General features: G+C 37.4%; 13 protein-coding genes and 1 non-coding gene across 16 annotated transcripts; 9 read left to right on the forward strand and 5 right to left on the reverse strand.

Moving 5' to 3' along the window:
• Positions 1-31,522: 31,522 nt before the first annotated feature.
• Positions 31,523-55,400, forward strand: NGR-A10 (neuropeptide receptor A10). Its single transcript, XM_028310906.1, has 3 exons — positions 31,523-31,588; positions 51,291-52,839; positions 54,597-55,400. The coding sequence occupies exon 2, from the start codon at positions 51,531-51,533 to the stop codon at positions 52,830-52,832; it is 1,302 nt and encodes a 433-aa protein (XP_028166707.1). The 5' UTR covers positions 31,523-31,588; positions 51,291-51,530; the 3' UTR covers positions 52,833-52,839; positions 54,597-55,400.
• A 13,456-nt stretch (positions 55,401-68,856) lies between these two features.
• LOC114355939 (uncharacterized) lies at positions 68,857-77,310 on the forward strand. The gene is made up of 2 exons (XM_028309026.1): positions 68,857-70,789; positions 76,327-77,310. Exon 1 carries the CDS (start codon positions 68,936-68,938, stop codon positions 70,382-70,384), a length of 1,449 nt encoding a protein of 482 aa, XP_028164827.1. The 5' UTR covers positions 68,857-68,935; the 3' UTR covers positions 70,385-70,789; positions 76,327-77,310.
• Positions 72,004-74,700, forward strand: LOC114356021 (odorant receptor 94b). Of its 2 annotated transcripts, XM_028309201.1 has the most exons (9): positions 72,004-72,113; positions 72,710-72,839; positions 72,920-73,124; positions 73,212-73,334; positions 73,404-73,529; positions 73,601-73,700; positions 73,775-73,879; positions 74,023-74,178; positions 74,305-74,700. In XM_028309201.1, exons 2-9 carry the CDS (start codon positions 72,722-72,724, stop codon positions 74,353-74,355), a joined length of 984 nt encoding a protein of 327 aa, XP_028165002.1. In that variant the 5' UTR covers positions 72,004-72,113; positions 72,710-72,721; the 3' UTR covers positions 74,356-74,700. The 2 variants fall into 2 exon arrangements, with proteins under 2 accessions (XP_028165002.1, XP_028164936.1); XM_028309135.1 differs by lacking the exon at positions 73,775-73,879 and having other exon boundaries at positions 72,026-72,113.
• Positions 77,106-81,266, forward strand: LOC114358051 (Mothers against dpp). Its single transcript, XM_028311951.1, has 2 exons — positions 77,106-77,128; positions 77,689-81,266. The coding sequence occupies exons 1-2, from the start codon at positions 77,106-77,108 to the stop codon at positions 78,716-78,718; spliced, it is 1,053 nt and encodes a 350-aa protein (XP_028167752.1). The 3' UTR covers positions 78,719-81,266.
• A 10,662-nt stretch (positions 81,267-91,928) lies between these two features.
• On the forward strand, positions 91,929-110,476 carry CPR55 (cuticular protein RR-1 motif 55). The gene is made up of 3 exons (XM_028310159.1): positions 91,929-92,032; positions 106,472-106,736; positions 109,685-110,476. The coding sequence occupies exons 1-3, from the start codon at positions 92,018-92,020 to the stop codon at positions 110,248-110,250; spliced, it is 846 nt and encodes a 281-aa protein (XP_028165960.1). The 5' UTR covers positions 91,929-92,017; the 3' UTR covers positions 110,251-110,476.
• A 14,762-nt stretch (positions 110,477-125,238) lies between these two features.
• On the forward strand, positions 125,239-136,486 carry CPR54 (cuticular protein RR-1 motif 54). Of its 2 annotated transcripts, XM_028313041.1 has the most exons (7): positions 125,239-125,287; positions 130,212-130,333; positions 131,805-131,928; positions 132,287-132,415; positions 134,563-134,756; positions 134,793-134,859; positions 136,087-136,485. In XM_028313041.1, the coding sequence occupies exons 1-7, from the start codon at positions 125,267-125,269 to the stop codon at positions 136,399-136,401; spliced, it is 972 nt and encodes a 323-aa protein (XP_028168842.1). In that variant the 5' UTR covers positions 125,239-125,266; the 3' UTR covers positions 136,402-136,485. The 2 variants fall into 2 exon arrangements, with proteins under 2 accessions (XP_028168842.1, XP_028168745.1); XM_028312944.1 differs by having other exon boundaries at positions 134,563-134,859; positions 136,087-136,486.
• Positions 136,487-141,788: 5,302 nt separating this feature from the next.
• On the reverse strand, positions 141,789-143,917 carry LOC114357100 (uncharacterized). The gene has a single exon (XM_028310602.1). It carries the CDS (start codon positions 143,900-143,902, stop codon positions 141,818-141,820), a length of 2,085 nt encoding a protein of 694 aa, XP_028166403.1. The 5' UTR covers positions 143,903-143,917; the 3' UTR covers positions 141,789-141,817.
• Positions 143,918-151,809: 7,892 nt separating this feature from the next.
• CPH28 (cuticular protein hypothetical 28) lies at positions 151,810-154,800 on the reverse strand (the record flags this gene model as incomplete). The annotated part of the gene is made up of 3 exons (XM_028311331.1): positions 151,810-153,655; positions 153,862-154,029; positions 154,669-154,800. Coding segments are annotated over 3 exons (1,545 nt in total), but the record flags the coding sequence as incomplete, so codon positions are not given.
• A 1,065-nt stretch (positions 154,801-155,865) lies between these two features.
• Positions 155,866-370,521, reverse strand: Liprin-alpha (PTPRF interacting protein alpha). Its single transcript, XM_028312161.1, has 13 exons — positions 369,996-370,521; positions 171,708-171,809; positions 169,170-169,334; positions 168,619-168,693; positions 168,427-168,531; positions 166,945-167,016; positions 164,419-164,586; positions 163,924-164,043; positions 162,674-162,799; positions 161,086-161,255; positions 159,778-159,934; positions 157,962-158,123; positions 155,866-155,895 (listed from the first exon to the last, which is right to left on the reverse strand). The coding sequence occupies exons 1-13, from the start codon at positions 370,242-370,244 to the stop codon at positions 155,866-155,868; spliced, it is 1,701 nt and encodes a 566-aa protein (XP_028167962.1). The 5' UTR covers positions 370,245-370,521.
• A 1,616-nt stretch (positions 370,522-372,137) lies between these two features.
• Positions 372,138-373,781, forward strand: fsd (transmembrane protein fates-shifted). The gene is made up of 3 exons (XM_028311560.1): positions 372,138-372,330; positions 372,521-373,206; positions 373,415-373,781. The coding sequence occupies exons 1-3, from the start codon at positions 372,288-372,290 to the stop codon at positions 373,730-373,732; spliced, it is 1,047 nt and encodes a 348-aa protein (XP_028167361.1). The 5' UTR covers positions 372,138-372,287; the 3' UTR covers positions 373,733-373,781.
• Positions 373,782-376,797: 3,016 nt separating this feature from the next.
• Positions 376,798-380,720, forward strand: LOC114356625 (uncharacterized). The gene is made up of 5 exons (XM_028309926.1): positions 376,798-377,029; positions 377,401-377,472; positions 378,040-378,111; positions 378,572-378,805; positions 380,252-380,720. Exons 1-5 carry the CDS (start codon positions 376,952-376,954, stop codon positions 380,402-380,404), a joined length of 609 nt encoding a protein of 202 aa, XP_028165727.1. The 5' UTR covers positions 376,798-376,951; the 3' UTR covers positions 380,405-380,720.
• A 3,244-nt stretch (positions 380,721-383,964) lies between these two features.
• On the forward strand, positions 383,965-415,644 carry LOC114358308 (vacuolar protein sorting-associated protein 13C). The gene is made up of 26 exons (XM_028312274.1): positions 383,965-384,071; positions 388,086-388,251; positions 388,746-389,146; positions 389,564-389,775; positions 390,353-390,527; positions 390,858-391,131; positions 391,462-391,711; positions 392,492-392,622; positions 393,054-393,251; positions 398,199-398,407; positions 399,589-399,733; positions 401,135-401,271; positions 401,546-401,815; positions 402,597-402,784; positions 403,430-403,659; positions 405,697-405,839; positions 407,693-407,827; positions 408,637-408,808; positions 409,915-410,073; positions 411,174-411,296; positions 411,664-411,730; positions 411,864-412,021; positions 412,676-412,871; positions 413,436-413,547; positions 413,735-413,953; positions 414,240-415,644. The coding sequence occupies exons 2-26, from the start codon at positions 388,111-388,113 to the stop codon at positions 415,642-415,644; spliced, it is 5,850 nt and encodes a 1,949-aa protein (XP_028168075.1). The 5' UTR covers positions 383,965-384,071; positions 388,086-388,110.
• Positions 415,645-463,912: 48,268 nt separating this feature from the next.
• Positions 463,913-463,984, reverse strand: TRNAP-CGG (transfer RNA proline (anticodon CGG)). Its single transcript has one exon. It is a non-coding gene; the product is annotated as a tRNA-Pro (tRNA).
• Positions 463,985-515,836: 51,852 nt separating this feature from the next.
• On the reverse strand, positions 515,837-526,476 carry LOC114356390 (lebercilin-like protein). The gene is made up of 7 exons (XM_028309580.1): positions 526,310-526,476; positions 521,133-521,346; positions 520,355-520,419; positions 519,170-519,361; positions 518,189-518,408; positions 517,704-517,844; positions 515,837-517,632 (listed from the first exon to the last, which is right to left on the reverse strand). The coding sequence occupies exons 1-7, from the start codon at positions 526,354-526,356 to the stop codon at positions 516,688-516,690; spliced, it is 1,824 nt and encodes a 607-aa protein (XP_028165381.1). The 5' UTR covers positions 526,357-526,476; the 3' UTR covers positions 515,837-516,687.
• Positions 526,477-528,565: the final 2,089 nt, after the last annotated feature.

Raw genomic sequence — 528,565 nt, forward strand, 5'->3', positions numbered from 1 at the left:
GTTACAAGATGGAATAAATTATTGTTGAGTGGAAACCGGATTCTTATTTTGAAACATCGGTTATATCTCAGAAGTGGGATATCACTGCCTACACAAGTTTTCAGATGCCTCTCAGAAGCGGGATATCACTGCCTACACAAGTGTAAGTACATTTTTATAAAATTATTATTATTTTTTTCTTTTTTTTTTTTCGATGATTCTATATTTAAAATAGTGTGATTATTTAAAATGTATTATAGTAATGCTAAATAACAAATAAGTGTATTTTTATGTACACTAATAAACAAAAATACGTATTGTTTTTTAAAACAATAATACATTTGTTGCTCCGATTCATATTATTATGCATGCAATCCAATACTCCCTTTTCAAAGTTCTACGATTCCTGACCAAGCCAGGGCTAGCAGGGCAGGTCGGTCCTATTCTAAAGTAGCCAGTGCTACCATTTAATTATGTTAAAATTACATATTATACTCAAGGTCATATTTTCTTAAAATGCGGTTTCTTTAATTATGGATACTAACACAAGTATCGTAAGTTTCAGATGCCTCGAACTAAAGACAGTAATGGAAAGACGTCGTCGGAAAGGAGTTCTCGACGACGAAGTAAGAAGCAATCTCCTGCTGCCAATGGGAGGCGCGAGCGCACGCGTTCGCGGAGCATCTTGGGGAGGCACTCGTCAGCTGCTGGTGAGCGGCGGTCGATGAGGCGACTGCGCACGCGTTCACCCAGCATCGTTGGAAGACACTCCCCTGCCGTTGATGAACGGCCTTCAACAAGGCAGGAGCGTTCACGCTCACCCAGCATCGTTGGAAACCAGCCTCCTGCTGGCCATGAGCAGCAGTCAAAGAGGCGTGCGCCTTCACACAGCGCTGTTGGACGGCGCTCCAGAAGCAGGGAGCGTACGAGTCTCCGCGAGCGGAGTGGCCACCGCGCTAGACCTCGAGTTCATCGTACGCACTCACGTTCACCGCACCCACGGGTGTCTACTTCAAAGGAGCAGCATGAAAGACCTCGAGGTATTTATCATGATTTTGACCGTACTAGACCTGTTAGTCCTGTACTCCCCAATCCTGGGAATCAAAACAGCGGCAATAACCTTAGTGCTCGATTATTAGAGAAGGTGTTGGACATAATGTCCGACTACAAAAACTGCTCCTTACGAAAAAGTAATGAAACATTTCCAGTACTCAATGTTATCCCAGATTTTGACCCGATGTCTAAAGAACAGACGGTAGATGCCTGGCTGCGCAAAGTTGAAGAATGTGCACAAATTTATGATTGGAGTAATAAACAAATTATACACTATGCCTTACCTAAGTTATGTGGTGTCGCCAAAACTTGGTACCAGGGTCTACCATCAGTTCTTTATACTTGGGATGAATGGAAGGCTAAGTTATTAGAGTCTTTTCCTTCACGAGATAATTACGCAGAACTACTTACTGATATGTTAAGTAAGAAAGTAAGATTTGGCGAATCTTTAGAACTCTATTATTATACTAAACTAAACCTGCTTAATAGATGCTCTATATTCGGGAAAAATGCAGTAGACTGCATAATTTTTGGTATTGAGGATCGTGGTATTCGTTTAAGTGCACAAGCAGCTCAATTTTCTGAGCCCGAAGAAGTTTTAAAGTTTTTTAAGACTGTTAAAATAGGGCAAAATAAAGAGATTGATAATAAGCATAAAGATACTAAGAGAATAACTCATCAATCCCAAGGTACTTCAGAAATGCTAAAATCAACAAAACCTGACAACAATGCTAAATGTTACAACTGTAATGAAATAGGACATGCTTTTTATAGGTGTCCTAAACCAGTTGTTAAATGTAGTATCTGTAAGTGGAGGGGACATACCATGGACAAATGTCCAAAACAGGCGAACAATAATACAAAAACACCGCCTGACAATACGAATACTGTAATGGAGGTTCGATTATGTGATAATGTGGGTACAAAGTATAGGCTCCCTGTTAAAGTTAATGGTCATGCTGTATCATCCCATATAGACTTAGGAAGTGACTGTACTCTTATGCGTGTAACAGACGCCGAAATCCTCAACGTTAAGTGGCGAGAAGTTGATTCTCCAGTTCTGAAGGGTCTAGGAAATGTACCATATCGCCCTATTGGGCTTGCTCATGTCAAGATAGATGTCCAAGGCGTCGTTGAGAACAATGTTGAGACTTTAATCGTCGATGATCACATGATTAGTTGTCCTATACTCATAGGTCATAGCTATACGGAACGTCCAACTATAACGATAACCAAAACTTCTACTGATCTCATTATTAAAAGGTGTGAAACAGTATCTGAATCACACAGATTGCCTTTGATTTCGATACTGGATGTTAAACTGGCACTTGAGGATCTTTCCATCGTTGATGTTAGGGAAAGCACTGGGTATACGGGATCAGTTTATGTTCATGGAACCATTCGAAGTTCACCGGGAAAGGAACACTTCCTACTGCCAGGAGAATACAAACTCCAAGATGGCATAGGGAAACTACTCGTACAAAATTTATCTGGCAAAGAAATTCACATACCAGCAAATAGTTTAGTAACACGAGCTCGAATTTTAACACGAGGCAATGAGCAACATTGTCTATCTATACACGAAACTAATGCTAGCGACGAATCAGCATTGAACTGTGGTGAATTGACCCCAGAACAAAATAGTAAGCTCAAAGGTCTTCTCCACAAATACAAAGAGTGTTTTTCCTCTAACTTACAAGATTTAGGTTTCACTTCTGCCGCAGAAATGGTGATTAATCTTAAAGATTCCGAACCAGTGGTCTATAGACCCTATAGACTATCCCTAAATGACAGACAACTTGTTCAAAATATGGTCCAGGAAATGCTGGATTGTAATATCATTCGTGAATCAAGTTCCCCTTATGCAAGTCCCATCGTCCTCGTTCAAAAGAAATCTGGTGAAAAACGCTTATGCGTTGATTACCGAGCCCTTAATAACAAAACAATAAAGGAACACTATCCTCTACCAAGGATAGAGGATCAGTTGGATCTTCTGGCTAATAGCAAGCTGTTTATCACTTTGGACCTTGCATCCGGCTATTATCAGATACCCATTGTCGAAGAGTCTCGCCCCAAAACAGCTTTCGTTACTCCTGATGGGCAGTATGAGTATAATAGAATGCCTTTTGGCCTAGTGAACGCCCCCTCGGTTTTTCAGAGAGCAATAAATAAAATACTCAATAAAGCTCGCGTTAAATACGCACTTATATACATGGACGATGTCCTCATCCCAGCTAGAACATTTGAGGAAGGATTGGAACGCCTAGATGAAGTCCTGTCCCTGCTGAAACAAGGTGGGTTAACTCTAAAGCTCGAAAAGTGTAAATTCTTTTTTGATAAAATTGATTATCTTGGGTTCGAAATTAGTGCAGAAGGTGTTAGGCCAGGGTCTCTTAAAACTGAGGCAGTTCGTAAATTTCCCGTCCCAAAAAACCAGCACGATATCAGACGATTCATTGGCTTAGCCAGTTTTTTTCGACGTTTCATAAAAGACTTCACCATTATGGCACGACCTTTGACATCATTATTGAAACAGAATGCAGTGTGGTGCTGGAATGATGAACAGCAAAAGTCCTTCGAAACACTTAAAGATAAGCTCGTCAAAAGGCCGGTACTTGCTCTATATGACCCTAAGGCTGAGACTCAGCTCCACACTGATGCAAGCAAAATAGGTATTGCCGGTATACTCCTCCAAAAGAATGAAGCTGGTGTTCTCCAACCAGTAGCGTATTACAGTCGACAAACTAATAATGAAGAACAAAAGCTTCATTCTTACGAGCTGGAAACCCTTGCTGTGATAGCATCACTCAATAGATTTCGGGTGTATTTACTGGGTATATCGTTTAAAATTTGTACAGACTGTAATGCTTTGCGAACTACATTGACAAAACGCGATCTAGTCCCCAGAATAGCCCGCTGGTGGATACAATTCCAAGAATTTGACTGTACAATAGAACATAAAGCTGCTGAGAAAATGCAGCACGTTGACGCATTAAGCCGAAACGCTATACCGAACTATGAATTGGAAAATCGCGCATTAGACATTCTCGTGATTAATTCTGAGGACTGGATCGCGACGGTACAAGACAATGATGAATCTGTCAAACACATAAAAGAGGTGTTAAATGACCCAAAATCTGATAACGTTATGGATATTATCAAAAAAAATTAAAAAATGGTAAAGTTTACCGCATAGTAGGCCCCGATTGTCTGAGATGGGTAGTTCCCAAAGGCGTTCGTTGGCAAATCCTTCAAGCCAATCATGATAAAGTCGGACATTTTGGGTTCGATAAGACCTTGGATAGGATTCGGTCAATGTATTGGTTTCCAAAGATGCGTAAATTTGTAAAAAAATATGTAAGCTCGTGCCTTGAGTGTGCCCATCATAAAACACCAGGAGGCACTAAGGCAGGCTTACTCCATCCAATTCCCAAAATCGACATACCATTTCACACTATCCACGCTGATCACCTTGGTCCATTTAATAAAAGCAAACGGCGAAATGCCTACATCCTGGTCATTGTAGATGCCTTTACCAAGTTCGTGAATTTGACAGCTGTACCAAACACTAAATCCTCCTCATCTGTTAAAGTGTTTAAAGAACATTTTAGCTACTTTGGCACCCCTACTAGACTAATAACAGATCAAGGTACTAGCTTCACGGGAAAAACTTTTCAAGATTTCATTAAATCGAATGGAATTAAGCATGTATTTAATGCTGTAGCAACCCCAAGAGCCAACGGGCAGGTAGAGAGATTTAACAGAACCATACTAGCAGCTCTGGGAGCTATGACCCACGATAAACCCAAAAATGTATGGGATGAATACTTACCTGATATTCAACTAGGAATCAACACTTCAGTTCACGCCACAACTAAGAAAACCCCAACAGAATTGCTTTTTGGTCGTAGGGCTACTAATCCTTCGGAAAGTATACTAAATGATGTTATTGACGATGTTGGCAATAGGGTGATAGAAACCAGTCTGGATGAGGCTAGGGCAGAAGCTAAAACTTTGATTGACTCTCAACAGTTAAAGGACAAAATACAGTATGATTCTAAGAGACGGGAACGACAATTCAAAGAGGGAGACCTTGTAAGAGCTCTTAGAGCTATTCCCAGTCAAGATGGTCAATCCCGTAAGCTAGAACCTAAATTTCGTGGACCATATAGAATTCGAAAGGTATTGCCCAATGATAGATACATAATTGAGGATACAGAATTAACAAGAAAAGGTAGGCGCTATGAAGCGATTGTAGCCGTAGATAAGATACATCCGTGGTTGAATTTTAGTAACAACGATGATGATAGTAGTGAAGATTCTTGTGATAGTAAGCATGACAATTTATCTGATAATAATAGTGATGATAATATGTAAGGAAGTAATAAGACTTTAGTAATAAGTTATGCTCATAATATTCAGGTTGAGCATAATAAGGATGTGTGCATAATATTCAGGGTGCACACACAGCCCGGTCACCAATTGATGTGATCGCGATCAAGTGGTTTTTCTTGTAAACCGGTCACTGATCAATTCGTATCACATCAATTGTAGGGTATGCAAATAAAAATCTAAAAAGATATATGATTTGTTTAATTGATTCAATATTAATGATTTATTTTGTTATGTAATAATTTATCTTTTTAAAGTAAGCTGCATGCGATTATAATACTTAAACGATGGGTCTCGTTTAAAAATTAGGATGGCCGAGTTGTAAACGAGTTTTACCAATGCTTGCAATTTATTTATTGTTATTATTAAATATAAAAGCAAGTATATAAAATATTATGTATTTTATTAAATAAATATTTATAATTTAATAATGCTATTATAATATTAACGATTATTTAGATGATATCTTGACATTCTGATTTATTTATATTTTTATTTAACTTAATGTAACGTAATGACTGACTAATAACGAACGAACGAACTATAATTTAATTTCAATTTATAATGAAACGAGGCTTAACTTGCTCAACAAACGACTGACTTTATTTTTCTTAAGTTGCCACACACAATAAAAAACACAGTAGTGCCATAGACATTATAAAGAAACAAAACTAGTTACATGGTGTTGCCGCTAGATGGCAGCACAGAACATTAGTTTACTTTGATACATCATAACACTACCCCTTATCAAAATAAACTAATAATAACCTATTAAATCCAGACATTAATGTATCTACCCCTTAATGAAATAAACTATTAATTACTAGCTGACCCGGCGAACTTCGTACCGCCTTAGCGTAGAGATTTTCTTAATATTTTTTTCCGTAAGAACCATCCTTGGACTTCCACAAACATTTAAAAAAAAGAATTATCGAAATCGGTTCAGCCGTTCACACGTGATGCCGTGACAACGCGAAACGGGTTTCATTTTTATATATATAGACTTATCAAGTACAGACATTAATATCTAAGTACCTATCACAAAAAAAAAATCAATGAAAAGCTTGTAGACCTAAACTTTTCATAAAAGAGTAATGTTTTACACTATTTAAACTTTTGGTAAATAAGTCAGCAGGCATTTTTGCTGTCTCTAAATAATGTAACATAACAACATTATTACTAACACACTCACGACAGAAATGATAGCGTACATCTATGTGTTTTGTTCTATTATGAAATGCATTATTTCCTGATAATTTAAGAGCCCCTTGGTTATCATTAAATATATCTATAATGTACAAAACACCTGTTATTTCATTTAGTAATTGGCGTAAGTAGATTGCCTCTGTACAGGCCTCTGTAATACCCATGTATTCCGCCTCAGTACTTGAAAGCGCTACTGTTTTCTGTTTCTTTGAGGCCCATGAGACTGCACCACCAGACAGAGTAAAACACAGGCCTGTATATGACTTCCTATCCACAACACTGTTTCCCCAATCTGCATCAACGAATCCTGTTAATTTAGAGTTGCCATTACTAGAGTATGTTAAACAATAATCCTTTGTCTTACTTAAATATCTTAACACTCGTTTTGCATACAACCAATGTTCAGAATTAAAGCAGTTATTAAACTGGCTTAAATATCCAACAGAAAAAGCTATATCTGGCCTTGTCAGCACAGCCAAGTACATAAGACTACCAATCAGCTGTTGGTAAGGAAGCTGTCTTTCACATTTCACACTTTTGTTTACATTTAATTTGGTTTCCATAGGGGTGTCAGCTGACTTACATTCCATCATATTAAATTTCTTCAACAATTGGTTTACATATTTTTCTGGACACAACTTTATAGTTCCATTAGTTTTATCAATATACACATCCATACCTAGACATTGCTTCACTTCTCCTAAATCTTTAAGTTCAAAGTTTGAAGCTAAAACACTTTTTAAGTTTTCTGTTTCAGAAATGTCATTGGAAAATACAAAGAAATCGTCTACATATAAAGTAACAATTGTTATACAATCTTTTCCAGACTTTGTATATAAACATGGCTCAAGCAAAGACACTTTATAACCCATATTAACAAGACAATCATGAACTTTTTGATACCAGGCCCTTGAGGCCTGTTTTAGACCGTATATGGCCTTTTTCAATTTTAAAACTTTGGTATTATTAACATTGTCATCATAACATTCTGGCATCTGCATAAAGATCAACTCCTCCAAATTGCCATTCAAAAATGCCGTTTTCACATCTAAATGTGTTACTTTAAGTTTTAACTGAACTGCAAGAGCAAACAATAATCTGAGGGTTGTATGACGTACAACAGGTGAGAAAGTCTCAGTATAATCGATACCTTGCTTTTGGGAGTATCCTTTCGCCACAAGCCTCGCACGATACCTCACCTTATTGTCACTATCGAGTTTCTTTTTTAACACCCACTTGCACTGCACTATTGTTCCACTTTCTGGAGCGTCTACCAGCTCCCACGCTTTATTGTCATTAAAACACTTTAATTCATCACGCACTGCCTCTAACCACTGCTCTCTCTCAGGTCCTTTTAGAGCATCCTCTAATGTAAGTTCACTAGAATCACTTATGATGTTATCACTAACACACACGTTCGAGAAACCATACTTATTTGGAGGTTTCCTTTGCCTTTGAGAACGGCGCACTTGAATGTTGTCTTGAACTAGTTCTTCAACATCTTCAACGCATGGCACATATGATTCATCACTGTCAGTAAAGATCATGCTTTCCTCAGCCTCTGATGTAGTAACCTCACCATCCTCCACTGGATCTACCAACACATCAGTTGTACTTCGGAGGTCATCGACCTCCACAGCTTCCGTCTGACTTTGACAATTTTCTTCTACCACAATCACATCTCTGCTAGTTGTTATGGCATTTGTCCTCGGGTTGTAGATCCGGTAGCCCTTCACCTCCTCTGGGTATCCAACTAAAATGCATTGTTCTGACTTCTTGTCCCATTTTAGTCTTCTTTCTTTCGGCACGTGGACCATGACTTTGCTCCCGAAGATTCTCAAATGACTGACATCTGGTTTACTGCCTGTCCACAGCTCGAAAGGTGTTAATCCATTCAGTGTTGATGAGACTGTTCTATTTTGTAAATACACAGCTGTATTACTGGCTTCAGCCCAGAAACGTTTTTCTATTCCGGCATCAAAAAGAAGACATTTCGCTTTCTCAATAATTGTCCTATTGAAGCGTTCAACTAATCCATTCTGCTCGGGTGTATAAGAGTTTGATCTCTGGTGAACAATACCTTCTCGGTTCAAATAATTATCAAACTCTTTGTTGCAGAACTCTCTCCCGTTGTCACTGCGCAGAATCTTGATTTTCTGGTTTAGTTGATTTTCTACTTTTGCCTTGTATTCCCGAAAGCAGTGAAATGCTTCACTTTTTTCTTTCAAAAAATATATATGAGTCATGTGAGTGTAGTCATCCACTATCAACATAAAATATCTTGATCTTCCTATCGACGGGGTCTCCATAGGGCCACATATGTCAGTGTGCACAATCTGAAGAGGTTTGTCACTTCTACTGTTACTCTTGGGAAATGGTAACCTGCTCTGTTTCGCCTCACAGCATGTCACACACGAAGCCTTCGATATGTCTGTCTTACTGTCAAGTTGCAAGCCTTCTACAGCATTCTGCATCTGGTTCAGGTAATTGCTATTTACGTGACCTAGCCGCCGATGCCAAATATCGCATGACACCATCGCCGCTGCTGCTGCTGACACAGACATATTCAATTTGTATACTCCATTCACCAAGCACGCTGTAGCCACTATATCGCCTTCCTTGTTGCGGATCTGGCAACCATCTGTTGTGAATTCCACTCTATTGCCTTTCGCAATTAACTGGCTGACCGATAGGAGGTTTGTTGTTAAACTCGGCACATACAAAACGTTTTTGACGTTTATATCATAGTCACAAGTATCTGTTCTTGTCGTTATCAACACATCACCTGAACATTCCACTGGCACTTTTTGTCTATTTGCAACCATGATTTCTTTGATGTCGAGATCGTAACAAGTATTCATAATCCAGTGTTTGTTTGTTGTCAAGTGAACACTAGCGCCAGAGTCGAGATACCAATCAGACTTGCAGAAATTCCCGTGCAGAAAAACGGCACTAAACGCGTTGTTTTGTTTACTCTTGCCCTGTTTTTCATCTGACGTATTTTTATCTGAATTTGTGCACTGATTTCGATAGTGGCCGACTTGTTTACATCTGTAGCATCTAATTTGGGGTTTTGAACTTGACTTCAAAGTTGCATTACTTCCTTTAGACATTCCAGTACTGCCAACCTTGTTCCTGTTGTTGTTGGATTTGTAACTGGCAAATGCTCCGCTGGTGGCGCCACTGTCTTCCTCTACAAAATCTAGAAGTTTCGTTTTAATGGCGTCCGTCGTGATCTGTATGCCTGAATGCTCAATAGCCATGATCATTGGCATATATTTTTCTGTCAATCCAGCGAGCAATAAACAGCCAATCCATTCGTCGCTAATGTCGAATCCGGTCCCACACAATTTCTGCCCTGTCTCGACTATCTGCGTTACATACGACTGCATGGAACTGCTACTCTCCAGACGTATTGAGATTAGATTGCGTAATAAAGATATCCGACGCGTGAATCCCGAATCGTCGAATAATGCTTTCAGCTTATTCCACAGCTCCAGCGTAGTAGATACGTTTTTTATATGAACGTATAACGCACTATCTATAGTCATAATCAGTTTAGCTTTCGTTCTGGCATCGTCTGCGGCTTCTAGTTTTCTCCCAGGTTCTGGCTTTATGGAGTGCAGCATGTCCTCCAATACTAAAAAATTCTCCGCAGCGAAGACCCATTCAGTATAGTTCTCCCGCCCCTTTAGCTTCGGCACATTTACCAAATAGTTCGATGACATTCTTGATATTTGTGTTATTCACTTTGGTAATGATGTTACACGACTCAAACATACAGGAAAACTAGTACTTTTCGCAATAAACTCAGTTAAAAGACACCGGGACTGGGCCCATAACCTATAATGAAACGAGGCTTAACTTGCTCAACAAACGACTGACTTTATTTTTCTTAAGTTGCCACACACAATAAAAAACACAGTAGTGCCATAGACATTATAAAGAAACAAAACTAGTTACATGGTGTTGCCGCTAGATGGCAGCACAGAACATTAGTTTACTTTGATACATCATAACACAATTGACAATTAATAATAATTTTAAATTTGATTATGTATTCTGACTGAAGTCACAAAATAATTCATGTACCTGAATAGGTTAAGCATAGAGCTCACTGCAATTATAATTATCACCCTTTGTACCTATGTTTTATGAATATATTTGAATTTGAATTTGAATATTTTTATTATTATTTTTAATATTTTAAATTGTTAAGTTGTAATGACTAGCAACACGGCAACCCCACTCTTACGTTTGCTATGCTTATAAAAGCAAGGCGGTTGCCGTGTCTCGAGTCAGTCGGTCGCCAGACGGCGAGCTGTTAACTTGTATCCGAAAGTGTGAAAGTGTTGTTACAAGATGGAATAAATTATTGTTGAGTGGAAACCGGATTCTTATTTTGAAACATCGGTTATACTTATGAGCAGAGTNTCGCCTGACAATACGAATACTGTAATGGAGGTTCGATTATGTGATAATGTGGGTACAAAGTATAGGCTCCCTGTTAAAGTTAATGGTCATGCTGTATCATCCCATATAGACTTAGGAAGTGACTGTACTCTTATGCGTGTAACAGACGCCGAAATCCTCAACGTTAAGTGGCGAGAAGTTGATTCTCCAGTTCTGAAGGGTCTAGGAAATGTACCATATCGCCCTATTGGGCTTGCTCATGTCAAGATAGATGTCCAAGGCGTCGTTGAGAACAATGTTGAGACTTTAATCGTCGATGATCACATGATTAGTTGTCCTATACTCATAGGTCATAGCTATACGGAACGTCCAACTATAACGATAACCAAAACTTCTACTGATCTCATTATTAAAAGGTGTGAAACAGTATCTGAATCACACAGATTGCCTTTGATTTCGATACTGGATGTTAAACTGGCACTTGAGGATCTTTCCATCGTTGATGTTAGGGAAAGCACTGGGTATACGGGATCAGTTTATGTTCATGGAACCATTCGAAGTTCACCGGGAAAGGAACACTTCCTACTGCCAGGAGAATACAAACTCCAAGATGGCATAGGGAAACTACTCGTACAAAATTTATCTGGCAAAGAAATTCACATACCAGCAAATAGTTTAGTAACACGAGCTCGAATTTTAACACGAGGCAATGAGCAACATTGTCTATCTATACACGAAACTAATGCTAGCGACGAATCAGCATTGAACTGTGGTGAATTGACCCCAGAACAAAATAGTAAGCTCAAAGGTCTTCTCCACAAATACAAAGAGTGTTTTTCCTCTAACTTACAAGATTTAGGTTTCACTTCTGCCGCAGAAATGGTGATTAATCTTAAAGATTCCGAACCAGTGGTCTATAGACCCTATAGACTATCCCTAAATGACAGACAACTTGTTCAAAATATGGTCCAGGAAATGCTGGATTGTAATATCATTCGTGAATCAAGTTCCCCTTATGCAAGTCCCATCGTCCTCGTTCAAAAGAAATCTGGTGAAAAACGCTTATGCGTTGATTACCGAGCCCTTAATAACAAAACAATAAAGGAACACTATCCTCTACCAAGGATAGAGGATCAGTTGGATCTTCTGGCTAATAGCAAGCTGTTTATCACTTTGGACCTTGCATCCGGCTATTATCAGATACCCATTGTCGAAGAGTCTCGCCCCAAAACAGCTTTCGTTACTCCTGATGGGCAGTATGAGTATAATAGAATGCCTTTTGGCCTAGTGAACGCCCCCTCGGTTTTTCAGAGAGCAATAAATAAAATACTCAATAAAGCTCGCGTTAAATACGCACTTATATACATGGACGATGTCCTCATCTTTTTTAATTTACCTTTATTAAATTACATCGCCCAGGAGATTTCCTTGACGCTTACAACATTCGATCAACATACATCAAAATCTTGGAATGCGTTTGTCAGAATCACCTCGAAACCTATTTTCAATTTTTTGCCGAATGCTCAGCTTCAGTTGCTGCATGGTTGTTGGATTATAAAGTGTTAATACCTCCATGCCCCTGCCTGAAATTATTTTTTGTGGGAACATGTCGTCTTACCATCTAAATGCTCTCAGTTGAAGTGTGACACGCAGCCCCATCTTGATGAAACCAAGTGCTCCAGTCATAACCTTCCGAATCTTGCAGCTTTGAAATCCAGTATCATCATCCTTTCAATGCAACAAACCAATTAAGCAGGGGTGAAATCTCACTGCCTCTAAGAAGCGCTAATCTCATTCCAGCAGACTTCTTTTTGTGGGGTTACCTTATGTAAACGAGTTTTACCAATGCTTGCAATTTATTTATTGTTATTATTAAATATAAAAGCAAGTATATAAAATATTATGTATTTTATTAAATAAATATTTATAATTTAATATTTTTATTATTATTTTTAATATTTTAAATTGTTAAGTTGTAATGACTAGCAACACGGCAACCCCACTCTTACGTTTGCTATGCTTATAAAAGCAAGGCGGTTGCCGTGTCTCGAGTCAGTCGGTCGCCAGACGGCGAGCTGTTAACTTGTATCCGAAAGTGTGAAAGTGTTGTTACAAGATGGAATAAATTATTGTTGAGTGGAAACCGGATTCTTATTTTGAAACATCGGTTATAGTAGATTCATACTAGAGTGTCGCGCTTTGATAAACGTCTTATGAGTCCCCACAGACTATAGACTTTTTGTCGTCTGATAGTTTAGTCGAGCTGTTAATCAGAGGTGGAATTGTGTAAAGCAATCGTATTCATTTGACAGTTCAAAACGTACGCTATATTCTGTCAAACGCCTTGTTAAACAGATTTTATCGTGCGTTTTGAACTGTCAAATGAATACGATTGCAATGGAAGTACGCAAATTAAACCCATTCCTCATACAAAGCTCAAAGAAGCCGACTGCCAACGAAGTATAGACCGATAATAAGTCTTAGAGTAAGCGCACACCGTTGATTTTTCGTCGGCCGATAGTTTAGTCGGGCAGTTGATCAGTATGGGCATGTATGGGAGTGCGTACACTACGCCGATTCGATTTGGCCGATTCTTCATACAATTTAAAATCGGGCACAACTATCGGCCAATTAAAAATCAACGGTGTGCGCCTACTCTTAAGTGTAGTCTTCGGGAACCTTAATAGGCAAATCTCTTAGGAATGACTTGAAAAAATTACCTTCTTTAAAAATTCAAACTAAGTGGAGTTTCTTATACAAAATGTCAGCAAAGATTAACAAAGATTAAGATTAATATTATGCTGTCCCGCAGAAGAGGCAGTCCATTATATCGTACTTTTGTTTCGAGATCCCCTCGAAGAGTAAGAATTTGTAAGATGGATTAAAAATTCCGACGGCGAAAGTTAACTTAAACAAAGGACGAAATACCTGATTTTTGCCTGACCTGGATAAAAAGGGTTAGAAATATTCTTTTGAAATAAAACACGGTAGGTTGACGATCCGATTCTGTCTTGTTAGAAGTCTAGGACCGCACTTAAAGTTTGACACCAGAATTATTGATACAGCCCCATAGAAATGGGTATTAGCGGCAGAAGTAAAATCTTGTAATTTTTTTATTAGCATCATCGTTCCAGCCACAGGACGCCCACTGCTGTACATAGTCCTCCCCCAGTGATTTATACACCGTGTTACTTTGCATTCTTGCCATATTCACAGAGATAAAAGTAGGGACCAATACCTATTATTTAAGATAAACAAGAGACTCCCATAAAGAAAATACACTGAGTTTTTAGTAAATTTGGTTTTGCAGTACAAATTGGAATAAACCCATTTTGTCTCGCACTTTCTACAGGTGCAAGTGGAATAAACCTAGTGGGCGTGGCCTAGTTCTTATTAATCTGTGATGTTTTATGGCTCTGGGTACCAGCCTTTTTATCCAGTCATAATAATTATTTTAAAATACTCTTCAGTTGATTTTAGATTTTCCTTTCTACTCTCAGTTTCTACTTTACGGGCTTAGGACCGTCAAAAATACGTAATAATTATTAGGCTTTTAATTAATTTATAACATTGTTCCCTATTTTTACAAATTAATAAATTAAGTATGAAATGAAATCACCGTATTCACAATCAATTATGTATTTATGAGTTCCTACTTACAAAGTTTACGTACTGCGAAGCAAGTGTTCAAAGTGTCCTCCGTTCTGATGAAGGCACAGTCTAGCACGGCGAAGCGTAGGTATTTCGCTTTAGTTTTCGCAACACATAGGTAAACGTTTTGTCTCACAGTTTCGCTGAAGCAATCATTTCACGTAACACGTTTACACTTTTTATCTCTTCTGCGCATACCAGGTCGTTTCAAGTCACTCCAAAAATAATAGTCCATTGGTGTTAGGTCCGAGGATCGTGGTGGCCAAGCTACTGGACCCCCTCGTCCAATCCACTGTTCACCAAACGTATTATTCGCGCACTTGACGTCCTTATTGTGGGGGAGCACCATCCTGCTGGTAGTAGAGCATTTGGTGTAACGCTAAGGGTACGTCATCAAGCATTTCGTTTAAGACGTCTTGCAGACACTCCAAGCACCATTTTGATTAAATTATTCGTTGTTTGAATACACTTCAGTCATTTTTGTATTATTTATAACGTGATTTGTGATTGATGGATTTCTCAGTTTTTTACAAAAGTGTCAAAAAGACATTTTAAAGACAATAGATTGCAATAGATATTTAAAAATAAAATAAAAAGTAAAAAAGTCTCCATCGCCATCGCTAACATAAGTGATGTGCATGCGTTACGATAGTTAGTGATGTGTTTAACAGATTGTCGATAAAATAAAATATTCAAAATTAAAAATCAAAATTTTCGGGCATTATTTTTTAACGGATTTGTGTTCAGTATCAGTAATATAGTTACCTCTGTAAATATGGCAAGAATGCAAAGTAACACCCTGTATATTTACCGATTGGTAAAAATATGAACAAACCTTAAAGGTTGAAAGAAATTGCAACATATTACGCCGATCTACAAACGACTGAAATCATCCAGAAATTTTCCACTTTCGATTCTCATTACGTAAATCGTTTCAAATGTCAAGGTCTGTTGATAATTAAAATGCAACGTTACACAGTTGTTAAACTCAATAATGACAATCTCTCTAATACAGCCCAAATAAAACAACATGTCTATTTTCATTCGTTTCAGTCAAATGACGTCCACTGCTGGACAAAGGCCTCCCCCAAGGTTTTCCACAATGAACGGTCCTGCGCTGCCCGCATCCAGGTTCTTCCCACGACCTTTACCAGATCGTCGGTCCACCTAGTAGGAGGCCTGCCCACGCTACGTCTTCCAGCCCGCCCCATGTCTATTTTATTAACACTTAATTTCATTTAAGGACGATGGTTCTTAAAAAAATGGAATTAAAAAGATGGGTGCATAGAGTGTACCAAAGTAGACCTAAACAGCTCAAAACTTATAAATGACAATTATGATTAAGGAAGAAAAACATCCATATCCAAAAACCTTCACGTTTATATAAATTTCTGATTTTGTATGAATATTCAAACATTTCTGTTTCATTTTCAAAGATACACAATTTAGCACTATGCTGAGCTCTAGCTTGGGAGTGTTAAATTAAGTGAAATACAGATTACCAAATGCTAGTAATAAGTACTTGGTCTGGCTGATCTGTCGCGTGTACGACACAAAAGCAATTCGTTTAATTTGATTGTCGTTGCGAATAGCATCAACAACCTTATGAATGTGTGAATAAATTGCTGGCTTTATGGTGATAATGACTTTTGTTTATGGTAAATTATTGCTAACAAGATTTTTTTACAAAAGTAACTTAACATGCTAAGATAAGGTTTGTATTTAATTGCAGTATTTAAATTGGAGACTCAATTATTTGTTTTTGAATAGAACACAGGAGCATCGGACGAATTTCGATTCACAAACATTACTATGAGGTCTCACAGTGCGCGTGGACGCACAGGGTGACACACGAACCAATCACAGAGCTCTATTCAACGCTGTGCGTTCGATTTGCTGTTTCACTTAAGCAAGCATCGTTTATGAATACGGACGTTTCTCTTTTGCCACTAAGCATGAGGTAATAATAAGAATAATTTTTTATTGAGATATTTCAAAGAAAAACTATAATAATGATAATGGTAGATCCAAAATGCGCATCTAACTAAATCTTGTTTACAGGCCGAAATCTTTTACTGTTTACTTTTACCGTTTCTTTTACGATGTAAATAAAACTTGCATTAGACAGGGGAAAAATAGCTTTCGGCTAACTATAAAATCTAAGATATAAATTCCGGATCGCAAACGCGTTTAAAATAAACAACTGTACCTTTATTTACACTGACTTCTGCACGTATCACGCACGATTTTAATTTGTCACAGTTTTAGTAGGTATAACTATTACATTATTCGTTTAATTAGTCTTTTACCATATAATAACAAAAAGTTAAACGGGGGTAGAACACTTGTTTACAATTGACACTTAGGCTGAGTTGCACCATTTTACTTTAACTTTGACAAAACGTCAAAAATCTGTCAAACTCTATACAAAAAGCACAGGTTATTGTTAAAGTTACGGTGAAAGTAAGTTGGTGCAACTGAGCCTTAGTATGGAAATGTCATTTTAGACCCGTGTTTAACGTCGGTTTAAGTTGTTTGTAATAACACCAACAAAGCTTATAACGCCAAAATTTTGAAGCACCAAATTGTGATGTAGAGACAGCTTCGACTCAGTTTGGAATTAATTTGTTACTTTTTACCCGACAAACTCGGTAACCTCAACAAGACGAATTTCATGAAACACGTATTTCTTGCGAATTGCCTAATTAAATTCAAATTTACATGCGTGTAATGTAATAAGTGTAAGACTTTCTCGTAATAACGTACCGACACTTTAAAGAGCGTGTAGGTAATAGGCAAAAGTACTCAGTAACTTCGGAGGTAGGTGATTCAATTTAACTTGAGTATCAAGTTATTAATCAGGCCGGTTAAATTATTATATCTTGATCGTGATTACATCCAAAGCAATTTACAAGATAATGAAATTCATAAATATTTAGACGTCTTAGACTGAGTTGCACCACCTAACTTTAACAATTTACCGGTGCTTTTTGTATGGAGTTTGACAGATTTTTGACGTTTGTCAATGTTTTAAAGTAAGATGGTGCAACTCACCCTTAGACTAAGGCACCACCTAACTTTAACCGTGATAATGATTACTGGTGTTTTTGTATGGAGTTTGACAGACCGTTGACGTTTGTTTTAGTCAACATAAGATGATGCAACCCAGCCTTAAGTGTTTTCAGCAGAAAGTCAGTCTATTGTTTTGCTTAAATATAGGTAGGTATACGTTTTTTAAACACATGATGAAGAGGCAGGGCAGTTAGGTAATAGCAAAAATGGAATATTAATTAATAATAGGACATGCGAGGGCATATCAATTACCTACATAGAGTAATTAGTAAATACTATGATAGGCTGTTATACAGTGCCATATTAATGCCTTAGTAACCGCTAATGTGAATTCACATAAATTGAACAATATCAACAGTTTAAACGTGAGAATAATATCCAACGAAGACAAAGTAAACAATACAGGATTTTTGACTCAATCATTATTTACTACTTACTAGCTTTTGCCCGCGGCTTCACCCGCGTGAAATTTAGTTTGTCACATATCACATGTAATGAACATTATGAATAAATTTCTTATTCTTATTCTTATCGTCATAAATTATAGCCTATATGTTAATCTGGGTTATAAACAATAATACTGTTAAGTTTCAACAAAATCCGTTCAGTAGTTTTTGCGTGAAAGAGTAACAAACATCCAGACATCCACACAAACTTTCGCATTTATAATTTAGTAAGAAGTAGGATAGTAGGATTTACTATGATTTATTAATTTAAAAGAGAATTAGGTCTCAAGCAGGTATATTATATCAAAGGACAGTGCCAATCCATGTATGGAAGTTGGACCAAGTGCTGCCCAGAATGAAACCATAGTGCATTTTGTTCCTCAGGCCAATACTAATTTTTAAACCGGAGCGCACTGAAATCTATCCCTGGAGTTAAGAGAAAAAAAGAGTTTGGTTTGTAATTATTTACATACAAAATATCATCGATGTATACCTACTACGCATAAGATTTCGCGATTTTAGCATTAAATAACACTCGCTGTGTTGAACTTAACCATATTGCATCCGTACACCTTAATTTAGTACGACTTCGACATTATTTATAAGCGATCAAGCGCTGTTGCAGTAGTTTGGTTAGTTGACCGAAATTAATTTAAGAAGTCGAATTAAGAAGTTTTAGCTTACAATAACTTCAATAATCGATTGTAATACACCAATAAATTGATTTTTCGCAAGGATAGAAAACTAAAACTTCTTGCTTCATTTTGGAAATTATAATGATTTCTGTCAACTAACCAAACTATTGCAACAGCGCTAGATCGCTAATAAAGAATGTCTAAGTCGCACTAAAGTAACGCGTACGGATGCAGTATGGTTAAATTCAACATATCGAGTGTTATTTAATGCCAAAATCACGAAATCTTATGCGTAGTACGTATATATCGATGATATTTTGTATGTAAATATTTCAAAACGAAACTCTTTTTTTCTCTTAACTCCAGGGATAGATTGCAGTGCGCTTCGGTTTACACATTAGTATTGGCCTGAGGAACAAAATGCACTATGGGTTGATTCTGGGCAGCACTTGGTCCAGACCCTGGCACTATCCTTTCAAATCAAGTATTGTAAACAAAAAAGAGACGTTTATGTTCCGTAATAACATCACGGTAAACAAAAGCTTCAAACAACAATACTTTAAGCGAAATATGCGAAGTCTATGAAGAAAGCGAACGACAATTATTGCGGAGGCTGAGTAAAATATTTAAAAGAACAATCTCATGAACCCTCCGGCGTTCTCTTAATCAGAACTCGGACTCGAAGTTAACATTTTCCTGATTAGGCTTTTAGGAATTAATGAAGTTTTGTTGGGAAATAAATGTAAAACAAAATAAAATACCTTTATCATAAACTTAAGACTAGATGGTGCCTAGAAGGGGATATTGTCGGGAATATTATACTTGACCAAGTACATCTTTCAAATAACAACTCACTCTATCTAATCTTGCTTACAACGTAAACATTTTGGTATCTTGTAGTTTTTTTAGTTACAATTTTGCACCAATATTAATAGTTTAATGCGCCAGCGACTGCACGTAAAATGCTAGCATAAGTTATTTCTGTACGTTATTTGGGCGATAAAATAAGAAAAAGTTTTTCGATAACAAAGCTTTAAAAACTATGAAATGAAAAAAATAAATGAAAAAATTTGTTGGTACCGTAACTTTAACGATACCGGTTATCGTTAAAGTTACGGACAAAGTACAACTCAGCCTACGAATTTTGTGAGAGAGATGATAATGGGGATGTTGCCTGGGTCAAAAAGCAAGAGTTTTAATTAGTCCGTCAGTTAACTTATCAAAAAATACTCTACACGTATTTTTCACTTTTTCAAACTAATGAAAATTTAAAGAGATAAAGCGCCCCAAAGTTCATAAGAAGAGGCCCGTGACGTCAACGCTTGCTTAAAAATGCCGCACGTTGTGACGTCGTGCGCAACTTCAACGCACCATAACTATGTAATTATTTGTTAGATTGACAAATAAAAATATATGTGTCCAATATTTTTTGATATTAAACATTACGGACTAAAAAAATTTTTTTAGGCAACTAGCCTATTAACTATTTCAGGGACCCAAGGAAAACTTTTTTTTTTCATTAATCTTAGAGCAAAAAGGTTGCCATTATGTAAAAATCTAGTTTTGCTAATGACACTACAGCGAAGTGGGCAAACTTCTCACATTTATTTCTTGTAGGATTCCCTGTGCATACAAAGAACACGAGTATGCCATTAAAGATAAAATTTTAAACTTAGTGATGGGACTTGTGGGACTTTAGATTAGTCCCAGTAGTCTAGGACTCACGCTAATATATTTTAATGGCATGTATTTAAATGATCTTTTTAAATTAGCAAAAACGGCAAATAAAAAAATCTATTTGGTCGTCTATTTTAATGATTGATCCTCTTTCTTTGAGACATAAAATAAATAAAATCGATCGATATTTTAACCTCTTTTGAACTACACAAAAAAAATTTGGGATGTAAAAATTATATCTGATCGTTACTTGTTGGTCCTCAAAAATAAAAGAAATGAGCACCAAATATTCAATATTGTGATACTTTTTTAAATAATTAGATTTGTATAAATTATTTTTTATCTATATCAAATAATCTTCAAAATAATTATGTTATGGTACTTATTTTTATTAAGATTCTGCTTGCTTATTGGCCGCTAAGCCCTTGGCCAACTCAGTAACCAATGACGGACGATTGTTACTCAACCACAAAGTACCGCGTAAATTAAAAGATATTTTTTAATTAAAAATATTGACCAATAATATTTTTTGTTAGATCAAATATATTTTAAAGTTAAGTTATACATAGATCGAAATGTATTTATTAGGTGATCAATAATAAAAGGCAAACTTGATATAAAAATCATCAAATTAACAAAATTAAAGATCAATAACTAAAAAAGAGGATCAAATATTATTTTTGTTTACCAAATATTAAAAGAGTATACTAAACATAAATATTATGTTACCTTTAATGAAGATCATTCATAATTTATCCGTAGATCAACTAATATAGACCCAATAATTAATATAAAGATAAAATATAATAAAAAACATCATTTATTTTTAAAAGTGCACATACAAAAAAGATCAATTAGTTTTTAGAGGATCAAATAATATTGTCCCTATTTTAATTTAGTAATTACACTTACTGTAATAAAGAGCTAAATGTAAAGTCAAATATTATACTGTCTGTATGCTATAGACAGCTAGTATTAGCTAGCTTTATTATTTAACCTGTGGACAAACTACACCCAAGGAGCATACAGGGCCCTGCGCACTCAGTATAATGACGCATTCAGGATGCTGATGGGGCTGTGACGATACTGCAGTGCATCAGGGATGCTGGCAGAAGCTCGAGTAGATAGCTTTGCTGCCATTTTAAGAAAGCGCACGGCGTCCCTGATCCACCGTGTGCGTGGCAGCTCCAACAGCCTCCTGCAGAGTGTCGCGGCGAGGTTGGATGTGGACAGTGACATCATGCAGCACTGGACACGCGTCCATCTTACTAAAGACACCAAATTGTCGTTCTTTAATTATGTTTAGGTTATTGTGTGATTTACTAACCATAGTTTATAAGACCTTTGTTACTAACACTTTTATGGGCTATGCCTGAAATAAATACCTTTTATTTTATTTATTTATTTATTTATACTGGCTATAATATAGATATCTCAAAGATGTGATTAATTTTTTTCCGCCACTTCTTCTCAGCACCAGCCCATGATGTTGTCCCGAAATGGTGGTAGAGCAAGCTATTTGGGACGTGTATAAACGCTCTGGAAAGGGCCTAAATACTGAATCATCATCATCATCATCATCATCAACAGCCCATTACAGTCCACTGCTGGACTATGAGCCTCCTCCACTATAGTAGAGGGTTTTGCCATAATCCCCACGCTTGGCAGGCGGGTTGGAGATCGCAGTTTAAAAGATTTCTGTTTGTCAGAGAGCGCTGCTGCCCGTTCTCTGTTTGATGTGTAGTCCCTACTATCTATATATATACAGGGTGTTAGGTAAATGGGTATATGAGCCGACACTAGCCCATGTTAACATGGGCATATAAATGGTATGGTGAAGTCAGAAATTTAATATCATCATTTTATTTTTTTAAATTTTCATACAAAATAAATTTTATAAAATCCGATTTGTATGAAAATTAAAATAATTAAAATTAAGATATACATTTTCTGACTTCACCATACCATTTAGATGACCATGTTAACATGGGCTAGTGTCGGCTCATATACCCATTTACCTAACACCCTGTATATAAATACTGAATAAAAGATTTGTATTTAAGGGTGTCTTTGCTGCGTCTTTCCGTTCTATACATGGCCAGAACGCACCCATAGGAAACTGCTCGTGTATATTTTGGAGTGCTCCTTTGTAAATCTGTTCCTACAAACTATACACGAATTTTGCGTACTGGCTGTGTATAGTTCGCATTGTGGATGCTTGCGGCTTCGATCCAAACTATACTACACTACTTACACTTGACATAAATAATATTATGAATTTAGTTTGATTTTGATGTAGGTAGTACCTAAAATATGGAATTCTATTTAAAGTGAAATGTATTTCATGTAACACATTTTATTTTACTGAATCAATATGAAACTATTTTTTTAACACTTGTAAGTAGTTTTTAACCAACTTAAAAAAAAGGTTTTCAATTCGGTATTTCTGTATGTACGTTACCGCAGAACTCCGTCAATTATGAACCGACTTTCAAAATTTTTTTTTGTGCTTCCTTTACTAATTTTAATAAAACAATAAATTTATTATGTTCATTTATTTTTTACATTTATTTTATTTTATTACTACCTACTTATATTTATTTTAAACTTGTATGCACATAAAACAGTGTACATAAGGCGGACTTAATGCCTTTCGGCATTTTTAACTAAAAACCCTCTATCAAAATAACTGCACGTGCCGAAAGATGATTCAGTGTTTAAAGAAGATACGCGGATATTAATTACCATGTAATAGAAAGAGAGGTCAATAAATCAAAATGTCGAATAATACAACTACATACTCACATATTGTAATAGCGCACTCATTCCAACATTTTACGTCACGCATGATCAGTCCGTATGCGTACTGGCTATGTATATTACGGAATACGATCATTTACCTACGTCACTACAAACTATACACGGGTTTTTGCGTACTGGCAGTGTATAGTTTGGAGGAGCTTAGTAAAAAAAGTATATTCCAAACTATACTCGATTAGTTTCACACCCTTGCGTTCTGGCTATGTATAGATTGGAAAGACGCGTCTTTGCTAATATAAGGACTTTTCATTGTCAATTTCTGAAACATTAGAGCTGAGTTGCACCACCTACTCGTAACTTTAACGGTAACTATGACGATAACCGGTGCTTTTTGTATGTATGTATAGTTTGATAGATTTTTGACGTTAGTCAAAGTTAAAGTAAGATGGTGCTACCCAAAAATACTGATATGCATAAACTTCTTTGTATCATTCATTACAGTTAAGTAAACGTATCTAGTGAATTCCACCGAGACGTAACATAAAGTTAAAAAAATAAGCAATATATCTGTCAACTTACAAGGATTTGTATGCATGAGCAAACAGAACTAAGTCTCGAAAAATTGCGCAAGAACCGTTATCAAGACTTTATATTATCTCATGTGTGCTTTACATTTAGCTGAAAGATGATAAAAAGTAAATACCTACTAATTTCGTCTTTGTTATTTCAATAAACCATGTTTGAGTTAGGCTAATGGCTCACAAACGTAGAAACGTAATACCCAAAAATTTGTAATGGGCTTTTCTGGATATTTTTACGGGAAAGGTAAATACTGCACATACTTAGCTAAATGTAATTACGCGAAAGGTAATTACTGGACATACTAAGGTAAATGTAATTAGTTTTGTTGGAATTTTCAATTTGAGATTAATTGAATTTAGGGGATGTGAACTTAAAAGTGTGTGGTCAGATCATCTGATTCTGTTCATTCAAATTGCCTTTTTTTCTTTAACAGCGCCTTAAATCTTAAAGAGTATTAGTAATTTGTAAAATAACAAATTAATCATAATCTAAAAAAAACGTTCCTCTAATACAAAGGGTATAATTTCAATTATTGTTATCCTTAAAACTCGCGATAGTATAAGATTAAAAAATAATAGTTAGTTACAAAAAATAAAAACCCTGTTAACTGTAAGAAATAGAATTGTGTTCGAAATATGAGGGAAAAAATGGATTAGAGAAGTTCTAGCTTTTAAGGCAATAGAAAATTCATTCGTAATTTCAAAATTTTGATTACTTTCTATTTCATTGACACCAAGGTTGAATTTCGGAACATTTTAATTTCAATTCAATCACTGGCTCGGAGAAAATCTGTTGAAAACAAGCGAACAGAAAGACTTAATTGAATTAAGCCCATTTCTATCGTGTTTTAATTCGTTACAGCAAAAAATCAAGTACCCACGGAGCCGAGAGAAAATATGAAGTAATTAAAAGTTGAGAAAGTCGAAAATTAACGAAGCGAGAGAAAAATAATAATTTTCTCCAAACAAATCACTCGTCCAAACAAAAATTGGATTTGACATTGAATACTTTAGAGAATTCCAGTTCTTTCAAGAAGTATAATGTTTTTTTCTAGTTGCGTATTATTCCTAAATTACATTTACTAACCCTAAAATATTTTATTAAATATTTTCTTTGTATTTTGATTAAGTATCAACTAAAGGAAGTTCAATATTTCCTAACCTAAGCAACAATGTCACAACAATGTTTTACTTGTTATGTAAATCTTAATGAGAGATTTAATTCCGAAAAAAAAACACTCTAATCTCAATTTATACTCTAGCACAGATTATTATTATAATTTGAACATAAGAACAAAATTACCTAAACTTGAACTTCTTTTCATACTCGTAATACATATGTTATAGTCAAACCTCGAAGTTCCGGCACTCCTAGGTTTGACTAGTCAATCCTCAGGTCTGACTAGAAGTCTTAGTCAAAGCCCAAACATTTCGGCCTTTGACTAAATAATGTTAGTCAAACCTAGGAGTAACTAATTTGGTCAGGCAAAGGTCGAAACTCAATTTAATGAAATCGGGGTTTGACTAGTCAAACCTCAATTAAGATTTTAAACTGAACTAATATACTTAATTCTGATCTCGAACTTATTGCATAGGCGTTACGAAGGTCGGTTTTCTTTAGGTGAAGGTACGAGTAACTAAACTTATACAATACTGAGGTTGTTTGTCAGTGTTTCTAGATCGATCTTGATTAATTACTAATTTTTAGGTTTCTGTTACCTTAATGGATAAAGAGTTTAGACCCTATTATTATGACTTCGCTAAATGTTGTCTGTCGCCAGGCTCGTATCTCATGAATCATTTACTTTTACTTTAAAAATAAATAATTAAATAAAATACTTAAATATTTAAGGGCTCCCATACAGCAAACGTGACTTGTTGCAGTTATCTACTTGATATTAAAAAGTAAACAGGTGAACCCTTTAAATATTCTCATAATATATGGTTGCATATCTATTTTAAAAATAAATCATAAAATTTAAATAAAATAATTATTTAAGGGGCTCCCACACAACAACAGAGTCGCACGGAACCCTACGTGAGCGAATCCGACTCGCACTTGGCCGGTTTTCTATTTGCCGTCTACTTTTGACCGAGTCTGTCAGTCGTTTCTAGGATTGACTGGGCAAAGCCCGAAACAGATTATTTTAGTTTCGACGTTTGACTGAACCGTTTAGGCACTTCTAGGTTTGACTTAGTCAAAGGCCGAAATAAGAATTTACTTCGGGGTTTGCCTGAAAGCCTTGGTCAAACCTAGGATAGACCAGTCATTCCGCGAAGAGACTGCATATCGACCTTTGACTATGACACATACATAGTTGCTATGACTCTGTCAAAGACTTTTTGTCATATTTTATCAATATCATAAACCTATAGCTATATCGATTACCTACCTGCCTATTTACCTCGGAATAACAAATAATATAAGCGTGCCGGTGTATAAATGCGAGTTAAGGCAAACAATACCCACCGACAGAATGTAGATAAACACTGGTTTATTGGTCTATGTGATTGATACAGTAAACTAATATCTAACCATTATAAATAATTATCTTTCTATTGTCGAAAGTCAAAATCACTTGAAACACGCGAAGCTCTCGTTAAAAGCAACGTGACTTTTTGTCAATAATAATGATATAATATGCAGTCATTATTGTGAAAATACTTCTTTCTGATACATAATAAAAGAAAAAAGTTTTTAACATTTTTAAACCATTGTTTGCTGGAAATTTTGCAAGATAATGTAAAGCCAAGGTTCCTAATTTACAAAGTAATAAATCATCAGGCTTTTATTTCGATAAGAAACAGCAGAAAAATAAAGTAACCCAACATTTTACTGTATCACCAGATAGGTATTAATATAGGCTTGAATATGTTTGTCATTGAAAAAGGTCTTACAATTTTCCTCAGATTCACACAATTTTTTACAAACATCCCTCTCGATTTCTAACTGGAAAACTGAAAAAATACACATGAAACGATCTTAACTCGTTGGCCATTTACGTACAGTTCCATAATAAGGCAGTTAAAAGTACCAGAATAATTTTACTCTCTTCTCTCACTCAGCAAAGAAGCATGAAAAATACCGAAAGCTTACAAAAACATGCCTTTGCATAGCAGTTACTGTGGTAGATTCTACATAGCGCTGAATGGAGCAATAATCGAACCCGGCGCGTACAAAAGAATATAAATTGGCACTGACACTCTTTTGAATCGGTCAACTGGCCGAGGGGTCGGTACAAGTTAAGAGCGTGGAAAATTAAGAACAACAGCATTTTGACTAAGAGGGGATTAAGTTTCTATTTAAGTACTACAACCGGGTCGAGTTAACTGCGCACCTTTTTTTTTTTTTTTTATCCACAACGAGGAAGCTCTTGGCCTGTATCTCACCTGATGGTAAGTGACGATCAGGCCGAAGGTGGAAGCGAGCTTCACCCGGAATCCTCAACCACGGAGGAACTGGCAGCCGTGACGTCACATCGACGCTTTGGTATGTACGGGGTAAACGCAGGAAGATGTGCGAGTGAGTGCAAGCGAAAGTGACATTAAGGTGCGCAGTTACTAGTAGCTCACACGAGTTGTAGTATTTATTTTAGTCTCACTGATGTATGAGAGCTACGATTTTTGCGCACAATAGTTGGCACTACTGGAGAGTGACAGGATCTTACTCTATATTGGGCGCCATCTTGGTGGGTGCAAATGCGATGGAGCTCCCGCTTCAGCGCTCAGCAGTTGGCATCACTGTGTTAGGACGTTTTTATTAGAGGTCGTTTGCCTCGTGTCACATAAAAAAAAAGAAAAAAAGGTGCCCACTAGTGCCAGTTGTAGTGATTCTGCCACTACACATTCTTCTTCTCAGTCGTACACTTCTAGAGTAATAAATATGGTGTCCGTATCTGTCTGTTACGTTGATTTCAGCTTTAGCTATTAGACATCTCCATCTCTCTCTATTCGTGTCCGCAGATCCATTTAGTAAGGGAACACTTTTAATAGACAATTTAATTGGTCTATCCATCTTGGGGTGATGATTTATTACATAATTTAATTTAAACATTTTAGATCTTAGATCCCTTTATCTAAGGGTCAGATCACGAATTAAGTTTTATTTAACTTTGACTCGATACCATAGTTCAAAAGTTGATATATTACTTTATGATGTGTGTTTACTCTAAAGTTGTTGTTACTTCAAATTACTATGTTCGTTACTCGTACACAGCAATATAGCCCTTATGGCCGCATAGCTAAACAAATAAAAGAAGCAGGTAAGTATTATTTGTATTCTACTTCACTGGATGACGCACTATTCTCGTACAGGGAAGTATTATTAAACATACATTACTATTAGGTACTTTATATAACTGATTAAATTTTTAATGCACTTGTTTGGTTAGTTTTCGTTTACTTGTACGAAAGGTACAAGTAAACACACAAACAATTTTCCATGTCTTTTCATAATATTGATAAAGAAATTTCAAAACTGTTAAAACCAATGAGCTACTTGTATCGACTGTTAGATGGAGAGATGAAGATACGTTAATTAAGGGTTTTCCCGGAAATTATTGGAATTTTTCTCGCCGTAAAAACCATCCTTGGACTTCAACGAACATTAAATTAATAATAATGTCTAAACTATTGTGAATCACAGGTTATACAGGTCACATAATAATATACGAGTACATACAGGTAACAGGTAACAGATAACAGTCATTCTAGAAGAGATAAGAGGCCTATGTTCAGCAGTGGACGTCCTGTGGCTGAAATTATGATGATGAACAGTCATCCGCCTCTCACATGCACCTGAACTCGTATAAATGAAAATTGTTTGCGGTGATTTCATACAACTGTGGCATTTGCCAGCGAAGCCCGCGTTATTGATTCACAATGCTATTGAATGACCAATCATGGCCGCTTGTAACCAGTAATATCCAGTAAATGGATTGCGGTTTCGGATAGCATCACGGCCGTGGATAGTGTCACTTATGAGACGGACAGAATGATGCGTATGTTATTTTGTATGTACAGAGAAGCGATAAGAAAATTCATCCTGTTTCGGTCTGGTAGCTTAAGTTTAGGTTTTCATAGCCTTCAAATAAAGATGTTTTTTTTTCTTTAATTATTTTCTTTTATATTTCTACACTTAAATAAGAAACACTAAGATTTCTATTACCATAAGATTTTGTTCTTTACATCTTTAAAATAAATCTTATTTTCTTTTTCTTTAATGATCATATCATCATTCGTATAGGTGTACCAGAATCTCATGGCAAATAGGGAAAATAAACTTTGTTGAGAGCAATACTGGGGAAATTGGAATAAACGATCTTGATACTGTTTAATTTTTTACTTTTATGACTTTAATATTAATGAACATGAAGTACGAATAAACATTTTAGGTAGGTATGTGTATGAAGAAAGTTGTTATACATCGGGAAAGTGTCTTGAAAAATAAATAAATCGTATTATTAATTTAAGTAACGAATTTTATTATGCATCATACTTTTAACTTATCACTTCATTCAAAACTAGAAAACGATTCTAAGAACTCCACTTGCAATTTCTTGTTCTTCAATAGATGATCAAAATAAAGAGATAAAATCTTTTTCAATTTTCTTTACATGGTCATAACATTTTGACCATTCCCCTGCACCAATTTGTGAGATATACCTGAAAACCCCGATAAAGCAGCTATTAAGAATAATATAAAAAAACATAACCCTCCTTGTGACGTAATTGGGTAATAAACTAAATGTATCAAAATATTTCAGTCCAACTTACTGTCAACTCGACGACGCGCTTTAGAATCAAAGATTGACTTTGAATTATGCCTTATTTTACAATTCACATTGAAAACAATATGACTTGCTTGAGCTTTTTCGATTTTTTCACAAAAATAACAAATAGTCAAGAAGAGATTACAAAATTTTTGCAGCGGCTGACAGATTTCATAATTTTCTTTGACAGGTGACAATTAAACCATAGACAATTGCCATATGAAAAACACACTTTTCCAATATTTTTGTTTGCCATGAGATTCTGGTACACCTATACCTGTCATTTAATTAACGTGTTTGATTAATTTCAAACTTTTCACATTGAACAGAGTACAAAGGGTAAACTTACTGCCGTATGGCATTCTCCTCTCCACCTTTTGGGGCAAGCAGAAATAGATAGCCCAAAATTACAATAAATAAAACAAAAATTACAATCACAATCTGAAATGATTAAAATACAGTTTTCATAAGTATGGTAAGTAAATAATAAACCCAGTAATTTATTTATCGATTTCTGAGCTGTAAAGGTGGTGACTGATAAGATAACCTGAATACAGTGATAATACTTCTTCATGCTTGGGAGAGCACGCTAATCGTTCGCCAAGCCTACGTATAACAGGACAAACTAGCAAATAAAGGGAATCTAGGACAATAACTCGCGGCTTCGTTTCATTGGGCTCCGGTGGACAATTTTGGGTTTTAGTGGGTAGGGTCCGTCTTTAGTGAGCAGGCGGGGAGAGTCCCACATAACCCACTGGCGGTCCCCATCGACCAGTGGGTATTTGCAAAGCATTTCCCGACGTTAGGAAAAAAGAAGTAAAGGGAATACTTATGACAATATGAGGGATCGCTGTATAGTTTCATCCAAATGACGTCAACTGCTGAACAAAGGCCTCCCCCAAGGATTTCTACAACTATCGGTCCGGTAACCAATGTATGTAGGGATATAAAGCTATCATGTGGTTCTAGCAGAGAAGAATAGAACTAAGCCCACTCTTTCCATGGATTTCATAAGAGAGAGACTACTATGTATGCCGCTGGTAGGGCAAAAAATAATGAGACATGTATAGGCTCCTTAAGAGCATTTGACGATTTGTAAGTACCAATAAAGATAATTTTGATTTGATATGGGAGATATATGCGAACGTCAGGCTGTACACTGAAATTTAACAAAATATAAATTGTTGTTCGATAGTTTAGCGTTCCGACGACCTGGTAAAGGTCGCAGGAAGAACCTGTATGCGGGCAGCGCAGAACCGTTCATTGTGGAAAGCCTTTGGGGAGGCCTTTGTCCAGCAGTGGACGTCATTTGGCTGAAACGAACGAACGAACGAGTTTAGCGTATCTTCAAATGTCAAAGACCATATTTAATTTACATATTATTGTCACTAATATGACTCGTGAAGTTCAGGTTTCCTATACAATTTTGTGTAGTTTAAATATATTTTATACTAAAGAGTTTTCTCTTTTATTTATTTTACTACGTGTAATTATTTTTATCACAGAATATTAAATCCTTTACTTATGAGTATTTATTTTCCAAGATAGAAAGTAATATCTCCTTGCTAACAAACAGCAGCTACAACAAACATACAAGACTCTTTTCAGTTTGTTTTTCAGAGTCCTTTTCACAAGATTGTGTGGTTTTGTGGTAGGATTGAATATTCAAAGCGGGAATTCCTTATATTAATGTGGAAGCATATTATTAGTTTATTCGAATCTGTTTTATTATTTGAATAACCAAAAGTCAACTTTACCTATATTTAATCTTATTGGAGAGACTCAGAAAACCATCGCCTAAACAAAATAAAATTTAAACTCGATGTACATCAGTTAGAAAACTGAACAAACATTCAAATAAACTGAGTAATAATAAAATGTTTGTTCTTTTCTAGATACCCGTTACACATCATCAGTTACCAACGTCCGCCACACACGTATCATTTTAAAAGGTAAGAAGAAATTACATACTCTTTCTGACCAAAACTAGTCCACAATTTATTGCAGTCCTATCAATTTAGATTTTGCATGGTGATTTGATTTGATTTTGCATCAATTCCACGAAAAGACAAATCACCTCATTAGGTCAATTACTGTGAAACCTGTGGCGAAATCACAATTTTTCAATATGATACAATTTAATTAGCTTTTGTACATATTATACGTGGCATCATCAGTGTTTAATTCCGTATGTCATTATCAATATTTCATAAGTTATTTTGATATGTTTACCAATACAATTATAAAATATTAACGTAGGGACATGTTCAATATAATAACTTATTACAGCCAAACAGCATGCATTTAACAGACATTAATACAGTGTGCTAAATTTCATCAGAAACTTATGTTGTACCGTTTTTAAAGATATAGTTACTTAAACAATAGTGCTTTAAAGTTAGGAGTTTTGTTAAAAAAACAATATATTTCAATTAAGATCCACACAAAAAAGTTCTGAATTGACCAAGTAACCTTGATTTACAACGGATTCTACATACAAAATGATACAAAGCATCCATAGAAATCCATCCAGTCAAAAAAGATTTGTAGGTCAGACTGCTTTTGACAATCTCACAAGACATTGTCCTTGAAGTTCAATGGGCAATATAAATGTGTTTCTCTATAATTTTATTACGTTTAATATCAAAAGAATTGTTCCGAACCGGTATTGAATATCCCTTTTTGGACGCACGTGGCGACTACAAGACTAAAAGTATCGAATAAGCTTGGTATTTTGCGATGAAAAGAATTCTGGGGTTCTTTTACATTATTCAGTACCTACCTTTATGATGTTTCAAATACTGTAGTCACAAAAGAACACATTCATAAATAAATACGTTGATAAAACCCGTTAGTGTAATACAAGTTAAAGCTTAAATATGACATAAAAATTTGACCTTCAAACCATGAGTGAATAGGAACCCATCGTCTGGGTTAACTCTTTCCATTTATAAGCACTTTTCAGCATTCAGTATAAAAAAAGATCAAAACCAATGAAAACTTTATTATAAACTTAATCAAAAGATTGGCATCGCGCACAATGAAACTAAAAATGTTTTGTATGGATATTATTACTTTACTGGGTCTGCGGGTGTCTATGGGCGACGGTAATCACTTACCATCAGGTGATCCGTCTGCTCGTTTGCCTCCTGTCACATAAAAAAAAATATATATAATATCCTCAGAAAAAAAAAACTCCAAGTTAGACAAGATTATTGTATTTGAACCCGTATATATTATCATTATTACAAACAACCCTATTTATTACACAAATGATAATTCTAAATAATCTTCTTTATCACTTTCTCTCCAAATTATTATGTTGGCAATATGGCTCCAAGCCAATCTGTCTAGCAAAGAATTATGGTTTACACAAAATATTTCAGGATTTCAGCATGTCATTGTTATACTTATTATTTGTGGTTATATGCCTTATACGAAAGAAAAGAAAATAGGGATATTTTTTCTGTACAAGAACTTTTCTCTTATTCACTATACTAGTGCCTACTTTCAAGATACGAACAGCTATTAATGTTCCTATAACCTTATGATATCAATTAAATCAAATCAAATCAAGCTATTTGATAGAAAAGTAAAATTCTTTTGAGATCGCCGAATTTAATTACTGTTTTACCAAATTCTTGTCGTCTTATTAATTACATATTGAGTAAAATTGCTATTGAATGAAAAAGTTAGTAGGTTTCTTGAAATCCCACGAACTTCCACGGTAGGTACTCTCCTGTAATCATTTTCAATAGGTACACCAATTTTATCAGTTTACCACTAGTTTTAGCTTACTTAAGTGAGAATGTAACGAAAACGAATTTATCTAAATAGAATTAAAGTTAGTAATTCAGTCCGTCTGCTGTCAACTACGACGTCTGATTTAGTAAATAATTAACATTTTGTCTGAGTATTTTAGGTTACTAACTAAGGATTAGCAAATCTGGATCTTATTGATTAAATAATTAATGTTAGATGTTTTATTTATTTATTAGTACAAAACACTTGTAAGACACAAAACAGGTCCAAAGCGCTAAGTTAGAAGAGAATCGAACTGCGATTATACTAGTCTTTATCACTATAAAAAGTGCTGTCGCTTTTTAACCCATCAATCCCTAAGCGGTCGTCTATGGGCGTGTAACAATTTATTTATTTATCTATTATGTCCCGACTCGCGGGGCTTGAAGGACTACCTAAGTCCGCACAAAACTAAAATACACTTTACCTCAAAAACCTGAATAAATTATGGAATATATAAATAGTGCCCCATTGAAACTCACAACCGTCTAACAAATGTCACATCTGTAGGTTTTGCTATCTCATTATTTTGAAGCTCTCTGTAAAAAGATAGAGCTGGACGATCATTAACAAGTTGTAATAGCAATGTTACTGTTAACGTTTGTTAACAAGTACGAGTAATATCGCACTTTTTCAGATGAGAGTCCAATTCATCAATGTAATTGTAATCATTACGAGTTATTTTTTGTTGGAAACATGTTCTTAATGGAGAGAGCTGTTCTAAAGGATTCTCTCATTACGTATGTTCGGGATTCTTATGGATGAAGGAGACGCTGTTTCGTGTTTCAAACGGTTTACTACCAAGAATATCTTGTTACGAGGAAATACATTAAAATTGCGTAGTTGCTCTGATGTGAACGATGTAAAAACAAAAGAGATGTGACCGGCGCGCGCGGGGGCCCCGCGGGCGCGGGCGGCGGGGCACGCGGCGTAGTGATGTTCTTGTGAACAACGTATACAGAATAACATTATACTGTACTGGAATTTGAAACTTGAATCTGACTACATGCAATTACAGATCACTAATAATACCATGCTGAATTGAGCTCAATGGAAGTTATTATTGTATCCAGCAAGTAATTAAATTGTAACGGGATCTCTTAGTTTGTTTTACTAATTGAATACACTGGAAATGAGAAGTTTAAAAAACAACTGTTTGAAATAGCCTTTAATAAAGTTAAAGCCATTGGCTAAATAGCGATAGTTCTTTGGTATTATTGAAATAAGTTGTTTAAACCTTTATTATAAAAAGTCATGATTGCATTTTAATTTTACTAAATATTTTTATTTCATCTAAACTCAACTTCAAAGTAAATTAATTAAATATTAGTCCCAGCAAACATTATTATATTTATTTATTGAATTACATTTACCAACAAGACATGAATGATAAGCTAAAAATATTTCAACAAACACAATTTATGACATTGTTATAAAATTCACGAATCAATTCTCTTGCGCTACAATCTCACAGCTGAAAAGTTTACCAAAAAGGCTAGTTGCCCATATAAAGCACGTTCCAGTGTTCTGTGTTCACACATTGTCCATACAACGCATTGGAAATATTGCCACATTCGTTCGGCTTAGAATGCTTGCTCGCACACAGCGTATGTTGAGTGGCTGCATATTGCTCGTTACCGTTTGTTTACACACTCAGCATTCGGAGCATTGGTTCTACATATTGATTTTTTTGTTGGAAAATGTAAGTTTGATCTTGTTTTAGGGTTCCGAACAAGTTTTGAAAAACGTCATTTACCATACACTGTGTAATAAAGGAAAATTCATTTAAAATTACTTCATCAATAAATGTGCTATTTTAAAATCATTTCATTAATACAAATAATCCGTTCCTATAAATGGTCAACCTCTTAAGCAGGTTTGTAGGATTGAAAAGAAGACTTGCCTATTTTTTGTCATGCCACGTATATTATTTACTCGGCCTTCGACTAATTAATAAATACTTTACAGAGAAAGTAATAAATCACAGGCATCGTACCGCCCATTCCTTGTGTTATCAATTCGAAAAGTCTTATTTCGAATGCGAACTCCAAAATCCAGCTCCAAATAAGGCTTGATTAACCCCATTCTGCAGACATCCCATTTTGCAGATTCTTTCAAATTGCAGAAACGTTCAAAATGTGAATACTGATTGTCACATATTCGCTCAATTCAGTAGCCACAGTTCGCGTACTCAGCAACTTGCAGTATTTCGCAGTGATTCGTATGCATTTTTTGTTTCTTTGTGCAGACTAAGAGCAGAACAAATGTGAACATGTCTCAAATTGTGTGTTTCTCTTCTTTGATATTTGCATGGTTTTCAGCTGCGATAGCAGAACTAAATGACATTACGCTCGAGACGACGACTGGGTTTGTTTATGCTATGTAAGTTTAGTGTTACATATTGCATGAAGATTAAGTTCGTTTTAAACTACATAGTTGGATGCAAGACAGAACTGAATATGCCTTTCTATTTAGATAAACCTTAATGGTTATCAATCGATGATAAGATTTTGTGTATTTGTCCTCATAAATATGTTGAGTTTGTTTTTGGGACTTTTAAAAAACTCGAGTTTTTACAAAATTACAATATATTTTGTAAAAACTCGAGTTTTTTAAAAGTCCCAAAAATTTAACCTAGATTTACGTGAACTGCTACTGTTAAAGTTTTTTTTATTTCACCACGAAGCTACAGATTTTAAATTTAAGCAGATTTTCAAGTTAAACCTATTTAACCGTGGTTCATGAGCTAGATTTAGTTAAAACGCTGCAACGACTTGAAAAACGAACATTCTGAAACTATTTTTACAAAACCTGAAAGGTCCGACGCCCCAGTAAACTTATAATGGCCTTCCATCGCTTGATATTAGATTCCGTAACGAAAATATGTGCAGCGTATAACATGGGAGTGCATATTTACTAGGCGGCTGAAAATATCGCTGCTTAAGTAGGCTTTTGAGGGCACCTTTATGTAGACAGAGTATGGTCGGCTCGGAATTTTGATACTGACAACGATGCTTCAGTAACTCTAGTTACAGCTATTGTAATACACTATTGTTTTGGTACTATACAATCTATCGTGTTTCTACTTTGGAATTGTAGCTCACATTTTTCAAATTAATAAATTATTTGTATATTTTAAACTTACATGAAACATATTACTGTGGATTATAGTACTGTAGATTATACATACTTGTATATTTTAAAAATAATTAATTTGCATATTTTAAAGACTGTAAACCCTTGAATAGGCGGCTAACAATAGTGACTGAGTTTCTTGCGCTGCTTCATCTCAGCACTGGCCCATTTATTGTCCCAAAGTAGTGGTAGGGTTAATACTGGGACGTGTAAAAGCCTATTTGCAAAAATAAATGAGTTTCAGTTTATCCTGAAGTAGGAAATTAGGCTCAGATTCAGGCACCACTTGTTTCTAAATTAAGTCAATTAGCAAAACTGTTTTAGATGTGTATCAAGAACAAGTGTAATTGCTAACTTTACATAGTTTTATATTGTAAACGATATCTATCACGGATATAAAATGTTCAGTAGTCAAACTTAAGCTTAAATTAATTATAGGTAATATTAGATACGCTCAGTATACCTAAGTCCTTCTGAATATAAAGGGACACCTAAGTTTCTAAGCGGGATTCTGGTACTTACCTAAGCTTCATAATACGCAATTGCTTAGTAGTTTGTAGTTTAAATTCATACCCTATGCCTAAGCTATGAAGTTATCTTATTGCATATATTTGTTTCTATATATGTATATGGGTTCAATGATTTCTTCCCTGATCCCCAGAAGTATGTTTTACAAAATGTTTTTCCTCTTAAAAGGTAGTTAGCTTCGTTAAACGTAAGATTAAAAAGCTTCTTTACTTGTTCCTGCATTACTTAAACTGTTATGAGGCCGTTAGTAAAATAAGAGACCCTTTAATCTAAGATAAACCCGACATTTTGTTGAAACAAACGTGAGCATCGCTTTATTTTCGTTGTCATTTTAAAACGCATTTTGGCACAGGCTGCTGTTTTTCTCAAGGCTCTATTTTCTGGGTAGTTTCATTAAAAAATATCATACTTTTTGAACCGGAACAAAGCAGCCGCTATGGGTCGTGCCCCGGCACAATTGGCGTGCTATGCGATGCCCGAAGAATAAAATAATAACGCCGGCACAAAATTAACAGGGAGCGTAAAATAAAATCGCTGGAACAACAAATATTTCTTCATTTTGCTTCTTTATTACTTCTTTTATATTTAAGAACATGTCTATAACATGTTATTTATGTTGAGAGGGGGATATTTTTGCCAATCAGCTATATGTTCAAAGGTCAATCACTACTTTATGAAATTAGAATTGTATTTATGGCTGTGTGAAATTGTTCAAAGATATTTTTTTTCCTTGAACAAAATAAGGACTCTTTTGTTGTGATTTTTGCACTAAAAACGTTATATTTGTGTTTATAAAACATTTCTTACCTGAAAACACACGCGGCATCAGGTAGGAAGGACTTCATTTGACCTCAGCAATTTCCGGGTGACAGCTCTGACCAACTGACATTCGTAAACCTGTCGAAAAATAAATACAGCTTAAAATAAATCTATAAGATATCATTTATCAATTATGTCGTTTAATATAGAATTAGGTACTACATAATTTAAGGAATTTTCTTGTATCCTCTTCTTTTAACAACGTGCTTATTTAGCTCAGTAAGTCAATTTAAATATTCATTCTAAGGAAAAGATTGTCCAAAAATATTCACCCCAGCAGCAGTTCCTAACTCTTATTTTGTATAAAAATCTTCATTTTATTTATAAAATGTTATTATGTGTATAATCACTAGGGACGAATAAAAAATATCTCATTTTGGAAATAACGCAGGCGCGAGAAATTAGCTTCGGAAAAGCTGATCATAATCGTACTTTTTGTTTAAAGAGACTTAAATGTATATTAACAGAGTTGGGTTGTGATATACATTTAGAAGAATTGTTGAATGTTATTACGATGCCGAGTATAATGTTAAAACTTGTCTTTTATAACTATTCCAGCGCTTCCCTGCTACATTTACGATGTCGTCGGTCCACCTTGTAGGTGGACGTCCTACGCTTCGTTTTCTGGTACGCGGCCTCCATTCCTCAAGGTAGCAGGGAAGCGCTGGACGCAGGCCGCTATCAATCGATCAGCGAGGAAAGCATTAGGGGAGGCCTATGTTCAGCAGTGGACGTCCTATGGCTAAAATGATGATGATGATGATTATAACTATTTAAGTAAAAATGATTAGTGAAAACTGAAGAAGCGCCGCAACAAACTCAGTCGTTACTGTCTGCCAGTTGAAAACAAATAAATAGCAGTAGTACTTAGGTACCTACATTATTGATTCAGGAGCAGTTCTCTGAATTTACCTCGCATTCTTGTATGGTGTATCTTATAAGAATGGGTATAGAAAAGAAAGTAGCAGTTTTTCTTCGAATACTTGTAATTAAGATTGATTTAAGATTAGTTGTAATTAGTTTTCTCATTAACACATATATCAAAAAGTTGTCGTCGATCACTAAAACTTATTTTACCTGTCTAGATTAAAGATTAACAATACAATTGAATGTAATTTTCTCATATCAAATCCTGCTACATAAACACCGTGTTTTCTGACACGGTCGAAACGATAGGCCAGCTTGTCAGACACGAGGCCAGATTGTCCTTTTTGTCGGACATTCCATTGTGCGGAGATTTATTCGGTGACAATGGACGCGTGACCTGCCCGTTTCTTCCGATGTTTTATGGCGACATAAAAGATAAACGTTATACTCTATTTTAGATGTTGGTTGATTCTTGAAAATAACTCCTGAATAAACTCCTGTTCTATTTTTAAATAATGGTCTTAGCTAATAGATCATACTAGCATTTTCTCGCGGCTTCGCCTATTTGAATTTTGATTTGTCAAAGAAAAGCTTTTAATGGCGCGGATACCTTTTAAAACCGGGATAAAAACTACGGTTTTCCCTTCGCATTTGTATTATTAGTACGGAATCTTATTTAATTCGAAATCAACTATTTGAAACATAGTCAATTAGGGGTACGCCAAACTATCATGATTATATTATTAATAAAATATCTTCCAAATACCTAAACGTATTCTACGTATTGTTACTAACTAATTTATAACCATAGACGGCTATTGTCGTTTTAAAAAAATACAAAATTTTATCACCAGCTATTATATGTATTTACCGCAAGCTTTATTTCAAAGTCCTGAAAGAATCCAACATTAATATTTTTATTCTTTATTTCCTGGAAGCAGTACTGTAATACTCCTAACTAACCGTTAAGTGACCGACGTGAGTACGTGACTAAAATTCCTTTACTTTGTTTAGAAATTGTGAAATGAAAATGTTGCTTAGAGGTAATAAAAGGAAAGGAATACTTTGTACTGAATTAGATAGAATAAAGCTAAATTGTACTTAATGTTCACGTACCCAGGGCCCCACGATGGAAGTGGGCCCCGTGATGGAAGGAGACCCCGCGATCGAAGGGCCCCCGTCTCGACACATATCGCATTTTTTTTTAAAAAGATTATTAGGTATTGCACAAATTACTAATACGTTAGCCCCTCGTGTTAAGCTGAATAAGCTTGTGTTACGAGTGTGCTCACTATAATAGTCGAGCGGTAACCTAATAACTTAAGTTATCTAACAGTTGTACGAAATCTCTGAAAAGTCGTGTATTGTTTCGATTTTCTTTTTTTTTAGGAAATGGGCCCCCTTAATCCTTAATAAATGCCGAGAGCCCCCAGTAAGACCCAGACGGCCCTGAATGTGATATAAAACGAAATTTTCAAGTAACATCACTACAGTAAGCTGGAAAACTACATTTTTCAAGTTACAAATACTCTTATAACTCTTTGAGATAATATGTAGTAGTTTTACTGGACCTAATCTCTCAGCAGGCCATTAAGACGGACTCGCTTTGCGCGTGACTGAAATAAAACCAGGCTCCTTAGCAATCCAGTAAAAAAGTTCATAAATGCGATTTATTGTGACTTTAGCAGTTAGCACATCGTGAAGTTTAAATGGTGCTCTTACGACTTATTCTGGATGAATGGAATTAATGGGACGAATACAAATGCATGCAAAATTTAAGGTTGAGTTGCACCACCTAACTTTGACAGTAACTATGACGATAACCGGTGCGTTTTGTATGGAGTTTGACAGATTTTTGACGTTTGTCAAAGTTAAAATAAGATGGTGCAACCCAGCCTTAGTAATTAGAATTTATATGAAAACACGAGTAAACGTAGCGAAGGTTACTGACTTACTCTACAGACCAGCTGGGAGAAAAAATAATTGGAATGCTTTGTACCACTCCTTGGAAAAGGCTTACTTACTTCCTAGTGACAGACTTTATTTCATTTTCGAAACTCGGCGATTTTAAACAATGTCTGGACTTATCGTGCAAAATCAATAAAATGCTTCGATAAAAGTTTATCGTGGAGCGCATCCTAGGCCTAGAGATTTTTTTTTACCAAAATAAAGTAACCTTTTTAATAGTTATTTCGGGTTTGGCCGTTTACCCAGTTATCTATCTATGTCTTCTATGAACGATGTTTGTAGCTAAAGACTTTTTCTGTGAACCGGGCTTTTTGATGACAAAATTTCATTGGGGAGCAGATTTTGTCTACAATATTCTCTTGAACGATTGCACCACGATTGCACTGTGCAAAAAATATATTCGATGTATCCTGTTATTCCTAGAAACAATTTATTTGCTTTAAAACTTTTACTGGTAGCACAAAATTCTTGAAACAAAGTACCTAACACTATGTCACCTTACAAGCATTACAAGTAAGGAGCTTACTTATACAACATTTAGGTAACTTTTTGGGTTTAAGATTACCAGGCGAACAGCAAAGTAAGTAGTAAATAATTGTTACGAGACATGAACTGATTGTGTGAAATGACTATTATGACCATCATATACTACATAGCTGGGTATGTGTTTGAAAGATAAAATTAGCAATGAAGTTCTCAAGATAGATAACAAACTACCATTATAAACATTGTTCAAATGCAAACTATGCTCCAACAACCAAAAGCGTTCAACAATAATAATAAATTTACCGAAGTTATTATTATAATAACTCAAATGAGAAACAAACAATCGATGCTTTATTCACATTCTTGCGCTTTAATAATAAACAGCTATTGTAATGTAATCAAATCGATAAATCTACATATTTTCATAAATAACTCAATGTACTAACAAAAAACAAAAGACTAATGAAAATATTTTTGGAAACATTATTGATAAAATCATCAGAATGTTAAACACGAAATTCTTTTAACCACTTTAAACTGTTGGGCAATTAACAAAAAATGCCAATTTTTTTTTGTTTACTAATAGAATTTCAGATACCTACGTAAACAGAGAGACCTGCTCCACCTAAATATTTACGATTACGTCAAAAAGTAGTACTAGGTACATCTTGAAGTTATTTATACATTCTCTAAGATATAATAAGAACTTAATTTGATTTTCTTTCTCATTAGTTATTTTGTTCCAAATAAACGTTTATTCTTTCTAATTGCTCCATTAACATTAAGAGAACAGTGTTTGTAGACTTTCCGTTTTAACGCCGCCGTAGCAAACTATTAATAAACTTTAATTTGTTTTTCCAAATATCCTTTTCAACGTGGGACGTCCACCCACAAGGAGGACCGACGACATCATAAAGGTAGCAGGAAGGCGTTGGAAGCAGGCCGCTACCAACCGGTCAACATGGAAATCATCGGGGGAGGCCTATGTTCAGTAGTGGGCGTTCTGTGGCTGAAATGATGATGATGATCCTTTTTAGAAACTTTGGTAACAATATCAATGTTGTTTGTAAGTATAGTGAATCATCATCTCATCCACGCGTCCACTGCTGAACATAGGCCTCTCCCAATGCTTTCCATATTGTTTTTGTAGTAAATAAATCCTTTGATCTATGTTTTCCATATACCTTAGGTAACAACAATTTATCATTCTTGTTTATGTGTATAGGCACAATCAAGCTACCGAAACCAATATTGGCAAACACCATCGTCGGACGTTGATAAGACAAACATTGCGAGCATGTGTTTGTATTCGCGTCGTTATCACGAGTCAATAGATAGGACACAGGTCAAATTTCAGCCTAGATGAGTGTTTGATAACTTTCTTCTGGATAATATGGTGGTTTTGTCTGGTGAAAAGTCTGAAGACATCGATATTAGGTAAATGACACAATGATTTAAAAGTATAATAACAGTAACTTGATAACTTTTACACAAAACCCTCTATAAAGATAAGATAGAGCTAAAAGATGTTGCAATGTTTTATTTAGTTTTAGTAGCTACTATTTTGCATAAACGTATACCTACGCGTAGTTTAATACGTGTTTAGAAGTGTACTTGTGTTAAATTTTGAAGTGAAATAACACTATTCAAACTGAAAAGTTTGGAGATTATTCAGAGATCGTTTCTGCCAAAAGACCAGAGCAAAAAAAATTATACTAAAAATTGCAATAAATTTTCCAAGTTTTTGAAAGCAACGCAACGGTTTAAAAGGACTTTAGTCCTAATCACCAATCGTTATCCGAGCTATACCAGACACCTGTATCCACAATATAAACTAAGAAAAATGTGCAGATATCAGCTGAATCTATACCATACAGCAAAACGCATCATAAAATCAGTTCCATTTCTTCAATCTTTCAAACTATACCTAAGTACTACAGTAGTTCCATCTGACCAGTCTTTAGCGCTGGATATAAAAGATTATGGGATGATAAAAAAAGCAATAATCATGATGTTATGCCCGGGGTTGATTGCATTAAAGCACTTAAAAAGAGCATCAAAAAATTTACTGGCAGACGAGTGGTTAACAGTGAGATTAAAAAAGTGCGATTCAGCTTCCGGTTGGATTACACGTGAACGGAAGGCATAAAAAAGTAGATACTTTTGAGCAAGGATTTAAAATAGGTATAGGTAGGAACTCACAAAATATCTCTGATAACGCCTTTTCCTTATGATATCAATATTCTTAATTGTCCCACGGTGTTGGCATCGGACTATTGATTTAAGAGTCGCTAGTTCAATCCCTGTCAGCTTCTGGACTATTGTGATGAACCTTCTCATAACACATGCATATTAGTATAACTGGAGAAGTTAACGGGACTAATAGTAATTTTTGCAATAATTAATTAATAATCTTATAAAATCCTCCACCCCTTAACATCGATTGTCTTCTCACTGGTTCACGAAGCGATATGCAGTTAAGACTGCAAGTTAATAGAACTCTCTTAGCTATATTTTTCCTGTTTTAAAGGCATACTATAAGTTCGAGACGTTACTCAGATTGTATTTCATCATGGAAGATAAAATCTTTATCTCAAAAAAATTACCTGAAGCTTCAGCTGGACATTTTGCAACAGATAAACTCTACATGGAAGGATTTTTTTGATAAAAGCAAAATCATTATCGATGCTTTGTATATTGTATATCTATACGTTGTAAATAATATCTAGTGTTGTAAATATTATCACTACCCGAAATCCAGTGGATTAGCGCAAAAGTGTCGGCAACTAACTATCATAAAGAGTTGTGTCTCTACTGGCAACGAAAAAACTGTTTTAGAAGTATTACAGAATATAATAGTGAGTTTTATGTGCCACAGTAGCAAGCCTAAACCATTACATTACATACCTACATGCAAACCGAGCTAGTGTGGGTTATGCGATCAAAAATGATTATTTTTAAATTACCGACACACTAAAAAAAAGATTATACCTAACCTACCTTCATTTGCGAAAAGGATTCAGATTTCGGTTGCTGAAAACGTACAAATTTTAAAATTTCAAGAACACTAAACTTTTCTTACATTCAATATCCTGATCAAATGTGTGACCAAAAGACAATATTTCCTATATCCCACAAAATGTGCATCGAATTCTAAGATATTCATGTCACAATCCTATAAAATTCCAGTTGGAAGAACACCCCGACTTTTCACGATATTTCTCGTGCACCGTATCTTATCTTCGAATGTTTTAGTACTTTTAGTGTTCCGAACATTTGAGCCAACTGTTAAGTGCTGTACTTATGATACAGTGACGCATACGAGCTGTTTTAACAAGGCAAAATGCGATATTGGGCGTTGATAACGTTATCGGTCGTTTGAACGTTTGCGGTTTTCAATATCGTCTATTTTTCAACAGATGATACTCGTATGAGTCTGGTCTAGTAGATACTCGATCATGTTCATAATCATAACAAGCTTATTTGCTTTTGTACGTGTCTTTTTCCACTAGTTTTTCGGTGATGGAAAGAAATTATATTACAATAGTATTCTAATATGCTCAGCGCAAATCTAATAATAAACGCTCAATAAAGCAAGGGCTGTGTGCCATCAGTTTAATCTACTACAAATGACCGAAATGGTCTAATTAATCTAAAGTTCAAAGTCAATTTAGAAATTGAAATGGTGATTGAAAAAGAGTTTTCGGGTTGGCCACTGATTAAAGGCACGCAAAGCGAATCTTCCTCGTTGGGTACCCTAAAACTTCCCAAGTAGTGAGATCGTGGCTTAATACACAAAGGTGTTATATTCCTCTTGCAATAAATTGGCGACATGGACGGAATAACGCCTCGGGGAAACAACTAAACGTCCACTCGTCCCAGTGTGCAGCGGAAATTGTGGACATACATTTTACTTTATGTATGTGTTGGCGGACAGTGTGTCTCATGACATGTAGCTAGGGAACGGTGAATGTCCATAATCATAGAGGAAATAGTTTCTGTCTTTGGTTGTTATTATTATAACAGACATCAACCTGAATGTATGGTACATTAAAAAAGGAAAAATCATCGAGAATTTTCTGTAGTTTACTCGTACATCAAACATCTAGGTTAACTAAAATAAAAGGGAAAAATGTTATGTAAAGCAAGATTTATTTAAAATAATAAGGCTTTGCACTAGAGCCGAACACATCACACGGCTTTAGTTTTGCTTACTGCTGAATGACGTCACAGTACATTTTAAGCGTTGCAGCTTGCACAGAATAAATAAAGCCCCCTTCCGCGTCATCGCTCGACAAATTTCGTGCTCTACAAGTGTAAATAATGATTATATCATCCGCGTACGACCGCGCGTAAATATCGGCGACAATCGAATCAGCCGAGTATGTAACACGATACCGGTTTTTAGAATATACCTCGAGGTTGAATAGAAAATATGACAATAGAGGACTTTTCAGCTCACGTCAAAATTCTACGGCGATACGAGGGATTTTGTTTGACTGCAGATATTTGGTACGGCTATGTTTTTCGGACGTGAGTAACGAATGTATGCAAAAGTTACAGGGAGTATCATCTATCAGCAAAGATTTTTGCCCCTAACAAATCATTTTTTTTTATCGTAGTGACGTAACGACAAATTACAAGCATCTAGAATCTGATGATATCGTTTAAAACCTTCAAAGTATGCAAGAAATTGCTAATCTGAAAACGTCTTTGCTAGATTACAAGTATTGTCTACTTATAATTAAACTGGATCCTGTTTTTGACTGGTCCAGTTTAATGACAAAACCGAATTCTAAATTCAAACGGATCGGTTTTATGCTGGACACTTCATAAGGGAAGTCGCCGTGGGAAAGGAACCCTTGCTCACACATAAACATGATACCACGGTGCATCGTGTTATGAACTTATGACACGCCATCGTTGCGACTTGCGACATTATGACAGTAGCATAACATACTGGTGCATGTCCGTTCTCCTTTCATCTACTTAATACAAATGCCACGCATCGTATAGCAAATGAACAATGAACATGCCTTTAATTCTACAAACGAGCCGAGTATTGTCCCGAATATTCAAATCCGGGACATTATCAAAGCGTTTGTCGAGATACAAACGTTCTCGTCCCGGGACAATAACGTATCGCTTGTGATTGCCTGTCAGTCTCAGTAAATGGAACCTGAAATGTCACAGAAAATGTAGATTTAGGTATTATTTTGAAATAGATGTTATTTCGGTTTAACTTACTTATGATTTAGTGGTTTGAGAATGGGACTCTATCGTCACTCGACTCGTTGATGTTTTTGGGCTTCAATTCTCAGGGGCATAAAACCACATTATTATTTTATATTTCCAGTCTGGAAATAAACATTCAGTAACATTGCACGTTTGTAACAACCTTTCTTAATTTATTCTAACCTTTCTTAATCTTTTCCTTATTCTTCGCAATAAACGTAGGTTTAGGTAGGTACTGAAATCACATCACAAAAATATGATTTTGTTTGAAGAGTTGCCAGTTTGGCTGACTATATTTTGCATAAAATATGAGTAGGTATATAGAGGTTGAACAATAGTCACGTTTGCATTTTATGCTTCATGTACGAGACGTGTTTCATCTGTTGTATTGATGTTAAATAAATTCACATAACCATCGACGATACCTTATACCCTTGTCTATCTTCAATTGCAATATGAAGTTGAATTCACTTTAAATAGACAGGATTATAACATTAATGGTATAGAGAGACTGAATGCGAGATGAACTGACCCGACAAACTAACTACACAAATCATAATTAGTGCCCGATGACAATCTAAAGCGCTACAGATTACGGAGTGACTAAATGCCGTAGCACTCGTACATTTATCAACCAGTACCTCTAGTAGGAAAAACTTTCGAGTTCGTTTCGTTGCGTATTCAAAGTGTCATCGAAAAATTTTGTATGAAAAATTAAACAGCGCCCCCTAGGGCGGCTATAATATAGGGGGCACTGTTTAATTTTTCATACAAAATTTTTCGATGACACTTTGAATACGCAACGAAACGAACTCGAAAGTTTTTCCTACTAGAGGTACTGGAAAGGGATCGTAACCGTATCAACTCGAGGCGGTCAGTATTATTTGTATGAAACTCAATATTTCAATGCACACTTACCTGCACCGTAACGTAAACGCCTCGTCTTGCGATTGACAGCGCGCGAAAGGCGATGACATCTCGAAAAAGGCGATACGGTGATGATCCCTTTCCGAGTTGATATGTCTGCTATGACTTTAACTGTTATTACATAATAGGAATAGACTAATCAATTAGTACTCGATGGTATCGTGTGAAAAGTAAAGTAGCTTTTTTATCCCTTCCTGAGGTAAAAGCCCGACTGCGCCAGAGGAGTTATATTCAATGCACACTTACCTGCACCGTAACGTAAACGCCTCGTCTTGCGATTGACAGCGCGCGAAAGGCGATGACATCTCGAAAAAGGCGATACGGTGTTGATCCCTTTCCAAGTTGATATGTCTGCTATGACCTTAACTGTCATTACCCAATAGGGACTATTAAATTAGTGCTTGATGGTGAAAGGGATAGGATGGGAAAAGTAAAGCAGCTTTTCTTTCCCCTCCTTCTGGCGTAGTTTAGGCGACTGCGGACGGGTTATGTTTTTTCATTTGAAATAAATCACAGTTCCACGTGTTCAAATTATACAACACCAGTAATAGGTACCTCTGCATCGTAGCTCTTAAAAATTCAACTCATACGGTGATAAATCCGTTTGCCATTCACATATCTTCCAATAAATCATAGTGGCTGGCTCCTTCCCAAACCATCGGGGAGTTGAGGCGCGTACACACGATAGCGTCGCGCTCTGTGGTCTTATTGGCGTGAATCACTGTAAATTGACTTGGCTTGGTGAAAAATGTATGACGTAATACGCGTCTGGAATAACCATAGACTTCTAAAGCTGGGTTGCACCATCTTACTTTAACTTTGACAAACGTCAAAAATCTGTCAAACTCCATACAAAATACGCCGGTGATCGTTATAGTTACGGTCAAAGTTAGGTGGTGCAACTCAGCCTAAGTAGTACACTGCTAGATAAATTATTTGGAAATAATTGTGATTCGCTAAGGTTGTGATTGCTGTCACGTGCTTATTAAGACGAGCGAAAGAGTTGACAAACTGACACTCATATTCTTGGTTAAGGCGAACTATACTTGTATACCCATTCTTATAAGATACACCATACAAGAATGCATGGTAAATTCAGTGAACTGCTCCTGAATCGAATGTACTACTACTGTTTCTATTTATTTATATTAACCGGCAGACAGTGGTGACTGAGTTTGTTGCGGCGCTTCTTCTCAGCACTTGCCAAATGTTGGTCTCGAAGCGCTGGTAGGGTAAAAAGATTATGAGACATGTAGAGGCTCCTTAAGAGCAAAATGACGATTTGTAAGAACTATTTATTAGTCCAAACAAATAAAGAAATTTTGACTTTTGACTTTTGACTATAAAACGTTAATGATTAGTTTATAAGTGAATTGAAAATTTTAGTTATTCAGTTCACACCGGCACTCTGGCACAATTTTTGTTCTAAACGTTATATCAAGTAGCATACGAGTACTACATACTTAAAAGTGTTTAAACGGCCACTTACTGTGGTAGTTCACGTGTAAGGCAAGCTGTAGTAGCGGATTCGATTGCTGCTGAGAGCATGACTTGGCAAAAAAACTATCCGCTTTGTCGCACTCCGCCAACTTCATCATCATCATTTCAGACACAAGCCACCGTCTAACTTAACACTATCTGAAACTATCCACTTTGACCCACTGTCCACATTACCCAGTTCCACCTCCGGTGTGAACCAGCCCTTAGCCCCAAACGGAATGTGATCCTATCGGTCACAACATCTTAAATATTTTATCGACAAACGAATACCATATGTATGTAATAAAACACTCTCCCGAAATAGTTACTATAAATTAGACCAGAGTAAATAGTGAGTCAGGTATAGTGCTGTCGGAATCTTTAAAAATATACAGACACTAAAGGTACGGTGACCGTTTTGTGATTTGAATGGAGTATGCTCTACTATCGAAATGTGCTTCAATACGAATTCAACTTAATGATTTCATTACAATACATTTTGGAATTACTTAATGCAAAATAAAAGTATTTTTTCTTATCATTCAATAAAAACAGAAACTTTGATGTCTTTATGACTTGAAAGCGATCAAAAATCATTATGATCAACTCAGTAATATATATTTCAACTAGGGGGCGGGGCCGGTGTCGCAGCAATATGCCCAAAAACAGAACACATTGCTCGTGAAAGCAATGATGACAGCAGCGACATCATAATGTAAACAGTTTACGCTGCTTGCGTAGTACTAAAGATTATTCGAACGTTGAGTACTGATACCGCAGTGGATAATGAGCACATATTTTGATTTCTTTATGTGTGCGAATTTCTAATGCGACACTGAGTTTCGAACTTAGTGCATTAGTTGGCATCTCTCGATATCTCTATGGTTGTATACCTCTCATAGTTTACGCTAAGAACTGCGAGACTTTGAAGTAACATAGCTTAACATGTAAAATGCTATTAGCTACAAGAACTAGACTAACTAACTTTGTTTATAATACCGTGTGGCGTGAGCTTTATTTAAGGTCGCCCTCCAGATGTCGCGTTGTTTCAAAGTGATTCAAAGTTGAAATATTATCAATACAGACTGTATCAACCAGCTGTAGGTACCTTAACTTTGTTAGTACTGCTCTAATAAATTCAATTTAAAATAATAGGACTATAGCCCAATAGTGTTAGCATCGGCTTGCGGATGATCGCTAGTTTAATCTTTGTTGACAGCTAGGCTAGCCTATTGGGGTGAAGTGGATTCACCTACATGTATTATTATTAACTTACTTGACTATCGATAACGAGCGATACCGGTGTTTTTTGTATGGAGTTTGACAGATTTTTGACATTTGTCAAAGTTAAAGTAAGATGGTGCCCAAACCCAGACCAACCCAGCCTTAAGTAGGTTCAAAGTAAAGGATAGATTCTTTTCTGTGATTGGTCAATTAAAAGTTCATAATTAGACTATTTTTTTTCTTAATTTTCATTTCGTAACACTGACCTGAATAATGCACATTAGAGATTAAAAATCCCTGCTCTGTTCAAAGATCATTCTTGTACCTTTTACCAGCTATTTCTGTTCACACATCATGGTTGCACAATATCCGACGTATTTGCCAGCTAACTCACTCGTCTGTCACGATTCAGATGATTTAAGTATCACGAATCCCAGAAACTGTGGTCACAGTCTGACGGAGCAGGCTTACACAACACAGCAAATTTATTTTAATAATGGAGTTGACTGCTCAATAAATGTTTAGGTATTAAGTCTTTTTGTAATGTAGTCTGAATATGATGAAGAAAGGAATTGAGTTTATTTGAATATTACTTATCAATAACGTTTATTTATTAAACAATCATGTGACAAACATTACAGGTTTCCCCAATGCGAATAAATGTAGTTTTAAATACGTCGATATTAGGATAATTCTTACAAATACTAAGACTGACTGGAGGAATAAGTCTCCATTATACATTAAATCTGCTAATTGTGCCCAATTTAGTGCAATATCGTCTATAAATATTGTTTGGGTCTGGAACTGCTAGAGCTATGAGCTTTCCTAACCCACGAGGAAAATTTATAATAATCTACAGCCAGCTGATTTATTCTGTCTACGTCTTAGCTTTGTTTATTTAATATGGCCAACTATTCTGGTTTATGACATCACAGCTGTTAACCTGTCTCGTAAATCTTGTTTAAGTGGTTAATACAATACTAAACTATAACCATAATATTGAGAAACTATTTAGTTAATGCGAACCCATGACACATATTAGCAGTCGTGAAACTTATGGAATGCAATAGTTACAGTTGATTTTAGAGTTTTAGACACCGTTTACTACAGCAATCAAATTTAATCGATATAATATCATATGAATTTAATAAGTAATATTAACGTGATAACTTCTCTTTGTTTCAGATAATATCAACGACTGACAGCATGGTGGTATGAACAAAGACGCCAAACATGTTATTTCATAAATCGATCCAAATCTTGTGACAATAGCACAAAAGAAAGCACATAAAGACATCTTACAACACTATGAGACGCACTGACTTCAAAGGGGAGAACATAATAAATAGGAATAAGCAACTTGTCAAACACGATGACAGCAAACCCGGCTGGTTTATGATGCCACGTTAAAATCAAAGCGGAATTATGCCGACCGAAGAATGGGCCACAGATGAACCGTTGTACAATGACAGCTTTAGTACATTCACCGAAAATAACCACACGAACGCCACCGACCCCATCGAGGACAAAGCAATCCAGGCGGCGTTTTGCGTCGCTTACACCATCATATTCGTCGTCGGCATCTTTGGAAACGCCCTAGTATGCTACGCCGTCATCCGAAACAGAGCTATGCAAACCGTCACTAACCTCTTCATCACGAACCTCGCATTATCAGACATATTGCTCTGCGTATTTGCAGTACCGTTTACACCTCTTTACACTTTCCTAGGAAGATGGGTCTTCGGCGGCTTGCTATGCCATATCATGCCGTACGCTCAAGGATGCAGCGTCTACATTTCCACTCTAACTCTCACTTCAATAGCTATAGATAGATTCTTCGTTATCATCTACCCTTTCAAGCCGCGGATGAAAATCAAAACTTGCATTGGTCTCATCATCTTCATCTGGGTTTTTGCTCTATCAGTCACATTCCCGTACGGCTACTACATGGCCTTGCAAGACGTTTACTGTGCCGAACAATGGCCGTCGGATCAAATACGAAAAGCTTTTGGGGCTGTCACCACTATAATGCAATTCGTCCTACCATTTATTGTCATGGCATTTTGCTACACATGCGTCAGCGTAAAACTGAACGACCGCTTAAAATCTAGACCAGGAAGTAAAAACAGTAAGAAAGAAGACGCAGAAAGAGAACGAAAGAGAAGAACGAACAGGATGCTTATAGCAATGGTGGCCATCTTCGGATTGTCGTGGCTGCCGTTGAACTTGATAAACATCAGCAGTGACTTCTACTCGTTAGCCGAAGACTGGACTTATTACATGGTGTTATTTTTCGTTGCGCACTTCATAGCTATGTCTTCCACTTGCTATAATCCGTTCTTGTACGCGTGGTTGAATGAGAACTTTAGGAAGGAGTTTAAGCAGATACTGCCTTGTTTAGGGGCGTTAGTGACCAAGAAGTCTAAGCGAAAATTTAACCAGTCGGAGAGAACGGGTGCGTTTCGTTCGGAGAAGACCTGTAATGGGAACGAGACGGTCCAAGAGTCGCTTCTGACGTCAACAGTGAACAAAATGCCGTCGGTTAGATACAAAATCGAATTTAATGATAACCTGAAGGAATTTGATGATGAGGGCATTGAGAATATTAGCCCGGACGAGAAGCCCGAGGGCAATCCAAGTCCTAACGAAGACTGCGTTAATATGTACATGTTTGTTGATAAGTCCGTCGTAACTTCGGATAAGGAGCCCATCGTGTCGGCGCTATAACTTCATGGTGAGTTACATGTTTTGTTTTGTTTATAGTATCCCTTAGTGGTTAGTATTATGTGGAGAACTTCGCAACAAAGAAAACACTGTAGAATCTTAAGGAGTTATAATAGGTGCTATTTTGCAACAAAAAGCTACGTAAGTTGTGATGTGATGTTGAATGTATCTGTTCGAAATAAATAATTCACTCGAGAAAGGAAATGAGAGAAACATCTTGCGTGGGTAAACATAATTAAAAAGTAATGCATATTATATTCGTTCGATTCGATTATGTAAACATTATTATATTTAGCATTCGAATTTTTAGCTTTTGATGATTTTTTATTCCTTAACATTTAATAACAGAAACTATAAAAACTTCAAAAATACGACTCTTCGATTTCGATTAAAGTAGATAAAGATATTTGAGAATTGCAATCAAAAATGTTCTGGAGGTATCACTTAGGTACTTCTAAAATATCACCAATTTTATATCGCGCTTGAAAATACTATATTATGCCGACATGGAAACCTAATGACGTACACTGACATATAATATGAATCACTGACGAATATATACTTAGCGATACTAAATCAATGAATGCAATAAAACATCAGGCTCTATCGTACTTTATCTCCTTATGCATCTGTTGAAAAAACTTGTAAACTGAAAATGAATGGAAAAAATCAAATACATCACTCGCATCTAAAGAGTCTTGTCAACAGATTGTTTAGATTGAAAATATTGATACATCCGGTCTGAGATAAAAATTACACGATAAATGCAGTGAAGATTCTACAGATTGTTACGTACGTGCCACCGTTATTTTCCTTTCCTTGATACAAATTTTTATCTAATTCATACCTTAAGCATAAAAAAACAAATATACTTGAATCTTAGGCCTATTATTAGACTGATTTTTTTATTCATAAAAAGGCTGGTATTACACCACAATCGCACCTGGTGTTAGTGGGATGCAGTCTAGGATGGTAGGTACATATCTGCCCTGTAAGTGCCCATTCACTCTGGCCTTGAAAAGGCCCGGATTATAGTCTTCGGGAAAGACAGCAGCAGGCAGCGAATTCCAGTCCTTAGCTGTTCGCATTATAAAAGAGTCATCGACACTCTTAGTTGCTCAATATAATAGGTATAATATCATGATGATATTATGAACTAAACCTTTATTTGTTGATTCATAAACATAATATTAAACAGTTTCAAAGTGAACAAATACCTACTGTTGTTTGTATAAAGCAACCTTGAGATTGATTCTATAAGAAACGCTTTGAAATATCTTTTATGTTTTATGCTCATGGTGTCCGATCGAGTGTCTGCTCAAGATCCACGGTTTACGACTATTGTTTTATAGGTACAGTCGACAGTATATTAGACTTTACATTCTGTTGCAATATCGACCTTATTAGACACTCATAAGATGTCACAGTTGTTTATCTAAATAGTTCGTTTCATCAAATTTAAATGCTTCATTCAGAATACAAATATTTTTTTTGTATTAAAAATTACTTTTACGCAGTTTTTTTTTACACTGAAAACTCTCTAGAAAACTTTTGGAAAAGACAAAACAATTATTTATTTTATCCTTTTTTTGTCAAAAATGGTCGTCAATGTTTTATATTTTAACCGACTTCAAAAGATCCAGTTGTATGGTTCCTGATATAAAATAATTATCTGCCTCGTACTCAAAATAAAGTATACATATTTATTTATTTCGCTTCATTATGCAAAATAAACCCATTTCATAAATTATTTTCTCTTTGTTGCAGGCGTTTTCCATTCGAGTGACTGCGGCATCAACTTGGATGATTTCAATAATTTTAATTTAACCTCATTTGCATTTATAACAATAGAGTTTAACACAGTGAGTTTACTCTGGAGTTTAATCATAAATGTATGTACCCGTATATTTAAAAAAAATCAGCACGAAATCTATCTAATAAATTCCCTAAAAATGCATCTTCTAACTTCCTGTTAGTTTTTAAGGGCAACCCCTTACCACCCTGTAGATAATATTTAACTATCTGGTTCTGCTAAAAGATGAGTAAGATAGATGAACATCGAAATAATTGTTTGAACGATGTAAACCGTTATTAGTTTAAAATACAATCACCAGTGTTCGTCTCTTATGTAAAGAGTAAGATCATTTCTTATTTCCTTGATTATAAAAATATCAAAGTATGTAGGTATGTACCCAACATCATCATAATATTAATAACATTGTATCAAATTCACTAATTTCTAATGCACTCTACATATACATTGTATATACATATAAGACCGCCATGAGAGATCAGTGTAACATATAAATGTTATGTTCCTATTATCTGAAAGTATCTAATGTAACATATAGTTTTAAGTTATTTAGCTTTGTAAATAAATCATCATTGACGTTGTAAAAAGCTAGTAAGTAAGATTTTTCTAGTAAATAAGTGTGTAAATAAAGTAAAAAAGTGCTTACATCAATTTAAAGTTCGGAATGAACTGTGAGCCCATTGGTGGAAGTACTTTTGCGATACCTAGGTTAGAACTAGATTTAAACTATGCTAAAACTATTTTTGTAAATGTAAATGGTAGAATAAAGTGTACATTTACAAAGCAAGGCGTTGTAAATTGGTGTCAATGGAGGAAATATGTGCAATTTCGCTGTCATCTAATGAATAAAGTATACCAAAGACAAAAACTCTTTTCTTTGAATAAATCACAGATAACTAACTTAATTTTACAAGTATTCTGCTCAAAGATTTCAAAATGAAATTTAATTCCACAAAATCTTTTTTTTTTTTTTGGAATTATTGAAAATAGAAATGTGTTCATCAATATGAATAACTTTTTATTTTTGTCACCGTCAAATTATTAATTCGTAAATTTTTGTGAATCTGTAACTGCCCTTATATCAGCAACTTAAAAAAAACTATTTATATATTTTTAATAAACAACATCAAATCACTGAATGAAACAAATTCACGATTTGAATGCAAAGCAAATCGAAACACCACTTCATAATGAAATTCATAATCACCTAACAGCTCTAACTTCGTATTAATTCCTTAATTGCTTCTGAATAGCAAAAGTTTCCATTTTCAATCCTTCCAAAACTTAGCAGACCAGATTTGCTGGAGAAATCTTTGGATTACGTCAAATTCGAATAAAGGGGGATTTACACTGAATATTATGTAGAGTTGACATTCTAAATCTTACAATTGGCAAAGAAATCTTATATTACAAGAGGCTAGAGATTAAGAACATTATTAAATAAATAAAATAAAAAGACTTAAGAAGAAAACGTAGGCCGTCCACCCACAAGGTGGGCCATTATGGAAATTATTGGGGGAGGTCTATGTTCTGAAATGATGATGATGAAAAGACTTCTATAGATATAGGTTATTTCAAATAATGCCTGTGAATGAACCATGTGACAAGCAAATAATAAATAATTACCATAAAAATTATAGAGACTTCGGGGTACGGGAGCTTTGCTATAATAAAGTCAACAATACTTATCTTTTAAATCATATTTAAACACAGAACATGCAACCTGTATAATATTTTCCATACTGTATTTTATTATGTAAATTAACATCGTTCTCAACCCAAGGCATGGGCCAGCAAATGATGATGACTATAATAAGTAGTTGCAAGATTAGGCTACTCGTAGAAAATTTTATTTTAGGAACAGAAATGAGATATTTATGTATATGAACTGATTATAATAGCTTTTTTCACCACAACCCAGTAGATATTATGAGTAAATAATGGAAGAAATGAGAACAACTGGCATATTCAAATTGGCTGGTAAGCAAACCTCATCAAGTAAGTATTTTTATTTTTTAAGATAGGTAAGTACTCACTCACTGATTATTGGCCATTTGTTTATTAAGTAACAACACAAAATATGACGGCCTAGAAGCACCACAAATTTTCGTGGTAAGATATTTTTATCATTATATTTGGTGTTATACCTACTCGAGGCCGTAAGTAAGCTATTTGATGCATTTTCAGGTGCAAAAATAAGGTGCTTTCCTTGGTACCCACTCCACGCTTGGGATATTGAAACGAGGACGAATTGTAGGTACAGGCGCCCTGGCGAAAATAATTTCGTTGGATCAGATCGGATAAACGCTGGGACATCTTATTCAGTTGTAACAAGTGCTATTTTGCATCAAATATGTAGAATCAGATGTGCTCATCGTAAAAAGTTGAAATTATTAGAGCTTCAGGTAGGTATAGTATTTAAGAGCCATTCAGCACCGTTGTCGTAGCATCGGCATCGATTTGTAGGGTATACTGTATACCCTACAAATATGTATAATAAATAATAAATTAAATATAAATTAAAAAATATGTGTCCAAAATTTTTTCGTTATAATCTATCTGACGGACTAAGTAGAATTTCGATATCATTACCCAGTCATCATCCCTATTCCGCAGGTTTTTTTAGAACTATTCATCAGTTGTCCCGCTCTGGCACAGAAAATAAATGGTCACGTTAGGTTAGGTATACAGTTAATACAGTGCCCCTAGTAATGGGTTTGATTCCCACTCTTGTCATTCTTGCATTTTACATTCGTAACAGAGTCCCCACATAAACTTTCATCCGGATTTTTCACAATGAAGTGTATGTTTATCAGAATTAGGTTTAAAGACTTATAATTAATACAACAGTTCACTTAAAATGAATTCATCAATTTCAATAGTTTAGAAGTAAATTACCAAACAAAATAATGGAACTCTACTATACTATATGTAGTTGGTCCTCTACTTCTCCTTCACAAACAAATGCTAGACTTTTAGGTTGCCTATTTGTAAATTAGCTAAACTTAACATACTAACACGAATTATCTCTAACAGCAGCCAAGAAGAAGTAACTAAGAGCACAGAATAAGTACGTACTTCGGTAAGACTTGAAACAGCTAAATCTGTCCCTTCAAATTGGCTAAGTTGAGAACGTGTGGATGTGCTATAACTTCACAATAGCAAAGTTTCGTTTAGGTGAAATTCGGTGCTCGTGTCTTGACTAACAAAAGACGAAGATTTAGTAATTCCAAGATTAACTTCATAATAATTTTCATTATTAAAACCGTCTTCTGTCGTGTAACTTTTGTCCTTTGGAACTAAATCGTTTAAAAAAAATATTTTTCTTAAAAAAACTTTTACGTAATAATGATAGGTACTACTATCCGTTCGCTTTAAGTTTGCCGCTGGCGATATGACGTCACTCGAAGAAAAACGTCTATTACTTTAACAAACGTCAAATATTTTTTATTTATTATTATCGATAAAAATTGTGTATTTTCGTAAAATAAGACACATTAATTGCATTTAATCACTAGCTAATTGCGTTTAATCGCGGTTAGGGGAAGGGACGCGCATTCCACGGACCGGCAAACTTAGCGCGAACGGGTAGTAGGTGTGTACCTACTCTTGAACTGAAAGAAAAAACATAAGCCGATCGCGTTATTTGTAAAAAGAAGGAAAGAACAAAAATGAACATTTTAATTTTATTAACGGCCAGTAAACATCTAAGGAGTTTTTTTCTTACAGCAAGTAAGGCTGGGTTGCACCATCTTACTTTAACTTTAACAAACGTCAAAAGTCTGACAAACCCCATACAAAAAACAACGGTTAGAGTTATAGACACGGTTAAAATAAGGTACGACCTCCCACGTTACAATGTGGCATTTATTAACTTAAGCAAAGTTCACTAACACTGCATATTAGTTGGTGGAACCTGTACAGAGCGCTGTAAAGCGGTTAAGTTCTGCAGCCTCGGGGTATGCGGTTACTAAAGTTAACGTCGTCAACAAAATGAGTTGGTTGAAATCTGAGTGAAGGGTGCATTCAGTGTAGTTTCAACAGAGAAGCTGTGCTTTTAGTATCAGTAGACATACGCCTGTATTCACAAACGATGCTTGCATAAGTGAAGCATCAAATCAAACGCACAGCGTTGAATAGAGCTCGATGATTGGTTCCTGTGCAGTGTCACCCTATGCGTCCACGCGCACTGTGAGACCTCATTATGTTTGTGAATAGGGGCGATAGTGTGACAAAAAATTATGGTAACCTAACACGTTATGAGTGAAAATTCGTATTGTTCATTTATATCACTTTCTCATTGTATTAGAAGGTATTATAAGTAAGTACGGAAAACAATAATAAAGTTCTTACAACTACACTCGACATCAAATAAATCGCACCTCCCGCGACAAGCATTTTCAAACGCATGCTTCCCCACTTCCCACCAATATTGGCACCATTTGAAAGCCTAGTTCTAAACTTCATTTCATTAAAGGAAAGGTTTTTACCCCAAAAATGTGTTTTAGAAGGATCCAGAGTCACTTCTTCAAAAAATAGGTAGTTACGGTAGAGCCAACTTTTATGGCTATAAAACTGTTAAGTTGGGATTAATCGCTATCCATCTGTTAAAAAGAGGACACGTGAGATCATTATTTGGTTTTATAACCATAAAAATTGGTCTAATTGATCCCATAGGTGGGCCCAAAGTGAGGTATTTTTTCAAGTCACATTTATGGTATATGTTAATCATTTATTATGAAATTAAATGTGTTTTTCTTTAAGGATATTTATTGGGTTTTCAAATAACACCAATATTGTTGGGGCACCATGATTGAAGAAAATCGTTAAAGTGCGGTTTATTTGATGTTGAGTGTAGTTTAATTATAGGACCATCAAATAAATGGCAAAAAAAGTTACTCACTTTCAAAGCCATATTAAAATTGTTGATCTGAAACTGAAGACAAAACATCCTCAAAGACATAACCCTTCTATCTCATTAATATCAAGATCTGCCCCCGTAAGTAGGGCCCAAAGATACAATATTCCAAAATAACTTACATTGACCTGAGGCCTAACAAAAGATGTCGCCGAAGCTCGTCCAAAGTTGGCGGCTTAATTGCCCAACTTCGGGAGTCCGAGCCTCGGTCAACACGAAGTTGTAAGAGATAATGGGCCACAAACATGGCAAAGGTTGGCCATGCCACTTTTAACTCGCGATTAGGCGTTTAGGGGTCGACAAATATTGGTACTAAATCGACTGCACACGCTCGTATAGGTAAAAATTATTTTTAATGTAGGTACTTTGTTATGCGTGAATTCTTGAATTCAGTATAAACAAAAAGAAAATCGTTAATATCAATTAAAGAAAACGGGAAAAATTATTGAAATATTTTTTCGAGTAAGGCACTTTCGAGGGCAAAGCTAGTATGTTATGGACCCTTTCCTTCTCTTTTACCCAACATACGATAGAATACAGGACAGAAGAAGACCGCAAACAGTTATTTTTTCCAGTTACTTACCTCTCAAAACGCTTAAGCTGAGTTGCACCTTATTTTAACCGTAACTATAACACTAACCGGTGTTTTTTGGATGGAGTTTGACAGACTTTAGAACTATATTCAGTTAAATTGACTGTTCGAAACTTAATTACCTGTTGAGAACTGGCAACTTAGTTTTTGCCCTGCATTTTACAGGCAATCAAGTTTTAAAATTAGAAATAACTAGAATTTCTTACTACCTGCGATAACATCAAGAAAATCCGTTAACAAGATGAACAAAGTAAAATTAATTAATGTTTAAATTACTGTTAATTACTCTCGGCTCACTCCTTCAACTTAACACGTTTTGCGGCAGACCAAAGCCTAGGAAAATAGAATTTTATGATAAGAGTCAAATAAATTGATACGTGGAGGAAACTGTGTGGGAGAAAATAGTTTTATTTTGATTAAAAGTAAGCATCAATTTACTGTAATGTTATACCACCTACGCGCTTCGAGCACAGTTAGACATTGAAAAGCTATGATGATGCCACGTACCACAAAATAACTTGTAGCTACCCGTATAAGAAAGTAATTGTAGTAAGAAAAATTGTACATAATGGCTCTTCGCTTTTTATATGTAGAGTCGACAGCACAAACTTGTCAGAAAATTATTAATATCCGCAATTGATTCTCATCTGTATTTTCTAATTAGTATAAGGTTCAAAGTCATTTCAGGAAACTTTTGGATTGTTTTTCATTCTTATAAAAGCAATTGACGAGAAAGGCGTTACACAAATTCCCAAGAAAGCCCAAGTACTAAATGGACCACCATTAAGTAATTGGGATTAGCCTACCCGCATTTCAGCTCAGATTCGGAACTCAGAAGGCATCACAAATGGGGTGAATCAAAAGGGATTATCGTGGATTATCCTAAATTGTAAAGTTTTCTATGTTAATCTTCATCATTACCTAAGTGAAAACTTTTTAATCGTCTTAAATGTATTTTAAAGTACTTTTGAATAGAGCTTACAGACGAGCGACATTATGTCGGCGAATCGCGCCTTTCGCTGTCATGACATGTTAACACTCTGACTATTCGTTAATAACTGCCCGTCTTCGCGAGTCGCGATGCATCAGCGACTGTCGCCAACTTACTTCGCAAGCAGTCAAAGATAACTTTGTCGCTCGTCTAGGAGTAACCCTGTGAGTAACTTTTCAGGTTGGTTTGGCCAGTCTGAGGAGTGTAATAATCAAATCTTCCATTTGTCTCAGGTAAATTAGACAATTCCGGCCTCGAAACAATAAAGACGATAATAAAGACGATATGATGATGACGATTACATATTATCAAGAGTATAAGTTACATGTTACAAAAATTATTTTACCATATTGAAAAGAAAAAATCTATTTTCTAAATTAAAGTCACAGCATTTTTCGGAATCAGTTCAATCAGGCGCAGCTACTGTTTTTATATTTTTCCGATTAAATCTCAGTTGAAATCTCAAATAGACATAACCCATCTATCTAAAATCAATATTCAACTAAATCTCAAGTTTTACAAAACGTTAGATGTGCCCTTTTGCGCGAAACGTAAAATAGGCTAAGTGGGTTTATTAATGCAGGTGGACCCTCGTAACTCCTCTTAGATAAAACAAACTGTTCGATAAAGTGTTTCAGGTGATTTGCCTTCCCTACACCCTTTCTAGGAAATGTCACTCAATATTTAATATGGTAAAAAAGGGATCAAGGATTTAAGTCCTTTGGACGTGCCGTTTTTCTCTTTCAAGCGATAACAGCGCGTCCCATGGTAAAGGTGGTAAAATGATGGGAAAATAGTTCACCATAATTTGTAGATAGATTATTTTACACGAATAAGGCACTTTTTTCAGTATTTTTTGCAGTTGTTACCAAAATTAAGTTTCCACTTACTTAGCATATTATAACCAAATGTTTTGTTTTTAGTTGAACAGTGTTGTAAAGATCTAAATAAATTAAGATAACTGCGACGCTCCATTGAAAGAAAATATAAAACAAAAAAAATCGTACTAATACTCAATGATGTTGCTTTGCAAACACATTTAACATAATTTGCCTCATCCATCAATCGGTTTTCAATTTTATCATGTTGTCCTGAACATGGGTTTATTTTGTCCCGCAATCTAAATTCACTGCCTTATATTGTAACCCCAAGTCCCCGATTTTCCCTTTTCGTCCATTTTCCTTAAGCGGTTGTACAATTTTTCTATCATTTACGGGGTCATTTTCCGTAGTCGTGGTTGCCTACCAAAAGTACCTTCTACCCTCAATAGATGACTACATCTGCATCTACCCTCTAGTATCACGTACAAATCATCATCATCATCATTTCAGCCATAGGACGTCCACTTCTGAACATAGGCCTCCCCCAAAGAATTCCACATCGCACGGTTGGTAGCGGCCTGCATCCAGCGCCTTCCTGCTACCTTTATCAGGTCGTCGGTCCACCTTGTGGAACGTGTGACTACTGTGTGACGCACGAATAAGCTTACAATTAATAATATTGGCATAAATGCTTTAATTAAAATTTCCATTATGAGCAAATTTCGCCATAATAGTATTAATTACAGGTTTACCATTAACATTTTCATTATTGAGTTCCTGAAACTCTTCAGTTACTGTCCTGTTACTGATTAATTCCAAAAACCACATAAGGTATTTATTCGCTACTTTCGAGTAATTTGGAAATTGGTTTTCTTGGTTCCAATCTTTTTATAGATTTTTCTTGCTCAGTCTTTCCACACTTGCAATTTAGGTCATCTCTTCTCTCTTTCTGACTGGTGAAAAATGCTGCGCAAACACTTATTTATTCGTAAGTTTTTCACAAATATACTACTTTGCCTAAAATATAAACGGTCGTTAAACAATGTTTTTAAGTGATGCCTTAGTATGGACATTTTAAAACAATGTTTAACAACTTTTTATTAGTAAGTGGATAAAACTTTTATTTTAAAACAACTTGAAAAAATCGAACTTCCTAATCGTGGGTTCGAGTCCCGCCTTAGGCAGTTTGATTTTTTCAAGTTGTTTATTTAAAATTTAGTTCGAGAAGCGACTCTATTCGCTAAGTATAAAATAATTTAAAAACTTTTATTTATTAAATTATTATCTTAGTAAATATTTATTCATATTAAACTATACCCATTCAACTAATCTGCAACCCGTCTCGGGGGTAATTTAACTGATATCAAAGACAAACAGCTCGTCCCGCGGTGATCCCCTCAGTGGAGCCCTAAGTAAAGTGTACGTCTATTAATTAACACGTCAATGGGAGGTTAACTGTTCATTGCATTATTAAAATGTACAATCGTATATAAGTAAAACTTTGTTGCGTAAAGCGTTTCAGATTCTGTATTTTGCCGGTAGGTAAGTACCTATTAACCAATTCTTTATTTAGCCTCCGTCGAATACTGGGCCCCGATTGCGGTAAATATTTTCTACTACAACGCGACTAAACGACGAACGAAAATGACAAATTCGTATCGCGATGTCGCTTTGACAGCTAGTTCAAACGAAAACAAAATGCAACTGCTTCTTTGTGTAAAAGCTGAAAGAAAGCTACTTTTTCTCAAACTCAAGTCAAACGCCTTCACGAACATTTGCTATGTTTTAGTGAAAAAATAAGGTGTTCGGACTTTTATTGGAAAGTGATTAAATCCGTTCTTTCGTCTTTGTTTGCGCGTGACGTGTGAAATTTACCGCGATACCGAATTTGCACCTCAGCTGCAATGAAAAACGGAGCGCAACTGGTAAAGAAGCGCCAATGAATTGGAGACGTTAAAAATTAGCGCGATCGGGGCACTGGACAAATTGTGGTGGACCGACTCCTAGCACAGGCGTTAATTTTTTAAGATTACGTCAACTACCGGTAAGCTATCAACCGATTTTATGGAAATCATTGGGGGAGGCCTATGTTCGGCAGTGGACGTCCTGTGGCTGAAATGATGATGATGATGAATATTTTGCTACAAAAATGCTCACATCAAATTCTCACAAACAAATTTACGCTGATTATTAAGTTTTATAACAAAATTTTATATGGGCCATGTAAAGGACAGCACTTGTAGGGTATTTAACCTTTACATTAACAAACCTTTTGGAAGATAAACGTCTCAAATACACATCCCATAGTAACCTTTGACACGATTCCACCTTTACGTTCTCATCTAATAAATGGATGACGTCATTAAAAGCGGTGGAGTAATTAAACACGTGAAAGGGTTGCTGACGTCATAACATTAATATTTCTGGTGGGAAATTACGTAATGTCTAGACTCTAGACAATAGTTCTTATAATTAGTTGTCATGTGACCTACATTAGTAATCGCAATTTACTTTTTTGTTATCAAAATACATATTTAATTTTAAATCCATACAAGCTTTATCAGGTCATTCATCCGTGGTTGAGGATTTCGGGTGAAGCTCCCTTCCACCTTCGGCCTGATCGTCACTTACCATCAGGTGAGATACAGGCCAAGAGCTTCCTCGTTGTGGATAAAAAAAATCCATCACAACCCTCCTTAATTTCATCATCATCATTTCAGTCACAGGACGTCCACTGGTAAACATGGACCTTCCACCTCCCGTAGCCTTTATGACGGCGTCTGTCCACCATCTTTGTGGGTGGACTACCACGTTGCGCTTGCTGATACTTGGCCTCCATTCCAGAACCTACGAAGCCGCCCGACTATTGTGGTGAGCCCACTCGTAACACAAGCATTAGCTTACCACGAGGGGCTAATGGGACTTAGTAATTTGTGCAAGACAAATATAATTACTAATATACTTTTAGGAGCATTTTGCCTACCCCACTCTGGCCAGACGAGTTTAGGAGGCAAGGATATAAATCAACCGTTTATTATACGCCTAATGTATCATACGCGCCAAAAACTTCGCCCTTAGGCTAAGAACTCATGGTGCGATTTTCACCCGCGCCCGAGGCGGTTGGGGGCCCGCAGCTTCTGTAGAATCTGCATTCTACCCGATTACAACCCGGTTTTTACATAAGTATCTGCATACTTATGTAAAAACCGGGTTGTAATCGGGTCCCGCTCGGCGGTTTTCGCCCGCGGGCGATCATTTTGTACCAGTGACTTAGCACGCGGCGCGATTTAAGATCGCGACCGTGAGTTCTTAGAATAACCGCGTCGTGAGTTTTGAAATAAAACCGCAAATCCACAACCGCCGCGGGCGCGGGTGAAAATCGCGCCGTGAGTTCTTAGCCTTACCCTACAAAACTCTTAATAAAGAAGCACTTAGGTTGCCCTCAGACTGTGGCCCCCCAGGGTCTCCGAGACCCATAACACATTTGCCTTGAGATTAACCCTTAGAGTACTATTACTCTTGATATTAACTTGTCTTGGCTTTAAAGATTAGTGGAAATGTACCTGACAAAAAGACGTTTAGTAACCATAAAAATAATTTAGAGGTCTAGACTGTGGAAGCTAAAAAGTTTTTAGTTCTAGCGCCCACCTTTAAAAGTTTTGAGTAACAAAATAAATCATCAAAACATTTACACCATTATTTACTACCTACTATACTAACTTAAAGGGTGTAATTAATCATTCTGGATATTTTTACACAATTAATGTAATATCGTGATTCCTGACAGAGTTTGTAAATTAACTCCAGCAGTTCTTTTGTCCAGCTATAAACCCTCAAAATACGCAAATACAGAAAGCTTATTATAAATAAGCTTTGCATAGAACACAGAAATATAGAGCAACTAAATACATTCTAACTCGTCATTTTCATAATAGTTAAGGGAATTATTTGATTAGTATCTGTATCCCCTATTAGGTAATTTCCTTTTATTTTAAACTTATAATTTCTACACATTTTCCTTTTTTCTATGGGACAGGAGGCAAAGAAGCAGATGGATCACCTAATGGTAAGTGATTACCGCGGTCTATACAGGGTGTTAGGTAAATGGGTATATGAGCTAAGAAATGAGAAATAAATTTTATAAAATCCGATTTGTATGAAAATTAAAATAATTAAAATGAAGATATCAATTTTCTGACTTCACCATACCATTTATATGCCCATGTTAACATGGGCTAGTGTCGGCTCATATACCCATTTACCTAACACCCTGTAGACACCCGCAGCCCCGGGGGAGTTACAGGTGCCTTGCCGGCCTTTAAGGCATAAGTACGCTCTCTTTTTGAAAGACTGTGTAGGTCATATCGGTCCGGAAATACCGTAGACGACAGTCCATTCTACAATTAATATTAAGCTCATTAAACTGATCCACAATACGTTAAATTAGGGTTGTCCCAACCTTAACCCAATATATTCAGGAACAAAGCTGACCATTGTTCTGGTTAACAATGAATTGCGTAAGGGTCAGCTACCTTCATGTTTGTTTAGATGACATTGTCCGTAAATGTGGTATGACAACCTTGTCCACTGATGTCCAACACTAGCCTTTGCTCGTGCCTTCACTTGCTATCACCATCGTCATTATTAGATTCAAGATTAGGTACCACTCTACATAAAGGCCTCCGTTTTACAAAGTGAAAAGATGCGTTTGCTCATTGGTTGCTACAGGTAAATTGAATTATCACTATTTTATTTCTATCCCAGTGCTCATAAATTCCTTACAGTATGCTCTCAACTCAACTTGCAAATAATATGGCTACTATGGACGAATTGGATTCTTCCACCAATATTTGATCCTGTCGAAGCCAAACTAAAACCCACGTAAAACGGAACGCAGTAACTTCACTCAGCGGCGCTCTTATTGGCTACTTTAAAGAACGTATTGCTGTCAAAATTTGAATTTTATGCATATCACTTTTCTTTTGGTCTACGCATTACAACCTTTGAACCTGTAACTGTCTTTTTTCTGTTCATCATCTACTGCAACTGAAATCTTCAATTCTCATACGAAACAGATCCCCTAGCAGATAAATACTAAACCCTATTCATAGTTTGTGATCTTAAACATTCTGGTGAACCCACTAGAATACAAATACAAAGATGGATGTTTTAGATAGCCAAAAAATAAGGAAATTTCACTCGGTTTACACTTCCATATCTAAAAAAATTTACAGCCAAAAATTTTTGCAAACAAACAAATTGGGCATTATTATTATGTTTAGTATATCAGATTCATCCTCATCTCCTGCTCTTCCAATAGCTTCAAACTAAGCTCTATGTGCATATCCATAAGTTCCATTATAAAACACCCCCTTTACAGTGATTTTAGAATATATAGAGCCGCGCATCATCTGTCAGTTAATACTTTGACAAAGATCAATAGCTATGTTCGGTCGCGTCAAGTTGTTCTGCTTGCTTGTGTGCTTGGCCGGCGCGTGCGCTGACGATATTTGTGACGATGTTGGAGAAGAGGTATGTATTGATTAAAAATACTTAATATAATAATCATAATCTCATCATCATTATCAGCATCGAGGTCTTTAGTCGCAGAAATTAGACCCGCTTTAATAGGATTTGACCTACACGCTGGCAAAAGCCGGATTAAAAACAATAATTCAGTAAAAAATGTGGTGTTTCAATGGCAAATCATGTATGTACAGAAGACAATATAAATATTGAGATGAGTAACGTATTTAATAAAATAAAAATAAACTACAAAAACAAAAGGAAGACAATTAAAGAAAGTAAAGAATACGGCATTAATCGTGAATTACACAGGTATATCCCCATGCAAAAAAGTATGTCTGTTTTACTCCGTATTTTTCAAGTCAGCTTAAACACGCAATCTACATCTAGACATCAAACAGACCCATTTAAAATCTAGATCTTGTTTTGTACAAACGCCGAGCTGGGATAGTAACTTTTCTGGTGCAAACAATAAATATCCCAGATAGCATCGCATACATCCGGGACTAAGCTGAATTCATGTGCTAACGTAAAACTGTGAGCACTGTAACATAGTGTATTTTGTGCACGGGCTCGGGAGAGAGCACGAAAGCGAAAATGGAAGCGGGTGCGGACTTAGGCTCAGTTGCACCACTTAACTTTGGACGGTAACTATAACAATAACCGATGTTTTTTGTATGGAGTTTGACAGATTTTTGACGTTTGTCAAAGTTAAAGTAAGATGGTGCAACCCTGCCTTAAACTTTATGAATTAACAATCGTTCTTGCAACTCACGAAGGCTAGTGAGCTTTATTTGTGTGTGTACGTGTACATGCACATAACGGTAGTGTAATAATGTCTGTCAAAACTTTGGAAAAATGAACAGTAGCGAGCCACCACACATGTAAAACTTACTCGCTTTCGTGAATTGCAAAAACTTTACATTATGTTTATCTCGAAATGCTGGCTGGGCGGAGACGTGAAAAGGCTCAAAAACTATTAAATTAATCCAAACAAATAACAAAGATAATTTTGAAATAAGATGTAAATTACTTAATCATATTTCAAGTAAAGAATTACAATTAATAGTTAAGCTCTGACGGGCGTAGGCAATTTTGAAATGACTTATTTTATCCAATCTTAGAAGAATAGTAGGTACTATTTTTATTAGTAGTATTTATAATAGAAGTAAAATTTAAATTATGTAAAGCAGGCAGTCTGAGTCAGTTCACTTTACTTCTCATTAGAGTAAGAGTATTAAGTAGATTCTGTAAATGTCCAAAGTAATTTTAATTCAGCATTTCTTTTATTACTTTATTTACCAAACCACGTTTTTCGCATTATTTAGCTTGTCTTTATTACTTTTAGAGAGTTAGAGCCGTGCTCTGCGCGACGCGATAAGTCGTGGTCGTGTCGAAATCGTTCTGTGCGTGCGCCGTGCGACGGTGACTCATTGCGTGGGACAATGACTTCGAATATTGTGAAATGCTCAAACTGTGATGTTGTTATCAACGAGTTACTAACTTTTGTGCGCAATGTCATGGACTACATGGACGAGGAAAGCATACACCAGCTGTGCACCACCTCCTTTTCAATTGACGATATTGCGAAGGCGAAATCGTTACTTTTTGAATCGATGCCGAATGCGAAGAAAATGCCACTGCGCCGTAAAAAGGACAAGAAGAGAATGTCGAGAGATCTAGATGATATTATTAATTTAATGAAAAGTGCCGATCCTCAGATATTCCCGATTTTTGTGGCTAGAGATCTACATTTGGTCCCACCAGTGACCTTTGATCACGTAGATGTAACCAGGTTGCTTAAGGATATTCTCTGTCTGAAAAGTCAACTGAATGCATTGGAGGAGAAGGTAATAACATCAGATCAGTTTAATCTTCTCAAACAAGAGATCGAGCACATAAAACATGCATCTTTGATTGACGATTTTTCGCCTCGAGATAATGTAAACAAGGGAAGAGGGGCATGTTTGCAAAACAGTTTTATGATGAGTAGCGGACCTATTGGACTTCCATATGTACCTGAATATGTGCCGATAAAGGCATCACAAACATCAGCTGTTGCCGGAATTATCAACCAACCCTCACTAGTGAGACATTCATCGTCAAAGGAGCTAGATGCGGATGATTCTGTCTCTTTTACTTACGCGCAAAATAAAGCAACGGAGGATGCTAACCGAACTGAGGCCCTGGCGCATACTGCGGTTACGTCAATGAGTAATATAGGTGATAGCCGGGCGGTACCGGTATGCAGTGACAGCATTAGTACAAGTGAGACAGAGAATCGCGATGTGCGAGTGGGGGCCCCGGCGGCTGCTACGGTTTCGACGGAACCGGTTGCCTCGGGGTACGGCACGAGCGCTTCCGACGGTCACGGCCTTACTACTGGAAATCGATCGACTGAGGTTGTTATCGAGCGGGCGCTTATCTCAAGTGCAACACGAATTGATGCGCGCGGCGGCCTCTCTGCGCGAGATCCCAGTGTGAAATATGATCAAGTGGTAGGGGACTCGGAATGGCAAATTGTTCAAAAGAAATCTGCGAAGCGTTACAAGCTAATTGGGCAGAGAGGTAGTGCTCCCACTGCCCCTGATGGTAAATTTAAAGCAGCTGATGTGAAAGTGCCACTCTTAATCTCAAATGTAAGTAAAGATGCAAGTGTAAGTGACATAATTAGCTATATTCAAGACAAAACTGATGAAAGTGTATCGTTAAAAAAGATTAATATGCGAAAAACAAAACCGTACAATTCATATAAGTTATACGTTTCAAAGTGTAAAGTAGATTTATTTTTAAAGGATAATTTCTGGCCAAGTGGAGTTACATTTAGGCGTTTTGTGAACTTTTTGTATAAGAAGGGGTCAGTAGTTAAAGATAGTCAACACTTAGTAAAATGATTGTAAGTACTGAAAAATTAACCTTGACTAGTTTTAATTGCTTTTTTGTTACACGATCGATTAATGATATACGGAACATTTGTGGAATGTCGGATGTAGTGGCGCTTCAGGAGACATGTCTACTCCCCCATGATATTCCACTGTTAGGTAATATCTCTAGTGACTTTGAATACACAGGTAAATCTGCTGTTGATACATCTGTTGGCTTATTAAAGGGAAGACCGTATGGGGGAGTTGCCATTCTCTGGCGGCGGGGCATTTTTGATAGCGTTGCTGTGTTAGACTGCAGCAGTACCCGTTTGATAGGTATTAGAGCCACTGTAGGGGAGCGCACTGTTTTAATTTTTTCAGTGTATATGCCTACTGACTCGCTGGACAACCTACCTATTTTCACAGAGGTGTTAGGTGAATTAAGCGNTATAGCTGCAAATGATGGTATTACATTTAAATTTATTCCTCCCTATTCTGCTCATTTTGGGGGACTTTGGGAAGCAGGGGTCAAATCGTGTAAGTATCACCTGAGACGCATACTAGGCAATGCTAATTTAACATACGAGGAGTTTAGCCCGGTATTAGCACAAATCGAAGCCGTCCTGAATTCCCGTCCTTTGTCATGTTTATCCACAGATCCCTCCGACTACCTTCCCTTAACTCCATCCCACTTCCTCATTGGCCGCCCCCTGACCGCTCCAGCTGCTGTTGACATCACCGAGGCACAGACTAGACGCCTGACACGCTACGACAGGATCGAACAGCTTCGCCAACACTTCTGGAAGCGCTGGGCCACTGAATACGTCACTGAGTTTCAAATTCGAACCAAGTGGAAGACAAACACAAATGAAATAAAACTGGATAGTCTAGTTTTAATCAGGGACGATCAACAACCACCACTCAAGTGGAGATTGGGAAGAATTGCTGAAATTTTTCCCGGCAAAGATAGAGTTGCACGCGTCGCAAACATTCGAACATCGACTGGAATAGTGAAGCGGGCGTTTTCAAAACTTTGTCCTCTTCCGCTTCCTACAACAAATGAAAATGAAGATTGCATCGCTTCAATCAACAATCAATGAAACTAAACGAAGATCGAAGAACCTACTACCGGACTACATTTTGAAAGTCAATCATGACCTTTCAAGGCTGGCGGTATGTTAGCGCCATCTATGGGCGCAAGAAAACAACTCATGACGTCAAAGGCGCGGAACCAGAGTGAAGATCGCAGCTAACTTCGCGCCGCTCTGCCCTCCTGTCAACTTAAATCGAACGTTTCTAACACTCGACAATTTGATCTCGTTGCATACAGTCTGTAAACCTATCACTTTAAATAAACGTTAAAACCGTAATTTCAATAATAATTAGTCATTGAAGAGACCCTTATTCCTACATATATTCGAAAGTCTGAGCTCGAAACAGTATCGAAAATTGACTCGATCGTATAATTTCGGTTCACAGATTAAATACAATAGATTCTACAAAAGTAATTGACTTTTGTGTGGCAATTTCGGCTCAAGACAATTTTGGTTGGCATACTGAAATATGTGTCGCCATCGGCAGGTCGTTGGCCGGCAGCAGCGTGGCGGCGCACCTGGCGTTCCTGCGCTGGTGCGGCTTCTGCCGGCTGCGCGCGCCCGCGGGCCGGCCGCAGCTGGCGCGCGCGCACGCGCTCTACTGCCGCTTCGCGCTCGCCGCCACCTCCGTGTACCTGGCGCAGGAGTGCGTCTACGCCTACCAGGTGCCACAACGCTCCCGCTTCCGCACTGTGCCTCTCATGCTGACTCCACATGGCGTTAATGCCTCACGGTCTTTAAGTACACCCGACACATTGTATCATGAATTTTAATGCATGTTTCTTGAATGTACATAATTATCTCTATATTATAACTGGATGTCATTTGTCTATCTTTTAGTCGGTCTTCCTCTGCCGCGGGTGTCATCGTGGGGTCTCCACTATAAGGTCTTTCTGGCCCAGCGATCATGATTCATTCGTACAACGTGTTCTGCCCATCTCCATTTACGGTTTTCAATCTCTTCCACCATGTCACTGGCCCCTAATTTTTCGTTTATCTTGTGATCTTGTAGAGAAACACCAAGAATCTGTATTTCCATTGCTCGTTTTGCAACGCGGAGTCTCTCAGCAAACTTTTCTGTCAGCGTCGTGGAATACGACTGTTTGTGCCGAATTTTTCCCAAGTTTATTATCCGATGCGCTTTTTTACCTCCGCAACCTGGTTTTTGGTCTCAAGAGTGATCTTAGAAATCGAACAATTCTACATGTAGGAAGTGATTGATCGCGTTAAAATGATATTAATGTGCGTTTATTTTACCCAGGTGCGTAATGATATGGACAAGCTGGCGCGCGTGATGTTCCTGCTGCTGTGCCACGTCACGTCCATCACGAAGCAGCTGGTGTTCTACATGAGTGCCGACAAAATCGACGAAATGATCAGCGCTCTCGATGGTGATGAGGGTGTTCACTTTTTGGAAGATAAAAGTGAAGCATTTTGCACGGTGTTCCTAGATTATGTAGTTGGTTTTCAGATCCCCTGTACAACCAGCCGGCGGCGTGGCAGCGCGCGCTGCTGGCGGCGACGGCGCGCAGCGCGGGCCGGCTGCTACGCGCCTACTCGGGCACGGCGGTGGTCACGTGCACGCTCTGGATCATCTTCCCCATCCTGTACTACGCGCAAGGACTGCCCGTTGAGTTTCCCTTTTGGACCAACCTCGATCATAGCAAACCGACTTTGTAAGTGCTATCCGGTTGTAAATTATACGCCCTCATTTACAAACCGGAACTCCTATCTGTTACTAAGGGTTTGGTATTATGTTACAGTTTCGTGATTTTACTAATGTACTCATACTACGTGACGACTTTGGTGGGCATAGCGAATACCACTATGGATGCCTTTATGGGGACAGTATTGTATCAATGCAAAACACAGTTGAGAATTTTAAGGTTTGCATTATGTTTTACAGTCCCTTTTTTATAGCCTGATGCGATGCCTAATAATGTCTTGCATTTTAGGATGAATTTGGAAAATCTGATAGAAAGGGCAACAACAGTCGTGAAGGAAAACTCTGATGAAATATTTGATAAAGTTTTAGACAGATTATTCCTTGAATGTCTAGAGCATTATCGGCAAATATCCGAGTGAGTAATTTTGTCATCTTTATTATGAACATTGTATCTGTCTATTTTGCGGTAATTTATTTTTGATGTAGGACCAATCGTCGGCTTCAGGATATTTTTGGCACGTCCATACTAGTTCAGTTTGGCATTGGTGGTTGGATTCTCTGTATGGCAGCTTACAAAATGATTGGGGTAATTATAATTTATATTAACATTATCATTAATAATCTTCTTCAGTGAGCTATATTGTTATTTTTAAATTTCAGCTGAATATTTTGAGTATTGAATTTGCATCTATGACTCTTTTCATCACTTGTATTCTTACGGAATTGTTTCTCTACTGCTATTACGGCAATGAAGTGACAGTAGAGGTAAGTGCATCTTCGTTGTATTTATTGATCTCTATCAGCTGTCCATCTTAGATTTTTTTACTTGATTATTAAGCGCTTATTTTTCCAATGATATCATAATCCATAGAGACGTGTATTATACCTAACGAAGGCGTGTGTTTCAGAGCGACCGCATGGTGGAGGCGGTGTACGCCATGGAGTGGCTGCACGCGCCGCTGCGCTTCAAGCGCTCGCTGGTGCTGCTGATGGAGCGCGCCAAGCGCCCGCTGCGCCCCGCCGCCGGCCTCATCATCCCTCTATCTCTCAACACTTTTGTGACGGTTATTATTTTCTTCATTTCTTTTTTACATTCTTATAAAAAGCTCAATAGTTAGTTATAGCTTTCTTTGGAAATACCCAAACAAATAAGTACATTCACTACGTATAATAAGATTCTTGTATTTCAGATCTTGAGGTCGTCCTACACGTTTTACGCAGTACTTCGCCAGACAAAGTAAACAACACCATAATGAATAACCTTAGTATGTGTAAGTGCAGTTCACGTGTAGAGAAGTCGACGAGTGTTGTTTTTACGGTGAAGGTGCTGCAAATGGAGTGTATTCCACAAACAGCGGCACGCGCGCGGCGAGATACAACAACAACGCTGCGGCCTGCGCGCCGGGCAGTCGGCGCGGCTCTACGTCGACGGCCCCGACGATATTGAAAAGTAATGGTCGTCGTAAAAATAACAAAACCGCAGAACGCCGCTACAACGGCATTATGAAGGGGCTGTATTCATGCCGCAGCGATATTAGACATCTGTGTTATTCTTGCTTAAGCATAAAGTTCAGCACGAATACATAGTTTTTTTGTTTTATTGTTTCTTTTTACTCAACTACGGTGACAAAAAGGACCAGCTAATACCCGCTCAGCTATAATAATATTTAATAAGTGAGATCATTGCAATTTACTACGTGCAAGAGCATTGTAAGATTAATTCAATGTGATAGTTTGTGTGGATGCAAGGATAGATTTTTACTACCTACTCTCTTACACAAGAAACTACTGAACGAACTTTAATCAACCTTTACAGTATTCACCAACTCCTATTTTATCTGGAATTATGCAAAATACTTATAAAGAAACTGATTTGACGTAGATTAGCATACAAACATTTTGTCAGTGGTTTAGCCTTTGCGCAACGAAGATCGACAGGGTCTTAGTCCTACGACGCGCCGCGCAAGATTAAGTCGAAGAACAGAGCGTAAATGAAATTTACACGACCCTTTTGAAGTTAACAACATTCTTGTCGGTGTCGCCGCCAGACTCCTGAGGCGATGGAATTTAATAAACATAATTATTACAGGGCGCAAGCGGGCCGTCATTCTTGTAAATTTACTTTTTTTCTGTATCGGAGTAGGACAAAATTAAAGAGTCAGGCAAATAATAGGAATTTATGGTGACAGCCCTTTGTAATCAAACGCCCGCAAACCCGAGACATTTGCCTAATGAAGCGCCGCGGAGCCGCTCTACAGTCGTGGCACCTGCGATCTAGACGATGGTTTCAATTAACCACTACCAGTTATTCTAGCGCGTAAACTAATAACAATTTTCCGAAAACATGTTCATAATTCAAAACAAATGATAAAAAGCAAACATGAATTGAATAAAACGCTTTACAATAATAGTTGACCGTGTTGTTGATTAGCTGATTCAAATTTAGTTAGAAATAAGGCAGTAGTAATGTGTGCCGAGCACACAGCGCGGGTTAATAGAGATTGGAATCATCCAATCCATCCAAGCACACGTCACTGATGGCAGCGTTATCAAGCGCTGCCATCAGTGACGTGTGCTTGGCGCAAATATTGTTCGCGAGGCAGTCCTCAGTGCTGCATCGCATGATATTTCGTATGAAACTAAACTTAGTAAAGGTATAAATATTGGTGTGAGTATATATTTTTCTCATTTCACTGATTTATAAGCGAGTACGCATGTCGGATATAGACATCTGTCAAATTGAAACCCTTAGAGAGGATCTCCGGTACCGACAGACGCAAGACCTACAAGGCTTCGCCAACCGCTTACTCTGCGATGCTAATAACGAGACTGCTTACAAAAATTGAATTTAAAGTGAGGCGCCTTCATTTGAATTTATTACGAATATCATTTTCATTCATTTGCATTTAATTCCGAGTACGCGCCGACCACCCTTGAGATTGTTTGTTTACGTTTATGATCGCTGTTTGATTTTCAGTGTGTTATTGGTGTTACGGTGAACATTGCCCCCGCGAGTGTCTGATATGCGATTTATGAAATAGCATTATTGATGGAATACCTTAAGAGAGAATAATTTATCGATCAAAAACCTTTAAATCCATCGCAGAACCAGGAAAACCTTAGGGCGATAAGCAAATTTCTGGTTTATCACACTACCTGGGGGGTCTCTTTGTTCGATTATAATATCAGTAACTACTATAATAAATGCAGAGGTGAATTAAGCGCAATTGTTGAAAGCGAATGTGTTGAAAGCATATTTATACTGGGTGACTTTAATGCGCACCCACATGAACATTTTTTTAATGAGTTGACTAACTTTTGTTCCGATCAGAGTTGGATGTGTGCTGACATAAATAAACTCGGTTTGCAGTCTAACGTGTACACCTATGTTAGCGCGGCTCACGGGTGCAGGCGATGGCTGGACCACTGTGTTGTCTCAGATTCGGCCTGGCAATCTGTTGTCGAAGTAGAGGTTATAGAAGACGTTTTTGTGTCGGATCATTTACCACTAATAATTAAATGTGACTTAAAGATCGTTAGGCCTAAATTAATGGCACGTGACTTGCATCCCAGTTCAGTAATATGGGGGGAAAGAGATCAGAAGCAAATATCTAAGTATCAAAAATTATGTCACAGTAGACTGCGTGAGATTGATTTCCCTTCTGAGTTGACGGGATGCAGTCGCGAGTTATGCGGTTTAGATGAACACAGGCGGGTGTTAGACCGGCTATATAACAGCATTGTCCATGCCCTGAGCGATGCGAGTAGTAAAAGTAAGAAAAAGCCTAGTAACAAGCCAAGTAAAAACCGAAACATTTGTGGCTGGAACAAACATGTTCAAGAGGCACATCGGGTGGCCAGGCTTAACTTTAGGGTATGGTTATCATATAATAGACCATCTTCTGGGAGGATATATGATCAGATGAACGAATCGAGAAAAATTTTCAAAAGTCGTTTAAAATGGTGTCAACGAAACCAAGAGCAACTGAAAATGGACACACTTGCAAAGCATAGGTTGGATAAAAACTTTAAACAATTTTGGAAGGCTACCAAGAGATGTGATGTCAGGCCTGGCCTCCCAGTGAGCGTAGGTGGGGAGAGCGAGTCGGTACATATTGCAAATATGTTTGCGCAACATTTCAAAGTGCATTCCCCACTGAGGCAATCAGTCTCTGTAAATAATGCGAAGACCGGATTTCAGGGGGACGTGCCGCTNGATTTGCAAAAATAAATGAGTTTTAGATAATTTGACAGGAATCTAGTTCGGGAGCTTACAGACGAGCGACAGGGACATTCAACTTTTAGTTGACGATAGGTGCAATCGTAAATCGATAGGTCCCGATGCGATATACCGTCTTAAATAGGCGTTGACCGTCGCCAACCACTGTGGTAATCAGTCGCTTGTCTTTAAGCGCACTTCCACATCATTTTTTGCATGGGCTCTTTTGCCAAATAAATATTTCTATCCTAAAATATTGTAAGACGCGAATAATACTTATTTTTGTAGAGATTACTGCTGTTTCCTTGTTATCATTAGATATTCGGCGCGACAATTAAAAAAGCACATCCACGAGGTCCACTACAAAAGCCATCCTCCAATTTCAGGTGTCCCACCGCAAAGGCCTCCCGCACGTAATCTACTGCCGCGTGTGGCGTTGGCCCGACCTGCAGAGCCACCACGAGCTAAAGCCGCTCGAGATCTGTCAGTATCCCTTCAGCGCCAAGCAGAAGGAGGTATGCATCAACCCTTACCACTACAAGCGCGTCGAGAGCCCCGTCCTGCCCCCGGTGTTAGTTCCACGCCACTCGGAGTTCGCGCCGGGACATTCGCTTCTACCCTTCCAGCGGACGACGGAGCCGGCTATGCCCCATAACGTATCCTACTCTGGCTCAGGTTTTCCACCTTCCGCCAGCTCGGAACTCCCCGATACGCCCCCGCCGGCCTACTCCCCCCCTTCGGACGACACCGAACCACCCGGGGAAGTCGCTCCCGTCTCCTATCAGGAACCACTCTATTGGGCGTCCGTAGCTTATTATGAACTGAACTGTCGAGTCGGGGAAGTGTTCCACTGCAGTTCTCATTCGGTGGTCGTCGACGGCTTCACCGACCCGTCCAGCAACAGCGATCGATTCTGCCTCGGCCAGCTCAGCAACGTCAACAGGAACTCTACCATCGAGAACACCAGACGTCATATAGGAAAAGGCGTGCATTTGTATTACGTGGGCGGCGAGGTGTACGCAGAATGTCTATCTGACGCAGCGATATTCGTGCAGAGCCGCAACTGCAATCACCACCACGGTTTCCACCCGTCGACCGTCTGCAAGATTCCCCCGGGTTGCTCGCTTAAGATCTTCAACAACCGGGAGTTCGCTCAGCTGCTGTCCCAGAGCGTGAACCACGGCTTCGAAGCGGTTTACGAGTTGACCAAGATGTGCACGATTCGGATGTCGTTCGTCAAAGGGTGGGGGGCCGAGTATCATCGCCAGGACGTGACGTCTACGCCTTGCTGGATTGAGATCCACCTCCACGGCCCGCTACAGTGGCTCGATAAAGTCCTGACCCAAATGGGCTCGCCCCACAACGCTATCTCCTCGGTGTCTTAGCCGCGTTGCCGAGACCCCCCTCCCCACCGCATCTTATTGTATTTCAAATCTGGTATTAGTGAATCAATCTCACGAAAGGGTGTCATGTTTTGTGCATTTCGTTGTTTTGTAATTCGTAAATTATTCGGTTGCTTTTAGAGTAGGCGCACACCGTTGATTTTTCGTCGGCCGATAGTTTAGTCGGGCAGTTGACCAGTATGGGCAATGGGCATGTATGGGAGTGCGCACACTACGCCGATTCGATTTGGACGATTCTTCATACATTTTAAAATCGGGCACAACTATCGGCCAACTAAAAATCAACGGTGTGCACCTACTCTTAGAAATCAGTTCCGCGTTTTCCGCGTATCGGGATAAAGTAACCCTACGTGAAGCCAATAGTAGATGATATAACCTTGTTTTAGGATTAACCTCAGATTACATACGTAATATTATATATTTTGAACTTTAAAGACATTTATGCTAGACTGAGAATTAAAATTACTACAATCTCTGACTCGGCGCGATAATGTTAGCTTCACAGATATTGGCTGAAAGGTTCCCCCTATTTTCGAATGTTGCAGCTCAAATGGCGTGCCCAATGTATTCGTAACTACAGACTTAGCGTTACTACTATAAAGACAGATACGATAGACGTACGTTATGAAATAATTATACTCGTGTATGTTTATGACAAGGTAAAAGATATTATTGGTGTACATAGTGTTTTTATTTTTGAAAATGTTCGATGTAAGTTTATGGCATCTAGTTTTCTTTGGCACAAAAGTTCGAAACTTGAATATTTACGATATTATGTAAGTGATGATTATACACAAATATATTGTAGTTTAAGACAGAATGTTAGTTTCGTATAAAGTATATGTTTAGGAGCTTATTGACGAATGCAATTTTTATTATTATAACGTACAGTTATATTATTAAAAGGGACAGTGGCTTTTTTATTTATGTATATTTATCTCATAGCTTTGATAATGAACGTAGTCGATGATCGCTTACCATCAGATCGGGTATGCCCGATTGCCGATATTTGTTTATGAAAATGTTTTAAAACAACATAAAAAATAATGTTCTCCAATTTATGCATAAATATTAAAAGCCACACCCCCAAATGCATAGTTTTAAGTAATATGTGTTCTATATTATAAATTTTATGAATAAGACAAACAGTACCAACTAACATGTTATGTCGTGAACATAATGTGCATATAAATTAATTAATGTACTCTCATGCTTACTGCTTTGATGCCAATCCTAAATCTGTAATAGTTTTCACAGGAACTGAATAATTAAAGGTGCAGATACACATGCTCAATACTAGCACGAAAGCATTCTACTATTGAGTAAAATGCTCCTTAGAAGCATGTATCGAAACATTTGCTAACAATAAGCATTCTCATTTGAAATTGTTCGAGCGTACTTGTATTAAGCATGCTAATAAGCATGACACTTTACGTGCATGTGTATCGGTACCTTAATATTGCGCAAAATGATGGATTATAACGCTTGTCTGTCATCAAAAAGTAATGGTTTCTCACATAAAACCATAATAGTGTTATTTGGTGCTTTTGTTTCAACGTATATTCGTGCCATTTCGGTAAATTTTAATCTTGAATTTATAGCAAATAAATTCAAAATTTTTGCACTAGTGTTTATGTGACCGAATCCGATTTTATGCAACTAAAACGATTGTTATTGATTAAGTTAATTTTATTCCAAGTAAGTTTATGAATAGGGTATAGAGGGGCCACACGGATAGCTTGAGAGATTTGGCAGTCGACAACCCTGAATTTCGTGTGTGACATGAAAAGAAAACGTGCGCGTTAAACTATAAACTTCATTTTACTCTAAATAGCAGCCACAAATTTATACAAAATTAAATCACCCTTTATTACAGGGATGTCTACATGTATGAAAATATGGCAAAGTTTGTTTTCACATTTGTTTAGAAGTAAAATAATGTGTGAATTTTGTTAAACATGCGCTCATTTGTCCACTATTGAAAGTCTACTAAGTAAAATGACTAACTTATCAAGCTGCCCGTATGTGGTCCCTCGTAGGGTGTAAAACAAAGCCTACTAGAATTTTCTTTGTGAACCAAATCGGGACATCGTATGCAGAACAAAATAAAGATGAAATTGATCTCAAAATATTGATTAAGATGGCTTTAGTTCCTCAAAAAGAGTGACTGTGAGGTGTCCCAACAATGCCTTAGTAGCGCAATTGTATTGCAAATATTTTGAAATATTTACCGAGAAATATTAAACTTTAAATATTTTAACGTAACTTGGTACTAAAATAGCTAATAATTATATTTCAGTACTATTAAAAAATTGTATTTACATAATGAAAAAACTTATAAAAAGAGGTCAGGTTCTTATAAAACGGCCTGAAATATTTTAAGGCTTTCATTTAGCTAATACGAGTGAAATATACGAATAAGTCCAAATAGAATGTTGATAAATCCGTGACTATTTTTATTTATCGACTGCACAGTAATCAGACAAAGTGAAATCGTTAAATTAATTAAGTCGCATTCAGGTTTAATTATTTAAGCAAGTTGCAGACCAAAAGCTCAGTTATACAGTGTGTCCGGGCATGTAGTGATCAAACTTTAAGGGCGTAATCTATGACTTTAGGGTATGGTTATCATATAATAGACCATCTTCTGGGAGGATATATGATCAGATGAACGAATCGAGAAAAATTTTCAAAAGTCGTTTAAAATGGTGTCAACGAAACCAAGAGCAACTGAAAATGGACACACTTGCAAAGCATAGGTTGGATAAAAACTTTAAACAATTTTGGAAGGCTACCAAGAGATGTGATGTCAGGCCTGGCCTCCCAGTGAGCGTAGGTGGGGAGAGCGAGTCGGTACATATTGCAAATATGTTTGCGCAACATTTCAAAGTGCATTCCCCACTGAGGCAATCAGTCTCTGTAAATAATGCGAAGACCGGATTTCAGGGGGACGTGCCGCTGATGCGCGTTACTGCAAAGCAGGTTAGAGAGGCCCTAAAAAGAATGACCGGCGGCAAGTCTCCCGGTCATGACGGCATTAGTGTAGAACACCTTAGGCATGCGGGGCCTCACCTGCCGAGAGTACTGGCCCTGTTCTTTTCGTTATGCATAAATCACTCTTATTTACCACATGAACTTATCAAGACCATCGTAGTGCCCATCGTGAAGGACAGGACCGGTGACATCTCTAGCAAGGTTAACTACCGCCCTATATCACTAGCAACAACAATTGCTAAGGTGTTGGACAGTGTATTTGACTTGGAGCTAGGCAAATATGCAAACATACATGACGCGCAGTTTGGGTTCCGACCTGGACTTTCTACTGAAAGCGCGATCCTGAGTCTAAAGCACGCTGTCCAGTACTACACAGATCGCAGGACGCCGGTGTACGCCTGCTTCCTTGACCTCTCCAAGGCCTTTGACCTAGTGTCCTATGAAGTACTTTGGAGAAAGTTAGCGGGTGGGGGTGTACCGGCGGAGTTGCTGGATATGTTTAGGTTTTGGTATTCCAACCAAACCAACCTTGTAAGGTGGGCTGACTCCCTTTCGGAAGCGTACGTGCTGGAGTGCGGGGTGAGACAGGGGGGGTTGACGTCTCCCAAGCTCTTCAACATGTACGTGAATGACCTCATCGTGGAGCTGAGCAGCATGCGCGTCGGATGTCGCATAGACGGCGTTAGCATCAATAATATAAGCTACGCTGACGATATGGTGCTGCTGAGCCCGACGGTGGGTGGCCTAAGAGAAATGTTAAGGGTGTGTGAGACGTATGCTGCGGAGCATGGGCTCACATACAATGTCAAAAAAACAGAGTACATGATCTTTGAGGCCGCTGGTAAATGTCTCAATTCTGCACATAATGTTACCCTTAATGGCCTGAGCGTGAAACGTGTCACTAAATTTAAATATCTGGGACATATTATTACCAGTGTATTTTATGGACAATTTTATCGGTGAAAATACTTTAAATTTGGGGCTTGACCCATTTCTCGCATATTTACAAGGATTTAAGTTTTTAATTTTAAGTTTTCACCTCTTCCTTCAAAAACAAGTGATAGCGTGGGTAACTTAACATTAATAAGCAAATATTTTAAATCATGCGATAGCCAATAAAATTATCTACTAGTAGAAGTAGAAAACAGACACAAGTTTCATACATTTTAAGGGAGTAAGAATGGATTTAATTAGAAATAAACATGATTTTTTTCACATCTTTTTCAGTAATTTCCCAACACAAGAAAAACCAGGTCGTTAAGGTATGTTTTATTTGCATTGTATTATTAGTATTTGAGCTATTCTACAAAACGAATGTAAATTTATTAGTTTACGTCTATTAGTTTTGACGTAATTGTTGAACATAGATACCCATTCCCAGCTGTTTCCATAGTAATCGGAATAGGTTGTGTGATTCTTTCAGGCAGTGCATTTTCGCATGTCGCGTGCGCTATGGAAACCGCTGGGAAGGGGTATATTTGTTCAACAATTACGTCGAAACCAATAGACGTAGACTAATAAATTTACATTCGTTTTGTAGAATGGCTCAAATACTAATAATAAAATGCAAATAAAACATACCTTAACGACCTGGTTTTTCTTGTGTTGGGAAATAACTGAAAAAGGTGTGAAAAAAATTATGTTTATTTCTAATTAAATTTATTCTTACACCCTTAAAATGTATGAAACTTGTATCTGTTTTCTACTTCTACTAATAGATAATTTTATTGGCTATCGCATAATATACAATTTTTGCTTATTAATGTTAAACTACCCACGCTATCACTTGTTTTTGAAGGAAGAGGTGAAAACTTAAAATTAAAAACTTAAATCCTTGTAAATATGCGAGAAATGGGTCAAGCCCCAAATTTAAAGTATTTTCACCGATAAAATTGTCCATAGATTACGCCCTTAAAGTTTGATCACTACATGCCCGGACACACTGTATAAGTTTGTTTGCAACTCTTAGCTTAGGTATTTTTTCACATTTGTGAAAAATATGAGCAAAATTACACACCAAGCTAAATCATATGCTTTTGGAAAAACGGCTATTTTTACAATCGACGTGTGTATAGGTCGCGCAACGAAAATTGAGGCGAACACATACAATGGTGTTATATTTGAATACAGAAAGAACACACTAATTAATTAGTCAAAATACGCAAGACGTCAGCGCGATAGATGACCCACGCTGAACTGTCCCACCAAACTCATTGACAGAAGGGCGCCACCATCGTTCAACTATATGGTTTCCACCATGGCAAAAATCGGAACCAGCGATCCGGTATTGACGGTGGTGCCCCCCTGTCAATGTCACAGGTTGGACAGTTCAGTGTATTGGGTCTATACAGCTATAGTCAAACGATTCTAAAACGTCAAGTGGCATATATCGGAACTAATAAACCAGTATTGATAGTAGCGCCCTCCTGTAAATGTCATAATTAATTATGATTGTCCATCGTGGCAAAAATTGGAACTAATAATACAGTATTGATAGTAGCGCCCTCCTATCAATGTAATAATAGCTGGGACTGTTCAGTTTTGGACTGCAAAAGATTTGCTTGTTTTGATAGTCTCAACTCCTGTTGTGTGACCTATACTTTTACCTAAATAAAGGTAAAATTATTTTGACGCAACAATACTAAAGTTGATCTAATAAAATATACTGTAAATTAATACATAGTGTCCTTATTATAAATGGTGGTTTGTAACTGATGGCCTGCTGTCTCGTGCCTACGTAATATAGTGATACCGTCCACGTTTGTAAGCTTTTGTTCGGGTCTGTTTTCAATGGTAAAAAAAACAATATAATAAACATTGGAGTTTAAACATGACTAATACTAAAGGAAAAATAAAATATGTCATCATTTATTTCAATTTCCCTCTGTACTTTTGTTATTCTTTGCAGACATATAATATTATGTATACCTTTATTCGCAATATTTTAGAATGACAAGAGGATCTTCCTGTATTGAGATTAAAACCACCCAAAAATCGTTCATATAATATACTAGCTTTCCGCCCGCGGCTTCGCCCGCGTGGAATTTTATCTGTCACAGAAAAACTTTAAACGCGCGTCCCTGTTTCAAAACCCGGGATAAAAACTATCCTATGTTCTTTCCCGGGACTCAAACTATCTCTATGCCAAATTTCATCAAAATCGGTCGCGAGGTTTAAGCGGGAAAGCGTAACAGACAGACAGACAGACAGAGTTACTTTCGCATTTATAATATTATAGTTGGGATTGGACAGTTTTGAAATTGTCTACACTATTTATTGTAACCCTTTATTTCTTCCAAAACAGATCCGAACAAACGAGTATTGCCATAGTATAAAACAATTTTATTTCATTAACATTTATTCAAACCATTGAATATTTTCTTGTTATGTATTTCAGTGCCTTGTGAAATGTAAAGAGTATTTGCCTTATTTCTTATTTCTACATAATATTTACACAAGCAAATTAATTATTGCATTTTCTAATATATTTTGACCATAAAATATAGTGCCTATTAAAGATTAGAGTTAACACCAATTTATATGCCTTATTTTGAATTATTTTTCTCATTTTTTGTATAGTGCAATGGAGTATTGTGCAGGATTTTATACAATGTTATATTGTAGTATATTTTATGAACCTAAGACACAATATGACCAATGTTGTTGATTGAAAATAATATAAATAATATGCTTGATTTTATATTTTGAAAATTATGTTTTCAACATTTTATTATATTTTTTAATATTTAAAATGATTAGTGTCTGATTATGCAATGTCATTTATATTAAAATTTATGTAAATTGCTTTAGGTGATGACTACATGTAGAGGTGATTAAGAATTAAATTGCTTAGAAATAAGCTACTTTTTAAATAAAATAAGGAGTATGTAATCAATTTACTTGTCATCTTCGACTGACTTTTACTAGGCAATGTCTGAAATCTTGTGAATCCTTCGCACTATTTAGTAATCTTAAAAAAAGTAAGACATAACCTGACACATTTATAGCTACTGATATTGTAGATCTAGGTGTAAAATAGAATAGTAACCTCACATAATCTATATTCTGGCCGTTGTATTCGTCTGGTAGTCAGGACTCAGGAGTAATATTTGATGGTGGACTATTTTGCCCGCGTATTTTTGCAACAAAACAAAGCTTGAAACAATTGACGCGCAACATGCACCGCTCATGTTTGGCAACGTTGCACAAAAACGTAACACATTCGTAATAGACTGCATATTATTATGTATAAAATCTAGCAACCCTGCACGTTTTTGTCCATTGCTGAATATATTGAGAGTTAGAAGCTGTGCAAGATACATAGTAATAAATTGCAACCACTTGGGCTCTGTACACACCGAAGTAGACTTGTCTTCTAGCCTGTTATCTGGTAATGACAAAACTAGTAACTACTTACGTACATTCTTTCAGAAGTTTTAGTTGACTGGTCGGAGACTTCAGTGTGTAAATGCTTAACCGCACCGAGATTTTTTTTTATATTTATAAACTACTTTGTGTCACTCGATGCTGAATATGCTATCTGTAGATGAAAGTGCGCGAGCAAAATAATTGTCCGTCGTTTATACTACCCCTTCTTGTTATTTGGAAATGTACATAAAATGTTTGTGTCGATATTTTAGACGGTGTGAAAATGATTGTTATTATGTTTTAAGTTTCGTTTTGTGAGGTATTTTGGACGTGATAGATTTTAAAAAGGATTTATTTAAACTTCTATTATGTTCAAAAGAAACCAAATTAGGATCCAATAGCATGTGCCAACATGCTATTGGATCCTAATTTAATTAAAAATAGACTGCGTTTCAGAAAAGGTTATTTTTAGGTGATAATGGTGATCATAAACTGATGTATATCCTATTTAAAGTTTATTATGTCCAAAACTGTGTTGTTTAGATTGTGAGGGTTGGCTGTAAATGTCGTGTATGTGTTTGGGTAACTGAAAATTTTAAAATTACTTTATTGTACAAAAATGTGGAAATTTTGTTCGCTCTACGGTAAGTTAGGCTTAAGCGTATAGATGCCATCGTTCGTCTAATTTTTGGTATATTTTTCTCCGTTTAGTAATAAATAAAGTTTCTTTTATTGAGATTTTCTTTTTTATTTTAACCTACTCTGTCCTTTACTCATAAAGCGTTAGGAACTGATCTGCAATGTAACTGAAACGTTATTATGACATACTTACTTAAATATGAAACTTTCAGGAACCTAAACTTACATAATTTTTTTACACAGGAATTGCACTGCACATAAATTAGGTTAGTTTCAACGCCTCAATAAAAATATCATCCAGCAAGAGGCAATTAAGTTTATAATACTTTTAAAATATTTGCTCATACTTATACGTAGGTACCTCTATTAGAATTCAGACTGGAATTTACCGGTCTAGTCTAGTAAGAAAGAAATGGGCTACTTTTAATTCGTCATAACGAAGTGTCCTCGTGAGTCTCGTAACTCAAAGGATAACGTAACAATTGGTCGCCTCCCGCGCGAATACAAATGGAGGCTTCATGGCCGGCGCGTGCGCAGTACAGTCGACTACTGAAGTACTTCGTTCATTTCGCACTTATTTTAATGACATATGAACAAAATTGAATCTTTTTGGTTAGGCCCAGAACAGACGGTGAAACGCAACTGCTACGAAACTGCAACTTTGTGATGATTCTGACGAAGGAAACTGAAACTGAAAGTTTCAAAATGGTTGCGTCATGTGTGGTCTCTCAACGGACGCTATGGCAGAAACTTAGATACAACTCAAAAGTAACTTGCAGTTGCGTTTCACCGTCTGTTCTGGGCCTTATTGTTTTCGATATAGTAACAAAACAGCTAACTACGGCTGTTACTAAATTTTGTCGTATGTCAAGGGAAAGAAGACTAAAATGATTAGCAGTTCTTGCGACTGACTGTACGAAATGTGGTGAAAATTATACAATTACGTAAGGAGAATCGATTATTGTTTTTCCTTATGTTATTGCTGGCAATAAGTAACATGTATCAAACCTTTGGTGTCTTTACGAAAGCTTGGCACCAATGCATCTTGGCCTTTGTTAAAACCTGTACCTGTATAAGTAAAGTCATTAATTTTCCTTGTTTTAGTATTTAGCTTTATTTAATAAGATATACCTAAAACAGTTGTTGATTATCATAATAAGTAGATTGGTATAGTTTAGGAGATACCTACGCGATATGTATGAAACAGAAACAATAAGCAGGTAACTAACGAGGATTAGAAACCGCTATTCAAAGCACGCTGCCATTCTAGACATTCCAGCAATTCATATAGAACCATATTAATTACTTAACCCTGTTGTTAACCAATAGCCATAGAATCCATCTCTATCTACTTGAGGTGAATGAGTCATCCGTTCACCGACATGCGGAACCGCTCTCACTGACCTTGCTACACTGGGGTTTAGCCCTGCCCTTAGTCATCGAAGACTAAAGAAAAAAAGAGTTTAATCTGCCACTAAAAAGTACCAAGGTTCATGAGTTCCACGAAGTGTCCTCCTATCCATGTCACAATGTTCGTGCTATTGTTTTGTAGTTCTCGATATGACCGTAGGGGTGCTGTTGTAGTTTTCAAACTAAATCTTGTGATAGCGATTTGAATACGCAAACAATTCGAAGACGAAAGTATTTCGTGCTAAAGAGGTACTGATGCTATGTTATGTAGCTAGCTAGGGGATGGTAAGTAGAGTTAAAAAAAATTTTTTATTACAATTAATTATGTGGAAAATTGGTATAAATATTGACTCTACTTTCCCATTGGTATAGAATTGTTATAAACCAATCCAAAATTTTCCGGTTATCTGGTTTCAATATTAATAAGGTCTTACTTAATTACGGTGAACTGGCAAGCTCGTTGGAACATTTAAAATAACTAGTTTACCCATAATTAAATAGATAAGGAGTTACTTTTCCTTGACGGCCAGGTATTGGAGGCACCTACTTACTTCTCAATAGGACGTAGTTAGTAGACGTTCTTAAAGCTATTAATATAAGTTTTAGTAACCAGGTCACTTTAAAATGATGTAAATCGTCTCTAAATCTCGTAAAACGTACGTTAATTTGTTATCTACTTTACTCATGTGCGATTACACAAGCTGCTCAAGACTGCGGACTGGCCGGCTTATTAACGTAAAGCTCACCTTGCCCGGAGCAAAGACGAATTCTGCCGGGTACAACTTGCAGGAAGTACCTACCTAAAGCATCATAAGTAGGCTTATGTTAACATGGATCATGAACTAGTCTCTACGTCATTTGGTTTATCACAAACAAACTGCAAAACATCTCTCGGAAAGCTTTCCGGATAATTTATAGCATGTAGCGCAAAATCTATCAATCTAGGTAACTTAACTTTAATGAAATTCTACCTGGTTTTACTTCAAAATGTCCAATTCCTACAACTTCCTTTCGGAAGCTGATAAGATCACCAATGACACAATTTAATTGTAAGACAATACCCGTACAATTTAAGAAAACGTGTGTGACTAAGTAATAATTGTTTGGCTAACCTTGCTTGTCCCTTTACAGTTTGATAGTTCCGTATGCGAAAACTTTACATACCAATTTGTGGGCCTATTTAGCTCTCTATCAAACACTTTTATGTAAATAATTACTAGACAGGCTTTTCGGCACAGAAAAATAACAGATTTGTAATTTATCTGTAAGTACGTGTGGTTGGTTAGTGTCTCAATCAATGAATTAATAAGTTCCTATTTACCAGCCTATGTATAATTAGAACGTAGTTAATTCTTATCTACATAATAATAAGTATGAGCTTGTATGAAAGGAGTGCATTGGGTGGTTTCTAACGTTGATATCATTGTTATAATTTAATGTACCTATCGTAATTTAGTTTATCGGTGTCTTCGTCATCAAGTAAGTATTTACTCTCCTACAGAAGCCCAGTCCTCTCTAACTAACCTGAGCCTACAATCTCTAGTCCCTACATTGGCTAGATAGTTGGAGGCATTTTCAAATTATACTGACCTATTTCAATCTTAAGAATAAACTTTTGGAATAGAAATCTTTAATATTTATTAATTAACTAAAAGTTTAGTGTAAAATGTCCAGGGATATTTATTTATTTTATTTAATGAGATTTTGTTTTTTATATTGAGTAATTTGAGCAGTTGCAGTCTCACATTTTAGTCTACCTGGTCCTTAGCCTACGTACCTACTACAGACTGGTTACTCTTGACCCTGAAAGCATCTAGATCGTTCAATGGAATCCGAGCCGGTGCAGTCGTCTGTCGCCAGGCGTTTTGCTTTTGTTTACCGATGAATCTCCCATGAACAAAGAAATGCACTCGGGATCAAGTTTATTTTCAGAATATGTGATTCAAGACATTTCTGGATTGTGATGTAAAATACCTATGTTTAACAGTGGACGGGACTGAAATGATGATGATGACGATGTAAAATACAAAATTAGGTAGGATTCCTTAAAAATCACCGGCACATAACTTTCATTCATCAATGTATGTTATTTGCATAATTTCAGAATAGGTATACATGCAGTTTGAAGTTGGGTTTACAATATTTTCTTTTGTATAAGCAATTTAAATTCTATGCAAAGCTGGCACTAAATTTTAACATCTGCATAATATTTCTATCTCATCCATTCAATTTCATTATTTTATTGGAATTCCTGTGGTAGATTAAGTTTTCCTTTGAGGTCACCTAATTTACAACAATTCAGCTTGGTCAAAAAAAGCTTAACTTCTTTAAGCGGCTGTAGGAACTAGGAATGAGTCTCGTTCTTATGGAAAATTAATCCTAAATAATCATCATTTTATTTTCAGTGATCAAAAGTTACACAGACAGTAAGACGATTGAGACATGTTTAATCCAGTGGAAGGTAATCTTGACCTAATAGTTAATGAAAACACCTAACTAGTTGTGTTGACACAATACATTTTCTTCGCTTCATCTAAATTCAACAACAAGCTTGTGTCACGCTTGAGTAATATAGGAACCGTCTAGGCACCTAGAGTTGTAAAATACGTATTAGGAACTGTATTGAAACTAGAGCACGTGCTGTTCGTCTTTCAGACATGATCACATCAAGCCGAACATTAACATATGGTTAGTTGTTTTTCAAATCAAATCAAAAATATTTATTTCGATTCAACTCGATTTAAGCTATGTTAACTCAATGAAACGTTCGATGAAATGAAATGGTTCGTTAAAATTAAGACAAAATTATGACTAAAAGCTGACTATTATAATGATATTTAAATAAAGTTTGATAACCACATTTCACCGGGTAAGTATTCATGCATATTTTACTCAAACAGAGCTTTTCGTTGAATGAGCTTATTTGTACTTTTGGAATGAATCTCAATCAATAGATTATTGTTATGTTGTATCTCTTGGAAAACCAAATAGAGGAGGGGTGTTTAATACAGTAAATGATACATGCCGAAACGAAACGCTAAGCCAGGTATGCGTTACCTAAGTTTACGAATATAGTAGCAGTTATTTCATAGCTTAGGGGCTATTTGCAATTACGTCACTCGATTAAATAAGGACCGTCAATGACAGTGCATATTGGAATGGTTGGTAAATATTTGGTGGCTTTTAAAAATAAGTTTTTATGTTTCAGTCAATATAAACGCTGATTTTGTAAAAATATCCTTGTTTTAACTTAGGCTTTCAGAATAGCACTGGGAAACCAGTATCATCTTACAGGACTTTTAAAGGTGATATTACATATTAGATACTGTATCATTTCACTAGTTGAACCACAAGTATATCTTATTTTAGGAAGCGAAAGCATTTTAAAATACGATCTAAAAGAGAATCTGTAAAAATTCGTCTCCTGAAAGGACGACTATAATATTTTCATGTAAGTTTGGGTAAGTAAGCCTAACTAAATTATTAATAACCTACTTACTAACTCTATCATTAATAAATCTCGCAATTATGATAATAGCAACAACCTAGAATTAGAAGCTTTAGTTACTTTTACAAAAACTAATCTTTAGATATGAAAAGTTATTAGTAAGTTTACGATACTCTTACCTCAAAATCTCGACTTCCCGCCACCGTATCCGATTCGCATCGGAACCGTTCATACACCAGGGGTGTTCTATTACAAAACCGCTAAGGCTGCACCGAATAACAATATTGCCGGCTGTTGAAACGCAACATTATAAATACAAGCCGAGCTCGCCGCGCCACAGACGTGTGTTGTGAACCGACGCCATTGCTCGTGAAAAACGCGGGAAAACTTGACGTTTCGAGCTACGTTCGAAAATCGGAGACATGTTTGTTTTGAAGGTCAGTATTTTGAGTTTTGTGATGCGTGTTTGTTTTAATAACATTTAGGGATGAGGCAATTAGGTAATTTAATTATTAATAACAATAATAATCACGTATTTTAATTAGAAAAAGTTAAGTGAACTTATTAAAATAGACCTAAAATTATGAAGTAAAACTTTCAAACAAAAGAAACCAACAGCCACAGTAGTTGGTACACTTCATTCAATGACGAAATGTGGGCGGGCGGATAAAATCAAGTGTGTCTGATCAAAAACTACCTTAACTACAGGATAGTGTCATAGGTTTAGTCTTGTAGTCTGCATTTTATACTAAGTTTATTTTAATCAATAGCTTTCATAAGGTTTCATAAATCAACAAACTGGAGTTAGTACCTACACTACACTACGTTATTTTTTTTAACAAAGTTCAACCTCACATTAAAGAAAAGGAATTGCGGTACCACAAACCACGCCACACGTTTTAAGATATTTCTGATTTTTACCAACCAAATAAAGTTTACTTATTGATAAAAATATTACAAACAAAGCTATGTTTACAAAGAAAAGGTTATTTATAAAAATTAATTAGTCTAATCAAGGACATAGTCCACTGCCTATACAAAGAAAAGCCAGTCACTTTCTGACACCTTTGTGGGAAACTTATCGATGTCGTGTAAAAATACCGACAGCCGACAGTCCCTTGATTGGTTATTGTTGAGGACATTATCTAGTAATTTGACACACAATAGTCTGTGTTTGAACTTTGTGTCATTATAATAATTTATAATTACTTAGGCTTTTGTTTTTTCAGTTGCATAGAGGACTTATTTTTTTAGCTATAACTTATAAGAAATGACTGCAAACAATGACATGTATTTATTTATTACAAAAATGTTACACCATGTGTGATAAGCTTTGCTTGTGTGGAGATTATAAATTAATCAGTTATTAAAGTCTTGCTGATTTTTTTACATTTATACATAACTAGCTTTCCGCCCGCGGCTTCGCCCGCGTGCAATTTTTTCTGTCACAGAAAAGCTTTATCACGCGGCTATAAACCTCACCTTTCCAGCGAATGCAAAACCGTGGAAATCGGTTCGTGCGTTCTGGAGTTATAGCGTCAGGGAGGAAAACCCGACTTATTTTTATATAGTAGATTATTTCATTGTACTCAACGCATTTTCATTCGCCTGTATTATGATTATTAAAACGTACACTATGTAGAGGGTAGTCGACATCTCAGGCCAATACCCAAATAAATATTACATATATAATAGAAATGAATAAAAAAAAAAAACGAACACGTTACATTGATTGACTCTACCCAAAACAGTGAACTTTTTTAACTGGAGCTTAAGCTTTAATTTTTTTTTCACCATCATGTAAGTAATGTCTGTGGTAATGTGTTATTGCGTAGGGTTGTACAAACTCGACAAACTGTACATATGTACTTATTTAGTGTGTCCTTGTACTCTTGCTTAAAATGAACCTATATTTAGACTCCTGGAAACATAAGTATAGGCAGGGAGTATGCCCCAGTTCCTAACTGTTCGTAACAGAAAATATTTTGTGAAACGCTTTGAAACTTCCTACGGTTCTATGCACTATACTGCAATCCCATGAGAGTGACGCCATATCCTTTCCTTAGCCTCTGCAATTTGTTGTAACAACTAACTTGTTATCTTTAATTGAAATCAAGTTGTCTCCTTATCAGCTCCTTGTCTGTTTCTTGACAATAAAGATGACTTTTGCTGAAAACAAGCAACTCTACTTAGATTAGCAACTAGCTGGAAACATTGAAATTTTGGATAGATACAGTTAATTCTATAACACCGTTTGATAGACCTCATGAAGCACTTTCAGGATCAGTAAACAGTTTTTCGATATGTTAAAGGTGTAGTAGATTAGATTAGAAATAATCGAGTGAGATCACTTATAGTTTCCACCCTTACCTAGATTTAAAGTTAAATTCATTATTTAAGTACACTTATGGTAAACTTGATGAGATTTACAGCCAAAGTCATTTTAAAGCTCATAATCAAGCTCGTCTCAATCAAGCAAGAGTTAATTATAATCTGAATAAATTCTCACCAATTTATTTAAATGAGCTTAACCTTAAACTGATGGTGGCTGAATTGATGCCACCATATTTTGAACTTGAGTAAGATAAGATAAGGTCCAATGTTTTTTTTTCTATATCAGTAAGGGTTAAATGAAGGCTTGTAAAACGCAACAACCCTGATTAAGATGGAAGTTGTTCTCAGATTGCACGCCCAATTTGTCAGAGATTACGTTATGATATTGTCTTCGTGTTCAATTAGCTTAATGTTACGGTCCTTTGTTTTAACCGACTGTTGTTAAACAACGATTCTCACAAGCTTCTATTTTGTTAGCTAGCGAATAAATTATCAGAAAGAATGAGCTTCTGGATAGGTCGAAGGGAACTAGACGATGAAGAATTTGTTATGATCCATTAAGATGTAATCTACAAATTGTGATTTATGTTTGTTCAAGTTTAAGACCTAGGTACGTTCATTACTGACGTATAGGTCCAGTAAAAAGTTTGATGTTGTGTCTTTACACAATTTAATTTTGAACTTGATATATCCTAGCCACAGATAACTTATATTATAATCCTAGCTATCTAAGATTTGAAACATTGACAAAAAAAATTTTGCCAAAATGTGATAGGCAATCTAATAAGGTCCTAAAAAATTTCATGAAAAAGAAAACTGTGCATTTTTCAGAAGCAAAATATAGACGATAACTCTAGATTACTAAGGTTGTATGTACATTGGTGATAATCTAGTTGTGTAGCCTGGGTTCGGTTGCGTAAGGACCCCGCCCACGGTGTGGGCTGCATTTTGCATTCCATTGCACTAAATTGCATGAAACCTGGTTTGTTATGGTTTCTCTCGAGATATTGATAGTTTTTGTTTCCGGGAATGTTGTGTGATTGCTAATACATTAATGGCACACAATCTTAGATTAACTAAGCCTGTAACTACGTGTAAAAGTGCTTTTTTAAAGCCTACTTACAGAAATAAATGAGTTTTTAGTTTTTTTTTCTAGATGGACTTTAAGCGCAAGAAAAGTATGGCACTGTATTTTAAACTAGATTGGCTCAGTTTTTCACATACCTACATTTTTAGAATTTAACAAAGTGAAACACTAGTGAAAACCTATGTAAGATGACATTGAATGATTATAATTTTTACTTAATTTAAGGCCCAATTCGACCAAACTTTTATCCCAGAATAACTCCTGATATAACTGACACATTGACTGTTTCAGTATGGGAAATATGTCAAAACTGACGATTTATTCTGAGATTAATATTTACTCTTGTTTAGTCGAATCCACCCTTAGACGAAAAGCTTATATGAAGACTATCCTAATAGAAGGTATTATTAGTTTAAGCATACAGCCATGTATCTTTGGAGCTTTACTAATGTACTCTACTTAAAATATAAGGCATTTAATTAATTCATTATTAAGTTTTCGATCACAACACGCAACTCACGTCACGTAATATTTATAGCAAATCAGTTTAAGTAAGATTAGTATAATAATTTATCTACTTGTTTAATCTATGACAGCAAGTCCTGCGACACTTTAATGTGCCCACCTAATTAATATTGTTTAATGAGCCTTGAATTTATACTTTTAAAACCGGTTTTCTATAGGATTTAGGATATTTTATGGCTATAGTTTGTTCTATATTTGGATTTGTCTCTAACTACCTTCAATCAAGATATTTTATTGTTCTACTCTTAATCATAAATCAGTACCTACATGAAGTTTATTATAGTTAAACTGATAAACATGCCAATAACTTTTCATTGATATGTTCCGAATCCAATTAAGAAAACATATAATAGGTATATTTAATGGATAATGAGGTCACAATGTTAAAGAAGTTGTTTGACAAATAACAAACAGTTTTATCCTGCAAAGCCATTGCTTTGGGCATTACCACTAATCAATAATTAATCTATAATATAAAAATGAATCGCAAAATGTGTTGGTAAGCGCATAACTCAACAACGCCTGGACCAATTTTACCAATTCTTTTTTTTAAATGTTTGTTGAAGTCCAAGGATGGTTTTTACAGCGAGAAAAGTTTGAATGATTTCCGGGTAAACCCTGAAAAACTCGAAACTTCACCCCTAAGGGTAAAACGGGTCCACGCGTACGAAGTCGCGGGCGGCCGCTAGTTACCAATAATTTTACTAGTCAAGGATCAAAATTCACCTTAACTCTAAGCTAAAGCTCTCTCTCTCTTCCTTTCACTGTTTGGTGGTATTTATTAAGAATGCTGGAAGTTTTAATTTGAAAAAAGCTTTCAATTAGTTATTTTTAACCATGATTTGTGTAGCCTGTTAGGTATGATAATGAACCATGGTATGTACAACCATGTTCTGGGTAAGTAGTAGACAGAACTGCCTAGACAAACGATACAACAAAGTACTTTGGTATCTTAATACAGTCGTAATAGGGTCTATTTTGCGACATTAGTCTGATATGCTGTTGTCAGTACATGTTGTATGTATCATCAAATGCCTTCTTTCAACAACTCCCAGGAAAGCAACTCTTGCGCATGGTGTAGCCAAAATTGATGTTAATTAACCAGTTCTAGTTGAGGCAAGCTACCGTTCAGGTTATTGCATCTGTAATGTTTTAGGAAACCCGACATTGACGGTGGCGGCTGTTGCGAAATTGATGCAATTTCTCACATACTTTATAATTTATGTAACTTCGTAATTGCATTATATAAATACTGTAAATTAATATTTAAGCATTTCAAAATAGTTGTATTAAACATTTTAGATATACAAGTTGTTACAGAGTAAGATAAATCGTTTGAAATTAGAAAGGATTAATTGAATGAAAGTCTTTCTCTGAAGAAAGAGCTTTAAAACTTGTTTCATCCAAATAAAGGGTTTATATCTAAAACAACAACATCCAACAGCTGCATCTTCAGTACATAACTAGACCATGAGACCACCGAACTTATAAACAAGGGCCTAGCTGGTAATTTGTACTGCGGAAATGTTACGTTGAAAGCACATTATTTATTTATTTTAATTTCACCTTAGTAGTTAGGCCGTGTAAACATTAAGTAATATTATGAAGTAGATACTTTGTTATACAATATAATAGATGACTTAATTAGGCACATAGCGCGTGTACGCCCTTCGTGGTACTACATAATACATATACTGGGTTGTGGACGAAGTCTCATTAAGCTAAACAATGTTGCAACTTATGAGTAGTAATTGCAATTACTATTTTACATCAAATATCTGATGTCCAAGCGACTGTGCACACACAACTGCTTTAAATACGATAAATATTTAGTCACAGAGAATAGTTATCTAAATTAGTTATTCGACTCACAATCATAACACCTAGAATGTAAACTACTGTTGTCACCCCTTATTTCACACCTCTTACGTTTTTGTAGCATCAATTATTCAGCCAAGTTGTGTCATGTTCTGGACACCACATGTTATAAAAGCTGCTGTGCACTGGTATACCTCCTTAACTCTTGCTGGGTTTGCTATTTTGTCATCTAGATCAGGGTCTTCTCACGAGATCTGCCTCACTCTTGAACTGGATTAGATTCTGATAAGCTGTATAGACTGATTCTGATTCATGCAGGAATTCTCAATATCTAAAATTTGCGTCTCTATACCAAAGAAACTATGTATTTTATAGATGAACATGTTTAGTATGTTTATTAGTTATGTACCACTTGGTATACTTACAACTTATTACCCAGAACAATTACTTATTACATTCTCAACATTGCTTAGATTTCGCAAACCTAACTGGGACACCTTATTTAAGCCGACTGTACTTGGCATACTAATGCAAATGTGATAGCGCCGAGAATAGCAATAAGGTCGATATGTCGCGATTCGTTACGGGTTCGGTTCTCGGATACATCAATGTCGGTAATTTCGTCATGTGTTGACACCCATATAAGGAATGCATGCTTTTGTTTGTAAACAATGTTAGATACTTGTTGCATAAGTTTAAGTAGTGCACTCAAGTTAGATTATGAATATAATCAACGCTTCCATAGCTGTTAGCCTGTTAGCTATCGCTTCGAAATTGAAATTTCTGCTTTCCTCACAAAAGTTAATTAATAAAGTAATTGAAATTGTACCTTTCCAATTACTGGTTTGTCTATTACCTTTAGATTTGTTCAGATCAGAAAGATTTTCTGGGGTCTCGTAGTGAGGAATCACGTTATTGTGTCTCAACTTACGATCTTATAGAGTTCTAACTTACATCTAAAGCATATTGTACTAGTCTTTTTCTCCCTATCAGTACCTCCCTGTGATCTCTAATATAATTAGCGGACCGGAAATCTGACCTTTTCTTCTCCTATTTTTTTTTTATTGTTGAAGATTTTCCAACAACATATCAATTTACATGCATCGTTACATTATTAGAAAGCTAGAATCTAAAAGATATTATGCCTTTACAGGTAAATACAGCATTCAAAGAAAATAAGCTTGCCGACAGAAAAAAAAGAACAGATTTTAACCAATTAATGTATGTAGGTAGTTACACATAGATTTTCGTCTCTACAACTGTATCCAGGATCTGTCACATTCTCTCTACCACTGGATCAGTGTATCCAGGATCTCTTTTGCCTCAACAGGTTTAACCAAACCTGAATCGAAAAATGAAATATAACGCCATTTGTTTTTTATGATACTAAACTAAATTTAAATAGCGCCAAGCTCAGTATCAACTTCAATAACCACAGCCTCGTAGGTCATATTCAATCAGTTTTTTATCACCATTTTGGAATAAAATAGATCAATGTCTATAACGTGTGGTCGGTCATACCATAGTTTCGTGCATGACATTGCATTCCTTTGAGATATTTTGCATAAGAATGCTTATTGCGTACAAATATGGTTCACTTTGCGTTGTTCGAGTAATTTCTTCAGCAAGGCCGTCTTGTTACATTTCTATTATGTGGAAGTACAGGTTTTGTCGACTTGATTTGTGTTGAGTCATTGAAATACCTGGAAAATGATGACAGGTTGATGATGATGATGACATTTCCTGATCACCATCATAATTTTAGTTTTAGACCTTAACCCTTCACTATGATGTTTTATTCACACATTATTATAATATTTATGGACTGAGACTAATGACCAAATACGAATAAGCTTCTACATCTTCTAAGCTCTTGCTGAATGCGAGTTAAAGCTTTGACTGGGATTTTTATTTGTTTTCAAATAATATGAACATTCTGAAAACCATAACTTTTGATGTAACTATCTCTAAATAAACCATTATTTTCTTATACCAGGTCACAATTTCTTAATTTTTACCCGATTGCGCCAGAAGGAGGGCTATGTTTTTAAGGTATTGGTTTTTATTTTCTCATTACAGGTGCATATAAAGATATAAGGAGCCCTCTAAGAAGTTCACATTGAACTTAATTTCACATCCGCAAACAGAGCTTATTTGTAAGCTTGCCTTGATTCTGGTTTATTTCCTTTTGAATATTCTCAGTAAGTAGAGATTTATGTACCTTATTATGTAAATTATATACAAAGGGAGTAATGAGCCACAGGTTGAATAAAAGCCACACTTACCTATAATAATAAACAAAGAATGGAATTATACTCATAATATAAATACAAAAGACATTTTGTCTGTTTACTTATTTCACAGAGGTATTCTAGAAAAAAACATGGACAGACCTTTAAAAAGAGGCTGACAATAGTGTCTGAGTTTCTTGCGCTGCTTCTTCTCAGCACTGGCCCATATATTGTCCTGAAGCAGTGGTAGGGTTAATACTGGGACGTGTAAAAGTGCTTTTTTAAAGCCTACTTACAGAAATAAATGAGTTTTACTGAGTTTTTAGAGAGTTTTTACTTTGTCGCCAAAAAATATCTAATGCTGTGACTAGTATAGAAAAATGTTGTAAGAAGTTAATCGTTTAAAATATAAAACAAGATCATATATAAAATGAGATCAAATTAACCACCAAAAGTAGTCGCATGTATGTATATTGTATATCATTATCGCGTAACTATTAATCTTGTAAAGTTTTAATGCCAACGTGGACTTTAACACGTGATCTTAATATGCCTCTAACGATTACCAAACAACTTAAAATCTTGAACAATTTAGTTTCCATTTAATGGAGCAACTCAAATTAAGATAAAGCATTACAATTTTTATTTTGCCGAATCGTAATATTATAGGATTTTTATTGTGATTTCTTGTAACTCGTGTGTCCCCAGATGAAAATAAAATAAAAATTGTTTTAAACTTTCATGGTCATTATCAGAATAATTATTATTGACGGGATTGCTACCATGTACTTAATTTCGAGTTTGTGCAAAAGTACCGAAATCTCATCGCAAACTCGAAATTAAGTACATGGTAGCAATCCCGTCAATAAAAAAAAATGTAGGAAGTTGAATCTGATGTAATAATTAGGTTTTCTATAACAAAAAACAAGCAAGCAAAACCACCGTCAGAGCCAAGTGCCAACCTACTTACGGTTAGCTAAAGCAGTTTTGCTTAGCAACCATTCTAAAATAAAATGTGAATTTACTCATAATAATGATTGATTGATTATGAATAATGGAGACACGTTTAAGAATTGGAAAAATCAAATGATAGCGCGAGTCAAGTACGCACAGCGACATCTAGTTACTAAAAGCAAAAACTGCACCACACGTCCAACGCACCTATAAAAGACATCAACGAGCTAGCTTCCTATTTTTTTATTCAGTTAGTAACTTTTAAAACATACATTTCCAAATACATATTATTACCTACCTACATAAATATAAAACATATTGGTTATGTGCTATATCTTATCGTAGTTGTATCATAAAAAACGGTTAATCTATATTTATAACAGCGAAAGTTCACTGACTGACTGACTGACTCATCACGGAATCTCAGAAACTACAAGTGCTAAGAGTCACAAATGCATGGTTTTACGATTTTACGAAACTCCACCCCTAAGGGGGTAAAACGGGATCCACGCGTATGAAGTAGCGGGCGGCCGCTAATATTGGATAAAAATATCACAAGAATGTGTTGGTGGTAATGAAGTCATAAATCAATCATCATAATCGATCACTTTTTTAATAATTCATTGTTATTCATTAATTAATGGATTGATTATTCAGAACCATTAATCTGATCACGATTGTTTGATATCAGAAGCGTATGATAAGCGTCTGTACTGGACTGGAATGTCGTCCATAACGCCTTCAAAGCTTCATGTCATTACTTTACGCAATGCAAGACTGTTGTAGTAGAAATATAAAGAGTAGGCATTTAAAAATAGTCCTTCGTAAAAATAAAATTATATTTAACTAGCTTTTGCCCGCGGCTTAAAATGAAATATGTTTGTCACAGAAGATATGTTTGTCATAAATTATAGCCTATATGTTATTCTGGGTTATAAAGAATAATACTGTATAGTTCCATTATAGTACTTTTTGCGTGAAAAAGTACCAAACATGTTAACATCCAGACATCCATACAAACTTTCGCATTTATAATTTTAGTAGGATAAAATTATATTTAAAAGGTTAGGGCTTTTTTTTAAGTTTGCGGTCTCAACCGAGGCTGTTAGAGTTGCAACAGAACTAGGTAGCGTAAGCTACGATCATCTAATTAATAAACACTAAGTGCCTTTTTCCTGTGAAAAACATGTTAGACCACAGAATAAGTAATAGTACAGGTACAGAAGGATTACTCCGCAAGACGATTTAAATAAATGCGAGTCTTGCTACGACGCGATACAGTGGAATTCAGCTCGCACAGCACTAAGTACCAACAATTTTATTCACCTACAAGTTTTGTCTCTTTCTATCGCGTGCCTCTGAACTCTTCTTACGCTGTTAGGGTTGCTGTCTAGTAGTGTCTTGTAAAAAAATAATTAATCTACTTATTTGTAATGAGGTACGTATGTAGGTAAGTACGCATTGATTATGGAAAACCTTGGGAGAGGCCTTTGTCCAGCAGTGGATGTCATTTTTGGCTGAAACGAACGAACGCATTCTGTGAGCAGTAGTCATGGTAGGTTAGGTTCCTATTCTATCCTAAGAATTATTGATTACCTACATGGCCAACACACCTTTCAGCATCTTTGGGAAGCGAAAAAAAAAGATAAATCCGGTAGATTTCTTTTCGAATTTAAACACCCGAACGCGGCACAATAATATTTCTTTCTCTTTATGTCAATTTTTACATAATACTTCGATCATAGAATTAGGTACTACAACGCACGCCAGCGTCCTGACGGGCGCGCGCGTGACACTCGACTGATAATACCCGCCGGCGGGGCGCTTCGCTGTAAGTATTTATCGGATGTACGCGCGGAGTGAGCCAGGCCTGGTTAGACTAAGAGCTGGTGCACGCCAGACCTATGTCATTTTATAAAAGCTGAAAGTTTGTCAGCGTATGCTCCCAATATAGGTCAGAATGTTGGTGCATTATGAAGTTTGGGTCATCGTGGCTTTGGAAGCTATCCTAAAAAAACTGTCTGGCAAGGAGTTGGAACTGTCAAAAGTATCTGGCTGATGTTTTGGTTGTTTGTCCAGCTTTTTCCCATAATTCATTTTGTTTGTCCAGCTTTTACCCATAATTCATAATAATATGTAGGTACACGATAGTGACCCAAATGCTATGATAAGGTCTAGTTACCGAGCCTACTTTGTTCACTTCTGCTGTGTAGTTACCAACAAAGTGCGTGACAGGAAGGTTATTTTTTAGACGCATTCCTAGCATTCATTTAAATAATATTGTCAGGATTAATTACTAATTCTAATATCTAACTTTAAATAAACCATTTCCTTTTATTTTGTTTCTTTATTTCAGTTGTAAAACAATATACTCGTAACTGTCTTATAAAATATAAAAATGAACTTTAATTTGTTCGAGTAGGTAGTTAGGCCAAGGATGTGGATATTTTTTTTTAAATTTAATTAGTTTTAAATTGCATTATCTACAAGTAGTTGCGACACAAAATTAATATCATATTGACACAAAAGCCACCTTTCAAATAAAGCTGTTGAACTGAAAACGTTTCTCTTGTGCAACCAAATTGTTTTAGTATCGCCCAATCTTTGGAATTAGCTTGTTATTGTTGTTATTATTATTGCTATATTTAGAGCAGGAAAGTTGTTAAGGTTAGCGCTCAATAACTTTGAGCTAGGTCGTGCCTTCACCGCTTCCTAACGAAAAATATGACTCAGTATCAAACTTGCAATAAATTTTATTTAGGTAGTTTAGTCGAAGTCTACATAATACGTAGGTCCAAATTGAGAAGCATGATAAAAGGTTTGAAAATCTGGATAAATTAAATCCATCCTAGACTGCATCTTTAACACCAGATGCAATTGCGGTCAAATACCGCGGTGGTGGCGTAGTGAGGCGGGTCGTTACATTCCCTCCAATATGGTCGAGTGAAGCGATGGCTGGTTCACTCGTCATGTCTGTGAACAGGCGCTGCTTTCGGGGACTGGTCAATCCAAGTTATTCAAATTTATGTATGCGAGTCATTTCTACTAGTATCTTAATATGTAAGTCTAGATATTAGCACGTCACTACCTTGTTTAATATACCACGCAATCTTGTATACCCATTCTTATAAGATACACCATACAAGAATGCATGGTAAATTCAGTGAACTGCTCCTGAATCGAATGTACCTACTACTACTATTTATATTTATTTATATTAACCGGCAGACAGTGGTGACTGAGTTTGTTGCGGCGCTTCTTCTCAGCACTTGCCAAATGTTGGTCTCGAAGCGCTGGTAGGGTAAAAAGATTATGAGACATGTAGAGGCTCCTTAAGAGCAAAATGACGATTTGTAAGAACTATTTATTAGTCTAAACAAATAAAGAAATTTTGACTTTGACTACCTGTCTTGTTATGCATAAAAAAATAGTTAAATGACTGCTAATATGCTGTACCAGTTTCACTTGTGAACTTCACATGGGATGTTACCTACTTAGACGCTAAAAATAAATAAATATCTTTGGAGAATTTAACACTGAAATGTTTCATGAAAGACTTTACTTGCCCTAGAAGGAAATCAGTTTTTATTTCATTATTTTATCTACAATGAGGTTGGTTCGAGCCAGAAATGTTGTGAACAATGAATGGCTGCAAGCAGTATTTCTCTGAAGTATACCTTAAGGTACCGCAGGACCGTTCATTGTGGAAAACCTTGGGGGAGGCCTTTGTCCAGCAGTGGACGTCATTTGGCTGAAACGAACGAACGAACGAATACCTTAAGGTCCAGAACTGTCTGCTCCAACTGTGGCCCTAACCGATAATACAATATGGCCGTCAAGGCTGCAGGACATTCACTGGGCAACGCGGTCAGGTGGTGTCTGTTTGCGATTATGACTCCTAGCACAATAGACCTAGTTTCAGAAACCTTTCTTCAAGGAAGTCAGTTCTGTACCTACGCTAAACAAAATGGGGAAGAAATAATTTTCAGAAAAGCGCTGACGATTCTTTTGCATTATATGTGTAAATATTAATACTCGTATAATAAAGTATCCGTGTAAAGAACCATGAAGTAGATCCAATTTGAAAAGAAGTCACTAAAACAGTCATAATAGGGTACCTACATAAAAACAATAAAAAATATCCGTAATTTCAGCCTTCAGTGCTAGGCAGAATGGTTCCATTTTGCCTCTCTTACTTACTTTAAAAGCTGAAATGAGTAAAGAAGACAGAAAAAGCTAAATGTTATACTCGTATAACGGCTCGGTATAATATGCATTGTTGTGTCAAAGTCAAAGTCAAAGTCAAAGTCAAAATTTCTTTATTTGTTTAGACTAATAAATAGTTCTTACAAATCGTCATATGCTCTTAAGGAGCCTCTACATGTCTCATAATCTTTTTACCCTACCAGCGCTTCGAGACCAACATTTGGCAAGTGCTGAGAAGAAGCGCCGCAACAAACTCAGTGTATTGATTGAGCTTTCTGAAATCACTTCTTTTGCGCTGTAGACATTCTAGACGTATTCATTTGGCGAGATTCCGGTATAATAATAATTATCCTTTGCGAGGTATTTTAATGAACTCATACAAAATTAAGCCTACAAATAATGTGCTAAAGAAAATTTAGAACTTTGTTGTTAACGCTAAATCATTAGCTCATTTATCATTTTAGTTTTGAGTAATATCGATTACATTGGTTTTTGTCGGATAATATGATTTATGATCTTAAACTGCATAAAAACTTCAATTTTAATTTTAATTAGTTACCAGAGTCAGAATATTTTATCCCGTCACTATATGGTGACTATAATTCCCTGGTGTGCGAAACTGTGATTCAATTAAATAGGTAGAGCTTTTAAGCATGGCAGTTATCTTATTACCTATTTTTTTATTTTTCAAGTTTGTGCTAACAATAGCCACAATAATTCTAAGAGCATTAAAATTTGAGATTGTTACCACTACTTACTTGTTGATAGCTATGCCATAATAAACTAAGCAAAACAATAAATCTAAAAGCAATTGAAGCCATTATCACCGGAGCTTGTTGCGTAAACTTGAACTGAATTCGAAAGCGTGTGCGCCCGCGCACGTGTGTTCACGTCGGCGCAAGATCAAGGCCAGACCTGTATGGAGGTATAGGACATGTGGGACTAACCAGTACGTAAAGGTCGAGGGAAGCTGTAGTTAAATTGCCTTAAAGGTTTGCGTTGGCTGGAAAAGGTTAAAGCGTTCACATTACTGTTTAAAATAAAGCAAGTGCGTATCGCGGTATGTTGATCTGGTCATCAACAAATTAAATAAATGAAGAAATAGTGACTGAATGCTACAAATACATACTTTATTCAAAATATGAGAAACAAACACTAAGGTCTTAAATGCCCTAAGCCCCTAGCACACTGCATCGTAAATAAAAATTTCGATGCGACACGATAGTCATTTAAAAAAAAATATAATTATTTTTAATATAGCCAATAAGACATACTGAACTTAACAAAGTTTGACACATAAAAACGTCTTTTATCAATTTCTATATTAGGGATTAATATCATTTATTTATTTATTTATTTATTTATTTATTTAATTAGGACAACCAACAAGACAGACACAAATTCAAGCAAAGGGGTTTACATACATAATTTTGTCTTAGGACTAGGTGCTATCTTAATTACAGGCTGCCACGGCATGCAAAAGTGGACTTTGACAGAATATTAAACTTAAACGTACAGCTGATTTTGACACAATATTCAATTTAATTTAATTAATTTCCATTCTGAACAATTTTAAACCTCAAATTTAACTGGCAGATCTTGGCTAAACGGACACATGTGCAAATGAGAGTTGTATTTTTTTCTTAAATTAACAATTTCTGTTCTTTTTCTATCAGTCATTGTCAGTTCTACATTTTCAAAATCCATCTTCTCTCTTCCAGACATTAACCTTCTGCGCAGCCTGGCTGCTAGTCGCCAGCCAGCAGGGTCCCACCACGACCCCAGTCCCGATCCTCAAGCAGATCAACAGACAGAACGACGACGGCTCCTACAGCTACGGCTATGAAGCTGCCGACGGCTCCTTCAAGATCGAAACCAAGTATCCCAGCGGAGACGTCGCTGGGAAGTACGGATATGTCGACGAGAGCGGCAAGCTGAGGGAGATATCTTATGGTGCTAGCAGCCAGAGGGGCTTCGAACCTCAAGGTAAGAAGATAATATTTATAAGTGACTAGTCACATAAGTTAGCAATCCAGTATTTGGTGTGGTACAAAGCATATTAGCTATGCAATACATAAAGCTCTAGGGTTAATATTTTTTATCGCTTTTTAGGGTTCCGTACCTCAAAAGGAAAAAACGGAACCCTTATAGGATCACTTTGTTGTCCGTCTGTCCGTCCGTCCGTCCGTCTGTCAAGACCCTTTTTCTCAGGAACGCGTGGAGGTATGAAGCTGAAATTTATATCAATTACTCAGGTCTACTGTCCCTTGAAGCTGTGAAAAAATCAAACTTCTAAGCCAACGCAATCAAAAGATACAGTCGTTTATGCCGCAAATTTTCGACACTTGCAAGGGAATCAAAACCTACAGGGTGCTTCCCGTGAACTCAGAATCTTGAAATTTGGTACGAAGCAACGTCTTATAGCATAGATAAAGGAAAAATTACGAAAACCATAAATTTTTAGTTACATCACATAATATTTTTTTTTTACATAATTTTAAACTTACTACCCATTTCCTCATAAACGCGTCGAGGTATTAAATTCATACCAAATACTCAGGTCTATAATACCTTTAAGTTGTAACAAAATCAAACTTCTATGTCAACGCAATCAAAAGAAACAGCAATTTAAGCTGCATATTTTGAAACTCGCAAGTACTCGCAAGGGAATCAAAACCTAAAGGGTACTTCTAGTCGACCTAGAATCTTGAAATTTGGCATGAAGCAACGTTTTATAGCACACATGAAGGAAAAATTCCGAAAACCTTAAATTTTTAGTTACATTACAAAATATATATTTTTCAATAAATATAAACTTATGAATTTCATTTCGCAATAAAAATACCATAGTTATGACTCGATTGTCGTAATGAACGAACTTTGTAAACCTTGCAGGTTTGTACGGAACCCTCGGTGAGCGAGTCCGACTCGCACTTGGCCGGTTTTTTGTTTACACTTTTACTTTGGGTATCACGAACTATTTGACGTTGATGTAGGTATACATAAAATATCGAGTTTGCAATCAAGTGTAGCAAATAAAGTCGTAAATAGTTAATATTACAATTAATTGGTGATAAATTTTATAAATGTATCGACCTTCATATTATTGCTCTTGCTGACTCAGACTTCATAAGACTTTCAATGACAATAATTACTATCGATCTAAATAACTCTACGTATTTAGCAATTGAGGAAAATGCCGCTCATTCATAAGCTCAAATGGTAGTAGTTATCACTCATATCACGCTGACACTCACCGCTCTACTTACTGAACAAACACTGTTAAAAGTGGGCCAAGTTGCTAAAGAGATCGATCTAATTGAAGAGCTCTTGGCTTAGTTTGAACATGTTGCGCAAGTAATTATTAAATGAAAATCTTTGATTAAATCTTATCACATTAAAAATCTTAAATGGCTACAGGTGGGTTTAAAGCGCAACTAAAAACTTCTAAGTTGTTAAATTAACTAATGTTTTTCATTGCTTAAATAGAAGATTAGGTACAGTCAACAAGATTTACTTGTAAACATTTTGTTGCACAGTGGCATAACTTCATACAGGGTGAAATTGAAATCGTTAACATCCTTTTAAAATAAGACTAACGTTTTCACTTATGCCGTTAGACGCCATTTGTCGTATATTTAATCCTACTTTATCTTATACTTCTCAATTTAATTTGTATAACATTAAATGTTTCTTTAGCAGGGATGTCTTCATGCTCTAGTCCAGATCTTTACTAGAATTTGTTTTCTGAATTAACTTGAACAAGACGATAACTAGGAACTTGCAAAGTGTCGGAATTCTCTACAAAAAACTACTTTGTACGTGCAAAGACAAATGTCATAGAAAAATTAGCTACATTAAAATATCTGCGACGCTTGACTAAGACCTGCCTTGATTACAAAATGATTTTAAAGTAACTACAGATATTCTAATTAAAAGTTTAAGTTGCACGGTGTCATTGAATGCCAAGGCATGTTTTTTCTGAGCATGCCATTAGAACCAGGGCAGTTTTTACATTAGTTATTGCCTAATACAGCCGGCCTGTCATAGACCCATCGATACGTATCGCAAGTATGGTAATATCGTGTCATTATGGCAAATTAAACTGTAACAAAATTATCCAATAATTGTAGTATCAGTCGGGGATAATTTGTAATTGACTAATCTGTTTGAGCTGTATGTATCTTTGATCATTTTCGGAATGTTTAGTTAATTTTATGAATAACGCTCTATTTGACTAGCAAAAAAATAGTAACAAAACTCAAAATTCCAGACAAAATCATACATTTTATTTATAGAGCCCTATGTGTTTTTATAATATAGCCCACAATGTTTTGATTAAAATCAAGTGGAAAATATCACTTTTCTAGAGAATTACTTTTCTAAACTCAATTCCTACACAACTGTGTAGAGCCTTGCTTTACCTGAATCATAACTAAATAATTTAATAAATATGGATTAATTTGTTAGAATCCGGAAACTAATTAGTGAAAATATTTTGCAGTCCATAGAAAAGCAGTTACTTAACACTAAAAACTATACCTTTATCCTCTAAACTGCGAAATTGCGTGCATTCTTAGCAATAAAACAATGAAATAAGTTATTTAATAATTGATCTATTAAATAAATAGATTAGAGCGTGAACGCTTAGATGACGAAATAACTGAAGACCACATGAGACCTTCATGCTCTGATAACCGTTTACGAGAAAATAACTGGGCAACTGTTTCTTCTATTATCATAATTAGCGAGCTAAGAGATGTTAAATGTTATGACATTTGCGTCGTTGTAGAAAATACCCCAGATTAAAGAACTGTTAATTACGGAAATTATGTTAAAATTCATATGCTTTGCCACTCAAAGTGAAAATATCTTTTAGTAGTTCCAATTATGTAAGTTAGCCTCTTAATAAACCTGTATTTTCTATATTCCAGGATCTGGCATCATGGTGCCTCCACCAACTCTGAACGACCACCCGACTAACGCGCTTACTGACGGCCAAGAAGACGACGGCCAGTACCGTGAAGACCCAAGGATCTACGAAGACCCCAAATACAACGGAAAATCCCAGAGCAGACCAGCTCCTCTCAGGCAGTTCCACCAGTCCTCAATCCGCGCTCAGCCTGAACCTCAACCTCAACCTCAATACCAGCAGTACTCTCAACCCCAAACCCTCTCCCAGCCTCAACCCATTAGAACCTCTCCCGTCTACTCCCAACAGACCAGCCTCTTCAACCAATCCCCACAGCAGTTCCCTCAGGAATTCCGCGGTCAAAGCCAGATCTACCACCAGCAACCTCAATTCTCTTATAATTCTTACACCCCACAGCCGGCTGGCTACAACCAGTACCAGCCCCAGACCTACCAGCCTCAGACGTACCAGCAACAAAATTACCAGCCCCAAAACTACCAGAACCAGAACTACAACCCATTCTCGGGACACCCAGCACAGAACTTTGACCCCAACACCGGTTCTTACACCATCAACTTCACTGGTTAGGTACTTTGTTGTAGGGAAGTAAACGTTAAAAGGCTAACATCACATTACTAGGCTAAAACTGTCTACTGAAAGAAGATTAGCTTGATTTAGGCACGGTAATGTGACATTAGCTTAAATAAGGACCGTAATTGTACGTTTATTATAATATTTTGTTATTCCCAAAGCGATACGAACGATTTTTTACGATTTTTATGTAAATAATAATTTTAGTGCTAGTCAATATGTTCAGAATAAGTAAAATATTGGATTGTAAAGCTTTAAAACGTTTTATATTTTACAAAAATTATACGTATTTAGGTGTATTCTTATTTATTGATCGTATTATTAACAAAACTTTTAATAATATGACTGTACAAGTAAATTAACTGATATTAAAATTATCTTTATAATTATGTATATTTCGGTACCTATATTTATTTACATAATTATGGACATACTTACAAGTAACATTACTATTATGTACTGATTTTAAATATTATTCTTCTAAATATTTTGTGTAAAACTAATGTGTTTACCTATTCTTTATAATTGAACATTATTATATGTATGTACTTATCAGTATTGTTAAAGTATTATAATTATTATATTTTTGACCAAAGTAACATTTCAAAATATAAACAATTATATATTGTATATAAATACGTAAATATATAATAATATATCATGTAACAAGTGCCAATATTGAGCTAAAGTAATTACGTTATGCAACTATCGACAATCAACAATTCAATCGTTGCGCGCGCGCAACTTGCAAAACGGCGGCAACGTGAGGTGGACGAAATACTACGTGTACTGACTGTAAATATCTGTCAATAAAATACTGTTATATAAATTATGTGTTTCATTTCCTGGTGAAAGTTCTGATTGAATGTTTTTTCAAAACAAATACAATAAATGAGAAGTATGAAAGTCTGAAAGTTTTCAGGTCTTTGTAACCCATCTGACTAGCGTGGGCAGTGTAGGCCAAATTCTGAATGTTTCTCTGGAAAATTATAAAGGGTCATTCCTGCTGTGAAGACTAATTATCTAATAATTAGGTATGTAAAAGAATACAGAATGAAATTGAGTAATGACAACAAAAAATCACTAAGTACCTGGAAGTGGAACGTGAAGGTTTAAAATCTTACACTAATTACCTACCTATAGTTTAATCAGAATTAACATTCTTTTAATATACTTATTAAAACCCTAAGCAACAATTAAGTTACTAAGAACTTACTGCGAGCATGTAATACGCTCTGCCCTTATGTATCAGAGGGAAATAGATACAATGAACACCGATGCAATATACCTAATCGTAGTTAAAAAAATATACGGCAAAAAGTTTCACTGCTAAAATAATGCAATAAGGCTCTACTAGTGAATGCAAAGCAAATATTATAGATCAAGCCTAAGTCATAGTTATGTATACAGCATTTTTGTCCTTAATATTACAGGGTAGAAGCTAAAACTATTCACACAAAAAATATGGTATAATAACGACATCTAGCTGCATATATGGTTATACTTTAATCACCTACTTGTTTAGTTAGAAAACTTAGATGAATTAAGCACTAACTTAGCTCAAGCTTGTTTTACTTTCAATGTGGAACTCAAGAGGGCGTTGTTATAGATTAAGTATAGTTATGAATTAAATGAGAAATAGGTTAAGCTTTGATTTATAATTAGTAAACCCTGGCATGGTCACTGGGACCTACCTACTCGTACCTTGGTAGTTAATACTTTTACTTTCTACAGCGGTAACTAAGAAACAAAGTAGGAAGCGCGCTCTCTCCCGAAAGGACTCTTTTCGTTTAATGAAAATTAATAAATAAAAATAATCTCATCATCATCATCATCATTTCAGCCACAGTACGTCCACTGCTGAACAAAGGCTTCCCTTAAAGCTTTGCACATTGATCTATTGGTAGCGGCCAGCGTCCAGCGTCCAGCGCTTACCTGTTACAATGTCGTCAAAAAATAATCTATTACTTTATAAAACAAACGAATATAATAAAGGTTAAACAGGAATAAAACCTTTTTGTAGGCGTGAGGTGTCAGTGAAATGTTCACATGAAGGCTTCGTTAATGAGATAGGCATTAACCTTGATATCAATTTGGGGCTCAAATACTTATCAATTTATTCATTTATAATCAGAAGCACGTAGGTGTACAAGGTGTCCCATAAAGACCACATCAAGTTATTTAAAAAAATATATTTTTCAATAACTTATTAAAGTGCTCTTCGAGACTTTATTCTTTTGCACATTGCATATTGTATATTTTTAACAAAGATATGATTATCAATTTGCAATAAATTAATTTATGAATAATAATTAATTCTTTGTTTATTTAAAGATGGTTTCAAAATAACTATGAGACTTTTATTTAAAAGGTTTTTCACAATATGTAAGATATCAAGGATAACTCAAAGGTAACTGACTGAATGACTGACTGACTTAGTGATCTATCAACGCGCAGCCCAAACCACTGGACGGATCGGGCTGAAATTTGGCATGCAGGTAGAAGTTATGACGTAGGCATCCGCTAAGAAAGGATTTTACGAAACTCCACCCCTAAGGGGGTAAAACGGGATCCACGCGTATGATGTCGCGGACGACCGCTAGTTACTATATAAGTTTGAATTCATCTGCATATTATGATATTATGAGCTGTAACTATTTTCATCAGTGAAACATTGACGAGTTGATCTGGGGGCACGGCAGTGCCCCCACCAAGTCGAGCAAAAAAGCGGCACGGCCGTACCATCCTTTTCTCGAAGCAATTCAGGCCATTTTCGACCGCCTGTAACTTCGTTGTGGATAAAACTAGAAGGCTGAATTTTCATTAGCTATGCAGGCATTGTAAAGACACGGTATATTTAAAATTTCATTCAATTTGAACCAGTAGTTTAAGAATTATAACGGGTCAAAGTTACTTAATTTTGTCACTGACACTGACTCACTGACTCACCGATCATCAAAACTCTAAGGCACTTCTAGCAGACCTAGAAGCTTCAAATTTGGAATATAAGAATGAGATCCCATCAAAAACAATACTTGTCAAAAAAACCAAGTCTCGCAACTCAGTTGTTCTACGGTAAAAAGTTGTGAGATCCATGTAATACCAAGTCCAGGCCAGGAAATCTTTAACGTTTTACATAATATATTGACTTGGCCATCGCATTAAAACACGTGTAAATTAAATTATTTAGTGCAATGGCCAAGTCAATAATTTATGTAAAACGTTAAAGATTTCCTGGCCTGGACTTGGTATTACATGGATCTCACAACTTTTTACCGTAGAACAACTGAGTTGCGAGACTTGTTTTTTTTGACAAGTATTGTTTTTGATGGGATCTCATTGACAGGAGGTTTTAATGGAGTATTAAGCTGTCACATTACTGTGGTGATGGCTGGTGGAGAGCAGAGGAAACGACGTAGGCAGTTCGACATCCGGCTCGGGCGACCTTGGACACGCCCAAGGGTTGTGCGAGAGGGAACCAAGAAGTAAATTAAGCAAGAATTGTTTAAAAACTCAGTAAAGTGAAGAAATTGTCTTGTTTTTAAATAAGTTTTTGAGAATGCTCTTTTATAAGTCCCAATTTCATGTTGATTGTTAAAAACAGTAGGTAAGTACCTAGACATAGACTGAGTTGCACCACCTAACTTTAACGGTAACTATAGCAATAACCGGTGCTTTTTGTATGGAGTTTGACAGATTTTTGGCGTTTGTTAAAGTTAAAGTAAGATGGTGGTGGCATGACTGAGTCTTACTGGTTGAATATTTCTAAAATGTATTTTTAAGAAAATAAATATTTATTTTCTTAAAAATACATTTTAGAAATGTATTTTTAAGAAAATAAATATTTATTTTCTTAAAAATACATTTATTTATTTTCTTCATTTATTTTCTTAAAAATACATTTTAGAAATGTATTTTTAAGACACATTTTAGAAATATTCAACCAGTAAGACTCAGTCATGCCACCACCATCTTACTTTAAAACATAGTTATGATTGACTATTTTGATTGATTGTAAGTCGCAGAATATATTACTATGTTAATATTTCAAATAATTATTCATAAAAAAGGAAAATTAATTCACTCTTTGTAAGTTTTACGTCCCAGTAAGTAACTAAGGCACTTACCTCATAATCATAACGTTATTTGCTTATTGTTAATTTAATAGCTTTTAATTTCAGTTGGTTCATTCCTTCCTTCCGGTTATGACTATGTAAAAATATGGACATAGTAAAAAAATAAACAATATTAAAAATGATAAAAACTACTTCATTTCACTGACTAGTGTTTATTGTTGTAACTGGTAAGTGATTAATTAGTACAATATAAGGGCATTTCTACGGGGACGACCGATCGACCTACTGGGGCGAAAAAAGTACCTTTAAAATTGAAGTACGGACTTGAAAAAAATCACACGTATTTATAGGACTCTTGACTTGATGGAGAGCATATTTAGAAGACCGCCAGGTTTTACATCTCGGCTTGAAAAAATCCGAAAGTTCAAAAACGGGCGAAATTTGGCTTAAAATGGAGTGTCCGGTTTCCAGAATTTACTCGTTTTTGCTTCATAACTTTTGAAAACATAACTTCCCCATTATGAAACCCACATTCACAGAACAAGGGATAGTTAATAAAGCTATATAAATGAGTTTCTTTATTGCAAGTCCTTGGGTTTTAATACAGTAACACATTTAAATTTTGTCCGACGTGTGTGCCTCAATTCCGTGATTTTTACTTTTGTGCTCCTTTATCACTAACAACGCACAATACGAACACCCACGCCTGATTCCCATAAACTAGCAGTTGCACTCGAGTGGTCGAGCAGTATAAAAGAGGGATCAGTCGTTTTGAGGAGCATTTTTCAGAGGTTTGAAATCACTCAGAATTTATGGTCACTGGTCATTTCTCAAACCGGTGTGCGATATTAAAAATGTTCATGAAGTATTTAATGAGATTACTGCTGAATTAATTAAGTATTTAACTGATATCTGCCATTACGTTTGGTAGAAATCGTTGTAATTTATAATATTTTCGAGTAATTTGATGAAATGTGATTTTTCCTCAATTCCGTGGATCTCAATTCCGCGGAATATGGGGCATCGAATTGAGAAAAAACGTACACCGAATTGATATTAAATGAAAATAGAGACTTTTATTGTGCTATAAAATGTTTGTGTAACTTAAAATAATAATGAAAACAATAGAGCATAATAATATGGTGAACTACCACCAATCATTGGACCGTACCAGTCATTGGACAGAAGACAATAAAACTAATTTTTTGAGGTTTCATTAAAAAAAATACACTGCTATTGCTATCTTATTAAAATAATTTTTCCAGGTTCTTCCCTCGACCTTCAACAGATCGTCGGTCTACCTAGTAGGGGCTTGCTCACTGGTCCGTGGTTTCAACAGACATTATCTGTACGAGCTATGTGCCCCGCCCACTGCTACTTGATTTATGCAATTTTACGGGCTATGCCGGTCACTTTGGTTCTCTTGCCGATATTCACATTTCTGAATCTTATTAGGCTCATAGTAAGCGACCAAGTTTGACATCCATACACCATCACTGGCAACACACACTGGTAGAAGACTTTTGTCTTAAGACGCTGCGGTATTTCAGACGTAATAGCGAAGCTTCCCGATCGATGCTTAGCTGAGTTGAATTCAGCGATATACCTCTTTCTCAAAGATGGACCTATCTATCTGGACTCTTGTCCCAGGTATACACTATTGTCAACAACTTCGAGTGTAGTCTCCAACCTTCAGAGGAATGGGTGCAACACGGACATTTGACATGATTTTTGTCTTGTCCATGTTCATTTTGAGACCCACTTGTTGAAAGGCTCTACGGAGGCCATGACTCCGATATCATCCCCGATATCGCGACTCCTTGGTCTTCTGTATAATCTGCCGTAGCGTACCTGTGTGTGTACCATAATACTAAAGCCTTTTCGGAAACAAGCTTGTTCGGAAGACTGGAAGTCGTCGAGTCTGCGAGCGAGATGATTCGTAAGGACTCTCGAAAACAGCTTGTAAACACGCCTCATAAGTGAGATGAGTCTATAATGCTATCACCACACTTCTGTGCCATGCCGGAGGCGTTTTTTCTTCGAGAATGACGGAATCGAACTGCTTCTGTAGAGCCTTTAGTACCGGCGAAGCTCAGCTATAATGCCGTTACACCTGGTGCCTTGTTGTATTTCAGCTATTTGAGTGCCATTTTAATCGTGTACAAACTGACGTCCGATATAATATCTTCGATATAGTGTCAGGTCAATCTAGCTCTTGGCTTATGCAATATTTGTTTTATGTTTAAGGTTAAGAATAAATAAACTGAGAGACCCTGTGTTATGTATTTATTTGTTTTATTTAAATAAAATTAAAATAATATATAAAAATTAAGGATTTTTGTTTTATTCCATTGGTATTTCAGACACATAAACCTAAAATGAACCATCTAACTAATAGACCAGCAATCAGATATCAAAACTTTTTAAGTATTTATTATATTAATTATTGAAATACATTAGGTATTTCTTCATAATGTCATCAATTCTAAGTTTGCGGAGCGATTTTTATATTTGGAGATTCATTTCTCAATTCCGTGATTCATTTTCTCAATTCGGTGCTCTCTCAATTCGATGCTTAACATTTCTCATAAACCACTTCACAATATTTAGTGACAATGCTATTTTTACATTCAGAATGGAGTAACATTTATTGTTTTGTATTGAAACTACTTAAAAAACTAAATATACATTTTAGCACCGAATTGAGAAAAAATACACCGTACAGTAGAAATGCCCATAATCTAAATATATTTAACTCAAAGATGACTGACTGACTGACTGAGTGACTGACTGACATAGTGATCTATCAACGCAAGCCCAAACCACTGGACGGATCGGGCTGAAATTTGGCATGCAGGTAGATGTTATGACGTAGGCATCTGCTAAGAAAGGATTTTACGAAACTCCACCCATAAGGGGGTATAACGGGATCCACGCGTACGAAGTCGCGGGCGGCCGCTAGTCTGTACATATTTTTAAATATAAACTGGTTTGTTACTGCATAAAGCGGGCGCATAACTGTCGAAATGTCAAGTGCGATCCGTAACAAGGTCGAGCAAGCGAGACAATTATTATTATCACGCTTATTAAAGTGGTTTCTTCATGATCGATAACTCTACCTACCAGTTTTAAATTTAAACCTTGCGATTTTTTAAAACTCTTCCTCTTTATAATTTCGCACGAATTTGGTAATTGATTTCAATAAGTAGTTACTTAATTATGGGACTTTACGACCACAATGAAGAAATATATTTAATTCCATAAATATGTCTTATGTCATGATGTAATTTTTGCTTCGTTCGTTCGTTCGTTTCAGCCGAAAGACGTCCACTGCTGGACAAAGGCCTCCCCCAAGGATTTCCACAAAGACCGGTCCTGCGCCAATTTTTGCTTAAGCTGTAAATATCTTTATTAGATTAGGGTTTTTATTTTTATATAACGTGGATAAGGAAAAAACTTGCCAAATGGGTATTGCAGGCCTTACTAACCTTCTCAAAAATAGGTAGATAATATCAGACATTCATGGGTTGTTAGGCTATCTATGTATGGCAGCTCATGAAAGCTGAACAGGTTTGCAACTTAGGCCCAGAACAGTCGGTGAAACGCAACTGCAACGAAACTGCAACTTTCTAATGATCCTGATGAATGAAACTGAAACTGAAAGTTTCAAAGTGGTCGCGTCATGTGTAGTCTCTCAACGTACGCTATGGCAGAAACTTAGATGCAACTCAAAAGACTAGCAGTTGCAGTTTCGTTGCAGTTGCGTTTCACCGTCTGTTCTGGGCCTTACTCTTAATTTAAAGCAAGAGTAGATACAAAATTTTCGACGCATCGTAGACTGTCGGTGTACACTTGCACAATAAAAGTCTTTGTATCAAGATCTGATTACACTGTTTCATGGACTTTTCTATTCTTGTCTGTATCGTGCAGGTACAAATTCTGAAACCTAACCTACAGATATAGGTCACTAGTTTAGGCTAGTATTCGTTTCAATCGAATGGTAAGTGTAAGGTCGCTGCAAGGTTCCAATTCCACTGACTGTGATCGAATTCGTCGCAGGACAGCCTCTAGTGTGGACACGCCTTACATTACATTACATAGAGTAGAAGTACAGAAGCGTCAACAATGTAGAGTATGTCTAAATTGGGTTAGCATCGGGGAATTTTCGACTGGTGCTAAAATCGTGAAACAATTTGCAATCAATCTCTTCTGTTTCTGTATCTTTTGATAGAAAGATAAGGTATTAATTGTTTGATGACATTGAAAAATTAGCCATTTTATAAAAAAAATCATTATTTACCGGTTTCTGTCTCTAATGTCTACGAGTACTAATAACACCCCGAGATTTTGTAAGCGTACTTGTATTTGGAAATTGTAGGTATTTCTTAAGGTAGCCTTTCGAACTAAGCGTTACTGACGCAGCGTCTTTAGCTTTGGTCTAAAGGTAGCCTTTCGAACTAAGCGTCACAGATGCAGCATCTTTAGCTTTGGTCTTAAAGGTAGCCATTCGAAGCGAGTTAGTGACGCGGCGTTAGTGGCACAAGACCAAAGCTAAAGACGCTGCGCCTGTGACGCTTAGTTCGAAAGGCTACCTTTAATTTCTAAATTTGGTGCATTGTAGTATGTATGTATGTATAAGACATAAGTTTCGAAGAGGTAGATTTTACTTATAAGTTAGATACTATTTCTACCCATTCAGTACCTAACTCCAATCGAAGGAATTTAGACCTTCTGTGATATTTTACTCTATGCACAGCAATGACTCTGAAATAAACTCTTTTAAAACCGAGCCCAGACTTCGAAATGCCACTTCCTGCTCCAAATATACGACTACATACAACATACATGCATACGTATGACTTGTAATTTTATTGAATGGAAATCCAGTATCCTTATTGCTTATTGTTTGGTTAATTAATTTATTATTTCTAATACCACGTTTTTCTTTTGCTATGAAACTTAATTGTATTATGTTTTAAAAGTCTAGCTATGTGAGTAGTCAGACGCTCGTATTCACAAAAGATGCTTGCTTAAGTGAAGCAGCAAATCGAAATCACAGCGTTGAATAGAGCTCTGTGATTGTTTTATGTGTCACCCTGTGCGTCCACGCGCACTGTGAGACCTCATAGTAATGTTTGTGAATACGGGCGGCTCTTTGGTTGAAGACGGTTAAAAATGGCCTGTTTTCGTGAAAAGTGATGTGATTGATGACACAGTTTTGGTCATTAAGATGTTATTGACACGAAAAAAGATCAGTAGGCAGATAGGCTCTACTGACAGTGAGATTGGTTAATTAACACTTGTAATATAAACTTGGAAGCTGTCAATTAGGCTTATTTATTAAAACTGACTTAACTAAACCATACTGGGGATAGAGCCTCTTATCTAGCTTACCTATAGAGCTTAACTTTTTTATCGGACTGGTAGTTTTCCACCGGTAGGTACGCGCAAGGTAATTTCATAAATAGTGTTTATGTTTCTATCAGTTTAGTTCAAGAAATTATTCAAAGAAAAGCATCATTTCAAAACCTTTTAAAGAAAATACTTTTCCTGGGTAATACAGTTTTTTTCATGTAGGATAGAACCCTGCATAGCCTTACCTGGCGGTTTGGGCACCACCTATAACACCAAATTCAGTAGCGGGTTCGATCAACTTATTGAATGCAACTGTTAGTGAAATCTATTGAAGTATATTACGGTAAAAACAAAAAGGTCATACCTATGTCGTAAAAAAAAATCTGCAGAAACTTGACAAAAGACGAAGAAGAAGAATACATTTTAAAAAAATGCTTACTAATCCTATTGCCTACATCCTCCAAGAAAGCACCTAATGTGCGCTATATCTCGCACGTGATAAAAGACCGACGCGTGCGCAGCTATGAAAGTGCCAAGGCCGGCGCGCAGACTTCCGCCCCGAGATATGGAGCTGTCATCGAACCAGTGTTGTTCCTGACAAATTTAGGGTTGCCGTATTCTAAATCTAAAATTGCCGGATTTTTAAGGAAAACTAAGAAAATTGCCGTATTGTATAAAATGTTTATTTGGAAGGTCTAAATTTAAAAAAATACAAGTGATGTATTATGTACTATGCGTATACTACTTTTAAACTTACTTATTTTATTCTTCACTTTTTAAGGTTTTGAATAATTTAGTCCAAGAACCTACCCGAATAAAAGTGAAGAATCTACCAAAATGAGGAAATAACGATTTTAGACATTAAAATCTCGGGGATAAGGTTGCATTTTTGGCGTTCCTTTTCGTGGCGCTTCTACTTCATCTATGGTTTACAAGTTTTTGCGTTCCATTAGACGAAATATTTATTTTTTGTTTACTAAAACTCATGAAAAACTCTTAAAACTCTACTTTACTCAATTGCCGTATATTTTGATACGGTAATCAAAGTGCTGCCGTATACCGTATTTATGGTGCCTAAGATGCCTGAATGCCGTATATTACGGCAATTGCCGTATCAAGAACAACACTGCATCGAACTGTATACTGTACCTATCTAATCTATTTTAATTGTTCTTATCAATTAATTGAAATCATATCAAGGAAAGAAGATTTTTTGGAAATTATATCCTTGTATTCCTCAATTTTGTAAAAATTGAATCATGTAACTCGAGTGATGAAAATTATTACATATTTTTTAAGCTCTACCTACATTATAATACATGTACTTACCGTTTAACACCGACATAACTTTCTGTAACAAACAAAACATTAATAATAGGTTATTAATTTCCGGTGGATTATTACAAAATATTATCATAAGCTTTACTTGTAAAGAAGTCTCATATTCTGGTTCAGACTAAATCTAATTTACGTATAAATGGATCTGAAGGACGTACTACAAACTGAGAGAAACCATCCTAGTGTAGGTATTATGTTTAGTTTAGTTGTAAGTGGGTTATGAATGACTAAAATGATATCAAACACAATTTATTTCAAGTAGGCGTTGCGCGTCGTCAACTCAACTAAACCGATGAAGTTGTGGGCAAAATGCAAGAACTAACTACATTAGGTATCTTAAATAAATATAACTCAAAGCTGACTGACTGATTGACTGACTGACATAGTGATCTATCAACGCACAGCCCAAACCACGCACGGACGGATCGGGCTGAAATTTATCATGCAGGTAGATGTTATGACGTAGGCATCCGCTAAGAAAGAATTTTACGAGACTCCACCCCTAAGGGAAATAAATAATTATTTAATTTAATTTAATTTATTTAAAACGGGATCCACGCGTATGAAGTCGCGGGCTGCCGCTAGTTATAAGTAACAAAAGACAAACTATTAGTTATATCCACGGTGATAGTTGCAGCGATTGTCGCGAAGAATGCGCGAGGTTGACCGCTCCGTATTTTTATTCAACTGTGCACGACTGCAGTTTAATCATCGTACTAGAATATATTTAACGACAATGTAAGAGACTTGTCGATTCCAAACTTACGATTTGAGGGGGCAAGCTTGATTCTGGAATCTGTGTTTAAATCATAGAGGTAAAGTTTACAGCCGCCAGTTTAAAGTTTGCAGTAATGTTTACTGGTCGAATTATAGAGGTAAAGTTTTCAGGTTTGCGAAGAAAGTATGTAGGTACTCGTAAATACAAAAGTGATTCAAATTCAAATTCAAATGGTTTATTCAGTACATAGGCCCTTTCCAGGGCACTTATACACGTCCCAAAGATAGCTTGCCCTACTACTTCGGGACAGCATATGGGCTGGTGCTGAGAAGAAGTGGCGGAAGAAACTCAGTGACTATCGAAAATAACACACATAAATCATTTAATACAAATATGGGTCACCACAGCTACCTCCCACAAAATAACTAATCGATTAGAACGTTATGTCCTTACCATAAGTATCAAAATCAGATGTGTAAATGATACAATAAACACCAGATTGATGTACTGGTGATTGTGCGTTGATAGTCACAAAAGGGTTGTCACAAGATATTTGGGCATGAAAGTTAAACCATTACTCTTCATAAAAACTGTCGTTTGACGATCTGTTGTCACAGAGAAATGGATCAATATTTGTCAAAATGCTAGTGTATGGTCGGATTTTACTTTCACTTGTTATAAATTCTCGAATGCTTTTCCCGAGGAAAAAAGACTTATTATTTATATTATAAGAATAATTATTTATATCTCTTTCTATATAATCTTTCTATATAAACTTCACATACTTAATTCAAAAACCTGTACATAAGTCACATCTAGTTTAGTAAAAAATAAACTTATCTTTGCAGACTGCATTAAAAGTTATGTAAGATGCCGAATTCTGTGTCAAACAAGTCGCTAAAGTATTCAGGACTCGTTGTCGGTAACCCTGATGCACTTCACGGGTTGCCAAAAACTTGATTGAATTAACTGTAGTTTTATTGCAAGAATATAATAATATAAATAAAAGTCATTAGGTCTTTCACATTTATCACACTCAAGACCTAAAAATGATTTTTATTAAAAAAACTGATTGTATCAATGACGCTTGAACCCACGACCTTTCGCGAGGATTTCGCTTGCCGAACAATATTTCTGACAGTATAGCAGCTACGTATAGGTATACCATTAAATTTTATTAATGAAAAATGATATCATGAAGGAATATCCATATCAAATATTTGAAAGTCCGTGACATCGGGTATGGTACCTAAATGGTCGTGTTTTCACACTAAACTTTGGCTCTCACGGGATTCAAACCCTAACCTTAAAATAGACGGTGGCAGCGTACGAGTACACAATACGCTCGGTCAGGTACTTACCGTCAATATTGGATTAGAAATAGATTAAATATGAGATGGCAATTAATTACTACGGCTACGAAACTTCGTAGCGAATTCGTAGCTAAGAGAAGCGCAAAAACGACTACTACGAAATTTTGTGATTTGCAAAATTTTTGTATTCACAAATCGTAGCAGCCCTAATCAGCAAGGGCTGCCAAATACCAGCACGCAGGTAGAATATAGATTTCTACGAGAAAATTGTCGACCAAGGTTGTGATTATGTCGTAACATTAAAGCTGAATGAACTGCAGTTCTGCTGTCAAGGGATATTAATCTTTTAGGGACATGATTGTTTAGCTGATGCAAATAACCAGTCTCGAAATCAATACAGTGGTTTTTGCATTTTCCAGTAACGAGTGCGGATTTGAATTGGTGGGGACAAGAATGAGAATAAATAATGAGTGCGAGAGGTATCTACTCTACGTTTTCTTTCTTTGAGTTTTGGCACAGAATAATAATAAGTACTACGTACAGAAGTTTTACTTCGCGAAAGTATTTAAAAAAATGTATGCTCAATGACATTAACAATATGGTACTTACATAGCCTGTCTCAAGAGTCAAGCACCATTTTGTTGACAAACGTCAGTGATCGGCACTGCGCCGAAGCTATAGGGCTGACTTCGGTAAAATGATGTGACGTGAGGTGCCAAACTGCGGAAAATGCCGGAGGAAATACATGATTTAGCATGAATTATCATGAATAATATTAACTACTTATTTACCTCTCAGTGTCTTGAGGCAACTTAAAAAAGTACATTCTGTGTTTTTATTATTATTTAGGCAGTTAAATACTGCACAGTATTTAGTACACCATTTTGTTTATTTTCTTCCATCATACACAAGAATACGCGTGCGTGAGTCAATGTTCGCTCGTATGTGAGGCCTTGCCGAATAGTATCCTGTAGGTGGGCCATCGTGCGTGTTTTGTTTTCGATGTAAACTCGCGGAGATGAACAGGCCTGGTTTTGGTAAATTGATTACATTAAGTTTAGATAAAATAATCATATAACTATCACCCCTGAAAGTATTGCAAAAAGCGAAATCATCGCGTTTTCATCACGCGCGAGTAGAGTCCAGTAAAATTTAACCCACTACTTAAATCCACACCGAGAGAGTCTCTTATAATTTTATAAGAGACTACAAAAGTGATATCAAGTGTTGCTTAAAAGACCTGCTGCTTTAATTGCACTATTTTACATGCATTCATCACAAAGAGGTCTGATTGCATCGAAACCGCAGCTTAATCGAGTATTCATGGCAGTTACCTGAACATTGTTTGTTTTTAAATCGAGTGAAGTCACTGTTAAATACTAATTAAATAGATCAGTATTACATCATTTTCACTGAGAAATAGGCAGAGAAAGATACGTATAGAATAATTATTTCAAATACATAATTAAATTGTGACCTAGCCCCAAAATTAATCAGACTTTCGCTCTACGTCTGAACATAAGTAACAAAATAGCAGAATACCTACCCTGCCTGGGTAGCATTTTTGATGAAAATGTCACTAAAACCTTGTAGAACCCGAGACTGGGTCCTCAACAGAGAATAATATGTAGTGGATGAACTGAGAGCTCACTTTTTCTACGAATAGGCAAAGTAGGATGGATTTAGCTGATGAAATATTGGCCATAATGTAACCAGAGAAAGACTGGACTAGACTCTATACGGCTTAGGCCCAATTCGACCAAACTTTTATCCGAGAATAACTCCTGGTATAACTGGCACAATGACAGTTTCAGTATGGAAAATATGTCAAAACTGCGACTAATTCTGAGACTAATATTTACTCTTGTTTAGTCGAATCTACCCTTAGCTACTTAACATACCGATAAAATCAGTCACTTGGCCAAATATGGAAATAAGAGAATATGAGAATTAAAAAAAGATATACAGTTTGTACAATTTAAAACTGGATTTGTAATACTTCTTCATACGAAACTAGATTGGCTTTATAAGGGGAAATATGTACCTTTAAAGAAGAGCCTTTCTTTAGAAGGTAATAAAAATACTGTAACTACTAGTTCACCCTACAACAAAGCATCCCTTGCACCAAAAAAATTGGTAGCCAGTGAAAGGTCTCGCCCTGCGTTGTTGTATAAAAGAGTAGAGCGCGCGCGCCGCGCCTCCGATTTGTCGACATGGCGGCGCTAGCGAGATTGGTACGTTTGAACTGCTCTAAATTTAAATTTTTTACTTTTACAGGACACTGCCCGGAAAATTATTTCTTTTTAAAAAATGTGGCGTTTGATTGAAAACTTTTTCCGATTTTAATTTCTCTCATTTGAATTTTAAAAATCTTGATTCTTTTTTGTTTTCAATTGTCTTTGTTCAAGTGTTAATTAAGTTTTTTTTATCAGTGAAAGTGTTAAATGAAAAGTTTCGTAAAAGTGAAAAGAAATGATTTCTTTGCGTTTGCGTGTGATGAAGTTGATTTAAAAAGGTGTTACGGTTATACTTAGTTCCTATGACATTGTTTAGTGCAGTGCATTGTTTTCTACATTCATAACTTTCCGGTAAAGTTGGTTAACTTATCAAAATGGTGTAATTACAAATCTTTTTCAGACAAACTGGGTATAAATAGTATTTTCATAAGATAAACTGGAGTTATATCAAGTGACCTTAAAAATAATATGCCTCTAAAAGTGATAGTGGAAATAGGCTGAGTTTATCTAGACACTAAGGTTGTCTAGTTTGATAATGAGTGGTGGGGGAAGCCCCTCCTTAAAGCTTGTTACCACGTGAAGTTACTGATAAAAATTTAAAGGCGAAAGTAACTAATTCGCTCATTATTAAATTGCGGGCTTTTTAACTAACTTTCTAAGGATCAAAAGATATTATTCTACATCTAAACAGTTTATTTTTACTTGTATGTAAAATGTCTTAAGCGAATTATTTTATTTGGGTTTCATCATTGAGAAAGAAATTCACTTATCTCAGTCTTCATCTCAGTGTGATTTTAACCCTACGACTGCTTCAGGGAAATAATAATGCAAGAAGCAGTTCAAAAAACTCACCTCCGGATTTGAATTGAGATTTTAAGCTTGAGCGTGCTTAATTTTAATGAATATTAAGTTTATGTTTAGTCATTTTTAATCAACGTTCAATTTAAAAAGAAATGATACACCTACCAAGTGTATTGTTATAATGTTAACAATGTTAACCATTTTAGGGTCAATATTTCATCTGTGGGTACATAATAGGGGCATACCTAATAATATGTATATTCTATAGGCATTCGGGTACCTACCTACCTACATAAGTTACAGTTCAAACTGTTAACAATGGCAGACATTTGAGACGTCATATTAATTTCAGGATCAATACGTCATCTGTGGGTACTTGGATAGACCTAACATGTATATTCTATGGTCAATAAAGTCATTCAAGTACATAATACAATTCAAAGTGTCAGTCAAAAGCATGATTTGTGCAACGAAAGTGCCAAGCCTACAAGGTACGGCCGTCGCGTTCTGTATCCCGCTGTTTGATGACGTAACTACAGCTTGAATAACTATTTAACTGCATTGTTGCTGATTAATTACCATAGTTATGTGATAAGTTATCAGTATATTACATCTAAGATGTATGGCCCATATCAATGTCCACAAGCATTGGTAGGGTTGAAGTGATTTATGTTTTTATATCCGTATATCCGTTAAGCTAGCACCCATAACACAAGCATATTAATTGCTTACTTTGGAGCTAGATGGCGCTGTGTGAGATTGTCCAAAGATATTAATTAATTATAATTATAAATTATATCAACAAAACTCATTTATTTATTTAAATTTTAATTTATAAAAGTAATTGATCACAAAACTAAGGCAACAAAACGAGAGTCTCTATCAGACTTTATGCTCCATTTCTCGGTTTTCTTCATCTCTACATGTCGACATTTTACTTTTTACCCGACTGCGCGACGCAAAGGAGTGGTAACTTGTTTATCCCTTGTGAAAATCTTTATGCCAAATTTCATCAAAATCGGTTTAGTGGTTTAGGCGTGAAAGCAAGACAGACAGAGTTGGTACTTTCGCATTTATAATATTAGAATAGATTTAGGGTTCCCATCTTCTCAGAGTCACCAACGCCGAGTTGATAGATTTATTACCTCAGACCTTGTATCCCAGAATTGATATGAAATGTAATAATTTGATACAAATATGTAAAATAAGTCGCTGGTGAATGGCCGCGCGGCCTCTAAATACTCAAACCAGACCTGTCCCTTTGTCCACGACTTATGAGCTTCCGCTACGTCTAGCCTCCATTCGGAGCGAGCTTTTTCTTTTATGCACATCGAGCTTTTATGTCAACTTGATACATATACATATTCATGTGAGTTTTGCATCAATTTCCTATTATAAAGGTTGAATTAAACAACCCTATGTCAATGGCAGGCGGTGATTTATAACCATCAAGTGACATGCTCGTTTAGTGCCTTAAAAAAGAACCTAGTACCTACTATAGTCGCTGAAACACTTCCATAAAGTAATGAAACTTTAAAATCTTTTACATTTTTTACGATTGACAATATACGGATACATACTGTCTATCCTACGATGAAGTTTAAAAATAAAACAGTATTTAATTAAATTAACAGTTGAAGGTTACTATAACAATAGCTAACTCCTAAGCACCCAAATAAAAAGTAAAACAATTTGACACGTAAAGGCATCAATGCGTAAACTTTCAACATTTAGCTTCGGTCCAAGTGTAAAGCTTACATTATCTATTATAAATTGTTCCTTAACAATGCTCGTACCTAATACAAGAATTATGTACAATACCATAAAGAAACTCTTCTTTAGTCTGCTTCATGCAAAAAAATACAATAATGATAAAATTACGTTAAAATGTTGATTTATGTTGCAAAAACAAATGTTTAAAACTTTAAAGTCTTTCTTACTTGTGAAGTACAGGTACTAGATGAACTAATAATAAATCAATAGAAATCAAACTAAATGTAGGTTATACTTAACAATAATTAAGATTAAGCTGCCCTTCGTAATCGAAATAAATTCTTGAATACTTTTCGTCTTCATATCATGATGTACTCAATGATTTATTATTTATTTTCAAATTTTGTAAAACCATCAATCTTCAGTTTGTATTTTGCACCACATTTTTTCATTTACGATACATTTATAGTTTACGTAACTCACAAACCACTTGTAGTGTCAAGGCCATCTCTGTTTAGTTGTTGCACGGATTAGCCAACTCGTAATTGGACCATTTCTTGCTGGCACAATGCTAAACGAACTATTTGTAAGATATCATGTTTATACACCACAAATTGTACGTAATTCTTTCATTTTCGCTCTACATGTAAGTTTATTACAACTAATACGCAATACTCCATAATTGACATAATGAAATTCCGCTCTACTTAATTTGGACACTTGCTTTATAAGGTTCGATAAATTAACTATTATAGCGTGGCGTACAGTCGACAATGTTATTTTACAGTTTTGTAGCAAAATATCGCTTTTTAGACAACTTAATAAGAGGTTTCAGTGTTTGGTGTGCCATCGTCTTACCTACCTTAACTTTGACATTAAATTCCACTGGACATAAAATACACCCTTATAGCAGACCAATAAAAATAACCAACCTAAACTATTTACGTACGTCACGAATGTTTCACTATCACGTATTATTCGATTACAATTATAAAAGCAGACATAATAGATCAAACCGATAAATTAAGCTTGGTAAATATTACAAATAAAGTACAATAGCCGACTCTTTGAAAGGCCTCATTGAAATCAATTGATCAGTACTCAACAATGGGTGACTATCCCTGGTGATCCCAATACATAAGCAGTATTGACTTTTACGGAGTGATTGCCAAATACGTGGTTTTTATACGATGCTAGAAACAAAATTGTTCAACTCCAGAAAATTATTTTTTAAATAATGCAACTTTCTACTGGTGAAAGAATTATCATAATTGGTTCAGTAGTTCCAAACATTACCACCTACCTACAAACTTCCTTACTTAACCTCTTTTTTATGGTACTCACTAATTATACACAATATTAATTTGAGTAATTTTGTAAAATGATAAAGTAATTTAATTTAGTTACAGTTATTCCATTTATACGTTAAGCGGCAATCTTATTTGTCATTTTTATAACGTAATTAAACGCATTTGGAAATTGGTATTATTGGAACAAGTACTTATTCAACAATTATTTTTTTAAGAAATATATCCTTTCTCGAAATCCAATAAGGATTGAATGCGGAACATGAACTGATTTTGTCACATTGATACCCCAGAAAGTAATTTTGATTTCTGGGACATCAACGCGACAAATGACCGGTGCGGAAAGCGTTACGGTCGCGTTGCTGGGCGCAGATAGTGTTTCAACAGGCACTACATTAGGTCATTCGTAACGTCTGTTTATAGGTGAATTATTACAAAACGCAGGGCAGATTGGTTTATAACGACGCGAATGGAGGTGCCTTTGTTTTTATCGAATTTGCATTTTTAGCATGCTATGGAGGGTTTATGTTCTGGCTAAGCTACGATAAGATACGTTACCCTATATTATAAAATTTGTTTAAATATTTTCAGAGGTAGGTATGAAAAAGAAAACATAAACAAAAAAGATTCTATTACTTTAATAATTTTCCTCACGGCTTAGGGATCATATTATTTTCATAATAACTTTCTTAACGGCCAATTTTCAGCTATTGCTGTTGTAATTAATAGTGAACAGACTTTTACACAGCCATTTATTACTTTCTGGTGAAACGATTTGATTATACGCTCCAAAAACGTGCACGTGAATTCAAGTCATGGTTCTGTCACATACTTTATTTTGTCATGGTAGCTTGTTAGTTTCATAAAATAAGAAATTGACACTTTTGCCACACATGAAAACAGTAACTCGTCTTTGTCTTTAATTACGAAAAGGATAACCAAGAGCTAGAATTATTACATCAGATTGTCAAAACCAATTTCCCATTTTTTCCGCTTTAGTTATTTCTTTAACTTTTGAGTCTTTGGATAAAATAGTAGCTACACTGTCCTATTATTTAATAGTTTTCTGCTGAAGCTAATTTACCGTTAAACAATTCCAGGTGGTGTTATGTTTGGTGGCGTGCGCTTGCGCACAGTACCAGGAGGAGCGCGCGCCGCGGTACATCGCGTCAGAATCCAAGAACCCTTCCACACCCGTGCCTATCCTCAAGCAGATTAACAGGTGAGTAAGTCACTTTAACAAACTAGGTCTTTTAACTTTGTGCTTGTGGATAAAAGATTGATTTAAAACTATCTAGCCGACAATCTTTCATTTTCAAGAAGACTTAGTTAATTATTATATTTTCATAGGCATATTAAATTAGTACACAATTTGTGCGGTGCTATTGCTAGAAAACCACCTCGTCATGGTTCCAAGGGGGAAAGAATAATGGTTCTAAATAAAAATAATCACTGATTTTGATGTCGTCTAGTCTGAATTTTAAAGCACTTTAAGGACTGTGAATTGTACACAAAGCTTTTTTCATTCTTAAAGAAATGTTTCTTACGAATCGACGATCACGTCACATTGCACGACAGCTGTGTATTTACCACGGTTCTACAACTCTCAATTTTCAATTAAAAGCTCAAAAACGTGTACAAATGTTCATATAGTTAAATTGTCTTTGAATCGAAAAGCACAAATAGGCCTCAATAATAAGAATTGCGTTAAAGGTTCTTAACTATACTTAACAGACAAACTGGAGCAGTTAGGAAATTAGACCTGTTGTACTTGAATAACTGATAACAAAATCCTACTTAGGCAAAGTCGTTTGTAAAGTGGTTTGGCGGCTTGAACTTATAGGTATAACCTTAGCGGATTTGGTAGTAGGAACTTAATTATTTTTTGTGTAATAGATTTCTACTTCGTTATCAAAATGCCACATGTCCGCACGATACTTACTTAATTCAATTGCCAATTTGTAGTTTGTAGTAATGTCACAACTATTTTTGAATAATAGTTTCAAGGTTTTTATAAATGTTTTTAGAGACATGACCAATATCTCTATATAGGTACATATAAAGTGGTTCTATTAACAATTAACTTACTTAATTAGAGTTACCTTACACCCGTATTCAAAAATGATATTTGCTTAAGTGAAGCAGCAAATCGAACGCATAGCGTTGAATAGAGCTCTGTGATTGTTTCGTGTGTGACCCTGTGCGTCCACACTGTGAGACCTCATAGTAATGTTTGTGAATAGTTTAAGATTAGCTTTATTGAGGGAACCATTAGGGGAAACCAGGGCTGCAGGTGTCTATGGGCGGAGATAATCACTTACCACCAGTGGGCTGAGTTTGTGTGTAAATAAATGTATGTCAATTTTAGTTCTTGACGTTTCCGTTAGGGGCGCTGTACAGTCCTGGATCTGTCAATAGGCCGTATAGGCCGGGGCCAGATTTCAGATGACGCTTACTCGATTTCAGAAGATAAAAGTTAAATAAAGATCAAACCCCACCCTAGCTACGGGCGACAAAACTGTAAATCCGCCACTGGCGCTGTACATACAATCCGTCATACATTTTAATGTCATTTTTTGATTGAGATACGTTTGATGTAAACTCACACTAGGCCCTCTGGGGATTCGTTTGTTCATTTGCCTCCTGTCCCATTTTATTTCAAGTAGTTACATAAATGCTTCCAAATGTTCCAGGCACAACGAGGATGGCTCCTACACGTACGGGTACGAAGCAGCTGACGGCTCCTTCAAGATCGAGACCAAGTCGCCCTCCGGAGAGGTCAAGGGCAAGTACGGATACAAGGACGACACTGGCAAGGTGAGTCTTAAACATATCTTACAAATAAGAACAGTTGTCTAGTTGATATCATTGCTGAAGAATTTCAAGCTAGATCTTTTTTTAAATATTACACTTGACTCTAGCCCTGAAAACCTAGTTAGTTTCAGACTGAAAACTATATTAAAGTCAATTAAGATCGTGAACTAGTAGAATCCGTTTATTCCGATAATATCATTAGGATATCGTATTGCTCCGGCAGAGCAAAACGCACCTAAGGGAATATGTGAACGTCAGGCCCTATTCCATCCCATCTAGTCAGGGTGGAGAGTGGAATTCCTTTTTTTGCCTCTCGTAAAATAGGAGAGGAAACTAAATTCGAGTGACATAATGATTGCAGCTGCGAGTGATCGAGTACGGAGCCAACAAGTACGGCTTCCAGCCGGCCGGCGAGGGCATCACCGTCGCGCCGCCCACACTCGTCGACGAGTCCACCCGGGACGAGGGACTGAGGCCACAGAAATCTCAGGTAATGTAAATAAATAAATAAATGTGCGGAGCCAACAAGGCTTCACGGTTGTAGCTGCGAGTGAGTACGGAGCCAATAAGGGACTGGCCTCATAAGTCACAGACTTAATTAGTCATAGGCCTCAGAAGTCACAGGCCTCATAAGCCACAGGCCGCAGAAGGCTCAGGTAAAGGATTATTGTATGGTTGTAGCTGCGGGTGAGTACGGAGCCAATAAACAAGTCACAGGACTCATAAGCCACAGGCCTCATAAGCCACAGGCCTCCCAAGCCACAGGTCTCATAAGCCACAGGCCTCATATAAGCCACAGGACGCAGAAGGCTCAGCTACAGTATCATTGTACGGTTGTAGCTGCGAGTGAGTACCGAGCCAATAAGTCACAGGCCTCATAAGCCACAGGCTTCATAAGCCACAGGCCTCATAAGCCACAGGCCTCACAAGCCACAGGCCTCATAAGCCACAGGCCGCAGAAGCCTCAGGTAAGGATCATTGTATTGTTGTAGCTGCGAGTGAGTACGGAGCCAACAAGTACGGCTTCCAGCCATCACCGTCGCGCCGCCCACGCTCGTCGACGAGTCCACGCGGGACGAGGGACTGAGGCCACAGAAATCTCAGGTAATGTAAATAACAAGGCTTCACGGTTGTAGCTGCGAGTGAGTACGGAGCCAATAAGGGACTGGCCTTATTAGTCACAGACTTAATTAGTCATAGGCCTCAGAAGTCACAGGCCTCAGAAGTCACAGGCCTCAGAAGTCACAGGCCTCATAAGCCATAGGCCTCATATAAGCCACAGGACGCAGAAGGCTCAGCTACAGTATCATTATACGGTTGTAGCTGCGAGTGAGTACCGAGCCAATAAGTCACAGGCCTTATAAGCCACAGGTCTCACAAGCCACAGGCCTCATAAGCCACATGCCGCAGAAGCCTCAGGTAAGGATCATTGTATAGTTGTAGCTGTGAGTGAGTACGGAGCCAACAAGTACGGCTTCCAGCCGGCCGGCGAGGGCATCACCGTCGCACCGCCCACGCTCGTCGACAAGTCCACCCGGGACGAGGGACTGAGGCCACAAAAATCTCAGGTAATGTAAATAAATAAATAAATGTGCAGAGCCAACAAGGCTTCATGGTTGTAGCTGCGAGTGAGTACGGAAAAAAACAAGTCACAGGTCTCATAAGTTGCAGACTTAATATGTCATAGGCCTCAGAAGTCACAGGCCTCAGAAGTCACAGGCCTCAGAAGTCACAGGCCTCATAAGCCACAGGCCTCATATAAGCCACAGGACGCAGAAGGCTCAGCTACAATATCATTATACGATTGTAGCTGCGAGTGAGTACGGAGCCAATAAGGCACTAGCCTCATAAATCACAGACTTAATAAGTCATAGGCCTCAGAAGTCACAGGCCTCAGAAGTCACAGGCCTCATAAGCCACAGGTCGCAGAAGGCTCAGGTAAAGGATTATTGTATGGTTGTAGCTGCGAGTGAGTACGGAGCCAATAAACAAGCCACAGGTCTCATAAGCCACAGGCCTCCCAAGCCACAGGCCTCACAAGCCACAGGCCTCATAAGCCACAGGCCGCAGAAGCCTCAGGTAAGGATCATTGTATAGTTGTAGCTGTGAGTGAGTACGGAGCCAACAAGTACGGCTTCCAGCCGGCCGGCGAGGGCATCACCGTCGCGCCGCCCACGCTCGTCGACGAGTCCACCCGGGACGAGGGACTGAGGCCACAAAAATCTCAGGTAATGTAAATAAATAAATAAATGTGTCACTCAAAATAACCCACAGTAAAAAAAGAAAATTGAACTAAATCTCCTCTAAGAAGATTCTAACTAAGAAGGCTTAGCGACCCAAAGTGAGTCTTGGCGAGAATCTCCATTACGGTCTGTTCTGCGGCATCTTTCAATTTTTTGACATACGATTATGTGGGAGAAGGACTAGCCAAGGATGTATAAACCGAGGCCCGCGGATAGCATGTGGCCCCCTGAGAATGCAAAATAGCTAATTAACCTAAACCTTTATTCGGTTGTTTTTATTTTCTGTGGCCCACTTTTAGCTGGCCCTGAAAGACAGACAGTGGCCCCTGGTCCCAGTAAGCCTGTGAATCACTGGACTAGACTAACGATAACTTAACTTTTCTTCACAATCCAGGGAGGCAACCGCAACCAGTACCGCGCGCCTGCACCGCAACAGTCCATAGACTACGACTACAACGACGAGCCCGCGCCGCGCCCCGCTCCCCGTCCCGCGCCCGCGCCCGCCTACCGCGCGCCGCAGCCGCGCCCGCAACCGCCACCGCAACCGCAGTACAGGCCGCAACCGCAACCGCAGCCGCAGCAGTACAGGCCGGCGCCGCAACCGCAGCCGCAGCAGCAGTACAGGCCAGCGCCGCAGCCGCAGCAGCAGTATAGACCCCCGCCCCAGTCTGCGGCACCAGCACCGCCCAAGGTAAGATTTGTTTCTTTTAAACCGACTTCAAAAAAGGAGGAGGTTCTCAATTCGACCCGTATGTTTTTATGTTTGTTACGCGATAACTCCGCCAATTATGAACCGATTTGAACAAATCTTTTTTCGGCGTATAGATAATACCTCAAGGGTGGTCCCATTTAAATTTAATAATAGAAAAAACAACCCCCAAGGGTGGAAAATTGGGGATGAACTTTTTTATACGCAATATCTCCGCCGATTATAAATCAATTTGAACGATTATTTTTTTGTTGAATAGGTATTATCATAAGGGTGGTTTTATGCGAATTTGAAGAAAATATTTCACCCCCAAGGGTGGAAAATTGGGGATGAACTTTTTTATACGCAATATTTTTAATTTTTAAATTTTTTTGGGTTCACGCATTTGAAGTCGGTTTTATTTTTTTTAAAAGTTAATTATTATGGGACAGGAGGCAATTGTTTCACTTCTTCTGTATTTCTGAATTCTTATTCGTCTATCAGTCAAATCATTGCTTTTACAGGGCAGATATGTACCATCCTAGACTGCATCCCACTTAACATCAGGTGCGATTGTGGTCAAATACCTGCCTTGTTATGCATAAAAAAATAAAAAAAAAAAGTTGCCAGGGCTTCCCAAACTGTGCGTTGCGACGCTCTAGGGCCTAGGGCATCGAGGCATTATTCTGAGACGTCGTGAGTAGATCGAAAATTACAGGCCAATTTGTGGCAATTTCCAACTTAAGCCCTGTTTTGAGAGACTATGCTCAGAAAAGAAAGCATCTGTCTCATTAGTAGCTATTCAATTAGTAGGATATAAATGGCAAATTACCAAAGGGGTCACAGTAAAAAAAAAGATCGGGAAGCCCTGACCTAAGTTGTATCAGTGAAACACCATCTACAGTGCCAAAATACTCAAAATGTAAAGGTACACCTATAGAATTTATAAAAGCAATAACAAACAATGTTGATAGCTTCGTGTTAAATTCTTAGCAGGCGTAAATTTTGTTGGCTTGACTTCATAAAGTCTCCTGAAACCATGTTTAGGTACTTCCTAAAAACGAACAGTAAATACCCACATAAATTAAATTTTAATTAATAGCCGTCAAGACCTTCATGCTCAAAGATGTTATGGCGTGTTTATTAAAAACCTTGTAATAATACAAAACAATTCATAGGAGTCACCCGTATTTAATAATTAAAATTAACCGCTAATTCCTTAATTCACAGCCAACCTTCTTCGCGGGCGCCGCCCCCGCCCCCGCCCCAGCCCAAGACAACAATAACTTCTTCAACCCAGAACCCCAACAAAGACAGTACAAGCAGCAGGACTTCAGGCCCGCGCCCCAATTCGCGCCCAAGCCCCAAATAGAATACGCTCAGGACTTCGCCCCTGCCCCTCCCCAGCCCAGATACAACCAGAACCAGTTCCCTCAGCAAAGGAACCAGCAACCATTCTCCATGCTCGACCAGCTCCTGAAGGAATACGCTTTGCCGTCAGGCGGCGCGGCGCCCCTCCACGATATCACCTTCGGATCCTACTAGAAAACCGATCCTACTAGGTTAAGGCCATCTCACTCTTTGTAAATATGTAGCATATTTTTTTATTAAAACTAAATAGAGTTACCTTTATGTGTTTGATTCTTTAACAACCTGTGGCACCATTATCTTTTCAGTCGGATAAAAACAAAACTATCTCTTGGTTTTACAACTCTTGGATAACTGGCAGATAAAGTCATTGGTAGCCAGCAACCTTCATTTGTAAAATAACATTATATGCCAGTGCAGTGTTACTAACCTGCAAATCACGGAGCTGAATGTAGTTATAGACAATACAAGAGAAAAACAAGAAATCAGATTTACATGGACGCGGGCAGCGCAGAATCTGCCTTTGTGAAAACCCTTAGGGGAGGTCTTTGTCCAGCAGTGGACGTTATTTAGCTGAAACAAGCTAAATACCTTGCTGATAAGCAGCGTCCAATCCAATCCACCCCGCCCCAGCCCAGATACAACCAGAACCAGTTCCCTCAGCAAAGGAACCAGCAACCATTCTCCATGCTCGACCAGCTCCTGAAGGAATACGCCCTTCCGTCTGGAGGCGCGGCGCCCCTCCACGACATCACCTTCGGATCCTACTAGAAAACGATCCTACTAGGTTAAGGCCATCTCACTCTTTGTAAATATGTAGCATATTTTTTTATTAAAACTAAATAGAGTTACCTTTATGTGTTTGATTTTTTAAGAGCCTGTTTCATCATATCAGTCAGATGTGAACTACAACTTTTGGTTTTGCAAGTCTTGGACAGAGATATTTGGCAGATAAAGTCATTGGTAACCTGCATCTTATCTTACTAATATTATAAATACGAAAGTTTGTATGGATGTCTGGATGTCAACATGTTTGTTACTCTTTCACGCAAAAACTACTGATTTTTATGAAACTTTACAGTATTATTGTTTATAACCCAGAATAACATATAGGCTATAATTTATGACGATCTGTGGCAAATTCACGCGGGTGAAGCCACGTGCAAAAGCTAGTCCATTATAATTGTAAGATAACGTTTAATGTGTGGAACCTAAATAACTATCTGTAAATTATCAGGGGCCTGCGATTCTTGAGCCTGGATGTAATACGAGACAAAATAAAGAAATCAGATTAACAATAATTAAACACCACTAAGTTTACCTCAGCATCGGTGGGCAGCGTCCAATCCAGGTCCCGAACCTTGTAGATTCTTCTTAATAACGCACTTAACACTATGCTTTCACCACACTTCCACAATATTTACTTTTAACACGAGAACTTTGCAATAAACTCAAAAATAGCGTTGTGAGAACTGAAACGACCGAACCGCGTATTAAGCACCGACCGATACAATTTACACTTTTCAAGTGATAAAAAAAACTACCCTCCGATATTCTTGATATTTTAAAATTTCAATCTGCCTGTCTTTACTAAACTAAATGTTGCCATACGAGGAAAAAAATAATTACAATTATGTTAATTTATTTTATTCAGATAATTTAATATTTTATTTTAAAAAATTGGGGTTTCACTAGCATAGCTATAGTTTGTGGCTATTGGTACAGGTGTTGCATTGAGTGGTGTGAACGGAGGTGCGGTCCCAATTAATAATGATGATAATTAATTAATTAAACACCAACAAATCTGCATAAACGTCTCAATCGCACATTCGTGTCACCAACACCCAATGTATTGGCGTAACACTTGCGCAAGCGTCTAATAACGCACTACCATTGTTCCATGTTTTGCCACCAGAGGCCGTGGGACACGCTCCCAGCTTCATAATACGCTACATGGGAAACGTCTGCTCGTATGTGCTACATTTTCACAGAGTATTGCGCAACAATAGAAGGAAAACCATCGTTGTATGACCTTAATATTATCTGAAATTTTAGGGTCGCCGCACATCATGCGGCCGCTCGCCGCCACAAGGAGGCGACTTTATTTATATTCGATTTCGGCCGTTCTTCATTTTCAGGGACATAGGAGTGTGAGCTACAAGCAAAAATACGTATCATATTAAATGAACTACCTCGTACCGCGTTACTGGTAGCGACTAGGAGTATTTTGAAGTGTGCCTACAGTCTACTACTTACTTAGTGACATGTGTGTGGTGGCTATAAATAAACATTCTCCCCCTTACTCATTAAAAATTACACACTTGTTGAACACTGTTCTAAAGTGACATTTCCATACTAAACGTCACTTTAAAACACTGTTTATCGAGCGTTTAATTTTTATTATTAAGAGGGTCTGAATTTCTACGAATTTTGCAGTTTTGGAATGCAACCCTCTTCATTTTGCATACTTTGTCTAAAGATCGATCTGACTTAATCTTTTCTTCTTATACTTCTTACTTAGTATTTTTGAAATCTTAGTACGGGTCATACCTTTTAAAGGTACGGATCTCTAAAATATACGGCGATGCATATCATACTTTGACGTGTTAATTGGCTCTCATTATTCTAAATAGCTTCCATTGACCTCTGAGCTACTGTAAGGCAGGTCACTTTTACTTGGGTGCTATTACACGACGTGATAGGTGCAAAAGAATTTAAAGAGGCGTTAGTCGGCTAGTTAAAAAGATAACAATTTCAATTGAGGCTTTATAGAAAAGAAAATATTAGGTTCATATTATCTACATAAGGACATTGGTGCACACTGCACACCTTACTATGTTTTATTAATGAGCCACTTTTCACGATCAATTTCAATCCACATTCATAATTTATTATCTAGATTCTAGGTAGAGTGCCAAATTCCAGAAAATGTTGTAAAACTTATTTATTTACGAATTCAATGTTTTCTCCATAGAAGATAACTCGTTTTGATTAGTACAAATTCCAAATTAAATAGTCTCAATAATAATAAACACTACCAAAAACTTTTTGTATTCTTCTTGTCGAATTGTTCTTTATCAAATGGTGTTTATTGAAACGTTTTGATTTACATGTAAGCTGAAGGTTTATGTAAGCAGATTCTATTTTGCAGTTGCTGTTGTCAATTTTTATTTAATAACAAATAGTTAATAGCACATTGTTTTGCTGTCTAGAGCCGTTTTGGTTTAAAGTTTTTTCCCAAAATTATTGTCAAGGTTACTTCCGTGCATTTTCAAAGTATTCAATTGGATTCTGCTATTATTTCTTTTCCTATCTCTGCGGTGGCGTTTTTGTATTGTTTGCGGAATTATATTAACATTTTTATGCGAGTAATTCTTGCAGACTACAATGCTTTAATCTTTTTAAACATGCGATTTTCATACAGATATAACCGCAATGCTATTCTGTTGTAGATAACGCATTCGTATTTTATTTATAAAATCATTTATTAGTACGAGTTTGTAGGCGCTTTTCAGGACACTTTTACACTTATATTTGAGTTGTAACTTACTCGTATTTTGATGTATGCCTTTGCTGAGTTTTCCACTCAATAGCTAAAGGCTGCATAAGGTAACATTCCCATTCCCACCACATTGATTGATGATCAAGAAGTCAATGTATCAATAAACTGGTAACCGTAATTACAGCAAAAAATCACTCTACATGTTAGATAACTTCACCTACTCACGCTACTGTCGCTTTTCAATATATGTACTTGTTATAGCGACCTACTCTTACATCTTACTACGGTAGAGATCCTACTTGTACTACTAATATTATAAATGCGAAAGTTTGTGTGGATGTTTGTTACTCTTTCACGCAAAAACTACTGAACGGATTTTGATGAAACTTTACAGTATTATTGATTATAACCCAGAATAACATATAGGCTATAATGTATGGTGATATGTGACAAACTAAATTTCACGCAGGTGAAGAGGCGGGCAAAAACTAGTTCATAATAAACAAGTGTGTCCTTGCAGGTTTCATGAATATCTTGATGACCGCACTTATAAATGGTACTTTGGGATTTCTATCGCTCCTTTAGATTAATAAAGTATTGAGTGTTTAAGTCGAAGAGACGAAAAAAAAAATTACTACGAATGTTTTTAATCCATGAGACTTCGTCCGCGTAGATTCCCATACAGGAGAGCCTCCTATCAGCCAGGGCGGGACACATAGCTCGTAATTCTGATGGCCGTTGGGGTGGAAAAGTTCTCGAGTGGCGATGACAGACGATCTGGCGAAGGTCGCGGGAATTACCTGGATGCGGGCAGCGCAGGACCGGTCATTACGAAAATCCTTGGGGGAGGCCTTTGTCCAGCAGTGGACTTCGTTCGAAAACGAACGAATTATCAGCCTATTTACTATTCTAATGTACTCGTTTAATCACTAACTGTATCACACATTCAACTTATCTCAGTGAGCATGGTACTTCCATCGCACCCTTTCGTGTGCCATTTGCCTGAGAAGCGTAGCCGTGAAGGCTGGCCATTGTTGACATGATGACCGGCTGTGACCTTGTACCATCATGATTTCGACAACTTTCTGGAACTACGGTTACTTGGTAAACTTTCACCCTTAAAGTAAGAATATTATAATGCGAAAGAATCTTTAACATTATTTTGGCATTAAGATTTTTACTTTACTTGCAAAAGTATACATAAGACTTCTTGTGTTCATCACCATGAAACAGTTTTAGAGCCTCCTTGGTCGAAAAAATAGGTAGTAAATATTTTTTTTTTATGTGATAGGAGGCAAACGAGCAGACGGATCACCTGATGGTAAGTGATTACCGTCGCCCATAGACACCCGCAGACCCAGGGGCGTTACAGGTGCGTTGCCGGCCTTTAAGGGTTAATAAGGGTAGTGTTGTTTCACATATTATTTTTTCAGGAAATGTTCATGTTTTCATTAACAAAAACACGTTTTACAATAATTTACTTTTAAAATTACGTACTGAAAAGCTAGAGCAGTTAAAATTTATCAAAGAAGTTCCTTTTAAACTTATTGTGGCTACTATAACTATAAAAATAAATATCGTGTTATCATACTCGCATGATGACATTGCAACGTGTAGTATTAAGCCTATAATAAAGTGGGCGTGTAGAAGCATTTTGATGTATAGCCCAAATAAACAATAAAGTTACAATTATCCATTTGACCATGTAACAAGAGCGTACATTTGTCACTGTCCCGCCTCTGAGATACTTTTAATTTGGAACACAATGGAACTGTTCCCACGGGCCAAGTGCAGGCTATGTCTAAAAAGTTTAAGTTTAAAAAAATAATTAAAATAGCATTAGAATACTTCTACAGTAGTTTCGAACTGAATATATTGGTATTTAGGTCACGAAAGTCTACCTACTTATTATTTGAATTAAGGATTTTTATAAAGTCAAAATGTCTTTTTGTTATTATGTACGACACTATAATGTTCTCTAGTTTAGCAATGAAACAACTCAAATAGTTAAAATATTCATTACTACAAAAATATTTACATTACATTGAGTATTCTACACGTGAAGCACTGAATAAATTAAACCGAATTACCTCAGTGTCCTTGCATCGCCCTCTTGGCTTCATCCATGGATCCCTCTTCTCCCAGGATCTGGACGTTCCTGACCTGCTTCCTGGTGGGCGGTGCTGCGGTGGTGAGCTCGGTAGGGGGTACTGGAGTAGGCATAAAGTCAGGGTTGATGGCCAGCATCAGCATCTTCAAGAGTAACGCTTCCCGGATCTCAGGAGGAAGGAATTCAGGAGACTCCTCTATACGATTGGATGACGAACCAGTAGTGTCATATGGCCTGTTATACAACCTCCTCCGAGGAATATACCGTTGGCTCTCATACTGCTGATTATCGTAGTTGTTCATCTGGTTGGAATAAGCATCTTGCTGTCTATATTGCTGCTGATTGTACCGGTAATCGTAGCGGTCATCCTCCTGATACTGACGGGACATTTCGTACCGATTGTACTGGTATCGGGGCTCTTGCCTGAAAAGCGGCAAAGGCTGGTACGGAGGTCCAGGAGCGACCAACTGGTCCATCAAAGCTTGCAGTTTATTTTGCCTAAGTATGAGTATCTGTAACAATCTCTTCAAATCTCTTGTACTTACTGGCGCTGATATCTGATTCATCTCGTCAACCGGTTCATAACGTGGCTGATATACAATCGGTTCTGGTTGAGGAGTTGGGCGGTATGGATTGACAAACCTTGCCTGGTAACCATGAATCGGTACTCCTCTGTCATCCACTGGAATTGGTATTATCCTGGTCACCGGTCTCACGTCATAAGGAGGCACTGTCACTGGTTCAGGAGTGGTCCCTTTCGTTTGTGGAGCTGGTGTAGTTTCCTTCAAGAACTGCGGCTCCAGTATTTTGTTCTGGTATTCGTAGTGGAGAAAGGGCCGCTGGTTTCCAATGGGTATAGGAGCTCCGGGGTTGTCTTTCAAATACTCGTTCGTTCGAAACTGGATAGCGGTGATAGGTCTTCTATAAATAGGTTGCTGGTATATACGCTCATCCACCTCCCTCTCAGGAGGAATATGAACCACTGGCACTGGATTTGAAGTCACGACGTTTTCATGATCAAAAACACGACCTGTACTAGCTTCGACAGTCGTCTCTTGGTCCTGATGTGACGCATCTTGGTACTGCTGCTGAATCTTTTGCCTCGCGGCTACCAAAGAATGTATGGGCACTAACCTTGGCCGTGGCGTGGTGGTGGTGAATAGCGGCCGCACAGTTCCAAGAGATAAGTGGCTTCCATACACGTCAGTTGAGTCATCACCCACCGATTGTTGCAGACTAATCATTCGAGGATTAGGGCTGGTACCGATTAACTCACGTCGAAACGTATTGGCTTTATTATTATCACTTTCAGCTTTTTCAGACATGTGTTCGTAAACTGGCTTAATTGTTACAGGCACTTTCGTTGTCGTTTGTTTCGTAATTAAATCATCTTTCGCTGTGGCCGACATTGGTTTTAATATTTGAGTTCTAGTTTTAACACTTTCTTCTGATTTTGGTTTGTAAAGGTTCAAAATGTTGCTTGTGGTTTCTTCAACCTTTTGTTTTTCGGTGGTCGTTTCAACATAGTTCGTAGTGGCTCTGGTAGAAGATGAGATCGGCCTCCTTCTGGGGATTGGCTGAATGACCGTGCCTTTGGTGGTATAGCTGGATCTGGTAGGATACACAATCGTGGCTAGAGGTCTCCTAGTAGTCGATGACACGGTTTTGTTCACTCTTACTATCATTGTCGGCGTGCTGGGGGTGGTGCTGGTCGACACCGGCACCGGCGTACTGTCACTTGACGAAGTATAAGTCACACGTTTGATTTCGCCATCCTTATCGATGTATCCGAAAGTCCCCTTCACATTTCCCAAAACATCCCTGCTCTCGATCTTGAAGGTCCCATCATCAGCTTCGTACCCAATGGTGTACGAGCCATCTTCGTTCAGCCGCCGTATTTGCTTGACGATTTCAACTTTAGAAGGGTCGGCTGTTTCGCTCGCTTTCAGAATTTCTTTGGTCGAGTTGGTTGTAGTTTCTATTTCTATTTCAGTGGCATCTTTGGTGGTATTAGTGGCGGTGGCGGTGGCGGTCGAGAGGCACGCGAGGAGGACGAGGAGGATCATCGCGCTAGGGCAGCCGCAGCGGCATGACGACGCTACGGCTGCGCGGGCACACTCCACCCGCCTATATAAAATACGCCCCACTCGCGTCCTCGCCGTGCGAACGCCTTGCGCAAACTCACCTATTGTTGTCATTTCATTATCTGAAACGGAAAATCTTTTTTCATAGCATCTACTCGTGCAAGATCCCAATTGTTTAATTGTCCAGGTCGTTTTGTAAATGCGTTAACATGTGCACATGTTAAAGTGTTTTGATGGCACGGAATATGGTTCGTCTAAGGTCATATTTGGACGAAATGCTACCATTGTGTGGAGGTGCAATCGGCGGATTGTTTTTAAAATATTGCTGGTTAATTAGTGTTGTGTTTGTCTCGTGTTTCCCACGCGGCTACTCAATGTCACTTTTAATTGCATCGCGCGGTTTTCGGTTCTGAAATTAATTTTGGGTAGGTAGATGTTGATTCCGCAACGTACCCAAATACTCAAAGGCAATCTTGGGCAGTTTGCGGTTATTCCTAAATAAGTATTTTATTAAGATTCAGGTTGCCCACAAAATGACTTCACCATATTAGAGTGTGTTGTTATTTTAACCCTTCCCATGGTTTTCTATGGACTGTGGGATAGAATATTCCATTACCGGGCTGTCCGTGGGAACTCTAGGCATTATCCCTAGCAAGGTAGCTCATGTGGCTTTGTCTGTGCTAGAACAAAGGTACTATTGTTGTGTTTATTTGAGCAGAACTAGAAATTACTGTGTTAATGTTTTTTTAACGGCCATTGCTTGATGAAAAGTTATAACGCAATCTCATTATCATATAGACAGAAATCTAGACAATTACTATAAATAACTAGAGATGGGTTTCCACCCGGGTAAAAACCCACATGAGGGTAAAAACCCAATAAAAACCCGTTTCATTCCACCCGTGGGTGTTTACACCGGGTGAAAACAAATAATTTTATAATTATTTCAATTGGTATCTTTTCTTTATTTTTATTGAATTTTTCTCATTTAAGTTTATTGATTAATAAGTAATAAGTCAAATTTAACACTAATTATGCATTTATATCGTGGCCAAATCGTAAAATTGATCACGTTATGATGATGTGACCAATTACACTAGTTTACAAGGTTTTTTACCCAGAGATGAAACTGATATGTATCGTTAGAGTTATTAACCCTTACTTAAAAACTGAACTTAAAAAAAATTTAGGACGTCAAATTTTGTTAATATTGATTATGTAAATTTTTATCATTTTTATACATTTATTTCTCAAAACAACCAAAAATGAGTCGTATTACTCCTTCTTTTATATTAATTAGTATCAGTTTCCCTTATTAAAGACCAACAGCAATCCGCTTACATATTTTTATCCCAAATTCCTTGGTATCTTTCCTCAAAAACCTTCAAATCCTGGTGAAAACTTTCGCCATGCTCAACACTCACGCTTCCCAGGTTCTCAGGAAAAAAATCCAGGTGACAATGTAAAAAATGAATTTTTAACGACTTATTCACACCCATTCTTTGGTAATTCCTCAATAATTTGGAAACAATTTTTGCATAATTCTCAGATAAATTTATAGTTTCTCAGGAAACTTTTCACTACTGCTTTAAATTAATATCAAGCATCTTTCCCTTACTGGAATTGCTGGGTAATAACTCCTTCAGATTGTAGCACAGGTCTTGTGACTGATGCAACATCAAGATATTGTATGTTCTTGGTTTTTGTTGTTAAAACCTGTAGTTTCAGTGAGGCAGAAGTAACAGACATTAGTGTGATTTGTTGGTTCTCTCCATAACCTTGGGGTGCCAATTCGTATATGTTTTCTTTTTCCTGCAGCCTAGTGCAATAATATACTCCTCAAATTTTCGCACACTACACCAGGAACCCATTTTTTATCAGGTTTGTTACCGAGATTAGAAAGTAATAGAAATAGGCCGGTTTTACGGCCTTAGTGACTGGTCTCTTCTTTTTTGACAATATAATTTGGCCACAAACTTAGCAAAAGTTATTTGGGCTTAATTTACACTGCCTTGGTGACATTTTAAAACAAGTGAAAATGTTAAAATAATACTTAAACGCAATTAAAATAAAGTAGAAACTCCGTCACGGCTAACAAGACAGCTTACTTAGGTTAATGTGGATATCTCAAAAACTTGACGTGATAAAAATATGAGACGTATATTTTTGTAATAAGGGGGCTGATAGAAAACACATCCAATATGAATTATCTTTGGGTAAAAGAAAAACTTTTTTTTTGTAAACTAGTGTTATTTTATAAAATGGTGTTATTTCAAGAATCGTTGAACCGATTTAGAAGAAATTTAGTAGGAACACAATAATTTGTGATCATGGCAAGGACATGGGGGGGGGGGGAGGGGTGGATGCCAAAGATGCCAAACTTTCTCTTTGATGACATTACGGTATAAAGTTACAAATAACAACACCAACTACAAAGTACTTCTGCTTAAAAACTTGAAATCGAACCGCCCTTCCGCCACTGTAACGCATTGTAACGTTTTTCAAGACCTCCTCTCCCCCCAGATTGCATTACGTAACACTAGAATGCCCCCTTAGCAACAAATACCACTTCTCACTTTAAAAAAACGCTATTTTTGTTTTCACCCACCAGAATGGGTGATAATGGGTAAAAACCGGGTTTTTACCCAAATCACCCAGTTTTAACCCAATCGGGTGAAATGGGTTTTTACCCACTACCCATTTCTATAAATAACTGGAGCCTATTGTGGCGTATTACATGACCTAATTGCGTACATGGTTTATGAAGTTACATAGCTTATGTTGATAATATGATTTTCACTTTTAAAAAAATGTCCCATAACAGTAAAGTGAATGCGCGTAGGAAAGTTTTATTAGTTAGCGCCGAGCTACCATTGCGCAACGCGTTAGATTGATAATGATAGTTAAATATGTAATAGAGCTAGGGCTGGTACTGTAATTTATCAAGTAGCTAGCTCTACTACTCATGTAAGTAGCGGCTATAAGTACTTAAGTAAAACAAAAATACATTACGACGAAGTCAGAAAATAGTTTGGAATCAAAACTGTCAATATCTAACTTTGTCTAGTTACGAGTAACTTACCTAACCTAAAATCACAAGATAATGGACCTAGGTAGGTCCAGTTTTACTTTAGAAACTTCTCTGGGTTCTCTCACAATTTTTGGGTTCAGAGTCCATGAAAAGAGATGTCTAGCAGATAAGTAGTCACTGGTAATTAAAAATCTAAGTTCATTATAATGTCAGATAACTATCTGAAACTTTATCAGGAATCGCTAAAATATGTACACCTACAAACTTACATTATAACTTTTTTATTCAAATTAATGTAGGTAGCTTTAAAAAACTGTGCTCTTTGTAAACTCGTAGCTCAGTTCCTGTAATAAAACATTTAACAATTGAAATTAAGTTGAGATTTAATACCATTCCTAATTTGAATCACACAAAGTTCAAATAATTTTAATTAGCCCTGAATTCAAATGTTTGAAAATCGAACGCGTTTTGACATTTGCGTAGATATGTGGACGTTATTGGCGAAAATGTGATTTCCAAACCCGAAGTGTTCGTAATTAAAAAAGAAGAAGAAATAATTTGACATTTTATTTTATACCGAGATGAAGGGTATGTTGCGATATTGCACTAGTTAGTGCTCATTACATTTTCCGAAAATGTTGAAAATTGCACATTATCCGAAATCTAGAAATTCTAGGTGAATAGTTTTGTTGCGAGAATTTTGGTTTTGGTGTATGTAACTAGTAGAAGAAATTTACTGTAAGTGCGTGTGTTTTTAAAATGTTCCGGTGCAAATTAATTACTAGGACAAAGTTAACTGAAGGAGGAGTATGTTGTGTGGTGAAATAAGTAGCAGAATATATCGGTAAGTACTCACTGTTTTTACGTTAGTAGTTTATTTTTCATGGAAATATGTCACGCAAGATATTATGATTGCAGCTTTTAGGACTATTAATTTTCATTTCCATTTTCCATACTACAACAAAATGTAATGTTCCACCTGTGTGTACCTTGATTTGTTTTAGTTGTGGAAATCAAAGACCATTACTATTTTTTTAAATCGGTTGCTTCATGTAGAAATAGATTAGGCGATTTTTTTTTTCAGATTTTTTAATTTTTTTTCAATTCTACGTCTACATGCAAAGACTCTATTTAGTCTTTTGTATTTGTGTAGATGGGAATAAAACGCGACGAAACTTAAATATTGTAGGAGTAGTTTCAACAAAAAAATCCTCCGACCTACCGCGATCCTAGCAGCCCTAACGTGCGCGTACGCACGCGCCACTCGCGCGTCGCACGTTGTGATATAATCTATCACATTATCAGCGCCATCCACTCTCATCCTCAATACGTTTCCTAAGACAAAGTAAAACTGTACAGGCGACACATTTCTATTGCAATTTCACCCATATTAACTATAACATAAGATCCCATGGATATTACCTTGATGTGCCGTTGACTATACGTGACAAGATCATGGGAACTGACGAATCATTCCGCTTTATTTACTTTTCACTGTTCTGGAAGATCGTTGATAAGTCAATGTCGTAGTCATCGGTTGTAACAACGTTGTAGGTCGTTATCTTTTTCGTCAATCTTGCGCCGCGTGGATTTCAAACCTAACATCATATTATGCTTTATAGTGGCAAATCGCGAAATTATAAGTTTTTTCCCGGTTAGGAAAACTTTTACTGTCTTCACGAGTGCTAGGAAAAAAATCCCGGCCAAAATCTGTTGCTTCTGATCTGTTGATACCAAGATGAACTGGTAACTTGTACAATAACCCTTGACACTTAAATAGGTCCCAAATATAGAAGCAGTGATATTTTCATGAAATCTAACAGTATGCTGAAAAGCGTGTAATCGAACAAGCTAGGTCGATATCAACAGACAGATTCTTTGAATTGTTTTCAGGGTTGTACCCAGCAGTAAATACGCCACCTATCGGTAACTTGTGACTTTAAAACGATGTAAAATAAGTGCGTATGCGATCGGTTGAACAAAGTGCCGGTGAAAGGCGTGTAACAAGCTGTTTTCTGTACGATGTAAATTCAGATGGAAAAGCATAGAGGGCGCTACTTAAATGAAACTTTTTTTATTTTTAAAGCTTAAAAGCTGCGTTAGAAAGATTCGCCTAATAAACTTCGATGTCATCAAATAAGTCAATAGCTAATTCAAAATGGTGCAATTAGGTTAATTGTGGATCATTTCGCTATTAAATTGCACTAGTTCTTTAAACTTTGTCTTTGTGTAAATCACATGTTATCATTCTATTTTTTTATTTTATTTTTAGTTTGTTTCTAATATAAAATACTTACCTTAAATAGATTAACACAACCACGCAGTATCGATTAGCCGGTGGTGGAGGCCTGGTGTGCTGTAGCACAGGGTATCCTAGTACGGACACCAGTCTCTACGAAATACTTATTTTGGTTCCTTGTTGTTATAATTACCCGTTACAAATTGTGACTTTATGTATTTTGTAAAGAGAGAAATAAATAAAGTTATTATTATTATTATTATAAACAGATCTCCAGTTATGTTCTAATCTTACAGTCATTTCAGGTTTGATCTTGGATTCAAATACTCTATCCTAACCCTTAAAGCATGTCAAACAAAACATGACATTTTTTGTTGAATGTTCACATGTTTTTGTTGTTTGTATAGGGCTAAGGCAAAACACGCGCTGGAGACCCGGCTTACTTACTATTGAGCTTTTCTGATGCTTATTATGTTGCTCTACTAAAGTATTTCGCGAGCGCATATCGTGTAACCCAATATCTGCATGCTCTTTTTGCAACTTACTATTATACCACCCACACTTGTTAACAAATTGGCCTATCGCTGTCATAAAAGCATAATCTGTCTGATTTATCTCTGACCGGGGCAGTGGGCGACCGTTATAGCCTGGACCACCTTTCAGCCGCCTAATGGGTGAATATGATAAGTTATCCCTTCAGGTATATCGAAATTGGGTATCCTGTTACATGCTCGTCGTGTATTGTAGTAATGTAATTAATGTTTTACTGTCTGAATAGGGTTACCTAAATACCTACTGATGCCATGGCTGTAGACTTGAGTATTGATAGAAATAGTGTCATGTTTAAATGTATTTACATCGTAAATTAACTACCATAATGCCATATAGTACCGGAAAGCACAGCGTAGGACGTCCACCCGTAAGCTGGACCGACGACCTCATAAAGGTAGCAGGAAGGCGCTGGATGCAGGCCGCCACCAACCGGCCATTGTGGAAATCATTGGGCGGCCTACGTTCAGCAGTGGACGTCCTATGGCTGAAATGATGATGATGATGAATGCCATAACGGTATAGTAGAAGTAAGTAAAGTGAATAGACATTTCTAGGCTTGCTCGTTACTTCGTAGATCGTATCGTACTCTTCGGGTGAGATTCTGATCAAGAGCATTCAATATCCAATATGAAGGTATAATTTTGGACTTATAAACACCAAGAACATCTTGCAAGAGTGAATCGTGAAACTCAATTTTCAACCACTTTAATCATATTAACAACATTAACATAGTGAATAACTATCCTGTCATTATATTTGTAATCCAAAAGGATTCAGTGTCTCGAATTTGGTCCCTTTTTCATTCACTATTGTCCAAATTGGATTCTATCAAATCATATTATTTACTACTTATAACACATCAATCGGTGTGTAAGTGGGCACTCTATTTCGGCCTTAACATTTGCAGCCTCTAGGATCTATATCTAGAGTTCGATTTGTTAATGGTTATCTGTATTGCCACAGATAACGACCATTTGTATTAATCTGTGCTTATTATCTATTAAATACCTATATTTTTAGGTTTATAGAACCTACGTCGATTAATGCCGGTTTTCTATAATCAATTCCAATCCAAATCCGTCTCTCAACTACCAAATTTCAATAGCTTTCGATGTTTTTTTTAAACAATATGAAAGTGTAAATTCCCGGCAGGCATCAAAAATTGTGAATACGAAAGCATTTCTGATACATAAAACAAGTTAAAATTACTTAATTTGAAAAGCTTCATTTTCAACAGACGGAATAAATTACAGGCATAATTATTTATTTATCAAATTCATGTAATTAAGTAAATACAAGTAGGAAATGTGAACGTACTTTTGTTTTGTGCAAATTTAGAAAACGAAAGTATTGTGTAGCAAAAAAATTCACTAACGATGCTTTAATTTCATAAGTAAACTAAATTAAATGAATGTTTGAGTAAACATGTGGGTAAATGAAAAGCAATTTTAATTATGTATGTTAATTAAGGTTCTTGCTTGTGTTAATTTTTAATTTGTACTAATATGATTTTTATTTTTATTCATAACTTACGTAAGATGTTACGTTCATTTTTTCAATCCAATTTGGGTTTGTGGACTAATGGACAATCATAAGTGGTACTACACATTTTTATACCCATAATTACGAAGTACCTATGAATGTTATACATATTTCGGGTCGGCTTTCAAGAATATATCAACACTCATATCCATAATATTGGGTACAATGCTCGTCCTCATCAAACTGACACTTGCACCACACGGGATTCGAACCCGTCACTCTGCTTTTATATTGCCTACGAATTCTTTTATGCAGTTTATATTTTAATAAGTAATAATTAGTTTAGTGCCAATAAATGATAAAAGTACAGTTATTACTTCGAGATTGTGACCTGTAGGCCAAAGATGCACGCCGCGATAAGCGGTTATCACGCCGCGCCATTTTATCGATTTTCCCCATACATTTTGACGTCGATAAAAGTTATCACGGCGCACATCTTAGGCCTATTGATATTGGTAGGCATTAAAACACATGACATAATATAAAAAAATATAATTTATTATTAAAACAAAGTACAAATTACTATTTGTAAGTTTTTACAGATAGCTTCGCGAGAAGCACGCGTCGTGGACTATCACGCGCAAACAATTCGTTTCTATTCTACATTACGACTACGTCTCTAGCGATACGTTAAGTAGTGATTAGATACAGCGTATGTACAAGTGTGGCCGGCCGCCACTGCACAATGGGCGTAGATATGATAGACCCACTCAAAAAACCTGATACAGCAAAGAACCTAACCACGAAGCACTAAAGAACACTTCGGTTTTGAAGACGTCGACAACTGTCAACTATTTATTATCTCTATGAAATATATTTTTAACAACCATAACGTTAAATGGCGAAGAATGTAATGTGGCCAAAGCTTAACATTGATTGGACATGTTGCTTTTCATAATCTTCACAAAATTATTGTTTTCTATCCCTTTTCCTCATAATAATTTAATAAGAGCCTACCATATCCACATTCATTGTATCCACTGTCCCGAACTAGACAAACACACACTGACACACTCGACTGTACTATACGACCAATCGATTCAGGTTGCATATTATGGCCATTCGGACTGGAGTGTGATTGGTCGATAGTGAATTATCTAGCTCAATTATTCCGCTAACCTACAAACTAGAACTGGATGCCGTGTCCTCTGAGGAAGGCGTCGATCTGGCCGGTGGACGCGGACTCCCCGCGGGGCGCTACGTAGTAGAACTGAGGTTGAGCGGACGGCGCTACTCTCTGGGGAGCCTGTGATTGAGAAGAAATAGCTAGCCTTTGAGCCTGTGCCCTCGCCGCGGCGCGATCCCTCTGCAACTGGCTCTGTTGCAACTGCTGCTGCTGAGCAAACAACTGTTGCGAGCTCTGGAACTGAGCCTCAGCCTGCTGTCTCTGGTAAGCCTCTTGAGGATTCTGTTGGTGCTGAATCTGGTGTCTAAACAGCGGCACAGCGGGAGATGAAGGCACAGATGGGATTTGCTGCGATGGGATGAACGGTCTCGCTGAAGGCTGGGGCTGCGCAACGTAAGGCTGAAGTCGCTGGTTCAAGTTCAACTCTCCTTTAGTCTGAGGCAGTGTCTGGAACAGTTGAGTGTTGTAACTGCCGCTCGACGGGTCATACACCAGTTCGGTCGAGTAAAGTGGGTTTCCACTTGGAGCTGGTGAGGCTGCGAGGGTCGTTTTCGATTGAGTCGTCACTGAAGGAGCGGTTGTCGATTGGAGTTGATTCTCGCGGTGGAATTTCGCGAATTCTGCGGCGAAGTCGATCTGTCCAGGTCTCGAGCTGGTCACAGCGGGGGCTGGGGACGGGGAGTAGTTGGGTACAGGGGAAGGCGAGTAATTTGGCTCAGGGCTGTACTGAATCTGGGGCTTGGCCGTCACTTGGACGAGCTGGGGCCTGAAGGTGGTCGCCGGTGGCAGAGTTCGTGGAGTGGTGACTGGGAGAGGACGAGGGGTGATAGCGATCTGTTGCGATTGGTAAGCCGGTCTCCTGATAGCGGGGCGCTGCACAACTCTTTGCCTGATGTGCTGGAGAGGTTCCTCTTCGGCCTCGTCCTCGTCGGCGTCCCTGAAGTCGTTTTGGTAGTATGTTGTGGTGGGTCGGGCAGTAGTGGGGCGGATAGCGGGCCTGGTGGGGTAGTTAGGTTCGGGGTCATCCCTTTCGGCGGATTCAGGGGCGTGGGGTTCTTGTTCTTCGTCGTCAGGCTTGTTGGGGTCGCAGGGGTTGCCGGACACGTAGGTGAACTCCCTTTTGTTGCCGTCGGGGTCGACGTAACCGTATTTGCCGCGGACGACGCAGTCGGTGCCCCTGGTTTCCTCCTTGAAGGAACCGTCAGCCGCTTCGTAGCCAAACGTGAAGCTGCCATCATCATTCACCTGGAAACAAAAACGTCAGATTTTAAATAATTATGAACGCAGAATGTATAAGACTATCGACAGAAAATAATCTGAAAGATATAGATAGAGTGAGAGCCACGTTCATTATGAGTGAGCATCGTCTTAAGTTGAGCAATAAATTAATTACACAAGTAATTGTATCAATCAAAACAGTCATTAGACTAAGGAAAGGTCTCGGTCTGTACCTTATTATAGTTCCTGATGGTCTGCACGGGCGGCTGTTTCGGTCCCTCCTGGATTTGCTGCTGCTTGAGCCTCGAAGGCCGCTGGATCGCGCGCGGCTCATACTCGTCGTCGAGCCTGTCCTGGGCCCTGTACAACGCGTCGTAGGCATCTGCTGGAACTAACACCACCTGGAATTTGGGAAATAGACATTGCTTAATTTATATTGCGATAAAACTGAATGGATGGACTCCACTGAATATAGATTGATTTTTCTTTAAGAGATACCTTATCCCAATTGATAATCGCATCGTCAACAATATGTATTCCAAGCTTCATGCTTTTGAACTCCAATTTGTCTGTAATACTCATGATAATACGAGTAAATGCAAGATTCGTTACTTGGTTTCCTGAAGCTCTCACCTCAGTCTGAGAAATCTCACTTTGCTGCTGTGTCATCCACACTAAATATGAGCAGGTCATTGATTTAATGTCAATACTCAACACAAGATGTCCTACACCTGGTCTCTTCATAAAACCCTCACAGTAGCCTGTCCTTTTGCTGTATTGCCCATAAATACTAAACCAACGGGTCACCAAAGTCTTTCTTTGATTTCACGCCGATGCTTCACTTTTTTCCTGAAGAAACCTTTATCGGAACCTGTCCTTGCTTTTATCGTTCGTTCGTTCGTTTCAGCCGAAAGACGTCCACTGCTGGACAAAGGCCTCCCCCAAGGATTTCCACAAAGACCGGTCCTGCGCCGCTTGCATCCAGGTACTTCCCGCGACCTTGCTTTTATGCCCATAACTAAACCCAAGAAGGTCCTCACCTGGTCTCCTGAAGCCCTCTCCTGCGCCTGGTCGTAGTCGTACTCGTCGACTTGCTGCTGCAGTCTCGGCCGCGGCCTCGCGCCCGCCGCCAGCCCGGCCGCCAGCGCTATGCACAACACCTGGAAACAAGAGAGGACGTGTTAAACATGATTCTTAATCTTTAAAATCATTGCCTATATCAGGGGGGTCCATTGCTGTTCCCTTGGACCTATGGTGCATGGTTGCAAGAACCCATTTCTCCGCCGCCTTCGAAAGGTCGTCAGTCAAAACCAAATTTTAAGCCGGTAGCTGATGCTATGCTAAAATGTCGCCTTAACGTTAAAGACCATAATTTCCCTCAGGTATTTTTTTTTATGTGACAGAAAGCAAACGAGCAGACGGAAAAGAAACATTTTTAATGAAATACTCCTTGAGGATATTATTAAATAGAATAATGTTCATCTGACTTTGTCTGTTCAGAATAAAAGCCTAATTGCAAACAAAATATTGTTTACCAAAGCTTTTGTATATAGGTATACAATAGAAATAACAACTTTACAACACTCATACAAGTTTGTGCAAAGTTAATAAGACCTAAGTAATTAGTTTGTCTCGCATTTTAATTTCTGGACCGACTGAAATAGAATTTGGAAACTGGATAACAAGTTTCCAAATATTCTTGCTCATAATAATTCATTAAGTTTGATAATAAACGTAATAGTTTCTACTTCATTTACTGCAATATTTTACACGGATTCAATTTCCTACACTTCATAATATTTATTCTTATTTGCTTATTAATTCACTATTTTTGAGTTATTGAAGAATGTAATTCGTTTTAACGCTCTATTTCATTTCAAGTTATTTTAAAAATTAGAAATTAGTCAACATTAAAGAAATGAGCTCGTGACTTTTATAATTAACGAAATAGCGTACTTTAATTTATATTTTGTTTTGATAATTAAGCCCATCAAGCAAAGTGTTGTCATGTAAACATGTTTCGACAGCATAAACGACGTAAAGTAATTATACATGACATTACCCTTGGCTATGATTACGATTTGATCGCTATCGCGTTTGCTATGACAGGGCCCTTGAACTTATAGTTAATGCTATGGTACCTGCGTGTGCATGTGTTTATACCCACGTTCATACTGGACAATAAAAACTTTGACAAATTACAATTTATATCATATTAGGTGTGAATGATATGGCGGTTATGCCAAGGTCTTGACACTCCCCGGGTTCTGATTTAGACAACAAAATAATTATGATTATACAGATTGTTCAAATCAAATAATTTATTCAGTATTTAGGGCCTTTCCAGGGCGTTTATATACGTCCCAAATAACCACCCACTTTGGCACATCATATGGCCTGATGCTGAGATTGAATGAGTTTTTGAAGAAAAAAAGAAATTGCGGAAGAAACTCAAGTCTTTAATAAGAATATTATCTCAATAATAATACATAAGCTGTGACTATTTTAGTTGCCAATTTATCTTTACATCCTCTATCATATCGACTCATGTCGAGTAGAGTATTACTTACAATTCATCAGACGGGGACAGGAATCATTTTGTACCTACACAGTTGAAATGTTCTACACCCACTAGCATTTGAAACCTAGACTATAATTTGATTATCCTTGAATAATACATACATACATATTTCAATGTTGAGCAAGTGTATATTTTAAACTTGGTGCAAGGTCGTTTAGTTGCCGCCTGCTCTTAATTTGACACACTTTGTCACTTAATTATGAAAATTAAATCCTCAGTGATCGTTAAGTTTCCAAAGCCAGAAGTCGATAGATTCTATATTTCTGTCTGTATGTGATTTGAAGAAATAATTGCATCCTATTGACAAAGAAGTTAACCAGTCCGTTAGAGTTCTAGAATTAGGTAGTTCGGCAGTCTGGGTTATTATGATATATCGAGATTGTTAATGTTCTTAGATAGTTTCTTATCTCATTTGTAACGTTCGTTAATTTTTCTAAGAAAACATGCGGTATTTTTGTGTCCCATCTATCTGGAATTCTTTGCCATTTGACACTTAGAGCGACCGGTCAAATCAAATCAAATCAAATCAAATCAAATCAAATTTCTTTATTTGCGTAATTCCAGGTACATAAGTGGTCTTATTTGTACCTAGACCTATGGCCTACGTCATCAGGATACATGAATTTTGTAATGACCAGAACCAAAAACTTATAAGCAGAGAGACCCTGGGTTCAAGGATAGCAGCAATAGGTACATCCACATAAGCTCTTAGGAAATGTGACATTTCCCTGACATAAACATTCTAGGAAACGGTTCTACCGTTAACCTCTACGATCGCTGACAACCAGCGTAGACAGATGATCCGATGATGATTCCAAAGCGTCCAATAACCCCACGGTATTGACAAGGCCGCGGGTTCACGAGCACCTCGGCCGTTCACCGGTGACGCAACGGTTATTAGATCACTATTATGCGGTTATTATGCTACTAGAGCAATGGATCTTCTTTAGGTCATCAAGGTTAAGGATCCACTAAAGAGAACTATGTTTATCAACCCCCAGGGCACCCACACTCGTATACAACTACCAAAAGAGGTTGGGACAATAGTAGAGTCATCATTTCGGTCACAGGACGTCTACTATTGAATACTACCCCAATGATTTTCAGATTGACCGCTTGGCAATTTACAATTTACAATCGGTAAACAAGCAATTTCCTGGAGTAATATAATTTATTTAAACTTCAGCATTACTCTCAATTTGTGGTGGTAAAAGTTTCTTACAGACATAGAATAATCTAATTCGTTTAAGGCTTGGTATTTCTGCTAAAGTAGGTATTTCGCGCTGTCAAAATCTGCGCGCGCAATTCTTCGCCGAAGACAGCGTGCCAAAGAGCTCCCGCCACAATTTCCAGCTACATAGTATAGAAATACGCAGTTGGTTAGGTTAGGTCGACTTCCTTCCCTTCAAGCGTCACACTTACAACACTTTCTAATACAAATCATATCCAAGTGATATAAATTAAAACACCTTACAGACTTTTTGGGAATATATTCTAGAATCGAATAAATATGAAATATAACTGAAGAAGTAAACACGGTTCAAANAAAAAAAAGATAAAAAAAAAATTAAGCCACTAGGTCATAAAATTTGAAAAAATCACAAAATTAACGATAACTTCTAAACTATGAAAAATCGTAGAACATACATGGGGGTGAAATCGATAGGTCTAGTCCTCACCTATCACCTGCCTTCGGCTTGACACCTTACAAGAAACACCCTGTATAGATAGAAGATTCAAAGGGCTTCTTACCTTGGGCTGGAACAGCCCCACGGGCGGCTGGTGCGGATGCTGCGGGTGCGGCAGCGGGTGCGGGTGCGGCAGCGGGTGCGCGGCGGGCGACAGCGAGCGCGTCAGCGCGTCCGTCTGCTGGATGTTGAACGCGATCTCTTGCTCCAGCATCTGGCGCTTTAGCTGGAATAGAATATAAGATTAATGTTGGGTCATTCAAGTAATTTTATTTTTATTTATAAAGTAAAAATAATGCAATCTGTCTACTTCATGGACATTCAGCAATATGTGTATTATTAGTCATCTTTTGTGATCCAGGTCCAGTGACAAGGCCACGTCAGCATAAAAGGACAGATTCGCACATGTCTCTGTCTTGTTTAAACTTTGCCGTCCGTGTTATTGACACAAATTTAGAGGCGTTCTTCCTTTTAGGTGTTTTCAGTCTTGAGAATACTACTCTCGGTTTCATCAGCTCCATCGCAAGCTCGTTTAGGTGGTTTAGAATACGGTCTCTGTATTTAACTGAGGGCTGAGTGTGAGTTTACATCAAACGCGCTCACTATTTAAGTTTTTGAAAGTTTCCCACTAGGGGCGCGGTACAATCCGTCATACATTGTTAGCGCCATCTATGGGCACAAGAAAACAACTCATGACGTCAAAGGCGCGTAACCAGAGTGAAGATTTTATTTTATTTTATTTTATTTGATATTTATCTATTAAGATCGCAGCTAAATTCGCGTTGCTCCGCCCTCCTGTCAACTTAAAATCGAACGTTTCAAACACTCGACAATTTGATCTCGTTGCATACAGTCTGTAAACCTATCACTTTAAATAAACGTTAAAACCGTAATTTCAATAATAATTAGTCATTGAAGAGACCCTTATTCCTACATAATATTCGAAAGTCTGAGCTCGAAACATACATTAAACGTTATTTTTTGACGCGCTCACTAGTGAGCGTGTTTGATGAAAACTCACACTCAGCCCTCAGTTATAATTCTCAGTAGCTTCGACTGAAATATTTGTAATATCTCTAGGTTGTAATTAAAGTAATATAAAGCCTTCTACTTGCTACAGGCCACAACCACCGGTTTCTGGATCTTTGGCACCGCGCAAACGAAGGTGACTGAGTTTCTTTCGCCACTTCTTCTCAGCACCAGCCAATATGTTGTTCCGAAGTGGTGGTAGGGCAAGCTATATTTGGGACGTGTAAAGTGCCCTAGAAAGGGCCTATGTACTGAATAAACCATTTGAATTTTGGACTTGAAGGTGGTTGCTAAAAGTCGTGGGTGGTCATTAATAGTAGCACAGAATAATAATAAGTACTACGTACAGAAGTTTTACTTCGCGAAGGTATTTAAAAAAATGTATGCTCAATGTCATTAACAATATGGTGTAATTTAGCCAGTCTCAAGAGTCAAGCACCATTTTGTTGATAAACGTCAGTGATCGGCACTGCGCCGAAGCTATAGGGCTGACTTCGGTAAAATGATGTGACGTGAGGTGCCAAACTGCGGAAAATGGCGGAAGAAATACATGATTTAGCATGAATAATATTAACTACTTATTTACCTCTCAGTGTCTTGAGGCAACTTAAAAAAGTACATTCTGTGTTTTGATTATTATTTAGGCAGTTAAATACTGCACAGTATTTAGTACACCATTTTCTTTATTTTCTTCCATCATACACAAGAATACGCGTGCGTGAGTCAATGTTCGCTCGTATGTGAGGCCTTGTCGAATAGTATCCTGTAGGTGGGCCATCGTGCGTGTTTTGTTTTCGATGTAAACTCGCGGAGATGAACAGGCCTGATAGTAGTCTTAGATAGTATCGCACCTGCTCGGTTTCCATGCGCCACTTGGCGAGCTCCTTGAGCACGTCCTGCTTGTCGGCCAGCAGCTCGTCGGCGTACTTGCGCGTCTTGTCCAGCTCCTGCGTCAGCGCGTTCTTTTCGTCTAGCGCGTGCATCCGCTCTTTTAGGTGCACTTGCAACCTGTAGACAAGTTAAGAGTTAATAATATAATTTAAAAGTACTATGGGCCACAGTTTCAGCTACCCATTTCTGTAGGCCTAAGATGCGCGCCGTGATAACTTTTATCGACGTCAAAATGTATGGGCAAAATCGATAAAATGGCGTGGTAACCGCTTATCGCGAGGCGCGTCTTAGGCCTACTGGTCATGTCGTTTCGTGTCTATCGCAAAAAATCATGAGAGCGAGAGAAAAAACGGAAATAGGTAGCTGGAACTGTGGCTGACAGTACTGACTGGAACCTGTTTAAATTCCATTGGAAATATTCGTTTACACATCTTGCTAAATACCGTGGCATTCATTTGTTTTAACCCTAAGCTGTCCACTCTGAACAAAGGCCTCCTCCGTGGATTTTGTAAGGACCGGTCCTGCGCTATGCATTCAACTACTTCCTGTGACCTTCACCAGATCATCATCTTGCATCTTAAGTGGTCGTAGCTGATATTTTTTAACAAAAATTCCACTAGTTTACCGCTCCTATATTTTACTTGCTGATCGAACATCTGGTTCTCTAATAAACCTTAATAATACATTAGTTGGGGCAGAAAAGTTATCGAGTGGCGACCATGGGCCGGAAGACGTAGCGTGGGCAGGCCTCCCACTATGTGACCGACGATCTGGTGAACGTCGCAGGAAGAACCTGGATGCAGGCAACACAGGACCGGTCACTATGGAAATCCTTGGGGAGACCTTTGTCTAACGTCATTTGGCTGAAACGAATACAGTCCACTTCTTTCATTTCGTCGTTTCCCTTTCTAGACCCCTTAGGCCGGGTTCCCACTATGCCGGACCGGCATTTCTGCCGGAAACCGGACAACGGTGTTCACATTACACCGGATCACCGGATCCGAAATCCGAGCCGAATGAAGTGCGGGGAGCACGGGCGCGGCGGGGTGGGCCGCAACTCGTTCACATTACTCCGTTCCGGTGATTTTACCGGCATTTTGTAGCGACAAAACGCTCGGTATAAATGCCGGGCTCGGCGAAAACGCCGGATCCGGGATAATGTGAACAGCTTCATACAATTTGTACCGCCGCTAGGCTTTCCGGCGATTTTACCGGACCGGGAGATGTGCCGGTCCGGCATAGTGGGAACCCAGCCTTAGCAGACGTACCTGTCGTTAGACTCGGACAGCAGCTTGTCGACGGTGGCGGAGAGACGCGTGTTATGCTCCTCATTCATACGCAGACGCTGGTTGAGACGCATAAGCTCCGCGTTCTTTTCTTCGACGTTCGCTTCCAGCCGCTGGATGCGGTCTTCCGCGGACCCGTGCCTTTCTTGCGCCTGGATAGAGAAATGAGGATGTTGAAGGGATTTGTAAGCATACTATATAACATACACAAAAGTTAAGGTTCTTGTAAGGGTAATATTCGACGATTTGATACTAAAGCCCGGTCTGTGAGCACGTAAAATTTTGTCCAATGACCCCAAGCTACTCATCCTTATCGCTCGCGCGTAAATATATTGCTGTCGCGACTGTGCGACGGGCGGCCGCAGAGAGTGTGCAAGCGCGACAGCAACATAATTACGCGCGAGCGATAAGAATGGGTAGCTTGGGGTCATTGGACAAAATTTTACGTGCTCATAGACCAGAAAGGTACATATAAAAGACAATATTATGTCAATATTGCGTACCATATAGTTCAAACTATATTGGCAAAATACTTTGCAATTATTCGTCAAAATTATAAGGGGAATTTCAAGCGATAATACCAAACGTCATTTGAGTATTACCATAATTTATAGTTTTGTGAGTGCAATATTGCTAGTCAACGCACAAATTGCCGATCAATATTGTTGGTTAGTAAAAACTTGACTACAAAAGGAAATGATTCCACACTAAAATGGATCATGAGATAATGGTAAAAAGCAGTAAGCGGGTCTCAAAAAGTTTAATAGTTTTTCAAGGGGATTTTATTGTACATAATAAACGAAACCAGGATTTAGGCACAATTCAACTCGGTAATTTGTATATTTCATATCGATTATTTCGTTTTTTGATATTATAATAGTTTTCCTCAATCAAAATTACAAATTACTGAGTTGATGGACTTACGTTACAGTAAATAGTACATCAATCTTAATTATATTCACTTACCAATGAATGATGAACCAGTTCAGTGATGTCACAACCGTACCGAAATTGCACCTACATATTTGCAAAAAGATCATCATCTTCTTCCCCGTCAATATCGAAGAAGGATCGAATGTCACGCATCTTTTGTGTCCACGCATTTACATCAAAATTGGAATCGTATTGAATTTGGACCTAAAATAATCCAATATGTGGAGGCAGCATTGAACAGCATACTCAAACTTGCCAATGTAAATAGGGGATCGGGGAGTATTCACAAATTAGTGATTGAGGTTGACTAACTCATAAAGATTAAATAAGATAAAATGACGATTTTTAAAAATATGATTGTGTCACGTATGAGTGGGCTCACCACAATAGTCGAGCCGCGGCGGGATTCGAACCCGCGTTCCCCGGATCAAGAGTCGGCCGGTCACCGGTCAGGCCCCTTCACTGTGTTCGGCTATCGTGGCTTCAAACTTCAATATATTTTAATTATTGAGTCAGTTCACTTCCCAGTCCGATCCCCTAATTCCAACACTACAAATAACTTACCGTTCACCCGGACTTTGACCACACACACACAAACTACACAAATATAAAGAATTGGATTGGAACATACACCAACCTGGTTGAGGGCCTCCATACGGGCCTTCAACTGCTCCTCCATCTCGGGCAGCGACGACATCTGGGCCAGCTTCTGCGTGGACAGTTCCAGCTTCTCTTCGATGGCCGCGATCTTTTCTTCTTGCAGCTGCGGGACACGTGACATGCGTGAGGCGAGGTGGGGTATGTAGGTATGTGATTGGGCCATTTTCGTAGAATATTTGTGTTTATTTATTTATTTAATTAAAATGCAAGTGAGCTTACAGATAGTAAGTAAGTAAGTAAGTGTAAGATTGTGTAAGTTTGCAGAGTAAATAGTAGTTATTTTAAGATCTCAAACGTTTCACGCGTGATTGTTAGAGATTAAAACGGAATTCTTTGGTGGGAAACGCGAATTAAAACGGGCTATGTCTACAGTTCCCATTTTGGGTACGACGTTGTAAGATTTATGTCTGATTAAGACGTTTACAGAAGAAAAGGTTATATAAAATTTAGTATTAATTCATTGCAATCTCAACCACTTTAAAAAGTGTTTAAATAAAATTAGAAGAAACAAAGGTTTCATCACAATATCATAGTTTGCATGGCCTAAAAGCTTTCTACGAAAATGGCCTTTACAATGAAATCTACTGTTTTATACAGATACAGGTTGTTAAGTATTAGAACTATTCACACTGTTACTCGAATGGGTTGTAAGACTTGTTAGTTTATACAATTGTTGGTTGAATGATGTTGTATCACAATTCACCATTATCTACAAAGCACAAAATTACCGTATCCACTTTACCATTAATGTGAAGAACCACCTATTACATATTTCATACATATTTGAAGAAACTAGTAACACATTTCAGTCCAAATCTTTGATTGCATCATTTACTCAGCAACTGTCACCCAGAGGTTACAAGTAATTATTGTGCGACTTGCCCATGTTTAAAGGCCACTGTTGACATTTACAAAAAAGTAAAAAATAGGTCTCAGCGTATTTGCAGATTCAAGGATGTTTTCTTTTCTTCTTAAACTTTTCGCGCACTGGCAGCTAATAATTTTGCAATCCTAACTTCATCATCATCTCAGCCATAGGACGTCCACTGCTGAACATAGGCCTCCCCCAATGCCTTCCATGTTGCCCGGTTGGTAGCGGCCTGCGTCCAGCGCCTTCCTGCTACCTTTATGATGGCGTCGGTCCACCTTGTGGGTCTTAATCCAAACTTTACCAGTACCTATTTTGGCCAGTATGTAGACGCTGTTAAGGTTGAATTTAGTTTGTACCTTGAGCTGAGCCTGCTTGTGCTGCAGCTCCTGCTCAAGCTTCTCATTGAGGTCGTGTAGCGACGTGGACTCGCGCTGCGCGTTGAGGTACCGCTTCTCGAGGGTCGCTATCCTCTCCTCCTGGGGACACACAGGAGAAGAAACCATGAAACATAGGAAACATAAACAAATGTACAGAGGAAACTTATAAGTAAAGGATAGACTTGGTTAAGATAACAACAGGACATAATGCAGACTCAAGTTCTCAAGGTGGCGTTCTCAGCAGCAGCGTGTGAGGGGTTTTGCCGCGAAGATCGGCTACGTAAACCATCTTCGGGCGCACCAGAGCCTCATCAGTTAGAAGTCGAAGTGGTCGCCATAGCCGAAATCCGGTCGAATTAATCATCATCATTATGAAGACTTAGAGAAAGATTGAGTGATAGAGAAGTGGCAGTAGACAGACAAAAGTATGTAGGTTTATAAATAGCTTTATAATTTCGTCATCACAAGTCTCACCTGGTCTTCTTTCTGCGCGACATTCTCTCTCAAGTCGCGCTGCAGCTTGGAGCACTCGTCCTGTTTCTTGGCAAGCTCCTTTTCTCCCTTGGACAGGCGTTCCTCGAGCTCGGAGACCTTGTTGTTGAGCTCGGCCACCCGCCGCTGCCACGAGCTCAGTTCCGCTGACTGCAAGCGGAGTAAGGAGTATTAGTACTCGAGTACGAATCGGTGTGAGTTTTAAGTTGGGAGCGAAAAGTACGCCAAGAATATCGTTAATATTTTTACAGAAGGAATGATCAGATTTTTTAAAACATGTTAACATGGATAAAAATTATTTCAAGAATAAAAATTCCGACAATTTTACTGAGATTTGTATAAAATTTACTTGAAATTAAATGGCAGTAGCAATACGAATTGTCTTATACATACACAGATAGCTAAAGCCATACCATTTTTTTTAATATACTGAAGCTACAAGTAAGAAGCTCACAAGAACATAGGCGTACCATTTACCGGTTATGATACCGAAATGACCGAATAATATTTAACATTCTTGTTATTCCATAACCAAAGTATAAATAATTAGATGCCAATAATAATTGTGAACTTACCTTTCAGTAAAGCTAATAAGGATTGTTATAGTTGAATAATTATATTACTTGTGGCATGAAGTGTCAGTGTTAGTGGCAGTGAACCTAATGACATTGTTAGTATGATGCTGTGACGTGTCGTACTACTGGTAGGGCTTACATGCTCTAAAGTCTAATGCACTAAATACAAACCCTTGATGTATCTATAAAAATATAGATTAATCAAATAAATGATCAATCTACAACATACACAAGTCACAGCGTTGATCAGTAATTATCGAGTAGATTAATCAACTGTTAGCAGATCACTCCACTGATTAGTGATCAACTCACTGTGATTGACTGAAGGGTTTGTATTTGCAATATTACTTACATTTCAAGGTACTGACTTTTTTGGTTAGATTCATGCTTTTATCCCTATTTTTTTTCTAATTTTCGGGTCTAACTTAAAGAGTAATAAATAAATCAACAAAATGAAACTAAAAACGGTTTTGGTGTACGTAAATGGCCGTGGTGTTCTAACTAAAATTGGTATAAGGTGGATTCATAATTACTTGTATGTTTGCATATCATTTTAAGCTTTGTTTGGTTAAATATGGGGCTCTATCATACGATGCAGCGAGCAAGCATATGCAATGAGGGTTTTCGCGAATGAAAAATCCGCCAGATGGCAATACGTAGACGCGAGGTCCAAATGCTGCATGATTGGTTATTTTTGACATGACATTGACAGATATGTAAAAATCCACCAATCACGCAGCAGTCAGACCCCACATCCACGTCCTGCCATCTAGCGGATCTTTCATTCGCGAAAACCCTCATTATTTCAGCAATGACCAGGGTTAGTGCAGATGGCGACACTGTCGAGCAATGGCGCCCGCACCCTGTGACTGGGGCAGGTTAGTTTTCTTATGAATGCTGATGGATAATAATTTACATAAAATATCCCACTGTAAATCTTATTAACTGCTTGAAAACTGCATTTTAGATTCTATTACAGCATGTTATTTGCTTATAAGTTTGCTTACAATTTGAGCGGTGAGTTTGGTCCGCAAAAAATTATAACGTAAAAAATAATTTAAATTCATCTTAGGCACAGTAGATAAATCAAACAGTACGGAAGCTTCATACAAACGCTCGAAATCAGACTCACGCACACAGACGCACGCTTTACACGAGCTCTAAGCGAACCTCGCAGTCCATCCGTCGCGAGTGTCGCGCGCGTTGTGTTTTTAATAATAATTTTATTGCATGCACTGTCCGCTGTATTTTTAAAAACATGCCACGAGTGTATTGCGTAGTATACGGCTGCTTGAACTCGGCATCTTCAAAACCAGAACTTTCATTTTTTAAACTTCGTAACAATTCTGAATTGTAAAAATGAGGCAATAGGTATGTGAAAGTAAGTATCCGGTATTTTATTTATGAGAATAGATATTCTACCGGCCTCTAATAGTACTTAATCAATTTATTCGATTATGTATTCGATCATTATATAACCTAATTAACGTTTTATTTTTTTGTTAACTACTTAGTCAATTAATTTATTCCATTAGGTATTTGATAATTAAAAAAACCTAAATAAACGTTTTAATAAATAAGTAAGTAAGAACCTTATTAATTTTATAAAGATTAAGAGTGCCAACCCTAACACTCAGTTGAAGTGTAGGTATTTAACTCGCCGAAAGGGCTAAGTTTCCGTACTGCTTTAGCTCATATATATACTGTGTCTTAGGTATATTACAACGAACATAAAATAGTACGGTATTGAGTGAATAAGAAATGAATAAAAGTTGTCATCTTTTGATCCAGGAGACACAATTAACATTATTTTTGATCGTAACAATAAAGAAACTTTCAACACAAAACTTCTGAAGTTATGATCCATCAGCAAACACAACATTGTTAGTTATATCATTATAATGCATGGCTTGACTGGTTTGTTCTCTCTAACCTGCTTGGCGATCGTGTTATGGAGCTCAGTGATACGCTTGTTGTTGTCCGATTCGCCGTTTACATTATTTTCCTGCGTCCACCATCACAAAATAAAACGTTACAAACGAAAAACACTAAAACAGGGCAACATACGCATAGGTGGCGCCACTGTCGTGTTACAAAACGACAGAGGCTCCCTCTACAATCTATTTATTCGTTCGCGAGTGGTTGTGTTAAGCTTAAGTTTTACTCAATTTTGTGCTTAATATTTTACAGTTTGTTGAATACAACTGTTTGCAAGAGATTTTTAATTGCTATAAAAATTGAGTAAAACCACAATTAAGGGCAGTAACATCATACTAAGACTTGTACATTGCCATTCTCTAAGCTTCTATGAAATCATAAACAATAATAATATGTTTTATGTCTAATTGTTCGTGTTAAGTGTGATGTGTATCACTGTTTTAATTCAATATTGAATCTTATAACAAACAGATTAATATGTTAAACAACAACTATAATCAAAAAGATAGATGCAAAGTTAATTTACACACTTTTATACAAGAGAAAATAAGTACGGAAAATATATTTGTACAATGTACATAGTAGACAGACTTGAACTTCAGAAAATACCAATTTGTACACATAAAACGATAAAGCTTGTAAAAATATGTAAGTAGGTAAGGTATGTCATTTTGTGTTTTTAAGTTCGATATATATTTAAGCACTCTATAATACTAATCAGTACCAAAAGAAGTTCTTGAGTTGTACCCACAACTGGATTGCGATTCTTATAATTAGATCAAGTGCGATATGTGGCTACTGATTAATATTATCTTCTTTAGTTAGTTCTAAAACTATGTATATCAACTTTTCTAAATTTGGTGTCTTGTGTTCAGATAGATAATATAATCTTTAAATTTTCGCAGATATTAATTGATATAGAAATTCTGTCAAATCAGATATAGTGGCCTGTGATGCTTGACTGACATACCAAACCAACTAGCTCGCTAATTTATTTTTTAGAATCGATTTCTGGCTCTATTATCGCTCTTGCTGGCATCTCGCTTTGCGTGAGAGAGACAGAAAAATTCGAAACTTCGAAAAACGTTGGGAGTAGTCCTGCAGAATGGAACAGTAAATACTCCTTTAGCCTAGCCGCAGACCACCGAATTTTTGTTGGCCAGTATGAACAAATATGGAAGTGCGCATGTCAACGTGAAATTGTGAACTCTGTCAGTTTATAATATAACGCGTTAGATTGTAAACTAACAGTGGGTTAGGTTAGGTTAGATTGTAATTTAACTACGTCAGATTATAATCTGATGGAATTCACAATTTTACGGTGACACGCACATTGGTAATGGTATCGGCCGATTCTTCTTACAAATTAGAATTGGGCCCAACTACCGGCCGACTAAAAGTCTGCAGTCTGCGGGAGGCTTACACCTACTTCTAACCATATTCTACTCTATTTGCAGGCATATAAAGTGAGTATTACCTTAGGTTGCTGAGGCTCGCCGTTCTGGTCGGGCGAGCCGGTGGGCACCGTGCCGTTCTCCTTCGGCTTGTCGTCCTGGCCGGTGGACGACTTGTACTGTTGTAACTGGCGATTAAATAGACGAATATTAATGTCTTACAACCATGAAGAAGTATCGAATATTTGCATTATTGACAAAGCAGTATTACTTACTTCTTCTTTGGTTAACGATAACTCTTCTTCTAAGGCCGTATTCCTTTCTAACGCCACTCGTAACCTTTCCCTGACCTGAAAATAATAAAATTTGACTGTTAAGATCATTGTGATTAAATTATTTGAAACTTGATGCGAGGATGACATTCTACATACATATTATTTATTCCTCATTGACTTGTTTGTGTATGTTGTTAAGTCCAGCGCCTTGTGGTGCTCGAAGAGACTCTTGAGCGCCTTTAGAACCTCGACTTCGGAGGACACCCCGGACTGCGCGGCCGCCTGCCGCTTCACCACCGTCATGCGCAGCGAGAGTCGTGCCGCGACACCAGGAATTATGCTGCGCTGTTGAGGATACTTCTCCAGGCTTACCTTCTCGTCCAGCGCCTTGTGGTGCTCGAAGAGGCTCTTAAGCGCCTTCAGCACCTCGACCTCGGAGGACACCCCGGACTGCGCGGCCGCCTGCCGCTTCACCACTGTCATGCGAGCGAGCATCGTGCCGCTACACCACGCATGATGCTGTATCGTTCAGGACAGGTCTCCAGGCTTACCTTCTCGTCCAGCGCCTTGTGGTGCTCGAAGAGACTCTTGAGCGCCTTTAGAACCTCGACCTCCGAGGACACCCCGGACTGAGCGGCCGCCTGCCGCTTCACCACTGTCATGCGCAGCGAGCGCTCGTGCCGCGACACCAGGCATTCTAGGTGCTCGAGTAGCAACTAAAAAAAGAGTAGATAACATGAGAAAAGTAATTGATAATCGCTCATTACACAGGGAAAAGGGTGAGCCAAGTGATCGTTCTCTCATCGAACAGCGGGAAAAGAGTGAACCATGTAATCATGTAACGGTTCACTCAAACAAATGGAGGCCGCGCGCCCCTTCTAGTATAAATGGCGGCACGATCGTAGCCACAGGCGGGCTTAGGGTTAAAATAATGGAAAATATGAAATATCCAACTAATCACGTATGCATAGCAAGATTTCAACTATACCCTCGTCTTTGGTTTAGTGGTTGTCCTACCATAAATCAAACCTGCTATTTCATGCAGGTGTGACTGGTGTATGTGATGCTCTCTCGCTCAAATCTATCTACAAAAAGTTACGGTTTCTTTTAATCATTTATCTAAATCAATACAATCCCGAGGTCGTAAATTAACTATTCAAAATACATCATAATCAAAACAATCACTTGAATCCAACCACAGCCTTTCACATTAAAAGTACCTAAAATAAATCCGACATCCGAGCCTGACCATCATATTAACATTTCTAATGAAGTAAGTACATCGCAGTCCTCCTAGGAAGACGGTCCAGCCGCCATTGTGACTGAATTATTTAGCGCACCTTTCGTGGAATAAGGCAAATGAAAGGACCGGGAGCGCCCGCTCCTACTGTTTTATTGTGTCGTGGTCAGGGTTGACAGAAACAATCAAATGTTAGGGTGAAGGGATGATAACACACTGCTCTTGGCTTTACTCGAGTATCGGAAGAATCTTGTTATTTGCTTTATTCTTCTAGCACTTCATCTTCTGTTTCGAGTTTAGCGCTAATGCAAGGAATCTGGAAAGTGGACTCGTTTTTTCGAACCTGGACTCATTTTCTTCCTCATGTTCCTCTTTCTCATGTTCTTTGCATATTTTTTGACCGCCTTAAAAAGAGGTTTTATGATTCAAGGTTTTATTTTCCATAAACTTGGTTAATTTCCGATTTGTAATATAATGCTATGTCTCTACTCGAATTTATGAATTTGTCTCAATTGAAATATTCAGAAAATCATCTTTTACCCCTAAAATATAGAGTGTAGAGACACAAAGCAGATAGTAAGATATGACAAGACCATTTTTCTGTTAACTTGGCAGCCCTGGCAGTCCTGGGCGGCTCAAGAGCACTGCGTAATGTGAGTGGATAGTTCCCGGGGGTCGCGGCGTCCTGGATGCGGTGGATTTACGCGATTACGGCGAAAAACAGTTTTAAACCCGCAAGAATACCTGGAGTGACCACCGCGGGACAGACCATTGTAAAATGCTTAGGCTTAAAAACACGCGATTTATTGAAAGAATTAGCCTAGGGCCACTTTCACGGTTTTCTAATACAGATAATGATTATAATTTGTTATCTAACTGTTTACGCGATTACGGCGTAAAACAGTTTTAAACCCGCAAGAATACCTGGAGCGACCACCGCGGGACAGACCATTGTAAAATGCATACTACGCAGACAAAAAATTTGAAAGAATTAGGACCACTTTCACCAGTTCTTGTTACAGATGGTTATCTTAAAAACGCTAACTGGTAATAACAATCTGAGAGTCAGAGAACTGTGAACCCAAAATTCCGAATATTGTAGTTCATCTGAAGTATAAGGCCTGCCACATACACGGGACAGCTTGAAACATCAGTATCCGACAGCTTCAAGCTGCAACTACGTACGACACGTTACCGCTAGAGCAGTCACAATAAGCTTTCGTAGTTTGCTATGCAGTCACAACTTGAAGTTGTCGATACTAGTTGCTTCAAGTTATTCGTGTAGCGGGGGCCTCAGGTTTTAATTGGCTATATCAGTGAATTCATACTTAAACTACAGACAGAAGCCTATACACAATTATATTTTTTTCAATCATTTATCAGTGGTTCCGTTTTCACTTAGATTTCTCTAATGTCCACTTAATCGATCACTTTAAACCTCGCTGAGCTGTGTAATAGATACGGGGCGCTTGATGGATCGTCCTCCAGTAGTCGCAGATAAAGGAATGCGGTACTATAATCAGATAAATCGATAGAAATGCTTCGATTATTTTACTTTTCTTTCTTTGGTTATCCTAAAACTGTTTGGGCTCTTGCAAAATTCATCTTTTAGTTTACAGATCGGGAATATGTAACCAGACAGCTGAATTACATACTCGTAATAACTAAGCAGTAGTAAATTGAGATTTTTTCTTTCTACATTTTAGATTATTCATGATAATATAAGGCTTCATAATAATGATAGTTTCCTAAACCGAAGGCGATAAATCCAGTCTGTTTTACTCTATTTTTATTATTTGTAAATTGATAGAAAATGAAAAATATAATAACTATTTTTACAAGTACATACCCTGGTGTTGTTCCTCTCTGCCTTGAGCTCTGAGATCTCCTCCTCTCGCTCTAACAGCTGTTCCCTGGCCTGGTTGAGTTCCTTCGTTAGCGTCGCGAATTCCTGTGGACAAAACAACCAAACGTTAGTAGAGGTTCGATTTCCTATAAAAAATACACGGTTTCGATGAAAATTTTCAATTTATAGAACCAAGGCACGTTTACTGAATTGAGATTTTTAGCTAGAAATCTCATTTTCTATTAAGACCTACTTTTATAAGCTTAAGTTCATAAAGAAGATCCTAAAAATCTTAATTAAAAAACCGGGCCACTATATTTTCAGGTCACTCGTTTATGAGTTCTAAACTCATAAACGAGTGACCTGAAAATAGCCTCCAATATTTTATTCTTCGAAAACCTAAAAAACTTCAGTGAGAACATTTTAAAGCGCATAATATTCTGGAATTGAGGGCACTTGTTCCAATGAGGTCCACAAGCCTGCGAGCTGCCCTCGAGGGAATACGAACGAGGTCGGCGTTACAGGGCCACCTCCTCTTGGAGGTTTAATTGGCTGGCAATCAGGGCCTCTATTACGAAATCAAGAGACGTTTTTATTTACTAGATTTTTTTATTAGCTCCACCTATACGTTGTCTGTATGTTTTTTACCTCGCGGAGTTCGTTTGATCTGATTGTTAGGTATTTATATTGATAGTTGAAAAACGAGACTATTCCCACCTCTAGTTCCCACCGCTGCAACTCCTGTGTAGCCAGGATCTACAACTCAACCGCTAGTAAAAACCAACCAGTGAAGGTCAAGTTTGTCCCGGGGGAAAGTTAAACTGTCATTGGACCCGCATAGAAATTAATCAGAAGAACATAGGAGTTCGAAGTTAAGGTTCAACTTCAGTAAAAGTAACACAACGACAGCACGTCAAGCTATGCACTGCGGTATGTTATTCAGTTGTAATAGGGGGTATTCTGGAACAAAAATGTATTGTCGATGCTGCTGTTAAAAGTTGGTTTATCCTTAAATTCTGTAAATTACAAGCTAAACGTAAAAAGTCAAATCAAATTCAAGTCTATACGCTTTGCTCATTTTTAGGTATTTATTTTTCAATGTGAAAAACTACTTGTGTTTCAATAAAACCTTTGAAGCATTATTTATTTTATTTAGCTTGTAGCTAGCGTTTTCTCGCTTTGTTAAAGATTGCATACTTTCTTCAACTCGGGAGTGCAACAAAACAAAAATGAATCTGAAACAATTAAAACAAGTCTTAGTTCTTAAGCTTGTAGAATAAGTTATGAACTCTGAGACTTGAAATTAATTGTACATTTTCTTGTAGTTCTTATATCAATCAATTTATCTAGCATGTGAATCAATGAAGCGATCACCCACCGTTAACAACGATTACATACGAAAGTGAATTGGTTCAATTACTTAAGTAATACATCTCTTTTATAAAGGTCAAAATGGACTGCCTTGTTTTAAATAAGAATGAACTAAATTCTTATTTTCTTTCTTAAACTAACAACTATCAAATGCGACCTAAGTTCATCCACCTAAACGAACAAAACGTTAATTCATTCTATAATTAAAACATACAAGATTATATTTAATCTTGTTTGTTCATAATAGAAAATTAAAATTGAAATAATATTCACATTGTTTTATAAGTAGCTTTAACAAAAGTCAAAAGGACAATACAGCCGCGTCAAAGGCTTTCAGCAAATGGAAAGCAAACAACACACGCAGTTAATTGTTTGCTTTTCTACCTGTTTGTGCTAAATTATAGCCCGGGAAGATCAGCCAACAGTAAAACAAATAAAACATGGGCAAGAGATTATGAAGAAGTCTGTTTAATGAGTTACAAGCGTTGGTCGTTTAAACGTAATTATCCAATCAACCACTAGCTCTTAAGGTTGAGGCTATGTAGGTATTTAGTGTGACTTTTAGATGAGTTTGTAACATAAGCTGCCTTTTTATCTTTTTCGACCCTTTCATACTCTTGCCTAGGCATTAGGTTATAACTGAGTGGTACTCTTATCTCTTTAGGCTGTGACACTATTGGTGAAACAAAACGCTACAACATCCCCGCAATTTACTTCTTAACACTCGAATTAACAAGCGCACAATAGCGAATTAAACGTTTATTGTCAGGTACACTCTAATTTACGGCATTCGAACAAAGCGGCTAAACCGGACGGCTTCGCCAACTTCACCAGCACAATGATCAGAATTACAATTATTGGTAGCACGAATATCACCATCGTACGGACGACGGCACATCTAGCTTAACACCGTTGAAATAAGTGCTATATTCCAACAAAAAAGTGTAGACCAATGTGCTGGCGACTGCACAACAAATTAAAGATAAACAGTTGAAATTTAATTAAATACACAATACAGATGGAAACGAGGCCTTCCAGATTAATATACAAACATATCAATGTATGCACGAAAAGCTTATCTTCTTCAGTGAAAGAGCGATGTTCTTAAGATTCCAAAGCTGCTTTAGGATTTAATTTATTGCGGTCTTGCACTGTAACACAGCAGCACAGTAACACTTGGATAGTTGACAAAACTTGAGAATGGTCCTTAATCCAGCATTCAGGAAGACTTGCTGATTTGAAAGCTCTTATAACTTCGTAATCTGAATCAATTGAATCTTGTTCCAGAGTTGCAGACTTGTAACCGCAATACAGAAGGATTCCGCAGTCGTCCATTTACGGTTTGTTATCTAATTAGATTCGAATCCGCCGCTTGTATTGATCATTTTATATTTAGCAATAGTTTCAGCATCGCAACTGATTTTCTGAATTTTTATTGAAAAGTGAATTGTTTTGTGTTTACCAACATGTTTGTCTATTCAAACTTGACATCGTTGTCAATTTGATATATTTTTTTAAAGTTAACGGCCTTGGAAATCTTTATGATAGTCAGACATTGACAATACGTTAATTTCACAAAAATATTGATTTGCATTTTGCCATTGAATTAAAATAGTTATGGAGGCATGAATGAATTAAGATGGTAAATATTTACATGAATTGATTTATTAAAATATGTTTCAACATTACTCATAGTCTCTTTTCGAGCAAGTGCGTAAGTTCACCCAATAAAATGATTGAGTAGATCTTTTTAGAAACTAAAACAAAGTATACTTACCCCTGTATCTGGGCTAAGCACTCAGTTATCCGTATCATTTGTAACGCCGATTGATTAACACTAGAAAGGCCGCCGTCCCATTTTTGTCCCACTCGCGAGTTTGATCGTCTCTAACTTTTTTATTTTTCAACGAAAGTCCATGAAACTTTTTGACTTTTTCTGATTTATTGAATTTTATCATTTTTTAATGTTTTTGATAATATAACATTAACAGAAATTTTTTTAAAATCGGTTTTACCTAGAAGCGCCACTGGGTCAATTTTGTCCCACCCTGGTATTTGCCACAATAATTCGATGTAGAGTCCTTTTTTCGAGGAGATACGAAAGTGGAGAGGTGGGGAGAGTTTAGGTGACTCGTGACAATGCAGAAATGTAAATATATTGTACTAGCTTTTGCCTGTGACTTCACCCGTGAGAAATTAAGTTTATCATAGAAAGACCTAATTTCTTAACACTTATCGTTGCTTTTTGACCAAATACCTGAATATTATTCTAAATTATAGCCTATATTATGTTATTCTGAAGTATTAACAATAAAACTGAAAAGTTTTATTAAGATCGGCTTAGTATTTTTTGCGTAAAAGAGTGAAAAAACATCCATCGATCTAACCATGAATCCATACTCACTTAGTTCAAGTTCCAGGCATATATCCACCCATTTATCCTTCCTATCCATTCATCAGTCCATCCATCCTTCAATTCATCAATATTTATTAATATTTACATTTATAATAATAGTAGGAAGAAGCCTTCTAGAAATAAGCCAGTTCATACATTGTATGATTTGACACATTTTTAAAATGTGTGACTTATAAAATTTTGAAGATTAAACGTACATACTTTTCATTGTAATTGGTTAAAAACTTCATTGTTTGTGTACAGATAATAGAAAAATAACTATACCTATAGAAATTCCCAAACACATAGTACACCTGAGAGACAAAAAACCATACAAAAAAACTTTGTGCAAAATGTGCACTATTATTTGTAAGATATTTATTTTTTCTTTAAAAATAATAATGACTAGTTAAAGTAGTAATTTTGTTATTATAATACAGTATAACACCACGTAATATGTCACTATTTTTAAATGAAACCAAAAATATCTGACTTTCAATAATTCAAAATTCAAATTGAATACATTTATATTTTTAAAGAAATAAGTAGGTATTATTTTACCAACATAGATAAACCTTTTTTTAAGGATACTACAAATAGTTTTAACCATAATATTCATGCCTGAAACAAAAAAATGTTACAAAATACATGATGGGACAAAATTGACCCAGCGGCGCTTTTAGGGGGGTCGTAATCTTCGGCACTTCTAGTGTTAATAGGGGGCGCTCGGCGAGTATTATCATAAGAGATTACTGCGCCTGCTTCTGTCCTGATAAAGTGGTGGTTTTACTCTAGTTTTACTCTTAGAAATTCTTCATATTGAAAACTGATCTATATAGTTTCAAACCAATCTTCAGTACCTTCTGCCTGCAGCGAGATTAAGATTTTTTTTATGTGACAACAGGCAAACGAGCAAACGGATCACCTGATGGTAAGTGATTACCGTCGCCCATAGACACCCGCAGTCCCAGGGGCGTTACAGGTGCGTTGCCGGCCTTTAAGGTGAAGATACGCTCTCTTCTTGAATACTAATACTAATACCACTAATACGATCTATCCTTCTTCTCTTCTATCAGTCTTCACTGCAGGAGGACGAGCCTCTGATTTCATCATCATAATTTCAGCCATAGGACGTCCACTGCTGAACATATGCCTCCCCCAATGATTTCCACAATGGTCTCTAATTTACCAGAGGCTAAAGTTACAATTTGGCATATACTCACATTGTCAGTCAGTCATACACTCAGTCTTAGGGAAAGACGTGAACCCCAACAGAATACATTATTTGGAAATTCAATTATTTTACAGTGAGAAACATTATTTACTTGACGGTCACTAGATATTTGCTAGTTCTAGTTAGACCAAAAGTATTGATAGCTAGTTAACGGTTTCCATCGTTAAATACAATGTTCATTGGCCTGAATTGCTCATCTTTACGTTCCTGTCGAGCAATTCTACCGCAGCGGGGAGCGAGTGTAGTGTTACTATAAATCTGCAGAAAGACGGACAGAAACACCCAATTACTTACTAGTGTCTGGAAATCACATAAATCTAACTAGTTATCTCACCAATTACTTAACACCCAACTAATACATGGAGACAAGATGATGGTAAAGTTGCTCTAATAAATCCAACTCATGTGAATGATGATGAATGTAGAGAATATAACATTGTGTTCCCAAGCGGAATTCAAACCCGCAACTATATTATAACTGCGGCTGTATTTTGACTCGAAAACACCGATAATTGCTTTGGAAAGATGGATCTTTTTAACACGCTTTTTTACACTGAGGATACGATCATTTTCGGAGCCGTTGTTTTTTAAATTAATATCGCTAAAACAGCTAATTTCCCTGGAACAAACTTGGTATTCACTTACTCGATTTTACTGACGGATAAGGTTACACAGGAGTAGTAAGTAGTAGTAACGATAGAGGCGAGATATTAGAAATAGTCACGTATTGACGTGTTCCTTTATTACAACCTGAAATAATAATTGTCCTGTAGATTCCAGCGCGCCGCGGACGGCTGGCGACTAGGGTTGCCAAGCGTCCGGCTTTAGCCGGACATGTTTGGCTTTTTAGGGTCATGTCCGGCCTGTCCGGCTTTTTATTTGGTTGCCGCGCCAGGCGAAAGTCGAGCCACAGAATCATAACGAAGCGCACGCATCAGGATGTTGGTTAGCAACCGATGATGATAGTACTCACTCATGAGCTGACACTAATTGCACCCCCCCCCCCCGTCACATGTTTAGCTTGCTTTTAGGGTAAAATGTCCGGCCAAATGAAACACAAAGTCCGGCTTTTGTGATTTTGGACCTGGCAACCCTACTGGCGACCGCTGTCACGTCCACGGCCGCCCGCGGGCCTGTATTGACAGACCACCTCGTCTGTCCACGACGCCTTAGCAGCCTTGTACATTCATTTGTTTGACTATCATCCCACTTGATGTATTGTTGTAGTGGTCTGCGACAGTTTTTAATATTATTCGCTGTTGCAGATCTAATAAATAAAATTGTACACGGTGCATCGAGCTAAAGAATTGTTTGGTTTAGCTTTTATAACAGCTTTTGTTTGACACGTATTGATACCTACACACATCAGTGAGTGTTGAGGACTGATAGTATCGATCTTCAATTACGGATGTAGGTAGGTAGGTACTTACGATATTATTGCAGTCATATTAAAATTTTCGATACTAACAAAAGTAATAAAATGTAATATCGGACACGATATAATGTTTTTCTTTTTCAGCGATCCCACCGATAAACGACAGATTTTCAAAGTACTATTGATAGTTGGACAACACTACAGAGACCCAACTATTGTATGAGCTACATGAGCTGCCCCGGTCCGAGGAATTTCATTAGCTTTGCCGCGTACGATTAAATATTTACAGGACGATCTGAGCATTTCATTATCGGCTATTGATCCAGAGATCATTTCAGGGGAAAAATCCGAGCTAGGAACCTAATATTGTGAGATTAACTTATATTCATAATAAGACTACGACGCAATAATAAACAGAAGAATTTGCTAAATCAAATGATTATTTTGCTAGTTGCATGAAAAGCAACAACATACCATTTCTTCTCTCCTATTCATAAGTTATTTAACTAAAAGAACTCTCACAATTTTAGTTAAGAACACTACTCTTAATCCGATTTAGCGGGCGACCACAGCGCCTTAGCCCATTTCCCGGGCACTCGAAAATAAACAGCGAGCCCTTCAAAGCACGGTTCAATTTCCTCAGAGACGGGATAAAACCGAGGGCTTCAATTACAGCCCAGTGGTTACTCGCTGAATCAATTTCCGGGCAAAAAATCCAGACGACAGTTTTGCCTGACCACTCCGAGGAATGTAATAGGTACTTTTTTTTGGGGAATGTTTCGGTGCTATTAAATTAAATCAATCGGTTTCGAATCACGCTGGCAGAGAGGCTGTCGTGGCTCACTAGTGAGTACTGATAGCGACGTAACAGGATTTGTAGGTTCATAGGAAGTGGCATAGGACCTCGTAGCGCGATGTGCTTTATGTTGTTTATTTTTTACAACAAATACTTCCACTTTACTTAGCTCTGTGTAGTTCGCAAAAGTATCGACTTAAATGATTTTTCCAGGTAAAATTGCTCAATAATAATAAAACTATTAGTAGAGTTAAGATAAAAACATATAGATCTAACCGTTATATGGGTTTAAAATGTTCGTGTAATATAGAGAAAATTGCTGCTTGAAGATAGTACACATTCCGTGCGCTGCACTGCACTGCACGCCATCCGAGGTCATTTGTGGACTAGCTTACAAGATATCCAACATTTCTCAAACTGATTTTCGCCAGAATGGGACAACTAGATTTTTATTCGAGAATATGACGAATCTGTCGATTTTTTGTCCTAGATCATTTTAAAAGTTACCCTTTTCTTTTGAATACCTGTCGCCGATCAAGTAGGTACACAAATTAGATAGATGGATATAACACTTTAATGTACAGGTACACCACAAAAAACAAGAAAAGATAGATATACGCAAAAGAGAGGGCACAATTTATGCTTATTCTCATTAAATGTACATACTATAATACCATATGTACGCTACTGACCTGCAGCAGCGCAGTGTGCACGCGGCACGAGCACACGGCGCCGTTGGTGCGCGCGCAGGGCGTGCCGAGCCATGCGCACGCGCCGCCGCGCAGCATCGCTCGCGAGCATGCTCGACGCGTCGCGCGCGCTCGCTGCCGTTCGCACTGCTCTCAATTACCGCTTATGCTTAACACTGCACTTAATAATTGCATTGGAAGGTGGTTCCGCTCGAGATAATTTTCAACTGGTTGCGTGTTCTCTACTGCCGCACTTCGCACTCAATTATCACTCACTGCACTAAACAATTGCATTGGGAGCTTCTGCTCACGAGCATATTCGCTCGGCAACTTTGGGACGGGCGGACTCTTGGCAGTTGCTTTGGGACGGGTTCGCGCGCTACTCGAATTGCCGACGCTCTGCTCGCACGCTTGGGACGGAAGCACGGAAGACACTGTGTCGTACTCAGACTCTCCTTGATCATTTCACTACACAAAATTCAGTTTAACCTCCCAATTTCAGAAATTCAGTTTTAGTCTTCAGCACGGCACACTTAGGTACAGCACAACACAAATTAAGTTCGTTTAGTTTTAAGTTGGATTGGATGTTTGTTTACTTTGTAGCCTCATCTCTGGGACCTCTTCTTAAAATGAGCTTAATAAATTCTTCCGAAGAAGTCTAATGTTGGATAAACATGATTAAACGCGCTTCTTTTAAATGGACTTTCCATCTGTAATTCCAAAGCACTCAAACCAAACTACAGTCAGCAATCCTAATACGAGTATGAGTCAACTTTCAAATAAGCCGGTAAACTTAAAATGCGATTCTGAACTCGGAAAGGCTTGTAACAATAAAAAAGGCGAGCTCTGAAAGAAATTCACTTGCAGTTTACTCGGCGTTGCAGGCCGTAGTTATAATGCGGTCTCCGATTTAAGACTCGGAGCGGGGAAACTTACAATTGGAGAAATTGGCGAAGTGCTAGTTGCACGAAATAATAATAAAACCTTAGCTAGTATGCACGACAAAAGAATTGCAATTGCAAGTAGTTGTTCCTTGCCGTTCGCGTCCGAATTCGATGGAGTTAGTTTACAATAAAAGGTTTTTCTACATTAGGTGGTTGAAAGCGAAGTGGCAGGTTACAAGGATTATTTCTAGTGACAGCAGCTCAAGTAATATTCGTCAAGTTTAACGTCCGTATTTTAATCTTACAGTGGCTTCTCAGTAGCAAAGTTCTTGACGAGTTTGATTTGCAAACATTTCGAGTGTCTCTCAGAGATCAAGACCAATGGTTGATAACAAGCCTCTACACAAGAGACGCGATCGTTTTTAGGGTTCCGTAGCCAAATGGCAAAAAACGGAACCCTTATAGATTCGTCATGTCTGTCTGTCCGTCCGTATGTCACAGCCATTTTTTTCCGAAACTATAAGAGCCATACTGTTGAAACTTGGTAGGTAGATGTATTCTGTGAACCGCATTAAGATTTTGAAGCAAAAATAAAAAAATAAAAATAAATATTGGGGGCTACCCATACCTAGAACTGAAATTCAAATTTTTTTTTATATCTTTAGATGACGATCAAATGTAATGCCGGTACACTACTACGGGTCTAAATGTAATTCGCGCCTAGCGCTGCAGTCGCTGAAAAGCGCAGTGAGTGCCGCCACTTCAAGTGGATCAAAGGCTTTACTGCAAACAGACAATTTCAGGAAAATTATTTGTGAAACATCTTCTTCATTCTTTTGTGCGGGCTGCATTCCGATTGTATAGAAAACTTAAAACACAAAATTGTTGCGGAAATCTGATGAAAATATGAAACAAAAATATTCTTCACTAATAAGATATCAGGCCAAAAGAGCTTTGATTAATTTTGGTGAAATAATATAGAAATAGGTATACAATTATACATATATTATACCGTCGGTATAGTCGGCCGTTTGGTGTAGTGGTTCAGAACGGACTACTATGCCGAGAGGTCCCGGGTTCGATTCCCGGTCGGGCAGAAATTGAAATGATGAATTTTAATTTCTGTGACGGGTCTGGGTGTGACTATGTATAATATTTGTGTTTTTAAAAAAAAAGTATATAAGTAGTATATCCGTTAAGCTAGCACCCAGAACACAAGCATTAAGTTGCTTACTTTGGGGCTAGCTGGTGCTGTGTGAAATTGTCCAAAGATTTATTTATTATTTATTTATTTATTATTATACCTACATATATTGACAGAAGCTAGGGAAACCATATCGATATAGTCAGAACTACACGTGGTTTCACTATCTATCTGGGGAAATACGACTGAGTGATTTCGATAACGCACGATTTATTATTTCCATAGAAATAGCGTTCGCGGAAAATCCTTGACAATAAGAGGGAAAAGATATTTAATCATCAAATGATATCGACAGGGGCATGCGATGAATACTGACAAATAAAACAGTGCCTACCACATCGCACGGTTGGTAGCGGCTTGCATCCAGCGCCTTCCTGCTACCATTATCAGGTTTATCTGCTTCATCATAATTATCATTTCAGCCATAGGACGTCCACTGCTGAACATAGGCCTCCCCCAATGCTTTCCATGTTGATCGATTGGTAGCGGCCTGCGTCCAGCGCTTCCCTGCTACCTTTATGATGTCGTCGGCCCACCTTGTGGGTGGACGTCTCACGCTGCGTTTTCCGGTACGCGGCCTATCTGCCTACTAAGAGAGTAATTCACGAAAAAGAGCGATTTGCATAACTTTAATACAAGAAACAAAAATAAACTTGCCGTTCCAAATTTCAGACTGCATAAGATTGGGAATTCATTTATGGGGAAATGTATTAAATTATTTAATAAATTACCACAAACTGTTGTAGAACTACCCATTCATAAATTCAAAGCACATATTAAAAGTACCTTAATGAAAAAGGGCTACTATAAAGTCGATGATTATTTAAAAGATAAAAATGTTTGGGATGCGTAACTGCCTAGCTCGCATAAATATTTATAACTATGAATTTTGAAAACCTGTAAACCTTTGAAAAAGAGGCTGACAATAGTGTCTGAGTTTCTTGCGCTGCTTCTTCTCAGCACTGGCCCATTTATTGTCCTGAAGTAGTGGTAGGGTTAATACTGGGACGAGTAAAAGTGCTTTTTTAAAGCCTACTTACAGAAATAAATGAGTTTTACTGAGTTTTTTACTATAAAAAAAAATTGTATCTTAAGCTTGGGATAAAATTAAACCTTCAGCTATTCGTATTTGGTAATTTTTATGAACAATATAAATAATAGTACAATAGTTTCTCTTTAAATTATATCGTGTCGCTACTTTAACTTGCAAGTAGAGTCTCCCAGCTGCATGCAATTTGCAAGTTCAGAGTTCGCGTCAAACTGTCGCGGGATTAAAGGCTTTGTCGCGACGTTTTTAAGGAACCCGTAATTTGTGACGTCTCTCTAATGAACAGGGTTCCATGGTGGAGTTCTCTAATGAGGAATAATGTAGAACAATGTTTCCATTTGAAAAACGAGAATTTAAACCCTGCTTCTATCTACTACAAGCTCCTAGATGGTTATAGAGTTTATTTTCATCGTATAACATCATTTCAGAAATAACCATAAAAAAGGTAGAAAGAGCAAAGAATCGACTTGACATCAAAGCCAGCCAATTTTATGTACTTCACCTAATTTCATTTGCATATTAATAAGATTCTTTCTGGTGATATCTGTGTGACGAGTATGCCTTGAGTATCTATAGCGTAAATGGAAAATTAGTGCAAGCGTAATATATTGTAATTGTACCATCAACCGCACACAACCAGCTTAAAACAAACGAAGTAGGTAGTCTGTATTTTAATAACGTAAACGTCGAAAATCATTTGTTAAACTTAAAAAATGAAACGCATTTCTTACAGCATGATTTTCGTGTATTCATCGACGCGGCATAAATACTCGTTATGGCCAATGAAGACGAAATTGATACCTAAATAAAATGAAGGCTAAGTTTAAACAAACATTAAAGGATGAAATTATTCAAAAGAAAATGGGCGGAGCTCGAAGCAATTTGATCACTAGCATGATCAAACCATAAAGTAAACGAATATGTACACTTATCACCCCAACCTTTGAAATGTGATCGCGAGTAAAGGACTATCGAGCTAATTGGCTCCTTTGAAGCGGTCGCGGCATCGATGTTACTCTACTCGATTAAAATCTCGGATGAATCGCCTGCAAATGCTCGATGAGAAATGCTTTGTATCTTTTTCAACCGGTTTCAATAATACAACTATTGTTTGTTGCGGCGGACGGAAAATGGCAACGTTGCCGATTGATTTTTCATTTTTTGTTTTGTTTTCGTTTTTATTAATTGCTATAGAGTTCATTCTCGGGTCGAGACAATCGAGCGGAATGAGTTTTCCAATTCAGAATCATCGAATTTTAGCATATTTTTAATAGCTTGGAGTGATCTCTGCTAATCTCAATTGCGAATATTGAATCGGTATTGTTTTCGTTTCAAATATATTTGTAGCTTTCGTCGCTCGCTTGTTAGTAGAATTTTTGTAAAAACAAAAATAAAAAGAAGATTATTAGTAGTCACTTTATGTTATGAAATTGGCATCAATCAACTATTTAAACGATTTTTTCTTGTATTTATAGATCACTAATAGTTATGCGAGAGCGGGTCAAGTATTTTTTAACTATGCAGTACAGTTCGTTTCCGAACAGCATACCGCATAGTTAGCGCGCGAACCAGCGCTTTTGGTCCACCACTCTACAAGTACTATGAATATTTAAGCTCGGAAAATTATCTGCCGGTTTTTAAGCAGACTTTGCCGAGAATTTAATATATTCCGTAATATAAAGCGTTACCGCTTCATTACGTAATGACTTCACGGACGTTTTATAATATTGAAAACATCAATCAAAAGTTAATTATAGAGTTTGTTAGAAAGGTTGAAATCATTTTTTCTAGATTACATAAAAATATATTAATATTTTAGTTATCAAAAGGTAGTAGTAAATTGCAGTAAAACTGATCCTCAACAACTTTTTAAAAGAAACTAAATGCATTCAGCTTTAGCACATTTTTAATATGAATATTCTGAACGAGTGGCGCCAGCACACGGAAGCCCGGTTTAATTACGTACTACGAAGAAGATTAATACAGGGTGGAAACGTTAAGTGATCTCACTCGATTATTTCTAAACTATACAAGATATCGAAAAACTGATTACTGATTCTGAAAGTGCTTCACAAGCTCTTTCAAACGGTACCAATAATAGGTTACATAATAAACTGGATATATCCGAAAATTTAATGTTTTCAGCCTCCATACTAAATGTATGCCAGTCAAACAAAATTAGAAGTATTATTTTTTTTTATTAAACAATAAACACTTAAAATGAACTCGTAAATTGCATTCTTATTTAAAATTATGCATGGAAAACATTGGTTTTAGGCTTTACTTGCTATAATATTATCAAGACATGAGTGCCATGACTGTGGCTGTACTAAATGTATGGAAGCTGGAAACATTTAATTTTAGGATGGACACAGTTAATGTTGTAACCTATTATTGGTATCGTTGGAAAGAGCTCGTGAAGCACTTTCAGGATCAGTTTTTGAATATCTTGTATAGTTTTTAATATTATGAGGTTTTACTAAATGTATGGAAGCTGAAAACAATAATTTTTCTGATAGATCCAGTTAATTCTGTAACTTATTATTGGTACCGTTGGATAGAGCTCGTGAAGCACTTTCAGGATCAGTAACCAGTTTTTCGATATCTTGTATAGTTTAGAAATAATCGAATGAGATCACTTATCGTTTCCACCCTGTATATCTTGGTCTTTTTATCAAACTAAAGCAGCCAGAAGCATAGAAGTCGGTAGGCGTGAGGAGGAATATTTTTGAAAGAAAATTCATTTAGGAAATTACATTCTATAATGTCAACATTGATCACAGTTAATACTAGAACAAGTGGGACTTGCAGCACAGTCAGTGTACTGTTTGTGACACCCAAAGTAGCCAAAAGTTTGTAACACGACTTTTTATTTTACATTGGAATAAGGTTGTGTTGTCAAGTTTTTGCCCCTTTTGGGTGTCACGAATTATTTGACACTGACTGTATAGTACCCACAAGTCCAACTCGTACTGTACCATAGTGTTGATGGTGGTTTTTTTTGACGTTTTTGCTTTAAGTTCTTCGAAGAAAACAGCTAGTGTCTATAAGCGGCTATAGCTTTAAACAGCTAATCTCAATGGTCGTACGTAACAGCGCCCCCTGGACGCGTGCTAATTGAACCAGAAGCCGGAGTTAATCAAGCGATTCGGGAAAACACGGCCAGTTTAAACAAGATAACTAACGCGAAAAAACCTACGATTAAAATAAAACACTTGTTAAATGCTAAATCATTGCATGTTTGTCGATATCATTAACAAAAATTTAACGATACTAAACTGAAATAAAGAGAAAGAAGGACAGTTCTTCTACCATTTGAGTTAAAGCCTACAACGTGTCAAACTTAATAAGCACTAAAAGTTTCTTAGCTCTAAAAGTGATGCACATGCACAAGAAAAAGCTTAGTAACACAATCTACCTTCTACCTCAAGTTACAACGATAACTCCAACCATCTCCGTTGTGGAGTAAGTTAAAATGACTGATATAGAAACGTATACTGTTGTCAGACGTCAGCGCCCGCCCCCACACGTCTTCAAGTACAAACACATAGTCAGAAAGTTTATATCGAAAACCCAAATCATAAGGCAGATATGTTCCATCCTAGACTGCATCTCATTTAACATAAGGTGCAATGGCGGTCAAATACCTGCCTCGTTCTGCATAAAAAAAGTATACCTATGATTTTGTGATTTGTGAAAGACGCGTGATAAAAATGTTCTGTTCCTGACCGACATAGACTTCTTCTTTTGTTAATGACGATAAACTTATGATTGGGCGAAATTTTTTATTACTATAAATAACATTAAGGCAGAATAAATTTTATTACCCGTAAACCCACCGTGAGGCAACTCTACTATACTAAACTAACAGCTACAAACTGACAGACGATCCGGGGCGCCATTATGCGCGGCTCAGTTACGACAAATAGCATAACTGCAACAGTGGCAGGCTTCCTGAAAACCGTGCTAGAGTTGAAAATAGTCATATTCCAGGCCTAGTTTCAGCAAATCAAATAAGACAAGTTTGGTACGATTAAGTAGGCTACAGACGAAGGAATGAACGGCTTATAATTAAAACAGTTTTTGGACAGCGATATTTAGTACAAGACTTAGGGCTTTTATCATATTTCAATATGTAAATTGATGTGATTAATGAAATAGAGTAATACATGCAACAAATGAAAAGTGAATGAATAGGTACGCTTTGAATCCGGAAAGAAGTTGTTAGATTATAAGCTTAAAACATAACATGAAATGACATTAGCTTCTTTATCAATTCTCCATTTCGTTAAGATTGTGCATAATTAATACGTCACGAGAAGACACGATGAATCCGTGAGGCGCGTGTCAAGAATACTTTGGCCATGATTTATACAGGCCGGCGAGTTACAGAACTCATTTTTTGCACTTATTCCTCCTAACTTTTGTTTTAGATTAGCTGTTTGTGACTTCGAACGAGGATGATGGCGATAAATCTGCGTTAATATAAAATATACGTTCATTACAGCTGTTTGTTTTTATTGCATAACTAGCTGTCCGCCCGCGGCTTCGCCCGCGTGAAATTTTGTCTGTCACAGAAAAACAATATCGCGCGCGTATTTGCTCACCGTTTAGACCTACCATGGACTACGACAAACATTTTAAAACCAAAATCAGCTCAATCGGCTCAGCCGTTCTCGACTTTTAATCAGACTAACGAACAACAATTCATTTTTATTTATATAGATAACAAAATAGTATTTCTCTAGTATGCAATGATTTTAAGAGAAAAAATACGCGTCCTCAGAACTGAGTATTCATATTTCACAAGGACAAATTAATAAGAGAATACTCAAAAAGCAACAGTAATGTGTTTGAGCAATATTTTAGAGTCTCAGCATCTACTCCGGCTAGACATTGCGCACGTCCGCAATAGATGTGTCTCAGGTTTCCTTTAAAAGCATCTCAGACCCAACATTTTAAAATAAACACTTGATGGATATTACTTTGCCACCTTTTAACGTAGTAAATACAATATACTAAGAGTATTTATGTCACCGGAAAATAACAAAACTCGTAAGTTGATCAATTTTCTAGGTAGTTGATCAACTCTCGGAAAATAATAAACGGCAGTTGAAATGTACTATTTAACGCATTGAATTTTAGCTAATTGGTCAACTTACGGTACCTAGCCGTAATTTAATAATTAACTATATTGCTACAAGTAAAATCATCCACAAATGGACCAATCGTTGCCCAGTGTACTATTTGACGGTACACTATTATCCGTCACTTAATACACTTTTCTCTGATTGGTCGACAGCATTAATTATAAGCATTTAGCAAGTGTTTATTCATAGAGTTACAAACACTTAGATATGTTGTTTTAATATTTATATTTTAGAGATAGGGATATTCAAGTTCGTCTATGCTATATTAGTTAAGTAAATGAAAAATGTTTAAAAAAATAATTGGAGATCAGTTTAATCAGTCAGTACAATCAGTGGGTTAAGTACAGAAAATAATAAGTTTATTTATTTTCTGTACTTAGCCCACTGTAGTACTTTTGTAACTCTGCATCAAAGTGTTCTCGATCGACAAAACTAGTATTGCTCACTGATTGTTCGTTTATTTCTACCACTACAGACTCCATTTCACTCATCATAAATAAAATCACGCGTTATAATAAGAATTATTACCAAACAAAACAACAATTGCTAATTTTACTACTGTAAATAAAGATAATAGATAGATTTATTTACGTTTAAACCGGTAATGGCGGCGGCCGGGTGGCGGGGAGCGGTATAAAAGCACGTGAGTCTTTTAACCAATCAACGTGCACCTTGCCTTTGTCGGATGATTTAACGGCAAGACGCCGTAAATTAATCAACTTACTAAAATACATGCGTTAAATAGTACATTTCAAATGCCGTTTATTATTTTCCGAGAGTTGATCAACTACCTAGAAAATTGATCAACTTACGAGTCTTGTTATTTTCCGGTGACATTTATAAATAAAATGGTAGGTAATTTTTTTATTATGAAGCGGCACGTGATTTGACAAAATCTAATCGAAGTTCCAATTTATTGACTCGCCCTGTATTTTGTTAATGCATTTTTCACATTACTCGGAAGTATCGGTAGATTAGACTGGGGTGATTTGTGGAAAACCCGGGATTCCGTGCGGGAACAGATTGGGATCTACCTTCGGTTAAACTTTGCTTTGTTTTAGGGATCCTCGGAAAGACTTGGAAAACACATGTCAATCAATTCGCATAGGGTAGCTATTCTTTAAGATACATTTGCACTATGGGCGACATTATGTATGAGACGCGTCGGCGCGGCCGTAGCCTATGCAAAGGAAATTCATACACGCGAAGTTTTTAAACTAAATCGTAAGGATTGGGTACAAAAATTGGGAAGAAGAATAAATAAATAGGAATTGCAAATTCATACATCTAAAATTGGTATAAATGTATCTACAAGTTATTATTCAAGTCAAAATATTATGTTCTTTCAATTGTAGAGTCCATTCAAGCAAGTATAATTATCATTTCATTGTAACGTAATTAATCCCTAATTATTCCCCCCGAGGAAGTGAGAGGGGCTTAAGAACCAAACTCATTATAGGCGACTAAAATCATAATAAATGTCGAGGGCGCTCAGAGGGACTTATCAGATTTTTCTTAATGATTATTTCTTACAATTTTGGGTACAAGATACTTACGTAAAATACAAAGAAATGTGAGCCTTCTAAGAAATTCGGCTAATTACTTACTGCTGTAGTGACTGTAGTTATAACATGTGGTTTATGTTTCTTATTAGGGCGCTTTGCTTTTAGCTTAAATCGAAAGTTTAACAGTCCATGTTAAGAAAAGACATTCAAAATTGTACTTATATTCAAGCATTATTGAAAATAGATCTTTTGATGTTTTGAGCTTTGTTTCATATACAGGGTGTTTGGTAAATTAGTATATGAGCCGACACTAGCCCATGTTAACATGGGCATATAAATGGTATGGTGAAGTCAGAAATTTGATATCATCATTTTACTTTTTTAAATTTTCATACAAATTTTTTTTTCGGCTCATATACCCATTTACCTAACACCCTGTATAGAGCCTTAGATTTACACAATATTGTAGTGAGAAAAATACAGTCGCAGTGCGCAACCCGCAAATTGAAAGCGTCTCAACTCAATAGGAAGTGGAATGTAATAAATACGTCCCTGTTGAACAATTAACATCGGATATTGAATTCACTGTATTTACATAAAACAAAAGGGCATGTAATGATTGCTATAAAATGAGTTTGTGTTGGTTGATACATAAAACATGTCATTATTTATTTTATGCACAAAAATAGCACGTTAAATAGAACATTCCGATGTAGCTTTTTTATTTTCAGTAACAATATGACCATTCAGAATCATAGTCTGATTATGTTTTTGGTAACTTTTCCCAAACATCCTGTATAGTGCCCTAATTTCCCTCTTTTCTAACTAAACCCAACATTCGAACATTTCGCCAAAGAAATGTTCCAACTAATATCCGACGGCGGCACGTCTCTGCGGCGATATTAAAATTTTATGTCGAGAAAAACGTACTTAATACAAGTTGCGAAACGAACAAAACAAATTATTTACATAATTTTGCAAAATTACAGCACTTATGAGCCGTAGGAATTCCTCCTTCTTTGTGGGTCGTTACTTGAAACAACTGGGGTCACAACTTCGGTGTTGGACATATATAAAAATCAAAACAGGATATAATATCAAAAATCTACATTCCAATGATTTAACCACTTTCCAGGTTCAACAGAAATGCGTGCTTTTTTAGTAAGCGTACGTTTCGAACTTCTGTGGTATACTCGTAACATCTTCGGTGGTTTTGTGGATTCGATAATATGTTTCTTTTTTATTTTTATTTAAGGACTATTTGTAGTTATTGTTTACTCGTAAGTAAGGTACAGCGTATAATAAATATTTCTTATCTACTAGGTAGGTACATGTTGAATTTTTCTTGCAACAATTGCTGCTTTTAAGCCCTCCGATCACCTAGTAAAACTTTCCGTCCTTGTCGGAACTGTGCGATTCTTTATATGTTGTGTTCTGACTCTGTTTCTACTTTGGAATATCAACGCGATGGTTATCGGCCGGCTAACCACCGAATTATGTTGGTAGCATGCGGCGGAGCCTTATCGATATGTTTCCCTCCCCCTGAATTAGCAACCATACGTACGATAATTGAGTTACCTTTCATGATATTACATTCGAAATATTTCAGTAAGACGGATTTTTCAAGCATTCGAATTCGTGAATTCGTGCAATCGATTTCTATTAGGTACGTTCGATTTAGGTTCTCAAAAGGACCACACTTTAAAGTCATTGGTAAATGCACATAACAAGCCGTGTGAGTCATTAAAAAAATTGCGTTTACAATAATTTCGTTCAAATTAGATACAAGAATAAAAATGTTTGCGTTTCACACTCATTTCTCAATTTTAGTAACAAGCATTTGTGGAACGGAACAAGTGACGTGAACAAGGCTTCAGAGGCCTGTGTCCAGCACTGATGATGTTTATGACGATGTATTCAGTAGGTCTATGGAACAATATGATGATGAACAAATACAAAATTATAGTCCCAATGAAATACAGTCGTTAGTCAATCAAACGTGGGTTGAAGGTGTGAAGGTGAACCGTACAGCAGGTAATTTGGTGTCGTTATGCAAATAGGACGGTAATAGGCGAAGGTGACTGATGGCGCCAGGATCCGGTGCGTATGGTGTAAGTGGTGAAATGGTGATGCACAAGTGTGGTCTTGGAATTTGGAATACATTATTATGTTTTGACATAACTAGGTATATAACATAAACTAAAAGTGAGAAAGAACCAGTAAAAATATTAAGAGAATGATACCAAGTTTCATCAGTATCGTTTCCCAAATGTGTTTCTCATCTGGTAGAGATCATGAGATACGTGAAGGCCTTAAAAAACACTACGAATGGCTTTGGGACATTTACATCCAGGTTTGACAAAATCTCAAAGACCATTACGTAATCTCACAGCTAAAAGAGCTCAATAATATCTAGTGTCCAATTTTCCTCGCATTAACTTCAGTATTAAAAACTATTTCGTCTAAAACTCCTCGCAGATGCGTCTCCCTCGAGGGTTCGCATAACTCACTTACGGATTGAACTCGCCTTGATTAGTTGCCGGCTCTGTCCAAACGAGTTTTATTAACATCTTTTTCGATAAAAACTGGAATGAAAGGACACGTTAGTACGAGAAAAGTTAGCAATTTACTTCTTCTGGGAGAGTTTCATTTCTATAAATTTTCCCGTTTCGGATGCGGGTAAATAAATGTGCATAAATTAAACGTGGCGGATTTAGAAGCCCCTTTATACCTAGGAACCTTTCTAAAAATAAAGGAAGAGCCAATAGATAATGGATAAAATACTTAAATTAACATATTATTGGACCCATTAAACGCTCGTGCTCATCACTAACATTTGACATCAGTTTGATTTTTAAACCCGTAACCCATGCGTTGTTCTACTCGATATTATGTGACTTACTTAACTTCCAACAGCATGAAATTGTGATAAAATATCTGATATTATATCATAAATATCGGATATTTTCGAACCCTGGATAAAATCATATGCTCTCATTTTTACTTGTGCATCAGGCGAAACCTACGAATAAAATGCAATAATAAGCTGTGAAGATATTACCTAAACACAAATTTAAAATAAAGCAGAGCAAAGCACGCGTGACAAATGGCCGAATCATTTTATATCCCGCGCGCGCGCCGCCGCGACACGGCGAGGCATTTACATACATACATTTTAAAGCCAAATGGAACAAGACTCTACTTTTAAAGGGCATTATTTATTTGCAGAGGAAGGTGGAGTAAACAATAGCAAACAAGACATTTTAATTTAAAAAGTCAAAAGATTTTATTTTACTACAAAAACTATGACATTTTTATTACGCTTTGACACATTGATTTGACAGATAGCTTTGCGCGGGAAATAGGACAGCAGCTGTTATTGACCTCTGTCTGATCTCGAAGAAAATTTAAAAAAAGGCATCTACACCAATAAAGGAAAGGAACATCTGTTGAGATCTGAAAATTTTTTGCCTCCTTTATCATGGATTTATTGGATTTTTTATAATAAAGGGCGGGTGACTCTGCACTTATGATCCCTTGGAAATAATTTAATATTTAACAAAATACATGAGTTGTACGAAAAGGAATTAATTGTCGTCAACCTCTGGTAAAGAAAAAGAAATTAATAAAATCTGCATCAAGTTCAAAAGGAAGGCTCAAAGCGTCTGTCAAAGTCGGCTGAACACTTGAATAGCACAAGATGGCGGGAGAAAAATATGAACACATAATTCGCGGTCTGTTGAATTAATACGGGCTCATAGCGCGTTGTTATTAAATAATAACGCCTACTTGGCAGGTAAATCTGATGATTAAGACGGGTCTTTAGGGCTAGCCGGGAAAGTAAGAAAAAGTAAATCTTAATTTATTATTACAATTGTCACTCATATTTATGAGGCAATATTAGGTGACAGTACAAAGCAATTCTTTAAAAGCCAAGTCTACACACATGCATACAAATAAAATATAGAACTATGTAGAAATAATTTTGTTTGTACTAAGTAGTTTTCATCGACCTTTCACCAACTAAAAGTTTCACTGTTCGCGAGTGTCAGGACTTATCGCGAACATGGAATAAGTTCGCGACTAAGATTTTTATACAATCCAAGTATGTTTTATAGCAACCAGAGAAGATCAACTGCGTATAATAACAATCATCTCCAGTCGGAGGGACATGAATAATCTCGCGGCCGGGACACGTCCCGCGGGTACGCATAAAAACGGAAAATTCGTGCCTTGAGACCTATTTTAAAGTTTGATGTCACTTTTACGAGTTAAGTACTGGCTCCCGCACTTGCGGGATGGAAGGTCAGAGACCTTTACAATTGTTTAAGTTATTCTACGCGCTATGGAGAGACTAATTTAAGAATTCTCTTTGAAAGAAACCTTAATATTTCAGTTCTTAAGCCAAAAACACGCAAATGTTAACCGAGAAATAATATGACAAAAAATTCATTTCATCTCTGTCACTTATCCAAGTGTCCAAAGATATGAAAAAGGTAAAGCCAAATACACCGAAGTTTTTTACGAGTATGGCCCCTAAGATTCATAGAGACACATGAAATAAGAGTCAAAATTTAGTTACAAGTAACCAACCTACAATCGTATGTAAGTGTTTAACAAAAGAAAATAATAATAATAATAATAAAGTTATTTATTCGCTCCAAAATTACAGTAAGTCTTAACCTATTTAGAGATTACAATTCAAGTGAACTATATTGGGTTAGGTTACGTCGGCAGCCGTACTAGTATAAACTGTGTCACAGCTGCCTGCGCCTTCCTCCCGAGGATCTGTATCATAATTCTTTTAACAGGAAAAGAACAAAACAATCTAAAGTAACAACAACGAAAAGTAACAAGGGCAGCCTTTTCACTTGCAAGAACCGACAAACGCATAAAATATTGAGGGCCGACATCAAATAAAATCACTATTGTATCGCACCAGCTAAGGCTCGTCTTCCACTGATAGAAATATCATCGTATTTCTCAACACAGTACCTAATATGTTTAAGAGAAATTCTGTAGGACTGTAATGTTTTGAAGGCTATCTTCATTGAGACAGCAAACCAATAACCTCCTTCTGGTGCAGTCGGGTAAAAATACGTATACTATTTTACCTTACCTAATTCTCCTAAGATTACAGATTTTACTAATAATAGATCATCAGACATTGTCATCATACCATGAACTTGAAAACTTGGGAGTAGATAAGCGATATTTTTCGTTTGATCTGGTCACCATGCCTTTCCCTTACCCCCCAATTTGCATAGCGACAAACCCTAGTCCATCGGACGTATCGGATCGAGGGTATTCGGCACACGTCGCTTCCGCCCTCTGGCGGTAATTCCATTCAAACTTTACGCCGAGGTCGACGTTTGACACGTGCGGACACCATCAATGGTCAAGTGTGTAGTTTTAGGAGGGAATGAATAACATTTACATGGGTTTTTAACAGCAGTAATACAGGAGTATGTAGCTGTAAAAAGTTATACGCGCTCGTTTGACCACTAGATTAAAATGACCGTTCGTGACGATACGTCTCTTTAAAGTGTCCAGCTCGTGTGTAAGTTTTATTTCTCTGAGTTATAGCTATCTGATGTTGTCTTTATTATATTTTATCCTTATCTTCTTTTGTCTGCCTGTCGTGGAAGCCGTAAATACCATGATATTCCAGAGAAATTGGCCATTACAATCATCCGTCTTGACGAGCGAGTTTAGCGCCGCCAAATCCCTATTTATGGAACCATCGGGACCAGCAAGCAGCTCCTTGTCAATCTTACTTTATTTACCACAAATAATACCCAAGCCTTTCTACGGCGACATTTTCAATGCGCACTGCCGAACCTTTAATCTCCTGATTTCGATAGAATATTTATTCAAGCTGAAAAGGAATATTCTAAGTCCCCGCCAAAATAGGAATCTTACAGACGGGAAAGTAAAGACTTAAAAGATTAGGGGTTTTTCCTTTTAACAAAGAACCGCCTTAATTGTGGAAACAAAAAGGATCGGATAGCATGCGACTGGCGATGTCGCTGGTAGCTCGTGATTCGGGAACAAATGGAGTTTCATAACTTTTATTTTACTTCAGACGGAGATAGTGGGCCTTTTCGTCCCACACAGTGCTCGTGAAGTGACAGCCGGCTTAGATAGGTTTGTTGGCAACCAGTTTTTTGTTTTACTAGATCCTGCACGCGACTCAAGTGGATATCGGTATGTTCCAGAAAGCCTTTATTTCTGACCACAAGCGTTATGAATGATGAATTTTCATGTATAACAGGAAATGTTCGTTATATGTAAGAATATTTCACGACTTCTAGATTATTTTTGTAATACTTCTCGCAGTTCCAATCTTATCAATACCAAAATTCATCAAAATCAGTTAACGTAATTAATTAAATAAATAAATTAAGGTGTCACTAGTACTTACCTTAATAATGTTTTTAATTCAAGGCCTTGTGATTCACATACGCGAAGTTAGCCCTTTCGACCAAGCCCTGACCATATCATTACGGTAAACGTTTCAACGGAAGTGACGCCTTGGAACGGCGACCCTTAGTTAAGTTTTTAACTCTAGGAAATAAGGTATTACATTGCCCGTTTAACATAATGTCTAGGAACTATGAATAAAACTATTAAATAGGAATATGCCTATGTATTGCAAAAGACGTCTCTTCATTTTCTTATTCAAAATCGATATCCACACAACACAAATTGACAGCCGTGTAATACGTATTACATAATTAGTGCAGTTATTGTTAACATTGAAATAAAGTCAATATTTTTAAAATACGAAATCTTACAACTTCTTTATTAAATAAGTTTTAGAAGAAGAAAAGAACACGATTCTTGAATTTAATAATAAAGCCCAGATTAGGATGTGCGGGCCCGATAGGATACACTGTCAATGCAGCTTTACGAGGCGAAATGAAATTCCGAGCTGCAGCGTAAGGCTCGCTTCCACTGCAGGCGAGAAAGTTAGAATAAATGGGCATTTTGTAAAGCCTACTCCTCTTTTAGTGCTGGACAGAAATAGTTGAAAAAAAAATATACAACAGTTCCAGGACTACATTTGACACGTCGTGTTTGAATTTTCCCTACGTGAGGACTCTAATCGCCTTAAAGCAACGAAGAAAAGATAGTTATGAGAAAATAACGGGAGTTTTCCTGCTTTGTGAGGACAGCACAGTGGACTGGCATAGGTTGAAAATATGAAAATTCATAATCAAATTTCAATCGAGAGGTGGGTACGAGTGATATTTGAGCAAAAAATATGAAGAAAGCTTTTACTATGTAACGAAAAATACTGTAAGCAAGAAATTCGTTCGCTAAAACACAGCTTGCACCGGATCACAGGCTCAAGAGTCGCGTCGCAGTTCAAAATAAAATTAAACGTAGCATTCGCGTGATTGCTATCGCAAAGGATTCGCGGGCCGCGCTGCCCTGATAGATTCAACCCTCACCCACTTAGATAGGGATCGTTTTGCCTCGACAGTGACGAATGGGCTTTGTTATGAAAAACAAAACATTTAGTTGTGGATAGCAACCGCCTTCATGTTCGTGTGCTGGCGCATTGGGTTTATTTTTCTGCATTTACTCAATATTTTGAGGTTATGCATTTTTTCGCGAACAGTTTCAAACGGTCGTTGCGGAATTGGAAAATACGAGTACGACTTCGGGGAAAATTAACGAGCCAGAATATTTACATAGGGATTGTTAGAATATTTTTACGGCGCTAACTAACCCTAAACAAAGCTTGTTCTTTATTCTTTAAGCTTGTTTTTCGAAACTCTATTAACACAAAAAGTGGTCAAAATTATAATTACTATTTATAGTAAGCTTCAATCTAGCTAAAGAGCAAAAAATATCATCTCTACCACTAGAAAATAGGAATACGACGAAGATAAATAAATAGTAATATTAATGAAAAAAATTTTACTGATTGCATTTTTGGCATCAGTGTCGATCACTAATCACCCCCTGATAGTTATTTTGAAAATATATTACATGTACAGAATTGACCTCTCTACAGATTTATTATAAGTAGGTACAGATTAGGAAAACGGCACGAATGTCTCTATCATGTATACTAGTCATTAAATAATGTAATAATGCTCGTGTTTACACGCCCTACAACGTGGAAGTAATATCCCGGATTTAGGACTTGAATAATTATGACATGCTCTCTCATCACTGGTGCAGCTCAAACATAATAATATGTGTGATGTTTGTGATGAAGCAAAAGCTTCATTTGCACGAATTTGAGAGAGCAAAGATTTTGCTTAAAACTATAATAATAATAATAATGGCAATGCCCGTAGCTGATCTTTAATTTTCCAGCTTTTAAGCTGAGGTGGAAAAAGCACAAAATATAAATAATAATAATATCGTTTATTTCTATGTCTATGTTCCTAGATTAAATTTGAAAATACTCGTTTAGTTTTAACTTCTTTTGAAAGTAGAACGATCTCAAAACTCAAACACCGGCTGGAAAACAAGATTTTACAGGCATCATTACATTTTACGACAAACTCTCAATGAAGCTTTTATATTATTTTTAAACTCAAACTATGTCCTATCAAAGTTCGGTACATGAAGGTATCAAGATTTTTATGTTTTAAAATCAGGAAGCAATCCCCCGTCACATGATAGAGTTCTAAGGCAATGGGTTGTAGTAACATAAGTAAACCATAGGTTAGTACCATACCATAACCATATAACCTATGATTTTACCTAGCGAAATACCGAGCAAAAATACCGAGCGAAAATTATCACGGAAGAATTGCTTAATTTTACATCTAATGTTTAGGAGAGAAAGGATTTATTGGAGCAAGGTATTTTTTCATGTACAATAAAACAATGAACATAGTCCTCCCCCAATGATTTCCACAATGGTCCGTTGGTGGCGGCCTACATATAGCGCCTTCCTGCTACCTTTATGAGGACGTCGGACCACCTTATGGGTGGACTTCATTGGGACACCTTGTGGAAATAATTGGGGGAGGCCTGTGTTCAGCAGTGGACGTCCTATAGCTGAAATGATGATGATGAATAAAACAATGGAGACTTAAAACATTCTGCTACTCAACCATGATTTGCCATTATTTCTTGTGAATTGAAACTAAACGAACAAATCCTAGCCTTACTATGCATGAGCTGGAAATTGCCCAGCAGACTGTGGAGATATGCTAATGCCAGGTTTATCATCTTGTGGCAGATGATTTATGAGATTTAAGACTTCGGGACGCCGCAGAAATAATCTGATTCTAGACCCCGAGTAATTGGGGTAAACTATTTAACTCGGAGGTTAATGAGCGAAGCCGGGTGTGTAACTCGATGTTAGGTAGAGCAAAATAAGGACTATATTTAAGCAGCTTGTGATACAGAAAATGTGACGAACGATAATGCCTTAGAAATGTTTTCAAAAACTAAAACCGTTTCTAAATTAAATCTTTGACGACAAAATTTCCTAGATATCGGGTCAGTGCAAAAAATTACGTCTCGGGAAATAAGAGCGCACTTGAGAAGTGAGTTCTTTTATTGTAATTGATCTCTTTTTTCGTCTGGCATCAATGTAATTTAATATTTTATAGTCTTTATAATTCCCACTAACAGGAAATTGAATTTCTAACTTTTACAAAACAAATAAGGACCCTAACATGCTCCAGATAATTAAATAAACCCGTCTAATGTTCTACCCTCACCTGGAGTGCCACGTCTAACGAGCTCGTGTGCCCAATTTCCTGGGACCATTAATTTTTCGTTATCAAGAGGTCATTCCAGGAGTCCAGTATTCCAGCAATTTGCATGTGGAGTGCTGCCCGCGGGCGTGATCTGAATTAAACTCAACTAATACTTGGCCAAAGGACGGGTTCGAAACCGATAATAAATAAAAGAAATTAAAACGATCTGTCAAACGACTTATAGGCAGCCTTAGCGCTATGTCAATTTCGCACTCTTTAATTCGTAGGTAATATTTATTACTTTTCCTCAATGTTAAACAGTTTCAAAATTGAGCTAAGGCCAAGTAAATTATGCAGATTTCATCGCAAAGTTATTCAATCTGAAATACAAATACTGAAATATGGTTACAACACACTGCGAACTACTTTACGGAAACTTATTCTAAAACAGTGACCCAGAAATATGGTATTGTGTCACACTCATATACTTAGGGTGAAATGTAGCGATGTATATCTAAATATATAAAAGGAGAAACTGACTGACTGACTGACAGATCAACGCACAGCCTAAACGGCTAAACGTAGACACTTGAAATTTGGAAGGGACGTAGCTTAGGTACCGTAGAGGTGCACTAAGAAAGGAATTCCCGAAATTCCCACGGGAACGGGAATTAGCGGGAAAAACGGGATTCACGCGTACGAAGTCGCGGGCGGCCGCTAGTTGGAGTATAAACCTGACTGATGGTATTCCAACTTCAGAATTCAAAGTTCAAAGTTCTTATCCCATCTAGTTTTAGCAGCCGTAATTAGTGAGGCTGACAGTTTCAGATTAACTTGCAGAGAATTAAGGCTTGAAACTTGATGTTATTGGTTCAATCCGCTCAAAGCAAGCCCGCTCAGGCAAGTAGTTGTGATTGCCCCTGAATAGTTGAGGCACGCTGCAGCTGAACTGGCGCGAACTCTAAGGTAATTATTGAGTGGTGTTGGATTTACTTGACCGTGCTGCTTTAAATATTAATCTAGATGCTTATGATTATTTCATTATGCCCAAATGTAGACACTTTGCTGCCGACACCAGCAAAGGAACTGGACACAAAAAGATACAAAGCCACAAGCATTCCATACTAGTTTATAGCCTTCACGACTATTAAATAATAAAGTACTTTGATATTCTATCATTTTATTAGTCAACACAATCCGTTTCCATGGAAACGTCATACGACACGGCCATAGACATGACAGTGTCCTCCCAGTGTCGTTAATTCTTCAGTTAATGGTGACTGCTCGTGCCTGGAGCATTTGGTCCACGTGACGCCGCACCACCCCTCCATTCTCTGTGGCTACTTCATAGTGCAGCCTCCCGATGCGACTTAATATTCTTCCGAATTCCCATTTATTTGTACCATATGAACGAACTTGCACTTTGTCCCCTGGTTCAAAGGTTTTCATTATGGGTTCATCTGCTCGCAGACCACGTGATGTATTTTTTTTTAACATAACATGTAGTTTGGTACGGATCTCTCTCCCAAACATCATTTTATATGGGGTTTGACCGGAACTGTTGGGAGTTTGTCTTAGTTGTGTCTTTATTATTCTCAATTTATCTTGTAAATTTCCACCATTATTTTGCATGCTCCTAAGAGATTTCTTGATAGTTTGAACAAATCTTTCAGCCTGTCCATTTGTTGCCGGATGGTATGGAGCTGACGTTCGGTGTGTTACTCCAGATTCCTTTAAAAAATTCTCAAATTCCAATGATGTAAACTGTCGTCCATTATCGGATATCAAAATGTTGGGATGTCCAAATGTAGTAAAAATATCTTTTAGCTTATTTACACACCATGTACTTGTAGTTGTTGTTGTTGGTATAACTTCAACCCATTTCGAGAAAGAGTCCACAAGAATAAAAAGTTGTTGTCCATGGATAGGGCCAGCAAAGTCTATATGGATTCTTTGCCATGGTTCGGTAGTTGACATTTTATACGAGATGTCATAACTTTTTTGTTCAGTTTTCTTTGACACAGCACTCACCTTGCCTGCTTCTATAACTTTGCTGAAGGTGCACCCTCAGGAGGTCCCTAGTTCATATTTAGAATGCCATGTGTAATTGCTCTATAATTCTCGCATCTCTCGCAAGAGTTACTATATTTCGTCGAGGTGTTTAACTCCAAGGTGATGAAACCAAGAAGACCAAACATGTCTGTTCTTACATAGTAGCACATTTTGTTTGAATTATGCTAGTAGAACGTCATCGTCGTAACAATTTTCGCTATTGGAAATAAAATATTCCTCCTCCGACTGAACTGAGATTATCGTCTTCAATTTTAGAAATCTTATTATCATCTGAGCAGCGTTTATCATAGGAATTGACATCAGTAAGTCCATGAAAGTATTTTTCGATTTGATAATCCGAAAACAAAGCCATTTTTACTCCAAAACCAACCATTTACTTTAGCAACACGAAAAAATAAAGTATACGTAAAAGGCAACAGGGGTGATGAGTCACCCCAGAAGTCTCAAAATATCAAAAACATGAACCTAACGCGATATGTTGACGCATGCAACTGATAGCTCTCCCTCCAATTAGAGAATAGACCAAACGACAGAAATACACAACAACTGCAACTAAACGTATGAAGACTTTTTTGACCTAGTGGGGTGACTGGTCACCCCTGTTGCCTTCCGAAGGCTAATTATCTTGCGGTTCACTGAACTCCCTTTAAGGTTGTCTACGGTCGTAACTTTTGCTCCACCACCTCTGTTAATTTTATTCGTTTCCATCTACTTTTGATGACCCTGATTTCTTATCCCTAGTTTTCAAATATAAACTGTGTTACATTGGTGTAAGGTTAAAGTTGGATTGTAGTGACGTATCCCTTCAGATGTGGGAAGAAAGATTAGACCAACAAGAGGTATCTAAGAGAAGTTCAGTGCGTTACAATAATACTTTATTGTTAGTTTAGCAAAGACTAAGTTGAAACTAACTCTCTTCTACCTAAGTTTATTTATCTTCTTATTATTTATCTTGGTGAACGTTCATACTTTCAGTTGAGTCTTAGGGCATTTTCGCCACTTGTTGATAAAGTTCCTGATAGTTTATCAGGAACTTATCTGCCAGATAAATTTTCGCTTACACATAATCTGCCATATAGATTTCGACTGTTTTAATGTCCATTCATAAAACAAACATGAGTTTTATTCATCATAATAAGGAAGGTAGTCACAAAATCTTTTTGTTCTCGGGGTAAATCCGATTTTATTGTTAATTTTTGTTTGTGTGTTCTTTGTATTAGTAATTTGCCTACTTTTGTACCATTTTTTGTCCTAAAATAGCATTTATTGCAACTACCTACGAAACCTTAGCTTTACGGTTTTGTCGAAAACTGACTAATCTTCGTGTTTAGGATTTACATAAACAATTAGGTAGCACACAAAAACCGTGTTTGCAAAACCATTTGAGCTCTTCTCAGAATTTTGGATGACGCGATTGCAATCTATTATTTTGAAGACTGTGGTAAGCTTTCATATTTTGAGTAGGTATCAATCAATTAGTGTTAAATTGACACAAAATGTATAAGGCAGTTGTGCAGTTGACTATACTATACATACGAAGTCTCTAGTCTTCTGTTACCTTTTCGCGCTTAAATAGCTGAACCAATTTAGATGAAGGAAAATCATTGGGTAGTTTTAAAGTTAGCTATAAAGTTTTTCTGTGACATATCGAAATTAAATTTCAATTCAATTCAAAAGCTGGTAGAATGTAGAGAAAAAGGTGACTAAGTTTCTTCCGTCATTTCTTCTCAGCACCAGTAAATACGTTGTCCTGAAGTGGTAGTAGGGCAAGCTATATTTGAAACGTGTATAAATACCCTGAAAAGGGCTTACATACTAATTTACAATTTGAATTTGAACTGAATCAAGGAAAGACATTACCTAGATAGTTTTTTTCGATTTTTTTTAAAGGGGGCGTGCGATTGATAAAATCTTTCAGTGGTAGACCCAAATTAACGCGGGCAAATTAGCGGGCATAAGCTAGTACTCTAGGCATAAAGAAAAGTGGACTCACCTGAACTCCTGGCTTCAGCAGACAGCAGACTTTCCACAAACACAGTCACATATAACAAGAACACTATAGTTTTTAACCTAAAGCACCATCGGCCCACGTTACACCTCCAACTATTACTACTAATCTTATTATTAACCTCATAAGGACTACTATTGCTAGAACATCGAATGGTCGTGCCTCCTCGGTCTTCTAGAAGTGATTTGAGGTCTTGCAGACTTCTTCTTTCGTCTGATATTGAATTTTCTAAAGGCTCCCTGGTCTCTCCCCCTTGGACCGTCATGGTGTGAAGTTTCGCTAGTTCTTGTGTGTGTTTTGGTCAAATCGCCGCGTCATCTTCTGCTCGCATCTGTAACAAGGAAAAAATTGGTTAATCATTTGTGAATACTGTGGATATTTTCCCTGTGACGTTGGGTAATTGAGCAAAAAATACAAGACAACATTAACATTAATTTGACAAAATATAGGCATTTTTTCAATCACCAGGACTACAATCTAATAAAAAAAAACACGGCCGAGTTGAAAAGCTCTTTTTTTTTAAACCGGTTAAAATAGAAAACTAGGTATATTGAAACGTGTAAGTAAAAATATAGACATTATAAATTAACAGACAGGTACCTATTTATTTTTATAGCAACGACTGCATTTTTTTTATCGTCAAATTGTAAATCCATGTAACGTCAAAATTTTTTAGTCTTGACAATTTTCTCACCTAAGAACAAAAGCGAGTTAAGGCGACAATCAACTCCACTTACTAAACAAAAACCTAACAACTTAATGGAGAAGCGCCTTAACCGGAGCGAGGGAGACAGATATATTGACGTGGAAATAAATACAAAAGTCTTGCCGACAATCTAATAAGCAATTCATCACCATCTGACAGTATGTGTAATCGAGGGGGTACTCCTAGGGTTGCAAAAACACAAAACCGCACTCGGTGCTTTATTTGGCCGGATATTTTAACTTAAAAACCGGTCACATCTCCCTTAATATCTAATCATAGCTTATTAAAAGCCCTAAATATGTTCTAAAAGGCGAAAATTTTTCATAACAAAAAAATTCGTCGTGATTTCTCTGGCGCGGCAGCCACATAAAAAGATGGACAGGCTGGGCGAGAGAATATTTGGCCGGACACGTCCGAAAAAGCCAAACATGTCCGTCTGAAGTCGGACACCTGGCAACCCTATACACCTGTGTACAGCACATCAAGTTTCACACTGTAACTTATTCACTTGTAACACGGGCTATTTTTGAAACAAAAATGTAAAGTTTAATGTGCCATCGTCTATACTATGGGGGTAGATGAATTTATTTCAACAGTAGGGCTAACTAGACGTCTTGTGCTAATGAGCTGTACCGTTCACTCTTTGTTTCTGTCTCTTTTTATCGATAATGAAGGAAACGACATCGCCAGGTTTTGTACTGTTTGAGTTTGAAAAGATAAAAAGATAATCGCCTGCATTCGTCTTTATGGAAAAGATATAATAATAAGTTATCGCTCTTCTCTATGGATTGATGTGTTTGAAAATAATGGCTCTGAAACTGAAAATAATGAATCTGAAACAATCGAGGGAAAGACAGTTTGTGTACACACAAAAGTACATCAGTTAATACATTTTTGTTGAAAATTCGACTCTATTGCAACTACGTAAGACTCCACAGTGTTTAGTTTGACGTTTGTCAGTACTTTAAAATAATACCAACGTTTTAAAATGTTCTTTTATCTGGTTACTTTATTATTTTATCGGGTTACATGAGGACGCTTTTCACAATGGCCGGTTATTATTAGAGGTAAAATAAANAATATAAGCCTTATATATTTGTAATAAGACCTTTGATAACTTTAATTTTTTTCCTGAAGATACTTGAATTAAAAGAAGATATTTTAAAGTAATAAAGAAAATAAGTCTTCTTGTTACGTTATTTTCGCTATGAACTAGGATAACTCACACATTTTATTATTTTTAAGTAAAATGATATGATGAAAAAAGAATGTATTCCACTTAGAGCACCCGCCCAAATAGCACCTGCACAGATAGCACCTGGCCTATTCCATTTAGAACACCTATCGATATTTTTGGAAGGTGCTATTCGTGGAATTAAAATTTAAATAAAAAATATCGATAGGTGCTTTAAGTGGAATAGGTATTAACCGCCTCTGTGGTCTAGTGTTAAGACCACCTGCTTTAGACGCAGAGATCCCGGGTTCGATTCCCAGTGGGGGCAGATTTTTCTGTTGTCTGTTGGTGGTAAGGCTTGTTCTAAGTCCGCCTGGCTAGCTACCACCATCTTACCTAAGTCTGTCGCCATAACAACAATGTTAACAGCATTGTTGTGGTGTTCCGGCAGTTAAGGTAAGATAGCCAGTTCGGGCTGATCATCACTTACCATCAGGTGAGAGCTTCCTCGTTGTGGATTTATAATAATTTAGGCGAGTGCTACGTCGAAAAGAAAAAAGTACTTGACCAACAAATACTGGCGTAATTCCATATTTAATTTTCCATACAAAATTGTATACGAATTAGCGCTAGCGATTACAAATTACCTACACTGGACATTAAGTATTTATGCCAAACTAACTGCCCAGACTTCGTGGATAATAAAGCTAGGTACAGTAGGTTCAATATCTACATTTGCCAGTAGCCATTTCGCTATCAACAAGATTGGTTATTTAAGATCAATTTTTAGTAAAAACTGCTGCTGAACACGGCACAAATCTGAAATAGGTACTGCATGGCTAATTTTTATAATAGGTACCTACTGGCATAAGCCAGTGACGGAATAGGATATCCGAAAATACGGCAGACTCCTTCAATCCTGCCACTTTGGATTCAGTTGAGAAACGAGAAAACTTATAGGTTTCCTGTATTGAAGACTTCACTGTTCAGAGAATTTTAAAACACTGTTAAATAGGCAGGCAATATTATAGTTAATGTACGAGTATATTGACTAATATTCTAGAAAGATAATGTCATTCGAAGGATTGAATGTCAATTCGTTGCGATTAAACAAATAAATGGTCTTTCTAGGACCTTGGAAACCATAGGAGAGAACACAAGAAACTGTAAACACAGGAGAATAATACTATAAATAGAGAGAGAATAGAGAAACCACTTTGATGGGTGGACGTTTATTTGAAGTTAGAATAGATTATAGAAACCAAACGTTTCCGTGCAGAAGTGCAACTGAATACATTTCAATTGTGCCGCATTTATTTCTGCCAATTAACTGTTATTACTGGGCAATTTGTCTGTTTGTGCCCGCATGCGGCTTTTGATTAACATAACTTGTTAAATGTGATGCGTAATCGTTTTGACAAACTGAAATAGGGCAAAGAGTGGATTTGACGGAATAAAAGGAACTATCACCATCTGCTTGCTTTGTACAAATGTCAATGTAGTATCTATAATTTTAACGACTAATATTATGTACGTATAACTAGCGGCCGCCCGCGACTTCGTACGCGTGGATCCCGTTTTCCCCCTAAGGATTTGAATTTTGTAAAATCCCGTCTTAGTGAGCACCTACATTCTAAAAGGAACCCCCATACAAAATTTGAGACTCCTGGCACATGTAGGTGAGTCAGTCAATCAGTGAGTGACCTTTCGCTTCTAAGTAGGTGACTAAAATTTAGGCTTAAATTGGACTTCCAACTTCACTCAAACCCATCTTAAGAAAGAGAAAACGGACATCAGAAATCCATCGAAATCCATCAAGAAGAAAACTGAGACTAAAAATATCGTCCCTCTATATAAAAGAGCATGAAAAGCCAAGTTATCAAATAATTATGCATGTTTATTTTTCATACCAGTTTCCATGAGAATACTATAATAAATTAAGTATCAGCTTAGACTAAAACAAAAAGCGCATCCTTCATAAAGTAATTACTTAATCTTCCGTACCGGATTAGACGCCATTTTTGCAATATCCATGTAGCGAAAAAAGACGACTAGTGTATCCCGCACTATGGTTCCACAGTATAATCAGATAACGTAGACCCACATATTAATATGGTTACGCAAATTTAACTCAGGAGTTTGCTTCTGTAAGATAGAACGAGCATTGTATTTATGTGATTAAGTGGGAATTAGGTAAGTAAAGAACTGAGTTTTTTACACTGCGTCTTCTCAGCACTGGCCACTGGCCCATTTATTGTACCGAAACAGTGGTTAATACTGGGAAGTGTAAGTGCTTTTTAAAAGCCTACTTGTAAAAATAAAACGACTTTTATGAGTTTTAAAAAGCATCTAATTTCTAGCAATAAGACACCGTTTTTGGTCAGGTTTGTAATTATGTACGCCCCATTTTCTAGTGAATTTTATTTAGTAAACTTCTTCCCTCTTCTTTTATAATGCGCACGGCCAAAGAGTGGTAGTTCCTGCCAACAGTTTCTGATATCTTACAACCAAGGCTTTGAAGGTAGAATGAAATGGCATCTTCTGGGCAAGCTAGCTATTATCATCATTAGATCATATCTGCACTTCCCGGGTGATACTGTTAACAAAATCTTTTTCATTACAGCTTACCAATAAGTTGTGCCTTATTATACTGCTCTTCTACCAACAGCTTTCTTTCCTCTTTACGGCACCAGCATCAGCAGCAAAACTAGCACTACTACACTAATTTTTTACCCAACGGAGAACCAGTTAGCCAGATAAGTGGAAGCGATTTCACCTGGAATCCTCAACCACAGAGGAACTGGAACCTAAGTTTTCTTTGTCTTAAGAAGTTTATGTAAAAGTGCACCTTCTGCATGGAAGTTTATTACGATGGTGCTATATGGGATAAGACCGAGGTCCAACAAGATTAATGAGGCAGCTTTGAGCGCTGGATTGGAGCACCTGGGACTAGCAATAGCTAAGATAGAAGAACTAACACACTTGAGTGATACAACAAAGGATGTTCTCAGGGAAATTTATAAAAAAAACTTAAAGTTTTTTTTTAAATCTTTTAATAGATTTAATTTCACTAATATTTTGTTAAACGTGCGTTTACCATAATAGTATAGCGGCTAGCGGATATGAGATATTGTAACAGTTGAATTTCAATATACCTATTTATAATCTAAGACTTAAGTTAGTCAGTGTGGGTTAAGAGTAGCTAAAGGATGAATATCTAGTACATAGGTACTCGTAGATAGATATAGAAAATTACTTAAAGAAACTATGAATTTGTGCATTACCCTAACTGTGCATTACTGTGTATCATTTTGTTAAGTTATGCTATACTTTTTTGAATGTTTTATAAGCTTTTTCTCTCTGCAGTTGACTGGCTGTTATTTCTATGCTGTGATAAGGCCGGACTTGCACTTCGGGGATGCACTCCATTGTGCGAGTTACCTACCCATTTGGAAAAAAGTTACCCCATCTTTTAGAGGATTAGCAATGGGAGAATAAAGAGTCAATTGCACTTCATTTAATACGTTTTCAGTGTGAGTATTAAACTTGGCTGTTGTTTTTGAGATATGGTTTTCTTTCAATGTTTTTCTTCGTTTGTTTATTTTAAAATAGATCTAGGGAACAAATGGAGCAACATGTTGCGGAATATGTCTGTTTTTGTCCGTAGATCGTCAACACGAAACGTAAAATGTTGCGTGAAACACTGAGGGACAGTTCGGGTACAGTATACATGGTGTTTGGCGGAAGGTTGGACAAACTTCGTGGGTGTGTATGTAAGGTCATTTTAAGAATACAAGTTCGCCCATTTGACCCTAAGTGATTTTTTTAATCGATATTTTTGTTTTAATTTATTTTTTTCCAAGATTTGACCTTCTAACCGCTTCAAATTTTTTTCTCGCGTGTTTTTGACCGCTTTTTTATTTTATATTAATATCAAATGGGCAGGGCACATAGTGCGCAGAACTGACGGCCGATGGGGCAGCAAGGTTCTGGAATGGAGGCCGCGTACCGGAAAACGCAGCGTGGGACGTCCACCTACAAGGTGGACCGACGACATCGTAAAGGTAGCAGGGAAGCGCTGGACGCAGGCCGCTACCAATCGATCAACGTGGAAAGCATTAGGGGAGGCCTATGTTCAGCAGTGGACGTCCTATGGCTGACATGATGAATATCAAATATGTCTTTAGTCTAACAGAATAAATTTCAAATCCAGATAATGATCGGATAGCTAGTTACGAGCCGCCAAAGTTTAACAAAATTAAAAACTACGATAAAAAAATTTACTTAGAATTCGATTTAAAAAAAAAATTAAGGTGTTAATGGATTGCCAATGATTTTAAAAACATTTCTAGCTTCTCCTCTTTCCAATGATATATCACATGTAGTAATTAGATATTGAAATTCGTCAAAAATTCAAAGTTTATGGAAGAAAATGAAATAATAATTTAAAAAATATTATATTTTAAGAAAATTAATCGATCATAAACGAGAAAAGCCATCAGGGGTCAAGCTCACGTCTTTTCAATATTTTTGAAAGTAACGACAACCATGACGTCACGGGGCAGGAGGTGAAAGACCGTAACTTGAAATTGTTTTTGTCTCTAGCTCTCTGGGGACCAAAGTTTGACGTAGGCCAGGGGCCAGAGTTGCAAAGGTTGTATAAATAGAACTGTCTATTTAATTACGTACTGACGAATGATCATCAATGAAATAAAAATGACTTATAACAAAACATTTATCGCAAAAATTTATAAAATTTTTGCTTCTCCGAAAAAGATCCTTTTTTTTATTGTTTGAAATAATTTATTTTATAGTTACAAAATGGTTATAGTGCAATGCAATTCACATAATCATAAATCAGCCATAGGATGTCCACTGCTGAACATAGGCCTCCCCCAATGATTTCCATAATCAGTTGTTAGTGGCCTGCATCAAGCGACCTAACTACCGACGACTTTTATGATGTCGTCGGTCCATGATGATGATGATGATGATGATGATTAGTATGCATTATTTATTTTATTTTTTCTTTTGTATGTTTAAATACTATATTTTAAAAGACGCAAGTCCAGACTTCCTATTTCTGATTGCAAAAAATCTAGAAATATTCTTTCTACTGGAATATAGCCCCAAGTCTATTCTCCGAAAACTGAGCTCCAGCCGGAGGTCGAACCTGGGACCATCGCAGGTGGCGTGAGGTGAGTTACTGTCCCATCGCTGCGCTTTATAGCCCGAGAATTACTTCATTCTTCCAAGTTATTGCTTTCCAGGATATTCCTGGAGATTAGTTCAAATAACTTCTATTTGATGGTCCATTTTCCGGGGTTCGGTTTCCGCAAAGTGCAAACTTTTGTGTAAGTTTTGTGAGACTAGCTTTTGCCCGCAGATTCGTCTGTGTGAATATTACCCAATGTTCGATCGTTTGTTTCAGCCAATTGACGTCCACTGCTGGACAAAGGCCTCCCCCAAGGATTTCCACAACTATTATTACTATTATTACTACTAGCCTAATGTTACTTAGGGATAATGTAGCAATCCAATGATGAAAGAATTTTTGAAATCTGTCCAGTAGTATTTGAGTTTATTTGTTACAAACATACAAAAAAGAAATATATTCCTCTTTACAATAATTAGTATGATTATGTAAAACTTGTGTTTTGAGTGGTAGTCAAAAACTTAAATAAATCAATCAACTCTCTCATTGCACAGCGTGCTATGGAGAGGGCTATGCTTGGTGTTTCTTTGTGAGATCGAATCAGAAATGAGGAAATCCGAAAACGAACTAAAGTCGCTGATATATCCCGACGGGTTAGCAAGCTGAAGTGGCAATGGGCAGGGCACATAGTACGCAGAACATTCTACAATAATTGAAAGATTTCACCAATTTAATTCCAGTGTAATGAAATCAGTAAGAAAAAACTTATTCTATTAGAAATATTTCACCAATATAATTTCAGAGCAATCACCTCAGATAAAAAAAAACAAACTTTATGCAGTTTGTTTTAAAACTGTTTTAAGTTTGAATATGGCAACACTGCGACTAAAACTGAGTCGTGGATTATTTTAATCGTATTAAACTTGAATAAGTGGCCGGCGACAGGTCTGTCGGAGAAATATAAACAGTCATTTATTGTAACAATCCAGAGGTCCGTCCTCTTTAGCCCTGGCCGTAGGGTTGCCAGCTTGGAGATTTTAATATTATAATATTTCATTTCGGCTTTGTATTTTATAGAAAACAAGCTTACTAAAAAATCTTGAGAAAAATCACCTACCAAACATTAGACGCTATTTTGTAAGAATTTACGAATAATAACTTCTGAGTTAATCGGGGGAGGCCTATGTTTAGCAGTCACTGCTGACTGTCCACGTCCACTGTGGACGTTCTATGGCTGAAAATGATGATGATGATGATTTAGAATATGTAGTAGTTAACGTAATGTAATAAATTAATGTAGGTAGGTACTTATGGAAATTCGCTATGTATTTGTTTTATAAATTAACTTTAAACAGAGCAGTGTAAGATCAGTGTGCCTACCATGAGTTTACGTAAGGTGTGCTCGCTAGCGACCGCGTAAAAAAATGACATTTAAATGTATGACATATTGTGCAGCGCCCCTAGCGGCTACTTTCAAGAAATAAAATCTTCATAGAATTTTTTGACGTATTCGCTAGCGAGCTCACCTAACGTAAACTCATGGTAGGCACACAGGACAATTTATGTCACAATTAAAAGAATGATCTTTTTGAATCTTTTGAACTCGCCATTAATATTGGCAACATTTTATTAAAATGATCGGGTAAATCAAATCTGACTTTTGCAGACTTCTTTAAGATGTTTATAAAAAATAGATAAAATTGATTTCACAACATCATCTTGATGTTTTTTTGTTTGTTTTGTCGTTTAAGTTATGGCAACCCTGAGTGGGAGGCGCGCAGGTGCGGGCGTCCCGGCTTGAGTGATTGTTTGTTTTCCTATTCCCGGTTTCCCTGCTTGTTTTAGGGAATTTGCAGTTGCAAGGCTTCCTGGCAAATGGCTCGTCTATTTTATTGTCCAAGATTGGGTTATGGCCTTCGATTTAGGGGCTCGGAAAAGCGTTTTGGACAACCCTTGTTGAGTTGACCAGGTGTTTTTGAAGTCTAGTCGTTTGTATGTCAATGAATCGTGAAAGATTAAGGCTGGGTTACACCATCTTACTTTAACTTTAAAAAACGTCAAAAATCTGTCAAATTCCATACAAAAAACACCGGTCATCGTTATAGTTACGGTTAAAGTTAGGTGATGCAAGTGCTAAGGTAAGTGGATTTCTCAGTCTATGCCTTTAAAGTATATGTTTCAAAAACAATTTTAGTTATTAATAGGTGATATAAATTGGTGTTTTTGAGTACCTAATAGTGCTAAGGTAAGTGGATTTCTCAGTCTATGCCTTTAAAGTATATGTTTCAAAAACAATTTTAGTTATTAATAGGTGATATAAATTGGTGTTTTTGAGTACCTAATAATCGTTATCAGTGCAGTATCATTATCCTAAGTTATGTCCAATTTAGACGTTTAAAACCAAAGTTCTAATCACAACTATAAACTCCCAAGTTACTTAGATTGTAATAAAAAACTAAACATCCCCATTCTACCATTCCCGATAGTCACAAAAACCGGCATTTTTTAGTCTCTCATCAATCTGCCAACTCGAATGACTCCAAGCAACAATTTCCTCCACATAAGTGGGGTAAGTGAGGGTAAGTGGGAGTATTAAGCACAAAAAGTCTTTTACTTGAAGCGTGGTCACACGTTGGACTGACTGTAATGATGCGTAGATATTTTTACAGCTGAAATGTACTATGGCGTACTTAAAAAGTGACTAGTCCAATAGGAGGTAAATAAGATCATACGACTTGAACGATTAGCGCGAAGATAATGCCGTATGGCCTTAAGTTCGCCTTATGTAAATACCATTTAATAGTTAATAATATGGCACTAGCTGACCCCCTTATTTTTATTTATCAGAAGCAATGTAGGATAATGAATTTTATTTTAATTCGGTCTAGTATTCAGCGCATATTCAAAAACGGTACTTGTTGCAATTAACACTGTACAGTGGTAGACTTAATGCCGGGTGGCATTCTCTACCAGCCAACCACNAAAATAAACCTTATATCTTTGTAATAAGACCTTTGATAACTTTCATATTTTTCCTGAAGATACTTGGAATAAAAGAAGATATTTTAAAGTAATAACGAAAACAAGTCTTAGTTACGTTACTTTCGCTATGAACTAGGATAACTCACACATTTCAGTATTTTTAAGTAAAATAATGTAAAGCAAAAAGAACATATTCCACTTATGGCACCCGCCCAAATAGCACCTCCACGAATAGCACCTGGCCTATTCCATTTAGAGCACCTATCGATATTTTGGAAAAGTGCTATTCGTGGAATTATATTTACTAAAAAAATATCGCTCAAAATATCGATAGGTGCTAAGTGGAATAGGTCAGGTGCTATTTATGCGAGTGCTCTAAGTGGAATACGCCGAAAAGGAAAAATACCAATAGCACTTGACCACCATCAAATACTGGCGTAAGTCCATATTTAATTTTACATACAAAATTGTATACGAATTAGCGCTAGCGATTACAAATTACCTACACTGGGCATTAAGTATTTATGCCAAACTAACTGCCCAGACTTCGTGGATAATAAATCTAGGTACAGAAGGCTCAACATCTATATTTTTAGTAGCCATTTTGCTATCAACAAGATTGACTATCTAAAAAATATCTACTGCTGCTGAAAACGGCACAAATCTGAAATAGGTACTAAGTGAATATTTTTTATAGGTGTACATAATAGGTACTGGCATGAGCCAGTGACTTAATATAATATCTGAAAATACGGTAAAAATAACTTCAGTCCTGCCACTTTGGATTCAGTTGAGAAACGAGAAAACTTATTGGTTTCCTGTATTGAAGAAGTCACTGTTCAGAGAATTTTAAGACACTGTTAAATAGGCAAGCAATAATTTTAGTTATTGTACAAGTATATTAATTTAAATTCTTTAAAATAATGCCATTCGAAGTATTTAATATGAAGTCGTTGCGATTAAACAAATAAATGGTCTTTCTAAGGTCTTAGAAACCACAAGAGAGAACACAAGAGACTGTAAACACAGGAGAAACAAAACAATATACATCTCGATGGTCACAAGTTTACAAAGTTTATATAAACCAAACGTTTCTGTGCAGAAGTGCAACTGAATACATTTCAACTGTGCCGCATTTATTTCTGCCTATTAACTGTTATTACTGGGCAATTTGTCTGTTTGTGTCCGCATGTGGCTTTTGATTAACATAACTTGTTAAATGTGATGCGTAATCGTTTTGACAAACTGAAATAGGGCAAAGAGTGGATTTGACGGAATAAAAGGAACTATCACCATCTGTTTGCTTTGTACAAATTTCAATGTAGTATCTATAATTTTAACGACGAATATTATGTGCCTACTAGCGGCCGCGTGGCTCCTGTTTTACGCTCTTAGGGGTAGAGTTTAGTAAAATCCGTTCTTAGTGAGCACCTACGTTCTAAAAGAAACCCCCATGCAAAATTTGAGACTCCTAGCACTTGTAGTTTCTTAGATTTTGTGATGAGTGAGTGAGTCAGTGACCTTTCGCTTTTATAGATATAGATGAATAACTACAGATCAGTTGGATATGAGTAGTTGACTAAAATTTAAACTTAACGGACATCCAACTTCACTCAAATCCATCTTAAGGAAGAGAAAACTGGCATGAGAATATCCACCAGAGTCTACCAAGAAGAAAACTGGGACTAAAAATATCTTCGCTCTATAAAAATACCATAAAAAGGCAAGTAATCAATTAAATATGCATGTTTCTTTTTTCATACCTGTTTCCAAGTGGATATTATAAATTAAGTATCAGCTTAGACTAAAACAAAAAGCGCATCCTTCATAAAGTAATTACTTAATCTTCCGTACCGGATTAGACGCCATTTTTGCAATATCCATGTAGCGAAAAAAGACGACTAGTGTATCCCGCACTATGGTTCCACAGTATAATTTGATGACGTAGACCCACCTAATAATATGGCTACGCAAATTTAACCAAGGAGTTTGCTTTCGTAAGATACAACGAGTATTGTATTTAGGTGATTAAGTAGGAATTAGGTAGGTAAAGAACTGAGTTTCTTGCGCTGCTTCTTTTCAGCACTGGCCCATTTATTGTCCCGAAGCAGTGGTAGAGTTAATACTGGGACGTTTAAAAGTGCTTTTTAAAAGCCTATTTGTAAAAATAAAACGAGTTTTATCAATTTCTTACAATACGACACCGTATTTTGGTCATGTTTTAATTATGTGAGCCCCATTTCTAGTGCATTGTATTTGACAAACTTGTACCCTCTTATCTGCCCTGAAGTCCCTGACAACAGTTTTTGAACGTTAAGGCTTTGAAGGGGAGACTGCACAAGCATCTTATGGGTAAGCCAGCTCTATTATAGATCCCATCTGCACCTCCTTGATGATATTGTTAAGAAAGTCAAACTCATACTAAATAAATAATAAAACTTAATAATAATAAAACTTCGAATATTTTATTTTTATTTTCCTTACAGCTTACAAAAAGTGGCGTATTTTCTTATTATATTGCCGTTCTTGGTACTAATAGCTCTCCCCTTTTTTATTAGCAAAATAATTAGCAGTCACTACACTACTTTTTTCACCTAAAACGGAAAACCCCTTAGTTTTCACCTGGAATCCTCAACCAAAAGAACTGGACCTTGGTAGTTTTCTTTGTCTTAATAAGAAGTTTATGTAAAAGTGCACCTTCTGCATGCAAGTTTATTACAATGGTGCTATATGGGATAAGACCGAGGTCCAAGAAGATTAATGAGGCAGCTTTGAGCGCTGGATTGGAGCACCTGGGACTAGCAATAGCTAAGATAGAAGAGCTAACACACTTGAGTGATACAACAGTCTGTTCTCAGGGTGATTTATAAAAAAAACTTAAAGCAAGCAAGTTATTTTTTTATTCTTTTAAAAGATCGAATTCAAATTTTCAAATTCAAATTCATTTATTCATTGCATCATGTAGTACATTGGATGTTAAATTGTAGTGTCTTAGATCTAAACATGTACCCTGCTGGGTATTGCAATCAGATTATTAATAACTTCAATAATATTTTGCTAAACGTGAGTTTACTATAATAGTATAGCGGCTAGCGGATATGAGATATTGTATAACAGTTGAATTTCAATATACCTATCTAAATCAAATCAATCTAAGACTAAGTTTGAGTGAGTGACGTTTTGAAGTAGCTAAAGGATGAATATCTAGTACCTACGTGTATACGTAGGTAGATAGATATAGAAAATTACTTTTAAGTAATTTTAAGTGTTTCTTTAGAAATACTATGAATTTGTGCATTACCCTGCGTATACTGTGTACCATTTTGTTAAGTTATGCTATAATTTTTTGAATGTTTATGAGCTTTTCCTCTCTGCAGTTGACTGGCTGTTATTTCTACGCTGTGATAAGGCCGGACTTGCACTTCGGGGATGCACTCCATTGTGCGAGTTACCTACCCATTTGGAAAAAAGTTACCCCATCTTTTAGAGGATTAGCAATGGGAGAATAAAGAGTCAATTGCACTTCATTTAATACGTTTTCAGTGTGTGTATTAAACTTGGCTGTTGTTTTTGAGATATGGTTTTCTTTTAATGTTTTTCTTCCTTTGTTTATTTTAAAACCTTCTTTATTAATGTGCTTGATATGGTCTAGGGAATAAATGGAGCAATGTTGTGGAACATGTCGCTGACCAACTGTTTTGTCCGTAGAATGTCAACACGAAACGTAAAATGTTGCGCGAAACACTGAGGGACAGTTCGGAGCAGTTTGGGACGTTTCTGTAACATGTAGAATCTGAATTGCACGAGATATTTGTCCCCTAGTGTTTTTTTAAAGATTATTAGCAATTTGTATGGCACAAAATTACAAATAGTCCCGTTAGCCCCTCGTGTTAAGCTAAATAAGCTTGTGTTACGAGTGGGCTCACCAAAATAGTCGATTTGGATTCGAACCCGCGTTCGTCGGATCTCGAGTCGGCCAGTCCGACCACTTCACCGTTGGGCTATCGTGGCTATAAAAGTGTATCCGTGGCTGTAAGATTTCATGCTGCCATGTCAGACGACACCTTGCTTGTTTTAACCAAAAGAGTTCTTTCAACTTTTAACTTCTCCCAAGCACTTCTACTACCATGGGTTTTGCGCTGCCCGCATTCAAGTGCTTCCCGCGACGTTACCAGATCGTTGGTCCTCCGAGTGGGAACTTGCCAACACTACTATTGTAGTTTTTAGTCGCTACCAATCATGTCAGACAGCTATAGCGGCTTGTTATGATCTAACGCCCGTATTCAAACATTACCATGAGGTCTCACAGAGCGCGTGGACGCGTGTGACCTACACGCGAACCAATCATAGAGCTCTATTCAACGCAGTGCGTTCGATTTGCTGCGTCACTTAAGCAAGCATCGTTTGAGAATACGGGCGTAAAATATTAGGTACCTAACCTACATGATAGAAATTAAAAAAAATGTTTTCAGGAAATTCATTGATTGTAAAACAAGAAACGCCAATAAGGGTCAAGCTCACGTCTTTTCAATATTTTTGAAAGTAACGACAACCATGACGTCAAGGGGCAGGAGGTGAAAGACCGTTACTTGAAATTGTTTTTGTCTCTAGCTCGCCTCTGGGGACCAAAGTTTGGCGTAGGCCAGGGGCCAGAGTTGCAAAGGTTGTATAAATAGAACTGTCTATTTATTTACGTACTGACGTATGATCATCAATGAAATAAAAAGTGTTTTAAATCTCAAAACATTTATCGCAAAATATTTATCGCAAAATTTATATATTTTTTGTAATTTTTGCGTCTCCCAAAAAGATTTTCTTTAATTGTTTTGAATATTTTGCAGTTACAAAATGGTTATAGTGAAATACAATTCACGTCATCATCATAATATCAGACATAGGATTTCAACTGCTGAACATAGGCCTCCCCCAATGATTTCCTAATCGGTTATTAGTGGCCTGCATCCAGCGCCTTCCTGCTACCTTTATGAGGTCGTCGGTCCATAATGTTTATGATGATGATGACTTATTTATTTATCATTTTTTATATTTTAAAAGACGCAAGTCCAGACTTCCTATTTCTGATTGCAAAAAATCTAGAGATATTCTTTCTCCTGGAATATAGCCCCAAGTCTATTCTCCGAAAACTGAACTCCAGTCGGAGGTCGAACCTGGGACCGTCGCAGGTGGCATGAGTTACTATCCCATCGCTGCGCTTTATAGCCCGAGAATTACTTCATTCTTCCAAGTTATTGCTTTCCAGGATATTTCTGGAGATTAGTTCAAATAACTTCTATTTGATGGTCCATTTTCCTGGGTTCGGTTTCCGCAAAGTGCAAACTTTTGTGTAAGTTTTGTGAGACTATCTTTTGCCCGCAGATTCGTCTGTGTGAATATTACCCAATGTTCGATCGTTTGTTTCAGCCAATTGACGTCCACTGCTGGACAAAGGCCTCCCCCAAGGATTTCCACAACTATTATTACTATTATTACTACTAGCCTAATGTTACTTAGGGATAATGTAGCAATCCAATGATGAAAGAATTTTTGAAATCGGTTCAGTAGAATTTGAGTTTATTCGTTACAAACATAAAAAAAAAACTTCCTTTTTACAATAATTAGTATGATTATGTAAAACTTGTGTTTTGAGTGGTAGTCAAAAACTTAAATAAATCAATCAACTCTCTCATTGCACAGCGTGCTATGGAGAGGGCTATGCTTGGTGTTTCTTTGCGAGATCGAATCAGAAATGAGGAAATCCGAAAACGAACTAAAGTCGCTGACATATCCCGACGGGTTAGCAAGCTGAAGTCGCAATGGGCAGGGCACATAATACCTACGCAGAACATTCTACAATACTTGAAAGATTTCACCAATTTAATTTCAGAGCGATCGCTTCAGTTTAAAAAAATCTTTATGCAGTTTGTTTCAAAACTGTTTTAAGTTTGAATATGGCAACAGTGCGACTAAAACTGAGTCGTGGATTATTTTAATCGTATTAAACTTGAATAAGTGGCCGGCGACAGGTCTGTCGGAGAAATATAAACAGTCATTTATTGTAACAATCCAGAGGTCCGTCCTCTTTAGCCCTGGCCGTAGGGTTGCCAGCTAGCAGATTAATATTACAATATTTCATTTAGAAGGCCACTGAGTCCACCATGGTCCAATGTACTCGCGACGCCTCTAACCATCAGAAATTTAAGCACATCGCCAGGAGAGCTACCCTCGGAGATGACATCACCCCACCATGTACCTCGTCAGCGCAACCACGACCACTCTGACAAGAGTGCCCGACTAAGAAGAAGAAGATTTCATTTAGATGAGTTACAAAATAAGCTCACTAAAAACTCTTGAGAATAATCATCTTAAATTAGATTTTAAATGAATATAAAATCGTAGTCTTTCTTTAAAAACTTATTAACAGAGTACAACAGTATCAAAGTAGTACAGAACAAGACATTTATCGCTTTTAAAACAAAAATGTTATTAAATCTTTTTCACTTAAATGTTTTAAGAATCGGTATAACATTGCTTGCATGCAAAATTTTCGAGTGAAATTGTTGTCTGAAAGAAATTGATACTTTGCGTTAGATAAGTTGGTTCCTCTCTTCTCTAGTTCCGATTTCTTGCAGACTTGTCCTAATAATTAATATTCCTTTCCTACCTCGAGTATGAATATAAAAAAAATATAAAATTGATTCCACAACATCATTTTGGTATTTTTTTTTGTTTGTTTTATCATTTAAGTTATGGCAACCCTGAGTGGGAGGCGCGCAGGTGCGGGCGTCCCGGCTTGAGTGATTGTTTGTTTTGCTATTCCCGGTTTCCCTGCTTGTTTTAGGGAATTTGCAGTTGCAAGGCTTCCTGGCAAATGGCTCGTCTATTTTATTGTCCAAGATTGGGTTATGGCCTTCGATTTAGGGGCTCGGAGAAACGTTTTGGACAACCCTTGTTGAGTTGACCAGGTGTTTTTGAAGTCTAGTCGTTTGTATGTCAATGATTCGTGAAATATTAAGGCTGGGTTGCACGGGTTGCACCATCTTACTTTAACTTTAACAAATGTCAAAATCTGTCAAAATTCATACAAAAAACACCGGTTATAGTTATAGTTACGGTTTAAGTTAGGTGGTGCAAGTATTCAGTGGATGCCTTTAAAGTATGTTTCAAAAACAATTTTAGTCCTTATTAAGTAACAATAATATAATACGAGTAAATTGGTGTTTTGTGAATACCTAATGATCGTCATCAATGCAGTATCCCTATGGTATGTAGACATATTGTTATGCCGAATTTAGACGTTTTAAACCAAAGTTAATAACAACGATGAACTGCCAAGTTACTTAGATTGTAATAAAAAACTAAACATCCCCATTCTGCCATTCCCGACAGTCACAAAAACCGGTATTTTTTAGTCTCTCTCATCAATCTGCCAACTCGAATGACTCCAAGCAACAATTTCCTCCACATAAGTGGGGTAAGTGAGGGTATGTGGGGGTATTAAGCACAAAAAGTCTTTTACTTGAAGCGTGGTCACACGTTGGACTGACTGTAATGATGCGTAGATATTTTTACAGTTGAAATGTGCAATAGCGTACTTAAAAAGTGACTAGTCCAATAGGAGGTAAATAAGATCATACGACTTGAACGATTAGCGCGAAGATAATGCCGTATGGCCTTAAGTTCGCCTTATGTAAATACCATTTAATAGTTAATAATATGGCACTAGCTGACCCCCTTATTTTTATTTATCAGAAACAATGTAGGATAATGAATTTTTTTTTAATTCGGTCTAGTATTCAGCGCATGTTCAGAAACGGTACTTGTTGCAATTAACACTGTACAGTTGTACAGTGGTAGACTTAATGCCGGGTGGCATTCTCTACCAGCCAACCACAGGTCACGCTGAGAAAGTAAGGCGATATTTTACTGCTTGATCGTACTATTTACCCAAATTATTCATCTTCATTTGTTTCACCAAAGAAATAAAGCGTTCGTAACTGTTTTAATCTTATGAATTCCCTCGAAACTTCCACACCAATTGCACCGTTGGCATTGCCAGAGCAAAAAACTCCAACTACTTACACGTAGTTCCCGAGCGGACACCGGAATAGGTCTCTGACAGCGCTTACCGATTATGGTCGTGAAATTTTAACCCAGCCTCCCGAAGCGACTGCGGCTCAAGCGACAAGATACGGGACCGTTCCCTCTCTCGTTCCCGCTGCAACTCCTGTGTAGCCAAGATCTACAGCTTAACCGCCAAAAACCCAACCAGTGAAGGCCAAGTTTGTACCGGGGGAAAGTTAATAATTATCGTTTTTTAACGGTTTTCACACATTTACGGTAAAAAACTAGTAATCTATTCGAATAAGAGAGTAAGATTGAGTTTTTGTTGGTCATGTGATGTTTTAAAATAAAGCTTTTTTTGAACTACTTGACTTGACCTCATCTTATCGAGTAGGTAAAATTGAAGTCTTGTTGAAATACACACATAAAAAAAAAGGTTTTACAATTAAAAAAAAGTAAGCCTATTACTTACGACACATCCTTTTTATACTGTAAATTTAATTAAAGTTTTTTTTGTGATGGCAGCACTGTAAATTCAAAAGTTATTGTAACTAATGTTATAGTTTGAAATAATGGCATGAGGTGTAAAAGTCAAATTCTTAAATTTTTTGTTTAATTGCATGGAAATTAGACTTCTATTGTAAAGAACAATATTTACCACCCTAAATTCATATTTCGAGCTAAGAAACCTCTTATTTTTTTATTTTAACCAAATGTTTTACTTTCTTTCGATTTTCTAAGTTAATGAAATGAAACGTTTTTGCTGCATCCTCCAGTCGCTTAGACCATCTGTAACTAGGAATGTTCTGGCCAGTCCGGTCCGCCATTTCTAAATTTAGATTGGACATAACTACCATTCCCTTTAAAGAGCAACGCCGGCGATTCCGACTAGTATTACCAGTTAATGGCCCGATAAAATTATTATAAACGCGTATTTATTAATGAATTATACGGTATACAGGGTGTGCGATAACTCAGATCTTAGATCACTGACCTGCACTCGATCTCGAGTCTTTATTCACAGAAATTAAGCGGATTTTCAATAATGTTTACAGTTAATGAACTGAACTCGATATCCAATGGACTGCACATCATGCTTTACATTTTTTTTGCGTACGTTTTTGTAGCAAAGTAGCACCTAAAGTAATAAAATGTCACATTACTTAAACTGCTGTGCCATCATAAAAATGTGATTTTAATAGTATGCTATTTTATAGGGCTTTGTTCACAACTTTAAAAAAGAATAAAAAATAAAAAATAAATTCACAGGCTTACTAAAAAGCTGAAAATTGTTAATGAAAAAGTTGGTATTGAATTCAGAAATCTCAGAACCGCAGTGCAACTCTAGAACCAAGATTTACTACCTGATGAACACGCTCCTTTTATTTTAAGTGCCTGGTCTAAAAACTCACCTGTCCTACACCCTGTATATAAAATAGAGTACAGTCATGCTCACAAGTGCGAAATAGACTCCAATTATCTTACGAATGTTACAGTAATGTATTCAAATAAAATCTGTAAATCTTCTATGATAATTTTCATGTCTTAGAAAATACAGGGTTACAGTAGTGTGACTGAGATATAGCCCAAGGCACTGTGTTCCCAATTTGGTCAGACATAGCAGGTTTGAATCGAGTTGATTGTGAAGTGAGTATAATTTCGTGTTAAGACCATGAACGTCCGTCAGGTTAAACGGACGTTTATGGCGACTTTTAAGTCCGAACACAAGATGGTGACGTTAGTTATTATAAATTGATAGGATAGGAAGGAAAAAAAACTAAACTTTGACTAGGCCTTTCCAAATAATATTGAGCAAATCGTCTATCCAAGCAATTTTAACTAAAAACTTAAATTAAGGATTCCGTATTTGTATTTTTTAAATTCTAAAGAAAATAAATAGCCCAAAAAATTAACTCTTTTATTTCTTAGATTTTTTTCTCATCTTATAACCAGGATTGGCCAATTTTATAATGTGGGTACGAGTATGTGCGTATGGAATATAAAATAAGTTTTTCTCCAAAAATCAAATCGTCAACTAAGTAAACCCTAAATGCAGTATTCTGTATCGTATAGTCCCCAATTTCCCTCCGATAAACTGTCTAGATCTATATTCTAGAGTATAGACTAGAATCTAGACTATTTCCAGTCGGATATGTTCTCGTAAGTTACAAATAATAGACCGAAGAGATTGTGGATACTAAGAAACAAAACCGGCGACGTGTGAGTCAGACTCGCGCAGTGAGGGTTCCGTACAAACTTGTAGCCTATGTAAATAATTAAGGTTTTCGGACAAAAAACGGCAAAGAAATCACGATTGTTGTATGTTGTATGTATGTATCTTTATTTTCTGATTTTAGTAGATACTTGTTGTTATAGCGACAACCGAAATACATCATATTTGAAAATTTCAACTGTCTAGCTATCACCAGCCTGGTGACAAACAGACAACGAAGTCTTAATACTTAATAGGGTTCCGTTTTTATACTTTGGGTATGGATCCCTCAAATTGTCGAAGTTAGACAATTCGTTTTTATTTTCGTAGTTTCATAACAGAACCGAATATTGAGGCTAAATATGAGAAAAGTTGCAAATACAGTGAGTTTGGTGAGGTTAGAAAAGATACTGAAATATATAACTTTAAAAAAGGAGTAGCATCAAAAAGTATTGGTTGGTAGGTAGGAGCTAAAGACAGTCTAAAAGATATTAATAATATTGTTCGTTCGTTTCGTTTCAGCCGAAAGACGTCCACTGCTGGACAAAGGTCTCCCCCAAGGATTTCCACAAAGTCTGTCCACAAAGTCTGGTCCTGCGCCGCTCGCATCCAGGCACCTCCCGCGACCTTCACCAGATCGTCGGTCCACCTAGTGGGATTAATAATATAAATAACAGTAATTTATCAAAAGCGCGACAGTTTTGGGGACTAGGTATATCGAAATTTTGATAGAGTATTTCTCTTCTTTAACTTTTGGGAGAATGAAAAGATCGATAGAAGCATACAGCAGCGAACTATTTTGTCTAAATATACATTTATAACTCAAAGGTGACTGACTGACAGTGATCTATCAACGCACAGCCCAAACCACTGGACGGATAGGGCTGAAATTTGGCATGCAGGTAAATGTTATGACGTAGGCATCCGCTAAGAAAGGATTTTACGAAACTCCACCCCTAAAGGGGTAAAACGGGATCCACGCGTACGAAGTCGCGGGAAGCCGCTAGATAGCACACTGGCCTCTGCTGCTAAAGTAAAAAATCTTTCAAAATGTCCACCTTCAATCTAAATTTTGTTTCATAATAAAATGGTACTCCACACTTATGTACAGTAAAGTGACCAATCTCTACAGAACCATCCGAATGCATTGAATGGACACTTTTATAACTCGTTCAATTTAGTCAATGCATTCAACTAAATCGCCTTTCAACTATTGAGTGCCGTGAAATTTTCATATTATAAGGGCGAGGCTACACTGGTACAAAAGGTAAAATAGGGAACTAGGGAATTCGTAGTTGTTGAGAACTTTAATATGATGCCAGAGTATTACAAACAGCAGTGTGTATGAATGCATCTGTTTATATTATTTATGTTAAAGTAACATTCGTCGTAGATCGCTTTAATTTTAATTTAATTTAGTTGGTCACAGATCGTCATAAATTATAGCCTATATGTTATTAGGGTTATAAACAATAATACTGCAAAGTTTCATCAAAATCCGTTCAGTAGTTGTTGCGTGAAAGAGTAACAAATATATATCTAGACATCCAAACTTTCGCATTTATAATATTAGTAGGATATTTTGAAATAAATAAAACAAATCTAGTAAGAAAAACGCTTGTGCTTATCACAATAGTCAGAAATAAAGCTTATAGTCGTATCTAGAAATCGAATAAAACCCTTCTCCGTCAATTAGGCGCTAGGCTAGTTAATTCAACTTTTCATAAGAATCCGTTAGTGTGCAAAGGCCCTTATCCTAAGTACCAGTTCGCGTGGTTTCTTGTAAGGAAATACTTTGCCGTGCCCTGAAAACCCTCTTATAGTGTTAGCAAAGGCCATAACTTACGACAGAGGTTGGCTAAAATTCTCAATTTCTATGGTCTATACAGGGTGTGTAAGATAATGTTTAAAGTTCTCTAGATGAATAACAATACAGTCAATATTTCCTTACAGCACTGAAAACATATTTTATTTTGTAATATTGACACCCAACTTGTTTTGAAAAACAATTGATTCATTAGGAGGGAACTGCATACTTTTGTAAGTTGAGTTAAAGTTAAATTTGAACCATCTTAAATGCCCAATTTATTTATTCATTGTCTCATGTATGCACCAGTGTTAAAATTGTAATAAATAGAAATCAAAAAAATATTTTAAAAATTACCATTCCTTTGCGTCACGCAGTCGGATAAAAAGAGCACAACAGGTATCGAAGTGTCTAAACAAAAATTTAAACAACAAAGCTAAAAAATATCAATGCAAGTATCAAACCCCATACCAAAGGAAAAGCCAATTCATATTCAAACGCCATCCCCCATAAAGTAGTCAAACATCCATTACCAGCCACCCTGTATTATGGCATAAAGCATGGGTAACTTAGGATGGCGGCCATGGCGATACAGTAAAAGTTTATGGCATTGACATAAACGCTTTAGGTGCCTGATCATGTTTAGTCACGTGTCAGCTATGTATTGAGACGTTAATGTGAAATATTGGGTGGGGTTTAGTGTTTTTGGCGGTAATAGATGGCGCTGTGTGTAATTTAGATCGTCCTTGCTTATNGGAGGAGGAGGGCTGGGCGGTCAGAGTGGGTTTCATGCGCCCGAACTCTGTTCTTACCGCCTGGGTGACAGCCTTAGTCACGGCGGCCGCGAGAGCCTCCTCGCAGCAGTGGCTATTGGTGGTGGCAGCGGCAGTGGTGGAAGGTGCCGCNGCATGAGTTGTAAAAGTCAAATTCTTAATTTTTTTGTTTTATTGCATGGAAAATAGACTTCTATTGTAAAGAGCAATATATTTACCACTCTAAATTCATATTTCGAGCTAAGAAACCCTTATTTTTTATTTTAACCAACTAAATGTTTTACTTTCGTTTTATTTTCTAAGTTACATGAAATGAAATGTTCTTGCTGCATCCTCCAGTCGCTTAGACCATCTGTAACTAGGAATGTTCTGGCCAGTCCGGTCCGCCATTTCTAAATTTAGATTGGACATAACTACCATTCCCTTTAAAGAGCAACGCCGGCGATTCCGACTAGTATTACCAGTTAATGGCCCGATAAAATTATTATAAACGCGTATTTATTAATGAATTATACGGTATACAGGGTGTGCGATAACTCAGTTCTCAGATCACTGACCTGCACTCGATCTCGAGTCTTTATTCCCAGAAATTAAGCCGATTTTTAATAATTACCTATTAGTTAATGAACTGAACTCGATATCCAATGGACTGCTTTATATTTACATCAGGCTTTACATTTTTTTGCGTACGATTTTGTAGCAAAATAGCACCTAAAGTAATAAAATATCACATTGCTGTGCTGTCATAAAAATGTGATTTCAACCATAGGTACCTACTATTTTATAGGGCTTTGTTCACAACTTTATAAAAAATAATAATTAAATAATGGGATGGGACAGGCTAACTAGGTACATTGTGTTTAACATATTGTTGTTGTGAAAATTGTTAATGAAAATGTGTGAGAATCCGCAATATTCTGTTGGTTTTAAATTCAGAAAACTCAGAACGGAACTGTAACTCTAGAACCAAGATTTACTACCCGATGAACACGCTCCTTTTATTTTAAGTGCCTGGTCTAAAAACTCACCTGTCCTACACCCTGTATATAAAATAGAGTACAGTCATGCTCACAAGTGCGAAATAGACTCCAATTATCTTACGAATGTTACAGTAATGTATTCAAATAAAATCTGTAAATCTTCTATGATAATTTTCGTGTTTTAGAAAATACAGGGTTACAGTAGTTAGTGACTGAGATATAGCCCAAGGCACTGTGTTCCCAATTTGGTCAGACATAGCAGGTTTGAATCGAGTTGATTGTGAAGTGAGTATATAATTTCGTGTTAAGACCATGAACGTCCGTCAGGTTAAACGGGCGTTTATGGCGACTTTTAAGTCCGAACACAAGGTGGTGACGTTAGTTATTATAAATTGATAGGATAGGAAGGAAAAAAACCGAAACTTTGACAAGGCCTTTCCAAATAATATTGAGCAAATCCAAGCATTTTTTTTCCAAAAAATTTTAATCAAGGATTCCGTTCTTCAAAAAAATATAGCCCAAAAAATTTTCTCCTTCATTTTTTAGATTTTTTCTCATCTTAATACCAAGATTGGCCAATTTTATTAATGTAGGTACTCGTAGGTACGAGTATGTGCATATGGAATATAAAATAAGTTTTTCTTCAAGAAATCCCAAATCAATATCGCCAACTAATTAAACTCTGAAATATGAAAACCTATTCTGTGCTATAGTAAAGTCCCCGATTTCCCCCCGATAACTGTCTAGATCTAGATTCTGGATTATATCCAGTCGGATATGTTCTCGTAAGTTACGAATAATAGACCGAAGAGATTGTGGATACTAAGAAACAAAACGGGCCAAGTGCGAGTCGGGACTCGCGCAAGAAGTTCCGTACGACTCTTTTGTTGCTGTATGGGGTGGGCACCCCCCCTTAAATTTTTATTTTATTCTGTTTTTAGTATTTTTTGTTATAGCGACAACAGAAATACATCATCTGTGAAAATTTCAACTGTCTAGCTACTTTTTTAACAAGGCAAGCATTTGACCGCAATCGCACCTGGTGTTAAATGAGATGCCGTCTATCTGCCCTGTAAGTGCCCATTCACTCTCGCCTTGAAAAGGCGCGGATTATAGTGTCTAAAGCAGCAGGCAGCATATTCCAGTCCCTAGCTGTCTGTATTTTAAAACTATCACGGTTCATGAAATACAGCCTGGTGACAGACAGACAACGAAGTCGTAGTAATAGGGTCTCGTTTTTACCCTTTGCATATGGAACCCTAAAATTGGCAAAGTTAGACAATTCGTTTTTATTTTCGTAGTTTCATAACTGAACCGAATATTGAGGCTAAATATGAGAAAAGTTGAAAAGACAGTGAGTTTGGTGAGGTTGGAAAAGATACTGAAATATGTATAAGGATATACCTACATTGAGAGTTTACAATAAGTAGAATCAAAAGGTATATTGGTTGGTACTCATAGGTAGGAGTTAAAGACTGTCTAAAAGATATGATTAATATAAATAACAGTAATTTCTCAAAAGTGCGACAGTTTTGGGGACCATATTATTGGGAGGGTGAAAAAGTGCAATAGAAGCAAGCAAACTAATTACAACATCTACCATCTTACTGGTAAAATTTTATTAACTGTAGTTTTTGACACAGGAGTTGAAATGGTAGGAACGATTATACTCCCATAAGATTAACCGCCTCTGTGGTCTAGTGGTAAGACCACCTACTTCAGACGCAGAGGTCCCGGGTTCGATTCCCAGTGGCAGCTTGTTCTAAGTCCGCCTGGCTAGCTACCACCATTTTACCTTAAATAATATATAACAACAATGTTAACAGCATTGTTGTGTCAAGGCAGTTAGAGGTAAGATAGCCAGTTCCTCTGTGGTTGAGGATTCCGAGTGAAGCTCGCTTCCACCTTCGGCCTGATCATCACTTACCATCAGGAGAGATACAGGCCAAGAGCTACCTCGTTGTGGATAAAAAAAAAGACCACAATGGCCTCTGCTGCTAAATAAAAAAACTCAAAATGTTCACAACTCAACCTAAATTTTGTTACATAATAAAATAGTACTCCACACTTATGTACAGTAAAGTGACCGATCTCTACAGAACCATCCGAATGCATTGAATGGACACTTTTATAACTCGTTCAATTTAGTCAATGCATTCAACTAAATCGCCTTTCAACTATTGAGTGCCGTGAAATTTTCATATTATAAGGGCGAGGCTACATTGTTGCAGAGGAAAAATAGCAGAGCTATTATTTATTTGTCTGAATCAGAAATGAGGAGATCCGTAAACGAGCTAAAGTCGCTAACATAGCCCGACGGATTAGCTGAAGTAGTAAGAGCAAGGCACATAGTACACAGAACTGACAGCCGATAGGGCAGCAAGGTTGGAGTGGAGGAAACGTACCGGAAAACGCAGCGTGAGACGTCATCCCAAGGTAGCAGGAAGGTGCTAGATGCAAACCGCTACCAACCGTGCGATGTGGAAGTCATTGGGGGAGGCCTATGTTCAGCAGTGGACGTCCTGCGGCTGAAATTATGATGATGATGATTTGTCTACATGCAGTTCTTCGATTCAAATCGCTTCAAGTCCTAATTGAAAACCAATTCAATAAAACATTATACCAACCAGGTCAGCAAATAGCTTGTGTTAGGATTGGTTTCAACCCTCAGTAGTCAGAAGTTAACATACATATTTATGTTAATATCTAACACCCGTATTCACAAACGATACTTGCTTAATTGAAACAGCAAATCGAACACACAGCGTTGAATAGAGCACTGTGATTGGTTCGTGTGTCACCCTGTGGGTCCACGCGCACTGTGAGACCTCATTGTAATTTTTGTGAATACGGGCGTAAGAATCTTGTAAGAAACCTGGAGGCAGAAGAGCTAATTGAACTTTTCCTATTATTTTGCTAGTGTGAAAAGGCCCTTATCCTAAGTACCAGTTCGCGTGGTTTCTTGTAAGGAAATACTTTGCCGTGCCCTGAAAACCCTCTTATAGTGTTAGCAAAGGCCATAACTTACGACAGAGGTTGGCTAAAATTCTCAATTTCTATGGTCTATACAGGGTGTGTAAGATAATGTTTAAAGTTCTCTAGATGAATAACAATACAGTCAATATTTCCTTACAGCACTGAAAACATATTTTATTTTGTAATATTGACACCCAACTTGTTTTGAAAAACAATTGATTCATGAGGAGGGAACTGCATACTTTTGTAAGTTGAGTTAAAATAAAATTTGAACCATCTTTACGCCCAATGTATTTATTCATTGCCTCATGTCTGTACCAGTGTTAAAATTGCAATAAATAGAAATCAAAATAATACAAACATTACCACTCCTTTGCGTCACGCAGTCGTATAAAAAGAGCACAGCAGGGATCGAAGTGTCTAAATGAAAATTTTAACAACAAAAAAGTTACAAATTCAAGTATCAAACCGAAGGAAAAACCAATTCATATTCAAACGCCATCCCCCATAAAGTAGTCAAACATCCATTACCAGCCACCCTGTATTATGGCATAAAGCATGGGTAACTTAGGATGGCGGCCATGGCGATACAGTAAAAGTTTATGGCATTGACATAAACGCTTTAGGTGCCTGATCATGTTTAGTCACGTGTCAGCTATGTATTGAGACGTTAGTGTGAAATATTGGGTGGGGTTTAGTGTTTTTTGGCGGTAATAGATGGCGCTGTGTGTAATTTATACCGCGGTTGCTTATCTTGATGGGTATCTTAAGAAGATCCTAATTTTAATTTATAATTCGAATCAGCAATTCGTCATTTGAAGATTAAACAGTGTGATTCCTCATTTTCATAAATACTTAAACTATAATTTACGCTAAAAATATGTAATGTGTCGTCCACAAATGATATATTTAAGACTAAAGTGGTTTTGTCCGTTGCGTTGCGATACCTTAATTCAAACAAAAGACAATATTTTATTACAGTCTAGCGTCCGATTCACAAACGTTGATCAGGAACATAATCATTCAAAATAAATTATAATAATTCTGTATATTTTTTGTTCCAATCAACAAAACCAGGTGCTAATTGGTATATTAAAGAATAATCATCATTAATATTGCAGCTTCATTATGACGGCTTGAAATTAATGAATTATCAGAAATCATAAATTATAATACTAGGTATTGCAAGTATTCAAATTATTTTATCTAAATTTCAATTTGAAATTCAATAGAGTAAAGCTGATCGAATATTTGATTGGATAAAATAATTAATATGCTTGAGTTATAGAATTAATACTTAATTGAAATTATTATTTTAACAGAACAAGCAAATCGCTTTCACAGGTTTATTTTAAACGTGCTAGATATTTGTTTTAATGAAGCCTCGCAAATATTACATACAGGGTGTACGAGAAAACAAAGCAGTCTTTAAAACTACGTATGATTTTGCTCGTTGAGAAATCGGGAATTACGCCGAGGTCGCGGGTTTGGTCCCAACAAAAACAAGTATTTAACATTATAATTAATAATTTACTACGCTATCGGAATTCATACAGCAAATAGCACAAGCTTCATAAAAAACTATTATTATTTCGAAATCATCGATGTTAAATTCATTTAAAAGTATTCATAAAATTCATTTATTCTTAGTAAGTCGTGTAAAAGGCACTTTTACACGTACCACTCCCAATATTACTTGGACTGCTTCGGGCCAATAATTTGGACAAGTACCAGAAAATTTACAATAATATTCCGGTACTGAGAACTATTACAAAATCTGTAATTTGTTAGTTTCGTGAGCAATCACTGTTATATTCGCTGTATTTTAGCATCTATCTCTTTCGCATTTTGTGTGTTTACATCCGAATATAAAATGTGAATTCAGGGAAACGGTGTTAAATGGAAATTCTACTGATACGTGGGAAGTTCTGACAAAATAGAGGCAAATTTTGGATTTTTTTTGACGTGTAAGCAAATTAAATTAAATTTTAAACTTATTTCTTTAGTTTTAAAATCTGAAGAGTCCCTCAGTTTGTTTTTCACCCTGCATAAATTTTACTCATGACAACATTTGAAGGCAATTAATTTATTACGTCCAATCTCAGTACCTATCTGTACATTTTATTTATTTTCGCCCTTTTTGGTTATTTTTTCATGGCGGCCATAATTCAGCTGTTTAGCATACTTATCTCGCAAAGCTCACACTTGTAACGTTAACTTGAAACGTCATTAATCGTGTTTTGGAGGTGGAATTAATAAGATTTTCAATCTTGATTGCCCACAGAAATTAGTTTTGTGAATAAATACGCTGGCGTTTTTGTTTATGATTGTGTTTTAGTGTCGTTTGGTGTATGAATTTATTAATCATTTTGTATTGAGATTCACGACTTACAGGGTGTCTCTTATATGTAGACCGTGACAAACTTAAGGTGAAAATAGAATGAATGAAGAAGTATCACCGTTACAGAGTTTTCTCTCAAACGCTGACTCTTTCTATCTTGTAAAGATCGCGCGAAGCTCCTGGATGCGGGACTGATTGTTGTGAAAATCTTTGAGAGAGGCCTTTGTCCAGCTGTGGACGTTATTTGGCGAAAACGATACTTATTACATAACAGAAATTAACGACACATGCAGTATACCTAGTAGATAGATTTCCTTCCCCGAATGGGAAAAACCACATTATATTTTCTACACTGCCAAAACTACAAGGCAACGAGCTAGACTCGTTAAAGGCAATGTATTTAAGGGGGAACAACGACAAAAACTAGGGTTATTAACATGATTTATGGTGGCGCCACCTACCGGTGCAATGGGGGGCGTGCAAGAGAAACCACGTCTTTAGTTATTTCATATGAAGTCATTATGAAGTTAGTAATAAAATAATCACCATGACAATGAAGACTTTTATTTCATAACAATGTATGTCAGCGTCAAATAGGTCATGACTCAAAGTGGCCAAAAGTTGATAACATAATTTAGCAATTAGAAAAAATATTTTAAGTAATTGTAATAAAACAGTGTTGCGTATTTGGTTACTTTAGGTACCACGAATTATTTGGCCCTGACTGTAACTTATTATGTACCTAATGTATTAACAGTTTAGTAAAAAATAGTATGATTTATAAAAACACTTTATTAGAATGACTTGAAATATAAGTCAAATTACAACCCAACGTCGATTAATCCATAAAATAATAAAACTTCCACCACTAAGAACCAAACCACTATTCCAGAACGTCAACTTGCAACCGCAACTTTTATTACAGTAACCACAATTTAAAAACCACTCGAAGGAATCCAGAAGTTTCGCGCAAAACCTTGCTCGGTGAGAAATGCTCCTGAACCGTACCTACATTTTAATATAAATGAATTTATAGTTCCAGAATATAAATGAATTTATATTTCTGCATCTGAATATTTGCACTGTTTGTGTTTGTGTAAAAACTGCATGACGTAGAGAAATGTGGCGAGCCACACCTGAACCGCAATGGCTGCTCTAAGAAATTTGTACGGACAGCCATATTGTACAGTGTTTTGTGGGTTGTTATTTCAAGCTAAATTCAGATGTATAAAATTTTGAGCTTATTAAAATAAACGGGGATTAAAGGGAATTTGTAGAGGATTGCTAAAAAAATCAATCGAGTCATTTGCGTAAAATGTAAGTTATATAAAGAGTAAACAAAACTCATAAAAACATCATTTAATTTTTAAAAAGCTTTTAAATTACGCAATAAAACTTACTATAAAATAATTTAATTTAACGACCAGCTTTTATAAAACACTTAGCCTAGGCGCAGACCACTGATTTTTAGTTGGCCGATAGTTGGACGCGATTCTAATTTGTATGAAGAGTCTGCCGATACCAAATCGGTGTAATGTGCGCACTTCCATACATGCCCATCCTGATTAACTTCGCGACTGAACTATCGGCCGACAAAAATTCGGTGGTCTGCGCCTAGGCTTACTGAATTAACCCTACCACTGCTTCAGGAGTGGGCCAGTACTGAGAAAACGCAACTCAAAAAACTTAACTAACTATAATCTTTTACTCTACAGTAACTTGACTCCAAGAAAAATGATATTTCCTAACAACTCGTAATGCGATAACAATGGTAATTGGACCAATGAAAAGCCCTCAGAACTATTACGGAGGGACGTAATCCTCTAAGACTCTCATAAAATATTGAGGGCACAAAAACAAATGTCAGACGATGCAGTGAAGGAAGGATGAGATGAAGTAAAAAGCCGCATAGAAAAGTTTTAGGGTTGCCAGTGAAGAAAATGGATTGATTTTAATGTTTCCTTTTTTATTAGTAATTTGTATTTACTAATTGATAATGGACATCGTTTACCTATACGCATCCGAGCGAAACTTGGCAATCGTGCAGTTGCCCGCGCTTTTTCAAAGTAAAAGTGCTTTTTTAAAGCCTACTTACATAAATAAATGAGTTTTAATAATTTTCACTATGAGCATTTTTGTGATCTTACGTAAGAACTATCGAGACTCCCTCCCACACCCTTGTAAGAAAAAAAAAGACATGGTCGACCCGCCTAAATCGTCTTACGTAATAAATGAATGGCCCCTAAGTAACTACAAAAATCTATTCATACTAAGGTTTAAAGAAGTTAAGACATGAAAACATCTAAGATACTTTCACATGTAATAATATTTGTATGTACTTATAGTTTTTTACTAAGAGTACATTTTCACAACCGGTTTTAGTTTTAACTTTAGGTATCTGCAAACCTAAAGCGTTGTATTTGTATATTTCTGGCAACCCTGTCCAAATATCATATTATATCTTTAGGGACGGTTTTTGCATTGGCAGCATTGTCATATTTAGAGGTATGCTGATGTTTTTACGTTGGCAAAACCGATTTGGAGGGCTCAAGCATGTTATCATCGGTCCACTGCGTCGGAGTAATATTACTTTTTCCCTATTTATATTAAGTTTCGAATTTTTTTTGAATGTGGACTTATGAGGTTCAGCACTCGGCCCACGAGGTTTGGTTATTCGATGTAGAATAATATTTAATAAACAATGAGTGATAATATTAACTTAGAACACTGCAGTAGTAAAGTGAGTAACTAACTCACTTACTCAGAATACTTACCTAAGTATGAGCTATGGTATGAACCATAGTTACAAATTATTCGGACATTTTATTTATACAAACTTTAAGTAATTACCCATTTATTTTTAATTTTCTTTTTATTAGGTCGGTTGTGACAACTTACGAGTATATCAATCATTTTATTTATGACATTCATATTATATAAAATCATATTTCTATCAGTAAAGAGCTTTATTTAAGTCTTTATATGACCTATATGATTTTAGCAGTCATCATTTATTGTAAAACATTGCCAAAACAATTATCAACCTTAACCCTTCGACATACAGCTCACCTGAACCTGTAAAGCTTAAGTATTTGCGTACGATCGCAATATTTCCCTTCTGTCAGAGAATGTAAACATTTCGTCAGTTTAATCAATATTGAAAAAAATGTTTGCTTTGCCTGCGACAAACAAGTGAAATTGAATGTGCCAGCCAAAAGATATTACGATGTTTGCCCCGCTAGAGATGGGCTGAGTGTACGGTTTTTTATATTGTGACCGGTTTTTGGAAAACTATATTATAAGGAGGCTGGTAGATTTGGAAGAGGATAGGATTGGGTTCAGAAGAGGCCAGCAGTGAACAGAAGTAGTTTGATAGGAAGAAAGAAACATTTTGCTAATGGCAGTATGATAAAGCAATGGACATTAGTGGAATGCGCAATGTTTGGAGTTTTAACTGTGTCTGCATGTCCCTACGTAATAATATGCATTAATTAATGCCTGCTATGGCGTTGCAATGCCCAAGCAGGATACATGTTTAGCTGTAAGATACCTAAGTACAATTTATCATCCAATGTACTACATGATGCAATGGATACATGAATTATGAATTAATCATGAAAACGTTCATTGCTAAAGTTTAGTTATTGTGTGATAACATTCAACTGTGCACTATCGGAAAATTCTCGAAAAACTAAGCTTGGCGTACGATTCTTACTCACCAAAATGACATCATATTAACTTTAAATGGAAAACAGAGTGAGACTTGACGTTTTGACCAACGCACACCACTAGTAGAAAGTTGACATTTTAGTATGTTTGTATATCAGTGTTAATAAAGTCCACCATCGAAACTACATCATGCAAGTCGGAGAGATCCAACATGAATAATTATCGATGCATGGCGAATGCCTTTGCTTCCTTCGCATGCATGAGGAAAGAAGGAACCAAAAAAATTTGTTCTGGATAGCTCTGGCATAAAAAACAAAAATAAGCATTATTTTTTCAATTTCATAACTATTTTTAATTTTTCAAACATCAGCTTTTTAAATTTCGAATGCAAAATTGCGATTACACATACAGCTTACGAATGAATTTTAAATGAAAAGTCGCGTAGTTATTTTCGTTTGCCGAATCACAAGTTTTTATTAAGCGTACGATGAGCTCTCGTAAAAAAATAAAATGGCGGCCATCAAATAAAAGAAACTTAATTTTGAGAGATCATGAGTAATCTGGATCTGATGCCAAATCCATATAAAAACATTTTGTGATTTCCATTATGAATCCAATTGCACTTCGAATTTAATTTAGAAAATGGTTTTTGCTTTTTTGCGATTGCAGTTTATTTTTAAACTGATATCGATAGCTTAACTCCTTTTCGATCGCAAATTAATATTAATGATATTGATTAACATCTGAAAACATTTGATATCTGAGTTAGATATTTTTTCACAGATCCATTTGCGTGGGAATCTAGACAATACGAATTAATACGTTGGCATTGGCAGAGCTATTTTTAAAAATATTAAGGTCTAAAATTAGAACAGAATCATTTAGTGGGTGGGTAAATAAAATCCACGAAGACGCGCCCCTCCATTCTTCCGCTAATGTTTGAATGTTATCGGTACACGCTAAAATATCCATGACCACAGGCACACTACAATAATGACGCTCGGATTGCTCGGATCAAACTCCCCGCACCCCGCGCTTCCCTCGACCAAAAATTGGTGGGGCGCGTCTTCGTGGTTGAAACGATCTATACATCTGGTGTGGTAAAAAGATCATAGTCCAAATTACGCAGACAGCAGAACATCAATCTAAAGCCTGACACCAGGCCTATAAAGCCTGACACCTGGTATATAAAGCAGTTGTAAGTATAGTTGTTGCAATTCACGAAGGCGAGTGAGCTTTACATGTGTGGTGGCTCGCTACTGATCTTTTTTCAAAGGTTTTGATAGACATTACACTATCGTTGTGCATGTACACGTACACACACAAGTAAAGCTCACTCGCCTTCGTGAGCTGCAAGAACAATATAAGCCACAGTAACAAAAATAGACTGATAGTACCTTAATTAATTATTTAGACCAAAACCTGCGTAGAGGTCTAGTCAACCCACCAAGCAATTAAAGTTAGTACAACCTGTTTAATAATTTGGATAATAGATGGCGCTGTGCTTCATTAGTTCGCGCTGACATTTGTTTTTTCCCAGCCGTTTTATATTATTTGTAATGTAAATGTAAATGTTTTGCAGGGTTTTACAACTATCAAATTCAATTGGTATTAATATTGTCTTCAGGAATGTTTTATTACATTGTTTTCGATTCAATTCTCTGTAGCTGATGTATTGAACTCATTTGTGAGGTTTCACTTGTGGGTGACTTTTAAAAGTCAAAGGCCTGTATCAATAAATAAGAAATTGAATTGGATGTAGCGGATTGGCATTTCGCAGATACATTTTGTTTAAGGCTACGAGCATATTTAAATAATCTGCCCTTGTAAATTACCAAGTCTAAATAAATAGGTAGTTATGGTGATAGGATTTTACAAATTGATCCAGTACTTTTTGAGTTTATTCTTTACAACATACAAAAACATAAGCACAAAAATACATAATCTTCTAGGCAAGTCAATTGCAATTGTTAAGTAAGTACATTGATAGCACATCTGACTTTACATACAGTCATACTTAATACATATTTGTTACAAAAGCGAACTTATTAATAGGGATGTTTCCTGGGTCAAAAAGCAAGAGTTTTAATTAGTCCGTCAGTTAACTTATCAAAAAATACTCTACACGTATTTTTCACTTTTTCAAACTAATGAAAATTTAAAGAGATAAAGCGCGCCAAAGTTCATAAGAAGAGGCCCGTGATGTCAATGCTTGCATAAAAGTGCCGCACGTTGTGACGTCGTGCGGAACTTCAACGCACCATAACTATGTAATTATTTGTTAGATTGACAAATAAAAATATGTGTCCAATATTTTTTGATATTAAACATGACGGACAAAAAAAATTTTTTTAGGAAACTAGCCTATTACATGTGCATATTCACTATAGATCTAACGCAACACTTAGTCAGTGCCTGAGGTATAGGTGCAGCACGGTTTTTGGGATGTCAAATGTCAGTGAGACTTCAAATGTGCTTCAGATTTGTATGCTCTGTCACGTCATATTAGTCAATGTCACCCCTCCCGTGCCGCTCACATACCTCAGGCACTGACTGAATGCGCTAAAGCCTGGTCCGTGAGCACGTAGAATTTTGTCCAATGACCCCAAGCTACCCATCCTTATCGCTCGCGCGTAATTATATTGCTATCGCAACTGTGCGACGCGCGCCCGCAGTGAGTGTGCGAGCGCGACAGCAACATAATTACACGCGAGCGATAAGGATGGGTAGCTTGGGGTCATTGGACAAAATTCTACGTGCTCACGGACCAGGCTTTAGACCTATTATTAGCAAGATGAAAGAGCTTTTTGAAAAAGTAGCTGAAAAAAATTACGAGGTAACTATGTAGTAATAACTTGGTTTCAAAATTGTTAAACTAAATCAATGCACTAACGTCTTCTAAACGTTTTTCACTTATCCCTAACTTCTAGCTTATCTCCTACAATATATTCTGGACCACTGCAGCAACAATTTAAATCAGCAGGAATAAAAATAAATCTAAGAAAAACTCTGGCAACGCTTAGAGATACAAAATTAATAGTTTTGTACCAAAACAGTTGCAGTAGGATATATTGCACGGACGGTTTAAAAATGGTTTCTTAGGATTTCTAGCTAAAGATTTTCTCAACGCTTTTTAAGACATCGGTTCTCAACATTTAGCTCAGTCAAACTTTGAAAAGTATTTTTATGATTAGGAAACTTATTATTAGTTATTGAATTGAGTCGAAAGCTACGGAAAAGTTATATTATAAAGTCTCAAGGCTCTAAAGTTCAAAGTATTTAAAAAAAAGCCTTTTGTAAGTTTAATAAAACTCTTAATAGAGTGATTCTATTCATAGATGTAGTTTTAATTACTGGGAGATATTGGTTGGTTAGACACTGTTTGAATATAAAATAAGCATAATAATATAAGTATGTACTTAAACCATAAACCGGAGATCCGTAAACAAACTAAAGTCGCTGACATAGCTGATGAGCAAGCTGACGGCCAATGGGGCAGCAAGGTTCTGGAGTGGAGGCCACGTACCGGAAAGCGTAGTGCAATCCACAAGGTGGGCCAAAGACCTCATAAAGGTAGCAGAAAGGCGCTGGATGCAGGCCGCTACCAACTGGTAGTTTATGAAATCATTGGGAGAGGCCTATGTTCAGCAGTGGACGTCTTATGGCTAAAATGATGATTGAATCATTTTGGAGTCTCCCTTTGAGTTGGCGGATTTGGATTCACCATTATAAGGATTATGTAGTTTGAGAACCTCTGCCCTAGTGTACGTATAAAGTGCCTTGTTACCTTTATCTCTGTAACCGATAAATAAAACGCACACATTGCCGACACCTGCCTCTGATAACGGCTTGCAACGAATACACCCTCTCTTTCATTCATACAGCCATCCACACGCGAGCGAGAGAGACAGAAGCTGAATATATCGATGTAGTTTTGCCCGGTTCTAAGAACCGTATCGCTTTGAAACGTATCTGATCCCACATTACTAGGAGTTATTTGATGCGTCAACGAAAGTAACAATGGTATGTTTGTGACAGTTTATTAAGGTGTTGGAGACAACTAGCACAGGTTGAGGTCTTCAGAGAAACCTCGCAAACTCTACCTGTTAAAATACAGTGGCTAGGATGGTAGGAAATCACAAAAATACAGGGCGTTATTTGCACTTTGGGAGATGCAATAAAGGAGTCTTTCAGACTTGGCCCAGCTTTAGCTTGGTCCACAGGCCAAGTCACTGGATTGAATTTATAAATATTTTTTCTTCCAGCAACTGGGCCCGGCAGTCACTCGCACCTGGTTTTAAGTGAGATGGAGTCTAGGATGGTAAATAATCTGCCCTGTAAGTGCCTATTCACTCTCATTTAAAATATTGTATTACTTATTATTATCTTAAACACATAACAACTCAATAAAAACAACAGCATATGAGAGTAAATTAACCCTTTCATCGCTAAGAAGAAGAAGTCCTAGTGTTGACGACAAGTTTCTTAACATCATCAGTAACCGTAGTCAGTTTAAGACTGCTATCCGAAAAGTTACAAGAAACCTCGGCTCCACCGCATAAAAAGTAAAATAAGCGATTTGTTACCCGGAGGCTCTGCGAAATTTACCACCAACATAAAAGATCTTTTTTACTTGAGCATTTGTGTTGTAAATAGGCTTTTAAAATGCAAACCCAATTCGGGGGCGTTCGGTAGCTTTCGCGGGATAGAGCTGTGAGCGATAACGAAAGGTAAGTAGACAAAGTAAGAATCGATTTGATTCGTTCGTTTCAGCCAAATGACGTCCACTGCTGGACAAAGGCCTCCCCCAAGGTTTTCCACAATGAACGGTCCTGCGCTGCCCGCATCCAGGCTCTTCCCGCGACCTTTACCAGATCGTCGGTCCACCTAGTAGGAGGCCTGCCCACGCTACGTTTTCCAGCCCGTGGTCGCCACTCGAGAACTTTCCTGCCCCAACGGCCATCGTCTCTACGAGCTATGTGCCCCGCCCACTGCCACTTTCAAGAATCGATTTGATTAGTCGATCATTTTAGTGAGCATTCGCTATAGCTACGAGGCAGTGTCATGTTTTGACGTCAATAAGCGAGCGATTTTAGAATAGGTATGATTTAACCCTTAATCAGGCCATGGGAAAATAGTTCCCACTGTTTATGAATGTTGGTAAAAAATAAGTTTAGATAAGCTTCATTAAGTGTGCCTCAAAATGGGTGCGCTTCGAATTACCACAGTTTTTATTTGGGTTAGAGATGAATATTATGTGAATACCGCGGCAGAAATACATGAAGTTATAGTTCTTTTTGTATAAGATTTTAAACTTTCGCGTTTACTTATAGCAGCTGAAACGTCAAGCCGTGTGTACATGTAATATTTTGTGATGTAACTCATAAAAAAAAAATATCGCGTTGTGATGCGTGTTTCTCTATTTAAGTACATATTATGTCTAGTACCCATAGTACATGCTTTGCTTAGTTTGGGACTAGAGGCGCAGTGTAAAATGTCCAAGGATATTAATTATTTAGAAAAGAAAGAAAGAGACCACCGACTGCGAGACAGCCCTAAAAGAACGAACGTTATTCAGAAATTCACATTCTCCTCGGGCGATGCAAATATGCCATCTATTTATGACTTTTCCTTTCAAATTATGAACTTTTATGCCCAAATTAATATAATTACAAGATGAGAGCTTTTAATGATGCTGATAATATACACGATACATATCTAATGAGCGCAGTCGGAACATAAACTTCACATTTTTGAAACGTGCGTAAGAGGCAAGATGAATTTTTGGTGGAGAACCATTTTGAGAACGGCTTTATAATTTGGTGCCGACCATTGTGACTTTCAAATCTTTGATATTTGAATTCCGGTATTTATATGATGATTTTGGTCATCAACGTCAACGATAATAATACATATCTCTAAAAGAAGTAAACGATACCATAACACTTCTTTTTGTATTCCTTTAAAGATAAATAAAATACTTAACTAAAGCGCTTTGAGACCAACATTTGGCAAGTGGTAAGAAGAACCACTATAAAGAAATAAGTAAGTAATTATAAATTTATTTATCTTTTAATACATTAATTTTTAATAGCCATTTCCGACCAACTAAATTATTTTTCCACGGTTTATCTTAGAATGCAAACTAACTGGACAGGTTAAATCTTCTGGAAGTAACTGCCGACCCAGTTACCTAGCCGTCTTGTCTGAGGCAACTTAATGTTGTGGTGAAGGCTGGACTCTACAACGAAAGTAATAAAAATAAACTAAATATAGCTTTATTACAAAAACATGTTTAAAAACCTCTTTTGTAATAAAAATATATAAATTACCTACTTATATAACCACTAGCTTTCCGCAAGCGGGTTCGCCAGCGTGGAATTTTGTGTGTCACAGAAAAACTTTATCGCACGCGTCCCTGTTTCAAAAACCAGGATAAAAACTATCCTATGTCCTTTCCCAAGACTCAAACTATCCCTATGCCAAATTTCATCAAAATCGGTTCAGTGGTTTAGGCGTGAAAGCAAGACAGACATACAGACAGACAGAGTTATTTTCGCATTTATAATATAATATTAGTATAGATAATAATTTTATAAACAAGTACATAAGTACTTGTGTATAAGTCTGTTAAAGTCATCGAGACTCTTTCCCTGCTTTGCTCAGGTAGGGTTAAAGTTTTATTAGGACGGGTAAAAGCATTTTAGAAGCCTATTTTCCAAAAATAAATTATTTTTATGACTTTCAACAAGGTGGTTTCTACATAATGCATCACACATCTCTGTGTTGCCATTTTCTGCTACCCATTACCCTAAAAAAAATTCCTGGTAATTCTAGGGCAGGGTTAATGGGAGAATATGTTAAAAAATCAGCTTTTTGGACTTTTGAAACATACAACAAAGTGGCTATGAGTTCCTAAAGGCAAAAACAACAGTTCATCTCATCGTAGAGTCACAACGACGTCCCTTACACGACAATTCCATTCGCGCAGGGCTGCCACTCATTAGCATATGACATGGGCTAGAGCTGTCATCTGTACTTTATTATTGTCATATTTTTGAATATTTTTTTTTGTGGGAGGTATTTTTTGGAATGAAGATACGATTTTTAAAACGATTTTCAGGATTTGAGTGGGCATTCTTTGGATCGCTGTGCTATTTTAAAGAGGTATTTAACCATTTAAGAGTATATACTTACAATCAACATTATATCAGTCAGATCAATAAAAAATATTTCAATCACAAGTTTAGATTAGACTTAGTTAACAACACTATTGTAAGTGGTAGGTACTTGAAGAGCTAGTAGCATTCATGCATTTCTATCATCATCATTGTCATCATTTCAGCCATAGGACGTCTACTGCTGGACATAGGCCTCCACCAATGATGTCCATTTCCGGTTGGTAGCGGTCCAGCGCCTTATTAAATAGAAGTTATTCGGAAAAAAATGTCGTATGAAATCGTATGAAAAGTACAGTTTTCCAATTAAAATTAACCATAATTTTTAACGCCGCACTTTTCACTTCCCCGTAAGCCCTGAAGGGTAATAAAGATGGCAGCCCTGCGGACATGTTGGTTTCCGCCATTTTGTTAATTAAAACCGACTCTTTTACATCCGCGCAATTGTTATCAAAGTTATCTTAATGTTGGTATGCAGATTCAACGGACTGACGATTTTTCGTCTGTAATTTTTTGCAATATTTTACATTTACATCGGAATGAGATGTGTAATAGAAAGTAATTTTAACTTCTTGGAAATTGTCAAATTTAATGATTAGCTCAATGATGTACTTGTTCGTTTTATGTGACAGCACGTCAAACATTTATCACATTTTTATTGTAAAATATTTCAAAGGTGACTGACATAGTGATCTATCAACGCACAGCCCAAACCACTGGGCGGATCGGGCTGAAATTTGGCATGCAGGTAGATGTTATGACGTAGGATTTTACGAAACTCCACCCCTAAGGGGGTAAGTTTGTCCAGCAGTGGACGTCATTTGGTTCAATTAAACGTTCTAAATATACTGAGTAGTGAAACACGCCTTTAATATCAGTATCAAGATCTAATCTACTTGGATACAGACAAGTTTATATTGAGAGAAGTTCTTAATACGGCCCTGAAATCTTGAAAACTAGTCCAATTTCGAAACTTCAAACGTGAAAACAATATTCAAACTACTATTACTTGTAATGTTACGTTCACGTGTAACAAAATAACATATAACATATTCCGGGATGGTTTTGAATAAGTCGGCAGACGCCGGGACTTTTCAGTGAATAAAATGGCCGAATATATCGAGTTCCCGAGGGATAGCCAATAACTCTGCGCGGATTTCCTGTGTACCTATGGAAATCCTTAGCCCTACTACCTTTTAGTGCGGTGCAGAATCGATAGTTTTGTCGATAGAAGATAATCATTAAAGTTTTGGCTAATGTGTCTGGCACTGGTGTAATAGAACTACCTAGGATTAAAAAATTCAAACCTTAAGAGCATACTATGTTCTGCACACTTCTGTACAGAACTTTATAATTTAAGTAAATTAGAAATAGAAAAACATTTATTTGGTTCGCTCTCTCGCTCGTAAAAAATGTTTCCGAATTGTCTTTATACCTACTTATTATTAGTAGTTGGCTTCTACCTTGTAAATACATAATAGTAAATATGCTACGCTGCACATAGCTAGTAAATGCTCTGATTGTGCCTAGTTAGTTACGTAGGATTAATATGAGTCTGCATTTCATCAATGAAATACACTTAAAAAATAACGAATCTCAAGAACATTTTCAAAATTCAACAGGGATGCTTGCCTGCCAGCCCTGTACGCAAAATAAATGATATCAATATCGATGTTTACAAAAAATGTAAATAAAGATATACCGATAATTGGCAAAGATTCCCCGCTGATTTATTTTCCAATTTCAAATCGACGACCGTTTATTTCGTTAGATGTCCGCGCTGAATGTTGATGGTATCGGAACATTTATTTACGATATTGGTTTGCTTTAATTTAGTGTTACGTGGAATGGAAAAGACACGCTGACAACCCTAATTGTTAAAATGGCAATGAATTATTTTTTGTAACTTGATATTTTATTGTTTATTGAACAAAAAAAAGTGGGAGCAGCACAATTTAAAGGCGATATCACTAGAAAACGGTCTCTTGTAAACAGTTCCGAGAGAGAATATTATAAATGATAGATAAATAATAAGTGACTAATATTTTATCACTAGTTACAAACAAATGGTAAAACCAAAAAAAAAAACTTTAAAGCTTTCATCTTTCAAGGTAAAGGATTGTTTTAATTAATAATTGTGCTAGCTTGGATGTTCAAACTCAATCAAACAATCTCCAACTATCGACTAAATTAAACTCTATCGCTAAATTCTTACGCGATTATTGAAAAATCGATAATATCCCGCCAATTTTCTTCAGATATCGATAAAAATGCTAATGTACATCCCTTAGGGAATGATTGCATTGGGCTCGCGTCTTCAGCCGTAGTAGGTATTAAGTAGGTATGAAGACCGACACAATGGAGGTACCTCTTCAGGATTTTACTCAGAATTTCTAGGACTTTTAACCTGAAAATTGTACTTGAAAAGTGCCGAAGTTTTGATTAGAAGATGGAGGTTTTGGTTTTGTTTGTTAGTATGGTTATTGGTTACTTTATTTAATAATCTTTCTATTTTGCTTTAAAAGAGAACCGTTTTAAATAATGGACAGTGAACTATGTCATCATTTATTCTATAGTTACATTATTTTAATTTTCCTTCTATAATAATATTATTTTATAAGAGCTTCGATTTATGACAGAGATTTAACTAATAGACACTACATTTGTCATTTATTTTGTTTTGTTCTAAGAAAAGTATGGCGAAATATTGTTTGTAGAGTATTCTCGTTTATAATATTGGCAAAAATTTTAGCCATGCCTTTCTTCCTCGTCTTCTTAGCATTTATATTAACTATTTCGTTGCTGACCGAGCTGTCAGTCCAAACATAAACTACCCAAAATTAATCGCAGTTCTCATTTGTTTACAAAAGGATTACCAGCAGTTCCACACAAAGGTGCTTTAATTAAAAACTCCTGTATCGATCACACCCGAAGTCCCGGCCGTTGATCCAGGCTTATCCTGGACCCTCGACTCCAGACCCGAACTTATGATAATGCGTCCCTACGATACAAGGACGTTTTAACTCCACCCAGGTGTATTAAACTTGCCATTTCAAACCTTATCCCTAAGGAATAAGGATAAACGCAGGATTACAGGAGGACATCAAAACCTCGTAATATCCCGAGTTCTGTTAACAACACTCCGAAATGACACTGAAGGATTCTTTATTAAAATTTATTTAAATGTCGGTACGGTGTGCCGAGCTTCAAAATTTGTTTTGAACGGCGCGGCGTGGAGTGTTTACTTTAAAAGCAAGGCTCAAGCAAGCGTGTTAGATAAAAGTAATACGCTGTCTTTTGCACATTAAGTTCAGGCAACTAGCGCCAAGGAATTTTTCAGAGAACCTTCGAGAATTCCAAATGTTAATCGATCCGACCTTCAGCCATTAACAAAAATGCGCCCACAATTGAGGCCGTCAAAATTAACGCCCAAATCAACTGCCGGGGAATTAAGAACCTTTTAATAAAACGTCCAGGTCAGATAAAAATACCATCCGAAATTCATATTTCAAATTACAACAGTAATTCCAACACATTTCCCGCGCGGGTCCTAATTTTCTTCTTTGATTCCTTCGTCTACATTCACCCTTGACCCATCATTTGTTATTATTAGCTATTTCATTCCTACAATCAAAAAGATCCCATCTGCCTCTACAGATCCATTGCAAACTCAACTCTGTTTATGTTCACCGAAGTCATCTTTTCCCCCGTTGCATTGTGGTGTTTCTGACGTTAAGCTCGCAACCCCTCCGCTTCCAGCCTTATATAAATGCTAACAAAATGTCGGTTTCGCGTGATATCGTATACTTATCGTACTTTTACTATTTTGCATACATTACCCATTGGTATGCATATTCTTTAGTCAGTGAGTTACCTATTTTATGTGTTGTATTACATGTTTCCTCAAATAGTCGTAATGTTTACTTGTCTAACCATTGCTGTAGGTATAATTTATGATTTTGCTCCACTTTCATGGCCCAATTTCAGGAGTAGAGTCAAACCAACTGTAATATTAGATATTTGAATGTTTATTAGTAATCTTTCAGTTAGAAAACTGCCTAATTTTGTCCTAGGGATATGAGAAAGACTAAATACTTCTTACTTATTTAATATTAACTTTTCTTTTATGTGATACTAGCTTTCCACCCGCGGCTTCGCCCGCGTGGAATTTTGTCTGTCACAGAAAAACTTTATCGCGCGCGTCCCTGTTTCAAAAACCGGGATAAAAACTATCCTATGTTCTTTCCCGGGACTCAAACTATCTCTATCCCAAATTTCATCAAAATCGGTTGCGAGGTTTAAGCGGGAAAGCGTAACAGACAGACAGACAGACAGACAGACAGACAGACAGACAGAGTTACTTTCGCATTTATAATATTAGTTGGGATTTACGTTGATTCTGACTCTCGTGTCTACCTTCAATAACATCACTTTATGTATCAACTCACCGATGTTAAATGAACTTTCGCAAAATGGAAATACAGTTTCCACTTTCAAATTGAAACGTGCCTCGATCAAATTTTCAAATTATACCTCTCAAAGGTCTTCAAACAGTTACTCCAACCAGTAATTCAATATAATAGGTAATTAATGGTGTCGAAAGTAAGTTAAAGTGGCAAGTTAAAATTTGAGTCTGGTGTTAATTTATCTGAGGTTGTTATTGGCAAAAGTTTGTGCGAAGGTGAAACCTAAATGTTTCAANCATAACATGTAGTTTGGTACGGATCTCTCTCCCAAACATCATTTTATATGGGGTTTGACCGGAACTGTTGGGAGTTTGTCTTAGTTGTGTCTTTATTATTCTCAATTTATCTTGTAAATTTCCACCATTATTTTGCATGCTCCTAAGAGATTTCTTGATAGTTTGAACAAATCTTTCAGCCTGTCCATTTGTTGCCGGATGGTATGGAGCTGACGTTCGGTGTGTTACTCCAGATTCCTTTAAAAAATTCTCAAATTCCAATGATGTAAACTGTCGTCCATTATCGGATATCAAAATGTTGGGATGTCCAAATGTAGTAAAAATATCTTTTAGCTTATTTACACACCATGTACTTGTAGTTGTTGTTGTTGGTATAACTTCAACCCATTTCGAGAAAGAGTCCACAAGAATAAAAAGTTGTTGTCCATGGATAGGGCCAGCAAAGTCTATATGGATTCTTTGCCATGGTTCCGTAGGAGTTTCCCAATGATGTATTGGAACCTTGGTGGGTTCTTTTTGTTGTAGTCGACAAGCACGACAAGAATTCACTTTCTCTTCGATATTACTATCAATGTTCTTCCAGTATACGAAACTTCGAGCAAGTAGTTTCATTTTAACAATTCCCATGTGTCCAGCATGTAATTCGTCTAGTACCAATTGACGTAAAGATTTGGGAATCATTACTCGGCAGCTTTTAAATATTAGATTATCTTGTAACGTCATTTCATTATCCTGGTATCCTAATTCTTTAAGTGATCGTCCAGTTCTTAAGGCTTGCAGGATAAGTTGTAGCTCTGGATCTTTAGCAGTTTCCGTGGCTATTAATTCTGGGTTGATATTCAAAGTTTGTATGACATGATTTTGGTACATAGAATTTCGATCAATTTTATTTACAGTAGTTTTGTCTACGGGAAATCTTGATAAATAGTCTGCATTGCTGTTACTGTACGAATTTCGATATTCAATGGTATAATCGAAACCAGATAGAAAATGTGCGTAATGAAATAGTCTCATTGTACTCATTGTAGGTAAGGTCTTCTGTGGATGAAAAATGGTAGTGAGAGGCTTATGGTCCGTAACGAGAATAAATTTACGTCCGTAGCAGTAGTGGAAAAATTTCTTCAATCCCCAGTAGATAGCAGTCGCTTCTTTATCAATTTGACTGTAGTTTTTCTCACTTTTAGAAAGTGTTCTAGAAGCAAAAGCTATGGGCCTCTCTGAACCGTCCTTCAATCTGTGAGATAGGACCGCTCCCAGTCCAGTAGGTGAAGCGTCAGTGGCCAGTACTAGAGGTTTGTATGGATCGAAATGTACAAGTACGCTTTCGCTTAGAATTTCGGTCTTAATTCTGTTGAAACTGTCTTCGCAGGCTTTTGACCAGTGGAATTCAACTCCTGTCTTCAAAAGTTCATTTAATGGATTGGTAATTGAAGCGAGATTTCTTATGAATTTATTATAAAAGTTGGCCATGCCAAGAAATGTACGTAGTTCATTGATATTTGAAGGGCGTTCTGCATTGGCTATTGCTTTTATTTTATCTTTGTTCTTGTGTAATCCATTCTTGTCGATGATGTGTCCTAGGTAGTTGATGCTCTTTTGGAAGAAATGACATTTATCTTTATTGACTCTTAAGTTATTTGTTTGAAGTCTATCCAAAACTACTTGTAGGCGTTGTAGTACCTGTTCTTCGCATGAACCTTGTATTATTATATCATCGAAGAAGCATTTTACTCCCTCGATGCCTTGTAGCGTTCTGTCCATAAACTTTTGCCAAAGGTTTGGTGCCACCTTGACACCAAACATGAGTCTGTTTACTTTGAAAGTTCCCTTGTGTGTACTGAGGGTCTGAAGAAGAGCGCTTTCATTATCCATCTCCATGTGCAGGTATGCTTGGCTTATGTCAAGCGTGCAGAATAGTTCACCGCCATTCATTTCAGCAAATATATCCTCGATAATAGGAATTGGGTATTGTTCATCTTTGATCACTTTATTAAGTGTAACCTTGTAATCGGCACATAATCGAATACTTCCATTAGGTTTTACGACCGGTACAATAGGTGTTCCCCATTCTGATTGTTCTATCTTTGTGATTACCCCTTGGGCACAAAGTCTGTCAATTTCTTCGTCAACTTTACTCTTGAGGGCATAAGGTNAACATAAATAAATAAATAAATAAATATCCATAACCGAAACTAAATATCCAGAACATCCCTACTTGTTATTAAATTTCATAATTCCGGTGGTCACACTGAAATATCTTTGTCTAACAGAGCGTTAGTAATCGCCAGCGCACTTTTTCGTTGGAATTTATTACTTTCAGCGCTCACATAATAGCTGTTCCGTGGAATATTTCTGGAATCAGATGTGCCTTTGGAGTTGGAGCGGATCATTCCTATACGAGATGTCTTTGTGATAGTGAGAACTATTTGTGATGGGTTTAGATTTCTATTCTGGAATATTATGTCAATATCTACCTCTATAAGTTCTTTGTAACCCTGTACCTGTACTCGTACATACACTTATCAGCTGTCTAGAGATGTTAAACTTTTACAAAAAGTTGTAATAAAATTTTAGACACAATATAAGAACGTACACCTATCTGTTTATCAGTTTGTTAATTTGATTGACTACAAGCCATTGACTTCCAGCTGCGGCTATGGCGTTCAAATTCCACTGGGGACTATTTATACAACTTAGTAATATTATGCTAAAAAGAACGAGCAAGAGAAGGAAGAAATTACACAAAAACCTATTCAGTATTCGTTTCATCGTTCGTTTCAGCCACAATGACGTCCACTGCTGGTCAAAGGCCTACCACTAGGATTTCCTCAACGATCGGTCCTGTGCTGCCCGCATTCAAGTACTTCCCACGACCTTCACCAGATCATCAGTCCACCTAGTGGGAGGCCACCTTAGATAAACCTATAAAACTCATTTATTTTTGCAAATAGGCTTTTAATAAGCACTTTTACACGTCCCAATATTAACCCTACCACTGCTTCGGGACAATAAATGGGCCAGTGCTGAGAAGAAGCAGCGCAAGAAACTCTAAACTATACATATAGCTACAAGTTTGTTGGTAAACCGAAAATGCACGAGTGAGTGGATTTAAGAAGCACACGGATTTGAATAAAGTGCAGCCATACTAAATATAGTACGTTTTTGGGTAGAACATAAACAAAGATTAGTAATAAAATATTCAAGATGAAAAGGAAAAGATAAGAAACTAATGCGTCTGGCTATAAATAAAGATTTCTTTAGCCTAAATCCACCGTAAAGCTATCTGAGTTCGGTCCTAAGCGTAAAGTTATTGTGGTGGCACATTTATGTCGATGTAGTTATTTTGCATCTTAAGGGATACAGCAATTGGAGAAGTTTGAAAACATTACATTTCACTGAATGGGATTAAAATATAGACCAAAACTAAAAAGACGGTGAAGTTTTTTTTAAATGCATCAAGAAATTCACGCAGAACTAAAAACATAGGCGGTGCGCCACCTGTTCAAGTTTCAACCACAATGTTTAGCACCCCTGACGAGTCGTCGAAAATGAAACTATATGTCAAATTCTTCTTTTTCTTTTTATACAGGGTGTTAGGTAAATGGGTATATGAGCCGACACTAACCCATGTTAACATGGTCATATAAATGGTATGGTGAAGTCAGAAATTGGATATCATCATTTTAATTTTTTTAAATGTTTATACAATATTTTTGAAAATCCGATTTGTCAATAATTTTCTGACTTCACCATACCATTTATATGACCATGTTAACATGGGCTAGTGTCGGCTCATATACCCATTTACCTAACACCCTGTATATGGCCAGGTCTAGGATATTTCAAAAAAGGTTACAAAATTTTACTAAGAAAGAATTTTGAATGACCTGGCTGAAAAAGTAAAAATATTTTTTTTTACACTTATTTAACGTGTATCTAGCGACTTTATTGGATGATAATATTAAAGAAATGTTAGCTTAAAGAACTCTACACACTAAGCTGACCAAGCCCGCCGCTAGCCCAACAAAAGCATTTGACAACATTACAAAAGTTTAAACTTCCAATGCCTACTATTATTTTTAGGTAGGCTTTTACTAGGTTAGTAACTAAATATGTAATCGTGGGAAGTCTCGTATTAGCTAGTAAAATTCAGCTCATTTATTGTTTTATTCAACAGCTTTTTTGAAGAAGCGTTAGAAAATAGAAGTGGTACAAAATCCATCGTACCTACCTAAATTAGACGTCTTTTGTGTAAAAAATCACAACACTCTGCGTCAAATAATCTTCTGCAACAATTACTTAAAAAATTTTCTTCTGACACAATCATAGTGCCCCCACCAATATTGGTGTTATTTGAAAGCCCAATAAATAAACTGAAAGCCCATTAAAGAAAAAATCAATTTTTATAAGCAATTAACAGGTATCATAAATGTGACTTGAAAAAAGGCCTTACTTAGGGCTCACCTCTGGGACCAATTAGGCCAATTTTTCTGGTTATAAAACCAAACAATGATCGCACGTGTCTTTTTTAACATATGGATAGCGAATAATCCCAATTTAACAGTTTTATAGCAAAAAAGATGGCTCAAGCGTAACTACCTGTCGCTTTAAGAAGAGACTGGTACCTTTTAAAGACACATTTTTAGGATAAAAACCAGGCTTTCAAATGGTACCAATATTGGTGGGAAGTGGGGATGCATAACTTCGAAAGTGCTTGTCGCGGGAAGTGCGATTTATTTGACGCCGAGTGTAGAACCTGAATGAGCCTATAACGCCGTTATGTTACTTTTTCCCGAATTATTTTAAGTTCTACACAAACTTGTTTCGCATTTCAACAGGTAATTAAATTTACGTGTATCTATATCGGTGTGTATCTCAGAATAGAAGTACTCAAGTTCCAAGCTGTCGAAACTTCAGCAATTTGATCTGAGATGGGGCGGTAATGACCCGGAACTGGGGTGACCATGTTAAAGTCCTGACCAAAACCGGACTTTGAAGTCCGATTACCCGGTAGATAACAAGATTTTGTGCGAGACGACACGAAAATTCAATAAAAAGTGAATTAGTAATTTTATGTGTTGATGTGAGTGTGATGTAAAAGCTGTAATATTGTGATAAATGTGAAAGTCCGATTACCCGGTAGATAACAAGATTTTGTCCGTGACGACACGAAAATTCGATAAAAAGTTAATTAGTAATTTTATGTGTTGATGTGAGTGTGATGTAAAAGCTGTAATATTGTGATAAAATTAAATGTGAAAATTATGAATAATCGCCGGTTATTATGAATAATTACCGCATTATTTGGTAAATGTGATTAATATGAGGTCATTTATGTGTGTATAATAAATAACGGCTTACAGGTGGCCCAAGGGCCACCCCCGCCGCACCTTAACCTATTTTTCACTTTAAATCAAAACATTATATTATAGGCATCATGGAAAAGTAATATTATGCAAGAAACATTCCAAACTCACTATGCCAAATTATATTAATATATGATATCAAAACGTTCAAAAGTTTGGCTGTACACGAGCACGTACACAAAATGTTGTTCTCTTTATGAAATTTGTTAGTACTAAGGTTGAATTATGAAATAATCACTGTTAAATGTGATTAATTTATCACTTTTACCGCGACTGTCGGTAATTATTCATAATACTATTAATAATTTTCAATTTATCACATTAACCGTAACATATACGCATAATATACCAGTCATCATAAGTATGTGAAGGTTTCAGTAGTATTTGAATGAAGGTGGAACCATCTATCTATATGTATAACATAATGTAGGTATCGCATTAGTATAGAATTACATTTAATTTTACTTTTCCTAAGGTCAGACTGACTAGACCAGTCTAGTCTGATCATTTGAAAAAATAGCTAAACTTTACGTGTATTATTTCTTTCATCATCATCATCATTTCAGCCACAGGACGCCCACAGCTGAACATAAGCCTCCCCCAATGACTTCCACATCGCACAGTTGGTAGCGGCCTGCATCCAGCACCTTCCTGCTACCTTTATCAGGTCGTCGGTCCTCCTTGAGCGAAAGAAAGCGTCACACAAAGTTAAAAGCAAATGGTATCAAAATATCCGGACTTTACACTTCTGCCTGGTCACCCTACACAGGACTCGGGTGGCAGTTTATTGGCGATACCCACTTGAACTTGCGGCTGGTCCGGTGACTAATTTATGGGGCGAATGATCTATGAAGTTATAGCAACAATGGCAGAAAAACAGCATTTACGTTGATACTTACGCCCGTATTCACAAACATTACTATGAGGTCTCACAGTGCTCGTGGACGCACAGGGTCACACTTGAACCAATCACAGAGCTCTATTCAACGCTGTGCGTTCGATTTGTTGTTTCACTTAAGCAAGCATCGTTTGTGAATACGGGCGTAATTTTCAGGCATAGTGCATAACTGTGTGGGTTCCTATGGTACCTCTACCGTACCACAGGAACCCAGGAAATGTATTGTAGGTATTCTGAAACGTCAAATGACTAAAATCAAAAATAGACAAAACAAAGAGACAACAATATCATAATATAACACTTCAGTGTTTTCCAACGTGGCAAAAATCGAAACGAATTAATTGCCCAGTATTGATAGTAGAGCCCTCCTGTAAATGTCATGTCTGAGACACTTCAGTGAACCAACTAATGTAAATAGTCTGAAGGACATTATTGTGAAATTTCGATGACATTAGACGTGATAAAAACACTACCTCACAGCTCTACTACCTTGAACCTATTTAGCTATTCGCTACGCCTGTTTTGAGCTACGGGACATTTCCCACCTCTCGTTCCCACCGCTGCAACTCCTGTGTAGTCAAGATCTACAGCTTGACCGCCAAGGAAAAACCAACCAATGAAGGTCAAGTTTGTCCCGGGGGAAAGTAAAACTGTCATTGGACCTGCAACGAAATTAATCAGAAGAAGATAGGAGGAGTTCGAAGTTAAAACTCGTCTTCCATCCATTTGACAGGTGACAAACAAAGGTACCTATTTAGATATTCGCTACGCCTGGTCTGAGCTAGGCATGATTCCGCTTTTTAGTCGCTGCAAAAGCTGCTAGACCAACATTTTCTTGCATTACGAAAAAGTCAGACTTTTCACTCTTGCCCCCAAATGAAATAATTAAATTTCCTCACTAAAGAGAAGTTCCATTTATTGCTAGCAGTTTTCTTTATATGTAATTTCGTCCAGGCCGACACACGGGCTTTAATTAGTCTTGCGGTAGCCATGTTGGAGGCTTTTTGAAAGTTTTTAAATTAAAACAAACCGTCCGACCATTTTGTAAGTAGGTATGTAAATATTAGATAGAGTTTAACGGCGCGTGTTGTAAGTGAAACATTTTTTCTTTGAAGTAATAAAATAAAACAATTTGAATGTATGCCTTGTAACTGATGTTAAAAGAACCTTGTGGATGATGTTTGTCTTTACAGATTTATAAATTGAGTTTAATATTATTGACTTGAATATTATTCAAAATTGAGGGCATGTATAATGGAAATGACATGTAAACGTACTCGTAGAAAGGAATGAGTGATACTGACCAAAAATAATAATTAATTAAATAATTAATTCGGCTGAAACGAACGAACGAACGAACGAAATAATTGATTGCTTTAGTTATTATTATTATTTGAAACAATTTTGAACTTACGAGTGAAAAAACCCACTTAAAAATGAAGATACCTACTTTATTTTCTTGAATGGATTTTTCCTCTTGACATCAATCTTACTTCACACGTGTGTCTGCGACTCAAGTGTGCAGACACAAGTTTATCTATAAGAACATAATGCTAAATCTGAACCTAATCTAATCATACATCGACCTTGTGATATAGAGTAGACTTCAATTTAGAACACACAAGCATGGTTTTGTCGCCCGCATGAATTTCAGTCTGTTATAGAAATACTCAACCATTTTTTGAAAGATCCCTTTAGTAGTACCTTTGTTTATCTCCTGTGTCATACGCTTTGCAATGGAGGGAAGTCGAACCTTAACTTCGAATTCCTCCTATGTTTATCTGATTAATTTCGTTGCGGGTCCAATGACAGTTTAACTTTACCCCGGGACCAACTTGACCTTCATTGGTTGGGTTTTTATTGGCGGTCAAGATGTAGATTCCGGCTACATAGGAGTTGCAGCGGTGGGAACGAGAGGTGGGAATAGTCCCTTTATGTGTTTTGATATTATTAACGCTTGCTGCGTCCCACAAAAAACCGTTCTGTTCGAATTTTAAACACGATAGTTCAATTTTGCGGGTTCCTGCATTTCTGTATCCCGTACAACTGAATTGAAACTTTCACATTATATTAGTCGTTTAAGATCCAACCGCGATTGTACAAAAACTATTTGTGTCGTCATTCCAACCCTATAATAACCGTCCAGATTCCACCCTTTATAAGTCAAAGCGCTGGGTCAAAAGGGGCGAGAAAAAGGTTGATTGATATAATGTCTGCCAGTGACGTGGCTGAACGGTCAATGTTGTTATCGGAGATAACCATCGCAAGATTGAGTATCAATGATGCTTTGGAACATATTTTTTTGGGCAGGCTATGGCCTGAAAATATGATTGGAGTGGTAGGACTTGTAAATGTATTTTATGACCAGCTTCTGCTTGCTACATTTTGGCCTGTCACGTGTTTATTTCTAAATTCTTATTTATTTTTCTAAATTCTTCACCGGTTGGGTTTTTATTGGCGGTCGAAACTCCTGTGTAGGCAGGATCTGTAGATCTGTAGCGGTGGGGAAGAGAGGTGGGAATAGTCCCGTTTTCTAAAACAAAAGTTGCGGTTCGAAGAAAAGTTTAGGTGCGCTTAAAGTCAAAGTCAAAATTTTCTTTATTTGTTTAGACTAATAAATAGTTCTTACAAATCGTCATTTTGCTCTTAAGGAGCCTCTACATGTCTCATAATCTTTTTACCCTACCAGCTTCATTTGGTGTTCCTCAAAATGCTTGGACGCTAGATTATTGATGAAAAATTTTAGTTTGTAGAGTTAAATTTTCAAAAAATATTATCAATCGTCGTTCGTTGTCGTTTCAGCCAAATGACAGCCAATGCTGGATAAAGGCCGTTGGGGCAGAAAAGTTCTTAAGTGTCGACCACGGGCTGGAAGACGTAGCGTGGGCAGGCCCCCCACTAGGTGGACCGACGATCTGGTGAAGATCGCTGGAAGACCCTGGATGCGGTTAGAAGTCGTTATGGAAATCCTTGGGGGATATTATCAATATTTAAGTAATATTTATGTATTAGTAAGACATTTTTGTTTCTGCCACCATTTGGAGGGTTTTGACCTAATCGCCACGTTTGGCAGGCGGGTTGGCGATCGCAGTTTTTTGCTTGGTTTCGCACGCAGACGCTGCTGCCCGTCCGGTGCTATAGGAGTTTGTCGCCTCTTACGACACGCCTCCTTACTATGGGCCTCATAAGAAGGCTCAAGGTCACCCAAAGGGCGATGGAGCGCGCTATGCTCGGAGTTTCCCAGCGTGATCGAATCAGAAATGAGGAGATCCGCAGGAGAACCAAAGTAACCGACATAGCTCGCAGAATTGCTAAAATCAAGTGGCAGTGGGCGGGGCACATAGCTCGTAGAGACGATGGCCGTTGGGGCAGGAAAGTTCTCGAGTGGCGACCACGGGCTGGAAGACGTAGCGTGGGCAAGCCTCCTACTAGGTGGACAGACGATCTGGTAAAGGTCGCGGGAAGAGCCTGGATGCGGGCAGCGCAGGACCGTTCATTGTGGAAAACCTTGGGGGAGGCCTTTGTCCAGCAGTGGACGTCATTTGGCTGAAAAGAAAGAGAAAGAAGAAGAAGAAGATTGTTTTGATCATGAAACGCACACTAATGGCTAAGACCAGACAAAGCCGGGGAAGAAGCTAATACCCTATCTACAGACAGTTTACGGTCCCAGTAAGTGTGCACTCACTGTTTGCGGGCCGTAACTTCTTCTGAACGAATTAATGGTTCATTATTTGGCGGCACTTAATGCGCGCAGGTGAGCCCGCTTTGGTAAGAGTCGCCATTTTGAAGCTGTTTGTGATGTTAAACTTGGTTGAAATGTGATACCTATCGATTGAAACACTAATTGGAGCATTCTTTAAATCCTTATCAAAACCTAACCTCAAATTCTTATCAGTTCTAAAACAAGAAGATTTACCGTGTAATTCTGGCAGTGTCGTTTAAAATGAAATAAACTTCATTATTTTCCCTCACAAACTTAGGTGAATACTACAGTAGGTAAAATATACATTATGTTAAACTTAATACTAAGTTTGTGTGGGACTGGTGCCTGAAATAGGTTTTGTTTGAAGCCTGTTAAAACTACCTGACAAAGACCACTCTCATAATTTTTTCGTGATTCGGATGTCGTGTCGTAAAAGATGACGGAGTAAATATGTGAACATGAGACCAAAGTAACCGACATAGCTCGCAGAATTGCTAAAATCAAGTGGCAGTGGGCGGGGCACATAGCTCGTAGAGACGATGGCCGTTGGGGCAGTAAAGTTCTCGAGTGGCGACCACGGGCTGGAAGACGTAGCGTGGGCAGACCTCCTAATAGGTGAACCGACGATCTGGTAAAGGTCGCGGGAAGAGCCTGGATGCGGGCAGCGCAGGACCGTTCATTATGGAAAACCTTGGGGGAGGCCTTTGTCCAGCAGTGGACGTCAATTGGCTGAAACGAACGAACAAACGAGACCTTCTTCACCCGTCTGGCCATTGCAGAGTCCTCACTCTGAAGCAAATACCTGAAGCAAATGGACAATTTGGCCCACACTCCTCAGTGTGGGCCAAATTGTCCATTTGCTTCAGGTAAATAGAGAAGGACATGCTTATAAAAGTGTATTTGAGATTAAATGATCTGAAGATGTTTTCGAAGAGAATAATATTAATGTTTAAGTCCCATACCTGTTTATACTATGTACTTATACATACACGCCTCGAATGGATAGCATAGAACTAATTGGTTAAGTTGGCAACAGAAATTAATTAAGTAAATTTTCACCATAAGGCCAGGAAAGTGCGCTAACATTAATTGCTTTCTACGTTTACCATTTCATAGGAACTGGCTTTACTTATAAAGCAATTATGATTCAAACTTACAGTGAAATATCATGTGAACACTACTTATTAATTTCAGAAGAGATAAGATTACCTAAAGAAAGAAAACATTCGTGAGAAAGTTTTTATTTTATTTTATTAAAGAATTTACTAACTAACACGGTGTTATATTTTTTATAAAAGGGTCGGGTTAGGATTTTCGTAGAACAAGCTAAGCCTTAGGTAAGCACTCACATCATAATACTTAACTTATTTGGCCATGTACTCGTAGTACATTATAAGTAGGTAGGTAGATAATACTTTATATTTTAACAGTATTTTACTGTGGCTCTACACGTGTGTTGAGTGCGTTAAAAATATGGCATTGCGCATTCTTGGAACCCTACGAATATTGAGGTATATTTAGTTAGATACAAAATTGAACTTATTTATTACAAATCTATAAGATACCTCAATGTAGGAAAAATAAAGGTTTTAGATGTTATTTATTTTACAACATCCTATTTGTACATACATATTTTCTTATTAAAATGTATACATCTAAGTAAGCCCAATTTCCACGAAAATCGTGGGTATAAACTTAACGTTTGCTTAATATTATATCTTGGGTTGATCTTAGTCTTAGGGCAGGTGTTCTCGTTCGGACTAAATTTTTTTTAGATAGTAACTGCGATTGGAGGCAGTTTTTAAGGAAAACTAAAGGAAATTTTTAGTAAGTGACAATCATTATTGAAAGAAAAGTAACACCTAATGTTGAATGGCCAAAATGGACTTAATGAAATGATGCTGTAGTAGCGTAAATTGTAATACTTTTAAATTATTTCAGAGATTCCCAGATAAGATGAAAAAAGATTGGGAGGACATTGAAACTCAGGATAAAGAGAGAGAGAGAGAGAGAGAGAGAGATTTCTCAATTCTCTTAGTACCTACCTATGCGATGAATGCGTTAAAAATAATTTATTTTCTATCGTCTTCAAAATAAATAATGTTTTTTTTAGTTTAGCTAGGAGAAGGTATCCTGATCCTTCTATATTCACCTTCACTGTCGAGAGAGCCTCTCTGTAAACGAAATTAATTAAGGCAAAAGTGCGGAAAACACAATTTTTCGTCCATTTAACCCAGGTGAAGTTAACATTAATAACTACGAGTATATTTTATTTGCTTCACATTCAAGTTGACTCTTGTGGAATAATTAAAAACCATTAAATTTCTAAGATCCGCTTTAGAAAATAACTATATTTTTTTCAATCTCGGTAATTTTATAATATAACTAAATATTGAAATAACCAACACATCTTACAAGCTTAAAGTGTTGCCGTTATTAACGAAAAAGAAGTAAAATATTACCTGGATTTTTGTCTATATTTAGAACACTTGAAAGAAGTGGAACCTCTTTTAAAAACCGTAATCAATAATGGATAAAGGAATATTATATTTTGATACCCAACCGAGCCTAATTTGCCGGGAAATAAAACCTTTTCTCCTATCACAAAATAGGTGGATTCAGAAGATCTGATAGGTATATACGCCTTCTAAACAAGCCTTTTATAATCCCAACTAATATTATAAATGCGAAAGTAACTCTGTCTGTCTGTCTGTCTGTCTGTCTGTTACGCTTTCCCGCTTAAACCTCGCAACCGATTTTGATGAAATTTGGCATAGAGATAGTTTGAGTCCCGGGAAAGAACATAGGATAGTTTTTATCCCGGTTTTTGAAACAGGGACGCGCGCGATAAAGTTTTTCTGTGACAGACAAAATTCCACGCGGGCGAAGCCGCGGGCGGAAAGCTAGTAATTTATATTTTTGGGCAAAAAAGACGGATATTATTTAATTTTGATCGTAATCACTCATTCACACCTGATATGTACTGAGAACAGTTCTATTTCTTTTAAAAAATAAAGGAATGTTTTCTTTGAGTAATTTTTTCTGTCTAAAGTATTAAGAGGACTTTCCCTCCAGGTGGCATTACAAATTTCCACCCTGTATACGTTTTTTAACTCTCCAAGTCTTCTACTCCTACTTACAGTACCTATGCCCTTATTTCAGTAAGTATGTTATTCGACACCTGATATTTGCGACACAACGAAACCCACGTCTTCGTTTGTAATTCCTTTCTTTTCTTGCCAAACTGTGGGAACATGCCTTTGTGAGATCAATGGTTTTCCTATATTTAGTGATATTTTATTGAAGGAAAAGAAAACATGAAAAATCGTCCTTAATTAGTATTTTTCTTAACTATCCTCATTAGTTGGTACTTAAGTATTTGTTAAACATACTAAAAGAAATTGAAGGATCTATCAAACATAAGCGGTGAAGAACAGTGATTTTTATGCTGTACAACCTCTTTTGAATGTTTTTCTTTATTTAATCTAAAATTTTGTATTTTTTCTGACAAAGAACAATTTAATATAAATTTCATTATTACACTTTTGGACAAAGGCCTCCCCCAAGGATTTCCACAGAGACCGGTCATGCGCCGCCCGCATCCAAGCACCTCCCGCGACCTTCACCAGATCGTCCACCTAGTGGGGGGAGGCCTGTTCACACTATGTCTTCAATTTTTACTACATTTTATACCTAAAAAAAACTGACATATAGCAACAAAGCAAGTCCAAAATTATAGCGAAACTTTGACATCAAATTATTAGTAATCCTTCGAGATCATCACCATAGTATTGTAGAACTATAAATGAATATAATTGCATTGTTTTGTAAAGTTACATTGTGTATCTCGTGCTGCAAACAGTCTGTATTTATTGTCTGTGGGGTGACCACGTTTTCATGTTTTAATCGAAACTGAGGTGGAATTGTGTAAAGCAATCGTTGTCATTTGACAGTTACGTACGATTATTCTGTCAAACGCTTTGTTTAACTGACTTTATCGTACGTTATGAACTGTCAAATGATTACGATTGCTTTACACAATTCCACCTCTGAGTCTGGTACATAAAATACGACTTGGTGAGTGCTTGAAATTAAATATGTCTCTTAACAATTATCTTTCACTTTTGAAACTTTTCCCTTGAAAGGTAAACTTTCTTCTGGGACAATCATGAAATCTCTTATTTTCTTTCACTTTCCCCTTGATGCATAAACTTTCCACTGAGTCAAACTTGGCCTTCACTGGATTTATTGGCGATCAAGCTTTAGATTCTGAAAATTTCAGCAGTAAGAGCAACGAATCGTAAAAAAGTTAACCCTAAAATGTAGGTCACTGCAATACAACTTCAATTTCCCCCAACGTGTGGTCTCCCGTTCCCGGAGCATGCCCCTTTGCCGCCAGTGAATTTGCCCCAAATGTCAACGAACGCTAAAATAAATAAGGGTCGTCGTTTGTCACTAACACAAATACAACAGTGGGAAAGCACTTTGTATACTCTGTAGTTGTACTGCTTTGTGCTAAGCGCACACTAGACCTAATCTTTGGTCCGCATTAATATTGGACAAGTTTTGAAGTATCAACAACAGCTATTTCCTTGTGAAATAACATTGTTACATAGTGCCTTTGTTTTCATTAAGAAGTTCACTGAAATAGGCTTGATTCGGAGAAGGACGGAACATAAAGTGACTTCCAGGAATTTCGACTAAGGCATCGGTTCATCGAGTTTACCATCAACGTTGCAGTCCGTAGTTGCCAATCGATAATTATTTTTTAAGACTGACGTTTCTAACGATGGAGCATGCATATTGGCATTTTAACGTAAAAATTAGTAATTTTTAGTTAGCCTTTGCTTTAGCAATAACAAAATTAAAAGACATACTTTTCATTCGGCATTAAACGGCGTTGAAACTTTCAAATTGACTTTAAAAGTCATTTCAAAAACACTTATTTTGTATAAGTTAAGCCCAGCTTAAGCGCCGGTATTTCTTTTACAAATTAAATTCCATTTCTCAGCTTTTCTATTCCAGCTTGACCTCGTTTCAAGCTGTAAGAAAAAGTGAAGCTGGAGACTGCGTAAGCAGCTTATTTCAAACCGGCGAATGCCACAATATTTTCGATATAAGCGGTATTCGATTTTATTAAAGTGAAGTCCAACGGCGCTCGGGCGGTTGCCATTTTTCAGTTAATGTGTATCGTTGGTTGTTGATTTGTTCAATATTTTTAAAAGTCAAATTAAATTGATTGCTATTGGTACTGTTTTATTATTTGCTTAATGTATGCCATATAAAAGCCTCCGCAATCTAGTAGGAAGAAATTATTTAATCGTTTCTAGTTTATTTCCTGACAACACCTGAGGGTTACCATAGTAGTAAGTAATTTAGTTTACATATTTGTAACTTTTTACTTATTTTTTTTTTTATGTCACTAGGTATTCTCTGCCACTTAACTTTTGTACTAAGCAGAAAAGATGTTGGTCCTAGTGTCCTCTATTATCGTATTAGGTTTCGCACTGGAACATAGGACATCGCCAAACTGGTACGTACATAGAATTAGGTCAGGCGCTTTTCATAGAGCACTGCCAGCCACCTACAGTATAGTAGGTAAAGCGCTTTGCGAGTTGAGTTCTCACAAAATGACTCAGTACACTTCCCTCGTTATTTGTTTGGTATGTTGTTCATTGTAGGCATGATTATTACTTAAAATTGATTCCGTGCTTGACCAACATTGTTGGAACTCAAAGGGGTAAGCCATAAAGCTAAAAGAGGTTTCTTCTCCTCACGAAGTTTAACTTTTACGTTTAACGAAGGTAAATTCCATGCAGGCAGAGTGGTCTTTTATATGGATCAATTTTATTGTTATGTCGGTTGTTGCTAGACTTTTCTTCTTACTTTAACTTTGAAAAAAGTCAAAAAACTGTCAAACTCCATACAAAAAAACAACCATTAAAACCCTAGTGGATAAAAAGTGGGTGAAAACTACTTACCGTTCCAATATTAAAATTTTTTCGTTGCAGATGATTTCCACGATTGACTTAAGTCTTTGTAGGTATAATGCAAAGCGCATTAAACTGTAAAACTGTAGGTACAGTTGATTTGTACTTTATTTATTACATTCCCAAGAACACATGTACTTAATTGTAAAATGCACGTCATTTCTTTCTTTTTCTTTTCAATATCTGTCATAATTTTCTTTAATTGGTAAAACCCAATTGCGACTATTGACGTAATTGGCGACGTACCGCCGCAAATTTGGTCGGAGCGTGCAGGCTGTATCTGTACAAATCAGTGTTGTGTAAATTGACGGTCCACCAAGCTGGGCTCGCAGCTGGTGGGAACGTGGATGATGGAAATGAAAGATACGACAGTTTAAACACCAGTTCAGAGTAAGGGCCTGTCCAGTAGGCCTAGGATGCACGCCGCAATAAGCGATTATCACGCCATTTTATCGATTTTGCCCATACATTTTGACGTCGAAAAAGTATATCACGGCGCGCATCCTAGCCCGGCAGGAGGGAAAATTATACGCGCGTTGAATCCATACGCTTACGCGCATTGAATCCATACGCTTACGCGCGCTGGCGAGATACTAGGAGCCAATACATTGCGTCCACAAGACACGCGCGAGTTGAAAATTTGCGCGTAAATCTGGTCATACAATATGCTCGTATTGCTCGTGTTCGTGCGTAGGATTCGCGGCCCTCCTGGACAGGTCCTAAAAGAGTTTACATCTATGTAGAGTGTCAGGAAAACGTAGTGTAGGGCGCCCACATTCTCGGTTGACCGATTACATCATCACCATTTTTACAAGAGGTGGGAATGTGAGATTTGAATCCTTGAAACTTTGTGATTCTGAAGTCTAGGACTAATTAGGGTAACTTGTCAATATTGTCGGTGGCTCGCAGTGTAAATATATCTCTTGGCAGTCTTCACATTGTTTCTTGACTACGCAGTTTTTGTCCTACTTGAAAAATACTTCAAACAAATCAAATTATTTGATGATAAATGCAGACTTGTTGAACAAAGACGAATAACTGTATAAGTTCAACAATCATATCCAACTATTTTTACAACTCTATGACATCCATCAACATACGAATAATTTGTGAAGTACTAGTTGTCGAGCTGTTTTCCCATTACATTCATGTGGCTTATTTTAATTCATTGAAAAACAAATTAACTCTGTTTCAGAATAATTAAAATTGTTATACTCGTATTGCTAACACGGAATCTTCTTTGTGATGTAAAACCATCTTTTGTCTGTTTAAATGCGATACATTATGAGGAAACTCAAATAATAATTTATGCTTCTACATATGAAACGTAGGGTATCGTAATAATATTATACTTTAGACGATGTAAATTATAGTCTAAGGCTGAGTTGCACCACATAACTTTAACCGTAACTTTATCGATAACCGGTGTATTTTGTATGGAGTTTGACAGATTTTTGACGTTTGTTAAAGTCAAAGTAAGCTGGTGGAACCTTTTTTTTTTTTTTTTTTTTTTTTTCGACTGGAAAATGCATTGAGTTGCATACCCAATGGCTCGGGGGGGCCAATGGGTTATGTGGGGCTCTCCCTGCTAGAAGAGCAGGGCCTACCCACTAAAAATCAGTCGGGTCCCTCTGGTCGCGCTTAGTGGGGCACACCGCGAGTCAAACAAATTGTTCGGGTGCGTGTACCCCCACGCTACAGCCGCAGCCTCTCCCATAAGGCGTCTGAATAGGACGCCCTCTCTCCAAAGCGCGCGGGGACTCCGCGCGCACTTCGGGCCTCATCGTTAGGAGGCGGACACCCCCGTGTCCACCTCCATAAGGTTAGCCGCCGTGCCATTCTGTGGCACCGAATTAGGCTTTTGCGGCGGCTGGGGGCAGTTTTTTGCCCCCAGAATGTGCTCCGGCGCCTTCCCAGCCGCTACGCATAAAAGGCAGCGGGGGTTCTTGGCTGTGCACACCTTGGCCTTATGGCCCTCTTCTCCGCAGCGGAAGCAGAATCCACTGCGGTCAATTCCAGCCGTGCACTTGAAGGCCGTATGACCAGTGCCCCAGCAGGCGACACACCTAGACGGCCTCGGTTTAAGCAGGGTTATCTGCACCGAAGCCCACCCTATCAGTAGCCGGCTCTTAGCCAGCTCCTTCGCTGCTTGAGCGGGTACCCGCACTATGACACTGCGGGTGGTTCTGGCTTGACTGATTTTACCCACTGATATAGCCTCCAGTGGGCAGTTCGCCTTACTCGCGATAGCTGCCGAGACCTCCATTGCCCCGGTGGAGTCAGCATTCATGGTTTATTGTAAAGATTTAGTTTAAAAGAGTTGTGGTATGTTTATTGCCTACATAATGCGTCTGTAATCGCTCTAAATGTATTGAAGTTATTGAGTAGACTATAATATGCTAGTATTTGAGTCTAGTTTGGGAGCTGTACATAATTTTGTAAAATGTCTTGTATCAACATTGATCTTTTTTCACTAGATAGGCCTCGTCTCAAAATATACGATTTTTTCAAACAAATGGCATGACTTTTGGTGTTTTCCAACCACACATTCGTCTTGTTAATTGATTCATTGCGGCTCGTGCGATCTAATTGCGGGTAGTCAGCAAAGCTGTCAGTCCAGCGGAGCCTTATTAAGCTTGCTCCGAAACTAGCTCTGAATTAATTTCCTGATGGCTGAAGCACTATTCTGCGGAATGATTTTTGGTCTATCTATCTCTTTTGTTTAGGTTGATAAAGGTTATGAGTGAGAGAGACAAAAGTAAAATATTGAAATAAAACATACGATTAGTTGATTGGTTAACACTATGCTAGGCGATTGATTGCTTCATTTAGTGATAAGAATGACGCAGCGTTTCACAAATTGTTTATAAAGGTTATTTTGATTTTGGAAACGAGTCCTTACAGATTTAACTTTAACTAATTTACGACACAATTTACACGTTTTATACTATTATAGAACATATAATACATAACCTGTATTACCCTAGGGGCGACATTCCCGAAACAAAAGGCCACGTTTGTCGCCGTCACAAACAATTATGACGTCACAGCACTAAAACGATGTCCCAATTATCATAGCCTATCGAAAGGGCGATGTGATTGAAATAAAGCCGTGCACACAATATCACTAAACACAACGCGCCCAGGGGAAATCACCGGTGGACGACAAATCTTCCCTGTGATCGTATAAAAAATACCTTTGTCCGTAATAAATTTCATTTATTGCGATACCCCGGTCCGGCTCTGTTGTGACGAGCGTTTTTTAAACTGTGACTTATGTACTGAGCTTAAAATGGATATAGTGCTGAATTGGGATGCGGTGGCGCATGAAGTTTGCTGAGCGAATGTGATTCTTGTTGGAAGGGAATAACATTTAATTTTACTGTGGCGAAAATGTTAGGTCATCGTGTTGCACACTTGCATCATAAAGCTATCAAGCTATTATAAATATGTAGAGGCTGATTGTCCGAACATGGCGAACGAGGGAAAAGATAGCACAAATATTTTGCTATGAAATACATAAACTGTTAGTATNTTTCCACATCCTCGTCGCCAATTATTAAATAATAAAGTACTTTGATATTCTATCATTTTATTAGTCAACACAATCCGTTTCCATGGAAACGTCATACGACACGGCCATAGACATGACAACGACATTAGGTACCGAAGGCTAATATCATTTGTACACACTTTGAACCATTTATCAATCAACCAATAAAACTTGTATTAAATCTCAAACAATTAATTCCTTTGAAGCTAGAGATAAATTGTATAAGACAAAGAAGGCAAAAAACTGTTATTAAAACTGAAAGATATCATCTCAATTTTTCCGCGCGAAGCAATTAACTTCATCCATTTTTCATTTCATTTCATTCCAGCTTCAATTCTCTAATGATACTAGGATCATCTATTTGTATAAGGATACTATAAATTAAACGACTATTTAAATGACAAGAGTGCGTGGATATTACCTGCCTAGCTCGCACTTATTTGTGTGTCATGTAAGCTATAAATTACTGTATTTTTATTGAAAAAGAGGCTGACAAAGGTGACTGAGTTTCTTCCGCCACTTCTTCTCAGCACCAGCCAATATGTTGTTCCGAAGTGGTGGTAGGGCAAGCTATATTTGGGACGTGTGTGCCCTAGAAAGGGCCTATGTACTGAATTTTAAACTATTTTTGATAAGATATCGTCATCTTTGTATGAGGTTTTACTATTGCTTGTATTACAAAGACCCTACTCCCAAATAGGACGCCATAAGTCAGGGCGTGCATTATTGAGGGCGCTTTATTAGGCATTGTAGGGGCGCCCTAGTCGCCCTCCTGGGGCGCCCCGGATGTATTATTTAATAACCGGGGTCCGTACAGGTGTCAAGGGTTTGTACCTCTTGTTTTCTGGAAACGTTGAGAGCTATAGATGAAAGGAAGTAATTGCGGCCGTGTGATGTTATGAATGGAATGGAGATTAATTCGTGTAGATAGGTATAATACATAATCATAAATTGTATACTTATGTTATCAAGATGTAATCAGGTAAATAATACCTACAGGCTGTCCATACATTATTATTTAAATAACCAATATCGCATGAAAAAGCTGGATTGTGTAGCTACTGTAAAGTTTATAGAACAAACAGCATTTACGTGTGCACAGTAAAACATCAAACTAATGACAAACTGAAACTGATTTTCTACACAAATTAATTAATTTATACTTTTGCACATAATACTGATGTACAGTGGCTGCCTTAATGTAATAAATTGAAGCGGTAATATAAACAACGTTTTGCTCCGCCCAGTTAGTTTCATGAAAATAGCTTCAACTGAAAACAAGCGATTATTGTATAAACTGAACGTCTTTAAATAAATATTGCAGGAATAGTTATGGCAGACTTGAGGTTGCAGCTATGAACGTGAGCCAGCGTCAAGAAAGACAATGTATTGTTAACGAGCTCAAAACTCTCTGAGTAATTTGTGAAATGTGGTGCTATAGCTGAATTTGGAACTTGTAGACTTTAGCAGACATCACTTTTTAACGTGATAGTATTTTAAGTTTTTTCTTTAGTTGGACTTGGAACGGATTTTGTTTAAACCTCAATATTACCTGATGCTGATTGATTTTAACTCGAAAATTGACTCTGGCGAGCCACGGTAAAAAGAAAAATAAATATATTCGGTGCGATGATCATAAATGGTATGACATGCAAAATAATTGCCATAATCTTCCGAGATATCTCAAAAACTTTGCATAAATATAATTTTAAAAATTGATACTGCCAGAGCAAAGTCATATACGAAAATTACTGTCAGTCAAATAAGTAATTTAAAATGGGAACCGTAGTCTTCCTGCATTGTCTTCTCCCCTCCCCCAGGGATCAAAACTCAAAGTTAGAGTCAGACTGCTCGGGCGTCTGTCTAACAAACAAATTACCATCAAAATGCCTAGACATAACCTCGCAACTTTACATAAATACCTCAATTTACTTTACTTTAACAACATCCAACGAAGCCTAAGGCTCGCGAAGAAATTGAACGAAAATTTGCGATTTTCATTAGCAATTTGATATTGAAAGGTATTGGTTGTTGTTTCGAATATTATTAAAAAGTTTTTCTCTTGGCTTTTCATTTCTTCCTTGTTTACCGCGTATAAACATGTTTTGGGATTTTGGAAAAATATTCTAAAAAGCATCAATTATTTTTCATTCAAAATGGCGCCCAACGTGTTGTTGCGAAAAACTTTGTTTTCAGTTCAACAGTGGTCAATTTCCACATCATTTAATATTGACTTACAATCTATTTCCCTGCACTCAGATATTTAGACATTTCTTGATCTTACTATTGCCACGTTAGAGCAAAACAAACACAAGCATCCGTGACTCTATATTAGTTCTCCGGCAGTCTGTTGGTGGCTTTGGCGGAATTGGCGCCAATTCAGAAACTCGTTCTTACAATCAACACTGCAGTGCATCACCGCAGGAATATTTTATTTTTAATTGAACCGATTTCAATATTTACAGGACGCCAAATAAAACTTTTCTGTCATCAATTACTTTCAGTTGTAGCACAGAAAAAAGTTACTGCACTTTAGGCAAGAGTGAGCGTTATGTAACATAATACCTGCACTGACTAAATATGGGAAATACATCAAAGCGCTCATTTAATATTTTTGATTAAAAGTGGCGCCCAACATGTTGTTAATCAAAATGTGTTTTTTAATTATTACTCACAATTTTATTCCATTTACCTAAATTATTTGAAACATACACATTAATGGAAGTGTATTTTCGATTTTGATTTTAATAGAAAATCATTAGTGCTTAATTAATCAATTGTTGATGCCTTGAAGACACAGCGGTGAATCCCAACGCCTCAAATTGGCAAACACGTATAAATTATCAATTAACATCGAGTGTGCTCAAGTTATGTGCTTTGCTATACATAGCTCCATTAATGAAACTGGTAGTGTAAATCAGATTGTACATAATAATATGGCTATATCTATATAAAAATATGATAAAACCTCACGTAAAGACTTTATAACAGTAACTGTTTGACATGTCATGTGAGAATGAGATTACGATGTTATTTGATCATAAATAAAAGTAACCACTGAAAGATCTCCGTACATAGTACGAGTTTCTTTGCATACATTCCATACCATTAGTCGAGCAGTGTTTAATTTTAATTGTTTTACGATGTCTACTGAGCCGATGATGTTTATCAATAACTCTTAACATATTTTGCAGACTGAAACCGCACTGAATATGTTAGTATGCAGTATATTTATTGATGCCTTTGCGTGGTGACAACCTAAACCGTAGACAAGTTTAGCTCTCGTTCAACTTCCGGTCTCTCTCTTCCTGTTTGCGATGTGAGCAAGCACGGTGTGCATTTTTACTTTGTGCAATTTCTGTACTTACAATTAAGTTTATAGTAAACTTTATAAAGCTGCAAACTGAATTTCATTCAAATAACCTTAACAGGTTATGGGCCCAGTTAGGCGAATTGTAAAGTCTGTACAGTGACAAAGTGTAAAAATAGCAAGCACAGGACGCCGACAAAAATGGCTGCTGCACGCCTAGACAAAGTTTCCATAGAAAAGTTGGAGGGCGAATCGAATTGGATCTCATGGAAATTCGATGTTGAACTGCAGTTTACTTTGCACAAAATCAATATCAGTGCACTGACCGAAAAAGGCATAAAAGAATATGACGAAAAAGACGCCATAGCAAAGTTCATAATTGGGTCGTCAGTAAGCAACGAACCCAAGCAGCACATTTTAACATGCAAAACTGCAAAAGAAATGTGGGACACCTTACATGCGGTTTATGAGCAGAAAAATGAACGTCGTCTTGATCTTTTATATTGCGAGTTATTCTCTTACAAGAAATTAAAAGAAGATAACATAGCACTGCACGTGAGTAAATTGCAGAGGTTATTTACTCAGTTGAATCATGAATTACAAACTGAGGGCAAGTTGCCAGAGTCTTTATTGATAAACAGAATTTTGAATACTCTACCGACTGAGTTCTTAGAATTTAAGAATGCATGGGAATCAGTGCCGCTCAGTGATAGAAAAGTGAGTATACTCATGGAGAGGCTGCGCTTGCATGAGCAAAGATTAACTGAGACAAATAAAGAAGACACAGAAGTGGCTTTAGTTGTCAAGAATCACAAGCCAAATATGTCTAAGGGACCGATCTGCAATTATTGTAAAAAGCGTGGGCACATCAAAAAGAATTGTTTTAAATTGAAAAATTTGAAAGAAGCTAAACAAGGTCAAGCTTTTATTGCTAACCATGCCATACTAAGTGAAGACTGGATTATTGACTCCGGAGCGAGTCACCATGTGACCAGTTATAGAGAATGGTTTATGGACTACTCTGAATTTAAGGAACCCCTGCCATTAAAACTCGGTGATGGGAGACAGATGTTTGCTGTTGGAATTGGGTCCATACAAATCCAAATGTTGATTAATAACAAGTGGCAAGAAGGTTATCTAAAAGATGTGTGGCATGTCCCAACCTCAAAACAAAACCTATTTTCATCGGGTTCAGCGTTGCAGAACGATTTGATTGAGTATGCAGATTTGAATAAAAGGATTTTCAAGAACTTAAGAGGTGAAGTGAAAGCTGTTGGCATCAGAAAAGGCACCTTATATTGTCTACAAATGAGAGTTATATTACCTAATAATTCATGCATGTTTAGCAAAGAGCAGACTGATTTACAAACATGGCATGAGAGGTTATGTCATCAAAACATGCACCATGTTGAGAAAGTTCTAAAGGAAAACCGGCCAAGTGCGAGTCGGGCTCGCGCACAAAGGGTTCCGTAGCAGCAAATATAATAAACTTATTATGTCAATTTAATCAACCTATCTCAAAAACTATAAGAGATACTTTGATCAAACCAAAAATCGTTGAAAGAGTTAATTAGCATGCATCACCTCTATTTTTTTTAGAATTTTATACCCCGTAGTTATAAAAATAGAGGGGGGGGGACATACTTTTTACGACTTTGAGAGCTGATATCTCAAAAACCGTTCACTTTAAGAAAAATGTTTTTTAGAAAACTTTATATCATTTTAAAAGACCTTTCCATTGATNTTCAATCATCAAATAAAACAATTTGTGAAGGATGTTTTTATGGAAAAATGACACGTTTGCCATTTAATTCAAGGGAGGTAAGAGCAACATCTCCAGGGCAAATTATACACAGTGATGTTTGTGGCCCTCTTGCTGAGAAGTCATTAAGTGGCAGCAGATACTTTGTTACCTTCAAGGATGATTACTCCAAGTATAGAACTGTATATTTTCTCAAGGAAAAATCAGAAGTAAAAGACTATTTTGTGAAGTTTTTACAAGAGTCAAAGAATAATGGACATATTATAAAAGAACTGATATCAGATGGAGGAAAGGAATTTGTTAACAAAGAGATGAAGGATATACTTAACCTACATGGCATTAACCACAGAGTAACCATGCCATATTGTCCGCAACAAAATGGTGCAGCGGAACGTGAGAATAGAATATTAATGGAAGCAGCAAGAAGTATGTTACATTCAAGTCAACTAAGTAAGAGTCTATGGGCAGAAGCTGTAAATGCTGCGGCATATGTACTAAATAGAACTGGTCCCAGTGGCATAGATAATAACACACCTTATCAACTGTGGTTCAAGAAAAAGGCAGATATAAGTCATTTGAAGATTTTTGGGACAGAGTGTTTTGTACATATACCAGATCAGAAACGCAAGAAACTAGACAAGCGAGCTATGAAAGGAAAGCTTGTTGGATACTGCGGTGACAAAGATGGATACAGAATATTGACAGATGAAAGAAAGATTATCCTGTCTAGAAATGTGAAGTTTTTGCCAGAGAAGACTTGTATTGATATATTTCATAATTCTAATGATTTTCAGGTTTCAGCAAAGGATGACCCTAATCAATCTACAATGACATTTGAGTTGTCACCCGATGACTCGATGAATACTACTGATCCAGCTGATGAGGTGACAGAGGAGGGTGAATGTTGTGAGCCTGACTTTGTGGACTGTCATGACTTTGTGGACTGTCATGGTGAGATCCCTAACATCTCATCTCCTGTGAGTACTTCTGAACATTGTAATAGGTATTCTTCGCGTGATAGGAAAAAGAAAGTTTACCAAGATTATCATAGGGGAGAGTTCGGTATATTGTACCGCCGGGTAAATTGTACCACCCTCATATTTCGTAAAGTATTTATTGAATGTCTGTAATTGCAACACTCAGCGATACACAACTAAAATAAATTAATATCGGCCATGTGGTTTTTGCCGTGACAACAAACACGTGTGTTTTATTTTGAAAAGTTTTTTTTCATTGTTTTCAAGTAACTTTTGACAATACATGTTTAGTTTGTAATTTTGTTAAATTTAATCACAGGGTGTTTCTAATATATTATTTAGAAGCGTAAATTAGTGTGGATTAAAATTATTTGAAACGTTTTTCGGTATTTCTAAGCTATATTTTTTACCGATTTTTTAAAAGCACTATCACCTAGTCGGCTAAATTGTACCACATCAAGTTGTATGGAACTTTACCAAAGGATTTTGATTTTTTTTTTAAGTAAATCATATTTTGAAGTTATAAGAGCGTAGTTATGTTTGACTAACAATAAATGAAAGCAAAAGACTGGCAAAGTAGATTAGGTACAAGTGTGCGTTACGATAATTGGAATTACAAAACTTGTACTCAAAATCGTGATAACGTGTAAAACAATATCGATTGTCTATGTTATTAACTACTGTTCCTTTTCGTTTCCTAATTTGTTAAGAATGTATCGTATAATATTTTGCCATAGTTTTTTTATAGGCTTGAAATTTATTGAAATCCAATTTAGTAACCCTGTGGTACAAATTATCGAACCGGTTGGCTAAATTGGACCGAAGCTCTGAACTCGTACTTTGTTGATTTGTGCTAAATATACAACAATCATGTTAATTAATACTTATGAAATAGTAAGTTGAATAATGTATCTTTTATTATATACCATGGACATTAGCAAAAACAAAAGAAAACTATGTGTAAAATGGGATTGAAAAAAACTGGTCCAAATTAGCGGACTCTCCCTTATATATTCATGTATAAGTGATTTTGATAATATAGATAACTTACCTGAATGTTGGAAATCTGCTATTAATGATGAATTGTTGTCATTGAAGGAAAATAATACTTGGTCTATTGTTGACTTACCATGTGATGTAAAGCCTATAGATAGTAAATGGGTGTTTAAGATTAAGAAAGACAGTGATGGTAATGTTATTAAATATAAAGCCAGATTGGTAGCTCGTGGATATAATCAGAAATTTGGGATTGATTATTTTGATACATACTCACCTGTAGTTCGTGCTAGTACATTGAGAATATTGTTTAGCTTGGCAATTCAATTTGACTGGTTTATAGATCATTGGGATGTAGTTACTGCTTTTCTTCATGGTACTCTTCATGAAAATGTTTATATGTATTTACCAAAAGGGTTTAAATGTGAAAAAGAAAACAAAAATAATGTATTGCAAGTTTGTAAGTTAAATAAGGCCCTCTATGGTCTGAAGCAGGCTGCTTCAAGTTGGAATTTGGAAATACATAATGCTTTAATAAACTTAAACTTTAAGCAATCTGCTTATGAATCTTGTGTTTACATGCTCAATGAAAAAGGATTGTATCTAATACTTGCTATTTATGTCGATGACATATTTGTATTTGGAAATAATAATACTTTAAAATCAAAAATTTTCACACAGTTGTCAGATAAATTTAAATTGAAAGATTTGGGAGCTATTCAATATGCTTTAAGCTTGAAAATTGATAGAGAAAATGATAAAATGTATGTCAGTCAAACTAATTATATAAAACAAGTTCTTGAGTTGTATGGCATGTTAGATTGCAAACCTGTAGGCTGTCCTATGGTGCCAGGCACAAAATTATTGAAAGAAAAAGATGTAGATCCAAAAATACCATATCAAAATCTCATTGGTAGCCTGATGTATATTGCTATAAATACAAGACCTGACATACTTTACTCAGTTTGTGTACTTTCTCAATATAATAATTGTTATTCACAAGAACACTTTATTTGTGCAAAAAGGGTTTTAAGATATTTTTTTTTTTTTTTATAAATGATCATTTGTTATGCCTTGCAAAAGGTGCTATTGGATTACTCCAGTTGCAAGACGGTGTGCTATTTTTTGGATATAAATTTAAAAGGCACACTTGACTTATGTGTAGTTTATAAAAAGTCGGAACAATTGAAGTTGTATGGTTTTGTTGACGCCGATTGGGCGAATTCAGATGATCGCAAATCTTATTCAGGTCAGATTTTTAAGTTGGGTGAAAATGTAATTTCATTTGAAAGTAAGAAACAAACTTGTATTTCTTTATCATCTACAGAGGCTGAATATGTAGCTTTGGGTCTAGCAGCCAGAGAAAGCATTTATTTGAAAAATTTAATCAAAGAACTGTATAATGATATGATTGATGATCCAATTGTAATTTATAATGATAATCAGCCATGTCATCAAATTGCTTCAGGTACTTGTAATTCAAACAGAACCAAACACATAGATGTAAAGTATCACTTTATTAAAGAGGCTGTAATAAACAGAAAAATTATTGTAAAGTATTTAGCTACTGATAAAATGATTGCAGATCTTCTTACAAAGGCACTAAATAATAATAAAGTGAAACAATTTGTTAAATATCTATCGTTGAGTGTTAAGAAATAACATTAATATGTAAAATGTTTGATAAATATTTTTAGTTTCTTTTGTACTATAATTGTAATAATGTAAATCTACAGTTTAGTTTGAGGGGCCGTGTTAGTATGCAGTATATTTATTGATGCCTTTGCGTGGTGACAACCTAAACCGTAGACAAGTTTAGCTCTCGTTCAACTTCCGGTCTCTCTCTTCCTGTTTTGCGATGTGAGCAAGCACGGTGTGCATTTTTACTTTGTGCAATTTCTGTACTTACAATTAAGTTTATAGTAAACTTTATAAAGCTGCAAACTGAATTTCATTCAAATAACCTTAACATATAATCAATATAAATATTTGTTTCCTATTTGACCTGAATTATTTCACACATCTGTCGCACCTAGTGATAGGTGATGATTACTAAGACCTAACATATTAAGACATAACATCTCTGTAAATACAGAGCAGGCTTTACCAATTGGTAGATTGGAAGTTCAAACAAATTAGTAATAAGTTTTTTTTATAGGTACTGGGTTCATTCCCAGTTGGGTTAGAACTTTGACGTCCAGTTAAGTAAGAATAGTCATCCCCTCCTTATTTCATCAAGTATAATACGCCGTTGGGTTTCCTTTATGTATTTTCATTAAAGACACTAAACATTAATTAAGCTACTGACATTAAATAATTAACTATCAACAGTCATCGACCTTTATTCCACTGAGTCACAAACACAAATACAACGTAAATCGGCAGTTATGGCCTCCCTAGCGAGTCAACATACTCTAGTATTCCCAAGGAGGCCAAATGTATGGTAACATTTCGCACCGTACTATCATTCACGTACAGCAGGATAGACTAAACGTGTTTGTTCTAAAATAGCACGTATTACAACAGCAGACGGTGCAGTATCAAGGTTGTTGTGCTGTCAGCTGTACTTACATCGAGCCAGAAACAATACTCATGCATATTAAGGCATTGATGAACGCTGATCGGCGTCCAATCTACGGTCACGCAAAGGTGAAGGTTGGAGTAAAGTTTAAAGCGGGCGAGAAACTGAATTCTTTCTAAACCAATATTTAGTTAAGTATTGTAATTTTTTTATGGGTACTACAAAGCGAGAATCTTAGTGCGAGAAAGGGAATAGTTTCTCTCACGACAATTTCTCACAAAAAGTAACAAAAATAAAAGTGTTGTGTGTCAAAATGTCATCAGTGCCTCTTTATAGCCGTTGTTACCGTTTGTACCCGTAGATTTTCAACGAAAAGATCTGTCTGCAGACGACATTTCATGAAAACAAATCAACAGCAATTTTAAAAACGTTTCTTTAGAAAGAAAGTATTTATTTGATGCAAGTATTTAAAGCTTTACGTTGTCTTATGTTTAGTTCTATTTCAAGGACCTCAGCTTTACGTTTTACGTTTATTTAGGCCCGTTTTCATTTTAAAACAACAAAGTCAGATCTATTTTCGTTAACCATTAACTTAATTTAACAATTAATCAGTCTGTTTCGAAACCTTTTTGTTGGCAATAATTTAGCCTTTACGAATTACGAGTACATACTCTACCTATACATAAAATCTATGATTTATTGTTTGTTTTCTTTCCTTTTCCAAGCAAAAACTATTGCATATAAATTTTTACAACTCAACCAAAGTATTGCGGAGTCCCGGTTCCCATTGGTTCCCGATACCCATCGTACATAAATGTGAGTGCGTCCTATCTCACGTGTGTCGTGACGACACAACCCCCACTAAATCCGAAAGCCGAAACAGTTCAAACCAGGTCAATATTGCCCTTGATCAGCACAATCGCTGACCTGTCCTTATTCTGAAATTATTCTGGTAGGCTTTCATTTGTTTTTTTTTCTTTTTATTCTTTCCGAAAGTCCTTTTACTCGTACATAGAGATGATCGTAAGGTGTGTGGGAATTTTTGGTGGCATTTATTTTGTTTTCTAGAGTTTATGTTTAGTGCAATCTAAATCTGTAATACATACATATTTTGTATCTTGCGAATGTGCATGACACTTTTCTCAAGGTATCTGCATGATGGCTCAGTAAAGTGCCACTTTAGTATAGTTGTTGCAATTCACGAAGGCGAGTGAGCTTTACATGTGTGGTGGCTCGGTACTGTTCGTTTTTCAAGTAAAGCTCACTCGCCTTCGTGAGCTGCAAGAACTATGTATAATATCACAAGTCTCGTATTTTGATCCTTTTGAAGTAAAAATTGATCAGGTTTAAATTTTTAAAAATATGTAGTAAGACGGCATGAGTTTGATGATAAAAAAAAAAATTAAATCAAACATTCCAATAATTTCAAAATACTCAAGTTTTTTTTTATATTTAAGGTTTTGAATTGTATTTTTGTAGAATTAAGTTAAAGTTTGGCTTTTACATTCTCAGAATGCCTTTCAGAATACGTCCATTCCTGAGCTCTATTGTCAGTTGCCCTTTCTTTACCCATTCGGCTTATTTTACGAAATGCCCCGGTATCGATGCGCCCAATTTGATCCGAAGGGTTGCTGTAATCTCGGTAACTTATAAGCTTCATGTATTTTTGTTTAATCGGATATCTTAGATGGACAGTTAAGGGTTAAGAATATTGGAGGATACTTTATTGGGTAATACTTCTACGTCTAATAAGGACTAGGGATTTTATTAGGTAGACATTTTAGACACAAATGTGACCTGTGGTGTATGACCGCTACTATTTATAATTATTATTTAATTAAAATGCAAGTGAGCTTACGGAAAAATTCAAGGCGCTCACATTGCCAATTTGAAATTACATTTAATGTTAGTAAGTAAGTACTTATATTTATTTATGGTTAGTAGACAAAAACAATCTTAATTTAATTACAAAATACTCCAAGGAGTTGGCAAAAATGTCGACGTCTTGGACGGTTTGCGTAAAAATGTTTAACAGACAGAGTGCCCTGGGTACTATGTAGATGAAAGCTGAGCAACTCAGCCTTTAAAGTGTGTTGACAGTTGATAATATAATTCCTAAAATCTGTTTTTATCAGATGTGTCTTAATTTATGATTCACTTAACGAACCCTCCGAACCAAGGAATCATTTCAAGATCTGAACAAAATTGTAAATTCAAATTATTTTTTAATTCATTCTGAAACCACGAGACATTAGCATCAAGAGAATGGATCTCTATAACCACGAGTCCCTTTCGGTAAGAATATTTCAACTATGTTAGAATTCTCAACTTAACCTCGGGTGTCCAACAAATTAAACCAAAATAATTCAACTTCAAACATTTATAAGCTGTATTTTTGGGACTTAAACTTTCACCCTTTGCCCGGAATTAAATTTAATTAAAGCAATAAATACTGAGACGGTCACTGAATGCAAATGGCGACGAGGGATTTACAATTTTTAGAAATAACTCAGTTTAAATTGTTTTTGGAGCTGTAACCGTCACAATTTCACTAGCTTGATGGTAAAAGTGATTATTTTGTCGAGTAATCCTGAAAGGATTTTTAATTAAAATGTTATAAAAAAGTAGTTTTGAGCCATGGCTATGTTTGCAGAAAGGTTAAAGTTGAAGGTGGTCTACAGAAAGTCTTTAATCACTGTCAAAAATACAATTGTAAAATCTTAACCTCTCTGAATATTTTTTTTAGATTAAATTATTCTTAGCTTGCAATAGAGTGTTCTCCATAAACAAACTTCTTCTGTTTTTGGGATTTAAATATCAGTTAAGGCGGCGATACACACACATATTATGTACCTACCAGTACCTAACTAGTACACTTGCATAGCGGTTCCTTGTACGTGCCAGCAACTTTTATGTATACCGAGTGCCTTGCAAGGGCGTAATTTGTATCAAAGTGTATTAATATTATGCCAATTAATTAAAAAAGTTTGGCACTTGCACATGCCGTTCAAACATGCAATAGTCCAGTCAATGAATGCCTTAACGACGGTGTAGAGAGAAATCCGTGGAACACAATTTCTGACCTCGGGACTTTATTTAGCCTAGTTAGGTGGTGAACATAGCAAAAGTCCCCGCCCTTAGCCCTTGAGCCGGCGGGGAAAGGGGGGTTTAAAGGTACCACTTTTCGGTTTTTCGCTTAATCCTCGGAAACTATGCGTCCTAGTGACATGACTACTATGAACCAAAAAAAACTTATTCAATTTGCTACAGGTGAGACCGTCAAGTTTTTCTATATCTTGTATAGTTTTTGCGGCATCTGCCATGGTCTAAAACCTATCAAGTTCCATAATTTTTGCCGATAAAATCTGTACGAGGCATTACCGTACTTTATTGCTGGGAGTCCATGTATAGTGATGTTCCTGCGGCCATCATAGACAATAAAATATCGATTTTGAAAATAAAATAAATCGATTAAACTGCTTTGAAGACTAGATTTGCTATAAAAGCTAAAAAGATATTGACACTATTACAAGAAGCTCTAAAGTGTCCAACTGGTCGAAGGTCGTAGATAAAATAAAAATAATTAGGACCATAAACTGATATTCATGGTATCATAACTGTAAAAGTGTCAGAATCCGATGTTGAATCCAATGCCAGTTGAAGTGAGAGAAACATATATCAACCTAGTACCTATAGTTGCCAGTCTCTCATAATCTATGCTAATAAGGGCTTTCGCGATCGAAAAATCCGCCAGATGGCAATACGTAGACGTGAGGTCAGATATGTCAAAATCCACCAATCATGCAGCATTTGGACCTCGCGTGTACGTATTGCCATCTCGCGGATTTTTCAATCGCGAAAACCCTCATTCATAGCACATGTATAATAATAGACCAAATGAACTTTAATATAGATTGTGAAAGAGAAGATAAAGATTTTATTATTTTACTAGCTGACCCGGCGAACTTCGTACCGCCTTAGCGTAGAGATTTTCTTAATATTTTTTTCCGCAAGAACCATCCTTGGACTTCCACAAACATTTAAAAAAAAGAATTATCGAAATCGGTTCAGCCGTTCACACGTGATGCCGTGACAACGCGAAACGGGTTTCATNAAGAATCATTCTCGTGTCCTTCCTATTTTTCTAAGTCCTTAGTCCTTCATAATTTTTCACCCACGAAAATCGGGGTCCTGCGAGCCTGCATCAGGTCGGCAGTCTCGTAGGCAAAACTTAGACACTAATAGGTTAGCTAGTATTAACGAAAACATCATGGCAGTCTCTCCCGACGCCATTCATAAGGCCCTCCGCCTGGTTCCCGACTTCGACGGGAACCCCAACGTTCTCACTAGATTCATAAAGATTTGTGATAGAATATGTGCCGATTTCATTGTAGATGATCCCAACAGTGAATTAAATAATTTATGTGTCCTAAACGGTATCCTGAATAAAATAACAGGCCCTGCCGCCACTATTATTAACTCAAATGGAATTCCCGAATGCTGGGCAGGAATTAGAAACGTCCTTAAAAATAATTTTAGTGATCAAAGGGACGAAACCGCGCTATATAATGACCTCTCCTTAGCGACGCAAGGGAACAGTAGCCCTCAGGAGTTCTATGATAATTGTCAGACCCTGTTTAGTACAATAATGACCTATGTCACATTGCACGAATCTATTAGCACTACAATAGAAGCCAAAAGGGCGCTCTATAAAAAGCTGACCCTTCAAGCCTTTGTGCGAGGTTTAAAGGAACCGCTAGGATCTCGTATAAGGTGCATGAGGCCGGATAGCATAGAGAAAGCTCTGGAGTACGTACAGGAGGAACTTAACATACAGTATCTTCAACAACGTAATGACAGTATCCCGAGACATTTGATAGCTCAACGCACACCACCTTCCTTACCTACAGGTTTTTCAATGCCTAAACCTTATATTTATTTATTTATTTATTTATTAATAGGTACAGTTACAGTACATAGAATACTACTTATTTAGTAAAAAATACAGCTACAAATCACTTACAAATCTATGGACCAATTACAACTGCACACAACTATGCCTAATAACTTAAGTGCTTAGATAAAACAACAAAAACTAATGTTAGCTACAACAACAACTAATCCAACAATCTAATCAGCATTTCTTAATTTATTTTTAAAAACCCGAAATGTATGCTGGAATATGTCCTTGTCAAAGTCAAGACTATTGTAGGCCCTGCACATTCTGTAAATAGGGTGATTCACTGAGACATTATTTGTAGCGAGTGGTACATGAAACAGCTGAGGTCGACGCACTGAACGCTTCGGAACCCTAAACAGTATCTTTTGAAGCAGTGAAGAGTCGAGTGCACCATTCACTACTTTATGCAAGGTGCAAAGATCTACTACATCTATAGCTATAATAGTGTTCCTATTTTCACAAACCAGGCGCCGCAGCGATTTATTCCGCCGCCGCCTCCGCTACGCTCAGCGATGCAACCGCAACCTTTTAANCTTCCTAACGATGTGCCTGTTGGATACTTTCATTCGAGAATCAAGGACGGCGGCCTGGCGATCCCATCGCTTAGGACGAGTATACCGGAACTCATTGTAAAGAGGTACGGGGCGCTCGGCTCTTCGCGGTGGTCTGCTGCTAGAGCTGCCGCCAAATCCGCAAGGATTCAGAAGAAGCTCAAATGGGCCAATAAGCAACATATCAAGTTTTCACTCGAAGACCCTAAGGATGCCAATGTGAGATCTAGCAAACTGTATTGGCGTGAAAAACTCTATGCGTCTGTTGATGGATTCGAACTCCGCGAGTCGTCACGGACACCCGCGTCCACTAAGTGGATAAGGGAAAGATGCTCGGAGTATACTGGCCGTGATTACGTGCAGTTCGTGCATACGCACATCAACGCGCTCCCGTCGCGCATTCGCACGACAAGGGGGCGCCGCACTGGTCGTGAGGCCGAGTTGAACTGTCGTGCAGGTTGCACGTTCAGGGAGACTACGGCCCACTGCATACAACAGTGTTTCCGAACGCACGGCGGTCGTATTGAGCGCCATAACGGAATTGTGAAGTTTCTCGGAGAGCACATGGTAGCCAAAGGTTGGAGAGTGGAAATGGAGCCTCGAATCGTTTGCCTCTCGGGTGCCGTCTGTAAGCCAGATATCATAGCCGTGAGGGACGGCGTCGGGGTCGTTGTGGACGCACAGATAGTTTCGGGTCAGCGGTCGCTGGATGACACTCATCGTGACAAACGTAATNGAATAAACCTCTGATTGACCAAACAAACGCTAACAGACATAACAACAAACAAATACCGGAATCAGGCGCGTACGAACATCAATATGAAACAAGCCGAAAGCCAATATACTGCACACACTGTATTGATGCCATTTTGTATCAATATCCATGGCAAAGGACCAAAGGGGAGAGCTACGATACGTTTCCAAAAATGTTACGGTAAGGTTCAGAATTTTCAAATGAATAAGTATTGGCTTGACGTTCATAATATGAATGATGACTGGCACTAATAAGATACTTGACTAGTCACAAATTTTAAAAGCTTCAGGATCAGATCCCGAAGTTATCTGAAGATCTCTAGGGGTGTCCACTTTGAAAAAACATCGATGTTTTTTTCGATTCGATATTTTGAAACTGTACATCGATTTCTTTCGATGTATCGGAAGAAAACATCGATGTTTTGTATAAATCGAGTACTTTTTTAAGAATTTTTATAATCCACTAATTTAAGCATTGTATTATTAAAAAACAGTAAAAGCCATACATGAGAAAAATCTTCATTATACAGTGTGAGTCACGTTAAAGTGCACATATGAAAATAGGTGAAACTAGACCTATTTTTATCGACAAAAAAGAGGTCAAAAATTTTTGAGACTTTTTTATTATTTTTTATAGAACTTTTTTTCTTCCAATTACTTCTCGTAAAGAAAACGTAATAACTTTTAAACTAAGAGGTATATCCTTATCAAATGAAAATAGTAATAATGCTAAATAATAAGCGATACTAAAAAAATACATAAAATACTTAGAAAATGCCAACAAATAATAAAAAAATATACCTTTTGAAAAAAAAACGCTTTAAAATTCGTGTTTTTTTGGTTATTTGATAAATTTCTCCAAATAATGCCCCCATAACAGGTGGTTTTTATTACTTTGTATTATTTTTTATCGTATTACCTTTGTAAAACCAAAAATCGCATGTCTATATCCCTATCACAATGTTTGCAATGATCGTTTGAACTAAGCCTCTCCGGGCGGGCCATTCAACGCTTCGTTAACAACGAAACTGAAACTGGCTCTAGATTTGTAATTTTGATAAAGACGAGTTACATTTCAAATAAAAACAAAAGATTTCGAAGTAAAATAAGCATTTTAGTTAAAATTAAAATTGTTTCCACCTAAAGTGGAGAATAATGTGGTGGCAGGCCTTAGTTTAAACGATCATAGCAAATGTTGTGATAGGGATAGAGACATGCAATTTTTGGTTTTACAAAAGTAATACGATAGAGAATAATACAAAGTAATAAAAAATACCTGTTATAGGGGCATTTTTTGGAGAAATTTATCAAATAACCAAAAAAACACGAATTTAAAAGCAGATTTTTTTCAAAAAGTATATTTTTTTATTATTTGTTGGCATTTTCTGGGTATTTTATGTTTTTTTTAGTATCGCCTGTTATTTAGCATTATTACTGTTTTTATTTTATCAGGATATACCTCTTACTTTAAAAGTTATTACGTTTTCTTTACGAGAAGTAATTGTAAGAAAAAAAATTCTTTAAAAAATTAAAAAAAATCTCAAAAATTTTTTGACCTTTTTTTTGTCGATAAAAATAGGTCTAGTTTCACATATTTTCATATGTACACTTTAACGTGACTCACACTGTATATAAAAGTAAGAACAAAAAAAAACATCCGCATTTATTTTTATAAGTTTGTTATATCCTAAGTATTTCCAGTGTTCTTTTGGAAGACTTTGCAAAAACAACAGTTTATTTAAACGTTTGCCTTTCAGCCTATTTCTTTGTTGATTGACACAAACAAACTCGCCAACCGACACGCGTGACGCGACATTGACATAACAGTTTTTTTTTATTGTCACTAGAGACACTACTCACTGCACTCGTACGCAGTGTTGCCAACATTTTTAAAATACAAGTTGGGTTGTCCGTATAAGTAAAATTTTAGTGGTCAGACTTGAGTTTTATGAAATTTTAATTGGTTATCATCGATTCGATGTTTTAACACTGAAAACTTAAAAACATCGATACATCGAGTATTTCAATAGCTTTTCAAAACATCGGATCCATTCGATGTATCGCATTGTAAACATCGATGTTTTCGATACATCGATGTATATCGAATATCCCTAAAGATCTCACTTTTCAAATATTTTTAACTGGGTGTATGAACGATTTTGTTCTTCAGGAAACACTTCAAGATGTCGTTATGATGGCTCATAGAGTCAGAAGTCAGACATCAGGACTGTGAATTGTGATCTCAGCTGTTACCTCCCACACGATAGACGGTTTATAAAATGACATCAAAAGACTGATACTAAGTACACGGGGAAAGATCTTTATTCAACAGAACTTTTAAGCATCGTATAAAAACATAGGGTCCAAAAACATTGGCGCGGTTTGTGTTCTATTAATAATTCATGTTACTCTGTCTTTGGAACCAAATTATAAAGCTTTTTTATTCAATAACCATTACGCATATCATTGAACAGAATTTCCATAAAATATCCTACGAGGCATATTTCGGAATGCTTACGATATTGCGTGTTCCACAAAAACAAAGCCTTACGATTACGATAATCGAGAAGGCATCCACTCGATTGGTTCCACAACCTATCATCTCTGAGCTCACTATGCTGACTTACGCATGTAAAGTATTAAAATAGAAATAGTGATGTGCCTGCACTTATGTAAGGTTCGATATACTAATGTGAATGCGAAATAAATCAAATAGGGTAGGGACTTAGTAATAACTTATATTGTCTTTGTTTGAAGGTCGCGTCCCCCGTTTCATGAGTAATGTCGCATTGCATGAATCCAGCCCGCACGTTGGGGATTACATTTCGCGGTAGACCTGTGTCAGGGTTTAATGACATATTATAGTAATGTAAAAATAAGAGAAAGTAACGAAATGTTTTCAATATTATTAAAATATGAATATGTGAACCGTTCATGTCGGAAATTAATAAGAATTTCTGTTATCTGAAAAAAATATTAATGAACACCAGATCGGTTGACATTATCGTAGCTTGTAATGCCGTGTACTTTGATTTATGTGGCGGTCATGCAAATAGTTAAGCAACTATTTGAAATAAACGTCTTCGGCGAAATAATTTAAGTTTTGCATTGAAGCGGACAACAAAAAAAACTTTAGGCTATAAAACGTTACTGTAAAACGTAAATAAGGTTTTTGAGCGACCTGTTCATTAGCTGTGCTTAGTGCTCTGTCCACTGTTTTACTGTAACTAATAAAGGTACTACTCCGATAAATAAAAAGGGGAGAAATATCCGGTTTTCCTTGAACAACATTACATAATCTCGAGGATACCTTCAATGCAGTCTCATATAAAAGAAGCAGCGTGAATCACGTACAAAATAAGTATACGTCTTATTAGGACGGCCCCATGTGTTAGCAACATCGGTCCCAGGGCACAGCTGCCCGCCTGTTGCTAATCTCGCGCCAGGGCCAAACCGCCGCGGGAATGGCCCAAACGAAATAGAATTTTCTTTTGGGAAATTCGTTTACCCTATTCACTTAACACTTCACTATTCGATTCACATTCAAGCACTTAGCACGTCACTAAATTGAAAAAGATAAAAAAGGAGGTTCCGTATTCAAATTTGAATTCCGATCGCGGCGCGGGTGAATTTTCCCGCGCATAGGTCGAAGCGGGCGTTTGGAGCGCGCTTCCCGCTCGTGTGCCGCGCCCGCCGCGCCGCCTGGCGGCCGTCTGGGGAAGCGCGGCTAATAAGCTCGTAAAATAACTTTAACAAGACTATCGGGGTCCGCGGTAATAAGCGTAAAACAGATGCGGAACACTCGATACTTTATATCGCTATATAAATATAGGTTTTATTGATGTCAACTTTCAAAAAGTACGACCTGAGTGTGTGCTTTTATTAGACCTGTCAAATACAGAGTGAAAACGGTTGTTTACCCTATTGGAAAACTTTTTAGCATCAAAAAGTCCAAAATCGTTTGACGAATTTCTTTGACTTCAAAGACTTAAGGTAAGTACTAAGTATACAATCGAAGGAATAAGTTTTCAGGCTTACCTAAGCTTATATTTATAGGTGTTGTAAAACTTACTCTCAAGTTTTATCACTTCCATCCATTCCAACATTTCGTAAGGCGTGTATGAGATGATTGTTTGTATGTGCATACCTGGAACAAAAATAACAATCTGTTAAAGACATGAAATACCTAAATAAAGTAATTTTCAATATAATGTGAAACCAAAATTTAATTACGCTCATTATTAGTAAAGTATTAGTAACGTCGTAGTATTAGTTACCTATTATAATAGCTTGATACTTTTTGTTTTTGACCACGAGCTGGAAGACGTAGCGTGGGCAGGCCTCCCACTAGGGGGACCGACGATCTGGTGAAGGTCGCGGGAAGTACCTGGATGCAAGCGGCGCAGGACCGGTCTTTGTGGAAATCCTTGGGGGAGGCCTTTGTCCAGCAGTGGACGTCTTTCGGCTGAAACGACGACGACGACTTTTTGTTTACATTTGCAACGGTAGAGTTAAAATTATACTAGTATGCGTGAAAGCGCTTTGTAAATAAAACCTATTTCATCATCATCATCATTTCAGCCATAGGACGTCCACTCCTGAACATAGGCCTCCCCCAATGCTTTCCACGTTGATCGACTGGTAGCGGCCTGCGTCCAGCGCTTCCCTGCTACCTTTACGATGTCGTCGGTCCACCTTGTAGGTGGACGTCCCACGCTGCGTTTTCCGGTACGCGGCCTCCATTCCAGTCCTATTTGCAGGAACTTTTTTAATTTTTCAAAGAATTGGTTGAGGTTGGTCTACTTTTCAGATTGTCATTTGTTTTACTGTGGTCTTCTATGAAGACAGAAATAATATACGATGAGTAAAACACGTGCGAAGGATACACGGATACACGTCACCGCCGTGCAGTATCGGGGCGATCTCTCGAGGGCCCTCGGGCTGATTGCACGTGGCCAGGGAGGGCCCTACTTATACCTGCGGACACATGACACTGACAGCTGACAATCTGCCTTTGAGCTAAACTGACACCAAGGTGGGTGACCCTGCAAAGAGTCGAATATGAACAGAGTCCCAGTTTTAGCTATTTAATTAATTGTTACAAATCTCAATTTATTAACTGTTCTCATGCAGCCAACCCAGCTGATTTTTAATTTTTATTCATAATGTGGTGGTGATTCAAGGGTCTGGGGACAAGCCCTTTTGCTTAATCGTTCGTTGGTAGAGCTAATTTTTGATTTTTTTATAAAAAAATAATACATTGTTTAGAATGACACAGTTATCATTAGTTTGTTCATTGGAATTAAGCATTTTTGGTCTGTATTACATAAAATTAATTTACACAAAATTATGCTCTACCTGTTTCTAAGTGCAATTTGTATTATTTCAATATTTCACATGAATAGAAAGATGCTGAACATGATCAAAGCAACGTATTTGCATAATATCCCGTCACAATGATCCTACCCAAATAAACGCTTTCCGTCTTGTGAACGAAAAACATGGAAGCGAAAGATAAAAGGTTATTCCTTAACTGTTTCAGGAATTTGTCTCCGTCTCACATACTGCGAAATTCTGGCTTATGCGCCAACTTTGAAATATGGAAATAACAAAATGCAATAAATAAATAAATTGTAAAATTTTACTTTAACTGTCGCTCTCGCTCGTCGTGCTAGAAACAGTGATTGCAGAAATTAAAAAGTGAGTAAGAGTGATTTGATAAGAAAGTGATCGTCTTGTTAGATCATGACACCTAATAACGAATTTAACATTTTCTAGGGGGATAGAGCCGAAAAATTTGATACGGGAAGTGGCTCGGCTCCTTCTGTGCCTTTTCCGTTATTTACACCGTTCGGATTCTATGTCAATGTTGTCCCGCCTGAGTGACGGCGCAAAACAAATACATTACATTATATTGTAATACATCGATTTATTACTCGCGTGACAACTGCCGACAGATCTGGTAGAGTCCTTTGGCTGTTAAACGGCCATAGTTATCGATATTTTTGAAGCATCTTAAGACTACGAACTATTTAGACGGAAGCAATAATAAAATACTAAAATTAATGTATGGATCCAAATGTCTTTAAAGTTTGTCCTTAAAGTTTCTAGTCACATACACAGTTAAAAATACTATAAAATAATTAAAACTACGAGTACCTTCCACCTGTTCTTCATCAATCAATAACATTAAACCGTGATTGATACTGACAGGTGTCACAGGCACTCGCAATGTCTCGGCGGCACAACAGGTAATGCGACGTGCGACAGACGGCCACATCGCATTTATGTACTACAGGCAACATCAGATTTATGTTGCAAAACCACCCTTAATGCAACTATACAGGGTGTACCAAAAGGTAGAGCATCACTAGAGCTACCCGAATCACCCTCATGTAGGTTCCGCGATTTTTGATAGTTTTCGAGTTATGACTGTTTTAAATTTCTTTATTATTATATGAATCAGAAGTATTTACATCCACAACACGAATGTAAACTAAAAACGTTATTGTTGTAAAAAAAATCATAACTAGAAAACTATCAAAAGTCGCGGTGATTCGGGTAGCCCTATTGATGCTCTGCCTCTGGGCTTCGGCTTGACACTACTTTTTGGGACACCCTGTATACGAGTAGCTTGATGAGCTGAGCCCCGATTACGGTAATTTTTAACGTCAACAATCCAGACACGCTTCTCGATTCTGCGATACGATTGGTCGTTCAACAGCGTACGTCAGCTGTTTTGACCAATCGTATCGCAGAATCAGAAACGCGTCTGGATTGTAGACGTTATACAAGTTACCGTAATCGGGGCTCTGATTTCTGTATTATTACACGCCAGTTATCGATATTTCGCAATACTACTAGCGCACATCACTACTGGGTGTTTACCTGATGCCTCAGAGTCAGTACAGTACAATACCTACTGCGAGAAATAATGTTCTACAGACTTTTTTTTTTCGATTTATGTAATCCTGACTCTTTGCAGTGAATTCAGTGAGTCTTCTAGTCGAATAATTTAGACATTTGGGGAGTAAGCTTAATTATCTCTAATCTCATGGATTTGGGGAAAGTTTGTCGAGCCCGTACTTTATGACGCCAATTCTTCAATGTCTGAGGGAGATAACGAGCCGCTACCGGCAAAGACAGACATCACACGTAATAAAGAATAGTACCTACTTACAAATCTTAACTGAAACAGACATGACCACTAACGAAGTAGATAGAGTTCACAAACTTGATCCTGACCGAAGACAAGGATTTCGACGAATCGTTACCCAAACCAATCGTAGGCCACTCCATATATTTAATCCAGTTCCCGAAATTCCTTTCCTCACCAACTACAAATGCCCAATTAACAATTAATACCGCGCTTTACTAACTTTACTAGTTGGACAGTTTCGTCGACAGATAAAATTGGAACTTTTTCCTCCAAGAGTTCCGTATTACCAGGCCTGTTCATCTCCGCGAGTTTACATCGAAAACAAAACACGCACGATTGCCCCCTACAAGAGTACTATTCGACAAGGCCTCACATACGAGCGAACATTGACTCACGCACGCGTATTCTTGTGTATGATGGAAAAAAATAAAGAAAATGGTGTACTAAATACTGTGCAGTATTTAACTGCCTAAATAATAATAAAAACACAGAATGTACTTTTTTAAGTTGCCTGAAGAAGTGAAGTTCATGATAATTCATGCTAAATCATGTATTTCCTCCGCCATTTTCTGCAGATTGGCACCTCACGTCACATCATTTTACCGAAGTCAGCCCTATAGCTTCGGCGCAGTACCGATCACTGACGTTTGTCAACAAAACTTCTGACAAACTTGCTTGACTCTTGAGACAAGCTAAATTACACCATATTGTTAATGACATTGAGCATACATTTTTTTAAATACCTTCGCGAAGTAAAACTTCTGTACGTAGTACTTATTATTATTCTGTGGTATTACGTTTGCAAAAACGGAACCCATGTTTAATTGGAACAAAACATCTGTCAATAAAACGCGACAATAAACTCAGTGGGCAGTTGTCGACGACCCATTTTTGTGTCGCACAATGGGTGGCGACTCGATTGTCCGTTGATTAACTTGATCTTCGGCCTCGGAAGCTGCAGCAGCGTCCTCGTGAACCAATTAGCGGAATCGATTTCAGAAATTGACAGCATAATCGTGTTTCATCGATAGAACGAGATGGTGACATCACATCACTAATGCTACTAGTAATATATGCTTCGTTTTAGGAGCGCCCTTTCACAACCTGTGATACTACTCTGAATTTTTGGATCAATTCATTGATGAAGTCTTTAGGATTTTTTTCAGATGTTTTAATGGAAGGAATTTCTTTTGTTGATCCAATTTCAGCAGAGATAGCATTAACATCAAAGATTGTTTATTTTTAATTATTAGTTTCACGAGTCATTCATTTTATCAACGAGGTGGCCGCAGACGGAGCGTGTATTCCTCCACGCGTCATTACACTGTAACATTAAGATTTATAATAATAGAAAAAACTTTGATGAAAATGTTTTCATCGATTACAGTTTCTATTCCGAACAAACTTCTTTTAGGTGCCGTTATTTATTTATTTTATAGAAACCAACAGCGATACATTGAAAATGTTAGTAATAAGATTTATACACAAGTGTTAAACTTAAGCTAAGTTGAACCACCCTAACTTTAACCGTAGCTATAAACATAACTGGTGGTGTATTAGGTGTTACAAAATAAAATACATAATATCAAAAGTTACTAATGTCAAAGAAGACAGGAATTTTAATAGTATTTTGAACTTATTCCGTCCGTATTCACAAACATTACTATGAGGTCTCACAGTGCGCGTGGACGCACGGGGTGACACACGAACTAATCACGGAACTCTATTCAACGCTGTGCGTTCGATTTGCTGCTTCACTTAAGCAAGCATCGTTTGTGAATACGGGCGTGAGATACAGACGATAGCACATCAGACTATACATTTTTCTTGCAAAATAGCTCCTATTACAATAGCTTATGATGCCACAGTGTTGCGCTTGACGTAACGCCGTCTTTACTGCATTGTTGCGATAGTTATCAAACATAAATTATAGTTTTACGGCTTGTATTTATTAAGGTGATGACCTAACCAATGGTCGCGTGATGATAATTGATTTGCAAGTGATCGATACCTGTCGGGTGCCGTGACTGGCGCACATTTAATATTGGGTCACAGTCACAGGTTTGATGCCGCCCTGAAACATTGCTAGGATATTACTATGATATTAATCTAAGTACCTATAAATACGTCGTGGTGTTTATGACATCTGGCGTGGGTATTAAATGTCAAGGCTTTACGGTAAGCTTTTTCCAAATAACAGTTGTACTAAACAGGCTATTTTACGATAATTGAAATATTTGTTATTAATTATTAACTAGGTATTTATATTACCAACAAAGCAAATACAATTTAAGAAAACGATTCGCTACAGTGTGTCTACATAGATGATACTATTGTTGAATATTTTTTTTTAATTATTAACTAATAAGTTGTCAATGACTCACGCAATGCGTATGCATTATAATTTTTATAGAATACTAGCGGCCGCCCGCGACTTCGTACGCGTGGATCCCGTTTTACCCCCTTTTCCCGAATTTTCTTTGCTATAAACCTCACGGAGCCCGAGACCTTTCCAACGAATGCAAAACCGTGGAAATCGGTTCGTGCGTTCTGGAGTTATAGCGTCAGGGAGGAAAACCCGACTTATTTTTATATAGTAGATAAGATTGCAAATGTGCGTGATTTTAAAGCTGCTATTTCTTTACAGATTCTGATGACGTCATACTTTAATCAAATGTCAATTTTCCGAATCCTTACAAGCCCGAAGCCAGCCCCGTGCTGATTGCACTCGGCGCGTCTTGAAAAAATACGACGGTACTATAATATTATTTTCTTCGACTGAAGGTAGGTGCTTTTTCGGGAAAATTTACGTAAATCTTGCACTGTAATTTACCCCTTCCAACCCCGCTAATCGAAACAATAGATAATTAATCATTACGCGGCCATAATATGCGACCGCTTGGGGATTGATGGACTAAAGCGGTAAAGAAATCAGGCTTTACAGCCACCTTATGGTAATCACAACCACAAATCTATATTAGCAAGACATGCGTTGCGAAGCTGCCACTTTTTAAAATAATATCCTTTGCTTTTATTCTTAACTAGCTTTTGCCCGCGGTTTCACCCGCGTGTAGTTTGTCACAGATCATCATAAATATTGCCTATATGTTATTCTGGATTATAAAGAATAATACTGTAAAGTTTCATCAAAATCCGTTCAGTCGTTTTTGCGTGAAAGAGTAACAAACATCCATCCAGACATCCAAACTTTCGCATTTATAATATTAGTAGGACTAGGTACTCCTATTAGATAGGGAACAGGATCACCGATGGTGGTTGGTTTGCAACACTTTCAGAAGAAAGTAGAAGTACATTTCTAAATATTAGTAGTCAAACTGTGTACCAGTTACTTTGTAATGACAAAACTTTGAGCAAACACTTGAAACTTCAGGTCAGGTGGCATTCAGTGCTTTAGCAAGTTACGATTGACTTAAGTTACTAAGTACTTAACATGTAAGGGTTGGACTACATTGAATGGAATAGGTATTAAATAATGGAATGGATGTGCTAGGAATTATTCAGGGAATAAAAATCTCTTTGGATGGACGCAAAAAAGCAATTCGCTTAGATTAGGGCGCTTTCAATTTAGACGTTTCGTGTCAGATGCTGAAAGCGCCCTTAGGCTAGGTACACACAGCATCAGGAAGAGGCCCACATAACCCACTAGCTGCCCTCATGACTGGTGGGTATGCAATTTTATGTATTTTCTCGGCGAAAAAAATCTACACAAGCATCGTTCAGGGCGTTATAATGGGCCGTGGAAACTATGATAAAATATTTAGATAGTAAAAAAAGATATTGTACTGTTTTGTTGCGTAAGGTATAGATACTCGTAACTAACTTTTGCCCGCGTGAAATTTAGTTTGTCACAGATCGTCATAAATTATAGCCTATATGTTATTCTGCGTTAGGTATACACAATGATATTGTATCGTTTTATCAAAATCCTAGACTGCATCTCACTTAACATCAGGTGCGATTGTGGTCAAATACCTGCCTTGTCATGCATAAAAAAAAATCCGTTCAGTAGTTTTTGCGTGAAAGAGTAAAAAACATCCAGATATCCAAACTTTCGCATTTATATTAGTAGATAATTACTTATGTTCATTAACAACTTGTATTACAGCTCAGTTGCAATTGTGAGATGCAGTTCAGATCTGCATCTCTTCCAAGATATCGGATACATCAATATTCTCGGAAACTACTATACTGACTGCCGCCCACAGGATACTCTGACCTGTATGTACAACTAGCTCGTTGTGTGAGGTTAATTGACCGCCATAGCAACGAGTGCGGCGCGGGCGCAATGGGTCTGTCGGGATATCGTCGAGATGAGAACACAAATTATTATGTCATCCTTCTTTATGATAATTGACCAGCCGGGCTAAGATGCTAAGATCTTATCAATGATTTTAGACGACAAATGTATGGGCTTATATAATGGCCGTATACCGTTCATTATGGAAAACCTTGGGGGAGGCCTTTGTCCAGCAGTGGACGTCATTTGGCTGAAACGAAACGAATAAAATGGCGTGATAAACGCTTATCGCGGCGCGCATCCTAGGCCTTGATGCCGCAAAGTCCGAGACTACCTTTCGTTTAGCCTAGAGAGGTCTTGAATTTGATTTGTAGTCGGATCAGTTAAAAAAGATACGTGCAGATATTTAGGCGATGAGGCAGTTGTTACCTCGCAAACTGTGTTTTTGGTGAATATCTGTTGTTGATGAAATTGTCTGCCTCGAAAAAAAAAAACTAAAGCGCGACGCTCTAGCCCGTATTCACAAACGATGCTTGCTTGTGAAGCAGCAAATAGAACGCACAGCGTTGAATAGAGCTCTGTGATTGGTTCGTTTGTCACCCTGTGCGTCCACGCGCACTGTGAGACCTCATAGTAATGTTTGTAAATACGAGCGTATTTCACACGCACATTTGTACATCGCGTAGGTACAAATAAAGTTAGAAAGGCTATAAGAAGGAATAAAGAAAGAACTTTAGAAAATAATTTTATTTTCATAAATATTCATACTCAAAGTTCGAAAAGAAAGCATGATTTATTACACCTCGGTGCAGTACACCATCTGCTTATGCAAACTTTCTCGAAACGCACTATGGTTCTCATCGCAAAATTAAATAAGCTGTAAGTTAGTCCAGCTAGTGTGCTAGCATAATTTATGGCTTGAAGTGCAGTACTGCAAAAAGAACTTTAAGATTGTAAGCTCCAGAGTCCACTTTGGCGTTTGAACAATTACAGGCCATGCAAAACAATGCGCCGACAAAGTTAATAGCCGTTCCTGCGTCGACAGGACGGTTTACACGGCGCGATCTAACACACGAAGGGTTGCCATCTTAAAATGTGATACTTCCTGACCAGGGGTGTACAGACAGCAAGTATCAAGCTAAAAGAAGTTTGGTACTTATGTTACGTAATAATAATAGTGTTATCTGTCAAATAAGCTATCGTAAGGCGAGCGACATCTGCCCACAAATAACTAGAGCCCCACTAAGAAAGTTCTGTCAAAATGTCTATTTGAAAATGAAATCTGTGGTTTCATAATTTACATTATATGAGTATCAACATTAAACTCTTAAAAAGAATTTGGACAAAAGAGAAATAGAAATAATTTATTGACACAACAATAAAGGGCTATTTACACGTTAGGTACAAAAAACAAGATTTTATTTTTTGTACCTAACGTGTAAATAAGTAAGTAGATAATAATAAGTCTTGGCTGTGAAGTATTCCGTCTATTACATTATTAGCTATAAGTTTCCTAAAAAGGTACAAAAAATATCTGAGAAAGGTCCGAACATGTCCAGATAAACTCAGATGGATGGTAACCCTTGACACGAGTAACGTGTAAATTACTGGGAGGCGGAAACGACGCCGTTTTTGACTCTCTTTTGGATGGTATGATAAAAGATGAGGGCCAATTTCGCTGTATTTAGCTGTTTATTTTTCACGCAGCTTTAATGAAGGTAAAAAGTAAAAAACATCAACTTAGATTATGTGCCAATTATATTTGAAGCACAGAAAACAGTCGCATTAAAGCTAAACGTTGAGGAATCTTCGTAAAATCGTATGTTGTGCGTTACTGTTGTGGTGGTGACTGTACATAATATTGCATAACATAGGTTTATACCTGTCTTTATATTTTTAGAGAATATACTACGTAATTATAAATAGAATTATGTATTTAAACAATTTTCCGACAAAGCTGATAGCCGTTCCATGTACCTACGTCAAGGTCGATTCACACAGCGCGATTTGTAAAGGAAATAAATGTATTTTGCACAGGCTGCTGTAAAATTTTCCTTTATAGTTGTTGGTTCCTGTTCTATACAATGCCTGAGTGCAACTAGAAAGTAAAACCGATAGATTTTTCATGTTATATCATATTGAGAAGGACATTACAAATAAGAGTAAGTTAGGTAACCTATCCAAGGTTTTGTTACTTTTTCAAGTTTTTTTGATGACCTGGAGAAGGCCGCTGGAAAAACCCGTATGAGGGCAGCGCAGAACCGTTCGTTGTAAATCTTTAGGGAAGGCCTTTGTCCAGTAGGCCTAAGATGCGCGCTGTGATAACTTTTATCGACGTCTAAATGTATGGGCCAAATCGATAAAATGGCGTGATAACCGCTTATCGCGGTGCGCATCGTAGGCCTACAGCAGTGGACGTCATTTGGCTGAAACGAACGAACGAACTTTTTCAAGTAGAGTTGCGTAAAATACTAGAGATTTAAATATGATTTGGATGTTATCGTACAATAGAAAATCGTCTATCATAAACTCTCCTAAAGTAAGGCGCTAACAGGAGCAATAAATCTAGTTTAGGCCGACTCGGCCGCAGTCAGCCTTTCGCGAGCTAGTTTATTCAGGAGGTGTCAGTTAGAACAATTTAGTTATTATTGTTCCATAGTCCGCTCCAATAGGAATTTGTCAATTTGTCCAACAAATAAAGCCGAATAACATGAACCATACTACGTATTAGGGCATGAATATCGGAATCTCGGAATCTCGTAATATCGGAATCTCGGACTGCGAGATCCGATATTTCAATTCCGATATTGAGCGACCCAATATCGTAATATCGGAATCAGATAAAAGTTTTAATTGAGATTTTAAACAAAGCATTTAAACTCGCCACAACCTGCCACAAAGCCCAAAGTACATGATTGGCACCAATGATTTTCTCATGTCTCTCACCATCACTTTTTGTTCTACTGCAAATATTTTAATATCTTTACTATTTATGGTTAATTTAACTTGTTCTAAATCAATTTTAGCAATTGCCATAGGCACTTGGTCAACAAAGAACGACATCTCAACTCCCTTTCAAACATTAATTTTACTGGATTAATTTTACTGGACTATGAACCGTCAGTTCTGCGTACTATGTGCCCTGCCCATTGCCACTTCAGCTTGCTAATCCGTCGGGCTATGTCAGCGACCTTAGTTAGTTTACGGAGCTCCTCATTTCTGATTAGATCTCGTAAAGAAACACCAAGCTTATCCCTCTCCATAGCACGTTGTGCCCTATATTCAAAGGCCACGTTTTCGAGCCGTATATCATCACTGGTAACACACACTAATTGAAGACTTTCGTCTTCGTATTCGACGATTTACCTCTTTCTCGAAATTGCATCTAACTACCTAGCTGATCGTTTGTCCGAGATAGACATAACATACGTACTTGTCAACAATCTCGAGAATTGAGCTCCTAACCGAAACTGGGTAAGGAGCAACATGGACATTCGACATAAGCTTAGTTTTTTCCATATTCATCCGAAGGCCTACCTGTTGGGAAACTCGATTAGGGTCTTCGAGCATTGTGATAAGGTCTTCCAACGGTTTTGCCTTATTACGCAAAACAGACGGACGATGAGGCAGCAAGGTTCTGAAGTGGAGGCCACGTACCGGAAAGCGCAGCGTAGGACTCATAACCACAAGGTGGACCGACGACCTCATAAAGGTAGCAGAAAGGCGCTGGATACAGGCCGCCACCAACCGGCCATTGTGAAAATCAGCATCGGAGCCTGTGTTCAGCAGTGGACGTCCTATGGCTGACATGATGATGATGGATGGAACAAATTACAAGCATATTCAAGTTTTTTACCACTCTCTACAATTTTTGTAACACGTGATTTGAATGACTCTAAAATTCGTTCCGCCAACATAAAACAGGGTAATATAATGAAGGAGTAAAAGTTTGTTTGATACCTGTGATTTTACAAAAACACTTTAATTATTTGCTAGTCCATATAGGCTCATTATAAGTAACCATTCATTATCAGGTGATCCGTCTGCTCGTTTGCCTCTTGTCACATAAAAAACCAAATGCAATGGATACCCATAACGTAAAAATGGTTTTAAAATACTTCAATTTTATGAAGTGCTGTTTTGTACCAAATTAAAGATTTTGATTAAAATCATTATTTTATTGTAAACAATCCAGAATTCTTACGAATATAACCAAATATTAATTTTGTAGCACATGAACTCAATTCCGATATTAATATCGGAATTCCGATATTGAGATCTAATATCGGAATCCAATATCGGAATTGAAAACCTTCCGATATTACATGCCCTACTACGTATCTAGTGATCAGAGTAAATCTTTCATTGCAAAGAGTAAAGCTTTCATTGAAAAGCAATGTTTAAAGATACTGAGATTGTTCACTATGTATATTTGATTCGATTTTTATCAAGGCACTATACTTGAACCCAGCTTATCCACACGCAGTCTGAACTCGCCAGTCTATGAATCAAGCCCATCAATTTCGTTTAAAAACCATAATTATTCCCGATCCTTTAATGGCACTCTGCTGACGTTTGAAGGCCGCTTTTATGAGCCGCAACGTCAACTTACAACTCGATCTACATAACGGATTCGTGCGCACATGGAATTCCGAATCAACTTTGTAATCCAAGTTGCCTTACGACTGGCCAGAGAGTGAGTTAAGTAAGAGTCTTAAAAAGAGGCACGTAAAGTCAACTCTTTCTGCGTGCTTTTTTTTGGGCGCTGTACCTACCTGTTATACATTTTAATGTTATTTTTAGCGTCGCTAGCGAGCACATCTGACGTAAACTCATGGTAAGCACACAGATGCAAAACATCATTTATAGAACCTCTTGAAACGTCTGAAATCAGCTTCAAATAACAAAAGTGAGATCTACAATACCGTCAGCTCGAGACGATCCTTGCTACGCCCTCAATAGACTCCTGCGTAAAGCCAGGAGCTGAATGGATAACGATGGCAACACCATCCGGCAATTACCGGATAGTTAACGTGAACCATTTGAAAAGAGCCCGTAAAACCGACGCAAATTCATAATTAATGTCTCCCTGATATAAATTATTTAATGGACACCCGTTTTCAGTCGGACTGCAGAAAAACGGAAGGATGTTCTCTTTTATTTCGCTTTTTCAACGAGAAGCGTGAACAGTTATATTTTAAAGGGTAAGGTCAGTTTTACGTTCCGAAAGTTTCATTAGAGTCTGAAATTATTTACTGGACTTACAGAACATTTTGTTGGCCAGTTCTCTGTTCTTTTAGGTATAGGACTAACTAAAGACAGCTTTTGGGGTTTCGAATCTCGTGGGATGGAAAATACTGTTGAATAATGACAACACTAAACATTTATTTATGGTTTAGAGTTTAAAAAAAAAGCTAGCTCAAAAGTCTATGGACTCGCTGTGGAAAAATGGCCGACTGAAAAGTTTTGTTTTGATGTGCTCCGTTGTAATTTATATTTTGCATGTGTAATATTGCAATAAACAAGCAAGTTGAAGATAATCATGGCGCTTTATTAATTAAACCCCATAACAACAATAGTTATGGGCCCAGAAGAATTTGTCACAAGAAATTAAGTTCAATCGCATCCACGAGTGGAGGACATTGTTGGAAAGGTTTATGGTACCGAAAATTACATCTACGAATATCATCGTCATCATGTCGTGTTCGAAAGACAACAGATATAACATTGCACAATTCAATGGGGAAGGATTTTCGAATTGGGCTTTTAGAATGAAAAGTATGCTAAATGAGGCAAATTGCCTGGGCGCTGTGATTGACGAAAATTTCTCCAAGAAAGCCGAAAATAAGAGCCTCGAAGCAAGGGCACAGGCTCTAATAATTAGCGCAGTGGCTGATAGTCATCTTCAATATGTACGCCAAGAAAGTGCATTTAAAATGTACAAAAACTTAGAGGAAAACTTCAAAGAAAAAAGTACAAGAGGAAAATTGTTTTTGAGAAGACAGCTGAACGAAATAAAGTATCTAGAGAGCAAACCACTGAAAGAACATTTTACCAAAATTCAAGAAATCTGCACTCAGTTGGAGGAGGCAGAATCAGTTTTGTCAGACGAGGAAAAAATTAACTACATACTTTTATCTATGCCAAAAAGCTACGAGGGCGTAGTCACCGCATTAGAGACAATGGGAGACCTGAAACTGAGCACAGTCATGGAAAGACTTCTCGCAGAGGAAGAAAAGAAGAAAAAGTTTAATGAAAACAACAAAGAGACGAGCTCGAGTGCCTTCAATTGTTACAACTGTGGTTGGAAATTGACTTGTCTTATGAAAAACAATGTAGATCTCTCATAGGTTCTCTCATGTATGCAACTGTAGGATCAAGACCAGATTTAGCTACATCTGTCTATTATTTAAGTAGATTTCAATCAAAACCTAATGCCGAACTTTGGCGTGCTTTAAAGAGATTATTGAGATATGTTAAAAAGACAATTAACTTTGTATTACTTTATACTAAAAATGACTTAAGTGAACCACTTGTTGGATATGCAGATGCTGATTTTGCTAGAGATAATGATCGAAAGTCAACATCTGGATATTTATTTAAAGTTTATAACAATACTGTTGTATGGAAATCTAAAAAGCAAAGTAGTGTTGCACTTAGTACAACTGAAGCTGAGTATGTTAGTTTGTGTGAATCTGTAATGGAAGCTTGTTTCATGATTAAATTACTAAATGACCTAAATGTAGATGTTCCAACTGTAACTATTTTTGAAGACAACCAGAGTACAATTAAATCGTTGAAAGGTTGTGATATAAAGCGATTAAAGCATATTGATGTAAAATTTAATTTTGTTAAACAAAAGGTTGAAGAAAATTTGATAAATATTGTTTATGTTAATTCTAAAAATCAGTTAGCTGATATCTTAACTAAGCCTTTGAGTAAAAATGTATTCTATAGTTTAATTGAAGGTTTGGGACTGTATGAATATGTAAATAAATGTTTATGTTGAGGAAGAGTGTTGAATAATGACAACACTAAACATTTATTTATGGTTTAGAGTTTAAAAAAAAGCTAGCTCAAAAGTCTATGGACTCGCTGTGGAAAAATGGCCGACTGAAAAGTTTTGTTTTGATGTGCTCCGTTGTAATTTATATTTTGCATGTGTAAGATTGCAATAAACAAGCAAGTTGAAGATAATCATGGCGCTTTATTAATTAAACCCCATAACAACAATAAATACCACCAGTAGGTACACGTATACCTAACTCATCTTAAAAAAGTTACGTAAAAGATGATATGTTATCGCCATTATGCATTGTTTTGTATGTTAGAGGGCGTGTTTCCGTTCTATACATAGCCAGAACGCAAGGGTGTGAAACTAATCGAGTATAATTTGGAAATGACTTTATTTACTAAGCTCCTCCAAACTATACACGATCAGTACGCAAAATTCGTGTATAGTTTGGAGTCACAGATTTACAAACAGGCACTACAAAATATACACGAGCAGTTTCCTATGGGTGCGTTCTGGCCATGTATAGAACGGAAAGACGCTGTTAGAGGCTTGGAGTATGGTAATAGAACATAATTAAATACGATATTATTAGCGTGACTTCTACAATCAATTCGCCTTGGATTCTGTTGTAATATCGGGTGGTTTCGTGATGACCTCTTGTAATCACAATCTTGTAAGAACGTTACGGGCAATCACTTTGCGGACAAACATATTTGTACACATAACAGTAGAAGTTAACGACAATTCCTGCAATCTCCGCAGGCATATGGTAGAAAAAATAGCCAACTTCTTTTGCTTACTGTACTAAACGTTTCTGTTGGTAAAATTTGAGAGTTGTGGTTCTTATACCAGTGCAGTAGGGTTGAAAGTGGAGTGTGGGTGGGGTGTGTAGTTTGAGTACAACAAAGGTTTTGCTCGATGGAGCACATTCGGTCGAGGGCCGCTGCCTTTTAGCACCTAGCGTCTGCCAACTACCCGCGGGGTCGTTCAACTTTGCAGCTGTTATTTTTGACGTTCTGTAACGCTGGAACCGTAGATATTTAGAAGTCATGTGGGTCAGTCCACTTTTGGGGATAAATAAGGTTTTTATCACATACGCTCCTATCTAAAATGGGTAGAAATGTGATTTTTCTTACTGAAAATATGTTCTGAAACTCAATAAGAAAATCTACATTGAAAGAAATGTCAAACGGAAGAAACAATTTCACTTTCAGTATCAAGACTCAAGAGTGATAGCTTCAGTAGGTATAAATATTATGTTAGGTAGATAAAAAAGTAATCTTCTACCCCTTAAACAAAACGGATAAAGTATCAAAGATAAAAATATATCTGTGGGTTTATAACATCATAACGCTAAGCAATAGCGAGCGCGAGACCAGATGAAAATAATCGAAAAACAATATCCCAAAATATAAACAGCCCAAGTATTCGACCCTATCGGCATTTCAAATGAAAAGCCTTTTCGTAGAACTTTCCTGAATGAAGTACATACAGTGAGCTCAGTCCATACCTATTGTATCGGTTCAGTAACTATGTCATCTAAAACCCACAAAAGTTTAAATAAAGATTACATAAGTATGTAATCTTCTAAATAAAGTTATTTAGTGCCAAATAAGCAACCAAAGAGAGCATACAATTTTGTAGCTTCATAGCTAGAAGGAATTAAAATGACCGTATAATTAAAACCGTTGTAATACGTACTGTATTGTTACGAGTTAGTTATTATCCTCCATATTTTGATTTAAGAAAAACAATGCACTTTCACCGACGATCTGGTAAAGGTCGCGGGAAGAGCCTGGATGCGGGCAGCGCAGGACCGTTCATTGTGGAAAACCTTGGGAGAGGCCTTTGTCCAGCAGTGGACGTCATTTGGCTGAAACGACAATGCACTTTATCCATCAGCATGTATGAATGCTTGTACTCTTCAAACAAAAGGCTTGCCTTCTGTGCCTTTCTACAGTATGAATGCTAACAAAATAGGAACACAATGGATTTCAATTGGCGCCCAACGTGGTGGCGAGCGACGTCGCGGCTCGTGCCCCGGGCCCCGCCTGCGAATGTAAATGCCCCATTGTAGTCACCAAGTTTTAAACAGCCTAGATCGCTTCATAAGTAGCATCTGCAGTGTAGAACACACTAGGTATAATAAAATAATTTTGAATCATCATCATCATTAAGGCACAGAACATGAGTCTCCCCAAATGTTTTTCAAATTGGCCGGTTAGAAGTGGCCTGCATCCAGCGCCATTATAAGGTCAACTGTCCACCTGGTGGGCTGATACTACTAACCACTAAAAAAAGTTATCTTTTTATCTTTTTCTAGCATAAAACTATTCCAACGACACAGATCAAAAACTTGAATGCATTTTCGAGATGATCGCATTTGTTTGACAATACGCAATGCGCTCGAGAGGAAATAAAGTCATTTCTGCAGGAAGGATGTCATAGTCAAAACAGATAAGTAAAACAAAAGAAGGACATAGTAACTGAATTTGTTCCCAAAACTCAACACAATTCCGGATGCGCATTTGTCGTTCTGTTTAAAATTTGCAAACAGAGATCTAAAATGACTCGAAATAATAACGAAAATTGGAACACCTGAAAGAAACCGGCAATTTAAGTTTAATCTTAGCCACTCTTACATTTTCTACTGATACCACATTCAGCAGATCAACCACGAAGTACCAAGAATAAACTAGTACATATTTGCATGAGCTACTCATCTACTTTCGCTATGGTTCCGTCGCTTTTTGTCGGTCCCTTTGATCGTGCGTCTCCTGGGAAATAGGACAGGTAAGCGCGACTCCGGAGTTGCATCTTGCAGTGGAGTTCAACAATAGAAAGAATTTAAGTTTATTTAGATTAGTTAGATTAGTATTGCATGTATTTAAATTCATATACAGGGTGGCCAAAACAGTGAGGTCTAAAAGAAAAATTTAGATTCCTTACATCAAGGTGTACTTAAATCACCCCCATGTATATTATACGATTGTGCTTAGTTTAGGAGATAGAGTTAATTTTGTGATATTTTAAAATTGTATGACCTAGTAGGCTTTAAACATTTTTATCTTTTTTTTGGGTTGACTTTTTTCAGATTTCTTTTTTTCGACAGATTTGTTATGAATTGCAGATGTTCGAAAAAAATAAACACCTTTCTATCTTTGATTCAAGATACAAAAGTTTTGCTAGAAACATTAAAATTATGCTTTTATCAGAACACTATCAAATTTTCAACTTAAAAGTTTAAGTAAAAAAAAGAACTTCCATAGGTCCAAAACCATTTTGAAAACTGCGCCGTTTCCTGAACTTTCATAATAATACAAAAAAACATGTACTTAATAGGCCACTATTTCCTGTAATCGGTCTACTAAAGTGGTAAGTCGGAGATTCCGTTACATGTTTTTGACTTTCTTAGAGTGAATTAATATTGAGAATCCTCTAAGTATACATTACGTAGAACAGATTTAAAGCAGTAACTAGACAGAACATGTTTTTATTCTCAACGAGGAAACTCTTGCCCTTCATCACTTGACTTAGGAAAATAGAGTTGCTAGCCAGGCAGACTTAGATCAAACCCTACCGCCAACCAAACCGAGCAGAAAATTTCACCTCCACTGGGAATCAAACCCGGGACCTCTGAAGCTTACCTCTTACCACTTGAAGACAGAGGCAGTTGTTACATTTTACTATTACCCTTGAAATACCTACTACAGTGAGAAGAAGAAGGAGGGATATTTGGTTTATGTTCATCAAAACTTACTTAAAATAACAATGTGTTCCGGAATTTGGAGGTAGGAAGCCATAGTTCCTTTGTAGTTGAAGTTCCCTTCCACCTTCAGCATAATCATCAGTTTCCACCAGGTGTGATGAAGGGCAAGAGCTTCCTCGTTGAGAATAAAAACATGTTCTGTCCAGTTACTGCTTTAAATCTGTTCTACGTAATGTAAACTTAGAGGATTCCCAATATTAATTCACTCTAAGAAAGTCAAAAACATGTAACGGAATCTCCGACTTACCACTTTAGTGGACCGATTACAGGAAATAGTGGCCTATTAAGTACATGTTTTTTTGTATTATTATGAATGTTCAGGAAACGGCGCAGTTTTTAAAATGGTTTTGGACCTATGGAAGTTCTTTTTTTTACTTAAACTTTTAAGTTGAAAATTTGATAGTGTTCTGATAAAAGCATAATTTTAATGTTTCTAGCAAAACTTTTGTATCTTGAATCAAAGATAGAAAGGTGATTATTTTTTTCAAACATCTGCAATTCATAACAAATCTGTCGAAAAAAAGAAATCTGAAAAAAGTCAACCCAAAAAAAAGATAAAAATGTTTAAAGCCTACTAGGTCATAAAATTTTAAAATATCACAAAATTAACTCTATCTCCTAAACTAAGCACAATCGTATAATATACATGGGGGTGATTTAGGTACACCTTGATGTAAGGAATCTAAATTTTTCTTTTAGACCTCACTGTTTTGGCCACCCTGTATATGTTACGGTCAAAGTGATAAATGTGAAAATTATGAATAATCGCCGGTTATTATGAATAATTACCGCATGATTTGGTTAATGTGATTAATATGAGGTCATTTATGTGTGTATAAAACTAAATAGGCGGCTTAGGGGTGGCCCAAGGGCCACCCCCACCGCACCTTAACCTATTTTTCACTTTAAATCAAAACTTTATGTTATAGGCATCATGGAAAAGTAATATTATGCAAGAAACATTCCAAACTCATTATGCCAAATTATATTAATATATGATATCAAAACGTTCAAAAGTATATGTTACGGTCAAAGTGATAAATGTGAAAATTATGAATAATCGCCGGTTATTATGAATAATTACCGCATGATTTGGTTAATGTGATTAATATGAGGTCATTTATGTGTGTATAAAACTAAATAGGCGGCTTAGGGGTGGCCCAAGGGCCACCCCCACCGCACCTTAACCTATTTTTCACTTTAAATCAAAACATTATGTTATAGGCATCATGGAAAAGTAATATTATGCAAGAAACATTCCAAACTCATTATGCCAAATTATATTAATATATGATATCAAAACGTTCAAAAGTTTGGCTGTACACGAGCACGTAGACAAGATGTTGTTCTCTTTTAAGAAATTTGTTAGTACTAAGGTTGAATTATTAAATAATCACTGTTAAATGTGATTAATTTATCACTTTTACCGCGACTGTCGGTAATTATTCATAATAACCGGTTATTATTAATAATTTTCAATTTATCACATTAACCGTAACATATACAAAGAAAAAATATTTGCTTTATTAATTACGCAGACAAAACTACGATCTAATTATACATATAACCTTTCAACGATTCTATTAAATAATGCTTAGGTACTCATGTATTTACTTAAAAATAAATGATTTGAGTGGAGTGGATTAGCAGAAAAGAAAACCCAATATATCTGAGTAAACAATGTTAAGAGAGTGCTCGGTTTTTAAGAAAAGCCGATTATCGAGAAAACCTTATTTGATGAATCTGCTTTCTTTACCTTCCGGATCCTCCATTTTATCAGAAATCCTTAAATTAGCCTGCGTATCCTTATTTTTTTGTTCCCGGAACGGGAGCGGCATATTGTCTGCAGGGCTACCCCAAAACGCTGTTTGTTTAGTTCCGAGTCTATCTGTCACTGTCGCTCACGCTAGCTTTTGGCTTTGCGTGAAAGGAATGGTAGACATGGCAGCTTTCGAAACATCGTATAACGTTTTCAGAATAGCCCCGCTGTTGTTTGATGGCGCGCGCGCGTCTGATTAAACTGTTAGGCTCGGGGATTCGTCAGAATTGCTGCCAATCTCCAGGACCTAGCGCGAATGGTATTAGGTTTCATTAATATTCAAATTCTAGGATGAATTACAGCGTTTATTCATCCGAAGACGTAAAAAGATTTGAGGGATTTGAAGGTCGGTAATTGAAGCGACTAGTGATTGAGCCCTGTCATTCACTGGCTTACGAAGTTTGATTCAGGGGTTGTGAATCACAACCCCTGAGTGTGATCTGGGTTCTTACAGCCCACCCACACGATATACGCACAGAAAAGTATATGTATACCAAACCAATACACACACAATGGTAATTAAACGTAAAGTACTGTTCAAAGTTCAAGATCAACACTTAATTTCTTCAAAAAGGTTCATAAATTGCAACGGATGATAATAATTTCGAGAATGCAACAAACACGGTTCTTATCTTGTACAGCACCGGTGCATAGTGGTTTCTTTGCACCGGAGACTAATTGTTTTTGCTTAAAATGAACAAAAATGTTCGACCGATGAAACGAAATGACTCTTCATATTAATTAACATGTAATAGTTACAATAATCATCTTGATAAATAACTATTACAGGGCGGATCTATCACTATCAACCTCCCCGGTGAAGCGCGCTGCGAGAGATTAAACCAACGATCCGCCGAAATTAACCACGGATTAACACCAAGCACCGCATGGGAAGAGACTCCGAATGAGTGTAAATGAACGACTAATGAATATGGGAAACCACATTTCGTTACGAGTAGGTACTTCATGTCTATTCAATAGACAAGGGCGCAATTAAAAAGCTTTTATCTAAAGAAGTAAATATACCGTTTAACGTGTTTTGGGTAAAAGCGACTATATTAAATTAGTTATATTTATTATGTGAAGTTAACAATTGCAGGATTATTGTAACTCAATGAACTCATTTAGTAGGATGCTATATTTATGCTATATATATTAGGTAATTAATTATTTTTACCACAATACTTTCAAGGAAGTGCCGATATGAGCCGCAATTTAGAAATCCACATGGTGCATAATAAGGTCATGTCTGTTGCTAAACACGGATATTGCCAAATAGGACATCAAAAGATGCCAAGAGCGGTGTCAAATTGTGTCAAAGACGTGCAAGATTGTTATAAAAGCCATGGGCTTTCTTCTAAAACTTGGCATTTACAAAAAAAGCTGTGTTTTGTGGAACCGAAAAAGCGCAAGATTTCAAATGTATGTTAAGCTTTAATAACCGACGTAAGAGTTTATTCAATGAAGTCTTCCTTCGTTCTTAAATTAATTACTTTTCTACTTTTTATGCCGCTTTTTAAGGCTTTTCTGCCTGTTGGCAGTAAACGTTCTAAAAAGCTTATGGTAATGTAGACCCTTTCAATCGGCAGTAAATACGAGTATAAGGTGTTTTACAGGCAATAAAAACAACTTCTTAAAATCTGCTGAGCATAGATTTCCCATAATTTTCCTTGTTCAAATGAAACCCTATATTATACCGCATTGAATAGAATAGTAGCAGTTTTATCGCGCCAGTAAATTAATTTAACTGCAGCGGGTATGCAGGACCGAATTAAAAGCTAAATTACGGCGAAATATTCATGTCGCCACTAATTGCTTAATAATTGCACTAGATAGTGTTTAATTCTTATTTAAAACGATATTATCGCTAAAAGCATGACCGAGCTACTGCATTAATACATATTGTAAATGATGTCACAAAAATAGCATCATGCTAGCAATACTTTTAGAAATAATGGGGTTGAAAGGCTTTAAATACACGTAGCATTTTCATTAGTAAAAGCACACTTGAGTCCAACAAACTGTTATTGTAAGTCAATCTTGTCTTCAATGCGAATCTTATGAAGCACTCATAAATGGAGCGATATGGAGCAATCCTCTTAAAAAAATAACCAAACAAGTTTTTGCTATTTTATTATCCAAGTCACGAATGTCACAGCTAGTGGACGCTGAACTTCATGGTGTCTCCTTCGTCCTAATTGGATGTAATATTTTACAAATTCCGGGCTGCTCCGGGATGCTTTGAAAACCAAATTGGAACGACATTAACGCGGCTTTAATGAGCGGCCAGCTTTAGTGGGTTATTTAAATTTTGAAGAGATAACATTATAATTATCTACAAACGCAAAGTTAAAATGGAAAATACTGCTCTAGGTTATTTATTATCGTTTAAGGGACATAGCTCGTAGAGCTCGTGGGGCAGAAAAGCTCCAGTGGCGATCACGGACCGAAAGACGTAGTGTGGGCACGCCCTCTACCTACTAGGTGGACCGACGATCTGGTGAAGGTCGCAGGAAGTACCAGAATGCAGGAAAGAATATGCTCCGTTGAAATTGTAACAAAACAAAATTGAGAAAATATTTTTCTTGGCGAAATAATCTTACTTCCACACGGCTGAGTAGCAAACCATCCTTCAATGAGGGAGATAAAACCTTCGATTTCAATTGAGCGCGTACGCAACCCTTAACTCTAAAAGTGTTAAAGATAGAAACTACTTATATGTATACTCGTACTTCAGTTTACGCGGTCGAGTAGATTGCTTGCCCACACCGTGCCCACACATATCTTCGTGTAACATGTTTAAAATGAAATGTGAATGTAGTTTTTCTTCAAAAACGTATTGGACGATTAACTTATAAAATATGTACTCAAGATAAGGACGATGGAGTCTTATATCGTTGTAATACAGGATATTTTTCAACAAAAACTGACGACTGTACTACACATAACGTAGGAAACAGGCTATAAAAAAATTTAGAACTTACTTTTACCTACCTCTATTGATGCTGAAATATTTCAGTTTCAAATAACAATAAACACAAATATAGCCTCAATCCTAGCTCGAATCAATTGTTGATTTTCCAATGGGTACTCAATACAAAGGTCCCTAAAATATACTCGGAATAAGAGTAACTTTAATTATCCTCCCGTATTCACTCCGAAATGAAACTCGTGGTTATTTTTAGCTATAAAGTACAATAAGGATGTTTGTAGGCAGGTAGGAACCGTATGAAAAGTAGGCATTAGATGATATTCTATTTGTATAATGAGCACTTTCCAAAAGGGATCGAAAGTTATAAAGGCCTTCTCAGTTTTATGAATCTACATCCAAAATAGATTTAATCCTACAAAATCGCCCCAAATAATTAAATATAAACAAACAAGGGTTTAATTTATATTTTGGAAGTAGTTTTGAAATTGGGATGATTTTATTATATCTCCCTTAATATAGTAAATAATTGTTTGTTATCCTAAATAAAAATAAAATAAGTATGTCATAATAATATCTTAATCTTATCTATAAATAACCCTTGTAAACTTCGCCCTTTTTAAAATAACAACTCTTTATCTACGAAATTCTAGCCATTTGAACAATTTATGAGGCAAAAAATATATGATATCCATAGTTACATCACTCATAACCGTATAAAAGGTATCCAAACACAAAACAGCCTCTTTTCTCTATTCCCGATTTACCCACTAATGTTTTTTCGAAGTTCGGAGTTTTATTCGGAAACGACGAGCGAAAAATCATTTCTGCTGTCGGTATTCAAATTGCGCGGGCTTCGTTATCCGATTTCGGGTGACCCTATTTCAGAGGTACTCACTTGACGTAGGACTACAATGACGTATCGATGACGTACCTGTAACAAACAACAATTGGTTTCTTTAATTGAAATATCCAATTGGACAATAGATAATAATAGAATGTAGAGTTAAACAAAAAAAATAGTGAAGTTTCTCCCATTCTGTCGGCCGTTTGGTGTAATGGTTCAAAACATACTACTTTGCTGAGAGGTCCCGGGTTCGATTCCCGGCCGGGCATAAATTGAAATGATGAATTTTAATTTCGTGTTATTATGTAACTGTATAATACGTATGTATTTAAAAAAAGTAAGTATATCCGTTAAGCTAGCACCCATACCATAACACAAGCATATTAATTGCTTACTTCGAGGCTAGATGGCGCTGTATGAAATCGTCCTAAGATAAGAAAGAAAGATAAGTTTTCTACAAAACTTCTCCAACTTTACTAATTTATCTTGTTAACCAACTGATTAATTCAAACAGTAATGTCTCCTCCGAGCCGCATCACGCTGCCAAGTACCTACTCGTATATCTGGGGACTATAGATCAAAGTCGGCGGGGATAAACTCGGCGTCAGCGCACGCCTTCTGGCGGGAAAAGCCTTGGCACAAATATTAACTGCTTATGGATAAGGAAACTATTGGTATTAAAACTAATATGAAAAACGCTTATAAAAGTAGCTTAAGTTGTCTAACAGTTAAAACAGATCACATTTAAGGCTTTTAAGATCGGCTTTTCACTCACACTCACATTTCATTATCCAATTTTATAGCCACGATAGCCGAACGGTGAAGGGGTCGGACTGGCCGACTCGAGATCCGAGGAACGCGGGTTCGAATCCTACCGCCGCTCGACTATTGTGGCGAGCCCACTCGTAACACGCTTATTTAGCTTACCACGAAAGGCTAACGGGACTATTAGTAATTTGTGCAATACAAATTGCTAATAATCTTAAAAAAAAAAGAAAATTAACTGGTTCCACGAGGGTGACATGTTTGGAATTATTTGGACAATGTATGCGTCCTAGTTTCCATCTTAGCCACACATATTACTGAATAGTGGTCTTATTTTCCTAAATAGTCTGTTTTTCTTTTAAACTTTTTAATAATAAAGCATAATGTCCTGGGCCCCCTAACTTTGAGGACCACGAGTAAAACCAGCGGACCCGCTCATTTTAGCCGCGGGTATTACCCAAACATCATCACAAAGTAAATGCGAGTGCGGTTACTTTAAACTTTCACGAGAACACTTCACAAATCCACCAAGCGTTAAAAATAAACTGAGACAAGGGCGGATGTTTTACTGAACCCGCAAATGCTCGTATAGAGCGGCTTTCTAGCTTATAAAACGACTTTACTCCGCTCTACGGCTAGGTGACGTAGTAAAACGGCATAAGTGCGCGTTCATGCACAAGCGGAGCGGAGACCAATGCTCTCGTTTTGATGAGGATCTTTCTTAATCCCGCAACAGACTCTTCGCCGAAATGTTGGCTACTTACCTACTTGATTTTCTAACCATCTATGTCTGGAAAATTTACTTCAAGTGACAACGGTCCTAGGTATATTACATTTACCTAATCTCCCCCGTAAGGTTTCAGTCGGATGATGGATCTCTTTGTTCTGAGGTCCGAGCTAACCACATATTAAGAAAGGATCTCTCGGCACTGCTTTTGAGCTTTATGGGTTACCTAATAAAGCTAATGATTTTTTAAATGAAATACAAGTTAGTTTTTTACATTATCACTTGGTAATTATTTTTTTCTATTTAGTTTGTTTAAAATCGGCATCGACTCCAATAACTTTGCCCGCTATTTCTCCCAGTGCCGGATCTGACCGTCCACGCACACTTGGAAAAACGCTGTAAAGCAATCAGTGACGCGCGGGTGCGGCGATTGACAACCAAAGCGAATGGGGACGCTTATCTGCGCAATGGTGGGTTAACGTCAAACGTTTTTAAAAGCAGTCTTTTAAAGCCAATTTGCAGCGCTCCAGAGCTCGGGTAGGCAAAGCGAGTTAATATACGAATGATTTATGATATCGAATTGGAAAACTTTAAAACCAACCGGTCAATCATCGTAGCATTTGAATACTTCGCGGAAATCGCTCGAAAATTTAGCGATTTTGAACGCCGATTTAGCTCTTTGTGTGCTGACATATAGTTTGAGAATTTGATCCAAACAGTTTTTTTGATTAAATAAACCACACTCCTCTCCTAGATCAAGCGTGTGTTATACCCGTTGTTATACTCAAAGTCAATGGGACCCGTAACAACGTGCAGTAGTATTATACCACCCACACTACAATCCGGCATGCAATAGTTGCGTCTCGCTCCTAAAGTCTGTTACAGTCCGACGACAGAAGAAGTTTGTCCCAACTATCGCCGGGGCGAGTAAAGCCTTCATGGCTGCAATCTGTTGGGAACATTGAATTTTATGCGGTCTCAGGTTTGATGGCAGATTTAGTGTTTCTTGACAAAAGGATTTTGTGTTTTCAAGTTACCCGTATCCGTATGTGTATCTGTTGCCTGAATGTTGAATACAGGCAACGGACTCATGTTTTGTTAAATTCAGAGTCACGTATTTTCTGCTTTGTCTGAATTCATTGCGCATTAACCCTCTTTGAAATGAACCTACCCTTATCAATTTTGCCCAATTAATTGAAGAAATTATCCTTGAAATAAGTATTCGACGACGATAATAAAACAATGGATGGCTAGTATCTGTTTTTGTACGTCAAATTATTGAAATTTACTGCCTCTCTTACGTGGTCTAGAATAGTAACAAAAATGAGAACGAGACAGCTGAAAATACCAAATAAAAAATCTTTCGGCTGTACAATCGCGTGTCGCCGCGACATAAGTTCTCTAAAGTAAGTACATAAGTAAGTGGTAATATACTCCTAGCACTGGGTAAAGTCTGATTCAAAGATAAAGATATGTCACAATATTCTAAATCTAGACGTTGCATTTCAATGTCAGACAAAACCTTAGGTACTGCGAAGTTATACAAAATAAGCTGAATTACTGTTTTTAATGATTAAGCTATTGTATTGTCTTAATATTTAAAGTTCATGTGCATTATTAATTCATGTTGTTTTTCAATAAAAAAAAATACAACACTACGGATCCCTATAAATTACTCCCTGACTTCATTTACTTTCTAAAAGAATGCCATTTATAATATTGTCCGCTGAAGTACCAAACCATATATTATCCTCACCTGCATAAACTGCCTGACGCAGTCAGCGCCATGTTCCCTAAGGAACCCTTGCAGGGTCCGTATGCCGCGCGCCGACAGACGGTACCCGTTGCCGTTCTCGCCAGCCGCGAAGAACACGCTGGGACTCGTGCCTTCCACCATGGTATCACATTTTTACTAATAGAACTTCACTTGTTATTCTAAATTAGTTACCCAAAAGAAGACTGTAATGCTTTCTTGAACTTTTTAAACAACTAGTAAGCAGTTGTAGAAGGAAACCGACAAAAATAAAGTAGCTGTAAGTCTAAAGCTTTTCTAAGTTTCACACACCCACCACTCCGGATTGGAAGTAACTTATGCCCGTATTCACAAACATTACTATGAGGTCTCACATGGACGCACAGGGTGACACACGAACCAATCACAGAGCTCTATTCAACGCTGTGCGTTCGGTTTGCTGCTTCACTTAAGTAAACATCGTTTAGGAATACGGGCGTTAATGTTGACGACACTTCCTAGTGTGACTCTAGCTTTATGACTCGACTAGATAAAAAGAGAAGTTTTAGAGAGTTAATTTCACTATGTATTTCTTAAATCTATACTAATATTATAAATGCGAAAGTAACTCTGTCTGTCTGTCTTGCTTTCACGCCTAAACTACTCAACCAATTTCGATGTGGCATAGAGATAGTTTGAGTCCCGGGAAAGGACATAGGATAGTTTTTAACCCGGTTTTTGAAACAGGGACGCGAGCTATAAAGTTTTTCTGTGACAGACAAAATTCCACGCGGGCGAAGCCGCGGGCGGAAAGCTAGTTCACCATAAATCGTGTGTGTCTTACGTCCGTATTCACAAACGATGTTTGCTTAAGTGAAGCAGCAAATCGAATGCACAGCGTTGAATAGAGCCCTGTGATTGGTTTATGTGTCACCTTGTGGCGTTATAGTTCAACAATAGATATAATTAACTTTTTTAAAAAATAAAACCGACTTCAAATGCGTGAACACAAAAAAAAACTAAAAATTAAAAATATTGCGTATAAAAAAGTTCATCCCCAATTTTCCACCCTTGGGGGTTGTTTTTTCTATTATTAAATTTAAATGGGACCACCCTTGAGGTATTACCTATACGCCGAAAAAAGATTTGTTCAAATCGGTTCATAATTGGCGGAGTTATCGCGTAACAAACATAGAAAAAAAAAAACATACGGGTCGAATTGAGAACCTTCTCCTTTTTTTGAAGTCGGTTGAAAAGAGACAGCTGCCTGTTGTCTGTGATACCTGCTTAAATGTGTTTGTTAGCGCGAAAACACAACTTAGTTTGACAGTTCCAAAATTCCTCTCCTAAAGACAGATAGAGATAGACTGCTTAGTTATAGTTATATTAGTTCCTTAAAGACAGAAAGGGATAGGTAGTTATAGGGAACATCTGGACTGGCCCAATAATGTGTAATTATAAACACACGCAATATCGCAAGTCATGCTAATCACATGGGGAATGCGGATCATTACCCCTGACGAATGGAATGCATGGGGGTAACACATAGTGTGGAATTGATGTAGTATCAGTATAGTTGATAAATGACAGTTTGAAACAACGTTAGTAAGTTACTGATACTTTATACCAGAAGAAGTAAGAATGCAAACGAGATGGTCAAAGGACTGACAAAATTTTGTAGGGATTTCGTTCGTAAGACCCAAATATTTAAATTATTCTGAATGGAAAATCGCACAAAGGCAACATGAATAAAATAGCCTTTCCTTTACAGCCTACGCTTTTGATTTACTGATTACTGACAAGAAAACTTATCACTCAAAACAAAACATTTTATTTTAAGTTTAACAGCAGAGGTAAAAATAAAAAGGCTCGCAAACATGTCACGCGTAAATTGGGTAACTTGTCCTGGATACGTGCTTTGTTTGAGAATTCAGTGAAGTTGTCAAGGTTAAGATATTTCTTGTTTATACACACTTATCGCTGGCACATCACTCACACTTTACATAAAAACAACAATTGGCGTTATAACCTCAAATTGTTGTTATCTTCGATATAAATTCAAGCACTTATCAAACGAAAATCACTTCATAATACGTAACAAAACGTAAGAATTTATTATCACGTGACGAAAGCACGAAAGTTTTCTCGTAGTTCGGCTCGTAGCGGCGTAGCGCGTAGCCGGCGCGGCGTTTCCGTAGCCACTGCTACGAGCCTAAGCTACGGCGTAGCATTGCGACGGGTTGAAGTGACGTAACGCGTAGACGTCTCCTTTCGGCGACGATTATTTTGACGGGTCCGACAATTTTCAGTAAGGTCTGTGTTGTTTGTATTGTATTTCATTGATTTAAGATTTTTATTAGACTATTATGTAAGATATTCGCTATAAATTATCTTTGTTTTCATATTAGAAAGGTAAGAATTAATTAAATTACTTAATTACAAGGTGTATTTACAACTAAATAAGGAAATAATAAGGGTTTGGTTCGGTGAAGAATTGTTTTTATTGATGCCATAGTTTTTATTTAGACTACAAGTATTTGGCTGAACTGGATACTATTTATTTGTGCAATTTCTTAGCCTATAAGGAATAAGAGTAATTAATAATTTTTACATTATTACTTATTTGGATTCGAGTTATAAAACTAAATTAGTACCTTTACTAAAGCCAAATTAATTAAATCTCACCTACGGATCAATTTAGATTATACATAGTTTCAGATTGTAATTTACATAATTACAAATCAATCCACATTAATCCCTACATCAGTGGGTGTGCGATTATCTACTGTAAATATTTATGTGCAAGTTTGAAAATCAATTAATATTAACCTCGATCAGGATTTGACCTTCGGGTAACCCGGGCCACAGCCCATTAAGAACAGGCGGCTCCTTCGGAACGCTTGGATAAGGCATTTGGCCGATTGCCACTTACAGTACTGAACTACTGACATTACGATAAATTCGTGGAATCTGAGCAGATGGTCAGTTGTAATTTCACCTTGCTTTAAGTGTTCATTGAGTGTTTTATACAGGGTGTTAGGTAAATGGGTATATGAGCTGACACTAGCCCATGTTAACATGGTCATATAAATGGTATGGTGAAGTCAGAAAATTGATATCTTCATTTTAATTATTTTAATTTTCATACAAGTCGGATTTTATACAATTTCTTTTGTATGATAATAAAAAAATAATAATTATGATATCAAATTTCTGACTTCACCATACCATTTATATGACCATGTTAACATGGGCTAGTGTCGGCTCATATACCCATTTACCTAACACCGTGTATAATGGCGCATCCACACATACCGCCGGCTTATGTCGCCGGGTTTGCGGCCGTCTTTCAGTCTGCCTTGCCAGTAAAAGATACACGACTACCGGGTTGGCTGCCGGCCGTGCCGCCCGGCATGTGTGGATACGCCATAAGATTTTCATATTCTCTGAAGATTAGTTTTTTTTATGTGACAGGAGGCAAACGAGCAGACGGATCACCTGATGGTAAGTGATTACCGTCGCCCATAGACAACCGCAGTCCCAGGGGCGTTACAGGTGCGTTGTCGGCCTTTAAGGTGAAGATACGCTCTCTTCTTGAAAGCTTGCAGGTCGTATCCGTCCGGAAACACCGCAGACGACAGTCCATTCCACAGTTTGGTTGTACGGGGCAGGAAGTTTCTAGAGAAATGTACTGTTGTGGTGTGGACTAGCAACCATCTAAGTGATGGGGATGGAAGTGTCGGGTAGATCGGGTTATTTTTTTGAAAAAACACTATCAATAGTTGAAAAATTTTCAGCTTTACCTTTCATAAGCATCAACAATATACTGTAAATAGAATTTACAAAATTATTTGTTTAAGGCGCTGTTATGGATAATCTCCATCTAGTTTACTCTCACTCGGCTAAACTAAAATTCATTTTACAAACAAACCTATAGATTTATAGGCAATCGTACCAAGTTCCTGTTCAGTTAAATGCTGACTAATTTGAGTCGGACAGATAATTTGTAAAACCGATAAGTTTAACTTATTGCGTTACTATTCATTGCGAGAACAAAATGGGGCCGAAGCTCGGAGATTTGTGCGAGTTTCTTTTTATTTCAACGGCAGGTTGTACTTAGGCGCCATTGTGGAACACAGTTTGGCACCGCACGTCACATCATTTTACCGAAGTCAGCCCTATAGCTTCGACGCAGTGCCGATCACTCACGTTTGTCAACAAAATGGTGCTTGACTCTTGAGACAGGCTAAATTACACCATATTGTCATTAACAATATTGATTGAGCATAATTTTTTTTAAATACCTTCGCGAAGTAAAACTTCTGTACATAGTACTTATTATTATTCTGTGATAGACATTGTGGAAGTTTGCTGTCGCAGGTAAGCAATTTAAAGTTATGGGACGCAAGAAGTCATATTTCATTTTACATTATTTTTCACTGGATAGGACAACCTAGTAGACAGTTCTTTTAATGGAATTAAAAGATTTTTGTCGAGTCTTAAGGATTTCAAGTGCGTCATTTTTATTTCAACATTTAGAAAAACAACGTAATGAAATAACATTTATGTATCGAGTTTACCTATTTTATACGTTTCCTGGTAGTGGCACGAAGGCTCACCGAATACGATGTAAGCATTATGCCAAACATCCACTGTTCTACGTAAAATACGTCACACATCCAAGCATATACGGAGCGTGGCACGGACGTTTATGACGAATGGCGAACCTATAAATATCAGTTAGGTGGCTATAAAGTCGCAGGAGTCGGAAAATATCCCGGCCTGTTCACGGTGATCCGTTGCTGATTGTCTTGGCCAGGGGTGACACGCTTGGGGGTTGAAGTTTTGGCGCCCAACGTGTTGCGACTAATAATATTGGCGCCCACCGCGGGGTAAGCGATTTTTAACTGCCAGCCAAATTAAAATAATAACCCCTTATTCATATCCTCACATACGAAATAACGACTTAAATCTGTAATGTAAACGGAAATAACAAAATAGTCTATGAAAACTCTATAATTGCCATACCACACCTTTCGTATATTAACAGTACATGAAGGAAAATACGCCAGCCCTGCGTTCGACCTCCAGTTAAGTGCACGATTCTTCAAAAGCTTGGGCTCTCACGGTCATAACATTTGTCAAAAGGACTAATAGTAACAGGTTTACTTTTTATACAGGATAAAAAGCCAAATGGCTTTTAGATTACGTCCCTTCATCGTTAGTTGGCAGTCGTCGACTTGAGATATTATCTTGTTTAATAGCTAAATAAAATATAAATTTTGTTTTTATTAAGGTCTCAAGTCATAAATAAGCGTAATACAGGTTTTATGTCGCATATTAAACATAATATCAACACAGCTTTACCAAAGTGCCGACTGCCTGGCTGCATAGCTAAGCACCATATTCATTTGCAGGGAGCTGAAAACCTGAGCACTAGCTTCCATAACAGCAAGGTCGATAAAATTTGATCCTAGCTGTTGTCGCTAGATGGCGGTCGTTAAGGCATGCTAAATGCCGATGAAACCAGGAAACTATGGGCTGTTATTTCGTATGCGTCAGGAACTGAGCCATTATATTCAGTAATGGATTTATAATTATGTTTTATTGAAATGAAGGGCTAAAATATATTCAAAAACTGCCTCCGTCGGCTGGATCACTTAATAGATTTGTGGCTGGGTTATGTACTTTTTAAATAAGAATTGAACACGTTACTTTGAGGTAGTTGGAAGGCACCTTCAATTCGGTTTACTGGTCCGGTATTATCTATTTTTGGCGAACCAATATCAAGTGTTTAGTCACTTCGGAATACTTGAAATAGACTGAACAGATAGTACTTACCTAAAGTAGAGAAAAGAAGCGTTATAAGCAACGAGCAACTCAGTAAAATAAACTAAATGTTGTTCTTGTCAATCCAAACAGCAAGCCTTAGTAAAGAACTCGATTTCGAATTCAATTCAACTCTATCAGATGGAGTTTATTTATTTTAGAAAATCTTTTAGATGCATAAATAAATAACGATGCAAACACTGGTCTGCATACGGCAATAAATATCTGTGGAGCTAATATCGGCATCGTGCAGAGGGCGCCACCAGTGAGGGCGATAACCCTAGTTCAGTACATCACTCTTTTTTACTATCCGATACTCTAAACTCCGATAGTTTTAATTTACTAGTATCGTTTTACAAATAGCTTGAATTATGGCAAGAGTTACAGCTGGGCATGCATTTTAACGACTCGCTGAAATGCCAGATGGAGGTGTAAATTTTTATTGCATATTCAGGTATACGAGTAACAAAACGTTTTTCATTTAACACTTATCCGTTCAGCTTGGGTGATTAAAGAGAACGACCGCTAGTTGTACGGTTGGCGAGTTGAATATTTTGCAGAAGAAATAACTAAAGTAAAGGTGACGAAATACTAAGAATTTGAAAACGAACTATCGCTTTGTCTTTTTCATTTCTAGTTTTCATTAAGACGCTCTCTTAGGAAAGATATGATAAATGTTTTAAAATAGAGAAGTACTTACCTACATACCAATCGATCGCTATAATACGAGTATAATAGTTACGCATAACAGATATTCCTATGAACACATCTAATATAGCAATCAGGTGCGATTGTGGTCAAATAACTGCCTTGTTATGCATAAAAAAATGCAAGACAAGCAGACTTTAGACGCACTTGGTACATTTAAAAAACGAATTCTATCTTCAGGGCTTCTTATAACCGTCAATGTAACTCAGTATTCCTTTCATTACCAAAAGGAACCACTTGTTCTGTAGTGGCACCACCTCGATTGATCGCCATTGAAGTCACTTCCTCAACTCTGAGAGCCCTCGGTTCGTTAGGGAGGCCCGCAGGTCACAGTGAAGTATCGCGTGACAGTCATGTGATATTTTGTAAATATTGGCGCTTCTCTTGCCAACTAGTCAAGTAGACAGTTCAAGTAGCGCAATAGGCTAGTTGCCTAAAAAAATTTTTTTAGTCCGTAATGTTTAATATCAAAAAATATTGGACACGTATATTTTTATTTGTCAATCTAACAAATAATTACATAGTTATGGTGCGTTAAAGTTGCGCACGACGTCACAACGTGCGGCATTTTTAAGCAAGCGTTGACGTCACGGGCCTCTTCTTATGAACTTTGGGGCGCTTTATCTCTTTAAATTTTCATTAGTTTGAAAAAGTGAAAAATACGTGTAGAGTATTTTTTGATAAGTTAACTGACGGACTAATTAAAACTCTTGCTTTTTGACCCAGGCAACATCCCCATTAAAGAAACTATTAAGAAAGTACTAGCTTTTGCCCGCGGCTTCACCTGCGTGAATTTAGTTTGTCACATATCGTCATAAATTATAGCCTATATGTTATTCTGGGTTATAATCATAAAGTTTCATCAAAATCCGTTCAGTAGTTTTTGCGTGAAAGAGTAACAAACATCCACACAAACTTTAGCATTTATAATATTGGTAGGATTCAGGTATTGTGATTTCGACTTAATAAAGGTAAAACATGTAATGAACATGACACCACATTTGCAATATCTATCTATTGACTCAGGAGTTGATACTAATAGACATGTTGACACCACAGTCAATTGACGTACTTTTTAAAACTGTCAAAACGAAACTCTCCCTTAGATTTTGTATGGCACTACAAGCAAGTGACGTCATTATTTTGTCAACCCAATGAAACTACTTTTTTCAGTTACAATTCGAACAAAAATCGAAATTTACAGGTAATTTAAAATAAATTAGGTTTCTAAGACCAGAATGAAGAGTCTTTTTAAAACAGTTGTGGTTTCGAATTATTGGGTATGGTGTCAAACTGTCTATTGTCGTCGGTGTTGGTACTAATTAACTATTACATCTGTGTCGCATGCGATTTGTGTGTACTACTCGTATAACAGTCGTCGGTGCGTGCGAGTTGTTTGTGTGATAGTGTAGTTATACTTATGCCGGCGTCACCAAGCGGAAATTTTAAGCTAAGTAATAAGAAAACATCAGTCACTATTTGTAAGTGAAAATGGTAACTGGTGACTAGGTTTTAAGCTCTAAGCTCTAATGACCTCACTAACCGAAGCACGTCACGTCGCGTTTCATAAAACGGGACCCGGACCCTAATTACGCTATCTCTTTCCGACGAATTCATTACGCGGCCGACAAAAAAGGACAGATAACATTAAAGCGGTCAAAGAAGCCGGTACAATCTGGAGCACGAAGGAAAGAATGCTGATTTTATCCGGCCTTTTATTAATTCCTATTATCGGGTCAACATTGCGGACTTGAATTTTCAGCTCTTTTATACACCGCTGTTGAGATCAAACACGTATATATATATAGTGATGATAAAGAATTATCTCTCTAGCGGCCCGCCCTGGCTTCGTTCACTACTGAAAGTAATTCAAATTTTATTAACCGATATGGTCGAGTGAAGCGATGGCTGGTTCACTCGTCATGTCTGTGAACAGGCGCTGCTTTCGGGGACTGGTCAATCCAAGTTATTCAAATTTATTAATGCGAGTCATTTCTACTAGTATCACCACGCAATTTTGTATACCCATTCTTATAAGATACACCATACAAGAATGCGTGGTAAATTCAGTGAACTGCTCCTGAATCAAATGTACCTACTACTGCTTTTTCTATTTATTTATATTAACCGGCAGACAGTGGTGACTGAGTTTGTTGCGGCGCTTCTTCTCAGCACTTGCCAAATGTTGGTCTCGAAGCGCTGGTAGGGTAAAAAGATTATGAGACATGTAGAGGCTCCTTAAGAGCAAAATGACGATTTGTAAGAACTATTTATTAGTCTAACTAAACAAATAAAGAAATTTTAACTTTTTTTTACTTTGAGATAAACATAATAACTCGAAGTATAGAATCACCTGGCTTCGAATAAAAACTAGCAATTTTGTATACAACAAATATAGCCTACCTACATTGCCGCGAAATTAATTAGAATAAGGTCTAGCGTCTCTATTCACAAACAATGCTTGCTTAAGTAAAGCAGCAAATCGAAGCGTTGAATAGAGCTCGGTGATTGGTTCGTGTGTCGCCCTGTGCGTCCTCGCGCACTGTCAGACCACAGTAGACAATGTTTGTGAATACGGGCGTAGGTCGCCAGGTAATTTTGTGTGGTCATTTATTGTATTTGTGTCATTTATTTAACTTCAACTTGAGATTACCTAAATCTATTGGCGCTGGCTATAGTACCTTTTATTTTCTCCCCTAGATGGATATTTTTAGAATCCAAGTAAGCTTTCCCCAATTCCAAGGCGGGTAGGGTACAGAACAAAACAATTTTCTTTTATGTGCCAACGCGTATCAGTCGCAACCCCCCAATGTGTTTGCCATGTAGAAAAATATGGCGCTTCTTGAAGTAATATTTGTAAACAAGTATACGAGTATTTATGCATGTGCCGGACACTTTTTTGACATTTTTATCAATAAGTGAACCAGTGTAACAATTTTGGTTGAAAACACAAGGGGAGTGAATAAGGGTAAGTGCCGCAAAATATACCTAACCATAACATCACTAAGAGCTTTTGGTGCAACAAGTTCTACGAGTAAATACACACCTACAATTGTTTATGTACCATGAAGCAACAAATTCGAGCAAATATAGGTCTTTAAGTGCAATTGCAGTAAGTAAATATCTCAAGATAAAAGCTTAAAGCTACGTCAGCATTCGACGCACGTACTGGGAGTTCTCTTGACGCGGCTAAGAACTCTCGAAGACTAGAACTACAGTATAGTAGCTAACAGTAGGATTGGTCTAGCAAACCCTGGTCCCCTAATATCGTGTCATCTTTCTTAAACTTGACAGTTTCAGTAGGGGATGATACTTTACTTGAGGGGTTACGTCCAGTTTCAGTAGAATAATGTTCATCATCGTCATAATCATTTCAGCCAAAGCCTCCCCTGATTTCCACATCGCACTGTTGGTAGCGGCCTGCATCCAGCGCCTTCCTGCTACCTTTATCAGGTCGTCGGCCTCCATTCCAGAACCTTGCATCGGCCGTCAGTTCTGCGTACTATGTGCCCTTCCCATTGCCACTTCAGCTTGCTAATCCGAATAAAGAATAATGTTCAATATCCATAAATTGATAAAGTATTCCTACTGTATACACCTTCACTGTGGCACTACACGAGCACTAACAGAGGTCTGAAGGTGGGTCGCTAATTGAATTGAGCTGGTTCCCTCCGATTGCCATCCGGAGGTATGAACCGATTGACAATTTTCTGTTTTCAGTCAGACTGAGAAATAGGGCGGGGCACACAGCTCGCAGACGCAGAGCTGATGGCCGCTGGCGCAGAAAATCTCGAGTGGCGAACACGAGCCGGAAGACGTAGTGTGGGCAGACCTCCCACTGGGTGGACCGACGATCTGCTGAAGGTCGCGGGAGATGCCTGGATGCGGGCGGCGCAGGACCGGTCTTTGTGGAAATCCTTGGGGGAGGCCTTTGTCCAGCAGTGGAAGTCATTCGGCTGAAACGAACATACGAGAAATAAGAATTTAAATAAGAAGCTGGCCACTAAGTTTGGTTACTTGTAAAAGTAGGCCACATAGTAACCAAGATACCAAAACACGTACGTTCCTAGGAGCCTTTTGAGACCGACCACACAAGCCAGACCTTCATTACGCTATTGCGGCCACCTCCAGATGAATGGAATACTAAAATAGATTGTATCACGCTAATTACCTGGGTGTATTCCTTTTCTCCGCCTTGTATCAAGGCCCCGGAGATAGGGCTGCCAGGTGTCCGGCAGCCGGACATGTTTGGCTTTTTACGGACGTGTCCGTCCAATTATTCTCTTGTCCGGCCTGTTCGGCTTTTTAGGTGGCTACAGGGCTTTTTGTGCTAATTGTTGAATAACGCAGTAGACACTGGTTAAGATTAAGAGCTAAGAGCATACGTGTTCGGCGCCAAAAAGAGTACAAAAAGGTTTGCTAGTACATGGTACACAAAAAAAAATTTTCCGCGAATTCAAGACCCGTAAACGTCGCAAGTTGTCAATGTGTAATAAATATGTTAATTAACTTACACTACGAGGGGTAGTATGTCCGACTAAATTAAGCACCGAGTCCGGCTTTTGCATTTTTGGATCTGGCAACTAGGGCATGAATCGATGGCTCCTACGTATAAAGGCGAAACTGCCGCTTACGCCTTTTTCCAATTATTTAAGCAATGATTTCATTTTGCTCTAATCTATAACGTCAGTAAGAAAAAAAAATTTTTTTTCCATTAGATACAAAATAAAATTTTAGGCAAATAGGCGTATGTGCAAAACTACGCCACGTATAAAGCCCAATCATACGATTCGTCAATCTATACGAGTAGTTGCTTACATAAATATATATTTTTTATAATCCAAATCTTAAATAAAGCCATGAAAATATTTAGCAAATTGTTTTATTTATAAATTATGACACATTATATAGTTATTTTATTTTTAGCGTTAAGAGTCGCATCTCAAACTAATTTGAAAATTATAAATAACTTGAAAGGTCAACAAAGAACGACATCTCAACTCCCTTTCATACATTAATTTTACTTTTATGGACCGTCAGTTCTGCGTACTATGTGCCCTGCCCATTGCCACTTCAGCTTGCTAATCCGTCGGGCTATATCAGCGACCTTAGTTAGTTTACGGAGCTCCTCATTTCTGATTAGATCTCGTAAAGAAACACTAAGCTTATCCCTCTCCATAGCACGTTGTGCCCTATATTCAAAGGCCACGTTTTCGAGCCGTATATCATCACTGGTAACACACACTAATTGAAGACTTTCGTCTTCGTATTCGACGATTTACCTCTTTCTCGAAATTGCATCTAACTACCTAGCTGATCTTTTGTCCGAGATAGACATACTTACTTGTCAACAATCTCGAGAATCGAGCTCCTAACCGAAACTGGGTAGGTAAGGAGCAACATGGGCATTCGACATGAGCTTCGTTTTTTCCATATTCATCCGAAGGCCTACCTGTTGGGAAACTCGATTAAGGTCTTCGAGCTTTGTGATAAGGTCTTCCAACGGTTCTGCCTTAGTACGCAAAACAGACGGACGAAGAGGTAGCAAGGTTCTGAAGTGGAGGTCACGTACCGAAAAGCGCAGCGTAGGACAAGGTGGACTGACGACCTCATAAAGGTAGCAGGAAGGCGCTGGATGCAGGCCGCCACCAACCGGCTATTGTGAAAATCAGCATCGGAGCCTGTGTTCAGCAGTGGACATCCTATTGCTGACATGATGATGATGATGGCTCGTGGTTTTGTGAGTTGTACATCGATAATCAAAAAGGAACAAATTACAAGCATATTCAAGATTTGTACCACTCTCTACAATTTTTGTAACACGTGATTTGAATGACTCTAAAATTCGTTCCGCCAACATAAAACAGGGTAATATAATGAAGGAGTAAAAGTTTGTTTGATACCTGTGATTTTATAAAAACACTTTAATTATTTGCTAGTCCATTAGGCTCATTTTCAGTAACCATTCATTATCAGGTGATCCGTCTGCTCGTTTGCCTCTTGTCACATAAAAAACCAAATGCAATGGATGCTCATAACGTAAAAATATAACCAAATATTAATTTTATAGCACATGAACTCAATTCCGATATTAATATCGGAATTCCGATATTGAGATCTGATATCGGAATCCAATATCGGAATTGAAAACCTTCCGATATTACATGCCCTACTGGCAACCCTACTCAGAGATACTATCTTTACATAATTACGATCATTAGGCTCGTGGCGATACTTAATTAAAATACCGTAATTAAACATCCTAGCGTTTCAATATCTATTTTATAAGGAAGGTCTTCAAGCTATTCACGAAAATTAAATGCTTCAGCTATTCGAGATACTATTTATTGTTGATTTCGGGGAAACACTTCTTAATTACCTGGCTTGAAATTTATAACATAGAATAATATTCAATAACTTTTCTATAAGACGAATATGTAGGGCTAAGATTATGCTTCAGTGAGGATCGTATTGAATAAGTGGGTTTTATTAAACAATAACAAACTAAATTTGTAGAGGTAATTGAGAATAAGTTATTGAGTATTTAATTAAAGTGTTAAATTTTTTCCATCGAATGCAATGATAAGTGCACACATTACGGCAGATTACTATCAGTGTAAAAACAAAGGTTATCAGATTCGTAAGTGGTTCATTTTGTAGTAAATAGGCTGCGATAAATCGACGAGAGGCGCTCGTTCCGCAGGCAAATGTTCTGTGAAATAAGTGCGTGTCCCGGTACGAATGGGATAGATAGAGCTTAGGATTACAATAACAAAATGGACTACGCTATGAAGTCTGATAAAAAAGTCACCCAACTTTAGAGTAGTGTTGGAGAAGTAGAGAAGTGTATTGAATGGCTGCCCAGTAGAAAGTTGGCTGGGCTCCCCTTTAGTTTCAGAACGTATGAATCCTCAAAGGTGTTACTTTTAGATTTCCTCTTCCATCTTTCTTTTCGGACAAGCGGGTTGATTTAAGCCACAATGTCCAACTTTTAAATACTTAATTTGGCAAAATAAAGTTACTCTACAAAGTTTAGGTAACTCAGTGGATCAAAAATCTATCAATGCTTAATTCCGGGCTAGCAGTAGTTTCGCACGATTTTCCTTCCCCTTTCAATAATATTTTTTTTGAAAAAATATTACTGAAGGGGACGTTTCAGTAATTTTTTTTTTCGTAGGCGTTTCGCCCGGATGTATTAAAAGTATTAAAATCGCGTGCGAATCGACTCTTTTTTGAACTAGTAGTATGCGATTACTAGTTCTCAAAGGGGTCGATTCGCACCAGTTTTTAATACTTTTGATAAATCCGGGCGAAACGCCTACTAAAAAAACAATATTATTGAAAGGGGACGTTTCGCACATTCGTGCGAAGGAAAATCGTGCGAAACTACTACTAACCCTTAATTCCAAGCAGACATATTGGAAAAAGATTTCCATTACAATCTTTCAAGAGTATTGTCTCTACAGAAGAGTAAGATAGGTAGTTGCACTCGTCAAATCTCGTCTCCGCTCGTCCCCGAGGAAATTGCATTAACACAAAGAAATGGCCTCTAAAACAAGCACTAAAACTGTAAAGCCTGTCCGAGGCAACAGTTGGAGACACTTAATTGATTTATCGTCGGCAGCCATATTGTCCCGATTTATCGCATTGCAGGTGTCCCGTGACAGAAAAAAAGAAATATTCTTCTTGTTGACACATTTTGAAAAGTTGAAAATTTTGAAGGAAAGTTTACAGGCACATTATTGAATTTTAAAGAGAATTATTGCCAACTATGTATTATGAAAATAGGTCCGTTTTATAGGAGGTTATACTACCTACTACATAAAATTCTTACGTTGAACTTGAAAGTTATATCAATTTATCGGTTGCAAGTACCAATTAGTAATTTAATTAGGTATCTTTTTTATTTTTTCATGAAAATATCAAACACGAGGCAAAATATAACCTACATATATTATTCAGAATATCAACGAGTTTTTGATACATGTCGATATAACATCTATGATGGCAATGTTGATACGAAATTCCCATAGCAATTAACGAGGCTGAAATAAAATAATTAGTGTGGCGACGAGCGGTATAGTCAACTGAAATTAATCATGGTACCTACTCGTTACTTGGTACGTACTACTTACTTATCATAAACTACCTACGACTGAAACTTAATTAAGTTATATTGTATCTTATCCATGGACTGTACAAAATACAAAATGTACTCCATTTTCCGCCTGGTTATTTTGAAAAACCCTTCAATAACCATAGTAGTTAATATAATTAGTTAATGACGATTAATTCTATTCAGGCAATATCTTAACCGGTATTTGTTAGGCACTTATTTCACTGCCAAGGATACGCAATTTGTGTCGTCTTCAACGCATGGCGTCGAAGCAAATGTGTAGTGTTCCAGAGTTACATTTTATTTGGTAGACATTGTATGTAATCTATTTTTACACTTTATGGCAAAGTTAACGGCCGTGGACTTCATTTAATTATTGCGTCCATTTCCTTGCGTCAATATAGGCTTTTTACTTTGATCCAAGGCGCAATTCTTCTTCAATTTCTTCAAGTTTATTTTATTCACAAAATTCAGATATTTTTAAATAAGCCATTTTTTTTTTTTCAAAATATGACAAACCTAAGAAAACCATAATGACATTCCCATCACAACGGTGCCCGTAACACGAGGTGCCAACATAACGAAACCAATTATTACTCCATGTTTACCAACCACGGCCTTTGATGCGAAGGAATTTTGTTGATGGAAATTACCTATACACATTATAAGGCAAATAAACATAACATATTGGCTATAACTAATTTTGGGGGAGGTTCAAATGGTATCCGACAGGTAAAGCAAGGAAAGATTTAACATTTTATCTGCTCCGTTCATACAAGTAAAAATGTGAACGAAAGCAATCAAAACCAACGATTCTTTGTAAATGGCGTGATCTCTAGTTTATTTTAAACTTTAAAAACACTAATGTAGAGTCATTTCAGTTTTTAGACTTCATTAGAAGAATAAAAGTTGTTGTGTCTAGACAAACATCTTTCATATCAAAGACTTCATTTAGTGCTAAAGCATGGAACAATTTGGAGAGCTATCGCATTAACACTTTGTAGCAACCTTTTCAGGTAGGTTTCAGCAAAAAAGTTTTAAATGTTTAGCAGTTGTGACAATGTATTGGGATTAGATGAGATACATAACCTCCATTGGTTTTTATTATGTGATATAGGATCTTCATTAGAGCGTATCGTTTGGGCGCAGCTTTTCAATTTGCCCTACATAGAGTATAGAATTGACACGAATAACATTTATTCTGTTATAAAGTACCTACGCTACGATGTACCTACATCGTTTTATTAAACAGCATATACTGGCAATGATCCATACGTACCAGCATTATGTTTTAAAGAAGAAAGTCACGCGATGGTCTTGATCTTCACCGCAGCCCGCGAATGTCAATAAAACAATCGGATTATATCAACAACGCGTCGCTCAGTCACCGGCTATTTATGCGCGGGCGCAGAGGTTCATTCATTCTTCGCGTTTAAATTTAGAACGCGGCGTAACGCGTAGCGCGCACTTTGAGTCAGTTTAGTTTGAGACGCTGCCGGATGCGGACGTGTTTAATGGTGGAAGATTTTTGTAAATCAACGCGCATTTGCAATGTTTCGCATCCGCAAACTTGTTATACTGATGTCGACGACACCGAATATATATTATTGATATTCCTTCATTTGTTTATTCCACGTATCACAACATCTAGGTTATGTGAATACATACTAGGTACTCGTTTATACTGGCGAAAGTCAATAAAGTAAATACAACAAACTCGAAGGCAATTCTCTGTAAACACACTAAGCTCATGAGTTTGGAAATGAGTAGTCAGAGACAACAACCAATAAAATGTATTTATTTAAGCCTAACAATATTGTTTGACAAGGGTCTTACATATAAATCTCCCGAGAGCTTTGTCAATATAAATATGTATTTTGTGGAATTGCGGCGAATAGAAAGCTGCGAGGTCTAACTTTCCCAAAAGCAAACGTAATAGGTAGAAGCTCAGATTACATATTACATGCGTAATGGTGCAAATTAAACTTTGTCAGTAACATCGAATTTGTAGCTTAGCGTTTCATTTGATATTACTGGAGTCAAACAACTCACTTCCAGTTTTATCACATTTCACATTAATGTGACTGACAATGAGACTGGTGTGTTTGCAGGATTGTCGAATAACAAAGTTATTAAGTATATTTTCCTGCAAATGAACCCTAAAGCGAGCAATGAAAGGAACACGCGTTTTTATTTTAGGAAAGTATTAAATTAAATTGGATGTGAGTATTTCACATGAAATTAATTGATAGAGCTAGACTATTTTCTAGTTAATCTGTTGTTATGGCGATAATTCTTACAGAATCTTGAAATCTTACCCAATCAATTTACAATGTTTCAGTTGGTGTATTCCGATTCCGAGTCCGTAATAAAAGATTGGCAAGTTATAATCTTTGAGAGAGCTGATTGAGTAATTTACATGATAAAATGTTGATTAATCAATCGTTAACCAAACCCCATTTATGTTTTCCGCCATGAAATTGGTAGTGTCCAATCAATCATTAGCGCTCTCGGGGCGTGAGCGCGATCAGTCGGCGGAGCGACAACCGACCGACAGCGGACCGACAACCGACCGACAGCCGACCGATATGGGGCGCTGATTACGCGACGCCCGCAAAAAATGTGCTGATGTAATAGCTGGTTAGTTTTGGCAACTGTGTGTTAGTGGTGGAAATGGAATTAGTAAGCGCTTGTGATTTCAACCGAAATCATTCATTTTCGCACTCCATAGGTAATTTGGACGCTTTTTCTGCTAATTTGATTTAGATAACCCGCAATGGTGAATACTGCTGTACCCATGCATTTGGTAAAACATCAACAGCTAGACTTTTGCTGTGAAAACAAAATAGTCTGCTTACAATCTTGTCATTAATAAATATTGTTGCTAAATAGATAAATAATGTCAGACATATTTGTGTTTAAGCAACAAGATCAATATTCACGACACATAATAGTATGGAAATATACAGAAATAGAAGTTAATTTCCTACTCAGTGAGTTAACTGTTTACAAAATGTTCCGCGAAAATGCTAACATACGATATTAGTTCTTAGTTCTGGGTATTTCTATCAAGGTCAAAACGTCTTGATTAGGTTTCGACTAAACTACATAAAAGGCAGGTGGTAGCCCATTAAGCGACTAAATACACCATCAAAAACCCATGTAATTATAATTAATGTCTTATCGACAATTACAGTCATAAAAGTAATTTATTTTTGGCTTTTTGGCCATTAGGAATTTAAGGGTGTTTGTACACGAACCGAATAATATGGCATGCTTTTAATTACACTATCTTCTTCAGTTCTTTCCAATTAGATATTTTAGCAATCTTAACCTTCGGAAGGCAACAGGGGTGACTGGTCACCCCACCAGTTCAAAAAAGTTTTGATACGTTTAGTTGCTGATGTTGTGCCTTTCTGTCGTTTGGTCTATTCTCTAATTAGAGGGAAAGCTATCAGTCGCATTCGTCAACATATAGCGTTAGGTTCCTGTTTTTGATATTTTGACACTGCTGGGGTGACTCATCACCCCTGTTGCCTTTTACGTATACTTTATTTTTTCGTGTTGCTAAAGTAAATGATTGGTTTTGGAGTAAAAATGGCTTTGTTTTCGGATGGTCAAATCGAATACATTTATAGACTTGCTGATGTCAATTTCTATGATAAACGCTGCTCAAATGATAATAAGATTCCCAAAATTGAAGACAATATCTCAGTTCAGTCGGAGGAGGAAGACTTTATTTCCAATAGCGAAAAATTGTTACGACGATGACGTTCTACTAGCACAATTCGAACATAACGTGCTACTATGTAAGAACGGATATGTTTGGTCTTCTTGGTTCCATCACCTTGGAGTCAAACATCACGACGAAATATAGTAACTGCTGCGAGAATTATAGAGCAATTACACATGACATTCTAAATATGAACTAGAGACCTCCTGAGGGTGCACCTTTAACAAAGTTACAGAAACAGGCAAGGTGAGTGCTGTGTCAAAGAAATCTGGACAAAAAAGTTAAGACATCTCATATAAAATGTCAACTACCCTCATGCCCTCAACATCGCAAAGATATTTGCTTTAACTGTGCTTAATGTTAAAAAAATAATTATTAAAAGTATATAAACTGTTAAATGAAAGCATTTTTAGTTTTATAATGAAACAAAGTAATAGATCTTATCATTAATTAGTTTGATTTTTCATCACAAAGCTATTTATTTCAAATTGAATTTTTGGGGTGACTGGTCACCCCTGTTGCCTTTTACGTATACAAAAAAAGTGTTGCCTGCCGAAGGTTAAGCACGTATATTCTATTATACAATACATTATACGTCAAATGCCCAAGTGCGCCTGTGATCGAACTATAAACTGTAACTAAACCTTATTTCAGACTAGCAATTAATAATCCCTTCAGAAGCAATGTCATATCAATGCGCTATAATTTTGTGCCTCATTTTTATAACAATTACCAATTTTCATATCATACACATAATCATTTACTTTACCCAATTATTTCCAACGATCTGGTGATTAAGTTAATCGTCCATTACCTGAAACAAGCAAAATAACACGTAAAATATTTGATACAATAACACAAAACATTAAAATATGAGTCTTATTGTCTACTCTACAATCGCACTAAACAAATAAATTCACCTCATCAAGATAAAACGCTTTAAAATGTTATCTTCCTTTTGTTAGTACTCCCACGACATCGTGTAAACAATAGAAAAATCAAACGTAAACATGAAATACGTGCATAAAACACGTAATTAACGTGAAGTAATTGTTTATGTTAATGTTAGAGGCGCGAACAAAATGTATGGGAACGATGACGATGTGTGAACATTAAATCTGTCGGCTTATTATTAGGATAGTGATTACAACCATTATAAATACGCGTTTATTTTGATAAACTTAATAATGAAAATTAAATTGTTTTATAATAAACACAGAAAAAATATTTGATATACCTAATAAAATTTACTGTCTAAAGAATTACATTAAATTGCGTTTAAGTTAATTATAGAGATCCCTATGATTGGAAAAAGTGGAAACCATGAAAAATAAAAGATACATTTTTGTTACAGTCAGCGCCATCTCTCGAAGGGTGGCGAAACTTACTCCTACATGGAAAACGGTTCTCTCGCAACCCCGTCCGTTAGTTTTCGGCTTAGCAGTTGCTTTCGAAAACTGACGCTAGAGGTGCTGTATGCCGCGAAACTTTAGGCGGGATAAATGACTACAATGCTGGAATGCGGTGTTTCAATGTTGACCTTGTCCCTGTCCTTTTGGATAGTGCATTGACCCCATGCATGCAGGGTTAGATATCTTTCAGATTCTAGACTAAAAATAGACGACCTAGGTTCAAAAGAGACGTGCTTAAAATGGAAACTAATCCTTTATAACTTTACACTGGCATTTTAGTTTGAGAACTTACTCGTAAATCATAATACTTGTCCAACCAATTTACAGTTGGAATTCAAATGGCACGAAACCCTTAAAACTAAAGGTTTATAAAGGGCTTAAAATAGTACAGATATTTATTTCAAACATTCAAGCAAAACCAAGCACATCCTTTTCCTACTAATATAACTACAAACTAGGTAGGTAGGTAGGTACTAATGATTACTTAAAAAGCAGGATAACGATAATTATGTATTAAAATGTATTTCTTTAGTACAGTTTTTGTATTTGGAAGTGTCTTAATATAAAAAAAAAGTGTTAAAATCGGAACCCATCAAAATAATCACAGGCCAATAAACCCAGAATTTGAATTGCATGAATCTAATTCGCAATCCATTAGTTCGTAAGCCGGGCGCAGATGGCGCTGTGCGGGAGAGCTCGCTATTAATTTGAACAATGGTGCACTCGACTAAGAATAAACAGATTTATTTTTTAGAATTAATTATCTTTGTAGAGCTACAAGATGTAAAAGGAATAAAGTAAGGTACCCCAGACTATAGACTTTTTTTTTAGTCGGCCGATAGTTTGGTTTCAATTTGTATGAAGAATCGGCCGATACCAAATAGGTGTTATGTGCTCACTTTCATACATTTTCATACTGATTAATTAATCAGCCCGACTATACTATTGGCCGATTAAAATCTATAGGCTGTGGAGTGCGGGATATCTAACTAAACGCCAAAGGCTTGAAAAAAACTGAAAATAATTGTTATTTTAATTAAGAAGGTTCCTTAAAAATGTAGTTTTCACTTCAATTAGTACTATTGTTAGTTACTAAGCAACTGTGCTAAGTTATGAATGAGCGATTTTACTGATGTATAAATGTACGTAATTAATAAGGCTAAAGTAATTAATAAATATCGTAGTTATATTAATTACTTCAGAGAATTTACGCTATGTAATCAGCTCACACATTAAATATTTTATTGTATTGAAGGTTATTATTAAAGTAGAGTTCACAGCAGACGATTAAATGAAATTGGTCATTTTCCAGTAGTAATTATAATTAACGAGTAAATCGAATATAAAAACCTTTCTTTAGTGGGCAAATTATCACTCAAATTCACTTTTCAGCTGTAGTTAATGATGATATCTATTTTTGTGAAAGAAGGTGGAAACCTACATCATGTCCTTCTACTTGATCTCAATTATTCACTATACCTAAAAACCAGGTTTGAAGCAGGTTATGCAGTCCAAGAGCTTCCTCCTTGTGGATTAAAAAGCAATTTAGGCGTGAAAATGCCTGAAAAACATGAAAACAGCAAAAAGCCAGTTACTTACGCATTTATAACATAAAATATCTATACATGAACACATACCTAAACGTGCCATACATTTGCTCCTTACGTAATACATTTCAAAGGGTAACCTCAGAGGCCGCGAAGAAAGCAAGTCATTAGGCCGGTTATTAAGTTACCCGGTATTCAATATCCGGATATAACCTGATCAGCCGCGCTTGCCCGGATAAAACTGGTTATAAGCGCTTCAAAGTGCTTTATTTTAAGGCAATGTTTTTTCAGTGCATGGCTAAACATCGTATTTATTTCCCACACTTTAAAATAAACAGTCATTTTACAACGGGTTTATCTTCCATTTGTGTAGCAAAATAACCAATAAACAAAGAAAGAATAATAAAATGTACAATTCTTATCTATTTCAACATCTTTACAATCGGGCAAATTGTTAGCAGTTAAAGTCAAAACTCTTTTATTATTAAAAAGGAGTAAGTAGGTACCAATCCAGTGCAATGACGGGACATGGCTGGTGGTACTTATACTAAAATGTAAAATTCGGTAGATGACAACCAATTGATTTATTGACATACGTTTTACTTGTTTAAGCTATTAAAACGCGCTTTCTCCATAGATTTTATATAAATAGGAACATAATTATAATATCACTCTGTAGTACTCTGTACCTATGGATTTCAAAGCAATTAAAAAGCATTCAGATAATTGAAAACTAATTGGGGTTTCAAATTACCTATATGATTGTTGGCCTACAAACAGAGTAACGAGCTTAACTCGGGACGCAAATTAGCCCCGCGCCGGCCGGGGACACCGCAGCACAGTGTTTTATTTTGGCTTAGAAGCGGACATCCCTGTTTTATTAATTCAATCGTTAGATATTACTATTATGTATACAATTGATGAAGGAACTAGTAGTTGTATTTGTTTAGTTTCGAAGAAATATTCGATTTTGTGATTTTATAAAAAAAACTGTTTTAGAAGCATATTTTCTAAAAAAATTACATTAAGTCAGAATTTTGTAAATAAATTTACCTATCACTATAACGTCTACCTTTAAGTAAAAATAAATGGTTATTGCTGCAGTCATTTAGGAATTATTTAATAATTTATGATTTTCAGAAAACATTTTTTTCTCTGTTGTCCTAGAAAAATGGCAGCTAGACTTACTTTATATTGATGCATGATATAATTATCTATAATACCTGAAAATATTACTTGCCTATCCCGTGGAAGTTCGAAGATATTTTAATTTCTATGAGTTTAGAAGATTTATATGTAAATAGGGTTGTCATCTAAATATTTTTTAGTTTTTTAAATGCCGTCCGTAACAATACGGTTTTAATGCCTTTGTTAGATAACTATTGAAATTCATTGCTTTTACCATTATTAATTTGTCTGGTCGAGTTTGATAATTATAGAGTTGGCCCTGTGGCGGCTTATTGGAAATCCTATCGTTTTCGAAACATCGATATATATGTTGCAGTCAAAACTCATAATCGATCAAAACCACTTTTGACTGCAAATTTCAGTTAATAGTGGTTTTGACCGATGGCCTTAGTCAATATTACTTTTGACAAATTTTTCTAGTCGTATCATCGAACTTCCACGGGATAGGCAAGTAATATTTTCAGGTATTATAGATAATTATATCATGCATCAATATAAAGTAAGTCTAGCTGCCATTTTTCTAGGACAACAGAGAAAAAAATGTTTTCTGAAAATCATAAATTATTAAATAATTCCTAAATTACTGCAGCAATAACCATTTATTTTTACATAAAGGTAGACGTTATAGTGATAGGTAAATTTATTTACAAAATTCTGACTTAATGTAATTTTTTTAGAAAATATGCTTCTAAAACAGTTTTTTTTTATAAAATCACAAAATCGAATATTTCTTCGAAACTAAACAAATACAACTAGTAGTTCCTTCATCAATTGTATACATAATAGTAATATCTAACGATTGAATTAATAAAACAGGGATGTCCGCTTCTAAGGCAAAATAAAAGACTGTGCGCAGGGCTCCGCAAAAAGTTCAGGGCGAGGTGCGGCCACAGTTACAGCGGAAATTTCTAATCTACTTTTATATGGAGCTTAGTAGCATTGTTTGATAGTTCTTAGCTTATACATTATTATGACTGATATAATCGTCCGACTTTCATCAGATTCAGACATTTATTATTTATTTTTCATAATAATCAGTGGGTAACATGTATTAGCACGGTCTGAAAAAGTGTCTTATAACACGTTTTGTTAACCAAAACATAGAATACATTATAAAATTATCATGTGTTTGGTGCGCTAAAACTTTTTGGATTCCCAACCGTACCTGAAAGTATGGCGGAAAGTGACAAGATAAGGCTCTCACCTATCCGTTATGATGATATATTAGAAACTCAGTCACTATCCATAGTAAGAGTAATTAAGAGGATTTACAAACGCCGATGTCAAGCAAGAAAACTTTTTCATGTCAATCAAACCCAGATGAATGTAAAGTGTAAACCAATTAATTACGCTAATCGGTCCTAAACGTAGAAATTGAAAGCATTTGGCAGCGGTCCATATCACATGAGCTGCATGACGGGTAATCCAATCGAGAACATGTGACAATCGCGGAAACGTACTCTCACTTGTATTCTACGGAACCGTTAATATTTCAGCGGGAGGATCCGAGAAATCAGTGAGTAAGGGTTTCGGATAAGTTTGTAATGATGTCTTGAAGAAAAAGGCTAATTTTAATTTAAATGACACAATGAACGGATATATTCCTAAAATTTATACAAACAAAGACTAATGCTAAAAAAATCCGCGACAAAAAAAGGTCTGCATCGAAAGTGCAATGCACACTTGCGAGGGGCTGCCTCGTAATCGTAATATTTTGTAGTTTTTAATTATGGGTGTACCACATTCGTCCGTGTTACTTTCCGCTAATCGCGATTACTGTGACCACAAAATTGACTCGCTTTGGTCCCGAAGATGAAACAGAAGCTTTAGACAAAACTAACTGAAATATACCAGTGAATTCGCTTGAAACATGACTATCAAGGGGTTAATCTTTATTTTTATGTCGGAAAATATATTTTTAATGCTTTTGGTGTAAATGTATGCCTGTGTTTTGGTAATAAAGTAAATAAATACTCAGGTAGTCATAAGAACAACTTGCCGAGGGCATCATCCCCACAAATCAGTCGCAACCCAACTTTTACGCACTCATCGTATAATTCTATTTTTCGTCCCGTTTATTATGATCCCGGTCTCACTTTATAACGGGAAACCGACTAAAAATAACGTCACTATCGGAAGCGACGGAGTTAAAATAGTTGAACCGATGGACAGGCAACGGCATATGACCGTGAACAGCCTAATGTTCCTGCCAATAAAAACTCTTGAAACACATTAGGTACCTACCTAAATAGTTGGGTAAGAAAAATAACCCCTGATTTTAAGTAATTAGACAGAAAAAAAAATATTTTGTGTATATTTCACTTCTCAATAAATCAAGACGATTTATTGAGAAAATATTATTATAATCATTTATGGATGTTCTTTTTTTTATGCAAGACAAGGTAGGTATTTGACCGCAATCGCACCTGGTGTTAAGTAAGATGCATTTACATTATAACAAGGTAGTAAAGACTATCTTCTAGCTTGTTGACTTCAAACAACTATACTCAACCCGGATTGTATGGAAAAATTAAAATAGTTTCTTAGCGAAGTATACCGTTCCAAATCCAATTAGATGAGTTTTTACAATTAACAGTAAGTATATGGTGTGCAATTAATTTTATTAAGACTTTACAACTCGAAATTGGCAGATATAAATCTCTTAAATAATTTGGTTGCCATTAATCGATGAAATTTATCAATTTATCAATCAAATCGAATATAGCACAACGCGTTGTAGCATGGCGCGACGCGGACGCTCCAAGCCGTGGCGCGTGGTAGCGCGTGGTAGCAGGCCTGGTCATCTCCGCGAGTTTACATCGAAAACAAAACACGCACGATGGCCCACCTACAGGATACTATTCGACAAGGTCTCACATACGAGCGAACATTGACTCACGCACGCCTATTCTTGTGTATGATGGAAGAAAATAAAGAAAATGGTGTACTAAATACTGTGCAGTATTTAACTGCGTAAATAATAATAAAAACACAGAATGTACTTTTTTAAGTTGCCTCAAAACACTGAGAGGTAAATAAGTAGTTAATATTATTCATGATAATTCATGCTAAATCATGTATTTCCTCCGCCATTTTCCGCAGTTTGGCACCTCACGTCACATCATTTTACCGAAGTCAGCCCTATAGCTTCGGCGCAGTGCCCTTAGATTAATAAAACCTAGATGGATAGTCTTCATACAAACGCTTCGTCAAGAGTGAGGCAAAAATCTTATGTCATTAGTGTCAATTTTGTTGGGGAGTGTAGACAGTGAAGGCGATTTTCCCGAAAGTAGGGAAATTTTTAATACGTCTTTAATTATTTTATAACTAACAAAAACAAAACGCATCATGTACTTACTTATTTATTGAATTCAAAGTACCTACCTAATTACAATAAGATAAATCGACTGAAAAGTCTCGATTTCATAAAAAAGGAAGTGTATTTGTACGGCGAACAATTGGGAAATAAATTTTCTTGTTACTGGTATCATTCCCGTATTTAATTTTTGAAAGCCAAATTCAAGCAAAATACGCGTCGAATCGTAGTACTTACTTATGAAATGTAACACTGGTCACTTTCTTTAGTTTTTCTGATGTATTTAGACACCCTTTCACAGCACAAACCGTCTTAATTAATTAAAAGTCGTCGGACGTGTTTACCAATTTTTCACTTTGACAGTTCATGTGACGTTTACGAGTAAGCCATTCTGGCTTACTAAAATCTGCCTCACCTTTCGTGCACTGACTATCTATCTAGGTTTTATTAATCTAAGGTTGTGCCGATCACTGACTTTTGTCAACAAAATGGTGCTTGACTTTTGAGACAGGCTAAATTACACCATATTGTTAATGACATTGAGCATACATTTTTTTAAATACCTCACGCGAAGTAAAACTTCTGTACGTAGGTAGTACTTATTATTATTCTGTGGTGGTAGCGCCAAGCGCGATGGCGGGATGCGCAACGAACCGCGCGTGAGGCATTTTTGCCGCCAATTTTATTGGAGTCTCATCGTTACAGCTCTACTATGACTTAACTACACTCTAATGTTGAAGATGTATTGAACAGAGTTCAAAAACTGTTTCATTTGCAGTTTTTTGCAAGCCCAGTTTCAGTAGTATACTTGTAAATTCAAGTGCACTTCCAAAAGAGTAGGTACGCAGCTAGGATTGGTTTTGTCGTGTGTGAGGTGTGAGACTTAAGCTTCAATTGGCGTTAACGGGGAATAGTGAACAAAAAGTTCACTAATCCCCGTTGACAATCCCCGTCAACGGATAGTGGAATAAGCCACATAATGTAGCGCAGCTGCAGCGCTACAGAAAACGCCTATTAGATATGTAAAAGCGCTCTTACTAATACAAAATTACATGCGTTTTGAAGTCTTCCAGCGACTTGGCCCACTTTTGGCTTGATCATATACTATGTAACTGTTTTAAAATGACACACTAACGTCATCGTCACTAAAATACCGTTCAACGCATTGTTCAACGTGTAATTGTTATTAGTAAGAGGGAAAATTAAATTGAAACAAATCTTGTACTTAAACCATAAGGTACAAAATCTAGTATTAACTCAACAAGCCACAGAACCCACGATCCTAGATGCGATACTCGCCGGGCAGCATTCCGCGCGGGGTCAAGTGACAAGTGGGCGACCTTGCAAGGCCGACGTCACCCATTCATACGCTTTTGTGGCACCGTGATTTGATGGAGCGACGACCCATGGAACTGTTAGGTCAAAACGGTGTAAAGGGCCATAATTAGATTAAGTTTTTGTCGTTTTAGAAGGAAGGTATTATTGTAGTTCATTTATTTAAAAGGAAACAGTGGAAGAGCATGTTGATGCTTCTGAATTGGTTTCAATAACTGGTCTGTTCATGTACCTTACGTTACTTACGAAAGGTAAAAATATTTATCAAAACTATTCTTGATATCTGAGAACTAGCTATATCTAGCTAGCTAGCTATCACTTAACACCAGGTGCGATTGCGGTCAAATACCTGCCTTGTCTAGCATTAAAAAAAAACATATACTTAGGTCTAACTAGATCGAAATCCATGAGTGAGAGTAGAGCCCCAGGGAAAAGCTTATACTCCCTTATATCATTAAAAAACCAGAAGGGTTTAAAAATAAAACCATCTATCTTAAAAGTTGTCAACGTTTTTCCGAGACTAATCATTCACTAGATACGAGTACATCATTTTTCGACTCTTTTTTGTTGAAACTTACTAGACCGAGTAACTGAGCTGATTGCAAGCATACGAGACGGCATTGTTTAATTATATCGACAGCGAAAATACACAATTGGGTGATCAATTTATCTCAGAGGTAGAAAGAGGTACGGGCATATACTCGTACGAGTACTTCTAATACGAACCTTGTTTGATGTGATAATAAACTTGATGGTAATTTACACCATCAAGCGTACCTCTCTCTACCTCTGAGATAAATTGATCACCCGATAATTGTGCATTTGAGGACAATCTGTATTCATATCACTGAGCTGAAGTAGTCGAAGATATCAGCGATATACGTAGGTTATAATAAATCAGAAGATCAATAATAATGATATGAGATTGGTAGGCCAGGTATCAACTCTTACTAGCATATAAATGAGAAGAACAGAGGTTCATAACAATCGCGACATAATTTTTGTCAAATGGGTTAATTCTAAGAAAACTGGTTGATGTCTAAAGCCTGATTCAGGATCAAAGTTTAACTCTACCCATTAGACCACAAAGGCATAGTTTTAAACTGTACCATATTACCTGCAGTACCATATTACCCAAGTTCGTCTCGAGTCTCGCGCGGTCGCGGAATAAGTTTAGCATCCGTGGGGAGTATATCGACCGGGCTATAAATACCGCGGTAATTCCACTCACTACCAGTTTGAGCTGAACTTCATCAATTGATCTCATTAAAAAGCTATTAGTGTCCTATAATTTCATTAAAGGCGCGAGAGACGCCGATTCGTACATTAAAACACAGGTTTAAATAAATGGGCTGTAAGATGGAGACTAGTTTTCCACCATTACATAATGTGATATAAAATGTGAGTGTTATTTAAGTGCGTACTTAGCATCAGGCTTCGTAGCCTAACAAGTTTTCTTTACATGAAAAAAATTAACTTACGTTCAAATCAGTTAAAGCATCACTTAGCGTGAGTACTTAACATGATATATTTTAAAAGCTTTGCACTGAAGAAATATAGTATTCAAAAGGTAACGTAAGAGGTTTTTTATTTTACCTAGAAAATAACTTACGTTGAAGTCAAATACCATTAACCTTCTTAAAAGATGGCTTTGTTGCTAGACGTTCATAAGTAGGCTTTAGATGAACACCTGTGTCTTGAAAGTACGTACTTACATACTGCCTACGTCATATATAAAAACAGTAACAAGCTTTGTTTATCAATACATAAGGTGCATCAGATATTGCATAATTTGTTGGCATAACGTATCCACTGCAGTATCTGGCACGTGCTGAAAGGTCATGGCGAGTCTAAACATCAGGGACCAGCCTTAACTAGCCCGCAAGTAAGCTTGGATAACATTTTGAAATAAATACAAAACTGTTCTGTGCCAAAAATAGCAAAGAAGCGAGCGTGGAAAATTGTTCATATTCAATAGAAAACTATATTTGTGTTGAAAATAGAATATTGCATAACTAAAATGAGTACCAGGGATTTTTAATAGGCTCAACCAAAGCTGGAAAAATTGGAGCTCATTTATCCATAAAAGTCTACGTATAATTTGCTCATTTCGGAGGAAATCGCAAAAATTATATGATCGCTTTCTGTAACCGGGCATAAGCCTGCTTTGGACTCCAAAGTTCAGCGTAACATTTCTAGACTCTAGGCCGTCTTTTTTCCTCTACCTGAGAAGTTCGCATGAGCGAAAGAGACTTGGAGTCGATATATTAGACTCGTTTCGCGGGTAGACCCGCAAGATGTCGAGCAGTCGATAACTCGCCAGTAATGACGTCGTATTTCTCCCATCGCTTTTAAGACTATTGAGAGTTGGAGTCCTACACTTCGCCCGCACGCGCCTACAAGTTACGGCTTTTATGAATCATTCGATTTTAGGGATTTTCGCCTTTTACACAACTGCTGTGTAGGAGTTTCTTCGTTCGAAAAGTTATTATGAATGTAACGTAGGTACTAAAATAATACAACTCTTGTTATATCATTTCACGAAAATAAAGAATTTCCAGGACTTACTTATTCCTTACAACTCTGATAAAATGTAAAGCCTTATTTTCTTTATTCAGACAAAATTTTCTTTATTCAGACAAAAGTTCGCAATTGAAGAATGGATCCTAAATAGTATTTATAGCAGTAGCTTCCTTTAAGATCTAGACAAATGTGAGAAATCATGTAATCCATTGAAACAGAGCAAACTGGGCGTAATTGGTAATTCCCGCGAGGAGTAGCCATGTTAATCTTCTCCTTCATTCAGATAAACGTTAGTTCGCAATTGAAGAATGATGGACCCTAAATAGTGAGTACGTAGAACCAGTTTTTTTGTTATCAAATAAAGTTTATCTTTCTTCTTTCTTTCTCAGTAGCTTCCTTTGAGATCTAGACAAATGTGGGAAATCATGTAATCCATCGAAACGAACAAACTGGGCGTAATTGGTAATTCCCGCGACGGATAGCCGCTCTTCCCAGTTACGACGCACGCGCGGGCGCAGTAGCGCCACGGTGGCAATGCGGAAGAGACCGGATACATCGTCTTCAGCACATTACCCATTCATAACATACTCTAGAACGCGTTATACAACACCAATATTCATTTTGAGAATGAAATACCTTTAAGAATTGCTGTTTTTCATTAACAGTTGGATTCAGTTTTGAAGAGGCCACGACAGTGTTCTGTCTTTTCAACAGGCAGGCAGATTGTTGACAACCATCTCCTGATATTGAATGTAGACGCAGTCTCGAGTGGTACTACTATCGGCAGCTACCCATTTCCGCTTTTTATCTCGCTCTTATCAAAAGGCGATTCTTTGGGATAGAACGAGACATGACCGAAAATGGGTAGCTGGAAGTGTGACCCATAGTACGTATCTACTCAGATCTTTCTACAGGGAACGCCCTGTCCTAATAGCTAGGTTTTGTAACGACAAAACCTAGCTCTTAGGAAGAAAAACAGGAATTAATCCTTTATCAAATGGGGCCACTACATTCCCCCCAGGTGTGTCCGCGGCAACATAAATAACTCGCCGCGCGGTGCGAGCGCTGAGCGGTCCTAAATATTACAGTGGGCCGAGGTTTGTTGGTCCGCCCGCGCTAAGCGACGCTCAGGACCCATTCCGCCACACATTATACTAATTTCAAAAGAATCCTGCGTTTGGTAACAAGAGAACACTTCGTTTGCGAAAATGCCGAAGTTCAGCTTTGATGCGACGCTTTCGGGTTTCAGGTTTGTGATTCGGATCAAAGAGCTTAGGACCTTTAAACATTTTGGTGTAATTAAGTCTGAATTACTAGCATAAGAAATCATTTGAAACTCTAAATCTAGACTTGAACAGAATTATAAAAAGAATAGCCATTATTGTTTGCTGATGGTTTTGGGAAACGATTCAAATGATTACCTACTTGTATTGTAATAACAAAAACGTACGAAGTAGGTAATTAATTTATTCTAAGAGAAACGAGTACCTCTACATATTTTTAATTAGGTAACAAAAACATAAAAAGCAAAACGAAATTAACTCATCATCCAGCGTATGCGAAATTATAAAAACTCTGAATACAATAATAAAACAATACCCAACACAACCGCCCACACACGTGACCTTTGACGGAGCCCACGCGCGGGCCCGGGCCCCGGGCTGTGCGAGGTGCCCTCTTTGGGTTCATCTCCTTCAGAACCCAGATAAACTTGCCAGTCAAGTCTTAATCTGTATTAAAGAAGGCCAAAACTCGATTTAATCTCAAAAATATGTGAAAATTTTAGTTCTTGAGAGTTTCCGCTACCCTCCGCGATCACTAGTGACGACGTTTGATGTATTGTAAACTCACACTAACGCCCGTATTCACAAACATTACTATGAGGTCTCACAGTGCGCGTGGACGCATAGGGTGACACACGAACCAATCACATAGCTGTATTCAACGCTGTGCGTTCGATTTGCTGCTTCGCATAAGCAAGCATCGTTTGTGATTACGGGGGTAAGCCCTCTAGTCTGCGTTCGCGTCTTTTGCTAGTACCCGCGCTGTCAGATGGTATCAAATTAGTTTGAGATGCAACTCTTAACACTGAAAATTAAATAACTGACAATGTTGTTCATACATGATGCGGTCTGCGTCCAGTTTGACCTGATTGTATGTAGTGTGGTAAATCCTTTAGGTAAGACAATCACAGGAGATGATCTATGACTGAGACATTCGAATACGGCACACTGCGTGTTTCATATTTAATGATACTGTACAGATCATAGACAACACCCACGTGCGTAGAATTCCTTCAAGGGGACGTTCGCCAGCCGTGGGCTGACCTTTTAGAAATTGATACGTCATAGATTTTAATCTTTCTACTCGTATTTTCGCAGACGAAGTCTTTCAAAAAAGATACAAAGCCGTCCGAAAATAGTACAGATTTATTCGAATGAAATATTAGCAGTCGTTTTGTAGGTCCAATTTTCACACGTAGACAACAGTCGCCTGGTGAAATGATACATTCCCACCGATAAAAAACTCATAAAACTAATTTTATTTTTAGCAAGTAGGCTTTTCAAAGTACTTTTATGGTTAAAGAAATTTATTCTCAAAAAAGACAAATAGTCACTTACATGAGAACGTCATTTACATGAGTATAGTTCCAAAATACTGGACTGTCCTGTCGATGACATTGACAGTGGGGCGCCACCGTCAATACCGGATCGCTGGTTCAGATTTTTGTCATGTCGGAAACCATATAGTTGAACGATGGTGGCGCCCCCCTGTCATTGAGTTTGGTGGGACAGTTCAGCGTGGGTCATCTATATTCAAATAGATCGTTCAAAACGCTTATTTTATTCATAGGTAGGTACTCATTTAGTGCATTCGTATTATTTTATTCTAATGTTTTAATAAGCAACTGCTCAGGTACTTTCTAAAATATGTTGAGCAAGTTTAATTTTAAATCCACTAAATGAGCTTACATTTTTTTTTTTGAGGGTATTTTATTATAAAGTTGCGCTCCTTCAAAAGACATCATATTTTTGCCATAATTTGTTCTTACTTTTACAGATAGATTCTCGCACTTGTCAGAAAAACAGAAAACCTAATGTGTTATTGTATTGTATCTTCATTGATTTGAGCAAAGATTTTTTTTTATGCATAACAAGGCAGGTACTTGACCACAATCGCACCCGATGTTAAGTGGGATGCAGTCTAGATATGTAAGTAATAATACACCCACGAGGAAAATTAGACTGTGTGGAAACCTTTGCCTTTTAACCAGGCCCTGAAAAATATCTCCCCTCAAACTAAAATCCTTTTTCCAGATGTAAACAAGAAGGTTGCTAATTGCACGAGCTCTTTCATAAAACGGCTGATTGATGATCCCGGGGAGCCCTCTATCAATTACAATCACGGGAGACGTCCCGCCCGAACATCTGTAACGGGAACTATCCGCTACTTTTTAAGATGGGAACACTTCGATGGAAGAAGAATTGCAGGTACGAATGAGAACATTTTTGTTGCAACTTAAAAAAAGTCGTTTTTGCTTTTTTACGCAAAGGAATATAATAACAGAGCACTATTGTCGGGCGGAAAATACCTAAACGTCTATTGAAATAATCTGTAAACGAGTAAAATATACGTAGGCGCCCTAGCAACAGATGAACCCTGCCCTTCTCAAGGGACCCGATACAAAAATAAACGGACCCGGGCCTGCCACGCGGGATATACAAGTATAATGAGAGTCGACCATTCCTCTCTCTTCCGACTCAATTAGTATTGGAATCAAACTAATTGATGTAATGACCACGCAGACACAACAAATAAACGTCTGCAACTCTACAAGGTTATTCAATGTTGTTTATTGAATGATTGAAACATTGCCTTTATGCGCAAATTGTAAAATTCGCTTAGGTTTCACGTAACCGTCAAGAGTTAAACAGACCCTTCTAAAGCTCTACTTAAGGTCAGCGTTAACTGAGTTCATTCACATACCATCAAAACTATCAATCTTAACGTAAATCAAAACCACTAAAATATTTACGTAACCATACGCCACAACTGCCACAAGGCCCAAAAGCATGTACATGGCGCCCTCCACAGAATAAATGAACCTATAAACGGGTGTCAATATCACACGCTGACCGATCATGGTGCGAATTAGTAGTCTATAGCAAATTAACGTACGTTATTAGCGTAGGTTAGCCGCCATAGCGGTATCTTTATGGAGCGAGGCAACTCTACATCCTTGAACTCATAAGGGAGCAGTGATGTGGTAAATGACACCCGACTCGATCATATCGTACTGCAATCGATACTCGGTCGAAGATGATACCGCGACGCAACGGCACTATCTTTTCTGTCAGGTTGGCAGCATTTTTCTTGGGATTCCCGCGCTTTTGGTATAAGAATGACAAATAACTTTTCGTCTAGTGCGAAAAGCGTAGCAGACAGGCGACCTACAGTCTACGCCGACTATGGATATGTCCTTGGACACAAGTCGAACATAATATCATCAGTAAGTACTTATTGAAGGCAGCGATTTTATTTTTATGCTGTTAACAAAACAGTAAGTTTATGATTGCAACTAGAGATGGGCCGACTAGTCGGGAAAGCCGACTATTCGGCATCATTTGTAGTCGGCCGACTAGTGACGACTATTCGGCAAAATCTGCCGATTATAATCGGCGCATTACAAAATTAAATATGTGAATGAAATAAAACTCATAATTACCAAGATGATTGAGGTAGACCAAGAGCGTTTATCTAAACCATTTTTGACTGCAAAAAATCAGTAAAAAGTGGTTTCACCTGATTTAAAATTTTGGCAATCAGTCTAAATTCATACAAAGTTAAGATTAGTTAAAATTACCAGGAAATCATCAAAAATGTGTAAAGTTTATGTAATTTGTCCATATAAAAATTGACACTTTTTTTCGGGGAAAAAATGCATGGAATTGCGAGGAAGTGGTAGATTATGTGGGGCTCCTCTCATCGGAAGGATGAGGAATACCCACATAAATCTCCGTCGATCGCCTTAGTGTGAAGAACTATGGGAATCCTGACAAAGCCATCAACTATCACAGTCTGTGCCAGCAATTGGCGGGCACTACCTATCCGACGGTGGTGGTAATCCGTGCTATGTAGACACGGGGGTACCCCCAAGCCCCCAGCTTCTGACCATCACCATGGAGGATGGAGAGGAATCAGTGGGCCTAGGATGTATTATACATACATTTTGATGTCGATAAGTAAGAATAATATCACGGTGCGCATCCTAGCCCAGCAGGAGGCTATCATATTGTCACCTCCTCTGACCCTTCCGCCGTCGAAAATTATGACATCTACCTTAGGTACTGTTAGGTGATTGTAATGTTGCTTTTTATTTTTTCTCATAATTAAAGAAATCTCATTTCTTAAGAAGTTATATTTATCTCTTTAGGAATCTAGATATTCATATTTCTTTGAGAAATCTAGATATTATTCTTCGGACAAGTAGGTATTAGAATGATCGGCATTGCCGACTAGTCGGCCGACTAATCGGCAAATTGAAAACCGATTAGTCGGCTAGTCGGTTAGTCGGCAAAGACCATAGTCGGCCCATCACTAATTGCAACTAGCAATGATGAAAATAATGGTATATTACATGCGTAAGCTCCATTTGAAAAGTCGCCAAGAAAAGGTGATGCCTTTAGTTTTTAGAACCTAAGGATTGGTGGTAGGAAGCTACATGGTAAGATCTTTGAATAAAGAAATATGGTAGGGAAATGTAGAATCACGAAAATGCGAAAATCCAGGTATTTCCAGTCTTCATAAATTAGACGGGGCGCCTCACTAACCGGAGCCTGTTTAAATATTAACACACATAATGTCGGCATCTGCCACGATCCTGAGCTACCGCGCTTTGTTTACACCCACAATAATGATTTACATCTTTCGTGAGCTGTTGAATACAAATTATCATTTTGGAGAAGACACTTCCTCTACCAAGAGATACTTTCTCTACCAAAATACGTATCATTAAAAATCACGGGCATCTACAAAATTTAGTACGATTGTAGCATAACTGTCAAATGAAACAATGCATATAAAAACAAGAAATACTGCAAATAGACTTACGTAGTCGATATCCGTCTATTTAGAGAAAAAAAAATCCAAACATTTGCGGTCAAATAGCTACAAAACATCATCAAAGTCATTGCAAAGTTCCTAACCCGTATCTTCCCAAGCACCTAAAAGCTGATTCGATTTTAACGAAATTTATAGTACTACATGTTAGTAACCTACTGAACAATAATATGTATAAGAAAAAAATAATCAGCTTTCTGTCTTTCAGTTTCAGTACCGATCCAAAAATGGAACAGTAGGAAGATATGCCACTGTATTAATTTTGCATTAGTTAGGAAGATGATTGTAAATAATACAAGGTTTTTATAAAAAATCGTATTATTATAATCGTATATTTTTATTAAACAATAAAATCACATATTATAAGTAAGATACATATCAAAATAATATATTTTTACACATTATTTTGAGTGAAAAGCAGAAGAACACTTATGGTTCCTGTCGCATCGTGTCCTAATGCCTTCATTTTATCCAGCAATGGTAAAGACGTAAAGTAATTGTCCATGTAAAAGCTGTAAGTTCCAGGTGGCAATTTAGATATGAGATCTAAAACTACAGAAGCACCTACACCGAGTTCTGGGTGGGTATTTCCTGTGCTTGCCCCTTGATAAATCAAGTATCCAAGACGAGTACAAAGAGACCAGTTCTTATAACCGAATCTAATGGGTTTTCCATGAATATGTTGTTTTGTACCATGTTTTCCAAAATATGGAATCATCGACTCATCAATACTTAGATTTCTATCACCAGGGTAATATTTTAGCCATCTATTTGTTGAGTAAATTCCATAAAGGACGAACTTTTGCGAACTTATCCTGTGGGGCCAAGTTAGTGTTATCAGCAACGTGAAAGAATCGCAGCAGTTCTTCAAATCTATTTCTAGGCATAGCAGCTGCCACACCTTGAAAATTGCAATCGACACTTTGCTCCCAGTAGGTGCATGCGATATCTTGCAACACTATTGTATCTCGACAGCAGAAGAATCCCAATAAAACGCTTTATTTCTTCAGTTGTAACTTTGAAATGATGATACCCTTTTTGAATTGCATTATTTTCAGTTTCAGAGCGAATCAGTTCAAACACTTCCGCGTCAAAAAAATGATTGAAAAATTGTACCGGACTATCAAGATGTTCTAAAAGTCAGAGCCACCTGACACTTTGTCTGCCTTTTCAGGGACATCTGTTTTCCTCCATTTTCGGGAAGCAGGACATTTCTTTTTCGGTGGAGGTGGTTGCAGTGGTGTATCTGATAATGGCTCATTCGGAACGTCTTCTATGGCATCTAAATCGTTTTGGGATGAGACAATAGCCCTAAATTCAGCCTGTGCTAAGAGTTGATGTCTAGATAGATGATTTATATTTGAAGACTCCTCATCGCCGCTATCTTCATCGCTCTTGTCGTAATTATCTGGGGGTGTTATGTAAACATTCACTGACAACACATCATCAACTTCCTCTAGATTATGATACGATCTAATTTACCGACAATCTACAACAAAATAAATGAAAAATTATTACTAACAATTACATAAGTTTATAGAATGTCCCATCTCCATATTATCCTACTGATCCAAAAATGGATCGGTATAGTAAAATGTAAAAATTATATGCGAATACCCTATATTTGTATTTCACTGCATTATTATATGGTATCTGAACCTATATTTGATAAAAACTCGATAAAACAAAATCTGTCTACATATTAGAAATTATAAAATACTTACATTTGTCGATGAGACATTTTTTCACGAAAAACAAAAAAAATAAGCTCATAAAACTGCATTATTTGCGCGCGTGAACAAAAATCTGACAGATTGATTAGAGCGGTAGAACTGTCAGTGCTGCCAATATAAAGAAAAAACAATGGCTGCGTTAATGCAACTTTAATTAAAAAATATTTAATTAACCGATCCAAAAATGGATCACTGGGATGATACGGGCTAATCACCCAGTATAATCAAAACCACAAGCCAATTTGATTACAGACAGGCATGATGGACAAAAATTCGCGGTAACCAAATTAGCCTATTCATACAACACCCGACTTTAGTCAAACTTTACAGATATCAAACAGCGACTCTGCACCTTCTTACCTTATCTTATGGTACTATTTCAATCAAAATTTGACCTCATTTTCCGATTGCCCTAACGACCTTGCCTTCGACGCCAGAGCAGCAATAATCGATATTTGATGTTGGCAAAAATATTTAATAGTTGGTGTTAAATATTCTTTGTGGAACATAACGATCAAAGGGGGAATCGTTAAAAAGCCAATAAAATTATTTGGAAAAGTTCACTGTCGAAGCGATGAGGGCTTGGAAGGTGCGAATTGTACTTTTTTAAAAGAAATAGCTACCACACAGATGTCCCACGTCCTTTAATTTGAAGTCTTTGAGCGATTACTCTATTTCAGGGCAAAGTGTGTGGGCGACAATAGACAGCAAACGAATTCAAAGGAAACATATTCCCACACGGGTAAATTATGTGCGTCCAATTGTATGGAAATCGATAGTGACAAATGAGTTTATTTCCTAGTACGGATAGTAGCACAACACGCTAAACACGGTGGAATCTTATCTCGTTGTGATACAGACTATTTTGTGAGAAAAGCGTATAGTTTTATGTGCTGTTGTACCCGCGGCACGGCGTCCTTGCCATCCCTCACGACCAGGGACGGATCTCGGCGACCCAATGGAACCCTCGACTCGGTTTGTAACAGTGACCCGATCAACTGACTGGGTTTACGAAGATAATTTGATATAGGCCCCAAACATGTCACGTAACATGTGTATGTAGAATAGGTTAGGTCATAACAATTTTTCAAAGTAAAAACACAATTTACGTTCCGTCTCTTGCTTTTTCTACACCGTCGGCATTCACCCAGGATTTACCTAATTTGTTGCCAAAGAAGCATAGGCAAAAAGCAAGCTAAAAACAGGAAAGCCACATTAGAATCTTATCAAATCATGTGTATTTATTACGCGAAGCAAGTAAGTACGGATAGTTAAATATCTGTAGAAATATTGCTTACCTCGGTTCGCCCTTACATAATATAATAATGTGGGTAATTCAAGATTCCTTCCTGGAATATTATGTCAACTCAAAAGGCCGGTTTCGTGAAATCCGTAATTTCTACATAATGTTTTCCTTTCCACGTAACTTTTGCGTATTGAATATTTCATTTGATGAAGCTGGATTTTTAAATTAATTTTTTGGGCTTTATTAAACTAGTTTTTTTTTAAATAGTGTACCTAAGATAGAATATTGACTTCATTGATCACGTTGTTTGGAATATTAGAGCAACATATTTAAGGTTCATATAATGCTTTACACGATACCCAAAATAGCTAAATATTAGTATTTCCTTGCACAAGTATAGAAAATAATACTTAAGCAAAGAAATACACTATACATGCCTATTGCCTACTTGCTGCAATGACCAACTAGCAGCCTAACTAGCAATTAAATGAATACATTTTAATTGCAGTCTTTACTTAGTTTGAAGATAATTATTTTTCCTAGTATTTTTAACAACAATGAGTCAACCAGAAAAAGGCTCAAGACGAAAATTACTTCAATAACTGGTAATTTACCTTTACGAAAACAGGTAATTTTTAACAATTACCTACCTTTTTTTTTTCAAATAGAAATAACATTTATTCACTACACTATTAGCTGTTGCCTGTGGCTCTAGTCGAGTCGAGTTTTATTTTATTCTATTGACAAAATATGACAAATTGTTTGTTTGTTTTCAAACAAACTTGAAGCCCCTTTTTACCCTCAGAGGGGAGATTTCAATTAATACAAATCACGTGTATTTTTTATACTTAAGTCGAAATATAAATTAAAATGTAACCTTTCAAACAACAAACTTGAACCCCCATTGTTTCTATTAAATGGGAACATTCAAATTCATTCTTAGGAACAATCTGCTCTCAGTCAGCAGGACAAAACGATTTATACAGTGTGTCCGGGCATGTAGCGATCAAACTTTAAGGGCGTAATCTATGGACAAATGGCAATGCCAGATTTTGTATGGAAAGTGGCGTCTTTTTTTTTTCGCGCGGCCATCGACCAAACTTTGTTTTTGATTACAAAATAGTATAATAAACCAAACTTACTATGGCATGTATACCTCTAAACTCAGTCTGAACTGAGTTACGAGCATTAGAAGTTTGATGATTTTCATACTAGATTTGCTTTTTGTGCGCAAGTTTTGTAAAAAATTGCAACAAAATATTGAAAGTAAATTAATTAATCCAACAATCAACTATCCGTCTGTAACTGTAAAGCCTCAACACACACCATAACGCCCCTATTCACAAACTTAATGAGGTCTCATAGTGCTCGTGGATTCACAGTGTGACCACACATGAACCAATCACAGAGCTCTATTCAACGCTGTGCGTTCGATTTACTGCTTTACTTAAGCAAGCATCGTTTATAAATTCGGGTGTAAGTCAGCATATTCCTCCACTCACATAATTTTATGTAGGTATCCCACTTTGAGGAGAGACGACAGTGCAACTCTATTACCACACTTTTGCGGAGATGTTGTCTTTTAAATTGTTTTATTTAGACTACATTTATTGTATTATTACGTAACATTCAATAGTAGTTTTCATCTTTCACGTTCAAGTCTTGATATAAAACAAAATTTATTGAGATATTTCCTATTGTGAGACGGTATTCATTCTCCGAAAGAGCCCATTTGTCAGTGATTTCTCGAAGGGTTTGGACGGCCGATCCATATTTTATGGTGTTTAGTGGCACGGCATTAACCTATATTTTGTGGTGATCAATTATTAATGCGCGTACGAAGCTAATTGTAGACTAAGGGGAGTTTGTGTACCACACACGTTACATTGCGGAGGTTAATGTAATAATAGGCTTAGACATTTTTGTGAGAAAGCAATAATGTTGATGTTATAGTCAGCGTCAAATAGTTCGTGACACCCAAAATGGCCAAAAAGTTGATAACACAACCTTATTGCAATGAGGGCTATCGTTTTAGCGCTCACCAGTTAGCGCCACTGTAGAGTAAGGTCCTGTCACTTGCTAGTCGCGAAGACAGTGGCACCAACTGGTGAGCGCGAAGGTGGTAAGAGGACTATCGCATTTGCACTCATCAAGATGGCGCCACTGTAGAGTAAGGTCCTGTCAATCGCCAGGGGTGCCAACTGTTAAGTATAAAAACGATAGCCCTCATTAAAACAAACGCCCGTATTCACAAACGATGCTGGCTTAAGTGAAGCAGCAAATCGAACGCACAGCGTTGAATAGAGCTCTGTGATTGGTTCGTGTGTCACCCTGTGCGTCCACGCGCACTGTGAGACCTCATCGTAATGTTTGTGAAAACGGGCGAAAGACGTGTTGCGAACTTATTGGCAACTTCGGGTGTCACCAACTCACGCTGACTGTACGAGTATGATAGGTTCAAAGTTGAAAAAGCGTATTGTCAAAAAAACCAAGTCTCGCAACTCAGTTGTTCTACGGTAAAAAGTTGTGAGATCCATGTAATACCAAGTCCAGGCCAGGAAATCTTTAACGTTTTACATAAATTATTTACTTGGCCATCGCACTAAATAATTTAATTTACACGTGTTTTCATGCGATGGCCAAGTCAATATATTTTTTGACAAGTATTGTTTTTGATGGGATCTCATTTCTTTTTGTATTTTGTAGACAGCAGTTATGTATCTAGAAAACTGGACCGAAATTGAAAAATTTTACTCGACTTGGCGGTTGCACTACCGTGCCCCCAAATATAATTTATTTTTGTATTTTGTAGACAGCAGTTATGTATCTAGAAAACTGGACCGAAATTGAAAAATTTTACTCGACTTGGCGGTTGCACCACCGTGCCCCCAAATATTTTAGTTTCCTTGATTCATACACCAAACACTACTTATATTCCAAAAAAAAAAGCAAATCTAGTATGAAAATCATCAAACTTCTAATGCTCGTAACTCAGTTCAGACTGAGTTTAGAGGTATACATGCCATAGTAAGTTTGGTTTATTACACTATTTTGTAATCAAAAAACAAAGTTTGGTCGATGGCCGCGCGAAAAAAAAAAGACGCCACCTTCCATACAAAATCTGGCATTGCCATTTGAAGCTTCTAGGTCTGCTAGAAGTGCCTTAGAGTTTTGATGATCGGTGAGTCAGTGAGTCAGTCAGTGAGTGACAAAATTAAGTAACTTTGACCCGTTATAATTCTTAAACTACTGGTTCAAATTGAATGAAATTTTAAATATACCGTGTCTTTACAATGACTGCATAGCTAATGAAAATTCAGCCTTCTAGTTTTATCCACAACGAAGTTACAGGCGGTCGAAAATGGCCTGAATTGCTTCGAGAAAAGGATGGTACGGCCGTGCCGCTTTTTTGCTCGACTTGGTGGGGGCACTGCCGTGCCCCCAGATAAAGAAGGCATGTTCATTTGAAAAGAAACCCATAGAGAAATCGTCCCAAATAAGTTTAAATACAAGGCAATGAGAGCTCTATATTGCTCTACGTTGAGGATTGAAAGAAGCTGAACGTTTAGCACGCAGACGGAGAGCCTTGGCTACAGAGCATAAACCTAGAATTTAACTAACAACTATTGCAAATAAACTAACGTCTTTATGGACTTGGCATTGCTGTTTGAAAATCGATGGCGAAAGCTTTACAAAAATAAGTTCATCTATTTACTTTGTCAGACGTCAATTAATACATTAAAGTTGGGTTGCACCATCTTACTTCACGTCAAAAGTCTGTCAAATTCCATACAAAAACACCGGTTATGGTTATAGTTACTATTGTGAAAGTTGGATGGTTCAACTCAGCCTAAGTTTCTATGGGTAAAATCATCATTGATGATAAATCCATGTTATGTATGTGTAGGTACCGTGTACGTTCAATTTCATTCAGAGCTTTGATTCGTGGAATATTCCAAGATCAACACAATGACGACGTGGTTCATTGATACGCTCGCATGAATGACGGGGATCCCCGTCAACAACTGCATGCAGAATTCGCGACAGGGTGCGCCGCACGTCTATCTCGCATTCCTACATTTCCCACCCATTGTGCAATATGGGTGGGAAATGTGGAAACATGCTAATTGTGATCAGTCCACTAAAACTATACCTGTTCCGGAAAATATCTAGCATTGATAATTTATTATGGATTGAATTAGCTTTAGCTGTCATCAGAAAACGTATATGTTACCTAAATATTTGTACGTAAACATAATATTTTTAGATCAATCTGAAACGCAAAAGCTGTGATGGTCGAAACTCTAGCTTTAATCCCGAGATTAAGTAGTCTTCTGTTTGTTCATTTCAGTCAAATGACGTCCACTACTGGACTTTGTCTGACTGGACTGGACTTTCCCTGACGTCCTCCATAAGGATTTCCACAGTTTCTGTACACTTGTTGAAAGTGAAACTGTCCTTCTCTAGGATAAATAGCTTGAAGGAACCAAATACATATTCCTCTACACGTTAATCTGTCTAGCCCAAATCCATCCCCTACGCAATCCGCTCAATTACCGGGTGCTCCCAAACATAGTTCAGGATACACCATTACCTAACTCAACACAATCAGTGGGCAACGGTGTCAGACGGGTAACCGTATCCGAGTGAACGTCGTATGAAAGGGAACGCCCGACGCGCACTGATTATCTGGTGGCAGGTGTGGCGCAAGTGTTAAGAGGCAACGAATCATTCTCAATACATAGAAGAACTTTTAGAAAAGTATTGAGTGGGAAGTCAAACTGTACAAGAGATTTTTTACATAGGTAATATATCCATAGACGATATCCCCAGCTCTACATGTATATTACATTTTTCAAAGACTTTTTAATGATTTAAACCTGGTGTTTGATTCAGTAGCCTTCGCAACTTCACAAGAAAGTAGCGGCGAGTGTTGAAAGTAGACAAGTGACTCCTGAAAGTCGACAAACCAGAAACTGGGCATACAATTTAGTTAGAGTAGGCGCACACCGTTGATTTTTAGTTGGCCGATAGTTGTGCCCGATTTCAAATTGTATGAAGAATCGGCCAAATCGAATCGGCGTAGTGTGCGCACTCCCAACATGCCCATACTGATCAACTGCCCGACTAAACTATCTCGTACTCGACTAAACATATAGACTCAACGGTGTGCGCCTACTCTTAAGGTGAGAAAAAAGTGAAAAATATATCAGCTCCAGCGCTTACCACAGGTATAGTACACATACCAGACTAAAAATACCAAAAGGCTGCCGAATCATGTCTCTGAAAAACTGAGAGACTACTTTAATCTCATAATTGAAAGTTAAAGTAAAACGTGAAGTTAATATTGAACCAATGAGGGTTTTCGCGAATGAAAAATCCGCCAGATGGCAATACGTAGACGCGAGGTCCAAATGCTGCTTGATTGGTTATTTTTGACATGACATTGACAGATATGTCAAAATCCACCAATCACGCACCAGTCAGACCCCACATCCACGTCCCGCCATCTAGCGGATCTTTCATTTGCGAAAACCCTCATTCAATTTCAACACATTTTGATACTGAATACGAAACAAAATCCGCTTCGTTCTTGTCAATTGCCCGGGAAATCTATGCAAAGGGTTCACTCAGGTTTCCCAGCTGTCGCCGAGGCGGTCGTCCGGCAATTACAGCACTTCACAGACACTACAGTACATTATTCGCTAAACGGAGCCGGATTAACCCGGCTCATTGTTTAATTCCGCTATGGGCTATGTTGATAATTTACGTAATTATAGCGCCTTGCCTTGAGGTTGCTCCATTTGTTTAGAATGTTATTTCCTAAGGTTCCCAAAATAACCAAGCAGGTCAGCTGGGATTTAACTAGTACTGAAGTTATGGCGGTTACTAACTAAAGGAAAACCCGTACCTAAAGACTTAGGCTGAGTTCCACCATCTAACTTTAACCGTAACTATGACGATAACCAGTGCTTTTTGTATGGAGTTTGACAGATTTTTGATGTTTGTTAAGCCACTTTGTGTGGCAACAGTAGAAATCTGAACGTTCAAAAAACAAAAAGATTTTCACTATGAATTACGTTGAAAACCGTACCCAAACCCAGTGTTTCTGACTGGTCGGCAATCATAGACAATTCGCAACTCCTTATTCTTCCAGCGAACATCTATTTGATCTCGAATCTTTGTCGCCACGGTTGGCAAATGGCTTTCGTTCCGGTTGAATGCGTTCTAAAAACAGCTCGAGTGCTTAGAACAATCTCGCAGGGCGCAGCCGGTAAATGATTGTTCAGAAGACAGCACATTAGGGTATAAATTTTAGTCGCAAAATCGCTCCTATTTCAACTGCATAAAATGCTTCAGTGCTTAGCATACATGCCGTTGTCTCACATAATTTATTGTCTAATTTTATTTAGGTATGTGTACAAATACCAATGTAAAATGAACGCTTCTTTTTTATCGAGCGCGTGAACAGAACATATTGACGACATATTCTTACAAACGGTGCTCTGTTGGTGTTTTTATCTCAGTTTACCGTCTTTGTTATTAGAACGACGATCACTGTTCCTTTCGACCTCGCTCATTGACTGGGCTGATCAACAATTAACCGGTCGTGGACCCCAATTAGCATGAGGAAGCAGAGAGCGAAATGTAGTTGAGTGTGAGAATTGACAAAGGTAGATTTCATAGACTTTTTTTTATATTACCGCGAACTTTGTTACGTATTCAGGACTAATTTGCTGATCCCAATTTTATGATTTTTTTTTATTAATTTAAAACTTTCGCGTTGCGTAATTGAATTAATTTAAACAGGTTAGTTTTTTTAACCTGCAATAATGCAAAAGTTAGCATTTTGGATAGTACAGTACTTTTTATTTTGGAATCTATGAAATCTATAATGAAGCAAAATCAATATTTCAGTAACGGCTTAGCACAAAAGAGCTTCGTATGATCGTATCCTTAAGTTCAGCCAGGTCAAATCATATGTACAGTTTTGATGGATTGCAATTTGGCTTGCAAGTTCAAGCATAATATGCTCTTTCCTACTTCAAATTCACTTCCAAACTAAATCAAATGTGTTTAAACTAGTACAATTTTCGACATATCGGTGACAATGTTAAATGAGTGACCGCAAAGAGAGCGTTACTCGCGTATCAGCGCGATTAAACCGGACCGTAATTAATCAAATGAGCCGTAATTCGAGCCCGAACCGCAGCCCGAGCGAACAGGTGGCTCTCTAATAGGAAACTACTACTTTCACGTGACTTTGCTTGTATAACAATTAATTGGGCAGTTGACAGCATCAGTGAATACTTCCAAGAGAGCTTCTACAAAATGGTAGTCCTGAAAACCCAAGTAATTCTAAATTAACGCTAAAATAATGGGGCATAGAGACCTTATAAAACATCCTTGGTCTAACAGATAATTCTCTCGATCCGGCAGTTCCAGGTTCGATTCTCAGATGGTCATACACAAATCGAGAAAATATCATCATAATTATGTAGCTTAGTAGTAGGCTGTCTGATAGATACTCATGCAGATTTATGCAATTATTTAGGTTTTATTCAATGACTCAACACATCGTAACAACAAGGATAAAATTCTAATAAAACTCGATAACAAGGCTCTTTGTAATATGCATGCAAATTTTTACAAACAGAGTGGCACAAACAGCCGTTATCGTGCAAGTTTAATGAATGTCGACTCCATGGATTTTGCTGCGAACGACCATGCATGAGAACATATTGGTTTTAGACTGTTAGCGACTGGACAAACGCGCATTTTTCACAATTTCACTGGCAGTCCATTTTAAAAAGCTTAGCGTACATTTTCATACGTGAAAGCGTAATGTGCACGAATTCCGTACTTTTCAAATTCATTTCAATTATTTAAACGTATCCCAGAGTTCTGTCTATATAAAACCTAATGTAATTAATAGCTGTTTGCCTGTTTGTCTTTGTTCACAACCAATACAAAAAAGTACTTAAACAATGTTAATTTCTATATGCATTTTTTAGAAATGTCTCTGTAAAACAGTACTGAGTAATCTACATTTACGACAAGTAGTAAGCATCAGACGGAATTTACGAGTCGCGGCGAAATCGCCGGATAGCGCGCGAGTTTTCGTCAGGACAAGAGGTTAAATAAATAGCGGATAGAGTTGTTTGCTAGATTGAATAATTATGGATTTACTGTCCGTCCCCATATTGCATATGTGTTTAATGGCGATAGTCGAGTGACATTTATGAGTATAAATGCCCACATAAAACAACATGTGAACTTAATAACTTCTGTATGTCAACGATTCTAAAACCTATAGGATTAGGTATAGAGGACATCAGATAAGTTGATAGCAATTGCTATTAAAAAGAAAGCCGGATGAAAGAATGTTTAAACATATCGTTCGTTCGTTTCAGCCGAATGATGTCCACATGTCCACTGCTGGACAAAGGCCTCCCTCAAGGATTTCCACAAAGACCGGTCCTGCACCGCCCGCATCCAGGCACCTCTCGCGACCTTCACTAGATTGTCGGTCCACCTAGTGGGGGGTTAAACGTTATACTTTTCATTAATTTCATTCTTACTATCCCGGATAAATTGTCGTTATTAAATATGACAAAATTGATCAACATCAATATTTTATAATCGTACAAAACTGCCTCGGGGGAGGCCTTTGTCCAGCAGTGGACGTCATTTGGCTGAAACGAACGAACGAACAAAACTGACAGCTACAAAAAAAGACACTCATAATTCAGTAGACGTCAATCTGACGCGTTGTATAAACTCACAGGTTAACAATTAGCCAGCTAACCAACACGCGTCTAATCGAAGTACTTCGGAGGAAAGTGGCCACAAGAGCGAGCTCAGTCAATATTTGAGCTCTCACACCTACTACGGACGATGTTTTGAAAGTTTTGAAGCTCTTTAGCTCTATTACGGCTTTTAAACTTTAATGTTCATTTGGGCCATTGTGTAATTATTATATAACTTTTGTTACTTGCTTTCAGTGTAAGAGAACGTGCCATAGAATACTATAAGTTATTCTCGTAAATACTTTCTTTCTACACAAGTTTGCGCAATAACAATTTCATTTTATTTTGGCGGAGGCGATATTCAGTATGAAGAAAGTTAAACAATATTCAGTTTACATAGAAAGTCTTTCAGCTACTGAAAGGTGAAATATAAATGGACTTCAGAAAAAAAAATCTCAATTATGAAAGATCGTAAGCTTTATTCAAACTGATTTATGATAGAAGATGGAAATGGATATCATAATCAAATTGAATCCAAGATGGCAGACGATCATTGTTGAGAGGATACTGCTCTGATGACTCTAGGATCCTATTGCAGTCTTGCACGGCAGTTATCCCATTACATTCAACTGCGTAAGAATCAGTGCTAAATTAAGTACGAAATTCCCAAAACTAAACCAGTGATATTTTGCCAGACACCTTCCTTACCATTTTTATGATATTGTAGCATTTATTTGAGACTTGCAAATTTAGGTTTGTCACGCAAAAAGTAGTGTCACAACGCGTTAACCATCAGGTTTATTTCGCGTAGCAACGGCGTAAAATTAGATTAAACAGGAAAGATTCAGAAAATGAATTCTTTACATCCATAAGCCTGTATTTAATTTTTATTTGTTACACTTACTTACAGTCCAGCGTATGGAAGAATATAATAATAATATCAGAATCTACAGCAGTAGTAGCAGCACGGTCATTTAGAAATTGATCTTCAAAAGAAGGAGAAGTAAGCAAGTAACTCAAAAAGGATTCAGGCAAATCTCACAGGCTCATTCTACTAACATCTCAAAGAAGACCGCAAGAGAAAACTAAGTAGGTTCATACATTAATAAACTTAACCAAATATTTGGGATTAAATTGTTAAATAAACTCAGGCGCAGCCGTATGAATTGAATCGTTCACAATGGAGCATTGATCATCGAATGAACCGCGTTCCCACGATGATGCTCTACACATTGTACGCTTTGCTAAACGACCGTTCATTCAACACGTTCAAGTTCCCAGCTAGATCGTAACATTATAAAAACAACCTCAGTTTAGGTATGCCACTGAAATAATTACTTGTTACGTCGTATTACGCACGAAGATAAAAAGAAGATTGTAATTGAAGACACAGAATGAATTTGTTTCAATTTTATGAATGCGTTACTGAATTAAACGTTCTCATCCATCCATCAGAGGTGATAAATATGGGACTGGTGTTTTTAAAGTTTTTGACGAAAACGAAAATTCATCCTATAATATTGTAAACCGATTCATAAACACTTGTGCGGATCCGCAAATAAAAGTAACATCATCCGGCCAATATCTTTGGGCACTTCGCAGTGCTTCGAGGAGTCGTTACAACTCGCCGGCCCTCACGCGAAAGCCTTCGAGATTCCCGCCGAACCTATTACGAGGCGTTTCATCTTCGACTGTCACTTGTCGGGGCTTTCCCTTTTTTCGTTGTAACACAATACAAGGACGGCTTTTTGCCGAGTAAAAAAACGAGGAAATGATTTCTGATCAGTTTTTTACAAACGGGACGGAAGAAATTATAAGATAGGATTCCAGCTTTGTTCTGCATAAGAAAAAGATTTATAAATCAAATGCGTACCTACCACGATCACCACCGAAGGTCAGTCTACCCAAAAATAAGAATTTTACATACATTTTTGAATATTCAACATTTTCAAAATAATTTAGTCAGTTTACACACAGCCCCTTACTTATTACATCGATACAGGTGAAACGCAAATAAATTAGATTTCGTTTCCTTTCAGCTCTCTCTCGCTTTGATTTACCCGATAAACCTATTTATCTGGGAATAATTACATTGGTTTTGTGATGTAATATTTTCAAATACGGACGACGGCACTTCGAGCTAAGCTTTGTGGCATCTATGTAGTTGTAATAGTTTATAATACTTTGCAACACACATTTATATTTTATACTACTCTGTATATCGCACAACTAGTACGTGATCTCGTGGTTAGGAGTTCAACTCTCTTGTATTGGGTTTGATTCCCAGTTGGGGCAAAGTTTTAGACAAATTACTTCGCGGTTTGTCCTAGTTTAAATTGAATTCTAGATTTCGTGCGTGGCAGAGCACGTGCCTCCACTACGTCTCTACTAAAGAAGAATGACACTAAGGTATTACCGTTTTATTAATTCATTCACATGTCTTACTTTATTAGGGTACTAGGGGCAAAAGCATGTGTCTTGGCGAACAGTCATTGACCGAAGAGATAATCAATTGCAAAAAAGAGTAACATTTTCTATCACTACAAAGTTACTTTGATACATGACTCGCCTTTGAGTCGGTTGCCAGAAAAACATGCCAATTGCATTAGCAAAAAAAATAATTACTCTGTAACTTTGTATGCTAGTAAATTTTCTTGTAACACATTCTGAATGAGCAACTCGTGCGCAGTGCATGCCGTAATTTTTCATTAAGGACTGATATTATCAGACTGCAAATGAGAATGTAATGTCAATAAAAAGATAATTTTGCATTTCATTAAAAAATCTTGGCTTTTTTATTTAAGATTTGGTAAAAATACTCGAATCATTGTAGAAATAACAACGAGTTTGTTTGTCATTGTACATGCAGAAAAACAGTTTGAATGCTTTGTTCAAAGTTGGTCGCAGTAGCAAAGATTTGCAATAATTTTTGCCAGTTTTAGAGCTTGAGCACCTCATTTCCTGTTGTTTCACGTTCATAAAAGTTCGGTCACTATACAAATGCAAGTGACGGAACTGACCACGTATGGTGTGGTGCGTCAGGAGTAATGCGTCATGTCTCGCAGCTTTATCATGCTGACGTCAATATTTTTTGTTATTGTCCGACTGACAATTTTACAGATTTCACGTGAACATTTAATTTCGCTCCCATTTCAGGGAAATCTGGAACCAAACAAGCCGATTTCAGCAGTATATCTGCCAGAACTGCCAGCGAGTGTATCTAGGTTACTGAAATCCACATTTTGAAGGAAGATGAATCAAGGGGTGGTTTGGTAGAGTTCATCAACAAAATACAAAGAAAGAAAGAAAACAATAGTAGTCCAGTCAATGAATGCCTTAACGACGGTGTAGAGAGAAATCCGTGGAACACAATTTCTGACCTCGAGACTTTATTTAGCCTAGTTAGGTGGTGAACATAGCAAAAGTCCCCGCCCTTAGCCCTTGAGCCGGCGGGAAGAGGGGGGTTTAAAGGTACCACTTTTCGGTTTTTCGCTTAATCCTCGGAAACTATGCGTCCTAGTGACATGACTACTATGAACCAAAAAAAGCTTATTCAATTTGCTACAGGTGAGACCGTCAAGTTTTTCTATATCTTGTATAGTTTTTGCGGCATCTGCTCTAGAAGGTCTGTAAAATTGGAAATTTTATTGTTGTCTTACATGTTCCTTTCAGGAGAAAATCGACTAAATCAACATTGAGCAAACACTATAGACATGCGGGAGCATGCTAAGCCTAGTTCCATGGAGGGGACTGCACCGTGCGTATATTTAGACGAACCAATTAGAGCTACTTTTGACTCCTCATCATTCAAAAACTACTGTGCATTAACACTTCAAATTTGGCTCATGTATTGAGACTTGCAAGATATACATCAGCTTCAAATTTCATAAATATACCTCAAACGGTTATTTAGGTATTGACGTTCAAAAATCGATATTTAGAGCACTAAAATCTATCTATCACATGTGAAATGTTAAAATTTACTGGTTTTTTATTTGTTCCTTTGTATTTACATAACTACCTTTCTGGATGCCAAATTTGAACCTTCGAGGTCATCTGGAAGTGGTTAGAATTTGGTCTATAGGTCAGACATGTAGATTTTTGGACGTCAATATCTAAAGAACCGTTTGAGGCATATTTATGAAATTTGAAACTGATGTATATCTTGCAAGTCTCAACACATGAGCCAAATTTGAAGTGTTAATGCACAGTAGTTTTTGAGTGATGAGGAGTCAAAAGTGGCTCAAAGTGATTCGTCTAAATATACGCACGGTGTAGTCCCCTCGCTGGAACTAGGCTTAACATGCTCCCGCATGTCTAGAATGATTGCTCAATGTTGATTTAGTCGATTTTCTCCTGATGGGAACATGTAAGACAAAAATAAAATTTCCAATATTACAGACCTTCTAGAGCAGATGCCGCGAAAACTATACAATTTATAGAAAAACTTGTCTATCTCATCTGTAGCAAATTGAATATGCTTTTTTTGGTTCAAAGTAGTCATGTCACTAGGACGCATAGTTTCCGAGGATTAAGCGAAAAACCGAAAAGTGGCACCTTTAAACCCCCCTCTCCCCGCCGGCTCAAGGGCTAAGGGCGGGGACTTTTGCTATGTTCACCTCCTAACTAGTCTAAATAAAGTCCTGAAGTCAGAAATTGTGTTCTACAGTTTTCCATCTATAATCCTTTATTGACTGGACTATAGGTACAATATCAACGATTTGGCTGAAGAAGACCGTGAATCTTAGTAAATATGCATTGATCATTAATCAAATGTGCGAAGCGCATGTGACCAAAGTCACATCGACAGACTGTCACTATGCGAGGACCTCGTCAAGATGGTGCGGTTAGCTTGCTGACAAGGATGACGCGTATCTAACCGCATGCTCAAGCTCATGGGCCATTATCACTTGAGCCTGGAAATACCAGTCCATTATCCTTCTCCTAGCAATAAATATTAATAGATCAACTTATTCTGCAACTCCAAGAAGTATTGTTTCAAAACGTTTTTATTTAATTGATAACAATAACAAAGTCGCTGACGATTTCGATCAAATGCATTGAATAATAAATTACAAAGTAACAAATGACGCCAATTAATTAGGAGTCTTCAAGAAAAACAATCGTAACTTTCTTTTTTCATTTTCATTTTATCCAGGTGTGTTATTTGTTCTACTTCGATTAATTGTTGCAAGATCTGGTTTCAATAATGTTCGTCGTGCAGGAATTCACTCGGCGATATTTCAACCGCATTGATTTGTTTTTTGATTTTCTACGAAACTTCGCCAATTTTCGGGGATTAAACTTAATCGCTCTGGTGTAACCCCACTCAATCTTGTGGAATTTTTACAGTCTCTTTATTGGCCAAGAGGCGACTAGTATCTTTTTAATCAACATACCGACCTGAATATTAAGACATACTGATCGCTGATTAACGTTTTCACATAGCTTCTTTGGTCTAATATTGTTTTAGTCTATTTTGGGTAAATTCCAATGTTACATAGCAATGCGGAAATTAGAAAATTCTTTAGCCTACTGACTTTTGGGACCTTTTAGGTGGGATGAGTTGTCCACCTACGTTAATGACGGCAGGCAGTCGTACTAACAAGTGATGCTAACTGATGCTAACTTCAACGTATTATTTCTCTAGTAAGGTAAACTTTCGATGTCGTTTACTATCTCCTGTTTGTTTTTCTTAGCCTCGACGGTCATCTGGCCTCTTGGTCGCGTGCCGACCCTCAACATCAGGTTTGCAGATTCTTATCACGGGGGTCGCAATGAAAGAGTGATGAGTACGAGCAATACGAGTATTTACATCACGAATAGTGGATGTTTAACGTCATGTGTGTGTATCTGCATTATGTATCTAATTAGTCTAGATTAAAAGTTCTGCTAAAGATTGAGACAAAGGTCTCCCCAAGTTTGGTAGGTAATTGGTAAGAGCAATTTAATATTATTGCATCAATAGATTGTAAAGTAAAAAACCAAATTATTTTATTGACTGTAATTCACTATCGTGGCTAGCTGCTCATCGTCATCGTCGAAATTAGTGTATTAGAGCCGCCATACGCGCGCATTATCTGAGGTATAAAAGTTGTATGGGTTCTAAATATAGGCACATTAAAAGGTTCAAACTTTGAATCCGGCTCATTTGTATCGACCAAAATAAAAACGGAACTCAAAGCCAAATAATCGGCGTGGATAAACACATTTTCATTCATGAACTATGATCGAAAAATATGTTAACCATTCCCTAAATGACTAATAGAATATTTTTGGCGTAAGCTTCTACGATGGCGACTAGATACCTAATGAAACGTCGTAAATAGATAATGCATTAATGAATATGGTAACTTTTGGTTCAAATTCTCGTGCTCATCGCAATAATATTTGCCCTAGCAGAATTCGTACTCGCCCCCTAAGATCGTTTAAGTACGCGAAGGCTTCTTCAGTAGAAAAAATGTAGGATATGAATAAATGACCTATCCAATGAATATTTTTAGAATTCATTTTGATAGTGGTAAGATCTACTGAATGTTAAATCATATTATTAATTTATGCTATCGCATTAGGTTATTGACCTGTAAAGATAGTTTAAGTTGGTGAAAATAAATAAATAAAAAAATAAAATATCTGTTATTTCTAGAAATGGCAGATAACCACATTAGCAGGTTAATATTTATAGCAATCAAAAATTATATGACACCAAACATAAATTAAATTATTTATCCACCAATACTTGATGGCGCCACTGAAAATAGATCAACATTAATGACTCAAGAATTGATGCTATTCATGAGTGATTTGGTAAACAACAACACATAAACAACATTATCATGATGTAATCAATTCATGTGACACGATTTCACACTTTATTATTGAGTTATTGAACTTGAATGAAATTGAATCTATCAAGATTGCATAAATAAACATCAATGAAATAGCAATATTATGAAATACACACACTAATTGAAAAGTAATCAATCAGCAGCTGATGCGAATAGTGCTGGTTCTAGTTGTTTATTTAGCTGGATCAGCCTAATACAGTTTACAAGAAACCAAAATAAAACAGAATGAATTGATCTTCGTAAAAACTCTTTTATTTTAAACAGTTTATTGAATTAAAAAACATAAGTGATTGACAGTTTCAATAAAAAAATTGAAGCTTGTTTTTATACGGAATAAACTGAATTGCAAATTTATTTCTTCACAATAGCAATGTGCAGCCGTTCCAATGAATGACTAGCTTGTTCCCTTGACCTAGTCTCATTCTTTGTCTTTGACTACTGCTAATATTTTAAGCATTACATAAATCGGTTTAGCTCTAGACCAATTAATTAACTTCTAATAAATGAATCATATGACAGGATAATCAAATAATTTGTTAATAAATTAATATTATAATATTTGTTCTTCTCATTTTATTTATTCATTGGATAATTATCGTAAATGAATGCTACTGATTACACTTTGTTTCATAAATCATGATGTTTAAAAGTAAATAAATTTAATATTGTCCATAATAAATAAGAAGTTTCTTATATCAAGTCATTCATAGCACATAATACCTATGTACCATTGTAACAATATAATCATCTATGACACTTGTTTTAGCCACGCAGCGCAAGGTCACAATCACAATCTTATCAGTTTACTTTTACACTTTCAAAGTTGAATTATGTACAGTCCTAGTAAATTCTCAAATCTTGTGTTGTTATACAGAATAATTTCTGTTTGCAATAAATAGACTAATAAGAAAAGAAGTGCACATGTTCTCTAAATTACAATATTTTTACCTAACTTCTAAATCTTATTTATAATTTCTTCTATTAGTGGTGCTAAGTACACACATGATGCTATCTATCATTGGTCACATCATAGGAAGGTCAGGAATTTTGGACAGGAATCAGGACAGGAAAGGGTTTCTAGGGAAAGGAAAAACTGTGTTAGAGCTGTTAAAGTAGAATTTGTTTTGTAGATTAAGTATGTAGGTACTCCTCTTTCATTCCAATTGGAATTCAGTCACAACACCACTGATTTACACACGCCTCTTACCCATACACACCTTTATTATTCTTGGGAATGGATGTTCTAATTCAAAATGTGACATGATTTTGATACACTGACATCTGGGTACACATAAACTACTACTAAGTTCACACACTTATTCGAACATGAACTAAGTTCACTATTTCTAAGCATCACATTTTGAGTGAGATCACCAGATAATTCTTATAATCTGTCACTGACCTGAGGTAAGTTGGCGGCGATTTGCCTATGCAAGGAGTCCCGTTCCTTCTCCACCTCCTTGAGGCGCAGCTCCGAATCGCCCAGACGCTCCTGCGTCTCCCGCAAACTCTCCACAAGCTTATCACGCTCGTCCAACATAGACACCATGAGCTGCTCGAAGTTAGCATCTTCACCAGATAACTGCGAACTTCTCTGGCTGATACTGTCCTCAGAAATCGTGGGCATCACGTCGCACATCATATTCCACATTTTAATTTACCATTTACACAAGAATAATTATCGTACGCGATACACCGAACAACACAATTTCGATCTCGGTTTATTACATATGTTCCGGCACAAATGTTACCTAAATCTAGCGCACGAGACACAAAAACGAAGATTCACATTGTCTAAACATTCAAATAGGATTTTAGTCAAGAATTCGGGCGACATTCTAGTTCGATATCTAAAAAGACACACCTAAAACTTGTACTCCTACGGTTCCATACTCTCATGGCTCAAGCGGCATGTCTGCCATCTTGAATTTGAACGTCACTTTATTTCAGAGACAATAATGTTTATTTTTTTAATTTGTAGTTGATTTTTAGAGCTCGCCCAGTTTTAAATTTTCCGATTTGGTTATTTAAAACAATTTATCTGGAGCTGGATCATTTTTAAATTCCAACTGTAAGATTTAAAAATAATCTTGCCATGTGGACTTTTACTGTGTTGTATTATTGTAGGTACAACATGTTCTTGGTGACAGGCATAGCTTTTAGATTTAAATTATTGATATAAATAATAAGTTTTTAGCTGTTATTTAAATAATATTTTTATAGAACTTGTTGACTTGTTGAAGCTCCAAGCTCAGTGTTGCCAGTCGGGTCTAGTCAGAAATTACCAGAAATATAAAAAAAAGTAACCTTTTTGAATAAAAAGTAACCTTTATACGGGGGGGGGGGGGTGCGGAGCGATGATTGTGTAAGGTTGTTCATGGATGGAAAATTAATACAATTGATCATCTAAATACGAAAAGTGACCAGTCGTATAAAAACGTTTCATGGATTTGAAAGAAAGAAAGAAAGAAAAAATGTTTATTCAGTATCATCGACAATACATTTGCGTTTTATTATCGAAAAACATTCGCTAAAACTCATTTTTCTTAACAAATAATAAATCAAATTCAAGTTTAAATGCACTTTATGACATAATTTTTAAATTGTCACTATTAATATTTTTTACTGAATAACCTGTAAAGTTAATTCTACAATTTCTGAAAAATCACCTAAAAGTAACCTTTTCATTAGTGTAACCTAAAAGTAACCACAGCAGTTCAAAAGTAACCTAAAAGGTTACAAAAGTAACCTTCTGGCAACACTGTCCAAGCTTGTTGTTGACTTGTTGAAGGGTTTCAAGCGCGTGTTTTGCTTTACACAATCAACAAGAACGTGTCAACGTTCAAATCAATTGCCTACAAAAAATTGCGCTGGAGACCCGGCTTTAAAACAAACACTCAATCGTTTTACAAGCGTTTAAAAGGTTTTTTTTTGTGTCTTTGTTTATGAGATGATTAAGTAACAAAAATGTAGTCCTATCCTATGCACTGCACTGTCTACTGGGTCCAATCAGTTGACTCAGTGGAGTACCTATTGTAGCCTATAGTCTTAGATTAAAACCTATATGATGGTCTTATAGGATCAAGAAGGACATCTAAAAAAAGGTTTTGGGTCGGCTCTGGGGGCTTCTGTAGGCCGGGGGCTAGGATCATTGATATGGTTTCCCTGTGTCCAACTGTCCTGTCTACTGAGGTGGAACATTTTCATAAATCAGTTTCATATTTTGGCTGGTAATTAAAACTAGAACAAACAAAGAGTGCTATAATTTATATCAATGGAACAATAACCTTTTGAATGAGAGAGAGAGGATCGTCAGCAACGAAATATGAAGATATAACTTAATTTCGGATTCCGCGCAGTGTAAAAGCGTCTTAAGTTACAATGACGAGCTACTTCCAGAGACCTAAGAGCTAGAGCTAAAGCTAACTTGACTAAAAACTGTTTTATCAGGGCCACAAACAACCACAAACAAGTAGACTTTTTAAAAGTTCAAATTAGTTGTCAACATTGTTGTCAAACAATGTCAAATTTGTCAAAATAAAAATCTGTTGGTTTTTTTTCCAATTTTTCTCAAGAGATTGGTAAAAAAAACATCGAATTTCTGTCATATTTGTTTGCTGAAAAATATTTATTGACTTACTAGATCAATAGAAGTGTGAATAATCACTTCCAAATATTTATTATTAGTTAACAAATGCCGAAAAAGAAAGAGAAGACTTCAAAGAAATTTCACCAAGGTAAACAATCTAAAATCTCTTCGTAATCCATATTTCTATTAAATGCATAATTTCTAATAAGAAAGCAAGTTCTAATTGGTAACACTTTGCGAAGTTATTTTGATTGCATACTGTCAGTATGATAATTCACGCCGCAAGTCGATTATTTAATATTTTTATTTATTTTTCTCAAAATTTTGTTGTTTTACAGTTGCAGACTTTACAATAAACGACTCGGCAAATGCATCAAAATGTGGAGATAAGATTAAAAAATCCGTTTGCACTGTACCAGCTCCTGAAGACTTGTCATGGGACCAAATAGATGATGATCTGGATATTGTTGAAGAAGTTAACGAGGATGGCACCAAGACCTTTGTCTACAAGAAGAAAAAGCATCCCAAACAGGATGACATGGATGCCCGCTCTGGAATAGTTTACCCGGAGATAGTCTGGTACATGATAGCTAGGTTTATAAGACCTGAAGACGTTGGCCGGTTTGCTGCGATCAACAAAGCCACTTATGCTATTACGAAACGAGAATCATTTTGGACATCTTTGTACAAAGATTATTGCCAAGGCCATCCAAAGCTGCCATACAGATTGAGATTAGAGAATAGTTTTAGAGTATATGGATTGCGACAAAGAGTTATAAGATCGTTACATCACACGTACGATGTGTTCTTTAAGAGAGAAGACCCAGAATGCCGGCCGCACCGGCTGGTGAAGAGCCGCTGTGTTAACATATGGTTTGATAAAGGGCCCTCGCTATGGACAATATTCTTTAAGTTCAGGAAACAATCTGCAATTCGAAAGCTACTTAGTAGCAGTACAAATGATTTTGTTGAAGAATTAGGGAAATTGGATGCAAACCCTGAAGAGGATTCACAAGTTTTGAAGGTGAATTTTTTGTACATTAATAATAAAATGTTTGGAATACAACAAATAAATTCATCTTTATCTTTAATACAATTTTGTACTGGAAAAAGTAATAGCTAGGTTGTAAAAGTTGCTAGTAATCTTGTGATGGTGAACTTTTCAGGTGATTAAATTGTTATATATAATTTATTCACTGTATGTTGTTTAACATTAATGTTTATATTTCCAGGTTGTCTGCCGGAGTTTTTACCAAGGGCCACCATTGATGGGAATGGTCCTGACTTCTCTCAAGGTGGCTCTAGCCCGAGGTCTCCGGCACTATCAGATGCACATGGGCTTCAATACAGGCCACCACGTGTCCCGAGACGTTGTGCCGGAATGCACGGTCATTCTGGACAAAGTTGTGACCGTTTTCGTGTTAGACTGGTGGGACCCTAGGTACCCTCATTTTGATAATCAATTGCCATCAAAGTTTACAGACGAAAGTACCGATTCACTGACAGTGTTGAAAAACGACTTCTTCACTACGAGTGAAATAGATTTGTAGATGTATGAAGGTGTATGTGATAAATCATTATATTTTTGATTGTTGTTTACTTGCATTTTTTTAATTAGTTCTTAGAAAATATAAAAGATGGTTGTGGGTGATACTTGTAAAATAGTTTGTAGTAGTAGTAGTAGTAGTAGTAGTAGTAGTAGTAGTTTGTTGTAGACTGTAATTTACTGGAGTACTATGAGTACAGTAACATTTGAGTAGTATTACTAAGCTGCTTCTTAAAAAAATATTGTCATAGAAGTTTGTATCTCTAATAATAAAATAATAACTTTCATAATCCAGCAGTCTAATAATAATAACCCAATTACTTTTATTATATTAAAATTATATTATTAATTATTTGAAAACTATGAAATAAAATTAACATGGTATGCTTGTTTGACAAACTTAACTCGTTCACGCACGGTATTTGTGATCGTGTCTGGGAACGGTCAGTCTTCTTCCTTGTCCAGTCACACTCAAAATAGCCAAAAGTTCGTGAAACCCAAAGTAGCCAAAAAGTTTGTGACACTCAAAATATCTAATAGTTCGTGACACCCAAAGTAGCCAAAAAGTTGGCAACACATCTTTGTTACATACAAGGAATAAGGTTGTGTTGTAAATTTTTTGGTCACTTTGGGTATCGCGAACTATTTGACGTTAACTGTCCCACCAATCCCGCGAGTACCCACGTTACCTCATTACCTGAGATTGAAAATGAGTTCATTTATGAAAACCTTTTATATGTCCGCAAAAATATAGAGCAATTCACGAAAAAGAGCGATTTGCATAACTTTAATACAAGAAACAAAAATAAACTTGCCGTTCCAAATTTCAGATTGCATAAGATTGGTAATTCATTTATGGGAAAATGTATTAAATTCTTTAATAAATTACCACAAACTGTTGTAGAACTACCCATTCATAAATTCAAAGCACATATTAAAAGTACCTTAACCCTTTCAGCACGAGAGAAAAATTTGTCGATTTCTAAAAAATCGCGTGAGTTTCTGGGGTCTTTAGGATCTTAGTAAATAGAGAAAAATAGCAAAAAAATTTAGGGGGTGACTTTAACCCCCCTAAACCCCCCCGCACGATCGTATCAATTCGTCATGAACCTATGAATAGCTATTTCATTACAATTACAATTTAAACTAATTAAAAAAAGACATTTTTGATATAAGGAGCTTTATTATTCTTCATAAAGACATGATGTCGTAATTAGATACTAATTTCTGCAAAAAAATTCAAAAATAGCTTATGGCCCTAACCTAGAACTCTATCAAAACCTGAATTTTGGGGGTAGTAGCATCTTAAAATTGAACATGAGCTTTCGTTTTTAGTAATAACTTATTTTTTTTGAATCCCAGATGTCGTGGCTATTATTCAATAACACATGGGGTTAGATATTTTCATAAAAGGGATCATTTTGGTTCATCTATTGGTACAAGAATCCGGGTATCCTCTCGATATTTTCACTGGTGGCTGTATTTTCTACAGCGGATTTGTACTATTTGGTGGTTATGTGTCTCGGAGACATTCTTGAGTTTATTCTAGAGTAAATCTGATGTTCAGGCCTTTAAAAGATTCGAAAGGTTTCCATTACTTACATTACCAAAAATTCAAACATCGTCCCGACATGCACGCTCGTGCTGTAGAACTTTAGGAGTACCTGGTACTCGGCTACATCTAACTTTTTATAAAATTAAAGCGAATTATATTTTTTTAAGGATATAATTTAAATTAATACGCACAAAATTCATTGAAATCCACAAAAAAAGTAATTTAAAAAAATTAATACTTTTCACGCCTCCCGTAGTCAGGTACACGTCCATCTTTGTCACTCAACACAGCACCGAAGGAACGCCATTGAAAGTTTTTGTATGAAAAATAGCAAATATATCGAACCGTACGATCGATCGGAAGCGTCTTGGCGCGGTAAAATTGATTTACCAATTCACTAGATTTTTTCAAAGTCGAACGCACTTTCGTATTATTCTGTGCTGAAAGGGTTAATGAAAAAGGGCTACTATAAAGTCGATGATTATTTAAAAGATAAAAATGTTTGGGATACGTTACTGCCTAGCTCGCATAAATATTCATAACTTTGTACATTTTAAAGCATGTAAACCTTTGAAAAAGAGGCTGACAATAGTGACTGAGTTTCTTGCGCTGCTTCTTCTCAGCACTGGCCCATTTATTGTCCTGAAGCAGTGGTAGGGTTAATACTGGGACGTGTAAAAGTGCTTTTTTTAAGCCTATTTACAGAAATAAATGAGTTTTAATGAGGCGGTAAATCTGGACACCAAGATTCCACAGTACCCAGAAAGCTAAATAGAATTTAAAATGGCAACATTTTTTTTACGTTTCACGATTTTTGTTTGACAGTAGATTGTGAATTATGTTCTGCAAAGGTTTTATGAGGCGATTCTACAATGGAACTTATAGAATTTAAAAGGGGAGTATGAGCCGATGACAAACTCGACGCGGTGTTACTATCAAAGTTCGTAGCCTATGAAAGTGTAGATATAAAAACTTAAAATTATATACTCATCACATTACAAAATGAAGGTAGACTAAAAATGAGTTATCTCAGAAACAAAAGCATACCTACATAAATATAAAAAAAATTCAAAAACGATCAAATGTACACAAACATCGTCTTATTGACAAATTCACTATGAAGGTGAACCAGTATGACCTCATGTTATCCACAATTAGATATTCCGTTCAAGTCTCTTGATACGTTGCACTAGTTTGGCGTCCGGGTTTCAGTATTTTAAGAATGAATGACTACAACACTTATAATTTATCACCTTTTTATTCGGCAGAAATTGAATAAACTGTTGTCTTTCATATCATCTTTACACCAATACCTAATGCCTCTTCTAATCGTGGCAGCGTTCCTTCCTTCTACTTAGGATTTTGTCACCGTGACAGTATACATATTTGTCTCTCTTGCACCTTTAAATAAAGAAAAAGAGACACTGTCTCGGTGACATAAGTCGCCCGTGCGTGCGCGCCTTTACTCGGAAATTATTCATCATCATAAAAAAGGAACCCTATTCCTACCTAGTAAATCTATTTGTTTTGAAAAATGCTACAAATGAGTAGTCAACGTGCAAATTACCCTCGTCCCACACTTTACCGCAACATCACAGCAAGATTAGCCTGACCTGCGCATGAGTTGACCCGCGTCGTTTGCGCAGACATCCCGCGGCGTGTTGACGAATGGACCAGTTTCAGTTTGGTGAAATTAAAACGGGCAAAATGTTGAGAATTCTCGGTTTGTTCGTGGTAATATGTGCGGTAAGTAACTTTCATTTTAATAGTTTTTTTTATAAATACAACTAATACTACAATCTAAGTGATCTCAGCGTCATTAAACTTCATAAAAATAAAAAGTTCCACCCGTCATTATTGGAATTGGCGCGGTCTCGTAGATACGCAAGAGGTCTCGGGGTCAATTCCCGGTCGTGTCAATGAACTCGTCTAAAGTTAATTAGTGCGAGATCATGGTATTGTTGTCAGGTGCAATATAAATATCCTACTACCCAAACTACAGTTCCATGTTATTTGCTTTTGTTTCCTATTGGACTGTACATAAATGCGAATCTACAATAATACTAAGAATACCTATCCGTCCACCATTCTGTTTAAATAATGGTTACATTTTCCAGATGTGTGGGGCTGATATTCCCGTCGCTCCTCCCGCCCCTCCACGAGTTTATTGTGGAGATATGCCTGCGAACGTAAGTCTTTTCTATGTTTACTGTTTAACTACACTAATATAAAGAGGAAAGATTTTATTGTTTGTTTGTATTGAATAGGCTCCGAAACTCCTGGACCGTTTTGAAAAATTCTTTCACCATTAGAATCGTACATTATTTCTGATGAACATAGGCAGTACGAAGTACGCCGGCCGGGTCTAGTCGAGTATAAAGAATTCGCCATATAGAACGCATACCTATAGTGCTAGCCTTTAGGTCTAGGATGAGCGAGCGCCATGATAAACGTTTATCGAGGTATTTTATAGATTTTACGCGGTAAGCCCGTACATTTGATAAAACCATCGATAAGATTTTATCACGGCTGACGTCGACGTGATATAGCACCGAATTGTATTGTTAGAATATTTTCAAGTCAAACACAGCGCTGGCACTAGGATCTCGCGACAGAGCGTAGCGTACTGTTTGGCGAAGCTGTGATAACTGTATTTTGGACGTCACTCACGCTCTGAAAAGTGCCTACATTATTTAAGTAAATAGTATTAATAATAAGTATATGAATTTATGTTAATATGAAGGTATCTTTTCCAGATTATTACTTGCGGTTCCATTCCCCAAATTATTCCTCATGGGATACAAAGTAGGTGTCCAGGATCAAATAAAGTGAGTACTAGAACTTTTTGGCTTTGAAGTAGGTATAGCATCACATCTAAGTAGTCATCTGTCGAATAGCGCAGTGCTACCAAACGAATTGATTCTAAATCACACACATGTATGAGACTCAGATTTCCAGGGTTCCATTCCCAGCAAATGATTGTTTTCGCGTATGAAAAATCCGCCAGATGGCAATACGTAGACGCGAGGTCCAAATGTTGCATGATTGGTTATTTTTGACATGACATTGACAGATATGTCAAAATCCACCAATCACGCAGCAGTCAGACCCCACATCCACGTCCCGCCATCTAGCGGATCTTTCATTCGCGAAAACCCTCTTTATGCTATTATTGCTTTGTTAACGAGGGATTCTATTACGAAAAGTACCACAAGAAAATCTCTACTTGTCCTGCCACTTCCTTGCCCTTAAGAACACTGTGTAATATAAACTAACGTATTGTTGCAGTGTGACGTAATGAAGTGCGTCGTCAAAGAAATGGGCTGGCTGGACGGATCGAGCATAAAGACCGCCAAGCTTGGCAAGTACTTGGACGACTTTGCGAAGGAACACCCCGACTGGGCTGCCGCCATTGCGCAGGCTAAAGCCACGTGTCTCGTGCAGAACTTACCCGCCCAGGGGTATTACGTCGACTGCCCCGCGTATGACGTCACGTTCTGCATGCTGGCCACTTTCATAAGGGTAAGCTTCTTCTTATTCGTTACGCTCTTGGCAGAGCGGTCGTGGTCACGTTGAGGCGATGTTCACATCGGTTGTAGAGGCGGATACAACTCTCCGCACGATCTCCCTCCATCTCTCTCTATTGGCAGACTGTCTGGTGCAGTCACATAAGCTGAGCAATCACATAAGGGTAAGCAGACGACGGTTTTTATCTAAAAAAACAAAAGCGTATCATCTATAAGCCACGATAGCCGAACGGTGAAGAGGTTGGATTGGCCGACTCGTGATCCGGGGAATGCGGGTTCGGTCCTCGCCGCCGTTCGACTATTGTGGTGAGCTCACTCGTGATACTAGCATATTTAGCTTAGTACGAGGGGCTAACGGGAGTATTAGTAATTTTTTAAGTACTAATAATCTTTAATCAAAAAAGAAAAAGTAAAAAAAAAGTTTTTGCCATGGTGTTCTTCACATTTCGAATTATCCAGTTCTTTGGTAACTAATAAGTTTTTACAAATTACTAATAATCTTTAATAAAAAAAGAAAAAGTTAAAAAAAAATCTAGGTTATTGCCATGGTGTTCTTCACATTTCGAGTTATCCAGTTCTTTGGTAACTAATAAGTTTTTAGGGGGAGTGTTGTATAGTATTGCCCAAATTCTCCCTTATGCTTCTGGTAATTTAAAAGGTAGTCCTCCTATTTTGTAGCCCAAATGACCAGCTCCCCCAGACAAGTTGTAAAATGTTGCAGTTGTAATTCTGACATCGCCTCGCTTCTGCGTTTTTTGTATGTTAGGCATTTCATTCAGTGAAACGATTACAGTCCACAGTCACGTTTTGTTACTTGTCTTAGAGCCAAAGCACAAGAGAACGTGATACGGTGCCGCACCGCAAAGATTTCGCCGCAGCGCGTTATAGCCCGCCATTCTTCCGCAAATGTTTGAGTGTTATCGGTACACGATAATATCCATGAGTGCACACGCGCACTACAACAATGACGCTCGGATTGCTCGGATCAAACTCCCCGCACCCCGTGCTTCCCTCGACCAAAAATTGGTGGGGCGCGTCTTTGTGGATGAAACGATCTATACATATTTCTATGTAAGACGACGCATGGACAATCGTGTGCTTTGGCTCTAAGGAGGCTGGTCATTTGAGCTCCAGGGTGATGCTGAGCTGATGATTTATTTTATTAGAAAAACCAACAGCAGCCAATACAAATAATGAAACTTAAATTGGTTATGAAAATGAAAATGTTTTTTTTTTATTGCTACACTAAAAATTAAATCACTTACATGTGAATGGGTACACAGAAATAAAGAAAAAGAAAAAGTTATAAACAAAAATTTGAATCTTATGATGTTACACTTTTTATAGGTAGGCAAAAGGTACCAGTCTCAGCATAATGCTGAGCTACCTGCTGGCCCTGAAAAAGTAATGATGATAAAGTAACAAGCTGTATGGTCCGCAGAACGTGCCTCCATCCCAGTGGTCTTCATCAAGTGACTGCGCGTACGCTCGCCAGTACGCCGGCGCGTGCGCCGTTTGTCCGGACGACTGCTTCGCGCCCGCTATTCCTACCGGGTCTTGCAACTCCTGCCGAGTGCTTCCACGTTCGCCCTAGGAGGATATGACGATGATGAATGAACAATGTTAAGGCTGTGGTCTCCTATTTACGCCGTAGGCCGCGTCACAAGGCTTACTATAGAAATGCACGTTCGTGATCTTCTTCAGATCTTCCTTCGTGGTTGTGGATTCCGGGTGAAGCTCGCTTCCACCTTCGGCCTTATCGTCACTTACCATCAGGTGATATACAGGCCAAGAGCTTCCTCGTTGTGGATAAAAAAAAATGTTGACGTCGGCGTATGGACACTATGGACGTCGATAAGAACGTTTGACGCTGACGTCGTAGGCCACGTATAGCGTTTAATGGGAGACCATAACCTAACAACAATAAGGGAACCATTTCTGTAATTAAAGAAAACTTATATCAGCCTGGAAATTAAGTTCAGTTTCAAGAGCTTCTTTAACCAATTAGGGGCCCTTGGAATTTAACTTTTTGAGGAAGTTATATTAAATTGATATCAGAATAATGTTATTGCAAGAAATGTGTTTTATTTATTGTGTACACCTACCTTATACAGACACCTAGGAACTCCGATCAACATGAACATACAATAACGTCAAGAGGTAAAATATAGTAAATTGTAAACATTTTCACTTTAAGTCAGTCCTAAACAGTTCTATTAATTAAATCTCTTGACGTCACGAGTTGGTGTTAGACTTGTACAAGTATTCCCTGTTAATGTTATGTAAGTAAGTAAGGGTGGCGGTAAATAATTATGGTAAGTACTTTAGTTAGTTAAGTAAGTATTTTTGGACAGACTTGGTTGTAGATTAGTTACCTAGTTCTTTTATCTGTGTTTCAAATCAATGAAAAAACAACACAAAAACTGATAGCAGTAGCAATTTTTTAATGAGATGTTCAATGCCAATAATGAAAAATGTAAAGCGGGGGCAAAAAATCAAGCTGAAACCAAATTTTTTTAATAATACAACAGAACCTAAGCCTAGGCGCAGACTACCGAATTAGTCGTCCGATAGTTTGGCCCGATTTTAATTTGTATGAAAATCAAATCGGTGTACCTAATGTACGCACTTCCATACATGTCCAATATTGACTATCGGCCAACTAAAACTCGATTGTGGCTAGACTAAAACTCATCGAGGTTCAAAGTAACACCATCATAACTAAGTAGGTACAGAAGACAGCACTGTATGCTAAACCCTGTGACATCTCATTTCGTTGCAATAGGTGTTATTTTGCAACAAAAATTTATAGTCTGATGTGCTGTTGGTACATGCCTTAGTGCATTATGCGCTGTCGGCCGTACAAGATACAAGATAAAGGGAAAGTCTTTAAAAATACGTTATCCTTTATATTTCAGTGTCTGATAACGTATTTCCAAGGACTGTTCCATTTACTTGTCGCGTGCCTACACCCATAAGTAAATTGCTACAAGTGTGAACTGAGAGTCCCTTTTGTTAGAAAACATTCTAAGAATAGCGTATTTTTTCTATGAACAGTATTTCTATCGTTGGTTTTCCTCATAGCCATTTTCTTATTGTTGCAGTAAGTCACGTGTCATCCACGTTTCCCCGGCCCACATCACTTCCGCGCCGATATTGAACGCCTTCCTCCCACGGGTTTCCCGAGCGATACAATTTTCCTTTCCCCACACTGCGCATGCTCTATCCTCAGGCCTGCGCAATGCCCAAAGGTGGCGATATCAATCGGTGACACCTGTCAAAAACACTCAGTAAGCTCCTTGCCACCTTTGACGTCATTGTACCCATCAAACTTGGAATTCTTGCAGACCCTGCCTGGAAAACCATGTGAATTTCCGGTAACTACCACCTTCTTTTACTTGTAGATAGCTCGCTTTGATAAAAATATTGTCTATTGTTTTTTTTTTTTGTTTTCTTGTCGTTGAGAAAGCGGAAAACAAAATCAGTGTGTTTTTTTAACGATCAATTTTTAAAAAAAGGTTTATTAATTTTATGAGTTGTTAAAAATGTGTTGTGTAACATAAAAACATACTACGCACTTGGACTTGAACGGTGCCCTTCAAGGGAGGATACGCGCCCTTGGTATTATTGTTCTATTTTTAGATCCCGATGAGATTCTGATCGAATTATCAGTTACCCGCTTCTAATTGAACTAGCTTCTGATGTGAGCTTCGCTCTATCCGTAGTTATGTTTGTTTGTAGACTTTTCTCGGTAATCGACATGTATACGGCGCTCCTAGAGCAATTTGTAACAATTTAGCCTTCAGTCTAATGGAAAAAAGTGGTTCGGTTCCACGATCTTATTACATTTCAGCACAAGTACGAGAGTTTTAATTTAGTCTAGCTTTTGTCCTTCGTGTTATAATACAGCTTGCTAATTACCTTGCCTCAACCGGTCTGTGTAAACACAGAATGGCTGAAGACCGTTTTAATTTCGTCGTATCGATGAAAGGTCATGAAAATGTTCTAACATTTTTGGGAAAATGAAAACTGCTTATACTTTGTAAGTATTATTTGTGATTGTGAATTAAGATTTCACTCAACTTTGCGTTGCAACGTTTCCATTTTGCGCCGAGAGTCCTAGAGGCATATTTTCTTGCAGACAATATTATGATTCTTGTAGAGACATATGCGAGTAGGTATACCATCAATATAAACCTCTGCCCAAACACTCGATACTCGTTTACGAGATAATCCTTCCTTGTTTCCCAGGCTTTCATCCCAGCTATAATATTTTTCATAACGTCGTTAATTTATTCAGAAATTTGCATTTTAACACCGCCGCTCGACCTATTAAACCGTCGGAGACACTCTCCGGACACTCGGTGCGTGCTCAGCTTGACAATGCGTTTTTTAATTTCGCGCTGGATTATGAAAAAGAGCTTATTCAGTTGTCAGACTGAGTTAACCACTTAATTTGCCGCCAGATCATTACTCTTCGCATTTTCTTAGAGATGTTTGCAGCAGTTTTTGCTTATTATGATGGTGTTCCTAAAAACTTCTTTACTATTTTTCTTCCCTTCTAGCTTTTCGTATTAACTGTTTGATTTCAGTAGCTTAAATTATTAACAAGCTAACCAACACCAATGCTTTATTGATTGATTGATTGAGAAAAAAGAATGTTCGCACGTCATCCAAAAGAGATTTTTCAGTTTCTGTGTCCCTGCGAAATCAAACACAGGAGCAGAACAGAATCGATAGAGTTTAAGTCTCTAAAGCCTGAACTACGCGGACTTATTTATACGTATGAATTATATTACTTACTTAAGTACTTAGTTGAAAGCAATTTGTGCAGCATTAAAGTTGGAAGCTGTGTAATGAATAGCAGATAAGTTCGTCACTATTCCGCCGCGCTACAGCGTAATGAAATAAGTTTCCCTTGAACAAAACTGGTGCTCTACTATATTGTGGGTACAGATATTCTGGAACTTGCGTGTCGCTTCCGAAGTGCCTTCCATGTCGGCCTTGGAAAGCCTTGTCACGAACCAATCATTTCAATCGTTCGATCGGTCTGTCTTCAAATTACGCGTGTACGTATCGCTATCACCGATAAGCTGATATCAATTTAATATAACGTTTACCCGAACACTTATCACCAGTGTTTGTAAACGATCGCGTTGTTTTTGACGATTCCAATGTTATTGTCTTGTGTTCATACGCCCACGTAGCCTCCCCAGCCCAGCAGGGCTTGACTCAATATTGATTTTGTGAGGAGCACTAGGGTATGTTGGTATAAATTTTCATATCTCTTAAGAGATTGCTTTTGTAATAAATCCACGCTTTCGTAACTTGCCTATGAATACACTATTCTGAGTCATGACAACACATTACACGATCCGCTTTGAAGTTACATGGACACTGACTTCAGAATAATTAATAACGAGATACTTTTATACTTATGACTGTATATTGAGTTTCCAATACTTCGACGCAGTAGGTATTATGATGACAACATCAGCTTTATGTAATTACGTTGTAGAGTTCCTGATCAAATTGATTTCATCAAGTTAGGCGAAAATTTTCCTAATCCCTCTTTAATATTCTTAGCGGGCATGAGTCATCGACAGACAGATTATGTTGACAGGTTTAGGGTAAACTCGTACTCTCGCTGGTTGGTATAGAATGATTGATATTTAATAGCTGTCAAAGAGTTGACCAAGTCTGCTTATCATCAACAACTGGGTCTTTGTTCTCATTGTTATTTGCTGTCAGACCAATTCACTTCCCACGTGTCACTTAAAACTTGGCCTTCACTGCTAGTTATATTGGTGATGAAACTACAGTTCCTGTTTGCACAGGAGTTGCAGCAGTTAGAAAGAAATTGAGAATAATCCTATTTTACTGCGGTTAGCACTTCATTTCTCACCAAGCGTAACACTAAACGAAACTATCTGAATGACTGGCGTCATAATTTACTATGCTAACTACTTTCGTTTGCAAGTCGAACTACTACCGATTCAGATCATCGGTAGTTTTCTCGAAAGACAAAGCAATGTGCTATTGTTTTTATACTTCATAGCTTAGCTGTCGCTACTGGCGAGTGACTGCTGGACCTTAGTCTACAGTGGCGCCATACTGGTAAGTCTACTACTTCAGCGATCACCAGTTGGCGTCACTGTCTTAGCCACTGTACGCGACAGGACCTTTCATCTTATAATCTCACCTCTCGTTCCCACCGCTGCAACTCCTGTGTAGCCAGGATCTACAGCTTGACCGCCAATAAAAACCCAACCAGTGAAAGTCAAGTTTGTCCCGGGGAAAAGGTAAACTGTCATTAGACCTGCAACGAATTCAATCAGTAGAGCACAGGATTTTGAAGTGCAAAGCGCTAAAACGGTAGCCCTATTTTTTTTTTTTAATTCAAATTCAAATTCTTTATTGCTCCAATGTTGGTATCTGTTGGTATACAGTGTGAGTCACGTTAAAGTGTACATATGAAAATAGATGAAACTAGACCTATTTTTATCGACAAAAAAGAGGTCAAAATTTTTTTGAGATTTTTTTAAAAAAATTTATAGACTTTTTTTCTTCCAATTACTTATTGTAAAGAAAACGTAATAACTTTTAAACTAAGCGGTATATCCTGATAAAATAAAAACAATGATAATGCTAAATAACAGGCGATACTAAAAAAATACATAAAATACACAAAAAATGCCAACAAATAATAAAAAATGATACTTTTTGAAAAAAAATCTGCTTATAAATTCGTATTTTTTTGGTTATTTGATAAATGTCTCCAAAAAATGCCCCTATAACAGGTGGTTTTTATTACTTTTTATTATTTTCTATCGTATTATCTTTGTAAAACCAAAAATTGCATGTCTCTATACCTATCACAACATTTGCTATGATCGTTTGAACAAAGGCCTGCCACAACATTATTCTCCGCTACAGGTAGAGACAATTTTAATTTTAACTAAAATGCTTATTTTACTTCGAAATCTTTCGTTTTTATTTGAAATCTAACTTGTCTTTATCAAAATTACAAATCTAGAGCCATTTTCAGTTTCGTTGTTAACGAAGCGTTGAATGGCGCGCCCGGAGAGGCTTAGTTCAAACGATCATTGCAAACGTTGTGATAGGGATAGAGACATGCGATTTTTGGTTTTACGAAGGTAATACGATAGAGAATAATACAAAGTAATAAAAACCACCGGTTATAGGGGCATTTTTTGGAGAAATTTATCAAATAACCAAAAAAACACGAATTAAGTCGTCAAAAATTGATTACCACGACGTGTCCGCGCTCCCGATTTCAGAACAAATTTGCTCGTATAAATTAATCCGTTATTATTACCGCTTTCAATGCTTATGTAATCGATTACTGATTAAATAAACATTGATAAATTAAATACGATATAACTATATCACTAAAAGGTTTTGTAAAATAACTATTTGAAGTTGTGTCCGGGCGTTAACCGTGATTACCCCGACACGTCGCTAATGTGCGCCTACGTCCCTAGCTACGCAATTTAGAAACGAGCTCTATCCTCCCCCGTGAACCTTTAGTGGTAGCCTGCGTGCCGAGGTGATCGGTAATGCAACTCGTCGCAGGATTTCGGAGTTATCGAGATAAGAATATGATTACCCCGACCTTGGTTCAGTGCATGATTGATTTACTCTATCCTGTTTTTTTAGGTTTCTTTACATGGAAAGTTCTTGAGAATGTACAGGAATAATGGTCCATGTAACCGCATTTTTGTGTATTAAAACATATGGGATTCAACTTACAGATTGGGCAGGGCTCAGGATAAACCTTAATTTTTTGACTACCCCGACCTTGAATACCCCGACTTTTGTCACCGAGTAATCAATAATACTGTAATTTTACTAATGAATGATTAACTAAATAACGTTTAATAAGCAAAATTACCCTTTATATTATCCCTCAAAATTGGCAAGACCCCTGGACTCGACCTTATCACCGCTGAAATGCTGTAAGCCGATGTAAACTCCGTCGCTTACGTCCTGATACCTGTCTTCGAAAACATCTGGATGGAAGAGGAAGTCCCAGACGACTGGCATAAGGGGCTTCTAATTATTGTGCCGAAAAAAGGGTAAAGCAAGGGTATCAGTACCGGAACTCCGAAGGGACCCCGATCACATCCCCAAGCAGGCTCTAGATTGGAACCCCCAGGGAAAATGCAAACGTGGTCGCGCCAAAAAAACATAGCGGCGCACTGTTAAGACTTGGAGCGAGATCAAACGCGAAGCTCAAGACCGAATGCGATGGAGGACTGTTGTGGACGCCTTCTGTCCCATATAGGAGACATAGGACATTGAGTCACTAATATTATATGTATAATGTATATGTATGTTTTTTACTCTTTTACGCAACAACTACTTAACAGATTTTGTTGAAACTTTACAATATTGTCGTTTATACATCAAAATAACAAATGGCTAGTTATAATAACATTTATTTTACCATAACTTAAAAAAAACCTTAGAAAATAAAATATTTTGTTTTATTTTTGATTACTCTGACTCCCAACTTTGATTACCCCGACCATGAAAATTTTGATGTCGCATAACTTTTTATTCCTGCTTGCTACAGATGGGCCAATATAAAAAATATGCTCTTAATAATGTCTATTTTGAAATGTTTTACCTAAACTTACTCTAAATTCAAAAATAAAAAAGGTCGGGGTAATCAACAAAATAATCCAGATCCGGAGAATGACCGATATACCGCTTAGTTTAAAAGTTATTACGTTATCTTTACAAAAAGTAATTGGAAGAAAAAAAAATCTATAAAAAATTAAAAAAAAATCTCAAAAAATTTTTGACCTCTTTTTTGTCGATAAATATAGGTCTAGTTTCATTTATTTTCATATGTACACTTTAACGTGACTCACACTGTATAAAAGTTCTTACATATAGACATAGACCTATATACATATAAAGATTATTAGTAATTTGTTATTTAACAAATTCTCATTTTGAGAAATGCACCAAATACGAAATGCGCATTTTTTGTCGAGTGTACATTTTGCGAAGTGCACATTCTGCGTCAGACCCAAATATGCTTGTGTCACGAGTGAGCTTACCACAATAGTCGAGTGGCGGCGGGGACCGAACCTGCGTTCTCCGGATCACGAGTCGGCCAGTCCGACCCCTTCACCGTTCGGCTATCGAATAGGCCCGCTCAGCAAAAATCGCGACATGATGACACAAACGTCATGCCGAGAAGCTGGTTTTCAGCGAGTTCATTATTCTCCTCTTGTCTCCAGCCCCGTGAGCTAACCTCTCGGCAGCATGTTCGAGGGCGCGGTGGCCGGCATCCTCAACCGGCTGCTGGGCAAGTACGTGCAGGACCTGGACACGGAGAACCTCAACGTGGGCATCTTCTCCGGGAATGTCAACCTTACCGACCTCAAGCTCAAGCCTGAAGCCTTGGTAAGTTGTCGTTAATTTTGGTGATATCACACGCTCGTATTCACAAACGATACTTGCTTAAATGAAGCAGCAAATCGAACGCACAGCGTTGAATAGAACTCTGTGATTGGTTCGCGTGTCATCCTGTGCGTCCACGCGTACTGTGAGACCTCATAGTAGTGTTTGTGAATACGGGCGTCATTTACCTACTATAAAATGTAACTGGGTTTCACTGGGTAGTACTGGGTAGTAAATCACAAGTGGGCAGATTTGATTTATGGTTAGGCAAGCTAGCTTAGAAGTTACTTTTTTACTCATGTCTTGATAGGTTAGGTAGGTTATTCACCTATATGAATTCAGTAGCACTAAATGGGCGAGAAATTTACCTCATATCTGTACGCATTGTAATTTCTAACGAACAACTTATCAAAGAGTTCGATAAAGCTATTAAAAAGTAGATATTAGGTAAGCTCAATATACGGATCTAAATAAATGTACTGTACATTTTCCTGCAGTATGAACTCGACCTCCCAATCGATGTGAAGATCGGAACAATCGGCCGGATCAATCTGCAGATACCATGGTCCGGTCTCTACACCCAGCCAGTGGTGGTCCACATCGAAGATGTACTGGTCCTCGTCGGGCCAGCCATTTCCAACAGCTACTTCGACCCAGAAAGAGAGAAGCGCCTCACGAGGGCAGCCAAGAGGAAGATCCTCCAGGACTTAGAAGCAGAAAGCGAGATCTTAAAGGGACCGCAGAATTTCTTCGAGAATCTATTCACGGCGATCGTGAATAACTTACAGATTTATGTCAGGAATGTCCATGTGAGGTACGAGGATTCGATCAGCTCCAAGGACGGACCACTGGCTTGTGGCCTTTGTCTCCAGAGTCTGTCCATTGAGACTACTAACAGGTAAGTCAGAAAACATAGCGTTGGAGCGTGTAGTACCTATCGCCACCAGGGCCCTCGCCCACGGCGACTATTTATTTGTAGTGATTGTGTCGCGCGTTTCGTAAACGAGCGATAGCATCGATGACATGCCAACGCGCTTAGCAGCGCGACTGTATCGATGCAAACGTGTGACTGCTTCGGACGAAATCGGGGAAAGAACGGAGGGAGGGTTACTGACTCGCGTTTGCATCGCGACAGAAGCGCATTTATGTGGGCGAGGGCACACAGGTTGGCATTACGACTGTATCGATGCGAACGCGCGACAGAATCGCTACTACATCGCTACAAAAAGTCGCCGTGGGCGAGGGACCTTACATTCACAACAAATCAGCTATTTTTATGATAGTTTATGTAACTGATTTACCTGTATATCCTCAGCAAATGGAAGCCATCAGTGACCCCAGTGGATGCAACCACGGTGTACCAGATGATGCGCGTGGAATCGCTATCTCTTTACTGGAATCCGACGGCGACTGCGCTGGACGACAATGAAACCGCGCATATCACACCTATGCAGTATTACAACTGGAAGCACTACATGCTGACAGGCCTGGACAAGTTCTCTATGCACCATGAAGACTTCGAGTTTTGTAAGTTGTAGCTGTAGTCATTAGGCTTCTGGAGTACTAGCAAAAGATCATTTTTAGTAGAAGAACAATATAAACAACGCGTGTCATTTTGCATTTGCTAGTCAGAAGAGATTTCTTTCTAGCGATCATCCTCTTTTTATGAGTTCAGATTCTGTATTTCACGTCATGAGTAGAGGATTATCTGTGGTATAGATAAACTTCTATTTCCGTAGATACCAATAGCCAAATCCAATAGCGATAGCGATACCAAAAATATTAGCGATACCAAAAATATGCGTCAGGTCTAACCCTAAACCTTTTTTGTCACGACAGGATAGGTTATGTGGGGCTTACCTAATCAGAATTCAGAAAGTCAAGTGACCCCGATAGAAGAGGATTAAAGGCTTTCCTGAAAAAATATGTTGCTTGGTGACTTTTCGATTTCTATTCTTTTTTGGCGATGCCGTTTAAAAACGTGCCTAAAATAATGACCCTTAAATGGAAAGGAACTGTGGGATTCCGGAGAAAGCCTTGACTCTGGTAGTCAAGTATCACTAACAATTCTGGCTCAATTTCTATTATGTTTTTTTCTCGGCAGTGCTGAAGCCAGTGACTTGCAAGGTGAAGGTGCTCATCAACCGCTCCGGCGAGGCGCGGGTTCCTCGCCTGTTGCTGGATGCCGTATTACAGGACAGCGCGCTGCAGCTGTCGCGCCGCCAGTTCCTGTCCGTCGACAACCTGCTGGCTTCTTTCGCTAGGATCAAGCTCAACAGGTAAGAGTAGGCTATAATAAGACAGCTTGAGGTCAAGGGGCTTCTTAGGCGGGATCATCGAGAAGAAGAAAAGTCTGATTGAGCTATGCTCAATTTAACTAGCTCCACCACTACTCGAACCAAAGATTAACTCATTTACTTGCAATTACGCATTTTGAAAAATCTCACGTGAGAGTAGGGGGCGGGGTTTGAGGAAAATCTCACAAAATCCAAGGGGGGACACGGGGGTTGAAAAATAGCCAAAATTGTCTCACGTAATTAGTGGTCGCCCCCATAAGACAAACGTGTAACGAAATACTTAATAAACTTTGATTTCTACCAATATTGCAGGAAATACCGCCACTTCCACCCTGGAGTACCATTATACAAAGACGTGAAGAAATGGTGGAAATACGCTTACAACGTTGTCGTGGAACAACGAGTCAGGCCCTATTCCTGGGCCGCCATCAAGAAGCACAGGGAAAACTACAATGTATACAAGAAGACCTACAAGAGTACCCTGAGGAGCCCCAATGATACAGAGCTGAAGCTGGACCTTCAGAAGTGCGAGGACAGTCTGCCGATCATCTCTGTGGTCATAGCCAGGGAGCACGCCAAGTTTGAGGTGAGATATTTTAATACTATTGGTTGCATTAGCAAAAATAGTACGATGCACGCTAAGAGGTTGGGGCAATTTTGCGAATAAAAGGGTCGACTTACATTGACAGTAAACTTTCTCAACTACAAATCTCTCTCCAAATCCTCAACTACAACGCATCAGCCTCAGAGGTAGTTGTACGTAGGGTGTACGGTTTATCGTCTAATCATTAGACTGTTCAGGGGTAGTTAGGGAGCTGTAAAAACAGCTTATAGTTACTTTGAGAGCATAGAAAAACCTCCACACCTCCTGCCTACCTTAAGCTTCTTTTACTTACATGTGTTGTATATCCAACAGCTGCTCTCCCAAGAGCCAGAGACAATTGAAGTCGTAGAAAGCGAGTACGACTGGTGGAAGCCGACCAGTCCATCATCAGAAACCGAACCGGAGCCCGAGAAGCCTCACTCCCGAGTTGAGCTGTGTGTCAAGCGTGGAAGATGTCGTAGTCCGTGGGGACAGCTGTCTAGTAATGAGCGAGCGCGCGTGTGTGAACTCATTGGCTACGTAGAAGGTGCTCCGAGCAAGGACTCCTCTAAGCAGTGCATCGGTGAGTGTCTCCTCTCTGTATAAGACAGGGATTACAACTGGTGGAAGCCGACCTTCATTGGATTCCAAGCAGACTCGCTCGTGCATGGAGCTGTGTGTCAAGCGCGGGCGCTGCCGCAGTCCTTGGGGACAAATTCAAATTCAAATATTTAGTACATAGGCCCTTTCCATGGCGCTTATACACGTCCCAAATATAGCTTGCCCTACCACCACTTTGGGACAACATATGGGCTGGTGCTAAGAAGAAGTAGCGGAAGAAACTCAGTCACCTTTGTGACTTCTGTCGAATCATGAGCGAGCGCGCGTGTGTGAGCTCATTGGCTACGTAGAAGGCGCTCCGAGCAAGGACTCCTCCAAGCAGTGCATTGGTGAGTGTCCTTTATAAGACAGGGATTACGACTGGTGGAAGCCGACCAATCCTTCATTGGAGCCCGAGCAGCCTCGCTCACGAGTTGAGCGGTGTGTTAAGCGCGGACGATGCCGTAGTCCTTGGGGACAGCTGTCTAGTAATGAGCGAGCGCGCGTGTGTGAGCTCATTGGCTACGTAGAAGGCGCTCCGAGCAAGGACTCCTCCAAGCAGTGCATCGGTGAGTTCGTTCGTTTTAGCAAAAAGAGGGGCACTGTTAGACAAAGGCTTCCCTCAAGATTTTCACAACGACTGGTCGGTACCCTCCGCGATCTTCACTATTGGTGATCTACCTTCTTTTTCTATATTATGTACTCCAATAACTTAATGTTACGGCCAAGTTACTTCCCATTAATAACGAACTAATTGTTTCAGAACATAAACTAAACTTGACGCTGGCGAACTGTTCACTGACATTAATGAACAGGAGCAAGGAAGTTATGGTCGTCACTCTCACACAGTTTCTGGCGTCTTTGGAAACTAGACCATCAGCAAAAGCTTATAAGGTGAGCATAGTTATGGAACAATGAGGGTTTTCGCGATTGAAAAATCCGCCAGATGGCAATACGTAGACGCGAGGTCCAAATACTGCATAATTGGTGGATTTTGACATATCTGTTAATGTCATGTCTAAAATAACCAATCATGCAGCATTTGGACCTCACGTCTACGTATTGCCATCTGGCTGATTTTTCAATCGCGAAAACCCTCATTAGCAGCAGTGTTATATTTATCGTATTTACGGTTAAAATACCAAGTTCTTCAGTGCACTCCTTCACTAGCATAACTCTATAGTGAGGGACTTTATACAGACCTTAACTCCTCTTTTCCCAAATTCCTTGTTTTTACCGTATAGAAAATTTACCTAGTACCACGTTTCAGCTAGTAGTTTTCAGTGTATTGATCGATAGGTACACAGCTAATTACGTCATTTCAGCTGTCAGCTCGAACAGAAAGCATAGTGATCGAGGGCGCGTCGTCCGACGGCGAGTTGGTGCCTCTATTGACGCCCGAGCGCGGCGCCGGCGCCGGAGCCAACCTGCTCGCTGTGGACTTCGAGCGCAACCCTGTCAACAGCGACGCTGACTATGGCCTCACTGTGCTGTTGGAGCCGGTGGAACTGCTCTATGTTGAGGTGAGTTGGAGACAGATACTTTACGTAATTTCAGCTGTCAGTTTAAGCAGAGAGCATAGTGATCGAGGGCGCGTCATCTGACGGGGAACTATAATCTGGTCTGTGAGCACGTAGAATTTTGTCCAATGACCCCAAGCTACCCATCCTTATCGCTCGCGCGTAAATATATTGCTGTCGCAACTGTGCGACGGGCGCCCGCAGGGAGTGTGCGAGCGCGACAGCAACATAATTACGCGCGAGCGATAAGGATGGGTAGCTTGGGGTCATTGGACAAAATTGTGCCGCTACTGACGCCCGAGCGCGGCGCCGGCGCCGGAGCCAACCTGCTCGCTGTTGACTTCGAGCGCAACCCTGTCAATAGCGACGCTGACTATGGCCTCACTGTGTTGTTGGAGCCGGTGGAACTGCTCTATGTTGAGGTGAGTTGGAGACAGATACTTTACGTAATTCCAGCTGTCAGCTCGAGCAGAGAGCATAGTGATCGAGGGCGCGTCATCTGACGGGGAACTATAGTCTGGTCTGTGAGCACGTAGAATTTTGTCCAATGACCCCAAGCTACCCATCCTTATCGCTCGCGCGTAAATATATGGCTGTCGCGACTGTGCGACGGGCGCATGCAGTGAGTCTGCGAGCACGACAGCAACATAATTACGCGCGAGCGATAAGGATGGGTAGCTTGGGGTCATTAGACAAAACTGTGCTCCTAATAACGCCCGAGCGCGGCGCCGGCGCCGGAGCCAACCTGCTCGCTGTTGACTTCGAGCGCAACCCTGTCAACAGCGACGCTGACTATGGCCTCACTGTGCTGTTGGAGCCGGTGGAACTGCTCTATGTGGAGGTGAGTTGGAGACAGATACTTTACGTCATTTCAGCTGTCAGTTTAAGCAGAGAACATAGTGATCGAGGGCGTGTCATCTGACAGGGAGCTAGTGCCTCAAACTGTTTGCTGTTGACTTTGAGCGCAACCCTGTCAACAGCGACGCTGATTATGGTCTCACTGTGTTGTTGGAGTCGGTGGAACTGCTTTATGTAGAGGTGAGCTGGACACAGATACTCTTTACGTATTTTCAGCTGTCAGCTCGAGCAGAGAGCATAGTGTTAGCGATAAAATGTTAATCTGTGACATCCTAGACAAGATTGCGGCGACCGGAACGTTCTAGAAGCGTTGGGCAACATTTCCGTATCCTGCTCCTGTCATTTGCCACCCTCCCCCTTCCCCGCACACCTACAACCCGAACAAACGCGCGGACGCTGCTCTTGCGTCAAAACATCAAAAGTCTGAAAAATAAGCTGTGAAAGTGCACGAAATACAACAAATTAGCTTCCTGGGACCTCTCTTCCTCACCCTCTGGTAAGTCCATCGCTTTACCAAACACATAGTGATCGAGGGCGCGTCGTCCGACGGCGAGTTGGTGCCACTATTGACGCCCGAACGCGGCGCCGGCGCCGGAGCCAACCTGCTCGCTGTTGACTTCGAGCGCAACCCTGTCAACAGCGACGCCGATTATGGTCTTACTGTGTTGTTGGAGCCGGTGGAACTGCTGTATGTGGAGGTGAGTTGGAGAAGGATACTTTACGTCATTTCAGCTGTCAGCTCGAGCAGAGAGCATAGTGATTGAAGGCACGTCATCTGACGGGAAACTATAGTCTGGTCTGTGAGCACGTAGAATTTTGTCCATTGACCCCAAGCTACCCATCCTTATCGCTCGCGCGTAAATATATTGCTGTCGCGACTGTGCGACGGGCGCCCGCAGTGAGTGTGCGAGCGCGACAGCAACATAATTATTTACGCGCGAGCGATAAGGATGGGTAGCTTGGGGTCATTGGACAAAATTGTGCTGCTACTGACGCCCGAGCGCGGCGCCGGCGCCGGAGCCAACCTGCTCGCTGTTGACTTCGAGCGCAACCCTGTCAACAGCGACGCTGACTATGGCCTCACTGTGTTGCTGGAGCCGGTGGAACTGCTTTATGTTGAGGTGAGTTGGAGACAGATAATTTACGTAATTTCAGCTGTCAGCTCGAGCAGAGAGCATAGTGATCGAGGGCGCGTCATCTGACGGGGAACTATAGTCTGGTCTGTGAGCACGTAGAATTTTGTCCAATGACCCCAAGCTACCCATCCTTATCGCTCGCGCGTAAATATATGGCTGTCGCGACTGTGCGACGGGCGCATGCAGTGAGTGTGCGAGCACGACAGCAACATAATTACGCGCGAGCGATAAGGATGGGTAGCTTGGGGTCATTAGACAAAACTGTGCCCCTAATAACGCCCGAGCGCGGCGCCGGCGCCGGAGCCAACCTGTTCGCTGTGGACTTCGAGCGCAACCCTGTCAACAGCGACGCTGATTATGGCCTCACTGTGCTGTTGGAGCCGGTGGAACTGCTCTGTGTGGAGGTGAGTTGGAGACAGATACTTTTCTTTACTTAGTTTCAGCTGTCAGCCCGAGTATCAAAATCAAAATCAAAAGTAGAAAGCCTAGTGTTAGCGATAAAATTATAATCTGTGACATCCTAGACAAGATTGCGGCGACCGGAACGTTCTAGAAGCGTTGGGCAACATTTCCGTATCCTGCTCCTGTCATTTGCCACCCTCCCCCTTCCCCGCACACCTACAACCCGAACGAACACTGCTCTTGCGTCAAAACATCAAAAGTCTGAAAAACAAGCTGTGAAACTGCACGAAATACAACAAATTAGCTTCCTGGGACCTCTCTTCCTCACCCTCTGGTAAGTCCATCGCTTTACCAAACACATAGTGACCGAGGGCGCGTCGTCCGACGGCGAGTTGGTGCCTCTATTGACGCCCGAGCGCGGCGCCGGCGCCGGAGCCAACCTGCTCGCTGTGGACTTCGAGCGCAACCCTGTCAACAGCGACGCTGACTATGGCCTCACTGTGCTGTTGGAGCCGGTGGAACTGCTCTACGTTGAGGTGAGTTGGAGACAGATACTTTACGTCATTTCAGCTGTCAGCTCGAGCAGAGAGCATAGTGATCGAGGGCATGTCATCTGACGGGGAACTATAGTCTGGTCTGTGAGCACGTAGAATTTTGTCCAATGACCCCAAGCTACCCATCCTTATCGCTCGCGCGTAAATATATGGCTGTCGCGACTGTGCGACGGGCGCCCGCAGTGAGTGTGCGAGCGCGACAGCAACATAATTACGCGCGAGCGATAAGGATAGGTAGCTTGGGGTCATTGGACAAAATTGTGCCGCTACTAACGCCCGAGCGCGGCGCCGGCGCCGGAGCCAACCTGCTCGCTGTTGACTTCGAGCGCAACCCTGTCAACAGCGACGCTGATTATGGTCTCACTGTGCTGCTGGAGCCGGTGGAACTGCTCTATGTGGAGGTGGGTTGGAGACAGATACTTTACGTAATTTCAGCTGTCAGCTCGAGCAGAGAGCATAGTGATCGAAGGCGTGTCATCTGACGGGGAACTATAGTCTGATCTGTGAGCACGTAGAATTTTGTCCAATGACCCCAAGCTACCCATCCTTATCGCTCGCGCGTAAATATATTGCTATCGCGACTGTGCGACGGGCGCCCGCAGTGAGTGTGCGAGCGCGACAGCAACATAATTACGCGCGAGCGATAAGGGGACGTCCATAAACTTACGTGAGACTTTTAGGGGGGGAGGGGGTCAACAAAAACCTCACTAAATCTCACGTGGGGGAGAGGGGGGGTCTCTGGAAATATCACGTAATTTTTCCCGCAAGAAATAGAGAAATAGAGTTTGCCAGAAAACTGGGTTTACTGGACGATAATTAGACTAGGTACTTCTGTAAAAAAAACAATGAGACCCTAGTACTAACCGCTGTCACTACACGTGTTTTTCTGGATCTATTCGTACCTAATCAGTGGGCTTAGTGCGACTTTATATCGATCGTCATCCGCTAGCGACTGCGTAAAAAATGACATGCATTAAATGTATGATGATTGTACAGCGTCCCTAGCAGATACTTTAAAGAACTAAAATTTTAAACTTTATAGATCTTTTTGATGCACTCGTCAGCGACAACGGTAAATGCAAACTCGCACTAAGCACACAAAAAAAAATTTCTCAGTTAAATTACTCCAAAACTATTAAATTTCGTTTTTTTTTAATATCACGTGAGATTAGGGGGTGGGGGAGGGGGTCAGGCAAAATCTCACCAAATCTCACCAANGCTCGCGCGTAAATATATTGCTATCGCGACTGTGCGACGGGCGCCCGCAGTGAGTGTGCGAGCGCGACAGCAACATAATTACGCGCGAGCGATAAGGGGACGTCCATAAACTTACGTGAGACTTTTAGGGGGGGAGGGGGTCAACAAAAACCTCACTAAATCTCACGTGGGGGAGAGGGGGGGTCTCTGGAAATATCACGTAATTTTTCCCGCAAGAAATAGAGAAATAGAGTTTGCCAGAAAACTGGGTTTACTGGACGATAATTAGACTAGGTACTTCTGTAAAAAAAACAATGAGACCCTAGTACTAACCGCTGTCACTACACGTGTTTTTCTGGATCTATTCGTACCTAATCAGTGGGCTTAGTGCGACTTTATATCGATCGTCATCCGCTAGCGACTGCGTAAAAAATGACATGCATTAAATGTATGATGATTGTACAGCGTCCCTAGCAGATACTTTAAAGAACTAAAATTTTAAACTTTATAGATCTTTTTGATGCACTCGTCAGCGACAACGGTAAATGCAAACTCGCACTAAGCACACAAAAAAAAATTTCTCAGTTAAATTACTCCAAAACTATTAAATTTCGTTTTTTTTTAATATCACGTGAGATTAGGGGGTGGGGGAGGGGGTCAGGCAAAATCTCACCAAATCTCACCAAGGGGGGCGGGGGGGTTGAAAAATAGCCAAAATTGTCTCACGTAATTTATGGACGCCCCCTTACAGACTAGGATAATTACGTGTTCAGAAGTTAATGGATCGTATTTTCAACCCACAGCACGCGTTCACCGAGCTGATCAACCTCTTCCAAACGCGGCCCATGTCGCGCCATTCCCTAAGCGCTGCTATGACGTCAGCGGCCACTAGGGCTGCCCGCGTCAGCCGCGCGGCCCTAGTACACGCCGTCAGCCGCCGTCAGCTGTTCCACGTCAGTGTGAGCGTGCGTGCGCCTTGCGTGCTTCTGCCGGAGCACGCGCGGCCTGGCAGGTTAGTGACCCCGCTCCAGAAGGTTCCAGAAGGTAGCGACATCATTGAGCGCTTCTATGACGTCAGCCGCCACTAGGGCTGCCCGCGTCAGCCGCGCGGCCCTAGTACATGCCGTCAGCCGCCGCCAGCTGTTCCACGTCAGTGTGAGCGTGCGCGCGCCCTGCGTGTTACTGCCGGAGCACGCGCGTCCTGGCAGGTCAGTGACCCGCCCCCCAGCAGATTGATAACCACGCCCCCACGCCCCACCAAGTTGGTGACCACACCCTCGTGCTTTAAAGCATCAGTGGGTCCTCTGACGTCTCACGCACGTCGCAGCTGTTCCACGGCAGGTCAGTGCCTCGCCCCCGCCCCCCAGTAGGCCATATCTCGCCACTCGCTCAGCGCTGCGATGACGTCAGCCGCCACTAGGGCTGCCCGCGTCAGCCGCGCCGCCCTAGTACATGCCGTCAGCCGCCGCCAGCTGTTCCACGTCAGTGTGAGCGTGCGCGCGCCTTGCGTGTTGCTGCCGGAGCACGCGCGCCCTGGCAGGTCAGTGACCCGCCCCCCAGCAGATTGATAACCACGCCCCCACGCCCCAGAAGGTCATGTCCCGCCACTCCCTAAGCGCCGCTATGACGTCAGTGGGTCTCATGCGTCAGCCGCGCCGCCCTAGTACATGCCGTCAGCCGCCGCCAGCTGTTCCACGTCAGTGTGAGCGTGCGCGCACCCTGCGTGCTGCTGCCGGAGCACGCGCGCCCTGGCAGGTCAGTGACCCCGTGTCCTAGCAGGACACTAACCCCGCCCCCACGCCCCAAAATGTCAGTGGTCCGCCCCTGCTGCCGCTTTAGCCCATGCTGCTATATCGAAGGAACTCCAGGATTAACCCCTCTTCTCTTTCCCACCACTGCAACTCCTGTATAGGATCTACAGTTTGGCCTCCAATGGAGGTTGACTATAGCTATCTGTCATCTAACCCTATTAAAATAAAAGATCGACTTCCCTTAAGGACTCCCTACACTCGAACGTCGTCGTCGGCGTCGACGGTGTGCTGGCTGAGTTTCGCCGCAATGCCAGCGTAACCGTTTTTTTGGGCAAATAACGCAACCCCCTCACCCCGCTCTTATGTTACCGTGTCGGTTATTGTAGAGGTGTCACTTAGACATTCGTAGGATCGGTAGAATGACGTAACATTCCACTCTCAGGTCAGGCCGTCTTCTAGTCCTGGACATCAGCCGAATCGTGATCAAGTCGGACCTGCAGCCGCCAAACCTGGCGCTGGAAGACGCCACGTGCATGGAGCTGGAAGAGCGCCTCTACGATCGCCTGCATGCTGAATGCGAGTGCCAGGTATCTTATGCCGTTGTAATACAGGCTATTTTTACCCGACTACGGCAAAACAAAAGGAGGGTTATGATTTTGACAGGCTATGTATGTATGTATGTATGTATGTATGTTCATTACCCGACTACGGCAAAGCAAAAGGAAGGTTATGATTTTGACAGGCTATGTATGTATGTATGTATGTATGTTCATCTGTTCCCTCGTAACTTCTAAACTACTTATCAGAATTCGACAAATGACATATCATTAGAAGCGTCTTAATTGTCCGCTGGTTATAGGCTATATGGGTTTTCACAAAATCTAATGTGGCGCCCTCTAGCGGACAAAACATACAGAGTAAAAAAATAAAGTTAAAATAAATATGCCGTGTTTGGTATCATTTGAAAGCGCTTTACTTGTACATTAGGCGTAGTCACACGTTACATATACCGTAGCACTTTGACGTGTGACTGCGGGTTTCCAAACATGAAAATTACTATCCAACTACATTAGCGACTTTGTTCAGTTCAGTATTCTGAAAATCTTGTTTTATACTTTTTCAGCGTCGTTTTTTGTTCAACAGAAGTGTTTAATATGATGTGCTGTTGACTGTACTTACTACATAAACTTGTACGATAATAGTGATTGAGTCAGACCATCATGTAACAGAATAACGCCCGTATTCACAAACATTACTATGAGGTCTCACAGTACGCGTGGACCCAAAGGGTGACAGACGAACCAATCACAGAGCTCTATTCAACGCTGTGTGTACGATTTGTTACTTCACTTAAACAAGCATCGTTTGTGAATACGGGCGTGAATGAAACCAGTATTTACATGAACATCGCAACGCACCAAGTTGGGCGCCAAGATGAGAACTTTGTACTTCAGTCAGGCCTTTTCGTCTCCACGAGAAGGCATCGAAAACGAAACATACGCATACTCGCCGACGGGATTAATCCACAAGAGATTCACGAGCGAGTAGTGAGTGACGTACTATCGCCAACAGTGTTAACTGCCCATTGAAAGTCATGTCATCTCGTTCTATCGCAAAGAATCGCCATTTGATTAGAGCGAGAGCAAAAACGGAAATGGATAGTTAACAGTGTGGGCGTGTGTACGTGCGCGTAGTCTTCACCTATTGTATAATAATAAAAATATTCGTTATGGAAAGAAGATGTAACTAGCTGTGCCCGCGACTTCATAAGCATGAAAATAGTTCAAATAATATTTCTCGTTTTTGCAACATTTTTCTTTACTTCTCCGCCTCTATTGGCTGTAGGGTGATGTTAATAGCCTAAAGCCATCCTCAAGAAATGGGCTATCCAACACAAAAATATTTTTTGAAATCGGATTAGTAGTTCCTGAGATTCTGTGCTTCGGTTCTTGACGCTCATACAACTCACACATATTTTACCATCATAGGTGTTGTTCTGCGAATGGGACGACCCCTGGAGGGAGCAGCGGAAGCACGCGGACTCCGAGCTGCATCTGGTCCCCAAGATCAAGATGCAAGTGGTCTTCTCCAACAGCATCAAGAAAGACTACAAGCTACTGCCGAGGTAAGATCAGATTATACGAGCTATACGATCTAAATATGATATTATTATGCTGGCTAAATACCTCGCTATTCCAGCAAAATAAGACCAGACAGTCAATTATTGATACAGGTTTAAGGAAATAAATGGCAACTTTTATTTAAGTAAATGTCGCAGGGAAGAGTGGTACCTATTCTCATTTCCCTGAGACATATTATGTATTTTAACATTTGCTTCATTTTCTCAAACTCAATTTGAAGAAGAAATTGTACAAGCTATTTTATTTGTTCTCTTTCAGATATAAGCTCAACATCTCTCTCTCCAGCTTAAAATTCAATCTGTCAGACCGTATCATCGGTCTCTTACTAGATTTCGCCGACAACTTACCCATGCCAGTCCCCAATACCGTGCCGGTCTCATTCCTGGACTCTGGAGACTACGCTGAAGACCTAGACGATCCAGAATTGGCTGAATTGTTTGAATTGGACACAGTGACGGGAGATCCCGAGTACCCTGACTTGGTCAAGCTGAGGCAGAAGATTGTGGCGGCTTATTTGAGGAGCAGCAGGTTTGTTTGTTGCATTATGATTTTTTACCTCAATCATTTCCAATCAGGACTAACGTAGTATTTGTGCTCACAGTTGGTATCACTGTAGATTAAGGACTTCTTTGTGATCTTCATTACTGAAACTCGTGTCCTTGATGAAATTCATTCATTGATCTTACAGCCTCTTTCTCCATTTCACTTAATATTTGATTTTCTGTTCCGTTATTTGTAACAGAGTGCAGCTCATACCAATGGATAGGTTTGTCTGTTATTGGGATGCCATTCTTCAGGGCCTTCGCTAAAACTTTCGGGGACGCACTCACGCGAGTCTTTATCCATAAATAATTACTGTGGCATCGAACAAAAAAAAAAATTGGTGGAAATCAAATAATTTATGTAGCATAAAATAAGCTAACTTTCATCATGTTATTGTTGTCTTATTATTGTTAATATTTTTCTTCTTTCGTTTTGACCCTACAATGGGGTGGAGGGTTAATAACCTGAGATACAGGATTTTCCTAATAATTCAGGTATTAGCCCGCCGTAGTCCTACTGAGAGACTAACTATATTGTGTACGTACCAAACCTGCTTACAATGTAATACTGCGGGTTTTTTCTTGTCCTACCTTCATTGTACCTAGTTGTTTTAGTTTACCTACTGCGGTGAGAATAAAAAGTTATTTATTTATTTATCGACGCGTGACACTTCTTTTCACACATATATGGCTCATAATTTTTCTGACACACACATATGACACATACAGCCTTATGTATGACAAAATGTTTTCCTTGCCTATCGAAGGGCGGGCGAGTCATGCATGGACCGCGACGGCGCCCGCCTGGGCTTCCAGGCGGCGGCGCCGGCCTTCCTCTCAGCAGAGCACAGCGATGAAGATATGGAGCTTTACGCGCGCTCCGTCGACCTGCCCGGCTTCGACGACAACGTGTCCCCTAGCAACCACATCAACGTGCTGCTGCGGTTCGTCGTCGGTGAGTCATCAGCGATCTTCACCAGATCGTCGATCCACCTAGTGGGAGGCCTGCCCAAACTACGTCCAACCGAGAGAGAGGCTGGTGGTCGCGACCTAGTTGCGTGCAGAGCAGGACCGGTCGTTCTGTAAATCCTTAGGGGAGGCCTTTGTTCAGCAGTAGACGTTATTTGGCTGGAACGAATCAACGAACGAACGAGTTGTTAACATCAGGTCAATTAGTATCTGCTTTAGGAGCCCGAACCTCTCCAATTTACCGGAGACAAATGCAGGATTTGAATTACTCTACTTCTCACCCTGGTAAGACAGGTTGGTGATGCCTGGTTTTCAGATTCTTGTCCCCTAGTCGCCTTTTGTATAGAAAGAGTGAGTGTCCATTAATACCACCAAGTTTCTTATTGCGCCAGACTTTTTGCTAACAAGGAAAGACGACGGAATATCTTGATGTCACAACCGCTTTGCGAAGAACGTGTTTGCTAATACGTGATTCTGCCATAGTGTCGTATGTCATCGAGTAATAATAATTGTGATTGTGTTTTAGTGATGTAATACTTAAACTAGAATCATTTAACTCTATAACATCCGAGAACAATTCAACAAAAGTACCTAAAATTGTATTCATTTCTCCTATTTTGTTCCTGTGCAGGTGAGATAGTGATCAACCTGTCCCGCTCGACGGAGCAGGTAGACAGACCCTACGTGATGCTGAGTGTCAGCAAGGCGTGTGTGGACGTGGCTCTCATGGCTTACGGGCCCGCTGTCCAGCTGGCGGCTCGACAACTGCTGCTGGCTGACAAGCTGCATAGAAGTGCATCTGGGCAGTACTTGGAACTGCTGACAAGTGACGGCGAGCTGTTCAATCTGCTGTATAGGAAGGTGAGAGCTGGAGCGTCATTACATTACACTCACTTCAACCCTTTTTATTGTCCGGTGAAGCTGAGAAAGCCGCTCACGGCTATCAGCACAGTCCTTCCGAAAAAAAAAACAACTTTAACCCTTCTTGGAACGTGAAGCTATGGTGCGTTTGCGTACGGGCCTGCTGTGCAGCTGGCTGCTCGCGAACTGCTGTTAGCTGACAAGTTGCATCGGTCCGCGTCTGGGCAGTACTTGGAACTGTTGACTAGCGATGGCGAGCTATTTAATCTGCTGTATAGGAAGGTGAGAGCTAGGTTGACATCATAATATTATAGATCGTGCCATCCACAAAGACGCGCTCTATCATTCTTTCGCTATTGTTTGAGTGTTATCGGTACACGCTAAATTATCTATACACACGCACACTACAATAATGACGCTCAGATTGCTCGGATCAAACTCCCGGCACCCCGCGCTTCCCTCCATAAAAATTGGTGGGGCGCGTCTTCGTGGATGGCACAATCTATACACATACTTCAGTCTTCAACTTATTTTGGAACGTGGAGCTATGGCGCGAGTGTTTATAGGCCCGCTGTCCAGCTGGCGGCTCGCCAACTGCTGTTAGCTGACAAGTTGCATAGAAGTGCATCTGGGCAGTACTTGGAACTGCTGACAAGTGATGGCGAGCTGTTTAATCTGCTGTATAGGAAGGTAAGAGCTGGAGCATCATCATATTACACATTTCAACTCCTTTGAGCGCGGAGATATGGTTCGTGTGCTTACGGGCCCGCTATGCAGCTGGCGGCTCGCGAATTGCTGCTGGCTGACAAGCTGCATAGAAGTGCATCTGGGCAGTACTTAGAACTGCTGACAAGTGATGGCGAGCTGTTTAATCTGCTGTATAGGAAAGTGAGAGCTGGAGCATCATTATATTACACACTTGAACTCATCTTGGAACGTGGAGCTATGGCGCGAGTGCTTACGGGCCCGCCGTGCAGCTGGCGGCTCGACAACTGCTGTTGGCTGACAAGTTGCACCGATCTGTATCTAAGCAGTACTTGGAACTGCTGACAAGTGATGGCGAGCTGTTCAATCTGCTGTATAGGAAGGTGAGAGCTGGAGCATCATTATATTACACACACTTAACATTTTATTAATTTATTTTTTTATTTTCCTGGTGGTACTGTAGCTTGAGGCCCATTTGTCTTAGTGCTTGTTCACGTAGGCACGCGCGGGCGCGGGCGCGGGAAACGTCGCGAGCTCGTGTTCACATTGACGACCAGGCGTTCGCGCGAGTGTGACGTACTATCGTTTCTAGCGACAAGTGAAACGCGCGCGCCGCCGCTAGTTTGTGACATGAACACACACAAACATCTTCACGCGTTGAAATTACCGCGAGCGCTCCGCGCGCGCCAGTCGCTAGCTTGCCCGCTAGTTAGACCGCACCTGCGTTTCGTACGTGAACACTTGGAATCACTACATATGTTTGATATTTCGTCACCGCGCCCGCCAGTCAACGTGAACAAGCACTTAAACTTTAGAACATAAGACCATTTTTCAAGCGTCCTCTAAACGCCCCATAGCGAAAATTTTAAATCGATCTAAAAACAATTAGCGCTGTTAGGGCCAAAAAGATAAGGGGACATGTAAAGTGCCCCATAAGGGTTACCTTTTTTTTAATCTATACTAATATTATAAATGCGAAAGTAACTCTGTCTGTCTGTCTGTCTCTCTTTCACGCCTAAACCACTGAACCGATTTTGATGAAATTTGGCGAGTTAGTTTGAGTCCCGGGAAAGGACATAGGATAGTTTTTACCCCGGTATTTAAACAGGGACTCGCGCGATAAAGTTTTTCTGTGACAGACAAAATTCCACGCGGGCGAAGCCGCGGGCTGAAAGCTAGTTTACTATATTTTGACGTACATAAGTGCCACTGGTGGTCTAAATTGAATAAAATATTTTTGATTTGATTACAACGTTTTCATGCGGACGTTCCGCATCCGCAAGGTGGAGTCGTGACTCCGCCTCAAAACTCAGAATGAGCTTGTGTTTACAGGTGCGCGCCGATTGCCCGGAGTTCCGCTCACACTTCCACAGCGTGGAACAATCCCTGGTGGTGGACGTGGGAGCGTTATCGGTGCTGTTGCACGCGCCCGCGCTACACACGCTCGTCAAGTACCTGCAGTACGTGGGCGACAAGTGAGTGAACAAGCACATGATGTCGTGCCCTGCGTGTCCAAACTACTGCACGTAGGAAGATTTAGTCTACTGGCACGAAACTGGCGACGGGCCGAGCGATTGCGACAGCGGGACGGGGCGGCGGCGGAGCGAGGCTATTGAAATACTATTCCTCATCCATCGCTCGGCCGTCGCCAGTTTTGTGCCCGCAGACTTAATGAATGCTACTATATGGAGTCTCTGGTGTTGAACCTTTCATGAACCATCAAGTAGAGCTAGAAGTACACTCGCTAGCAAAAGTATGGAATCACCCTATGCGTTTCGAGCCATCGTAAGAACTAAATGGCTAATAGAAGATTTGTAAATAAAAATGGTACTATTTTAAAGGTCATATTATACAGTGTGAGTCACGTTAAAGTGTACATATGAAAATAGATGAAACTAGACCTATTTTTATCGACAAAAAAGAGGTCAAAAAATTTTTGAGATGTTTTTTTTATTTTTTTATAGAATTTTTTTTCTTCCAATTACTTATTGTAAAGAAAACGTAATAACTTTTAAACTAAGACGATTTTAAGTTTTACGAAGGTAATACGATAGAGAATAATACAAAGTAATAAAAACCACCTGTTATAGGGGAATTTTTTTGGAGAAATTTATCAAATAACCAAAAAAAAAAACGCGAATTTAAAAGCAGATTTTTTTCAAAAAGTATCATTTTTTATTATTTGTTGACCTTTTTTGTGTTTTTATGTATTTGTTTAGTATCGCCTGTTATTTAGCATTATTACTGTTTTTATTTTATCAGGATATACCTTTTTTTTTTTTTTTAATCTTTATTGTTTATAGGGGGTTTTGTCAAAGTGACTATGTCACCCCCGTAATCACCTTCTTAGAATCTATTACAATAATTATGGTTATGTGCCTAATTCAGCTATTTCTTCCACATAGGGAAGTTAACAATTTGCATAATTTTCGGGCTTCCTCGCTTATAGGTACAGCTAGGATACTGTTGTAGAAACCAATATCAAGCGTGGTTCTACCGAAATATTGTTGACGGAGAGACTCGTTCCGGACACACTGCGCTAAGACATGCTGAACGTCCTCGACTACGTCATTAACATACCTCTTAGTTTAAAAGTTATTACGTTTTCTTTACAATAAGTAATTGGAAGAAAAAAAATTCTATAAAAAATTAAAAAAAAATCTCAAAAAATTTTTGACCTCTTTTTTGTCGATAAAAATAGGTCTAGTTTCATCTATTTTCATATGTACACTTTAACGTGACTCACACTGTATTATGGTGACGCGCACGAAATGGGCGGCGCGGAGCGAGGCGATCGCAATACTATTCCTCAGCGCCGCCGCTCCCAGTCGCGTCGCCACGCCCATCGCTCGGCCGTCGCCAGTTTTGTGCCCGCAGACTTAATGAATGCTGCTGTGTTACTGTGTACTGTAATGTGGAGCGGTCTCTGGTGTTGAACCTTTCATGAACCATGTTAGAGTACGGCTCTTACCCCAATGTAGACTACGAATGAGCGAGCAGCAAGTATAACCAGAAGTATATGAGTTAGCGAGTGAGCGTCTTTTTCCGATAGTTTGGTCGTTGGGCTATGCTACCCGCATCTAGGTACTTCCCGTGACCTTCACTGGATAGAGTCAGTCCATCGACTAAGATTAAGATGTAGACATCCTCCAAATCAAGATTTCGGACGCAGCAACATTTCACTGCGTATCATGCCATCACACTGCGATAGCCAAGTGATTAAGGCCGAAACCTGACACCCCTTATGATTGAGAAAACCCTTTCGTTATAATACGATACATTGATGATTTGCTACCAATAAAATAAATCTAACTTCTATGTTTCATAGGATACAAAACCGCCGGGCCCTGAATATAAAGAAGGTGGTAGCGCCTCGAGCCCAGACCCTGTGGGACTACATTATGAAGCCCGAGGCCGATCCGCCCGTTCCTCCGGGCGCCACCAAGTTCAGTTATTCAGTCAGGTAAAGTAGAGTTAAAATAAGTTATAACCAGTGATACCTACCGTGGAATTATTATAACTTTCTGTTGATTCTTTCGGAAACCAACGAGTGATGATAAACATCAATGCATACTTCTCTATTGATGAAAATGTGTCTGATAAGCTAGGGCCAAACGCGACGATCCACCGTGTGTTGATCGGAAGATACATGATTCTGCGTCTGCCAGGCAGTGTGCACTCTGCCTGTTTGTCTGTTTCTACAACATGTTTATCTCCTCGTCTAAGTCTCCCTTTCTCGAGCTTGAAGTTACTGCACAGTGGCACCATTTGGACAGCTGCGTAATGTCTGCAGGGCTACACTGAGAGTGCCGCTGTGGAGGCTAGACAGTGTCGTCCTCTGTCCTTTTGTTACTGACTTGTATTGAAATGAAAGAGTGGACTGTACTCGTATATTACAAAGATTTACTGGTTGTTATGACATTTACAAAATATGAGACGCGCAATCTTTCAGTGACAGAGCGGAAGCCAAAGTAGCTCCCGATCCTTCGCTACCCGCAGGGCTTGACGTCACTGCACAGTGGCATCGTCCGGTTCTGGAGTAGGACTGGAGTACTGTACAGTTATCTGTTGCATAATATGTGCAGGGCTACGTCATTGACAGCGTCGTCCTTTGTCCCCCTTTTTCCAGGCAAATTGTCAAGCCCCAGAAATCCCCCTCCTAGAACGGAAATATTCCTATCCTTCGTTCCCACCGCTGCAACACCTGTGTAGCCAGGATCTACGTATTTCTGGGGCTGGGCACAGTGTTATCTGATATATCAATGTGTGCAGGGCCACATCTTTGAGCTTGCGGCTGTGGCAGCTAGACAGCGCGTTGTTAGAGCTGCGGCTGATAGCGCTGGAGAGCGACTGCGTGTTCCGCGCCAACGACCGCTGCGTGTTCCGCCTGTACCTCAGCTCGCTGCACCTCGACGACCTGTCCGAGGCCACGCTGTACCCCAAGGTAATGTGGATAATAACCTTAAAAGGGAATATCAACGAGGGTGTTTGTATTTTCAGTCGCCAGACGGCGCCAATCATCAGCATCAATTCGGCTACAGGATGTCCAATGGCCCAATGCTGAACATAGGCCTCCCCCAATGATTAAAATAGTAAGACACGGGTCTTAACGCGACGTTTATTAATGAGTTACATTATGTACTCACGGCTTGACGTTTCGGCTTCGATGCTGCAGCCGTGGTCACAAGCATCGTGGCTCGCGGCGTCGTCCATTCCCCCAATGATTTTTACATCGCCCAGTTGGTAGCGGCCTGCATCCAGCGCCTTCATGCTACCTTTATGAGATCGTCAGTCCACGTTGTGGGTGGACTTCCCACGCTGCGTTTTCTGGTACGTGGCCTCCACTCCAGAACCTTGCTGCCCCATCGGCCGTCAGTACTGCGTACTATGTGCCCTGCCCATTGCCACTTCAGCTCGCTAATCCGTCGGGCTATGTCAGCGACTTTAGTTCCTTTACGGGTCTGCTCATTTCTGATTCGATCTCGTAAAGAAACACCCAGCAGCGCTAATGGTGAGTAAAAATTTCTCAAATTTTTTCAGTGCACGAATTGATGTTGCTGTCATAATCATCGCCAGTGACAAAACTTCACCAAGTGGTGCACTGTAGCCTTATTCACATAACAAAACTTCAATGACAACAAAACACTGATTTGCGATCCTATCGTGTAATCGTTCTATCAAAATGACCCTTGTGAATACGGATTTAGAACTGTTTTTGAATGGAACGACTTCTAAACGTCAGCGAGATCTTGACTGTCAAAATACGTGAATTAGGCCACTGGTAGCACAACTCCAGTGTTCATTAGCATTACAATTTGCTTCAATTCATGAATATAAAGCCCGGTCTGTGAGCACGTAGAATTTTGTCCAATGAACCCAAGCTACCCATCCTTATTGCTCGCGCGTATTTATGTTGCTGTCGCGCTCGCACACTCACTGCGGGCGCTCGTCGCACAGTCGCGACAGCAACATAAGGATGGGTAGCTTGGGGTCATTGGACAAAGTTCTACGTGCTCGCAGACCAGACTTTAACATGGTACTCCTTTCCAGCTGGTGTGGCCGGACGAAGACAAAGTACTGGAGATCAAGTACGTGCGCGCAGCCCCTCGGTTGTACGGCGACGCGCAGCTGAAGGCGCACGGCGAGCTGCGCGTGCACGTGGGCCGCGTGCACGTCGTGCTGTTCCACTGCGTGCTCATGCAGCTGCAGGTCTGATGCCCACAAACATTACTATGAAGTCTCACGAACAAATCACAGAGCTCTATTCAAGCTGTGCGTTCGATATTGTGCTTCACTTAGGCCCGGTTTTTTGATTCGTAGTTAAAATAACCAATGGTCAAATTTGACAGATGTCAAATGACAAGTGGTTAAATATCAGAAAAAAATGTTTTTCGAACAATGGTTAGCTCGACTTTTAATACATTTTTTAACTATTAGTTAACATTTTGTTAATATTTAACCATTAGTAGCAAAATTTAACAATTTGTTATTTTAACTATGAATAAAAAAACTGGGCCTTAGGGCTGATTTTTCAATCGTCAGATATCTTTTAACTGAAGAATAACCTTGTCATTTTGACATCCCTAAAGCGATTCAACGATGCTTTCGTTTGTGAATACGGGTGAATTTTGCTGAAACATTTATCAAAAGTCAGCTTAAGACACCACACAGAAAAAAACACTGATTAATTAAAACTAAGTGATCCATCCTGGACTTGTATGGAGAACCTTTGATTTTTCTAAATAATCATGCAAGACAGATATTAACGCCCGTATTCACAAACATTACTATGAGGTCTCACAGTGCGCGTGGATGCAGAGGGTGACATACGATACGGACCAATCACAGAGCTCTATTCAAAGCTGTGCGTTTTGCTGAAACATTTATCAAGTCCGCTTCAGGCACTACACTGGAAAAATCACGGACTAATTAAACTATGTGATCCATCCTAGACTTGTATACAGGGTGTTAGGTAAATGGATATATGAGCCGACACTAGCCCATGTTATTTATTTTCTGACTTCACCATACCATTTATATGCCCATTTTAACATGGGCTAGTGTCGTCGGCTCATATACATATTTACCTAACAACCTGTAGAGAACCTTTAATTTTTCATATTTTTTCTAAATAACCACGCAAGATAGATATTAAATTACCTGCATGTAGAGGAATGATCTTTGACAGTAAAGAATCCTATTCTGAAACTGCAACTCAACTCATAAAACGAGATTTCCTGAACTAATTTTGTAGATTGAGGGTTGATAACTGCACACATTTTAATAACGACGTCTGTACTTTTTTCCAGCAATTCCTAGAGCCACTAATTCCGGCGGCGGCGGCGGGGCAGGCGGCGGCGGCAGCTGAAAAGGCGGCGGCGCGTGCGCGGCCCCTGCGCTCAACCGCTGCGCGCCTCAACCTCGTCATACAGGTCCTCAACCTCTGCCTACTTATCCCACTGTTAGGTTCACCTCCTACATTCCGCATCCATTCTGAGACTGTCCTCTTTAGATCAACACTATGCAGCTTGCTCTATTTTGTTGGGTGGGTGGTGTGGTGTAGTTAACGGTAGAGGGGAAAGGTCACTATAACCAACCCACCATATCATTAAAATTTTTCATATTAATTTGTTGTCTCGTATCTTCTCTACAAAGAGTTCCTGGCTAAATTCAGCTTGATTTCGATGGTATACGATACGCTAGACAAAACGTGAGCTGCTCCGTAATAGATACATTTCTGTATAATAAAATCCAGTTTTATTGATTGATGATTAACTATAAGTTCTTTTGTTTTCTTAGATACATGCACCAGTCCTACTATTACCTCAGAAGCCATCTTCGCCCAACTTACTGGTTCTCAACATGGGTAAGTAAATACACACTTTTTAATTAATATTTTATACATTTTATTTATTTATTTATTTATTTATTAGGTACACCAACAAATTTCCCTGAACATTTCCCTGAACTTATTGCCACTTACGCTGCATATTTTTCAGGTGACTTGTCCATAGAGAACTTCTTCAAGCTAGTGAACCCGGGCCAGGACGCGAGCAGTCCCGTGCAGAGCCCCATCATAGACAATATACTGATCAAGCTCGTCAACGTCACGCTGTCTAGGGCCGTGATGACGTTAGCAGGCACTTTGGAAGTACAGGTAAAATATTTATGATTTGTTATTTGTATTTAATTTCAGCAATAAGCAATCGATAAACGACTAAGTAATCCATCGTTAATTTATTCTTTCTAACGAAAAAACTCCAATGAATAAATCGACAATAAAATCAAAATATAAAGTAGTTCCCAACTTCGATTCGGGAGGCGTGTATTATTACGTGGGACGGAGTTGGTGAGAGTCAGTGCGAGGTTCAGAAAGGGTGGGGGCGAGAAAAGCGTCTTACTAATCGAGCGACTTTGTTTTGTCTCCTGTCATCCGCTATGCACTGGGGAAGTCGTACCTTAACTTCGAACTCCTATGTTCATATAATTTCGTTGCGGGTCCAATCATAAAATCAAAAATCAAAATCAAAAATATTTATTCAGTTTAGACCACAAGTGGCACTTATGAACGTCAATAGAAAATAATAAAAAAAGAAAAGGTAGCCCTTATGGGGCACTTTACATGTCTCCTTATCTTTTGGGCTCTACCAGCGCTTCGCGATAGTTAAAATTTCCCCCCGGACAAACGACCTTCACTGGTTGGGTTTTTATTGGCGGTCAAGCTGTAGATCCTGGCTACACAGGAGTTGCAGCGGTAGGAACTAGAGGTGGGAACAGTCCCGTAATCGAGCCACTGTTGGGTTGTCCACAGGAGCCGATCCTCGAGCCAGTATGCGCTCGCTGCGACATGAAGCGTCTGGTAGCAGGCGGCGCCGGCGCAGCGCGGGAACACCCGGCGTTAGAAGCTGACGTCATCGTGGACAGCGTGCTGCTGAACGTGGGACAGCGCGACCTGGCCACGCTGCTCGCCGTGTGGGCCGACAACCTGAGCGAGGCGCACTACATCGGTCAGTGTCCCGCGTGACGTCACGCCGCCTCGAGGCGACGTCATGTGGACAGCGTACTGCTATACTGTCCAGCTGGATGACGTCAGCTCCTCAGTCCATGTCCCCATCCTATTAGGGCAAATGCTTGGATAAATTCAGTTCTCAAGATGATCCTGGCAGCTGGATGGAAGTCATACTGATCGTGTATTTTTTCGAAGAGAATTTTTTTTTTATCCACAATGAGGAAGCTCTTTGGCCTGTATCTCACCTGATGGTAAGTAATGATCAAGCCGAAAGTGGAAGCGATCTTCACCCGGAATTCTTAACCCCGGAAGAACTGGCTATCTTACCTCTAACTGCCGGAACACAACAATGCTGTTAACATTGTTATTATGGCGACAGACTTAGGTAAGATGGTGGTAGCTAGCCAGGCGGACTTAAAACAAGCCCTACCACCAACCAAACCCGGGACCTTTGGGTCTGAAGCAGGTGGTCTTACCACTAGACCACAGAGGCGGTTAAAAATAAAGCGTTTCAGACATTATCTGGCTACTACAACGAATAAAACTTTACTTTTGTATACAGGGAACATAGTGCCAACTTCTCCCGTTGAAGTGGCGCCCTCAGATGCTTCGGTGAAGAAACTTCAAGCGTTCCTGGCACAAGGCGAGCCTATCAGAAAAGAGGCTGTATTTAGGTGAGCGATTTATGTTTTCATGTATGTTTCATATTTTCTGAAGGAAATTGTTACCCTGAAACTGGAGCAATATTTTTGATATACAGAAATGCAAAGTGAACAGTAACAATACTAAGCTCAAGTGTGTACTCGACTTGATCTTTGTCTTTTCAGAGTAATACAATCTAAATTATTTTCCCGTTTCTAGGTTCACCCTCGAAGGCGTCGAACTCAAACTATTCTCGGATATGGATGAAGTTCTAAGCTCGCCCGTGCGCGATCTGAACCATGGCTTAGCGAAACTAACCGCTGGCGAGGCGACGGTGCAACTGGACTATTACTCGGATAGCAGCACAGAGATGAAGGCTAGCTTGCAAAGCTTGCTCATTGAGGATATTAGGCCTGACCCCACTATTGTGATCAAGAGGTACGTTAATAACTTAAAGCCTTTATAAAGAAATAAAGAATTTTGAATTTTGAACTTAAAGACCAGTGCTATGAAGTATCATGCCCCGATTTTTTCAGGATACCTCTTCGAATTTTCAGTCATGGAAAATAATATGAGTTAACGTAGAGGTGGGCGTTACTACGGGACGTGCGAGCCATGCTCACGTCTATGCTTACGTGACAACATGCATTCAATACATAAGATTGTCACTCGTTGTTTTTTCCATAAAATATGTATTTTGCCAAGATATCCGATTTTGTCCCAGAATCTTCCAATGCCAAGGCGGTGCCACCCGAGCGTCCGGCGGCATCAGCGTCCGGCGCCCGCCGCTCATAGACTGCAGCGTGCGCGTGGGAGCGGCCCGAGCGGCACAGGTCGACGTGCGCGTCGACCGCACGCGCCTCAACCTGGCGCCGCCCTTCCTGCTGCAGCTGGCCAAGACTCTGCTGGACGCCGTGCCAGGTACTCGCGGCCTTGTGTCACAGGACACAGAGCCCATTGTCGCCTGCGGGGACCGCACGGCCTCGACCGGGCGCCGCCCTTCCTGCTGCAGCTGGCCAAGACTCTGCTGGACGCCGTGCCAGGTACTCGCGGCCTTGTGTCACAGGACACAGAGCCCATTGTCGCCTGCGGGGACCGCACGGCCTCGACCGGGCGCCGCCCTTCCTGCTGCAGCTGGCCAAGACTCTGCTGGACGCCGTGCCAGGTACTCGCGGCCTTGTGTCACAGGACACAGAGCCCATTGTCGCCTGCGGGGACCGCACGGCCTCGACCGGGCGCCGCCCTTCCTGCTGCAGCTGGCCAAGACTCTGCTGGACGCCGTGCCAGGTACTCGCGGCCTTGTGTCACAGGACACAGAGCCCATTGTCGCCTGCGGGGACCGCACGGCCTCGACCGGGCGCCGCCCTTCCTGCTGCAGCTGGCCAAGACTCTGCTGGACGCCGTGCCAGGTACTCGCGGCCTTGTGTCACAGGACACAGAGCCCATTGTCGCCTGCGGGGACCGCACGGCCTCGACCGGGCGCCGCCCTTCCTGCTGCAGCTGGCCAAGACTCTGCTGGACGCCGTGCCAGGTACTCGCGGCCTTGTGTCACAGGACACAGAGCCCATTGTCGCCTGCGGGGACCGCACGGCCTCGACCGGGCGCCGCCCTTCCTGCTGCAGCTGGCCAAGACTCTGCTGGACGCCGTGCCAGGTACTCGCGGCCTTGTGTCACAGGACACAGAGCCCATTGTCGCCTGCGGGGACCGCACGGCCTCGACCGGGCGCCGCCCTTCCTGCTGCAGCTGGCCAAGACTCTGCTGGACGCCGTGCCAGGTACTCGCGGCCTTGTGTCACAGGACACAGAGCCCATTGTCGCCTGCGGGGACCGCACGGCCTCGACCGGGCGCCGCCCTTCCTGCTGCAGCTGGCCAAGACTCTGCTGGACGCCGTGCCAGGTACTCGCGGCCTTGTGTCACAGGACACAGAGCCCATTGTCGCCTGCGGGGACCGCACGGCCTCGACCGGGCGCCGCCCTTCCTGCTGCAGCTGGCCAAGACTCTGCTGGACGCCGTGCCAGGTACTCGCGGCCTTGTGTCACAGGACACAGAGCCCATTGTCGCCTGTGACTGTACGAGGGGTAATCTGGCACCTTTCATACTACAGATAGACAGAACAAAACTGAACTGAGGCGTGTGTGGGCAATTTTGCGCCACCTTTCATACTACAGCTAGACAGGACAAAACTGAACTGAATGTTGTGACTTGTATCTGTGATACGATCATATTTATGTGCTATGACCTAGTCATGAACAGCTTCAATATTTTGTTTGATGCAAGTAAAGACCTTCATCATCATCATCGTTTCAGCCATAGGACGTCCACTGCTGAACATACGAGGGCTGCACTAAAAGTATCGGGAATGGAATATTTCCACTGTTCCAGTCATATTAAAATCTATTTAATTGCAAAGTCCAGGGTTTTAAAAATCNAGATAATATCTCTGTACTTGATTGGAATATTTCTAACAAATTTTCTTCACTCAAATCAAGGTCAACTCCTTTAACAACTCCAAATGACATAGATAATTCGTTTATCATTTGACATCTCAAACCAAGTTCTTTAAACTTATCACATTCAGATAATTTTATAGCATCTTCTCGATTTTTAAATTGGACAAGGGCTCTGTTTGATAAGATAAGATAAGATAATTTATTTATTTGCTTAAAACATGGTATACATAATTAAATATCGGTGTTACATGTTGAAACGTGCTCATGTTCTGCTTCATNACTGATCCTCATTACTTCCACATCACACGGTGGGTAGCGGCCTGCATCCAGCGCCTTCCTGCTACCTTTATTAGGTCGTCGGTCCACCTTGTGGGTGGACGTCCCACTCTGCGTTTTCCGGTATGCGGCCTCCATTCCAGAACCTTGCTGCCCCATCGGTCGTCAGTTCTGCGTACTATGTGCCCTGCCCACTGCCATTTCAGCTTGCTAATCCGTAAACGTATTCAATAATAAATAATTAATAATTAAGTAGGTAATAATTAGGATCTTCTTGATGTATTTTTATACTCGTAGTGTCCATAACATTGCTTTCTCCATACTAACACCAAAATGATATCAACTTAAAAAAAATAAACAAAGCATTCATAGTTCCTATGCCGTCAAGTTTACGTATTTAATTACTAACTAATAATATGACGTTTGCCGTATCTTTATTTTCCCCATAAAATCCCGATAACATTGTTTTGGTGAGGTTAACCCCAGTTTTTTATAGGTGTTAAAATAAAACAAGGAAACGCACGATCATTAAGTTTATCAAACTTTTCCGATGAAATCGTAAAATTTTAATGGAACTAAAAACAAAATAGTGCACACACCGCGGAATAAGTCATATTCTTGAAAATAATACTGCAAAAATTTTAATTCAGGTCCGCAATAATTCAGGTGTCCACGTTAGGTGCCGTTTTAGGTGTTTACAAAGAAGGTAGAAACGTGCCCCATCTAAGAATTCAAACTCTAAGGGCTTGAGGCTTTAGAACCAATATAAAACAATGCTAAGCTAATAATATCTCAGATTACTAATATACTTTTTTATATATTTTTTCCAAAATAATACACTTTCGACGTTGATCGATTGGTAGCGGCCTTACACTTTCATGTGAAATAACAAGTGTATTTAAAAGAAAGCACTAACTGTCACACGAAGTGATTTTTTCCCAAAAATCCAGAAAGGTTGGGGTGATATAAATAATAATAAATAAATAATAAATAAATATCCTTGGACATTTTACACTGCGCCTCTAGTCCCAAACTAAGCAAAGCTTGCACTATGGGTACTAGACGACAGGATAAACATACTTAAATACTTTTTTTTTATATTCTATTACGTTTGGGTTCAGAGAAATGTATTTAAAGCATTCCTGGTAGATGTTTGAAAGAAACAAACATCAGCCAATACCTAGCATTCTGGAACTTCAAGAAACATACAAGTCCCAGTAAAGATGAGCGTGAGCTACCAGTACCTACATTCTATTTTACAAGTTTTTATTTACTTTCACATGTCTGGTGTAGGCAAATCTTGCAACTTAAAATTAACCCACTTCCCGGTTTCCAATTTTACACTTTTTAGTTGTATCTCAATGTCAGGGCACTGGTCATCATTTAGCATCAAAGTATTTGGGAAGACGAACCCAACAAACCCAAACTCGATAAGTTTCCGTCGTCGTTTCGTTTAGGAGTTCCTATGACCACCTCCTGTCTCCATCATCAGGACCCTGGACATCATCTAGCACTAAAGTGCCCGAAAAGACAAATACAACGAACCCAAATTGGATGCAATTCCGCTGTTTCGTTTAGGAGTCCCTATGGCCACCTCCTGTCTCCATCATCATACTAGTTCAATGGTACCATGACATTGTATTGTCATCGTATTTACATTAGTATATCTTTAGCTCAAATCAGTTGAGGAGAAGTGGTCTTAAATTCAGTTGCAAGATTTGCTCACACTAACAAACAAGCAATATCAAGCTTATAATTAAAAAAAAATTGTGCCCAATTCATGACTTAAAGGAACTTATGGTTACAGCTTACTTGCTATTGCTAAGCAGTAAAAGTAAACTTTAGGCTACAACAGTCGTAAACCAATTAATTTGCAGCGGGTTGATTGCGCCAATAACTCTGTTCCAACGATAAGATACGCTTTGTTTAGTTATAGCAATAACTTTGGGAACGGCTTTCAATTAGAAAGTTCCAAACTTTGTTTATTTATTTAAACTTTGTTGAAATATTTCAGTCTTGTTTAGTGTACTTTCGTGGAGGTTCAAGGTAACTATTTACTATCTGAAACTTTTCGGAAGTGAATTGTGACTACCACCTATACACAGGTAGATAATATAGCAAGAAAAATATAAGTTTCATTCCCAAGCATGAATTTAATCCAACCAATTCGTTGTTGTGAAGTCTAACCATATGAACTTTACAACGAAGTTTGTAAATATTTATGAATTGTGGTAAAAGACGCGTACGAAACTTTTTATATTTTCGATATTATACTGTAAAATGTTCGCAACTCTTCAGTTAGTTTCTTTCTGATTTCTAAATCGAAGTAAAGTACAAAATCTTTTGCTAGAGTTATTGATACAATTGTTGTCAGATTCCAATCCGACAATGTCTGCCCAAGAACCGTTTAGGCTATCAAAAAATCCGTAAAAAAATAGTAAAGAATCGCGTCCACGTAATATAATTTCATAATTCCAAAGCGCGCGTGTGAGCCAGCCTGTTTTAATGAAGTTTGGCTGTCCGTCACGGCCCGTGGCCCGTAGACAGTGTGTAAATTACTCGACTGCACCATTATCGGTATGCAGCTAGACGGACCCCTTAATTGGCCGAAAAAAGTTTCCACGCGTGCCCGCTGGCCGCATGGTCGAAAATGTTGAAAATATAGGATGTCGCTAAAATAGTTTTATTCGGAAAAACAGTGCCTCTAGACTGTGTAGGTGGTACCTATAATTCGCTTGAGAAGGAATTTAAAGCCGGATCTAGACGGGTGTAACGCATAAGGGAATGTATAGTGTAAACAGTATGGGCAGCACTTTATTCGTTCATACGTAATTCGTGTTACTACATTACACGACGTAATCTTACATTACACATTACACCCGTCTGGACCCGGCTTAATTCGATAAGATACTTATAGGTACCTACTTATCAAACGTTTTTTAGATGATATAGCGAATTGAATATTACTGGTAATGCGAATCATACTCTGAAAAAACTCTGCAAAAGTGAAGACTTAATTAGACTGTATATTTTATGTATTCACATTATCAAATAGCAAAAATGGAAGAGAGAATCTGTGGTAGGCATCTGTTTCAGGTTGCAGTCTGTCTGGGTCTAATTCAGTAATTTAATTGACAATAGTTTCGAACAGAGTGACATTGTTGCCTTCTGAAGCCCAACCACATTGAAACAACTTTGAAACTAAATTCGGAAACAAAGTCCACAGAGAACTCCTTCCCATCAAAAAAACACTTTATTCATTCTACGGTTCTTACACCGTATACGAGTACCTACTGAGTAATTTTGAAAGAGCCCATTTTAATAATTTACTGCTACCATTACGCCTATGTAATGCCCATAGATCTTGTTTTATTTCGTACAATTGTACATTTATGTACGTTTTATAGTTTGTATATTGCATTGTTGTTATAAATAATGGGTGTTTGCCGTGACTATGTAGATATCGTAAATGGACAGTATAAAGAAGACGTAAAGTTAAATAATATTGTATAGTAAAAATTTCAAAATATCAGCCTTAACCTCAACCTCTTCCGTACTTAACTTAAACGTCTATTGATAATTTTGGAATGATTGTTGTAGGTAATCTAAAGATACGATCTTTTCTTAAAAAGTTAATCAGTAAAACAGTATAAATAAAACAAAATCTTTGAATAAAGTTCCAGTCTGTGTCGAGTTTAGTATTTCGCAATGCGCTTCTAAAATTCAATCTTAGATCCCGGCATTTTCCCGAGTTTTCCACTACAACGTAAATTGAGGGCAATACCGGCAGTCTCGGGAAATAAAACAAAATGCATTCGCAACATATTCCACGTTTCCGTCGCAATATACACGTCCCAAGAGTCTGTCGGTTTCGATGCGATTTATAAATCGACTTTGCACTTTGAAAGTTTCACTTTAACAGCATACGCGTTTTAACTTGCTCTTGTTTCACAAATTTTAATAAGATAAGATAAGATAAGATAAGATAATTTATTTATTTGCTTAAAACATGGTATACATAATTAAATATCGGTGTTACATGTTGAAATGTGCTCATGTTCTGCTTCATCAAAGAATGCATGCAAATATTTTATATACAGTAGTTGGAATCTAATTAATTAATACAATAAGTTCATAATAATGTCTCAGTTACAATAATGTCAGAATTCAATTTAAGTCAATTCATTTCAATTTACAATAATGTCAACAAAATATTAATAATCAGCTTAGCACGAATGTTATGTCGCAAAGAAATCCTTCATGTCATAGAAGCTATGTTGGTTTAGCCATTTATATAGTCTATTCTTAAACAAATTAATAGTGAGCAGTTTAAATTCATTTGGAATTTTATTATAGATTCGAACACACATACAAATACAGCTTTTCCCATACTTTGTTGATTTTGGTATATCACTTAATATCAGTCTATGGGGATATCTAAGATGAAAATTACCCGCTTTTTGAAAGAGCTCCGGATTTTTGTGTACGAAAATTGCTACTTCATAAATATACAGGCATGGGAATGGCAGTAGTCCGAGGCTTTTAAATAGTGGCCTGCAGGACTCGCGAGGAGAAATTCCACATATGGCTCTGATACACCTTTTTTGTGCTATAAATACCATATTTTTGTTTGTACTGTTACCCCATAGAATAACCCCGTATCGAAGGATGGATTCAATGTAGGCATGGTAGGACATAATGGCGGTTCTTCTAGAAGTAACGTTTTTCACTTGTCTAAGGGCATATACAAACCTATTGACTCGAACACAGACGCTAACTATATGCTTTTTCCAGTCTAGATTTTCGTCAATTGATACACCTAAGAATTTGAGGTCTGTTATTTCGTTTATCTCTTTTATGTTTATGTTTGGATCGAATCTCTTTTGTTTATGCTTGTTAAATTGTATGAATTTTGATTTATTAATATTAATTTTAAGATTATTTGCATGTAGCCATTTAGTTATATTGTCAATCGTATTATTAATGTCATTTTCATGATAATTTACTTTATTTTTGTCATCAGATGTCACTATTATCGAAATATCGTCAGCGAATAATGTACATTTGTGTCTTGTCACTTGCGTTATGTCATTTATGTACAGTAGAAACAAAATTGGTCCCAGCACGCTCCCTTGGGGAACGCCACAGATTTTATATTTGAAATCTGATGAGATTGTTTTTGTCTCCTTTCCTATTATTTTATCAATTGTGACACATTGTTGCCGACTATCCAAATAGGATGAGATCCAATGCAGTGTCTGGCCTCTGATTCCCATCTTTTCTAATTTTTGTAGCAGTAGTTTGTGATCAACGAAGTCAAACGCTTTTGACAAGTCAAAGAACAATCCAGTAGTCAAATGGTTGCTATTAAGGCTAGTCAGAACCGTGCTTACTAGATTGAACATAGCCAACGTTGTGGACTTGTCCTTCTGAAAACCAAATTGCTCTTTCTTTATGATTTTGTTTTTGGTACAGAAGTTGCTAAGTCTTTTAAGCATGCACTTCTCAAAAACCTTCGACAAAATAGGTATAAGAGTAATAGGTCGATAGTTGAGAGCATTATCACGGTCACCTTTTTTGAACAGAGGCTTAACTATTGACATTTTTAATTTATTAGGGAATGTGCCTGATGAAAATGATAAATTGATCAGGTATGATAGAATACCAACTACTTCATTCACACAAACCTTTAGTATTTTAGTATTAATACCATCGTAGCCTTCTGAATTTGTGTTATTCAAAGTCATAATTTCTTTTTTCACTTCCTCGTCAGTCATAGGTATTAAAAACATTGAATTTGAGACCGTCATTATTTCAAAGTCATATTTAGAATTCAATGTCATATCGTCAGTCAAATCTATAAAATATTTGTTGAAAGTATTAGCTATTTCAGTAGGATCAGTTATTGTTATATTATTATTTTTTAATGATGTTATATTATTGTCTATTTTTAGCTTCGGTAAATTATTTTTTATTACGGACCAGGTAGCTTTGCATTTATTATTACTTTTATTAATGAATTTAATATTTGAGTTTATTTGTGCCGTGCGTATAGCTTTTTTTAATAGTTTAGAGTATGTTAGATATTTTGACTTACAACTTGTAGTTTTGTTTTTATAATAACAGTGTCTAAGAAATCTTTTTGTTTTGCAGCATATTTTTAGACCCTTGGTTATCCAGTTTTGTTTATTTGAGATCAAATTATTAATTTTAATTCTTATTATAGGGAAACATAAGTTGTAAAATAAGCATATAATTTCATGAAATATCTCAAAAGCAGAATTTAAATCACTTTCACCATATACATCCGACCACGACATATTGCTCAAGCATTCTTTAAACTTATTTGTGTTCTCGAGGCAGTAGTCTCTTCTGTATATGAAATGCGATTTTGGTATGGTGTTTATTTTGCCTACTGGAAAACAAAGCATTTGAGCTGTGTCGTGGTCTGAAAGGAAGAGAGGTAGTACAGTGGCTGATGCATTTTTTATGTTGCTTAGAATGTGATCTATGCAGGACTCTTTACGAGTGGGAACGTCAATATGAATTTTAAGATTATAGGCATTGCATATATCTTTTAGGTATTCGGTAATTTTTCCTGCTTTAAGAGTGTTGATGTTAAGATCACCTGCTATAACTAAGTTTGTGTTTTTTTTATAGCGTTTAGATATTTCATGAAGAGTTTGATCGAGTTTGTTTAAAAAACAATTGGGGTCTGATGTAGGTGTTCTGTAGACACAAAGAACTAACAATTTATGGAACGGGATTTCTATACCACATGCTTCAAAGCTTTTTTCTGAAGTATACTTTTTTATACATGTCAGGTCTTTATAGATAATATCCCGTTTAGCAAGGATACAGGTTCCACCTCGTTGTTTCTCTCTACAGAATGCAGTTGCCAATTCATAACCACCAACTTTTACATATGCAGCATTGTCTGTTTGTAAAAACGTTTCGGAGAGACATATAAGGTCAGGGTTAGTACCAGATTCGCGTAGTTCTTCTAGTGTTAATTCCAAGATATCTTGTTTTGACCTAATACTAGCTATATTTTGGTGAAGAATGGTGAACGTCTGAGAGGAATCACGATTTTGGTTCACGAAAAAAATCATTGTTTTTCTTAACTATAGGAAAATAGTCCCTAATAGTTTTTTTGCTTTTTTCTAGCGGTAATTTAGCATCAGGAGTATCAGAGTTTACGCGAGGAGCTAGGGGAAAGTAGTAAGGGATTGTGCCCTTAGCGATACTTTTTGTTTTCTTAAAATTTCCCGATTTTTGATTTCCCACTATTAATTTCCTTAAGTTCCTTATATCTAAGTATTTTTTAGCATAATCAATACAGTCAACTATAAAATTTATTGATTTACACATTTCTGGCAAACCATTTAAACAGGTAACAAAATGGCATTTTTTGTGCCTTTGACAGAGTTTTTTAATATTATTATTAATGTCACTAGCATTCAAATATGTACTTTTAAAAACATTTAAAACAATGATGTCGCATCCGTTAAATTTAATAAGTAAATTGCGTAATTGTGATAATAGTATTTTCATGTCATAATCGTTTTCTCCTAAACACACAATCAGTTTGTCATTTGGCTGTAAATTAATATCAAAGCAGTCCCTAAGGATATCTGTAGCAGGTGCGTGAGGCTTTGTATTACTAGTGATTCGATATCTCACATAGTTTGTTTGTTCTCTCGATTTAATCAGGGCTGAAGCTAAACCAACGCACTGTTGGGATCCATAAATCAGTATGTTGTTTCTGCAGTACTCCTTTTCCGTTTGCGTAGGTGAAGATGTAGGCAAAGGGATATTTGGTTGTTGGTAAAGCTCATTTTTTTCCTCAGACTTTACTAACAAGATACGGATTTGTTCTGTAAGATTATTTATTTCGGTCTCGGCAGCTAGTAATTGTTTTTCTAGTGATGTTATTTGTTGTCGCAGGATTAAGATGTTGTCGGAGTCCTTTTTGCGAGTGCTGGACTTGGTAGGAGTATTCCGTATAATACTATTTTCCTCCAATGGAGATAGACATAGCTTTTTAAGCGTGTTATTTTCATTTGTCAACATTGTATTTCGAGAGCGCAAGTTGTTATTTTCTAGAATATAGCTCTCCAGTTCATTCTGCTGGCTAGTGAGTTGTAACTGGAGATAACAAATCTGCTCTTTCATTTCAGCTATAGTTGTAGCCTGTGATACTGTGTTGGTTACCGTATAATCTAGACTTCTCTGTAGTAACCTGTCAGATACTGAGAGGGATTCGTTGAATGATACGTTGTCCAATGTGAGGATATGTGAGTCCTGAAGTCCTGTTGAACTCTTTGGAGTGGATACCATCATTTCACTAGGGCCAGCAGGACATTCGTCATCTTCAATTTTTGATAAGCTGTTTGGAGCTACAGTAGGTGAGGACTGTTTTTTTCTTAATGTTATAAAGGACGGCTCAGGATTAATTGTTGTTTGTTTGGTGGATTTCTCTTGGCATGTTTTGCACTTCCATTTTTTCTTTGAATCAGTATCCTTCAAACGATGTAGCTTCTCAGAGTAGCCAATACAGTCGTATTCATAAGCTTTCTTACATAGCGAACATGTTACTGTATTTTTTGGGTCAACTTTATTTTTGCACTTACTGCATACCACCTGTGGCGCTATCTGTCGGCCCCCACTCGTCACAGTAGTTTGTTTACTCTTTGCAGACATGATTTAATAAACGCCACAAAAATCAAAATTTTTGTGTGACGCGGGGTTTGAACTTGGTTCCCACCGATTGCCGTGCGTAATAAGTCGAGCGATCGTACCGCTAGACCACGGTGCCTGATGTGTGACGTGACGAAATTATGATCCAGCTTCTAAAGGCAATCTTGTGTGTGAAATTATTTTGCACAATAGGGTAGTATGAATTTTTTCACACTTAGTCACACAAAACGACACTCGAAGTTGATTGTTTACTTGGCGATTTTGGTATTTTGATTTCGTTATTTCACTCACTATTTAGTCACTTAGAGAGTTGGAAATTAGTTCACTGGGCGTATTTTGTCTTTTGCACTATATTTAACCGGTTTTTACACCCAAATTGGCACTTTTGACTATGGGAAAAAAAAAGTTACTGGAGTTGGTTACGCACTGGAGATTACTACTAACTCTGACTTTGGTTATGAGACATAAAATTTTGGGTAAATTAAATATTACTATTTTACAGTTAACTTTTTTTATGCATAATAAGGCATAACCAAATTTGGTTTGGTTATAGGTTAACCCTCAGTTCGCAAATCACTTTTGTGTAAGCAGTAACTAAACATTTTTTCAGTGAACTGTTTTATCGAGACATTTTGTTAGACATCGCGGGTTCTATCCCAATTAGAGTCAATTTCAGTCAGTAATTCTGCAGAATATTATTAATATTTAATACGTTCTGTACATATGAAGTCCTAAATTATTCATAACATACCATTTAGGATTTTACACGTAAAATCGAAAGACAAAGAATCAATTTTCATTTCTTAGCATTGCCTGAAATAAATACGAGCTTTAACTCCCCAATGTAACAAAACCATCTTACCGATGTTTATTTTAACAACAATACACTTGTGACTAATTATTTCGTCGAAAACAGTATCAAACACACCAAATACAAATAACATTTAGCCTTTCCACGAATCTATTTTACATAATTATTTAATGTTGAACTCAAGAAAATTAAAAAATAACACCGAACAAGATCTTCTACACATTACATCTTTGATGTTACAGCACATCTTCAAAATTGAAATTTTTACGGTTTCACTAAAGCTGCTTTATTATCAAGGGTTGGGTATTTACTAAAACAAATGCATGTAAAAGGTTAAATCCTCAAGCACTTTAGAAGCTTTAAACGAAAAATACCTTAACGCTAGAGCTGCAGACAAATTGGTATTATACTTACACGAATTTCAGAAAAGCCAGTCAAGCGCAAGTTTCGCCCGCATGTTAGAGATAGGTATTAAGTAAAAAGCAAGTTTGTATAAACTGCAGAGAATGTTAATGTTAGGAATAGTTTTCCTGAAGGATTTAGTTAAGATTACTTTTAAATAAAAAATAAAATAAGTATACATATAAATTATTAATTGCCTTCGAACCAGTAACTTATTAGGTACTTACATATTCATATATTTTTCAAATTTTACTACCAGTCTACATGAGTGAGTTCCGTTTTTGCATAAGTATGCACATTTAAACAACTTCCATTCGAAGTATAAAAATTTTCTTTTATTCATAAACGACAGCATAAATGCACCTGAACAATACGCAAACAAACGGTATTTCCAAATGGACTAGCTAGTGAAAATTTGAACAAATTAAAAACAAGCAAAGCAACAAACCAGGCTGCTGTCAGATTCCCAAAGGCTTATAAAATGTTGAAGTATTAATTTAATCTCTCCACGTTAAGAAAGCTATGTAAGGGCCAAAGCACACGATGCGTTGCGGCGCCGCACCGCTAAATTTCGCCACACCGCTTGAGTGCCCGCCCCAGATCTATACAATTCGCAAGGCCTATTGCTGAGCTTTGCATTTGGCTAGTGTAGGTGTAACAGTTTATAATATTACCGCTTTTTAGCTTGTACGGTAGCAATATGAGGTGTTTAATTCTTATTAATTTGTTGTTTTGTTACATTTTTAAACGACGCAGCGACACAGCTCCGACGTCGCACCGCCACCGCAGCGCGTTGTGTGCTTGGCTCATAAGAATGCTATGTAAAAATTAATCACCCGGACGATGTATAACGACCGAAACATCTTGCTAACGTAGATCAAAGTCGCAAACGCGTAAAGTAGCCATTACGACTTAGAGTTTATTTATACCCTTACTGTGGCTCGGCTTGTGTGGAATCCGGTCCATCGCAGATGTCTATCCCCTCAGGGATTGAGAACTTATTTTGACACGCCTGGCCAGTTTATTTAGTTATCGAAGAGAGGTAACGATCGGAAACTAAAGTATTTAATCACGAGAGCTCACGAGTATGAGAAAATATCCCAAGTAGATAGATACAAAAGTTTACGCCAAAAAATACGTAGTATTTTGATATTAAATATTGGAGTAGTTGACACCAAAATTGAGGATCATTATTATCTTTAAATAAATAAATTGAATTAAATTGAATTGAAAATTCGATTGACTTATTTTTCGAAGTATGAAAACACGATTCACCATGCATTTTGTATAACAAAAGGAACCAATGCCGTGTAGTTCGCGAACTCATTTGTCTAACTTTAATTGATTTCAAAGCGCCTTAAAGTTGGAGTTTTCAGGAAATTTAACCTATCTCCGTTCCAAGGCAATAAAGAGGCTGTGGCTTGGAATAATTGGATAATAGTTGTCAACAATCCAATTATTGCAATATCTAAATAATTTACAAATTTATTACTACGAGTAGGTATACCTAATATCGCAATTCGAAAAAGATAATATACAGGGTGGAAATGATAAGTGTTCTCACTCGATTATTTCTAAATTATACGAGATACCGAAATACTGGAAACTTTGAATTTTCGGATAGATCCAGTTTATTCTGTAACCTTATTATTGATACCGTTTGATAGAGCTCATGAAACACTTTCAGGATCAGTAAGTAGTTTTTTGATATTTTGTATAGTTTATAAATATTCGAGTGAGATCACGACTTATCGTTTCCACCCTGTATAGAAGAAACCTCCTTAGTATACTCGTAGCTATAAATTGTTATTCATGTACCGCAATAGTAGCAACGAAGGTCGCTCAGTTGTTCAACTTCAACGACTTGAAAGTTGGAGATATGTTGATTAATGACCATTCCAACCTCAGACGTAAAGTTCTGTACCTAAATCTCCCCTATTATCGGCATGAACAGTTTGAACAGTCTACTAGACTGCTCACAGACATGCATCGTGTTCGCGGTGGACCGACGACCTGAAAAAGTTAAAGAGCCTTGAACATGGCGCATTGACCTTTGGTTTAATCAATTGATTTCTTCAAAGGTAAAAAATTAATGATAATTTATCTCCGAGAGTAATCTATCCAAGCTTCTGTCGAACCAGGCTAGATGACAGAATTTCAATTATTTGTCCATCAGACAGATGATTAGAAAATATTAGACTCGTATTTTTTATTTTATTTCAATAAATAATAAAAGTGCTACATTGAGTTGAAATGGCGCGTTACGTCACGCCTATGTAGATTTTTTATTGAAAAAAAAATACATGTCCAATATCTTTATTATCGGTCTGACGGACTAAATGGAAATTCATTACCCAGGCATTATCCCAATTATATTACAAACTAATAATACGTCTTGAACTCTTTTAGACCCTAATGAACATAAGAGAAAAATCAATGTTTGTTACTATTTTACGCATAGCTAAAGCATCGATATCGCTATAACTTTATAATACTTGTAGCATCAAAATAATATTAATAATTTACAAATAACTAGGCCTGATACTCGGATAGTCTGTGACTTTCAAGTCTAGTACCTTGTAAGTATTTGATTATGTTAAACAATGTGTCATGCTTCCGTCCTTAATCGCGCACACACTGGCATTTCCCCAAACGCCGGCATCTCACACTAAAAATATAATATCTCTACCGCTTAGTGTCTCAAAAGACGTGAAAAATCGTCCAAATACGTCAGCAGCTGAATTGATTCGCTCGGTTCGGCCCAATCCCCTAAAACAAGGGAGTAAAGGACGTATTTCATGTGAATTGTACGTCAGGGTTCATGACGTAGGTAGGGACAGAAGACCCAGGACCTCATCTTCTGCCGAGTGACCTCGTTGCGGATTTTAAATCTTTATAGCCTAGACGCAGACCACCGATTTTTAGTCGACTGATAGTTGGGCCCGATTCTAATTTATATCAATCGATGTTATGTGCGCACTTCCATACATGCCCATTCTGTTCAACTGCCCGACTAAACTCTCGGCCGACGAAAAATCAGTGGTCACTGGTCAGCGCCTAGGCTAAATGAGATATCAGACAACGACCATCCTTAAATATTTCCACATCACCTCTCCGTTCTACAATTGGAACCGCTCAGTTTAGTACGCTTAGGTTGAAACCAGGCTTTACGTATAGGTAATTGAAAGTGAAATTATTTATTAAATTATTTTGTGTATTCGCAAATACTATTGATAAACTAAACCACTTTTGCCCTTAATGCCAACCAAAATATTATCAACTAGCGACCCGCATCTGCTTCGCACAGGTACAATGTATTATGATTAAAAACCTTCCTCTTGAAAATCGCATCAAAATCCGTTGGGTAGTTTTAAAGCTGTTTCTATTTATTTATATTGACCGGCAGACAGTGGTGACTGAGTTTGTTGCGGCGCTTCTTCTCAGCACTTGCCAAATGTTGTTCTCGAAGCGCTGGTAGGCTAAAAAGATTATGAGACATGTAGAGGCTCCTTAAGAGCAAAATATTTGAGGATTTCTAAGCACTATTTTATAGTCTATACAAATAAAGAATTAAAAAAAAAAACAAAGAAAGATCTAATTATACATAGGGAGAGACAAAAAAATCAATGATTCAATTTTTAGTGTTCGAAGAGATACGTAATAGAAGATAGAATCAGTAAATTTGTGTAAACTTACTGATTCTATCTTCTATTACGTATCTCGAGAGGAGTTCATCTTGTTACCCTCGCTCCAGCAAGCGATTGCGGCGAGAGGTTGACGAAAACCCCATATTTCAGAATTGAATTGTAACAGCTTTTATCAGTTGGATTTATTTTATTTGATTTGTGATGCTGTCTGCACTTCGACTCAGTTCGAAGCTAGATTTCAAATTCTGTCTCCGAAAAACTACGTAGTTACGCACGAGCGTATCCAATCATTATTATAGCAAACTAGCTTTTGCTCGTGGCTTCACCCGTGTGAAATTCAATTCGTTATAAATTAAAGCCTATGTTATTTATAATACTGTAAAGTTTCATAAAAAACCGTTCAATAGTTTTTGCGTGAAAGAGGAACAAACATACTCAAACTTTCGCGTTTATATAACAATAATCTAATTGAAAACCACTCGTCCCTATTAATATATCTGTGTTTATAAACTCCACCATTGATTTCCTTACTGACCGCCATTGACAGCGTATTGGCTGTTATGCAGAAAGCATGCTTATTTCCCCAGGGCATTATCGCGTCTTCAACAACTTAACGGATTCATTAATCTTAGTAAACACTGAGCGTCCCGGGAGAAATATCGGTTATAGGGAACGTCAAACTTTGCCAATATGTCCAGTATGCGACGACTACAGCAATATCTAGACTGCAATGTAAACTAATTTCAATACATAGGCTAGGTTGCACCATCTTACTTTAACTTTGAGAAACGTCAAAAGTCTACGGGACTATTCCCACCTCTCGTTCCCAGCGCTGCAACTCCTGTGTAGCGAGGATCTACAGCTTGACCGCCAATAAAAACCCAACCAGTGAAGGTCAAGTTTTTCCCGCGGGAAAGTGAAAAGTCTGTCAAACTCCATACAAAAACACCAGTTAACGTTTTACTGTTAAAGTTAGGTGGTGCAACTCAGTCATAGAATTGGCAGATGCAAACTGCAAATCTAACTTAATTTTTCTCAGTCCCAAAGTTTAGACTTAACCTTAATCAATAGTTTATTGTTTAGTTGTTTAACTCAGGCTTTGTTACAAAAACGAAGTCTTGAGATCGTTATAAAATAGATTAAACTGGGTAGGTATTGTCTAGGCTTAGCTGTTGACACATTTGGGATTGTTCAGCAATTTCTGAGAACCAAAACCGTGTCTTAAATTGATTCATTACAGCCCTCTTTCAGCTTGAAGATACTTACTTTGTCAATAGTACTTCATAAACGTAGGCATAGGCAATAGACACGTGAATAGGTCAACAATAAAGCCTTATTATCCGATTCGAAGAAAGCAAAAACTGTCGTAACTCGAGTATTTTAACCGACTTCAACAAAAGGAGGATGTTCTCAATGCGGTTGGTATTTGTTGGTTAAAAGTGATTTTGACTAACGCCCTTGGTCAAAACCACTTTTGACTGGAAAAATCAGACAAGTGATATTGACTAAGGGTATCTTTTGCCCCCGATGGCCTGCGCACACTGCATGCTAACAACACACCGACTCCCAGGGCACTCTGTCTTTTGAACATGTTTACGCAAACCGTCCAAGACGTCGACATCTTTGACAACTCCTTAGAGTGTTTTGTAAAAAAATTAAGATTGTATTTGTCTACTAACCATAAATAGATATAAGTACTTACTAACATTAAATGTAATTTCAAATTGGCAATGTGAGCGCTTTGGATATAAATCTGTAAGCTCACTTGCATGTTAATTAAATAAATAAATAAATAAAATAAATAAAATAAATAAAATCATCAACAGCCCTTTACAGTCCACTGCTGGACTATGAGCCTCCTCCACTATAGTGGAGGGTTTTGCCATAATCTCCACGCTTGGCAGGCGGGTTGGAGATCGCAGTNTTTTTTTATGTTGCTTAGAATGTGATCTATGCAGGACTCTTTACGAGTGGGAACGTCAATATGAATTTTAAGATTATAGGCATTGCATATATATATGGTTTCCAACATGGCAAAAATCGGAACCAGCGATCCGGTATTGACGGTGGCGCCCCACTGTCAATGTCATCGATAGGACAGTTCAGTATTTTGGAATTATATTGGTTATTTTAACTACGAATCAAAAAACTGGGCCTATTGGAGTAGTTGGTAAGTAGGTATATAAATGTCACTCACCCTGGCATCCTCAGTCCTGTTGTTGATGGTGATGACGATACCAGCAAGCACCTTTCTCTTGGAGTGGACCAGATCACCCTTCATCACCTCATTGAATTTCTCGTTCACCAGTCTGGGGAGAATGATGATGATTAGGTTATTGTGATTGTATTGGTTTTAGAGTTTAGAGTATTGTAAAATTTTACAATACTCTAACTCAATGAGGGTTTTCGCGAATGAAAGATCCGCTAGATGGCGGGAGGTGGATGTGGGGTCTGATCAATGATCGAATGTCAATGTCATGTCAAAAATAACCAATTATGCAGCATTTGGACGTCGCGTCTACGTATTGCCTCTAAAATAGTATCTTGCGTACGTATTGCCTCTAAATCTGGCGGATTTTTCATTCGCGAAAACCCTCATTGAGTTGGCGCCAATGGCGCTGATTCTGTGGTGACGCTAACTGACTCAACATAGGCGCCAATTGTGGTGACAGGAGCTTACTCGCCAGTGGCGCCAGCTAGAGAAGGTATCTTACACGACAATGGCGCCAACTGGACAGGACCTTACTCGACAGGGGCGCTTACCGACTTAACATTGGCGCCATCTGGTGACACGAATCGCCAGTGGCGCCAGCTGAAATTTCCTTACGCACCAGTGGCGCCAAATGGCGATTTACGGTGGCGCCAAGTGAAGATTAACGGTGGCGCTAACTGGCAATCAACGATGGCGGAACTGGCAATCAACGATGGTGCTAACTGGCGCCAACTGACGATGAATAGTGGCGCCAACTGGGAACCAACAATGACGCCAACTGGCAACCAACAATCGCGCTAACTGGCAACCAACAATCGCGCCTACTGGCAACCAACAATCGCGCCAACTGGCAACCAACAAAGTCGCCAACTGACGACACCCTGTATACGACTTACTTCCCCACGTGGTCAGCCAGGGTCTGCGGCAGGAAGCCAGCCATGGCGGAGGGCGGCGGAGACTCCACGCGCCCCTCGTCTAAGACCGCTAGAGCTGAATGAGCCGCTGCCAGCTTGGCTAGCTTACATCGCTCAACAGATGGCGCTGATACTAGATAAGTGTGGTACACACGTTCATTGCCTAGCAATAGTGGCGCCAACTAGCATGCAATAATGGCGCCAACTGGCATGCAATAATGGCGCCAACTGGCGACCAACTAGCTACCAATAATGGCGCCAACTGGAGACCAACCAGCTACCAACAGTGGCGCCAACTGACAATCAACAGTGGCGCCAACTAGTCAATAGTGGCGTCAAATATGACTTACTTCCCCACGTGGTCGGCCAGGGTCTGCGGCAGGAAGCCGGCCATGGCTGAGGGCGGCGGAGACTCCACGCGGCCTTCGTCTAGGACAGCTAGAGCTGAACGAGCCGCTGCTAGCTTGGCTAGTTTTTTGCTGGATCCTATAACAAAATTGGTTGTTATTTAGTAGGTATTTATACTATTTATGCTATTTTTCGGCAAAAATGTAAAGTTCGATGTGCACAATAAATTATTTTATTACGAACACGATTGATTTTACTTCTTTAAGGCCTGATTTTTCAATCGTCAGACAACTTTTAACTGAAGAATAAACTTGCCATTTTGACATATTTTCCATACTGAAACAGTCAATGTGCCAAACTTATTCTTCAGATAAAAAGTTATCTGACGATTGAAAAATCAGCCCTTAAATAAGTAATTAACAAAGATACAAAAAAAAAACGACTAATTGAGGGTTCCGTACAAACTTGACATAATTATTTTGCTAAAATTAAGATTTTCGAGCAAATAAACTGGCAAGCAATGTTTTATTCCATGGGAACCCCACTTACATATTTACTTTATTCAAATTTTTAACAGACTTCAAAAAAGAAGGAGGAGAGCATTTAAGAAAAATATTTTGTCGATTTTGCTCGATAAGCACTATAAGCACATTTGTCGTCTAAAATGGTCGATAAGATAAGAAGTCGATTTTATTACGGCGTACATCCTAGCCTGACTGGTGACAAACAAATATTAAGTCTTGAGGTAGTAAGTCGGTTAAAAATCAATATACTCACCATATCCTTCAAACTTCTGGTCTTTAACGCAGCAAACTACTTTGAATCTCATACTGTGGCTCAACTGGAGTGGAGCTGGAAGAAACAAGTATAGTTAATTAAATATTCAGTTAATTTTAAAACTCGTACAGTAAAGATTTTTCTTTTTTGAACTTTTTAGTAATGTAGATTGGTAGGGCTGTTAGAGTTAGCACACCGTTGATTTTTAGTTGGCCGATAGTTGTGCCCGACTTTAATATGTATGAAGAATCGGCCAAATCGAATCGGCGTAGTGTGCGCACTCCCATACATGCCCATACTGATCAACTGCCCGACTAAACTATCGGCCGACGAAAAATCAACGGTGTGCGCCTACTCTTAAAGTATGAACATGTATGGAAGTGCGCAAATTACACCGATTTGGTATCGGTCGATTCTTCATAAAAATTGGAATCCGACCCAAGTTTTCATACAGAACTGATGGGGCAGCTGGGTTTGGCGGTCAAGCTGTAGATCCTGGCTACACGGGAGTTGCAGCGGTGGGAACGAGAGGTGGGAATAGTCTCGCTTACATGAGGTGGGAATATTCCCACTTTGTAAAAGTTGCAGCAGTGGGAACGAGAAGTGGGAATAGTCCCGTTTAAAAAGTAGTTGCAGCGGTAGGAACTAGAGGTGGGAATAGTCCAGTCTACACAGGAGTTGCAGTAATGGGAATAAACCAGTCCACACAGCTGTTACAGCGGTGGGAATAGTCCAGTCTACACAAAGGTTGCAGAGGTGGGAATAGTCCCGCTCACACAAGAGTTACAGCAGTGGGGACGAGAGGTGAGAATAGTCCCGTTTAAAAAGTAGTTGCAGCGGTAGGAACGAGAGGTGGGAATAGTCCAGTCTACATCGGAGACGCAGTGGTGGAAATAGTCCAGTGTACACAAGAGTTGCAGTGGTGGGAATAGTCCCGCTTACACAGGACTTGCAGAGTTGGGAATAGTCCTATCTACACAGGAGTTACAGCGGTGGGAATAGTCCAATATACACAAGAGATGCAGCGGTGGGATTGGGAGTCCTGCTTTCACAAGAGTGGCAGAGGTGGGAACGAGAGGTGGGAATAGTCCCGTTTATAAAGTAGTTGTAATGGTGGGACCGAGATGTGGGAATAGTTCCGTTTACACAGGAGTTGCAGGTGGGAACGAGAGGTGGGAATAGTCCGTACCTTGGCTGGAATCCAGCTGCGATCCGTCCCCGAAGGTGCACACGAAGTTCAGTCCCGGATAGTTCTCGTACAGAATGTTGATGGGACTCTTGTTGACGGTAGCTGTAGATCCTGGCTAAACAGGAGATGGTGGGAACGAGTGGTGGGGATAGTCCCGTTTAAACAGGGAATAGCAGAGGTGGAAATAGCCCAGTCTACACAGGAGTTACAGCGTTGGGAATAGTCCCCTTACCTTGGCTAGAATCCAGCTGCGATCCGTCCCCGAAAGTGCACACAAAGTTGAGTCCCGGATAGTTTTCATACAGAACGTTGATGGGACTCTTGTTGACGGTAGCTGTAGATCCTGGCTAAACAGGAGATGGTGGGAACGAGTGGTGGGAATAGTCCCGCTTACACAGGAGTTGTAGGTGGGACCGAGAGGTGGGAATAGTCCCGATTTTAAATGTAGTTGTAGTGGTGGGAATGAGAGGTAGGAATAGTCCTGCTTACACAGGAGTTGCAGCGGAGTTTTCAGTCCTGGATAGTTCTTGTGCAGAACCAGTCGTTGTGGAATTCCTTGGGGATGCTTTTGTCCAGCAGTAGAAGTCATGTGGCTGAAAGGAACGAACTCAGAAATCTACATTACCTTGGCTGGAGTCCAGCTGCGATCCGTCTCCAAAGGTGCACACAAAGTTGAGTCCAGGATAGTTCTCGTACAGAACGTTGATGGGACTCTTGTTGACGGCCGCGTTGTACTGTTCATAAAGGAGTTGCAGCGGTGGGAATAGTCCCGCTTACACAAAAGTGGCAGTGGTGGGAACGAGAGGTGGGAATAGTTCAGTTTAAAAAGTAGTTTCAGGGGTGGGAATAGTCCAGTTTACACAGCAGTTGCAGCGGTGGGCACGAGGGGTGGGAATAGTCCCGCTTACAAAAGAGTTGCAGCGGAGGGAATAGTCCAGTCTACACAGGAGTTGCTACCAACCGATCAATCTGGAAATCATTGGGAGAGGCCTATGTTCAGCAGTGGACATCCTGTGGCTGAAATGATGATAATGATGACACAGGAGTGGCAGCGGTGGGAATAGTCCATACCTTGGCTTGAATCCAGCTGTGATCCGTCTCCAAAGGTGCACACAAAGTTGAGTCCAGGATAGTTCTCGTACAGAACGTTGATGGGACTCTTATTGACGGCCGCGTTGTTGGTCGCGCCGAATAGCGCCGTCGCCGGGCAAGAAGTGGGGGGCGGGGTGCCTTCTGGAAGAGAAAAGAACGAAAAATTAATATTGAGGCTAGTGACCGACCGAATATTCGTTTTTTTCGGCCAAAAAATGGACATTCGGCTATATTTTCGTTTTCGGCCAAAAACCGAATAAATACGTGAATAAGATACGTATATTGGATATCTTTGGAGTGAATGGGGTGCACTCATAGTTCCAATCAGACTTGAACGGATGCGGTAATGTCACACTGTTTTGAAGTTGTGAAGTGAGGTTACGTTGTAAAGAGTGTCCAGCGGAATTTTTTTAAGTTTAAAATTGAATACAAGGCCAAAGAGTTTTCATTAATAGGCCAGTAGAATTAAACACAAAAATTGATTAAATCGGAAATAATTCCTACAAAAGATTTTTTTGCTTTAATGGCTTCATTGGTTGCCCATTAAGACTCNGTAGGACGCATAGTTTCCGAGGATTAAGCGAAAAACCGAAAAGTGGCACCTTTAAACCCCCCTCTCCCCGCCGGCTCAAGGGCTAAGGGCGGGGACTTTTGCTATGTTCACCTCCTAACTAGTCTAAATAAAGTCCTGAAGTCAGAAATTGTGTTCTACAGTTTTCATCTATAATGCTTTATTGACTGGACTATGTATGTATGTACATCGTTATGCGTGATTCTGTGTTGTAATAATCTATGAGCTACACCAACTCTAGAAAAAAAGCTAAGTAGTGCCCATGAAATAGCCCAAATGCTAAATTCTTTATGTAGTCAAAATGTTCTCATAAATATTAAACCTTTCATAGTTAAAACTGTGTTTCATAGTACGAGTAGGTATTATTACTGTTAAATAATATAAGAGTTATAGTTACACCAATAGCATTATTTTACTTTTGTCTAAATATTCTAGGAGAGCATAAATTTCCTCTAACAACAACAAAAACGTTTTAAAATTATTCGTTGCAAAATTAGAGAATCTCTTAAGTTGCTATTTTTGTGAGCTGTTCAATGACTCCGGCGCAAAAACAAATACAGCTATAACAAATGTGTCTACGAATGCCTCGGGATGGTTTACAATGTAAATAATGATAATTGCTATTAATTAGGAAAGAAACTTGCGTTCGAGCGAACTTGTTGAGGTCTGCACCACTAATTGTTTAATGCTAGATAATGTAGTCAATTGATTGAAAGTTTTCCTGGAAAAAGTTTTAAAATAATTGGAATCGGAATACATTAGGTTAAATATTTTTTTCAGCGATGATTGAATGACCTTTTGGAACAGTTTGAAATAACCTAAAAACTTCCATTAGTTCCTATATTATCCCTTTTCCCGAAAAATGTACCTTATTTAGAGTCTAATCATGGCACTTGTAATAAGCCTTATTTATCAGCGGAAGGTATCTTCAGTTTCGAATATCTAAAATAACTTAAATGCAAATAAATTATAATATCAAATTCCAAATAAATAGTTGGATAAAGTCAACCGCTTCAAGTTAAATAATGGGACAATATTATTTGATCTTCTAAAAACTAATTGATCTTTTTTGTATGTGCACTATTAAAAATAAATGATGTGTTTTATTATATTTTATCTTTATATNCTGCCGTCACCACACGGCTTAAAAAAAATAAAATAAATAAAATAAATAAAATAAATAAAATCTTCAGTCAAAAACTCATTTGACTGATTTTTGCAGTTAAAAGGTTTTGACCGATTATAATTTGTGACATGATGAGTTTTAACTGTAACATATGTACACCGAGTTCGTCGAGATTTCTGATTCGATTCACGAGATTCTTTTGGTCGACGCGGAATAGTGGACATTTGGTCCCATAAAACATTTAATTTAATTTGGTTGAGTAGTATTTATTTTATGAACAGTTTCTTTAACACAAATATTTCAGACTGTCGTAACTCCTAACTGTACAAAAGAAATCCTCATGCCAAAAATATAATTTACACAGCATTTCTCGCGCACGTCGCGGTAACAAGCCAGAGTCGTAAAAGCTACATCTGTGTTTAAGACCAGAGAGTAAACTTTAAATTAAAATCCTGTATTTAATAAAATGTCAACACATCTCATGTTTCATTAGCGTTTGTGAACTTTTACATTTGTTTCACAAATCTCAGAGATTTAATATTAAAACAAAACTCATAAATGGTTGAAGAGAAAGGTCTATTCCACTTTGATCACCTAGATAAGATCATTTAGGTGATCAAAATGGACTTCTTATCCATGGGTGATCAAAGGACACCAAAGTGTCACCTGTGGGTCTAGACAAGTGGCACATTTGAATCGAATCGAAAATCGAATCCGTGAAACTCCATACAAAAAAAAGGCTTTACCATCTTTGGACATAAAAACTGTCTAAGACACGGGTAAGACACGGGTCTTAACGCGACGTCTATTATTGAGTTACATTATGTACTCACGGCTTGACGTTTCGGCTGCTATGCTGCAGCCGTCGTCACAAGCAGACATAGCAGCCGAAACGTCAAGCCGTGTACATAATGTAACTCATTAATAAACGTCACGTTAAGACCAGTGTCCTACTATTTTAGTTGAAATGAAACGCGAAAATTTTGAATCTTATATTACAAACCGATAAGGGCTGAAGTCTACTTTGGTTACCTGGGTGATCAAAGTGGAATAGACCAAGAGAAAATATCCATTTAATAATCGTTTTCACTTGTTTATACAAACACAAACTTTTTAACCAAACAACATTAAGGCCGTTGTTGATGTGATGAATAACCAACTCCCAACGCCAAAATTACACGACTTCATTAAGAAAGGAAGTTAAACAGTCGTTTGCATATTTACCAAGCTATTACATAAAACATTTCCTCTTGTAAAACGTTGATTTCACAATCCGTTACTTTGTTCCTTAGTATAAAGTATAAATTATTATTATGTAGGTACTAGCAGCCCGCCCTGGCTTCGCACGGATAAAAACATAATTATTTTATTTATAGTAAAAAAAATATTTTTTTTTAAATCGGTAGAGTAGGAGCCTATTCAATACAAGCATACAAAAATACAAATCATTCCTCTTTTCAACCGACTTCAAAAAAGGAGGAGGTTCTCAATTCGACCCGTATGTTTTTTTTTTTTTTTTTTCTATGTTTGTTACGCGATAACTCCGCCAATTATGAACCGATTTTCAAAATTCTTTTTTTGTTCGATAGGGTACACTTCTGAGGTGGTCCCATTGTCACCAAGTCAGGATCTGATGATGGGATCCTAGGGAAATCGAGAGCAACCCTCAAATTTTATAGGCACGTATATCGTTTTTCAAACTTTTTCTTAAGTTATTCATATATTTGCTCCTGGAAATCATCATCTCATATTGATGAGCTGATGATAGAAGGTAAAACTCCTTAATGCTTAGGAGTTGGAGGATAATTCTTTAAATATTATAAGTACAAATAGACCAACAGTTGTATTCTTTCATGTTTTTAAGGTGGGCTGACGGTTTAAGGTCTTTTTAGGTTTCCTATATGGTAACCTGTATTTTGTAGGGAATATTATTTTACACTAGACATGAAGAGTATGGTCTCAATGTACTGCCTACCTTCAGTGGTAACATCAAGGTAATAATTAGTTAACTAAAAAGCAATAAATAAGTAAAATTTTATAAAAAAAAATAAAACCGACTCCAAAAAACCTACATTAAAAAGTAGAAAAATAATTACTAATAACCTACTTATTTATTAGGACGAATTAATATTTATGTAGGTATACCATGATTAATACTTTTGGAGTCGGTGCAGGCAAACTTTACATGTTTCATAATCTTGGCACCGACTCCAGAAGTATCAATCATGGTATACCTACATAAATATTAATTAGTCCTAATAAATAAGTAGGTTATTAGTAATTATTTTTCTACTTTTTAATGTAGGTTTTTTGGAGTCGGTTTTATTTTTATTTCATTAGGTACAGTATAAGGGAAACAGGTCTATGGGTAAAATGTTGATATTGTTGCTATATTTTATAGATAATCTTAACCCTTAATGTTATAAGTACAGTTAATGTGGCACTAGATCAAACCTTCTGACGTCACGCTCGCCCACGCTCGCCGATTCCAAACCTTTTTCACCCTAATCTGTATTTAAAGCGACCGTAACACGGTTTTTGGCATAAAAATAGGTTTTTTACAGCCTCGTAAAGGTGCATTTCAAGGTAAGCTCATAGTAATTACAATAGGTACTAAATGTTAAAGACGCATATTTTGTACAATCTTATTTTCCATTTCCAATTTAAGTAATTTCATCAACGAGTCACCTTAATTTAGTATGTAGTAGTCAAATGTAGGTACAAATTATTTTAAATACAATTATTTCGACATCATTTTAATAGGAAGACTTTAGGCCAGTCATATAAATACGGTAGTTTGCTATGCAAATGCAGCTAGAATCCATGTGGTTTTTTTATTCGAATCAACACTGAAATAAACAGTCTTTCCCCATAATATCTTTTGATCCGATCTATGATAATTTCCACCTTCACCTTCTACTTATTGTTATTACCTATAGAATTCAGAAAGCCTAGAGTTCATTATACGTTTTGTTGCTCGATACACAATGCTAAATGAAGATTAATCATTCTCGCAGCTCATTGAAAAGGGTTATAGTCACGCCTTCGTCGCGTCAGCATGTGCTACTGACTGCCACATAATGAATTATGGTATTACTAGCTTATGCCAGCAACTTTGCCCTTGTGAGTTTCGGTATATCACAGAAACATCATATTTTTTCCCGTTTTCGCTATATTTTTCATTGATGCTTTGCCCCTAATTTACCTTCCACCTTCGGCCTGATCATCACTTACCATCAGGTGAGATACAGGCCAAGAGCTTCCAAAAAATACAAAAATGGTCGTAGCATAATGTATAGCCTTATAGCCTGCCTCGTTAAATGGGGCTATCCAACACAAAACTATTTTTTCAAATGGGTTTCCTGATATTGATGCGTTCAACCAAATAAACAAACTCTTCAGCTTTATAATTATGAGTTTATTGGATTGGAAATATTATCGTAGTATGTTTATCCCTTGGTCTCAAAGCAGTTCCTTACCAAGTATTATCTAAATCTCAATGATTTAAGCGTGAAAAGGTAACACAAACAGACAAACTTCTGCTTTCACAATAATAGTACGGAAGTACGGACGGATATTTCGTAACTTTCTTTGGGTACATGTTTGGAGTTTAGTTGTAAGCACTGACCCTTCCTTCCGTGTCGTGCGATTTGTAACAAGTTTAAGGTCCGTTAACAAAACTGTTCTCGAACCTCGATTTAACTAAGTTATAGGTTTGCTCTGTGATCGGTTAACATATTGAAGTTTAACAAATTATATTAAAACTACGCTTGAGATTGGATCGAATTTTGAGTTCCGTTCTGTAATATGGATGTAAGAACCAGCATGGAGCCTTATGGCTTAATCGGATCCCAGTGGACTATTACTTCGAGAGTTCGTCTCTTTTAATTCAGAGGTTATAGAGATATGACACAGACAAACAAGTGGAAAAATCATGTCATAATTGCTTCCACTTTGGTCAAGACTTCGAAAGCTTCATTTCTTTTGCCGTATCCAGCGATCAGCGACACACGCATGCATTTATTTAGCTTACTAAGAGTGGTTAACCAATATAATTAGTGATTTGTAATCTGCAGTCTTTAAAAGAAAGAAAAAAGAAGAAAGAAAGTTAAATTTATTACAATGGACATCACACAAATACAAGCAATTACATAGACATGATAGTGGCATATAATAATGGAAGAAGAAAAAAAATAAAAACAAGAGTAAACTGAGCAGTGCCACCCATTCACCAACAGCATTATGCCGTGGCCCACGATGACGAAGGCCACGGCGCTGGTTTTCAGTGTGCCCTTAAAACTATTCTAAATATAAATAATCTGTGGCGTATCGTGTGCTTTAACTCTTATGTTACAAGATCCTTTTATTTTAATCTAGGTAAATCTAGAATAAGGTTAATCGTCAGTTATAGGTAATATCATTATGCTTATAAGAAAATTACGTATAAGTACCTACTATATCTATATGTTCTTAACCCATTTTCTACACAAAGGACAGATAATATCTGGTAACTACATGCTCTTAGTTCTGCGACCGCGATAATTTTGACTCTATTATCATGAGAATTAAAATACATGTTATTAATATTAGAACATCAAATAAAGATTATCATCTTTGTTAATATCCAAGTCTAATTGCGATTGAAACTAATTTCAAAATTAATTAGCAGAATTATTTAATACTTGATTGTTCCCTTAATGTGTATTTTTAATAAGCAATATTAATATCCTGTATAATATTATGGCGTGGGTGAAGCTTACCTAAGAAAGGCTTAAAATTAATTAAAATCATACATTATTGGGTGAAACGAGGCATGTGATAAGTTTCCTAACAAAGCAATTATCACGTACGTAACTCGTAATTTGTAGAAATGTATCTCTTATTTGTGAAATTATGGAATAATCCTAAGTATTATGAGGGTTAGGACTCAGGCTGAAGGCTGTCAATTATAAGGCGGGCGCGTGCCTTGCCTGTAAAATGTTGTTTTATCTGGTTTTATTATATGCGTCGTTAGAGATGATGATGTCTGAATTATGAAGATATTACTTGGAATAAAATCGGCCCACGCGCATAATCCGTGGACTTTTGTATACATCAAAGCTTCGGCCAAACCAACGCGTGCAGATCACGTCCAATAAGTTCAATATTCATACACAATATTATGGTCGCCATCGCGCACGCAGGCTACACGCATTGATTTGGTCGAACTTTCACGCATTTCTACAGCGATACCGCAATATACTGTATACAGATCGTCCCAAAAATTTGTGTCAAGCCGAAGCCCAGAGGTAGAGCATCACTAGGGCTATCCGAATCACTCACATGTATGTTCCGCGATTTTTGATAGTTTTCGAGTTATGATTGTTTTAAATTTCTGTGCTTAGGCACCTTTTTGGTCACTGTGGTGCGAATAAATAAGATACATGCCTGATTTTTTAATTCGTTCGTTCGTTTCAGCCAAATGACGTCCACTGCTGGACAAAGGCATCCCCCAAGGTTTTCCACAATGAACGGTCCTGCGCTGCCCGCATCCAGACTCTTCCCGCGACCTTTACCAGATCGTCGGTCCACCTAGTAGGAGGCCTGCCCACGCTACGTCTTCCAGCCCGTGGTCGCCACTCGAGAACTTTCCTGCCCGATTTTTTAATTACTACTAGATAAATACTAGGCTTGTCTAATTCAGAAGTTTTACATTCATAACACGAATGTAAACCAAAAAATACTATAATGTTGTAAAAACAATCTTAACTCGAAAACTATCAAAAGTCGCGGTGAATCCGGTAGCCCTAGTGATGCTTTACTTCTGGGTTTCGGCTTGACACTACTTTTTGGGACACACTGTATAAAACAACATCCTGTATAAAACATCATAACCGTGGTTGTTCGACCATTACTCAACAATTACCCTGCGCGTCAAATCCTGGTGTTCACGTGAACTTGAGATATTGCCTCATTTTTTAAAAGACAAAAAACACAAGAAGCCTTTTAGAAAATTACAACACTTTTCTTTATGAATAAATATTGCGAGTGAAAACTTAATGGCTCGCTTTAAAAGGGTATTGTGAGGGGAGAAAATAAATAGTAATAGAAGGGAGAAAAAAGTTTAGTAACATTGCATTGAAACCTACAAACGTGAGTTTATTTTAGTTGTAAAGTTTACCCCATCGAACTATTCTCGAATGCACGATTCAGATAAAGATTTATCTGGCGATTAAAAATAAGCCCTCAATCAATTTAGCACATCTCTAGTGACCACTATAGCGATGACGGACATATTTTAATCAAGCTGTCGATCTCAGTTAAAGCTTAACTACGAATTTATAAACAGTAGTTTGAAGTTGTGTTTATGTAACTCACAATTTAATGTCTATAAGACGTATGCTATAATTTATTTATCCTAATAGAGAAAAATATTTATAAAAAAAACTTAATTTAACTTACATCCTAAATTATTAAACTCTCAGTAATCAATAACACTATCTAGCTTTTATAGAATTCTTCGTGGACGAAGTCACGGGTAAAACCTAGTGTCAAAATAAACCAAATCATAATCATGGAAAGGGTAGATTGAATATCATGCCTTTGGTTGCCATGGCGCCTTTATTTAAGTAATTTAACCGCACCCAATACTGATCTGCAAATTGATTACCTTCACTGGGTTCTTTTAATCTCAAAAACATGAAAGCAAAAGATAAGAAACCGAACTTAACTTGAAGTGATTCAGGGGACTCGTGAAATGTATTCGTGTTATTCAAATATCCGCCATATTTCGATTACCGGGACTAAATGATTCCAAACATGACGGCATAGGTAGGAGTAAAAATAATTTAATCCAGGGTTGGTGAAACTGACAGTTAAATGAAACGTGAGTTATGATCAAATTGTCATGTCAAATATACTTACAATGTGTTTTTCTATGTAAAATGGGATTACCTTTGATAACTATACTGTTTGTAAATTGTCTGATTATAAGAGTCCAGTTTTGTTTTATCTTTGCTGTAACTTTTCTCCCAATACTATGTCCCTTACGTCCTTTGCGCCCTCAAAACTTGGTGTAATGCCACTACTAACCATATTATAATATGTGAAAGTAGCTCAGTCTGACAGTTTGTAAGCTAGCATAATAAAAATAAAGTTTAGTAGATCAAATCGGATTATTACCACAAGCTCATGCTCGCATGTCTAGATAATGATCTATGATCGAGCGAGGGATTTGAATGATTTTAAAAGTTTAGTAACATGTAACTCGCAGACGGGTATTTTACTCGCTGAGTAAAACGAATTAACTTACATAATAGTGGGTTCATTCGTATCCAAGTGATATTACCTATTTATTGGTTTTCTTTTTTCGCCTCTTTCATAAATTAAGTGGGTAGTAATTGAAAAAGTCAGAGACCAATTATTTTTTTAAAGTTTTTTTAAAGTGACATAATAGAATTTATTGTTAAATAATGTAGGTAGTATAGATGTAAGTTGAATCAACTTGAGCTAAACTATTTTTTTTAGAAAATCGCCCCTTATTTATTGTAATTTCCTATACAGATTGCAAAAGGGTCAGTTAGACCAAATTCTGTGTCTGCGAAAATTTAAAACAAAGCTACTTAACCTGCGACATTTATACACCATTTTACGTACCTGATTTCAATGATAACATTTGCCTTAAGTATAAAAATAATCACCGTAAAATTATGTCATTAATATTTCGCAGAATTTCATAGGCTGTAAAAGTTTTTCTCCTTAACGATATTTAGCAGTAATTATTTCAGGGACACTCCCGAGACAAATTACTGCTCAAATATACTTAGGCTCGTATCCTGAAGCGACGTTAAAAATAGAATTAAGAATTTTAGCATAAATTAATATTGTGATTGCTTGAATTGTTTGTAAAATTACCGGCAAAAATCTAAAGTTAGATTGAATATTCATAATTTTGGGTTATTTTATATCATGAACCTTAATTGATGACCATGAAACTTATTGTTTCTTATAATTTGCATAAATCATAATCATAAGCGAGCTCTGATACATAGCTACGAGTAGGTTTTACACAAGATACTTATAAATCCTACTTTTGTCTTATAATATTTTAAACTTTCGCGTTCCATTTCAAACTAAAATAAAAAGACACGGGTCTTACCGCGACATTTAAATATGTACGACTTAAATTTAGAGTTAAGACCCGTGTCCTTCTATTTTACTTTTGTCTTGTCTTATTCCAGAATATACCACTTAATATTCCAACATGACATGCAAAGTTAGCGATTATAAACCCAATCAACGTGGCGCGTATCATAGCTTCCCGTTTGAATAAAACAAAGTCCCTAATGTGTAAATTCCTAAAGCAATTTACAAAAGTTTGCAACAAATTAGCTCATCTGTATGGAGTTACCCCAAAAGTGGATCATTGAGTTTTCCCATTTCGGGTCATTGCCCTTTGAAAACTAGAAATTTATTACTGATCTAGATTGATGTTCGGGCGTGTTAATAAATGAATAACACGCAGTAATATTTGTGGATACAACTTTGTTAATATCAAGTTACCTACGAGTTACTTCATAGGTGACATTCAATGTGTACTGCGCATTGACTTCATAATATTATATTTGAAGGTACTGTACCAGTAAACGAATTTAAATTTTAAGAGGGGCCGTTTTTTATGCAGTGAGGCAGGTATTTGATCGAATCGCACCTGATGCTAAGTGAGATGCAGTCTAAGATGGTACATACCTGCCCTTAACATTTTTAGGGCCTAAGTACTAAAATATTTGTATTTTTGTATTTTGACATTAATTGTAAGTGGGTAATGAAGCCTTTATTAGGAATTTATCATGAAAAAAAAAACTCTAAAAATAATTGGCACGATGCTGATGCTAAAAACTATCATTTCTGTTACTGTCCTAACAATCACTATAGTACCTAAGTAGGCTTTATTGTTATAACTCAATGTAGAGGCTCAAACTAAACAAACCCTAAACTAAATTGCCCGTCATGTTTCCACAAGCTCTACAAACATTAATCTATTGGAGAGAAATAATATTTCCACACCTGACACAAGTATTTTCTAGTTATGATAGTGTGAACATAAAGGACGTAGCACATTTATCAACCCGCAAAGGGATCGTTACCGTATCAACTCGAAGTGTATTCTTTGTATGAAACTCCGTACTGCACCGCATGCTTATCCGTACTGTAAAGTAAACGCCTCGCCTCGCGGTTGACAGCGCGCCAATGGCAATAACAGCTCGCGAAATGTGATATGGTGTTGATCCCTTTCCGAGTTGATAAGTCTGCTATTAACTTAAAGGTGATTTCTTACTTTCTTCTTTTAAAAATGAGCTTTACGACAAAGAATTTAACCTGAAAATCGAATTTTATTACTCTGTTTCATTACAAGCGAACGCTCCCGGTGTGTGATCACGTTAGGGTTGACGACCATAAAGGGTAATGACGTGTACTTTAAGATCGTTGTACACTTTGTATCAAATTCCTAATGGCGATTATGGTGGAAATGTGATACTATAAAATGGTGCCAAAAACAGGAGTACTAATAACATAAGTATAAAACTGTCTGAAATTCATCATACCTCGTTAACGGATAAACCGATTCCAATGTGTTTTAAAACTAAATTAACTGAACATGTTTTTTATTTGTTTGCCAATTGGTGGCACATAAAGTTAAAAGTACCATCGTCGTTCTTCGTTAGTTTAAAAAAAATGATCAAAGGCCCGTACACCATCGAGTTATTAAATATGTGGCAGAACTAGACTCAATATTCAATAATGTTAATCTCTTTAATATAATAATTTCCCCGAAACTTCATATTTATCCTGTGTATCAAACTCAAGTGGTCCTTCACCTAGTCATAGTTTTATTGAGTATGACAATTCACACATCAAAGTTGCCGCCAAAAAAGGCAAATAATTGATAATTCCAATTCGTAGGCACGGGCTGGAGTCATTTGTCAATAATATAAACTAATTAATTCAATATCTACGCATTAATCAGCTGTGTGCCTACCATGAGTTTACGTTAGGTGAGCTCGCTAAAAAAATTCTATGAAGATCTTATTTCTTGAAAGTAGCCGCTAGGGGCGCTGCACAATATGTCATACATTTAAATGTCATTTTTTTACGCAGTCGCTAGCGAGCACACTTAACGTAAACTCATGGTAGGCACACTGAACGGCTGAAACGTATTAATTACGTTGTGCAATCGATAGCATATTAGAATTTTACGGACTGACATAATTTGTCTGTCTAGACAGTACTGTAGGTGCTTACCTACCTGCACTACATAACACTCGTAGTCATCCATAACTCTAGTTATACAGAGTAAATCAATTTGAATTTGAGGACACGCATTTGATCGCACAGAGCGATTCAAACCTGCAGCTGCTATAGTTGTCGCTGTAGGGGAGACTGGGAACGATTGCAACAGGGTATGGTTGTAATCGTAAGACAAGTAAGGCAGCATGGACATGTCGCCCGCATGCCCTTCCCTTTGTACCTCTCACCTACCGAGCCTTCTTCGATAACATTCGAGTTGTTATAACCGTACCCTGTTACAACTGTACCCTGTTACAACCGTACCCAGTCTACCTTACTCTCGTACTCCGTAAACGTAAGAGCGCCAACGTCCATGGCGATGCATTATAATTATCTTTGTAGTCGTGATAAAAATCTATTCTTGTTAATTGGCAAATATGTGCAGAGGTTATCTCTAGATCTAGGCTAAAACCGACTAACTTACAAAAAAAATTAACAGCACAATTTAGCATATTCACATTGTAGTGTTAGGTTTAGGGTGTTGAAGACGGCAGTAGAAATTAAGTGAAACACATGTTTGATGTACGGTGTCTCTATATTGAATGTTTTAAAATTCACACGATTACAATGTTCGTAGTTTGCTAAAACCCTAAGTCAGCAGAACGATACGTGCGCGTGACCGGTTTACGGGAATTGGATGCTATTTGTAAAGTAAGCAATTTACATACTTCACCTCCCCCGAAAAGTAAAGGGTAGGTGCCTCCCCTTTGCAAGAAAAAAAAAGTTTGGCCACGTATCATTGAGCTTTACATACATAAGTAGTCTATTGATAAGTAAGTACAATAACTATTTATTAAAATTATACATGACAATGTTATAATCACAATACATAACACATAACACATCATAATAATAAAACAAACTTTTTTTTTACGCTTTATTGGCAATCGTGGAGTTGTCTGAAGAACAAACACATTAAATCATTTAGACGCAAGTACACACGAAAATTGAGCCGCATCTTGACCAATAAAGATTAGGTCAATAGGCTTCTTCTTCATTCAGACCCCCTCTTATCAAGTCTACGTAAGTTAAGAGTTAAAAAAAGATGCCCTATCAAAATGTGCACTGGATTTGTTATGTATTGAAAATATTATTTTTTGTGTTGAAAATTGGAATTATTATGTATTTAAAATTAATTATAAGTATTCTTGCAATTTTATTTTATACCTTTATAGTTAACTATTCATATAAATAACCATTATTACAACATTCTAACATTAAAAGTCGCAGTATTAAATGTTTTACATTTTTTTGTCTAAAACAAAATTACTATGAGACATTTTTTCACTTGAAAGTAGACATTTGTGTTGCGAAATATCATAATTATGTTGAAATTTTAATTATTTGTGTATATTCTAACATGTTTCAACGTATAAAATAAAGAAAACCACTTTATTTTGAAGTTAAGTATTTATGGCCGCCTTAGTACGGAGCGTGAATCACAGTGCAACGGTTCGCAGATCGACTCGAAGTTCACGACAACGACGCAGATCGTGAAGCTGGTCAAATAACTTCTATACTTCCTTATCTATTTCATCTCATTCTTGCACCCCACCCTGCCAATGGCCCTATAAAGCTCCCACATAAGAGCTAATGGGTACAACGGTGCGCAGATCGACTCGAAGTTCACCTCTCACCTGGCATCCTCCCGGGCTCGTCGCTGGTGAAGTCCTGCTGCGGGCCGGCGCCCGGTGCCGGCAGCACGCGGCCGGCGCGCGCCAGCAGGGCGGACAAGCAGGCGCGGGCCGCCGACGCGCGCGCCGAGCGCTTGCTGTGACCCCAGCCTTCGGAGCATGCTCTCCACTGCAGGAGTTCCCTCTAACTTGCTAGAGGCAAATGGAGGCTTTGGCTTCCACTCCTCACGCTAGCACTTTATCAATGAGCAGGCTACGCGTAGCGTGCACTCTTACTATGAAGCCAGGATCTACAGCTTGACCTTCAGTCAACCAGTGAGTCAAGTTTGCCCCAGGAATAGCAGCTGTCATTGGACCCACAACGAAATTAGACACTTATAGGAGTTCCCACCGTTGCAACTCCTGTGTAGCTAGGATCTACTGCATGACTACCAATAGCATCCTAACCAGTGAAGACAAAAGATTGTCCGAGGGTTCAAAGTCGCTTGAAGGCACTAAAGATTCTTCTAGTACCTAGCTAGGCTCGTCCCTGGTAATTCTGGACAGTCCCTGCTAGCTAGTAAGCTAGGCTAATATTATTATGCTATCCACCATTGCACCTGGAGTTGCGAGAATTTGAGAAGAGGGAAGAAGGTAGCTCAAGATCTATTTACCTCTTCTCTCACTTACCTGGTGCCTTGCTAAGCTTGCCGCTGGTAAAATCCTGCTGCTTTGTTGGATATAGCCTTTCTGCTATAGCGCTTGTCTGCGCTCTTGCCCCACTTTGGTGCAAGAAGGATCTAATAAGACACTGCCCTGGTCCTTAGTATCTCCTCACCTGGCATCCTCCCGGGCTCGTCGCTGGTGAAGTCCTGCTGCGGGCCGGCGCCCGGTGCCGGCAGCACGCGGCCGGCGCGCGCCAGCAGGGCGGACAAGCAGGCGCGGGCCGCCGACGCGCGCGCCGAGCGCTTGCTGTGACCCCAGCCTTCGGAGCATGCTCTCCACTGCAGGAGTTCCCTCTAACTTGCTAGAGGCAAATGGAGGCTTTGGCTTCCACTCCTCACGCTAGCACTTTATCAATGAGCAGGCTACGCGTAGCGTGCACTCTTACTATGAAGCCAGGATCTACAGCTTGACTAAGGGCGTAGTTAAAAGGATGCAGTGCAGGACGTAGTGTGGGCGTCGCTCATGTTCGGCGCGGCGAGGCCGGGGCTGGGCACGGCGCGCGGCGGCAGCAGGAACTGGTCATCTGCTTGATGTGGGCCGGGATATCCCTGGACTCCTCTTGAAGTGGGCCGGGCATTCCCTGGACACCTCTTGAATGTGGGCCGGGCTTTCCCTGGACTCCACTCTTCTTTCTTCTTAGGTACTTAGTTGCGTGACGCGAGGTTTTCAATGGAGATGGCGTTTAATTCTTTCCTCAAAGTCTTCACGGCGCTCTTGCGGCACTTTTTGAAGATGTAGACGGCGATTGCGGCGATAATTAGGACGAGAGCCACGATGAGGAGGGTTTGAGTGACGTGGTCGCTTTGTCCTTGATTCAATTTCGTGTCGGCCGAAGCTGCTCCGTTGGCGTTTTGTGCGACGACGACTTCTTCTTTTGAGTATGATTTTCCCATGTTGTTGTTGATGTTGATTCTTGATAATTATTCGGCTTAATTCTTCATTTAAAATTTAGTTTCTGTTTTTCTTTTCTTCTCCAGCAAATGTAAAGTTGGCCAGGTGTGGCGGGGTCGCCATGTAGTGTTAGGTTTAGGGTGTTGAAGACGGCAGTAGAAATTAAGTGAAACACATGTTTGATGTACGGTGTCTCTATATTGAATGTTTTAAAATTCACACGATTACAATGTTCGTAGTTTGCTAAAACCCTAAGTCAGCAGAACGATACGTGCGCGTGACCGGTTTACGGGAATTGGATGCTATTTGTAAAGTAAGCAATTTACATACTTCAACATGCTCTCTTACCTAGAAAACCTTTTTTCGAATAACTGTTGTTTCCTAAACAGTTTGGCACGGTGTGCTTACCATGAGTATATGTGTGCTCGCTAGCGACTGCGTAAAAAAGGACATTAAATGTATGACCATGTATGACGAGCTCATATAGGCCAATTAGTCTTTTGCCAGTACTATCAAAGTTATTTGAGAAAATATTCTTGCAAAGACTTAAACCAATATTAGAAGAAGAAGCCATAATACCAGATCACCAATTTGGGTTCAGGGAGCGACATAGCACAGTGGAACAAGTACATCGTATAGTGAACAAGATAAGACAATCACTGGAGCAGAAAGAATACTGTGCTGCGGTGTTCCTGGACATCCAGCAGGCATTCGATAGGGTTTGGCACAAAGGTCTTTTGTATAAGCTAAAAAGTTTTCTACCTAATTCATATTATATGGTGCTTAAGTCCTACCTACAAGACAGAAAGTTCCAAGTTAAATTTGGCGAAGAAGTATCCGTTCTGTATGATATTGGGGCGTCTGTGCCACAGGGATCTGTGCTCGGTCCTGTGCTATATTCTATATACACAGCGGACCTACCATGCAATACAGATGTAGTAACAGCGACATATGCAGATGACACCGCATGTCTTGCAAGTCATAAAGATCCGGCTTTGGCATCAGAAAAACTACAAAATCACCTGTATGAAATTGACGAATGGCTGGAAAAGTGGAGAATAAAGCCAAATGTTACTAAATCTCTACAAATAACGTTCACACTCCGCAAAGGAGACTGCCCAGCTGTAACGTTACGGGGGCAACAACTGCCTACAGAAAATTGTGTAAGATACCTGGGACTCCATCTAGACCGGAGGTTAACCTGGGCAACCCATATAAAAACAAAGAGAAAAGAAGCAGATTTACAATTTAAGAAGTTCTACTGGCTGATTGGGAGACAATCATCCCTCAGTTTAAACAACAAAATGCTGGTCTATAAATGCATAATAAAGCCTATATGGACTTATGGGATTCAACTCTGGGGATCTGCCAGTAATTCCAACCTTGAAATCCTCCAAAGGTTTCAGAATAAAACACTGAGGGCAATCTCAAATTCACCATGGTTCGCTAGAAATGTAGAGATACACGAGTACTTGGAGATGCCGACAGTCAGGGAGGAGGTGAGCAAATACTGTACCAAATATAAGGAAAGGCTAAAACATCACACAAACCAACTTGCTAGAGAAATTGTGGAACAAACCCACAAGACCACCACAAGACTGAAAAGATGGCAAATATTACAGTTGGACCAAAGATGCTAGTGGCTTGGACTGAATATTGGAAGGCTGGACTAGATTGCTACGTGAATTAGTAAAAACCGAGGGAGAGAATTTACTGGAATACCCCTCCTCATGAACACAAACAAAAAAGCAAGACAAAACATCTGATTATGACCTAAGTCGATTGCAGATATAAAAAGGGGAAAAAAAAAAAAAAAAAAAAAAATGTATGACAAATTGTACAGCGCCCCTAGCGGCTACTTTCAAGGACTAAAATCTTCATAAAAATTTTTGACGCACTCACTAGTGAGCACACCTAAATTAAACTAATGGTAAGCACACAATTCTTGATATGATCTACTAGCATTGCTTACATTTAACTAAACAGGTTTAAAAATAAATACCAAGTTCCAACTCACATGATTAATTTTTGAAAAACGAAAACAATAAAATTCACTACTTATATAATAATTACACTCGAGCAAAACCGCAGCTAAAGGCGGTGAATAAAACAAACGGTTCAAACACAATGAACAAACTAAAATACCGCTTGTTTATATTAGAGATTGATTGGACAACCCAACGTTAATTACTATGGCCATTGGATAGCCACCATAAAGCGCACTATTAATTAATACTTCATTAAATTAATAACATACTTATAATTAGGAACTCTACCATTAATGACGTAGATAATTGAAAATTAATATTACTACCCACCGCGATAAGATAATATTTAATAAGCCTTTGGGAATGAAAAAAGAGCCTTAAATCTTGGATCATAAATATTTAATCTTCAAATTATTCAAATAATGTTTGATTAAGCCCAATCAACGAAGTTCTACGACTATCCGTGAGAAAAAGGCAATGCAATAGTATAGTAGTAAAATAATACATGAAGCCCAAAAGATAGTTGAAAATATGCTTCTTTTCATACGGATATTAAAGTTATTTTGACTCTACAATAAACATTCTTATTCTTCAACATTTTTCCTCGATCTTTGCATTTTTTTGTTTACACACTAAACAGATAAGAGTTTTATTATTGCAACAGCTTCGCGAAAATATTAATAAGAATAACCTAGTAGAGACTTGGGTTCTATCGAAGCCTCACTGTTTGTAATATAAAATTACCTGTCTCTACCTAAAATCAATTAAGAAGACATTATCATAATAAATGTAATCTATTCTTCTTCAATTGTGTGTTCACATCCCCGTTGAGAGATTTAATGAATACAGGACTTAACAAGCTTTGTGCTTCGCACGGCATCGTACTCGTATACGAGTATCTTTTGGAACGACCGCGTTGATTCAAATCTGCAATTACAGCAAACGGGAACGATTAAAAAAAGTGCGTTTACAATTTGTGTCATATTTCGTTAGAGGGATCGATCTGATGAAAGAGAGGTAGACTAGATAGATAGAGGTAACGAAGCAAGTTTCTTTTATTGGAGACAAATAAAATTTATTTAATATCCCTTAATTGACTGTAAATAATTATCAGTGTTACAAGTGTTTAGTATAAAAAAACCTGGTTTTTGTAGAGTCTATGCAAACGTCGACAATTTTGTGTATTGTGTCGCATACAAGACACTTTGTGTCCTGTTGCTTCCACTTGACACGTCACTTAGTTTAGTGACGCCAAGTATAATTAAAGTCACACTAAACGTAAAAGACACAAGCAATCTTAGCAAGTGTCCTTGCGCGTGGACGCACAGGGTGAAACACGAACCAATCACAGAGCTCTATTCAACGCTATACGTTCGATTTGCTGCTTCACTTAATAAGCAAGCATCGTTTACGAATACGGGCGTCAGAGTTCTGTGTCAGCAACCAAAAGTGTCTACATTTGCGCAGCGTTGTAGTCAAGAATAAATAAACTTTATTCACTCTGCGCATTGTCGGTTAAAAAGCTCATTTTCATATATCAAAACAACACCTTTTTTACATTAACCCTAAAAAAGTAACTTCGGGGCAATAAGGCCCTAATCATGTTTGGTTACCACCTCATATGACGCGGGTGACGCATGGCGGCCATAAATTGTGACGCCGCGTTATGGCGCCATGTTACAGCCGCCAATAACTTTGGCAACAGGTCGAGCAACATGTAGCTTGTTAATTATTGCCTATTGGATGGCTTGTTCGGTCTGGCTAGAGTAAATACAAATGAGTAGGTCATCTTCATAGAAACGCACCGAGCGCGGTTTGTATGTGAGCGCGCCAATATGTATGCGGCGCGCACGCACACACTGACAAAATTTAGCGTTGATTAGCGGCGAGTTGCCCCGAATTTTGTCAGTGTGTGCGTGCGCGCCGCATACGTATTGGCGCGNTGTATGTGAGCGCGCCAATATGTATGCGGCGCGCACGCACACACTGACAAAATTTAGCGTTGATTAGCGGCGAGTTGCCCCGAATTTTGTCAGTGTGTGCGTGCGCGCCGCATACGTATTGGCGCGCGCTCACATACAAACCGCGCTCGGTGCGTTTCTATGAAGATGACCTACTCATTTGTATTTACTCTGGTATAGCTTGGCTGTATATCAAGATAACAATGACTATAAAATATCTAGCGGTTAACTCAGTCATCGCCTGAGGTACGGGAGCGTCACTGGAGGGTGTATTTGTTAAGGTAGCCTTTCGAACTAAGCATCACAGACGCAGCGTCTTTAGCTTTGGCCTTGTGCCACCAACGCCGCGTCACTAACTCGCTTCAAAAGAGGTCTTAACCAACCACGGTTATCATAAGGAATACCTACATCGTTTCCATATCGTCGCAGATGACCGCTGTCCCTGCGATGACCAGACTCCACAAACTTGGAAACACCTCTTAACACAGTGCCCTAGATTTTCTTCAGCCCGATATAACCATGAAATGACATCCCGCCTGCTAAATATCAACCCATATAATCTACCAGACATAATTAGAAAAGAAGACACAGCAAAAAGCTTCAAAGCCTACATTACCCATATAGTCGATCACCTAAAAGAATTTAACCAAACTTAAGGAACTAACAAATTACAATCATCATAATTCACAAACTAAATCACTGCACTGCAATTAGAGTACTCCACTAGCTACCATTGCATGTGTATCTCAATAACACTCACTAACAAAAAAAAAAAAAAAAAAAAAAAGGCTACCTTTAAGACCAAAGCTAAAGACGCTGCGTCTGTGACGCTTAGTTCGAAAGGCTACCTTTACGTCAAACGTCGGCGAGATTGCAGAAATTTTTCAGATTTGTATGCTTTGTCACGTCATAATATGTCAATATCACCCCTGACTCACTGGCACTGACTGAGCTGAACACTACCTATAGTTGCGATACAATAGTATCTATGAACATTACGTCAAAGGTATAGATGGAGGGTGTGACTGAATGACTGAATTGAGCTGAATGGACAGTTTACGACCTATCGTAAGATCTTGAATGGTAATAAACTAAGCTCTAATAAACTCTTTATATATATTATTATACAAAGACTATGAAATTGGCTTGAATATATTCGAAACAAAACCAGTAGAAAGTTTTCCAAATAAGCAATTGAACATGCTTTTACCGTACCAATAGTTCATCACCAAGTTCGTCACCCAAAGTAGCCAAAAAGTTGTCCTCTTGTGTGTCATCAACTCCTTTTGAGATAATTGGACGTATTTAATTGCCTATTTTCTCTAACTGAAACTTGTTGAGGTCAAATCAAATATTGAGACTTAAAGATATTAGAGTACAACTAATACCATAATAATAAAAACCGGCGTGAAGCAGCGCTTGCGCTGTGTTTCGCCGAGTGAGTGAGGATACGGAGGCCCAATTGGGGGGAATGGGATTTAAAAGGTTGGCAGCGCACTTATGACTTCATGTTGCTGATGTTGCGGGTCTGTCTGCTCGTTTGCCTCCTATCACATAAAAAAAAATTGCAAATAATTAACGCACTTAAGTTAAGAAGGCCATTCATAAAGCAGTATGGCGCCAGATGTGCAAATTACTTGCGTTTTTATCACTTAAAAGTTAAATGTAGGCTTATTATGAGTTGTGACTGTCAGTTTGTCCTCAAACCTTCTTAAGTACCCCATTTTGTAGATTAATTAAATAAATAGGCCACTTCCTCAAAAATATTTCAGTAAAATATTATTATAAAGTGGCAAAAAAATTAGAAGTTATTAATATTAATGGATTCCTCTAACGTGCCCAAAGTACGTAGTAACGTAGTCCTCCGCTTCGTCTGTCTGTTCGAAACTCAAAAACTACTGAACGGATTTTCATGCGGTTTTCGTCAAGATGTGGAGTGATTCATGGAACTGATTTAAGTAGATAATATTATGTTGTCAAGGATCTTTTTTACCCCGATTCTTGAAAGGGGGACAAGCGCGATAAAGTCTTTCTAAAACACATATTTACGTGGGGGAAGCCGGGACAAAAACTAGTCAAGAACAAATTAAATCTAGACACGTTTCACTGCAGTTTCTGTAGGCCTTGCTTAATCTAGATTCAGATTGCAGTGTGCCAAAGTAAAGAGCATTGGATACGATACAAAGTAAACATTTTATCGTATAGTCAGCAAGCACTTTATCACGTTCAAATACAATGGAGGTAAAACCTAAAGAAACAACAATGGGATCACCAAAACATGTATCGATATTACAAAATCTATCATAGTAAAAAAACATAGAAACAGAGTTTATTTAAGTATGCTTTATGCTTAAATTTATTGACAAAGATAGTAAACTACCGCGTACTTTAATTTATTAAATAAAGACTATTATACTCGTAGACAATTTATCTACTGCATGCGTAAGACTCTATCAAGCAGCGCCACAAAGTAGAACCTCCCATTCCCTTTTTTCATCCATTCCTAGTATAATACTTTAATCATTAACTTATTAATGAAGTTTTTGGGCCAACTCGCTCCCTCATAATACGGGTATCATCTGCACCTGGCTAAGACTGCCCGTGTATTTTTCCAAAACCTTTTAATAAGAAATTAAAATAAACAAACCCAGCACTTAAATATATTCCACTCTTACAGTCTACGTTACTTGTTGTTCAATTGTATAATTCCCTGCAGGTATTGGTTCAAATAAGAAAATACACGTGTTGGAGAATCTTAATAATAAATTATACTATCCCATTTTTATAACAAGGAAAACACATAAATAATGGTCAAAACACCACGTGCCGCGAGCTTTAAAAGCTTACATAATTATTAAAGACTCGGAAAAGCTCTGCAGGTTTGGAATATATGGCTGAATAACAATACGGTATTAACTTTAAATAAGCTTCCGTTATAGAAATATTTACGCTTTATAATTGTTCAGATGTTTTCATGTTTAAGGATAATATATTATTTTTCTTCTTATGTGAGCATTTCTGAGAAAAACTAGCGAATGTTACCTCGCAAATATGTTGTCATTTTATCAGGAAAGATCTTATAGGTTTTCTTGACAATTTCTATTAAACTTTCACTTACACAAAGTTAGAAATTCTTCTGACATAAGTAATATTAAAACTCGTAACAAATTATTAATATTAACAAAGTTAAGGAAAGTTTTACTTAAAGAAGCTTATTGTTATTAATCTGGGATTCTTTTCTAAAAGTTTTAAAATTATTTTAGCCAGATATGTAACTAATAGAAAAATAACCTTACATGATTCACTTCAGAAATAATCCCGCTTCCGACACAAAAAGCACTTTAAAAGTTATAAAAGTTGCAAGGAAACCATTTTTTCAGTATTTCCACATAATTCCCAGTTAATATATACTGTATATTACTTAACACTTTAACGTGCACTGTATATTCGCCGCGTTCTATATTCAAACTTCGCCCGCGCGGTGCGAGTCGAGGCGGCGTACCGCCGGCGTCGTACGTAAGCGACTGAATATTCGGAATGCTGATTTTCAGAGTCAAGTGCAGAGAGAAGCGCGAGTCGCGATATAACGGTTTTTATACGGATTTTTATGTAAAATTATACTTTTTATGTTACTGGCTATTAAAAAGGGGTGAACGATCTATTTTTAGGCTTGGGAGTTGAAGTGATGATTGTGAAAAAATTACAACGACAGCAGTTTTAGACGCCTGAGATTGGTAAAGTTCGCGATGGCTTTGTACGTTTTACGTCATCGTTGATTGAGTCTATATAAATTAGATCTCTCTATTGTTTTAGCGATAACGACCATCGGTGGCTTGCATACAGTTAGGTACTCGCCACATATTGATAAGATAGGGCATAATAACAATCAGATTGAAACTGAATCAAAAGCATGTTTAATAATTAATTAAATTAATAACTAAAATTAGAAACTTAAATTCTGTGAACTAAAGATACTGGGAAACTCAGTAATCATTTTAATTTACCTCTATCATTTAATTATCTCCTATAATTAGACTTAAAGCATGTTTAAGTATTAATGTTTGAGATATCTAAAGTTGTATGAAGCACGAATTTAATGATGACGTAACTGGATTATGTTTAGACTTGACCTTTTAATTGTTTGTCAGCAACACGTACTTTATGGCGTCATTCCAAGATCACAATTGCCGGTACTTTCGTTTAATTATAACTTTTATATTGTTTTTATTTTCTCTCGCCTTTTTTTCGTTGCTGTTTGCGTAGATTTTTGTTTATGCAATCATAGTTTCTACTGATATGATTGGGATCAAAAATTATTAAATTAATATTACCTAAGTATAAATCTATTAAAGTATAAAAAGTCCGCATTCTAATTGTACTCGTAACTTCCACAAAATTGAACGTAAAGCTCTCGCGTTATGTCTCAATAATTATACGAACTCGTCTCAAACTTTTGTGAATTCGACTTTTATTTTTAAACTTCATTTAACTTCTCGAATAATTCTGAAACATTCGAGACCTCAATCCTCTTTGTCTCCCTGTGGTGTAAAACAAAGCGTATATTAATTTCATAAGGTGACAGCGCCATCTAGGCAAACACGCCCGTCTTCATTAGCATGGTTCCCGCATTTCCATTACCATTGTCAGCTGCAGTTAGGGTTGCCAACTTTTTCCAAAATATAAAATATATTATAGGTCGGACTCGGAAAGGGAAAATACTCAGTATTTCAAAAAAATAAACAGGTCAGTGCTACATCGCGCACCTAAAATGTAGTGTTAGGAATTTACTTTTAAAAATATCTATGGACTAAGTAGTGATGCTTGATGAATACAGTATTTTGTATACTTTATTTTTGTTCAACAGTAAAAAGTATTATGTAGTGGAAAACAGTTATAATTACTGATTTAACAATATTGTTGACAACCCTAGCTGCAGTTAGAGTTACCACTTAAAAATTAAAATACAATCTAAAAAGCTGGACATTCAAAATTTTAAAGAGAAGTCCAATTCAAAATTAAATGATACAGCATTCGTTATTTTAAACAGTGTGCTAACTAAGATTGTACATCAAAACTCCGGACATATCCAGGAAAATCCGGACGCATGGTAACCCTAGCTGAAACCTGGAAATTGTATGGAAATTGCTTTGAGCTTTTTATTATTATTTAGTAAAATAGAACACGAAGTATTACAAATAGCTGTAGCCAAGATATTCAGAGAATGAACTTTAGATTTGCCAGTCATTGTTGCAAGCCTCGTTATGTACCTTTTTTTTTATCCACAACGAGGAAGCTCTTGGCCTGTATCTCACCTGATTATAAGTGATGTTCAGGCCGAAGGTGGAAGCGAGCTTCATCCGGAATCCTCAACCACAGAGGAACTGGTTATCTTACCTCCAACTGCCGGAACACAACAATGCTGTTAACATTGTTGTTATGGCGACAGACTTAGGTAAGATAGTGGTAGCTAGCCAGGCGGACTTGGAACAAGCCATACCACCAACCAAACCGAACAGAAAATTCTGCCCCCACTGCGAATCGAACCCGGGACCTCTGCGTCTGAAGTAGGTGGTCTAACCACTAGACCACCGAGGCGGTTAGACCTACCTACAAGCTAAAACTCCAATCTTACCCAGGAAAATCCGGACGCATGGTAACCCTAGCTGAAACCTGGAAATTGCTCTGCGTTTTTTATTATCCTTTAGTAAAATAGAACAAGAAGTATTACAGATAGTGTAGACAGATATTCAGAGCACGACCGTAATACGGTTTAGGCTTTCACGCACGCTAGATTTAACCAATCTTTGCCAGCCAGTGTTGTAAGCCTGGTCATGTACATTCGATTATTTAAATCCTCTACTTCTATCTTGTTTGTAATAAAGGTCACACCCTAGATTTGTAATATGAGTCCACAACAGTGCAAAAAAAACCAAAGCTTACAGAAAATTGTTTTCTATTCGTTCGAACTATCTCTCCTAAAGATGAAGTTTTAAAATACTGGCATTAACGCTCATGTAGAAATCTTTACATACAATTCTAATACAGGGTAATTTTGCAAAGAGTATCAATTTTTTAATAAGCTCTATAGAACAATTTTACAGTAGGTACTTATCTTAATTATTTTATTTATTTTTAATCGTGATATTAGTCGCTCCTAAAAATTTGGCCACTGATTGCAAATTCACCCTCTATGGATAAACAAAAAGCATCCCCTAATAATACCTAATAATATGTAAATTTAAGTCTAAAATATGATAATGTAGTACTTTTTTGTTTTATTGTATTCGCTTAAAAGCAAATCCTCTACTTAACATGTTTTATTTATATCCCTTCTTAATCCCTGTAGAGGATCGGGACACTTCTGACATAGGGTCAATGACCCGAAATTGTATTTTGCTTTTTCAAAATTAAAAGGTTACTAAGTTAGTAGCGACATTAGAACTTTTTAATTTTCCGAGTGGACTGTGAACGCCCTAGAGTCGAAAATGACCGACATGTCAGGATTTTGCATTTATAATGCTAATTTCTAGATTGCCTAATACTAAGTACCTACTACCTCTCGTTCGTTGGTTCGTCAAATGACGTCCATTGCTGGACAAAGGTCTTCCCCAAGATTTTCCACAATGAACGGTCCTGTGCTGCCCGCATTCAGGTTCTTCCCGCGACCTTTACGAGATTTACCTACCTCTCATACGGCTCCTTTTGTTGTAGTTAAGTTACGATCAAACTTAACTAAAAATGCAGTTTAAAAATGGAAAAATATTTTATCAACGTTTCTACAAACAATCAAGCTTCAGTAGAGTGGTTGCTTTAATATTCACTTTTCATCCTGTAAGTGGAACTTAAACTACCACAATAATTCATTTCACTTGGACGTGAAATCGTGGATTTCTAGGTAGGAAAACTAAATCTATTTTAGAATCCACTGGTAATGTTAGATCGTTTCATTCACGAAGACGCGCCCCACTAATTTTTGGTCGAGGTTAGCGCGGGGTGCGGGGAGTTTGATCCGAGCAATCCGAGCTTCATTATTGTAGTGTTCGTGTGCACACATGCATGATTTAGCGTGTACCGAAAACACTCAAACATTAGCGGAAAAATGGTGGGGCGCGTCTTCGTAGATGAAACGATCTATACACTGTGTCGATTATCGATTAGCAAATATCTAATAGTGTACGAGTCATCGTATCATATTTCGACAAATTACTGTTATGCAAAAACTTATAATAAAATTATTACTGACAAGCTACTCGGCGGAAACGGTCGTTTCATTAAATACTGCCCTTTCCCCTATATCACGACAATATTGCGACAATAACACGACATTATCACCTATCAGTATCAATTTAATGTAGTTCACGCTACAAATAGCGTTGGCTTTAAATTTACGTTTTAATATGCGAAAAGGGAGTGTCTATAACGAGTTCTAAGATTAACATCAACATTATCAATCAGAAATCAATCAATCACTTATTGATATGTTGTTTGTCTGGCGCTTTAGCCGAAGCTTGTATCGCTGCTTCCTAAAATACGATCTCGCTATTTCATCTCGCTTCTTCCGATTATCGAAGAATAACATTCGCCATAACATTTCGAAGAATTCAAGTTAATTTCAGTCCACATCACAAATCAATCGACTTACGTAATCGAGTTTTCTTATTGTAAGTCTCGAGATTTGAAATGCGGACAGCTCATAAGAATTATATAGAATAGCAATCGGACCCATTGACAAGCAGGCAGTCTTGGAATATGTGTGAAATTATGATATTTTGCGCCACTTGATACTTAGTTATTGATTACAAAATAATAAATATCGCATGTTAATAAATCAAAACAAATAATGTCTAGACCTAAAAAAGGTTATAAATCAATCGCTGAAATAATAAACTAAACCCACAAAAAGAATCCCACAAGTGATCTTGAACGGCCGTTTGTTCGCGTTCACACCCGTTCATTACTTCTGTCCGTCAATTTTAATGAACCCCGTTGTTTGACGACGGCTTTTTAAAACTTTTAATCATACTATATTTGTTTACGTTCCAAGACAATGGCACTTGCTTTGAAACGCAAATCCAGATTTGATGGAAAAGTTTTGTCATTCTTTTCGTGTTTTTTTTTTTTTTTTTTTTTATCCACAACGAGGAAGCTCTTGGCCTGTATCTCACCTGATGGTAAGTGACGATCAGGCCGAAGGTGGAAGCGAGCTTCACCCGGAATCCTCAACCACGGAGGAACTGGCTATCTTACCTCTAACTGCCGGAACACAACAATGCTGTTAACATTGTTGTTATGGCGACAGACTTAGGTAAGATGGTGGTAGCTAGCCAGGCGGACTTAGAACAAGCCCTACCACCAACCAAACCGAACAGAAAAATCTGCCCCCACTGGGAATCGAACCCGGGACCTCTGCGTCCGAAGCAGGTGGTCTTACCACTAGACCACAGAGGCGGTTAAATATCGGCGGTTTTATTGATAGTAAAAAAGAAAAATAGGTAAATAAATGGCAGGCATTGTTCGTGCAAGTGAATTCGTTTTAAAGTCTTTTTTATTTATCTCTAGGCCCCAGGTTAACACTTTTTCTACTTTTTTTTTTTAAATTTAAACCAGTCTCCCCAGACAGTGTCATTCGTGACACTTTTAGTATCGAAATCAATTCGCTTATTTTTGCACTTAGATAGGTAACGTAACGTACGTTTGCGAATTTGAATCTGTCATGACCTTTACTTTGTCTAGGGGAACAGTAATGTCTATGCGGTTGAGATGATAATACTGCGGTTCTTTTCCCGCATCACACATTTTTTAAAGATTATTAGTAATTATTTTGTATTGCACAAATTACTAATGGTCCCGTTAGCCCCTCGTGTTAAGCTAAATAAGCTTGTGTTACGAGTGGGCTCACCACAATAGTCGAGCGGCGGTGGGATTCGAACCCGCGTTCCTCGGATCTCGAGTCGGCCTCTCCTACCCCTTCACCGTTTGACTATCGTGGCTTCTGTAATTACTTTATTTATTTACTGTTCACTCAGCTTCCATCCGCACACCACAAAATTACCTAACATCCCTCCAGTTCCCTGTCAAGGTTTAAAATATATTAACTCAAAAACAAATTGGATTTTACATCGCAGAACAATTCGCATCGTAACACATTTACTTCAAAGAATCCGCTCTTCAGTTATTTACCCACTTCGCCTCGGGTAAGCCGTCTGGTGTACGAGTAGAAAAGCTGTATCTCAAAAATGATATTATCTGCTTCAGCAAAAACGTATATTCAGAAGCACGAAACTTTCTCTTTAATATAATTTTCTTGTATTGAATTTGGGTTTGTGGCAATAAAATCGTGTGTGGAATTTGTCTGGCGAAACTGGTTTATATTAATAAGAATGTTAATATTTTTTTTGTTCAGGCCATCCTCTACCGCGCGGCCCAATGCAGATTGGTAGGGTTGCCAACATTAGCTACTGTAAGATGTTATCAAACCGCCTTAGCTCACTGAAAAATGGCTTGGTTACTGCTTACACAAAACTGGAGGTTGTTACTAACTTTGATCATGAGGAATAAAATGTTCTGAAAATTCTGAAAAAAAAAACTATTTTGTATTGAGCTAAACCTGGTTTGGCTGTAGGTTAACACTCAGTTCGCAAGTCACTTTTTTGTGTAAAGAGTAAGTAAACATTTTTCAGTGTACTAAAACCTTACCAAGTGATATTAGCCTGGACTATTTAACATACCTACTACCTTTAGAAGCACTAAGATATGGGCGGAATAGTTACCCATCTATTACCAACAGCTGCGTACGTTACTTAAACTTTGGTCATCGCCACCAAAGCGCTACCGCCTCTGGCCTAGTCAAAACCTAGCTAGACCAAGCTCTAACAAAAAAACCTACATTACGCTGTGAATATGTGCCCTAATCTGTAAGATGACAGACTGACTGATTGTCTGACTGACTGACATAGTGATCTACCAACGCACAGCCCAAACCACTGGACGGGTCGGGCTGAAATTTGGCATGCAAGTAGATGTTATGACGTAGGCATCCGCTACGAAAGGATTTTACGAAACTCCACCCCTTAGGGGGTAAGACGGGATCCACGTGTTCGAAATCGCGGGAGGCCGCTAGTCGCTTATAACATCACAAGTAAATATTAGTACGTCCAGAAACTAATCATTATTAATGTAATGGACAAACAAAAAGTGCCAGTTTATGGCGTGCCTTAAGTGAGTCTATAAAAGGTCTCATGTATTATGATCGAACGAAGATGAAAATGTGCGGATGTTCTTTTATTCATTGGAATATTGTCACCTTTAGTTTATACTTTCAAATTTGAATCAGGGCAAAGGTCACCTTACTGAGTTGAGAATTTTCAATACAGTGATACAGTAGAACGCCGATTATCCGAACGCCGATTAACCGAATCGCCAATTATCCGAATTGGTCCTAAGCGTAATATAAAAAATTGAAACCAAGTAATTTTTGTTTTGTTGTATTGAAACAAGTTGGAACTCACAGGAGTCTAGATATTTTTCAACTGAGCGTTATTGTAGAACTTTAAACACAGTTAATAAAGTTTATTCTATGAGTGTCAGTTCGTTTTTAACTCGTTTTTTCTTTATTACTAGTCTATGTCCGATTATCCGAATTTTCGATTAACCGAATCTACCCCGGTCCCAATTAATTCGGATAATCGGCGTTCTACTGTAATTTAATTTCCCTTCTCGTACTATGGTCTCTAAGCAAAAATATTAGGAAATCTTCTTCTGCCTCGCCTTATCCCGTTACACGAGGTCGGCTTTCCCAATCATGCGCCGCCATTTACTTACTCACTTTCATGTCCTTTTAAAGCTTGTAAACAAAACTTTTAAAATTCTTTTGTTTCCCTTTACCATCAACTAGCTGTGCCCGCGACTTCGTACGCTTGAAAACCCGTTTTCACAACATTTTTCATTATTTCTCTGCTGCCTATTGATCGTAGCGTGATGTTGTATAGCCTTCCTCGATAAATGGGCTATCTAACACTGAAAGAATTTTTCAAATCGGACCAGTGGTTCCGGAGATTAGCGCGTTCAAATAACAAACAAACAAACAAACTCTTCAGCTTTATAATATTATATACGAGTATAGTATAGATAGTAATATACCAACATTTTGTTAAAATAGCACTTTATACAACTGTATAAGATACTAACTACAATATTTAGCTAGAATTTGAACTCAACTTGAAAGCAAATCGCTCTTCATTGTGTAGTGCACGTCAGCTTGGGATACAAAAACATAACTTTGTGAGATTTTAAGACCAACTGGCGCAGAACTATTGCAGAGGGCGAACTTAAAGTAATATTTGCTGTTCGCGTCTGGGCAAACATTTTGTAAATGTTTTGAAGGGTTTAATAGAGAGGGAGTACTAGGTGAGCGTATAAAGTTATCACTCACACTCAAGTAATAAGAACCCTAGGGCTACATTTGCACTTAAAAGCAGGTGAAATGGCGGTCAAATATTTGCTTTTGTCCTTGGAAAAATGCATTACGCATAATAATATACCAGTCGCGTTAGCTGAAACGACAGGCTAAGTAAAACTTTTTTGGACAACAATAATAGAGTTTGTCATCCGTTCAATGTAGGTAATTATTTAAAACCTGCGGTATGTAGTCTTACTAGTTTGGGTTCAAACGGATTCTAGAGATACCTAAGAGTATCCTGTCTAATATACTAATATCTCATAATAGTTAAATAAATAGGCCCATCCTTCATTTTAGATTATTTGTTATAATTCTACTTATGTTTAGTTAAGGTATGTTTGTTTGGTCGATTAATAAAATGTATTATTATTTACGTTTGTGAGCAAAGACGTAAGAAAAGGCTAGTATCCTTAAATAGCTTATTAGGAAAGGACGTTATTTTACGATGCCATTACACCGAATCAGTGAGGGGGTAAAAGTATCAGTGACACACATGCCTGAAGTAGGTAACATAGCATATATTATACGAGTACTCGTGAAAAAGTTTCTTTCATGATAATGAACACATACTATAAGACTACGCAGACAAAACAAACAACAATTTCAATTCATATAAAAACACTGATGCTTTCAATAGACGTTCTTATTTAAAATAATTTCGATGCTATAATTCTGCACCAAACATTAAGAATTAAGTTTAAAAGAAATAAAGAAATGCTAGAGTTCTGTACCAAATATTACGTAAAAGAAACATTTTCAAACGGCCGCTCCATCCGCAATAAAATGCTTTAAAACTCAGTTTTAAAGTCTAAAAAGTGTAAAAAGAACCTAAAATGCTATACAGGAGAATGATAGGGATGGTACATCCGATCCACTGTCCAATTAACGTCATGTCGTCCGCATTTCGGCGCTCGAGTGCCAAATTAAAAATGTACAAAGAATAAACTGTGCAGTGTTTTTCGTCTATGAATAAATTGTGTAGCCACTAGGCAACTATTGACGCGGAATGTAGATAGCTATAAACATCGCTCATCATGTTATAAGTTGACGCAAAACTTTGTTTGAGCAACGTTTTGGTCACCATAATCAGTCGAGTCTTCCAGTGACTTGGCCCACTTTTAGCTTGGTCCACTGGCCAAGTGTGAATTTCGAAATAGTTTTTCTTGTAGTGACTGGGCCCACCTTGAATGTTTTATTAATAAATGCTTTTGCCCGCGGCTTCACCCGCGTGAAAAGTTTGTCACAGATCGTCATAAATTATAGCCTATATTGTATGTTATTCTGGGTTATAAAGAATAATACTGTAAAGTTTCATCAATATCCGTTCAATAGTTTTTGCGTGAAAGTGTAACAAACATCCAAACTTTCGCATTTATATTATTTGTAGGATTAAACACCAAATCAACAAAAATCTACTCTAGGCCCATTACATTACATTGTAATGTATTTAATATGGGTTCGAGGATATATCGAATGAATAATATCAAGATATAATATCCGATAACATCGGATATTTTCGAGCCTGTGATTACAATAAACATTATTTTGGCATCGCGCAGTCATCTCATCGAATTCCGATACATACAGTGCTGTAAATGGGAGTTCTATGCGATGGAGGAGACCTCTTTCAATATTGATTTTATTTGCTTTCTATGGGAGATACAGGGTGAAGCTAAAAACTTTTTTGTGATAAGATATACAGATTCACTACCTGGTAGCTATAATAATATATTACTGACTTTCCTACCTCTTCACTTAAACTTAACAAACTTTGAAAAAGCTTGTAGATGTAGGTGTCTTCAATTTTTAAGACCAGCTGATATTGCTTTATTCATGCATCCACACGAGCTTATGTAAAAGAATATCTATGAAATTCAAAGTGCTTTATACAAGTGAGAAGTTTAACCCCAAAAACCTGCAACACCCTGTATTGCGAGGCTCGTTAAGTTACATAACACATCCCCCGGGCCTGCGTATCCGAATGCGTATAAAGTTTAACGCCTTAAGTGCGGTTCGAACATTCCTTATGCAAGCTCCGCGGAATCTCAACTACATTCTGAATGTTTAAAAAAACAACAGCACATAAGGGCCCTTTCCCACGGAGACATTCCTTTTTTTTGCAAAATCCCGTTTAATAGTTTGTTTGTTTTATCCAAATGACGTCCACTGCTGTGGGCTGAGTGTGAGTTTAAATCAAACGGACTCACTAGTGAGCGCGTTAAAATATAAGAAAATTTTAGTTCTTGAACGTTTCCGCTAGGGGCGCTGTACCACGGTAATACTATCTATACAGTATTCCAACTCGGCCATATTTTTGAAATAAATGTCAACAGTCACGCGGTACGTCACAGTATGACAACATGCGATAGGGCTGCCCACCTACAGTACCTACCCAGTTTAATTACATCTGCCTACTTACAATTTCTATCTAGTTTTGTGATTGTACTTTTTTATTTAGTTAGACAAACAAAATACTTTGTGAATGGAATAGGTTAAAAATGTGTGTTGTTTTGTGATTAGTAGATTTAATTTATTTAAAACTACGTAAATAATTTTGAAACATTAATAATCATAATGATCTGTTACGTTAATTTCGGGCGAGCGAAGTCGTGGGCAAAAGCTGGTTTAATACAATATAATTTTCATTTCAAATCAAACTGACTGAAAATGACAAATTGACTAGTTTTTGAACAATTTGACCGTAAATGACGGTCACTCAAATTCAATCAGTTTTGTCATTTTTAACACTTGGCCACCGACGTCCATTCGGCACATTCGCGACACCCCCGACTTTTGCATACCGAGCGCATACCGAGATTTGAATTTCGAAAGAAAGTTCTCGTTTCGTCTGTTTATATGAAGTTACAATACTGTATGATATTATTACCGTGGCTGTACAATCCGTTATACATTTTTTTTTTTATTTGGGCATTACTAATTTCAGAGGGAGCGCGGAGCTATTTATTGGTTTACGCGTTGCTCTCGCCTACGTGATTTAGAATAATTTTAATTGTTGAAAGATTTTAGGTTGCATAGAATGAATTTTTTTACGTGCTCACTAGTGGGACGTTTGTTGTAAACCTAAACTCACATTCAGCTCTCTGGACAAAGGCCTCCCCCAAGTATTCAGTTAGTTTGCCGTTTAGTAGTGTTTTAATACTAAACTTTCACACGAACAATGGACACCCCGTTTGCAGGGTCCCGCGAAAAACCGATCCGTTTGAATTTCGAATTCAGTTTTGTCAGTAACTGAACCCGTAAAAAACAGGATCCAGTTTACAAGTACTTCTTGACTAAAAGAAGTGTTCCCACTGGCAGCTTCCTGCATACATCTTTTGCAAACACCCGTACCGCAAAATACGGAATATTGTCGTGTGAACTCACAAGTCGTCAAAAGGGCACTTACTTGTAAGATGGGTTTTCCAAATCTCTAGTAAAATTCGCAATCGTTAGCTTAACTGAACACGTAGGCGTCCGTATCACAGTGAAATCTTATTACCTATTATAAAATACAATAAGAACTCTTTCTTGACTAGACAGTAAAAAAATATTCTTATTTCACAAGCACTAACTATAATAATAACCCTAACGAAAATCTTATGATAGAAGCTACCTACTTTACTTCTAGCTCTACTTAACGACTTACTAAAAGATAAAGCAAAAACATACACGTCCGAAGAAATTATATGATACTAGCTTTCCTCCCGCTGCTTCTGCAAAATTCCACACGGGCGAAGCAGCGGGCGCGATAAAGTTTTTCTGTGACAGATCACAGAAAAACTTTATCGCGCGCGTTCCTGTTTCAAAATCCGGGATAAAAACTATCCTATGTCCTTTCCCGGGACTCAAACTATCTCTATGCCACATCAAAATCGGTTCGGTGGTTTAGGCGTGAAAGCAAGACAGACAGAGTTACTTCCGCATTTATAACATTAGTATAGAGTATAGATACAAGACGTTTACCACGCCTAGAAATGATAGCTTTCAGCAGGCCTTAATTTCTTCTTTCTATTCTTCAATTCTGGTTCTCAGAGTTTAAATGAAGTGTTTTATCAGCTTGTGCTGTAAAATAATTGGTTAATGACATAAATAATTAACTGCCCTATTGACAAATAATGTTAATCGATGTCAATCAACGCGCTTAATGATTTAATTTTAGCTTTTTAGACGAAAAATGTACATGAATTTTAACCATTTAAATTATATTAGGGCACGTTTACGAATACTCGTAATATTTTTATTTTAATTAATAAATAGTGATTGATTGCTTCAATTAAGGAGTTAATGACTCCAATCAACCTATTTCTGTTAATTATTGTATAATAAACAGGACTGCTGTTCATGTCGTTAACTTAGATCCAAAGCTTCTAAGTATAGGTTTTTCACTTTTAGGATTTATTGCCCCTCGCTGTAAAGTGCGGTACTTAGGTATTAACGGGACAATTCCCACCTCTCGTTCCCACCGCTGCAACTCCTGTGTAGCCAGGTTCTACAGCTTGACCGCCAATGAAAACCCAACTAGTGACGGTCTTTGTCCCGGGGGAAAGTTATACTGTCATTGGACCCGCGACGAAATTAATCAAAGGAACATAGGAGGAGTTCGAAATTAAGGTTCGACTTTCCAATACAACGTGACTAAGGTATTAGCGTAGAACAGTAAATACCTAGGTATGTTGTTTTGTTTCGTGAGGGTTCACGAAACAAATACAACCGTTGTTGGCAGTTTCCAGTCTAATATATGCCAGAATTGGTCAGCTCGTATGCTCGCTATCCTGAGCCAAAATAGTTAGTTATTAGTTTGAAAACATGCTTCGCGACTGTTTATTCTAGAGAATACATTCCTTGTTGCTTTTTGTTGAAGCCAAACAACCTTGGTGCTTTTTAGAAGTTGGTAGGTAGTAATGAGGATTATGCAATGGCGTGGTGTATCAATCAAAGATAAAGCGGAATACTGAGTTTGCCACGTAGCAGTGTAGTACAGTGACGTAACAGATTTGTAAAGTCACATATCTGCAGAAGTTGAAAACTCGATATTTATTACTAAAAAAAAACATAAAGCTTCGGCCAAACCAACCCATGCAGATCATGTCCGGAATGGCGATCTCGATCACTGCGCGTCGTCCAATGACCGATTCATACACACAACAAATTCATATACGACATCTGATCGCCATCTCGCACGCAGGCTGCACGCGTTGGTTTGGCTGAACCTTAAAAAGCTTATTTGTTCTAAATTAATAGGTACATATTATTAGGTACGCGAACGAAGACAAAATTAAAACAAAATAATGCTCTGTGGCGCGCTCACTGCTGCTGCAACTTTCTGAAACGGTGATGAACAATTTTAGAGACTTTAACCTTTTGTTCTCTACAACGTCGTACAATAAACATGAACCAACACCGTTCCTCCAATTTCAAGTTATCAAGTTTCCTCTGTAGGCTCGGATTGTTCGAATTTTGGCCTAAACTCTGGCCCCTGTTTGAAACTTTCGCAACTTTGAATTAAAAGGTGTTGTTTCCGTCAATTAAAGTCAACCGTGACAGAACGTACCGTTCTGTACGAAGTGTGAATGCTCTTTGTTTGGATACAGTTGAATGTAACTGTTTGTTTTGAAGAACGTACCAATTTGTGGGCTTGTCTTTTGTTAAAACATTTCTACTTCTGACATTGTTGGAGTCCCTCTGAAACAACATAAATCACTCCTGGGTAACCGCCCTCAATGCACTCTTGGGTGACTACCCTCAATGTGACATATTTGCGGACCCCTGCGGCCTTGGCAAAAAATATTGTCAACTTGTCAATCCTTTTGTGAGCAATGTTCTCTTTTGTCTTTAATATGTTGTTATTATGTACTTATTATTATTTAACTATTTAGTTACGTAATAAGGTAAAAAACAATAGATAAAATAATATGTGCACAAATAAATGAACAACTCTAGAGATACATATTAATATGAATGCAACTCCTGACATGCTTAATTCCTAGTGCTTTCAAATTGCAATGCATGTCGTTTAGTCTGAAATGCAAATCATTATATCATTTCAGCCATCGGATGTCTACTGCTGAATGTAGGCCTCCCCCATCGATTTCTACATTGGCTGGATAGAACCCATTTGATTTGATTCTATAATCATCTACATATAATCATCAACAAGTATTTTAAAGCAACAGATACTTACCTATTATGTGTTTATATTTATTATTCTCTCTTAATGCAAGCTGTGCATGTGACAGCTTTAGTATCCGATTTTACGATCCATTAAAACGCGATTGCAGAAGCGACGTCATCAAAAACTAAAGCCTTCGCTGGGTTAACCTCAAAACCTTGAGGCGTAGTGGATTAGCATAAATTATGTAAAAAGATGTTCGTCAAATATTTTTTTGCTTAAAATGCAAGCTTGCAACGGAACGAGTATCACTCGAGTTTGAGAGCTTAGGGTATATCAGCAGTTTCAACAAGCTTTCCCCTTTTTAATTATTATTGCATAGACAGCACATTAAAGTAAACACTGTGGCATCTTGTTGTACCTAATAAGGCCGATTTTGCTACAAAAATGTAGTTTGATGTGATAGACTACGTGACTGTAACTTTTTCTGTGCTTACCATTTTTTCTGGCTTAAGTTACGTAAAATACTTTTCCTAGAGTCTTCTAACTAATGGACAAACTTTAAAGAATTATCCGACTTTGGTCAAGTACCTCTTGAAGTTTTATCAATTTAACTTTCTTGTTTGAATTTAATTCGAGTCTGTTGTGTAACTGAAGGAGTTCTTGGATAAATACTAATTGCTTAACTGATTCTTTTCTTGATTCTAGATTTATTTCTTGTTTTAAATACGAAACAAATAGGCCTATATTATATTAAGTAAATTGCAGCACTTTTTTACCATTTATAACTTAATAGTCGTTTATATGGTAGTAGCTTAAGTACTTAAAAACACTGAAAATAAGTAATTATTCAAACCTACCCATAAATTGATTTTAACACCAACCCAATTTGAAATTTATTTGCTCTAGACAACAGGATCTTAGCAATTTGTGTATCTAAAATCAAATTACTTTTTCATTCCATCTTCGGGAAATAACATTAAATTTTATGTAAAGTGGGTACTAAATATAATTAATTTAATCGCGAGTGTTGAGCGTCAATTTATTATACGAAGCTTTAGTTATTTAAAAATAGATATACCTACACAATAATAAAGACTTATAAAGTTGTTACGTCAGCGAGACTTCAGATATGCTTCAGATTTGTATGTATGTGATATATCTTAATCTGTAAGGGTTATATTTCACCGGGACACCATGGCGGCGCAACCAGTCGCGGCTACCAACAAAATGTATACAGCTTTGCGCAACCAAACGGACACCAGGTAAATAACTCTCTATAGAGCTGTATACATTTTGTTGGTAGCGGCGACTGGTTGCGCCGCCATGGTGTCCCGGTAAAATATAGCCCTAAGTATACTTGTATTAGCACGTCACTACCTTGTTTAATATACCACGCAATTTCTTATAAGATACACCATACAAGAATACGTGGCAAATTCAGATAACTGCTCCTGAATCAATAATGTACCTACTGCTGCTATTTCTATTTATTTATATTAACCGGCAGACAGTGGTGACTGAGTTTGTTGCGACGCTTCTTCTCAGCACTTGCCAAATGTTGGTCTCGAAGCGCTGGTAGGGTAAAAAGATTATGAGACATGTAGAGGCTCCCTATGAGCAAAATATTTGACGATAATAGTCTAGCTAAAGCCTGGTCCGTGAATTGAGAATTTTGTCCAATGATCCCAAGCTATCCATCCTTATCGCTCGCGCCCGCAATGAGTGTGCGAGCGCAACAGCAACATAATTACGCGCGCATTAGACAAGTAAAGAAATTTTGACTTTGACTCTATGCTCTGTCAGTGTCACCCCTCCCGTGCCGCTCCCATATCTCAGGAATAGACTGAGTTGAGCGCTACCTATAATATTTGCATCTGATATTCAATTAATACACTCGACAGGAAATAAATCGCACCTCCTGCGACAAACACTTTCAAACGTATGCATCCCCACTTCCTACCAATATTGGCACCATTTAGTAAAAGCCTAGTTCTAAACTTCATTTCATTAAAAGAAAGGTTTTTACCCCAAAAATGTGTCTTTTGAAGGATCCAGGGTCACTTCTTCAAAAAATAGGTAGTTACGCTTGAGCCAAATTTGATGGCTATAAAACTGTTAAGTTGGGATTAATCGCTATCAATCTGTTAAAGAGGATACGTGTGATCATTATTTGGTTTTATAACCATAGGTCTAATTGATGCCAGAGCTGAGCCCAAAGTGAGGTCTTTTTTCAAGTCACATTTATAAAATGAATATGTTAATCATTTTATTAAAAAATTTAATGTGTTTTTCTTTAAGGATATTTATTGGGCTTTCAAATAACACCAATATCGTTGGGGCACCATGATTGTGTCAAAAGAAAATCTTTAAAGTTCGCGTCGCGGAAGGTGCGGTTTATTTGATGTTGAGTGTAGTTAATTCATAATACTGTCAACATGAGCTAGGGCTTTGGAACTGTTCGGGGCCGATAAGATTAAACGGATCATGTCGCAGATGTTCGGGCATACAAACTAACTCAAATAGTACTATTTCAGCTGGAACTTTTGAATTCATAGGCCATTTAATTACGGGGAAACTTTCATTGAATATTTAACATTGAGGCTGGGTTGCACCATCTTACTTTAACTTTGACAAACGTCAAAAATCTGTCAAATTCCATACTAAAAACACAGGTTATCGATAAAGTTACGGTCAAAGTTAGGTGGTGCAACTCTGCCTTAATTTATGCATAAATTATTTTTGGGCTTCAGCTTGAACTTTGGAATCTATTTTATGATTGATACTTGTATAAAACGATTCTATGAAACGTGTAGGTTGCACGTAAATAACCTTTTCACCCCCTAGATAGATTAATGCCAGTGTTGAAAATATAGTAATCCATTAATAAACGATCTTACTCTGTTTGGATTATCAATTGAATATTAAGCACAAACACGTGTCGATACGATCGCCTAATTATTTAACAAAGGTTATCGAATCAAATATGAATTTATTTACTTTATGGTTATGGCCTTTTCTAGCAAAGGCAAAATTTCTTTATTTGTAAAGACTATTTAAATACCTCTTACAAATCGTCAAATATTTTGCTCTTGAGGAGCCTCTACATTAATATTTTTACACTACCACAGCGCTTCGAGACCAACAATTGGCAAGTGCTGAGAAGAAGCGCCGCAACAAACAACAAAGTGGCTACAAATTAACCCTCCAATCCAGTAGTAGACGGCCCTAACTCAAGGGACAATAAAGCTGAAGGTTACGCCAAGACAATAATTACTTTTCCAATTACAGCGTCAAGTGTCACTGGCAATTGTAGAAAGTGTGTTGGACTAGTAATGAGTCAGCAAATGAACCTAAACAAATCGAGGGATTGGCGCTGTTTGGGAGGGGTAAGGCCGTGGCTTTAGCTTAAGCGGGTACCATTAATCATGGGGTATTTTGAAAAGCGGGGATTTGACTGCCCCTTTTCCATCCATCCGTGCTTATATTGTCGATATTCCTCCAACCCGCACTAAGCGTTTCGCATTCTTTTATAATGTGAACAGCTAGGGACTGGTTTTCGCTGCCTGCTGCTGTCTTTCCCCAACACTATAATCCGGGCCTCTTCAAGGCGAGAGTGAATAGGCACTTACAGGGCAGGTATGTGACATCGTAGACTGCATCTCATTTGTAAAATACTTGCTCTGTTCTGCATACAATCTAAAACCAGATGAATTGATACTTTTCGTGCCTTTTTTGGGGTGCATACTTTTTCCAAGTCAACGAAGTGCGACGAAAGGGGTAAACGTAAAAGATCTCGGTGGGTCAAACACGAACTGTACCTACCATGAGCATTTCCACGTGGCTCTTTCTAAGAACAGAATTGTGTATCTCTCATAACCCGGTGGTCCGTCTAAACCAAAGACGAGTAAAAGCTCCCCGGACCATTTCCCACTTCAGTTCTACTCGTATAAGGTATCTTTCTCAGAAATATCTTTAGAAACTTTCTGTTCATAAACATTTTCACGTTCGCTCACAGTCTCGTAACTGTGTAGTACCTAGTGGAATTCAAGATTTTATTTCATTTACTCGTAATGGATAAAGGTATTTTTATATGTGACTTAGTGATAATTTTATTAATGGTTTGTACCTAATAGTAAATGTTGGACTAAAAGTATTTTTCAATTTTTTTTATCCACAACGAGAAAGCTCTTGGCCTGTATCTCGAATCCTCAACCACGGAGGAACTGGCTATCTTACCTCTAACTGCCGGAACACAACAATGCTGTAAACATTGTTGTTATGACGACAGACTTAGGTAAGATGGTGGTAGCTAGCCAGGCGGACTTAGAACAAGCCCAAACCGAACAGAAAAATCTGCCCCCACTGGGAATCGAACCCGGGACCTCTGCGTCTGAAGCAGGTGGTCTTACCACTAGACCACAGAGGCGGTTAAAAAGTTAAATGTAGAGTAGGTTTACCTAGTTTTGTTGTTATGCATAATTTTGCTGATTTTTCTCTCTCTTTAAATATGCTTTGGCCCGTTTAATAAAATTTTCAACACTCCTAAACTGTGAGCTAGGGTTTGAGTAGGGTTAGGCATAGTAGCATTCTAGAGGGGTCATTCAAGAAAAGCTGAGGTTAAAGTATTCCTGTAACGTTGGGACTTGGGACTTTGTTTATATTATGTATTGCTGCCCTATCTATTTGCATCAAAAGTGGAACCTTTTGTCTGCCAGCATTGATTATTTACTGGCCGTATTGAAGGCCCGAGCAGACAGTGGGGCTTGAAACAATGGACCCGATTGTGCATGTGACATACGCGTCGATTGTGTTGAAAGTTTTTGTGAATTCGATATTTAATATTTATTCGACGGTGTAATTAATCAGTCCAAAATGAAGGTATAACATAATATAGGCTAAGGCGTAGTGTAGGCGTATAATTATAATACCCACGAAGGGTTATAGGTACCTAGGTATAAATATAGAATATTATTATAGCAACAGCCGCCCACGATATTGTATACTTTAATTACCTAGGCATCGTTAGGTCTTGTGTTTAACCTTTTACCCAATTTTCAGAAATCGGCAGCCTTATATTCGAAATCTCCACTTTCACTGGTTAAACTGGCACGTTTCATTCAAATTAATTTTGTAATGTTTTTAATGTGTATACCAACCTACAAGTTTTAGGTAGATAAAAGTAATATGGAATTGATTATTATATGATAGCATCTTAACACCCTTTAAATAAAAAGTGAAAGTAGTAACAGAGCAAATGAGTAGGTCATCTTCATAGAAACGCACTGACAAAATTTAGCGTGGATTAGCGGGGTGTTGCGTCGAATTTTGTCAGTGTGTGCGTGCGCGCCGCATACGTATTGGTGCGCTCACATACAAACCGCGCTCGGTGCGTTTCTATGAAGATGACCTACTCATTTGTATTTACTCTGGTAGTAAGAAGTACGTACTTACTTTTTTATAATTCCCAGCTGACTTAACACACTGCTGAACAACCGCTGACCCACTGCTCGTCGTGGCGCCCGACCCGTGGCTATTTTCCGACCTAGTGGACTAACGTTTTCTGTTCGTGACTGCTTGGAAAATATCCCCACGTTTCGTATCGAATTTAGATCTATTCCCATTAATAACACGAGTAAAAAGTTTAACTAAGTAAAATAATTTAATTTTAGTTTTTAATCATGAGTCCACTACAAAATTTTCGGCTTCTCGATGGTCTTATTTTTTTTTCGTCATTATTTCAAGAGTCTTGTCTTTATGATTGTTTGATGTTTGTGATAGTGGAATTCACAATTAAACATACTCGTAGTTACGTACAACCAAATAACACACGCACGTATTCACAAACGATGCTTGCTTAAGTGAAGCAGCAAATCGAACGCACAGCGTTGACTAGAGCTCTGTGATTGCTTCGTGTGAGACCCTATGCATCCACGCGCACTGTGAGACCTCATAGTAATGTTTGTGAATATGGGCGACAATGTTTCAAGTCACGTAAAAGTTATATATAGGTACGTAGGTAATGTTGCTTTCAGAGTTATATATCTGTCAGGAATTTTTCAGTCTGGCTTTCCCAAAATCACCGCTCGTGACATGGCTCAGTCTGTCTGACCGTTACGTCATATTATTATGTTTATCTGCCCTGATTCAGACAGGTTAGTAACTACACCTACACGACTACACGAGTATCAGCCGACTGAGTAGATAGATAAATAAAAAGTTTATTTCCAAAACACATTGGCACACAATAAGCAAAAGGTAATAAAAAAGTTACAAGCAATAAAAAAGAAAATCCTGCGCTAAGGTGTAAAGTGTGCCGGAGCGATGCAAAAAAGCAGAGAGCTCAGTGTAGATACTGCTCTAAAAAGGTGCAGAACACCTCTTGTTCAGGTGATTTTCAGCTCTTGCTTGAAAAAAATGAAAGTAGTTCTACTAGTAGGAGAAGCTAGTAGTTTGAATCCCAGAGAGGTTATAATGATGAACATTTGTACCCAGAGCTGAGCTCAGTTTTCAGGTGGGGCAAACAAATTAAAAAACCGAATTATGTATCCTAACTGGGGAAATTCTCTCGTAAAATTTTCAAATTCGGATAAAGCTGAACGTCCCTTTTCAGTGGAATTTTTCCTATTACGCGGCGCAAATATCGTGTGACATTGCAAAGTTTGGACAAGACTGTCTTGTTTTGTCTGCGAGGTTACCTGTGTTTATTATAACAATAATGTTTTAGTTATTAATGCCCTAACACCGCTATTATCATCAGCCGTGACTATTTCCCGAAGCAAACAAATTAACAACGGCTTTATTACTAGGCCTTTGTTAGTCTTTCGCGATAACGTCTGAGGCTGACAGCCTGTTATTGGTTTTAATCTGGACCCTAGAACTAGGCCACGTTAGAGTATAAATAAAAACGATTATGATGTGCCAAAGATACCACTTTTTACCGTCGAAGTAAATTAGAAAGGATGGAAGAAAATTACTTATCTGGCGATTGGTAATCGAATTCTTGATATTTCTTTATTGGTAGTTTATTTTTGTTTGCTTTTACGGATTTAGCTAGAAGTGAATTATATTATCTACGCGTTATATTGATAAGACTAAGATTAAAAACCTATTTTTATGATCGACATTGAACACCTAGATAGATAGAAACCTATTTTTTCGAAATTGTATCGACTTTTACCCGGCTTATATGCCTATGCTTTCAATAATTAAACACTTTTTTTTAAATACCAACTATAGCCTAATAGTTCAAAAAAATTTTCGTCCACAACTTATACATTAATCTACTATATAAAAATAAGTCGGGTTTTCCTCCCTGACGCTATAACTCCAGAACGCACGAACCGATTTCCACGGTTTTGCATTCGTTGGAAAGGTCTCGGGCTCCGTGAGGTTTATAGCAAAGAAAATTCGGGAAAAGGGGGTAAAACGGGATCCACGCGTACGAAGTCGCGGGCGGCCGCTAGTTTATAATATTAATAATTACCATAAGTGAGCTGGATCTATAGTTATATGTTAGTCGGGGAGTTTATTTTATTAATACAACCTGTCAAACAGGCTTATTTATTTAGGTCTCGGGGACAGCAGAGACAGCCGTTTTCGTAATATCAAAAAAGACAAGGGTAAAATTCACACATTTTTCCTTTTACTCGGACTCCATTCATATTTAGCAGCCGTCGCGGCGTCGTGTCGTAGAAGCATTTAGTCGTGAAAAATAGATGAAAATACCCGACGGTGTATGACTGGTCGAACTTATTTTACACGTTTTCTTGTACGGTACTGCTATGGACTTGTTCTCACGGCAAGCCAGCTTTGCAGGATTGCAGGACTGTCGTGTGAACAACTTTCATGTTTAAAAATGTTTAATTATTTTTTATTTTTTTCAATTACAATTAAATCTTCAAGGACAACTTGTCACAAGTGGCGTCCGTTTGCGTTTTATACATATACCAATTTTCATGAATTTTCTTGCGTTTTCTTTAGCTTAATGTAGTCTTAATTTACCCACTAAATTTCATAACATTCGAATTTGTGGTTCCTTAAAAATTCGGAAAAATGTTACTATGGAAAAATTTATTTTCGTTAAATTCTCCATACAAATCGCTAATTTTATAGGTAAGGACCTAATATTAAAAACACGTATACTACTAAAGGAGATCCTGCAAGAACGGGATGTCTCTGTTTGAATAAGCCCTTAAATGGACGATAGTTTTTGTAATACCTTTACTTTTCCATTTTCCTGGTACTGCTGTGAAATAAGGACGAAATCTTATAACTTTACGAGTACGATATATCTCTAGTAATTGACAGGTAACGTAGGTATTGAAGAAATAAACCATAAAAAATATCCCTCAAATTAGGTAGCTGCCAACAATGACCACTAGCCCCAGCAGGCACAGATATTATTGTCTTAAAACGTACTTACATTCCTAACAAGTAACTTTTAGTCCGTCAATTAATATCAAAAAATATTGGACACGTATATTTTTATTTGTCAATCAAACATGTTATTACAAAGTTGTGATGCGTTAAAGTTCCGCGTGACGTCACAAAGTGCTACACTTTTAAGCATGCCATGACGTCACGGGCCTCTTCTTTTGAAATTTAGCGCACTATAACTCTTTAAATATTCATTATTTTAAAAAACTTATAAATACGTGTCTCAAACTCTTGCTACCCAGGAAACATCCCTATTCTAGCGTTGAAAATCCAATTAGTTATCAATTAACTGTAATATAAAAATATGAATAGCTTGAAGATAAATAAAAATTAAGTCAATTGAATTGATTTGATGGTCATTTCATGACGTCGCTAAACTTTAAACTCCCACGAACAAAGTATTTAATTTATAGTTAGTTTAAACTCTAAAAATGCGTGCAATTAACAGTCAACAGCCAAACTTAAACCAATAGAGCATAGATGTTTAATTGATTTGCTTCAATAATTACAACGGTATAAGTATCGTCTGATTGATCGCAAATGATAAATGAGTTTGGTATGGATAAACTAAAGGTCATCCAGGTTTGGAAAGAAACAATAGACAAGCGAAATGGCAAAAGTGCAGAAACATTGACACTAACAATCAATTGACATTTATTTTTAGGAACTGTCAAACAGCGATTCCCCTAATCCTAGGCGCAGACCATCGATTTTTCGTCGGCCGATAGTTTAGTCGGGCAGTTGATCGTTTTGGGCATGTATGGAAGTGCGCACATTACACCGATTTGATTTGGCCGATTCTTAATACAATTTAAAATCGGGCACAACTATCGGCCAATTAAAAATCGGTGGTCTGCGCCTAGTCTAAGTTTTTGTAACAATGCTATGACGTCACTGGTTTGCCAATTCAATCGACAACTAGGAGTTTATTGACTTCCAATTCAAAGTAACTTAAAAGGTGACTACTATATTTTGTACAATTCGTGCATTGAAAGTATTCATATGGTGTGAATTTACATTTACGTGTTAGGAATTTTGGTGAAATTAACTGGGTATTTAATTTGCGTGTGCAGCTACCACACGCGAGTCATCATGGAAACTGTGGGAAATGGATAAATGTTTTAGGACTTGCAGTATTTCAGTATTTGCACCGCAAATACAAAGCGCACCTGTTGTCAAAGCTAGCTTAATCCACACACCGTAAACGAATGCCCGTATTCACAAACGATGCTTGCTTAAGTGAAACAGATCGAACACACAGCGTTGAATGGAACTCTGTGATTGGTTCGTGTGTCACCCTGTGAGACCTCATAGTAATGTTTGTGAATACGGGCGTAAGTACCTCTTTTACCAAGGACTACTTAGGTAGATCTTAGGATCTTAGTATCTTAGGATTTAGATCCATTTTAGAATTTTCAACGTTGGTCTCGGCAAAATCTACATACGGACTCGTACATTTAAGTACATTGAAATAAATTTTATTCCTAAATATGGAATTGGGAGTGAGGGAGTGACTAAATATTATCCAGACTCGCAAATAAGCCAATTCCCAAATACCGTTCACGTTACGGGTAATATGTGATAGCTGTAAAGGTGAGGATACATTACAACATTTTCTCGTAACGTAACATTGAGCGAATACAAGCAAAAAGCTTATTATAGTAGATACTCGTATAAGAACCTTTTCAATGCAACCCCCCAGTGTATTCAATACCAATGCTACTCGTATGTTTGTTGAATGAGAATATTTCTCGTTATTGAATACAGACGATCTGAAAAGTAATTTATAATATTGGCATGTAGCGTTTGAAAATATGTGATTTCCCTCTAGGCAAAAGCAAGCGTTTTAACAACCAAGGAAAAATAAAAAATATAGATAGATAATTTACTTACTTGCTGTTTTTTTTATTTTGATCAAATCATGGACTGCATTTCACTTACATAATGTGTGATTGCAGTCAAATGCTGCCTTGTTCTGCATAAAAAAACTTTAATCAATGAGTAAATTCGTTGCTCTGCTGTACGAGTATAAAATCGTATCGCGCTCAACGTGAGACACCCGTGCGAGACACAGAAGAGCCATCCAATGTTCTGTTACAACAAAATGCACTAATGTACGCTCACCTTTATAATACAACGCGGAGAGCTCGAGGGCTCTCTGCGCTTCAAATATTAAAATTTCACTAAACTCCTTCAATTTTCCCTTTTAAATTATAAAATGGATGATGGATGTATTCAAATAGATTTGGAAATACATTTAATATCTCACCTATAAAGCATATGCATAATATACTTAGTACTAGCGGCCGCCCGCGACTTCGTACGCGTGGATCCCGTTTTACCCCCTTCATCTATCTTACGCGGTTTAGATTTTTTCATACAAATGTTTTTTCCCGCTAACTCCCGTTCCCGTGGGAATTTTGCAATATCCTGTTGTAACTAAGCTTTAAGTTTACTAAGGTACCTGCATGCCAAATTTCAAGCGTCTAACTTAAGCGGTTTAGATTTTTCAAACAAAAGGATTTTTCCGCTAAATTCTGTTCCTGTGGGAATTCCTATGTATACTATAACCTGCCCAGGAGTATGAAAAATAATTGTACCAAGTTTCGTTAAAATTGGTCAAGTAGTTTTTGTTTCTATAAGGAACATACAGACGGACAGACAGACAGACAGACAAAAAATTTACTGATTGCATTTTTGGCATCAGTATCGATCACTAATCACCCCCTGATAGTTATTTTGAAAATATTTTTCATGTACAGAATACAAAATTGACCTCTCTACAGATTTATTATAAGTATAGATAGATAAATACAAGTGATTTCACTTTCAAGATACAACTTTCATTCAATGGTAAATTCATTGAACTAATGCATAACCTAAAAATAAACTCGCTAGAAGCTTTATATGTCTGCTATTTTCATCAGAAAATGCATATTTGAATTCTAATAGCCCTTTTTGCTCCATTAGCTTTCTGAGGTAACTATTTATTTAAATATCAGTTAATCTAAAATATGCAAAAATATATTGGAAATTATAAAAATTTACATTCAAATAAAAAAGCTTTAATTAATTAGTTTAATAAACATTCAAGTTTACTTAAATCGAAATCAATCAACGCTTATTTTTGTCCGTCTATTATTCAAACCAAGTTTTTTCAGTTTAATTTATTGTCATTTCTTCACCTCCATTTCCTTAAAAGCATTGGACACTTTGTCATTCCCTAACAATAAACAGAAGCGTTCAAAGAGCCGTCCAATGCAATCACCGGAATTAATTAAGTAAGTTTATGATTATCCGGTAATTACGATTCCGGACAACACCCGGTAATTAGGTGTATTTGTTTGGCGGAAATTGGCCCGGACGTAGGCACGGCACAACGTTGTAGTCAAGGATCATGTCTGGAAGTTCGCTACATTTACGTCATACTATTCATCGTCACTTACAAACACAAAAACTTATTCCTTCGGAACAACTTTATTGTATCTACTTATGTTACCTAGAACAACAACGACGAACTGTCAAACGAAACCGATTTTGGATGATCATTTGTGTGTCAGAATCAGTATTATTTCACTGCTTTGTTCAATAAATCAATCACTGAACCAGTCACCGCGTTTCTGAAGCACAACTTCTCATAAACATCCACGATTTCACTCCCGTAGAATCTGGAAATATCTCAGTTTAAATTTTCAGCGTGCCGCTAAGTGCCTTTGAACTGTCAAATAGTTGCAAAAAACGGTTTTGTTTGACGCGACTCCGACGGCATCACGCATCTCTTTTTATAACTAAGTATTACTGCTAGTGACATCTCGCTCGCTCAGTTCTTTGTTGCTATATTCCGACAGGTATAATAACTTTATGGTAGGTAGATACACATTATGTAAATATTTCCTTGACTGAACGATTTATTTAAATGACAAGAGTGCTTGGACGTAATCCTGTAAATGGCATTTCCTGGAACAAATGGGAGACTGATTTCAGCTTCGGGGCATTAGATATTTTGTTTCGGTGGCGTGGTAAGGCAAGCATATTTTAGAATGCAATAAGTTGACCACAGTAAAAAGGGCCTAGATATTAAACAAGAATTTCAATTTGACCTACAGTATCTAAAATCAGTCAAAAACGCCTTAACAACAGAATAGACGTAAATACAAACAAAGTTACGTACTTTCCCAACCATAATATTAGTTCGGATAGCAACATAATAATGACATAACATTCGAATTCAAAGCTACGAACACATTCAAGTGTCTGTTGTGACAATTATTATGTAAATTGCCTTCCTTATCAACAATCCCTTAATGTTTCGGTAAAACAATATTTAATTTGTTTGATAAACTTTGGAAACAATAATAATAAGCAGCCTAGAGTAACCCTTAGTAACGGATAGATAAAATAAGTTTAATTCCGCTTAACCCAAATAATTTTGGGCCAGTTATAATTAAATTTATTTATGTATACCGATTCACCAAGTATAATCCAACTGAACTTTGTTTCTAATAAAAATATTTATAAACTCTGTAATTTGTTGTCGGGGTTTTCCGTTTTTATTCGGTTCATTTTGATGAAACTTTTCAGTATCAAAGTAGCACAATAATCCCATTGTGAGCTATTTAATTTAACCCTGTATGACGTGAGTAAAAAGTTCACGGGATTAGTAAAAATGTCACACTTTGGGAGCCAATAAAAAATTATCCGAAAAACCCTTCCCAGCTTACGCGAAGTTTTAAATGAAATATTTTTGCTGGCCGTAACGTCACAGTAAACGATAATAGTAAGCCATCATAATTAAGTTCTTTCTACTCTCGACTTAGGCCTATAATTTTTCGTACAAAAAACTGTCATTTTGCTTCATGCCAAATCATGACCAAGTTTTATCTTCTGATCGGATTTAGAATTTGTAACTTGTACAAGAATTCAAATCATAATGCTAGCTCTCATGTCACACAATAAGGTTGGTTAGTTTAGTGTGAAGCTCTTATTCTGTCATTATATAATTGTTACTTACAACCCTGAGTTAGAGACGCGAAATGTAAACTGTAAACACTGTAAATAGCTATGTAATAGAAGTCACGTTCCTTTTAGTAAAGATTCATACTCACCAGTTGTTTAAACGTGTTAGGCGTACTATTATCTTTTACTGTGACTTTCGGCTGACGTTGGTAACGAGAGGAACTTGAATATTAATGAAGGCCCTTAAAAGTTTACAAATCACACACGTAGCCTTGCTGAAAAAGTCTACATAATTATAATAAAAATTCAGAACGTGTGACACCGAACATTGATTAATATAGAAAGTATTTTTTTGAACCAATACAGTTAAAAAAATTAGCTTTTATTGTCGTTTTAATCATCTTTATAATATAATGGTTCGTTATAGTATGTTGTACCTATCTACCTACATTTTATTTCAATTCGAAAAAAATAAATACCTTTTCCATTCCATAAAATTTTACCCTTATCTATGTTCTACCCTATTCTACTCTAAACTACACCATATTTAACTCCATTCTATTCTACCTTACCTTACCTGCTTATTTAACTTTATTCTACATTTTTCTACACTTATCATCACTTTTCAACACCAATTACCACTATTCTATGCAATTCTAACTTTTTATTCTCTCTTCTACACTATTCTTAAACTTTCTGTACTTTGTTACTCTACTCTACACACTATTCTTTGATTTTCCACTTCGTCACTTTTTCTATTTAACACTATTCTACTCTTTACTACTCCATTCTATCCTAATTTATACTATTCTAATCCTTTTTTTTCTACTCTACTATTTTCTACACTACACTTTCCTACAATTGTTTACTCTCTCATACACTATTTACCACTGTTCTACACTATTCTGCTAGGTACTTACAACAAATTTGCTACTCTATCCTACGCTATTCTTTTATTTTCTACTCACTAATTCTACTCTATCTTTCTATTCCTCATAAGTCATAAGTCATTTTACTCTTCCTTCTCTCCTTACTCTTCCTTCTCTTTCTACTCTTCCTTCTATTTTTACTCTTCTTTCTTTTCCTTCTCTTTATACTCTTTCTTCTTTTTCTACTCTTCCTTCCCTTTCTACTCTCTCTACTCTTTTTTCTCTTTCTACTCCCTTCTGTTTCTACTCTTCCTTTTCTTTCTACTCTTCCTACTCTTCTTTCTTTATCTACTCTTCTTTCTTCATTTACTCTTCGCTCTTACTACTTCACTCCACTATTTATAATCTTTCCTACACTTTTTTACTCTCTTCTATACTATTCACCATTATACTACTCTTTTCTATTTTCTACACTATTATTATGCACCGCATTTGTGAATTACTTTAGCCTCAATTAACTTTGGCTCAAAAAAAATATTGAAATTGAGCAAACACTCTTGCAAGGAACGAAAAATCAATAGGCGTCATAACGCTATACAGGGTGGAAACGATAAGTGATCTCACTCGATTATTTCTAAACTATACAAGATATCGAAAAACTGGTTACTGATCCTGAAAGTGCTTCACGAGACCTATCCAATGGTACCAATAATAAGTTGCAAAATAAACTGGATCTATCCGAAAATTGAATGTTTCCAGCTTCCATACATTTAGTACTGCCACAGTCATGGCACTCATGTCTTGATAGTATTATAGCAAGTAAAGCCTAAAACCAATGTTTTCCATGAATAATTTTAAATAAGAATGCAATTTACGAGTTCAATTTAAGTGTTTACTATTTAATAAAAAAAAATAACACTTCTAATATTGTGTGGCTGGCATACATTTAGTATGGAGGCTAAAAACATTCAATTTTCGGATAGATCCAGTTAATTTTGTAACCTATTACTGATACCGTTAGAAAGAGCTCATGAAGCACTTTTAGGATCAGTAACCAGTTCTTCGATATCTTGTGTAGTTTAGAAATAATCGAGTGAGATCACTTATCGTTTCCACCCTGTATAATTTATTACCCTGTCAAATTATGTTGTATATCGACATTGCTATTAAGTGGTGGAAAATTAAATCATTTTTTAGTTGCCCCCTAGGATTACTATAGCAAATTTTCTACTCATTTCATTTCATTTTACACTATACCTGCTACTTTTTTAGCTTTCTATTTTACTAACTAGGTACCTACACACTTACTTTTGCTTATTTCCACTATTCCACTCTTTATTTCTATTCCGTTCTTTTCCAATCTATTGCAATTTATTACATTCTATTGCCGATATTACACTGCAGTTTATTCAATTCCATCCCATTCTATTCTATTCTATTCACACTACTGACCCACTAAATATGTATAGTCAGAACGTAAGTTTTCGTTTGTAATTAGTGCGCCTATTTGTCACAAAAAGTAAGTACTCGTACATATTTAACGAACTTGTTTGAACTTGTTAGCTGAAATAACTTCTAATTAATTAGCTTTAGGCAACTTCAAGGTTCACGTTATTTATACCTTTTAAGCTCCAGTTTTCTCTTCAATTGTAACTATTTTAGTCCGTAAATAATGTCCTAAATGTAGGTATCTAGCTCAACAGCTACTAATGTTATCCCGACATTTCAGCTGGTGTTGAGAAGGATTACAGCTCTTTCATTTATTATTTTGTGTGTAACGAAATAGTAGGATGACGGATGAAAGATAGTTTATGATTTGAACGCTGAATGATGAGGAATGGTTGGTCTATGGAGGAAACGGAAGGGATAAATGAGGTACGAGGATTGAGATTGAGAATAGTAGCTTAAAAGTTTAAAAGAGGAGTCTGTTGTATGCTGTGAGTGTGTTGTGAGTTGTGAAAGACAAATATTGTTAGTTCACTCGCCGTGCCTACCTAAAACCTACATCTCTCACAACCTCGTAGTAAAAAGCATTACAGAGTTTAATAATTCCATTTACAATGCACTTAACTGGCACATAAGATAAGCACGTATTGCTCCCTAGCCAATTAATCACTTTTTCCATTAGGTAAAGGCGAAGCGAGGTAGTATGTACATCACTTGCTTTTAAGTTAACAAACATAATTTAAACAAGTAATTATACCCTTTCAACATAATGACGGCAAATGCAGTGTAGGTCAACATTATTGAACATTTCTGCTAACAGCGGTTTTGGTTTTAAATAGCTGATATAAGGAAAAGCAATTCATCCTAGAGGGAAAATTACAAGATAGTTTTTCCTTGACTCTACCTCTAGTCTCTATGTTACAAGCAAGTAATGTTTTCAGTCCTCACTCTTATCTCAGTAGGTAAGTAAGTATTCTGAATGTGGTGAAACTAGATCTTTTTATAGGGCGCAGGTTCTAAAAAAGTTTTTGTAGCTATACTAACTAGATTATTGACTTTCACAAAAGTTACACAAACTCTCATAAACCCTGTGACAACAACAAATAAAGCTCTCGCGCCTTTTTATACACATTTCGCATGTTTTGATTGAAAATAAATTATTACGCTTAGTTTAAAAATACATATAATCAATCATTTTTTGTGTAAGTCACAGACACGGCTGTACACTAAGATATTTATTAACTAGCTTCTGCCCGCGGTTTCACCCGCGTGAAATTTAGTTTGTCAGAGATCATCATGAATTATAGCCTTTATGTTATTCTGGGTTATCTATTACTTATAATAAATCTGTAGAGAGGTCAATTCTGTACATGAAATATATTTTCAAAATAACTATCAGGGGGTGATTAGTGATCGATACTGATGCCAAAAATGCAATCAGTAAATTTTTTGTCTGTCTGTCTGTCTGTCTGTCTGTCTGTCTGTCTGTCTGTATGTTCCTTATAGAAACAAAAACTACTCGACGGATTTTAACAAAACTTGGCACAATTATTCTTCATACTCCTAGGCAGGTTATAGGATACTTAGGAATTACCACGGGAACGGGCATTAGCGGGAAAATCCTTTTGTATGAAAAATCTAAACCGCTTAAGTTAGACGCTTGAAATTTGGCAAGCAGGTACCTTAGTAAACTTAAAGCTTAGTTATAACAGGATATTGCAAAATTCCTACGGGAACGGGAATTAGCGAGAAAAAACATTTGTATGAAAAAATCTAAGCCACGTAAGATAGACGCTTGAAATTTGGCATGCAGGTACCTTAGTAAATTTAAAGCTTAGTTACAACAGGATATTGCAAAATTCTCACGGGAACGGGAGTTAGCGGGAAAAAACATTTGTATGAAAAAATCTAAACCGCGTAAGATAGATGAAGGGGGTAAAACGGGATCCACGCGTACGAAGTCGCGGGCGGCCGCTAGTAAACAATAATACTGTAAAGTTTCATCAAAATCCGTTCAGTAGTTTTTGCGTGAGAAAGTAACAAACATCCAGACATCCAAACTTTCGCATTTATAATATTAGTAGGAAGTAGGATTTTATACACCATTTCACTTTCTAACAGTTAACTGAAAACTAATTGGATTTTCAAGACCAAAATAATTAGTTTTTCGAGATGATCGTTTTCAATATTGGTTAATGAAGTTTACAAGGACACAGCTTTAAAACAATCAAATATCCTTTCTAGTTCGTTCGTTCGTTTCAGCCGAAAGACGTCCACAGCTGGACAAAGGCCTCCCCCAAGGATTTCCACAAAGACCGGTCCTGCGCCACTCGCATCCAGGCGCCTCCCGCGACCTTCACCATCCTTCATCCTATCTAGTATTTAGGTGAATTCTTTTAATACTAAAAATATGATGTAAATAATTCAATAGCTACGTAATACTCGTACTCTAAACGCCCTCAATGTTTAGAGTGCGAACCGTCTACTCGATAGAGAGCCATCGGGCCGTCAGTCGCGCGCAGACGTGAGTGACGTAGAGCTCTCCATTTGAACAAGGTGATAACATAGAGTTGGCTTTCATTTCTATGCTGAGATGTTGCTATGAAAAATATGACAAAATATTATTTTTAAGTTTTTTTATGCAGAACAAGGCAAGGTATTTGACTGCAATTCCACCTGATGTTAAGTTAGATGCAGTCTAGGATGGTACATATCTGCGTTAGTGTCTATTCGCTCTCGCCTTCGATAGGCCCGGATTATTGTTTTATGGTAGAGTTCAATAAAATATAATACCAGTTGTCCCAGTTGTAAGATTAAGTCACAATTAGTTACATTTACATCATTTAAGGTATATCAAGACTTGAATCTGATATAATTATGTTTATTTCAGCCCTGAAAAGTAAATTACCAATCGATTAAAACAATTCATAATTGATTATTATTAATGCCTTTGAAGAAAGGAAAGAAGCAGAAATTCAGTTAGAAATAATTTTATCTGTTAGTCACGTGATTCAATATTTTCACAGGCTAAGTAAAGACTAGAAATAATTAGAATCGCACGTGACCAGGCGGACCATTTCTAATGTTCGGCATTCAATTAATATTAGTTTACTTATGGTATAATGAACTATGATTGAATTATGAAAACTGTAATGCAGGATCCCGAAAAACTGGACTGTCTGACGAGTATACAGGGTAGAATTTTGTAATGCCACCACTGGAGGGAAAGTACTCTTAATAGTGTAGATAGAATTTTTTTCTCAAAGCAAACATTCCTTTATTTTTGAAAAGAAATAGAACTGGATTCAAAGATTTCCAAAAATTTGCTTGCCACACCCGGGAATCGAAATAACTAAAGTCTGTTAAAAATTACACCCTGTATTTTTATTGTATCGATCGTTAGGGTTAAGAAGGGTGAAATCTCTCTAAGAACAAACTTGATAAATCAAATGAAAGGAAAACCATGAAATCGTAAATTATTTTAATTATGTACAGAAAATTGTATGGTATGGTAGTAAAATGGAAGTAAAATTTCGAAAATATTTGAATGCAGTTCTCTTTCTTTTAAAAAATAAAGGAATGTTTTCTTTCAGTAACATTTTCTATCAACAGTAGGTATTAAGAGTACTTTCCCTCCAGGTGGCATTACAAAATTCTACCCTGTATAGAAAGACACCAGTTCATGCAAAAAACAGGATTTCTCCGTGGGGACGAGCGATAATAAATACTCGTATTTGGGAAATATTAAAACATATTTACACACTCGATAGGCAAATTGAAACGTGAGAATTTTCCCCATTCGGTATTTTTCGTAACTTTTTCGTAACTCTAGATTTATTTTTTATATAAATGTGCTAGCACGTGCGTACAAATTACAAGTTTGTACCATAGTACACGTACATCAAGAGATATTCACCAATATTCCGTGATTTCACATCACATCGGCGTATTCTCTACATTGATTATGTCGTCGATTCGTGTTCAACGATTATTCACACTGTTCTCACTATCATTTCAATCTGCTTGTCTTTATCAGAACTATTTGACTCCACTCAACTATCAATAATTCTATTATCTTCTTACTGCTAAGGTGTTACCTACAATAAAGTGTGGAAAATGTTCAACAATGTCAATTGTTCATTTTCAGACATTAATTTAATATTATGTCATAACCATGAAATGATAATCAATCATTATTGTAAAGCATTATTAGATTACCTATTACGAAATTCGTTAACACTTGTGTAATTAATGGACTAAATGTCGTCCTGAATTACCTCTTTTGTGCAAGTGACAGAAATGATCAAATTTGACAGGTAAATAATTAAGTAACCCTAAATAAATAGGCTTTCATTACCTAGTTAGTCTAGTCAAACACCTTTTTATTCACTTTATTAAATTAGAGAACGTTTTCACCGAGAGCTTACACCTAAATCTCAGATGCTGAAGGTCTAGGAAAATTTTAGCGTTACCTTCTCGCGTTAAATACATATACGACCCAGCTCGCGGGTTGTAAAAGGTACAAATATACATGGTGACTTTGCAAACAGTACCTCTAGCATGAACAACTTTCGTCTTCGAATCGTTTGCGTATTCGATAAAATTCGATACCCAATCTTCGAATTAAACGATAACGTGACAATTTTGATTCTCAAAATAAAGTTCACTTTACGACACGTTCACAAGGGCGCTGTTGTAGTAATCTTACTAAATCTTTTGATGGCGATTCGAGTACGCAAACGATTTGAACTCGAAAGTTTTTCGTGCTTTGTGTAAAATTTTTAGGAGTGACTCAGAATCAGTAGGTACCTACCAAACTCAATCGATTTACGTAAAGAAAACATTTTCTTTTTTCGTAGTTAATTTTGTATATTCGCTGCGCGCAGTTTCAAAATAATAAATAAATAATAATAATAAAAAATGTGTATTTTGACTTTTTGTTTTTTGAATTTTCCTTACTTCAAAATAATAATTGGCACTTAAAAATTTAAATAGGCACTAAGATTAAAAATAGTTACAATAGTTATACTTATTGTAGAGCTTATTAAAAAAATTGGCAACGGTTTGCAATTATTTCACCCTGTATATCTCACTAAACATGAAAAGTTCGTGTACATTTTTTGAGTAGCTCTTAAATTCGCCGATTAATTTTACGATAAAGACTACCCGTCACTTAAAAAGTTAACGGGAGTCAGACAGGAGTCATAAAAATGTTACTAAACTCGTCAAGTATCGCTGTTACAAGTATGTCGGTATTGCGGGTAGACAGTTTTTATTTTATGACTAGCGCAAGTAGGATAAGGTTTTGTCGATGTTCACTTATTTTGACTTCTTCGATCTTCATTTAAATATTTTCTTTTGGCGCAATTACACTATGCCGTAAATTGACCACGACGAAGCGCGCGCACGCACGCCGAAATATGGGCGCGCACGGCGAAACTAACTGAAGCGTATGTTTACACTATACGTCTCGATCAATTTCCCGCATAGTGTGACTGCACCATTTAATAAAGAGTTTCGTTCGTTTCAAAGTCATGTGTGAACTGCTGGACAGGGCCTTACTATATGAACTACTATACTATTTAATTATACCAAAACCTTTTCAGAAACGCGTCTTGTTCGAGAGACTGTAAGCCGTCGAAAATGCGTATGTAGACAATTTGTAATTGTATTCTCTGTACGAAAACAAATTGATGTAGGTATTTGTATAATTAATTGTTTGTGGAGTTATTTACACTATGAACAACAATTTGGAACTTTATTAACTTGAAATGTCTCTCATTAGTTTTAAGTTAAGTAATAAGCTAGCATTATATTAGTAGAACCTAACTTTGGCGGTCTTACTCTGAAAGTAAACCTCGTATTATCTTTATTAAATCTAGTGCTTAGGAGTTAGTTGGAGTTAGTGACACAGCCTTAAAAGCTTAATTTAATAACCTACACACTTCTCGTAGTTACGACCCACATGAGTACAGTAGAAGTAACAACTTTACTAGAACAGGAAAACTGGTTAAGTGTGAACTATATCAGCGTGGAAAGGGTTCCTTACATGACTTGTAGAAGGACACTTAGGGTGGATTCGACCAAACAAGAGTAAATATTAATCTCAGAATAAATCGTCTGTTTTGACATTATTTCCCATACTGAAACCGTCCAATGTGCCAGTTATACCAGGAGTTATTCTCGGATATAAGTTTGGTCGAATTGGGCCTTAGTTGTAGACTAAACTCAGAACCATGTACAGCTAAAAGAAAATTAAATTGATGGATAGTCTTCTTCTTTCTTCTTATTTTCCCTAGCCCTTTTCCCCATTGGGATCGGCTCTCTTTGTTCTGAGACACCAGGACATTCCGTCCTGGGTTGTCGAAATATTTGTCTGGGCACTCTAAGTCCTTGGCCACTGTGGACCGCCAGTTGATGGATAGTATAAACTCTTTTATGATCTGGTGTAATAATTTGTAAGTTAAATTAACTGTTTTCAACAGTCAGTCAAAAAATTGTCTGGTGAGTTGCGAATCTGCTCGTGAAGGGTTTTATTCTACTCCACATGAGTTATTTAGTTTTCTAATTACATATTTAATTTTTTTTTTAATGTAGGTAAGTAATTAGTCTATAACAAACTGAAAAACACGTGAATGACGTTAAATAAGTAGGTTTCGTTTTCTCATAACTTATGTGGAACTCTAAAACTAAGTTTAAACAACAAACTTGCCTAGCGGGACACGATCCAGATTACGTAGTAGCGGTCGCGAATTTGAATCCCGAGAGAGGATTTTGTTTGTGTGACAAACAAGGGCATTGTATCTCTATGTAGAATGTTGTTTCTAACTTCTCTTTCCTTTAAGAAAGTCAAGAAAACCTTGAAAAACTCGCCCTTGAAAACCCTAGACATTGACTCTACTGAATAGGTTTAGGGCCTTTTTTTATCGTCCTAAATCGGATTAAATTAAATTATAAATGTGTGCATGGATTCGAACTGGTGTGATTAAAAAATAATGAAACAAGTGTATAGTTTTTTTATGCAGAACTAATCAGTGGCCTTATTCACGTATTTGACAGTCAAGATCTCGCTGGACGTTTAGAAATCGTTCCATTGAAAAACAGTCTAAAACCGTATTCATAAGGGTACTAATTTTGATAGAACGATTACTCGATAGGATCGCATTCAGCGATTTGTTGTCGTTGAAGTTTTGTTACGTGAATGAGGCTACAGGTATTTGACTGCAATCACACCTGATTTTAAGTATGATGCGGTCTAGGATATCCATCCTTCATCTTTCTGCTTAGTTTGAAGATAATAGTAATTTACTTAAAGTCCATCTCTAAACTGGCTCAAGTCCTAATCCAGACAACTGGCAAGCCTTGAAGCCTAAGCAACCAAAACTTCAGACGTTCAGTGACTCCGAACTCCAGCCCGCACTGCAACTGTTCCCAAAGGAGCTGTCATAACTTATGTATAGTTATTTGTTTACCAACTATTCGGGAAGATTTTAATCAAGTCTTTGAAACGTTTGCGGTTTGCTTTGTGAAATGAACAACTTTTGGGGCAATGGTAGATATTTTATACATAAAGTTAGCGTCAAATAGTTCGTGACACCACAGAATAATAAATAAGTACTACGTACAGAAGTTTTACTTCGCGAAGGTATTTAAAAAAATGTATGCTCAATGTCATTAACAATATGGTGTAATTTAGCCTGTCTCAACAGTCAAGCACCATTTTGTTGACAAACGTCAGTGATCGGCACTGCGCCGAAGCTATAGGGCTGACTTCGGTAAAATGATGTGACGTGAGGTGCCAAACTGCGGAAAATGGCGGAGGAAATACATGATTTAGCATGAATTATCATGAATAATATTAACTACTTATTTACCTCTCAGTGTTTTGAGGCAACTTAAAAAAGTACATTCTGTGTTTTTATTATTATTTAGGCAGTTAAATACTGCACAGTATTCAGTACACTATTTTCTTTATTTTCTTCCATCATACACAAGAATACGCGTGCGTGAGTCAATGTTCGCTCGTATGTGAGGCCTTGTCGAATTAGTATCCTGTAGGTGGGCCATCGTGCGTGTTTTGTTTTCGATGTCAACTCGCGGATGAACAGGCCTGGTGACACTCAAAGTAGTTTGTTGCAATTGAAGTAAAGTTGTGGTATAACTTTTTGGCCATTTTGGGTGTCACGAACTACTTGTTTTTGACTGTTTGACGTCATGATATTCTCGTTTATGTGTAATTTCGGAGTCTTACTATATCACTAGACTAGCAACCCGCTGTGCTTCGCACAGGTTCAATTTAATAAGCTTGAAATATTCCGTCTAGAATCACTCTATTTAAAAAAACCGCATCATAATCCGTTACGTAGTTTTAGAGATCTAAGCATACATAAGGACAGACAGACAGGAAAGCGACTTTGTTTCAATGCGATACTGTTAGTGTATAGAAATACTAAACCGACATCTAGATAGCCAGAGGACTAGACTGGTTTTGTTTTATTAGGGTCGAGCTGTATATCCTGGCTACGCAGGACTTTCAGGTGGGAATCGGAGCTCTGAATAGGCCTTGTTTTATATTGCCACTACTTTAGTTTCCTTAGACTAAGGAAGGTTTTGTCTCCACAAACTAGAATCGTAGTGCCACATTGATAAGTTGATTAGTATACGCAACAATATGTCCAACTTGGTTTATAGATTACTAGCTATGCCCGCGACTTCGTACGCGTGAAAATAGTTTGAATAATATTTCCAGTTTTTGCAACATTTTTCTTTACTGCTCAGCCCCTGTTGGTTTTAAGGTTATGTTTATAGCCTGTAGGCTATAATATAGGTCTTATAAAATAGGTCTTCCTCGACAAATGAGCTATCCAACACAAAAATAATTTTCAAATCAGAGCAGTAGTTACTGAGTTCCTTCCTTTATAATATCAGTAGAGATTCGATTTTCTTTGATGCGTGATCATTACTTGAGACTAACTAAAATAAACACCAGCGCAACCGAGAGCAAAGGTTAACGCACACAAACAAATTAAACTCCTATAACACCATAAACAAAGAAAAACTAAGATAAACACCGTGTTTTAACAGCACATAAATCATGAAAATGTAAAACTGCGTCATTATAAATTTTGTTTGTTATAATATTTACTTTGAAAATTACGACTGCACATTCGCAAGCGTTCAAAGATTGATGTGAAAGTAAAATTATAAAGTGATCAAACGAAATTAGATGTTATGGTATTCAGATAGAGTCCATTTTGAAGATTCAAAGGTGAAGCTGTTAGGTTTTGGGCGTCGTAGTATAGTAACCTTCGGAGGTACTGATCAACGAACGAGGTAGGTCTTTACCCAGAAGCCAGAAAAATATTCAATTTAGGAGGTTCAGTTTGTATGTTAGTAGTACTTAAACCTACTTAGTGGTTTCCTTACCCCACAAGTGGTATACTGAGTGAATCAAAATGTCTTTAGTCTGTGGTCTGTTGGTTACAAGCAGACAAGATTGCCTGTATTGATAGGTCTCCTTCAAAACGTAATCGAACGCTTAAATATTGTTTATTAAAGACCCCATCAAGTTATCAATTTTCAAGGAGAACAGTCTACTTGCCAAAAAACATCCCATATCTCCCCGCCGCCTTAATTAGTCTTGCGAACGACCTCAAATCAAATAAAAAAAAATATTTCTTAGAAAGTGGTAACAAGATATTAAATACAAACAAGTTCAGCACCTTCTGTCACTAGGGATGTAGAATACTCACACTATTCCCGTTACTATTCTATTCAAGAGTCTTTCTTCATTGTCCAACAAAATAAAATAAGATCTTACTACATCCACGTTTTCACGACGACAGGGCTGTAAACATTACGCGCTATAAACCCTAGTCTTTTACACTCACTCCAACGCGAGTCATACGATGCTCTATGTGATTTAAGCCCCAGCCAAAATTTATAGACGTACTCGTCGAGTACCTACCGCCCTTGATCAAGGAACTAATGCGAGTCGCTCTCGTAAAAAAGCACCTAAATCAAACCCCCGAAAGAACACATCAAACATTGCGTCGTGGTTCTTTGAAAAGTGTGTATGCCTATTGAAGTCGATCGGTGAAAGTAAGAAATGAAGGGAAATTAAACCAAGTGGTGGATTTCCGTGAAAATTTATTAACTGACGAGTTTTGATGTTCCACGGAAAGTGTCAAAAGTGACAGTAAATATAAGATCTTCGAAATACACGTCAATCCATGTTCCCGGTTATCGTGAATTCGTTCGTTCGTTTCAGCAAAAAACGTCCACTACAGGACAAAAGCCTCTCCAAGAATTTCCAAAACGATCCGATCCTTCACTACCCGCATCCAGGTAATACCCGCGAACAAATTCCCTTCTCCAGATAATCTCCACCCTAGTGGGAGGCCTGCCCACAGTCCGTCTTCCCGATAAATACCTTGTTATAATTGGCCAGTTAGCTTAATATAGGAATCAAGGTTTTTCCACCCGATTAGACCAAGAAAACTAAATTCAATCCACTTATACAATAAAATATGTAAGTAGGCTTCCCGAATCCCCAATAACGATGTAAGTGTGGCGCGAAGTGCCGTTTCTACATAATAAGGTAAGGCTCAAACTTATATTTGGGTCGGTATCCTTCCGTTTGGCCAAATTACTTTTCGCCAAATTTCACTTCGCAAACAACTTGTCGCCAAAGTTTCATTTCCCAAATGAACTTTTAGCAACTGTACTTTTCGCAACTAATTCATTTGGACAAATTATCATTTGGCCAAATTTTACTTGGCAAATGTTTATATAGCAAATGTTTTATTTTGCCAAATATTATATCCCAAATAATTTGTTTGGTCAAATCGACACTTCCCCACAAATCAAACTATAAGGCAGATCAGAGCAGATGATCATGGTTTTCACAAGAATGTTATGTAAAACAAAGAGATTGCAGAAAGTAGGTATTGCAAAAAATAGTAGGTTAGGTTAGGTTAGAACAGTGACCCTTAATGCGCGAAGGCGAGCGAAGCGTGCCGCGGCAGCGGCCGCCGAGCGCTAGAATCACCTCTATTGTTAATTAATCATTTGGAAATTTCGATAACAAGAATGAAATATGAAAAATTTATATAGAACAAATTTTATATTAACTACCCACTAAACAAAATAATAACCACTTGTTAATTTGTACTCCATTCTATGCACCAATCAAATTATTTTGTAAATAGTGTATCGTGAAATATTTTTGCCAAATGAAACATTTGCCAAAACATACTTTGCCAAACAATAATTTGCTAAACAATAATATGCCAAAAACGGCATTTGCGAATTAAAAGTTTGCTATAAGTTGTTTTGCCAAATGAGAATTTGCCAAATGAAAATTTGCGAAACGTTGTTTGCGATGTGATAATTTGGGAAACGTTTTTTGGCCAAACATTAGTAATCCATTTGGGTCATATTTGCAAACCCTTTCCTCGTAAGTGCCATTACTGGGCCTTAAATTCGCTCACCATTACATGCCATCTACCCTTCTTAGAGTGGGTGACTTGTTGCTCAAATCATATACGTATTCACAAGTATTCTTTACACACAAAGCGCACATAAAAATGTCTTAATACTGAAATAAATACCAGTGCTTAAAATTTAATTGTGGTATTTTTCATATCTGTAATATAATCGATAAAAAAATATTATGCCAAATATTATTAGGTAATTTATGTTTGTGCAACTAGTTTATAAAACTTATGACTCTACCTACGGAATAATTCCCAGTTGGCAAGTCACTTTGTAAAAGCCATAGTCCTAGCATTTATGAAATACTTTTTTCATTTTATTCAGTCAAAGAAATACAAAATAACTACGCGATTTTTTACAACCCCCGTTACGGAAATACGACCTTACAATTAACATCCTTTCAATTGTTTATGGTATGACTTGTTTTTGCCTTGTTCGTAATTCGGAAGCTTTGATTTTACAAAATATTGCGTACTTCCCTCGCTTCGGCATCCCTCATGGTTAGTTAACCCCCGAAATTGGCACACGGGCGGGACGCGAGAACTCAAAGCATTTTGAATTACCATTTATTGAGGATTTTACGCGGAATCCTGTTTGATTCGAGGAAATATCGCGATGTGGAATGTGATTTTCAAATTTAAATAATGGAAACAAGTGTCTGTTTAAGAACAGTAATATTTGGGCCAAAGGGGACCTCAATGCTTTAACTTCTAATAGGAACAATTTGAGAATTGAATAAGCTTTTGAGACTGTTTAATGAAGATTAATATGACGTCTTTAAAAGATCTATTATCATTCAAAACCTGGGTTTTGTTGTTGGAAGCACGCAAACTGTCAATTAGACGAAAATGGAAGTGACTGTCGTAAGCCAAGGACGTTTCAACCAAAAGCCCTGACCTTTTTTCTTAAAAGATCTTTTTTCGAAAGCTTAATATAAAAACGCAAAGGAATAACATGGTGAGATCTCTGCGAAGAAATTGATCGTTATGCACACATGCCGGCTTTGCCTTGATGTGGGTGGACGCTAAGTTACGGCCGAATCCGGAAATATTTCTTGTCAGATCGAATCATGGGATTATTTATGTCTTCAATGTATTTTTCGATTCGAAATTGTTTATGGCTGAAACTTAGTAAAAAAGCAGCGTAAAACATCTTCATACTTCATAAGCCTAGCGCTTAACATAGTGCCTGAGGTAGGTATGGGAGTGGTATAGATGACCCACGCTGAACTGTCCCACCAAACTCAATGACAGGGGGGCGCTACCATCGTTCAACTATATGGTTTCCAACATAGCAAAAATCGGAACCAGCGATCCGGTATTGACGGTGGCGCCCCACTGTCAATGTCATCGACAGGACAGTCCAGTATTTTGGAACTATACGGAGTGTTTTTGTTACGTCAAACGTCAGCGAAACTTCAAATCTCCTTCAGATCAATATGTCACGTCATAATATGTCAATGTCAATCTCCTATGCCGCTCTCATACCTCAGGCGCCGACTGACTTAAGCGCTAGATATAAAGTAGGTTTTTTTTTTCACAAAAACTTAACCTACACTTTCACGAATGCTTTTTTTGATTGTGAGTTTTTTACGTTTTTCTGCTTAGTTTACATGCTGGGTTTTAGTAGAGAACTTTTTATTTTCTTACGAATACCTTATAAAATGAAAATAAAATAAAATGTGTAATGGTTATGGAAAAAACTACGACTGACATACTTTTATATTAATGTAATATTTAAGCGCAATGCGAACACGTTTTACTGCTCTATTTTTATGATGTACTTATCGAAATATATCTCTAAATTATTTTGATGTGGTACTTATATTTTGCATATTTCATATCCTACATTATTTTGTAATGAGCACTTTCCGATGTAATCGTATTAATGGTTCATAATAAATGTACTGTTTTTATTTTTTAAGTTCACATGTATCAACTCATGCTGTTTGTTTCCTTAATAAAGAAAAATAAAAATAAAATAAATAATAAATCGCTCTTTCAGCTTAGCTCGGAATAAAAATGTCTTATAGCTTCAAACCTATAAAATATATAAATAAAATAAGTATTTAGCCTGGGCCCATAAAATTAAATATTACTCATAAAACTTTGAAACAATGGAGGTTGATTTTTTTTACAAAAGGCGCTAATTTGTTATTATGTTCAATAAAGAAAACTTATAAAACTAATTTATTTTCTATAATTAGGATCTCAAAGAGCACTTTAACACGACCCAAGTGGTAAGGCCACGTACTTACATAATACTAGTTTTGTAGATAATTAAGTAATAGGTATTGATCATCCAAATAGCAATACCTACACTATCCTAACTTAAAAACGTATCTAATCTATATATATAAAAATGAAACCCGTTTTCCGTTGTCACGACATAACATGAAAACGGCTTGACCGATTTGGCTGATTTTTTTTTGTAGTTTTCTAATACTCTGTACAAGGTTTTTACGGAAAAAAATATAAAGAAAATCTCTACGCTAAGGCGGTACGAAGTTCGCCGGATCAGCTAGTTATCAAATAAAAGATCACCAACATCTTGTAAAGTTTTGTTTGTGACCAACGGTTAACTGTAATCAAAGCAAAAGATCAATATTTATTTTGACTGTTTATTACATTACCTAATATGCTTTAATATGGATTTCCTATAGATCTGCTCAACGTTTTTAAGGAAAATTAATTTTATCACAATATCGAATTCCACCAGGAAAAGCTGTTCTATTTCGTAGCAGGATCAATTTCCATTTAAAACATTTTATTCAGAATCCTCAATATTATAATTATTTGATAGGTATTTCCTTATTCATTTCAACTCAAGACTCACAAAATATAATGAAGAAAAATGGGCGAAAGTATAATTTTCCTTCTGGAAGTCCTAGATAGAAAATTAAATTAAATTATTCGAATAAAGAAGTTGGAATCTGAAGACTAACTTTTTCATTCCACTTCCCAATGCAGATTGAAGCCGTGGTATCAATTTCTTGGGTCCAAATTCAAATTTCAAAGTGAAATTCATAATTGACCGAATATCGTTCAGTTTTCATTGACTTTCCGAACTTGCCCTAAAGTTTGTTGGGCGATACTTATTCATTTATGGACAACAAATCTTACGTAGAATTGTTTGGGACTCGTGCCGCTTTCGTCGGAAATACAGGAGCATAGTTTTTTTTTTAATGCATTAATATGTATAAAGTGTTAAACTTCTACAATATGTTTATCTAGTCGTCATTTAAACAACGTTATCAATAACGGGTTCCATACAGTTAAACTATGTACCTATTTGTACAGGGTGGCCCAGAAGAAAGTTCACTTTTGAAAATTCAAGGAAACGAAAACTCTAAATTTTTATAGAACTTTAACTATTGCAATTTAAAGGAAATTTTATGGAATTTATTTTTAAATTTACCTTTATTAAATTACATCGCCCAGGAGATTTCCTTGACGCTTACAACATTCGATCAACATGTATCAAAATCTTGGAATGCGTTCGTTAGAATTACCTCGAAACCTATTTTCAATTTTTTGGCGAATGCTCGGCTTCAGTTGCTGCATGGTTGTTGGATTATAAAAGTATACTCTATTCTTAATGTAACACCACAAAAAAGAATTTTCTGGAGTGAGATCAGGGCTTCCTGGTGGCCAGGAGATGTCACCCCTTCCTGAAAATATTTTTTGTGGGAACATGTCTCTTACCATCTAAATGCTCTCATTTGAAGTGTACACGTAGCCCCATCTTGATGAAACCAAGTGCTCCGGTCATAGCCTTGCGAATTCTGCAGCTTTAAAATCAAAAAGCTTTTCAGCCTACCAGTATAGCGCTCTCAAAAATTAATCATCCTTTAAATGCAACAAACCAATTAAGCAGGGGTGAAATCTCACTGCCTCTAAGAAGCGCTAATCTCAGTCCAGCAGACTTCTTTTTGTGGGGTTACCTTATGAGCAGAGTATACTCTGAAAATCCAAAAACTCTGCAGCATTCATCCATCCTGAATTCATTTCGAGGTAACTCTAACGAAAGTTTTCCAAAAATTTTATGTTATGTTGACCGAATGTTGTAAACGTCAAGGAAATCACATGTACGATAACATTTATAAAAGAAAGTAAATTTTAAAATAAATTGCACTAAATTTCCTTTAAATTGCAATAGTTAAAGTTCTACATAAATGTACAGTTTTCGTTTCCTTGAATTTTCAAAAGTGAATTTTGTAGTGTGAGTTTAATATAGAACTTTCATGAAAATCAATAAAATGTACACTCATCACAATATTGCAGATTTAAATTATAATGTAATATACAAAATATAGCAAATTAAATAATTTCTAAATCAAAATAAGTCTCATTTTACATAATTTAAAACATTTCCATACCTCTGTGCCTATGAAATGTCTTTCCCACACCCTACATTTCCATCGACATAACAATATAATGACACCCTCGTAGTTACGACTACAAATGACTACTTTCACGATTCCAAATTACAATTCAAACAAAGATACCCCAACATGAGACTGTTCAAAGATCATTACAGAAGTTGAAGTTTGTTTCACATGATTGAGTTTCTTCAGTTTGAGTTGCTAAGACATTAGTTGTTACCTCCGAGCGGCTCAAATCTTTTATTTATTAAGGCCCTTGTCACTTACCCTTGTCCCAAATAATATCTTTTTCCACCATTTCAAGATAAAAATATCGACAGGTGTTGAGAAAAATATTCCTTAACCGTGGACCTATCGTTTTGTTTTACTGTTGTACCTAGTTATGTAATACTTTTCAGAATGTAGATTTATCGAAAAAGGAGTTCAGTGAAGGTCAAATAATACTTATATGATTGATAGTTTAGGCGATAGGCGGGGCACATAGCTCGTAGAGACGATGGCCGTTGGGGCAGGAAAGTTCTCGAGTGGCGACCACAGGCTGGAAGACGTAGCGTGGGCAGGCCTCCTACTAGGTGGACCGACGATCTGGTAAAGGTCGCGGGAAGAGCCTGGATGCGGGCAGCGCAGGACCGTTAATTGTGGAAAACCTTGGGGGAGGCCTTTGTCCAGCAGTGGACGTCATTTGGCTGAAAAAAGAAAGAAGAAAAAAGATTGATAGTTTACAAAGTGACGGATCACCTACAAAAAGAGAACCGGAAAACGTAATGAATGGTGAAAAACATCTACCTTAGCTAAAATTGGAAATCTGAAACGAAATAAGTCTTGTACCTATCGATGTGAGTCTGTTAATGTCACGACATTATCCCACTGGGACCGCGGATTGCTTAACTCAATACTTGGTAAACCTCTAGCTAGAGGAAGCTAAATTTATACAGGGTGTTCCTGTAAGTATGGATAGAAAAAAGGATTTATTCTACGGCATCTTTCCACAAGAGCAAAAAAGTTATCTTTCTATTTTTGAGAATTTGAATATTATTATTGTTCTTTTTGCATTTGCTTAATAATAATAAATCATTATTGTTCTAATAAATTGTGTTATAAGTGGGTACAAAGCTCAAAATTAAATCAATTCATAAAGTTTCTCACTATGAGCCATATAAAAGGCATACAATAGCACATAGTAGAATCAATCATACTTACAGGGACACTTGGTAGCTAGTACATAATTATTAAGCAAAACGAACAAAATATAACAAAGACTCTTCGTTGCTTTATTTATTGCATTAAGTTCAAATCAGACCTTTTAAAAGTATTACAAGTTTTGTGCATTTAGTCCATTAGTTATAGGTGCCAGAGTGAGTACTGCGAAATAAATGTGCTTTTTTGGTGCAATCAATAAGAACCCTTTCGACTGTCGTAGACAGAGTTTATTTAATAACGTTTATAAAAGTATAGTTACTGTCTTTCATACCAACGAACAGATTTTATAAAAAAAAACTAGCGGCCGCCCGCGACTTCGTACGCTTGGACCCTGTTTTACCCCCTTAGCGGTTGAAGTTTGCAAAATCCCATCTTAGTGAGCACCTACGTTCTAAAAGGAATCCCAACCCAATCTTAGCACTTGTGGTTTCTGAGATTTTGTGATGAGTGAGTGAGTCAGTCAGTCAAGCAGTCCTTTCGCTTTTATAGATATACCTAGTGTTTTCATTTCACCGTTCAAATATTATAAGACATTAGCACACTTCGTAGATACACGTGAAAATCGTTTACAATCAAGTCCTCTCATTTTTCTCTGCGAAATAAGTAATTCCCATTCATCAAACATGCAAAGACGCAAACTGTGAAACGCGCGTTTGAAATAGTCGTTTCCTGAAATTACCGACCAATTTTTTGCGCAATTTTCTTAATCTCTCTTTACATAATAACTTTCTACAATGTATTAGATTAAGAAAATATGAATGAAATCGGTAAAACCATTCTTAAATTATGGCGTTATACCAAGAGAAACAGGTTATTGATATAATGATTACAAAACAAAAAATGTGGGACAAGCGTTTTTTCCTAATTTTGCAAGGCCCCCGCGAAACCGCAATCGACATTTTGGAATACCGATTCAGATACTTCCATCAATGGAAATACAAAATGGAAAGGTGGGATACAGGGAAACAGGGATTCGTTTATATATTATCTTCCATTCAGCCACATATGATCTCATTTCCGAATATGATACCGCAATAATACGGCGAATGTCAAGTGGTAGAGGCGAAGTGGGTAGACAAAGAATTCCAGAGAGATTTAGGCGCAAAAAGGTCGAGGATTTAGTACTGGGTTTTGTCTGTATAAATACGTGTTCTAGACACACATAGGTACTCGCTTGTTTAGGCTGTCACGAGACTACTTTATTGCTTGTGCTTAGGAAACGTTGTACGTTATTAGGAAATCCGTAGAAGTGGTTTACTTAGGGCTCTGACTAATAAATATGGTGTACAAGAGCCCTTAGTTAGTTTTCCTATCTATTAACTTATTCTAAGGGATCGTGTAAATGTTATTAAAACGCGTCCGTGGTGGTTAGTAATTTTCATTGTGCTGTTATTTGAAAGTCATATTTTTTCCAATAAATAGATTTATTATATTCGCGTTTCGCAGATACATAATTCTGGATACTTCTATTGTAGATAGGTATTTCCTTTTCAAAGCATCTGAAATCCTGTCTGTTTTTATAAACAAACTACAAAATCTTCTATAGCGAAAATATTAAAGTATTACTTTATTAAGTAACTATTTGTAAATTTATATCGACGGAGATCCGATTTCGCTAAATATTGAACAATTGAAAGGTTACGCTAATTTGCGTGGGATGTGTGTAGTTAAATACCCTACGCGGGTAACAATACTAAGGTAAAACCAATCAAAACAAAAACCACGCCGTCCATCGTTTTTCACAAAACTAGTGCAGACCAGTGTAGAGTTTATGTAAGTTATGAATTTTCGCTGTAGATTTCGATTCATTCAATCGTAGGACATATTTACACTTTTATTATTCTTACGAACGTTTAAGAGTACGAAACTTGTAATATTAAGATTTCTGTTGTTTTTAAACACTTAGAAATTCGATTATATTTCGGGCGCTATTAACTAATTAGACTAAAAAAACATCACTTGCAATCAAAAATCCTATACATCATCAATGGAGAAGCGACAATCTACCGCCTATTCGAGAGTCGGTAGTTCGAACCCCGTCACCGTAGGACTACTGGGGTGTCAAAATATTATCTAAGCTGGAATCCTGAAGGCTTAACGGGAACATTTTTGAAAAAATATCCAGATGTAGCGACCACCTTGTTTTCAAAAGGTGAACGGAACCCTAATCTTCAACCGTCTAAAAACAAAACACTACACCAGAGACCACATTACCGTCCATTGTTCTCAAGGAGCAGCCGGGAGCAGTTAATCCCAGGGCACTCGACACGTGAGTCCAGCTTCTGCTATTAGAGCTGCGATGAGACTGAGCGGAACTGCGCTAAGTAACCCTAGGGTCTGATGCTGTAGTCGATAGACACTTGAGTATATTATGAAGCTATCAGTTCGAAGTTTGCATGAACGTATAAGAATTGAAGCTAAATGTAGTTCCTTGCATAAACATAATTGTTTGTATTAATCTGGGTGTTTTAATGTTAGGTATTTGTGAAAAATCTAAAACGTTAAATTAACGGTAATCGTTAAAGCTAATAAGCGACTGTCATAGTGACATTGACTTAAACGTCAGATTAGAGGGATGCACGTGGACGACTCCCTGCGCTTTTGTGCTACTTGATGAATTGAATTTAAAAATGAGGCAATATAATGTGAAAGTTAAGTATCCAGTGTTTTATTAATGAGAACAGATGTACCTGCCTCTAACATTATGTACGTTTTAAAAAAACCTATGCTTATATTCGTTGTCTGCTACTCATAGTACAAGCTTTGTAGTTTCCCACTAGATGTTTTAACATAAAAATGTCTAGATATTTAATTATGTATAGGCTACGTCTGGAGCCAATTACGACAATTTCGACAATTTCGCCTAATGGATGGAACAGCGTATGAAATATTTTATATTGATTGCGTTGCCTAGCACCAAGTAATAATTGGTTAGGCAATACAATATTAGTAGAGCTAATATGCGAAAACGCTAACACGTGTTGCTAACTAACATGCGAGTTCAATTTATTTTTATAGGGTACCTACCTAGTTACTGCGAACGCCTTAAGGAGGCTTAGAAGAAATTATTAGAAGTTGTTGTGGCCCACACATTAATGTCATAAAAAATTACGAGTAGATTAGCAGAATGATAGTATTCAAGTCTCGAATGATGCTAGAATTAGAACTAATTTGGGTTCTTCGTTTCATTTTAGATGTTGGTGAATATTCATAGTGAACATTAGCAAATAAAACACGAGTGTAGACTAAAGTTTTCGTTGTAAGCCAGCCATTTCTGCTCTCATTGTTCGAGTCAAGTATCTACCTTTAGGAATAATCAAAACGGTTGTTTGTTGTTTCTGATACCTTGAGTCATTGTGAGACAGGGCTCAAGGCAAATATGTCTCATGCGGGGGATAATAAGTTAATAAAGACTTAAATAATTTTACTGTTTTAAAATTGGATGGACTGGCATTTCGTCATACTTAATCGTGCCATAATAATAAATAATATAAATGCAATCTGTAAAGAGTGTAAATGAGTAACCAGTCCTATAGGATGAGTATTTTACACGTAGGTTGGTGTGAAATTGAAAATGATCTTCAATATTTCATTTTTTTACTATCATTATTTATTAAGTTATTGTAAACTTTAATACACTTTGGATATTTTGTTAAAAAGCAATATTTTTTTCAACAAGTTTTGAGGCAGTCACTTTGATTGGTTTCTCTAATATTTTCATGATGGCAAAGGCACTACCAAAGATTAAATTTCAGTGACATTCGAAACGAGTAGGGTTCAGTGAACATTAAATTAAACAACATATTGGATTGAAAGGGTCAACCCGAGTATAGACATTTAATTCCATAGTATTCGTATGTGCACTTTACCTAACCCTATAGTAAGGTCAAATAGTTCATGACACCCAAAGTGTGCTACCTACATGACTAAATCACAAAGTAAGTAATTAGGTATATTACTTTTGTTCTTAGACAGACCTGACCCTTAATTCAGGTTGACTCAAGCATGCGATGTCCTTCTAGTCAAATTGAAATCAAATTAGGGGTAAGTACTTAATTAGATTTCTTATCATCTGTTCCACAGAAAAAGATAAGTCGTATCTAATTAAATAAATTAGCATTAGACATCCTTAGTTTCTAAAACAAGTCTGTTCTATACTCTCTTTCATTGCTTTTGGTCTGTCCTTCGGAGAGCTGTTCTGAAGGCAAGTATGGACTAGTAAAGCATTTACTTCTATCAGAATAACGAGCCGCTCTATATGTTCTGTGTACCACCAACCTTTCACGAATCAAACGTTGTATTTACATTTTATCTGTATTTTACCTTCCGTACCAAGCATGTTATGGATATCCGTAACCGTAACCGAAACTTTCGGATATCCGAAATAAAAAAATATCCGTAACCGTAACCGATTCAAAAGTTTCGGATAGTTTCGGATGTAGGCAGTTTAATTTATTTTTTGTATAGCATTATTATGTAAAGGCATAACAGCCTGATTTACCTTTTTAATGCCATCTAGTATCAATTTTTATTTTTTTATTGATTTTTATTCGATGTAAAGTGTGCGGCCATGAATGAACCGTGTTGGACAACTATTGCAAATTGCTAAAGCAGAGATATCCGTAACCGTATCCGTAACCGAAACTTTCGGATATCCGAAATTAAAAAATATCCGTAACCGTAACCGGCATAATATTATTCTAATATCCGTAACCGTATCCATAACTGAAACTCCATATCCATAACATCCCTAACCTGTTCCGTACCATTTGTAAGAACGTTACATTACAGAGAAATGCTCTAGTCCATAACCTTAACACCACTGTGCCTTTCTAAACGAAATAACTGTGCCTAGTGACTGCTCTCTTAACCCCTTCGCAGCCAAATGCCAATCCTGGGATAAACGGGCGAATATTACGTTGGCTGAACAAAGATAACAACTCCGCAGGTATTCCGTGAAATAAAAGTACGCTTTGTATTCTCTCTTTGATCATATGTAAAAACGCCGCGTTTTAGGGGTCGGTTAGTCACAAATTTATTTTTATTGAGACTTATTCGCAAGGTTATTGACCGCGGTTATATGTACCTATTAAAAATAAGTCCGAAGTACACAAAGGGCATGCAAATCGTGTGAAACGCTCTCAAGTGCTTAAAAGCGTGCCTTCTGTTCGCTTAATAAAAACGGTAGGTATAAGTAGGTACCTACTGGAGCAAACACGTATTTACTGAATCATGTGCAGAATTTATCAATACCTCTTAATCAAGTACCTAGAAAAGTTTTAGGTACTTGCTTAGGAATTAAGTACGGAACTTGGACGACGTTCTTTTCACTCACTTTACTTATTTTATTTGAGACCATTGAATAGCTACGTTTCCAGTCGAGTGGCCTGTTGGTCACTTGAGCTCACATTTTTGTCGGTTGCCATGGCAACAGCCTTTGTAGAGCCCCACGATTGAGTCCTAAGACTTTATTGTTATTTTTGTAGCACTTGTTAACATTCTCTAACATTATTTATGTTTCCAAAGGCCCTTTGGCTAGCTCAAATAAAAAGCATTTTTAGATCTATATTACTAAAGATTAGTCTCATGGTAACACGACGTATACAAGCGTGCGTGGGTTGACGACCGAATACCGTGATCGGTCAATACCTTTAGCATTCGTAGTATCGTAGTACCTACTTTTATTCTGTGATAGTATCGGTATTGGCGTATCATTAGTATAATATTCGTAAGTTAATAAATCTTGATTTGTATCGAATTATTAGTTATAACCGATAATCCCAACTAATATTATAAATGCGAAAGTAACTCTGTCTGTCTGTCTGTCTGTTACGCTTTCCCGCTTAAACCTCGCAACCGATTTTGATGAAATTTGGCATAGAGATAGTTTGAGTCCCGGGAAAGAACATAGGATAGTTTTTATCCCGGTTTTTGAAACAGGGACGCGCACGATAAAGTTTTTCTGTGACAGACAAAATTCCACGCGGGCGAAGCCGCGGGCGGAAAGCTAGTATTAGGAATAATAATGCACACAATCGATGTTATTATCACATTAGTTAGACGATCAATTATTCTGAAAAAAAAATATTTTTCAAATTTTAATGTCATGTTTCATCTTTTACTTTGCAGATAATAATATTATTATCCGATCATTTTAAAACCACCCCTTCAGCACCCTCAAACGAACCAGTTTCACAAAATAGACCGTTTTAAAATAAGCCTAATGCCGATGAACTTAAGACTGTTTAAACCGTGCCGAAGGTTAACTATCTCGCGATGGCAGTAAAGGGACAATTAACAGTTAATTTTCAGCTGTACTTAACTGTCTAGTTTACAGACCCAGATTGGATTCCCGGGGGTTTAATTATGAGTCTATTGAAACATTATTACATTCAAGGGGCCGTGCAAATTGCACTCAAGTCTGAAAGCTTTCTTATTTTGAACTTGAATTTTGTGTACCTTTTTAAGTACAGTTGTTAACACAAGTGCCCGTTTCGTTGAAATGGTTTTTATTGTCGACAATGAGTACATAAAGAGCATAATGAAGTACATACTTTCAAGGAAGAAATATTTCGTTATAATTTTCATGTTTTTTATTCCTGTTCCAGAAATGATAGGTATAAATATTTCGACAGGATGAAGTATCTTAATTAAGTTAACTATCTGAATTCCTATAAATTGAACTATTTCTCAGAATCAGAATTCTTACTTTAAATTCGAAAAATTAGTTTATCTTATAAATAGCTAAACGCAAATTAACCACAATATTATGCGTTTAACATGACTGTGCAGTCTTGAATATTAAGTATGTAACTAAGTTTTCATATTTTGCTAAAGTAATTTTTGCTGCCAAATTATAGCTATGTAACTAATCCCTAAATTTGGGGCATTCCCAGGATCCTAATCGGAGCATTGAAGCCTCCTGAAACTGAGATAACGGATTAACCCATTTCAAAGTCAATGTTACTCGCATACTCTCTAGTCCAATTTGAACAAAACCTAAATTGTTAGGCTCATCACTTTGAAAGTGACTGGATATTTTAAAACTTCCTTTAGGAATATCAAATAATTCAAGCACAACCTTATGATGCTTACGCTCTTGAAATGTGTGTCGGGTTATAGGTACTTATAAATACATATTTTTAATTAGGATCTATGCATCGAATGAATTAGGATTTATAGAACTGAAAAAAAAAACGCATAATCACAAAAATATAATATTCTATTATCACTCAATCACATAGTTAATATAAATAACAATCTATAAAGAGGCCATTATACATCGAGATACAAAAAACTCGCCACACGAAACCACTCAATCGACAACATCAATTCCATTATAATTTACAATAGGTAAGTACAGTCGAGTGCAAAAACTTTTGTTCAAAAGATATTATGTGACTCTCTCGCTTGACGGGAAACTAAAGTAAGGCTGAGTTGCACCACCTAACTTTGACCGTAGCTATGACGATAACCGGTGATTTTTGTATTGTATATTTTTTATATTTTTTGAGATTTGTATATTTTTGACGTTTGTCAAGGTTAAAGTAAGATGGTGCAACCCAGCCTTAATGTCGTGAAATATATTTTTGAAACATTTAGAGTAAACGTTAGGATTACGTAAGTACGAAAACAGAATCAGATCATTATTTTTTACAACAGAATCAGATCATTTTTTTTATGATTTGCTACTATGGTGTAACCGGAAGAATATTAAATTCTAGTGAAAATAAGAAAAAGAGGGAGTCGCACTCTCTTTAAAAAGCAGGCAATACTCTAGCTACTCATTTGCTGTTTGCCAAAATAACGAATGATCGGTCCATTAGTATGGAGAAGCGTTATTTTTTGTAGATGTTAATCCCCTACAATAGAACAGGGTGTTTTAACATACTGTGTTAATTCAAAAATTAAAATCTGCATAGAGACAAGCGTAAAATAATTGTATGTATGAAATTCATGTAAAATTAAGGCGNGACAAATAAAAATATCCTGTGTTACTTGCTTATACAGGGTGTCCCAAAAACAATGGATAACCCTTCAACCATCAATAGGCCTCGCCATGGTTTCCCTAACGTCCAATTTTGACCCCAGTAAAAATATCACCGTTTTCAAGATTTTTAAGTTTTTGTGCATTTTTAGAAAATTGTAATGAAATTATTTAGGTATAATCTTAGATTAATAAAACCTAGATAGATAGTCAGTGCACGAAAGGTGAGGCAGTTTTTAGGGAGCCGGCACGGCTTACCCGTAAACGTCACATTAACTGTCAAAGTGAAAAATTGGTAAACACGTCCGACGAATTTTAATTAATTAAAACGGTTTGTGCTGTGAAAGGGTGTCTAAAATACATCAGAAAAACAAAAGAAAGTGACCAGTGTTACATTTCATAAGTAAGTACTACGATTCGACGCGTATTTTGCTTGAATTTGGCTTTCAAAAATTAAATACGGGAATGATACCAGTAACAAGAAAATGTATTTCCCAATTGTTCGCCGTACAAATACACTTCCTTTTTTATGAAATCGAGACTTTGAAGTCGATTTATCTTATTGTTATTAGGTAGGTACTTTGAATTCAATAAATAAGTAAGTACGTGATGCGTTTTGTTATTGTTAATTATAAAATTATTAAAAACGTATTAAAAATTTCCCTACTTTCGGGAAAATCGCCTTCACTGTCTACACTCCCCAACAAAATTGACACTAATGACATAAGATTTTTGCCTCACTCTTGACGAAGCGTTTGTATGAAGACTATCCATCTAGGTTTTATTAATCTAAGGGTATAATAATAAATAAATACAAATCAAACGAGCCTAAACTCGATGGAATCGTTTAATCCCGGAGTTGCTATGGGGCCACTGGCATTCCAGCTCTACCATCAGATCAGCTCCATGTCATCACAATATTGAATTGTCACCCGTATTACATGTATATCAGAAATTTTAACTCAATCAATTGATGAAGGATTTCTAATAAAAAGACAAATACATTTTCAGTTTATTCTTCATAAGTCACACAGAGAGAATGACAATAGACAAAAGCAGAAACATTTGCTTTTTTAGGCCATAGACAATACTAGGTACTAATGCGTTCCAATAGGGATGATGACTGGGTAATGAAATCGAAATTCTTCTTCTTTATTTGTTGATGGCGATGGACTTGTGTTTTTTCGCCACTGGGGGCACACTGTTCCGCCAATGTCTATGAAATTCTATTTAGTCCGTCAGACAGATAATTAGAAAAGATTAGACTATATTTTTTATTTTTTTCCATAATCGAATAATTACAGTATTATATTGAGTTGAAATGTCGCGTGACGTCACATTTGAGTAAAAATTCTACTCAAGCGTGGCGTATCGCGCCATTTCAACTCGATGTAGCACTGTTATTATTTAATTATGAAAGAAAATAAAAAATATGAGTCTAATATTTTCTAATTATCTGTCTGACGGACAAATAATTGAAATTTTGTCATCTAGCCTAGTTGTCGTCAGGAAGTTGGTCTAACTAATTCAGCTTGCAAGATTCCACCCGAACAAACATTTATGTAATTACCTACATCATAAATTGCAAGCTAAATAAAAGCTTGTAATAAAGTCGGGTTTGTTCAAATTTCGAGAACGACTGAACCGACAAAAGCATTAGAAAATTTACAAAAAATAAAATAAAATTTTATCCCGCACAAAATGTTCATGGATTTTGTTATTTTTATTAAATACCTTTACGCCTGAGTTAAATGACACCGACATCAAGGTTCATCAATTTAAGTTTAAAATAATAGGCAGTAATGTATGAAGAAAGAGCTTCTATTCTGTATCTACCTATGCCCGTGTATTTTTGATCGGTGTCAAATCGGAGTTTTTGGTGCGGGGTGCGCGGGTGTTGCTCGCGGCGTGAAGGTCAAACGCCCAAGGTCATTGAGGACTCTAATCGCCTTAAAGCCATGCTCTCTGAATTTGATTCGTAGCTTCAGCTCAACGTCCACACTATTCAAATAGTTTAATTCATGCGCATTTGTTAACCACACATCCCTAGACAAACGTGCTCACAATTTTGAACCCAACTGTACTTTTGATTACAAATAAACCATCAACAGTTTGTTAACTTTACAAAATATGAGAGGAAAAGGACTGAATCGACTGTTCCAAGGTTAACTAAAATAACCAATTCATACACTATTATAAATATTTCCATACTATTAACAAACTGATCAAACATTCCGCATAATATTGCTTACAGCTGAAAAATTGTATCTATGCAGGATCTATATAATTTATCGATCAATACGTGAAGTACATTTGGCATTAGAGTGAACTAAATTTTATAAGATTATATTAAATTGACCTATAGGGAACTATATTATTACGATTTTATTGACTAAACCTTTAACATCTCAGTGATAATGTGCTAAAAATATGAAGTAGTTACTACGTCCCGTAATAACAGCCCATTTATTGGCCATTGATTCAAATTCCAAAGGAAAGTTCCGGGAAATTACCAAAAATAGTATTCGGCTTCGTTATGGATATTGAACAACTTTATCAATGAAATGTTTACATGTTGTGAAACAAGACCGTTTTCCCTTTAAGCTCATTCATGAACATTAAACGACCATAAATAAACCACCTTGTAAAGTTACAAGTTCACACATAATGGCAAGGTTAATTCCAATAATTTCATTATAAATAATTAATACAAAAGCATACCATCATCGATCCAACGAAGGCTCCTGACAACGAGATCGCTACAACACTTGGAAGATCTCTACATCGTTGTCCAGGATAGGGTTATGTCATTTCTTCCCTAACAAATCTTCAAGCAAGTCCTGGTTACTCATGCCGTCATCCAACATATTCGTCTTAGACTCAGCCCTCGAACTCCTTCTCCCTGAAATAGACCTCTTCCTAGTTGCTGGTACCGAATCAGTCAACACTTTGTCAGTTAACATCTTGAAGTTATTATTCAATTCAGTCAACGCTGCCTCAGGAATTTCTCCATTAAAATTGACGAATTCGTTTATTTTATCCACAGCCTCCAACTGCTGAACTAGCTTGTCACTCTCGAATCTGGAGTTGTTGAATTGCTTCACGTGTCTCTCGATAAGTTTGTTGCTTTTCTCAATGTCGTGTATTATGTCTTTGCAATATTTCTCAACGGGTTTCCCAGATAGCTTTCTCTCTAATACACTATTCTCTCTAACTGGTTTACGGTCTTCATTGTTAATGGTCACAGTAGTAGTGGTCTCCTCAACGGTGACATTTTCAAAGAACGAAACGTTTGAGTTCCTTCTTCCTCTAGATTTGGGACGTTCTGTATCCTCCGATTCTACTATCTCTTCTTCTATCGACTCTTCTGTAGACATTCTTCGAAGTGCACTAGGCTTTCTTGAAGGAGCCTCATCATTTTTTATTTTGTTTAGTAGATCTGCTTTAAGAACATCAATCTTCTTTTGAACTTCATCAGGAGACGAGTTTTTGAAGTCGATGTCGTCGTCAAAGATAGCAAGATCAGCCATGCCGTCTTGAACAGTTTTCGCCAATTCGATCATGTCGTCGGAACCTTTGGAATTCTTTCGGTTCTGGCTAGGTGTCGAACGGGTACTATTAGAGTTCGTGCGACTTCTAGTAGCATATCGTGACTTAGGTTCCGTGGAAGATGATGTTTCTTCATCGTGGGATAAACAACTGCTCAAACTCCTTGAATTCTCGCATAGCTTGGCCAAGATGTTTTGATCCATCTACAAAAAAAATAACGATAAAAATACGATAACGACGAGCAAAAGGAAAGAAAACTTGAATAATTACTTACGTTTGATCTTTCCTCAGTTCTAGCGATTTCGACGCTGGATTTAGTCTTGCTAAGAGGACGAGCACTTGTGATTGTAGACGGAGGCTTAGTGGGAGACTTCACGTTTCTACTAGCAGCGGTGCTCAACATTTTTTCTTTCATCTAAAAATAAATTGCAAATTGGTATGTGTTGACATCTTGCTTGCAAAAGGGATTTAACAGATAAAAAGAAATTTAACGAAGGTCGTAAGAAAACAATAGGCAAGAAATTGTAAAGGTATATAATAGGTGTGAATAGTAACTTATTTTTTGCAAACGAAAACTTCAAAATAGATGGTGAGATAAACTGCACTTCTCTAAAACATAAGACCACATTTTACTGCACCACACTATCTCGGTGAATAAAAATAATCTTAGAATTTTTGATATTGATTACAATTTACTGTAAAATAGTAAATGTTATAATGTCTTAAACTCTGCAAGTTTAGGTAATAATAATTGCTGACCTCAATAATAGTAGTAAGCTTGTCAGCATTGTTGATGGCAAGATCCAGATCATGCCTCGTGTCCTTGTGCTTGTTGATCTCATTCTGCAGCTGGTGCCTGAAGTTCTTCGCTTCAAGCGCTATGCGGCGCTGCAGCATGCTGATCGTTTCGTTCTGCTGCTGCACCCGAAGTGATAGGTCCGACACTTGGTTCTGTAGCTTCTCGCGTTCTAGCAGGTTCCTGAGTAAAAGTTTCTCTTAAGAATACACTCTTGACACTAAGTATTTACCTAACTAAATAAAATATTATGAGGCTTATTACAAAAAGATAAACGGTCAATTGAACACTATTTTAAATTGACATAAACGGGTTGTTTAAATAAATACAATAAAATAAAATATAATTTATAGTCAAACGATTTTGAAACGTCAAGTGGAAAAAATCGGACCTAATAATAATAATAAACATCCTTGGACATTTTACACTGCGCTTCTAGTCCCAAACTAAGCAAAGCTTGTATTATGGGTACTAGACAACGGATATAAACATACTTAAATACTTTTTTTTTGTAAATACATACATATTATACATAGAAAACACCCAGTCCAATACAAACAAATATGTTCATGCACACAAATGTTTGTACTGTGCGGGAATCGAACCCACAACCTCCGGAATAGTAGTCCGTTTCGAACCACTACACCAAACGGCCGACCAACGCAGTAATAGTTAATAAAACGCAGTATTGATAGTAAATAGCCCTCCTGTAAATGTCATTTATATTATGGTTGTCCAACGTGGCAAAACTCGGAACTAATAATCCAGCCCTTCTGACAATTTCATAGCTGGGACGATCCAGTGTTGAAATAGGTGCAAGGACAGCCTTCACAATATAACTGTCCAGCCAGTCTAGGTAACTAAGTAATAAGCACACATGTATTAGTGATAAGACCTTTAATGTAAACTTAGTAGGCAAATAAACAATTTGAATTTGAACTTACCTGTCCTTACTCAACTCCAGCAGATGTTGGTGGTCATCCTTCAGCTGCTGCAGCTGCATGTCCCTCTCCTTGAGCCGCTGTGACACTTCTTTGTACTGCTGCTTCAACTGCTTGTACTTGCTCTGCTGGATTCTGATCTCCTCATTGTGCGAGTTCAACACTTGGGGAAGCTCTGCGTTTGAATTCTCGTATCTAGAATCATAAATACATTGTAACACGATGATGAGTAGCCACATGAGTCCAGCAGAGTCTAATAGGTTAGCCCTAACCTTTCCGCGGATGTCATACATCAGGCAATAAAAGAAGAAATTTAAGCCACGATAGCCGAACGGTGAAGGGGTCGGACTGGCCGACTCGCTTGACTATTGTAGTGAGCTCACTCGTGATACAAGCATATTAAGCTTAGTACCAGGGCTAACGGGAGTATTAGTAATTTGTGTAATAACAAATTACTAAATGAATCTTTTAAAAAAATGTGCTAATATCAGACCTCCCCAACCTAGCCAGAGCGTGGGCAGTAGGCCAAATAGTCCATTTGTCACTGGCAAATTGTAGAGTAGAGCTCCTGCAGTGGACACTGCTCTGTCTTTATGTCTCAAATGACCTGACAATGATGATGATGACTTTTTGTAAGTAATTGTTATAGCAAAATAAGAAAAACTTACGCGATCCGCTTAAGCGTCGAAATTAATTTAGACCTAGAATAGATTCCAGTTTTATTGTAGAGGGCTTTTTAGACTTAATTTAATTAAAATCTCAGCTCTACTTTCATCTCAGTGATAAAACATGTGATTAGGCAGGAAAATCTAAGTTTTAGTAGTCGTAAAATACTAACTATTCATCGTTGTATACAAACTGTAGCTTGCATAATAAATAATAGTACGCTATTCCAACTTTTGTTGTTGTCAATGACTGAGCTTATAAACACAGAACTTTACTACTTTCAAAGCTATTACATCTTTCTGAATGAAATTAATAATGAAAAAGGGCTTTTATGTTGACTACTTAGATGACGAGAAAAATCTAGTAACAAGAACATTTCGCGGCTTGTCTTTTGGCGCAGATGGGTTCAACGGGTCAAACCCTCGTCGGATTACAAACTTGTGACCTGCCTTTATTTTGCATACTCTCATTCAACATACATAGAATAAACAGTGGAACTGTAACTACTGACTATTTACTTACCGCTGCAATGCAATTTCTTGCTTCTTTTGTATTGCCCGCAAAACGCGGTTTTCGTTGCTCAGCTCCTGGAAATTTTAATTAATTAATTTCCATAAAACGCACCCAAGGCGACAATAAAACTAGGAAAATTAAACAAACTTGTTGTGGCGTCAAGGCGGTAGTAATAAAAGTTTTCGGAAGTAGCGTTGCTTACAAGTCTTTGCGTTTGTGGTGGAAGTATGAATCGTCCTGTCCACACAGCTTATAAACCGCAGTCTGTGGAGGAACACTATAATGTTCCTCACAGTGAGAAATGGGAGGGAAGAGGACAGAAGATCTGTCTCCGATGAGTTTCCACCAGGGACTAACTTGAACTTTTATTTGCGATCAATCTGTAGATCCTAGCTACACAGTTGTAGCAGCGGTAGGAACGAGAGGTGTGAATTAACGTATCTTCGATCAGCCAGCAGCATTAATCAGGTTAGTTTCCATTAGCACTAGTGGAATTCTCACCTGAAGATAAGGTTGGACATGTGGACGACAAGATTGAGACGCTTGTTTAGCAGTCAACCAGGAGTTGCTGTTGTCTAAGCATCCCATTTCTTCACCCAGAAGATTCCTCTCTGGACATGACACTGGTGGGATCTAATTTACAAGAAATCTGACCTGAAGGTGATAGTGCGCGTCAGCCAGCTGATTCTATAGCTACTCGTCTTAGCATCTTATTTCTTCACCCATAAGAATCCTTTCGGATGGTGTCACCGGTAGGATTATATTAGATTAGTTTGGATTGGCATACCTGAAGATGATAATGGGCGTCAGCCAGCTGGTTCTGCAGCTGCTTGACTCTGTGCGTCTTGGCCGAGAGCACCCGTTGCGTGACGTAGCGGTCGCCGCCCGCCTTACTATTGAGCGAGGGGTTGGACATATCGACGAGGGGGTTGAGGCGCTTTCGTTTGTTGAGCAGGTTCAGTCGGGAGTTGCTGCTGTAGACGCTTTCTAGGGATTCTTTTCTGGAATAAAAATAGTTAATATCAAAACACAGACGTATGTGTTGTCCACATAAGCGTTACATCGGCAAAACATGCTTTACGTGTGAAGCCGCATAGGTGTTACATCGGCAAAACACGCTTTGCGTGTGATGTGCATGTGGATTGAGTGATCCTTGCTTCAATCTTAACAAAAATCGAGGAAGTTTTACTTAAAATATGTTAAAACATTGCGATGAAGTTTAAAAATTTGTTAAACCTAAGATAAAAATGTTATGGCCAATAAATAGGAGCACTCATACCGCACGCTTTAAGAAAACGTCAACATGTTATTTTCAGAAAATAAAGCCTTTCCACTTCTTTTTATAGTATTGAAAAATTGTTAAGAATATGTAAAAACTATTAACAAATTCAGAAATTCCTTGCACGTCCCGTTCCAAAGTTATGACGATTATTTAGGATCACTCACACCGCACACGGGCCGTACGAGTGCTCTTCAAAATAATGACTTTTTATTAATAAATACGTTTTATTTCTGTTGGGAAATGTGTGCAAACTGACGAGCGAATTTGTTAAAGAATAAGTGTGACAAAACTTAAAAGCTGAAGGAAGAAATTAACCTTTATTCTTTCCTCCAATATGCCGTGTGAGTGATCCTTACTTTTACCTCTATCTGCTCATATGTAGTTCGTAGGCAGACTGAGATAGTATCTAAAATTGTTAATTGTTTTTAACAATTATTTGGCATATATTTTGCTTTTATTAAGGTCATAATTTAAGAAATATCAGGCTTAGATGATTCCTAAAGGAAAATGTTGATTAGGGTACGTATGATTTTTTATTTTGAGAGACTGTTTCGATTCATCAGAAGTTTACATGTGAGATTTAATAATATTATTTTATCGTATTTTATAGTCCAACCAAAAAAAAAAAGTTTTGTTGAGAAATTTGTAATTTATTTAAATAAAACCGTGAGTATCTTTCTCAATTCATATTACAAGTCAAATTTGAATTCAATCCTATAAACAATTGTAATGTTTCTTTATTTCTATCATTCAAGATGTAGGGGTAAACCACTAAAACTCGCGCTACTGCCGACCGCGGCGACGGACGCCCCCCGCGAGTTTTAGCGGAGGCCCCTAAACCTACTACATATTAGATTGCATTGGTTTTGCATTGTCACGTCTGACGAATCGGAACAGTCTCACAAAATAAAAAATCATATGTACCCTAATCAACATTTTCCTTTAGGAATCATCTAAGCCTGATATTTCTTAAATTATGACCTTAATAAAAGCAAAATATATGCCAAATAATTGTTAAAAACAATTAACAATTTTAGATACTATCTCAGTCTGCCTACGAACTACATATGAGCAGATAGAGGTAAAAGTAAGGATCACTCACACGGCATATTGGAGGAAAGAATAAAGGTTAATTTCTTCCTTCAGCTTTTAAGTTTTGTCACACTTATTCTTTAACAAATTCGCTCGTCAGTTTGCACACATTTCCCAACAGAAATAAAACGTATTTATTAATAAAAAGTCATTATTTTGAAGAGCACTCATACGGCCCGTGTGCGGTGTGAGTGATCCTAAATAATCGTCATAACTTTGGAACGGGACGTGCAAGGAATTTCTGAATTTGTTAATAGTTTTAACATATTCTTAACAATTTTTCAATACTATAAAAAGAAGTGGAAAGGCTTTATTTTCTGAAATAAACATGTTGACGTTTTCTTAAAGCGTGCGGTATGAGTGCTCCTATTTATTGGCCATAACATTTTTATCTTAGGTTTAACAAATTTTTAAACTTCATCGCAATGTTTTAACATATTTTAAGTAAAACTTCCTCGATTTTTGTTAAGATTGAAGCAAGGATCACTCAATCCACATGCACATTTGCGTGTGAGCCCGCACGGCCGTATGGAGAATTATGAAACACGTAAAACGTGAGCGGCCGCACAGGCGTTGCGATAGCAAAAAACGCATCCGTATGTGTCATAAGCAGTGATCGTATTAAGCTGTACCTACTGCCGCTTTCCCTTATTAAATCTTTTAAACAACTGTCCTGTAGGTTGACTGGAAGAGATAAATGCCTAAATTGTGCCATAATTATCTTCAGTGCATTTCTTTCTTTTTTATCCATCTGTCTCCTTTTCCCATGGATGTCGTAAGAGGCGAAAAAATTAGATTTACCGAACATCGGGACTCCCCAACCCAGGGTGTGGCTTAAGCCCAATCCTATATTTAGCCTCTGGTAAATAAAAATAAAAGTCCAGGAACAAAAGGCAACTTCCCTCATTATTTTTAGACTTTTAAAAATTGTGAGCAAACTACAAATCTAGTTTGCAAATAATTTGTCGTCTCTACCTTTGACTACCAAAACCAATGACAAAAGGATAATGTCGTTTTAATTTAGTAGTTACGTAAGATCTCAGAATCTAGATCTCATTGTACTGAAAACCTATTGAAATTCGCGATTGGATTAACACAAATAGACCTTGGGACTGATAATTCTAAGCAGATTAATCTAATTTGCACGTGTAGGTAACCTTATTGATGCATCCCCTTTGTGTTTCCAATCTACATAATGTAAAGCCCCGTTAACAAGACTGTAGCTTTCTCCGTAATTCCGTTATATTCCTACATAACGTCGCATCGAAAGGGCTAATTGGCAAATAAAATTACCTATTTCAGTGCAGATTGCTGTGCATGTGAACTTTCTTAAATAAAAAGGCCACGCTGTTCTTGAGTGTCAAAAGTAGGTACAATTTCAAAGTATTTATTTGAGCAAGCAAGGGTTTTAGATATATGGGCAATAGAAGACTTGAAAAGAAAGCTTCTGAATTGCGCAATTCTTCCGTTCCTAATTTCTATAGGACCAAGGTTAAATGCCGAAAATTTGTAGACTGGCCTAAATTGAGTACTTAGGGTTCCATTAAGGCTTTAGGTTCTATTAAAAGGCTTACCTAATATAATATAATGTTGAAGAAAATACTTAGCGTAACAATAATAGCAAGGTTAAAGGTGTTAGATACGTACCTATTTAGTATTTCATTTAGGGTCTTGATAAAATTCCTATAAAAATGTCGAACCTAGAGGTAGGTAGATAGTTTTATTATTATATTAAACTTTCTTCCAATTAAATTAATTACATAATGTAATAACTTAGTTACAACGAACTCAACGACAAAAACAACAAAAATCTACTTACTTGCCTATTTTTTTTAACTCGCGGTAGGTAGGAATAGAGGTTATTTCTAGGTAGTAGGGATACCTACTAGCCCATAACTTCTTGTAGTAAGTCTTAGGCCCGTTTTCACCATTAATCCCTAATTCTAAAGTGACCCCTATGGTAACACATAACGGGAATTTTGTTTTCAAAATGGTCACTTAAAAATTAGGGATTGATGGTGAAAACGGGCATTAGGTAATTGTATAAAAAAAAATTCAAACATGATGTGAAATATAAAAAAAACACGTGAGAAATAGAAGAAACACCAAAAGCTACCTGCTTTAGTATTATCCTAGAATTAGGTATTTTGAAGAAAGCAAATCTAAGTACCTAACTGAAGTAGGAAAATTCGAGTAGTTTAACCCATTTAGACCGATAATTATTTTTGTAAATAAAAATCGATTTTTCAGCAAAAACTTACAAAGGAAAGCCTATAAATCATGAAAAAAATATTTAAAAAAATAATCCATAAATAGGGGGCCGTGGGGAGCCCGTACCATATAGGGTACAGTAGGTCTATAAGCAAGCAAAACATTGTCGTTGTTCAAAGAAGATTTTTATTTATTTTTGTATGATATAAAATAAAAATAAAATCACACAATCACTAGTATCACACTGGGCATATCTTGTAAGACGTTTTCTGTGATACTAACCACATTTGGTAAAGAACCAAATTCCTACCTTCTCCGAAGTTAGTGAGGATAGCTGAAGAAGACCTGGCTTCTTCTGATTTGTTAGGTCTAGTGCTATCCATAATCGCATTTAGCAACACGACGATGGAAATTTAGCAAATCCATCGAAGAAAACTCTGAGGGTTATTATTTACATTGACACTATCTTTATCGCCTAAATCTTCGTCAATCTGATCATCATTAGCGGTCATCTGACAAGACAGCAGTAGAAAATTACCAAGATTGCTTTATGTTTGCTGAAATTATCAAATTTTTCATGAGTTGTGGTAATATAGTGAAGCATCAATAGCCTAAAACAAATAAAAATAATAAATATTAAATTATATTTTTTCGCATGATTTGCTCATGCATTGACCTACTGTACCTTATACGGTACACCTATTTTAGACTGGAATAAATCGTATATAAAATAATCTCAATAATATTTTTTTTGTAGTCATGATATCTATTGTACTCTATTTTTAAAATAAAATTGATAAATAACATAATTTACCATCAATAATAAGAAATTATACCTTCTTAAATACATTGTAAATATTTTTTTTGTTTTCTGTCGAGGAATTTCATAAATATTTCCAAAACCACTTGTTAAAACATATTTTTAAATATTTTTATGTAAAATAATCACTTTAAGCTTACTGTCACAATCATTTTTACAAATTAACAACAGTTTGGTACTTCGAAATATTTTCGAAAAGATACCGTACCACATAGGGTACGGTAGGGCTAAATGGGTTAATAAAACAATCCAACTTGAAATTAGTTCAAAAGTCTACCCTAAAAACTAAAAATAAACAAAATTATACATTGTATGCTACAAATACTTAAAACTTATTGAATAACTTACGTGAGAGATCCAAGTATTGTAGGGTGATGTAAACAGCACTAAGTTAGGTAGACTTACTTGATCTAATAAAAAAATTTGCTAAGGAAAAAGTTTTGCCAATACTTTTGCGCCGGCTAATTCATTCTCCACGGACGATTCCAGAGTCTAGAATACCATTCTTCTTCTGAAATGTAAATAAAAACAAAGCATTGCAGATAATTAGCCAACAAACCTGTGATCTTTCCTTTTGTCCTCCGGGATCAAACTCAGCACTGACATTCTTCTTATTCACAAGAAAATATCCATTTTCTGTACAAAATACAAAACAAAGCTCAAAAAGCGAGCCAGAAACGATATTTTCGACGAAAATAAATTAAAAATTGCAGTTTTGTTGGTGATCGCGTTGCTATGCGACCGATAACATGTCAATCGATTGAAAACGTGATAACACTGGCCGATTTGTGTAAAGAGGTCGATTAAGGAATTTATTAAAGTTTTTACAAAAGTAGATTTTAGGTAAAATAGCCATTCTTCAGGCGATTTCTAGCTTACAGTATTTTAGGCAGATCTAACAATAGACCCTTGTAACTAAATGAACTTGGAGTAGGTAACCCTAAGAGTATGCGCACACCGTTGATTTTTCGTCGGCTGATAGTTTAATCGGGCAGTTGATCAGTATGGGCATGTATGGGAGTGCGCACACTACGCCGATTCGATTTGGCCGATTCTTCATACAAATTAAAATCGGGCACAACTATCGGCCAACTAAAAATCAACGGTGAGCGCCTACTCTTAAGCCTTGAACATTAGGGAACAAAATGTCAGAATAATTCAAGAGCAAACATGTCACGCATTATTTAGGGAATCTTAAACCCTACTTAACATGTGACACCGCTTTTAACTCTAATTACCTAAGTTATAGAAGTGTAGGTACCTAATGTAAACATAGGTAAGAAAATTCAGACAAATTAATCTTTGTTGGCCTGAATTCAGGCGTCTAGGCTGTGTCGCCTCCGAGTTATTTTCGTTTGAAATACAACTGATACATCAAACAAAGCAAATCTTATTTCCAGAATTATTCACCTAGAGAAAAATAAAATTGGGTCTCTTAGCTCGGGGCTAGACCCGCGTAATATCTGACTTTTTGTCCCAGACTATTGCGAAGCGAACCCCTCGAAAATGGTATAGCTAGCATCCCAGGAGTATTAGCTTTCAATTTTCTGTTCAAAGAAAATTTTTCGGTCAGAGCTCAGACTGCGTTCTTAGAACCTAATATTTTTCTTTTTAAGTAAATAAACCTAATGGCTAATACTCAGAACGAACAGTTAAGTACCACTATTATACAGGGTGTTCAGGTAAATGGGTATATGAGCCGACACTAGCCCATGTTAACATGGTCATATAAATGGTATGGTGAAGTCAGAAATTTGATATCATCATTTTAATTTTTTTAATTTTCATACAAAATAAATTTTATAAAATACGATTTGTATGAAAAATAAAATCATAAAAATGAAGATATAAATTTTCTGACTTCACCATACCATTTATATGACCATGTTAACATGGGTTAGTGTCGGCTCATATACCCATTTACCTAACACCCTGTATAATTCTAATTACCTAAGGATCTAAAAAAAATGTAACGTGACTTTATAGGGCAGTTAAGTACCTACTTAATAATTTTAAATATTATAAGTTTATGAATACTACTTTACCTTACCTAAGTTCGTAGTAAAGTATCAATCAAACCGTTTTACAGCGTCGTTTTTTTTAACCTTGGTCAATTTCAGCTCTAAATAAAATGGCCAAACAATTTGATTATTCCTGTTAGGCATCTAATTTAGTTTATTTAAAACTTAATAACAATCATCTTAGAAAAAGGATTAATAAGAATCGAATTCCCGTTCTATTTACGATTCTGAGACCAACCGCGAACAAAAACCACTTGTTAACACGGTCAGGGCTTAGGGATTTAATTTGTTAGTTGTTCCTATTTCGCTAAGCCGAGGGCTCAGATATCAATGAGCGATTACCGTCCAATAAACTGTAATAGCCTGCGTCACGCGGAACACGGGGTTACTGATAATGAGACTTATCTGCCAGATAAATTAGGGATCCAAATAAATAACTTGGGTCGAAACAATATTTATTATGTACTTACTAGTTGTGCCCCGCGGTAAAACTGTGTTAATCCAGTGTCAGCTAACTCCGTACCAAATTTTATTAAAATCGCTCCAAGTAACATAGGTACATTTTGTATGGATTGTGGCACAAATTGTGGCGTCTTTTTTTTTCGCGTGGCCATCGACCAAACCATGTTTTTTGATTACAAAATAGTGTAATAAACCAAACTTACTTTGACATGTAATACCTACCTCTTTCTTTCGCATTTATAATATTAGTAGAATAATAATTTAAAATATCAAGGTTTTTACATAGGTAACTTATTATGGAGGCGGTGCAAAATGTCTTCATTTTATGGAAT

This window comes from Ostrinia furnacalis, unplaced genomic scaffold, assembly GCF_004193835.3.
Source record: "Ostrinia furnacalis isolate ACB-3 unplaced genomic scaffold, ASM419383v2 OfSCF0058, whole genome shotgun sequence".
NCBI classification, from domain to species: domain Eukaryota; kingdom Metazoa; phylum Arthropoda; class Insecta; order Lepidoptera; family Crambidae; genus Ostrinia; species Ostrinia furnacalis.

What these genes read in the sequence shown, in the direction of transcription:
- CPR55 (XM_028310159.1), top strand. An exon ending in GAGGGGCTTCGAACCTCAAG is followed by an intron (nt 106,737 to 109,684) that starts GTAAGAAGATAA and finishes TCTATATTCCAG; the next exon opens with GATCTGGCATCATGGTGCCT.
- CPR54 (XM_028312944.1), top strand. Translation starts at nt 125,267, where the DNA reads ATGGCGGCGCTAGCGAGATTG. An exon ending in TGGCGGCGCTAGCGAGATTG is followed by an intron (nt 125,288 to 130,211) that starts GTACGTTTGAAC and finishes AAACAATTCCAG; the next exon opens with GTGGTGTTATGTTTGGTGGC. An exon ending in CGGCACCAGCACCGCCCAAG is followed by an intron (nt 134,860 to 136,086) that starts GTAAGATTTGTT and finishes CTTAATTCACAG; the next exon opens with CCAACCTTCTTCGCGGGCGC.
- LOC114358308 (XM_028312274.1), top strand. Translation starts at nt 388,111, where the DNA reads ATGTTCGAGGGCGCGGTGGCCGGCATCCTCAACCGGCTGCTGGGCAAG. An exon ending in AAGTTCAGTTATTCAGTCAG is followed by an intron (nt 407,828 to 408,636) that starts GTAAAGTAGAGT and finishes CAATGTGTGCAG; the next exon opens with GGCCACATCTTTGAGCTTGC. An exon ending in AGGCCACGCTGTACCCCAAG is followed by an intron (nt 408,809 to 409,914) that starts GTAATGTGGATA and finishes ACTCCTTTCCAG; the next exon opens with CTGGTGTGGCCGGACGAAGA.
- LOC114355939 (XM_028309026.1), top strand. Translation starts at nt 68,936, where the DNA reads ATGACTTCGAATATTGTGAAATGCTCAAACTGTGATGTTGTTATCAAC.
- LOC114356390 (XM_028309580.1), bottom strand. Translation starts at nt 526,356, where the DNA reads ATGTCAGTGCTGAGTTTGATCCCGGAGGACAAAAGGAAAGATCACAG. An exon ending in CAAGAAATTGCATTGCAGCG is followed by an intron (nt 519,362 to 520,354) that starts GTAAGTAAATAG and finishes TTATGATTCTAG; the next exon opens with ATACGAGAATTCAAACGCAG. An exon ending in GAACTGAGGAAAGATCAAAC is followed by an intron (nt 517,633 to 517,703) that starts GTAAGTAATTAT and finishes TTTTTTTTGTAG; the next exon opens with ATGGATCAAAACATCTTGGC.
- LOC114357100 (XM_028310602.1), bottom strand. Translation starts at nt 143,902, where the DNA reads ATGATCCTCCTCGTCCTCCTCGCGTGCCTCTCGACCGCCACCGCCACC.
- NGR-A10 (XM_028310906.1), top strand. Translation starts at nt 51,531, where the DNA reads ATGCCGACCGAAGAATGGGCCACAGATGAACCGTTGTACAATGACAGC.
- Liprin-alpha (XM_028312161.1), bottom strand. Translation starts at nt 370,244, where the DNA reads ATGTGGAATATGATGTGCGACGTGATGCCCACGATTTCTGAGGACAGT. An exon ending in TCGCGCAGAAAGAAGACCAG is followed by an intron (nt 164,044 to 164,418) that starts GTGAGACTTGTG and finishes GTGTGTCCCCAG; the next exon opens with GAGGAGAGGATAGCGACCCT. An exon ending in CTGTCCGAGTCTAACGACAG is followed by an intron (nt 159,935 to 161,085) that starts GTACGTCTGCTA and finishes ACTTGTCTACAG; the next exon opens with GTTGCAAGTGCACCTAAAAG.
- LOC114356021 (XM_028309201.1), top strand. Translation starts at nt 72,722, where the DNA reads ATGGACAAGCTGGCGCGCGTGATGTTCCTGCTGCTGTGCCACGTCACG. An exon ending in AATGATCAGCGCTCTCGATG is followed by an intron (nt 72,840 to 72,919) that starts GTGATGAGGGTG and finishes GTTGGTTTTCAG; the next exon opens with ATCCCCTGTACAACCAGCCG. An exon ending in GATCATAGCAAACCGACTTT is followed by an intron (nt 73,125 to 73,211) that starts GTAAGTGCTATC and finishes ATTATGTTACAG; the next exon opens with TTTCGTGATTTTACTAATGT.
- fsd (XM_028311560.1), top strand. Translation starts at nt 372,288, where the DNA reads ATGCCGAAAAAGAAAGAGAAGACTTCAAAGAAATTTCACCAAG. An exon ending in TTCAAAGAAATTTCACCAAG is followed by an intron (nt 372,331 to 372,520) that starts GTAAACAATCTA and finishes GTTGTTTTACAG; the next exon opens with TTGCAGACTTTACAATAAAC. An exon ending in AGGATTCACAAGTTTTGAAG is followed by an intron (nt 373,207 to 373,414) that starts GTGAATTTTTTG and finishes TTATATTTCCAG; the next exon opens with GTTGTCTGCCGGAGTTTTTA.
- LOC114356625 (XM_028309926.1), top strand. Translation starts at nt 376,952, where the DNA reads ATGGACCAGTTTCAGTTTGGTGAAATTAAAACGGGCAAAATGTTGAGA. An exon ending in GGTGTCCAGGATCAAATAAA is followed by an intron (nt 378,112 to 378,571) that starts GTGAGTACTAGA and finishes GTATTGTTGCAG; the next exon opens with TGTGACGTAATGAAGTGCGT. An exon ending in TGCTGGCCACTTTCATAAGG is followed by an intron (nt 378,806 to 380,251) that starts GTAAGCTTCTTC and finishes TATGGTCCGCAG; the next exon opens with AACGTGCCTCCATCCCAGTG.
- LOC114358051 (XM_028311951.1), top strand. Translation starts at nt 77,106, where the DNA reads ATGGACACACTTGCAAAGCATAG. An exon ending in GACACACTTGCAAAGCATAG is followed by an intron (nt 77,129 to 77,688) that starts GTTGGATAAAAA and finishes CACATCCACGAG; the next exon opens with GTCCACTACAAAAGCCATCC.